Here is a 494,990-nt window from a genome sequence, read left to right as displayed (position 1 = left end):
CCTATGGAGGACAGGGACAGTGTGAGTGAGGCCCATATCCATGTAGAGGGGTTCTATGGAGGACAGGATCAGTGAGTGAGGCCCATATTCATGTAGAGAGGTCCTATGGAGGACAGGGTCAGTGAGTGAGGCCCATATCCATGTAGAGGGGTTCTATGGAGGACAGGGTCAGTGAGTGAGGCCCATATCCATGTAGAGAGGTTCTATGGAGGACAGGGTCAGTGAGTGAGGCCCATATTCATGTAGAGAGGTCCTATGGAGGACAGGGTCAGTGAGTGAGGCCCATATCCATGTAGAGGGGTTCTATGGAGGACAGGGTCAGGGAGTGAGGCCCATATCCATGTAGAGAGGTCCTATGGAGGACAGGGTCAGTGAGTGAGGCCCATATCCATGTAGAGAGGTTCTATGGAGGACAGGGACAGTGTGAGTGAGGCCCATATCCATGTAGAGAGGTTCTATGGAGGACAGGGACAGTGTGAGCGAGGCCCATATCCATGTAGAGAGGTTCTATGGAGGACAGGGACAGTGTGAGTGAGGCCCATATCCATGTAGAGAGGTCCTATGGAGGACAGGGACAGTGTGAGTGAGGCCCATATCCATCTAGAGCTCTTCTATGGAGGACAGGGACAGTGTGAGTGAGGCCCATATCCATGTAGAGAGGTCCTATGGAGGACAGGGTCAGTGAGTGAGGCCCATATCCATGTAGAGAGGTTCTATGGAGGACAGGGACAGTGTGAGTGAGGCCCATATTCATGTAGAGGGGTCCTATGGAGGACAGGGACAGTGTGAGTGAGGCCCATATTCATGTAGAGAGGTTCTATGGAGGACAGGGACAGTGTGAGTGAGGCCCATATCCATGTAGAGAGGTCCTATGGAGGACAGGGTCAGTGAGTGAGGCCCATATTCATGTAGAGAGGTCCTATGGAGGACAGGGACAGTGTGAGTGAGGCCCATATCCATGTAGAGGGGTTCTATGGAGGACAGGATCAGTGAGTGAGGCCCATATTCATGTAGAGAGGTCCTATGGAGGACAGGGTCAGTGAGTGAGGCCCATATCCATGTAGAGGGGTTCTATGGAGGACAGGGTCAGTGAGTGAGGCCCATATCCATGTAGAGAGGTTCTATGGAGGACAGGGTCAGTGAGTGAGGCCCATATTCATGTAGAGAGGTCCTATGGAGGACAGGGTCAGTGAGTGAGGCCCATATCCATGTAGAGGGGTTCTATGGAGGACAGGGTCAGGGAGTGAGGCCCATATCCATGTAGAGAGGTCCTATGGAGGACAGGGTCAGTGAGTGAGGCCCATATCCATGTAGAGAGGTTCTATGGAGGACAGGGACAGTGTGAGTGAGGCCCATATCCATGTAGAGAGGTTCTATGGAGGACAGGGACAGTGTGAGCGAGGCCCATATCCATGTAGAGAGGTTCTATGGAGGACAGGGACAGTGTGAGTGAGGCCCATATCCATGTAGAGAGGTCCTATGGAGGACAGGGTCAGTGAGTGAGGCCCATATTCATGTAGAGAGGTCCTATGGAGGACAGGGACAGTGAGTGAGGCCCATATCCATGTAGAGGGGTTCTATGGAGGACAGGGACAGTGTGAGTGAGGCCCATATCCATGTAGAGAGGTCCTATGGAGGACAGGGTCAGTGAGTGAGGCCCATATCCATGTAGAGAGGTCCTATGGAGGACAGGGTCAGTGAGTGAGGCCCATATTCATGTAGAGAGGTCCTATGGAGGACAGGGTCAGTGAGTGAGGCCCATATCCATGTAGAGAGGTCCTATGGAGGACAGGGTCAGTGAGTGAGGCCCATATTCATGTAGAGAGGTCCTATGGAGGACAGGGTCAGTGAGTGAGGCCCATATTCATGTAGAGAGGTCCTATGGAGGACAGGGACAGTGAGTGAGGCCCATATCCATGTAGAGGGGTTCTATGGAGGACAGGGACAGTGTGAGTGAGGCCCATATCCATGTAGAGAGGTCCTATGGAGGACAGGGTCAGTGAGTGAGGCCCATATTCATGTAGAGAGGTCCTATGGAGGACAGGGTCAGTGAGTGAGGCCCATATCCATGTAGAGAGGTCCTATGGAGGACAGGGTCAGTGAGTGAGGCCCATATCCATGTAGAGAGGTCCTATGGAGGACAGGGTCAGGGAGTGAGGCCCATATCCATGTAGAGAGGTCCTATGGAGGACAGGGTCAGTGAGTGAGGCCCATATCCATGTAGAGAGGTTCTATGGAGGACAGGGACAGTGTGAGCGAGGCCCATATCCATGTAGAGAGGTTCTATGGAGGACAGGGACAGTGTGAGTGAGGCCCATATCCATGTAGAGAGGTCCTATGGAGGACAGGGTCAGTGAGTGAGGCCCATATTCATGTAGAGAGGTCCTATGGAGGACAGGGTCAGTGAGTGAGGCCCATATCCATGTAGAGAGGTCCTATGGAGGACAGGGTCAGTGAGTGAGGCCCATATTCATGTAGAGAGGTCCTATGGAGGACAGGGACAGTGAGTGAGGCCCATATCCATGTAGAGGGGTTCTATGGAGGACAGGGACAGTGTGAGTGAGGCCCATATCCATGTAGAGAGGTCCTATGGAGGACAGGGTCAGGGAGTGAGGCCCATATCCATGTAGAGAGGTCCTATGGAGGACAGGGTCAGGGAGTGAGGCCCATATCCATGTAGAGAGGTCCTATGGAGGACAGGGTCAGTGAGTGAGGCCCATATCCATGTAGAGAGGTTCTATGGAGGACAGGGTCAGTGAGTGAGGCCCATATCCATGTAGAGAGGTTCTATGGAGGACAGGGTCAGTGAGTGAGGCCCATATTCATGTAGAGAGGTCCTATGGAGGACAGGGTCAGTGAGTGAGGCCCATATCCATGTAGAGGGGTTCTATGGAGGACAGGGTCAGGGAGTGAGGCCCATATCCATGTAGAGAGGTCCTATGGAGGACAGGGTCAGTGAGTGAGGCCCATATCCATGTAGAGAGGTTCTATGGAGGACAGGGACAGTGTGAGTGAGGCCCATATCCATGTAGAGAGGTTCTATGGAGGACAGGGACAGTGTGAGCGAGGCCCATATCCATGTAGAGAGGTTCTATGGAGGACAGGGACAGTGTGAGTGAGGCCCATATCCATGTAGAGAGGTCCTATGGAGGACAGGGTCAGTGAGTGAGGCCCATATTCATGTAGAGAGGTCCTATGGAGGACAGGGACAGTGAGTGAGGCCCATATCCATGTAGAGGGGTTCTATGGAGGACAGGGACAGTGTGAGTGAGGCCCATATCCATGTAGAGAGGTCCTATGGAGGACAGGGTCAGTGAGTGAGGCCCATATCCATGTAGAGAGGTCCTATGGAGGACAGGGTCAGTGAGTGAGGCCCATATTCATGTAGAGAGGTCCTATGGAGGACAGGGTCAGTGAGTGAGGCCCATATCCATGTAGAGAGGTCCTATGGAGGACAGGGTCAGTGAGTGAGGCCCATATTCATGTAGAGAGGTCCTATGGAGGACAGGGTCAGTGAGTGAGGCCCATATTCATGTAGAGAGGTCCTATGGAGGACAGGGACAGTGAGTGAGGCCCATATCCATGTAGAGGGGTTCTATGGAGGACAGGGACAGTGTGAGTGAGGCCCATATCCATGTAGAGAGGTCCTATGGAGGACAGGGTCAGTGAGTGAGGCCCATATTCATGTAGAGAGGTCCTATGGAGGACAGGGTCAGTGAGTGAGGCCCATATCCATGTAGAGAGGTCCTATGGAGGACAGGGTCAGTGAGTGAGGCCCATATCCATGTAGAGAGGTCCTATGGAGGACAGGGTCAGGGAGTGAGGCCCATATCCATGTAGAGAGGTCCTATGGAGGACAGGGTCAGTGAGTGAGGCCCATATCCATGTAGAGAGGTTCTATGGAGGACAGGGACAGTGTGAGCGAGGCCCATATCCATGTAGAGAGGTCCTATGGAGGACAGGGTCAGTGAGTGAGGCCCATATCCATGTAGAGAGGTTCTATGGAGGACAGGGACAGTGTGAGTGAGGCCCATATCCATGTAGAGAGGTCCTATGGAGGACAGGGTCAGTGAGTGAGGCCCATATTCATGTAGAGAGGTCCTATGGAGGACAGGGTCAGTGAGTGAGGCCCATATCCATGTAGAGAGGTCCTATGGAGGACAGGGTCAGTGAGTGAGGCCCATATTCATGTAGAGAGGTCCTATGGAGGACAGGGACAGTGAGTGAGGCCCATATCCATGTAGAGAGGTCCTATGGAGGACAGGGTCAGGGAGTGAGGCCCATATCCATGTAGAGAGGTCCTATGGAGGACAGGGTCAGGGAGTGAGGCCCATATCCATGTAGAGAGGTCCTATGGAGGACAGGGTCAGTGAGTGAGGCCCATATCCATGTAGAGAGGTTCTATGGAGGACAGGGTCAGTGAGTGAGGCCCATATCCATGTAGAGAGGTTCTATGGAGGACAGGGACAGTGTGAGCGAGGCCCATATCCATGTAGAGTGGTTCTATGGAGGACAGGGTCAGTATGAGTGAGGCCCATATCCATGTAGAGAGGTTCTATGGAGGACAGGGTCAGTATGAGTGAGGCACAGGGCCCCCCAGTGGTCAGTCAGCCATCACTCAGGGTTCCATACACCAGTCACATATGACAAGGTCTGCAGTATAGTCACAGCTGGGGGCAGAGTTGGACCTCCCAGGTGCCATGACTACAAGACCACTGCCAGTCTTATGGCTGCAGGCCACACAGCCGCCCCTCCCCCACCTCTCACCTGCACGGTTCTCCCCCCCACGGGTGTCTCACATTCCGCTCCGCCGGCCCCTCTCCGCTTTACACACCCCGGACACCGCTACGGCCTCCCCGATAGCAGATTCAAACTACAGCGGCTTTCCCATCCCAGCTTCCCATTGGACGGCGCGCAGGATGACGTAGCCATGGAACCTCTTCCTGCCCTCCTCCTTCCTCATTGGCTGGCTCGCCGTGCCCGGTGACGTGCCTTGTTGACGGTTGGGGGAACCCTCGGCGTGGTTGTTAACCCTTTTCCTGCCGCTGTTGCTGGCTGGGCTGTGTGTCACGTGACGCGGCGGGGGCGGGGAGTGGAGCGTCCCCCTCACTGCTTCGGTCGTGAGGAGAATGTGCGGCATTGTGATCGCCCACTGACTCCGTGTAATGTCATTATATATAGACGGTGGGATGTGTGTGAGCTGAGCTACCTACACAGCATGACTGCAAGCAACAACGTACAGACCACCAATCACAGCTGTAATCATATATACAGGGGCTCATTCACATCAGCTGCCCAACCCAGACAAGGCGACTTCTGATGACATCAGGACGTGTTTTCTCAGAGAATAGGCGCAGGAGCTTCTTTCTGAGTTATTATTATTATACAGGATTTATATAGCTCCAACAGTTTGCGCAGCGCTTTACAGTGTAAGGGAAGACAATACAGTTCAATACAGGAGGAACTAGAGGGCCCTGCTCGTTACCCTTGTCTCCGCCCCCCCAACTACCATTTCTTGTCTCCGCCCCTTCATCCACCTCCAACCACCATTCCCCTCCGCCCCTACCTCCAACCACCGTTCCTTGTTTCCAGCCCCCCCCTACCTACCTCCAACCACCGTACCTTGGCTCCACCCCTACCTACCTATAACCACCATTTCTTGGTTCCCCCTTCTACCTACCTCCAATCACTGTTCCTTGGTTCCGACCCTACCTACCTCCGACCACCGTTCCGTGGATCCATCCCCTACATACCTCCAACCACCGTTCCTTAGGTTCCATCCCCTACCTACCTCCAACCACCGTTCCTTAGGTTCCACCCCCTACATACCTCCAGCCACCATTCCTTAGGTTCCACCCCCTACATACCTCCAACCACCGTTCCTTAGGTTCCATCCCCTACCTACCTCCAACCACCATTCCTTAGGTTCCACCCCCTACATACCTCCAACCACCGTTCCTTAGGTTCCACCCCCTACATACCTCCAACCACCGTTCCTTAGGTTCCATCCACTACCTACATCCAACCACCGTTCCTTAGGTTCCACCCCCTACATACCTCCAGCCACCGTTCCTTAGGTTCCATCCACTACCTACATCCAACCACCGTTCCTTAGGTTCCACCCCCTACATACCTCCAGCCACCATTCCTTAGGTTCCACCCCCTACATACCTCCAGCCACCATTCCTTAGGTTCCACCCCCTACATACCTCCAACCACCGTTCCTTAGGTTCCACCCCCTACATACCTCCAACCACCGTTCCTTAGGTTCCACCCCCTACATACCTCCAACCACCGTTCCTTAGGTTCCATCCACTACCTACATCCAACCACCGTTCCTTAGGTTCCACCCCCTACATACCTCCAGCCACCGTTCCTTAGGTTCCATCCACTACCTACATCCAACCACCGTTCCTTAGGTTCCACCCCCTACATACCTCCAGCCACCGTTCCTTAGGTTCCATCCACTACCTACATCCAACCACCGTTCCTTAGGTTCCACCCCCTACATACCTCCAGCCACCATTCCTTAGGTTCCACCCACTACCTACATCCAACCACCGTTCCTTAGGTTCCACCCCCTACATATCTCCAGCCACCATTCCTTAGGTTCCACCCCCTACATACCTCCAGCCACCATTCCTTAGGTTCCACCCCCTACATACCTCCAGCCACCATTCCTTAGGTTCCACCCGCTACCTACATCCAACCACCGTTCCTTAGGTTCCACCCGCTACCTACATCCAACCACCGATCCTTAGGTTCCACCCACTACCTACCTCCGACCACCGTTCCTTAGGTTCCACCCCCTACATACCTCCAGCCACCATTCTTTAGGTTCCACCCACTACCTACATCCAACCACCGTTCCTTAGGTTCCACCCCCTACATACCTCCAGCCACCATTCCTTAGGTTCCACCCACTACCTACATCCAACCACCGTTCCTTAGGTTCCACCCCCTACATACCTCCAGCCACCATTCCTTAGGTTCCACCCACTACCTACATCCAACCACCTTTCCTTAGGTTCCACCCCCTACATACCTCCAACCACCGTTCCTTAGGTTCCATCCACTACCTACATCCAACCACCGTTCCTTAGGTTCCACCCCCTACATACCTCCAGCCACCGTTCCTTAGGTTCCATCCACTACCTACATCCAACCACCGTTCCTTAGGTTCCACCCCCTACATACCTCCAGCCACCATTCCTTAGGTTCCACCCCCTACATACCTCCAGCCACCATTCCTTAGGTTCCACCCCCTACATACCTCCAACCACCGTTCCTTAGGTTCCACCCCCTACATACCTCCAACCACCGTTCCTTAGGTTCCACCCCCTACATACCTCCAACCACCGTTCCTTAGGTTCCATCCACTACCTACATCCAACCACCGTTCCTTAGGTTCCACCCCCTACATACCTCCAGCCACCGTTCCTTAGGTTCCATCCACTACCTACATCCAACCACCGTTCCTTAGGTTCCACCCCCTACATACCTCCAGCCACCGTTCCTTAGGTTCCATCCACTACCTACATCCAACCACCGTTCCTTAGGTTCCACCCCCTACATACCTCCAGCCACCATTCCTTAGGTTCCACCCACTACCTACATCCAACCACCGTTCCTTAGGTTCCACCCCCTACATATCTCCAGCCACCATTCCTTAGGTTCCACCCCCTACATACCTCCAGCCACCATTCCTTAGGTTCCACCCCCTACATACCTCCAGCCACCATTCCTTAGGTTCCACCCGCTACCTACATCCAACCACCGTTCCTTAGGTTCCACCCCCTACATACCTCCAGCCACCATTCCTTAGGTTCCACCCCCTACATACCTCCAGCCACCATTCCTTAGGTTCCACCCCCTACATACCTCCAGCCACCATTCCTTAGGTTCCACCCCCTACATACCTCCAACCACTGTTCCTTAGGTTCCACCCGCTACCTACATCCAACCACCGTTCCTTAGGTTCCACCCGCTACCTACATCCAACCACCGATCCTTAGGTTCCACCCACTACCTACCTCCGACCACCGTTCCTTAGGTTCCACCCCCTACATACCTCCAGCCACCATTCTTTAGGTTCCACCCACTACCTACATCCAACCACCGTTCCTTAGGTTCCACCCCCTACATACCTCCAGCCACCATTCCTTAGGTTCCACCCACTACCTACATCCAACCACCGTTCCTTAGGTTCCACCCCCTACATACCTCCAGCCACCATTCCTTAGGTTCCACCCACTACCTACATCCAACCACCTTTCCTTAGGTTCCACCCCCTACATACCTCCAGCCACCATTCCTTAGGTTCCACCCGCTACCTACATCCAACCACCGTTCCTTAGGTTCCACCCCCTACATACCTCCAGCCACCATTCCTTAGGTTCCACCCACTACCTACATCCAACCACCGTTCCTTAGGTTCCACCCCCTACATACCTCCAGCCACCATTCCTTAGGTTCCACCCACTACCTACATCCAACCACCTTTCCTTAGGTTCCACCCCCTACATACCTCCAGCCACCATTCCTTAGGTTCCACCCGCTACCTACATCCAACCACCATTCCTTAGGTTCCACCCACTACCTACATCCAACCACCGTTCCTTAGGTTCCACCCCCTACATACCTCCAGCCACCATTCCTTAGGTTCCACCCACTACCTACATCCAACCACTGTTCCTTAGGTTCCACCCCCTACATACCTCCAGCCACCATTCCTTAGGTTCCACCCGCTACCTACATCCAACCACCATTCCTTAGGTTCCACCCACTACCTACATCCAACCACCGTTCCTTAGGTTCCACCCCCTACATACCTCCAGCCACCATTCCTTAGGTTCCACCCACTACCTACATCCAACCACTGTTCCTTAGGTTCCACCCCCTACATACCTCCAGCCACCATTCCTTAGGTTCCACCCGCTACCTACATCCAACCACCGTTCCTTAGGTTCCATCCCCTACATACCTCCAGCCACCGTTCCTTAGGTTCCACCCCCTACATACCTCCAGCCACCATTCCTTAGGTTCCATCCCCTACATACCTCCAGCCACCATTCCTTAGGTTCCACCCGCTACCTACATCCAACCACCGTTCCTTAGGTTCCACCCCCTACATACCTCCAGCCACCATTCCTTAGGTTCCACCCGCTACCTACATCCAACCACCGTTCCTTAGGTTCCATCCCCTACATACCTCCAGCCACCGTTCCTTAGGTTCCACCCCCTACATACCTCCAGCCACCGTTCCTTAGGTTCCACCCCCTACATACCTCCAGCCACCGTTCCTTAGGTTCCACCCACTACCTACATCTCTGCATTGAAAGGGGGCGCGGTGATCTTTGAATTGAAAGGGGGCATGCTGATCTCTGTGCATTGAAAGGGGGCACGCTGGTCTCTGTGCATTGAAAGGGGGCATGCTTGTCTCTGTGCAATGAAAGGGGGCACGCTGGTCTCTGTGCATTGAAAGGGGGCACGCTATGCCTTAATTACTGAAGGTCCCTTTCACACTTTTGTGACCTCAAAGTCACGCAATTTTTTACGGCGTTTTTTGCCGCAAAGCAATGCCTATTACATTTTTCTGTTTGCGCCCCCCCCCCCCCCAAAATGTTGAGCACCAGCCGCCACTGTATAAAATACAATTTGGCAGCTACAAACACTTTTACTATTATGGCACTTGTCCCCACCCCTTGCAGCTTCACAGCCGGTTTCCTACTGTGTATGCTTGAATCATGCTGCGCTCTGTGCGGCGAACTGAGCCGGAAGTGGGAGCGTGTATCTGTCAAAACTAAACTTGCAGGCAGACAGCGGAGCTTCCACTTTTGGGTGGAGCTCCTCTTTAACCTCTTCAATACTGGCCACTTTTTCCTCCCCCTTCCAGCCCAGGTCAATTTTCAGCTTTTATTGCTATCCAGTGTTAATTTTGACATTGAATTTTGATTTAGTTTTAGTTATAGTCTTTTGACTAAAATGCAATTTTAGTTTTAGTCCTATTTTAGTCATCTGCAAATGTTTTAGTTTTAGTAATAGTCTTTTGACTAAAATGCCATTTTAGTTTTAGTCCCATTTTAGTCATCGTATTTTTGTCGACTAAAATCTCAGGTACAGTCGAATAAAACCATTTTAGTCAACTAAAACCAAATGTGTTTAGGTAAATTGTAATGCATTATTTTGGAATTTCTATAGAATTTCCAAACTCATTATATACTCCTGGAGTAAAAAAAATCATGGTATTATTTATGGTATTAAGGTTTGAACAAACTCACAGATACAGCTTTAGCCACTCTGGATGGTCTGAGGAGGCCTGGAATGCTGCATAGTGCTCCGAACTGTGGACTGAGAGGGCCTGTAAAGTTGCAGAGTGCTCTGGACGGTGGTCTGAGGAGGCCTGGAATGCTGCAGAGTGCTCTGGACGGTGGTCTGAGGAGGCCTGGAATGCTGCAGAGTGCTCTGGACGGTGGTCTGAGGAGGCCTGGAATGCTGCAGAGTGCTCTGGACGGTGGTCTGAGGAGGCCTGGAATGCTGCAGAGTGCTCTGGCTGGTGGTCTGAGAAGGCCTGTAAAGTTGCAGAGTGCTCTGGACGGTAGTCTGAGAAGGCCTGGAATGCTGCAGAGTGCTCTGGACGGTGGTCTGAGGAGGCCTGGAATGCTGCAGAGTGCTCTGGACGGTGGTATGAGGAGGCCTGGAATGCTGCAGAGTGCTCTGGACGGTGGTCTGAGAAGGCCTGTAATTCTGCAGAGTGCGCTGGACGGTAGTCTGAGAAGGCCTGTAAAGTTGCAGAGTGCTCTGGACGGTAGTCTGAGAAGGCCTGGAATGCTGCAGAGTGCTCTGGACGGTAGTCTGAGAAGGCCTGTAATTCTGCAGAGTGCGCTGGACGGTAGTCTGAGGAGGCCTGGAATGCTGCAGAGTGCTCTGGACGGTAGTCTGAGGAGGCCTGTAATGCTGCAGAGTGCTCAATGGTGGTCTCAGGTCTAGGGGATGACCTGTAATGCACAGTGCTCTGGATGCCGCCATGCCGGTGGTTACTGGTCAGAGGAGGCCTGTAATGCTGCACAGTGCTGGATGACAGGCTCAGGTCTGAGCGATGGCCTGTAAAGCACAGTGCTCTGGATGCCGCCTTACGGTGGTCACTGGTCAGAGGAGGCCTGTAATGCTGCACAGTGCTGGATGGTAGGCTCAGGTCTGAGGAATGGCCTGTATTGCACAGGGCCCTGGATGCCAGTGGTCAGAGGAGGCCTGTATTGCACACACAGTGCTCTGGACGGATGGTGGTCTCAGGGGAGGCCTCAGCATCTGTGAGGTGGATGGATTATCTTGGCAAAGGAGAAGTGCTCACTAACACAGATTGAGACAGATTTGTGAACAATATTTGAGAGAAATAGACCTTTTATGTACATAGAAAAATTCTTAGATCTTTGAGTTCAGCTCATGAAAAATGGGGGCAAAAACAAAAGTGTTGCGTTTATAATTTTGTTCAGTGTATGAATGTTTGGGAGGCCAGCGTTCCTCCCCACTGCAGGCCTTGCCTTTGTTAAGCCTTTCTCCCCCACTCAGGATCGCGTCCAACGGGTGGCACTTACTTGCGGAGTCCTTGCATATGCCGGGGATGCCATGTTTGCATAGCACCTGCAGCGATGGCTTTAGCAGAATTTATGCTGGCACTGACCTTGATGGTGTCACCCAGCTGCGGTCCGCACCCTCATAATGATGCCACTGCAGTCAATACTATCACAAGCATCCCCACACCTTTGTCTACAGCTGGTTATAGATGGATCGAAATATGGCTGGTTCAGCAGAGACCACCAGCTGAATTGTAATCCATGTGTGGCTGTTCCCAGAATGTTGGAAAACCTTTGTTGATCAGTGGCTACAGCCGCGGATCAGTTGTATTCTAACAGCAGAGGAGTCCTGTTGTCAGAATACAGTGGCACACCAGGGAGGATTCCCTCATCCCCTTTGTTTGTGCGGAAGGGGAAATCCATTCATTTTCGAGCCAGGGAATGCCTTGACTGCATCTGATTAGGCTCGCACTGACAATTTTCTTCCATGTTCAACTGGAAACCAAGCTCATCCTTGCTTCTGTCTAATACTAAACCATATTATGAGATAGGGATCTTAGATTTTGTATCGGTCACCCCAGAAAGGGCCCACTGATTTGCCACAGGTTCTTTACCTACTAGTGCAGTGGCAGCCAGGCACACAGCAACATTCATTCTTGTGGCCCAATAAACAATCTAGGGGTTGCCTTTTTTATATTTATTGCTGAACAAACTTTGTTGGGACACAGAGAGTTGTGGGATACTCCAGAAACACTGAGCACTGGCAGTAATAAGTGGGCGGTCTTCACTCTGCAGCTACTTCATATAATAGCCCAGGAAATTGACAGCCCTAGGAAACCATATGCAATGTCCCAGGCCAGGCAAGCCTAATGGCCTGTATACACGATCCAAAAATCGTACGAAAAATACCGCTTTTGAAACAATCGTACGATAATCTGATGGTTAGTACAGAGCTTTCTAGAGCCAATAACAACAGTACATCCAATATTATCTGATCGGACAAGCACTAACATTTTTCTCGTACAATACCAGATCGTACGATTTTGGTTTAATCAGTACAGTTGTCCAAATACCTTACAACACATTGCATCACTTTTTTATCACATGAAATTTTTATTCTGTCGAGCGAGAATTTTCGTAACTTTAGTAAACTCTTCAGTTTCGATCTAAAACTAGCATGCAAAGAAGAAAAAAAAACTGAAAATCATTAGTCTGATAATCTCATCATGTGTACAGGCCATTAGGGTCCATTTACACCATTGCATTTTTTCAAGCTTTCTGTAGAAGCTCGGGACATTATTTTTAACATGGGTTCCTATGGAACACTTTCACATCAATGCATTTTTGTGCTCCTGCATATTTAGAAAGGGTCAGGACCTTTTTTAAACGCAAAACTTTAATGGAGAAGCTGCAGAAAATAATTTAGTGCATTTTTACGCATTGGTGTGATTGGAGGCTTACAAAGTTTTTACCGCGATTTTGCCACAATTTGTGTTTTTTAATCTGCCCAACAACAAAATTGGCAAAAAAGAACAAAAGCATAAAAACCGCAAATTGCGGCATAAACACCGTAAATTCACAGTAAAATTGCTGTAAAAAACCCGCAAAAAGCACCACAGAAACGCTCAAAAGAAAACTGCATAGGTGTAAATGAGGCCTACAGCTGGATACACACTATACAACTTTTGTCGTTCGATTTCCTTTCGATTTACCTTCAGCTATGCAGTGCAAGGGACTGCCTGATTGCATACAGATTGAAAGTGTTTAGGTTTGACCTCATATTATATGGTTTTAGTAAATCAAAGGGAAAAAATCTAATGAAAATTGTATAGTGTGTATCCAGCTTTAGTATTAGTCCACAAGGGATATCAGAAGCAACAGTCACCCAGATCCTACACTCAAGTCTGTACTCACAAGGTCTTTGGATACTTGGATACCCTTTTCCAGTATCAGACAGGCATTTCCCTAGTGAGCTCTTCAGAACGGATCCTTGGTGAAATCCCCTTGGTTAGCTTCAGAGATTCTTAGCAAGCAGTCCCCCCAGCTTTAGCATAGCTGGGACCTCGATGAGCTCAAGTAAATTTCAGCTGGGCTGCCAGGGAAGGCAGTTGCACTCCATGCTGGGAACTTCTCCTGGACAAGAACGAGACTGTTCCAGACCCCAGACTAGATATGTGCTCTGCAGCCACCTATTGGGCACACCTCCCCAAGGATTGGCCGAGACTCCATAAATATTTAGGCTACTGATTTGATCTGCTCCACTCCTATGCATACCATAAATAGACAATGTTAGTCCAATCCTTAGGAGGAGGTGAGTACACGGTACATTGGCTGATGGTGTCTTCCTTGCACTCAGTCACAGTATAAGATAAAGATATATAGCTGGCAGCTCATCATCCGAACATAATAGTCTTTAATAATGAAGGTTGAGTACTGAGATATACAGATACTTACGTATTTCGGGCCGCAGCCTTAGTCATAGCTATTTTTCATTGTGTAAGAAAATACTCTGCGTAGACTATGGAGGGTATTTTTTTTATTATATGTAGCACTCTTAGGATCATGGATTCACTTCACACCTGATCGCAGATAAAATCGCCAAGATTCCACCTGTGATTTCAAATCGCTGCTATTACTTCTTTATGGCACCTAAATTGCGCCGCGATTGATACGCGGTAAATGGTGCTGCAATCACAACACGCGGTGTTGACGTTCAAAAAGGAACACAAGCTTTTTTTGGCCGACAGCATCTCAAGTTGTGATTTGCTGCGAGTTCAGTGCAATTTACCATGTGAAAATCGCAGAACGTGACACGATTGGGGTGCCATTAGAAGCATCGCAAAAGCGTCTCCTGCCTTTTGCAGGCAGTGGCGATTCCTCCCGCGATCAGGTGTAAATGGAGCCTTATATATCTCTGTAGACTCATGCAATTCCACCACAGTTGCACCTCTAGAGACCTTCAATATGTCAAAAATCTTAGTCCACATTGTCTCAGCAGAAAGAGCTTCAGTATCCCAAGTGTAGAATTGTGTAATCTTTAACTGTTGATCCTCGTCTCCCCACACAATGCGATCCTGGCTAGGAAAACCAGGTTCTGGGGACACTGTACTCACACCAGTGGCCATGAATCATAAAGCGTATTTAGAGTGTCACTTAACCCACATCATAAAAACCTATCAATAAATTGTGTATTACATGCTGTTCATACTCAGTCACTATGAGATTTGCTTTTTGTATTCTGCAAAAAACCTTTGAGTTTTCAGTGAGTTTCTATGCTGACCATTTCCTCCCTATCACATCTAAAGCAGCCCATGTTACTATAGAGTCACACATTTGCGCGTATACACATTGGTAAATGACAGACCACTCCCTCCCTTCTTCTCCATGCCTAGTAACCAGCTAAACACACTGAAGCGGAGAGGGGGGGGGGGGTTACATGTAGATTAATGGAGACTTTACCTCCCTCTTATTCTAAGACACAGAATGGAGGGATGTGACACAGACTGTGACTGGCAGGAATCTGCCCACACCATGTTATTTCCACTAAATAAAAAAGATTTAATTTCAAATATATATTTGTATGACAATTTAAAATAGTTTATTGATATTAATTACTTATTGTTACTCTGTATTCTAAAGGCTGTTTTTCGGGGGGGGGGGGGGGGGTTTGAACATGTGACTAGCAGCAGAGGACTAGAAGTTCCTCCTGCTTATGTTTCCCTTCAGACAGGCTGGGAAAGAGTCATGTGGCAGCTGTTAATTGATTAGGAAAAAGGTACCTAGATGTAGTTTTTTTTAAATACAATAATTACAGTGTCACTATCCATATACAGAAAGAGAAGGGACAATGTAAATATTTGAGTGTGTGTTTAGTATCACTTTAAATACATAGTTACATAGTTAGTAAGGTTGAAAAAAGACATCAGTCCATCCAGTTCAACCTATGATGTGTGTGTGTGTTTGCTTTTAACCGTACATTGTATACCCCTGTATGTTGTGGTCTTTAAGGTGTCCATCTAATAGTTTTTTGAAACTATCGATGCTCCCTGCTGATACCACTGCTTGTGGAAGAGAATTCCACATCCTTACTGCTCTTACAGTGAAGAACCCCTTAAGCACTTTAAGGTTAAACCGCCTTTCCTCTAGTTTTAGTGAGTGGCCACGTGTCTTATTGTATCTCCTTTCTCTGAATAGTTTGTTCCTTATGCTCGGGTCACCAGTACAGTATTTGTACATTGATATCATATCCCCCCTCAATCGTCTTTTCTCCAGAGAGAAAAGGTTCAGTGCTTGTAGTCTTTCCTCATAGCTGATGTCCTCCATTCCCCTAATTATTTTTGTTGCCCTTCTCTGGACTTTCTCCAATTCCAGCACATCCTTCCTGAGGACCGGTGCCCAGAACTGGACAGCATACTCCAGATGTGGCCGGACCAGAGTCTTGTAGAGTGGGAGAATAATCTCTTTATTTCTGGAGTGAATCCCCTTTTTTATACATCCCAGTAATCTGTTGGCTTTGCTTGCGGCGGCTTGGCATTGTATGCCACTGCCAAGCTTGTTGTCTACCAGTACCCCCAAGTCCTTTTCCATCCTAGACTCACCCAGAGGTTCCCCCCCTAGTGAGTACCTTGCTTTCTGGTTTCTGGCCCCCAAGTGCATTGGGGATGCTCACCTCCAAAGGCAATATAGAGCAATCGCCAGTTAATAGCTGTCAGGGTTGTAACGGTGTGTCAAAGCCAAAAGTCAGAAGCATAACATAAACGGACAACACCAGTCCAATTCCCTGGAGGAGGTGAGTACACAGGTGCACTGGCTGGTGGTGTTTTCCTTGCACCTGACCACAATACGAGATAAAAAATATATAGCTGGCAGCTCATCATCTGAATATTAAAGTCTTTATTAATGCAGATGGAGTACAGAGATATACAGAGGCTTACGTGTTTCGGCCTGCAGCCTTAATCATAGCCAGGACGTTTTTACAGCTGCTGTTAGGGGCATCTGACAATTTTTTTTTTATACTGCCTCTAAACACCCTTCCATGTTAGCCTTTGTGTCCATGCACGCATAAACTTTCAGAGGCATTTGGAGTAGTGATCGACCGATATCGATTTTTCATTGCCGATACCGATATTTTGGCCAATGCATATCTGTATCGGCCCATATTGGCCGATATTTTTGGACATTTAAAATTTTGCAAAATAAGCACGAATTTCGACACAAATCTGTTACTGAACATGTAAAACTTTATTTATTAACATTTTTAACATTAAGGGCTCGTTCTTCACACCTTAACTGCATGAGAACTGAAAGGAAAACTTCAATTGCAGGGACATTTAGTTTTACTTCATTCTGATTGTGCATTATTCCATAATAAATTGCTGCAGTAGTGCAATCATTCACTGCAATAATTTTAAATCACTACTGCAATGCAGTCGGTGCAAAACTGCTAGAAAAAAAAGCTAGGCAACAGAACGGCTACATGGTGGATTGGACTGGAGTCAGTGGACTACCTCTGCAGTATGGCACTCACTACAACTACTGCAGTCAGTGCAAACTGCTAGAAAAAAGCTAGGCAACAGCAAGACAGTGGATTGGAGTTGGACTGGAGTCAATGGACTACTGCTGCAGTAGTGCACTCACTGCAATGATTTACTGCAGTCAGTGCAAAACTGCTAGAAAAAAAGCTAGGCAACACAACAACTACACAGTGGATTGGATTGGAGTCAGTGGACTACCTCTGCAGTAGGGCACTCACTGCAACTACTGCAGTCAGTGCAAAACTATTAGAGAAAAAGCTAGACAACAGCAAGACAGTGGTTCGGAGTTGGACTGGAGTCAGTGGACTACTGCTGCAGTAGTGCACTGACTGCAATGATTTACTGCAGTCAGTGCAAAACTGCTAGAAAAAAAGCTAGGCAACAGCTATACAGTGGATTTGAGTGGACACTACTCTTTTCAATACTCCCAGTTAAGTAGAACAATATTATACTGCAGAAAGCACAACATTTCATCATGTCCAACTCCATGGTCACCTGTTAAAGGGCTTCTGTTTTGTTCATATAATGCTGCCACTTCATAAACATGCTCAGGAGTAGAGGAGTACAGAGGGGCAGAGAGAGAGAGGTATCTTCTAGCATGGAAAGCAAGTCTTTTGTAGTGTGCCTCATTTTCTTTCCACCACTGAAGAAGATGACTTCTTCTGTCAATTTCTGGTTCCTTCAAATAGAGATGAAGTTCATCATCCAGGCTCATTATTGCAGATTCACAAGAAATTGAATTATCCGCATGAGGCAACAAGAAAACACTGAAAATGTCCTGATCAATTCCACCACGATGAAGACAATTCTCTTCTGTTGATGTATTTTTGGACATTTTTCTGTTTTTGCTGCATGCTGCTCTTTCATATTATCAAAATAATGATCTCGACTTGTCGGCAGGAACCTCCTGCACCTCCTGTTGAATATCTTCTGTCAGTCATTGTTTTGCCTTTGCCAATACATCATCAGAAGAGAAAGCATTGTTCTTGTATTGAGGATTCAAAAGACTTGCAAGCACAACATTTTTAATCTGTTCATGCTTCTGAAAACATATATCAATCAAAGCTCTTTGGCTTGACAGAACATCATTTGAAAGTTGGAGGGTGTCATCATTTGAATTTGAAAGTTTGAGGGTGTTGTGTGCCATGACACTGAGGTATGACATATCAAGCAGCTTCATCATTCCTTTCCGCAGGTTTGCTCCACTGTCTCGAAGTAGCACAAGCATCACTCTGTCTTTGTTCATTCCCCAGTTTTCAAGCATGCCTAGAAACATTTCTGTACTGTACTCAGTGTGGGATCCTTGCATCACTTTTGTTTCCAACACCAATTGCCTTTTTGTCCATCTGCTGTCAATGAAGTGGCATGTAAGAATCATTAGTGACTCTGTTTGTCCTGACTAGCAGTCAGTCGTGAATGAGAGTGAGTTGCCAGCATTCTCTGGTTGCAGCATAGCCTTTACTTTGTCAACGACCTTTTGGTGAATCTTTCCCAGCATTTCTGTTTGATAATAGTTCTCACTCTTCAGTGTGTAGCTTGGCTCAAGTATGGACATCAACTGCTTAAATCCTGAGTCAGACACCATTGTAAATTGCTTGTTATCAGTGACAATCATCTCTGTGATTACTCTGTCCGGCTGTTGGGATCTTCTATATGAATCTAGACTGTGACACATGTTTTTTTCAGAAACATTATTGTTATTGTTGCCTGGGATAGTGGAGGAGGTATTTCAAAATCACATTGATATTCATTTTTTTTTTTTTTTTTGTGCTGCATGATATAATTCAATATGATTAACTCTTAGATGGGCCCAAAGATTTGACATATTTTTGTTTTTTGCAGTTACTGATCCCATGCTTATGTTGTTTGTGTATGTGTTGCACACTGCTGCTTTTCCTGGAGAAGGTTGAGACGAGAAATAGTCCCAGACCACACTTTTACTTTTACTCTCCTTATCCATCTCCGTTTCAATTTGAAAGACACAAAAAAATTTAAAAAATGGCTTGCTGAAGTTGCTGACACCCTTTTGTGGGTTGGTGGCTGACGCCTGGCAGTGTGGGTTTCTTGCTGCCACCCTGTTGTGGATTGGTGGCTGATGCCTCGCAATGTGGGTTGCTTGCTGGCACCTTCTTGTGGGTTGGTGGCTGACGCCTGGCTGTGTGGATTGCTTTCTGGCACCCTGTTGTGGGTTGGTGGCTGATTCCTGGCAGTGTGGGTGGCTTGCTTGCTGGCACCCTGTTGTGGGTTGGTGGCTGACGCATGGCAGTGTGGGTGGCTTGCTGGCACCCTGTTGTGGGTTGGTGGCTGACGCCTGGCAGTGTGGGTTGCTTGCTGGCACCCTGTTGTGGGTTGGTGGCTGACGCCGGGCAGTGTGGGTTGCATGTTTGCACCCTGTTGTGGGTCGGTGGCTGATGCCTGGCAGTGTGGGTCACTTGCTTGCTTGCTGGAACCCTGTTGTGGGTTGGTGGCTGACGTTTGGCAGTGTGGGTGGCTTGCTTGCTGGCACCCTGTTGTGGGTTGGTGGCTGACGCCTGGCAGTGTGGGTTGCTTGCTGGCACCCTGTTGTGGGTTGGTGGCTGATGCCTGGCCATGTGGGTTGCTTGCTGGCACCCTGTTGTGGATTGGTGGCTCTTCCGGGTTTGGCGGCTCCGGCGCTGTGAGTGGCCGGAGCCGCGATTACGTCACTCCCGCGAAAGTCACTTTCTGGCAAGTGCCCGGCAAGGAACTCTGAAGGTCATGCCGATATTAATTGTACCTACAGGTAAGCCTTATTATAGGCTTACCTGTAGGTAAAAGTAAAAAAAAAATGAGTATACTAACGCTTTAAAGGAGTTGTAAAGGCAGAATGTTTTTTTTTTTTTTTTTATTTTAATCTAAATGCATTCTATGCAATAAGATAAAAAAACCTTCTGTGTGAAGCAGCCTCCCCAGCGCCCCCTGTTACTTACCTGAGCCTCATCTCTGTCCACGAGTCCCTCGGCCATCCGGGACTCTCCCTCCTGCTTGCTGTGGGGGCACTAGACAGGAGAGAGGGGCTAGGAGCAGTGAAGAGGGACCCGAGAAGAGGAGGAACTGGGCTGCTCTGTGCAAAACTACTGCACAGAGGAGGTAAGTATAACATGTTTGTTATTTTTTTTTTTTTTTTTTTATAACGATACTTTACAATCACTTTAATCACTTGCCTACAGGCCACTTTCACCGCCTTCCTGCCAGGCCAATTTTCAGCTTTCAGTGCTGTCGCACTTTGAATGACAATTGCACGGTCATGCAACGCTGTACCCAAATTATTTTTTTATTAATTTTTCCCACAAATAGAGCTTTCTTTTGGTAATATTCAATCACCACTGGGTTTTTTATTTATTTGCAAAAAAAAACAAAAAAAAGACCTTAAATTATGAAAAAAAAATAAGTTTTTCTTAGTTTCTGTCATAAAATTTTGTAAATGAGTAATTTTTCTCCTTCACTGATCTACACTGATGAGCACTGATAGGCTGCACTAATAGGCGCTGATAAGGTGGCACTGATGGGCACTGATGAGATCGCACTGATGAGGAGGAACTAATATGCATCACTGATAGGCAGCACTGATGGACAATTATAGGTTATACAGATAGGCGGCACTGATGGGCAGCACTGATGGACAGGTACTGATGGGCACTGAAAGGCAGCACTGACTTCTGTCACTGATAGGCACAAATTGGCGTCACTGATGGGCACAAATTGGTGTCACTGATGGGCACAGATTCGTGACTGTTGGGGTGCACTGATAATCAGTGCCCTGATGATCAGTACAGGTCTCCCCTGTAAGGAGAATGCCGCTTTTCGGCTCTCCTCGCTTCACACTCTGTCAGTGTGAGGCGAGGAGAGCCAATTAATGACACCTCCGTGTTTACATGTGATCGGACGCAGCTAATCACATGGATAAAGAGCCGTGTCATCAGCTCTTTACCGAGATCAGGGTCACGGCCTGCCCCAGGGACACAGCATGCCCGCGATCGCTGTCATGCGCGTCCCTGGAGGCGCGCGATCGCAGGGAGACTTGGCGACGTCATATGACGTCGGCCCAGAACGAGAGTACACCTCGCCCGCTGTCATTTGTCTATGCGGCGGGCGGGAGGCGGTTAAACGGTTAACTATATAATAACATGTAATAAATGAATAATAGGCTAATTCATTTTAAAACTGTAAATAACATGAAAACTTGAAGAGCACTCATATGTGTTGTCTATGCACATCAGAAGCATTAGCTTATGCTATAACCGATAAATACCTAAACAAATACTGTTTGGATTTGGAAAAACTGCAGACAGGATCCAGAAAGCGTTTTGATCTAGACAACCTCCTCCAGGCGTGGGGCTGAATATAAATTCCTTCTCCATAAATATATCACCTAAACCAGGCATTTGGCATAGGATGGAGGAAACCTCACGAACGCATCAATAATGCATGAAGGAGGGAGATGCATCTGTAAATAGATCTATTATTTGAAATCTCCGTGTCCGACGATATTAGCTGTTTTTGACAAGTGTGATGGGGGAAATCCAATTTTTTTTCCCCTGTAGGCTGTGACATTGTTTTTAGCTGACATTAATGGTAAAGAATGAGGAGGAAGAAAATGTGCGTATGGCAGGGGGATCCCCAAATATTACAATTCACAGATGCACTGAACCTGCTGAAAGGGCTGATGTGTGTGTGTGTGTGTGTGTGTGTGTGTGGGCTGCTTCTGGCTGCGGCTTGATGACATGACTGCAGAAAAGATGGCTTTCACAGACAAATATCACCCTCACGTCCCTGGGGAGAAGCGGTGGGGGCCAAACATGTCTTTTTAATGCAAATCTCTCTTCCTAAAGGGAGTCATCAGGGATATCCTGAAAATGATTAATGGATGTGTACACAGGATCAGACTTTATTTTGCAGACCTGTTTAACCTATGCTCTGCCAGCAGTGATTGCAATCAATTAACACCACTCATCAAATTTGGAGAATGCCAAAACTGGCATGAAAGAGAAATGTCACTTTTAAACGGCAAGTATATAAACCTTAAAGCTGAACGACAGGATAAGCAAATATTTTTTTAAATTTCTAAATCTTGGTGTGCTTTGTGTATTTCTTTCAGATCTATGCAGTAATACCTTGTGTAGGAGCTTCCTGTAATAAAGACCAGTCCCTGCTGTGCTCTCTCCATGTGCAGGGTGACTGGTCTTGTCTCCGCCCCCTCCTGTAGTTTCTCTATCCACTTCCATACCGCTGAACATCCTAGGACATCCTGGACTTTCAGTGGAGATATCTGAATGATGCCTGCATCTACAGGCATCATTCAGATATCTTTTTTTTTCTCTGCCGATTCTCTGAACCGTAAAAAACAATTATAGCAGCTGCTCAGCCACTTGATTGTTTTTACAGGCGGCAGGAGGGGATGTCCCCGTCCCCCTGCTGCCCTCTGATGCTTCTACCGGCTCGCCCATGCGATCGGCGAGCCAGAGAAGTAATCCGCCGGCAGCGGAAGTTTACCATAGAGCTGATCAAGGACTAGATGGTTCCTGGTCATCTCTATGTCTCTAGGAGGCCAGGCATGACGTTATGACATCACGCCTGGCCCTGGCAGCTGTAAACACTGCAGTGTGTTCAGCTGGAAAGCCTGAGATCCTTTTTTTTTTCATCTCAGGCTTTCTAGCCTAGAGGACCTTGCCCTATTCCTATTACAAGGGATTTTACATTTCTTGTAATAGGCAGAAAAGTGATAAAAAAAAAAAAAAAAAAAAAAAAAGCTAAAAGGAAAAATGTACAAATAAGAAAAATAAAATAAAATATATAAAAAAAAAATCAAAGCGCCATGTGAACGCATATGTAGATCACATCCGCATATGTAGATCACATCCGCATATGTAAACATTAGAGCGAGAGCAATGAATCCTGCACAATACCTCCTCTGTAACTCCAGACTGGTAACCTGTAAAAAAATTACTGTTTTGTTTTTTTAATTAATTAAAAATGTTTTTTTTCCCCAAAAAATTGCTGCGCAAATACCGTGAGACATCCCTAGGGTCTCTGCTAAAAAAAAAAATATATATATATATATATATATATATATATATATAGTATCTCACAAAAGTTAGTACACCCCTCATATTTTTGTAAATATTTGATTATATTTTGATTATATTTTCATGTGACAACACTGAAGAAATGACACTTAGCTTCAATGTAAAGTAGTGAGCGTACAGCTTGTATAACAGTGTAAATCAGCTGAACCCACAAAAAGACAACACATAGCCATAATGTGTAAACTGCAGGCAACAAAAGGGAGTACACCCCTAAGTGAAAATGTCCAAATTGGGCCCAATTAGCCATTTTCCCTCCGCGGGGGCATTTGACTCGTTAGTGTTACAAAGTTTCAGGTGTGAATGGGTGAGCAGGTGTGTTAAATTTGGTGTTATCGCTCTCACTCTTTTATACTGGTCACTGGAAGTTCAACATGGCACCTCATGGCAAAGAACTCTCTGAGGATCTAAAAAAAGAATTGTTGCTCTACATAAAGATGGCCTAAGCTATAAGAAGATTGCCAAGACCCTGAAACGGAGCTGCAGCACAGTGGCCAAGATCATACAGCGGTTTAATAGGACAGGTTCCACTCAGAACAGGCCTCGCCATGGTCAACCAAAGAGGTTGAGTGCACATTCTCAGCCTCATATCCAGAGGTTGTCTTTGGGAAATAGACGTATGAGTGCTCCCAGCATTGCTTTAGAGGTTGAAGGGGTGGGGGGTCAGCCTGTCAGTGCTCAGACCATACACCGCACACTGCATCAAATTGGTCTGCATGGCTGTCGTCCCAGAAGGAAGCCTCTTCTAAAGATGATGCACAAGTAAGCCTGCAAACAGTTTGCTGAAGACAAGCAGACTAAGGATAAGAATTACTGGAACCATGTCCTGTGGTCTGATGAGAGCAAGATAAACTTATTTGGTTCAGATGGTGTCAAGCCTGTGTAGCGGCAACCAGGCGAGGAGTACAAAGACAAGTGTGTCTTGCCTACAGCATGGTGGTGGGAGTGTCATGGTCTGGGGCTGCATGAATGCTGCTGGCACTGGGGAGCTACGTTTCTTTGAGGGAACCATGAATGCCAACATGTACTGTGACATACTGAAGCAGAGCATGATCCCCTCCCTTTGGAGACTGGGCCACAGGGCAGTATTCCAACATGATAACGACCCCAAACACACCTCCAAGATGACCACTGCCTTGCTAAAGAAGCTGAGGGTAAAGGTGATGGACTAGCCAAGCATGTCTCCAGACCTAAACCCTATTGAGGATCTGTGGGGAATCCTCAAATAGAAAGGTGGAGGAGCGCAAGGTCTCTAACATCCACCAGCTTCCGTGATGTCTTCATAGAGGAGTGGAAGAGAACTCCAGTGGAAAACTGGTGCCACTGGTGGCTCTGGTGAACTCCATGCCCAAGAGGGTTGAGGCAGTGCTGGAAAATAATGGTGGCAACCAGAGGCGTAACTTGAACCTTCAGGGCCCCCGGTGCAAGAAAATATGAAGGGCCCCCCGGACCCCTGTCCGGGGCCCTTCCCTTCAAGCCTGGGGCTCTTCTCACTGATCCTGGGGCCCTTTACTCTCATCTTCCCGCAACAAAACCCTTTCACGAGTTCTGCCATCTCGGGGCTTCCCCACGGTGGTGGAATGCCAGGGTTTGGTCGAAAGTGTGACATTTTCGATCCTGGAAGTTCACCCACTGGTGTCAGTAGTTTTCATTTTTTGGTATTTTAATTTTATTATTTTTTATGATTTTATTTAATTTTTTTTACAATGTCACTGACTATGACTCTGTCCATTCAGAAAAGGAAGGAGCTGGTAAATTACATATATACCGACCCCTTCCTGGTTCTCTATTGTGACACATCCCCTGCAGCAGCCGGCAGGAGAGGGGAGGGAGCACAGTGGGGGGGGGGGGACCAGGGGAGCACACAGGGGCCCAGAGACAGCAGAACACAAGTGAACTGGATAGGAGGAGTGGCGGGGGCAGAATACAGAGGAACCAATCTCCTCCATTTTCCTCCTGCAGCTACAGGAGGAAAAGGAGGACAGTGATTTCTCTACATGCTGCCCCCCGCCACCCCTCCTATCCAGGTGTACAGGGGAGCAGCACAGGCCCCCCTGGAGCATGGGGGCCGGTTGCAATTGCAACCCCTGTAGTTACGCCCCTGGTGACAACACAAAATATTGACACTCTTGTTTAACAAAAGCATTTGGTGTTCACAAAGTGGATTTACAGTGCCTTGCGAAAGTATTCGGCCCCCTTGAACTTTGCGACCTTTTGCCACATTTCAGGCTTCAAACATAAAGATATAAAACTGTAATTTTTTGTGAAGAATCAACAACAAGTGGGACACAATCATGAAGTGGAACGAAATTTATTAGATATTTCAAACTTTTTTAACAAATAAAAAACTGAAAAATTGGGCATGCAAAATTATTCAGCCCCCTTAACCACTTAAGCCCCGGAGGATTTGGCTGCTAAAGGACCAGGGGTTTTTTTGCGATTTTTTACTGCGTGACTTTAACGGACAATTGCGCGGTCGTGCGACGCTGTACCTAAACGAATTTGACGTCCTTTTTTTCCCACAAACAGAGCTTTCTTTTGGTGGTATTTGATCACCTGTGCGATTTTTTGATCACGCGCTATAAACAAAAAAAGAGCGTAAATTTTGCAAAAACAACAATATTTTTCACATTTTTTTATATGAAATTCCCCAAAAAAAAATGTAAAAATCAAAATTTTTTAACATTTTTCGGCCAATTTGTTTTATGCTACCTATGTTTGGTAAAAAAAATCGCAAAAAGCGTATTTTGATTGGTTTGCGCAAAAGTTATCGCGTTTACTAACAAAGGGAAATATTTTTGTCATTTTTGGTGTTTTTTTTTTTAACGCGTAATGGCGGCGATCTGCGATTTTTTTTTCGGTACTGCGACATTGCGGCGGACAGATCGGACCCTTGACTGACATTTTTGACACTTTTGGGGGTACCAGTGACATTACTGCAGTAATCAGTGCTATACATATGCACTGTTACTGCAAAAATGACACTGGCAGGGAAGGGGTTAACTTTATTGGACAGGGAGGGGTTAAGTGTGTCCTAGGGGCGTGATTCTAACTGTGCAGGGACATTCCTATTGGTGTAAAAGCAAAGATCAACCGTTCTACATAGTAGAACGGACAGATCTTCACTTTTACACAGGGAGAACTGACAGGCAGCTTGTTTACACAAGCCGCTCTGTCTTTCTCCCTTCACAGGAGCGATCGTAGTGTGACTGGCGGACATCGAGTCCGCCGGTCACACGCACTGACTTGTCTGTGAACGAGCCGCGGCGGGCGCGCGCCTCGGCGGGCGCGCGCCCGCCCGCAATAGGCTCGCAAGTCAGTGACAGGCGAGTGACGTACCGATACGTCACTCTGCCTGGCCGGGGCTGACCGCCGCAGTATATAGTCGTGCGGCGGTCGGCAACCGGTTAAGTTAATACTTTGTAGCTACACCTTTTGCTGCGATTACAGCTGTAAGTCGCTTGGGGTATGTCTCTATCAGTTTTGCACATTGAGAGACTGAAATTTTTGCCCATTCCTCCTTGCAAAACAGCTCGAGCTCAGTGAGGTTGGATGGAGAGCGTTTGTGAACAGCAGTTTTCAGTTCTTTCCACAGATTCTCGATTGGATTCAGGTCTGGACTTTGACTTGGCCATTCTAACACCTGGATATGAAAGTTAATTGGTGCGCTACAATGTGATCTGATGTTTATATAAATAATATTAAAACATTTGTATATATAAACAAAACAATAAATATATTATCCACCAAGTGAATACAATTACTGAACAAATAATGGTCATACAAGTGCTGAACAAAAACTTTACAACATATAAATGTCCAAAATAAGTGCTGAACAAACTCAATCTCTTTCCAAAGAGAATAGTGATGTAGAAATTGTGATGAAAATAAACTGGTGATGAAGTGATTTCGGCAAGGTGTGACTCACCACCTTTTAAATGTGCTTCTTACCAGAATGAGAGATAAAAAGGGCATATAAATGATTGTTTCCAAGAAACTTCCGTATTATCGCACCTTAATATTGCATAGATATATGTTCTTTTATTTTTACATATTATCACTGAATGCACCTTATTAGCGCTGTACCGTTGTTTTGGATTATTGAATTGCTTTGTAGTGGTAAACATAGTTGGTATAGCAGCTTATTTTACTACCTTTAGTTGATTGCATACAGCCAATTGTTTGCGCCGATATATTCACTTTTGCACTTAATATTTTGTGTGGCTACCATTATTTTCCAGCATTGCCCTAACCCTCTTGGGCATGGAGTTCACCAGAGCTTCACAGGTTGCCACTGGAGTCCTCTTCCACTCCTCCATGACGACATCACTGAGCTGGTTGATGTTAGAGACCTTGCGCTCCTCCACCTTCCTTTTAAGGATGCCCCACAGATGCTCAATAGGGATTAGGTGTGGAGACAGGCTTGGCCAGTCCATCACCTTTACCCTCAGGTTCTTTAGCAAGGCAATGGTCGTCTTTGAGGTGTGTTTGGGGTCGTTATGTTGGAATACTGCCCTGCGACCCAGTCTCCAAAGGGAGAGAGAGAGGAAGGGAGGGAGAGAGAGTGTAGTGTATTAACACAGACAAGCTGTACAGGTTGCTTCTTTATTCACTGCACATCAGCATGCAACTAACTTCAGCCACACCCAGCTCCCAGACATATACATAATTGTAACATTTTGCAGACAGCAACTTAACCCGTTGCTTACCATACTACATTCCCTCCTCTCTTTGAATAAAACATAACATGCACAACGTATTAAAAAGATTAACAAAATGCATGGATGAACAACTAAAAATTTAACCTATAAACTCCTGACTATACACATAGTCCTTAAGGTAGGCCGGTGGATTTGTTGCTCGTTTTTCTCTTGGCCATTCCGATGTGGATGGTTGTGGATTGAAGTCTGGATCACTGGCAGTATCATCACTACTCTTTGCCTGTTCGCCATCTTCCGATACTTGACCTTCTGACTCAATAAATTTCTTCACAAATGAGGAATTACGCACTTTTGTGTGTCCATCTAAATCCTCTAAAACCACTTGAGTACCTCTTTTCTCCTTTACAACATAAGGCTCAGGTTCAAAGGACGGAGCCAGTTTGTTAAACCGATCACTTTGAAGCAACACCTTATCACCCTGTTGAAGGCCACTAGGTTGACAATGGCGGCGGTGGTTTGCATACTGTTCAGCCCGGATCTTCCTTTCCTCATCAATATGCCGAAAAGGTTTCTGACTTGTAGGAGGACCCCCAATGTCTGGCAATTTTGTCCTGAATTTGCGACCACAAAGAAGTTCCGCAGGAAGGGAGAGAGAGGAAGGGAGGGAGGGGGAGGTGAAAGGAGGGAGGGAGGGAGGGGGAGATGAAAGGAGGGAGGGAGAGAGGGAGAGAAATAGGAAGGGAGGGAGAGAGAGAGGAAGGGAGAGAGAGAGAAAAGGGAGGGAGGGAGAGAGAGAGAGAGAGGAAGACAGAGGGAGGAAGAGAGGAAGGGCGAGAGGAAGGGAGAAAGGGAGGGAAAGAGGAAGGGAGGGAGAGAGGAAGGCAGGGAGAGAGACAGGAAGGGAGGGAGAGAGGCAGGGCCGGACTGGCCTACCGGGACATCGGGATATTTCCCGGTAGGCCGGCAAACTCCCCTGCTCTGGGGCTGCTAAAGTCCTGTAAAAAAAAATAAATGTCTGCGACCGGCCCGACATGCGTACTGCGTATGCGCCGCCGCCGTTCGGCTATTCCCGGGCAATGGCGCATGCGCAGTGACGTGTTAGAGCCGGGCGGCGCCATTTTTAAATGTAAGGTGCCTCACCAAAAGGTAAGTGAGACTCCTCATGAGATGCAGTGCTGCGGGCATGGTACAGGAGATTTTTCTGTACCATGCCCGCAGCACTGCATCTCCTGCACTATGCCCGCAGCCCTGCATCGACTGTACCATGTCAACAGCCTTGCATGAACTGTACCATGCCTGCAGTCCCTGCACCATGCCCGCAGCCCCTGCATCTCCTGCACTATGCCCGCAGCCCTGCATCTCCTGTACCATGTCCACAGCCCTGCATCTCCTGTACCATTTCCACAGCCCTGCATCTCTTGTACCATGCATGCAGCCCCTGCACAATGCCGGCAAGCCTGCTTCTCTTGTACTATGCCCACAGCCCTCCATCTCCTGTACCATGTCTGCAGCCTCTGCACCATACCCGTGGCCCCTGCATCTCCTGCACCATACTTGCAGCCCCTGCATCTCCTGTACCATGCCCGCAGCCTCTGACATGTCCTTCTTTACCATGCCCGCAGCCCCTGCATTTCCTGTACCATGCCCGCAGCCTCTGACATGTCCTTCTGTACCATGCCCTCAGCCTCTGACATCTCTTGTACCATGTCTGCAGCCTCTGACATCTCCTGTACCATGCCTGCAGCCCCTGCATCTCCTGCACCATACCTGCAGCCCCTGAATCTCCTGTAAGATGCCCGCAGCCTATGACATGTCCTCCTGTACCATGCCCGCAGCCTCTGACATGTATTGTACCATGTCCACAACCTCTGACATCTCCTGTACCATGCCTGCAGCCCCTGCATCTCCTGGACCATGTCTGCAGCCCCTGCATCACCTGTACCATGCCCACAGCCCTGCATCTCTTTTACAATGCATGCAGCCCCTGCACAATGCCGGCAAGCCTGCATCTTCTGTACTTTGCCCACAGCCCTGCATCTCCTGTACCATGTCTGCAGCCCCTGCACCATACCTGCAGCCTCTGCATCTCCTGCACCATGCCCGCAGCCACTGCACCTTGCCCACAGCCCCTGCATCTCCTGCTCCATGCCCGCAGCCTCTGCATCTCCTGTGCCATGTCCGCAGGCCCTGCACAATGCCCGCAGCCCCTGTACCATGCCCGCAGCCCCTGCATCTCCTGTACCATGCCCGCAGCCTCTGACATGTCCTCCTATACCATGTCCGCAGCCCCTGCATCTCCTGTACCATGTCTGCAGCCCCTGCATCTCCTGCACCATGCCCGCAGCCCCTGCATCTCCTGCACCATGCCCGCGGCCCCTGCATCTCCTGTACCATGTTCAGTGCCCCTGCATCTCCTGTACCCAGTCCGCAGCCTCTGCATCTCCTGTACCATGCCCGCAGCCTCTGACATGTCCTCCTGTACCATGTCTGCAGTCTCTGACATCTCTTGTACCATGCCCACACAGCCTATGACATCTCCTGTACCATTTCCGCACAGCCTATGACCACCTCCTGTACGATGTACCACTTTTAACCCAAATATATATATATAAAGCCCTATGCGCTTTCATATCTGTCTTATCTGAATATAATACACCTTTCAAATGTGCTTTAAAATGCATAGTTTTCCCTTTTATGAACAAGAAACAAAATTGCGTTATGCTGTTGGGCTGGTATAATAATGCTACGGGGCTGGTATGAAATTATTTCCAGGGCTGAATTTTACTCCCAGTCCGGCCCTGGACAGAGGAAAGGAGGGGGAAAATGGCATCAGGCGGCGGCTGCAGAATTAGGAACCCTAAAAACAGGTGGAACATGTAACATCTTCCCAAAGGTGAACTTATCCTTTAAAATGTTACTAAACCCAGGGCTCTGCATTCACTATATCTGGTCTCCCACAGTACACAGAACATGAAAATGCAATTATTTTAGTAAATATAAACTGCTTAATACCTTTTCTCATCAGTCATATATAGCAGTCTTGTGACTTGTGTCAGTTCCTAGTAAAGCTTGTAAGAGGAGTTTTCATTCTCCCCTGATGCTCTGTCTGGACGTGTCTGGACAGTGCTGATTGGCCCTGTGCTGATCACATGTACTCTCCCAAGAAAAAAAAAAAAACTCTCTAGCAATACACACCAAACTGAGCATGTGCAGCCCGTCCCTTGGCTCTGTATATATCAGGTTATTTTTTGGGAGACAGTGAAAGAAGAGGAGGATCAGAGAGACAGGATCAAGTATTGAGTAATTGAGTATAACAAGCATGCTTTACTGCATATACAGACTGATTTTACTGTTGTGGGTTTAGTAAGTAGAGCGGTGGTAAAAATGTAGCTCAACCACCTGTTTTTTTTTTCTTCCAAGTGCAAATGTAAATGAGCCCTAACGTTTCAACCATTTGGGCACTGTCACTGGTCCTTCGCAAAGACTGCCTTTGGTATTGCTCCTGCATCTGCCTGGCGTTGCACACAGATATCCTATAGAATTGAATGCAGACACAGTGGCCACACGGCCACAGCTGCATGTCAAAATTTGACAGCCATGCAGGGGCGCTTGAAAAGCACACTGTCTGTCAAATATTGACATGCGGTCGTGTCTATGTAGCAGCTACGTCCACATTCATTTCTATAGGCTTCCTGCACACAGGACTAAGTTTTAAAGCGGTAGTATCCCGCTTTTTGACACTTTTACCTACAGGTAAGCCTATAATAAGGCTTACCTGTAGGTACAAATAATATCTCCTAAACCGGCACGGTTTAGGAGATATTTACAGTGCATGCAGCTGCTCGCGCGAGCGGCGCATGCGCTCTGAAGGTCCGGGGGGACCTTCAATTAAGTTGCCGGGAGCTTGCCGGAAAAATCACTCCCGCGCGCATGCACGGGAGTGACGTCATCGCGGCTCCGGCCAATCAGCGCGCTGGAGCCGTCTCTTCCGGCCAATCAGCGCGACGGAGCCGAGACGACGAGGGATCATGGCAGCGCCCGCATCGATGTCCGGGGGTCCGTGTCGGGGCTTCGTTTTAAGGTTAGTTAAACATAATGGGCTAGTATGCGATGCATACTAGCTCATTATGCCTTTGTCTTGCAGGTTTTTTTTTTTTTTTATAGGGTTTACAACCGCTTTAAGATTTCAGTACATGCAGACTAGAGCAGTGACTCACCAGGCAGTACAGCCAGGATCAGGACAGTGCTAAGACTGCACCTGTAAAAAACAATTCAGCAATTGCAGCTTTCATAATGTTATTGTCACAATTTCCCATTCATATAATATAAGGGGGAATGATTTCCCTTCTCATCACAGAACAGAAATGAGTGTGTGCACCAGCAGTATGAGGAACTCTATGTACAGCATGCTTGTTGTGAAGGGTTTGCTGAGCAGTGAGCACCATGAACAGCTCCATGTGTCTGTGACTTCCTGTTCTACAATCTGAAGCTACTTCTGTGCACCGATCAGTCTCATTGTAAGTGCTTGCTTGCTGTGTGTGCAGGATCCTCCCACCATGTGCCCCCCTGTAATATCTGCAGTGCATGTCTGTTTAGGAGACACCAAGGGGGAGATTTACTAAAACTGGAGCACTCAGAATCTGGTGCAGCTGTGCATGGCAGCCAATCAGCTTCTAACTTCAGCTTCTTCAGTTAAGCTTTGACAATAAAACCTGGAAGCTGATTGGTTTCTATCCAGAGCTGCACCAGATTCTGAGTGCTCCAGTTTTAGTAAATCTTCAAATGTCACAGAATTTCCTTTTTTTTTTTTTTTTTTCTTTTTTCTTTAAGTACATATTCTGTTCCTTTGAAATGCATGCTGATTTTTTTATTCTGCTGCAAGGGCCAGTTCACACCAAATCGCGGTAAGGGAAAGACACATTCCAAGTGTGTTTTCCTGCACTGCAGGTGAGTGCCGGGTCACACTTGTGCGATGCGGGAAGGCTGTGAATTCGCAGCCTGTTCCCGCATCGCAAACGCACATCTGGCAGTTCACACTGCCATATGCGATATGCAGGGGGTGTCAATGAAATGTTAACGTCACCCCTAGTTTGATCGCATATCGCAGTGCGATCTGACAGTTCGCACAGGATCGGATCGCACAAGTGTGAACCACTGTGCGATCCGATCCTGATGCGGCTGAAAAAATGCCTCATGTGCGACTTTTGTGCGGGTGCAGTGCGAATTTAGCCATACAAAGTGTATGGCTGAATTCGCACTGCACATCCGATCGCATGTAATGAAGGAGCAGTGCGCTCCGATATTACATGCGATCGCCGCACACGCTATAGTGTGAACCGAAACATCCCTGTACGATGCGTTTTGACAGCCCATTCTTTTGATAGGGCTGCGAAATGCACTGGACCACCTAAAATGTAGTGTTCGCACTACTCTGAAAAATGAACTGCACCAAGCTGCATGGTATTACGTTTGGGGGTGCCAACGTATGGTTAATGGCACCCCCAAACGTAATACCATGCAGCTTGGTGCAGTTCATTTTTCAGAGTAGTGCGAACACTACTTTTTAGGTGGTCCAGTGCATTTCGCAGCCCTATCAAAAGAATGGGCTGTCAAAACGCATCGTACAGGGATGTTAACGTTCTCATGCGATCCTGTTGTGAACCGACCCTAAATGTATATTAGGACCACTGTAACATATTGTATCATACATATATTCACCACTACGGATTCATTTGGATACACTTTTTGTCACATTTGAAGTGGTCTACTGATTTGATCACAATTCACTGTAAAGTGTATTATTTAAAAGATCATGGAAAAAACTTTTCAGCACTATAGTCACTTTATATGAGTGAATATTTTTTACCAGATGCTTTTTGAAACACTTGGACTCATATTTATATATTAATTTTTTATATATTTATTCACCATTTTTGATCACTTTTTGCATCCTTTTATTACCCTATTGTGATAATTGTCACTTATATTACATTTAATTGATTATTTATATAATTATTTTATTTATCTACATATTCACATAAGCCTTTATCACTTTGGTGTTTAATAATTTCTATTTATAATTAATTATCCATTTATCATTATATATATGTATATATTTTTTTCCAATAAAAAGTTTTATTTTATTCAAATTAAATGAACAACACTACAGCGATAATCAACATACCTCTAATACATAGAAAGTAACACTCTTCTTGGTACATAGAATTAGCATAGGTTTCTAGAACTGAATACAAATGTTGGGGGGTGGGATGTAAGAAAGGCAAGAAGAAATACAGTATCAATTTAGACCATCATTTATAGGATATGACATAGCTCTTCATATGACAGTTTGGATCAAAGATGTTAAAACTGTATAGCCAATTTGTTTGAGGAGAGATAGCCCCCACACATCCCTGGTGTAGGGGGCGGGGCGGGGCGGGGGGGGGGGGATATCTCCCTGTAAAGATAGAGTTTGAATTCCACTAGGGAAAAAGTATACTACCCCTAAACTATATGCAGATTTCTTGTAAAATGTGTTATGTTTGTTGTAAGATAATCCCGTCTTTAAGTTCTGTGTATTGGTTTGTGGTTCGGAAGTGCAACCAACATGCCCAAGTCTGGTAGAATTTTGTTGGTGTATCTTTGCCAATATTTATGAGTTCCTCCATTTCTGCAATCTTGTTGATTTTTATATTTTTTATTTATATATATATATATATATATATATATATATATATATATATATATCCTTTTGAAGCACTTTTATTGTGCAGCACTATTTATCTATATTAACCACTTAAGCCCCGGAAGATTTTACCCCCTTCCTGACCAGGGGGTATTTTGCGATTCGGCACTGCGTGACTTTAACGGACAATTGCGCGGTCGTGCGACGCTGTACCTAAACAAATTTGGCGTCCTTTTTTTCCCACAAACAGAGCTTTCTTTTGGCGGTATTTGATCACCTGTGCGATTTTTTTTTTTTTTGATCACGTGCTATAAACAAAAAAAGAGCGTAAATTTTTCAAAAATAGCAATATTTTTCCCTTTTTTTTTTATATGAAATTCCCCCCCAAAAAAATGTAAAAATCAAAATTTTTTAACATTTTCGGCCAATTTGTTTTCTGCTACCTATGTTTGGTAAAAAAAATCGCAAAAAGCGTATTTTGATTGGTTTGCGCAAAAGTTATCGCGTTTACTAACTAAGGGAAAGATTTTTGTCATTTTTGTTGTTTTTTTTTTTAACGCGTAATGGCGGCGATCTGCGATTTTTTTTTTTTTTTGCGGTACTGCGACATTGCGGCGGACAGATCGGACCCTTGACTGACATTTTTGACACTTTTGGGGTTACCAGTGACATTTCTACAGTAATCAGTGCTATATATATGCACTGTTACTGTAAAAATACACTGGTAGTGAAGGGGTTAACTTTATTTGAGAGGGAGGGGCTGTGTGTGTCCCTAGGGGCGTGATTCTAACTGTGATTGGCTGTGGCTTCAGCTGTATGCAGAGTGATCAACGGATCTACATAGTAGATCCATATGATCATCTCTCATACAGAGGGGAGAATGACAGGCAGCTTGTTTACACAAGCTGCCTGACTTTCTCCCTCTACCCCGCCGATCGCAGAGTGGCCGGCGGACATCGGGTCCGCCGGTCACACGCGCGGGGGGGTCCGTGACCACGCGGGAGCGGGAGCGCGCCTCCGGCGGCGCGCGCTCGCTCCCTAGACCCTCACAAGCTAGTGACGTAGCCCTACGTCACTTTGCCTGTGAGGGGCTGACCGCCGCCGTAGATAGTCGTGCGGCGGTCGGCAAGTGGTTAATATTAATAATTATTAATATTAGTATGATAATATATCATATTATCAGATGTGCTACAAAGGTAGGCTTATTTATTTTATATATTACAGGTACTTATATAGTGCTGTCAATTTACGCAGCGCTTTACACATATATTGTAAATTCACATCAGTTTCTGCCCTCAAGGAGCTTACAATCAAATGTCCATAAGCCATATTCATATGTATGTACGCACCAAAACACTTAGGAAGCATGCACATGTTTTTACATGCTTATGTGTGCTGCGTTAGGCTCGGTTCACACTAATGCGTTTTTATGCTAAAGGCAAACATTATTTTGACATGGGTTCCTATGGAACACTTTCACATCAATGCATTTTTGTGCCTCTGCGTTTTTGGAAAGGATCAGAGACTTTTTTAAAATGCAAAACGTTGCTTTTTTTGTTTCAATAGACTTCAATAGAGAAGCAGCAGAAAAGCATATAGTGCATTTTTAGCGAGTGTTTGATGCCTTTTGCATTATTTAATCTGCTCAGCAACAAATTGGCCAAAAAAAAAAGAAAAATCAAAAATGCAAAACACATCAAAAACGCATGTCTGAAAACACTGAAAGCACAGCAAAAAGCACTGCTGAAACGCTCAAAAGCAACATGCATAGGTGTGAATCGAGCCTAAAGCTGGATACACACTATCCAACTTTTGTGGTTAGATTTCCTTCAGATTTACCTTTTCTATGTAGTGCAAGGGCCTGCCTGACTGCATACAAATTGAAAGTGTTTAGGTTTGACCTCATATTATATGGTTTTGGTAACTCTAAAGGAAAAAGTCTTCAGAAAATCTTATATTGTGTATGGGGCCTAAGGCAGCCAAGTCAAAATGCAGCAGCTCAGAAATCTGGCCTGCATCTTTTTTGACAGTACACTGCAACACACACTAGTACGTTGCTACGCATTTTGCTGTGATGCAGTGCACTTCTGTTGACGAAATGCGTTAGTGTGCTATTTAGAGGTAATAGCACCACATTGCATCATGGTGGTTGGTGTGTGGTGCCCCAGGTTGTGGTAATGTGCACAGAAACACAGCACGATATTGTTAACTGAGCCTATATCAATACACCTCCTAAGCAGACGAAGTTGAAGCAATAATATTTAACCACTTGCCAACCGCCCGCTGCATATTTATTGCAGCAGGCTGGCTCGGCTGCGCGTCGGTCGCGCACGTGGTGCTGGGGGGCGAGCTTACGCCCCGACTAGGCAGCGAGGATGCCGATCCACAGGACCGCAGGCTGCGATCGCTGCCGGGCACCCGCTGCCGCTCCCCACTGAGAGAAGGACGGTCAGCTGTTTTAAACACATCTGACCGTTCTCTCTGCAATGATCACAGAGTGCCTGTGATCCTTCTATATAGGATCACAGGTCTCTATGATCATTTTGCAAGTCCCTCCCCCCACAGTTAGAAAACACTCCCCTAGGCTCACAATTAACCCTTTGATCAACCCCTAAGTTACCCCTTCTCTGCCAGTGTCATTAGTACAGTAACAGTGCATATTTTTAGCACTGATTACTGTAGTAATGTCACTGGTACCCCCAAAAAGTGTCTAAAATGTCAGTTAGGTGTCCGATCTGTCCACCGCAATGCCGCAGTGCCGCTAAAAGTCGCAGATCACCGCCATTACTAGTAAAAAAAAAATAAAAATCTTTCCCCTAGTTTGTAGACATGATAACTTTTGCGCAAACCAATCAAAATACGCTTATTGCAGTATTACAAATACAAATTGGCCTAGAAGGATGAAAAATGTAGATTTTTTATTTTATTTATTTATTTTTTTGGGGAATGTTATATAGCAGAATGTGAAAACTATTGTTTTTTTTTTTTTTCCCCAGTTGTTCCTCTTTTTTTCGTTTATAGTGCAAAAAATAAAAATTGCACAGGTGATCAAATACTACCAAAAGAAAGCTCTATTTGTGGGAAAAAAAGGACATCAGTTTTTTTTTTGGTATGGGGTCGCACGGCCGCGCAATTGTCAGTTAATGTAACGCAGTGCCGAATCGCAAAAAATGGCCTGGTCATTAAGGGGACAAATCCTTCCGGTATGGAACTGGTTAATTGCCTATAATCTGCAGAAGTCATAAACTGTGTCTATAAGGTCCCTTTCACACTTTTGCAACTTGTCCTGCGACTTGGGACTGCAAAGTTACATGACAAGTCGTTCCCCATGATTTCCAATGAGTACTGTTCATATCTGTACGACTTCGAAGTAGTCCCTGCACTACTTTGGGCAGATTTTAATGCGTTTTGAGGTCCATAGACATAGGGCATTGGTTCAAGTCCTGTCAAAATTGCAGTAAAATTGCGTGACTTTTAGGTCACATAAGTGTGAAAGGGGCCTAAACGCTTTCGATTTCCGTGGAGCCTCGGCATGAGAAATATTGGTGCAGAAGACAGATTCATGTATCTCTTGTAAACATACGTATACAATTTTGAGGAAGGCACCCCCATATAGAGACACACTGGGGCTGGAATGGCCATACAAACATTCTGTCCGCGGTGTAGCTGTGCTTTCTCCCCATCGCTGCAGCTGTCGAACTACACAGACGGGGCGGGGGCAGTTTTGTAGGTGGGTGGGCAGAGCTTGATCCATAGCCAATAGACAGCCTGCTATTCGCTAAAGAACCCACCCATTGCCTGCTGTCAATCACAATCACTACAAGTGTCACTTGTTGCTTGGCCCTGAGAGGACCTTGCCATTGGCCCTCCAATAGGAAGTGTCCACATCATGCAGGCAGTGATAAGGACACCTGAACAAGGACCCTTCCAGGAAGTAAACAAAAAGGAGGAGATTCAGGCAGGAGGTAAAGTGATTGTAAATTCTTGTTTTTTTTTTTTATATAAGAATAACAAACATTTTATACTTACCTCCTCTGTGCAGTTGGTTTTGCACAGGGCAGCCTCTTCTCGGGTCCCTCTTTGCTGCTCCTGGCCCCTCCCTCCTGTTGAGTGCCCCCACAGCAAGCAGCTTGCTATGGGGGCACCTAAACCGAGCTGCAGCTCTGTGTGTCTATTCAGACACAGCGCTGCAGTTCGGCCCCGCCCCCTCTCTCTCTCTCCTGATTGGCTAACTGACTTTGACAGCCGCTGAAGCAAATGGCGCCGCAGCCAATTAGGAGGGGGAGTCCCAGACGGCTGAGGGACTCGTGGACATTGCTTGACAGAGATGGGGCTCAGGTAAGTATTAGGGGGTGCTGGGGCGGCTGCTTTACACAGAAGGCTTTTTATCTTAACACATGGAATGCATTAAGATAAAAAAAAAACTTCTGACTTTACAATCTAACTGATTTTGATTGACAGCAATCAAACTCGTAATGGCGGCGATCTGCGATTAACTAGTAATGGTGGCAATCTGCGTTTTTTTTTTTTTTTTTGCGGGACTGCGACATTGCGGCGGACAGATCAGACCCTTGACTGACATTTTTGACACTTTTGGGGTTACCAGTGACATTACTACAGTAATCAGTGCTATACATATGCACTGTTACTGTAAAAATGACACTGTCAGGGAAGGGGTTAACTTTATTGGTGATCAGTGGGTTAACTGTATCCCTAGGGGCGTGATTCTAACTGTGGGAGGGCGTGGCTTGTGATGTAACCACAGAGACATACGATCCTACATAGCAGGATCGTATAGTCTTTGCAGTTACAACAGGGAGAATGACAGGCGGCTGTGTTTACATCAGCCGTCTGCCTTTCTCGTTCTCCAGCGGGAGATCGCGAGTGGACGGCAGACATCGGAGCCACCGGTCACTCGTGCGGGGATGTCAGGGAACGAGCGGGGGCGGGAGCGCGCCTCCGGCTGCGCGCGCTCGCCCCCTATAGACTTGTGGGCGAGTGACGTACCGGTACATCACTTTGCCCAGGAGGGGCTGACCGCCGCAGTATATAGTCGTGCGTCGGTCGGCAAGGGGTTAAAAGAAAATATTGACCAGTATGATAGTTGAAATAAAGTGATTGTAAAAGATAATTTTGTAAAACAACCCATTCAGTTTAAAATGGAAATGAAAGGCAAAACATTTATGTATAGATATAAAAAAGACATTATCAATACCTGTACCTTTTTTTTTTTTTTTCAAAGTGATAACATTCCCCCTGTTCTCAGCTCCATAGGAGCTGGGGGGAGGAGAAGCAGCATTACACTGAGCTTCCCAGTGAACGGCTGTGCAGGGGAGTGTGTCAGGACAAGTCTGATCATTGGAGGAGATCACACTGAGTTCCCAGCATAGCTAGAGAACTGACCACGATGTGCTCTCCTGTTTAGTGTGGTCAGTTTTTATTAGGAAAGGAATATAAAGGGTTGGGGTAACAAACACTTTAAGGTTACATGCACACTGTGTGTTTCCTCTGAACGCCTTTTACTGCTAGCAGGAAAAAGAAGCATAACAAACGCACCCAAAAAGCCACGTATTGCACTCGCGTTTAAATGCATTTTGGTGCGTGAAACATTTTGAGCCTTTGTAAAAACCATTGGCCAGAATATGAATTTATTTTGGTAATTCGAATGAATGAACACTCAAGCACTATACACAGGGCCGGTGCTAGACTATTTTACACCCTAGGCAAGACCAGCTACTTGCGCCCCCCCCAAAAAAATAAAATAAATAAAAAGTGCAGGGGTTAAAAACTCCTCTGTCATACCCAGTGACCCTGATCTGATGGTTCCTCCATGTTATGCTGTCGTACCCAGTGACCCCCATATTCCTCCAGGTTACACCTGGGGACCCTGGTGTCCCTCTATGTCACACCTGGGGACCCTACATTTTTTCCATGTCACATCCTGGGACCCCAATATTTCTCTATATCATCTCTATATCATGCTGTCATACCCACTGACTCCGATGTTCCTCCATGTCACACCCAGGGATCCCCGTGTTGCTCCATGTCATGCTGTCATACACAGTGGCCCCAATGTTCCTCTATGTCACAATGACTCTATGTCTATGTTTTTCCATGTCACACCCAAGGACCCCAATTCCTCATGGCACGCCTGGTGACCCCTATCCCCCATGTCACACCTGGTGACTCCGATTCCCCATGGCACATCTGGTGACCCCGATTCCCTTTCACACCAGGGATCCTCCATGTCACACCCAGGGACCCCGATACCCTGTGGTCCACTGGTAGATCAAGATCAACGGCTTGCAGACCTCGGTCTATAATGTGAGGGAGGGCAAACTCTAGCCAAAGCTCTGAAAAGTGATCCGCAATTGATCGCTGTTCAAAGTGCAGCTAAGCAGCCGTTGTCAGGCATTCTGGAAGAGATTCTGCTGCCTCCTGAATGCCTCTTTCTCTGCCCAATAGCAGTTTGTAACAGGGCTAGTGTGCTGCGACGTTTGCAGCGTGGCCCTATTGACTTTAATGGTGCTCCCAGTCAACTCGCCATGACATGGTAAATTTGCCGCGATGCTCCATATGTTGCTTAAGCTGGTTCAGAAGGGACTGCTGAATTTTAATCCACGTATGGGCAGAGTGGTTGTACAGAATTTGATCTAACTATTGACTTCTGTATAGGTGCCCTGTTGGAAAAATTCTAATCGACCAGTGCAGTTTGCTATAGCTGGCATCAGTATATTCTGACAGTGAGGAAGTCTCCCTGATGTCTGAATACAATAGCTCAGTGGGAGGATTCTCCCATCCAGCTAAAATGTGTGGATGGGGGGAATCAAGTATTTATTTATTTTTTTTCTTTCATGGGTTGAAAAAAAAAAAAAATGCCCTTAATGATGTGATGTTTCATGAAACGCGTTGGGCGGAGTCCATGCTTTTGACTTTACCACGCCCTCTGACCCCACGAGGCTGTCAGCTTAAAGCGGTAGTATCCCGCTTTTTGACACTTTTACCTACAGGTAAGCCTATAATAAGGCTTACCTGTAGGTACAAATAATATCTCCTAAACCGGCATGGTTTAGGAGATATTTACAGTGCATGCAGCCGCTCGCGCGAGCGGCGCATACGCTCTGATGGTCCGGGAGACCTTCAATTTATTTGCCGGGAGCTTGCCGGAAAATCACTCCCGCGCGCATGCGCGGGAGTGACGTAATCGCGGCTCCGGCCAATCATCGCGCTGGAGCCGTCTCTTCCGGCCAATCACCGCGCCGGAGCCGTCGAACCCGGGAAGAGACGGCGAGGGATCATGGCAGCGCCCGCAGCGATGTCCGGGGGTCCGTGTCGGGGCTTCGTTCTAAGGTAAGTTACACATAATGGGCTAGTATGCGATGCATACTAGCTCATTATGCCTTTGTCTTGCAGGTTTTTTATTTTTTTTTTATTTTAGGGTTTACAACCGCTTTAAATCCTGGGACAGATATATATTGCATATATGCTCATTTTTTACTGCCTCTACGTAAGTAGTTGGTATCTTTTATCTTTATACATTTTTTTACAGTTTCACACAATGGGAGTTTCTTTGATTCATCTTACATGCATGATTTGCCAGTGAATCATTGATTATTCCATATGTGAGTGTTCCTATTGGACACCAAAGAAAAGGCTTTGAGGTCTCCTGTTTTGCTGCAAAGGAAAGATGACTCCTGTATTAAGGATATTCCATCATACTGCGCTCATGACTCTTATAATCTAGAGTCCATTTCTTCTGGTAAGCGACCATCTCATATTATATGGTGGAGGCATGCCTGGGGGTTTCACCTTTTTGTACGATATTCACCATCAAGATGTTTTTTTCATATATGTTGAACTTTTAACCAGTTCTAGACCGGAATGATTTGCTCCCTTAATGACCAGGCCATTTTTTTGCGATTCGGCACTGTGTTAATTTAACGGACAATTGCGTGGTCTTGCGATGCTGTGCCTAAATAAAATTAATGTTCTTTTTTCCCACAAATAGAGCTTTCTTTTGGTGGTATTTGATCACCTCTGCGATTTTTATTTTTTGCGCTATAAACAAAAAAAAGAGCGACAATTCTGAAAAAGAAAAAAAAAATGATATTTTTCACATTCTGCTTTATAACATTCCCAAAAAATAAAAATCAATTTTTTTTAACATTTTAGGCCAATTTGTTTTCTGCTACATATTTTTGGTAAAAAAAATCGCAGTAAACATATTTTGATTGGTTTGCGCAAAAGTTATCGTGTCTACTAACTACGGGAAAGATTTATGTCTTATTTATTTATTTTATTTATTTATTTTTACTAGTAATGGCGGCGATCTGCGATTTTTAGCTGAACTGCAACATTGCAGCGGACAGATCGGACCCCTGACTGGCATTTTTGATACTTTTGGGGGAACCAGTGACAATACTACAGTAATCAGTGCTAAAAATATGCACTGGTTAACACTGTGGGTGATCAAGGGGTTAAATGTAAGCCTAGGGGAGTGTTTTTAACTGTGGGGGGAATGGGCTTTTGAAATGATCACAGGGACCTGTGATCCTATATAGAAGAATTGTCAGTTGTGTTTACAATAAAGGAAAAGGAATTGGCAGCACTCCAGGTTGCGTCAAAATCCAGATTTATTGACTGGACATCCAAATATGACAATCGTGACAAGGTATATTGGATGTCTAGGTCATATTTGTATGTCCAGTCAATAAATCTGGATTTTGACTCTACCTGGAGTGCTGCCAATTCCTTTTCCTTTATCAAGTTTTCACGGAGGCGAGATGGGGCATGCACCGTTGTGAGTCATCAGGCAATTACACCACCTTGAGCAGTGAGTTCTTGTCTCTTCAATTGTGTTTACAATAGCTGACCGTCCTTCTCAGTGGGGAGCGATCGTGGGTGGCCTGTGGCAATCGTAGCTGCTGGCCCCGTGCATCAGAGTCTCCGCTGCCAAGTGGGGGCAGGAGCATGCTGCCGGCAACGCACGCACGCCCCCTAGCAGCAGGCAGGCGACAGGTGTAGGGCTACGTCAAATCACGCAGGAGGGCCAGCCAGCGGTCCTTAAGTGGTTAAAGGAGTTGTACAGTCTCAAGGTTTTTTACCTTAATGCATTATATGCTTTAAAGTGGAAGTAAAGCCTAATACTTAAATTCCCCCTGCAATTATTAATGTGAACTGAGTTCAGCGTTATGTCTCAAAATCCCAGATTTTCTCCCTTTATTTTGCAGTTTTCAGTGCTGTCACGTGACTTCAATTCCTCTTTCTTCTGAGTCCAAGAGCAGCAAGTGGGTGTGGTTACTGAAAGCTAATGACATCACTTCCAGGGAGAGACACTGTTCCTGTGTAGCCAGTGGGTGTATGCAGAATGGGAGGAGCAGAAGATCATGTTCTGTGAAAGATAGGAGGGATGGGGGTGGGGCTGGGCAGGTCTAGGCATGCCTGTCTACAAAAGACTGACAACCTTTTCAGGAAGTGAAAGACCGCTTAGCAAATTCAGATAAAGAGAGATAGCATTGTTGGTGAAGAACAGGAAAAAGCTGATTGTCTAGTTTAGATAAGACTTTCTAAGCTACACAAGCAGCTAGCCAGAAAATGAATAATATCAAAGCTAAAGATATTTAACCTACTATTAATATGAAAAATTCAATTTTTGACTGGCGTTACCCTTTAAGCTGAAAAACCTTTTTGGTTACAGCTGTCACCCAGACCCCCCGTTATTCTTACCTGAACCTAAACATTCCAGCAAGGAGCACGAGCCCAGCGGCTCCATGTGCTGTCTCGGATCCTCATTGGATAGATTAATAGCAAAGGGAGCCTGCTGTCAATCAAATCCAGTGACAGGGGATCGGGGCCGAGTCCTGCTGTCTGTGTCAATGAACGCAGCAGCTGGACTTGAGTGCGTGGCTGTACGGGTGCCCCCATGGAATGCGGCTCTCCGTGGGGGCACCCAACGAGCCAGGAGCGCCGCAGGGGTACCAGAGAAAAGGTGGATCGGGCTGCTCTGTGCAAAACCCTTGCACGGAGCAGGTAAGTATAACATGTTTGTTATTTAAAAAAAAAACAAAAAACTAACCTTTAGGCCCCATTCACACAGGGGCGATCCGACTTGGGGGGGCGACCTCCGAGGTCGCGGTGCGAGCAGCGCGCCGCGACCTCGGAGCGGCCGCCACGGACTTCATAACATTGAAGTCTATGGCGGTCGCCTCCGGGTCGCCCCAAAGAAGCTCCGGACCCTTTTTCTAAGTCGGAGCGACTTGTGTCTCTCCTATTAGAACGGATCCGCAGCTTCCCTATGGAAGGCGACCTACGGCGACCTGTGAGGCGACCAGGCCGCCTCACAGGTCGCCTTAGTGTGAACGGGGACTTAGAGCCGGTTCACACTACCGTGACCAGAAAGTCACCCCGTGACTTTGAAGAGACTTGTTTAGAGAGAGACTTGGAAGAGACTTGTGCACTACTTTGAAGAGACAGGCGACTTTGTCTGTGGGGAATGCCTGGCTAATCTCTTTCTTCTTCCTGGAAAGTCTGATAAAAAGTCGCTTCAATTAAGATAAGGAGGCGACTCCCATTGAAGTATATGGGATAGTCGGATCACAGGTCGCCTCAAAGAAGTACAGGACCCTTTTCTGAAGTCGGAGCGACTTCAGTAGTGCCAATTAAGACGGCACTGATTGATTAACATTGCTTTTGTTATGTCAAGCGACTTGGGGCGACACAAGTCGCCTCACAAGTCGTGCTAGTGTAAATGGGCTCTTACAATCACTTTAATCCCTCACATTTTCCTTGGAGTGATCTACTAGTTTCATGATTACACTATATCACTTCTAATTGGACTGTAATATTTATGTGACTTTATTTCTTTGTCATTTTAGCGTGGCAATTTTCTGTTTGTATATGCAGTTTACAAAAAAAAAAAAAGGAATTATCTATGGGCTGCCTTAGTCTTTAGGCAGTGGTCGGGGGCAATAAAACCACAGGTCAGCCACCTGTTTGTACCGCCCGTGTGGAAGAGACCTCCCAGAGAAAGTGGTGTTTCCTATCTTGCTGGGCTATGTGGCAGGGCTGTACAACTCTTATAACTGGATGGACTGAAATGCAAATCCTTTGGAAGATAAAGCACTTCTCCTATATGGATTTAGCTGTTTCCTTGGAGTGCTCTTAGGAGACCCCTGCAGGTTGAAACTTGTAGTGAATTTTTTGGTGGTCGGGCAGCAGATTTGGGAAGCGCAATGAAGGGTAATCCAGGCTGCTTGTGACACCTCCTCTGCAGCAAACGCGTACATTTTCCTGATATGGTCTAACCACAGCTTTTCCTAGCATCCATCAAAACAAAAAACAAGGGCAAGATCTCCCATCCATACTGTTTTCTTCAACTCTACAGGTGCTTTTTCATTATTTGCAATAAGAGAAAAGTTAATTTTAGTAAGTTCTCAGAATTTTTAGCGATGTTTTTAGAAATGTTCACCTATTAGGGCTGTTTAAGCCGCACACGGTTAATATAAAACCTAAAGAAAAAGCAGCCAGCGGAATGAAGAACTCCCTGCAAACAACACAAAAACACAGGATAATGAAACAGAATAATTGGTTTGCTGCAGTAAGTGGGAGTGAGAGGTGAGGCAATACAAATGCTGTTTGCTAGCTCCGTTAATGAGAGGAAGTTTGGTGTTTGAGCTATAAATTGAGATCTGGGGGTGGCATATGTAGTACAGCGCACAGCAGCTAATAGTTCCCACTTTACAGAAAGGGTTGCCCCTTTCCTAGAAAAAAAAAAAAAAAAAGCGTTCCTGGTCAGGTTTGCTCAGAAATAAATAAAGAAGTGGGATTGGCGTGTTATAAGACATGGATCTCCTGTAGACCTAAATAAAAGGTACAGTGTCTTCTGTTTTGGCCCTCAAAATGACACCAGACAGTATCCTTATCTCCTCAAATAATCCATGCAAATCCAATACCTATTGCAGAACTTCACTCTTTAGAACAATATTAACTATTTGTAGCACCCTCCTAGTCTGGTGCTAGATTGCAGACATAGTTTTGGCTTTCTCTGCTTAACAGAAAAGCAGTAGGTGAAGCATTTGTTCTCTCTGCTTATCAGAGAGCTGGATCTGCTAGTTAGGCCTGCTCAGTGTGTTCAGTGTGTATTCATGTGGGCTGAGGGAGTGTCCCCACTGTATCCAATGGAGAGGTACATTGGACAGTGGAGGAAACCCAGCCAATGATGCACAAGCTTATATAACTGTCCTAGTGGGTTGGCACAGACAAGAGGTGCATCCTGGGATAGGGTATAAAAGCCAAGGGCACATAAGGCAGGGGGTCTTTAGGCGGGAAGCCAATTCCCGGAAGAAGGGTGACGGCTGTCTCTCCTTCTGTAGCTGTGGATGGTGGTCACAGGCGGTTGGCCTTGTGAGCCAGGAGTGTGGGGCTTAATCCGGAGGTCCAGGAAAACTGACTGGTGGAGTTGAAGGCAGAGTGACTCTGGAAAAACAGTGTCCGTGAGTACAGAGAAGCTTGCCGGGGGTCTGCCCAGGAAGGGGACCACTCCAGTGGATGGAGTCAGTGGACAGGTGTCAGCACACACAGTAAGAGAGAAATGGAATGCCAAATTTAGAACCCTGAAGAGATAATTGAAGCAGGAACACTTAAAGTATTAAAGTATCTTCACTTCAGTGGCAAGGTGAAGCAGCGGCCTTGCCGCATCCTAAGTCAGTTGTCCTCAACATTGTGAATAGTTATTGTAACGACACCCCGGGTATGAAAAGGGTTACAGTCGTTTAGGACATTTCATTCCCGAACACAAAGGCAGCTAACAGACACTACACTCAGCCGAACAAGAAACCCCTACGAATAACCCCCCCCAAGTATGAGACGAGGCTCTGTATTGAGGGTCAAGCAGGAATCAGACTGTTTAGAGTTGTACTTCCTGGTCATGGACCTCTCAATTTACAGGGAATAAAATCTTCATATTTCAAGAGAGACATCATTCCTGAATACCACTGTCCCATTTGGAGCCATCCAAACCATATCCCCAGTGCCCTCCAGTTTCCTGGTCACCCCGCGCCCAAAGTGACTCCCGTCACAGTTATCAGTTGGAGTATCCCACTCATCCTTTCTCCTATCCCAGCTCTACAATAAACTACAAAACAGCATCCCCTGGACTGTTCATTTTCCGAGCCAAGCATTTAAAGTGATACGTTTCCATAGACTGTTGCTACGGGTAACCCAGAGGAACCCAGAAAGTGCAATTCTCAGCAGTCCCCTAGGGGGCAGTGCTACATATTTTTAATCCTTATGCTGCTAGCATTAGTAAATAGATAGGAAAGTATACAGCTAGCTAACGTGCGCTGCTTGTTCCAAACAAACAGTATGAAGGGGAAAAGTAGAGGTTTAAGGGGTTCACGAAGAACATTACATTAGGCAGGAAAATACAGTTAACCACTTCTGGACCAGAAGGTTTTTCTCCTTAATGACCAGGCCATTTTTTGCGATTCGGCACTGGGTTACTTGAACTGACAATTGCGCGGTTGTGCGATGATGTACCCCAATAAAATCAATGTCCTTTTTTCCCCACAGATAGAGCTTTTGGTGGTATTTGATCACCTCTGCAATTTTTATTTTTTTTGAGCTTTAACCACTTAAGCCCCGGAAGATTTTACCCCCATTCCGACCAGGGGGTATTTTGCGATTCGGCACTGCGTGACTTTAACGGAGAATTGCGCGGTCGTGCGACGCTGTACCTAAACGAATTTGGCGTCCTTTTTTTCCCACAAACAGAGCTTTCTTTTGGCGGTATTTGATCACCTGTGCGATTTTTTGATCACGCGCTATAAACAAAAAAAGAGCGTCCATTTTGCAAAAATAGCAATATTTTTCCCCTTTTTTTATATGAAATTCCCCCCAAAAAAAATGTAAAAATCAAAATTTTTTAAAATTTTCGGCCAATTTGTTTTATGCTACCTATGTTTGGTAAAAAAAATCGCAAAAAGCGTATTTTGATTGGTTTGCGCAAAAGTTATTGCGTTTACTAACAAAGGGAAATATTTTTGTCATTTTTGTTGTTTTTTTTTTTAACGCGTAATGGCGGCGATCTGCGATTTTTTTTTTGCGGTACTGCGACATTGCGGCGGACAGATCGGACCCTTGACTGACATTTCTGACACTTTTGGGGTTACCAGTGACATTTCTACAGTAATCAGTGCTATACATATGCACTGTTACTGTAAAAATACACTGGTAGTGAAGGGGTTAACTTTATTTGAGAGGGAGGGGCTGTGTGTGTCCCTAGGGGCGTGATTCTAACTGTGATTGGCTGGGGCTTCAGCTGTATGCAGAGTGATCAACGGATCTACATAGTAGATCCATGTGATCAGCTCTCATACAGCGAGGAGAATGACAGGCAGCTTGTTTACACAAGCTGCCTGACTTTCTCCCTCTCCCCCGCCGATCGCAGAGTGGCCGGCGGCGATCGGGTCCGCCGGTCACACGCGCGGGGGGGTCCGTGACCACTCGGGAGCGGGAGCGCGCCTCCGGGGGCGCGCGCTCGCTCCCTAGACCCTCACAAGCTAGTGACGTAGCCCTACGTCACTTTGCCTGTGAGGGGCTGACCGCCGACGTAGATAGTCGTGCAGCGGTCGGCAAGTGGTTAAACAAAAAAACCGCTACAATTCTGGAAAAAAAAAAAAACAACAATATTTTTCACTTTTTGCTATATAACATTCCGAAATAAAAAAAAAATTTAAAATCAAATTTTTTCCATCATTTTAGCCCAATATGTATTCTGCTACATATTTTTGGTAAAAAAAATCCCAATAAGTGTATATTGATTGGTTTGCGGAAAAGTTATCGCTTCTACAAACTAGGGAAAAAGATTTATGTTGTTTTTTTATTTTTTTATTTTCTTTTACTAGTAATGGCGTTGATTAGCATTGCGGCGGACAGATCAGACCCCTAACTGACATTTTTGACCCTTTTGGGGGGACCAGTGACATTACTACATTAATTAGTGCTAAAAATATGCACTGTTACAGTATTAATGACACTGGCAGTGAAGGGGTTAACATCGGGGGTGATCAAAGGGTTAAATGTGTCCCTAGGGGGTGCTTTCCAACTGTGTGGGGGATGGACGTATGGAATAAACACAGAGACTTGTGTTGCTAAATAAGAGGAACATAGGAGCCCTGTGTTCATTGCCGAGAGAACAGCGGTCTGCCGTGTTTACAACTCTCTCCACGGGGAGAGATCGCGGGTGCCCAGTGGCAATCACAGCCACAAATCAGCTTCTCCTGTGGCAAATGGGCGCCCACCCCCACTGGTGGTCCCGCAAAGCGACGTACAGTTACGTCATTTCGCGGGACAGAGCTAACCTGCCGCAGTATAAAGTATGTACTACTGGCGGTTGGCAAGTGGTTAAAGTGTTACTAAACACACAACAGTAAAATCAGCCTGTATATGCAGTAAAGCATGCTTGTTATACTCACTGTGGAACCTAAGGGGTTGAAATCGCGAGCAGGATCAAAACGCCCAAGTGTGAATGCAGCCTCAAAGCGTTTGTTACCCCAACACGTGCATACGTATTCACCAGCACACCATGGATCTTGCAAAGCAGTCCGAAGAAACTTTTTATTGCAGAAAGGATCACATCAGGAACAGTGCAATGTTTCGGAGTCACGCAGGACCCCTTTGTCAGGCATGTAATGTCATCACATGCCTGACGAAGGGGTCCTGCATGACTCTTTAACGTTGCACTGTTCCTGATGTGATCCTCTCTGCAATAAAAAGTTTCTTTAGACTGCTTAACAAGATCTATGGTGTGCTGGTGAATATGTATGTACCTGTGATAGATCCAGTGTCCAGCTGGTGATCGCTTCAACACCCACAACAGGGGAGCCTGATCAGTAGCTAGGCCTGTTGCATGTGTCCATGTGTGAATCATCTGGTCTGAGGGAGTGTCCCCACTGTATCCAATAGGGGAGCCTGTTGGACAGTGGAGGAAACCCAGCCAGTGACACACAGGCTTTTATGACTATCCCAGTGGGTTGGCACAACAGTGGTGCATCCTGGGATATGTTTTAAAAGCCAAGGGCACATGTGACAGGGTGTATTTGGGCAGGAAGCCAGGTCCCAGGAGGAGGGTGACGGCTGTCTCTCCTCCTGTCTCTATGGATGGTGGTCACAGGCGGTTCGGTCTAGTGAGCCAGAAGTTTGGTGCTGAGCCAGGAGGTCCAGGATACTGACAAGTTAAGCTGAAGGCAAAGCAACCTTGAGAAAAACAGTGTCCGTGAGTTCCGGTAAGCTTGCCAGGGGTCTGCCTAGGAAGTGGACCACTCCAGTGGAGAGTCAGTAGCACGCACAGAAAGTAGGAAAGGGGGTGCCAAGTTAGGACCCTGAAGAGGAACCAAATCAGGATAATATTCATTATCTTCACTTTAGTGGCAAGGTGGAGCAGCGGCCTTGCCGCACACACTGCAGTCAGTTGTCCTCCAGATTTGTGCATAGTTCATAGTTGGAGTATCCCACTCATCCCTTCTCCCATCCCAATTCTAAATAAAACACAAAAAAACAAATCCCCTGGACTGTTCATTGTCTGAGCCAAGTGTCTAGAGTGATAAGTTCTACAGACTGTTCCTATGGGTAACCCAGGGGAATCCAGAAAGTGCAAGTCTCAGCAGCCCACTAGGGGGCAGTGCTACAGGGTATTTAGAGTGTATTTTTATATCTATATAAATATTGTTTTGCCTTTCATTTCTATATTAAACTGAATGGGTTTATTACAAGGCGATCGTGTACAATTACTTTAATATTCAAAGTAAACTTACCCATCCATCTATGTCTCAATGCTTTATTTGTCTGAGAAATTACTTTGAAAAACACCCCCCTAGCATTTTTGCTGTGGCCATCCTGAGTAAGGGCACTTCTTTCCTGGAATCCATCTGCCCTTAGCTCAGGCATGCAGGCAAGAGGGTGTGCTTAGCTGAGAAAGAAAATAAAAATGCCCATGAAGACTCCTGGGATGTATGACATCATTTGCCTAGGCCTGGAAACTAGGAAGTAACTGAAAATAGTATAAAACAAGTATCTATAAATACTATATTGTCAAAAGTATTGGGACACCTGCCTTTACACGCACATGAACTTTAACCACTTGCCGACTGGCGCAGGACTATTTACGTCGGCAGTCAGCCCCTCACAGGCAAAGTGACGTAGATCTACGTCGCTAGCCTGTGAGGGTCTAGGGAGCGAGCGCGCGCCCCCGGAGGTGCGCTCCCGCGTGGTCACGGACCCCCCCCGCGCGTGTGACCGGCGGACCCGATGTCCGCCGGTCACTCGGCGATCATCGCTGCAGAGGGAGAAAGTCAGGTGGCTGATGTAAACAAGCCGCCTGTCATTCTCCCCTGTGTAGAAACAGTGATCACACGGTTCTACTATGTAGGACCATTGATCACTGTTCCAACAGCTCAAGCCACAGCCAATCACAGTTAGAAGAACGCCCCTAGGGACACACACAGCCCCTCCCTCTCAAAAAAAGTTAACCCCTTCACTGCCAGTGTAATTTTACAGTAACAGTGCATATATATAGCACTGATTACTGTAGAAATGTCACTGGTAACCCCAAAAGGGTCAAAAATGTCAGTCAAGGGTCCGATCTGTCTACCGCAATTTCGCAGTACCGCAAAAAAATTGCAGATCGCCGCCATTACGCGTTAAAAAAAAAACAACAAAAATGACAAAATCTTTCCCTTTGTTAGTAAACGCGATAACTTTTGCGCAAACCAATCAAAATATGCTTTTTGCGTTTTTTTTTTTTTTTTTTACCAAACATATGTAGCATAAAATAAAATTGGCCGAAAATGTTAAAAAATTTAGATTTTTTCATTTTTTTTTTTTTTTGGGAATTTCATATAAAAAAATGGGAAAAATATTGTTATTTTTGCAAAATTGACGCTCTTTTTTAGTTTATAGCGCATGATCAAAAAATCGCAGAGGTGATCAAATACCACCAAAAGAAAGCTCTGTTTGTGGGAAAAAAAGGACGTCAAATTCGTTTAGGTACAGCGTCACCAGACCGTGCAATTGTCCGTTAAAGTCACGCAGTGCCGAATCGCAAAATAGGCCCTGGTCAGGAAGGGGGTAAAATCTTCCGGGGCTTAAGTGGTTAATGGCATCCCAGTCTTAGTCTGTAGGGTTCAATATTGAGTTGGCCCACCTTTTGCAGCTATAACAGCTTCAACTCTTCAGGGAAGGCTGTCCACAAGGCCTATTTTTCATGCAATTGTTTCTTAACTGTGTGTTCTTTGTGAGCCCCCGAACCTCTGTTTTCCCCCTCACTACTGTTTGTTTGGAACAAGCAGTGCACGTTCGCTGTGGTCATGTGCGCTGCCCTTTGTTAATATTGGCCCTTACTTTATATACTTTATCAATCAGGCCTGTGAAATGCCAGTTAGTTAATACTGTAAGGCTACGTTCACATGTGGGCGTAGCGGATCACTGTACAGAATCACCGCGATTCTGCCCGCGATCCGGAATCATTGCAAATCGCAGGACGCCTGTGTGATGCCCGTGTTTTGCAATGGCACCCCAAACGCTGTGCGATGTTGCCGCGATTTCTGCCTGCCGAATCGCGGTAACATTGCGCAAACAGAATCGCGGGATGCATGACGCACAAAAGAATCTCCTGTACCTTTTTGGGCGTCATGCGTCCCACGATTCTGTATGCACGATGTTACCGCGATTCGGCAGGTCGAAATCGCGGCAACATCGCACAGCGTTGGGGGTGCCATTGCAAATCACGGGCATCGCACAGGCGTCCCACGATTTGCAATGATTCCGGATCGCAGGCAGAATCGCGGTGATTCTGCCCGTGATCCGCTATGCCCACATGTGAATGTAGCCTTATACTCCTGTTTTCATATGAAATTTCCAAGATAGCTTTTTTTGTCAATGGGTCTCGGTGCTGTTACTTTGTCAGGCAACCCTCTAAGCTTCTGCATTCCTATTTGTCAGAGCAAATTTAATTTCTTTCTACACTTGCATCTGATACCTATATTATATCTAATAAACAGCAGCAATATAAACTAATGACTTATGAATCATGCATTCTGGTCTGCCAAAGAATGTGAATTATTCATGTCTGATCATATGTTTTATATATAATTAAAAGGTGTGACTTTGCTTTTTCTGTCGGCTCGTGAATCATAGAAGCAGCAGGAAAATCTATTGGCTGTCTTATTCAAGTGAAAGTTAATTGGAAAGCTGATAAATCCTGAAACCATATATAGTCATTTTTGATTTGTGTTGGAATCTCGCCTATCACTTTCATGAAAAAATATCTCCACCACTAGTGTAAGGGCTGAGCACTTTATACTGCCCTATGCTAATAGTGGTAATGTAGGGAAGCCTGCTATACAATAAAAATAAATAAGTGAAATATCTATCTATACCTGATTGATTTGCTGTAGACAAATAGGAGAGTGAGGGGTCTAATAACAATTATTACTACTCATATCTTGCATACAATTTAAAATAGCAGTCCAGCAAAAAAAAAAGAAAAATCTCCTCATAATCAATTGTAATGTCCATTGTAGCAATATACAGTATCTCACAAAAGTGAGTACACCCCTTGCATTTTTTTCCACACTGCATTTTAGTGAGTTAGTGGATTTTACCTATAGTCCCACATGGGTGCTGCGGATATTAGCAACACCTTTTTACTTTATTGTGTTAGATGTGTATCTCATTGCAGAAAAGACCTTGTCTCTTTCGGGATAATAGCTGGCCTACTTGTAGTCTGATCAAAAAAGCCTTCAGTTCCACTTTAATGAAAAACTATTAGAGTTTTGGAACAATTTTATTTTACAGTTTCTATTTACATTTACTAGTTCATGTTTTGTTAAAAAAAAAAAGTATACACATTTTATGTGTTTTACATATTTAATATAAGGTTCATCTTTGATAAATAATTTGCAGAGTCCTGTGGGTTTCTAAGGAGAAATCAAAGCAGAAGTTGCTTGCATTCAGGCGCTTTGTTGGTGAATACAACTCTGGAGAAGTGGTCTGTGTGTTCAGCTTGAGTTATTAAGCTCTGTAAACAACAGGAGGTAAAGAGAAATAGTCAAACATTAAGAGCCGGTTCACACTGGGGCGACTTGTCAGGCGACCTGGTCGCCTGACAAGTCGCCGTGGGTTGCCTGCCATAGATTAGCACAGGACCCGTTCTAATAGGAGCGACACAAGTTGCTCCGACTTAGAAAAAGGGTCCTGTACTACTTTGGGGCAACCTGGAGCGACCTGCATTGACTTCAATGATATGAAGTCCGTGCATGTCGCTCCGAGGTCGCGGTGCACGCTGTGCACCGCGACTTCACAGGTCGCCCCGGCAAGTCGGGTTGCCCCTATGTGAACCGGCTCTAAACGGAGTGTGTATATAATATACAGGTAAACTTCTATCTATCTATCTATCTATCTATCTATCTATCTATCTATCTATCTATCTATCTATCTATCTATCTATCTATCTATCTATCTATCTATCTATCTATCCCACATGCAGTCCAGTGGGTTTTTTTCTGCATCAAAAATGCATGGATAGTAGGTTTATATGGTTTCTAATGGCATAGTTCACACCAGTGCTTGCAGTTCCCAGTGCGTTCCAGTTCCAGAACAAAAAGTAGAACATGCTGCATTTTTCCTGCACTGGACTGTACTGGGACGTTGTAAAACGCATAAAACTGGAACACACGTGCTTATTTAAGGTTAAGGAAAAAAGAGAGGGAAAAAATGCACTGTACTGCATCAAAAACGCACTGGAATGCATTAAAAACGCATCAAAAACGTGCATGCAGAGAAGCATCTGGAACACATCTAGACTGTGTTTCTATACTGTGAACTTGCCCTAAAGGTGCTATTGACATGAAATTTTCATCACATGTCGGTAACAGCCCGTGCAATCCATACATACAAAGAAACTAAAACAAAAAAGTTCAGGAATTAAGTTATGTGTAATAAAATGGAATGTATATATATATATATGTATAGCTAGGATTAGAGTTAGTGCTGGCTCGCTGTGTTCAGTGGAGCTTAATTTTTGTTGTTGGGTAAATTTAGCTTGTCTCACTGTAACCAGTGTGGCTGCAATTGTTGCTGTGTTTGGTAAATTTAGTTGTGCTCACTGTAACATACTTCCCAACTTTTTGAGATGGGAACAAGGGACACCTATTAGCAATACTATGGAAGCATAGCCACGCCCCTTAAAGAAAAATTATCCAAAAAAGATTAGTTAAACCTACATGTTCTTTTTTACAACTACTATTTCTTTATACTGGCTTTTGAAATTTACAAATGCAGTATATTAGAATTTGGATGAAGGCTTTAGCACTGGGAAACACTTTTTGAAAGATAAATAGTGCGTTTTATATTCAACTATATAGATCAGACCGAAATGAGGGACAAATGAGGAGGAAAGAGGGACGGAGGGACTTTGTTCCAAATTAGGGACATTCCCTCAAAATCAGGGACAGTTGGGAGCTATGCTGAGTTGCTGGGTCTTTGCCTGCAGAGGGGAGGTGCCTCCAGGGCAGTGCTGCCATGTGCTTGCTGTTAATGAGGTCACAATTGGGCAACCTGAGGGCCTGGATGGTGAAGCTACAGAAAGGTAACCAAGGGGCTGTCTGCTGTCTGCTGAAGATCTAGCCTGGCATCACTGGAGAAAGGTGTCCCTTGGAAGTAAACCCCTGTACACACGTAGCGATTGTCGGCCGTAAATATTCGGCCGCCGAACGATCGGCCGATTGTCGGCTTGTTAGTATGATGCTTCCGACAACCGACAGCGACTTTTCGGCCGAACAGAATCGGGTGTGCAGGCTATAAAATTTTTGTTGGCCGTCACCAGAACGGCCGATTGTTGTACAGAATTCGGCCGACAAACAGCAGATGACCAAGACTGGGTATGCTCAGAGAAGAAAAAAGACACGGAAAGTTAACCATGACATGACATCACTTCTGCAGTCGGCTGTTGTTGGCCGACAAAATTCGTGTGCCGTCTTTAGCAGTTTTCAACCGACAGGACAGCACCGGACAAAAGACGGCCGATCGTTCGGCCGACATTCGGTACGTGTGTACGGGGCTTCTGAAGGAGGCAACCAACTGTCCCTGGACATTTTGTGAGTGCAGACTACTGCGAGAGTTCTTAGAGATTTGTGAGCTGCTGCCACCTCTCTTGTGCTAGAGAGTCAGCTGTGTGTGTTTGATTAAAGGGGACATCGGCTGTTGTCCTGAAGAGCTTAGTCTATCCAGTTCTTTGTGAAGGGACTCTACTCCTGGTGCTGTAAAGAAAGAAGCCTACTTTTAACTGCTTCTACGACAAGCCAAGTCCACAGTTTGCTATTGCAAGGACTTCTGCTTTACCGAAAGGAGTTCACTGTCCTCAACTTGTACATAGTTCTGTTTTTTGGTGCATCCCACTTAATTCCCTCAACCCTATCCAATTTCTCCAAAAACAACAAAAAAAGAACACCCCTAGACTTTTTATTGAGCCAAATAGTGACTGTGATTGTGTGCCTGACTGCGGGGTGATCTACTGGGAAAAGAACCTGGGCAATTTCCAGCAGCTCCTGCAGGGGTAGCGCTACATATTTTTGCAGCATATATTCAGATTTGTCTCTTCATCGTTCTCTGTCCATGATCTTTCTACTTCCAATCCCAGTTTTTTTTTTTTTTTTTTAATTTGTCATTTGCTGCAAATTATACCATTCAGAAGAAAGCAAGAAATGGAAGTGGATCATGCGTGAACTAAAAGCATTTAGGTAATGGTTCTGCTGTGCCAGACACAGCTTTTAGGGGGACTATATGTTGGAAAGGACAGTGTGGAGGTAAGTGTAATAAATATATTATACTTACCTCACGTTGTGCTCTCTAATGCCTCGTTTCCACTGAGTGGTACGGTATGGTTTGGTTCAGTACGGTACGGTTCAGTATGGCACACATCGCGTTTCCACTGCCAATAGTACCCTTTCATGATAGGCGTGGTGTAGCAGGAAAGCTGTGATAGAGGATTCTCTGTCAACCAATCAAAGTTCTGCAGAGTGTAGCTCCACCCTGTTGGTACGGTACTAATGTGCTTGGTACCCCAACTAAAGGGTACCAAAAAAGTGGTACGGTACGGTTCGGAAGTAGGGTACCATTCATAATGGAAACGGCATAAATAGCATACCGTACCGAACCGTACCAGAAAGCTCAGTGGAAACGAGCCATAAAAATACATTCCTGGACTTCTCTTTTAAAACAGATTGCAAGCTTTGGAACCTGGACCCAAGAAAGGAAAACCGAGTGCAAAAGACTAGTAACCAGTAGTTCTTCACTAGTAACAAGCAGCTTCCTATGGGGGCACTTGTGCGTGCTCGCACCTGAGCCCCGCTGCTGCGTACATTGACACAGACAGTGGGATTCGGCCCTGCTCCCTCATCACTGGCTTTAAATGACACCAATGGCTCCCGGTGCCCCAGCAAGTAAGGGGGAGAAGAGCTGCAGACGTGCACTGCGCTGGATCGAATGAGGGCCCAGGTAATATTTTGGGGGATGTGTGAGAGAGGATGCTGACGACTAAACATTTTTTACCTTAATACAAGGAATACTATGGATAGAGGAACAAGCTGTAATAATCTGTAATACTTCCAAGAAGGCAAGGCGCCTCTAAGTGCAGTAATATAAAAAAAAAGTTTATTAAAATAAGGGATTAAAAGCACTCACATAAGATGAAACATGAGCAACACTAAGCGTAATGGTCCGAGATCCATCCGGAATCTTCTGGGCCACTGTACTATGATATGGACATCAGGAGCTCTGCTTCCTATGTGTGCGTCCTCTCAGCTGCGTGCAGCGTGAGACTCCTGGAGACAGAGCAGGGACACCAGCGGGCGGTATTCTATGGAGCGGGTGGATGGGCGGTTACATGTTTCGGCTCCTTCATCAGACCTTGACCTGCCAAGATTCACGGAAGCGCCCATACAACACCCATCTTTTTGTAATCTGTAATACTTACCTGTTCCTCTCTCTGGCAGGCTTGGGACACTTACATTCTCTCTCTGATGCTCTGGATTGTGAGGAGGCTTTCACTGTTATCGTGTACAATGCAGGGCTATTGGTCCTGCATTGTTCTTGATTACTTCAGCATGTGACCTCAGGTTGGAGCTCCTCATAGAAGAGGCTTCAGGGAACTGATTGAACATTGTGGTGGAAGCCTGCTGGAGGTAAAGGCTAAGTATTGCAGCTTATGGCCTGACCCCAAGACCCCTAATGCTGGCAGGCCCCACCTCAAGGGTGTTATTTTTTTTTTTTTCTTGTCATTCAGCTTTAACAACAGATTGAAATCTACAAATAAAACATGGCTTATGATGTACATTTTTTTTTTTTTTTTTAAAGTTCCAAGTTCTGTAAGTAGAAATTTTTTTCATGTTTTCTGTAGATGTAACAAAACGCTGTTTCATATAAGAACTTGTATCTATGCTGTACATACCCTTTAATTCGTTTTTAAAGGTCACGCATAACTTGTTGGAATGCACACAGCTCTGTATTAAGTATTTGAAGTAGTTTTATCATTGGATCTGTGGCACTAGGAAGATAGATTCTTGAAGTGCAAATAACGAGTGATGCTACAAATGTGGGGCTGAGATTGGGCTTACATGACATGCTGCCAGTTATTTTGCATGTATGAACTAGGACAGAAAAGCACTAAAAGTGTACATTACATAAGAAGGAAATAATTGCATAACCTCTGAGGGTTAATGGTAATTATCTTTTATTGCGAGCGTCTTATGTTGCTTTAAAATAAAAATATGCATATCCCCTAGCTACATATTCTCGAATGAAAGGGAACGATGACTCACTGTCTACTGTTAAATCCTAATTGTAAATGTATAATTGAATTTCTGCTGTTAACTTTCTTTGGTAATTTAATTTATTAGCTTATTTTTGCGTGGCTTGATTTTAACCTGTTCATTAGCTAATGGCGTTTGCTGAGGTGATCCTTATTTTTGGCCATGGTAAAAAAGGTGTTAATATATTACAGCCACCAAGCAGAAATCGGTTGTCAATATTCTTCCCAAATTGTGGTGTAAAGTGGCAAGATTGCGGTTTGTCTTGTGTTGAAGGAAAAAAAAAATATGTGTAAAAATAGTAATATATAGCCTAAAATTGATGACCTCACACTGAAAATGTTAGTTGCCAGACTTCTAAGCTGAGCCTTTGGCTTCAGTACTTTTCAAGCATCAACGTTCAAAAGTCTCTTCCAGGATAAGTAGGGTCAAAGCTCTTCTGGCCCTACTTCTACTTCTCCTGAGGATCACAGGAGTGCACTCCTGTGACCCGTTTTCGGCACAAAGTCTGCTGTCGGCTGACATCACTGAGCAGGTCCCGACTCTTAAGAGATCCCAACTTTAAAGACGGTATCCACCCAGATGCCTGAGCAGCAGCTGGCTCAGCCTATCAGCAAGCAGCCGCACCCGCCCCCTCCACAGCCCGGGGCTTCGTCTCTTTTAAAGTGCTTCTAAAGTCTTGGTGTTTTTTTTTTTTTTTTTTATCTTTAGACCCCGTTCACACTGGGGGACTTGTCAGGCGACCTGGTCGCCCGCCATAGATTAGCACAGGACCCGTTCTAATAGGAGCGACGCAAGTCGCTCCGACTTAGAGAAAGGGTCCTGTACTACTTTGGGGTGACTTGGAGCAACCTGCATTGACTTCAGTGAAGTCCGTGCATGCCGCTCCGAGGTCGCGGTGCGAGCTGTGCACCGCGACTTCACAGGTCGCCCCAGCAAGTCGGGTAGCGCCTATGTGAACTGGCTCTAATGATTTTTACATTTCTTCAGTTACTTTCTGGTTTCCAGGCCTAGGCAAATGATGTCATACATTTCAGGAGGGGAGGGGAGCTTTCTTAGCTATGCACACCCTTCTGCCTGCATGCCTGAGCTAAAGGCAGGTTGATCCCAGAAAGTAAATGCTTTGTGAGGCATCTGCCCTCACTATGCTAGGAGGTGTTCAAAGTGATTTCCCATGCAAAATAAAGCAGGGATACATAGATGGTTGGGTGAGTTTGCTTTGAATTTTAAAAATGAATTAAATAGTGTTTGTTTTGCTCAGATGCAGTGTAGTTCAGTTTTAAAAGCAAGATGAAGATGGTAATGTATATCATTATAATTGTTACCCAGGAAGGTGATATACCATACACATGACCCTCTTTTAGGTTCTATTCACATCTAGAGGTTGCTATTTTTACAGGCTTTTTCAGGAATTTTTTCTAGCGTTTTTGCAGCGTTTTTGTGCGGGCGTTTTGAGTTGACAAGTGACCCAACAAAAAGCAGTAAAATGCCTGTAATCTGCCAAAAAAGAAGCTTGTGAACTTTTTTGAGCGACGGGCGTTTTGCTTAAACACTACCTGCCCACACAAGGTCATATGACGTTGTAGACTTTGAGTGGGGAATCGCCTGCTGTAAAAGAAGATATCTGAATAATGCCTGTAACTGCAGGCATTATTCAGATATCTTCTTTTACAGCAGGCGATTCCCTGCACATTTAAAACTCTCATAGCAGCTGTTCATCCGCTTGATTGTTTTTACAAGCGGCGGAAGGGGACTTCCCCTTCCACCTCCCGCGGCCCTCCGGTGCTTCTACCGGCTCGCCCTTGGCGAACCAGAGAAGGAATCCACTGGCCCGGAGGGGCCCCAGATGGTCCCCGGCAGTCTTATGACCTTTCAGAGGCCGGGTGCGATGTTATGATGTCACGCCCAGCCTCTGCAGTTACAAGGGGCTGAGATAATTTTTTTTTTTGATCTCAGACTTTCCAGACTAGAGGCAAGATATGGGGACTTATAGACCCCAGATGTCACTGTAAAAAGGACCTGTCATGTCCTATTTCTATTACAAGGTATGTTAAGATGACATAACACTCAGAAGTTAACAGGGGATGTTGAAATGATTCAGATTTGTCTTTTTGGGCATATTTAAAGCTTAGAGCAGAAAATCGCCCAAAACGCCTAGATGTGAACGAAGCCTAAACATAGGAGTCCTAGGATACAATCCTTTGTTTTCATGTGTATTATTTTTTGATACTTTTTTTCCAATGGAAAGATGTAGTCTTTGACAGGAGAAGAGCAGATGAGATGTGAATGGGATGAATGACTTTGCCATTGGCGGTATTTGTAAATTGGAAAGAGAACACATGGCTAAGTGGGACGGCTGCCAGATGATGAATGTTAGAATTTAGGAAATATAAAATATAAAAATCTTTTCAATGGAAAAGATCCCACAATTATGGTATATTCATTTTATTCTCATACTGTATAAATAGAGAAATGTTGTATGTGGGCATGAAAACTGCAGTAACACCTTAGAATCAATCAGATTGAAAAAAAATAATCGCATTCGTTGTTATGAACAATCCCACCTCCAAGCTTTTTTTAAATGATTCTTATTAGCTAATAACTTAATTAAAAATTTTAAACCAATTGCTAAAGGTTTTTGTATGAATAGGAGGAAGTTATGGTATTGTTAGCAGCAGCCTTTATGATTCCAGTTGTCTTATCTCACTATGAAGCCCATTTTGTTTCATAAATTGTGACCAGGGATAAGCAAAATTAGGAGTTTTTGATTTGCTGCAAATTTCGACAAAGACTGGAACATTTGTTTTTTTTTTTTACTATTTTGGCAAAAAGCATTGGGGCTGATAGAGACGGGGAAATAAAGGTGGCTTTTAGGATAATATGGGCTTCAAATGCCTTCTAAATCTAGCAGAAGCTACTTTCAGCTATCCCAAGCCTATTCGTCTGCTAATAAAATGCTGACCACACTGGGAGATTGGTAGTTACTGCTAGGGCACCTATAAAACAATTGCCCATTATCTCGATACTTTAACTCAATTTAAATAAAAAGTTTTAAGAGCAACTGTCATCTCTGTCCCGCAGCGGCTCCTCCTCTGACCCGCTGTTGACTCCCCGACAGGCCCATTCATTTTAATGGGTCGGGGCTGGTGATGCGGCAGTGACACAACAAGGTGAGTGCTAACAGGTGCTGCCATGATTGATCTGAAATGACAGGTGCTCTTTAAATGTAAGGACTTATTCTTGCTGGTAGTTAGAATCTTTAATATTTGCAAACAAAATGAAGGTTTCCTATTTAGAATAATAGACTGTCAGGTTAGAAAAACAGCGATATCAGAACCGATTCAGTCATACAGTTTGTAGTGTACAGGCATACCCCACTTTTAAGTACACAATGGGACCAGAGCATGTATGTAAAATGAAAATGTACTAAAATAAAGCAATACCTTTTTTCATTTCTCAATGCATGTAAATACACTAGCTCCATAGGAAATCTTGGTCAGCTTGATATAGCACTGCTCCCAATAACCATATGAACCATAATAAATAGCTAAAATGACAATGAAAGGAGAAGTTATCATTATGGGAGATTTCAATCTTCCAGATATAAACTGGAAAACCAAAATAGCAAGTTCTACCAGGAGTACAGATATTCTAAATTCCCTACTGGGGTTGTCTCTGCAACAAGTGGTTGAGGAGCCAACCCGGAGGGAGGCCATTTTGGATTTGGTATTCACAAATGGGGATTCGGTATATGATGTCATTGTAGGCGAAACCTTGGGATCTAGTGATCACCAGTCAGTGTGGTTTAATATAAGAACTGTGAAAGAGTCACACCACACAAAAACAAAAGTTTTTGATTTTAGAAAAACAGACTTTTCAAAAATGAAATTAGTCATAAATGAGTCCTTATCAGACTGGAACGAATTACATGGAGTCCAGGAGAAATGGGACTACTTAAAAGGTGCATTATTGAAGGCAACAGAAAATTGCATTAGACTTGTCAGTAAAAGCAAAAAAAGGAAGAGACCACTGTGGTACTCAGCAGAAGTGGTCCAAATCATTAAAAATAAAAAGCTAACATTTTGTAATTATAAAAAAAACCCAGAGCAATGAAGATAAGGAAATCTACAAGATTAGGCAGAAAGAGGCCAAGCAAGTTATAAGAACTTCTAAAGCGCAGGCAGAAGAAAAACTAGCTCAGTCTATGAAAAAGGGGGATAAGACATTCTTCAGATATATAAATGAAAAAAGGAAATTAAAACAAGGAATAACTAAATTAAAAACAAAGGACGGAAGGTATGTAGAAGAGAATAAAGGGCTAGCCGACTGCCTTAATGAATACTTCTGTTCAGTTTTTACAGAAGAAAAAGGAGAAGGACCTCCACTTTAAAGGATGACTAATGAATAGTTTGATGCACGTGTCTTTACAGAGGAAGACATTCTAAGATTGCTGTCTAAAGTGAAGACAAATAAGTCACAGGGTCCTGATGAGATACACCCAAAATTATTAAAAGAGCTTAGTGGTGAGCTGGCAAAACCATTAACAGATTTATTTAACCAATCTTTAGTAACAGGAGTCGTCCCGGAAGATTGGAAATTGGCAAATGTCGTGCCCATTCACAAGAAAGGTAGTAGGGAGGAATCGAGCAACTATAGACCAGTGAGTCTGACATCAATAGTAGGCAAATTAATGGAAACACTATTAAAGGATAGGATTGTGGAACATCTTAAATCCCATGGATTGCAAGATGAAAAACAACATGGGTTTACTTCAGGGAGATCATGTCAAACAAATCTTATAGATTTTTTTGACTGGGTGACTAAAATAATAGATGGTGGAGGTGCAGTAGACATTGCATATCTAGATTTTAGTAAGGCTTTTGACACTGTCCCACATAGAAGACTTATCAATAAACTGCAGTCATTGAGCATGGACTCCCATATTGTTGAGTGGATTAGGCAGTGGCTGAGTGACAGACAACAGAGGGTTGTAGTCAATGGAGAACATTCAGAACAAGGTCATGTTACCAGTGGGGTACCTCAGGGATCTGTACTGGGACCAATTTTGTTTAATATCTTCATAAGTGATATTGCAAAAGGCCTTGATGGTAAGGTTTGTCTTTTTGCTGATGACACAAAGATATGTAACAGGGTTGATGTTCCTGGAGGAAAACGCCAAATGGAAAAGGATTTAGGAAAACTAGAAGAATGGTCAGAACTCTGGCAACTGAAATTTAATGTGGATAAGTGCAAGATAATGCACCTGGGGCGTAAAAACCCAAGGGCAGAATATAGAATATTTGACACAGTCCTGACCTCAGTATCTGAGGAAAGGGATTTAGGAGTAATTATTTCAGAAGACTTAAAGGTGGGAAGACAATGTAATAGAGCAGCACGAAATGCCAGCAGAATGCTTGGATGTATAGGGAGAGGTATAAGCAGTAGAAAGAGAGAAGTGCTTATGCCGCTGTACAGAACACTGGTGAGACCTCACTTGGAGTATTGTGCGCAGTACTGGAGGCCATATCTCCAGAAGGATATAGATACTCTAGAGAGAGTTCAGAGAAGAGCTACTAAACTAGTACATGGATTGCAGGAAAAAACTTACCAGGAAAGGTTAAAGGACCTTAACATGTATAGCTTGGAAGAAAGAAGAGACAGAGGGGATATGATAGAAACTTTTAAATACATAAAGGGAATCAACTCGGTAAAGGAGGAGAGCATATTTAAAGGAAGAAAAACTACCACAAGAGGACACAGTTTTAAATTAGAGGGGCAAAGATTTAAAAGTAATATGAGTAAGTATTACTTTACTGAGAGAGTAGTGGATGCATGGAATAACCTTCCTGCAGAAGTGGTAGCTGCAAATACAGTGAAGGAGTTTAAGCATGCATGGGATAGGCATAAGGCTATCCTTCATATAAGATAGGGCCAGGGACTATTCATAGGATTCAGATATATTGGGCAGACTAGATGGGCCAAATGGTTCTTATCTGCCGACACATTTTATGTTTCTATGTGACAAGGACATCAAGCTTGGGGAGCATGTTAAGGGGATCCAGGACTATGACATGGTAGATTACCTAGGCAAGCTGGCCAGCCACAAATACGATATGTTGTAGTCCTGGGTCCCCTCTAGTTTGGTATCCCTGTCACTTATGGTTTGGGAGCAGTGCCATGTCAAGCTGACCAAGATTTCCCATAGACACCAATGTTAAAAACCGGGAGTAGTGCCATGCCAAGCTGACCAGGTTGTGTCCGTACTCGCGAGTGTATGTAAAGTGAGTGTACTTAAAACGGGGTATGCCTGCATATAGATTTGCAAACAATGGGAATAAAGAAATATTCCTGAACTTTTTTTTTTTATCTCATGGTTACTGTGACATTGTGTGAATGCATCAATGCAGTGCATGTTATCTCAGTTTACAGAGCTTGGATTAATTGAATGAGTTTACTAAAAATGTAAATATTGCAGAATATACAGCCTCATGCTACATTGCTAAGCTCCATTTAGTGCTGAATAAACAAAATTATAAATGTATTTTAAATAGAAATCTAGTTTTAGATAGATTTTTACTCCAAAAGCATTTTATTAAAATAAATTTAATTAAAAAAATTAAGAAAAATCAGATTTTTTGGATAAAAAAAAAAAAAAATCATGGATTTTTTCCACCCTGTTCACATGGGTTTTGAACTCCCATACATTTCTGTTAGAATGCAAATCCCATTTAAAGCACATCAGAAGGAGGTTTACTGCAGGTCAAATGCACCTGCCAATAAATTCTGATTGATCTCAGAAGTGTCTCAAACTGATGCTATCAACATAAGACCCATAGACAGGGAACATTAAAGTCTTTAAAATGATTAACCCTTTCCGCCACTTCTTAAATTATAATTTGCTACTAAAGGTTTTTTTACACACTGCAATCCAAGGACAGACTCCTGGAGCACGCACACTATTAAAGCTGAGCTCCAGATTTGTAGATTTGTAAGAAAAAACTTCTGCTGCACACAGAAGGTTTTTTTTTTTTTTTACCCTCATGCATAGAATTGATGAAGGTAAAAAACCTTGAGCCTTTACAACCACTTTAGCACATGCAGTGTGGGGACCTCTACTGCAAGGGTTCTTCTTTTTCCAACCCGGAGTTTAGCTTTAATCTCTTATTGTAATGCAGTTTTCCAAAGGCAAAAACTAAAATGTTACAATAAAGAGAGCTCAATGCTGGAGTCTGTCCTTGGATTGCATTCTTGGATTACAATATTTGAAGTGTGCACTGAGATCTGTACCTGTGGACTGATACAGAAAGGTAAGGGCCCATTCACATTAGAGACTGCATGTGAATAGCATAGGATCACGCCGCATGTTTCTTTTGTGATTCACATGCAGCTCTGTGCAGTGCAATTTAAGCCCATTCATTTTGAATAGGCTAAAAACGCATTGCACCACACCAAAAGTAATGCATGCACTACTTTTGGAAATGCACTGCAACTGGATCACATGGTACCATGGGATCCGCTGTGGGCAGGCGCGCTGTGTTTGAGATGTCATTAATATTGCACTTAAACCTTCTGTAAATCACAAAGGCAGTGCGATTAGAAACCGACACAGAACGTGAGTTTCCCGCACAGCATTCTATTGTGAGCGGGCCCTTAAATCGCGGTTTACGTCTCATTCTGCTTCCAATTGCCGAATGCCACACACTTTCTATTACGAGTTTATACACACTGCAAATGAGGAATTCCAGAGGTCAGAATGTCTCTATTTATTTGCAAGGAAACCTGTGGTCTGCCTAATGCTACTTTTTGTTTTTTTCTAATACCCAAGTATGTTTGGCACTTTGGTTAGTAGTGTGTTTTCATTGAAATTTGGAAAGCAGGGATTTGGATTATGTTGCCAAAAGTTCTCAATTAAGTTTTTCATTTCTTTCCTCTCCTGTGGCTGCCAACAGAAGCATGGTTTTCAAGTTAAGCCTAGCAATCTGCAGAAAATACGGCAGACTGCACAAATATTGTGTGCCATCAGTGCGGTTTCAACACACACATGGGAGCTCAGAAGCAGAGTCAGAAAAGGTCTTGCATCTACCAGTAATGGTTAATGAAGTCATCAGCTGCTTGTGCCCAAAAGAAGGACAGGTCAGTCATTTTCATTTTTTTTTTAAACTCAAAATACCTATTGTTTTTTCTTTTGCAGCTTTTGTCAAATGTGTTTTCACTAAACATCAGAGTTGTATAAAGTACTCGAAACCCATACTTGAGTAAAAGTACAAGTGCTCGATCAAAAAGTGATTTGAGTAGAAGTGGAAGTGCTCGATCAAAAAGTGACTTGAGTAGAAGTACTAAAGTATTCAACATTTTTTGTACTTAAGTATTGCAAGTAGTTTTTTTTTAAAATTTTGCTACTCAAGTACTGAAAGTAAAAGTACAAGTACTGTGTTATGTAGTTATTAAAGAAAGAAGTCAAAAGTTTGAACATCATATTGTTTTTTATTATTTCAAATGCAGCTTTTTTTTATACATACAGTAGCATTTATTTTCGTATGCGCTGATAATACACATGTTTTGAGCTTCATGAAACCTGCCATCTACTGTTCTGGCAGTGGTAATTTTTATAATTGTAACAAGCAACTATGCAGCACAAAAAAAAAAAAAATATCGGAGTAGAAGTATTGAAATCATTGAAAAAATGTAGTGAAGTAAAAGTGGAAGTAGGAGAAAAAAATTCTACTCTGGGAAAGTACAGATACCGCCTTTCGGTACTTAAGTACAGTAGTGAAGTAGTTCTACTTAGTTACTATACATCTCTGCTAAACATTGGTCCTCTTCTTCAGAATTCTCAAGGATAGATCCCATCTGCACCCCCAGTAAGCCACAACCTACTGTATATTGCTTGCATCATCCTGGCAGGCCTTAAGTGGTTCTAAAGGCTCCAAGTTTTTTACCATCCTGCACTCTATGCATGAAAGTAAAAAACTTCCTTTGTGCAGCAGCTCCCTGTAATACTTACCTGAGCCCTATCTCGATCAAGGGAAGTGAACAAGAGCCTTAGTTCTCCGGGAGCTCTCCCTCCTCATTGGCTGAGGCAGAGAGGAGAGAGAGGCTGGGCCGAGGGGCAGCTCTGTATGTGATGGGATACACAGAGCTACGACTAGGAAACGAGCCTGCTTGAGTGCCCCATTGCAAGCTGCTTGCTGTAGGGGCAGGAGGGAGGGACCAGGAGCGCCGGTGTTCTGTCAGATCAGCTAACCTGTCAGATCAGCTAACGGAAGTGACGTTCCAACAGCTGACTTACTAAAAATACTTACTGCGCATGCGTTTAATCACTAGCGCATTCGCAATGCAATGACCAACAATTTGACAAGTAGAAAGGGGAAGTGGCGGAAGGCATGTGGAACAAATTAGTGGTGGAACAGGCATGCACAGTAAGTATTTGGGTGTAGTAAGATGTAATGAGCTTCAGCTTGTATAAGAGCAGTGTGAACAGCAAGCTTTGACAAAGAATTTTCAGAGCTTTCAGCAAGTTTTGCTAAAGCTTTTAGTGTACCATTTAGCTTCAGTTTGTAAATGTTGAACTCAGATCCTAATAGGAGTGCTGATTGCCACTTTAAATAAGCCACTAGCAGGCTTCAGCACTTCTTAAGGCTTGTTAAAAGCCTGCTGAAGTCTGCTATCAGCTTGCTTAAAGTGGCAACATTTACAAACTGGAGCTGAATGGTACTTTTAAAACTTCAACCAAGCTTGCTGAAAACACAGCAAATGCTTTGTCAAAGCTTGCTGTTCCCATTGCTCTTATACAAACTGAAGCTGAAACCTAAAGCTCTACTCCAGCCCAAGGTTGTCAGGAAGAGGCCCTTGTCCCCATCAACATGGGGGCAAGGTGCTCTGGGGTGGGGGAGCCCCCCTGCCTCAGAGCAACCCCCCATGTTAAGGGAATATGGCCTGATATGTTTTTTTTTTCTTTAATTTTTTTTTATAACCGGGTGCCAGCAATTGTAACCACGAGTCATTTTAAATGTGATTTGACTCGGTTTGTTGTCTATAAAAATGTCATTTTTGTGGTAGCAAGATCGATAAATGCTACATATGCTCCACTTTTCAGGCACATTAGGGGACCCTAATTTTTTTTTTTTTTTTTTTTTTTTATTCATTTTTATTGTTGCACTTTAAGCATCACTTAAAATCACTGCTCCTGAAAAAAGAATTGTTTTTACAATTTCTTTTTTTATTAATCCATGTCCCCCAGGGCAGTACCCAGACCCCCATACCAAGGCCAATTACTTGCATATAAGCCTTCAAAATGTGAACTTTAGATTTTTCCTGTTCGGCTCCTATACATTTTAATGGGGTTCGCTGGTCGGGTTAGAAAATTTCCCTGTTCAGAAGTTGTGCTGCGAACCAAACAGGGGGGTGTTCAGCCCATCCCTACTGTTAACCCAAACCACATTCAACCAAAGCCCTGATCTATGGCCACCAGCTTTGGGAGAGTTGCCTAGGGATAATTTTTCCTTCTACACTGCTTAAGACTATGGATTCCTACTGCTGTAAGCAATCCAGCACCCCACACCTTTCTTTTACTTCCTGAGGTTCTTAATGTTATCTGTGTCCCTATTGGGTGAGATTTCTTCTCTCTTCTTGTCAGAACAGGAAGTGATGGGGAATGTCTTCAATGGGATACCGGCAAAAACACATTTTTAGGAAGGGTTGGAACTTCTGAAAATGTTGTTATTGCTGTCTTGTGTATTCCTGTAGACCACACCCACATTTCTTGTAAAAACCAAAAAATAAAATTGGGCTGGAATTATGCTTTATTATAACCGCATAAGCATACTGTGCCATTCTCCTTCACATTTTTACCAAAGAATTGTTCCCAGCAGCTTTAAATGCAGAGTTTCTTCTGCAGTATGATACTATCGGTTTTCTTCAACTGGTACATGAACTTAATAAAAAAAGATAAAAGTGAAGGTAAAGAGTTATGTTAAAAAATGTATCTTGTGAGCATAGATTAATAATAAAGAATAACACTTTAATAGTTGGCCTTTTAAGCTCCAATTGAACTTTCAACCAAGGTTCACACATATGCAGTGCAGGAAACGCAGCGATCCCTGCGTGTTTCCTGCAACGCATTTCAATTGCACTGTGTCTGTGTAACGCTGTGGGTGTCAACACCCACAAGCAAATCGCAAACGCAGTGCGGTTTGCCTGCACCAGATCGCATAGTACAAAATAACCACGCAATCCTGTTGTGAGGCGGCTCCAAAAAAGCCGCCTGCACTTCTTTAGTGCAATGCATTGCAATCGCATGTGAATTGCACAGGAATTTGGTGCAGTTCCTGTGCAATTCACATACGGGTTATGGTGTGAACTGGGGCTCAATATAAAGCAGCTAAATACATTAAATGTGCATAAAAGCAAATGGTGTGAAAATCCTTGCAGTTAGTTTTTTTTGGAAAGCAACCACAGCATGAGTATAAAAGCCTGCCTATTGTAATTATGTTGTAAAGATGGACTCTTCTTTCCAAAGGGAGCCACAGCCTGAGTAGAAAAACCTGTTCCCTGATTTCTGTGTGGAAGCAGTGGTCTCAACCAAACTATCAAATCACCAAATGGCTGATGTCATAACTGATCACATGTGCAGCATCATAGCAGTTGAAGATCAAACAGAGGCTAAGATGGCAGCTTCCCTGGCTGAAAAGGATAGGAGGGTTTAGTTCTGCTTTAGAACATTCCTGCTGCATCAAATCATCAATGAATGACTGTTGCTGAAACAATGTATTATGGGATTTAAAGTAGACCCAATCAAAAAATGACTTTAGATCAGGACCATGAGCCTGCTTGCATTATAAATACCCCCCCTTTGTGTTAGGCAAATAGAGTAAAACCCTGGATTGTGAGCATAATTCGTTCCGGAAACATGCTTGTAATCCAAAGGACTCTTAAATCAAAGCAAATTTCCCCATAAGAAATAATGGAAACGCAGATGGTTCGTTCCACAGCCATTTATTCATTAATCCTTCAGTTTATAGTCCATATAAAAAGATTATAGAAATGTGATAGGTTATGTAACTATAACACTCCTATCCACAAATGGCGCCTCCACAAGGGGATTAGAAGCAAAATCCAGCGGGAGTTTCAGAGTATAGAAGAAAAGAGAGGCGCCTCTAAGTGTAGCAATATTTTTACATTTAATGAAGGTACAACATTTAGCAACTCACATGGTTGATGCTTAAAAGAGGCACATCTAAGTATGCAGGCATTTGGGGTAAAGCTGTCCACATAGAACATCCTCTGCACTGCCAGCTTTCACCGCTGTTAGTCTGCAATCGTGACCGGAAAGACTACCCTGCAGTAGAGTGATTTGAAAGAAAGGCTTGAAGCGCTCATGGAGCGCAGTGTGTAAGGGATGGCGTCGATGGCGGTGCGGAGGATGGTCTATGTGGACAGCTTTACTCTGGATGCCTTCATACTTAGATGTGCCCGATTTAATCATCAACCATGTGAGTTGCTAAATATTGTACCATTATTAAATGTAACCATATTGCTACACTTAGAGACGCCTCTCTTCTCTTTTATATACTCAGTTATGATGTGACGCTACTTGTATATCAAGACATCACTCATTAATCAAGTCAAAATTTATAAAAAAAAAAATTTGCTTATATTGCAAAACACTCTCAGACCAAGTTTCTCCCAATCCAAAGTTTTACTGTACTTGTCAGCTGGTGAGGGCCTGAGACAGAGTCCACACCAGGTGACATTTAATTATTTCAGCAGTGAATCGGGGTGGGCTGGGGGATAACTTGGAACAGGGACAGGCCCATACACCAGGGAACCTACAATGAACTTAAAATGGAAATAATCTCCCCTATCGTTTTCAGCCAAGTAAACTGCCATCTTGGTTTCTGTTTGATCTTCAACTGCCATGATGCTGCACATGTGGTCGTTTATGACTCCAGCATTTGATGGTTTGACAGTTGGTTGAGAGCACAAACAATGTGACCGGTATACATTCCCTACACGTGCCGAAACTGGTAAAATTTATGGGTTTAGTTCTGCTTTAATGTTTCACTTTAGATACCCATAGATATAGCTGCTTTCAGTGCCATTCCTATTTCTGAGTTTGTTTTTTCTTCCTGTGTCCCCATTGCATAATTTCCTTTTTTTTTCCTGTTGGTTTGTGATAAAACTTTGGGTTTAGAACCAGCAAAAAAAAAAAAAAAAAAACAGGATTTCTAACCCTTCATTATTTTAAGCAAATATATAATTGAATTAATACTATTATTATTATTTTTAAATTTACCTGGAGTACTTGTGCAGTTAAGATCCTATTTTGCCTCTGCCTAAATACTTCTTTGTTTTGAGGGATTTACTAATTTAATGAATCATCTTTCCCATATGTCTTTACATTGGAGTTCCAGTGGCAACACTGTGACATGTTTGCGCTCATACACAATGTATATAGACAGTTCTGTTAACACATGGCTTTCACTTATGTGATGATCAGGCAAACATCTGTATTTCTCGCCCCATTTATTTTAATTACACAAATTCATATAAAGCAACAATGCATCTGTCCAGTCTATGCAATCACAACATATGGATAAATAGGAGCCAAAAATATAATTTACGTCAAAACACACTTTAGGCTTTTTTAAACATGAATGAAAGTGAAGTTCTCCCTGCTGTCAGTTCTTTCTACTCTGATATTTACTTCTATAATTACATAATCAGCAAGACGTGGTAGATGGATAGACAGGGATAGAGATAGCAGGATAGAGAAAGTTGGGTAGATAGACAGACCAATAGATACATAGTACTTAGGTGCGTACGTAGTTAAATAAAAAAGATATACAGTATATGCAACAGGGGAGCCTAGTGGATAGATACTGCTATAGGAGCTAAATTCTGCTATCACTAATAAAATATGAGGAAGCCCCTTCCGTTATAGTCATCTGATTTGAACTGACAGCTCAAGCAAACTTAAAGTAGAAGTTCTCCCAAAACCTAACTAACTCTAAACCTACTCGCAGCCACATTCTAAAACGAATCTAGCCCTCTAAAGAAGAAATCGCTATACATATGTTTTCTGCAGTTGCTTCAGTCCGCTCTGGTCCCACGCTGAGTTGTCAGCACTCAGCAGCGGCTTCAGTGTGGAGGCGTATGCAGGAGAGGCAGCAGACAACGGATACCCCATAGTAACTCTATAAGTGACATCACTTCCCAGGAATTTCCCAGCCGTTGTCAGTTTTCTCCTGTTCTGGTCTGGTCTCCTGCAGCATCCGCCGCTGGAGACCAGACCATAACAGCTTCAGAAAAGGTATGTATAGCGATTTCCTCTTTACAGGCTAGATAGATTAGTTTTGGAGTGTGGCTGTAAGTAGGTTTAGGCCCGGTTCACACTAGCTGTGGCCACGGCTCACAGTAGGGGGTTTGGTGTGTCCCTGTTCACCGTTTCAGGTCCGAATCAGGTTCAAATTTTTGCCTGAATTTGGACCTGAAACTGAGACAAAGACACACAGGAACCTTTTCCAGTGTGGACCGTGGCTGTCCCTTAGCTATGTGAACCGGCTCCATTGGGAGCCAGTCACACTCTCCTGTCATGCAAACTGGATGTGGGGAAACCCAGCCTTAAGCCTCGTACACACGCGTCGAAAATTGGCAGGGAATTTTCGGCCAATGTCCGGTCTGACGATTTTCGGCTTGTTAGTATGATGCTTCCGACAAACGACTCCGACTTTTCGGCCGAAAAAAATCTGGTGTGCAGACTATAAAGTTTTTGTTGGCCGTCAAAACACGGCCGATTTTCGTGCAGTCAGTACAGATTTCGACAGGGAAAAATCTGATGAGCAATTCTGGGCATGCTCAGAGAAGAAAAAACACAAAGAAAGCAAGCCAACACATGACATCACTTCTGAAGTAGATTTTTGTTGGGCGAGAAAATTTGTGTACAGTCTAGGCACATTCCAACCAACAAAAGACCACTCTGGACAAAAGTCAGATGATCGGTCGGCCGATAATCGCGTGTGTACGGGGCTTTAGGGTTAGTTAGGTTTTGGGTGAACTTCTACTTTAGGCTGGTTATACAATCTGACTGTACAAGAACTGTACAATCTCCTTTAGAGTTACCAAAACTGCATTATAAGAAGACAAGCCTTCATAACCATTTTAATTAATATCAAATCAAGAGGGCTCTTGCACTACATAGTTAACAGAAAATCTAAAGCTCCCATTGGTAATGCATACAGACCAAGTGGGCTTTGTCCCTGTAAGGATGGCACCCTGAAAGCTTTAAATGCTCTTATATGGGCACAAAAGCAGAGGAAAGATTCAATCCTTCTCTCGACTGATGAAGAGAAGGCTTTCGACAAGATCGCGTGGGAATACATGTTTGATGTTCTGAAAAACATTGGTTTTCAGAACCATATGATGTCTTGGATTGGAGCCATTTACTCTAATTCAAGCACAAAAGTTAGAGCAAACAAGACTTTTTCCAATAGCTTCAGTATAAAGAACGGCACTAGACAAGGGTGCCTATTGTCACCCTTGATGTTTATCCCAATGCTTGAGCCATTTCTGAGAATAATCAGAGCAAACTCTGACATTAAAGCCTTCCACATGAACAGAAACTCATACAGAGTAACTGCATACACTGATTATATGTTATTTTTTATAACACCCTCAAACTGTCTATTCCAAATTTACCCAAAGAGTTTTACACTTTTTTTTTTAAGATAAATTTTGATAAGTCGGTAGCTTTGTGAAACTTCCCCTTTACTGCAATTCCACAGGACGTAGAACAACAATATCCTTTCAACTGGGGGCCCCCACCTGTTGGGGATTAACCACTTGACCTTCAGAAGGTTTACCCCCCTTCATGACCAGGTAATTTTATGCGATACGGCACTGCATTGCTTTAACTCATAATTGCGTGGTCGTGCGGCACTTTACCCAAATAAAATGTTTGTCCTTTTTTCACACAAGTAGAGCTTTCTTTTGGGTGCAATTGATCACCTCTGTGTTGTTTTTTTTGTACTAACAAAAATGTTAAAAAATTGTGAGCTCCCTGGAGTGCTGAGCTCTGGAGGGGGCAAGAGCCACTGGCTCAGGCTCTCAGCAGGCTCACTGGGAGGCTGACCAAGTGCAGGTCGAGGGTTTTTAGCTGATCCCTACTTTATTGTCATGATCTTGCCCTAGCCTGGACTGGCTTTGTGATGTCACCCGGCAGTGGGCTTCAACCTGCTGTCTGCAGAAAACAGGTCACAGGAGTGCAGAACGAACTTCACGGCTGTGATCCACAGGAGAAGTACAGCCAAACAAGCTTTGGCTGTACTTCTCCTTTTAGGGACATACTGTGATATATTTGTATTAAGCAATAAAGGCACTTTTTGTTTCCTGCTAAACACTGAATTGATGTTTATGACATACTGTAAGTTACACAGCGCTACGTTGTATTCAGATAACAAATTATTGTGAATATGTTATTCTTTCATTTGTGCTGGGAAAAAGAATGTGTCGGAGTTGTAAAACACCAGTGCGTGGACTGTGCAGGAAGGACTGGACGGTCCGGTGTTGGCTCTGAACTAGAAGGGGATGAAGTGAATGTGGAAGATTTCAATGATAAGCTATGTCTGGGTACTTATGGGATCCCTGAATTATTTGTAGAAGAAACCAAAAAAAAAAAAAATGGCTTTTGAACTGTAGAAGTTGTTCTGGGGGAAGGAGCATGCCTCCAGTGGCTGAAATCGGTAGTCAAGTTGTGGTAATTGTAACGTTATGTTTTGGGCCTAATACAACAGCGTTTACTACCCCTGAAACAACCAGAATGGTGTTCTATTCCCAGGCACATGGGGGAGCAGGACTTCAACCCATCTGCATGCTGATGTCCCCTGTTGTGCTCTGCCGCAACAGTAACTTAAAGCGGAGTTCCACCCAAACGTAGATTTTTCTGTTTTAAGGCCTCCTCCACAGCTCCTGTTTGTGAAACTGAGATTGTGGGGATGAGGGGGGAAGCAGGTATCTGATTTTGACAGGTACCTGCTCCCATTTCCGTTCCAGACGCCTTAGGCGATCAGAAGCGGAGGTTCTCCTTCCCGGAAGCCTTCTGGGACACATGACAGATCCTAGAAGACTTCGGGACCAGTCACAGAGTGCAGCGAACAGTGCAGTGGGCCGCAAGCTGTCACAGCCGGGTGCCCATAGTAGAGATGCCTGTGCCGCCAAGGGAGAACATGTTCCAATACGGCTGGGGTGAGTACACCATTGGATCGTTGAACATGTGAGTGGCTAATTATTAAAAGTCTGCAGCTACTCTTTTTGCAGCTGCTGACTTTTAATAAACCAAAAAATTAGTGGAACTCCACTTTAAGGGCCAATGGAAAAACACAGAACAGATCGAAACAGAGAAGGGGGTCAAGCATTTGGAAGGGTGCTGGTTGCTGAAGATCTTCCAGCAAGCTTATACTTGCAAAGCAAGTATACATAGGCAGTCAATGCTTTCTTAGCTCAAAAATGAGAAGGAATGGGAACCTCCAGGTCATATATTCTTGCTTTTTATGCCCCAAGCTGTACTGTTTAATTGCAGTGGAAAAAAGCAAGGCAACCAACCCGATTAAGTCATTTAGCAAAGTTCATGAATAAAGACATACAAATCTGAGTTTAAAAAAAATACTGTTTTCTGTTGGACTCTATTGAAAGCTGTTTCTTATAAACAGCTAAAGTTGCAACCTTCCATTTCAAATCCAACAATCTTCCTAAAAGCACAAAACCTCAAAGCACTGCAAATGTTTACATGATAGTACTAAACTAAATGGAAATTTACACATTTGTATAAAGGTCAATGAACTACACCACTGGGATCTTGCTCACAATTAAGAATGTATTTAATACACCATTACACTTAGATTAGTCCCACAGGGACAGTCTCACTGCCAGGCTTACTCATAATTATTAGAGCTTCTTTAGGGTCATTTGTGAGAGAACAGCCTTAACACAGCAAAAACAAGGAATTTAAAAACAAATATCTCCTGGGCTGATACAGGTACAGCCGAATAACTCCAACCCCACTGGGAGCTAATTACTAAGCCGAGATGCATACATTTGACCTGCTTACCTACCAGGAAAGTAAAGATTCTGTACTGACAGTATTGTGATTCCAACCCCTCCACCTGACCACTCCACCAGACTGCACAGTCATGTCCTGGACCCCCCCTACAGATTATGCTGCAGATAAGTAGCACATCCTTGTCTTGGGTTAGTCCAAGCTGTGATCAGGAGCGGAACAATTTGAGGTCATTCTACATCCTTTCCCTTTCTGTAAAAGGTTGACAGTACTATGCCCTGACTGGTTCATCCCTTCTTCTTCCGGTTTAAATGCTACCATTCGGGGATTGCATAAGAACCAGGGGTGTAAGTACAGCTCAAGGGGTCTCATAGCAAAGTTTTTATGGCACCTCCGGTCAGCTCTCTCTAAGGCATTTGACATTCTATTTCTGAACAGCTTACAGCACCAGCTGTTTGTTCACATTGCAAAGTTGACAGCATGCTAAATATGTGCTTAGAAAGAAAACAATGAGAGATTAGCCTCTGTTGTGAAATTTGAGGATGAATTGCTCCACGGTGCCGGCAGCTATGGAGATCAGTGAAGGATTCTTTTTTAGCCCACCTCTCGAGGAAAAAAAAAAATATTCTGTCTTCCCCTCACCTGCTCATCTTCCTAACCTGGCTTTTTAATTATTAAAAACACATTTAAACCCCTTAATTGCTAACCTAAATCCTTAGTCACATGGCCCTCTGTGGTGCCTCTTACAGTGGTGGGGACCGATGATTTTTTGATGGTGTCGCTGTTTGGACAAGTATTGTTACTACCCACTTTGTGAAGTTACAACTCTGGTCTTTGAGACTAATGGCTGTAGACCTAGATAATAAACATTATCAGTAGTCAAGGAAGGAAGAAATGTGGGCATTTTATATACATTTATATTACTAGCTGGGGGCAGGTGAAGCGGGAGAAGAAAGTGGTTTTATTTAAATGCCCAGAGATGAGTTTTAAAGCTCATATACGGGTGTTAAAGATACAGTGCCTTGCGAAGTATTGAGCCCCCTTGAACTTTGCGACCTTTTGCCACATTTCAGGCTTCAAACATAAAGATATAAAACTGTAATTTTTTGTGAAGAATCAACAAGTGGGACACAATCATGAAGTGGAACGAAATTTATTGGATATTTCAAACTTTAACAAATAAAAACCTGAAAAATTGGGCGTGCAAAATTATTTAGCCCCCTAAGTTAATACTTTGTAGCGCCACCTTTTGCTGCGATTACAGCTGTAAGTCACTTGGGGTATGTCTTTATCAGTTTTGCACATCGAGAGACTGAAATATTTGCCCATTCTTCCTTGCAAAACAGCTCGAGCTCAGTGAGGTTGGATGGAGAGCATTTGTGAACAGCAGTTTTCAGTTCTTTCCACAGATTCTCGATTGGATTCAGGTCTGGACTTTGACTTGGCCATTCTAACACCTGGATATGTTTATTTGTGAACCATTCCATTGTAGATTTTGCTTTGTTTTGGATCATTGTCTTGTTGGAAGACAAATCTCCGTCCCAGTCTCAGGTCTTTTGCAGACTCCATCAGGTTTTCTTCCAGAATGGTCCTGTATTTGGCTCCATCCATCTTCCCATCAATTTTAACCATCTTCCCTGTCCCTGCTGGAGAAAAGCAGGCCCAAACCATGATGCTGCCACCACCATGTTTGACAGTGGGGATGGTGTGTTCAGGGTGATGAGCTGTGTTGCTTTTACGCCAAACATAACGTTTTGCATTGTTGCCAAAAAGTTTGATTTTGGTTTCATCTGACCAGAGCACCTTCTTCCACATGTTTGGTGTGTCTCCCAGGTGGCTTGTGGCAAACTTTAAACAACACTTTTTATGGATATCTTTAAGAAATGGCTTTCTTCTTGCCACTCTTCCATAAAGGCCAGATTTGTGCAGTATACGACTGATTGTTGTCCTATGGACAGAGTCTCCCACCTCAGCTGTAGATCTCTGCAGTTCATCCAGAGTGATCATGGGCCTCTTGGCTGCATCTCTGATCAGTCTTCTCCTTGTATGAGCTGAAAGTTTAGAGGGACATCCAGGTCTTCGTAGATTTTGCAGTGGTCTGATACTCCTTCCATTTCAATATTATCGCTTGCACAGTGCTCCTTGGGGTGTTTAAAGCTTGGGAAATCTTTTTGTATCCAAATCCGGCTTTAAACTTCTCCATAACAGTATCTCAGACCTGCCTGGTGTGTTCCTTGTTCTTCATGATGCTCTCTGCGCTTTAAACGGACCTCTGAGACTATCACAGTGCAGGTGCATTTATACGGAGACTTGATTACACACAGGTGGATTCTATTTATCATCATTAGTCATTTAGGTCAACATTGGATCATTCAGAGATCCTCACTGAACTTCTGGAGAGAGTTTGCTGCACTGAAAGTAAAGGGGCTGAATAATTTTGCACGCCCAATTTCTCAGTTTTTTATTTGTTAACAGTTTGAAATATCCAATAAATTTCATTCCACTTCATGATTGTGTCCCACTTGTTGATTCTTCACAAAAAATTACAGTTTTATATCTTTATGTTTGAAGCCTGAAATGTGGCAAAAGGTCGCAAAGTTCAAGGGGGCCGAATACTTTCGCAAGGCACTGTGTGTATGTATATATATATATATATATACATTTTCACACATCAAACTTTTTGAGGCCTTTAAATGGAACTTCACTCCCTCAATCAGCATTCACTATTTTTAATCCTTATGCTGCTAGAATTTGTAAATACGGTAGCTAGGAAAGCAGTTCATGTTTACTTTAAACTTTTTTAAATTTCTTTAGTTACTTTCTTATTTCCAGGCCTAGGCAAATGTCATACATCCCAGGAGTACTCGGGAGGGAAGGAGGGGGCTTTCTAAGCTAAGCACACCCTCCTGCCTGCATACCCGATCTAAGGGCAGATGGATTCCAAGAAGTAAATGCTACATGAATTATCTGCCCTTTCTCAAAATGGCCACAGCCAGAAATGCTAGAGCGGGATTTTCAAGGGTGCATTTTTCAGGATATTACTTAGACACATCTAGCTTTTCCTTATAGCATAGCAAGTCTTTGCTTTAGGAGTTCCTCTATAAAAAAGGATTTATTGTAAAGAAAACAGTTGATACTTACCTCACTTGCTGCCTGTGCGGTTGGTCTTTGCTTCCATGAAGAACTATAGGGGATATAGAATTTTCACAATTCAAAACCTTTCCCTGTATGTTGAATGCCTGATTCTCCACTGAAAGTAGAGATCCAGCGGCGTAGGGGCAGGAAGTTGTTAATTCCTATCTGTATAGGCAGCTTCTTTTAAATCTAACTTTAGCCAAGTACATCTTCCTTGCTTGTTCCATCTGCTTCCTCTTTTTGCTCCTGCACCTTAGACCGTGCCTATCAATGTGCACCATTAAAACCTTCATAAGCCACTGTCAATCACTAGGGCTGTGAGCTGAAGCTATAATTAATCTATCAAGTACTGTCACTGCCACCCTGACAGAAAGTTTAAAGATGAATTCCAGGTATGGTATATTTTGACAGATTGGGCCATCATGCCTCTATCTTCAGAGAATGCTTCGCTCTGTATGAATGAATGCAAAGCATTTTTTGGTTGGGCAAGGTGGAATTTTTATCAATTCTCTGAGTGGCCCCCATGTTGAACGGCCAGGTTCCTGTGATTAGAATGCATCAGGCCGGCCGCTCAGCACGAGACCCAGAAGCAAGCGAAGATCACTGGAGTAGGGGTGTCTTCTTCAGTGATTTCCAGCTTCCAGGGGGCATCAGCCAGGTATAAAAATTGTTACATTGGTACAAGTCCGATACGCATACCTGTGTAGGGATCTGCTTCCCTCTACTGTCTGAATTTGTAAAGCCTGTAAATATGTTAAGTATGCACTTTCTGTCCCTGGTTGTTGGCTTTAAAACCCCAAAAGAAGGAAGTGGAGAGAGAGTGAGAAAGTCTCAGCCTAATGGCCTGCCCATTCTGCTAAATTCTGGACACAAAGAGACTATTAGACTATTATAAATTAGAGAGGGACTAAAGCGTAGAATAGACAGACTCTGAGTTCCAAAGCAACACCACAGTTCCTGCAGTTTGACTGCTGATTTTGTCTTTAGGTCTCCGAAATAAAGACAGATGCCTCATAATCCGCAGAGTCTGCTGCAACTGGACTTTGCTGCACCAGTCTGGAGGCATCTATATTAATGACTATATATACCTGGCGTGGGCATACACACAGGGGAGGGGTTGTCATTGCGACCCAGCCCCATACTCCAGGGGGCCCAAGCTGAATAGGAGGGCGGTGACATGTAAAGGAACCAATCCCTCCATGTAGCTGCTGAATGCATGTTTCTCAGCCTCTCCCTACTGCAGACATGCAGTGGCTGCAGAAGAAAAAGAGGAGGACATTTGCTCCTCCACATGCTGCTCCTGCCACCTCCCTATCCCTGTCCTGCTGCCCCAGGCCCATGTGTGCTTCTCTGGCCCCTTACAGCGCTGCTGGGTTTTCCCCTCCCACTTCCTGCCAGCTGCTGCAGGGGATCTGCCAGGATGGAGAGCGTGAAATGACCCATTTGCCAGGCTCTTTATTGTCTTAAACTGGTTTTTACCCCCCCCCCCCCCAAAAAAAAAAAAAAAAGAAAAAAGGTGCTCCTGTCCCTCTGATGTGCAAACTGTAGCATAATGCTTTCGTCTTTTTCAATTACCCCTTTGTATCTCCTACAATACCTTTTTGATCCTGCCTGGTCCTGACTTCCCCCCTGAGAGCAGACCATGTTTATCATGGCTTCTGAGCTTTGAGATCATAGTTACATAGTTACATAGTCAGGTTGAAAAAAATACACAAGTCCATCTGGCTCAACCAATACAAAACAGAAAACCAGTAAATAAAACCCAACCATACATTCCCATATACACAATCCTATACCCAAAATTGATCCAGAGGAAGGTGAAAAACCCCAGCAAAGCATGATCCAATTTCCTAAAGCAGGGGAAAAAAATTCCTTCCTGATCCCTCAAGAGGTAATTCTCTCAAGAGGATATTCCCTGGATCAACCTTACCTATAAATATTAGTACCCGTTTATATTATGTACACCCAGGAAAGAATGCAGGCCTTTTTTAAAGCAATCTAGTGAGCTAGCCAGAACCACCTCTGGAGGGAGTCTATCACACAGCTCTTATGGTGAAGAAACCTTTCCGTATTTGGAGACAAAATCTGTTTTCCTCTAGAGGTAAAGAGTGCCCCCTTGTCCTCTGTGTTGACTTTAAAGTGAACTCTCAAGAGAGAATAAATTCAGTTCCTCTAATCTTTCCTCATAGCTGAACTCCTCCATGCCTCTTATCAGTTTGGTTGCCCTTCTCTGCACTTTCTCCAGTTCCCCCATATCCTTTGTAAGAACTGGTGTGCAAAACGGAATTGCATATTCCAGATGAGGTCTTACTAATGATCGTGGTCAGGATACGTGTCTCCATCATCCGCTCTCTCCTCTGTCCTCTCCCCCATCCTCTCTGCTCTCCTGTGTCCTCCTCCCCCCTCCCCCCCCGGCCTGTCAGCTCTGTGTGTGTGTGAGCTGCCCCTCCTGCCGCTATTAGTGTTCATTTAAACATTAAAAAAAATTTACTGCCAGCCCCTGTCTTGCATTCAGCTATAACACAGTGTAAGTGTATGTGGAAAACAAAGCTTCTAAATACCATTTTTGCAGATATCTTCAGGCCGGTCACGTGACTCCCGGCTGCTCTCCGCCCCTATCTAAAGGCTACAGGGGGAGGAGCCGAGTGGCCAGCAAATCCTTCAGGTGACCTCCTGGCTGACATCAGCAGGAGATCTCGGCTCCTCCTGCTGTAGCCCTGGAAGAGTAGAAGAGCGGCTGGGAGTCACGTGATCAGCCTGATGATATTTGCAAAAATGGTATTTAGAGGCTTAGTTTTCCACATACACTTACACTGTGTGTTTATAGCTGAATACAAGAGAGGGGCTGGCAGCGAAATGCAGCCCCAAGGTTACAAACACTTTAATGAATAGAGTCAGTGATCAGTACCAATTTTTAGTTTTGTTTTGTTTTTTTATTTATTCATAGCTGGGGCATAGTAAACTGTGTTTACTATGGCTCAATTTATGAATGAACAGAAAGCTTTGAGCTAATCCTGTACATTCAATATGTGCATTTGAGGCTGCAGAGAAAGTAAGGGATGAATCTGTCCTCAGTCCCTTTCTTTTTCTCAAAAGTGAGACATCAGGGGTCTGTTTAAACCTCTAATATGCCACCAAAGCCCCCCAACTGGGGTCCTAAAAATTATGTAAAAAATAATAAACGAAATAAACAATAAAATTAAATGGTAAAAAAAGAAAAAATGAAAACAAAAATAGAAAAAAACACTTACACCAGTGGCGGAGCTACCAAGGTCGAAAAGATCACACTTGCTACTGGGCTCTTGCATTCCACCACCGGGGGGGGGGGGGGGCGCCAAGACGACAGGAAGGTGGCCCACTAATAAAGGGTTCTATGATGGTAAAAAACACCCCAGGATCAGTGAGAAGGGCACCCAGTCGGTGTCAAGGGGGCCCTTCATGGTTTCTTGCACCATGGTTCAAGTTTTGCCTCTGATACCTGGGTATATGTGCACAGTTCCACCAGGACTCCTGTAGGGTCCTTTCCCAATAATACCTGTTTGTACATTGGATGTATGTCCTTGTATTATTGTCTTCTCCTATAAAGCTTGTATTATTTCTATACTGGTGTACTTATGGTTAGTGTTATGTGCTGGTTGCAGTAGTTTTTCTGCTCCTAAATCCTTTGTTTAGATTTTTTATTATTTCTCAGGAATGGAATCCCTTTTGGCATTGCCAACTTTATTGTCAAACCCACTCTTCCACGTAGTGAAGGTTCTGGTTCTCTTATTTACTTACAGGTTTAGTGCAATGTCCTGTTTGGGAAGGGCCATTTCTCATACCCCTCCCCCCTTCCCCCTTCCCTAAAGAGGGCTACAACTGAAATTCCTTTTAAAGATTAACTCCACTTAATAACAATATGATTTGTGTCGCAATTGTATACGCTATCTTGTTTTTTCTTTGCTGATATTTTTCCCCACGAAAGTGGATTTACCCTTTAACCTGTTGCCGACCACCCGCCGCCTTTTTACTGCGGCAGGGTGGCTCTCCTGCGCAAACCGACGTAGACCTATGTTTGTCGCCCGCGGGCAGCTAGGGGGCACGCAGCCAGCGACGCGCTCCCGCCCCCACTCGCCAGCGGGGAAGCCGATGCACAGGTCAGGCTGCTCCGATTGCCGCCTGACACCCGCGAGAGAGAATCAAGGTCAGCTGACCGTTCTTCTCCCTGGAATGATCACAGAGCCCCTGTGATCCTTCTATATAGGATCACAGGACTCTATGATCATTTTATAAGTCACGCCCCCCCACAGTTAGAATCACTCCCCTAGGCTCACATTTAAACTCTTGATCCCCCACAATGTTAACCCCTTCCTTGCCAGTGTCATTATTACAGTAACAGTGCATATTTTTAGCACTGATTACTGTAGTAATGTCACTGGTCCTCCCAAAAGTGTCAAAAATGTCAGGGGTTCGATCTGTCCACCGCAATGTCGCAGTCCTGCTTAAAATCGCAGATTGCCGCCATTAGTAGTAAAAAAAAAAAACTATAAAAATTACAAAAATCTTTCCCATAGTTAGTAGACTCAATAACTTTTGCGCAAAATACATTTATTGCAATTTTTTTTTACCAAAAATATGTAGCAGAAAACAAATTGGCCTAAAATGTTAAAACATTTTGATTTTTAATTTTTTTTTTTTTTAAATGTTATATAGCAGAATGTGGAAAAATATTGTTTTTTTTCCAGAATTGTCGCTCTTTTTTTGTTTATAGCGCAAAAAATAAAAATCGCACAGGTGATCAAAAACCACCAAAAGAAAGCTCTATTTGCGGGAAAAAAAGGAAGTAAATTTTATTTGGGAACAGCATCGCACGACCGCGTAATTGTCCGTTAAAATAACGCAGTGCCGAATCGCAAAATAGGGCCTGGTCATTAAGGGGGAAAATCTTCCGGTCCAAAAGTGGTTAAGGAACTTTTGGATTACCATGTGAATAAACGCAAATAAAATATAAGAATTACAGTTTTGGAATGGGTGGGGTAAGCTACTATTTTATGATTTTTTTTTTTATTTTGAGGTTGGAATACATTTTAAGTCAGGCTATGTATGTTTTACGCTCACACTGTAACCTATACACACCACACTGCTTAGCCAGCATGTGAAGACTGATTGACTCCAGCTCCAGTGCCTGGTTTTAGCTGCTGTTAAGTCTTCATGTTTCAGCTTCTTGACAGCTGAAGCTGAAAGTCTGCTCACCTTTGTGTGTGTCTGGTGCAGAATGTACGTCACACACTGGGGAGATGGGGCAGACTTTCAACTTTCACTGCTGAGTGGGCTGAAGACGCAGTAGTAAAAAAACAAAGCTGAGCTTCCAGATGTGGCTTCCCTCGGTTTATAAATTGACATCTTTTTTTTTTTTTTTTTGTGTTGTGTGTGGGTGTCTACGTGGAAGATAGAAAATTTTCTCTGCTTTTGTGTCTGGCTTTATTTGGAAACAAAAACCGTGCTAGTGCCTGTGTACCAACATAATGAATTATGGGAACTTCTTGTGTTGTACAGCAATACATCCAATTTATAATAGTGCAGATATTATGCTAATGTGGTAATAAAAGTTATTAGAGATGTCCAATTTCTGAGTACAGTTTATAGGGCAATTAAGGAAGAAGCACATGCTGTGGCAAAATTGTTTGACTGGCGTGGCTTCAAACCGGGACTTATTATTATTATTATTATAATACAAAAATTACATAACGCCAACAGTTTGCTAAACACTTTACAATTGAAAGCTCAGTACACATGGGCCAAACTTTGGGCAGTATTGTCTGGTTAAATAGAAGCCAGCAGACATGCAGCCCATGTGTACGGCAGCCAGCCAGTCCAACAGAAGCTGGCTGAACGTCTGGCTTCTGTCGAATCGGCATGACCGAAAAAGGTTTGCTGATCGGTATCCGGCCAGGGTATTCTGGCGGGGGGCTGTCCCCATGTTGGAACACAATACCTCAGTGGATAGTTAGTACAGCGGCTCCTCCCGAGCTATTATTTTTTTTTTTGTTCAGCCCGCTGGGGTGAACAAAAAAAAATGCTAGCGTGTACCAGGCGTTAAGGAGATGGTACAGTTACAATACAATGAAATATAAGAGGGTTAAGAGGACCCTGCTCATAAGCGCTTACAATTTAATTGAGTGGGTACAAAAGGTTATAACTGTGGGGGATAAATTGGTGAAAGTGATAAAAGTTCAGTTAGTTGGAGGTGTGATTTCCTGAGGATTTCCTGAAGAGATGAGTTTTGAAGAATCATATACAACAGGGGGGGCGTAAGGATAATGGGACTTTAAATGAGGTAGGTTGCTATTGCAAATATCCAAATGAAAATAAAGATGAAATAGTTTCAAAATATTAGTTTATTACTTGCTTCACGATAAAAGAATAGATCATGCAGCAATAATCAATAAATAGAATCTCCCATATTCACAGTACAGATACAGACAATTCAGGTATGGACATACAAAAGGTAGTAAAGGAAATGTCTTGCTAGGCATATACACATAATAAATAGATATATAATAGCAGATACAAATATCATACAACGGCATATATATATCAAATACATAGCAAGAATACATCCAGTGGCTCATGGGCTCTTTCATACATATTGCGTAATTCATGTCCTGATAAATCTTCATAATTCATATTTTCTGACTCTACGTGTTTCGTGGAGTTATCATCCACTCTTCGGGAGCTTAGTACAAATCTTCTGTAAATAAGAGCTAGTTTAGGCTAAAGAGATCATATATGGATAAAGGAAACACACCGATAAGTTCCCTCAAAAGTTTTCAAAAAATCTATAACTCTGATACTTCCATATTAAAAACATATTAAAAACAACAAAGAAAGTCGCAGAGAAAAATCGCATAGTCTCCCGTCGCTAAGTACACTGAGGAATCACTTGAAGGCAACCAGAGTAGGAGATAGCTGGGCAGACTGAGCTAGAGAGTCCAGAGGAGGGAGAGGCTCTGGATAAGTCCTGGAGATGAGCCTGGGAGGAGGACACAAAAGATCTTGAAAGCAGGAGGTCTTGGGAGGAGCAGAGAGGATGTTTTGGGTGATATTGGAGACAAGATTGGTGATGTAGCTTGGAGCAGAGTTGTGGATGTGTATGTTGTTGATAGTATTTTGGGACTTAAAGCTGAACCATACTCATCTCCACTCCAGCAATGTGGTGTCCACAAGCTCCCTCGCCAACCGTTGACATCGTCGGCCAGTCTTCTTTCAGTTTCAGATCTCTAGCCATCCTGATTGACTGGGATGGGAGTTTGTAACTTGTCAGTCAGTACCTGGCCATGCCTAGTCCTGTCCACTGCATTCTGAATTGACAGCACTGCCTTGGTTGAAGAAAGCCTCCCACTGTGAGTTGCAGCATCTGCGAGGGTAAGAGTGTGATTCACAAATGAAGGAGGATTTAGCTAAATCGGGAGAGATAAAGTATGTTTTATGTTTACATTGGTAGACTTGTGCATCACTTTTCAGATTTTGTACTTTTTTAGACTTAAAGGGGTTCTATAGTCACAACATACTTTTATTTTATAACCTCAGCATTGTAATAGCAATACAAACAATAGTTATATTTTACAATCTAATATAAACTCACTTGAAAATTTTCCTTTCGTTTTGTGAGGTCTGCCTGTCTGATGGCTATCTCTATCCACAATTTCCAGGATTTCCCTGCATGTTTTGCAGCTTCTCCTCTTCTATTTACTTTCAATTTCAAAGGACTGCATCCAGGACTTTCAATGGTGGACAAATAGAGGTCTTTTTAGGATTGGTCATTTTGTTTCTTCTATGGGCCCCTTATCAATGACCCATTGCATTAGTAAATTAGAAATGCCCCAATCGGCTGAGACTTCATCAAATCCAACTTTATATCTACTCCATCTGGAGATCCAAACCTGAGCCCCCAAGATTCACAGCCTATGAGGAGGCATCTCCCTAATATACGCTGCTCTGGCAGAGCGCACTGACAAACCTTCATATGCATTAAGTTGGGAGAGGGATGTGGAGATCATCTGGGAGGCTGACATGTGGTACAGAATTTTTCAAAGAGTATTTAAGGGAATCATAAATGTCTCACTAATTGAAGCAAGTGTCAAAATAATTACATGCTGGTACCGTGTGCCCTCCCGACTGGCCACAATTTTCTCGGGTACCTCTCCACTTTGTTTTCCAGGTTGTGATCATGTGGGCTCTCTTTTCCATACCTGGTGGGAATGTTCCCGAATGAGGGGCTTTTGGAACAAGATATTTTGTTTGCTGCGCAGTGTCACTGGTCTTGTAGTGCCTCAAACTCCAGAGATCGTCTTGCTAAATGGTAAGCCGGTTGGATGCTCTAAGTGCATACAAAAACTCATTCACTTTATGCTGCTAGGTGCTAAAATCACTATAGCTCATGCTTGGAAACAACCAGTGTTGGGGTAGTTACTCAAAAAATGTAACTAGTTACTTCTGTAAATTGTAACAAGATTACTTTACTAGTTACTGCATTTGAAAAGTAACTTCACTACTTATTACTTTACTTTCCTCTTTCTTAATTGACCGTGTAGAAGAAGATACATGACACTCTTTCTGCATAGAGTTTATTGTATAAACACAGGCTTTGGGAAACATGAGAACAAAACCTGAAAAAACTGAATAAAACATAAAGTGCAACAAAAAGTCATAAACTTCATCCCTCTCTATTCTTCGAAATAACGATTGTATCGCACGGCTTGGGTAACGCAGGAAAGCGCATTCCTATAGCCTAGTAAAGTAGTGTAGTTACCTCCTATAGCCTAGTAAAGTAGTGCAGTTACTAATATTAGTATTGTAACTAGTTACGTTACTTCGTTACCAAAAAAAGTAATGTAGTTACTGTAATCCGTTACTTTGTAAATCATTGCCCCCAACACTGGAAACAACCAACGGTGTCCTATGCTGCAGCAAAAAGATATCTTGGATAATGGTTCAGGAGAAGGTGGTCGGCATACTTATGGCCACCTCCAAAGCATATGAGGCGGTATGGGAACCTTGGAATATCTCTACATACATCAGCCCCTATGATTCATTTTGATGGAACTTGCTCTCGGATGCCTCCTGGTGCTTGTATTCTCCCTATCTCATTTGTATTTTTTCCTCTCCCCTCTTCTCTTTGGTTCACAACTTTCCTTTTCTCTTTACTCTCTCATGATGTGTTCACACGATTTGTTACTTTCAGATTTGGTCAGGCAGCGTGGAATTTTGCCAGGTGAATTGTAACTCTGTATAGGTCTTGCAGTGGAATAGGAGGGGATTACCTTCCCCTGGCCTATCCTAGCAGGAATGCCTTCAATAAACCTTTTTAATTACTTTAATAAAAACATTGAAAGTTAAAATTATTGAAATAAAAGTAGGACGGGCCAGGAAGATTCTATACCCATGACACAGTTTGTTCCCAGAGGGGGTGTCTGGGTGGGGCGGTCAATACCCTTACAGAAGCATAACGTTTGCGGTTACAGTTCATACCTAACTCATGTTATGTTATTGTATTTATAGGGGCATTTCCCCATTGTATGTTCTGACGTATAACAGAAGGTATTAATGTGTTCTCATTATCTTACCATTTCATTCCATGAAAACTTAATAAAAACGATTAAAACTAAAAAAAAAATACTAAGGCCTTGTTCACACCATACGTGCATAAAAACTGATTCTAAAACTATGCAGATTTTACTTAATACAAAAGTTTACATCAGTTTTCAGTCACGCTTCAGTGCGTTTTATGCACGTTGACATCAGTTTTCATACACTTTTTTCATGCATAGATAGACATCACACCCTGTCTCATCACTTTCTCTTCTTCCCTGTTCACACCGCAATGTTAATGTTACCTTAGTTTGTTTTCCGAGCTGAAAACTGCATATACGTTGCAGATTCCTGTGCAGAAAAAATTTGTATGTGATACTAATGTTGTGGTGTGAACAGGGCACATAGAGAACAATTGTTTTCTTTGTGCCCTTGCAGAATATGTGCAGAAAAACTCACGCCCCTGCACATGGTGTGAACGAGATCTAACAGTTGTATTTCTGAACGCATTCTTAATGACCATTTTTCATTTTTTCACACGTGCCTAAAACGTTTGCATATTACTTTAAGTGAATATGTGTCACAGAATGCAAGGTAGTTAATATGTGGGGATCTTTGTGTAGAGCTTACCCCCAAAGGTTCTGCTGAAGTATGGGTCCCCTGATTCCTGGATGATAACCTTTCTGGCATTGTCATACCCACTGACACACCAAGGCTAAAGAAGCAGGATTTATTTTGGATAAACACTTTTGAGGGCAATGAAAAAAACCAGCAAAAGCAATGAACAGGTGCAGGGTAAAACAGATTTGCACAATGCAACAAACTGTTGAGGAGACCAAATGTCTCTGCACCTAAGCCCTGAATCTAGGGGCCCAACGTTTGTTGCTTTGCAGCGCTCAGGTTTAAGTGGGTCTCAGGGTGTAAATGATCAAATTGTATCCCAAAGCAAAGTAACACTATCCCTTAACCACTTGCCTACAGTGCACTTTCACCCCCTTCCTGCCCAGACTGATTTTCAGCTTTCAGCGCTCTCACACTTTGAATGACAATTACTCAGTCATGCAACACTGTACCCATAAAAAATTTGTGTCCTTTTTTTCACACAAATAGAGCTTTCTTTTGATGGTATTTAATCACTACTGGGTTTTTTATTTTTTGTGCTATAAATAAAAAAAAACTGAAAATATTGTGAAAAAATGCATTTTTCTTTGTTTCTGTCATAAAATTTAGCAAATGAGTAATTTTTCTTCACAAATTTTGGCCAAAATTTATACTGCTACTTATCTTTGGTAAAAATAACCCAAATAAGTGTATATTATTTGGTCTTTGTAAAAGTTATAGAGTCCACAAGCTATGGTGCTATTCATTGAAAATTGATCACACTTGATCACACCTGATGTACTGAAGGCCTATCTCATTTCCTGAGACACTAAAAAGTCAGGAAAGTACAAATACCCCCCAAATGACCCCTTTTTGGAAAGTAGACATTCCAAGGTATTTAATATATTAATAGATTTTTTTTTTTTTTTTTACAAATTGACGTATTAACAGGTTATTTCTCTCACACAGCATATGTATACTTGCAACTACACCCCAAAACACATTCTACTACTCCTCCTGAGTATGGCGATACCACATGTGTGAGACTTTTTCACAGCCTGGCCACATACAGAGGCCTAACATCCAAGTAGCACCGTCCGGCATTCTAGGAGCACAAATTACACATATAATTTCCCGACAACCTATTGCACTTTTGAAGGCCCTGGAGCACCAGGACAATGGAAACCCCCATAAAATGATCCCATTTTGGAAAGCAAACAGCCCAACGTATAATTTTTGAGGCATAATGAGTCTTTTGAACTTGTCATTTTTTTCCACAAGTTTTTGGAAACTGTGGAAAGAAAATGAAAACACATTTTTTTTTACACAAAGCTGTCCATTTATGCAATATTTCTAACACATAGCATGTACATAGCAAAAATTGCACCCCAAAATACATTCTGCTATTCCTCCTGAGTATGGCGATACCACATGTGTAACACTTTTTCACAGCCTGGCCACATACAGACGCCTAACATCCAAGTAGCCCTTTTCACAAAGTTGTCCATTTATCCACTTTAAGACTGGGCCTATTTTTGACACTTGGTGTTTACAAGCTAAAATATTTTTTTTTTGCTAGAAAACTACTTAGAACCCCCAAACATTATATATATTTTTTTTAGCAGAGACCCTAGAGAATAAAATGGAGATCGTTGCAATATTTTTTATCACACCATATTTGCGCAGCAGTCTTCCAAATGCAATTTTTTTGAAAAAAATTCACTTTTTTGAACTAAAAAATAAGAAAACAGTAAATTTAGCCCAATTTTTTTTCCATAATGTGAAAGATAATGTTACGCTGAGTAATTAGATACCCAACATGTCCTGCTTCAAAATTGCGCATGCTAACAGAATGGCGCCAAACATTGGTACTTAAAAATCCCCATAGGCAACATTTTAAAAATTTCTGCAGGTTACCAGCTTAGAGTTACAGAGGAGGTCTAGGGCTCAAATTATTGCTCTCGCTCCAACGATCGCGGAGATACCTCACATGTATGGTTTGAACACCGTTTACATATGTGGGCGGGACTTGCGTATGCGTTTGCTTCTGCGCGCAAGCTAACGGGGACAGGGCGCTTTAGTTTTTTTTTTTTCCTATTTATTTTATTTATTATTTTTTTATTTTTACACAGTTTAAAAAAAAAATGTTTTGATCATTTTTATTCCTATTACAAGGAATGTAAACATCCCTTGTAATAGAAATAGGCATGACAGGTCCTCTTTATTGTGAGATCTGGGGTCAAAAAGACCTCACACCTCACAACTACACTAAAAAAGAAAAAAAAAAAAATTGTTGAAAAAGGAAAGAAAAAAAAAAAAAAAACGGCCCTTTAAACCGGTTGCTAGGCAACGACTTTTGACATAGCTCCGGTCCTCCAAGACCATAGAGTCGAGTGAGGGCCATCTTGCCCTCACTCGACTTCCTGTCTCTGAGGATCCGGGACCGGATAGTTTTCCCCGCTGCCGGCGGGTCCGGTAAGCTGGGAAAACGTCTGGGACGCGGCGGGAGGGGGGGTCACCTCTTCCCCTGCACCTTAAGGGTAATTCCGTGGAGAATCCGCCACTGGGACCACCCTTATCTGAAAGCCGACCACCCGCCGTTTAAAAAAACACCGGGGTTATGGCAGCTATCTGCTGCCATAACCCCAGTATTTAGCTTTTAATGGCCGACGCATATAGTCGTTAGGCGGTCGGTAAGTGGTTGCATGTATATGGCAAACCGGTAACGATGGGGGTGACAGGTGATGATGACTGACTGGGGTGACAGGTGACGATGACTGATGGGGTGACAGGTGACAATGACTGATGGGGTGACAGGTGACGATAATTGATGAGGTGACAGATGATGATGATTGATGAGGTGACAACTGACGATTGATGGGGTGACAGATGGCAATCACTGACGGGGTGACAGGTGACGATGATTGATGAGGTGACAGATGACGATGATTGATGGGGTGACAAGTGACGATCACTGATGGGGTGACAAGTGACGATGATTGATAGGGTGACAGGTGACGGTGATTGATGGGGTGACAGGTGACGGGCGATGGTGCACGGCGGTACTGATGGCAGTACTGATGGCAGTCTCTGGTGACCGGTGAACTTTAGGCAATGTTCACATGTGAGCGTAGCGATCGCGGGCAGAATCACTGCTATTCTGCCCGCGATCCAGAAATCATTGCAAATCGCGGGACGCCTGTGCGTTGCCCCTGATTTGCAATAGCACCCCAAACGCTGTGCGATGTTGCTGCGATTTCCGCCTGCCGAATCGCGGTAACATCACGCAAACAACGCATGACGCCCCCCAAAGAAACTCTTGTACCTTTTTTGGGCGTCATGCGATGTTTGCGCGATGTTACTGCGATTCGGCAGGCGGAAATGGCGGCAACATCGCACAGCGTTTGGGGTGCTATTGCAAATCACGGGCAATGCACAGGCGTCCCGCGATTTGCAATGATTTCCGGATCGTGGGCAGAATCGCTGTGGTTCTGCCTGCGATCGCTACGCTCACATGTGAACGTTATGGGTGTCAATTTCTGGGCACTGATGAGGTGACTGTTGGGTGACAGGTGCAATTGGGGGGGGCTGAGGACTGTGTGGGGACATTTATTTTTGTGATTTTACATTTGACATGTGTACAGAGCAGTAACTCACTATTTCTAGCTCTGCTCTCCTCACACTGGAAACTGTATGAGGAGAGAAGAGCTAGTAACAGTGAGTTACTGCTCTTTGTTTACATTTTGTGATCGGCTGTGAATGGATTCACAGCCGATCACTTAGTAAACAGTCACTGTCAGTGACTGTTTACTACCGCCGGTGACAGCTGTGTTCCTACGGAACACAGTGCCACCGACATGACCGCGCTGCGCGCTCCCGATCGTGCATGCACGGTCATCTTGTGGGCACCTCCATTGTGATAGGCTGTGTCATTGGAACACAGCCGATCACGTGGGAAACTGCCACGCCCATTGGCTGTTTCCCCCCTGCCGGTGACGGGGGGTGCCCTGGGGACACCCTGACACCGGCAGTGCAGGGCGGCGCGCACGCGATCGCACGCCTGCCCTGCTTAAAGTGCCGCCGTCACATGCAGTTTGTGAAAGGGATTATGAAGTTGTGGTCCGTGTTCTCTCATCACATTGTAGTTCATAATTAGGCCTCCTCTCGCTCTCTGTCATCTGGATGTGGTGGTGTTGGTGGCAACTCTGGACCTCTTCGACAGCTGTGCCCTCCATGCAGATGTGGCAGCAGCAATCTCTTCCCAACACCATAGCAAACACGCATGGCAGGGTGCATCTCTAACTCATCAACTAGTAGTCACCTCTTGATTCCCACATGAGACTGCCCCAGCCTCGCCTTCTTGTTTCTGTTTCCTCCTGCTGCTACTCTGTCATCCTGGAACTTGTAGTCCCATCCAGTACTTTGCCTAATAGAGAGCCGTCTCCTGGGAACTAAATCCCAGATAGCAAGGATAACTGGCCACAGATTGGTGGCAGTGTTGAATTGTAAGTCTTGTTTACTTGCTAGTTGTACACTTGCAGAGCACTTGTTCCAGTTTGTAGCAAAGTTGGGTGGCAAGTCTCTAGCAAGAGCAATGTTGCAGTGGTAAGTCTACAGGTAGAGCTCAGCAAGCCACAGTGACCCCTGTGGTGGGATAACTATTGCACAACATAACTGAACCAGAACTTGCAGCAGACTTACAGAATGTTTGCAAAGAAAGTTGATCTGGAGTCATGCAATGCGGACTTGCTGCAATTGTGCAACAGACTTGTGAGCCTGGCAAGTCTAGCAGTAGCTTAGCAAGTCATTTTTAAACTTGCAGCTCAACTGCTTCTTATCTGGGATCACTCGCAGTTCCAAGCAGTTCCCAGCAGTACTTTATAACCGCTCCATGGGCAGTAGCTTCCTTTCTCAGGCAACACTGTAGCCAATCACCGTGTCTACTGTATCCTAGGCACAGGGCGAGCAGTCCTCTAGCAGCTGTGGCTGCAAATGCAGCCCTGTCATATTGCCTCTTTCCTCTCCTCTCCTCTCCTCTCCTCTCCTCTCCACCCCAATCATGACAGGGAGAGGGGGAAAGTCTATAGATGCAATATGTGGCTGACTATGAGAGGTTGTGTAATTAGGTTATGTGTATTAAAAAAAAATGACAAAGGGAAAAAGTATTGAACACATGAAGAAAGGTGCAACAAGGCATGGAACGCCAGGACACCAGCTGAAAACTATCAGTAATTAAAAAGCAATCCTGCCCCTTGTCAGTGCAAATTATTATCAGCTGGTTCAGTCTCCAGTGATGGCCTATAAAAAGGTGTCTCGTTACCAAGAAACATCTCATGATGGGTAAAAGCAAAGAGCTCTCTCAGGACTTTTGCAACTGTTTTATTGCAAAACATACTGATAGTATTGGTTACAGAAGGATTTCTAAACTTCTGAATGTGAGCACTGTTGGGGCCATAATCCAGAAGTGGAAAAAAACATAATTTCACCATGAACCGGCCACAACCAGGTACTCCTCTGAAGATTTCTGACAGAAGAGTGAAAAGAATTATCAGAAGAGTTGTCCAAGCGTCAAGGACCACTTGTGGAGAGCCTCAGAAAGACTTTGGCAGGTACTATTGTTTCAAATAAAACAAAAAGTAATGCAGTCAACTGCCATGGCCTGTATGCACAATCCCCACGCAAGACTCCATTGCTGAAAAAAAAGCATGTTGAAGCTTGTTTAAAGATTGCTGCAAAACATTTAGACAAGCCTGGGAAATACTGGGAGAATATAGTGTTGTCAGTTGAGACAAAATTGAACTCTTTGGATGCCATAATACACACCATGTTTGGAGGTCAAATGGTACTGCACATCACCCCAAAAACACCATACCAACAGTGAAGTTTGGAGATGGGAACATCATGGTGTAGGGCTGTTTTTCAGGATACGGTACTGGCAAACTTCATATCATTGAAGGGAGGATGAATGGAAAAATGTACCAAGACACTCTTGATAGAAATCTGCTGCCATCTACCAGGATGATGACGATGAAACAAGGGTGAACATTTCAGCAAGACAATGGTCTCAAACACAAAGCCAAGGAAACTCTCAACTGATTTCAAAGAAAAAAATAAAGCTGCTAGAATGGCCCAGCCAATCACCTGACTTGAATCCAATAGAAAATCAATGGAAAGAACTAAAGAGCAGACTTCATAGAAGAGGTCCACAGACCCTTCAAGATTTGAAAACTTGGCAGAAGAATGGGCCAAAATCACACCTGAGCAATGCATGGGACTAGTTTCTCCATACAGGAGGTGTATTAAAGCTGTCATTACCAACAAAGGGTTTTGTACAAAGTATTAAATACATTTCATTTAGCATGTTCAATACTTTTTCCCTGTGTCAATCCATTTTATTACACATAACCTAATCTCTGAACTGTTTTGGTGCCTATGTATTTTGGATTGCATAAGTTGTTACCGACATGTGGTGAAATTGAATGTCAATAGAACCTTTAGAAATATATTTACCTAGAAAAATGGTGACGTGTTCAATACTTCTTTTACCCGCCGTATACAGCTGATTTAAAGCCTAATTTCATTTGAACCAGCTTGGGACTATTTGCTTCACTAACAGATGCTCCCGCTGAGAGCACTGTTTAAACTGTATTTAGCTTCAGCTACATACAGAATACAGCTCTGTCTTACCACAGAAAGATGGGTACTTCCTGTCCCACTCAAGGATCAAAATTGCGTTGTGTTGAGCACTTTTCAGCCATTCACAAGAAGCCTTGTATATTTCATCAATAAATGCAAGGCCTCCTCTAATTGGCAGAGGTGGAGTTCGTGACATCTGCCCACCTCTCTACCTCAGCCAATCAGAGGAAGCCTTGCATTGCAAAGCTTCCTGTAAAAGGCTGAGCAGCGCTCTGCCCGACTTAATTCTTTTCCAGAAATGGGACAGGAAGTTCCCATCCCACTGCTGGAACACAGGGCTGTATACTGTGTGTGATGCTATATACAGTTTATACAGTGTTCCCAGCTGGCACATCTATTAGTGAAGGAAATAGGTTATTTGATTAAACTAAACTATTTAAAGGATAAGTTCACCTTTTTTAACATGTTTCATTTTGCACCCATATTCAGAGTCTAACGTGTTACGAACGGACCGCCCCCTGCACCTCCCCGATCCCAGGTGTAATAGCTAGCTGGGTTCTTCTCTCTCCCCGCTGAGCTGTGTTGCTGATTGACAGGGCTCTGTGCATGGAAAACTACAAGATCCAGCAGCCTTTATGGCTGTCAGCTTGTAGTTTTCAATGAAGTACCATGGCACTGTGAAGTTTATTCATGCTTTCTGTCAGATTGTATCTGTTTACACATACTGGATGTACGGGCAAGCAGATACACTGGCAGATCTGCATGAGACCTGCATGGCGCCAGCGATCTGCTGATCACTGGTGCAATGTTTTACAGGCTCAAATAAATAAATGCACATTTTTTTACCTTCCAAAAAATGTGCATTTATTATTTTTTTTTCCTATAAAGTGAACATATCCTTTTGTCAGGAACCATGAATCAGACTGAGACAGAAAATGCAGTAAAAATCACACCTTTTCATGTAATGGTAAAAATAGTACAGATCAGGAACATAGTCAAAACATAAGCCAGGGTTTGGAAGCCAAAATGGGAAATTAGACAAGCCAGTGATCAAGGAGCAGTGTTGCCAACTGCCCGTTAATTTATGGGCAGCCCGTAAATTTCAGCCCAAAAAAGGATGACTGCGGGTCGACATGCACCTGCGCATGCACCATTCCGAAGCCTGTTGGGCTTGAATAAGCTTGTACAAGCTCGCCCATTTTTGCCTGGGTGGGCGCAAGTGTAGTGACGTACTGGCACCACTGTTGAATGAAAGACCGTATCACTCAGTTTCGGTGTTGCAGCGGCTACAGAGGAGAGGAGGACAGTACACTCATGTGAGAAGGGAGCAGAGGAGGATGACAGTGCTGTAGGAGCTGAAGGCAGGGGGCAGAGAAGGACAGTGCTGTGGGAGCTGAATACGGGGCAGAGAAAAACAGTGCTGTGGGGGCTGAAGGCAGGGGGCAGAGAAGGACAGTGCTGTGGGGGCTGAAGACAGGGGGCAGAGAAGGACAGTGCTGTGGGGGGTATATGAAGGTGGACAGAGGAGGATTCTGCTGTGGGAGAGTGATGTAAAGGGTGGCAGAGGAGGACACTGATGTGAAGGGGGCAGATTAGGGCACTACTGTTCAAAGTGGTGTCCGCATCCTCTGACCACTTCCTGTACCATGTGTGCATCCTCTGACCACCTTCTGTACCATGTCCGCAGCCTCTGACCACATCCTGTATGATGTCCGCAGCCTCTGACCACCTCCTGTATGATGTCTGCAGCCTCTGACCGCCTCCCGTATCATATTCGGAGCATCTGACCACCTCCTGTACAATGTCCGCATCCTCTAACCACCTCCTGTGCCATGTCTACAGCCTCTGACCACCTCCTGTATGATGTCCGCAGCCTCTGACCACTACCTGTACCATGTCCACAGTCTCTGACCACCTTCTGTACCATGTATGCATCCTCTGATCACCTCCTGTACCATGTCCACAGCCTCTGACCACCTCCTGTTTCACGTCCGCCGCCTCTGACCACCTCCTGTATCATGTTGGAAGCCTCTGACCACCTCCTGTATAATGTCCACAGTTTCTGACCACCTCCTGTATGATGTCCACAGCCTCTGAACATCTCCCGTATCATGTCCGTACCCTCTAACTACCTCCCATATCATATCCGCAGCCTCTAACCATCTCATGTATCATATCCGCAACCTCTGACTATCTCTTGTCTTTTATCTGGTCTGCAGTCTCTAAAGGGAGTCTGGAGAGGAGTCAAGAGTGGGGGTGCAGCCGGGATGGGGGTCACAGGAGGAGTCAGATGTGTGTGGACTGTTTAGAGGAGACTATGGGAAAAAACCAGAGCCACCAAGCTGGAGCCCTCTGACTGGGCCTGCACGGTGCACCTGAAAGGAGGTCAGTGACAGGGCCGCCAGGCCAGTCTGAGGGGGGGGTTCACTGATGTAAGGGGGGAGTAAATACAATAATGTAAGAGGGCACTGATACAAAGGTTTCCCCCTTATAGCAGGGAATTTCACCCCTTCCCTCCACATCAGAGTTTCTGACATTCCCTTCTACATCAAAGTCTACAGGATTTCACCCTGACAGTGCAAGGGGGAACTCTGTGGATCCTGATGTAAAAGGGAATTTTGATGTAAAGGGCAATGCTGCAGACCCTGATGCAAGTGGGAACACTGATGTAAAGGGGAACGTAGTGGACTCTGATATGAGGTGGTTTCTTTTTTGCAGTGTCAGTAAAAAATTTGGCCCTGTCAGTAAATTTCGTGATTTTTGCCAGTAATAAATTGGTGCCGTTTGTAAAGTGAGACGTCCTCTCTGTAAATTTCTCTTTGGGGGGTCAGGGAGCCAGAAATCAACGTAGTGTAAAGTGATATTAAACCCGCGCTAAACTAAAAGAAAGGGGTGTAGTGATCAATAAATAGGTGAGTACTTGGTCTATGATAACGCCCAAGTGGGAGGGCGAAACGCGTCAACGTATTTTCGGTACGGCACCTTGGATTCGTCACTTCCGGTTCACTTCCTGGCGGGCCGTGGAACGCACGCCGATAGCGGCGTTCCCAGAAGCTTCTGCAGATCTGTCTCGCATTCTATTACATTACGTTTGTGAGTGTTTTTTGGCTGATATAATTAAACTTTTTTAAAACGGGCTTCACTATCCCTGGTCTCTTGTTTTGGTATTTACCCTTTGGAGCCATTCAGGACCACCTTTATCAAGAATATCCACATTAGTTTGCCATTACTAAGGAGAAGATTTGGTGCATAACAACATCCACTTATACACAGGCTTTCTTGACCCTAGTCAGGGTCCTTTCGTTCTGGTGAGTAGGGTTCCTGAAAGGGGTCACAGTCACCTGGAGCACGAATGTTTTATGTCTGCACTGGAGCACCTTGCACCTTATTGATTGACCACTTATTTGGACACTGTTTTTGAATATGTTCTGATTGATTATTTTTTTGGGATATTCATTATATGCATAAATCATTTTTTTGGGGTACACGTTGTGCACTTTATTTGTCAACTTTTTATTCACAGTTCAGTTAACATGTTTTTATGCAAGCGCTGTGTTAATTTGGTCATATAGAAATCAACTTAGTCAAAAGCAGAAGGTCGGGATCCGGAAACAGAAGGGACATCTGCCGGGCAAAGTCTTTAACAGGAACACAGCAGAGAAACTCCAGATATGTTGACAAGGTGAAGGCAGGATATAAATGAACAAGGCAGCTTAAATAGCCAGAAGGGGCTGGCTGTAGGGGGGACTGACAAGCATATAATGATAACCAGGTCAGCCACTGAGGGAACAAACAGTGCTGACAATGCCCAACAGCTGAGCAGCCTGAGCACAGAGAAGAGAGCTGCTGCGAGCCCAGCCCTGACACCTTTAAAGCCACAAGGAACCTGGAGTTAGGTTTTAATTTGTACAGTTTTAACTGGAGTGTACCTTTTTAAGGATGCAGTTTTTTATGTATGCCTACAACTGGATTGTAATGTGACATTAAAAATAACTGAAATAGAATTTAAAGTAGACCTAAAGGCAAAACTTTTTTTTTTTTCATTTTTTTTTTTTCAGGATAGAGTGGAAAAGGATTAGCACGCTTGTCAGTCACAAATATTGGGTTGTCCCCAGAAAAGTAATAGAGGGGAAATCTTCCAATAGGGACACTAGTTCCTAATTTGCAGGGATTTCCTCTCACTTCCTGTTTGTCTATGGGTCAGGAAGTGATGGTGAAAAAAAATTATAAGTTATAACCTTACCTAACTATCCAAAATGAAAAAAATAAGCTTTGCCTATAATTCTATTTTAAAGTGGTTATAAACCTCAGACATAAAATATGGTGAACAACAAGCAAACACAAGGGCGCACCGGCCTAGTGCATTATCCTTTAGAAGGTTTATTAAAAAGAAAAGTTAAAATACTCAAAAACTAGTTATTGATAAAAGCATATCAAACAAGGAAGGCAGTCCTCAGCATTGAGATCCAAGGATGAGCCGTCCCCTGAAGTCGTAGTAAAGGCATACACATTTCGAGGCTTAGCCTCTTCTTCAAAATATGGTGACATGGGAGGGCACAGCCTGTGATTGACAGCCTCAGCTCTGTTCCTGTGTGCTGTGTTAGGGGGTGGGTTTCCTTTAATCACCTCTCTGAGCTCTCCTCACTGATGTAACTTCGTTATCTGCCCCCAGATTTTTAGAGCTGAGCGATCCTGTGTAAATTCTGCACTTTGAATGTATGTAGGAGAAAGACCGCCTCAGATAAACAGGTACAACTTATGTAGGAGGATTTGTTTCTTCTCTGTGTATCACTGAGGCCAGTCACTTCACTGGGTACCGTATGTGTAAGGGTTTACAACCACTTTAATTTAGGGGTTATGATGGCATGTTCCTTCTATAAAAGGCTTCATTCACAATGCCATAACGTTTTTACGCCAGTAAAATACTTTATGTATAGATGCGTATAATTGCGTATAGACGCATAAGCATACATAATGATAATGTATTTTTCCTCTTTGTTTGGACCTCATTCACACGCATGCAAACGCATATGCATGCATTTAGATGCGCAAGGGCGTGAAGCACATGTTCTTAAACACAGATTTTTGGATTTTGTGGTAAAGATCAGGAAGCAGCTCATGTTTATGCGAAACAATGCAGCTGCATTCAGATCCGTAATTAAAAAACACTTGTATATGCGTTTTTGTATGGCTGCGTGAATGAAGCCTAAGGCTCAACTGTTATATTTCAATCTTTACTGTAAATCTACTGCAAAACAAACTTCATATTTACATTTGCACAGGCTATTAGGTGAGATATCCATTTCACATCAGAGAGTGACAATTTTCTTTTCATTGGAAATTCTTTTGTAGAAAGTGGTTTAGATTACCAATCTATATGTCACAAATGTTTTGTTATGGTCACTGGTCCTGCTAAGACACCCACGGGGAGAATTAGTTTTTAGTCAGTCTTTTCAGGTTGGAAACAAACCTTTAACTGTAATCGACCCGGGTGACTCATAGAGAACATTCTCCGTCCCACAAGACCCCCTGATTATCCTTTGATCACATGCACACAGAAAAACATTTTATGTATTGAAGGATCAAGTTCTGGTACTGTGCGTTCCAAATATGAGGGGGTCCCTGGTAAACAGTTTGTAGGCAGGTGTATTGCTCCCACATTTTTATATAAGCTACAGGCTTATACATTTAGTTTTGCTGAAGTATTGTGTGCCTTAACCACTTGACCTCCGGAAGATTTAACCCCCTTCCTGACCATTTTTTTGCGATACCGCACTGCGTTATTTTGCGCCGTCATGCAGCGCCGTACCCAAATAAAACGTATGTCCTTTTTTTCCCCACAAATAGAGCTTTCTTTTGGTTGTATTTGATTACCTCTGCTTTTTTGTATTATTTTGCTCTATAAACAAAAAAAGACTGACAATTTAAAAAAAAAAAAAGTTTTTTACTTTCTGCTATAAAACATATCCAATAAAAACATTTTTAAAATCTAAATTACTTCATCAATTTAGGCCAATATACATTCTACATATTTTTTGTAAAAAAAATCCCAATAGGTGTATATTGATTGGCTTGCACAAATGTTACATCGTCTACAAACGTTGGGATATTTGTATCTATTTATTTTACTAGTAATGGCGGTGATCAAAAGATCCCTGATCTCTCATTAAAGAGGTTGTAAACTCGCATTTTTTTTTTTTTTCCATCCTGCAAGAGAAAGACATAATGAGCTAGTATGCATCGCATACTAGCTCATTATGCAATACTTACCTTAGAACGAGCCCCCGCCGTGCCGCTCACTCACCTCTATGACGGGCGACATCTGATTGGCCGGAGCCGCGGTGACGTCACTCCCGCGCACACGCGCCAGAGCCGACAGTCATGGCACGGGACTCTGAAGGAACGGCACGAGCGGCCGTTCCTTCAGAGTGCATGCACCAGTGACGTCACTGGCTGCATGTAAGGTACATATCTCCTAAGCGGTACATGTTTAGGAGATATTTACAGTACCTATAGCTAAGCCTTATCATAGGCTTACCTATAGGTACAAGTTGTAGAGGAGGGTTTACTTCCTCTTTAAAGAGAATCTGTTTTAAATATATTATATCACATATGGGACTTTTTGTCCTCTATGTGATATTAATAATAACTTTTAAAAAGCAAAAAACAAAGTTACACCTAGCACTAAACCCACCCCCCAAAAAAAAAAATTTTTTTAGCCCCTCCTGCCCTCACGTACATTCACATACAAATGTAAAGGTACCCGCCTCGCTTTTGATAAATATGTTACATATCACTGCACACAATGGAATGAGAGCAATAATTCTAGGCCCATTATTCATAGTTAACACTAAACGAATGACTTGTAGGGGGTTTTTAAGCTTTGCCTTGGAAAAAGTACCAAAGTTAATTTATCATTTTGCGGCATATGCAAATTTTAAAGCTTGACAAGTTGGGTAACTGTTTACTGTTTACTCAATGCAAACTCATATTTTATAATTTACTAAAAAATTGGGTAATATATTGCATTTGTGTGTACTAAAATTACCTTTAGTGTTTTTTTTTTACTGAAATGTGCTTTATAAAGCATTGCATAAATATCACATGACATAAAAAATTGCACCTACTACTAGTTTATTTTCTAGGGTCTCTGCTTTTATAAAATATGTAATGGTTGGGTGTTTTAACTAATCTTCAGTCCTAAAATTGTTTTTTTAAACGTGCGCAAAAAATGCAAAAATATCTCTGCCAGCGAAGGGTTAAAAGGAACAAAAAGCTCCAAGTCTGGTCACATGATCCCCTCTGTAAGCTAGTGGACTAGTGCACAAAGTAAGGTCCATAAAGACATTGATGAGCTAGTTTGGGTGGAGGAACTTGGCTGGTCTACACAGAGTCCTGATCTCAACCCAATAAAACACAGTTGGGATGAATTAGAGCAGAGACTGCGAACCAGGCCTTCTCATCTACATCAGTGCCGACCTCACAAATGCGCTTCTGAAAGAATGGTCAAACATAGAAATTGTAATTTTATTGATATCAAGCATTAAAATAGTACAACACATCCCATATACATGATACTGGATATGTGTAGATGTGACCATACAAACAATATGCAATATAATTGCCTAAAAACAATGAGCTAGATATAACTAAGAGGAATAGTCGTCTATCATCACAAAGTGGCACCTAACATGTTTCCGACTTGTTGCATGTATTGTCCTTCTTCAGAGGTGACAACAAAGTGTGACAACGAATATGCCCAATAGGTATATTACCCAACAGTTCAATCAAGGTTGACAAGTTACAGAAAAGTTGACAAATGCTGGAGCTTGTTGGTAGGGAACTCAATGCTTCACAGATCCATATCAATCAACATCCTATCCTGAAAGGCCCACTAGCTAGTGCTTGGTTCACAAGGATCCAGGGCAGGTGAAAAATACACCTAAAGCCCAATGTTCAGCTGCTCATCCACGATAAAGAAAACCATAGAGCGCATATTGCCATTACGCTATCCAGCATGCTATTTCTAGCAACTTGGGCCAGTCACATACCAGTAAGCTAGGCTTGCTTGGCTTATAGGAACTGGAACTGCTATAGGTGACGCTACACTAAGCTGTATTTCCTGATCTCTCGTACAGAAGCGACTATTACATAATATTGGTTTTGATACAGTTGGTTCATTTGTGTGATACACAAGATAAAATGTCTGCTCTATATATATATATATATATATATATATATTTTTTTTTTTTTTTTCTTTCTACATTTTCCCAAAAGCTTGTTGCAAAACAATGAGGTTTCAAAAGACTTACCACGCCTCTTAGAAAATACCTTGGGGTGTTTGCTTTCCAAAATGTGGTCATTTTCTGGATGTTACACTGTCCAGGGCCTCCAAAATGTGATTTTTAATGTATGCATATTTTATGCTCCTTGAAAGCCCAAAGATGCTCCTTGGATTTTTGGCCCCTCCATCCTTCTATGCTGTGAAAATGACCCGTACATGTGGTATCCTTGGGAGGCATATCAGAATGTGTTTAGGGGTGTAATTATAAGTGTACCTATGCTGTGTGTAAGAAACTTGTTATAACTTGTTACAATGACAACTTGACAATGACAAAATTTAAAACTTTAAAAAAACTCGCCATGCCTCTTACTAAATACTTCAGACTGTCTACTGTCCAAAAAGGGGTTATTTTGGGGGGCGTACTATCCTGGCATTTAATGGCAACAAGAAATTAGATAGGCAGGCAATATGTCAGGCTTGATCAATTTTCATATATATATATATATATATATATATATATATATATATATATATATATATATATACACAGTGGGTACGAAAAGTATTCAGACCCCCTTAAATTTTTCACTCTTTGTTATATTGCAGCCATTTGCTAAAATCATTTAGGCTCATTCTTCTTCCTCATGAATGTACACATTGTACACATAGCACCCCATACTGACAGAAAAACACTGAATTGTTGACATTGTTGCAGATTTATTAAAAAAGAAAAACTGAAATATCACATGGTCCTAAGTATTCAGACCCTTTGCTGTGACACTCATATATTTAACTCAGGTGCTTTCCATTTCTTCTGATCATCCTTGAGATGGTTCTACACCTTCATTTGAGTCCAGCTGTGTTTGATTATACTGATTGGACTTGATTAGGAAAGCCACACAACTGTCTATATAAGACCTTCCAGATCACAATGCATGTCAGAGCAAATGAGAATCATGAGGTCAAAGGAACTGCCTGAAGAGCTCAGAGACAGAATTGTGGCAAGGCACAGATCTGGCCAAGGTTACAAAAAAACATTTGGGATGACCAGAACCCTTCCTAGAGCTGGCCGTCCGGCCAAACTGAGCTATCGGGGGAGAAGAGCCTTGGTGAGAGAGGTAAAGAAGAACCCAAAGATCACTGTGGCTGAGCTCCAGAGATGCAGTCAGGAGATGGGAGAAAATTGTAGAAAGTCAACCATCACTGCAGCCCTCCACTAGTCGGGGCTTTATGGCAGATTGGCCCGACCGAAGCCTCTCCTCAGTGTAAGACACATGAAAGCCCGCATGGAGTTTGCTAAAAAACACCTGAAGGACTCCAAGATGGTGAGAAATAAGATTCTCTGGTCTGATGAGACCAAAATAGAACTTTTTGGCCTTAATTCTAAGCGGTATGTGTGGAGAAAACCAGGCACTGCTCATCACCTGTCCAATACAGTCCCAACAGTGAAGCATGGTGGTGGCAGCATCATACTGTGGGGGTGTTTTTCAGCTGCAGGGACAGGATGACTGGTTGCAATCGAGGGAAAGATGAATGCGGCCAAGTACAGGGATATCCTGGACAAAAACCTTCTCCAGAGTGCTCTGGACCTCAGACTGGGCCGAAGGTTTACCTTCCAACAAGACAATGACCCTAAGCACACAGCCAAAATAACGAAGGAGTGGCTTCACAACAACTCCGTGACTGTTCTTGAATGGCCCAGCCAGAGCCCTGACTTAAACCCAATTGAGCATCTCTGGAGAGACCTAAAAATGGCTGTCCACCAACGCTTACCATCCAACCTGACAGAACTGGAGAGGATCTGCAAGGAGGAATGGCAGAGGATCCCCAAATCCAGGTGTGAAAGACTTGTTGCATCTTTCCCAAAAAGACTCCTGGCTGTATTAGATCAAAAGGGGGCTTCTACTAAATACTGAGCAAAGGGTCTGAATACTTAGGACCATGTGATATTTCAGTTTTTCTTTTTTAATAAATCTGCAACAATATCAACAATTCTGTGTTTTTCTGTCAGTATGGGGTGCTATGTGTACATTCATGAGGAAGAAGAATGAACCTAAATGATTTTAGCAAATGGCTGCAATATAACAAAGAGTGAAAAATTTAAGGGGGTCTGAATACTTTTCGTACCCACTGTATATATATATATATATATATATACACACTGCTCAAAAAAATTAAAGGAACACTTTGTAATCAGAGTATAGCATCAAGTCAATTAAACTCCTGGGATATTGATCTGGTCAGTTATGTAGCAGAGGTGGTTGTTAATCAGTTTCAGCTGCTTTGATGTTAAAAAAAAATTAACAACAGATGCACTAGTTGGGCAACAATGAGGTGATCTCCAAAATAGGAGTGGTTTTACAGCTGGAGGCCACTGACTTTTTTTCCCTACTCATCTTTTTTGACTGTTTATCACTAGTTTTTCATTTGGCTAGGGTCAGTGTCACTACTGGTAGCATGAGGCGATACCTGGACCCTATAGAGATTGCACAGGCACTCCAACTCCTCCGGGATGGCACATCAATATGTGCAATTGCCAGACAGTTTGCTGTGTCTCCCAGCACAGTTTTAAGAGCATGGAGGAGATTCCAGGAGACAGGCAGTTACTCTAGCAGATCTGGACAGGGCCGTAGAAGGTCCTTAACCCAAAAGCAGGACCAGTATCTGCTCCTTTGTGCAAGGAGATACAGGATGAGCACTGCCAGAGCCCTACAAAATGACCTCCAGCACGCCACTGATGTAAACATTTCTAACCAAACAATCAGAAACCGACTTCATGAGGATGGCCCGAGGTCCCCAACATTCTCTTGTGGGCCTGTGCTTACTGCCAAGCAGTGTGGAGCTTGATTGCCATTTGTCATTGAACACCAGAATTGGCAGATCCACCACTTGTCCCCTGTGCTTTTCACAGATGAGAGCAGGTTCATCCTGAGCACATTTTACAGATGTGAAAGAGTCTGTAGAAACTGTGAAGAACGTTATGTTGCCTGTAACATTGTTCAGCAAGACTGGTTTGGTGGTGGGTCAGTGATGTTCTGGGGAGGCATATCTATGGAGGGATGTACCGACCTCTACAGGCTAGACAATGACCCTGTTGGCCATTAGGTATTGGGATAAAATCTTTGGACCCATTGTCAGACCCTACGCTGGTGCAGTGGATCCTAGGTTTCTCCTAGTGCATGACAATGCCCAGCCTCATGTGGTGGGAGTATGCAGCCAGTTCCTAGGGGATGAGGGAATTGATACCATTGAATGGCCCCCATGTTTGCCTGACCTGAATCTAATAGAACACCTCTGGGACATTATATTTCAGTCCATCTGACGCCACCAGGTTGCACCACGGTCTGTGAAGGAACTCAGCAATGCTCTGGTCCAGATATGGCAGGAAATACCCCAGGGCACCATCTGTGGTCTCATTAGGAGCATGCCCCGACATTGTCAGGCATGCATACAAGCACGTGGGGGCAATATAAACTACTGAGTAGCATTTTGAGTTGCTGCAATGAAATATCAGCAAAATGGACTAGCCTGCTGCATCATTTTTTTTACTTTGATTTCCGAGATGTCTTTAAATTTAGTCCTCTGTAGGTTGATAATTTTCATTTTCATCAAACAATGTGGCATCCTTTCATTCCTAACACATTACTCAGTCCATAACATGATAGATATCCACCATGATATTTTTCCCCATTGAGATCTGAGTTTTTTCAAAGTGTTCCTTTCATTTTTTTGAGTAGACTCTTTAATTTTCACACATACTAAATGTAGACCCTATTTGGGTTATTTTTTACCAAGGAAATGTAGCAGAATACATTTTGGCCTACATTTAGTGTCGGTTCACACTAGGGCGACACGACTTCGGGCGAGTTATGCTGTCGCCCGTGCACCGCGACTTTGGCGCGGCTTGCAACGACTTCACATAATGGAAGTCAATGCAAGTCGCTCCGATGTCGCCCCAAAATAGTGCAGGAACCTTTTTCTAAGTCGGAGCGACTTGAGTCGCTCCTATTAGAACGCTTCCAATTGCACAGCACGGTCCGCTACTTGTCAGGCGACCAAGTCGCCTGACAAGTCGGAACAGTGTGAACCGGCACTTATGAAGAAAGATTATTTATTTACGACATTTAATAACAGAAAGAAACAGAAGTTTTTTTTTCTTCAAAATTTTCAGTATTTTTTTATTTATATAGCAAAAAAAAAAAGTGTTGAATAAATACCACTTAAAGAAAGGTCTGTCTCCAAAAAAATGATAAAAAATGTAATTTGGATACAGTGTTGCATGACTGAGTGATTGTCATTCAAAGTGTGACAGCACTGAAAGTTGAAAAATGGCCTGAGCAGGAAGGAGGTAAAAGTGTCCGGTCTTGGGTTGGTTGATTAGTAAAAACACAGTGAAAGGTATTTGCATGTCTTACTTCATTGCAGATACAAAAAGTGTTTACTCCTTATTTTAAGAAAGTGGGCTGAGCAATGCTGGCTTAAACGACAAACATTGGCAGTGCTGGCTCCACCTACTATCCTAAAATTAAGAATAAACCCCTTATTTTTTGGATCTGTGATGGAGGTAAGGCACTCTATTAAAATAAGGATCCTATTCATTCTTTACGTCTACAAATGTATTGTGTATGCTTTTCTGGCTGCTAGTATGCCCCTCACACAATAACTTTAAGCTTGACCAACTCTATTTAAAAAGAATGTCTCTTTTGGATTGAGTGGAACAGGACACCCCCACTGGGTCCTTATTATTGTTCCAGAACTCAGCAGGGGGATCTCTCAACTCTTGAAGCAGTGACAACGTGAGTTAAACTTTTTAGCCAAGCTGCTTGTGTCACCAACTCATTAGTTCTCTGTATATTTTCATGTAGAATATGCTAGAGGGCACAGCATACAGAGGGTCAATTGCAGGATGCACACTTGTTCCACTGCAATGTAGAGAAGCAAATTGAATCTTCTTGCAAACAATGTAATTAAACTGAAAGAAATAATGTGGCCTTTAAGTTGGAGGCGTGTCACTTTTCTTTAGAGTAGTGGTCTCCAACCTCCCCGGCACCAGGGATAGGGCTCAGCGACAAAAACCCCTTCATGGCCCGAGGAGTGAGAGGTTTTTGGCGAGAGGTTGGTTTGGGAACTGACTGGAGTGGTGTTGTGTGCTGCCTGCCACCTCGAGGGGGGGGGGTTGGGTTGCGGGTTGGAGTGCTGAATAAGATTGGAGTGTATGAATACTTGGATTACCCTTGAGGGTTTCCACCATCATTCACAGTATTTAATGTCACATTTGAATTAATATAATTAGAGAGGGAAGTTGGGCTGCAATTTTTATATTATTCGTTTTTTGGGTCTCTAAGGGGAGCAATGATATAAGGGGACTCTGATCTAATGGGGGTCTCTATGGGGTGCCCCTGTATTATGGAGGGGGGACACTGACCCCTGTATTATGAGGGGGGTGACACTGACTCCTGTATTACAAAGGGGGGGGTGACACTGACCCCTGTATTATGAAGAAAGGGGGGTGACACTGACCCCTGCATTGTGAAGGAGGGGTGACACTAACCCCTGTATTCCTGCTGGAAGATGCAGGGTTGGTCTGTACTGTTGATTTGCAATGGATCCTGCCATGGATGCTCCCCTTGGCATTTAGTGCAACATGTGAAGTTAGACAAAGGATGCGTTACAGGTCCAGGGCTGTTGTCTGCCTGATGCAGAGCCCAATCTCCAAAGACCCCTGCAGGAGCACGCCCATCTAGGATAAGCCTTTTCTCTGTAGATATGCGCGTGATTCTCTGACTTAAATGCTGTTCAGCAGAATTCCCCTGCAAGAAACGCGTTACGTGGTTACCTTTTGAAAGTGAATGCCTGTTTGGTCTTTTCTTGGATAAGTACATCCAGGAGACCAAGGGAGGTAAGGGTACTCAACTCAGCCAGTGGACATTCAGCTTCAGGGATTAGGAAGAGTTTCTTTCATCCATCTTCTTGTATCAAGTCTAACACAGGAACATACATTTGTAAGGAAACCGGGCCCTCCAAGTCTGCTAATATTGGTACCAACCCTCTTATCATACAAACTGGAGTTTCTCATTCTGCTTACCCCCCTCTTCATGCTTTTAATTTTAATTGAATGTGTCTCTTTCCCCATCACAGTGGGTGAATCTACTTGCTGTTGTTCAACTGCTCTTGGATTAAGGGATCATTAACCCTCCTACTTGAACCTCTTAATTAATTAATCTAATTCATTCCGGATCTGAAGACTCTCCACTTGTTTCTTTGGATTCAAATATTTTTGTTGAAAATGCCAGGTTGGTCATTGCCTCTCTTCATCCTAAGGATTTTCTGGCCTGAACAGTCATTGGGAATGCTTCTCTCACATTCCCATCTTTGTACCTCATCAACGCTATCTGAATTTTGCAATGGGCAATTAGCATTACCAGTTTGTCCCCTTGCCATTTGGTCTGTATGCAACATCCCGTTTTTTCACCAAGGTGCTCAATTCTTGACATGGCCCTGTCAAGAATCTTTCTGCCTCTGGAAAACTTCTGTCCCATTGTTCTCATGCCAAGTACCCTCCTGGGCCCAAAGAAAGCCCTTGATTTGTGCATTCATGAGGGTCTTGAATATCATAGTTGCCTCCTCCAAGGCTGTACTGTACACCCAGTTTTACTCCAGACTGTTACAACTCAACATTTTGGCTGCATGGGACAAACAGACTCAGTCCTTGGCCTGAGCCCAAGGTTAGAGAATTGGGGAAGCCATTTTCTCTGCAGTCATGGAAGTTTCTCATGATAAATACCAACTTGTCAGACTGGGAAGCAGCCCAGAACGCCCTATTAGTGCAGGGGACTGGATCGTTGGAGGTAGCTCACCTTTGACCAATATTTTGGGACTCTGGGCAATTCAGTTGGACTCCACTTTTGCAAGGTCAGCTGTTAAGAACCCAGTCGGACAATGCCACAGGCCACGGCCTACATATATCATCGAAGAGGCAACAGAAGTTGTGCTGGACTAATGAAAGAAGACTTGATCCTCTCCTGAGCAAAACCAAACCTCTTGTGCTGACTCTGCCCACCTTCCACATCCCAGATGTGGAAAATTGAAGGGAAAACTTCAATTGAAGGGATCAGATGCTATTAGCATCTGGAAGTTGATGCCTCATAAAATCCATCATCAAAAGGCGAAGGCCTTCTTCGCTTGTAGTCGAGGAATTTTCATCCTAGAAAGTTCTTTGTGGGACGTATTCTGTTCTTCCTCCAGTCTGATCTGGACCAACATTTGGTCTTGAGTATAATTAAGGGATAAATGGATAAATCTTGGCTTGGCCACAAGGTTTTAGAGACCTTTGACCTCTCACTCTCTAGTTAAAGCGGTTGTAAACCCTTGGAAAAAAAAAATCTGCAAGACAAAGGCATAATGGGCTAATATGCATCGCATACTAGCCCATTATGTGTAACTTACCTTAGAACGAAGCCCCGACACGGACCCCCGGACATCGCTGCGGACGCTGCCATGATCCCTCGCCGCCTCTTCCGGGTTCGGCGGCTCCGGCGCGGTGATTGGCCGGAAGAGACGGCTCCGGCGCGATGATTGGCCGGAGCCGCGATGACGTCACTCCCGCGCATGCGCGCGGGAGTGATTTTCCGGCAAGCTCCCGGCAAATTAATTGAAGGTCCCCTTCAGAGCGCATGCGCTGCTCGCGAGAGCGGCTGCATGCACTGTAAATATCTCCTAAACCATGCCGGTTTAGGAGATATTATTTGTACCTACAGGTAAGCCTTATTATAGGCTTACCTGTAGGTAAAAGTGTCAAAAAGCGGGATACTACCGCTTTAAGACCTTTGTTCAGGGAACAGCTCACGTTTCTTCTCCAGTTTTTCTCTAGTGTCCCCTTGGGATCTCAATCTGGTTCTCTTGGCTCATTAGAATTCACCCTTTGAACCTATTAGGGATTTTCCCTTTTCTAACTTTACCTGTAAGGTGGCCTTTCTGTTGGCTATCACCTCTGCGAGGAGAGTCTTTGCGTTAGTGGCATTGTCCTGTAAGGAGCTTTTCCTTAGTGTTGCACAAAGAAAAAGTAATCTTGAGGCCCAAGGCCTCCTTCCTCCCAAAGGTGGTCTCTCTCTTCCAGGATCAGGATATTCTCCTTTCTTCTTTTTTCGAAACACACTAGGTAATTTTCTTTCTACTATCTGAAAGTGGTGTGCGCTTCCTGAAGGTTACCACAAAGGTCTTCTGCCTATTGCTCCATCATTGCTAGGTGGATCAGACTAGTTCTCATTAGAGCTCATAGTCTGAATGATAGTCCTCCTTTACCTGTTAAAGCACACTGTAACAGATCTGTTTGTGCTTCTTGGGAATTTTAAACATCAACTTTTTGATGCCACTTGAACTTTTGTTAACCTGTTGAAGTTCTACCAGGTGGATGTTAAACCATTGGGTGTTTCGTGTGTTACATTCTATGTCTGTCAAGCCCTTTTTGACCTGTTTTGTATAAAAGCCTGTTGACTTTGTTTGCTGTGTTTTCCACCGTTCAGGTGGATCACTTTTGGAAGTCCCAGTTGTAATGATATAATAGATTGTATCCTATACTGTACAATCAGAAGTATATGTTTTTTCACCTATCTGTAAAATCTCTACCCTAAAGTACAGGACCCTTGCAACACAACTGAGGATAACTGGGAGTGAAAGGTGTTTTAAAGGGGATTGTCCCTGTAACTTTCTTTTTTCTTGCCAGTTTCTTGCCAGTGTTCAGTCACCTGAGAATAGCAGCATATAATCCAGTCATAATGATGTTTACAGGGCTCTCTCCTCCTAGCCTCGGCGGCTCAGCTGTTCGTCCTGCACTAGTCAGTGAGTATCGTACGGCTAAGCCAACCGCCTCGGATTACTCAAGGAGACTCGATGTGGTGAGCCTGCGCACGGTCCAGCCGCCGCCGCACACCCTCCAAGAGCCGGATGCTATAGCCGCTCAGAGAAACTGACAATGCGGTTAAGCAGAGGGAGACTCCACGATTGGGACCCAGAGCATGACTTGCATGGGGTTGCTAAGGACAACGTTTCAGAGGCGTGGCCTCCTCCTTCAGATCTCAACACCTTAGCTTAGCCGTACGATACTCACTGACTAGTACAGGACGAACAGCTGAGCCGCCGAGGCTAGGAGGAGAGAGCCCTGTAAACATCATCGGGGGATATTTATTTCCATGCATGACTTCCTATCTGTTTGTGAGTACCTGTTTTTATGGCTTCTATTAACTTCAAATAAATGGTGTTACACTAGGGCGGTGTGCGCTCTGTTCCTTTATTTTTTGTATGAAGAATAGATGGTTGTTAAGGAGCAGTCTGGGAAGCTGGCTGCCGCATCCTTAAAGTGTTACTGAACCCAGACCCTGCGTTCACTATATCTGGTCTCCTTCAGTACACAGAACATGGAAATGCAATTATTTTAGTAAATATAAACTGATAAATACATTTTCTCATCAGCTGTATATAGCAATTAGAGCAATCTTGTGATTTGTATCCGTGAGTGCTGGTAGTTTGTAGGAGGAGTTTTCATTTCTTCCACGATTGTCCTATTAGGCTTCAAGATCCCTAATTCTCTGTCTGAACATGTCTGGATAGTGCTGATTGGCCCTGTGCTGAACACATGTACCCTCCCAAGAAAAAAAAAAAAAAAAAAAACATTCATCAATCAAGATGTGACATCCCACCCACTGTGTTCTTTGTTAGTTACTAGGCATGGAGAAGGAGGGAGGGGCTGGGCTGTCATTTAGCATCTGGATACATGCCCGAATGTGTGATGTTAATACCATGTGACCTGAATAGCTCACCTAAAACCAGGAAGTGTTCTCTGAGCAATAAAGACCAAACTGGGCATGTGCAGCTGAAAAACACTTACTGTGCTTATCTGGACTTGTCCAGAGTGAACTTGCAGGAGGGGGAGGATCTGTGCATACAGGATCTCACAGCCTTTTTACACAATGCAGAGGATTATTCACTTAAGTTACACAATGAGTATAACAAGCATGCTATTCTGTATCTATAGATAGATTTTTACTGTTGTTTAGTAACACTTTAACAATTGATGACTAATCCGCTATGAGCAGGCTTCCCCGCTGAGAGCTGAAATTTAAACAGAATGCTGGCAATGAAAATTCTGAAAAGAAAAAAAACACCGTGGCACCCCTCCCCTATCCATACCAGGCCCCTTCGGTCTGGTATAGAGTCTAAGGAGAACCCCACGCCATAATAAAAAAACAAAAACGGTTTGGGGTCCCCTCCAACATCCATACCAGACCTTTATCCAAGCATGAAGCCATGAGGGAGTGTCCGTTGAGGCTGGAGGTTTTTTTTTAATTTTTTTCTTTTTTCGGGTCTGGCGGCGTCATGATTGATAATGAATCTACCTCGGGGGACAATGTTTTTTTTATTTTTTAATAAAGGAATTGTCAAAAACTCATATTGTATCTTTATTTCCTTTTTACACTTCTTTTGGTGAATGGGTAGGGATAGTATGTACCGCATACCCATTCACATGGGGGAATCTGGGGGCTCCCCTGTTTTACCACTTGCCCACTGGGCACTTATACCCCCTTCCTAACCAGGCCAATTTTTAGCTTTTAGCGTGCTCATACTTTGAATGACATTTACTAAGCCATGCAACACTGTACCCATAAGAAATTTTTGTCACCACTGGGTTCTTTTTTTTCTGTGCGATAAGTAAAAAAAAGAACTAACATTTTGTAAAAAAAAATGAATTTTCTTCATTTCTGTTATAAAATTCAGCAAATTAATAATTTTCCTTCATAAATTTTGACCAAAGTTTATACTGCTACATTTCTTTGGTAAAATAACCCAAATCAGTGTATATTAGTCGGTCTTTGTAAAGGTTATAGAGTCAACCAGCTATGGTGCCAGTCATTGAAAATTGATTACATGTGATCACATCTGATGTACTGACGGCCTTATCAAATTTCTTGAGACACTAACAAGCCAGGAAAGTACAAATACCCCTCAAATTACCCCTTTTTGAAAAGTAGACATTTCAAGATATTTAGTAAGAGGCATGGTGAGTTTTTTGAAGTTGTCATATTAACAGGTTATTTCTCTCACATGACATATGCATACTTGCAACTACACCCCAAAGCACATTCTGCTACTACTCCTGAGTATGGCGATACCACATGTGAGACTTTTACGCAGCCTGTCCACATACAGAGGCCCCATATGCAAGGAGCACCATCCGGCGTTCTAGGAGCATAAATTACACATCCAATTTTCTTACTACCTATTGCACTTTTGAAGGCCCTGGAGCACCAGGACAATAGAAACGCCAACAAAACGACCCCATTTTGGAAAACAAACACCACAACGTAAATTCTGAGGCATAATGAGTCTCTTTTGAACGTGTAATTTTTTTCCTCAAGTTTTTGAAAAATGTGGAAAGACATTTTTTTTTACACATCTTTACGGCACTGACAGGCACTGATGAGGATCCACTGATAGGGTGGCACTGATGAGCATTCACTGACGGGCACTGATGTGCATTATTGGGCACTGATGAGCACTAATAAGGCAGTGTAGTGGCACTGATGAGCACTGTAGAAGCACTGATATATACTGTAGGGCACTGATAGCACTATGGGTCATTGATGGGTCACTGATGGACACTGTTGTGCACTAATGGTACTGTAGGGCACTGATTTTCACTGTAGTGGCACCACAGGGCACTGATGAGCACTGTAGTGGCACTGTAGGGCACTGATGAGCACTGTAGTGGCACCGTAAGGCACTGATGAGCATTGCAGTGGAACTGATGAGCACTGTAACAGCATTGATGGACACTATAGTGGCAGTGATGGACACTAGTGGCACTGAATGGCACTGATGAGCACTGTAGGGGCACTGATGGGCACTGTAGTGGCATTGATGAGCACTGTGGGCACTGTCGTGGAACTGTTGGCACTGTAGGGGCACTGATGTGGCTCTAATGAGCACTTGTTGGCACTGTAGGGGCACTGATGAGCACTGTAGGGTCACTGATGGCACTTTGGATAGTGCCAGCTTAAGCTGCTGCAGGGTTTCTCTCTCCTCTCTTCACACCAATACAGCATGTGAGGAGAGGAGAGAGAAACCCTGAAGCAGCGCAAGCTGAACCTGCCATGATCCCGGTTTGTTGACAAGTGATCGCTCAGTCATTGGACGGAGCGATCATGTGGTGAAGGGCTCCTGTGATTGGCCCTTTACCTCAGTCCGTGATGCGCTGGGGGCGCGCGAGAAGCACAAACACAAACAAAAAAACAGAACAATAGTGCGGTCGGCAAGTGGTTAAAAGGAGCTTCCAGATTCGGATAAGCCCTCCAGCTGCAGACCCCGACAACCATCGCCCAGGGTTGTGGGGAAGAGGCCCTTGAGGCCCTTGTCCCCATCAACAGTCGGGAGGCCCACACTGTTTTTTTTTTCAGAATTTTCTATTGCCGGTGTAACGTGAGAATTACCTACCCCGTGAGAAAAACCTACCCTCGTCACTTCCGGCCAGGAACAGCTGAGCAGCGCAGCAGTGCGCATGCTCACAGCCCCCGATACCTAATGGAACAACTCTGGAGCTGACTAGTGCGCATGCGCACTAGTATGAAAATATCACGGTGTACCATGAACAAAACCTACCCACGCGGCGGTTACATAAAACAGCTGTGCGGCAATATGAGTCATCTCCGCTCCTGTCCCTGGCACTTCCCTGATCTTGGCTAGTAAATATAAAAGCGGCTCTCGGCTCCGTGATTAATGTTTTCATACACCCGCCGCCGCTTTTATATTTACTAGCCGAGAGCAGGGAAGTGACAGGGACAGGAGCGCAGATGACTCGTATTGCAGCACAGTTGTTTTAATGTAACCGCTGCATTACATACAGTGCCGTGACCCGGAAGTGACGAGGGGTAGGTTTTTCTCACGGGTAGGTAATTCTCACGGAACACCGGATTTCTATTGTTTACATTTCAGCTGATGAGTCATCGGCTGTTAAGGATGTTTACATGCAGCTATTCTTCACACATAATTTGAATGGGTCGATATTTTTTCGACCGGTCCGAATTCAAATTGTTCTGAAAATTTGGAATTCCTTAGAAAACAAATAAACGAAATTAAATTAAACTAATTTCAATTAAATGTGTTACTATTTTTAATTCAGGACTTCGGATACATCCGAATCTCTGAATAACCAAAAACTCATCCAAATTTTATATTCAGACCGAAACTAATTGCACATGTCTAATAATCTTATAGCAATATTTTTGGTCAAATGAATAGTCTGGCAATAGGGCCTCTTTAAGTATTGAGGTGACAGGATTACCTCTTTTCCTGAGAAACCGGAATTATTTTACGACATACTGCACGCAACATTGTATGCCCTCTGTTCATCTTTTCTCTAGCAGTAGGGAGGAATGCTAAGTTTAAAGAAAATTTCAAAACTTCGAATCTTGGCAGATACAGCAGCTCCCCATGCGTCCATTCACATGCCATGCACGGTGAGACTGTTGCACAACGGTTTACATTGTGCAACAATCCTCTGGAATCATTAATCTGTGGTCGAAGCTCTCCTTAAAAACAGACCCAGCAAACTGCTGGAGAATTGCGCATATACGCACTCGACTTTAACATTCCATTTATTCCTTATGGTCATCTAAAAATAACACAAGTCTTTTGCTGAGAAGGTCGGTGAACTTGCTTTCTTTTTGATATTGCATCCTTGCCAGTTCTTGGATATTTCTCTTTCTTATAGAAAAAAAAAGTTTTGTGTGGTATGAGTCAGCTCACTGACTCATAGACAGCGTGAAGGCTATGGTGCTCTAGACTAACTAATTGGAAACAGGTCTCGAATTTAATTAAAGCGCAGTTGTCAGTTCGCTGTTTCTGACTGACAACCTACTGAAGTATTTTGTCTCGAGCAAGTTGTTTAATTGTTGTTTTCCTGTTTACTATTTAATATTTAGATCATTGTCAGTAGTGATAATGATAATCTGCAAGCATGAGGTTTATGATGGCTCTTCTGGTATTTTGTGCTTTCAGTAGATTTTAGAAACGGATGTTGAATTCAGACATATACAATTGCCCTTCAGTTTTACCCTTAACCCTTTCCAAAGGAAGCATGCTTTAGACAAGCACTAGGTATATACTGTATATATACTATTCACTAAGAATGTCATTTACTTTAAAATAAGGAAGAACTGGCCTTACTGTTCTGAGGTTTTCCAGCTTATAGTGTTTTCTTATTATTGTTTCTTACCAGAAGTGGATTATCAGTAAGGCAAAGTAGCCCAAGTTAAGGGTTCCCAGCTATAACTTTGATGGTCTTGCAGTTTAGGGTAAAATTAACATATGTCAAAGTTGTGCACTTGACTCAAAGGAGGAAGCACTTGCAGGCAGTTGTTGTCAAATCAGGCCATAACAGTATAGACAATCTAAATAAGTCAGCTTCTTTTTGCCTTATAAATATCTATAAAAAGATTGGGGCCAAAGCTGCTTGCCTGGGGGCTCCATTCTGCCTCAATAAGAAGTACTTGTTTTCACGCCCTATGGCAGCTCTAAATGACCAAAATTTTGCCCAAATATCAGGGCAAGGTTGAAATATTTGTGGACACCCAAGTATTCCATAAAAGCAGATCCATACCGATGTTAGTTTCCAGCCATCATTGTTGATTAAAGGAATCTCCTATCTTTAATTCTGTTTTAGTGCTAGCCGTTTGCAAAGATCCTTTCTTTTTCTCATGAGACTTTTAATGGCTGGAAAAGTTTATAATTGACATGGGGTGTCTCAATGCTGGGTTACAATGATGGAGTTTTTATTTTTAAAGGGTACACAACCTTTTTGTTTGTATTTTTTGTGATATGTATGTGATAAAGAACACGCGGTTTAATAAAAAAAAAAAAAAAATCCTCTCCATGGCATTCTCCAACCATAGTCATAAGGCAACACAATAATGCCACATTAGTTCAGAAAAAACAAACAAAAAGTTAGACAAATTTGCCCTGAGTATCAGATATATTATTACACAACACAAGAGTACTGTAGAGTTCATATCTGAGCAGATTTAATCTAGGGATCCCAGACGAGCTTGAATTTTTGGCAACTTTTCTCTAAGCTCATGAGTTGATAAAATACAAAGATTGAGTTTACCAGCTGCATGCATTCTGACATGGAAGGCTTATGTGAACCCTTTCATGTTAGTAGAACAACCTTTTTAGTGTAGAAATATAGCAAGCACAGTAGAGTTTTAGAATATAGAGGAGCAGAGGCCCAATATGTGTACGTTAGGTGGAGTCTTCACCTTCCCAGCCAGCCAGTGCTCAGAATAAGGGTCTGGAATGGAGTCCATGGGGGACCTCACAATTCATTTAATTGTTATGCATGTAACTCCTTAAAATCCATACCAGACTGAAAGGGTCTGGTATGCATGTTTGGGGGGGGGGGGGGGCACTACATTTTTGCTTTCATTCTTGCTGTAGATTGATACAGCAAGAGTGTCAATTACAAAGAAAACAAAGTGATACAATTTAACGTGCCTGCAAATTACATTTCATTGTCAGCTTCTCAAAAAAAAAAGAAAAAGATCCCTCCAAAGTTTCCCCAAAGCAGAGCACACAGTGGACTGCTATGTATTTTTGGGGACCTTTTGGAGGGGTCTGTGCACAGTTTTTTTTTTTTTTTTAACAAGAGTTTTCAGAAAATCATTGCTCCCAGCCAAAAAAATGTTTTTGCACTAGTACATGTCCCCAAGGACCCCCTTTCAGTGGGGTTTCAGGTTTGGCATTCAAACTTCTTTGAAGTTTTAAAATCTGAGCCCAGGGCAGTTGGGCTCATTCCTACAAAACAGTAATAAAAAGTCTCCTGATAGTCATTCTGGTGGAGTGATCTGGAACAACCATAGTTTGGTCCCTTCCACCAAGTAGGAAACCACTTTGTTTAGTCTTAGGGTGAAAACTTTAGCTAAAATTTTGAAGTCTGTATTGATGAAGTCGATTTTGTTTGGTAGGTTGGTAGGTTTGGTCGATAGGACTCACTTTTTGTAGGATCCTTGTGTGTTTTAGGATTTAGTATTAGTGCCTCTCACATGGAGAGGGAAGCTGTGTGGGCTGATCAATTGTTGAAATGTAATATATAATTCAAGGGAGAGCCATACATATGCGATAGGTTTTGAAATTGCTAATTCAACTTGGAAAGACTCTAGTTTCAGGGAGACTTTGGCTGCTTCCTGCTGAACCGGAAATATTTTGATACATGTATACCCAGCTTAAATTAAAGAGAAACAAAAGGAAAGTGAAAGCATCCAGTATTTTCTCCAAGGCAGCCCATGTGGTCTAAAATCATAGGTATACAAGTAAGGGCCATATTCTGGCCAGCCACAGTGGGCAAGTGGTATGCCAGCATTAATACTAAATTCATAAATCTTTTTAGTAGTGTATAGCAGTTTTTTCTAAGTGCATTTGAGCAAAAGCAACTCATGTTTCCTCCTTTTTGCTGCCTAAGACCTGTAGGTATCTCCAGAGGGAGAGAAAGTATACTCTTGCTCAGCCTAAAGCATATCATGTTCTGCAGAGGCATGTTTTTTACTTTAACATACCAATGATAGACATAAAGGAGCCTCTAGTGATAAGCCTTAAACACAAAGGTTTTGGTGCTCCAAAACTCAGAGATATTACAGGTACAGTCTCTGAGGGATAAAGAAACATTAAGACAGGGGCATGACTGGAGATGCCTCTGGGCAGGTAGGTAGATCCAGATACCAATGGGAGTAGAAATAGGGTTGGAAAAGCTAGGTCTTTTCTCAGAATATTGTGAAAATCCGAATGGCAGAAAAAGATTTCTTCATCTGGATGTTTCCACCTCCATATATCTATAAAAGTATACAGTTGTGCTCATAAGTTTACACACCCTGGCAGAATTTATGATTTCTTGGCCATTTCTCCGAGAATATGAATGATAACACAAAAACTTTTCTTTCACTCACATGGTTAATTTGGCTGAAGCCATTTATTATCAATCAACTGTGTTTACTCTTTTTAAATCATAATGACAGCAGAAACTACCCAAATTACCCTGATCAAAAGTTTACATACCCTGGGGATTTTGGCCTTCTAACATGCACACAAGTTGACACAAAGGGGTTTGCATGGCTTTTAAAGGTAACCATCCTCACCTGTGATCTGTTTGCTAGTAATTAGTGTTTTTGTGTATAAAAGGTCAATGAGTTTCTGGACTCCTTACAGACCCTTACATCTTTCATCCAGTGCTGCACTGACGTTTCTGGATTCTGAGTTATGGGGAAAGCAAAAGAATTGTCAAAGGATCTGCTGGGAAAAGGTAGTTGAACTGTATAAAACAGAAGAGGAGCTATAAAAAGATATCCAAGGAATTGAGAATGCCAATCACTGGAAAATGAGAGGTTCTGTTAAAACCAAACCACGGTCAGGTAGACCAACTAAAATTTCAGCCACAACTGCCAGGAAAATTGTTCGGGATGCAAAGAAAAACCCACAAATAACTTCAGGTGAAATACAGGGCTCTCTGAAAACATGTGGTGTGGCTGTTTCAAGATGCACAATAAGGAAGAAAGATGGGCTGCATGGTCGAGTCGCCAGAAGAAAGTCATTACTACGCAAATGCCACAAAGTATTCTGCTTACAGTACTCCTAACTGCACAGAGACAAGCCTCAAACCTTCTGGCACAAAGTCATTTGGAGTGATGAGACCAAAATTGAGCTTTTTGGCCACAACCATAAACGCTACATTTGGAGAGGAGTCATTAAGGCCTATGATGAAAGGTACACCATGCCTACAGTGAAACAGGGAGGTGGATCGCTGATGTTTTGGGGATGTGTGAGCTACAAAGGCACACGAAATTTGGTCAGAATTGATGGCAAGATGAATGCAGTATGCTAGCAAAAAATACTGGAGGAAAATTTGTATTAATCAGCCCAGAAGCTGCGCATGGGACGTACTTGGACATTCCAACATGACAATGATCCTAAACACAAGGCCAAGTCGACCTGTCTGGCTACAGCAGAATAAAGTGAAGGTTCAGGAGTGGCCATCTCAGTCTCCTGACCTCAATATCATTGAGCCACTCTGGGAAGAGCTCAAACGTGCAGTTCATGCAAGACAGCCCAAGAATTTACAGGAACTGGAGGCTTTTTGCCAGGAAGAATGGGCAGCTTTATTATTTGAGAAGATAAAGAGCCTCATTCACAAATACCACAAAAGACTTCAAGTTGTCATTGATGTTAAAGGGGGCAATACACGGTATTAAGAACTGGGGTATGTAAACTTTTGATCAGGGTCATTTGGGTAGTTTCTGTTGTCATTATGATTTAATAAGTGTAAACACAGTTAATTGATAATAAATAGCTTCAGCCAAACACTAACCATGAGTGAAAGAAACATTTTTGTGTTATCATTCATATTCTCTGAAAAAATAGCCAAGAAATCATAAATTCTGCCAGGGTATGTAAACTTAGGAGCACAACTGTATTTACATGTCCAATCCACAAAGCCACAAACACCATGTATCCATCCAAAACTGCTGACTAATACCAATTGCAGTGAGCCTTGATTCTCAAACTATGTGAACAAGTTCACAAATGAAATAACACATGGAAAGAGGTGATGGCCCACATGGAAGTCTAGTTCAACCCCTGTATTCCACATATACAGAGTTAAAGGGCCACTGAAATATGATGCTCCTCATAAGAGGATTAGTGTGCACATAAAGATAGTCTGGATCACTAGCAGAGCATAGAGGTATGTCCTGATGGTGTAACAAAACGTGCACAGAAAAGGTAATGGGTACTAGACATCATGTAAAGGAGGGCTGTAGAGAACAAACTGCAAGGAGCCATGCTAAAGGGGGCAGCTACATTAAAAAAAAAAAAAAATCTTACAAAGGTGTAGAGAGAGAGAAAGGATGCTCGTAGGCATAGGTGTGCACAGCCTATTGCATTAGGGTGGGCACCTCAAAGCTCCAACACATATACGTGTGGGACATATTTACCGGCGGGTGGGAAGGGGGGAGCAAGGGAGCACACAGGTGAACTGGGCAGCTGAATGTCAGTGAGAGGGAGAGGAGGAGAAGTCTACTTTCAGCTGCTGCTGGAGAACAATACAGATTGTTTCCACTAAATTCCACCCCCACCGCCTCTCCTGTCCATGTTCTGGGGTCGGCAAGGGAGGACTACGGTTTACCTGTCACCTGCCAACAATTGAGGGGTAGATCACGATTGAAGGGCTGCCAACCCCAGGATTAGGGTGTGCCGAGGCACACCTGGCACACCCCTTGCGCCTATGCTCATAGCATTTTGTATTGCAGGAGAGGAATGGCCAAGTTGATGACAGGGCAAACAGTAGTAGAGTTATAATATGATTCAGTACTTATCAGGGTCTTCAAGGAGCAGGCCCAAAATGGTCACCTAATCAGACAGAGGCCTTGTGGGGAGTGGTGAAAAAGATTGGTTTACCCTCCATGATCACTTTCAGCTTGGCTGGGTAGATTATTGCATACTGAACTCTTGTCCCAGAGACACTTTTCTGCTTCAGTGAAGGGCGCTGTCTACTTCTGGATTTCTAAGGAAAAAGGTATATAAATAGCAACTCAATTTCCTTTATTTTGTAGTTAAAGGCATGCTGTTGAAAATTAGGGAATTTAAAAACTTCCACAGCATGTCTCCCCTTCTGATCTTTATCTTCCAAAGTCCAATGTGACCAGCATACAAATCTCTTGAACTCTTTGGCTTGTCTGCTTCCCCTGGTGGTTGGAGGTGAGGTGTTGGTATTTCATTCAGTAGGACAGTCTAAGGAGAGTGCACAGAGTAACTACAGCACAGTGTCCTAAATTTGCTTGGTTTAGCACTAGGAACATGAAGACCCTGACCTTAGGTGAAGTAGAGGTGTGGACTGCTTTTACAAAAATGGCTGTGATGGTGAAGTCTCATGATTATCAAAGATAGTTTTTTTACTATGTAGATCACAGGTGTCAAACACAAGGCCCTGGGGCCGAATCTGGCCCGCCAGGCTGTTTCATGTGGCCCTCCCTCCTCTCCTGAGCTGCGCCCCCCCTCTTCTCCGCCCACTCCCTTGTCTCAGCAGTTGGCAGCAGAGAGGAGGAAAAAACTCCTCTGCAAGATCCTGCGCTTCTCTGTGAAGCTTCTGGGAGACTCGTCTCTGCCCTTGCCCCTGTCTCAGGAGTCAGCAGCTTAGAGAAGGACAGAACTCCTCCTACAGATCTTGTGCCTCTCTGTGCAGCAGAGGTTCTCTCCGCCTACCCTGGTCTCAGCATTCAGTAGACTCCGGCAGCTGACTCCTGCCCTCCTCTGGTCCTCCTCCAGACCCTACATTTTATGCTTCTCAGCTCCACACCCAGTTCCTTCCTTGGAGCAGCACAATGTAACAGGGGTGCAATGTGATTTAAGGGAGGGTGGGGGACTCTTGATATCTGATGTAGGGGGGGGGGGTGCTCTGGACATTTAGTCTTACAGATACAACCAGTCCTTTGAGGGGAACCATAATGCTGATGCGGCCCACAATGCAATTGAGTTTGACACCCCTGATGTAGATATTTCAGAACATACGTCAGCATTTACTGCAATCTATTGTTTTCTGCTATGCATAGCCCAATGCAATAGCTGGCCAAGCAAATTCTCATTCCCAGCTTTCCAACAATTTGAACTGCAATCTTTTGGGGCTGGTTTATTTTTCTGGTGGATGACTAAAAACATATATTAAAAGATCAGTTGCGTGCATGTGAATAAAAATGTTAATTCAGTGTAAGCAAACAAAGGTTACAAAATTACTCTGAAGATTGACAGTAATTGCAGAGTGAGTGCTGCGCTGTAAATTACCATTCATTTACAAATTAGGTAATAGCTCTGCAATCGAGAAGTATTTTAGATAAACAGTGTTTGTTATGACTAATGAAATTGGGGTATCATTATACAGCTTGAATAGGGATCTTCAATGTTTGACAAGCTAAAAATTTGAATTTTTAAAGATAAAATTAAACATTGCCTGATGTAGAGATAATGCTGATAAACAGTAGCTAGTGATTACCATAAAGAGGGAATTAACTGCTTTTAGTGTTATGAGACCTACAGGGCTTTAACCACTTCAGCCCCAGAAGGTTATACCCCCTAATGACCAGGCCATATTTTTGCAATACAGCACTGCGTTCATTTAACCACTTTGCCACTGCTCACTAGAGCTCTACTGCGGCAAAGTGGCTCTTGTAGGTCTGACGACGTAGACCTACGTCGGCAGACACTCCCCTTTCTCGCTCCCGCTGTATTCAGTCACAGCGGGAGTCGGGCCAGGGGAGGAGCAGCGGCGATCGCCGCTGCTCTTCCCTGATCGTCGGGGAATCGAGTCTGGCGATCCGCCTGCTTGTGTAAACAAAGCGGGCGGATCTCCTAAGTGACAGGCAGTGTCAGATTGCAGGGTTCAGCATAGCTGAACCTGCGATCTGTCCCTGTTTCACTCAGTCACCTCCCCCCACACATGTCAGTAAGCACCAGGCATACATTAACCCCTCCCTCTCCAATAAAATTAACCCCTTCCCTTCCAGTGTCATTTTTACAGTAACAGTGCATATTTATAGCACTGATTACTGCAGTCCATGATGTGATCTGTCCATCACAATGTCGCAGTCACGCAAAAAAAATCGCAGATCGCCGCCATTACTTGTTAAAAAAAAAAACACCAAAATTACAGAAATCTTTCCCTTAGTAAACACAATAACTTTTGCGCAAACCAATCAAAATACGCTTATTGCGATTTTTTTTTTACCAAATGTATGTAGCAGAAAACAAATTGGCCTAAAATGATAAAAAAATTTAGATTTTTACATTTTTTTTGGGGGGGGGGGAATTTCTTATAAAAAAATGTGAAAAATATTGTTATTTTTTCAAAATTGTCGCTCTTTTTTTGTTTATAGCGCAAAAAGTAAAAATCACAGAGGTGATCAAATTCAACAAAAGAAAGCTCTATTTGTGGGAAAAAAAGGACGTTTGGGTATGGCGTTGCATGACCGCGCAATTGTCAGTTAAAGTCGCACAGTGCCGAATCGCAAAAAGTGGCCCAGACGTAAGACCGCAAAATCCTCCGGTGGTAAAGTGGTTAACTGACACTTGCACGGACAAGCAACACTGTACCCAAATAAAATGTATGTCCTTTTTCCCCACAAATAGAGCTTTCTTTTGAGAGTATTTGATCACCTCTGCTTTTTTTATTTTTGCGCTATAAACAAAAAAAAGGCCAGCAGTTTAAAAAATAAATAAATAAATACATTTTTGCTTCATGCTATAAAACATACCCAATAAAAAAATGTAAAAAATCGAATTTATTCATCAATTCAGGCCAATATGTATTCTGCTACATATTTTTAGTAAAAAAAAAAAAATCCCAATAAGCGTATATTGATTGGTTTGCGCAAAAGTCATAGCCTCTACAAATTATGGGATAGATTCATGGAATTTATTTATTTTTTTACTAGTAATGGTGGCAATCAGCGATTTTTAGCGGAACTGCGACATTGCGGCGGACAAATCTGACACTAAGGGGTTTATTCACTAAAGCTAGAGAAGGCAAAGTTTTTCACAATTCTGCAGATAAACCAATCAGCTTCTAACCCCTTGTTTAAATAAGCTTTAGCAATAAAACCTAGGTAGTTGCGGCAACCAGAAAGCTTGAGTCAATGCCTGTAACCAGCCCAGCTTCCTATCGATCTGTTGGCCGTCACTTCCGGTGACGTCATCCGTGCATCACTTCCGGTCACCGCGGAAGATCCGGCGAACGGAGGACAACCCGACTCTGGGTCTGTGTAGCGGCCGCACCGTTCAGCCGGGGATCACCACAGTGACGTATTGGGATCGTTTTCCTCCACTTGGCACCATCTGATGCTATGAGAATTCCCTTCTTTTCACCACCAGGAAATCCCACAGCACCTCAAGGAGATTTGGGAGCTCCGGGACTGGTTTGACAGATTTTATATGCTTATTTTTACTATTTGATCTCAATAAATTGTTATGATCATCCAGAGACACTCTCCAGTTTTGTCATCCATAGAGCCAAACTATACACAGATACCAGTGAGCGCCACCCTTCTTTTTTAGCAATAAAAACTGGAAGCTGATTGGTTCCTCTGCAGAATTGTGACTTATTTTGCCCTCTCTAGCTTTAGTAAATAAACCCCTAAATGACAATTTTTTGGGGACCAGTGACACCAATTCACTGATCACTTTTTAAAAAAATGCACTGTCACTGTACTAATGACATTGGCAGGGAAGGGGTTAATGTCAGGGGCAATCAAAGGGTTAAGTGTGCTCCTAGGGAGTGCTTTCTAACTGTGTGGGGGATGGTCTCATTGGAGAAAGACCGAGGAGAAACACAAGATTTCCGTATTCCTCTCTGACAGAATGGCGGTCTGCCTTATTTACATAGGCAGACTGCAGTTCTACCTCTCCTGCAAATGATCGGCGGGTTCTGGCGGACATAATGTCCGCTGGACCCGCTGATTGACTCCTGCTGAGTCCAGTCACAGTGTGAGCAGGTCACCGGCGGCGAGAGCGTGCCCAAAAGCAGAAGCAGACGTACAGGTATGCCGATTTGCCCAGGAGGGCCGCCCTGTGCAGTATATCTGTAATAAACAGGCAAAAAATTTGGGGGAGCATACCCATGTATTTCTAAAGCTGCTGCAGCTATGAACCAAAAGACATGTATATTAAAAAAGAATAGTGCGCAAATGCAAAAGAAATAACTACCAAATCTGAAGACAATCCATAAATAAAAATGGGGGTTTGGTCCCACCATATGGCCATATCGTGCTCAAGCCCACTACTGCGTCAAAGTACCCCATTATCAGTGGGTCCTACACTATCCATGAAAAAGAGATGAATCCAGCCATTCTAACCCTTGGAGATAATACTCCTTGCTGGGAAGGATGTGCAAATGCACTACAGGGGACTCCTCCTATATCCAATTGATGGTGGACACTGATTGAGTACAGGTGTGTGTGGGGGGGTGGGGAGGGTTGCTCAACCTCGATAGTCTGGTCAGACCGAATACATAATAAACAGGCAAAAAATTTGGGGGAGCATACCCATGTATTTCTAAAGCTGCTGCAGCTATGAACCAAAAGACATGTATATTAAAAAAAGAATAGTGCGCAAATGCAAAAGAAATAACTACCAAATCTGAAGACAATCCATAAATAAAAATGGGGGTTTGGTCCCACCATATGGCCATATCGTGCTCAAGCCCACTACTGCGTCAAAGTACCCCATTATCAGTGGGTCCTACACTATCCATGAAAAAGAGATGAATCCAGCCATTCTAACCCTTGGAGATAATACTCCTTGCTGGGAAGGATGTGCAAATGCACTACAGGGGACTCCTCCTATATCCAATTGATGGTGGACACTGATTGAGTACAGGTGTGTGTGGGGGGGTGGGGAGGGTTGCTCAACCTCGATAGTCTGGTCAGACCGAATACATAATAAACAGGCAAAAAATTTGGGGGAGCATACCCATGTATTTCTAAAGCTGCTGCAGCTATGAACCAAAAGACATGTATATTAAAAAAAGAATAGTGCGCAAATGCAAAAGAAATAACTACCAAATCTGAAGACAATCCATAAATAAAAATGGGGGTTTGGTCCCACCATATGGCCATATCGTGCTCAAGCCCACTACTGCGTCAAAGTACCCCATTATCAGTGGGTCCTACACTATCCATGAAAAAGAGATGAATCCAGCCATTCTAACCCTTGGAGATAATACTCCTTGCTGGGAAGGATGTGCAAATGCACTACAGGGGACTCCTCCTATATCCAATTGATGGTGGACACTGATTGAGTACAGGTGTGTGTGGGGGGGTGGGGAGGGTTGCTCAACCTCGATAGTCTGGTCAGACCGAATACATAATAAACAGTATATCTGTGTGGTGTGATCCTTAAGTGGTTAAAGACAATCCAAACCCAAAGACAAAAATATATGGTATCTTGCAGCCTACCAGTCCTTAGATGTGTTGGCTACACTGCTTTTCATTTTTTAGGCCAAGAACATTTTCAAGTAAAGAAAATACTTGGTTTTTTTTTTGCCGGAAATGCACTGTCCTTGTCACTTTATTTGACTTGAACTGAAATCCCAAATTGTTGTTTTTCTTCCAAGCTATCTTCTGTAAACTACAAATTTCCTCCCATGTAATAGAGAGGAAGTGTTAGCACATCCATCCCAGCAAGGAGTGTTGTCTCCAAGGGTTGGAGAGGCTGGATTCACCCCTTTTCTATGGATAGTGTAGGACCCACTGATAATGGGGTACTTTGACGCAGTGGTGGGCTTGAGCACGATATGGCCATATGGTGGGACTAAACCCCCATTTTTATTTATGGATTGTCTCCATATTTAATAGTCATTTCTTTTGCATGGTTGCGCTATTCTTTTTTAATATACATGTTGCTTGGTCCATAGCTGCACCGGCTTTAGATATACATGTTCAGGGTTTGCTCCCCCAATTTTTTGCTTGTTTAATAGAGAGGAAGACATGTTTGTAGTTCAAATCAGGAGAGCATCTTGATTGACAACCTTGGCTCCTTCAATAGATACAACCGTGAGTAAAGCAATCCTAGGGTAAGAAGTGTAACATTTACAGGATTACTAGGTAAAGATAAAGGGAATAAACCCTAAAAAAAGAAAACAATTGCAGTACATACAACCAAAGTTGTTCATACACTGTACAATCTGATTGTGCAATCTCCTTTAGATCTACCATCAACTATGTAGTACAGGGGCATGCCAGATTTGATACCAATAAATGGATTGTTTAGGTTTGTCTTCTTATTACATAAAGGTTTATTTACTAAAGGCAAATCCACCGTGCACTACAAGTCCACATGGAAGTGCAGTTGCTGTAGATCAGAGGGGGGCATGCGAGGAAAATAAAAAACAGCATTTTGGCTTGCACATGATTGAATGATAGAAAGCAGCAGAGCTTCCCCCCATTTCAGATCTTTCCCTTAAAATTAGATCTACAGCGACTGCACTTCCAAGTGCGAAAAAATAGGTTGCAGCGCTAAAACATAAAAATGGTGAACATAAAGTGCATATGATAAGAAATAAATATAATGAACTCAGTCCATAAAACTGCAAAAAAGTCCATATGAATAATCAGTGCCAGTAAAAAAGGTCAGTCCTCCACCAGTGGTCTTTCACCCAAAGACAGAAATGCGCACTCACCAGACCATGTTGCTGTCTTATTAGGACAGCTAATGCGTTTTTGTATATTATAACGTTTATTTTTCTATTCTTTCCTGTTCTTCGGTTACTCTAGATTGAAATATTGAATGAAAGCAATGCTAAGGAATGCTAGCCTAGGACCCCAAGGTCTGCATATTATCCCAGATGGGTTCCTTGGAGGACCATGCCTAATTACAAATGGTGTGCTTCCTAGTTGGGTACAATTTTTTGTACAAGGGGATACTATAGCTGACCACATGGAGACATTTAGACCCCTCAACACTACAGTGGATAGCACAACAGGATGCTGCAACTTGGAGACTACTGGGGGTGCTACTATATTTTTGTTAACTTTTGGGAACAATATGAATGTACTGTCTCACCATTACGTTCATGATTGTTCTTTATTGTTTTGACAGATGGTTAGACAACCCGATGTTACTGGGCTTTAATGGATGGTTTGCGTGATGTCAGCAAAGTTTGTCCTCTACGCTCCTTAGGTGCACACAGATCTCTGTGTCTCCTAATTTTCATGAGACATCAAAGGTTGTTAGGGCAACAGTAGAGCAGTAAGTAAGGCTATAAATCTGTACACCCTGAAAATAATTAAATATGCAAGCTCCAGAATACAGGTAACTTTGGCGATAAAGACCATATGTGGATTAAACCGCGCATTGGGAGCTCTAGAATACAATGTAATTTTACTTGATGCCCAAACTTGTAGGTATTTCAGACCATATTTTTAATTATAAAATGATATTCTACTGTCAGACTGTTTTGTGCAGGCAATAAAAGGAGTCTCAAAGACAGCTGCCAAAATTGTGTAGAACTAAACTCTCCTATCCTTTACAGCCAAAGAAGCTGCCATCTTAGCCTCTGCTTGATCTGCAGTTGCTGTGGTGCTGCACATGTGGTCAGTTGTGACACCAGCAATTTGATGGCTTTACATTTTAGTTGAGAGCACAAGCAAACATGGAAGTTATCATTCATGGCATGCCTTGTTTTGGGAAACAGTTAAATTGATGGGTTTAGTTCAGATTTAAATGAAATCAGTGTTCATGGATAATCCTAGCTGCCCAAGTGAACAAAGTTACCCTCCACTAAAAACTGTGTCCAAACTATTCATTGCTTTGACTATAACATAAAGCAGTACTAAACTCACCAGATTAATTGTTTCCCAAAACAGTTACATTTAAGGTGTACCTTGAATAGCTGTCACAGTTAAGCAGCGACAAAAAGTATTTGCTTTATAGAGCTAGCAGTAATTAAAGCGGACCTTCAATCATTTTTTCATCTTTCCATCAATTAAATCCTCTGCCCTTGTTGTTTTAACTTTGGATAGAATTACTTTTTTTCTGCCAGTAAATACCTTTTACAGCCCACTTCCTATTTCTTGTCTGGTCATTAGCCTAGGCTAATGAAATCATGCATCTCTCTCTCTCTCTCTCACTCTTGTGAGAGTTTGCCACAACGGAGGAGGGGGGAGTCATAGGAGAGCCAATGAGAGATGCAGAGCTGGAGGGGGCTGGATGAGCACAGAGATAACAGGAGACTGCAGAGATCCATGAGCATTCACAAGAGAGGAGAAATGTGCAGGCAAGCAGTGGTGTGAGTCTGTATATGTGTGTCTGTTTTAGAACTGCACGATTAATCTTTAAAAAATCGCAATCTTGATTCACCCCCCTCACGATTTTAAAATGGCATGTCCTCGTTTTACAGAGCTGTTCTCTGCTCACTCACAGCTAAAAAAAAGAGCCTCCGGCAATTGTTTATCAACATTGTTAAGGCTGCTAGATAACTATAAACACAATATTTTACAATGTATAATTTTGTTCTTTTAGATCAAAGGATCGAACCTCCATCTGTAAGTGAGAGCTGTTTAACCTCCTAAAGACTAAGCCTTTTTCTGACACTTGTTGCTTACAAGGTACAAAATCAGTATTTTTTGCTAGAACCCCCAAACATTATATATATATATTTTAGCAGAGATCCTAGAGAATAAAATGGTGATTGTTGCAATCTTTTATGTCACACTTTATTTGTGCAGAAGTCTTTCAAACACTGTTTTTGGGGAAATAATACACTTTAATGAATTAAAAAAAAATTAAACAGTAACGTTAGCCCAATTTTTTGTATAATGTAAAAGATGATGTTACCCCGATAATCATGATCTTTTATTCTAAGCAAAAAAAATTGTGATTCTCATTTTATCCAGAATCGTGCAGCTCTAGTCTGTATATATGTGTATGTGTGTGTGTCTGTGTAAATCCAGGAATTGAACAGGCAGCAGCTTCAACTGCCCACAGTTAAAATGGCTGCAGCCAGACTTAGTGGAGGGAGATTTTTGCAGCATATTTGGCAAGTACAGAAACACAGTATATATAAAATAATTTGCAAAGTGGTTGGAGGGAAGCTTCAGAATGGCAAATATGTTTTCATTACAAATTATGTGAGCAGACTGCAGTTCCTCTTTAATTACATTCATTTGGGATGACAATGTTTTGCGACTAACTCAAATAACTACCTTTGCCTAAATTAATGTCAGGAACATACCAGGATGTATAACCATGCTGGATAACTCAGTCACCTTACTCCAGTCATTATAGAATTTGTCAAGACATGATGAGAGTTGTGAATGTTTGTCAAAGCACCTTGTTCTAATCACATAATACAATCACCATGGTGCCATGTGGGATCTGCTGCATGTGTCAATATAATCCTAACGACGTTCAGGGGTATACAATGTACGGTTAACAGCAAACACACACACATCATAGGTTGAACTGGATGGACTGATGTCTTTTTTCAGCCTCACACACTATGTAACTATGGAATGGGGGTGGCTCGTTGAGAGGCTAAGGCGGCTGCTGATCCAGGCACAGTCGGGATCTTTCCAGAGCCTGGACCGGCAGAGGGATGCCAGCTGACAGCAAGCTTTAGCCCACTATCGGATGTATCCCTGTGATTCATAGGAGAAGTAAGAACAAATATGTTGTATTACCAAAAGTATTGGGACACCTACCTTTACACGCACATGGACTTTAATGGCATCTCAGTCTTAGTCCTTAGGGTTCAATATTGAGTTGGCCCATCCTTTGCAACTATAAAAGCTTAAACTCTTCAGGGAAGGCTGTCCACAAGGTTTAGGAGTGTGTCTATGGGAATGTTTGACCATTCTTCCAGAAGCGCATTTTGAGGTCAGGCACTTATGTGGATGAAAAGGCCTGGCTCAGAGTCTCCACTCTAATTCATCCCAAAGGTGTTTTATCAGATTGGGGTCAGAACACTGTGCAGGCCAGTCACGTTCCTACACCCCAAACTCGCTCATCCATGTCTTTATGGACCTTGGTTTGCACTGGTCCAAATCATTTGGTGGAGGGGGGATCGTGGTGTAGGGTTGTTTTTCAGGTGTTGGGCTTGGCCCCTTAGTTCCAGTGAAGAGAACGCTTAAGGCATCAGCATATCAAGACATTTTATACAATTTCATGCTCTCAACTTTGTGGGAACAGTTTGGGGATGGCCCCTTCTTGTTCCAACATGACTGTGCACCAGTGCACAAAGCAAGGTCCATAAAGACATGGATGAGCAAGTTTAGGGTGAAGGAGTCCTGACCTCAACCCGATAAAACACCTTTAGGATAAATTAGAGCGAAGACCACATCAGTGCCTGACCTTATACATGCGCTTCTGTGGACAGCCTTTCCTGAAGAGTTGAAACTGTTATAGCTGCAAAGGGAGTGCCAACTTAATATTGAACCCTACTGACTAAGACTGGGATGCCACAATACCTTTGGTAATATAGTGTAGCTTTTGCCATACTTCTCCTTTAAAGCAGCTGCCTTAATTGTCTTTATATTAAAACAGCCCTGCAACCTGCTGTCATGGATGTCATCACATTTGCATTTGGTGTGCAATATCCAAGCTCCCACAGCAAACATTAGAGAGGCTTTGCTTCTTCACCCAAGCACATTTGCTATTAAGTGCTTAAATTTGTATTACGTAGGAAGAATTAGAGATAAAACCAGTTGTCAATAAAGTATAATAGACCTTTAAAAACTATGCTTCAAATAATTTCCTTGAAAGACTGAACTATATTTTCTTTCTTCCTGATTGTTTTTTAGGAAATATATAAAACGGAGTTCAGGGGCTATATTGTACTATTGTTTTAAATTAAGTCAAGCCATCTAATGATAATGTAATTGGATAGCAAAGATAATAGCACCTTAACAAAAGGTGCTGTCAGGAAGTAAAAGGCATGTGTGTCAAGCCTTCTGTTCTCCATAGCTAGTGGAAAGCCAGTGATTGTCATTATCATGTTAACATGATTAAATGTTTAATATTGTTTGTGATAGGTTATGTAGGTTCTAAAGAAGAGATGAAAGCATTAGCAAGTGAATTCTCTGGCTGTTTAAAAAAGAGCTGTCACATATGTATAATGGGGGAAGCACCTTCTGGTCTAAACCAATATTTTAAAATAAAGCTCTACTATTGATAAAAGGCATCTTTTTTCCAAAATGTGTATTTTAGTTTTAAAATGGAATTGTTGTATTGAAACTGCTGTCTTAATTTATGTTCCCTAGGCTACAGTGGCAGGTTTTCCCTGTAGTAATATGTGTCTCTGCCTAGGGGGTATAGAAAAAGTATAAATGCATGTGGATAAGAGTCCAAAAATATATTTTTGTCCTCATAAAATGTAAGCCAGCACACTTCAGTGGCTTAAGGTACCCCATTCATAGGACTTAAAAACTGACCAAAGCAGGATGTTGGACTCAAAAGGGTTAAATGCATTGTAAAATACTAATGCTAACTACTACTTTACTATCGTTGTATTTAAAAAACTTTTTCAATAAACGTTTTAAAACGAGAAATAACATAGTAGAGGAAAGTGAATAAATAGCTCCGGACCCCTGGGATTATTCTATTGGTATTGCTATCTTAAAGTATTGATGTTGATATAAGTAATCTGCTTCCCGGGCAGGCGGGTTCTATACCCCAGAGGATCTCTATAGTCTCCTTGGTTTGTGGTGTAATGTAGCAAAAATGAAAAATTGAAGCACCACACCACTGCTAGGTCCAGAAATGACTTTATTCTAGTAAAAGGCAGGGGGAATCCAAAGAGTATCCATTGGGTTTCAGGGGTCAAAAAGTGCCCCCTTTGGGGCTTTGTGAGAAACAAGCAGGATGCGGGGGGCCTTGTGGTCAGTGAGCGATCAACTAGTGCTCAAAAAAGAATAAAAGTAGGACGGAAGATTAACAATAAACTATAAAAAACGTAACTTTACATTTTTTATTGGATTATCCTCATTAAGTAGTGGGTAACATGTCTACCTTAAATAACAATTTGTGGGCGAACACTGCTTCGCAAAGAGTGAGCATGTTTCCTTCGAAACCCAGATTTGGAATCTTAGGCAGCAATTGACAACACTATGAAGCATTGTCAACCTGAAAAGGAGTTTGGGCCATACCCATCAGGTGCTGGCAGGGGTCAGTACAGCAGTGGGTTGCGATATGAACGTGCAGACACCTGAACAGGGTAGGGAAAAGCATTACAGAGGCTAGTCCTGAGCTGACACATCTCAACAAATATGCCCTATTGCGTGATGTTGGGAAGGTCAGTGAAGGAGTGGCATTACTAGAGCAGAGTGATTCCCCTAGCAGCCAGGGGAACAACTCCTTCAGTGAGGGGGCAAGGTTACAAGAAAGGATAGAAAGATACTGGTGATAGGGTACTCCATTATTAGAAGTACATATAGGAAAACTTGTCACAAATACCGTGATCGCCAAACAGTATGTTGTTTACCACGGGTTTGGCACATTGTGGATTGGATAGACAGATTATTGGGGGGGGGGGGGGGGGGGGGGGCTGGGGTACAAAATTAAAAGTTATGTTAAAAAATGCTAGGAGTTTGATTAATAAAATGACAGAACTGGAGCTAATGATACATAAAGAGGATTTTGAATTTGTGAGGGTATCAGAAACCTGGTTTGACAGCTCACATGACTGGCTTGCAACTGTCGAGGGGTACTCCCTGTATCAGATGGACAGTGTAGGTACAAGAGGGGGAGGAGTGTGCGTGTACATGAAGAGTGCTTTGATAGTGAATATGAGGGAGAACATTACTAATGGGGCAAGGGAATAGCTAGAATCCTGTGGCTGGAGCTTCAAGGGTAAAAACCAAACAGGAAATTAGTAGTGGGTGTATGCTACAGGCCCCCCAACATGAAGGATGAAAAGGAGACTGATCTCCTGTCACAGACAGAAATGGTGGTGAGGCAGGGCAATGTTGTTATCATGGGAGACTTCAATTATTTGGATATAGACTGGGCAGACTGAACTGCTCAGTCTAATAATGCTCCTCTTTTATTAGTAGTCTTTCAGAACGGTTTCATTTTTCAAGTGGTGGATGCCTCTATTAAAAAGAACGCCGTGCTTGGCCCACTAATAACAAACAACACAGAGCTGATTGCAGACATGGAAGTAAAGGAAACAGCAATCGCAGGATAGTTACGTTAATCGTAAATCATAAGAAAAGGAGACCCGGTAGGACAAGAACATTATATTTCAAGAAAGCCAACTTGATCAAACTGCGCTCCATACTTTCTGACAATAAATGGTAGGATATTCTAAACACAAAAAATATGGAGGAAAAGTGGGAGTGCTTTAAGAACATTCTATTTAGGGCATCTGATACGTCACCGTCCGCATTCCAACACTTCAAGAAATGCACTAAGAAATGTAAGAGTGCGATCAGGACAGTGAAAATAGACCACAAGAGACAAATAGTGGAGGACAGCAAAATGAATTACCCCCCCCCAACATTTTTTTATATATTATTAGTAAAAAGGCAAGCTGGAATTTATTGGCCCCATAAAGGATAGTCAGGGAAATTTGGTTACAAGTGACAAGGAGAAAGCAACTGTGTTAAATGCATTCTTTTCCTCGGTTTTTTTCTAAGGAAAATGAGGGGTATAGTAAACAAGACGGTATTGTTATGAGCACAGCACGGAATTGTCCCATATGGCTAATGGAAGCCAGTGTTCAAAAAAGATGGATTACACTTGAGAGTCTTTAAAGATTTTAGCTGGATTACTGCTAGACCATTATTCCTAATCTAAAAAGACAGTTTTCTGACCGGATTTGTGCCAGCTGACTGGTGCAAAGCTATCATAGTACCAGTATTCAAAAAAAGGCCTGAGATACTTATATACCTGAAAACTACAGATCAGTCAGTCTAACATCACCAATATGTAAACTATTGGAGGAAATCATGAGGGACTATATTCAAGAATTTGCTGATGAACATAGTATCATTTGTAGCAACCAGTGTGGATTTATGAAGGATTGTTCTTGCCAAACCAACCTTTTAACATTCTTTGAGAAGGTGAGCTTTAATCTGGTTTGAGGAATGCCTGTGGACATGGTGTATCTAGACTTCGCCAAAGCATTTTATACAGTTATCCATAAACACTTATTTTACAACTTGAGGTCTGTTGGCATTGATGATAGTGTATGTACCTCTATGGAAAACTGGTTACAGGAACACGTCCAAAGGGTAATGATAAAAAGTTTATCGTCTTAATGGTCTGGAGTTGTAAGTGGGGTACCCCAAGGCTCTGTCCTGGGTTTTATGTTTTATTTATTTCAGGTACTTATATAGCGCCGTCAATTTATGCAGCGCTTTTCATATATATTGTACATTCACATCAGTCCCTACCCTCAAGGAGCTTACAATCTAAGGTCCCTAACTCGCATTCATACATACACATACTAGGGCCAATTTGGACAGGAGCCAATTAACCTACCAGCATGTCCTTGGAGTGTAGGAGGAAATCCACATTGGCACAGGGAGAACATGCAAACTCCAGGCAGGTAGTTTCGTGGTTGGGATTTGAACCAGCAACCCTTTTGCTGCTAGTTGAAAGTGCTAACCACTACACCACTGTGCTGCCCAGTGTTTAACATGTAAATAAATGTTAGAGGTTGGAATAAATAGTTTGATCTACGTGTGTACTGATGATCCAAAACTAACTAGGGTAATAACCCCAAAACAGGATATAGCAACCTTAAAGGAAGACCTCGATAAAATAAAGGGGGTGGGCAACTACATGGCGAATTAGGTTAAATATTGATAAACATAAAGTAATGCACTTTGGAACTAAAAATATGAATGCAAGTTACAGTGCCTTGCGAAAGTATTTGGCCCCCTTGAACTTTGCGACCTTTTGCCACATTTCAGGCTTCAAACATAAAGATATAAAACTGTAATTTTTTGTGAAGAATCAACAACAAGTGGGATACAATCATGAAGTGGAATGAAATGTATTGGATATTTCAAACTTTTTTAACAAATAAAAAACTGAAAAGTTGGGCGTGCAAAATTATTAAGCCTCCTTAAGTTAATACTTTGTAGCAACCACGTTTTGCTGCGATTACAGCTGTAAGTCACTTTGGGTATGTCTCTATCAGTTTTGCACATCGAGAGACTAAAATTGTTGCCCATTCCTCCTTGCAAAACAGCTCGAGCTCAGTGAGGTTGGATGGAGAGCGTTTGTGAACAGCAGTTTTCAGTTCTTTCCACAGATTCTCGATTGGATTCAGGTCTGGACTTTGACTTGGCCATTCTAACACCTGGATATGTTTATTTGTGAACCATTCCATTGTAAATTTTGCTTTATGTTTTGGATCATTGTCTTGTTGGAAGACAAATCTCTGTCCCAGTCTCAGGTTTTTTGCAGACTCCATCAGTTTTTCTTCCAGAATGGTCCTGTATTTGGCTCCATCCATCTTCCCATCAATTTTAACCATCTTCCCTGTCCCTGCTGAAGAAAAGCAGGCCCAAACCATGATGCTGCCACCACCATGTTTGACAGTGGGGATGGTGTGTTCAGGGTGATGAGCTGTGTTGCTTTTACGCCAAACATAACATTTTGCATTGTTGCCAAAAAGTTAGATTTTTGGCTTCATCTGACCAGAGCACCTTCTTCCACATGTTTGGTGTGTCTCCCAGGTGGCTTGTGGCAAACTTTAAACGACACTTTTCATGGATATCTTTAAGAAATGGCTTTCTTCTTGCCACTCTTCCATAAAGGCCAGATTTGTGCAGTATACGACTGATTGTTGTCCTATGGACAGAGTCTCCCACCTCAGCTGTAGATCTCTGCAGTTCATCCAGAGTGATCATGGGCCTCTTGGCTGCATCTCTGATCAGTCTTCTCCTTGTATGAGCTGAAAGTTTAGAGGGACGGCCAGGTCTTCGTAGATTTGCACTTGCAGTGGTCTGATACTCCTCCCATTTCAATATTATCGCTTGCACAGTGCTCCTTGGGATGTTTAAAGCTTGGGAAATATTTTTGTATCCAAATCCAGCTTTAAACTTCTCCACAACAGTATCTCGGACCTGCCTGGTGTGTTCCTTGTTCTTCATGATGCTCTCTGCGCTTTAAACGGACCTCTGAGACTATCACAGTGCAGGTGCATTTATACGGAGACTTGATTACACACAGGTGGATTCTATTTATCATCATTAGTCATTTAGGTCAACATTGGATCATTCAGAGATCCTCACTGAACTTCTGGAGAGAGTTTGCTGCACTGAAAATAAAGGGGCTGAATAATTTTGTACTCCCAATTTTTCAGTTTTTTATTTGTTAACAAAGTTTGAAATATCCAATAAATTTCGTTCCACTTCATGATTGTGTCCCACTTGTTGTTGATTCTTCACAAAAAATTACAGTTTTATATCTTTATGTTTGAAGCCTGAAATGTGGCAAAAGGTTGCAAAGTTCAAGGGGGCCGAATACTTTTGCAAGGCACTGTACATGCTAGAGGGAGAACCTCTGGGAAAATCTAGGATTGAAAAGGATCCTAGTAGACCACAGGCTTAGCAATAGCATGCGATGCCAAGCTGCGTCAAGCAAAGCTAGCTGACTATTGGTATGCATTAAAAAGGGTATTTACTCAAGAGATAAAAATATAATTCTAGCACTTTACAAAACCCTGGTCTGGCTGCATCTTGAGAAGGCTGTCCAGTTCTTGCCTGAAGTGCAGAGAAAGGCAACAAAACTGATACTTAAGCCTCGTACACACGCAACGATTGTTGGCCGTGAATTTTCCGCCAACGTCCGATCGGCCGATTGTCGGCTTGCTAGTATGATGCTTCCGACAACCGACTGTGACTTTTTGGCCGAACAAAATCTGGTGTGCGTGCTATAAAATTTTTGTTGACCGTCAACAGAACGGCCGATTGTTCTTCAGTCAGTACAGATTTCGGCAGACAAAAATGTGATGAGCAAGACTGGGCATGCTCAGAGAAGAAAAAACACACGAAAAGTAGACCAGAACATGACATCACTTCTGAAGTTGGTTTTTGTTGGCCGATAAAATTCGTGTGCAGTCTAGAGCACATTTCAACCAACACAACAACACTGGACAAAAGACGGCCGATCGGTCGGCCAACAATCGTTGCGTGTGTACGAGGCTTTAGACTGAAGGACCTCAGTTAATAGGAATGACTACATACATTAAACTTATTCTCCCTGGAGAAGAGACGCTTAGGAGGAGATATGATTGTAATAATATACAATTATCTAAATGGTGATTCTAGCTTAGGGAAAAAACTATTCAGTGTTAGGTCACTTAAAAAGACATGGCCATTCAATGAAGTTGGACGAGAAGCGTTTTAATCGCCAACTGCGTGAGGGATTCTTTACTGTTAGAGCGGTGGGGATGTGGATTCCGTTACACAACTAGTGGTGTCAGCAGGCTGTGTCAATAATTAAAAAAAAAACTATTTGACATCTTATCTAGCACAAAACACAGGGATATGGGAAATGGACAGAGAGACATAATTACAAACACACTCATAAATCCACATACACACAGGTTGAACTGGTTGGACTGATGTCTTTATTCATCCTTACCAACTATGTAGCTATATGTTACATGTGAGGTTGACTTTTTACTTAAAGTGGATGTAAACTCTTTCATATACAGTCAGGTCCATAAATATTGGGACATTGACACAATTCTAATCTTTTTGGCTCTATACACCACCACAATGGATTTGGAATGAAACAAACAAGATGTGCTTTAACTGCAGACTTTCAACTTTAATTTGAGGGTATTTACATCCAAATCAGGTGAACGGTGTAGGAATTACAACAGTTTGTATATGTGCCTCCCACTTTTTAAGGGACCAAAAATAACGGGACAGATTAACAATCATAAATCAAATTTTCATTTTTTTAATACTTGGTTGCAAATCCTTTGCAGTCAATTACAGCCTGAAGTCTGGAAAGCATATACATCACCAGACGCTGGGTTTCATCCCTGGTGATGCTCTGCCAGGCCTCTACTGCAACTGTCTTCAGTTCCTGCTTCTTCTTTGGGCATTTTCCCTTCAGTTTTGTCTTCAGCAAGTGAAATGCTTGCTCAATCGGATTCAGGTCAGGTGATTGACTTTCTCCATTGCATAACATTCCACTTCTTTCCCTTAAAAAAACTCTTTGGTTGCTTTTGCAGTATGCTTCGGGTCATTGTCCATCTGCACTGTGAAGCACCGTCCAATGAGTGTGGCTGAATATGAGCAGATAATATTGCCCAAAACACTTCAGAATTCATTTTTCTGCTTTTGTCAGCAGTCACATCATCAATAAATACAATAGAACCAGTTCCATTGGCAGCCATACATGCCCACGCCATGACACTAGCACCACCATGCTTCATTGATGAGGTGGTATACTTTGGATCATGAGCAGGACCTTTCCTTCTCCATACTCTTCTCTTCCCATCACTCTGGTACAAGTTGATCTTGGTCTCATCTGTCCATAGGATGTTGTTCCAGAACTGCAAAGGCTTTTTAGATGTTGTTTGGCAAACTCTAATCTGGCCTTCCTGTTTTTGAGGCACACCAATGGTTTACATCTTGTGGTGAACCCTCTGTATTCACTCTGGTGAAGTCTTCTCTTGATTGTTGACTTTGACACACATACACCTATCTCCTGGAGAGTGTTCTTGATCTGGCCAACTGTTGTGAAGGGTGTTTTCTTCACCAGGGAAATAATTATTCGGTCATCCACCACAGTTGTTTTCCATGGTCTTCCGGGTCTTTTGGTGTTGCTGAGCTCACCGGTGCATTTTTTTCTTTTTAAGAATGTTCCAAACAGTTGATTTGGCCACAGCTAATGTTTTTGCTATCTATCTGATGGGTTTGTTATGTTTTTTCAGCCTTATGATGGATTGCTTCACTGAGAGTGACAGTTCTTTGGATCTCATATTGAGAGTTGTCAGCAACAGATTCCAAATTCAAATAGCACACTTGAAATGAGCTCTAGACCTTTTATCTGCTCCTTGTAAATGGGATAATGAGGGAATAACACACTCCTGGCCTGAACAGCTGAGTAGCCAATTGTCCCATTACTTTTGGTCCCTTAAAAAGTGGGAGGCACATATACAAACCGTTGTAATTCCTACACCTTTCACCTGATTTGGATGTAAATACCCTCAAATTAAAGCTGCAAGTCTGCAGTTAAAGCACATCATGTTTGTTTCATTTCAAATCCATTGTGGTGGTGTATAGAGCCAAAAAGATTAGAATTGTGTTGATGTCCCAATATTTATGGACCTGACTGTACCTAGTGAAGTGAACAGCCTCAGATGATACACAGTGATAAAACAAATCTTCCTATATAGGGTTTCCTTGTTTATCTGTGGTCTTCTCTTCCCTACACCCCTTTAAAAGGGCAAACAAGTGTTAAAATCTTTTTTTATCTGTCAAGAGCACAGAGGAGGGGGCAGGGAGACTGCAGTAACAGTGTGTGAGAGCTGATGGGAGGAAAGGCAACCCCCCCCCCCCCCATCCACACAGCAGAAGAACTGTGTTCTGAATAGTCAAGCTGTCTGCTGAGCTCTTCCCCCGACACAAATGTATCTCAGGTGTTGGAAAAACTTCTCAGAAGTGGTTCATGCTGATAATAGAGGAACAAAGCACCAGAGAGAGACAGTGCTTTGGAGAGAAAAAAGTAAACACAACAGATATTTGTGCTTTGCTCAGATTCTATGACTGAGGTGTACAACCACTTTATTGTGCAACTATGGCTAAAATTAAAATTATATACTCTACTGTGCAAAAAATTTAGGCAAGTGTGAAAAAATGCTGTAAAATAAGAATTATTTCGGAAATAGAAGTGTTAATAGTTTATTTTTATCAATTAACTAAATAGAAAGTCAATGAACAGAAGATAAATTCTTATCAAATCAATATTTGTTGTCACCACCTTTTGCCTTCAAAATAGCATCAATTCTTCTAGGTACACATACGCACAGTTTTTGAAGGAACTCTGCAGGTGGGTTGTTCCAAACATGTTGGAGAACTAATTATAGATCGTCTGTGCATGTATGCTGCCTCAAATGCTTCTATCTCCTCATGTAATTCCTGACAGACTTGAGGATGTTGAGACCAAGGCCCTGTGGGGCCCAAACCATCACTTCCAGGGCTCCTTGTTCTTCTTTATGCTGAAGATAGTTCTTAATGACATTGGCTGTATATTTGGAGTCATTGTCCTGCTGTAGAATACATTTGGGGTCAATCACATGCCTCCCTGATGGTATGGCATGAGAGATAAGTATCCGACTGTACTTCTCAGCATTGAGGACACCATTTAGGTGACCAAATCTCCAACTCCATTTGCAGAAATGCAGCCCCAAACTAGCAAGGAACCTCCACTGTTGCCTGCAGGCACTCATTATGGTACCACTCTCCAGCCCTTTAGCAAACAAACTACCTCCTGCTACAGACAAATATTTCAGCTTTTGAGTCATCAGTCCAGAGTACCTGCTGTCATGTTTCTGCACCCCAGTTCCTATGTTTTCATGTTTTAGTTGAGTCACTTAGCCTTGTTTCCACGTCAGAGATATGGCTTTTTGGCTGCAGTTCTTCCATGAAGACCATTTTTGGCCAGATTCTCTAGACAGTAGATGGGTGTACCTGGGTTCCACTGGTTTCAACCAGTTCTGTGCTGATGGCATTGCTGGACATCTTCCAGTGTCAAAGGGAACTAAGCATAATGTGTCTTTCATCGGCTGCATCAAGTTTCCTTGGCCAACCACTTCTATGGCCCTTAATGTTGCCCGTTTCTTTGTGCTTATGCAAAAGAACTTGAAAATCTCATCTCGAAACCCCAGTATGCTATGAAATCTTTGCTTGGGGGGGGTCGACGACGACGACGACCTTGCTGATGTCTTGTTGCTATGCTTAGTTTTGCCATGGTGTATGACATGTGACATGAAACTGCCTTCCACAACCTCACCTTTATAGCAGAATGTGACTGTTCCTCTTCCAGTTTTAAGCCTCCTACACAGGTGTTTCTATTTCAGGTAATGACTGTGTATCAACCTACATATAAAGTTGGTGATCATTGGCACCTGCTTGGTATAATTGATGAATCATACACCTGACTCAAATCCTACAAAATCCTTGACTTTGTGCAAGTGCAAGAATTAATTCTGGTTTGAAGCCAATTGATAGTCACTTTGCATTTTGCAAATTGTTAATAAATAATTAAAGTATATATTTTTGAAATCATTCTTACTTTACAGCATTTCTTTACACCTACCTAAAACATCCCTACAGTACTGTATATTATACAGTGTATCACTAGCATTTATCACAGCAGTCTTTGTTTTTTGCATTCCCCCCCCCCCCCATAACATAATTTAATACCTGGTGATCCAACCAGTAAGTCTGTTTTTCAACTTTCTTTAACAGACCAAGCTGTCCAGCAAAGGTGGCAGTTAGAGGTCTGAGACAAACCGTTTAACACAGAGAAGGTGCTTACAATGGCCAGCTTTTATCCATACGTGTAAAACGTTTATCACAATAGGAAAAAAAGCTGTTGCTGTAATATGTTTTAGCTGGGGTTCGGATTTAAATTGTAAGTAATTTATGTAAATATGTATATATATAAAAAAGTCCGCGCTTGTGGTCCGTTTGGGTAAAACATATTAAAAGTGTTTTGGCTGCAGCCTCCCTAAAATAAAGTCCGAGAACTATAAATGAATATGAAGAAGGATAGGGAAATGGTGCTGCCTATTAGGGTGAATATTAAAGTGCTCGTAAAGTACTAATGTGCTAAATAAATATATTGCACTCTGAAAAGAGGAAAAAACAAGGGTAGTGTATATATAAAGTGACTGGTGCAAGTGCAACCACTAGGTGGTGTCGTTAGTGTAGTGAAATGCAAATAGATATATAATATATATTAGGTATACAAATAAATATAAAGAATAAATATTGATATGAATCTAAGTGCCGATAATTTGAAGTGCCACGTGCACTGATATCTGTAAATAGTATTAGTGAACATAGGACTTAGATAGTGAAATAAAAGGATCCAAAAACAAAACAAAATTACACAATATATGATTCCCACTCAATTAAAGTGCTGTGCATAAGTGTTGGTGACAAATAAATATTGGTGACTAAATCAATGAATAAAAAAATGGTGATCCAAAAAGAAAATTTGTCCAGATATGACCATATAGTCTATATACACCTATAAGGGTGAAGTGCCAATTGTAGAGATATATAAATATAAGTGATTGGAAATTTATGTAAAGTCCAACTTAAACTACCCTCTTGACTGTTTGACAATGCTGCTGTTCAAGGTAGGTTGTGTTGCTCCTTCATAGATACAGTGGAAGAATGAATGTAGCCACTCTAGAACAGGAAGTGTATTACTGGCTGATCACCAGATTAAAATAAAAAAATAAAAGCTTAAAAATAATAAAACGAATACAGCAATCTAACCCAGTAATTGTATTCTACAATATATTACATTTTAGTTTTCGGGTTTAAGTACACTTTAAGACAGCATCCTGAAGTAATGATATATTTTCACAGTAAGTATTCCTAAACTTTTAGAAACCAACTGAAACCTGCCCTTAGAGTCTTTTCTGATCTTAAAGGATTTTTCAGAGTGAATTACATCCTAGTACAATCAGCTAGATAGGTCTGGGAGGGATAGTTTATTTTTTTTTTTTTTTAGTGCCTTTTAAGAATATAAAAATAGTTTTTTGACCATAGTCTGGACACGTTCACTTTGAGGGCAAATTCTGGAATTGCCACTTAATAAATTATATTGTAGGATACAGAGATAAGAGGAAGATACAAAGGCCAATACAAAATCCAATATATTATAAAGTTCTAAAAAAATAAAATGCTAAATATTTTGACTCTTTAGATATTTAAAAATGCAACATGATCTAATTATCTGAGCATACTTAAACCGGTATTAAACTATAGAAGCAAAGATTTATTATATTGCAGCTTACCAGAGGAGATCGGGCACATTCAGGGTGATGTGGCCGTAGACTTACAAATCTAGAAATTCTAGAAGATCCATGGGTCTGCTTATTCCATGCTGTGAAAGACCCAATAAAACAATACAAAGATACTGTGATACAGTGCATCCGGAAAGTATTTACTGCACTTCACCTTTTCCACATTTTGTTATGTACAGCCTTATTCCAATTTATTTAAAATAAAAAAACAAAAAATCACATGCACATAGGTATTCACAGCCTTTGCCATGACACTCAAAATTGAGCTCAGGTGCATCCTGTTTTCACTGATCATCTTTGAGATGTTTTTACAACTTGATTGGAGTCCACCTGTGGTAAATCCTGTTGATTGGACATGATTTGGAAATGCACACACCTGTCTATGTAAGGTCTCACAGTTAACAGTGCATGTCCGAGCACAAACCAAGCCATAAAGTGCAAGGATATGTCTGTACACCGCCGAGACAGGATTGTATGGAGGCACAGATTTGGGGAAGGGTACAGAAACATTTCTGCAGAATCGAAGGTCCCAATGAGCACAGTGGCCATCATCATCTATGAATTGGAGAAGAATGGAACCACGAGGACTCTTCCTAGGAAGGGCCACCTGGCCAAACTGAGCAATCGGGGAGAAGGGCCTTACTCAGGGAGGTGACCAAGAACCCGATGGTCACTCTGACAGAGCTCCAACGTTCCCCTTGGAGAGAGGAGAACCTTCCAGAAGAACAACCATCTCTGCAGCACTTCACCAATCAGGCCTGTATGGTAGAGTAGCCAAACTGAAGCCACTCCTTAGTAAAAGGCACATGACAGCCCTTGTGGAGTTTGCCAAAAGGCACCTGAAGGACTCTCAGACCATGAGAAACAAAATTCTTTGGTCTGATGAAACGAAGGTTGAGCTCTTTGGCCTGAATAGCAAGCATCCTGTCTGGAAGAAATCAGGCACCGCTTATCACCTTGCCAATACCATCCTTACAGTGAAGCATGGTGGTGGCAGTCAGGATTAAGGGAAAAAAGGGAAAGGAATGCAGCAGATAGATGTACAGATACATCCTTGATGAAAACCTGCTCCAGAGTGCTCTGAACCTCAGACTGGGGCAAAGGTTCATCTTTCAACAGGACAACGACCCTAAGCACACAGCTAAGATAACAAAGGAGTGACTATGGGACAACTCCGTGAATGTCCCCGAGTTGCCCAGCCAGAGCTCAGGCTTGGACCCAATTGAACATATTTGGAGAGATCTGAAAATCACTCTGCCCTGACGCTTCCCATCCAACCTGATGGAGTTTGAGAGGTCCTGCAAAGAAGAATGGGAAAAACTGCCCAACGATAGGTGTGCCAGGCTTGTAGCATCATACATCATACATACAAAAGACTTGTGGTTGCAATTGGTGCCAAAGGTGCTTCAACAAAGTATTGAGCAAAGGCTCTGTATGTTTATGTATATATGATTCTTTTTGTTTTTTATTTTTAATAAATTTGCTAATATTTCAAACAAACTTCTTACATGTTGTCAATTATGGGGTATTGTTTGTAGAGTTTTAAGGAAAATAATAAATTTAATGCATTTTGGAATAAGGCTGTAACATAAAATGTGGAAAAAGTGAAGCGCTGTGAATACTTTCCGGATGCATTGTACTACATCTAATAAATGCTGTAAAAAGTCTAATACCACGTCATTAGCAAGAATCAGAGAGCCCAACTATAAGAGATTGGATTAAAAAAGTGGAAAATATATATAAAATAGAAAACCTACCATATAGTGAGGAGGGAGGGGTCGATATGTTTTGTAAGTATGGAAAAGTTGGACAAAGTTTAAAAATACTAAGAAATAAGTGGAAATAGTGGGACTGGAGGAGACAGAGTAGGGGAGAGATGAAGGGAAGGATATAGCTTTGTTCTAAAAAACATCAAAAAGAGAGGTGAAGGAAGGGAGGGGGATATTAAATATCAAGATGTGTATGATAACAATTTTAATGTTTGTATTGGATATTTTGAAATTCATAAAGAGATTACAAGAAAAAAAATATATATATACATTGCCTTGCGAAAGTATTCGGCCCCCTTGAACTTTGCGAACTTTTGCCACATTTCAGGCTTCAAACATAAAGATATAAAACTGTAATTTTTTGTGAAGAATCAACAACAAGTGGGACACAATCATGAAGTGGAACAAAATTTATTGGATATTTCAAACTTTCTTAACAAATAAAAAACTGAAAAATTGGGCGTGCAAAATTATTCAGCCCCCTTAAGTTAATACTTTGAAGTGCCACCTTTTGCTGCGATTACAGCTGTAAGTCGCTTGGGGTATGTCTCTATCAGTTTTGCACATCGAGAGACTGAAATTTTTGCCCATTCCTCCTTGCAAAACAGCTCCAGCTCAGTGAGGTTGGATGGAGAGCGTTTGTGAACAGCAGTTTTTAGTTCTTTCCACAGATTCACGATTGGATTCAGGTCTGGACTTTGACTTGGTCATTCTAACACTTGGATATGTTTATTTGTAGATTTTGCTTTATGTTTTGGATCATTGTCTTGTTGGAAGACAAATCTCCGTCCCAGTCTCAGGTCTTTTGCAGACTCCATCAGGTTTTCTTCCAGAATGGTCCTGTATTTGGCTCCATCCATCTTCCCATCAATTTTTACCATCTTCCCTGTCCCTGCTGAAGAAAAGCAGGCCCAAACCATGATGCTGCCACCACCATGTTTGACAGTGGGGATGGTGTGTTCAGGGTGATGAGCTGTGTTTCTTTTACACCAAACATAACGTTTTGTATTGTTGCCAAAAAGTTTGATTTTGGTTTTATCTGACCAGAGCACCTTCTTCCACATGTTTGGTGTGTCTCCCAGGTGGCTTGTGGCAAACTTTAAACAACACTTTTTATGGATATCTTTAAGAAATGGCTTTCTTCTTGCCACTCTTCCATAAAGGCCAGATTTGTGCAGTATACGACTGATTGTGGTCCTATGGACAGAGTCTCCCACCTCAGCTGTAGATCTCTGCAGTTCCTCCAGAGTGATCATGGGCCTCTTGGCTGCATCTCTGATCAGTCTTCTCCTTGTATGAGCTGAAAGTTTAGAGGGACGGCCAGGTCTTCTTAGATTTGCAGTGGTCTGATACTCCTTCCATTTCAATATTATCGCTTGCACAGTGCTCCTTGGGATGTTTAAAGCTTGGGGAATCTTTTTGTATCCAAATCCGGCTTTAAACTTCTCCACAACAGTATCTCGGACCTGCCTGGTGTGTTCCTTGTGCTTCATGATGCTCTCTGCCCTTTAAATGGACCTCTGAGACTATCACAGTGCAGGTGCATTTATACGGAGACTTGATTACACAAAGGTGGATTCTATTTATCATCATTAGTCATTTAGGTCAACATTGGATCATTCAGAGATCCTCACAACTTCTGGAGAGAGTTTGCTGCACTGAAAGTAAAGGGGCTGAATAATTTTGCACGCCCAATTTTTCAGTTTTTTATTTGTTAAAAAAGTTTGAAATATCCAATAAATTTTGTTCCACTTCATGATTGTGTCCCACTTGTTGTTGATTCTTCACAAAAAATTCGTTTTATATCTTTATGTTTGAAGCCTGAAATGTGGCAAAAGGTCGAAAAGTTCAAGGGGGCCGAATACTTTTGCAAGGCACTGTATATATATATATATATATATATATATATATATATATATATATATATATATATATATATGCATTCATTTTTCTTTTTTAGGGTTTCTTTCTTTTATCTTCACCTGTTGTTTTTCTTTTTTTTTTTTTTTTTTTAACAAAACATGCTGTCCTGCTGATATAGCAGTTAGAGGGATTGAGACAAACAATTTAATACTGACAGGGGTGCTTAGAATTATCAACTATTATTATAAAACATTAACACCAAAAGGAGCAAAAATGTTGCTTTAACTGCCTATAAAACTGGACTTTGGCTTCAATTTGTTTAGTGCATTTAAATTTGCTAGTGCATCTACCACTTCCCTCCCCCCAGACTGACAATGCTGCTGTCCAAAGGTACCTCTGTTGTTCCTTTATCCAGAATATAGGCACTCTTATACAAGAAGGGTGTTACTGGCCAGATCACCAGGTAAAAACAGAGAGAAAAAAAACCTGAAAAAGATAACTAATGCAACCACCACATCTAATGATTGGTAAGCTACTTTACCGTATATTACATTTTTGTTTATGGGTTTAATACTGCTTTAACAAATATTTTATTAGAGTATACCACTCCACCCACACACCTTACTTGCATGGGGTGAGTGTGCTGATCGATCACTAGCCTTCCAGGAGCTGGATTTACTAATGGACTCCAGCGTATGCTTTGTTTTTCTTAATTACAGACTCTTCACCCTTAACTTTGTTTTGGCATGTGTAAATATTCCTCCACCTTTTTTAAGGGAAGTGTTGCAAATGCTGCTGTCATACCTGGTCCATAAATCCAAAGCCCCTTTATTGATTATGGGGGACTTTACTGTTACCTTGCCACCCGCCTGGATAGACACCTACTTATTTTCTCGTCTTCTGGAGAAAGGAGAATAGTCCTGGGGCGATTCTTGATGGAGGTGGGCGGATAGATACACGGAGGCGTATATTTCCTCATGACAAGCATTTCTCCTGTTTTCCAAAACACATTGGCCCTTTTCTACAGTAGTGTGGACCATTGCATAGGTACTTCCCATATGACCACTATGGCCTTCAAGATTTAATCCCTAGTGGAGCGTTGGATCACTCACCTTTAGTGCTATGGCTAATGGCTCAACCTCTAACATATCTACCTAGGCCCCCTAGAAACTCAATGCCTTTTGGCTACAGCTGTTTCCCTCTCATGAATGTAACAGATATTTTATTGCTTTTAATATATACAAATAAAGCAGTGCCATTGTTTTATTGTTCTGTGACATATCGTAGGGTAGTTACATTACATGTCTCAAGAGATGCTTCTCCTGAACATGCGGAAAGAAGGAGCTACAGCTTAACATTATTAGTGCAAGGTAATTGAAGTTGGATACATAAACAAGTTCTAATACAGTAAAATGCTATTCTTTTTACGAAAGCTCACTTGTTTTAAATGTAAAAAAAGGATATAAAATGCATTAAATTTCATATACAAAAAAAACCCCTCTTAACCATCTGCATATTTTTCATAAAAGATAGCAGTTGATAAATCCTCTTATTATCTTGATATCAAATGTGAATTGCATAACGTAAAAAATTAACATTTAATTTATTTAAAAATAAAACTGTAAAAAAGAAAAGAGACAAAATATACAACAAGATCTTTGCATACTAACAACTTTTGTGATATAGTTTACTGCCTGTTTAAGACAGAAACGAAATACCTCCTATAAATAATGATATATTTCTCAAATAAGTTTTTATGAAGCGGTTTAACATTCAGCTGAGAGATCGTTTTGCGTAATGCCTGCGACGTGTAATATTAATATGCGGAATCGTTACTTTAGTGGGTGTTAGATAGCAATACATTTTCAGTGCTCACATAATAGAGGAACAGCTGTGAGATTTATACGCTGGAAGATCACTAAACAACTTGTAAGCTGAATCCAGCCATGAACTTCAGGTGACAGGAAAAAGACCCCCTACTGTATGTTTAACCAAATGAAAGTGATCCTCTCGCCATCAATCTCATTTTCATAGGCCGTTTGTTACCATAATAAGCCTCTACAGAAAGAACGCGCCCAGCCACTGGAAATTGTTCTCTGTAATCGAGCTGCTGTAAACTAACTTTGTCTGAGCCCGTGGCATAGTAACATAAGTGGGAGTATTTAACTTGGAATACTGGATGCTAAACTTCTAAAGTTCCATAATGCAGAATAAGTAATAAGCAGATTGGGCTCATTAGTCTAATGATCTCCTCTTCATTGTGATAGGCCCTGTAATGCTTCCAGGAGAACAGCTTTTGGCACTTGGTGGTGCAATTTTACAGAAGTCAGAAAAAGGTCTAATACAAATAGTTTTATGTACAGCGAGGTAGAGAAAACAAAGCAGGGTATAAAATATTCCTATATGAAAGGACACGTTTGCATTTAATACATTGAGAACATTTTTTTTACTGCATTTAGACAAAGGAAGCCTAGAGTGGAGATAGTAGTGTTGCCTCCTAGGGGTGGCAGTAATGTTTTTCAAACATATAACAAACTTGGACAACTTCAAATTAAGGGTACAAGGAAAAAACAAAACAAAGGGAAAGGTTATCATTAGGGAAAAGGACATGTAAAAGTTATCAGTAGATCCAGAGGTATAGGCATCTAAGGTCATATTCATATGTTGACTTTTCTTGTGTAAGATGAGCTTGGCATCACCCCCTACTGCCTGTCGGCTATCTTACATTTTTTAAAGTAAGCTGTATGTAAAACCAGCTATTTTTTTTTAAACAATCTTTTTATTAATTTTTCAACCTAAAAGTACAAACATTCGGGAAGTACAATTCCCATTAACATTCAAGCAGAACAGTAGATCCAGAACAATCCAAGGAGAATATCAACAACAGTACAGAAATATTATCCATAGGTAGCTATTTTTATTTTTGAAGGCAGATTTTTTTTTTTTTTTTACCTTAGACAATCAAAGGGTGCAGCACAACCAGATATAGTTATATAGTTAGTGAGGTTGAAAAAAGACATCAGTCCATCCAGTTCAACCTATGATGTGTGTGTGTGTGTTTGCTTTTAACCGTACATTGTATACCCCTGTATGTTGTGGTCTCTAAGGTGCCCATCTAATAGTTTTTTGAAACTATCAATGCTCCCTGCTGATACGACTGCTTGTGAAAGAGAATTCCACATCCTTACCGCTCTTACAGTGAAGAACCCCTTACGCACTTTAAGGTTAAACCGCCTTTCCTCTAGTTTTAGTGAGTGGCCACGTGTCTTATTGTATCTCCTTTCTCTGAGTAGTTTGTTCCTTATGCTAGGGTCACCAGTACAGTATTTGTACATTGATATCATATCCCCCCTCAATCGTCTCTTCTCCAGAGAGAATAGGTTCAGTGCTTGTAGTCTTTCCTCATAGCTGATGTCCTCCATTCCCCTAATTATTTTTGTTGCCCTTCTCTGGACTCTTTCCAGTTCCAGCACATCCTTCCTAAGATATGAATATTATAAAGTCCAAGAAAGAGAGAAAAACTCCCAAATACAAAGTCCATAAAATGTATAAAATTCCCAGTACGTAATGAAAAAGTGGGAAACATCAACCACCTTAGGTGATAACTTCCACCACTGATAGTAACACAAGGCACTCACCTCAAAGTGTTGACCCCGGATTGAACAGGAGGGTCTAATGCAGTTTGTCCAACAAGGAGTAATCACCAGAGGCATCTGGCTCCAATGCTTCCAATGTAGGCATGTCCCCCAATGAAACATACAAAATAGTGCGCTCTGTCGCAAACAACCTCTCCTCTGCTGCTACTTTCAGCAATGTCTCCTCTCTACTTCCTCCCCTAGGAAGAGGATTGCTTCAAGCAATATCTCCTCTCTACTTCCTCCCCTAGGAAGAGGATTGCTTCAAGCAATGTCTCCTCTCTACTTCCTCCCCTAGGAAGAGGATTGCTTCAAGCAATGTCTCCTCTCTACTTCCTCCCCTAGGAGGAAGTAGAGAGGAGACATTGCTGGAAGTGGCAACAGGGGAGATGTTGCTTGAGACAGAGGGCACTATTTAGTCTGATTTAGTTTGTACATATCAACGGGGACTTGCCTATATTGAAATCATTGGAGTTGTATGTCTCTGGTGATTAACCCTTGTTGGACAAAGTGCATTTGAGCATCCTGTTTAATCAGAGGTGGCTTGTGTTACTATCGGTGGTGAAGATTATTACCGAAGGTGGTTGACATTTCCCACTTTTACATTACCTACTGGGAATTTTCTACATTTTATTGACTTTATATTTGGGAGTCTTTCTCTCTTTTTTGGACTGTATATTATTCATATCTAGCTGCGCTGCATCTTTTGATTGTCTATTACTTGCTGAGTTGATGTGAAATATTCCTCTGGTGTCCAGCTAGTGGTCTTTTTTTTATCTCTTGATTATTGATTGATCTGATTGATTTTATGCAAATTATTATTTTTTTTTTTACCTTAATGAATTTTATGCATTAGGGTAAAAAAACCTTCTGGGTGCAGCTGCCCCCCCCCCCCTTATACTTTCCTGAGCCCCATCTCAATCCAGCGATGTGCATGAGAGCAGCAGCCCCACTGGGTCTCTCTCTCCTGGCTCCTGATGCTGTCAATCTAAGCCAATGAGCCAATAAGGAGAGAGCGGGAGGCGGGGCTGAGCCATGCTGTGTTTTTGAATGGACAATGACCACTCAGAGGAGCGCAGTTATTGGGAGTGAGCCTGCTGGAGTGCCAGCAGAGGGGAGGAGCCAGTACCCAAAATGAATAGGACCAGGGCTGCTGTATGCTAAACCATTGCACAGAGCAGGTAATTATAACATGTTTGTTATTTATTTATTTTTTAATTACAACCTTTGGAATCTCTTGTTTTCGATAGAGTATGGAAGGGTTCAACTCTGTCAGTTTATTTTTGCCATCTGTCTCCTATCTTGGAAACACCAGAGAAAGTCAGAAAATATCTACAAAAACCAGCCAAATTCCCTTTGTAGACAGGGGTTACTGGGAATAAGTGTCCCCATTGTAAGATTTACCCTTGCTTTATCTGGTGACAACTCAAAATTTTTGGATTACCCATTACTTTCTGTCCTGGTGACACTGATCATTATAGCATAATGAGGGTAAATCTACCTAGCATAACCTCACATAACTAAAGACTTGACAGGATTTCTAATCCTTACAGTCCATAAATGTTTTTGACTATATATATTAAAGAGGAACTAAACTGCAACAAAGCACCAAGTAAGTAAAATGCGATTTTAATTTGTTTTTAATATTCAAATCAAACTCGCCCATTTATACATGTTTTCATGTCTTATTTTGAGAAATCACTTTGAAAGACACCCCCATGCTTTATTTAGTTGAGAATCACTTTGAGAGACACCCCCTAGAATTTCTAACTGTGACCATCTTGAATAAGGGCAGATGATTAATTTAGAATTTACTTCTTGTAATCCATCTGCACTTAGCTCAGTCATGCAGGCAGGGGGGTGTGCTTAGCTGAGAAATCCCCCTTCCCCTCCTCCACATGAAAGATAAAAAAATGCCCATGAATACTCCCAGGATGTATGATATAATTTTGGCCTAGGCCAGAAACCAGGAAGTAACTACTGTAAACAAATGTGAAAAAAGGTTAAAACATATAAATATAATATACCCTCCTATCTGTTTACTGATGCGAGCAGGGAACTGCGAGAAAGGGAACTCCTAAGGCGTCATGTTGGAACAGGAAGGGGCCATCCCTAACTATTACCAGAAATTTGGGAGCATTAGATTGTTCAAAATGTCTTGGTATGCTGATGCCTTAAGAGTTCCCTTCACTGTGACTAAGGGGCCAAAGCCATCCCTGAAAAATAACGGACAATTGCGCGGTCGTGCGATGCTGTACCTAAACGAATTTGACGTCCTTTTTTTCCCACAAACAGAGCTTTCTTTTGGTGGTATTTGATCACCTGTGCAATTTTTTGATCATGCGCTATAAACAAAAAAAGAGCGTCAATTTTGCAAAAATAACAATATTTTTCACATTTTTTTTATATGAAATTCTCCCCCAAAAAAATGTAAAAATCCACATTTTTTTAACATTTTCGGCCAATTTGTTTTATGCTACCTATGTTTGGTAAAAAAAATCGCAAAAAGCGTATTTTGATTGGTTTGCGCAAAAGTTATCGCGTTTACTAACAAAGGGAAAGATTTTTGTCATTTTTGTTGTTGTTTTTTTTTTAACGCGTAATGGCGGCGATCTGCGATTTTTTTTTGTGGTACTGCAACATTGCGGCGGACAGATCGGACCCTTGACTGACATTTTTGACACTTTTGGGGTTACCAGTGACATTTCTACAGTAATCAGTGCTATACATATGCCCTGTTACTGTAAAATTACACTGGCAGTGAAGGGGTTAACTTTTTTTGCGAGGGAGGGGTGGTGTGTGCCCCTAGGGGCGTGATTCTAACTGTGATTGGCTGTGGCTTGAGGTGTAGGAACAGTGATCAACGGTTCTACATAGTAGAACCGTATGATCACTGTTTCTACACAGGGGAGAATGACAGGCGGCTTGTTTACATCAGCCGCCTGCCTTTCTCCCTCTGCACCGACGATCGCTAGTGACCGGCGGACATCGGGTCCGCCGGTCACACGCGCGGGGGTGTTCGTGACCGCGCGCTCGCTCCCTAGACCCTCACAGGCTAGCGACGTAGTACTACGTCGCTCTGCCTGTGAGGAGCTGACCGCCGCAGTAAATAGTTGTGCGGCGGTCGGCAAGCGGTTAAGACATGGATGAGCGAGTTTGGGGGAGGAGGAACTTGACTGGCCTGCACATAGTCCTGACCTCAACCCGGTAGAACACCTTTGGAATTAATCCACATCAGTGCCTGACCTCATAAATGGGCTTCTGGAAGAATGGTCAAACATTCCCATAAACACACTCCTAAACCTTGTGGACAGCCTTCCCAGAAGTGTTGAAGCTGTTATAGCTGCAAAGGGTGCAAAACTCAATATTGAACCCTACGGACTAAGACTGGAATGCCAATAAAGTTCATGAACGTGTAAAGGCAGATGTCCCAATACTTTTGGTAACATAGTGTATATCATGATGTTCATTAAGTTAAAAGTATCCCTAAAAAAAAAAAGAAATCTGTGTCAAATGTAGAAATGTTATTCTTGCTCACAGTACTATTTTATCACTATCTTGTGATTTATATATGAATATACAGTATGTAAATAATTGTATATGTGTTAATATTTTATAAAATGTCTATTCATATTATCTTTTTGTTTTTATACTATTATCTAATCTCAAATCCAAGTCCTAGTCTTAAGCCACAAAATAAGACACACATCTTATAGCGTTGTTGATAAATATCGCCTTCTGCAATGTAATATAGCCGTCACAATGACCTGTAGAAAATAGGATTGTTTGTAGGTCTTATTATGGGTTCACAACGGCAGACATCTGGAGAGGTGATCTATTTAGTTTGAAGGACATATAGCAATCTATATGTGCAAATCTCATTTTAGCGGAACACAAATTGGGTCGCTTTCTAGACCATGTGAATTTGCTGAAAATGACTGTTATACTATTTACAAAAATGTATCCTGAAGCGCATGAAAAACACAAACACAAAACTTTGAAGTCTGAAGCATATCGGAGTAATTTACATGGTCTGAAACAGCAGGAAAATTGTTAGTATGTTATTTTTTTTGATTAGATGGGAATATGGTCAGACGTGCTAAGAGGCTTAGTACTCTGGTCCAGCGTCTTATTAGCGGCAAGACTATTTTAACGCGTTTGCTACTGGGAGCTGCCTTCAGCTTTGCAGCTCAGATCGCCAAACCATTTTTCCATCTCTACATGTGCGCTAAAGAAAGGCACAACGCCATTCTCTTAGTATGCTTTCAGAAAGCTAATAACCTATAGAATTTATTTATATATAGTATTGTTGATGTACTTGTCATACTAGTTGTGCCCTGAAAATGTATTCAACTGATTTACCTAAAATGACTATAAACGGTCGTCTTGTAAAACAACCCATTCAGTTTAAAATAGAAAAGAAATGCAAAATATGTTTGTATAGTTATATATATATATAAAATCTTATAAATACCTTTTTTTCCCTTTTTGTTTAAGTGATTATATTCCCTATGTTCTCAGATGCTAAGTGTTTCTAAACCCAGGACCCTATATTCACTATATCTGGTCTCCCACAGAACATGGAAATGCAATTGTTTTAGTAAAAATAAACTGCCAGATTCCTTTTCTCATAAGCAGTATATAGCAGTCTTGTGACTTCTTTCAGTGTCTGATTAAAGCTTATAGGAGGAGTTCATTCCACTCTGACTGTCCTATGAGGCTGCAAGACCCCTGACCCTCTGTCTGGACAGTGCTGATTGGCCCTGTGCTGATCACATGCACCCTCCCAAAAAAATAACAAACTCTCTAGCAATACACACCAAACGGGGCATGTGCAGAGTGCCCCCAAGGCTCTTTACTATCAGGAGATGGATTGGAGACAGTGCAAGAAGGGGAGGATCAAAGAAGAGGATTAACCTCTTAGGTTCCATAGTAAGTATAACAAGCATGCTTTACTGCATTTACAGTCTGATTTTACTGTTGTGGGTTTAGCAACACTTTAAAAAACAACTATGTTATACTTTCCTGCTCTGTACAATAGTTTCTCACAGAGCAGCTATGATCCTCCTCTTTTTGGGTGCCAGCACTCCTGGTACCTCCCTCCTGACAAGTGCCCCCACAAACAGCTTGCTATGGGGGCTCCTTTACTCTGTGTATCTTTTCAGACACAGAGCTGCAGCTGGCCCCCGCCCCTCTCTCTTCCCATTGACTCACTGGCTGTGATTGACAGCAGTGGGAGGCCATGGCTCCCGCTGCTGTCTCAGTCAATGAGGAGGAAAAGTCCCTGGAGAGCCGAGCACAGAACGCATGAAGGTAAAAAAAACCTTGAGCCTTTAGAACCACTTTAAGGTTAGTGACTCAAAGTATTAAAGCAAGCTGGTTATTGAAACAGTGGCTGAAGAACCTAGACTGGTACCTGTCTGTGTTTCTCAGTAGGTTTGAGGAGCTTATGGTGTAGGCATCTCAGTTTTTCTTGAGTTCTTTCTCTCTAGATGTCAGACTGGCAGCCCTAGAATATGGTGTTGTAGGACAACTCCAGGGAATGTTTCCAACATTGTGTACAATTATCCTTGCTGGTGTGTGTCTTAGTCAGACTATAACTCTGTCCCCAAGTTGAGGGCCATTGTCTAATGCCTGAACTCTCCTTGCCTTTGACAAACTGTTCCATGCTCAAATCCAGGAAATAGGAGAGCGCTCATGTTCTTCTGTGTGGACTTTGGCCCAAAGGTCTGTGGGTGTTCTGAGGCTACGGCCTAACATAATATGGTAAGAAGTTAGCAGCCTGCTCAGGAATGCACTGTATGGTTTATTTCAAAACCACTTCAGCCAAGTATCCATTTCTCATGAGCTAAGGCTCACCGCATGTCATGGCCAGGGTTTTGGCTTGGAGACCAGTAGCTTTTACTGTTGAGAGGCTCCCACCGACCAGCTGGATAAGTGTTTGAGTAGGTTACCCTGGCAGATGACATGGGCTCACCAGAGGTGCAGGGTCTAAGCACTAAGGGGTTTTCACCAGAGCTCCTGATGGTGGAGATTGGTTTTACTGCGTGTTAATACCAGGTCGCAATCCTCAGGATCATCCCACCAAGAAGTAAGTAAGCCGAGTCCAGTAGCAAATATAACAGGTAGGGATCAAGCAGAAGTGTAGTCAGTAACAAGTGGTTGCAGGTTGGGATCAAGAGGAAGCATAGTCAAGGAACAAGAAAAAGGTTGGTAATAAGTGGTAGTGGCGATAAGGACAGCTGCTTGTATGCAAGGGAGCAAAATATCCGCTACAGAAAGCACAATCATCTGGCAAACAGGAAGTGCCAAGGGATTGCTTAAAAAGGAAATTCATGGGAGGAGCAAGCAGTTTGAGATTCACAATTGACAGGGTACAAGGCAAGATTTTCCAAAGGTTCAGACAGGATGTTCTCCAGCATCTCAGGTAGCTCAGCAAGGAGAGCTACTGTCTGATGCAGCAGAGGTCATGGGTTCAGATCTCGGCCCTGATACACAAGTTGCTTCAGGGTGTGAATGTCTCACTTGCCCCATTGGTTTGTAGCTGGTCCAGGGTGAATTTGTAATGCCTAGAGAGTGGCACTATTCACTTTCAAAATAGGGTCCCTAGTCTAGATGTATCTTCTGCGCACAGCCGTAAAAAAAGGCAGAAGGTCTTTACACCATTCCAGATCATGGTGTTGACAGTGTAGTCACGGGTTGGTCCTGCCACCACAAATTTGATAAGTTTGTCATGTGTAAGAAAGTTGATGCTCAGTACTTATAGTGAGAAAGACATGTGCTAAGTCAAAGGTGGAATACATATCTCACCCCCCTTCAATGCTGAGCAGACCACACAATATCAGAAGACATGGTAATCAAACTGGGACAGGACTGCACACACAGCTTGTTTCCTGAACCAGATGAACTTTAGGTGGGTACCCCATTATTTTGCTTCCATGTAGATTCTTTCTGCCACAGAGAGGGTCTTGGCCTTTGACAGTACAAATCGCTAAGTCACTGACGAACCATGGGGGAACATTATTATGTGGTACAGCATACCATCCCTTTAAGATGAAAAGGGAACCGTATTCCCATTCAGAAACCCTGTTTTGAATGTAGAAAAGAGTAATTCAGGAGATGGCAGTATGCCTGTCAGCCCCACCTGCACCACTCTCTAAAAAGTGATTCACCCTGGATCCCTCTTCATACAGTAACGCAGGTGTAAACAAGCCCTAGTAGTTTCTCCCCATAAAAAAGTAATTCCTGTTGCTAGTTTTTGTTCATAAAGCATGTAGCCTTGTTATTGTTCCAGTGTCTGTATCAGACAATATCTTTTGTAATGGAAAATACAATACTTGTCTTACAGCAAATTAATTAAACAAAGACGGATTTAAGGCAGTGGATATTGTTTTAATAACACTGAACATTTTTTCAAAAGGGCAACTTTTAACAAAAACCTGCTATGAGACATTGCAAAATCACCAGCAGTTACAAAAGTGACTGATGGCTACATAGCTCATGTTTTTCCCTGTAATAAATGGTTAAAATTGCTAGTTTTTTATGTTAAACCATGGCTCATAGCTAAGTTTCAGTTAGGAGAAGGAGAAGTCTAAAGGGCACGTGAAGCAGATTTCTGTTAACATTTTGGCCTTTTCCACTAGCTTTCCATTTGGGGCTTTCCAGGTGTTTCTCTGTCTCGAATATGAAAATGTAGGGGACGTTTCATTTTACCTTGTTTTTTACCAAATTGCATTTGTAAATTAGTGGATTGGCGAACTGTTATTTCCCCAGCTCCTTTTATAAATCCTGATGGAGAAAACGACATAAAATGGCAGTTTCGCCTTCTAATTTCTGTGTACCAAACTGATTCAAATGGCTCAGGACCTTGTGATAGCCAATCACAGTGATCACATGCTACTGTTTTTTATTTTTTTTTAATCCAAACTCTTTTATTAATGTTAAAGGTCAGAACAAAAAAAGTAATGTATCATATATCACATATTGTATAGGATGTAAAATCTTGCATTGATAAACAAGTCAAAAAGACGGAAAGTCCAAACCAATCTGTTATGTAGTATTACATGTACACAAAACAGTGCAAATTGGGTCCACTGTGTAGGTGAGTAAAATCAGTGATATACAGTGTCCTATATCTCAGGGATTACTGAACATACACTCACAAACAAACCTGCAACAAAACCGTTTTCATTAGTTGGGTTCAACATAAAGCAAATTACCAATGGGATAACTAATAGTAGTACTTACATCTCCAGTAGCCTATCCATCACTAATTGAGGGGGCTGAACCTGGTGCGTGTATCCATCTTTGCTAGACTAATTGAAACTTACGTAAAGCTTTTTGATATTGATATGCAAGTTTCTCCTGCAATAGTAAGGAGTTAACATATTCTTTCACTGTCAGAATAGTAGGAGCCATCCAGTATTTAGCAATCCATTTACGAACAAGGTATAAAAGATGAGATATCATTATATATGTACCTGATGTACCTGGTTGATACAATTCAGGGTTTAAAGGGCCCAATAGACATACTAAGGGTTCAGTAGGTATGGTAACTTTGGCAACTAATGAAATAGTTTGTACCACCTGGGCCCAGTAATGCTTGTTTTGAACACTGAGGCAGGTCCTACCCCAGTCATATAGTTTTCCTGGTGTTCTATAGGCCTGATGTAAAATAAAAATTTGTGAAAGTTTGTGGGAAGCGGACAGGGATCCCAGGGCCATATCCCACTGTTCACTATTTATTTCCCCAATATCTTCAGACCATAAAGCCTTATACTTGAGTGCAGCAGAGTCCTGTATAGAGGAAAGCAGCCACTGATATATACAGGAAATCAACCCCCTTTTCTCCACTGCAGACGCAACTTCTGTATTTAATATCGATCCCTACTTAAGCATTGCTCGACTGCGATGTGTCTGAATTGCATGTCGGAGTTGTAAATATTGATAACATTTCTTTTGAGCTAGTGCATACTCAGATCGTAGCTGATCATAAAACTTAAACGGATTGTAACGCCAGAAGGTTTTTTATCTTAATGCAATCTATGCATTAAGATAAAAAACAGCCTCCCTCAGCCCCCCTATTACTTACCTGAGCCCTCTTTATCCAGCAAAATTGCAGGAGTTTCTCAGCTGCCCGGGACTCCCCTCCTCATTGGCTGAGACAGCAGTGTGGTGTGATTGGCTCTCGCTGCTGTCAATCAAAGTCAGTCAGCCAATCTGGATGGGGGGGAGGCAGGTCACGGTTCCGTCTGAATTTACACAGGGAGCTGTGACTCGGCTCCAGTGCCCCCATTGCAAGCTGCTTGCTGTGGGGGCACTCAACAGGAGGGGGGGGGACTAGGAGAGCCGAAGAGGGATCTGAGAAGAGGAGGATCAAGGCTACTCTGTGCAAAACCAACTGCACAGATCAGATACGTATAACAGGTTTGTTATTTAAAAAAAAAAAAAAAACGAGACTTTACAGTCACTTTTAGTATGTTAACCAAGAATACCTGATCTACATATAATATGCCCCTGCTCTTCCAGTTATAGAATCCCTGTAGTTTAGCTACTTCAGGTATCCTGGGTTATACCATAGGGGGGTAAAGCTGAGAGAGTCAGTCATTTTAATTGAAAAAAAATGTAGGGTACTCCAGATCCTATGCAGGAAAACTGTAGTACAGTAGAGGATGGGGGTTAAAGAGCAGGCAAATTCATTTCTAAGTGTGAGATCGCAGGCAGAGTGGGGTCAGGTTTAGTGATTAGGCAAGCTATAATCCACATGTCCTCAACCAGTCAGCTGCTGAAACTTGGGCAGACAAGAAATACATTTTAGAATGTGGCACAACTAAGCCCCCTTTATCTTTAGCATTCTGAAATGTGACAAGTTTAGTTCTGGGTTGCTGTTTTTTCCAAATAAGGTCTCTGAACTGAGAATCAATATGTAAGAACATCTTTTGGGGAATCCACTCCGGGGAATTATGAAAAATGTAGAGGAGCTTGGGTGCCCAGATCATTTTAATTAAATGAACTCTGCTGACTACAGATAAAGGAAGCGTACACCAACTGCGACACTTCAGATGCTGTTTATCTAGCACAGGGGCCAAATTCAATTTTAGGCATTATGTCGGATCAGGGGGATATCACCACTCCCTAATGATACCTAAATGAGTCTGCTATTGGAATTGGTAATGCAGCAGTTGGTAAAAGGGTGATCAGGGGATTTAGGGGCATTAGAATAGATTTAGTCCAATTAATACTTAATCCTGAGAAGTCCCCAAATCGGGTAATAGGCTGCATCAAATCTTGCAGAGAAACCTTAGTGTCTCCTAGGTATAAAAATGTGTCATCATTATATAGGGATATCTTCTCCTCCAACCCAGCTGTACAGAATCCAACGATTGATGTTGAGTTACGAATCAGGATAGCTAGAGGCACAATCACCAGAGCCAAGAGGAGGGGGATATAGAGCACCTCTGCTGTGTACTAATATCCTATTTAAGAAGAAGGAAGAGGACGAATCATTATTGACCTGAATCCTAGCACGAGGGGCTGAGTAGAGTACTCGGACCAAGTTTAAAAATGTAGGTCCCAGGCCAAAGCATGTTAGGATTTCCCAGAGGTAGGAGCATTTCATGCTGTCAAAGTATTTTGTCACGTCTAAAGAGAGAATGACCCTACCTCCTGGATTATCTACCGGTATCTGTAGATTTTCGGAAAAGACGCTGGATATTATTGGCCATGGATCCAGATGGAATAAACTCAGACTGATCAGGATGAATTCGTTTACCAAAAACTTTAGATAACCTAGTAGCTAAAACCTGGGCTAGAAGTTTTACATACATGTTTAATAGGATATAGGGTGATAGGAATCCGGGAAAAGTTTGTCTTTGCCTGGCTTAGGAATCACATAATAATAATAATAGCTTCCTGCATAGAGTCCGGTAATACTCCAACATCTCCAGCCCCATGTATAAACATGCTACTGATTACATTGTTGTCTTGCAGCAGAGGAAATGAGGTTCTGTAGTAAGTTATGAATTTGGAAATGAATGAATGGATTAATGAATGGATCTACAGCAGTTGCTGCTGATCAATTTATTAATTTTGAATTTCACTGTGAGATTTCTTTGTTACCTCTTTCACCACCCTCTTGTCCTGACCATATGGCCATTAGCCTGTCTTTCTAAGTGACTGTATATTACCTCTTCACCTGCACATTAACCCATACATCTTCATCCTCCCACCGTATGTCCCATGTACATGAACCCTTTTACCACCTCCCCCCTCTGTGTGGGACCACTACAATAATGTTTCTGGTGCACCATTAATTACCAAGCTCCATGTTTTAGCCCCCTAAACACCAGCACGTTTCATTTCCAAAGTGTGGAAAAAATTAGATCAGCTTTATATTTTCTGAAAAGGGGTCGTTTTTGGGGTTTTCTTAATGTCCTGTTATTTTTATTTTAACAAATAAATTGTTAAAATGGATTGCGCAGTGTTAGTATACCTGTTACAGAAGATATTAGGCCAAAAATATTGTTCCAAAAGCTTGTAAGACTTACAGGGCCATAGGGTGTGATAGAGGTTGCCTACTTGGCCACAGTTGCGCCAACATAGGGGTGAATGAGAAGGGTAGAATTTTGCTAGCTGATATGGTGTAAGGTACCACCTCGATATTATTTCTTGCAAGAGCTTCCGGTGATTGGTACAGCTAGAGATGCTATAAGTATATTTGTACACTTGGAGCCACTGTTCTGGTGTGTAAGTATTCTGTAAGTCTTCTTCCCATCATAGCATAGGGCCAGACTTACAGAAAGTAGTTTTGCATTGAAATGTATTATAGAAAAGAGAGTGCCCTTGAGGCCAGGTAAGGGAGATACATAAAAGGTATGTTTGGAATTATGTGTTTACCCAGAAATTTGGTTATGTGTATATATGAATAGAATTCAGAGGAGGGAATGTCATACTGGTTCACTAGCTCAGAGAAAGGTTTAGATGAGCCATCAACTAAAATGTCACCCAGCCTTTGGATGTTGCAGTTACTCCACTTCTTGATAGATAAGTATGGTGTAAAGATTTCCAATACTTTGAATGGCATGCCAAGTTGGTGCATTTTAGAGTTGAGCTCAGCGTGGGCCAGCAAGGCCCTGCAAGCCAAAACAGAGGCCTGAACTGTGATTGGTAGGTTGTTCAGTTTGAGTGGTTTCAAGCAGTCAGTCATGAGAAGTGTTGGAATATGTTGCATTTTTGCTAAGGCAGCTTCTAATTGTACCCAGCGTGGAGGAGGTAAACCAGTGTTTAATGTGTGACAGTTGTGTTGCTAGATAATACATTTTCAATTCAATCATACCGAGTCCTCCAACTTTTTAATGTTTGATCATGTGGGACCTCAAGTGATATTATGTAGTGAGAAGGAAGAGCAATGGATAGGATACAAAAATGTACAAAATCTGCAGAAGTACCATGATCTTGAACCCAGCTAGCCTGCCTATCCATGACAATTCCTTGAATGAAGATTGTGACAATTCCTTTTGTATGTTCATTAATAAGGGTTTGAGATTAGCTTTGGCTAGTGAGGCAACAGATGGGGTCGGATATGGTATTTCTTTAGACATCCATACCTATGGAAGTTGGGCTTCTAGATGAGCTTTGGTGTGTTCTTGTACCCCTAAATCCAGTATCAGTGATTTTGTGAAGTTTACTTTGTAGTAGGAAATACTACTAAAAGTTGGTGAACAAAGGGGAGTGATATTAATGGGTTCGTTAGAGACAGGATCACATCATCTGCAAAGAGGCATATCGTGTGAGATGTGCCTTGAAGCCTGAGATGTGTGGATGTGAGCAGATTGTTTCTGCCAAAGGTTCTATCATGAGGTTAAATATAAATGGCGATAGGGGACAACCTTGACGGGTACCGTAATGATGGAGAAGGATTTAGAAAACAGACAAGAAGTAAAGACTTGGGCTGACAACCCGTACAGTGTTAAAATTGCTGATAGAATGGAGCCTTGAAAACCAAATTTCTCCAGAACCAGCGACATATATTTCCAATGTACCCTGTCGAACGCCTTCTCTGCATCAATAGAGAGAAGCAGAGAAGGCGTGTTAGACATTTCAGCCGAGTGTATCAATCCCAAGACTCTTCTAATAGCATCTAATGCTTGTCTATTACTCATGAAACCCATTTGGTCAGGTTGGATTAGGGATGGTAGGACCTTGGATATGCGTATAGCGAGCATTTTGGCATACACTTTTATGTCAGCATTGAGTAAGGAGTTCAACTGAAATTTAGCTGGGGAGTCAGGTGATTTGCATGGTTTAGGCTGTGTGAGTGACTATGTGTGCCTAGCCTAGCATTTCAGTTGGGAGTGATGCAGAGGAAACATTCTTAGGAGGTAGGGAGTTAGACTGTGTTTGAAGGCTCTTGCTGTTGCTGCCAACATTTCTGTCTCCTGGTATCCATCCTCCTTCTTCTCCTTCCCTTTGATAAATTGCTGTTGACCACCTGAAATCCTGAAAGAACGGAAGCTCTATTTTTTGGGGGGACAACTCTTTTTGTTTCGAAAACTTGCCCTGTTTTCACTGCTATGTGTCTCCATATGTAGATTTGTTTTTGTTGTCTTGAAAATGTGGACCAGTAATTATTTTGCTGTAAGACAAAATAACAATAAATGCCGTAACAATAAAGCATGACAGGTACTCTATTTGGAGCAGTATTAAGACCCCACATCTCTCCTCTACAATAGAAAGCATTACATAAACAAAAAAAAAAAAAATTGATCTAGTGCAACGGCATTGTTTACATCGGACCTGAACCGGAAGTGACGTAATGTCGTCGCTCTTGTCCTCCTAGGCCATAGAGATGAGCGGAGGCCATACTTCATCTGCTCATAGAGAGATAAGACCCCACATCTCTCCTCTACAATGGAAAGCATTTGTTAAACAAAAAAAAAAAACATTGATCTAGTGCAGTGGCATTGTTTACATTGGACCGGAAGCGGAAGTGATGTCTTGACGTTGCTCCGGTCCTCCTAGGCCATAGAGATAAGTGGAGGCCATCTTTCATTTGCTCATTTCTGTGGCCAGTCACCTCCAGTGTGGGATCAGTTCTCGGGCTTCCCAATCTGCCAGGTATGCCCAAGAACCAATGGAAAGGGGGAAAATTCAATACCAGGGTTGTGGCATCTAGCTGCAGTCATAACCCTGGTATTGAATGTCAAAGTAATGGCATATTTTCCCAGTTAGACAGTCGGCAAGTGTTTAAAGCTGGCTTTCATGAAAATAATATCTAGTGCTACTGATATAAAGGACATTATTGTGGGGTGCCAACTCCCTACCCCAGTCTCCCACAATCTTCTGCCTGTAAATCATACTGTCTCATGTTTTCCCAAAAGAAAACCACAAGCTGCTGTGATGAAGCACATTGCACAGATGTATTCCACTGTTGTCACTATGGCGCCTGTTATCACAATAGCCTGGTAGCTGTAATGAGGCTGCAGGACATCAGCAGCATTAATATGTAACAAAGGATGAAAAAAGGTAACCCCCTCCCAATTTTCTAAGATTCCCAGCATTTTGCTATAAACATGACACTCAATAAGGGTTACTACTACTTTAACAGGCCTGACAGTACCTAAAAGCTCTACACAAATGTCTCCCTGTGCAGTTTGTCAGCAGAACTCCCTATGTTTTCTATATATTAGATAAAGCACATTTTCAATATTAAATTACACAGAAAATCTCGCGAGCTACCATGTGGGTCCACCAGTGATATAAATTTGTAAACTATAATTACGGGAACCAGCTGCTGACACTGATCACACTCCCATAATATGTGCATAATATATCCAATTCAATATAAGTGCCGTGCTACATTCCCTTTACTGTCTATAGTGTTCCTTCCAATAATGTGCCAATATATACCACAAGTGATTTAACGAAACAGCCCACAATATAATCAACATGCAATACAAATGTGATATGTTCCACAGTTCATGTATTCTCGTTTGTTGTGATTATTCCAACGTGACGTGATCCATAGCTTCAATCCAATATAATGTTCCAAACAACGATGTGCTCCAAAATAGAGTGATGTGCCACTTCACTCATGCTCCCCCCTCCTGAGGGAATACTCACCTCAAAAAAATATAACCCCACAATTTAGAATAGGTTAAAAGAGATTTTAAAACCATATAATTAGTATTTTAACATTTTTATTTAAAATTTTATAAATTGTTTCAATTGCATATGTTTTAATAATAAATTGGAGCGCTCGAAAAATGCACACCTGTAGCAATTACTGTCCTTACATAGTACTGTTTTAAATGAAATTACAGTCATTAGATGGGCTGGTATGATTTTTAGTATTACTGACCATTGACGTCCCAAATGAATGATAAATTGTTTTTGCCAACGGGCATAAGGAGAGGGACCACAATAATATGGAGCTGACGCGGACTAAAAGAAAATGGCAGGCAGTCGATTATATAGATAGGTAGGTAAGCCTTCCGTCCAATAGAAATCCCCTTAGGAAGACACGTGACCCTGTGTCGACACGCATAGGGGAGGGGCAAGGGCATGAAGGCTGTCGGACTCGTACGATCATACGGTTGTGCGGCTTTGGAAGGTTTTTATACCAAAATGTTCAGTGTAGCCTGCTGCGCTGGAAGCACCATGAGCATGTTAGTAGTCATTTGTCTGGATATGGTATAATAAAATTGACATTTAAGTGATATAAGCACTATTTGGAGTTCTAATTTCATTTGTATATCTGTCAGGGCCCAGATTTGAACCCAGGTCCTCTGTTTCTTCTGGCAGTGCTTCTTCTTGCTGAGCTATCCATCAGCTGATATCTATGCATTCTAGATCCATGTGGTGACCTAGACCTTGTCCAGTTTCCTGTCTAGTTCCTTGCCCAGCCTCCTGTGAACTCTGAACCTTTGGCCTCTCCTTTGAACTTCCTATTTAAGCCTGATCTGGAAACTTCCTGATGCCAGATTATTGTGCTTTTGCCAAGATCTGGCTTAGTGTGCTTCATCCTCCCGAATCTTCTACTTGTGTACCGACCTCCAGCTACGTTCCAGGACTACGCCTCTGCCTGCTGCCATTTTGCTCTTCACTGCTTGTGTACCGATCTTTGGCTAAGACTATGACTACTCTCCTGCTTGTTCCCTCACTTCGGCTGATCTCTTGTGTACCAGACCCTGCTTGTTGACCACGGTTGTGCTGCTTCCTGCGACTGGACTCTGAGCCTGACCCAGTAATCGTGACAATATCACCACAATATCTTCCACTGACTGGGAGATCAGTGCATGGATGAGTAGAGCTGTCAGAAGATCTACATCTAACGGATTGAATCCAGGGGAGGTTCACAGGCGCATTCTGACCCAGCCTAACTGTGGGGTCACATTTTTTGAGGTGGGGGGAGTACGAGTGAGGTTGTACATTACTCTATTTTGGAGCACATCGTTGTTTGAAACACTGTACTCGATTGAAGTTATGGATCATGTCACATTGGAATAATCACAACACATGGGAATACATGAACTGTGGAACATTTCACATTTCTATTGCATGTTGATTATATTTTGGACTGTTTCGTTATATATCACTTGTATATATTGGCACATTATTGGAAGGAACACTATAGACAGTAAAGGGAATGTAACATGGCACTTATATTGAGCTGGAGTATCAAAAAACCTACTTATTAGCCTTTTGAGGCCATTTGACCTAAGTTCAAAGGTCAGGGAGTGTCTTTTGCTTACAAAGAATTTAGTTTGGTAAATTCCTGCATAAATTTGCTGGAACCCTGAATTTCAAAACCCACTGGATGTGCTACGATCCCATGGTAGCATTGAACCCAAACCTCATTCTGGTGTGGTGTGTTGTGTTGGTAATATTTTGAAAGGTACCCCATCTAATATAAACAAGACTGTATACATCATTGTATACAGAACATTATACTGAATTGCACCTGCACTGTACTACACTAGGATGTACAGAAGTAAATGACATGTGCGGAAAATCGTGTTGGTTATCACACATGTGAATAGGCCCCTGATTTAGACTTTAGAAGGATGCTGCAGCATTTAGGATCTTCCCAAAGTCAGAGAAACAAGAGAATGAAATGGATCTGTAATGTCTCCAGACCAGATAAAGATCAATTGAAAAGAGCAATATGGATTAATTTATTTTATTTTTTTAAGGGCTGCAGCTGTGCTTTGGGGAGGGGGGGGTGTACTTAGTCTTTAACACACATTGATATCATTATTTATATTAAAGTGGTTGTAAACCTCAGACCTAAAAAGTGAATAAAGCATATCTTTCTATAGTGTATACTAGAGCTGCACGATTCTGTATAAAACGAGAATCACAATTTTTTTGCTTAGAATAAAGATCACGATTCTGAACTTTTTTATTTCAAAGATTTACAACCCCCTGAACATTAGGTTATCAAACAAGATGGCAATAAAATGAGACATAATACTATTTGCTTCAATCAAATTTACAGAAATGTAATGAAAAATAATGTAATGTGTAAAGAAATATAAAATTACCATTAGGTTTTATTAGGGATTTTTACACTGTCAGCAATGGTACAAAGCATTAAAACGTTTTTTGCAAAAATAAATTATTTTTATTTTTTTAAATGTTGCGCTTTTTTTATAATGTGAAAAGTTTAAAATAATGTTAAAGGTGAAAAATGTTAATGAACAAAGCAAACAAAAAAAAAAAGGTTTTAATTATTAAGAGTTTATAAAATAAAATAGAAGTAAATGAAAAAAAATTAATCAGCAGGAAAATAATAATTATATGAAGAAGGGGAATAAGGAGTTAATAAGGCTGATTAGAGTAAATTAAGGGCTTATAAAAGGTTAAAGACAGAAACGATTTAATATAATGTGAAAAAATAGTGTAAATAATACCAATGAAGTTGCACACAGGATAAGTAAACAATGTGACAAAAAAGATTAAATGAATAAATAAACCCTATTCGAGTGAATCGTCTAATAGCAACTTGACTTTAACATTTGTAACAAGGGGAGGGGGAGGGGGGGGGGACCGCACTCATAAAATACATATACATAAAAGTCCAGCATATATTGTGAATTCTGTGTTCAAATAATTGTGCTCAATAAATAAATATGTGCTCAAAATTATGTATAGTGGAATCCTTTGCTTCAGACCACCAGCCACTCGTGTTTGTGGGTTAGTGTGCTCCTTCACTGACACCGCATGCACATCCCACTTACCAAATATCATTGCCCCCATTACAGGCAGTCAAAAAAGGCTTCAGATCAAGGGTGAACTCCACTAACCTGAAGAGTGATGTTCTCATTCAAATGTCCACATAGCAGAACCACCAATACACAGAAGGAATCCAGGCAGGTAGAAAGAAGAAGAAGACTAGGAAGCCTTTATGGTGTAGTATATTATAAATCCATTTAATGAAAACAAATAGTAACTTACAGTTTGAGTTTGCAATACACAGCCAAGTGGATGCAGCTACTAGCAGGGAACACCGTTCCATGTTTCACCTGTGTTCCAGATACCGGAAGTGAAGTTTGGTTTAATATAAACCAAAAAGAAAAACATTTTTTACTTGACAAGGTTGCTTTAAACTGACTTCGTTTGCAGACTAAATTTCATGTCTTTGATCTGTAAATGATTACACATAAGGACAGATGGGCAGATTTATTTCTCTCCGTCTCTTTCAGAGGTTGAGCAATGTTGTTGATAAACAATTCTGGCTGCTTATTTTTTTTTTTTGACAGCTGTGTGCTGGTGGCCCCACTCCTTAACAACTGGATATTTGTTTTTTTTTATTTACTTTTCAGCTGTCAGTGGTGGAATCCCGCTGACATATGAAATAACCGAGCCTGAAAGTATTGGTTTTAGGTATCGGAGCATTTGCACGAGTATCAATACCTGTGCAAATGCTTAGTATCAGCACTTTTTACATGACTCGTAGAAATGCTGGATTAAGATTGTGTGGGGGTCGAAACGAGATTGCGATCTTTTCACGATTAATCGTGCAGCTCTAGTGTGTACTAGCCTAAATCAAAAGCAAAGATTGTGGCTTCTCTCTGATATCTGCATGAGTCACAGGTGGAACTCATAAGTCGACACATCATCCTTCCATAAGATGCCCCCCCATCCCCAGCACACAGCAGGCCACTTATAAATTCAGCTCTTTTTTTTTATTTCTATGAGCCTGTTGGTGGGAGGGGTGTCCTTTTCCTCCAATCACATTTCACGATGCTCTGTGCTCTAGTTCTGCAGTATTTGTGATGTCAGATCCCTGCCCCCTCCTTCTTGATGTTTAGAAAGAAAAATCCTTTGATCTGTGTGTTGTAGAATGAACTACAGGGGAAATGTCTGCAGATAAACAAGTTATGGAAGAGGAGTTTTTTAATCTCTGTGTATCATCACTTGGTTTATGTAAGGGTTTACAAATCCTTTGAGCTGATCTAGAATATACTGTAAATATACTGTGTGTGTATGTATATATATATATATATATATATATATATATATATATATATATATATATATACACACACACACACACACACACATCTATATATACAAGGGGCTTTTAAGTCAAACTGGGACTTACTGCGGCTGTCTCATCACCATACTGTGCTTGAAGTCTTCTGTAGATATCCGTGGGTTTTACGCCTTGATTCGCAAGAAACCTCATCAATACATGATGTTTCATGCACGCACTAATACTGTTGTCTGCCATCTGGATTACTGGTCTCTGGACTGGCCTGTGACATGTGCGCCACCTATCAGTAATCGGGCACACGTCACTTACCATTGCGTGTAGTAGCGCCACGCTAGCATCCCTTTTTTTACCTGTAAAATTAAAAGCCAAGGTTTGACTTGAACGTCCCTCATTTATGTATGTGCACACATATATATATATATATATATATATATATATATATATATATATATATATATATATATATATATATATACAGTGCATTGCCAAAGTATTCGGCCCCCTTTAACTTTTCGACTTTTTGCCACATTTCAGGCTTCAAACATAAAGATATGAAACTGTAATTTTTTGTGAAGAATCAACAAGTGGGACACAATCATGAAGTGGAACGAAATTTATTGGATATTTCAAACTTTAACAAATAAAAAACTGAAAAATTGGGCTTTCAAAATTATTCAGCCCCTTTACTTTCAGTGCAGCAAACTCTCTCCAGAAGTTCAGTGAGGATCTCTGAATGATCCAATGTTGACCTAAATGACTAATGATGATAAATAGAATCCACCTGTGTGTAATCAAGTCTCTATATAAATGCACCTGCACTGTGATAGTCTCAGAGGTCCGTTTGAAGCGCAGAGAGCATCATGAAGAACAAGGAACACACCAGGCAGGTCCGAGATACTGTTGTGGAGAAGTTTAAAGCCGGATTTGGATACAAAAAGACTTCCCAAGCTTTAAACATCCCAAGGAGCACTGTGCAAGTGATAATATTGAAATGGAAGGAGTATCAGACCACTGCAAATCTACGAAGACCTGGCCGTCCCTCTAAACTTTCAGCTCATACAAGGAGAAGACTGATCAGAGATGCAGCCAAGAGGCCCATGATCACTCTGGAGGAACTGCAGAGATCTACAGCTGAGGTGGGAGACTGTCCATAGGACAACAATCCGTCGTATACTGTACATATCTGGCCTTTATGGAAGAGTGGCAAGAAGAAAGCCATTTCTTAAAGATATCCATAAAAAGTGTCGTTTAAAGTTTGCCACAAGCCACCTGGGAGACACATCAAACATGTGGAAGAAGGTGCTCTGGTCAGATGAAACCAAAATCGAACTTTTTGGCAACAACGCAAAACGTTATGTTTGGCGTAAAAGCAACACAGCTCATCACCCTGAACACACCATCCCCACTGTCAAAGATGGTGGTGGCAGCATCATGGTTTGGGCCTGCTTTTCATCAGCAGGGACAGGGAAGATGGTAAAATTGATGGGAAGATGGATGGAGCCAAAACAGGACCATTCTGGACGAAAATCTGATGGAGTCTGCAAAAGACCTGAGACTGGGACTGAGATTTGTCTTCCAACAAGACAATGATCCAAAACATAAAGCAAAATCTACAATGGAATGGTTCACAAATAAACATATCCAGGTGTTAGAATGGCCAAGTCAAAGTCCAGACCCGAATCCAATCGAGAATCTGTGGAAAGAACTGAAAACTGCTGTTCACAAACGCTCTCCATCCAACCTCACTGAGCTTGAGCTGTTTTGCAAGGAGGAATGGGCAAAAATTTAAGTTTCTCGATGTGCAAAACTGATAGAGACATACCCCAAGCGACTTACAGCTGTAATCGCAGCAAAAGGTGGTGCTAAAAAGTATTAACTTAAGGGGGCTGAATAATATCGCACGCCCAATTTTTCAGTTTTTTATTTGTTAAAAAAGTTTGAAATATCCAATAAATTTCGTTCCACTTCATGATTGTGTCCCACTTGTTGTTGATTCTTCAAAAAAAATTACAGTTTTATATCTTCATGTTTGAAGCCTGAAATGTGGCAAAAGGTCGAAAAGTTCAAGGGGGCTGAATACTTTTGCAATGCACTGTATATATATATTTATATATATGTGTATATATATATATGTGTGTGTGTGTGTGTGTACTGTATATGTTACATCTCGCCTTTAACCACTTGCCGACTGCCTAACGCCGATCTACGTCGGCAGTCAGCCCCTCACAGGCAAAGTGACGTAGGGCTACGTCACTAGCTTGTGAGGGTCTAGGGAGCGAGCGCGCGCCCCCGGAGGCGCGCTCCCGGGCGGTCACTCTGCGATCGGCGGGGGAGAGGGAGAAAGTCAGGCGGCTTGTGTAAACAAGCTGCCTGTCATTCTCCCCTGTGTATGAAGGATGATCATACGGTTCTACTAGGTAGAACCGTTGATCACTCTTCATACATCTGAAGCCACAGCCAATCACAGTAGAAAGCACGCCCCTAGGGACACACATAGCCCCTCCCTTTCAAAAAAAGTTAACCCCTTCACTGCCAGTGTATTTTTACAGTAACAGTGCATATGTATAGCACTGATTACTGTAGAAATGTCACTGGTAACCCCAAAAGTGTCAAAAATGTCAGTCAAGGGTCCGATCTGTCCGACGCAATGTTGCAGTACCGCAAAAAAAATCGCAGATCGCCGCCATTACGCGTTAAAAAAAACAACAAAAATGACAAAAATCTTTCCCTTTGTTAGTAAACGCGATAACTTTTGCGCAAACCAATCAAAATACGCTTTTTGCAATTTTTTTTTTTACCAAACATAGGTAGCATAAAACAAATTGGCCGAAAATGTTAAAAAATTTTGATTTTTACATTTTTTTGGGGGGGAATTTCATATAAAAAAATGTGAAAAATATTGCTATTTTTGCAAAATTTACGCTCTTTTTTTGTTTATAGCGCGTGATCAAAAAATTGCACAGGTGATCAAATACCACCAAAAGAAAGCTCTGTTTGCGGGAAAAAAAGGACGCCAAATTAGTTTAGATACAGCATCGCACGACCGCGCAGTTGTCCGTTAAAGTCACGCAGTGCCGAATCGCAAAATACCCCCTGGTCAGGAAGGGGGTAAAATCTTCCGGGGCTTAAGTGGTTAATATTAGGGTATTGCTTTACTTTTGTATTTCATTGTGCAGCGTGCAAAATTGAGTAATTGCAAACAGACTGTGGAAACCTAAAATCATATTGTTTTCAGGCAAGATTGTTTCAGTAACACCATCTATATCTCTATCTCTGTATCTAGGAATAATTTATAGGGTACGTCGGCGAAATGTATCACTGTGAGAAATGGCTAGATGTCAGACTGTCTTGTAGAAGTGTTTGGAAACGGTTATGTGTTATACCTGATTGATTTGCTGTAGACAAATAGGAGAGTGAGGGGTCTGATAACAGTTATTACTACTCATATCTTGCATACAATTTAAAATAGCAGTCCAGCAAAAAAAAAACAGAAAAAAAGAAAAGAAAAATCTCCTTATAAGCAATTGTAATGTCCATTGTGTAGCTATATACAGTGTCTCACAAAAGTGAGTACACCCCTCACATTTTTTTTCCACACTGCATTTTAGTGAGTTAGTGGATTTTACCTATAGTCCCACATGGGTGCTGCGGATATTAGCAACACCTTTTTACTTTTTTGTGTTAGATGTGTATTTCATTGCAGAAATAGACATTGCGTGTCTCTTTCAGGATAATAGCTGGCCTGCTCGTAGTCTGTTCAAAAAAGCCTTCAGTTCCACTTTAATGACAGGCTATTAGAGTTTTGGAACAGTTTTATTTTACTGTTTCTATTTACATTTACTAGTTCATGTTTTGTGTTTTATACATTTAAAATAAGGTGCATCTTTGATAAACAAACAATTTTCAGAGTCCTGTGGGATTCTAAGGAGAAATCAAAGCATAAGCGACGTGCATTCAGGCGCTTTGTTGGTGAATTAAACTCTGGAGAAGCGGTCTGTGTGTTCAGCTTGAGTTATTAAGCTCTGTAAACAACAGGAGGTAAAGAGAAATAGTCAAACCTAAAAAGGAGAGTGTATATAATATACAGGTAAACTGTGTGTATGTGTGTATATATATATATATATGTGTGTATATATATATATTTTTTTTTTTTTGTAGCAGGGCGGTACCCTGCCAGTGTCCAGGTCTAGTGAACAGCCAGCACACTAATTGGAAATCTGTGTGCTGGGCTTTCAGTAATGTCATGAATAGGGTTCTATGGTCCACCCTGGCAGACAGGAGGTCTAGCCCAGGAGTCAGAAGGGCTCCACCTAGGAGAGAGATGGGAGCCAGTACAGTATGAGGCTGCTAGCTGTATGCACCGAGTTGGTGAGCGTCCAGTCTGTGGGAGACAGACCAAGACCTAAAGGGTAAGGCCAGAAAAAGAATGCTGCGTCTATAAGCCAGAAGGGCTGAATGTAGTTTATTTTGAAGTAAGATGCTGAATACACCTGTGAGGAAAACTCATGTGTGTTTAATAAACTTTCTTTTAAATAAAAATCGGCAAGACAAGGCCTTAAACTAAGAAAAGTGAGTGGCTGTGTTCTTAGAGCTCCTTTTACACTCAAAAGTCTTGCAATTTAGTAAGCTGGAGAATAAGTAGCAGGTACAAGGTCCCTGGGATGAGCACACTTTCAGACACCGATACCAGTCCAGTGATACAGTGACAAACAGTACTGTGTTTATTGGTGCTATTTACAGGGCTAATTACAAGTGCTGTACAGTGCTCCAAATAGGGTTCTAAAACTTCCAAAAATCCAAGCACTGTCACGGCACTAACTACACAAAATCAAAGTTCTAACTATCTGGCTGTCCAAGCTCATCACTTGTCAGCCTCCACCAACCTTTCAGCTCTCACAGACAGGTCTTGTCTGTTCCCCAGGCTCTAGGGCACTGGCTATGTGTCTCAGGTGAGTCTAAATTGCCAAAAGGGAGAGGTGCAAAATCTATCTATCTATCTATCTATCTATCTATCTATCTATCTATCTATCTATCTATCTATCTATCTATCTATCTATCTATCTATCTATCTATCTATCTATCTATCTATCTATCTATCTATCTATCTATCTATCTATCTATCTATCTATCTATCTATCTATCTATCTATCTATCTATCTATCTATCTATCTATCTATCTATCTATCTATCTATCTATCTATCTATCTATCTATCTATCTATCTCTAATGGAGGAGCTGCTGGGGGGTTCTCTGTTTTATATGAAAGGTGAAAAAATTGCTCTGTCTATTAACTATTATCTATAAAATCAAAACATGTAACAATAATAGTATCAAAAAAACATTATATCAGAAAGTGTCCTCAAAACAAAATAATATATATAAACATGTGGCCATGTATAGATATTAATCAAAATAAGTGTCCATATAGTTTTCGGCATGAAATTACATAAAATGAAAAATATTTATGTTTCCGTGCTCCACCAGTGATCAAGATAAATGTGACTCTTACCAGATCCTCATGATCTCAAAGTTATAAGAGATCATGCAAAGTCCGACATAAGAAGGTATCCTGTGTGCAACCTAGCACTCTTTAGGAGATGCCTCGTGAGCCCAATGATTGGCGTCCTAGCCTCCACACACTCAAACCATGATATATGCATAGAAAAAAGAAAGGCTCATTGTGCAATATGTAAACTCAAGGATTTATTAAAAATAAGACCATTGCATTTATAGTTAAAATGTTAGTCATGCGATAGAGAGAGTAAGATCCGACCGTGGGATGCACTGCTAGGCTCGGAACGTAGTGATGTCACAGCTTTCCCCGTAAAAGGCTTTGTCTAGGTAAGTTCAATTTGTATGCACTCAGGCAAGCCCTTGCACTACATTGTTGAAGGTTAATCTAAAGGAAATCCAATAAGAAAATTGTATCATGTATGGCCAGCTTTAAGGTGCTCGGTCACTGCTGACACGCCTGGTTGAAGGTTGAAGGATGCCTACACCTGAGAAACTTAGCTTTAGTATGCTATCAATCTATCGCAGTACACAGAAAATATGCCACAAATAACTGGTGGTAGATTAAATGGATGTATTAAAGCAATGCAGTTAAACAATACATAATTCATTAAATAGGCAAATTAACAGATTAAAATTATGTACTAAGTGAAGCATTTAAAGATTCCATGTTGACCTTTTATATCTAGGCTCCAATAGTTCTGTCATGGTTAAGCACCTTTTTGCATTTTGGGTTGCATGCAGACATTTTACAGATGTAAGTGTATGTTTGATGAGTTGTAATGTTATTACACTGTGAGTTTTCTCTTTTTGGGTTGTTTAAGCTTAATCGGATGGAGAGAGGCAGCATTTGAAATACATCTTCATTGTTGGGGTCCCATAAAGTATTAGTGAAGTCCAAGTTGAGAAGACAATGTTTATAAAGCGCTATTTGACATCCGTATTATTTAGGGGTCAATTTTACACAAAGGGATCACCATATAGAAGAGTTCTCATTATTAACCTATTGAAAAGAGTGTTTCTCTTTTACTTTTTCCATTTTTTTAATTGAATATATGTACTTTTTCTAGAAACTCAGGTGAAATACAAATTTTGGTCGCATTATATTTTGATACATGCTACAGGAGCCTTTTGTGTATCGCCACCTTTATGGTTGTATGTTTTTTCGATGAAGCAAGTGCACACACACTTCTTAAAGGGGCAGCCACACATATATTGTTTTTTTAATTTTTTAAAGAGTTGGTGTAAGCACCATTTTTTCTGATCACATTTTATTGCAGCCAGGTCAGTGAATTGCTTTTAGTTGGTTGTAGTATGTAGGTTAGTCGTCTTCTTACATAAATATTTACCTCTGCTTTTCAAACTAGCTTGTATGAGATATCACATTAACAATCTGATTTCAGCTGCTAGCTGGGCAGAGATCATTTTGAAAGAGGGTTGGATGTAAAATGATGATAGCTATAAACATTGTTTAAAACATGCAACACATAATTATATGACTGTTTTGGGCTACAACACATTGTTTTTATTTTGGTAGCTGGCGTTGGTTTTACCTGAGATGTTAGACCTTTTCAAATTAGACTTCTCCAGCTTTCCCTAAAGTTACAAATAATTGTCTAACGAGCCACATGCATTTTCGGGAAACTTTTCCTAACTGCAGTAAAACATTTTTATATTATGTCTTTGTACAACGATTCATCTGATCTTCAATTATGGCAAACCAAGCCTCTCTTTAGTCCGCAGACAGAATTAATATTAAAAATCTGACCCTTTTCTTTTTATGAAGGGAAGAAAACATTTTATTCTGAACACATCATGCATAAATCTTGTTTATGCAAATAAAAGACATTGTACAATCATTTCTTCTTTATAACTTCCAAATGTGTGTCACTATGGAAATTGCATATCCTCGAAATCATAGAATGATGCAAGACATGTTTTTGATGTTTTAGACCTCGGAAAAATGGTTATACTGCAAATATATCCTCCAGGAGTCATGAAAAGCCTTCTCTTGTTTACATTATTTCTTGACAACTCTTTCAAGGTCTTCATAGTGTTACAGTCTTCTAGTCTTGCCTGTAACTGGATGTTCTCTGAACAGACATTTTTCAAAAAGGACATTCTTTAAAAAGGACTGTTTCTTTAAAGGGGACCTGTAGTGCATTCTTTTCAAGACCATGTTTTGAGTTATAATTTTTAGCCAAAAGTAATTTTTGACTTTCACATCTTCAATTGTGTGTTGTACCATTGTTTGTTGATTGTAAATGCTACCTCTGCATTATATGCCAAAACTCAGTTAGTATAACCTGCCTAAAGTGAAACACCATCCAGTTCATCTAGTCAATTTTGTTTGATGGCGTGGAGAAGGAAGAACATACAGTATGTCAGATTTTATTTTCTTTGTTCCCCTTGGGGAGGTTTGTCTTACCTTCTTGTTCCGAAATTAATGGTCAAAAGTCTCTAAAGTGAGGAAAAATCTTTACAATGGAGACAGAGACAGCAATAAAAACTTTTTTTTGTCTCGAGTAAAAAAAAATAACACACAGATACCCTGTTTATTGAATAGCAGAATAGAACAACAGTATCCAAAGGGTGTATCTCACATGTAGAGATACAGACTAAGCCACAATTTAATATCTTTCTTTCCCCTAAATGGGTGTTTATTGAATAGCAGAATAGAACAGCAGTATCCAAAGGGTGTATCTCACACGTACAGATACAGACTAGGCCACAATTTAATATCTTTCCCCTAAATGGGTGTTTATTGAATAGCAGAATAGAACAACAGTATCCAAAGGGTGTATCTCACATGTACAGATACAGACTAAGCCGCAATTTAATATCTTTCTTTCCCCTAAATGGGTGTTTATTGAATAGCAGAATAAAACAAGAGTATCCAAAGGGTGTATCTCCCACGTACAGATACAGACTAAGCCGCAATTTAATATCTTTCTTTCCCCTAAATGGGTGTTTATTGAATAGCAGAATAGAACAACAGTATCCAAAGGGTGCATCTCACACGTACAGCTACAGACTAGGCCGTAATTTCATATTTTTTCCCTAAATGGGTGTTTATTGAATAGCGGCATAGAACAACAGTAGCCAAAGGGTGTATCTCACACGTACAGCTACAAACTAGGCCACAATTTAATTTTTTTCCCCTAAATGGGTGTTTATTGAATAGCGGAATAGAACAACAGTATCCAAAGGGTGTATCTCACACGTACAGCTACAGACTAGGCCGCAATTTAATATTTGTTCCCTAAATGGGTGTTTATTGAATAGCGGCATAGAACAACAATATACAAAGGGTGTATCTCACAGCAACATATGTAGACTAGGGCGCAATTTAATTTTTTTTCCCTAAATGGGTGTTTATTGAATAGCGGAATAGAACAACAGTATCCAAAGGGTGTATCTCACACGTACAGCTACAGACTAGGCCGCAATTTAATATTTGTTCCCTAAATGGGTGTTTATTGAATAGCGGCATAGAACAACAAAAATGCAAAGGGTGTATCTCACAGTAACATATGCAGACTAGGGCGCAATTTAATTTTTTTTCCTAAATGGGTGTTTATTGACTAGCGGAATAGAACAACAGTATCCAAAGGGTGTATCTCACAGTAACGTATGAATGAAAATTTTTTATTTTTCCCTTTAATTGGTGATTTTTGAAGAGCAGATTAGAACACAGCAGTGTCTAAACGCTGTATGTCACAGTAAAGTATGAATAAAAAACTAAAAAATAATTATTTTTCCCTTAAATTGGTGATTTTTGAATAGCAGATTAGAACAGCAGTGTCTAAACGCTGTATGTCACAGTAAAATATGAAGGAAAAAACATTGTTTTTTTAAAAATCCAGATTAAGCAAACACATATGCACTGAGCTTGCATTAAATGTCCGCTGCACGCCGCCCACCTAACAGACTGATAAAAGTTTTTCTCTGTCGCTCATTGACAGACGTAGTCCTCCTTGATTAATATCAACTCGGGTTATACTACCCTCTACAGGAGTAGGACTAGACAGGAAAGAAAGCGTTCTGGCCACACCTTAGGGGCAGTCCCAGAGGGTATATCCTCTCACTTCCTGCTACAGGATATCAGCTTTTTTCTGTCTAGTTAGGAGTAAGGACCTAAGTTCTTTGCTGGGATCTTTGGTCCTGGCAAGATTTTTTAGAAATACTTTTTTAGGCAGCTTTCCTTCTCCAGTGTTCCTGTGAGATCTTCAAGCAAGTACGCTGAAACTGGGCGACGGGCTGGATGTTGAGATCCAGTGGTCACCCCAGTTCAGCCTACGAGCGCGTGCAGGCCATAGCTCCGCGCTGGGTCGGCCGCGACATAGTCCCACTGGACGGGGACTGACCCTGCGAGTTAAACGTCTCGCCTGGACGCCAATGACCCGTTGCAAACTGAGTCACGGCGTTCGTATTGGTCGACAGCCCCCCCACCCCGATGGAGAGGGGTTCTGTCAGGAGTTGGCGCCCGCCTGGTTCAGGTATGGTGAGTAGAATGTTCCCCCTCTCCCCCTGTCAGGTTTGTTGGTGGACGCGGGCCCCTCTTTGAGATGGTCAGACACTCAGTTTCTGGGTCCCCCCTCTATCCTATAACAGGTCACAGATCCCCCAATTTGAGTGTGATTTTGTGAATAAGAAACCAGTCACTATCTAAAGTCACTATATCTAAAGTCACTATATGACTGTAAGGGTGACTGAAGTCAGTGGCAGACTACTAAAAGGTATTACTATTGAGGTATAGAGGTATCCTACCTGTCATAGTGTGTATACAGGCCGATGCCTATGCCTGAGTTACTGCATCCGCAGGTCACCATCCCTCCAGAAAGCCGGTCACTTCCACAGGCTGAACAGCCTCCCGCAGGCCGAACAGGCCGAGTGCACACTCCCGCAGGCCGCACAGGCTGAGCGCACACTCCTGCAGGCCGCACAGGCTGAGCGCACACTCCCGCAGGCCGCACAGGCCAAGCGCACACTCCCGCAGGCCGCACAGGCCAAGCGCACACTCCCGCAGGCCGCACAGGCCGAGGACACCTCCCGCAGGCCGCACAGGCCGAGGACACCTCCCGCAGGCCGCACAGGCCGAGCGCGCACTCCCGCAGGCGGCACAGGCCGAGTGCACACCTCCCGCAGGCCGCTGCTACTTTTCTCAAGCCGCCGCTATCCTCCACAGGCCGCCGCCATTTTCCTGCAGATCGCACGAGGCCGCCATACTGGCGTAGCCTCGTGTCTCCAGCATGGGGGCGGCCATGTTTGAGTTGACCAAACACCTCGAGGAGTAATTGGGAGGCGCCGGAAGGCGTGTAAAGGGGCGGAGCCGCCTCCTGGGCCCGGGAAAGCAAGCCAAAGACTTCCTGTCTGTAACAGACAGTGCTAGAAGCAGGTTGATAAGAAACTTCTGTGCATCAGGTGAGCCTTGGGGTCTCTCTCTCTCTCTCTTTCTGAGGGGTCCAAGCAGGTACACTGAGGGGCGCTATTGCGCTGGGGGACTAAGTAAAAAAAAAAAATGTTTTTTCTTGCAATTAATTTTTTGTGTTTGCTGGCAAGTGTCTTGTTAATCATGAACCCTGCCACACATGTATCCCCACCTGGTCTCCTCGAGGTGGCTGCAGGACCCTCCAGTACCCCACTTGTGATGATGCATTATTAGCAGTTTTGGAGTCTTTGGTATCCCGGGTGGAGGTAGCCTGTCAGGGCGGGGGTCAAGAAGAGCGACCCCTGCCTACCCCTATTTCATCTGATACTTCAGATACGGATTCTGAGCTGGTCATTGCAGCCCCCTTTCTGGGGTTGTTGTCTCAGGTACGGTCTCCTCAGACAGCGAGGAGGACGCTTCTGCCTCCGCCATAGCTCTAGCGGACGCAGCAGACGCGCTGAGCGCCCCGTAGGGGCAGTATCCGCTACTGTATGTCTTCCCCCCTCTCAAGTTACTGCTGAGATTTCTCCGCAGGATAGAGGTGGAGGGAACTCCAGTTATCCTGGTAATTCCGGGCTGGCCTCGCCAAGCCGGGTACGCCGACTTGGGCAGACTAGTCGCGGACGCTCCTTGGAGACTTCCTCTCAGAGAGGATCTGCGGTCTCAAGGACCGATCTTCCATCGTGCTTTACAGTCGCTGGCTTTAATGGCCTGGCCATTGAGACCCAGGTACTGAAGGACAGAGGATTGTCCGCTTCAGTTATTCCTACTCTAATTAAAGCAAGGAAAGCGACTTCCAGCAAAGTCTATTATCGCACATGGAAGGCTTATATTGCGTGGTGTGAATCGTTGGAGTTTTCCCCCACGTACCTATTCGGTGACCCGAATCTTGGCTTTTTCTGCAAAAGGGGGTTGAGCAGAAACTATCCTTGAGCACTATCAAGGGTCAGGTTTCAGCGTTAGCAATCTTCTTCCAGAAGCCTCTGGCTACTCATTCCTTGGTGCGGAATTTCATCCAGGGGTGCAGCACTTGGCTCCGCCAGTGCGTGCGCCCTTACCACCCTGGGATCTTAATTTGGTGTTGTCGGTTCTTCAGAAACCTCCCTTTCAAAATATCAGGGAGATTCCCTTGCTTACATTATCCCAGAAGGTGGCCTTCTTGGTGGCTATCACTTCTGCACGCAGGGTGTCAGAACTGGCTGCATTATCATGCCATTCCCCATATCTAGTGGCTCATAGGGATAAGGTAGTTCTTCATCCGAAGCCATCCTTTCTTCCTAAGGTGGTTTCAGATTTTCATCTGAATGAAGATATTGTGCTACCTTCCTTGTGTCCTAAGCCCAATCATCCTCGGGAATGTGCGTTGCATTCCTTGGATGTAGTGCGGGCAATCAGGGTATACCTGAAGACTACGGAATCGTTCCGTAAAACGGATTCACTTTTTGTGATCACGGATGGCCCCAGAAAGGGGTTGCCTGCATCTGCCACGACTATCTCCAAATGGATTAGACAGACGGTGGTACAGGCTTATTCTATTAAGGGTCGGAATCCTCCGTTCCCTGTTAAGGCGCACTCCACTCGAGCCCTCAGTACTTCCTGGGCCTACCGCCATCAGGCGTCAGTGGTCCAGGTGTGCAAGGCGGCTACCTGGTCGTCGGTTCATACCTTTACAAAATTTTATAAAGTTGATGTGATGGCATCGGCGGATGTCTCATTTGGCCGCAAGGTTTTGCAGGCCGCAATTTGAGGAGACCGGTGGTCTACCTCGAGGGTTTTTTTCCGTTGGATTTTTAGTTGAGTCTCATCCTTTGATTGATGAGCCTTTAAAACTTCTAGTTGGCACCGGTTGGGCCTTCTAGATTGGATTTTGATTTCCATTATCCCACCCCTCATTTGTGGCACTGCTTTGGGACATCCCGAGTTGAATTTTAATCAAGGAGGACTACGTCTGTCAATGAGCGACAGAGAAAAATGGATTTTTGTAAGATCTTACCGTAAAATCCTTTTCTCTTAAGCTCATTGACAGACGTAGTACCCGCCCCTCTGTTTTTAAGTTGGGTTGGGTTAAATTCTCTGACACTGCTTTGTGACATAACTGATATCCTGTAGCAGGAAGTGAGAGGATATACCCTCTGGGACTGCCCCTAAGGTGTGGCCAGAACGTTTTCTTTCCTGTCTAGTCCTACTCCTGTAGAGGGCAGTATAACCCGAGTTGATATTAATCAAGGAGGACTACGTCTGTCAATGAGCTTAAGAGAAAAGGATTTTACGGTAAGATCTTACAAAAATCCATTTTTTTTCTCCCTCCTCCTCACTGGGCTAAGGTCAGGGCAAAAAGATTGTGCACTGCACCCCCACACAATAAAATTGATGTAGATTTCTGTCTGATTAAAGAACATTCTTCTGTCCTGTGTCCTATTCTTTCCCTGAAAGCAATCTCCAGCCTGCCCCTACCATAAATTTCCTATCTCTCCTTCAAATAGGCAGCAGCAGGAACCTGTCCCTACAATAGTTAGAGCAGAGTGACGTGCGGCGCTACGTGACTCCAGCTTATATAGAGGCTGGGTCACATGCTGCACTGGCCAATCACAGCCATGCCATTAGTAGGCATGGATGTGATGGCTTCTAAGGGCACACTAGTTAAACGCTTGTTGATTGGCTGCCCTGCCGCTATTGAAACTGCGCCAAAACAACCGAACAACGGACTGTATCCCGAATATACAGTAAAATGTTCGGGTCCGTTTTCGGGTACCAAAAACCCAAAAGTCTGGTCCGATCCCGAACAATACAGTTCGTGTTCGCTCAACCCTAATTATGATGAATATAGGGAAAATGTAATTAACCCCTTAACGACCGCCCACCGCAGATATAATGCGGCAGGCAGCCGCTGCTGGGCAAAGTGACATATCGGTGCGTCACTCGCTCACGAGCCTCTAGGGGGCAAGCACGCGCCGCCGGAGGTGCGCTCCCGCCACCGCTCGTTCCCTGACATCCCCGCGCGAGTGACCGGTGGCTTGGATGTCCACCTACCACTCGCACTCCCCACTGGAGAGGGAGAAAGGCAGACGGCTGATGTAAACACAGCCGTCTGTCATACTCCCTGATGTAACTGCAGAGACTGTACGATCCTGCTATGTAGGATCATATGTCTCTGTGGTTACATCACAAGCCAAGCCCCCCAACAGTTAGAATCACGCCCCTAGGGATACATTTAACCCACAGATCACCAATAAAGTTAACCCCTTCCCTGCCAGTGTCATTTTTACAGTAACAGTCAAGGGTCCGATCTTTCCGCCGCAATTTCGAAGTCCCGCAAAAAAAAAAATCGCACATCACCGCCATTACTAGTTAAAAATAAAAAACAATAAAAATGACATAAATCATTCCCGTAGTTAGTAAACGCAATATCTTTTGCGCAAACTAATCAAAATACGCTTATTGCGATTTTTTTTTTTTACCAAAAATATGTAGCAGAAAACAAATTGGCCTAAAATGTTAAAAAATTTAGATTTTTACATTTTTTTGGGGGGAATTTCATATAAAAAAATGTGAAAAATATTGTTATTTTTTAAAAATTGTCGCTCTTTTTTTGTTTATAGCACAAAAAGTTAAAATCGCACAGGTGATCAAATACCACCAAAAGAAAGCTCTGTTTGTGGGAAAAAAAGGACGTCAATTTAATTTGGGTACAGTGCCGCACGACTGCGCAATTGTCCGTTACAGTCACGCTGTGCCGAATCGTAAAATAGGCCCTGATCTTTGAGCAGCCAAATCCTCCGGGGCTTAAGTGGTTAAATAACGAGGAGGAGCTTGGCAAATTATAAATTAATAATAAAAAGGTGGTGCCTGAATTATAAATAGAATGAATACACAGTGTCTCCAGCCGATTAAAGCAAAAGAGGAATAACTTAATAAACACAATGAATTTTGTTCAGACACTCAATAGTATACTGCAACAATTTCCTGAGTTGCTTATAGTGATTTCTTATCAATATATAAATATCTCCCAAATAAATGATTTAATAAATATATTTTATTAAAATACAAGTATATATATATATTTACATACAAAGCTAAAATTACTGGTGATTTATATTTCACACATGCAATCAAAGAATATCAACAAAATTTAAATGAAATTAGCTTTTAAATTTAAAAGACAAAACACAAAAACAGATACAACCAACAAGAAAAATGTGATAAACCAGGATTCAAAATCTCAAAATAAGATACCCAAACAATTTTATGTCAGTTTCTCACTTTCCATGGCCGAGGTTAGTAAAGATACTTAGTCTATATCTCACTACTGCTTCAAAAGAGAAAATGTTCAATGTTAGGGGATGAGATGGTGGTTCGCCTCACCAGCAAGAGATCAGCGATATTGGCAGTGGTCAATGGGCAGCAGCCTTCTCAGTCTCCTCCAGGTAGTGTCCTAAAGAGTGTGTCTCTGTGTTGTTTTTTTTTTTTTTAAGTAAGTGGGATCTCTTATATATGATCTAGATCCATTGTCTCTTTTGACAAATCCCAGACTATTGTTTACTTTCTTCTAATTGATTGGTTCCAAAATTGGGCAGTAACTGGTCATTTCTCTTCTGCTCATTGGTTGTCAGTTCAGTTACATAATTGGGATTCAGATTGTTCTATGATTGAATCTGGCATTGCTATGAACCATATTTTTAATATGAAAAAAGACAGAGGTTGTGGGACTTTGAGTGAGGTCCGTCATTAACAAATATTAAAAGGTACTAAGATATGTCACAAAAATGAATAAATAATTTATTGCATATTGTATGGAGAGTACAGTAAAAATATCCGTATGTCAAGAACTGAACATGAAGTATATAAATTCATAAACATATATTTACATAAAAATCAATCAATGAATACATAAATCTGTCAATACATTATATAAATAAACAACATGTAAATCAGTCTTCAAATAGTATATCTTCATATCTTATAGGCTCTACGCGTTTCGTGGCTCTATGTCCACTCATCAGGAGCAAATTTGAAATTCTGAGTCTGTAAATGTAAATTAACAATATAGTGTAAAATGTATGTAGAAAAAATAACAAAAATAACCATTGCTCCACTGTAAATAAAAACAGCTACTTACTATGGTAGCCCAAAAGTAAAAATTTCCGAAAGGGAGGGAGGTCACCAACACACAGCAATTGTCTAACCCGGGGCTGAGGCGGGTAGATTGGCCGAGGCCAGAACATGAGGAGCAAGAGATGGAGGGGAAGCTGAAATAAACCCAAATGTGGAGTGTAGGTAGAAACATCACAGAAATCGGCAGTGGTAGAGAAAAATTTATGCTTGACCAGAAGTTATAATAATAATCTGAAAAAGATTATTGAGGAAATAAAATAATAATTAAGCGGTTTATCCATTTTTTGTCATATGTGATATAAGGACAAAATATATTCAAATAGGAAAAAATGATCAAGAATGGAGGATATGTGCCATAGTAAGTGTGGTCATGTGTGACCGAATAGATAAAAAAAAAGCTGCCGATATTCCCAAGAGTATATATAGATAACCAGAGTGTTTGGGAGTGGAAAGTGGGGTGAAACCAAGGTACCAGAGCGTTCATATGATGCAAAGAAAGAAGGAGAAAATGTGAGAAGAGAAAATTAGTAGTGTATCAAGTGACTGATAAGTAAAAAATGTGTTGACCAACTTAAAATAACCCAGCAGAGAATACAACCAGGTAGAAAAAGGTGAAAGATATGTGAGCAGGCATCTTACCAATAATTTGGTGAAGTAATGGAAACACTTGTGCAAGTGAATGGCAGAGACAGAGTGTAGCGTCCTAACTCCTCTCGGCTCGAACACCCCTCCGACCAAGGCAGAATCTGGCATTGCTATGAACCATATTTTTAATATGAGTCATATTGATAGTGATCTGGTGATTGCTCGCCGTCATAACTCTTTGGTGCACTGTCCCAATATCGTGTACTTTGCTGGTCATAGGAAAATAAGACCTTTAGTGACTATTGCGTGAATGTAATTTATTCATGGAGGAAACTCTTTCCTCCCTTTTTCCAATAACATTTGTGCAAAAAGTTCTATTATAATATAAAAATGGAAAAAATAGTAGCGCAAGAGTCAATATGAATTGTCTCAGAAAAAACCACATGAAAACATATAAACTAAGTATTCAAACTGGTCATACTCAACTAGCACTCTAAGTATTAAATTAATATTCTCAGTGTCAAAAAAGTCCTTAGAATGAATATAAAATTGTCCATTAAAAACATCCGAAGATTCGTGACGTTTATGCAGGATCACCTCTTAACCACCACCAAGTGCCAAACCGAGGGGTCAGAAGAAGTGGCAACTCACCAAATGTCGTTGCTCAAATGTTCTCACATGTGAGCAAAACACGCAGGGTATATATTGCTGGATTAGCAGGAAAACATAGTGATCCACACCACTGAAAGCTTGCTATCCACTCCTTCTCATAAACTCTTCATAAGCCAGGTACCATGCAGAAAAGAATGGCTCCAATAGTGAAATACCGTCAAATCATAAACTTTATTGAAATAAACATATGTATTGCACTCACATTTGGCAGTGTAAAAGCAGGCACTTCATGAATGAACACCAAGACAGGAATCACCACTCGTACCGCACGCCGAGCTAGCTCCACGCTAGCCCAGTTACTTCTGGGATGATCCTCCGCCGTGTCACGTGATGCCGGATACTCAGATGACGCATCGCGGAATCTAAATACCCCCGCTGGAACGCAACTCCAACCAATCGACAGCATGGCAAGCCGACCGGAAGAGAGCCAGCACTCACTACAGCGGAAGTAAAGACTCGTATTCCTTCAAAGCTGCATCTAATTAGATGTAATTGATGTCGTGACCCCCTCTGATGCTCTAATAGGCACCGGAAGTGCCGCTAAATGGACAAAACGGTCACAAAAAAAGGAAAATAAACATATACTAAAAATGACTGTGTCATCTAGACCAGTGTTTCTCAACTCTGGTCCTCAGGGCACACTAACAGGCCAGATTCTAAGTATTACCTTGGGGAGATGCAGACTAGAATACTGCAATCACTGAGCAGCAAATTATAGCACCTGGGATGCATTTCAGTTATCTTGCAAACCTGGCCTGTTAGTGTGCCCTGAGGATCAGAGTTGAGAAACACTGATCTAGACTAAAAATCATCCAGGCAGATTGCAATGTGCCGATCAGTAATATGCATAATATTACCTGTAGTATAACTCTATAATCCATAAAAACCACAATATACTTAATAATCATGTGAATATATAAAAATGTATAATACATTGAATTTATTAATGGGTTTTTTGGGTGCGCACTTGAGCCCTTGATCTAAAATGTGAAGTTCACTCTTAGTTAAACTCACACTGCTGATGTTAAAGATTCCCTCATTCACCAATCTCTCCTTCTTTTTTTGGTACTGTACCCTTTTTCCGGCCCGTACTCCATTTTTCGAATGACTACAGGAAGGTAGAGGAGATTTTCAGTCACCACTGGCCTATTCTTCGAATGGACAGAACATTAGGCCCAGTTCTGCCAGAAAAACCACCTTTTATTTACAGACGGGCTCCGAATTTTGGGGACCAGATTGTAAAAAAGGTATTAGATCCCCCCAATGTCTCTTTCTTCCCGGACATGAAGGGCTCCTTTACCTGTGGGAGGTGTAGAGCTTGCTCATTTGCACCGACCAATTTTAGGAGAAGAGAGTCCTTTACAGTTCCGGCGATTAATAAAACTTCTAAAATTAAGAGCTTAATCACATGTGACACCACACATGTGGTTTATGCACTTATGTGCCCTTGTAATTTGATATACATAGGCCGTACCAAGCGAACCCTGAAAATTAGGGTAGGGGAACATATCACTAACATAATGAAAGGAATGCGTGAACACACTGTGTCAGCATATTTCCGTCAGTTCCACCAGAGGGACCCGAGAAGTCTCCATTTTTGGGGGATTGAGCGGGTCACCCCGTCGTGGCGGGGAGCTAATTGGGTGAGGGAACTCTCTAAGTGTGAGACTAAGTGGATTTTCCTCGCCCAATCCCTCGCCCCGACAGGGTTGAACATAGAACTGGACCTGAATTGCTTCATTAGTGATTCATGATCTAATGCTTTGTGTTCTCCCCATTTTTTGGAGTTGATACTATGACAATATGTCTGGTTGTGAAATACTAGGTTTATAATGGCTACTCAGACACTATGCTTTGAACCATTTTAGAAGGATAATACACAGTTTTTTTCTGTGCACTCTGAATTTATTATATTAATTTTATGAGATTTTATGTCCTTTTTTATATATTGATTGTGATTTTGAATGTTTTAATGTTTTAAGCATTTTTATCATGTCTAGATATTTTTATATATTCACATGATTATTAAGTATATTGTGGTTTTTATGGATTATAGAGTTATACTACAGGTAATATTATGCATATTACTGATCGGCACATTGCAATCTGCCTGGATGATTTTTAGTCTAGATGACACAGTCATTTTTAGTATATGTTTATTTTCCTTTTTTTGTGACCGTTTTGCCCATTTAGCGGCACTTCCGGTGCCTATTAGAGCATCAGAGGGGTCACGACATCAATTACATCTAATTAGATGCAGCTTTGAAGGATACGAGTCTTTACTTCCGCTGTAGTGAGTGCTGGCTCTCTTCCGGTCGGCTTGCCATGCTGCCGATTGGTTGGAGTTGCGTTCCAGCGGGGGTATTTAGATTCCGTGATGCGTCGTCTGAGTCACGCCCCCAGTTGAAGTCGGAAATGACGAAACGCATCAGGGTGTGACCAGACGACGTATCCGGCATCACGTGACACGGCGGAGGAACATCCCGGAAGTAACTGGGCTAGCATGGAGCTAGCTCAGCGTGCGGTACAAGCGGTGATTCCTGTCTTGGTGTTCATTCATGAAGTGCCTGCTTTTACACTGCCAAATGTGAGTGCAATACATATGTTTATTTCAATAAAGTTTATGATTTGACGGTATTTCACTATTGGAGCCATTCTTTTCTGCATGGTACCTGGCTTATGAGGAGTTTATGAGAAGGAGTGGATAGCAAGCTTTCAGTGGTGTGGATCACTATATGTTTTCCTGCTAATCCAGCAATATATACCCTGCGTGTTTTGCTCACATGTGAGAACATTTGAGCAACGACATTTGGTGAGTTGCCACTTCTTCTGACCCCTCGGTTTGGCACTTGGTGGTGGTTAAGAGGTGATCCTGCATAAACGTCCCGAATCTTCGGATGTTTTTAATGGACAATTTTATATTCATTCTAAGGACTTTTTTGACACTGAGAATATTCATTTAATACTTAGAGTACTAGTTGAGTATGACCAGTTTGAATACTTAGTTTATATGTTTTCATGTGTTTTTTTCTGAGACAATTCATATTGACTCTTGCGCTACTATTTTTTCCATTTTTATCTGTAAACAAATTTTTTTGTTATTTGGCTAAGTAGCAGCAGTCTGTATTATTATTCATCGTAGCAGTTAACAACTGACTCCTCCTTAAGCGCAGAGATATCTTGAGAGACAGTGGTTGTCCAGGTATTCTATATTGTTTCTATTATAACATGTTTAGAGCAATATATCATGTTCTTTGTAGTTTGGTGTTTCGTGGAATGATACTTGTGATTCGATATGAGTTATTTCTTTTACAGATAATGGTAATCTCCCCTTGAAGACTTATGTCAGTTTATCCTACTTGTTATTATAGTACTTGTTATATAGTGAATTTCTTCTGGTATACATTGTCCTCTGCACATTGCAAGCACTGTCATTTAATATATATATATATAATATATTGTCCTTTTGGGTTAAGTTTTACAAACATGAAAACAATCCCAGTTAGAGCAGATGTTCTGTTCCCTCTATAATCCAGGTCAACATACAATCTGTCTTCACACTAACCGTATATGATATCTGGAAGTGAGTCAGGTCATCTCTGGATAAGGCCGTGTGAATCCATTTTCTAGGACTATGTTCTGTACACGAGAGTTTGCATAAAAATTTTCCCACCTCCTGCCTGTGGGGCCAGTTCAATCAAAGTTTTCTTTTCTCTGGGGAAAAATCCCATCTTGTCCTAAATCTCACTGATTGTATATTTTATGATGTATCAATTTTTATGTATCCATGCCATGACAGGTCATAACCCCTGTCCCATTTTTTTTTTTTTTTTGCCATTTGTGTCCCATTGCAGAGACGCCTGAAAGGGGACATGATAGCAATTTATAAATACCTCAATGTTGATCTCAGCATAGAAATAAGCTATTCAGTCGAAAGGATTGCATGAGGACTCGAGGTCATACAATGCGATTAGAGGAGAACGTTTTAACCTCAGGCAACATGGGGGGTTCTTTACTGTTAGGGCTACAAGATTGTGAAATTCTCTACCACAAGAGGTGGTTTCTGCGGGAAGTATGGTGGCTTTCAAAAGACTCTTAGACGTACATATCAAGGATCAGAACATTCAGGGGTATGAGAGATGACTACGGCCACACACACCTACACACCTACACAGGTTGAACTGAATGGACTATTGTCTTTATTCAGCCTCACCTACTATGTAACTATGTAACTTCCTGTCTCATAGCCAAACAGGAAGTGAGAGGTAAAGGAATGCTATACCTGATATATAACAAGTTAATAATACATATTCATATTCCCTTATATAATACTTTATTCTAACTAAAAGATTATCCCAGAACTGCAACACGTTAACTGTATCTATCTACCCAGGGGATCTATCCCTTTCTGTATTATCTGTCTATGTAATCTCTACTAACCTTTACCAGCATATCTTTCCATTCCACATCCAGATGCTTCAGAGCCCTGGAAGTGACAGACTCACACACAAGAGCATAATGGTGAATGGTACTTTATTTTAATTCCAGTCTTTGGGGGTCTTAAATACAGTATACACAACAGGATATGACCAGGAAATATTTCTATTCTATACATGTAATATTCTACATACAATGAACAACATAACCATGCATAACAGGAAAAAGTCCTTTACGATAATAGTCAACAAGAGACAATTAAAAATAGGCCTTTATGTAAATGAAACAGATGTATATGCAACAGGAAAACAAACTCAGGAAACAAACTCTCAGAATAGCAAAGTCATGCAAAATATTAATAATTTCAGAATTCAGATAACAATAGGAGGAAGCCTTCTACATTCCTTTACAGAAACTGTCTATGCAAACTAAAAAATACAGTTCAATAAAATCTCAAACTAAAACATAACTCTAACAAGGGTAAATCCCTACAATGAGGGAATTCCTTGGGGACCCCAGGGTCACCAGAACTAGTGTCCCCATTGGAAGATCCCCCCTCTATTACTTTTCTAGGGACAACCCAAAATTTGGGATTTTCTTTTACTTTCACTTTCAATGGTAATGGTAAACAGGACAAGTATAGAGGGTGAATCTGCTTAAAGCGGAATTCCGGGCACAAAATCGACCTAATCGATTTTGTGCCCATCCGCTGGATCTTCTTCACCTGAAAAGGAATTGGATAGTTAGGTATATATTTTTTTTTTTACTCGCCTTGTAATTGTAGATAGAAAATACTCACCTCTTCTTCACTTCCTCCCTCTGTGCCGCGGCTCCGCTGTCACTTCCTCCTTTGCGATGATTCCTGGGAGCTGAACGTCATCGCTCCCAGGAATCAATGCGACGGCACCGGCCCCGCTCGTCACTTCTGGGGCGACGCCGCATTCCCTGCTAAACAGCTTCTGGGCATGCCCTGAAGCTGTGGAGGAATGTGGCGCCGACTGGAAGTGACGAGAGGGGCCGGTGCAGGCACATTCTGGGAGAAGAAGACACGGAAGAGGACGCGGAAGAGGATCGCGCCGGCTTCAGCTGCCCACAAGAGAGATGGCAACGCTGGAGAAGAAATTTTATAAGTGAGTATTTCTTCTTGCAGGTAAGTGCAAACCGGGACAGATCAGAGGCTAGCCATTGTGGAATGTACTAGCCCTGACTGTCCCGGGGGTATGTCTATTGAAAAAACGTTTTCGTGCCCGGAACTCCGCTTTAATGTAGGCGCGGACAGTAATATAAAACTGCTAGGTGTTCTAATCCATCCCCACTCCATCCAAAACTAGAAATTGGGTTTTACCTTTAGTAGCTTACAGAGAGCTGAAAACTTACATGTATTATTTTAATGTATTTGTTATTCTGGAGAAGGTGGCAAGAATGATGTGTGAGTCTGCAAAGTTATTCAAAAACAGTAGCAGAGATAGAAGAAGAAACTAGCTTGTGATTTAACCCACTAAACAACATTTTTTTTTTTTTTTTTGTGGATTATTTCTTTAAAACATCACCCTGACTTTCTGATCTTTCCCCCATGACAGCAGGTGAGGGATCCACTCCTCACACCTGCTGTCACATTTCAAAATTAGCACAACTGTGTGGGGCTCCCCACCACACAGTTGCGTCATTCATTTACAGGAATCTGTGCATGAAGAAACAAAATAGTTGCAGTTGGCTTGTAGCTCTCAATGAACTGCAAGGGTGCTAATGAGTGCCTTCATAGTTCACTCACACTTCCTTCAGCATTGTACCTGAAAACCTGTACATGATCCCATGATCTATTTGATTGCGGGCGCAATGCTTTACCGACTCCTCTGAAAAAAATAATAAATGCACATTGTTTTTCTGGCAAAAATATATGCATTTTTTTTTTTCCAAAAAGGTGAACTTACCTTTTGAGTATTAGAAACAATCCATTTTATTAAGCACTCCTGGTTCTTAACATATTTTGAGCTCAGCAAGCACGTGCTGGATAAAACTTCCCCTTACTGTAGTCACTACCATTATTTTATTTCTCCTGTAAATCGATGTAGTGAGTCTGATTTACGCCTTCCCTCCTCTCAAGCTTCTGCCCAGACTCCTATGCAGGATCGAGGCAGGAGGGATTCCGGTCATCTTAGTGGCTCCAATCTGACCTTGCCGGGCTTGGTACACAGATCTGGTGCGGCTGGTCACTGATGTTCCTTGGCAGCTTCCTCTCAGGGAGGATCTGCTGTCCCAAGGACCGATCTTTCATCATGCTTTACAGTTGCTGGCTTTGACGGCTTGGCTGTTGAACACCAGGTGCTGAAGAATAGGGGTCTATCTGAGTCATTGATTCCTACACTGTTGAAAGCTAGGAAATCTACCTTTAGGAAGATCTACCATTGTACGTGGAAGACGTACATTGTGTGGTGTGAGTCTCTTGGGGTTCTTCCTCGCTACTTCTTGGTGGCTCGGATCTTTACCTTCCTTCAACAGGGGGTCGAAATTGGCCTTGAGTACCATCAAGGGCCTGGTGTCGGCTTTGGCAGTCTTCTTCAAACGATCTTTGGCCACACACTCTCTGGTGCGTTCTTTAGGGTGTCCGACATTTGGTTTCTCCAGTACGGGCTCCGTTGCCTCCTTGGGATCTTAATTTGGTGCTTTCAGCTCTACAGATCCCTCCCTTTGAAAATATTCAGGAGATTCCCCTGCTTACGCTGTCCAAGAAGGTGGCCTTTTTAGTGGCTATCCCCTCTGTGTGCAGGGTGTCGGAACTGGTGGCTTTATCCTGTCGCTCACTTTACCTGGTGGTTCACAGGGATAAGGTGGTTCTTTGCCCCTGTCCTTTGTTCCTTCCAAAGGTTGTCTCTGATTTTCATTTGAATGAAGACATTGTGTTGCCTTCCCAAGCCTAAACATTCAAAGAACATTGCCTTGCATGCCTTGGATTTGGTCCAGGCTATAAGGGGGTACCTGGCAGTTACGAAGTCTTTCAGGAAGTCAGACTCTCTCTTTGTGTTCACGGATGGATCTTGAAAAGCATTATCTGCTTCATCTGCTACCATTTCCAGATGGATCAGTCAGGCAGTGGTTCAGGCCTATTGCATCAGGAGTCAGGTTCCTCCTTTCCCTGTCAAGGTGCATTTTACTAGGGCGCTTAGTGCCTCCTGGGCTTTCTGGGATCGGGCGTCAGTGACGCAGGTTTGCAAGGCAGCCACTTGGTTGTCACTTGGTCGTTGGTCGTCGGTCGTCGGTGCACACTTTCACAAAGTGGATGTGTTGACATCTGTGGATGCTTCTTTTGGCAGGCTGATTTTTAAGAGGACCTGATCCTCTTTGAGGGTGTGTTGTTTTTTTCAGGTGGGCTCCAGTTGTTTGGTTGAGCTCCTGTTGCCTTGTTGGCTAATGTTTAGCCTTGGGAATTTTTTTGTTGTTCCCACCCTTCATGTTTAACACTGCTTTGGGACATCCCAATGGTGATGACTATCAGGAGCTGTGTCCTTCAATAAACGAAAGAGAAAATGGGATTTTTGACTTACCGTAAAATCCATTTCTCTGATGCTCATTGACAGACATAGCCCTAACCCCTCTATGGAGTTATAATTCTCCTGACACTGTTTGTAACAAAACGGAGTGGCTATAGCAGGGAAAGGGAGTATACCCCCTGGGACTGCGCATGGGTGTAGCAAGATTTATTTTCTGCCTAGTGTCCTACTCCTGTAGGGGGCAATATAACCCAATAGTTATGAGTATCAGGAGCTGTGAATATCTGAGAAATTGATTTTATAGTAAGCCAAAAATCCAATTTTTTCCCATTTTTATAAGTGATCACATTCCCTCTGTTCTCAGCTGCATGCGAGCTCGGAGGAGGAGAAGCAACAGAGCATTGACCCTTCCAGCAATTGGCTGTGCAGCGGGGGCGTGTCAGGACAAGTCTGATCATTGGAGGAGAGCACACTGCATTCCCAGCATAGCTAGAGAACTGACCACGGTGTTCTGCTGTTTAGTGTGGTCAATTTTTAATAGGAAAGCAGAGGTACAGGCAGGAACACCAGGGATTTCACACAAAGGAAGCAATACAAAGAGAACAGAATACTTTCTCATACAAGTGCATGATACAGCAGGCACATATCAGGAATATGACGTTTTTTGGGGTAACAAATTCTTTAACTGTCGAAGAGCTTGTAAACTTGTCTCTATACATTTTTCCCAATTTGGCTAAAAACAATTTGATCATGCATAACCATTTTATGTCTGTGGTTGCATTACCATTAAAGTCAATCAAATACCTTTATGCTAGGTTTGGTAGATTAGGTTAGAGCTCCCCATCATGGCATGACTGGTCTGTTTTCCCATTGGACATATTTCACCTCATTTTCTGTCCATTGTGACAGAAGTCTCTAGGACAGCAACTGAAGAGCCAACTCTTCTTTGGGGTTACATAAATGTCTGTTTGGAAAGGGTTTTCACCTACTTTCTTTCTCTGGTGATACCAGGAACAGAGTTGAGAGGAAATACTTTGACCACTTTATCCAAAACTCAAAAACATTTGGTTGGTCTTCCACTTCTACCCACATTCATTTTGCTCTAAATTACTGAAAAGAGTTCCTCCATAAATTAAAAAAAAAAAAAAATAGATGTTTGAGAGCCAACATTTTTTTTAAATTCATCACACTAATTTTACTCCCAAATAAATATATATATATATATATATATATATATATATATTTTTTTTTTTACTACTGAGCAGTCTCTTAAAGTATTTATAATATAGATAATATATTTTAAAAAATATATAAGTCCATGTAAGTTCCTATAATCAGAATCATGACTCTTATTTGATTTTCTTGCCATCCTGTTGACCCTCTTGGTCTCATGCTAATGTGAACTTGACTGCTTGCCAGGGTGAAATTGGTGGCCTGAGATCAAAGCCCTGTTTAATCCTTTGATTAAATCCTGTAGCACATCCATTCGCGGGGGGCAGCTCATTGTCAGGTCAAAGAACAAGGAAAGAAACTAAACACACGCTGGCATATTTGCTTTAATAAATATATAATTCTCGCTGAAGATAAAAAGGAGGCTTTCCACAAAACTAATCAGCAGTTCTTAGATCAGACTGACGTAGAGTGTTACTGATTTTTACCTGAGCGCACAGCATGATGCCCTTAACTCATTGGTTGCTGGAATGCACATGATTCAAGGGCTCTGTACGGATGATAAGTCTCTGCATGGGGCAATAAGATCTATAAAACAGAGACATGCAATTTTTCTCTTTTTCTGAGTTGTTCATTATGACAGTATACTGCAGTGAGCTAAACAGAAAAAAAGCATATTGTTTTAAAATTAGAAGCTACTGAAATTATTAAATATGAACAAATTAAGGGTAAACTCCATCCCATCTCAGAGTATGGTACATTGTACCATTATGCTCTTAAGTACCCTGTGCTAGTACTGGAACGGCAATTTTGCAGCAAGTTATTTTGCAGCCCAAGGGTCCCTGTAGTCAACATTTGTCTACACAGTCTTTACACACACCATTCTCTACCACTGCAACATGAAGTTCTACACACAGAGATGTGTTTCTTAGTGGTACTGTAGGTTGCAAAGAATAATTGGAAAGAAACTGTAGTTCCTCTCAGGAGAACTCTTGAAGCCCTGCCTTATCTGGTTGCTAGTAGTCAGAAAAAAATTATATAAAGGTATAGTACTGTTAACTGACTTGAGACAATGTTACCAAACAGTAATCGGCTTAAAAGTGAAACTCCTGTGAACTTTAAAGTTGAATTGCTCCTTAGTACCTGCAGCTACAGAGAACAGTAAGAGCTTGGTTAAAGCTTATTTAAATTATACAAATATTTGAATGTTTTAGCCTGGCCACAGGTTTGCTTTTAAGAACAATTTTAAGAATTATTAGTAGATTTAGTAGAGGAAAGAAAGACAAAATCAATTAATAATGCATACCTTTTAAAATAATAAAGCCTTCAAAAGATAGCAGCCATGCAAGATGCTTGATTTATAATTGAATGGCCATAGCCTGGGCTCACTTTAAAGTTGCATGATATTCTGGGAACAGATAAACCAGATTTTCCCAAACAGTTCCTTATGATTCAGGGAAAATACATGTTCCTCCATTATCCTAATTTCTTAGATATTAGGTAAACACATACTTAAATGGATGAAGGGGCAGTCAGTTTCCACTGTAAAGGAATACATGTCCTTACAGCTTTGATCACATGCAAATGTGAAGTTCATTCCTTTTTTTTTTTTAGGGACTGGGGTCATGTGGAAGAGAAGAACCACAATGTTGTTAATATTTAGCTCAGATTTAAATTTAAAAAATATTGTTTTCCTTCATCCCAGAAAGGCTTTAATGCTAGACACCCCCACAATATGTAGTATGGTATGCTTGTTACATCTCCAATAATGGGGGGCAGCATTGAGAGAACATCTTACAAATGGTGGTGTCATGGTCTGGAGTCAGGCTCAAAGGCCAGTAGGTATAGCAGTGGAGCAGCACCCACTAACAGACGAGACATTTATACAAACAGGTCACCTTTGCAGATGACATGGGTTCACCTGAGGTGCGGGGTCTAAGTACTAACATGTATTCACCAGAGCTCCTGATGGTGGAGATGGGTTTTTCTGTGTGTGTTAGTTACCAGGTCGCGGTCCTCAGAATCGCCCCACCAGGAGGTGAGCAAGCCAGGGTCCATTAGCAGATAAGCAGGTAGGGATCAAGCAGAAGCGTAGACAGTAAACAAGCCAAAGGTCGGTAATGAATGGTTGCATGTTGGGATTAAGCAGAAGCATAATTGAGGAACAAGCCAAAGGTTGGTAACGAATGGTAGCAAGGATATGGAAGACAGCAAGAGAGACAAGAACAAGATAATGGCTGGAGAGAGCACAATAATCTGGCAAACCGGAAGTGCAGAGACATGGCTTAAATCAAGAAGTTCATGGGAGGAGCAAATATTGTTGTTCACGGTTCATGCAAAAACAAAGTACAAGGCAAGATTGCCTAAAAGATCCAAAGGGAGCTGTCCAGCATCTCCTGATTGCTCAGCAAGAAGAGTCATTGCCAGACACAGCAGAGGTCCCAAGTTCACGTCCAAACCCTTACAGGTGGACAGTACTCTTTTTCATCTGGAGAGAAATTTAAATCCTGTCCACTATAGAGGAGAGGAGTTTGTGTTGAATATATTGAATATATTTTCATTCTTATCTTGTTATGAAATGGTTGAGCCATCACTAGTTGGTATGTGAGAGTATTAGGAATGCTCTGTTTGAACACCAAGGGACATCTTGGATTACCTGTAATTGGGGTCATGATGGAGGTTATTGAGCATATTACCGGGGATATCTTTAAAGGTATTACCTATCATTAGCATGAAGTGTACCAGCAATAGGAATGCTGCACACAGAGGTGCAAAAAAATATTCTTCCATTAAAAAGATAGTCAGCATGAACAATATCATATTGCATCCCAATGTACAGTAATCCTGTTGCTGGTACTATTGACTGCTTTGGTGGAGACAAACTGGGATGTGAATATGGAGTGTGGAGCCAGATTTTTCAGCATGTGAAAAATGTGAGTATCGGTGGATATGGTTTGAGATGTATGGGGGTGTTATCCTCTAGCCGGGGTAGGATAAAGTGTGGGATGTTTGTGATAGATTAGATCCATCTCTTTTTATGTTGATTCCCACACAAATCCATAACTCTGGACATGTTGATTGCTTTTATGATCTAACAAGGGGTCTGGGAAACCTATGCCTCCCAGGAATTTGAACTTCGAAAAGAGTTTACAGTTCAGTCTGCAAGATTTGTGAGCCTACAGAAACTGACAGTCTTCATGTAAATTTTTCTGAGAAGGATGTTGGTATTTTAACAGGTAGGGTATTTATTTGGTATTTATTTTTAAAATGCTGTTATGAATGGCCCAGAAAAAAATGTAGATCTTGTTTAGTTAGTGTAAGGGTCACCACACATGTTACAATCTGACTATACAGTTTATGTACAATTAATTGTACCAACACAATGTAATATAAGACCTACATAAACTATACAACTGATTTGTATCTAACCAGGCATGCCCTAGCACTAAATATTTTTTGGTAGACCTAAAAGACTGTACAATCAAACTGTATTGTATGTAGTGAGCTTAACACAAGGGGGGAAATTTATTGGAAAAACTGTGTCTATACTTTATGTTAGATGGATATTAAGATAGTTAATGCTACATTTAAATAGGACAATTGCCGAAACGTTGTGCAGTCTGTCATAATGTGTAAATTTTTAGTGCCTCAGATTTTTGGTGTTTATTATTAAAGTTGCACAAGTTACTACAAGATTTAAATTGTGCAAATAAATGAAGGATTTCGGGCTTTGTGACAAAAAGCAGATCATTTGCAAAGCCTTTTATGTTTTGTTGGCCACTAATGTTAAAATTGGCTTGTATGTGTCATTGCATTATTCAAGGATAAGGAATCTGATATTGAGTCATTTACCTTGACTGTTGTTGAGGGTGAAAAATAAATAGCATCTATTCATTTTGCATATTTTCTCTTCTACTTACATTGCATATAATGTAGGGTTGACTTTAGAAATGTCCGATCTATTCAAACAAAAGCCTTTTTGGCGTCAGTCGAAAAGGAACGTGGTTGGAGTTTTACTGGATTGGGCTATATGAAAAATGTATGGGGCCCTTTTATTATCTATAGCTTCAATATTTGGGACAAAGGCCACTTGGTCCGGCAGAACAGTTTGTTGATCATGGGAAGCAAGCAGTTGCTTTTGGAAAACCATTTAAGATGGATGTTTATTAATGAAAAGGGGTAGAAACTAGAAAACTGGGTTAGGTCTTTGCCCTTCAAGGGATAATGGAAATAGGGGCTGTTAGGAAGTTAGAAGGGAATTATTGGCCACCCAGTCATAAGTTACATACATCAAGAAATAGTTTTGTAGTATAAAGAGGATAAAGCCATCTGGCCCATGGGTTTTATTGGGCTTTGCAGTTTTCAATGCATTATGTAACTCATCCTCAGAGATTAGTGAATTAACAGATTTTCTTTCTTCTGATGTTAGACAGGACGTGCCAGAGCTAGCAAAATAATATTCTATGCATGAGTGGCTTTTTTTCTTCTGATCTGGTATAGTGGAGGGATTGTAGAATGGTTTTATACTAGTCCTGGAAACAGTGCACAATTTCTTTAGGTTTATTGACCATGTTGTCATGGCCTTTGCCAATTTGTGAGATAAATTACTGAAGTTCTGTTTCCCAAAAGACCGTAGCTAAAGTCCTACCAGGTTTATTTGTATTCTTAGAAGGACCCTTTAGTCCTAGTTTGTTGGGCTTTCAGTTTAAACAGAAGTTTTTTTTTTTTTTATATAATTTAATGGGGAGAATAGGCATTTTAATTCAGTTTTGGTTTATTGACTTAGTGTTTTTTGTGAGAGTTTAATTCTGCACTTTGGGGGTATCATCACCAAGGAGAATGTTCATAAGGACTGGCACATGATTAGACATTGAGATGCCATCTATTTGTGTGAAGGTCAGTTTTTTTCACCAAGAAATAATCGATCCAGAAAAACAACTGATTGGTAAAGGAAAAAAGGTGTAATCCCTATCTTGGGAGCAGTAAGCCAGACATCAATTACACCAGTATAATGTTGGATAGATGTAACTCACTGTGGGACACATCTAGGAGTGGGTCTAGAGCCTTGTTTAGGACACCTCCCAGGATAACCCTACCTTCCACACATTCCAAAGCTCATTCAGTCCTCCTCATACTATGAACAGGTTAGAGTCTTATGTAAACAATCCACTGTCATAGGTAAAATAACTATCATGGTGGACTGTTTACATAAGACTCCGAGATTTATCCTGTTCATAGTATCAGCAGGAGTGCAGCAGACTGAATGAGGTTTATGGAAGACTGTACTGGGTACACACTGCTCCAAGGCAGCCTGCAGAGATCCTCTAGCTGCTGCATAAACCTTGGTGCCGGTCTGGTCTGCAGCCAAATCAGCATATGAAGAAGATTGACAAAGCAATGACACAGGAGTTAAAAAACGCGTCTGCTTAACCATTGTGTACCATGTGGTCATACTGCTACTTTTATGGACCTAAAATCAAGTATTTGCTTTTAGCCCTGGATAGTGCCGCCACTCTTTTCTTCTTCATATGAATGAGGTTTATCCTGTTCATAGTATCATCGGGAGTGCAGCGGCCTGAATTAACTTCAGTGTTAGGCTACAGATTTATCTGGGGAGTCTTGTCATCTGTCTGCAGCAGCTATCCTTAAAGGGACACATATTGTAACACTCTGAACTTTGCAAAGCATGGTTTTTATTCTTTTGATTTACTTCCACAAATTTTGCTAGGCTGTCAAAACTGCCTTTGATTAATTCAAGTGACTAATGTTTAGGGCATACACATTCATTGGCATGACCAATTGACCATTTTTGGAATCTTTAAGGATCAGAAACCACCTCTTTATTCGAGAATTGAAATTTCCAATGATGGGTAGGTCCTTTGTGTGTGAGCCTACCCATACATGTGTAAAAATGCAGCCAACTGACCTGTCAAGTCAGCCAGGTACCATACTGTTGAGAAATTGGAACAAGTGGTGGGAAATCTTACCAGTAGGCCAGAATAACACAGATTACCTAAGTACATAGGTCTCATTCTGGGATCAGATGACTAAACATAATGTCTCCATTTAGAGGAGAGGTTGCTCACAGAAGGTCTAAATGACAAAAAAGTGTGGGATATCCCACGCTACCTTATAAGTAATAATATATGGCTTTATCTGGTGATGGGTGGCTGCATACAACCTAATTGTGTTCCCACGATGCAAATCAAATAATGAGAATACACAAATATAAGTGGGTCATATATAAATATTGATATCATAAAATCAAACACTGGTTCCTAGGTAAACTCTAATAGAGTGATCATAAATGTGAAACACAAATATATATTGTGAAAAATACTGCAACTAAATGGCATAATCGCAAAATCACAATATCGCAATATAATCACATAAAGTAAAAAAAATCCTTAAAAATGCAACATGTATTTGCAATTCATAAGCAAATCCATAATATTACCAAGCACAAGTGCAAACAAAGTCTGAAACCTTCCTCCTTAATGTCCTTTATAAATAGTATTGATGAATACACAAATATAAGTTGATCATATATCGATATCATAAATTCAAACCCTGGTTCCTAGGTATACTCTAATACAGTGATTAACAGTGCAAATAAATGTGAAACACAATGTGTAATATGAAAAAAAAAAATTAAATTACAATATCGCAGTATATTCGCATAAACTGAAAAAGTCCTTAACAGTGCAACATGTATATACAAAATTCATAAGTGAGTCCATAATAATAATCCATAATCAGAAAAGGGCTGGTGCTTCGGTCATCCCCACCACCTCTCAACTAATGAGCTTACCGCTATGTTTGACCTCTCTTACTAGGTCAAATTTCACCTTGCCCTATATTCTGGGGTATGCACGGTGGGCTCCTCTTGTGTCCTCTTCCTCCTCGTTGGTTCCACTGTATATCCAGATACCCTTTCTTTAGTGGGGTGTGTGGCCCTTTAAAACTGTGTTTTTTCCTCCATATAAAGATTTGTGCAAATAAAGGGGTCTTCATGGTGTAGGCCTATATTGCTTATTTGTTATAATTAAAGGCACCCTTTTTTTAAACAGCCATGATTAGGAATGGCACCTTTTGTCCACTAAGCAAGAATATGCAATGTGCATGATAAAGTTTACTGGCATAACAGAGAATGAACAGTACAAGAAGAGACATAACCGTGTGTGCATTATTGTATTGCAGATTTGTTTGAACGTAATTGTTTAATGTAATCGCAAATGGACACATTTATATTGAATCCCCTTTTTTACTACACATGTAATAACATTAAAATTAAAAAAATAAAAAAAACTGGGCTATGGCATTCTGAAGTTGAAATCACAGCTTAAAGAAATTTCATGGGCAAGAAAAATTGTATCATGCAGTTGGGCTGCACAAATGCTGTAATGGCCATCAAGCCCTGAACCTGCTTAGGATGTCAGGATCAGAAGACCAATTTTATCACTGGATTTTGGGGGGGAATAATGTTCCCTTGAGCTTTTGGGTGAGTATAAAAATCTCTCCTGTCCCTGTGCAAAAATAAAATTTTAAGGTTATTTTTATTTTTTTTCATAGTTGTAGTTTAAAGACATGCACTGTAATGACACCAGGTATGTGTCTCCCCCCCCCCTCCCCCCAAAAAAAAATCTAGTAAGAGAGGGGATCAGAAAACAAGTTAGAACATTATTTCTAAAACAAAAACTCAATATCAACATGATATGAAACATCACAAATATGTAATTTATTTTACTTGCTAACAATGATATTGTAAAGTGCAATATTTGTGAATAATCTGTAGTTTTTAAAATAAACTATCTAAAACTATACAATCTTTTAAAACATTAAGTATTGATGCCAACAGCTCTTTCATCTTTTCAAGATTTTTTTGCAGCACACCACTATGTCTCCAACCATTTTTTGGGCAGTAAAGCTATTTATATATTTTCCTCCTTATGTGCTGTAAAATAAATATAATATATATACAAACCCAATTCCAAAAAAATTGGGACACATTGTGAGTAAACAAGGAATGGACTAATTTACAAATCTCATAAACGTTTATTTTATTCACAATAATAGATAACACATGAAATGTTGAAAGTGAGACTTTCTGAAATGTCATGCCAAATATTGGCTCATTTTGCATTTCATGAGAGCTACACATTCCAAAAAAGTTGGAACAGGTAGCAATAAGAGGCCGGAAAAGTTAAATGTACATATAAGGAACAGCTGGGGGACCAATTTGCAACCTATTAGGTCAATTGGCAACATGATTGGGTATAAAAAGAGCCTCTAAGAAGTCAAGATGGGCAGAGGATCATCATTTCCCCCAATGCTGCAGCGAAAAATAGTGGAGCAATATCAGAAAGGAGTTTCTCAGAGAAAAATTACAAAGAGTTTGAAGTTATCATCATCTGCAGTGCATAATATTACCCAAAGATTCAGAGAATCTGGACCAATCTCTGTGCGTAAGGGTCAAGGCCAGAAAACCATACTGGATGCCCGTGATCTTCGGGCCCTTAGATGGCACTGTATCACATACAGGAATGCTACTGTAATGGAAATCACAACATGGGCTCAGGAATACTTCCAGAAAACATTGTCGGTGAACACAATCCACCATGCCAGTGCCAGCTAAAACTCTATAGGCCAAAAAAGAAGTCATATCTAAACATGATCCAGAAGCGCAGGCATTTTCTCTGGGCCAAGGCTCATTTAAAATGGACTGTAGCAAAGTGGAAAACTGTTCTGTGGTCAGACGAATCAAAATTTGAAGTTCTGTTTGGAAAACTGGGACGCCATGTCATCCAGACTAAAGAGGACAAGGACAACCCAAGTTTTTATCAGCTCTCTGTTCAGAAGCCTGCATTTCTGATCGTATGGGGTTGTATGAGTGCGTGTGGCATGGGCAGCTTACACATCTGGAAAGGCACCATCAATGCTGAAAGGTTTATCCAAGTTCTAGAACAACATATGCTCCCATCCAGACGTCATCTCTTTCAGGGAAGACCTTGCATTTTCCAACATGACAATGCCAGACCACATACTGCATCAATTACAACATCATGGCTGCGTAGAAGAAGGATCCGGGTACTGAAATGGCCAGCCTTCAGTCCAGATCTTTCACCCAAAGAAAACATGTGGTGCATCATAAAGAGGAAGATGCGACAAAGAAGACCTAAGACAGTTGAGCAACTAGAAACCTGTATTAGATAAGAATGGGACAACATTCTTATTCCTAAACTTGAGCAACTTGTCTCCTCAGTCCCCAGACGTTTGCAGACTGTTATAAAAAGAAGAGGGGTGCCACACAGTGGTAAACATGGCCTTGTCCCAACTTTTTTGAGATGTGTTGATGCCATGAAATTTAAAATCAACTTATTTTTCCCTTAAAATTTATAAATTTTCTCAGTTTAAACATTTGATATGTCATCTATGTTGTATTCTGAATAAAATATTGAAATTTGAAACCTCAGCATCATTGCATTCGGTTTTTATTTTTTTATTCACAATTTGTACAGTGTCCCAACTTTTTTGGAATCGGGTTTGTAGTTGAACCTGCAGAAGATGTTCTTCAGCCAACAGACCAAGTAACAGTGCTTTCCACTGGAAAAATTGCCATTCATGCAATTTACCTTACTATCTGCAAGTTCCTCTGATGTCCTATCTTCTGTGTCTGGCGAATTGTGATCTGTGGCTAAACAGGATACTGATGGTCTAGCGTCGTCTTGGTCAGTGAGAAAGCGAAGACTTTCAGAATACCATAGACGGGGTACATATATTTTATCTGCCCCAGCTCCTGATCTTTTAGAGTCATAGATTTTGTTTAATTCTTTTTTTAACATGGTTTTTAGATTTGCTATTTTCCCTTTGACATAAGCGAAATCCGCTTTAGAATAAACAGCAGTGCACATTTCAGCCAATTTCATATATGCTTAATTTTTTTTTTAAGTTTGTCTGAATATTCCTTTTAGCAGACTCTCCATAGACAGGGCAGGTCTCTATACATTTGTATGAACTGTGGTAAAAAATCAGGTGAAGTAAACTTATCCACCATAGTGCCTGTAAAACAACAAAAAATAAAAATGGCTTTAACACTCACAGCATGCATACATACTAGCTTTAGCACCAGCTCTTTAAATCAGTACAGATCTCTACTTACCAAAACTTGTCAGAAGAAAATCAATGGAAGAATCGTGAAAAAGTTTGTTTGACAAAACAATCTGTCCACCGGAACAGGAAATGCATCACCTCGTGTATTGAGGAAGAAACTGATGTGCTTCGCCCTTCTTCTCGATCAGGCGTCATTTTGCCCATACCATGGGGAGTGAGAGTCCAGACACAGATGTGAAGCCCAGGAAGCGGCACCGTAGCATCAAGAAAGCAACACTTGTGCGTGGAAGAAATGATTGCCAGAATAGTGGAAAGTAAAGACTATAATGGCAAATATGCACACTATCCAAAGCCAAACATTAGAAAGGACCAAATCATAGATAAAGTTTTCCGTGCCATCTACGTTAAACACAGTGTGCAAAGATTCAAGGCCAGCTTCGTAAACGGTGGTCTGATTTGAAGCTCAAGGAGGTTGATCAGCTCCGCAAAATCCATAAAATTATCAAGAAATGTACATTAATTATTACAGAAATTATCAGCGGAAATGCTTATTTTTTTTTCTTTTGTTATACTGATGTTTACAACCCCCAAAAATTATTTGTGCTCAGTTTTTTGGTTAAAATATGTTTTCGTTAAAAAACATATAACTTCTTGCTATACAGTGACAAATCTGTACTAAATTCTTTAACACATAATGACTAAATTGTACTACCTACTGTTAAAAAAAATAATTTCTCACATCACTATGCTGTTTTTTGTAAATCATTTCAAACAATAGAGATAATTTTATTACATTTAAATATTCAGTTGACAAGACCTTTACTATAGCTGCACAGGTTTCTGGGATGATGCGACCTAGCGAATGGGCCAAAATGCCTGTGGTAAACTTTAGATCTTCATATGTCCTTCCAGTTGCCAGAAAACGAAGTGTTGCTATTAACCGTTTCTCTGCTGTTATACTTTATCTGAGGACAGTATCCTGTCTTCTTATCGGAGGTGCTACATGGCTCAATAGTAGCTGAAAGGCTTCATCTGACGTTCTTAGATAATTCCGAAAGTCATCTGGATTATTCTCCTTTAGGTCTCTCAACAATGTCATGTGAGAATAGTCCTCAGCCATTGCTTGGTCCATTGTCTTCTAGTTTTCTCATCCTGTGCATTGCTATGGCAATGGTCCTCTCATCCACATGATCCATACCGAATGCAATGCTACAGGGATGCTAATAAAGTGAACGAAGAGGGACAGAAAGATTTGTTCACAACGAATGTACGGTACACCAAGTGGGCATACATGGAAGGGACGTCGAGAGGTCAATTTTATTTTGTCATTTCCCTTCTAATGTGACCAAATCAAATGTTAAACCGGTTATTTATGTCCATTGAATGTTTATCTTTTGAAATTTGATCGCTACATGATGGTAGTATCCTTAGCCCTTCTGAAAATTCTTTCATTTTTCTAAATCGCTATTGCCCAGTTTCTTCTATAGTGTAAACACAAACCTGGGCTAATAATTGGTCTTGAGAATGTAGATGAAAACATTCTTTATTCCTCCTGACTGTTAATGATAGAGATAACCCCAGCTGTAACCCCTGCTATCTGGATGCAGTTGAGAATTGACCAGGGCCGGTGAAGAATCCGTAGTGTGTGGTGAGAGAGATCTGGCGGGATACAAATTTTAGTTAGTCAATTGTCATTCTTAACCACGCTTTTGATCATTATCACGTTTTTTGTGCAAAAGAAATGTACTCTACAGTGTGCATTACATGTTTTGTTCAGTGGGTCTTGAGTATGCAACTCTGTGTACCCTTTTCAATTCTAAGTTTGTATTAGGTTCCCTTTCTAAAAGAAAATGGAGGATTGCAGTAACTGAAGAGTGTAGATCAGGACTGGAGGTGGCCTCAGGGATTCAACGCAGCCTGATATTGTTCCTTCTACTGGGGTTTTCGACATCCTCTACCTTCTCTTTCGGGGGGATTTACCTTTTCTTCTATATTAGGTGAGTGGCCTCCAGGGCTTGTTGCCTGCTATCTAAGGTAGGTTTGTCTGCTTCTAGAAAGGATACCATGAAACCTAGGTCAGTGATTGTATGTCACACCTCTGCTTATTTTTCAAATCCGTGCCCCTTCAATGCGGTTTGCCAGTTGTTCTGTGTTACTCTTAGTATGGAGTGAATGTAGGATGTCATGGAGGTCCTTACCAGGTAATGCTGTTGTTGCTTTGGAAGAGCTTGAGGTAGATGAGTCACCTGGAGAAAGTGGCTGTAACAAACTTACTGTGTTGTTGGGTGAGCTGTTGGGTGTTCATTTAGCTGCAGGATGAGTAGGATCCAGAAGTAGTCTGGTGGCATGTATTCTATCTTTAGTTTGTGTATGATGGGAAGAAGGGTGGCGTCGAGGTATGGTATTATTTAAGGTCCACAAAAAGGTTTTGGACCTCTCCGAGGCAAAGTAATAGTGCAAGGCTCCCCACTAATCTCTTGAGTTTGCAGATGTCTTTTTGTATTTTTGGATGTGTGGAAAAAGGCTATTTTTCTGATCTTGTTTAGATAAAAAGTAACATGATACACAGAGCTCTCACAATGTGTGTCTATAGCCAGCCATGTTCACCCTCTTCAGATTTTCCATTCTGTCAGTGTCCTGGGGGCAGTTTTTCCCTCACTTCTATTCTGGTAAAACCAGCAGGACGGGATGTGAGGGTAGATATTTAGAATAAAGCCCCAGATAGCAGTAAAGACCTGCCAGGGTGGTTAATTTTCTCTGCTTTTTCCAAAACTAGTAAAAAGGTTTGAACTGTAACAGTCCATTGCAAAATGTTTTGCATAGTAAGATCTCTGACTATTGAAGGGTAAAGCGGAGCTTAGTGCCAGGAATGTGCTTCACTTAATGCAAGGGGACAGAATTTGCGTCCCAGTGTTCAGCCTTGTCCCTGAAAACCAAAGGCAACAAAGGGAAACAGGAACTGCTTTAAACAATTCCTCTGGTACTTACAGTGTTCTCTTCAGCTTTGCTGTTAGTTTTTACAGTAGTTAGGACCTGACAGGGTCACTTTAAAAGAAATAAGCTTTTTTTATTGAGTTATACTTTTTTTTTTTTTAACAAGAAATCAATAAAAAACATATTTCACAAATATTATTTCATTTTGAAACTAGTAAATTATTGTGATATTTCACTGTAATAATGCACCAAAGACCAACGTTTATTGCCTTTAAACCTCCATCAACTATTTCATCAGCTCTTTCCTTCAAAATAAGTTTCTAGCGAAAATAATTTACTTTTGTGTTTATATTAGTGATTCATAATCAGGTTTTTACAGCAAACATTTATGCACTCACTCACAGTTTTCTTTTTTTGGGCAGGTGGTAAAACCACATGAAACCCTTTTTTACTCTTAATACTGAAAATCTGTTTTGTGGGTTTCTGTGAACAGCAGCAAACCTTTAAATACTAAAAAAAAGTTTATTAAGCAGTCTGACTGCTAAAAGGAAACGGTCTCCAGAACCTGCTAGTGCTTTCAATAGGGGAAGAGGTGGAGTCTTGGCCTTAAAGCCATCACTAGGGACTTGGAGTACCATCCTCTCTCATTGCTGGAAAGTACATTCAATGCTTTCTAGCAACTTCTTTTCCACAACAGGCTTATTATTCCCTTTTTCTTTGTTTCTATCTAGCTTTTATCACCTGTCCCATACTCATGATGACCGGATGTGTATCTGATTGTATTTTAGAACAGTGTGCTTTCATCAATTTTAACCATCTGCCATCTGATACCATGGGGGGTTGGATTAAAGTGGAACTATACTCGTCTCTACTCCAGTGATGCAATGTCCACAAGCCCACTTGCTGGCCGCTGACATCCTTGGCCGGTCGTCTTCTGGGTTCCGATTCTTGGCCATTTTGATTGAAGGGGCCAGGAAGACATTACTCCCGTGCATACACAGGAGTTTATTCATCTCGGCAGATAAATAAAGTTGCTTATTAAAGAGGTTGTAAACTCGTTTGAGTTTTTTTTTTTTTTTTTACACCCTGCAAAAGAAAGACATAATGAGCTAGTATGCATCGCATATTAGCTCATTATGCAATACTTACCTCAGAACGAGCCCCCGCCGTGCCGCTCACTCACCTCTATGACGGGCGACATGTCTAGTCGCCCGTCTTCCGGGAGCGCGGCATCCGGCCATCTGATTGGCCGGAGCCGCGGTGACGTCACTCCCGCGCACGCGCGCGGGAGCCGACAGTCACGGCACGGGGCTCTGAAGGAATGGCACGATCGGCCGTTCCTTCAGAGCGCATGCGCCAGTGACGTCACTGGCGACATGTAAGGTAAATATCTCCTAAACGGTACATGTTTAGGAGATATTTACAGTACCTATAGGTAAGCCTTATCATAGGCTTGCCTATAGGTACAAGTTGTAGAGGAGGGTTTACTTCCTCTTTAAGGTGACCAAGTTACCTCTGTGGCTATAAATGCTGGGGTATGTTTTGGATTTTTATCTGCACCCCAGGGAGCCACTTGAATGAATGGTGAAACATCTTCAACATTTCAAAAACAAGTCTAGTTGATTGCGAATAACTACCACTAGCTATTCTTAGCCTTCAAGTGTGGCTTTATTACAACTAAAAGTGTTTTTCATGTACGTTGCTCTTCTGTTCTTCAGTGCAGGTCCATTCATAAATCCTTCCATCTATCTATTCATTTATCCCTCAGAGTTAGCAATACAATTGCATATTCCTGAAATCACTTCAAATCAGCCAGTTTATAATTTTGCATTGAACCTTTTTATATGTGTGCTCCTTTTTTCCCTAATAAATAGGTTTTTTTATTTGCCTATAACAGCCTTGGTTCTTTTAAGGTGTAGCATTTTTTTTACTGAATTTGTATATAGATTGTCAGCACCTGGGCCAAAAACAGAAATAAGCCTTGGTAATGTAATACTCTTTTTTTTTTTTTTCTACATAAGTGAAGCTTTTGGGACAATCAGTTTGGATATTCTGAGTTCTTTGAATTAAAAAACAATGTCTTTTATATAAGCAAGCATCTAGTTTTTCACCATAGGAGCATTTTTATTGCACCGAATTTAGAATTAACTGCCAGCTCCTGGGACCTAGGAGGGCAAATGGCATTTTTTAAAAATAGGCCATCAGTTTTTTTGTTGTTTTTTTTTTTTTTTTTTTGTCAAAAATGTGCAACAATAATTTTGTACAATAAGCTTTGAAATTCTTTGCCAGCCTCAGAAAAATCATAGCCCATACCATCCCACTTTAAGAAATCTATTCCTTTTATATGAAAAAATTCTGCTTAAATGTCCCCAAATCCCACCTGAAGTCACAGTCATGTTACAAACTGGGTCCTGAGGCATTTTTCTTTAGGCCTGTGGGAGGCTGCTGCTTTAGGTGCACACATAACTACCAGGTGTGGACACTTCCCTTTGACTGTAAAACAGGTCAATTAGCAGGGTTCTCACTAGGTCCTAAAGACTAAGGCTCCATTCACACTTGTACCACTCCAAAGTCCTGAGACTTTGAAATGCAACTTTGATGTAACTTTGATTCAACCTTAGATGGGCGCAACTTGGATGCTACTTGGGTTTTGACCAATGATAATGGACAACTGCTGCACACCTGTCGCATGTATAACATTCCGGTGTGAATTTCATGCCACTTTTTGGGTTTACATTGCAGTCTGTGGCACTCAAATCACATGAAAGTTAGACCAAAGTAGTGCAGGAACCTTTTAACCACTTTACCGCTGCTCACTGAGCTGCTACTGCGGCAAAGTGGCTCGATAACGTCTGACGACGTAGACCTACGTCGCCAGACATTCCCCTCTTTCGACGGCGCGCGCATGCCGCCAGAGGCTCGCTCCCGCTGTATTCAGTCACAGCGGGAGTCGGGCCAGGGGAGGAGCGGCGGTGATCACCGCCGCTCTTCCCCGATCATCGGGGAATCGAGTGTGGAGATCTGCTCGCTTGTGTAAACAAAGCGGGCGGATCTCCTAAGTGACAGGCAGGGTCAGATTGCAGGGTTCAGCATAGCTGAACCTGCGATCTGTGCCTGTGTCACTCAGTCACCTCCCCCCACACACGTTAGTAAGCACCAGGCATACATTAACTCCTTGATCACCAATAAAAATTAACCCCTTCCCTGCCAGTGTCATTTTTACAGTAACAGTGCATATGTATAGCACTGATTACTGCAGTAATGTCACTGGTACCCACAAAAGTGTAAAAAATGTCAGTCAAGGGTCCGATCTGTCCGCCGCAATGTCGCAGCCCCGCAAAAAAAATCGCAAATCGCCGCCATTACTCGTTAAAAAAAAAACCCACCAAAAATGACAGAAATCTTTCCCTTAGTTAGTAAACGCAATAACTTTTGCGCAAACCAATCAAAATACGCTTATTGCAATTTTTTTTACCAAAAATATGTAGCAGAAAACGAATTGGCCTAAAATGATAACAATTTTTGATTTTTACATTTTTGGGGGGGGGGGGGGGGAATTTCATATAAAAAAAATGTGAAAAATATTATTTTTTCAAAATTGTCACTCTTTTTTTGTTTATAGCGCATAAAGTAAAAATCGCACAGGTGAGCAATTACCAACAAAAGAAAGCTCTGTTTGTGGGAAAAAAAGGACATAAATTTCGTTTGGGTACGGCGTTGCATGACCGTGCAATTGTCAGTTAAACTCGCACAGTGCCGAATCGCAAAAAGTTGCCCAGACGTAAGACAGCAAAATCCTCCAGTGGTAAAGTGGTTAAACCACCTCCCACCCACGTAATGTATTATGACGGCGACAGGGTGGTACTCTCGCTCTCGGATGACATCATATGATGTCGCCCCAGTCTGCAGGCATGCATGCACAGTAATCAGCAGGGTGCTGTGTCCATGGGACACAGCCCATCCCCAGTCTCGTTAAAGAGCTGATAACGAGGCTCTTTACCCATGTGATCAGCTATGTCCATTCATGTACAGAAGGAAATGGCAGTTATTGGCTTTCCTCTCCTCACACTGACAGCGTGTGAGGAGAGGAGAGCCAATTAGAGTCATTTCCTCACAGGGGAGACCTACACAGATAATCAGGGCACTGACCATCAGTGCTCTGATTATCAGTGCAGCCCCAACAGTGCCCATCATTGATGCTCAGGCAGTGCTGCCTTTCAGTGCCTTTTTATCAGTGCTACCTATCCATGCCACCTATCAGTGCCGCATATTAGTTCCACTTCACCAGTGCTCATCAGTGCAGCCTATCAGTGCAGCCTATCAGTGCTGCCTCATCAGCGTACATCAATAAAGGAGAAAAACTAAATATATATACAAAATCTTTTTTTTTCTGAATTTTCGGTCTTATTTTGTTTTTTTAAGCAAAAAATAAAAAACCCAGTGGTAATTAAATACCACCAAAAGAAAGCTCTATCTCTTTCAAAAAAATTATACAAGTTTCTTACAGGTACATCGTTGCATGACCATGCAATTGTTATTCAAAGTGTGACAACGCTGAAAGGTGAAAATCGGCCTGTGTAGGAAGGGGGTAAGGGTGCCCTGCATTGAAGCAGTTAAAGTCGCTGTGACATAAAGTAACAAATATTTCAACATTGAAAATCATGGGATGCTACTTGTTATGCGACTTGAGTGTCCAAAGTTGCATGACAAGTCGCATAAGTGTGAATGTAGCCAAAACCCAGACTGCAGTGACTGTCCACTTCCAGAAGAGATGCTACAGATGGTAATATGTTGATAGACTCATCATTAGAAAGGTTTTATTTTTAAATTGTGACTAGTGGGAGGGATATGGGGGGGTTGATTTTAAGGAAAACCGTTATCTACGTGAAATGTGTCTCTGTTCTTTCAACGTAATTCAGAGTGTGGTTGGTAACTGTTCACAATCAAACTACCTAGAACCTTACAGGTTCCTTTAAACATCACGTATATTTCTGAAATGAATACTATGTTTCTATTTTTTACCTGCTATAAATTCTCAGTTAAGCAGCTGAACTCAGAGAGTAACCAGTATTTTTTTTCCCCCATAAACAGATTTTACAATTCCTCTGGGTAAATCTGTCACAGAATCATAACTTAACTAAAGGAGTGTGACTCATATGATATAGAACCAGTGTGACTTTCCATTTTGTTAGTTGCAGGGACATGGAGAAATAATTCGATCTAGCTCTATTTGATTAAAAAGAATTGAACTTGATGGCAAGGCAAAATTTTCACAAGTAGTGTTTTAGATTGTTAAAATTGGCGTGGGAGTCATTCTGTTTTTCTTTTTCTTATAAGATCGTGAAAAAAAAATCTCTCTGCGAGAGCTATATATCCTTTAAGTGATGTGTTAGATTATTAGTTACATAGTTACATAGTAGGTGAGGTTGAATAAAGACAATAGTCCATCCAGTTCAACCTGTGTAGGTGTGTGTGGCTGTACTCATCTCACATACCCCTGAATGTTCTGATCCTTGAGATGTAAGTCTAAGAGTCTTTTGAAAGCCACCATACTACCCGCAGAAACCACCTCTTGTGGTAGAGAATTCCACAATCTTGTAGCCCTAACAGTAAAGAACCCCCCACGTTGCCTGTGGTTAAAACGCTTCTCCTCTAATCGCATTGTATGCCCTCGAGTCCTCATGCAATCCAATATTAAGATTCTTTTATACAGAACAAATAAGGCCGACCCTGACTTTGATTTCTCTGGCCTTTATACTGAATGTATTCATTAAAGTGGAGTTCCTGCCAAACACCATATTTAAAAATGTTCCCTCACCCTCCTGCTACCTATGCTGCCTAACCTATGCAAATAAATATGTGTATACTTACCCATTTTTATTGCACTCCACTCTGGTCATATGATCCCACAGTTCTGCCTCCCCTGTGTCTGTGAGTGGTGGCTGCAGAGGACAGGAGGGAGCGCTGACAATGGCCGTGATGTTACTGATAGGCTTCCATGTCTTAGTTGTTGTCGAGTGCTCCCTCGTCTCCTCTGCAGCTGCTGATGATCATGTGACCGCTCTGCACCAGAGCAGACTAAAAATAGGTAAGTACTTACAAGTTTACACAGGTTAGGTAGCATATGTAGCATTTGGTGAGGGTGGGGGCATTGCATTTTTAAATGGGATAAGTTGATATAATAGAGAAGATTAAAATATTAGACACCTCTCACTCAAGAACAACACAGACCTATAATCAGATAAATTATTTCATATTAAATGCATGCATGCTAAGTAACCTATAACTGTACCACTTACAGGTAATTATTGCCTCCCACAAAAATCACTATATGCACCCCTGACAATTTTTCTTCTTAAAAAGGTACTGTATGTCTGTGCCAGTGCCGTTCTTGGCTGCATGCACTGTATGCCCCATGATGATGCCTTTTAACAAGTGTTTCTTTTAAAAAAGGGACGCCTGTGCAGTTCTTGACTGCAGTCACTGCAATGTTGCAGTTTCACGACTGTGGGAGAGGAGGAAATTCTCTACCTGCCTGCAGCAGACTGATGGCAGCATCTCAACCTAGTAGAAGTTGTTTGAGGATGGCTGCTTAATGTTCAAAAAGAACAGCTTTTAGAAGTACACAATATTACCAAAAGTATTGGGACACCTGCCTTTACACGCACATGAACTTTAATGGCATCCCAGTCTTAGTCCACAGGGTTAAATATTGAGTTTGCCTACCCTTTGCAGCTATAACAGCTTCAACTCTTCTGGGAAGACTGTCCACAAGGACATATGGGAATGTTTGACCATTCCTCCAGATGCATTTGTGAGGTCAGGCACTAATGTGGACGACAAGGCCTGGCTCACAGTCTCTGCTCTAATCCATTACAAAGGTGTTCTATCGGGTTGAGGTCAGGACTCTATGCAGGCCAGTCAAGTTCCTCCACCTAAACTCACTTATCCATGTCTTTATGGACCTTGCTTTGTGCACTGGTCCAAATAATTTGGTGGAGGGGGGATTATGGTGTGGGGTTGTTTTTCAGGGGTTGGGCTTGTCCCCTTAGTTGCAGTGAAAGGAACACTTAAGGCGTCCGCATACCAAGACATTTTGGACAATTTCATGCTCCCAACTTTGTGGGAACAGTTGGGGAATGGCCTTTTCCTGTTCCAACATGACTGCGCACCAGTGCACAAACAAGATCCATATAGACATGGATGAGCGAGTTTGGGATGGAGGAACTTGACTTGCCTGCACAGAGTCCTGACCTCAACCCGATAGAACACCTTTGGGATGAGTTCAAGTGGAACCAGGCCTTCTTTTCCAGCATCAGTGCCTGATTTTACAAATGCACTTCTGGAAGAATGGTCAAACCATCCCAAAGATACACTCCTAAACCTTGTGGACAGCCCTCCCCGAAGAGTTGAAGCTGTTATAGCTGCAAAGGGTGGGCCAACTCCATGTAAAACCCTACAGACTAAGACTGGGATGTGCGTGTAAAGGCAGGCATCCCAATACTTTTTGTATTATAATGTGCATATATATATATATATATATATATATATATATATATATATATATATACAGTATATATATACAGTGGTGATCGAAAGTTTGGGCACCCCAGGTAAAAATTTGTATTAATGTGCATAAAGAAGCCAAGGAAAGATGGAAAAATCTCCAAAAGGCATCAAATTACAGATTAGACATTCTTATAATATGTCAACAAAAGTTAGATTTTATTTCCATCATTTACACTTTCAAAATTACAGAAAACAAAAAAATGGCGTCTGCAAAAGTTTGGGCACCCTGCAGAATTTATAGCATGCACTGCCCCCTTTGCAAGGCTGATACCTGCCAGTGTCATGGATTGTTCTCAATCATTGTCTGGGAAGACCAGGTGATTTCAATCTCAAAGGTTTTAAATGCCCAGACTCATCTGACCTTGCCCCAACAATCAGCACCATGGGATCTTCTAAGCAGTTGTCTAGAAAACTGAAACTGAAAATAGTTGACGCTCACAAAGCTGGAGAAGGCAATAAGAAGATAGCAAAGCATTTTCAGATGTCAATATCCTCTGTTCGGAATGTAATTAAGAAATGGCAGTCATCAGGAACAGTGAAAGTTAAAGCAAGATCTGGAAGACCAAGAAAAATATCAGACAGAACAGCTCGCAGGATTGTGAGAAAAACAATTCAAAACCCACGTTTGACTGCACAATCCCTCCAGAAAGATCTGGCAGACACTGGAGTTGTGGTACTTTATTCCACTATAAAGAGATACTTGTACAAATATGGTCTTTATGGAAGAGTCATCAGAAGAAAGCCTCTTCTACGTCCTCACCACAAAAATCAGCGTTTGAACTTTGCAAATGAACATATAGACAAGCCTGATGCATTTTGGAAACAAGTTTTGTGGACTGATGAGGTTAAAATTGAACTTTTTGGCTCGGAATGAGCAAAGGTACGTTTGGAGAAGAAGGGGCACAGAATTTAATGAAAAGAACCTCTGTCCAACTGTTAAGCATGGGGTGGATCAATCATGCTTTGGGGTTGTATTGCAGCCAGTGGCACATCTCACGAGTAGAAGGAAAAATGGTTAAAATAAAATCTCAGCAAATTTTGGATGGTAACTTTATGCCATCTGTGAAAAAGCTGAAGTTAAAGAGAGGATGGCTTCTACAAATGGATAATGATCCTAAACACACCCCGAAATCCACGGGGATTACATCAAGAGGCATAAACTGAAGGTTTTGCCATGGCCTTCACAATCTCCTGACCTCAACATAATTGAAAATCTATGGATAGTCCTTAAAAGAGCAGTGCGTGACAGACAGCCCAGAAATCTCAAAGAACTGGAAGACTTTTGTAAGGAAGAATGGGCAAAGATACCTCAAACAAGAATTGAAAGACTCTTGGCTGGCTACAAAAAGCGTTTACAAGCTGTGATACTTGCCAAAGGGGGCAGTACAAGATATTAACTCTGCATGGTGCCCAAACTTTTGTAGACACCATTTTTTTGTTTTCTGTTATTTTACATTAATACAAATTAATGCAAATTTTTACCTGGGGTGCCAAAATTTTCGATCACCACTATATATATATATATATATATATATATATATATATATATATATATATATATATATATATATATATACACACACACACACACACACATATACACACACAGTGCCTTGAAAAAGTGTTCATACCCCTTGGAATTTTCCACATTTTGTCATGGTATAACCAAAAACCTAAATTTATTTTTTTGGGACTTTATGCGATAGACCCACACAAAGTGGCACATAATTGGGAAATGGAAGGAAAATTATAAAATGGTAATCAAAATTTTTTACGAATAAATATCTGAAAAGTTTGGCGTGCATTTTATTCAACCCCCCAGAGTCAATACTTTGTAAAACCACCTTTCACTTCAATTACAGCTGCAAGTCTTTTTGGGTATGTCTTTATCGGCACATCTAGAGAGTGACATTTTTGTTCTTCTTTGAAAAATAGCTGTCAGATTGGATGGAAAGTGTGTGCGAACAGCAATTTTCAAGTCTTGCAAAATATTCCCGATGGGATTAGGTCTGTCATTTGACTGGGCCATTCTAACATGTGAATGTGCTTTGCTCTGAACCATTCCATTTTAGCTCTGGCTGTATGTTTAGGGTCGTTGTCCTGCTAGAAGGTAAACCTCCTGTAATGTTCCGGTACCTATGGTACCCTTGTTCCTATATTTCTCCTCTCTTTGCGTCCCATCTTGTATATACAAAGGACGCATACACCTTTAAGACCGGATGACATCACTGCCGAGCGCCGCTATGAGCGGCTATTTCAATCGCCGGTTTGCTCTCACTCATCGCTCGTTCAAACCCACATGTTCATCGCACCTACGCCTGAGAAGTCAAAGCTGCTGACATACCTTCCTTGCTGAACTAAGCCGGAAACCTCGCTGGTGATCCGTATCCCGCTACGGGATCACCCCTCTCCTCTGGACATTGTATTTCCTAACCTATCTAGGTGATAAGTACCCCACAGGGGATTCTTACTAACCAATCTCCTACTGTCATCTACTGCAATTACCAAGACTATCTGTATCTATCTATTCACTATCATCTGCATAAGACTGTTAGCTCTTGGGACTACCTTGAACTATCCTTGCACTAGGTTACTCTGTCTAAAGTATACTCCATCTGTGTCCTCTTACCATCTGCACTATACTTGACATCAGAACCTATCTACTTACCATCACCTGCAACTCTCCTATACTACTTCTAGTGCTCACCATACAATAGCCTGTCTCTCATCTATATATCCTCATATATACTCTATCCCTCCATTAAACATCTATTAATATATATATAGTATATAACAGGCTGTACACGGTGATGAAGTCCTGAGAGTTGGATATGTTGTTCAACACATTCTCTACAAGGCTACTGAGTGTAATAATTCTGCAGCTGTAAATCCATCCGCAAACAAAAACGCATGAACGTTACAGATTGAACGAGCCTTAAAAAAAATATGGATTCAGCAGAATTATCCACTCATGTACTACAATTAAAACAACAAGTAGATGCATTGATCCATGCACTTACAGAGGTAAAAAATGACAATCAAACCTTGAGACAGCAGCTTGGCCGTCTCACACAGCCTCCTGCTGCTCAGCCCCGTGAGCCTAAGATAAACCCTCCTATAGTGTTTTCTGGTGATCGGAGCAAATTCCGTGAATTTAAAAACGCATGTCAATTGTTTTTTTTGTTAAAACCTCTAACCTACACCACTGACCAAATTAAGGTTTGTACCATCATCTCCTATTTAACGGGTGAACCCCGGGCCTGGGCAGATGCTCTCTTTGAAAAGGATGATCCACTCCTTAATTCTTATCCCTTATTTCTAGCACAACTTGCTACTTTATATGAAGACCCCAACAAGCAGAGTACCGCTGACACCCAGTTACGGGCCCTAAAACAAGGAAGGAGACCTGTTGAAGATTTCGTGGCGAATTTTAAAAGATGGTCCCCTGATTCAGGGTGGAACGACACATCTTTGCGAACGCAGTTTAGACTCGGCCTATCTGAGGCCGTTAAAGATGAGCTCGCCCGAGCGGATTTACCTGGCACTCTAGAGGGACTGATCCAGACCAGTATCAATATTGACAGACGACTACGAGAAAGAAAGGCTGAGAAGATGGGCTCACCATTTTCCAGTCCTTCTCGGATGTTGCCTGCTGACCCTACTCCTTTGGAAGTAGGAATGATACGTCCACCTCTGACCCTTTCTGAGCGTGCCAGGAGGAAAACCGAACATCTTTGCATGTACTGCGCATCCCCGAATCATCTGGTAAACGACTGTCCTCTTGTCCGCAGAAAAGAGGGTGAGGGTTCAAATGTCTTGCTAGGGGGACTCACAACTTCCTTTCCTAATCCTTATCTTTTTGTTCAATTAACATTGCAGTGGGACCAAACTAGGATCACCACCAAGGCTATGATTGACACAGGATCTTGTGGAAACTACATTGACATTTGTTTTGTCTCCCTTAATAAAATACCTATTGTTTCAAAACCCAAACCTGTCTCCGTTAGTTTTATTAACGGTACACCTTTATCCTCTGGTCCTATCACCAGTCAGACACAGGCACTTCTTGTAACTGCTGACGAGTCTCATGTGGAGACCACCACCTTTGATGTATTAACTTCGCCACATTTTCCAATCATTTTGGGACTTCCCTGGTTACACATACATCAACCAATCATCGATTGGAAAACAAGAACATTAGCCTTCTCTTCTCACTATTGCGAGACGACGTGTAACCTCCCCACACATGATAGGATCCTGTCTGTACTGCCAGATGACATTATTCCTAAGTGTTATCAAGATTTATCGGAGGTTTTCCTCGAGAAAAACGCTCAAATGCTACCTCCCCATAGGGACTATGATTGTTGTATCGATCTGCTCTCTAATAGCAAGTTGCCTTACGGACGTGTATATCCTCTCTCACAGGATGAACTCTCTCACCTTAAAGAGTATCTGGATGAAAACTTGGCAAAAGGATTCATCCGACCTTCTACTTCCTCCACTGCTGCTGGGCTTTTCTTTGTCCGCAATAAGGACTCTAGCCTTAGGCCTATCATTGATTTCAGACAATTAAATGCCATCACAATAAAGGATCGTTATCCTTTACCTCTTATTCCTGAACTTATCGAACAGGTGCGTGGGGCTTCTTTCTTTTCAAAATTGGACCTAAAAGGGGCATACAATTTAATTCGAATCCGTAAAGGGGATGAATGGAAGACGGCATTCAGAACCAGATACGGACTGTTTGAGTACCTTGTAATGCCATTTGGGCTAAGTAATGCCCCCGCAGCCTTCCAACGTTTTATAAACGAGATATTCCGAGACTTGCTTGATGTTTGTGTGGTAGTATATTTGGACGATATACTTATCTATTCTCATTCCTTACCTGAGCACATAAAACATGTGAGACTTGTGTTGTCAAGACTACTTGCACATAACTTATATGTTAAATCAAAGAAATGTCTCTTTCATAAAGAGGAGGTACTATTCCTAGGATATATTATATCTAAAAGTGGAATCAAAATGGACATGAGCAAAATATCCTGCATTCTGGATTGGCCAGTGCCAACCACTCGCAAAGCATTACAAAGGTTCCTAGGATTCTCTAATTACTATAGGAAATTCATTAAAAACTTCTCTGCGATTGTGAAACCTCTCACACAACTTACAAGCACGAAGAGACCATTTAATTGGTCAAAGGAAGCAAATGGAGCATTCTCTCTGCTGAAATCAAGCTTTACTACTGCCCCCATACTATGCCATCCAGACCCATCCCTTCAATACATCTTGGAGGTAGATGCGTCTAATATGGCAGTAGGAGCAGTTCTCTCACAACGACCAACAAACACCTCACCTCTTCACCCAGTTGCTTTCTTTTCAAAGTCATTAAGTAGCCCCGAGGTGAACTACCCAGTAGGTGAGAAGGAGTTATTAGCCATAAAACTGGCATTAGAGAATTGGAGACATCTACTTGAGGGCACTCAATTGCCAATTCTGATATATACTGATCACAAAAACCTCCAATACCTTCAGACTAATAGAACTCTTTCCCACCGGCAGGTACGGTGGTCGTTATTCTTTCTGAGATTTAATTTTTTAGTAACTTACACGCCCGCAGACAAAAATAAAAAAGCGGATGCACTCTCACGACTAGCCGAGAAAGATTGCACTGAGGTTCCCTCAGTTCCTATAATACCACTTGAACGTATTATCGGAGTCGTTCGCTCACTGAAGGAGGAGATTTTGCACAGCATAGGGTTGGATTCACCTCCACCACAACTAACTACTGACGCAGAAGGCTTCCTCTACTACAACGATAAATTATACATACCCCCTACTATGCGAACCAAGATCTTAGAATTGTCGCATGATGTACCTATGGCAGGACATATGGGTATGACTAAAACTCTCAATCTACTCACTAGGCAATTTTGGTGGCCAGACATGAAGACAACCGTAAAAAAGTTAGTTTCATCTTGTGATATCTGTGCAAGGTCTAAAATTGACAACACGAAACCATCAGGATTACTTTGTAGTTTACCGATACCCCAGGTTCCGTGGGAAGTGGTATCCTTGGATTTCATAGTGGAACTACCACCTTCCAAAGGATTCAACACCATCTTGGTATCACTGGACCATCTGACTAAGATGGCACATTTCACCCCTATCCGAAAACTACCTTCATCCAAACAAACAGCAGAATTACTTGTGAAACATGTCTTTAAGTTACATGGTATTCCAAAAACACTGCTGTCTGACCGTGGTTCACAATTCATCTCAAAATTTTGGCTAGCTCTGTCAGATACTGCGAATAGAGCGTAACCTTACTTCTGCCTACCACCCTCAGACCAACGGACAGACAGAGAGAGTTAACCAGTGCATTGAACAGTACCTGCGTTGCTATACTTCGTATCTACAGGACGATTGGGCAGATCTCCTCCCACTGGCAGAATTCGCCTATAACAACGCTACTCATAGCACTACTAAGCAAAGTCCGTTTTACCTGAATTATGGGTTTCATCCCACACTCCTTCCTCCACGTATCTTACCATCAAGTAATCCAGTAGCATCTGATTATCTTGCCCAGATAAAGGATTCTCTGGGATTACTCAACAATACAATATCTCATGCTCATAGCCAACAAAAAAAATACTACGACCTCCGTAGGAAACCCTCTCCCCAATATGCCATTGGGGATCTTGTTTGGCTTTCTACAAAAAATCTGAGACTAAAGATCCCTAGTAAAAAACTTGGACCTCTATTTCTGGGACCTTTTCCAATAGAGAAGCTTATTGGAAAAGCTGCAGTACAACTCACATTGCCAGTAGACCTCAAGATACATCCTGTCTTCCATGTGTCTCTACTGAAGCCCCATGTTCCTAACCAAGGAATAAGGCCTACTATCTCACCTCCACCTCCTGTACAAGTGGAGGGTGGAGAAGAATTTGAGATAAAAGAAATTTTGGATTCCCGTTTCAATAGAAGAAGACTCCAGTATCTTGTACGATGGAAGAATTATGGGCCCCAAGATGACACCTGGCTGGATACCTCCGATATCCATGCCCCTAGACTGATTCGCAATTTCCACTCGAAATATCCGGAAAAACCAGTTCTAGAGGCCTTCCGGAGCCGGCCTTAAGGGGGGGAGGGGTACTGTAATGTTCCGGTACCTATGGTACCCTTGTTCCTATATTTCTCCTCTCTTTGCGTCCCATCTTGTATATACAAAGGACGCATACACTTTTAAGACCGGATGACATCACTGCCGAGCGCCGCTATGAGCGGCTATTTCAATCGCCGGTTTGCTCTCACTCATTGCTCGTTCAAACCCACATGTTCATCGCACCTACGCCTGAGAAGTCGAAGCTGCTGACATACCTTCCTTGCTGAACTAAGCCAGAAACCTTGCTGGTGATCCGTATCCCGCTACGGGATCACCCCTCTCCTCTGGACATTGTATTTCCTAACCTATCTAGGTGATAAGTACCCCGCAGGGGATTCTTACTAACCAATCTCCTTCTGTCATCTACTGCAATTACCAAGACTATCTGTATCTATCTATTCACTATCATCTGCATAAGACTGTTAGCTCTTGGGACTACCTTGAACTATCCTTGCACTAGGTTACTCTGTCTAAAGTATACTCCATCTGTGTCCTCTTACCATCTGCACTATACTTGACATCAGAACCTATCTGCTTACCATCACCTGAAACTCTCCTATACTACTTCTAGTGCTCACCATACAATAGCCTGTCTCTCATCTATATATCCTCATATATACTCTATCCCTCCATTAAACATCTATTAATATATATATAGTATATAACAGGCTGTACACGGTGATGAAGTCCTGAGAGTTGGATATGTTGTTCAACACATTCTCTACAAGGCTACTGAGTGTAATAATTCTGCAGCTGTAAATCCATCCGCAAACAAAAACGCATGAACGTTACACCTCCGCCTCAGTCCAAATTATTTTGCAGACTGTAACAGATTTTCTTCTAAGATTGCTTCCCATCAACCCTGATCAGCTTCCCTGTCCCTGCTGAAGAAAAGCACACCCACAACATGCTGCCATCACCATGTTTCACGGTGGGGATGGCGTGTTCAGGGTGATGTGTAGTGTTAGTTTTCTGCCACACATAGTGTTCTGCTTTAAGGCCACTAAGTTAAATTTTGGTCTCATCTAAACAGAGAACATTCTTCCACATGTTTGCTGTGTCCCCCACATGTCGTCACGCAAACTGCAAATGGGGATTTCTTATGGTTTTCTTGACACTCTTCCATAAAGGCCAGATTTGTGGAGTGGATGTCTAATAGTTGTCCTGTGGACAGATTCTCCCACCCGAGCTGTGGATCTTTGCAGCTCCTCCAGATTTACCATGGGCCTCTTGGCTGCTTCTCTGATTAATGCTCTCCTTGCCCAGCCTGTCATTCTAGATGGACAGCCATGTCTTTGTAGGTTTGCAGTTGTGCCATATTCTTTCTATTTTCAGATGATGGATTGAACAGCGCTCCGTGAGGTGTTCAAAACTTGGGATTTTTTTTTAACCTAACCCTGCTTTAAACGTCTCCACAACTTTATCCCTGGCCTGTCTGGTGTGTTTCTTGGCCTTCATAATGCTTTTTGTTCACTAAGGTTCTCAAAAAATACCTCTGAGGGCTTCACAGAACAGTTGTATTGATACAGTACTGAGAATAAATGACACACAGGTGTAATTAGGTGACTTCTGAAGGAAACTGGTTCCACTAAATTTTAGTTAGGGGTATCAGAGTTAAGAGGGCTGAATACATGCCCAGGAGAGTTAAGGCAATGCTGTAAAATAATGGTGGCCACACAAAATATTGACACTTTGGGCCCAATTTGGCCTTTTCACTTAGAGGTGTACTCCCTTTTGTTGCCAGAGCTTTAGACATTAATGGCTGTGTGTTAAGTTATTTTGAGGGGACAGCAAATTCACACTGTTATACAAGCTGTACACTCACTACTTTACATTGTAGCAAAGTGTCATTTCTTCAGTGTTGTCACATGAAAAGATATATTTACAAAAATGTGAGGGGTGTACTCTCTTTTGTGAGATACTGTGTGTGTGTGTGTGTGTGTGTGTGTGTGTGTGTGTGTGTATGTATATGTATATATATATATATATATATATAGCCAAAACTTTTTTCTTTTCAAATGATAATATTGGAGAAATTTCCTTTCACTTCCTCTCCAGGAGACACAAGTGGAACTTTAAGGAAACTTAAAGGAAATCCACCATGGTGAAAGCAGTTCCCCTTTTATACAACTGTCCTCAAAACTGATATTGCCATTGGAATACTTTGCATTGTTATAGGGACAACTCTAAAATTTTGGATATTCCCTTTCATTGACAATGACTACCAGTACAAATGGTGATAACGAATTTCCCCAGTGGGGAAAGAGATAAACATAGAAACATGACAGAGGTGCTAACAATTCCCAACCAATCAAACCACACATTTTGTACCTATTGATACACTTCAAAGATATGATTGTATTACTATGTATGGTTTGATGAAAAGTAGATTTTGCTCTATGGAATTGTGCGTGGAATCCTTAAGGCAGGCAAGCACAACAGTAAGTTTGGAGTCATGGTCCATGAATTAATTATCCGTATAAATGATAGACTAATCACATGTATAAACATGCATATCACTTTTTGCAAATTAACGCTGTTGATACAAGCTGTTTGACTTCTCAAATATTTAATTGTCTAATCACAAGCATGTATTATATTTATGTGTATTTCTTTCTCTCCTCTGTGTAGACTATATTGGATATGACTTTTGGTGCAGGAGGTCACACTACATCAATTCTGAAACAGGCTTCTAATATTAAAGTATTAGCACTAGACAGAGATCCTACTGCGTACTCCATAGCACAGCGTTTGTCCTACTGTGATGGGTAAGTGCAGCATTTGATTAACCATTGTTTCCTTTGAAAACACCAAATCTGTGGGATTCATTTTTATCATTTGCTTTACAAGCTGCCAGGTGTCAGGAGGACCAGATAAGGAAGCTTATCTTTGTTGTACTGGGGTAATTCCCACAGCTGTTCTGAAGAATATCTCTTTATTGCGAAGTCTGTCTACTGACATCCAGTTCACAGTGACATCTTCATTCATGCAGAGACCCTGCACTGCAGATTTAAACTAACAATTCATAGACAAAACAATGTCTTGGTGTTGGGTAGATGACTGGGATGAACCTGTATCTACTTCTATCACTGGTTAAGAGATTTTAAAAATGTGTGTATTTTTCACTAATTTGTTATACATTGAAGTGTTCGTCTGCTGAAAAGTCTAGCTTGGTGGACTCAATCTTTCCATGGCTTCCTTTAATGCACACTATATTTTCAAAAGTATTGGGACACCTGCCTTTACACGGACATGAACTTTTATGGCATCCCAGTCTTAGTCCGTAGGGTTTATTTTTGAGTTGGCCCACCCTTTGCATCTATAACAGCGTTAGCTCTTCTGGAGAGGCTGTCCACAAGGTTTAGGAGTGTGTCTATGGGAATTTTTTTACCATTCTTCCAAAAGCGCATTTGTGAGGTCAGGCACTGATTTTGGAGGGGAAGGCCTGGCTCACAGCCTCTGCACTAATTCATCACAAAGGTGTTCTATTGGGTTGAGCTCAGGACTCTATGCAGGCCAGTCAAGTTCCTCCACACCAAACTCGCTCACCCATGTCTTTATGGATCTTGCTTTGTGCACTGGTGGGCAGTCATGTTGGAACAGGAAGGGTCACCCCCCCAAACTGTTCCCACAAAGTTGGGAGCATGACATTGTCCAAAATGTCTTGGTTTGCTGACACCTTAAGAGTTCCATTCACTGGAACTAAAGGGCCAAGCCCAACCCCTGAAAAACAAAAGTGTATGTTGAATCCTCCAGCAGCGAGATCTTCCTGACACATTCCCTGATACTATTCATATGTTCACCTTGAAGCCTTAATTGTTCAAACCTTTGCATGTTTTCCAATATATTGTAAAAAACATGTAATCATATTCAAACTCCTATATTTTTTTTTTTTGTTTTTACTTTTTTGGATAGAGTCTGGAAGGATTAAAACCATACCAGTTATTTTTCACTGTCTATATACTATTGGGGAAGTTTTCTTTTACTTCCTGTCCAAGAGACACAGCAGTTAAGTAACAAAACTTTCTGAAAGTGAGAGGCATTCTCCTCTTTGACAGTTGTCCCTGGAACAGGTGCTGCTGTTCTGAAGATTTCCTCTTACCTCTTCTTCTAGGGAGCACTTTAAAATTTTGGATTTCTTTTCAGTTTTTAGTCTCGGTGACAATGATCACCAGTAAAAATAGAGTGATGTAACCCTTCCCCACTTTTTTGAACAATAAGAAAAGGTTTTGTCTAGAGATACATTTTAAGAACTACTAACTACTACAGTTGGTATATTGACCCAGAAATAAAAACACTGATTTCTCACCGATAAAGGTCTTGAGAGAAATTCTCATGCTGTTGAACTAATCTTAACAGACATTCAGATATCAATATGGGTGGACTGACTGTTTAAAGCTGAACTCCAAGCAAAGCACTGAATAGTTAAAATACACATATGTATATATCTTTTATATGCAAAAAGTTTTGTAATTGTGCTCAGACAGTTATGTGATCCAGGCATGCCTGACAGCATAATATATATGTGTGTGTATATATATATATATATATATATATATATATATATATATATATATATATAAATATATATATATATATAAATATATATATATACACATACACACAGACATACACAGTATCTCACAAAAGTGAGTACACCCCTCACATTTTTGTAAATATTTTATTATTTTTTTTATTATCTTTACATGTGACAACACTGAAGAAATGACACTTGGCTACAATGTATAGTAGTGAGTGTACAGCTTGTATAGCAGTATACATTTTCTGCCCCCTCAAAATACCTCAACCCACAGCCATTATTGTCTAAACCACTGGCAAAAAAAGTGAGTACACCCCTACGTCAAAATGTCCAAATTTGGCCCAATTAGCCATTTTCCCGCCCCCCCGGAGTCATGTGACTCGTTAGTGTTACAAGGTCTCAGGTGTGAATGGGGAGCAGGTGTGTTAAATTTGGTGTTATCACTCTCTCATACTGGTCACTAGACGTTCAACATGGCACCTCATGGCAAAGAACTCTCTAAAGGATCTGAAAAAAAAAAGATTTTTTGCTGTACATAAAGATGGCTTAGGCTATACAAAAATTGCCAAGACCCTGAAACTGAGCTGCTGCACATTGACCAAGACCATACAGCGGTTTAACAGGACAGGTTCCATTCAGAACAGGCCTCACCATGGTTGACCAAAGAAGTTGAGTGCACATGCTCAGCGTTATATCCAGAGGTTGTCTTTGTGAAATAGACGTATGAGTGCTGCCAGTATTGCTTCAGAGGTTGAAGGGGAGGGGGGTCAGCCTGTCAGTGCTCAGACCATACACCGCACACTGCATCAAATTGCTCTGCATGGCTGTCCTCCCAGAAGGAAGCCTCTTCTAAAGATGATGCACAAGAAAGCCCGCAAACAGTTTGCTGAAGACAAGCGGACTAAGGACATGGACTACTAGAACCACGTCCTGTGGTCTGATGAGACTAGATAAACGTATTTGGTTCAGATGGTGTCAAGCATGTTTGGTGGCAACCAGGTGAGGAGTACAAAGACAAGTGTGTCTTGCCCACAATCAAGCATGGTGGTGGGAGTATTATGGTCTGGGGCCGCATGACTGCTGCCAGCACTGGGGAGATACAGTTTATTAAGGGAACCATGAATGCCAACATGTACTGTGACATACTGACGCAGAGCATGATCCCCTCCCTTCGGAGACTGGCCCACAGTATTCCAACATGATAACGACCCCAAACACACCTCCAAAAGACCACTGCCTTTTTTAAAGAAGTTGAGGGTAAAAGTGATGGACTAGCCAAGCATGTCTCCACACCTAAACCCTATTGAGCATCTGTGGGGCATCCTCAAACAGAAGGTGGAGGAGCGCAAGGTTTCTAACATCCACCAGCTCCGTGATGTCATCATGGAGGAGTGGAAGAGGACTCCAGTGGCAACCTGTGAAGCTCTGGTGAGCTCCATGCCCAAGGTTTGCTAAGATAGTGCTGGAAAATAATGGTTGCCACACAAAATATTGACACTTTGGGCCCAATTTGGACATTTTAACTTAGGGGTGTACTCACTTTTGTTGCCAGCAGTATAGACATTAATGGCTGTTTGTTGAGTTATTTTGAAGGGGCAGCAAATTTTCCCTGTTATACAAGTTGTACACTCACTTCTCTACATTGTAGCAAAGTGTAACTTCTCCAGTGTTGTCAAATGAAAAGATATAATAAGATATTTACAAAAATGTGAGGGATGCACTCACTTTTGTGAGATAGTGTGTGTGTGGGTGTATATATATATATGTATATATATATGTATATATATATATATTGTGAGGGATTAGCTCGGTGGCGGGTGTGGATGACCCCTTGGGGGGTGCGTTTTCCCAGAGAGGTAGCCGACAAGTGCTTGCAAACAAACAGTGTGGTTTATTAAATGGTGTTTTCTTCACCAGGCTGTAATGCAGCAAAACATCCAAAATAAAATAAAACAGAAAATAAATCCTTGCCTCTGTGGGCGGCTACCTTCTCACAACTGGAACCTGCCTAAGTGTCTGTCTCCAACCTACCGTCGGGCAGACTTCCTTGTCCTACAGCGGACCTATAGCTTCACAGGGCAACACAGTCCTTTTGTTTCTTTCACACAGAAACACTTCGTCTTCTCACCTTTGAGACGTATTCACCCTTGGTTACCGTCCCGGGCACACATCACTCCGGGGGGTCTTCTCCCAGGCCCACACATCCTGTCGGGAGGCACACGCTGACTGTCCTCCTGCTCCCAGCCCACATGGCTTCAGGATGCAGCTTCTGGAGGCAGCAAACAATAGGAATTTCTCTGAACAAATTATAGAGCCTTAACTCTCTCATTCTGAACAGGTGAAGGCCTTTCAACTTCCTGCTGGCTAGCTCTGTAGCCAACACCCTAAATTAATTAATGGACTTTCTAAATCAGGTAGAAATGTATCTTCTTCCTGTGACTACATTCCCAGATTTAGCTGACTTCCTGTCACATACCCCCCCCTCTTGTTTCAACCCTAGGGTTGGGACACATATTTCCAGGCACGCATGTGTCAGGCACTGCTGACTCACTGATAAGCCTCCTATTATCCTCAAGCTTCCGGATGAAACTGTTTTGTCATCTTCATTGACGGATTTCTCATAAATGCCACACAGTTTGTCTCTCATCTCATATACACATTCTTCAACTGCATTTTTGGCATCATTTTGCTCCTTCTCGTTTCTGTCATCTTCATTGACAGCTTTCTCATAAATGTCAGACAGCTTGTCCCTCATAACCGTCTGTCCAATCCACCATGGAGGACCGTGATCCATAGGCAACTCAATTGGGCTAGTCTTAATGTCTTCAACATTCTTAAGACGCCTCTCTCTGCAATCCATAAATGTTTTCCACAAAACTTTGAGAACCTTTGCTTCACTAAGCTTTGTTCCAAGTAGGGACTCTTGACATCCCTCTGTGACTTGAGTTGCCTCTCCATACATCTGTACACAATCATTGACTTTTTGTTGTAAAAGGGAATGATCTTCCTTCTTGAGCTTTGCTTGCTCTAAGATGCTGTGCAGAGGATTTTCCAATTGAGACAACAGGCTGTCACACATTTCTTCAAAGTGACCCCTGTTCCTTTTCCCAGAGATATCAATATCATTCACCAAACATTTCATATTCATAGGCAGATCTGAAGCATTTGCACTCATCAACTTCTTAAACTTTTCGCCCTCCTGAGCGAGTCGCAGTAAAGGCCTACTATTTGATTTGATATTCAGTTTATATTTCTTGCCAAACTCTTCACAGAAGAAGCCAACCAGAACATCATCAACTTTCCTTCCACCAACATAGGGGTCAAAGGCAACAACACAGTTGAACCCAGCGATCTGGGTGGTATCCATTATAGACCTCCTCTCTGCATCAGTGAAGAAGCATGGAACTGCAACACATTCTTTTACAGGTTTCTTCAATGCACTTTCTGCTGAACTATTTGACCGCTCAAAGTCACCTGGTTCCTTTTCTCTATCTGAATTCCACATGGAATGCATCTCAAGATCACGATCAAACTTCTGCCACCCGTCTTTCACCAGTTCCATTTTGGAAACACTCCCTGAAAGGCACTTATTCATTTGCTTCACGTTTTCACCAACAGCCTTAGTTTTCTCCACTAGGTGGCGTTTGCTTTTTTCTCCCAGATTTATATCACTTGCTTTAGTTTTCTCCGCTTTAGTTTTCTCCACTAGGTTTTCAGCCTGAACTGAGAAATCATCACATTTCTTACACAGCTCCTTTGTTTGCTGAAGTTCTAATGATACATTTTCCAATGCTTGAAGTTTTTGAAGGAACGGTTTATTCCAAAGGGGTGATTCAAGCCACATGTCATCACATTTCTGAGGCTCACTCAGGACAGACCCCAAAACACTGATCCTTTTAAAAACTGCATCAGGCACACTATCCCCTCTTTGGGACAGATCCTCTGTTGCCTGGAATTCCTCTTCCAGTTCCTGCAACGGAATCTTCATCTCTTCTACTTGCTGTTCTAAGGCTCGCTTAGACTTTTCTAGCTCCTGAACGCTTTTCACAACATCATCCTTGGAGCTGACCAATTCTTCCATTTCTGTACGCAGCTGTTTAACACTTTCTAGTTCAGCCTTACACTCTAGAGCTTCCTCCAAAGAGCGAGCCAAGAACAGGGCTTTGCTCTCGTTATCACGCACCTCCGTTTCTGCACGTGCGCGTTCTTCTGCATATTTTGCAGACACAGTCTTCTCTTCACCAAGCATCTGATCAAACTTCTTTTTCACATCTTCAACACACTGTAATGAACCAACGCTTTCTTCCATGCGTTTTTTCATATCCGCTATCTGAGCTTGCAATGTTGCGACTTGTTCTGATAGGTTTTTCTTTGCTTCCGCCTCCTCTTTTAATTGTTCCAGGAAGCCATTTTTCTCATCTTCCATTTGTTTGAGCTTTGTGCTAAAACTCAGCCTTTGACACCTCTCTTCCTGTAAGAGTTCCTGCGTGTCTTGCAGCTGCGATTCCAAGATAGAAAAATCTTCCGCAATTTCTCTAGATTTTCTGTCTGCTTGAGAAAGCTGATTTGTAACATTGTCCAACTCAACCTGCAGTCGGTTTGCCTTCTCTGACAGCTTAGCACACAATCGGTCACCTTCTGACACCTTGACTTGCGATTCCAGAAGCTGTGCCTCTACTTTTTCCCTCTTATGTTCACAATCTCCTTTTCCCTGCATAAGAGCCTTCACCTCATTGGCTAGCATCTGGGAATAAGAATGTAATTCTGCCACACAGGCTTCTTTCTCCTTTAACTGCTGCTGGAAACGTTGGGCTTCACCTTTCCAACTTTCACAGTCTGCACGTAATTCATCTACCACATTGCTCAAAGTGGTGAGCTCATACACAGTACTCAGTAATTTAGCCTCTCTTTCACTTTTCTCGTTGTCGCTGAGAGACAATGTCGTTTTCAGAGCGACATTCTGTTCCTGCGACTCCTGCAGGTCTATTTTTGTAACTTCCAAACACTGAAGACTTTTTTCCAGCTGATTACGCAACTCCAACATTTCACACATACTTTGCTTCTGCAAAGTCTGAATTTCAATTTCCTTTTCCATGAGGATGGTATCTTTCTCCTTTATAGTGTCTTGACATTTTTGCAACTCGACCAAAAGAAGAGCAGTGGATTCTTCCCACTGTAACACATGAGACTTGAGTAGTTCATTCATTTCCTGCAAGTTTCTATGCTCCATTTTAAGCAATTCCAAGGCTTGTTCCTTTTCTTCCATTTTCCGTTGCAAGGCATCCAACTCAGCCCTGCACACATACTCGGTTTCCTCCAAACCGATGGCCTCCATTGGCTGCTGGCGTCTCTGTTTCCAGCCTGCCATGCTCTCTTGATGAGCCTTTTGTTGAGCTGCAAAGCTCTGCTGAAAATCCGCATTTGCCTGCTGTTGAGCTGCATTTGATATAATCAGATGTTTCAACATCTCCTCCATTTTGAGTTTACTTTTCATCTGAGCACACTGCGTCTCCATAGCGGTTTCATCAGTGTTGCTAGGGACAACAACCTTCCTCTTTAGTAGACTCTCTTTAGGCATGGATGGGGCTGGTTCAGACGGCAACATCCCCTCCATCCATAGAATCCGGTCTCTCATTTCATCTATCTTTGCATTCTTCAGGCGTTTTGAACGCCCCATCTTCAATAACTCCACAAACAAATTTTTCACAGTCCAGCAAAAAATTTTCAGACCACTGTCTCTTTAACACATGTAGTTTTTCTCTCTCTCTTGCAAGATCTCTTTTCCTGCACACACAGTTTGTGCAGTCACTTGCACCAGACACAACAAAGTTCAAATAATTTTGAGACCGCTGTCTCTTTAAAACACTTTTTTTTTTTTTTTTTTTTTTTTTTCTGTCAGGATCTTCTCTCCTGCACACATAGATTGTGCAATCTCATGCACCAGACAAAGTTCATCAAACATATGCACTCCATTGCAGGGATCTCTGCTTATGCCCACTGCATACCTCCACCATATGTGAGGGATTAGCTCGGTGGCGGGTGTGGATGACCCCTTGGGGGGTGCGTTTTCCCAGAGAGGTAGCCGACAAGTGCTTGCAAACAAACAGTGTGGTTTATTAAATGGTGTTTTCTTCACCAGGCTGTAATGCAGCAAAACATCCAAAATAAAATAAAACAGAAAATAAATCCTTGCCTCTGTGGGCGGCTACCTTCTCACAACTGGAACCTGCCTAAGTGTCTGTCTCCAACCTACCGTCGGGCAGACTTCCTTGTCCTACAGCGGACCTATAGCTTCACAGGGCAACACAGTCCTTTTGTTTCTTTCACACAGAAACACTTCGTCTTCTCACCTTTGAGACGTATTCACCCTTGGTTACCGTCCCGGGCACACATCACTCCGGGGGGTCTTCTCCCAGGCCCACACATCCTGTCGGGAGGCACACGCTGACTGTCCTCCTGCTCCCAGCCCACATGGCTTCAGGATGCAGCTTCTGGAGGCAGCAAACAATAGGAATTTCTCTGAACAAATTATAGAGCCTTAACTCTCTCATTCTGAACAGGTGAAGGCCTTTCAACTTCCTGCTGGCTAGCTCTGTAGCCAACACCCTAAATTAATTAATGGACTTTCTAAATCAGGTAGAAATGTATCTTCTTCCTGTGACTACATTCCCAGATTTAGCTGACTTCCTGTCACAATATATATATGTGTATATATATATGTGTATATATATATATATATATATATATATATACATATATATATATATATATATATATATATACATATACACACACATACATATACACACACACAACTCAAACAGTGAAACTCATGTATTTTATATTACACACAGAGTGCTATATTTCAAGCATTTCTTTCTTTTCATTTTGGTGATTATGGCCTACAGCTAGTAAAAACCCAAAAGTCAGTATTTTGGTAAAATTAGAATATTACATAAGACCAATCAAAAAAGGATTTTTAATACAGAAATGTTGGCTTACTGAAAAGTATGTTCAGCATAGAGTATAGTACTCTTTTAGCATGAATTACTGTCCCAATGAAGCGTGGCATGGAGGTGATCAGCCTGTGACACTGCGAAGGTGTTATGGAAACCCAGGTTGCTTTGATAGCTGCCTTCAGCTCATCTGCATTGTTGGGTCTGGTGTCTCTCATCTTCCTCTTGACAATACCACACAGATTCTTTATGGGGTTTAGGTCAGGCGAGTTTGCTGGCCAATCAAGCACAGTGATACCATGGTCGATAAACTGGGTGTTGGTCCTTTTGACAGTGTGGGCAGGTGCCAAGCTTTCCTGTTGGGAAATAAAATCAGCATCAGCATCAGAATCGCCATAAAGCTGGTCAGCAGAGGGAAGCATGAATTTCCTGGTAGAGGGCTGCACTGACTTTGGTAAAACTTAGTGTACCAACACCAGCAGATGACATGGCTCTCCAAACCATCACGGACTGTGAGAAATGTTGAATTTAATTTGGGAGTCTGGAGGAAGAGTGGAGAGGCACAGAATCCAAGTTGAATGAGGTCCAGTGGGAAGTTCCACATCTGATGTTCGGCCTGCCCCTGGGAAAATATCAGATGATGAAACGCGTAAAGATTGGCTGTTAATGAAATTAACTTAATTAAATAAAGGGACTTAAATGTTAGCTTCATTTTTTTTTTTTTTTTTTTATTCCCAATCCATTTGGAGCTGCTGCTGAGCAGCCATCCCCTATCTCAGATGCCGGTGTTCCGTGAGAATTACCTACCCGTGAGAAAAACCTACCCTCGTCACTTCCGGTTGCACGGCAGTGTGTGTAACACGGCGGTTACATTAAAACAGCTGTGCTGCAATACGAGTCATCTCCGCTCCTGTCACTGTCACTTCCCTGATCTCGTATAGTAAATATAAAAGCGGCGGCGGCTGTATGAAAAGATAAATCACGGAGCCGAGAGCCGCGTTTATATTTACTAGCCCAGATCAGGGAATTGACAGGGACAGGAGCGGAGATGACTGATATTGCAGAACAGCTGTTTTAATGTAACCGCCGCATGGGTAGGTTTTTTTCACGGACACCGTTATCATTTCATCCTAGTGTGCATGCGCACTACTCTGATCCTCACCTGTTCCATTAGGTATCCGGGGCTGTGGGCATGCGCACTGCTGCGCTGCTCAGCTGTTCCTGGCCGGAAGTGACGAGGGTAGGTTTTTCTCACGGGTAGGTAATTCTCACGTTACACCGGGTTAATTTGTGCTTTTATGACCATTCTAATTTATGGTCCACACTATCTGATAAGAGATATATGCTAAGTGTTGGTGCTTGGTGGTGGATTTCATCAATCAACGTTACTTATACACCTTTTTGCACTTTATGGACACTGTTGTTTATTATTGAAAAGGACTTTTTCATTGAAAGGACATTTTTATGTTCACATAATACTGGATTTTTGCACCTATTTCATTATATCACCTTCATATCATTGTTTTTTTTTACTACATATTTTTTTAATGATATATTTTGCTCATATTTTATTCACTGCATGTTTGTTTTCTTGCCACAATATTTACTATATGATTATTCATGTTTGCACTTTTCGGATTTAGCACCGCTTCTTACTTATATTGATCATTTACAGCTGGTATCATAGTTGGGTGGCTGCTCACCTTTTCCTTCTTTTTACTTGACCTATCGCAGATTTTGTCCTGGTTTATATTGACATGATCGCATCACGCAGTTGCTGCAGATTTGTCTGCTGCAAATCCATAATGTGAATCTCCCGTTCCACCACATCCCAAAGATGCTCTATTGGATTGAGATCTGGTGACTGTGGAGGCCATTGGAGTACAGTGACCTCATTGTCATGTTAAAGAAATCAGTGGCGAGATGATTTGAGCTTTGTGACATGGTGGAGTTTCCGCTGGAAGGAGCCATCAGAAGATGGGTACACTGTAGTCATAAAGGGATGAACATGGTCAGCAACAATACTCAGGTAGGCTGTGGCATTTAAATGATGCTCAATTGGTACTAAGTGGCCCCAAAGTGTGCCAAGAAAATATCCCCCACACCATTACACCACCACCACCACCAGCCTGAACAGTTGATACAAGGCAGGGGGGATCCATGCTTTCATGTTGTTTACGCCAAATTCTGACCCTACCATCTGAATGTTGGACCTGAAATCGAGACTCATCAGATCAGGCAACGTTTTTTCAATCTTTTATTGTCCAATTTTGGTGAGCCTGTGCAAATTGTAGCCTCAGTTTCCTGGTCTTAGCTGACAGGAGTGGCACCCGGTGTGGTCTTCTGATGCTGTAGCCTATCTGCTTCAAGTTTTGATGTGTTGTGCATTCAGAGATGGTATTCTGCATACCTTGGCTGTAACGAGTGGTTATTTGAGTTACTATTGCCTTTCCATCATCTGGAATCAGTCTGCCCATTCTCCTCTGACCTTTGATATCAACAAGGCATTTACCTTCACACAACTGCCGCTCACTGGATATTTTCACTTTTTCCCACCATTCCCTGTAAACCCAGAAGATGGTTGTGAGTGAAAATCCCACTATATCAGCAGTTTTTGAAATACTCAGACCAGCCTGTCTTGCACCATCAACCACGCCATGTTTAAAGTCACTTAAATCCCCTTTTTTCCCCATTCTGATGCTTGGATTGAACTTCCAACTTGAAAGTCCTCTTCATCAAGTCTAGATGTCTAAATGTGCTAAATTGCTGTCATGTGATTAGCCGATTAGCAATTTGTGTTACCAAGCAATTGAACAGGTTTACCTAATAAAGTGGCTGGTGAGTGTATAATATTGTGCAAAGGTTGTAGGTAGATATGCAGAAATGCTGTAATGCAAGAATGCTTTCAAAAAAATATATTTTAATTGTTTATTTTTTTCAATTTACAAAATTCAAAGTGAGCGATCAGAAGAAACCTCTAAATCAAATCAATATTTGGTGTGACTACTCTTTGGCTACAAACCAGCATCAATTTTTACACATGCACACTTTGTACGCTTCCACAAAGTCAGAGATTTTGTAGGATTACAGTCAGGTGTATGATCAACCATTTATATCTATCAGGTGCTATTGATCATCAATTTCATATGTAGATTGAAACACAGTAACTGAAAAAGAAACAGCTGTATAGGAGGCCTAAAACTGGGTGAGGAACAGCCAGATTCTGCTTCTAAGATGGAAGACAGTTTTATGTCACAGGTCATACATCATGGGAAGACTGAGCACAGCAACAAGACACAAGGTAGTTATACTGCATCAGCCAGGTCTCTCCAAGGCAAAGATTTCATAGTAGACTAGGGATTCAAGATGTGCTGTTTGAACTCCTTTGAAAAAGCACAGGGAAACTAGCAATGTTAACCGCTTGCCGACTGCCCGCTGCATATAAACTGCGGCAGGCTGGCTCGGCTGCGCGAATCGCCGTACCTGTACGTCGGTTCGCGGTAGCGCTCCTGGGGCTCCTGAGCGCTCATGCCGATCCACGGCACAGGCGGCACTGATTGCCGCATTGCACCCGCTATCGCTCCCCGCTGAGAGAGAAGGACAGTGTGCTGTTGTACAGCAGACCATTGTTGTTTCTGAAATGATCACAGAGCGCCTGTGATCCTCCTATATAGGATCACAGGTCTCTGTGTTCATTTCACAAGTCCCTCCCCCCACAGTTAGAAAACACTCCCCTCACACTTAACCCTTTGATCACCCCTGGGTTAACCCCTTCCCTGCCAGTGTCATTATTACAGTAACAGTGCATATTTTTAGCACTGATTACTGTAGTAATGTCACTGGTCCCCCCAAAAATGTCAGTAAGGGGTCTGATCTGTCCACCGCAATGTCGCAGTCCTGCTAAAAATTGCAGATCGCTGCCATTACTTGTAAAAAAAATAAAAAAATAAAAATTACATAAATCTTTCCCCTAGTTTGCAGGCATGATAACTTTTGCGCAAACCAATCAAAATTGGGATTTTTTTTTGTACCAAAAATATGTAGCAGAATATGAAAAAGGATGAAAAAGAATTAGATTTTTAATTTTTTTGGGAATGCTATATAGCAGCAAGTGAAGAATAAATTAAATGGAAAAATGAAAAGTATAATAATAAAATATATAAATATGGTGTAGCATAGAATAACATACACATATCACAGATATTCTTTGTGAGATGCTGCATTAACCCAAAAGTGAACCATAAATCTACACGTGCACCATAAATATATGTATTTTTTAAATATGTAAATATATAGGTGTGTGTGTGTGTATATATATATATATGTATATATATATATATATATATATATATATATATATATATATATTAGTATGTGTGTGCGCAGTATATCTCCTGTTGGGAGTTGCAATACACTCTCTAACTCTCAAGACAACGTCTGTGTTGGCTGCAATAACAGACGATTCTTCTAATTGTAGATACGGGGAGATGGGGTTGCATGCATTTGATTTCAACTTAGAGAAGCAGAAGTTTTCTCAAGTAACAGTGGTATGTATAAGTATAAGAAGGTGTCTGCTATTAAGAATTTGTGGAACAGTTATGTGGTTTTTTTTTTTTCTTCAAATGACAGGTTCAGTTAAAACCATTTACAGAAGCACAAATAATCCAATGTGACTAAAACATGTTGTTTTTGCTACATTCTTGTTTTTAACTAAACTTGGAATTTGTGAGTAAAGTGTGGAGCTTTGGATCTGCTGCCGCAGCCATATGGTGATTACTTTCTCTGAGACTTGGATGTCTTTATTTCTGTACAAGAAAAAGAAAAATCAGAAATGCATAACAATGATGGCCTTAAAGCGGTATTTCAAGTATGTTTTATACCAGGCCCAGGGACAACTCCCCACCTCCACATCCTAATGTGAATTGGATTGGAAAAAGAAGGGGAAACAAAATGTACCCCTACCAAAAGAGCAGGACTTTAAGGGAGGAGGTGTTGTCACTGAGATGAGCACACACACATTTACAGTATATCATTAAAAATTATTTTATTATATAAACATGATTAAAAAATATCTAATTTAGATATATAAAACAAATGTACAAAACCACAGCATAGCGGCTGCTACTTATAACAGGTGTTTATACAAGTACATTAAGGTCCAACGCATTTCACAGAAAACTTTCTCTGCTTCTTCGGGGAACTTTAATGCCGTGTTCCAGCTGAGGAAAAAAAAAATAAAAGTCAGCAGCTACAAATACTGTAGCTCCTGACTTTTTAAATATATGGACACTTACCTGTCCAGGGAGCCTGCGATGTCAGTACCCCAGCTGATTTTCGGATCAGCTGCCGGGTGCTGTCGCCACCATTCGTTCTAAGGGAAACTGGCAGTGAAGCCTTTCGGCTTCACAGCCAGATCCCTACTGCCCATGCGCAAAGCAGGGGAAGGAGGAGGGGGGCCAAACTTCCAAAGGGACGGTGCTGTGGCGCTGTTTACTGGGAGTGGGGAAGGGTACCTGTCAAAAAACAGGTACCCATTCCCCCCTCCCCCGTGAAAGGTGCCAAATGGGGCACCGGAGGGGGGGGGGGGGGAAGCAGATGAGCGGTAGTTCCACTTTTTAAGTAGTTGGAAAGATTCACTTCCCCAAACAGGTCATTTTGATCTAATAGCCATCTTTAACCATTTCCTTGAGGTGATTGTAGCCGCATTAGTGCACTTGTGAAACCCTGCAATAAAAAACGCTGCAAGCTGTGCAACCAAATCAATCCATCTAAAGGTGTCGCAAACACACAAAAGGGACCTTCAATATCTCAGGATCATACACCTGCACGTCCAGTAATGTCGTGCACCTCATCCAATGCAAAAGATGTAGCAAAGGATCTTTACATTGGCAAAACAGGACAAAAGTTGCAAACAAGGATGAATTTGCACAGACACACCATCAAGGAACATTAAGAAGAGGAGTTCTGCACACCTCTGGGATACAGCTTTTCAATGAGGTGGATACAGCTTTTCAATGAGGAACAATCTCTAATGAAACATGGGAGTTTATGAGAATTCTTGGGAATTTAGTTCTTACAATGTATACACTACCTAAAGTACATAAAAATGACCCTCTTTGAAGACCAATAATTTCAGGCCGTGGCTCGAGTCGACTAATAGATGCTGTCCTAATTTGTAATTAGTCTTCCCTCATATTTGAAGGATACCATTGATTTTTTTAAAAGTTATTGATGATATGATGATCCTCTCGGGAGCCCTCTTAGTCAGCATCGATGTGGAGGCTCTTTACAGTAGCATCCCACATCGCAGAGGCATCGAGGGGATCTAAAAGATTCTTTATCAAGCTAGCACCATGTCACAGGAGTATATGGATTTCATCCTATGCGCTCGGGAGTACATTTTGATACATAATGTCTTTTTGTTTTTAGGCTTCCGCTACCTCCAGGTACAGGGCATAGCGATGGGCAACTGTTATGCCTCATCATAAGCAAACTTGAACCTGGGGGATTGGGAGCGACAAGTTTTTGCAGATGCGGAATTGGGCCTTTTCACAGGAAACATCTTGGGTTGGTATTGCTATATTGATAATGTTTTCCTAGTGTCGGAGGGGTCAAGTAGTTAATTGTCCAATTCATAGAAAGACTGAATTATAACTCTTTCAACCTCTCCTTCACTATAGCAGCACACCTTAGCACAATAACTTTTTTCTAGGTGTTGAAGTACATGTAGGTACAGATGGACGATTAACTAGCGATCTGTTCCGCAAAGAGATGGCAGGAAATAACATACTCCATGTGGACAGTGCTCACCCTGACTCACTAATTAGGTCAATTCCATATGGCCACTTTTTGCGTCTATGCCGGAATTGCTCTAATAACATATCAGACATTGCTGTGCAAGAGAGAAAAGATGTGAAAAAAGATCAGACAACTAGAATTGTTGTCTAACACATTATATCCAAGCACTGGCACTTGCTTACTCCTGACCCTGTCATAGATTGTCTAGTTCCTCCCAAACCTGCTATTACTTTTTGTCGTACAACTTCCAGAAAAGATAGATTAGTACATTGAAGTTAAAATAAAGTGGAGCCTGGTAAAAGTAAAGGCACTTTCCACTGTTGTGGGTGTGATTATTGTAAAATTGTTATCCCCTAAAAACACTTTAAATTGCCTAATTGTGAGCTTTACAAGCCTCATCATTTTGCTAACTGTCGAACTCAAGGCGTCATTTGCCTTCTGTCAAGAGCGTATACCGTTCCCGTTACACGACAGCTGCTGGTCTCATTCTAGCATTTTGGCTGTGATACATTCTCCCTGCCTGTCTGTCCACCTGCAAAATGACTGATGTAGCCAATCTCCGGGCAAAGACCAAACCTGATTTAAGCCAGCCAAACCTGCAGTCTCATGCTTGTGATAGCTTTTGTAACACATGCTCCAAGCTTCCTGTTTGTTTAACCTGCCTGCTAGTTTGGATCCTTTTCTTGACGACCTCAGATCGTATATTAAATTTGCTCAGAACTCAGCCTGCCCTAAACCCAGACTGCCGCTGACCACTCAACATGTCTGCCAACTGCAAGTACCTGTTTGCTGTGCTCTGTTCAAGTGCCTGTTTGCTGTTCTCAGTTCATACCTGACCCAGCATGGTAGTCAGGCACTATAGCATTGTGTATAAGACTTGTGGGCAACCAAGCACCAGCAGGCCTGCTTGCCTTATGGGAAAGGGGGCTGCTATAGGCCAGGAACACAGAAGCCAGCTATAGTGTCTGACCAGCTGCATTAGGTGTAAGCATTACACCTTCTTGTTTGTGACTGTGGTAATTGTTAAGTTATGTTGGCAAAACTAAGCGTCAATGGTTGAAGACCATTAGTGATCATGCTTATGCAATAGATGAGGGCAAACTGTTTCTCCCGGGAGGCATTTTGCCCAGGTCCATCACTACCTTTCTCCAAAATTTTTTACAGTTGTCCTTGATTGTGTCCACTGGGATTTACTGGGGGGGGGGGGCAACTGGGACAAGGCATTATTACAGAAGAAACTTGCTATGTAACTCCAGACAGACCCAATGATGTTGAGATCAGGGCTCTGTGGGGGGCAAACTATCACTTTGAGGACTCCTTCATCTTTTATACACTGAAGATAGTTCTTAATGACGTTGGCTGAGTGTTTGGGGTTGTTGTTCTGCTGCAGAATAATTTTGGGGCCAATCACACGCCTCCCTGATGGTATGGCGTGATGGATAAGTATCTGCTTGTATTTCTCAGCATTGACACCATTAATCCTGACCAAATCTCCAACTCCATTTGCAGGAATGCCACCTCAAATTTGTAAGGAACCTCCGCTATGCTTCACTGTTGCCTGTAGCATCATTATTGTACTGCTTTCCAGCTTTTTAGCAAACAAACTGCCTCCTGCTACAGTTAAATACTGTATTTCAGTCCGGACCACCTGATGCCATTTTTCTGCACCCCATGTTTTCATGCATAATTAATTTGCTTAACCTTGTTTCCATATTGGAGGTATGACAACAATTCTTCAATGAAGACCACTTCTGACCAGACTTCTCTGGACAGTAGATGGGTGTGCCTGTGTGCTACTGGTTTCCACCAGTCCTGTGCTGATGGCACTACTGGACATCTTCCGATGTCGAAGGGAAGTAAGTATGATGTTGTCTTTCATCTGTTGCATTAAGTTTCCTTGGCTGACCATTGCATATATGGTCCTTAACCACTTCTGGGCCGGAAAGGATTTGTCCCCTTAATGACCAGGCCATTCTTTGTGATTCGGCACTGCGTTACTTTAACGGACAATTGCGCTGTTGTTTTTTTGTTTTTTTCCACAAATAGAGCTTTCTTTTGGTGGTATTTGATCACCTGTGCGTTTTTTATTTTTTGCACTTTAAACAAAAAAGGGCAACAATTCTGAAAAAAAAAAAAAAAAACGATTTTTTCACCATTTGCACGATATATATTTTTTTTTTTTGCACATAGAAATCAATCCCCCCCCCCCCCCCCCGGTTTGCTGGGAAACAAACACTTCACAATAATGACATGGAGGTTGGTGGAAAGAACCCCCTAAATGCAATGGGGCACACAGAAGATCGACACTCTAAGAGGTGTTGGTTTCCCAGCAGATTTTAGGGGAAGATTCCTTGGCAATGGAGCGGCATTTAATAGTGCAAGCATGAAAAGATAGTATTTCTGCAGCTAACAGGTTTCATCCCCATTTTGACATTGACATCAGGTTGCTTTAAAGAGTACCTGAACTGGGGGTGGGGGGGGGGGGGCTATGCCCAGAAAATGCCAATCAGAATCAGAAGGCAATCAAAAGACTTAAAATAACTCTACTAGCAGCTTGCAAACAGTGTGAATTTACAAACACTGAAAAACATGTGGAAAAATATAGGTTGTAGCACTTAAAATAGTGAAATATATATATGTGCATATATATAAGTGCAAAAAATTATTAAACTCAGTCCGTAAATAACTTGAAAATAAGTCCACTAAAAGTATTATTCAGTGCCAAAAGTAATCAATCCTCCACCAGTGATTCTTCACCCAAAAGCAGCAATGCACACTCACCAGACCATTTTGCTGTCTTGTTAGGACAGCTAATTTGTTTAAAGTATAACAGGTCTTGAGCATCAGGCCTTGAGCCAAGCCAGATAGGGAAGGAGGATATACACCGGAGGTAATTTCTTCAAATACTCCAACTCAGCAGGAAATTAAATCAATGGGCATAAAGGAGAGAAAAATCTTGCCATAGTGTAGTATTTATTGGAATTAAATATCTGACAAGCAGCTTAAAGTCAAGAGAAACATTCAATGGTCCAACCATCTAAAATCACTTACTTTTTTCACAATCAAAAGACTAGTTGCCAGCATTCCCTATAAGGGGTGGTTCACACATGACTAAATTTCTAATGCTGTAGCGTTAGTATGGGCATTGACTGGCGTGAGTGAGCTTTAGTATAGGCATTAGACTGGTGTTTTACAAGCATTAATGAAGAGTTAAAAACACTCCCCAAATGCCCTTTGCGCAGCTTTGAAGAGTTTGATGAGCATTAAGGCATGTTAAAACCATTCCACAAACGCCTATTTTTAAATGGGATATCAGAAAAAACGAATTCATCTTAATTCTCTGCAAACGCCTGCTAGATCGTTTGCAAAGCGTTACCATAGACTTGAATTGGAGTCATTGAAAGGCTTCACATGCCTCCTGACTCGACATGAGGCTTCAAGTTTGAAGCAACACGGCACTAATGCTTCATGTTTTGATAATAGGAACAACACTGTGTGCTGTCTATTGTATCATTTGCATAGGCTTTTGAGGGGCGTTTTTAACACCCCTCAAACGCCTGCTTTTAATGCCAGTGTAAACTTAGCCTAAACCCCCTAAAGCTTATTTTCTTCCATTTACTTACTTAGTATTACTTGTCATAGTGTGACTCTGTTTAGAGGCAGCTGTGGAGAGGCAGGGTGATGGCCTGTGAGAGGTAGGGGAAGCACAGATCTACAGAATGAATGAAGCAGAAGCAGGGAGATCCTTGCACTGCAACTCCTCAGATACAGCTTTTTTTTTTTTTTTTTATTATTTTATTTATTTATTCAAAGAAAGACTGAGATATCAAATCCAATAACACAAACAATGCAAATATTCTCATTTAACCGCCAACTATTAACGTATATACAAGACCTTTTTACTTCAAAAAAAAAAAAGGTTGGCCTAAGATAAGAACACCTGTACTGATAAAGATACTAACCCAGTCTTCCCTTTTCTTTATAAAAAGAAAAAGGAAAAAAGAAAAAGACGAAAGAAGAAAAAGAAAAAAAAAAAATAAATAAAAGAGGGCAGAAGGGGAGGAGAAATTGAAGGCATATACTTTTCTCTTATCTTGTCCAAATTGTAATCCTAAATTTTAAACTTGACCATTCCTTATCTCTACTGAAAAAAGCATATTTTGTCCCTTTTAAGACGAAATGAAAAGATTCCACGATCCCCATGTCTTATCATACCTATCTTTTTTTTGCTCACGTGAAAGTCACAAATCCTCCATTTTATTGGTATCTTCCACTTTACTTATACAATCACCAATGGTAGGGGGGACCTGCGATTTCCATCGCAAAGGAATGCATGATTTGGCCGCGTTTACTATATAAAACAAAATTGATGTGTTATATACCTTCAATCTGAAACGTGTAATAAAAAAAAATGTGGGATCCATAGGGATCTCATAATCCGTAAAACTTTGGGCCAATTGACGAACATCCGCCCAAAACCCACTTAGTTTCGGGCAGGTCCAAAATACATGTAGAATTGTTCCCGGCTCCTCTTGACATCCCAAAAAAATGTTTGAGATACAGTATGTGCATAAGCCTTATGGAGAAGGGAAGGGACCTGATATCATCTTGTAAGAATCTTATAATTAGACTCTTGAATTGATGTGCAGACAGGAGCCTTCAATGCAAGGTTATATATAGCTTGTTCCTGTTTCTGTGTGAATGTACAATTCAGAGCTCTCTCCCATTTTTCCAAACACGGTAGTCGCCCACTTCCCGGAGATAGTAACAACAAACTATATATTTTAGATAATGGTCGAGCTAAAACATCTCTACCTGCACAATATTCCTCAAATGGAGTAAGGTCCCTTTTGAAGGCTTCTGGTGGGGGTAGCGTATGTAAAAAGTGTAGCAATTGTAACGCATTCCAGAAGGGTATCTTCTAGATACAGCTTTCTATCCAACATAAAGCATGGTAGTGATATCACTACATCTTGCTCCAGGTCTTGTGACACTAGCAGTCAGAGGCAGAAATGCCTCTCACACTACAAATATACAGTTTATAAGATAAAGAACAGGAGTTCCGAGGAACACTCACATGCCAAGATGTACAAAGCAGGTGTCATTTTTTTCCTTCCTGTAGTTGGAGCTTTAATGATAGCACCATTACCTTCTATAATTAGATACCAAGACATCTCTTCTCAACTTCTGACCACTGTTTATTGTGTATTACCAGCTCCAATGTATACTAATGTTTCCCAATGTCAGTGTCTTCCTACAAATAATAGACCGTGAACACTTTCAGGAATATTGAGGGTGCACTCACACTGGCAGTTTTCACAAAGCCCTGGAAAGGTTAAACCCATTGGTTTAGTTTGTGTGGTGTGAGTGCCCCGAACTGTTCCCAGGAACAGTTGAGTGTACCACTTGGTACAGGTGGTCCTAGGCAAGGTTCACTTGTGGTCTGGTACAGTTCACGTCAGTGTGAATACAAACTGTGCCTGAGCACACGTCTCTCCATTGATCACTGAGCACAAAAACGGGGATCAGTGGGGCCTGTTTGGCAGACACATGCTTATATCCCAGTGTAGGTTCAGACCAGTGGGGGAGTAGGGAGGAGGGACAGTCAAACTCGGACACGGTTCCGATCAACCATGCCCAGTGTGAGTGCACCCTAAGTTTATACAGTGTTGACATTTGTCTCTGAACGGAAAAGCATGTGCTCTCTTAAAACACTACTTCAACGTTGATGTACTGTTTTGTTTTCTGCAAAGGCAGATGCACGCCCCAACTCTATCTTGTCTATGCCCATGACAATATCTTTATAATGACAGATCACACCAAGCAGGCTGAAGCTGTTCCAGTGATTAATCATGTGCAGAAGCGTGGTGCAGCCAAGTCACAGTTTGTGGTTGAACGTGATGTTGTCCATCAAGATGGGAAACCCTATTGATTTCACAACATTGCTCACAGGGTCAAACCAATGTTGTTTTGCTCTACGTGTTTTTGTTTGATCAAATAGTGCAGACATATCAGTGAGATCAAATAATATGCCATTATCGCAAATTAACAACTTCAGATCTACTCTTTCAGGACTGCCAAGTTTTTCTTGGAAATGGTCAATTATAATCTGTTCTAAATGGGTTTTTGGCAGTAATGATAGTTTTAAATAAAAAAAAAGGGCGTTCTTAATGTTGTTTTTTCGACTGTGGTTCTTATTTTTATTATCTTGTATGGTTTGCTGAGATTTGAGCTGTTATCTTAGTGCAGATATAGAAAACTGCTTCTGTAAAATAAAATCAGACCACTGGTCCCCATCTAATACAATTCTGTGTTAAAACTAAACTCCAGAGAAACAGCTAAATACATGGATGAAATAAAAATGCATGAGATGCTTTACCTGCCAAAATAATTTGTAATTCTGCCCAAACAGTCCTGAGATTTACACAGCCCTATTACACAGCACAGACCTGTTTGGCAGAGCAGGAGACCTGATTATATCCTTGCTGCATACAAGTAACATTTGCAAGTCTTGTCCCTCTCCAAGCCTGAGACTGGACAGTAAAAAGAGAAGCAGCAGGCTGATGAGGTCATACATGTCCTCCTGCTCTCTCCTCCCATTGGCATGCTCTTCAGCAATAATGACTGGCTCCTTGTGCTGCTTCTCTGTCTTTCAGTCTGAAATGGAAAAATACATTCAATGTTGTAGTTCTAAATACAGAACTGCACTAATGTTTGTATTTTATATGTGCCTGGAGTTTAACTCCTGTCATTTGGTCTGTGCTCAATGGCCCGTTAGATAGATTTCCCTTTACTTCCTGTCTTGAAGATGCAATAGGAAATGAGAGTGAGTTTCTCCAAAGTGAGGAGGAATCCCTTAATAGACATTTGTCACTGAAACTCATGCCCTCATTGGAAGATTTCTCTTCACCACCTATTTAGCTTACAACTGGAGGATTTTGGACTTTTATCACTTTCTGTTCCCGTGATAATGGTTACCAAGACAAATATAGGATGTAAATCACCTCAATGGAGCACAGACCGCAATATAAATCTGACCTTCCTATATGCAAAACTAAAAATGAATGTTTTGGCTAAATATATAAAACCAAAAAAATAAAAATACCTCTTGGTGCACTTAATAGGCCTGAGAGCTAGAAAAAAAGAAAAAGAAAAAAGATACATATCCTATAAGATACCGAAAAAACCACCAGGGCGCACAAGGAGCTCAAATCAGCCCACACAGGTACAAAATTGTAAAATTTTAGAAAACTTAACAAGTGTATTGAATAAATCAGTGAGCACAAAAGGAAATGTATCTCCTTCAAAGATAAAAATGGAACAATATATAAACCATATAAGGCTCATATCCCAGAGGTGGTGCTGATTGGCAAACACCAAATAGCTATTGTAAACGAATGGCCGTGGTTCCGCCTTCTGTGGAGGCTTGAGGGACCAGAATCTAGGAAAACAAGGGAAAGAGGGGCATAGTCTCACAGTGTAGTAACCTTCATTCACTGTAGCCAAAATAAAAATAATAATATACACTCGCAAGTAGAGGGGGAAGATCAGAAATTAACAATGTGGAGACCGCCCAGAGTGAAAAGCTACAGATCATCAGGCTGAGGCTACGTAAGGGAAGTGTTCATTGCACTGCATGGGAGACCGCTCAAGCTGTAGCTAGGATAAGCGCCTCTGCACCATATACACAGCTGAATCTGCTCCTGTTTGTACTCAATCTGCAAGGATTTATGGAAAACGGGTTTCGAGAAAAAGAGAGGATCCTCCTTTCATCAGTCTGCAAGGTCAGATCGGGCTGTGTGTGAAATTAGCTACTGTACATTGTTTTTTTAAAGGAAATCTATGGTGGTTGATCTCATTCGGAAAATGCTAGTTGCCTAGCTGTCTAGTACATCAGTACTTTTTAAATCACAGAAGCAGGGCAAGTATGCAGCAAGGGAACTCAGAAGGCCTTACTGAAATAGTAGTTCCAGATCAGTAAATCAGAAGTTTTTGACTTTAGACCAGCACAGGTAAAAAGTAATTTCAGGTGGAAGAGGGCGTGAATGGCATGCTACATATTTCTCCAGTGATGGTTTACCTTCCACCCTTCCTTACTGGTCTAACATGCTTATTAGTGATGGTAAAATGATAGTTACATCTCTCTGGTTCAAACATGAGAGCAATTCTGTAGAGACAGTCTAGAAGTCTCTAAGGCCCCGTTCACACCTGAGCGATTTTCTGCTTGAAGCTTGTAGCTCTAAAACGCTCAACAAGTCGAATCTCATTAATTTTAATGGCCCCTATTTACATATGAGCATTCTGTCACCTGAAGGAAAATGCCTGTCACTCAAAAAAGTATATGAGCTTTTTTCTTGGCAGATTACAAGGGTTTTTGGCCCCCAAATACTGAAATAGAAATGCCTGACTTGAGATTTTTACGAGCGTTTTGTTGCTCATTTTCTGCTCAAACAGCAGCTCTCCACTCCTAATTTTCTCCCCCTCTCCTCCCCTTAGTGCCTTTAAGTGCCTAAACAAAAAAGCCAGAGGCTGCCAAATGCTGGTAATACACTTCTAAAATGCTTTAAAAATGATTATAAAAATATGCAAAAAACTCTTTAAAAAAATGCCTGAAAAATGCCAGTAAATTGCTATGCTCAGGTGTATGTGGAGCCTTAGTGATCTTGATGCTGATAACTTTTCCCCAGCTTCAAGTTCACCCATGTGACATGGTTCTAACATCTCCCACAAACCCATTCATGCACGCCTCTCCTTCTATTCTTTGCTCTGTCTTAGCTGGTGCAAAGTACCCAGTACTTCCTGGTATGGGGGAGCAATTGCCTTCGTCTGTTAAGTGTCCAGGCCTATTAGCCTGCTGCAGGACTGAGGAACTGACATCAATGCTCCTTCTGGGCCTGGCACGTCTGACACTGAACTGTATGGTGGTGGCTGGTATGGAGGAAGGAGCAGTTGGGGATCATTAAAGGAAACAAACAAAATAGCTTCGCTCAACTGCACAAACCTTTTTGGGCTGGAATACCTATGCCTGGCTCAAGTGCCTTCACACTTCATTCAGCAATCAAACCATATAGTTGAGTCAGCTACCTGGTGCCACCAGTGAATATAAGTCTTTATAGGCTACATGATGAATTTGAGCGAACAACAAGTTAACGCGTTTCAGCTATGTGTTTGACTCCATTGCCAAAATGCATTAGCTTGTTATTTGGTCAAGTGACACTATAGTATCCTCCTTCACTGCTCACCGACCACTACAGAAAAGGTTATGTTGGCAGGCGGTGGGTGCAGCACAGAATATTTAGACACTCCCAGTGCTTTGGGAGCGAGGGGGCTGTGCTAGGGAATTGATTCTCCTGGTGTATTCAAATGTTCTAGCAAGTTCAAGGAACATTATTTAATAATTAATGTATGCAAGATAATTTATGCATATGAAAACACTAGTAAGCATTAGAAATGCGTGACTTTCCTGTGCTTTTGACTTGCAGTTTTTAAATTGGGGGCAGGGTCCCTTTAAAAATCCTAATGCAAGTATTCTATGTGGCCGCTTCAGCTTTGAGTAGCACTGAGTTCTTTAACAAAACTTTTTAAATATGACACAGGTGAGTCTGGTGGCCTCTACTGTTGAATAAAACAAAAGAGGTCAGGCCGAAAAAATTCAGTATGTCCGTCGATCACATTTTCCTCATCAGTCTTCCACGAAGTGCCACCCACGTAGGACCGGGGCACAGCATCCATCAGCTTCCTCGCTCCACACATTTCTTTGTGTCTGTAAAGAAAGCTTTTTCTTGAAAGTGTTACTTTCTTGAGCTATTTCTGTTTTGCTGTCCTAAGCAATGAGCTTCTTTCTGCATACATAAAATAGTGAGGGGGTCATGGAAAAATGTGTATTGCCAAAGGCAGTTCAGAACTAGACATTGTTATCTCTGAAACCTATACATTTTTCAACCACGTTTAGGAGTTGCCTACATTACCTCAAACCAAATGTCATTCTAATTAAGGCAAATCAGTCATAAAAACAGGGCCATACTCCTGTGATGTTTCATTAGAAACGTAGCTCTGGATGATGTAGGATGTTGAATTCTAGAATACTTTGGTGAGATAGGTTTACAAAATGCAATCCTTTGGAGATGTCAGAAAAAAATGCAGCTTTAAATTTAGTTTATAGGTTCACTGAAAAATACAAAAAGCTTTTTTTCCCCAAACTGTAATCTTTCTTTCTATTCAATCCCATTGTATAGCTCCGACAATTAAAGTGTTAAACCCAGGAGTTTGCATTCACTATATCTGGTCCCTCATAGTACACAGAACATGGAAATGAAATTATTTTAGTAAATATAAACTGCTAAATACATTCTCATCAGCAGTAAATAGCAGTCTTGTGACTTCTATCAGTGTCTGGTTAAAGCTTGTAGGAGTTTGCATTCTCCCCTGATTGTCCTATGAGGCTGCAGGGCCCCTTGACCCTCTGTCTGGACAGTGCTGATTGGCCCTGTGCTGATCACATGCACCCTCCCAAGAACAAGGAAAAAAAAACTGTCTAGCAATACACACCAAACTGAAAACCAAATTGAGTTGGCTCAGAAGAGGCAGGACCTCAAAACAGGTCAGCCATTTTCTGTGGACGTTTTCATCCATAATGAGATACTGTGGACACTACATCCATTTTATTAAATTATGCCTGTATCAAGCACTAATTTGTGAGTACCTTTTTCATTAAATTAAGATCTTTTTTGTTTTTTAAGGATAATGCACTAGGCCAGTGCGCCCTCTGTCTGTCTCTTGTTTCCAGTAATTCAGACTTCCCCAGTCTTGTGAGGGCAGCAAGACGGCATCAATCCAAATTAGCCTGGATCTCCATCTTAGAGCATAGCCTTTTGGGGCCTACCTTCAAGCGCAGGAAAATTGTGTGATGTTTTTTTCGACACACCTAACCGAGCATATGCAGTGTCCCCAAGGCTCTGTTCTATCAGCAGATGGATTGGGGACAGTGGAAGAAGAGGAGGATGAGAGAAGGCAGGATAAAACAGCCTTTTTACACATTGCACAGGGTCAACCCCTTAGGTTCCATAGTGAGTATAACAAGTGTACTTTACTGCAAATAAAGACTTATTTTACTATTGTGAATTTAGTAACACTTTAACTTAGCACTTTTTAAATTGTTTCTTCACATAAGTCCCTGCCCTCAAGCAGCTTACAATCGAAGGTCTCTATCTTACATGCATATACTGCGGCCAATAAAAATATTAACCTACTAGGTATGTTTGGAGTTTTGGAGGAAAACCATGCATAAAAACAAAGGGAAAATATGCATACCCCATGCAGGTATTGTCCTGGTTGAGATTTGAACCAAGGACCCCAAGAGAGCCACCCTCTAAGCCCGCTTAGATCAGAACACTAAATTAAGAGAAACTTGGAGGCCGTTTTGAAGCGATCCTTCTTAACCGAGCTGTGCAGAATCTTGTATACAGTGCCTTGCAAAAGTATTCGGCCCCCTTGAACTTTTCAACTTTTCAACTTTTTGCGTTTTTCAAACATAAAGATATAAAACTGTAATTTTTTGTGAAGAATCAACAACAAGTGGGACACAATCATGAAGTGGAACGAAATTTATTAGATATTTCAAACTTTTTTAACAAATAAAAAACTGAAAAATTGGATGTGCAAAGTTATTCAGCCCCCTTAAGTTATTACTTTGTAGCGCCACCTTTTGCTGCAAATACAGCTGTAAGTCGCTTAAAGTATGTCTGTATCAGTTTTGCACATCGAGAGACTGAATTTTTTGCCCATTCCTCCTTGCAAAACAGCTCGAGCTCAGTGAGGTTGGATGGAGAGCGTTTGTGAACAGCAGTTTTCAGTTCTTTCCGCAGATTCTCGATTGGATTCAGGTCTTGACTTTGACTTGGCCATTCTAACACCTGGATATGTTTATTTGTGAACCATTCCATTGTAGATTTTGCTTTATGTTTTGGATCATTGTCTTGTTGGAAGTAAAATATCCATCCCAGTCTCAGGTCTTTTGCAGACTCCATCAGGTTTTCTTCCAGAATGGTCCTGTATTTGGCTCCATCCATCTTCCCATCAATTTTAACCATCTTCCCTGTCCCTGCCAAAGAAAAGCAGGCCCAAACCATGATGCTGCCACCACCATGTTTGACAGTGGGGATGGTGTGTTCAGGGTGATGAGCTGTGTTGTTTTTATGCCAAACATAACGTTTTGCATTGTTGCCAAAAAGTTCAATTTTGGTTTCATCTGACCAGAGCACCTTCTTCCACATGTTTGGTGTGTCTCCCAGGTGGCTTGTGGCAAACTATAAACAACACTTTTTATGGATATCTTTAAGAAATGGCTTTCTTCTTGCCACTCTTCCATAAAGGCCAGATTTGTGCAGTATACGACTGATTGTTGTCCTATGGACAGAGTCTCCCACCTCAGCTGTATGTCTCTGCAGTTCATCCAGAGTGATCATGGGCCTCTTGGCTGCATCTCTGATCAGTCTTCTCCTTGTATGAGCTGAAAGTTTAGAAGCACGGCCAGGTCTTCCTGGATTTGCAGTGGTCTGATACTCCTTCCATTTTAATATTATCGCTTGCACAGTGCTCCTTGGGATGTTTAAAGCTTGGGAAATCTTTTTGTATCCAAATCCGGCTTTAAACTTCTCCACAACAGTATCTCGGACCTGCCTGGTGTGTTCCTTGTTCTTCATGATGCCCTCTGCGCTTTAAACAGACCTCTGAGACTGTCACAGTGCAGGTGCATTTATATGGAGACTTGATTACACACAGGTGGATTCTATTTATCATCATTAGTCATTTAGTTCAACATTGGATCATTCAGAGATCCTCACTGAACTTCTGGAGAGAGTTTGCTGCACTGAAAGTAAAAGGGCTGAATAATTTTGCACGCCCAATTTTTCAGTTTTTTATTTGTTAACAAAGTTTGAAATATCCAATAAATTTCGTTCCACTTCATGATTGTGTCCCACATGTTGTTGTTTCTTCACAAAAAATTAAATTACAGTTTTATATCTTTATGTTTGAAGCCTGAAATGTGGCAAAAGTTTGAAAAGTTCAAGGGGGCCGAATACTTTCACAAGGCACTGTATATATGCGATTCTGCACTTCTGGGTTTTAGGCTCGAGTGTGCACTGCCAGCGTCTCGCTCCTACTGTGATTTTACACAGCAGGAGCTGATCAGCGGGTCCCACAGAACCGATATCCTCCAGGACCCGCTGCTCAGACGTGATAGGGAGGAAATGCTCAGCATACAAACTCACTCAAAACTGAGCATGTGCAGAGTTGCCACCACAGCTGCCAAATTCCTAGCTGAATTGGGGACATGAACAAAAGGGGGAGATAGAGAGCAGCAGGATCAACCAGGTTTTTTGCAGAAGACAGAAAACAAATCTCATAGTGAATTAGCGAGTATGAACAGCATGTAAACCATTTATTAATAGTCTTTTATGATGTGGGTTTAGTGACATTTAATATTTGATTCACACTGTTGTAGAAAGACAGTACATTCATTTTATAAGAGCAGTCAATTTTTTTTATTTTTATTTTTTTAACACAGGGCAGCACAGCATGCATACTTACCATTGTGGGATATGGTGCAATTAGGTAACCCACTATGCACCATGGCAGGTTTACGGTGGTGCATAGGGGATGTGCATTGGGGTACCATTCAAAATTTATGGCACTGCACCGTCACCACAAATTGAATCTGACCACAAGAAAACTTGCCATTAGGGAAACATAGAGACTGCCATTCCTGACCTCTCCTGAAAATATTAGTTCTCTGGCTGTCATACTGACTCAAATGATTTATTTAAATACTTTAAAGCCAAACAATTTATTTGGGCAAGGTCCATAAGGACATAGATGAGCAAGTTTGGGGTAGAGGAACTTGACTGGCCTGCACAGGGTCCTGAGCTCAACCTGATAGAACACTTTTGGGATGAATTAGAGCAGAGACTGTGAGCCAGTCCTTCTCATCCACATCAGTGCCTGACCTCACAAATGTAGTTCTGGAAGAATGGTCAAACATTCCCATAGACACACTCCTAAAACTTGTGGACAGCCTTCCCAGAAGAGTTGAAACTGTTCTAGCTGCAAAGGGTGGGCCAACTCAATATTGAACCCTACGGACTTAGACTGGGATGCCATTAACCGGTTGCCGACCGCCGCAAGTACATATACTGCGGCGGTCAGCCCCGGCCAGGCAAAGTGACGTACCGGTACGTCACTAGCCTGTCACTTGCTTGTGAGCCAATAGCGGGCGAGCGCGCACCCGCAGAGGCAGATGCTCGTTCCTGGGAAAGTCCATGCGTGTGACCGGCGGACCCGATGTCCGCCGGTCACTCGCGATCGTTCGCTGTGAAGGGAGAAAGGCAGGCGGCTGATGTAAACAAGCCGCCTGTCATTCTCCCCTGTGTAGGAATGGTGATCATACGGTTCTACTATGTAGGACCGTATGATCTAGGACCAACTAGGACCGTTGATCACTGTTCCTACACCAGTAGCCATGTCCAATCACCGTAAGAAGCACGCCCCTAGGGACACACTTAACCCCTCCTTCCCCAATAAACTTAACCCCTTCCCTGCCAGTGTCATTTTGCAGTAACAGTGCATATGTACAGCACTGATTACTGCAGTAATGTCACTGGTAACCCCAAAAGTGTCAAAAATGTCAGTCAAGGGTCCGATCTGTCCGCCGCAATGTCGCAGTACCACAAAAAAAATCGCAGATTGCCGCTATTACGCGTTAAAAAAAACCCACCAAAAATGACAGAAATCTTTCCCTTAGTTAGTAAACGCAATAACTTTTGCACAAACCAATCAAAATACGCTTTTTGCGATTTTTTTTTTTATACCAAACATATGTAGCAGAAAACAAATTGGCCAAAAATGTTAAATAATTTTGATTTTTACATTTTTTTGGGGGGGAAAAAAAATGTGAAAAATATTGTTATTTTTGCAAAATTGACGCTCTTTTTTTGTTTATAGCGCAAAAAGTAAAAATTGCACAGGTGATCAAATACCACCAAAAGAAAGCTCTGTTTGTGGTAAAAAAAGGACGTCAAATTCGTTTAGGTACAGCGTCGCACGACTGCGCAATTGTCCGTTAAAGTCACGCGGGGCCGAATCACAAAAGAGGCCCTGGTCAGGAAGGGGGTAAAATCTTCCAGGGGCTTAAGTGGTTAAAGCTCATGTGCGTAAAAAGGCAGGCGTCCCAATACTTTTGACAATATAGTGTATATAATAATGACTAAATTAGGGTATCCAATCAAGTATGCCTGGAGAGAGCCCACCCCTCCTTAAAGGTACAGGGACATACTTGACACCCAGCAAAAGCACAATGGCAGGGAAGGTATCCAGTGTGTCCCCTCACAAGGTTATTTCAGTTTGTTGCAGGCTGGCTGGTAAGTGAGCTGGGAATTTTGTTTGTTTTATTTAGACAAGAGATTTAATGAATCCTGCGGCAGCCGGAGATAGGGCACACTTCATTAGTGGTAATTTGTTTTTGCTGTTCCGATTTAAAGCTTTGCAGCCAAGAAACGAGTATTTCTATTGTAAGATTTACAATGACAGCTTTGTGGTAGTTTTCCTTTAAAAATCTCACAAGCAGTTTTGCTACTTTTTTTTTATTTGCGCTAACATCATACAGGCAAAAGGGACCTTCAATATTACAGAATCATACAGCAGTTCCTCTGGTAATGTTGTGTACCTCATCCAATGCAAAAAATGTAACCAAGGATTTTATGTTGTAAAAGAGAAAAGTATCATGGCCAGAACTCAATTGTTTTTGTTACAAGTACACTTCACTGTTGTTTTCTTCGCTGTCCATGGTGCTGAATAGTGATAACAGATTTACTGGCTTTCACATCTCTAGGTGCATAGGGATGGTGTGGGCCTTTTTATGTAGGATTGTCTTGGTCAGTCATTTTTTTTTTCCATATCAACCAGCTATAGTCCTTAGTTTAATCTCCAGAATGGCAAAGAAAGAAAATAATTGGTAACTATAAGGTAGCAGAGGCTAAGGCCCTTTTCACACTGCCGGAGCTCTCTATGGAGCGGCAGATGTCTGCTGGCATCTGCCGGATCCGATCCATTTGGGTCCGCTAAAAACAGATGGATGGGGATCTGTTCCCCATCTGTCCAGTGGATCAGATCGGATGACAGTCAGGTGGAAACGCCCCATAGAGAGGATCGGTTGTATCTGTGTCTGCTCTGCATTGCGGAGTGGACACAGACCTGTCATTCACCTGCTCAGCGGGCAGATTCCTTGCTAAACAGGTGGATCTGCTTGGCAGAGTCTGCCCCGTCCGCAAGGGGCCCAAGACCTTTTTTTGCTAAGGAATTTGATAAAAGAAACCCAGTGTTCTGCCTCTCTGTGACTGTGGAAGCTCTATCAATTGTTCTGCACTGCATATGTGTCTAATACAACATGCACACTGCTTCATATCAGGGAGGTGTTTCTTTTGTGTCAGTCTTCAGGCTGATTTCACAGTTACCTCTGTTATCCTACGATGCCGACTTCTTCATCTTCTACACCAACAAGGACCAGTGTACAGCAATGCAACAAACATTAGCAAAAAGATGCTGTCCCAGGTGCTGCTGACCTGTTTTGATAGACTGGATCAGTGTTTATGAGATTTGACCCATACAGGACTCTCATCTCCAGTGCCTAATGTATCCATCTATTTAAAAGTGAAATTTTAGTTAGAGATTGAACCTTGTTGGGGACAGTAAGTTCCTCTGGCTCACTTATGTGGTCCTCACCCATCTTTTTCTGTCCAACAGTTTTTTGTTGACTTTGCAATATCTTATAGAAATGAGCCAAATTTTATAGAGGCATGTCTAAACTTTTAGAACAAGTTTGTACATTTAGCTTGGCATTATGACAGATACAGGTGACAGGGGTCCTCAACCCTATCAAACAAAGGACCAGTTCACTGTCTGTCAGACTGTTGAAGAGACAAACTGTCCAGTAGGAGAAAAAAAAGTATTAGCTTAATTCTCTTGCGTCAATGGAAGTTAAAAAAAAAAAAAAAAAATTCCCAGGTGTCAGCGGTAGAAAAAAATCCCTGGGGACTGTGGGAGTAATAAATTCCCTGTTATCAGTTGAAGCAATTGTGTGCTGTTGTGGTTGTCAGCGAGAGGAAATGTGCCTCGTAGTTTGTATCATTTGGAGGAATAGTACCCCATTGGTGGTGTTACTGGGATTTACTGTAGATTCTCTGCTCCATCCTTTAGCATTGGCATTCAAAACTTGCTTACTTTTGTATACACTCTATGTCCCATGTTGCTCGTCTACTGGCTGGATGATGTCACAAATCTGTTGGAAAACTCTGTTCAACAGTGCCTAAAGTAAATTCCTGGGTGCCGAAATTCTCTTACACTCGTCAAACAGTGACTTTAAAGGGTGTGCAACAAGAAGGCCCTGGATGGGGGTGGTCTTCTCATTGCAGTGGCCAGTCTAGGACAAGCAATAGTCTGTAGTTTGGGGTCCAGCAGTTTATTGCCAGTGGACCCAGCTTGGAAGGCTTGGCTCACCCACACTGTATAGTCCTGGGACCAACCTTGTTCAATTTATTCATAAACAGCATTGAAGACGGGATCAGTAGTTCTATATCAGTTTTTGCAGATGACACAAAATTGGGCAGGGCAATAACAGCACAGCATGAAACAGATATCCTACAGAATGACCTGGACAAAATAACAGAGTGGGCAACGACATGGCAAATGAGGTTTAATGTGGTGAAGTGTAAGGTTTTGCACTTGGGGACTAAAAACATAAAAGCACAATACACTTTAGGGGGGGAACCCTTGGGGGAATCAAAAATGGAGAAAGATCTGGGAGTCTTGGTAGAGGATAGACTAGGCAATAGCATGCAATGTCAAGCGGCAGCTGCCAAAGCCAGCAGAATATTAGCATGCATAAAGAAAGGGATGTATTCCAGAGATAAGACTATAATCCTTCCACTTTAAAAAACTCTGGTCCGACCTCATCTGGAGTATTCTGTCCAGTTCTGGTCGCCAGTCCTCAGGAGGGATGTGTTAGAGCTGGAGAGAGTCCAGAGAAGGGCAACTAAACTAATTAGGGGATTGGAGGACCTTAATTATGAAGAGCTTCTGCAATCGCCTGATTTATTCTCCCTGGAGAAGAGATGCCTGAGAGGGGACATGATAGCAATTTATAAATCTCTCAATGGTGATCTCAGCATAGGAAAAAAAGCTATTCAGTCAAAGGGATTGCATGAGGACTCGAGGGCATACAATGCGATTAGAGGAGTAGCGTTTTAACCTCAGGCAACGTGGGGGGTTCTTTATTGTTAGGGCTACAAGATTGTGGAATTCTCTACCACAAGAGGTGGTTTCTGCGGGTAGTATGGTGGCTTTCAACAAAACTATTAGACGTACATCTCAAGGATCAGAACATTCAGGGGTATGAGAGATGATTACGGCCACACACACCAATAAAGGTTGAACTGGATGGACTATTGTCTTTATTCAACCTCACCTACTATGTAACTATGTAACTATGTATACAGAGCTGATCTGAGCTGTTCTGTACATTGCCATCACTGTGATTGGTTATAGAGAGGCCAATCACAGAGATCTAAACAGTGTGTGTTTACTGTATATCTGGAAGCCTTCCCCTTCCTCCTACAAAGGAAAAATGGGAAGAAAAAGGAACTATGAATGACTGACTAACTTAGAATAACTCAATCTTTAATTCATGCTCACTGTAGAGATCCAACCATCAGCACATTCAACTAGTAGTTGAAGCTTTTCACCTGCCCTCCCCTTTTCATTAAATTTCCACACTGTCTCACTACATGACCTGTATATTAACCATTTTAACTCCCTTATCTTGTACATCTGCACATTAACTCCTTTGTTGTATTCTCCTACTGAATGTGACCTGTACATTAACCACTTCATCCCCTCCCCATATATAACCTCTATACCTCTATGTATTGTCTATATAACCTCTATGTATTGTATCTCGGGCACCAATACCAAGGGACATGTTTCAACCTCCTCAATATTACCCGGTTTCTTCGTTTACAAATAGTCGCAAAAAGGTTTCAGCATAGGGTGCTGTACTGTCCTGGTATCTTTATTTAAACAGAAAATAAAGGAAGAAAATATACACACACACACACACAATATTACCAAAAGTATTGGGACACTGGCTTTCCCAATACCCGCACATGAACTTTAATGGCATCCCAGTCTTAGTCCGTAGGGTTCAATAATGTGTTAACCCACCCTATGCAGCTATAACAGCTTCCACTCTTCTGAGAAGGCTCTCCACAAGTTTTAGGAATGTTTGACCATTCTTCCAGAAGCACATTTGTGAGGTCAGCGACTGATGTGGACAAGAAGGCCTGAATCGCAGTCTCCGGTATAATTCATCCCAAAGGTGTTCTGTCTGGTTGAGGTCAGGACTCTCAAGTTCCTCCACCCCAAACTCCCTCATCCATGTGTTTATGAATCTTGCTTTGTGCACTGGTTCAAATCATTTGGTAAAGAGGAGATTATGGTGTGGGGTGGCTTTTCAGGGGTTGGGCTTAGCCCCTTAGTTCCAGTGAAGAAAACTCTTAGGCTTCATTCACATGTCAGCGTTGTACCTTTTTTTTTTTTTGCGCGATGTTACCGCGATTCGGCAGGCGCAAATCGCGGCAACATCGCACAGCATTTGGGGTGCTATTGCAAATCACGGGCAACTCACAGGCGTCCCGCGATTTGCAATGATTTCTGGATCGTGGGCAGAATCGTGGTGATTCTGCCCGCGATCGGAACGCTGACATGTGAATGAAGCCTTAAGGCATCAGCATACCAAGACATTCTGGACAATTTCTTACTTTGTGGGAATAGTTTGGGGATGGCCCTTTTCTGTTCCAACATGACTGCGCACCATTGCACAAAGCAAGGTCCATAAAGACACGGATGAGTGCATTTGGGGTGGAGGAACTTGACTGGCCTGCACAGAGTCCTGACCTCAACCCGATAGAACACCTTTGGAATGAATTAGAGCGCAGACTGTGAGCCAAGCCTTCTCTCCAACATTAGTTCCTGACCTTACAAATGCGCTTCCAGAAGAATGGTCAAACATTCCCATAGATACACTCCTATACCTTGAAGGTGAAGCTGTTATAGCTGCAAAGGGTGGGCCAACTCATTATTGAACCCTGTGGACTAAGACTGGGATGCTAATGAAGTTCATGTGCGTGAAAAAGGCAGGTGTCCCAATATTTTTGGTAATAGTGTGTGTGTGTATATATATATATATATATATATATATATATATATATATATATATATATATATATATATATTGGTCTTTTATTCCTTTAAATAGTAAAAAAAATATATAACCTAGTGGTTACCAAAGGAAATCTCTGTTAAAAAAAAAAAAAAGAATTCTATACAAGTCATTGGAGTACAGCATTGCATTACAGAGTAATTGTCAGTCAAAGTACCACAGCACTGGAAACTGAAAAATAGCCTGGCAACGAAGAGTGGTTAATTAAAATTATAATTATATTTAATAAATGCATGCATGTCTGATCACATTTACTTTGTTTGCTGTCCTCCCACGCCTATCTCTTCATTTATATGTAAAGCAAGCTTGTGATATTTTTTACCATTGCTTCTTAAACTAGCCATGTGAAATAATGCAGGATTTGCTCTACACGGATTATCTAACAAGGGGTTGGCTAAGGCAGAGCTGGAAACTAGCCCGAGGGCATCAAGGGGATTCCTGTCGCAGTGCAAATGTCAGGACTGCAGCCTTGTCCATGTGCAGGGGGGGCCAGATAATTGTCTGCAGCCTCGTAAGGATGTTTTTTAGTATGCATTTTTAATATCGTCACTATTACTTTAACAAGGGAAAAAAATGGGTCAGGTCTTGTTATCTATGCAGTGCGTGGGTAGGAATCCTTTGACGAGCTTTCTGGGGAAGCCTCTGACTTGGGAATTGCAGCTGAGATTGCAGGAGAACACAGAGAGATCTATGTCAGTGGCAATGTATATTACAAATAAACCCTTTCACGCCCACTGAAAAGGGAGGCTAGAAAGGTATATGAGATCCACCATTTAACCAATATCATTACAAACTTTTAAGGCTAAAAAACCTACGCATTGCCTACACACTGGAGACAACGTGTTCTATTTAATATACTGCATAGTATCAGAAATCATGGCCCAGAAACAGGAATTAATGAATCCTGCCGAGTTCCATATTTTGCACTTCTGCAGCAGATTTTCAGTCTGGTTTAACACCATCACTGCCTGAAAGAATAAAACAACCGGGTGTAGCACATATAAAAAGAAGAAAAAATCTGTAAATGTTATTAAGGTAGTGGTTACCCATCACTTAGGCTGGCCATACTGTTCAATTTTCTTGTACAATTTTCTGTTAGATTTACCAAAAACCATATACTATGAGGCCAAAACTAAACAACAGTTTTAATTGTATCCTATAAGGCAGGCCTTTGTACTACTCAGTTGAAGGTAAATCTAAAGAAAATGGTATGAAAATTGTATAATGTATGGCCAGCCTTAATGACCAATTATTTTTTTAACAAAATATTTTTCACCTTTTTTTTATTCTGCACAGAACTGGTCATCTCCTATATCCACTATGCAAAATAGCCAGAAAGGTTGACAAACGTTCAACTGTTGGTAATAGTAATGCTAATAGTGGAATGTCTACTATCCTTCACTACTTGGGCTACATTATGCTATTATCCAATGACCAGGAAATTTTAATACGCCATCACATTTTATTTAACAACATGCAAGCTTTTGGCTGGTCCTAGGGCAGTAACCACATTACAGAAAAAGTTGGTTCAGCCCCCCTCAAAGACAAGCTCCCCAAAAATCCTTTCAAAAGTAAGAATATTGCTGGCATAGCCCTACCCTTCAGCCATATGCAGTAATGCCTCAGCATACTAGGAACACTGTCAACAATCATCCTGATCGTATAGTGGATGCATTGACATATGTATACTCTCAAGACTTCGTTCCTGAGCCAGTTGAATGGAGCAACTCTTCTCCAACCAATAAAAATCACCCAAGCGGTGAAAGAGCCTCTATGATGATAAAATCTGTCCAACCATCTACCAATCACGACTCAAAGGGGAAAACAATTATGTCCAATGCCACTCAAAGAGTCAGGGAAGCCCATTTATTTTTGATCAAGCAGCCCAGTGCTGCTGGTCATTTAACCACTTAAGCCCCGGAGGATTTGGCTGCTAAAGGACCAGGGGTTTTTTTGCGATTTTTTACTGCGTGACTTTAACGGACAATTGCGCGGTCGTGCGACGCTGTACCTAAACGAATTTGACGTCCTTTTTTTCCCACAAACAGAGCTTTCTTTTGGTGGTATTTGATCACCTGTGCGATTTTTTGATCACGCGCTATAAACAAAAAAAGAGCGTAAATTTTGCAAAAATAACAATATTTTTCACATTTTTTTATATGAAATTCCCCAAAAAAAAAAGTAAAAATCAAAATTTTTTAACATTTTTCGGCCAATTTGTTTTATGCTACCTATGTTTGGTAAAAAAAATCGCAAAAAGCGTATTTTGATTGGTTTGCGCAAAAGTTATCGCGTTTACTAACAAAGAGAAAGATTTTTGTCATTTTTGGTGTTTTTTTTTTTAACGCGTAATGGCGGCGATCTGCGATTTTTTTTTCGGTACTGCGACATTGCGGCGGACAGATCGGACCCTTGACTGACATTTTTGACACTTTTGGGGTTACCAGTGACATTACTGCAGTAATCAGTGCTATACATATGCACTGTTACTGCAAAAATGACACTGGCAGGGAAGGGGTTAACTTTATTGGACAGGGAGGGGTTAAGTGTGTCCTAGGGGCGTGCTTTCTACTGTGTAGGGACATTCCTATTGGTGTAAAAGCAAAGATCAACCGTTCTACATAGTAGAACGGTCAGATCTTTACTTTTACACAGGGAGAACTGACAGGCAGCTTGTTTACACAAGCTGCTCTGTCTTTCTCCCTTCACAGGAGCGATCGCAGTGTGACTGGCGGACATCGAGTCCGCCGGTCACACGCACTGACTTGCCTGTGAACGAGCCGCGGCGGGCGCGCGCCTCGGCGGGCGCGCGCCCGCCCGCGATAGGCTCGCAAGTCAGTGACAGGCGAGTGACGTACCGATACGTCACTCTGCCTGGCCGGGGCTGACCGCCGCAGTATATAGTCGTGCGGCGGTCGGCAACCGGTTAAGGAAAAAAAACAACAGATCTGGTGCCAAAGATGTTTATAGCCCAAACAAAGGAGGATTCACGATCGCTGCTGCCTTGCTGTAGGTCAAACCAAACAGTAGAATGATAATGGGATAGTTAGAAGGTGATATTGTCAAATATATTGAAGTTCATTGCAGCATACAAAAGGCTACTAGAATTCACGTCTCGAAGGAAAAGAGAACTACTATGCCTAAACCACAAAGCTGTAGTAGCATTTATTCAGACACAAGGTGAAACCCAGTACCGTAGGCTTATGCGAGAACCAATCATAGCAGTGGCCCAACATCATCCACTTAAGTTGAAAGCCATGTACCTCCCTGTGACTTCGAATCCCTTGCCAGATTCATTAAGGACAAGCTCAAGGATTACATGTCCCCTTCACTGATAGCTGGATTAAAAAAAAAAATCACTTATCATAATGCAGTGATCATGTGATTTTTCCAGTGCCAAATCTTTCTCCTCTTCTGTTTACAATTAGCAGGTAATTTTGCCTGCGTCATATGGACACTTTATATTGGAGTAAACAAAGCTTCCAGTGGCAGGGACCTCTCAAATTACAGAAAACGTACATGAGTGGTAAGGGGGCCAATGCCCAAAGACATAACGAGTGGCATACAGGGGCCGATCCCAAGAGAAGGAAATCATCATTCTCTAAAGAGGAAACTAGGACTGTCAGCAAGGCACTGAGAGATGGCCTACAAAGAAGTACGGTAAGTAATGAAAAAATGCACTATTGAAATTGTTTTTTGCCTGGACTTAGGTTTAAGCTGCTCATCTATACCCAGTAATTGGAAGGCGCTCAATTAAAGAGTCTACAAGCAACTGAGAAGCAGGTGAAGGATACTACCGATCAATCCTGCAGCAACCCTGCGAAGCATGAAGTTCTCCTGTCTTCTTTCCAAGTCACCATTTCCAATGGCAGAAGAAGTAGACTTTCTTCATCTGTGGACCTTCCAAGTGGGGTACAATTTTCCCACTTACCCCCCTTGATTGTCAGATTTATATACAAGTTATATCAAAGTGAAGTCAATCGGTCACAATAATAATCCCTCTTTGGCTGAGGAAGCCATAATTCACAATTCAGCCTGGAACCACTGGTTCCTCTTGCAGACCTAATGTTTCAGGACCACTGCCTGCACTCATCTCCCAACAGGTTAAACCTAACTGATAGAGATTGAAAGGCAAAGAATCATTTGAGATGTTCCCCGAAAGTAATTTCTACCCTGCTGGAAGCTGGAAAACGGTCTATAAATAAAACTTACAATACCATTTGGCCAAAATTTAGGCCTCGACAAAGGTTTCAGTTCCAGCACAATAAATGTCCAAATGTTTGCAATCTCAGCCCTTACTAACATCAAGTAGGCAATTTAGGATTAAGTGATAAAGTTCCTCAAGGCTTGTATCAAGATCAAACCACTGAAAAATCTTTCCTTCCCGAAATGGGATCTTTCAATTGTATTGTAAGCTTTGTCACAACTTTCCTTTTACCAGCTTGAGAAGACTTCACTATGGTATCTGACCCTAAACGCAGTGGAGGAGATTTACTAAAACTGGTTCACACAGAATCTGGTACAGCTGTGCATAATAACAAATCGGCTTCTAACTTCAGCTTATCCAATTAAGCTTGCACAATAAAACCTAGAAGCTAATTGGCTACTATACACAGCTGCACCAGGTTCTGTGGGCATTCATTTTATTAATTCTCCCCCAGTGTTTCTAGAAGTTACTAGTAGTGATAACATCAGCCATGAGAGTTTCAAAACTACAGGCTTTTGGCTACTAAGAGCATGGTCTGCTTGTGTATTCCAGAAAGCATTGTCTTAAAGCTCTTATTCTAATTTATATTTCCATTGTAACCAAGATGACATTCTACCCTCATTTACAGCTACTACAAAAATCCACATTCATTGGAGGTTGACCTAGCGTTAAAAGCATATCTTGTGGCCCCAACTGCCAACAAGTTACCCTTTTTGGACCGTGTTACTTGTCAGGTAGGGGATGACTTGTACATTGAGAAACAAAATGAGGTTGAAGGATTGTAAGAGGTGCATGAAGGTCAGCCAACCCCCAGTCTGATGTACTCACCCTCCAGTCTGTCACCAACCAAATAAAACCTGTCTCTTGGTACAAAGAACAGGGGTTTAGTTGACACACATTTGCAAACGCATGTGAAAGCTGCAGAGCCACTTCACGGCACCCTGTTATATCTGCAGTCCTACACTCTTAATTTAGTGTCCTCACACTGGAGGCACATGGCCGCTAATGGGTGGATGGGGGACAGGTGAAAGGGAGACAGCCCAACCTCCCCCAACCCATTCTCATCCACGACTGGCTGTTGTCTCAAAAACTCAAATAATTAGGTTATAATATAACCATGGTGCAAACTGGAAAAGACCAGCTGAAAAGCATTACACCTCCATCCCCTTGGTGGATGCAGTATATAGATAGGAAGGGATTTTATGTATGGGGCATGGCCTGTAAAGCACACTGCCTTTGAAATCCCTAATTTCCTTTGGGACTTTATATGAGACAAGCAGGTCATGCTATTGGTCTCCGTCCCTGTATACGGAAAACACTAGGGTCAAATCAAAACTGCATCCACCAAAAACGCACAAAAATCGCACGGTGGGACTTTAGATGAGGCACCAAGCTGTGAGCAAGGCGTCTCCATCCCTCCATTACTTGTACATTGAGGACTACAGAAAATCTACCCACACAGACCAATATCTGCAAGGTCGGGCTGAGATGGTAACGAAGTCAAAACATATTCATCCCAAGAGTGCTTTGAAGTTTGCGGATACCTAGACTGGGCATATGTCAAACATCCACAAGGTGAAGCAAAAACATAAGACCATTAAACAGAAGGGAGAACCAAAACACATAGAACAATATAGTCATCTTGTATGTAAATAGAGTGTTGAAAGAATCACTACAATGCTAAATACACTGAGACAAAATCTTATACATCAAAAAGACCCAAGACTCAAAAACAATCAAAATTACTTGGTATATGCAGTGTAGTATAGTGTGGAATGCAAAGAACCATACATTGGGGAAACAATGCAAGCTCTCAACAAGTGAAAGATTGAAAATAAGAGAACAAGTTCTACAGATCAAGACTCTGCACCTTAAGAAACAGGGACGTGTTTATGAGAACAGTGAGGTGTATATTTTTGTCATGGAGGACAACTGATTTACAAGAGGCATGAAAGAGGCCATCCTACATAAAACAGGAATATTCATCATCGAGCAGGGATGGGGCCTTTAAAACCATTTTTCTTCCACATAATGCCATGTTTAACATCTTTGCTCTGACAAGTTACACCTTCAACCATGTGAATTGAAGTATTAACACAAATGCAGACTTTTTGGTACCAAGGCTTGATTACGTCATTAAAACAGGGTGGTTTTACAACTTTCACCATCCAGTTTTTGAACAATCAACATCTGCCTTGATACAATCCATTGGTGATTGGATGAAGGTGCCTGTACTACCTGTGTAAATATACAGTTAATGATTTATGTTCCTGACACTTATCAGAACTAAAGAATTTGCTTTTCAACTTTACAAAAACATGTCCATTTGAATGTGGTTAGCTCATACTGGGTACAACTGTCTTTAGGAATTCAGAAAGACTTTTAGTTATTCCATATGGAGGCAAAAGTGGCATCTTCCAGCAACCTGCACATGGTCGATAATAGTCTCTTAAAGGTTACCTATAGTCACAACATTTGTTTTTAGTTGTTGAAAAGTGGGGAAACCTTGTCAGTTAATTTTTTTGCCATCTGTGTACCATTGGAGATTTTTCCTTCACTTCCTGTTCCAGAGGCATAACAGGAAGCTAAATGAAACCTCTCATAGTAAGGGAAATGCCTTCTTATGCCTCGTACACACGCAACGATTATTGGCCGGGAATTTTCGGCCAACGTCCGATCGGCCGATTTTCGGCTTGTTAGTATGATGCTTTCGACAACCGACTCCGACTTTCTGGCTGAAAAAAATCTGGTGTGCAGGCTATAAAATTTTTGTTGGCCGTCAACACAACGGCCGATTTTCCGTCAGTCAGTACAGATTTTGACAGACAAAAAATCTGATGAGCAAGACTGGGCATGCTCAGAGAAGAAAAAACACACGGAAAGTAAACCAGCACATGACATCACTTCTGAAGTAGATTTTTGTTGGCCGAGAAAATTCGTGTGCAGTCTAGGCACATTCCAACCAACAAAACACCACTAGGACAAAAGTCGGACGATCGGTTGGCCGATAATCGTTGCGTGTGTACGAGGCATTAGACAGCTGTCCCTGGAACCTGTGTCCCTAGTAGAAGACTTCCACTTACCTCTTGTTCTGGAGACAATTCCAAGATTTTGGATTTCCTCTCACTTTCTTTCTTTGTGACAATGGGCACCAGTACAAGGGCAACAGTTTTCAGAAGAGTAAAACCTTGACAGAGGGTCTAACTATTCCTCACGCCATTCAAAAGAAAAAAAAAAAGTTTTGCATAGAGGTACACTTTAAAGTATAATCCCAACCACATCTTTTTTTTTTTTAAGTTTTGGATGGGGTAGAGAAGTATACGAACCAATGTCAGGTTTTTTTTTTTTTTTTTTTTTACACTAGGCCTTATTTGGGATAATTCTTCTTGCCTTCTGTCTTTTTGTTTTGTTTTTGTCTTGTTGACAATGTTGCCACCCTTAAATAAGAGAAAATCTCCAATTGGGGGACAAATAGAAATAAAAAGCTAATAGGGGTTATAACCTTCCCTAGCTTTTCTAAAAACACAGTTTTTTAATTTTGCTTACTGTGTTCCTCTTGGATTTTTATCCAACAAAGAAAAAGACAAAGAATTTAATAACATAAATGTGAACAGCTAGTAGTGCGCCACCCTTTACTGCTGACATTATTAGCACGTAGAGTTTATATAGTGACATAGTGAATATCATTCTCAACAGACATACACTTTAGTAAGGATAAACAGATCCATATACAGTGAAGTGTTAACCTTCTCCTGCCAAGCTTGTTCAGTTGCTCATTAAAGTTGGCTAGTTCAGGCTGCACCATTTGTGCAACCAGTGGGGTCACTGTGTGACCTCTACTATTCACCCCCTGTGCAGCTACAGCATCTGCTTCAGCATCCACTGATAATTGGCTTCTGCAGCCTTTTTGTCTACAGAATAAAGTTATTTTAGGGATCATCTATACAGCAACATTTTCTAATATAGTTATGGAAGGAACGTAGAGGGAAAACGATTATTGAAACCTGAAGTTTTGTCTTTTATACTGTTTACTTCTGATGGGCTTTGATTATGTGAGGGGTATGGCGTTGAAGAACTCTTAAAGCCCAGTTGAAGTTTAAAAACAAACAGGGAGAGACATTCAATAGTTACCAAAATGCTTAAATTCAACTATCATAGTGAAATTGTAGTGTAAATCTTTATTTTCTCTCCAGCACCAGCCCATAAAAAGGCACATGCAATAGGTAGCAGAGTGTAAGAACAACAGTCTCTAGAGGTTAAGGTCTGGACCACCCCCACCAATACCACTGAGCCACCAACCAGCAATGCTTATCAAAGAGAACCAGTGTTGTTGGATTTTGGGCTGTCCCTGGGGAGCAAACATAAGACTACAAACTGTAAAGCATTTGAATTTGCTTAATTTTGCTTAATATTTACATAACAGTTTGCATACTATTTTAAATGCTGATGAACCCACAACAGTAAAATCAGTCCCTATATGCGGTAAAGCATGCTTGTTATACTTACTGTGGAACCTAATTTAATCCTCCACATTGTGTAAAAATGCTGTTTTTTGTTTTTTTTTATTGGGAATGTTCTATAGCAGAATGTGAAAAATATATATCTTTTTTTTTTTTCAGAATTGTCGCTCTTTTTTTTGTTTAGTATTAAATATCTTTTATTTCTTTTCTACAATACATATAATACAAATAATAAAAACATACATATATATATATATAAAAAAAAGAAAAAGACAAGTAAGAGCTCTTTCACACGGTCCGCCTCCGTAGGCGGATCCGTGCTGCTCAGCGGGGATCGATTCGCGATCCCTGCTGAGCCGGCGGATGACAGCTCCATCTCCACTTGCAGTGCGGAGAGGGAGGTGTCACAGCCCCCACTGCTCTCTATGGGGGATCGGATGAGAGCGGACCGCCTGTCCGCTCTCATCCGATCCCATCCGATCTGATCCCCAGGACGGATGGAAAATAGGGTTTCCATCTGTCCTGATTTCACGGACAGGATCGGATGCGGATGGCAGCGGGTGTCAGCGGACATGTCACCACTGACATCCGCTGCTCCATAGGGGTTAATGGGGCATCCGATCAGATCCGCCTAAAAAACTGACAGGCGGATCTGATCGGACCACCTGTGTGAAAGAGCCCTTAATCACATTTTACATAAAAATATGGCATTTCTGAGAATAGTGAACTTTGTTTTTTCCACATGAGAAGAAGATAAAAAAAAAGAAAAAAAATGCTGTTTTAACCTGTCTTCTCTGATCCTCCCCTTCTTTTACTTTCTCCAATCCATCTCTTGATAGCACAGAGCCCTAGTGGGCACTCTGCACATGTTCAGTTTTTGTGTGTATTGCTATAGAGTTTTTTTTTGGAGGGTGCATGTGATCAGCACAGGGCCAATCAGCACTGTCCAGACAGAGGATCAGGGGGCATGCTGCATTAATAGGACAGTCAAAGGAGAATGAAAACTCCTCCTACAAGCTTTAACCAGTGCTCGCCAGACACTGATACAAGTTAAGTCTGCTATATACTGCTGATGAGAAATAGGTACGCTATAATGTCTAAGGTATTGGGATGCCTGCCTTTACACACACATGAACTTTAATGGCATCCCAGTCTTAGTCCGTAGGGTTCAATATTGAGTTGGCCCACCCTTTGTAGCTATACTAGCTTCAACTCTTCTGGAAAGGCTATCCACAAGGTTTAAGAGCGTGTCTATGGGAATATTTTATCAGTCTTCCAGAAGGGCATTTGTGAGTTTAGGCATTGACGTTGGAGGAGAAGGCCTGGCTTGCAGTCTCCACTCTAATTCATCCCAAAAGTGTTCTATTGGGTTGAGGCCAGGACTTTGTCCAGTCCAGTCAAATTCTTCTACCCCAAACTCACTTATCCATGTCTTTATGGACCTTGCTTTGTGCACTGGTGCGCAGTCATGTTGGAACAGGAAAGGGCCATCCCCAAACTGTTCCCACAAAGTTGGCAGCATGAAATTGTCCAAAATTTCTTGGTATGCTGGCGCCTTAAGAGTTCCTTTCACTGGAACTAAGGGGCCAAGCCTAATCCCTCAAAAAACAACACCACACCAAATCCCCCCACCAAATGATTTGGAACAGTGTACAAAGCAAGGTCCATAAAGACATGGATGAGCAAGTTTGGGGTTGAGGAACTTGACTGGCCTGAACAGTCCTGACCTCAACCCGATAGAACACCTTTGGAATGAATTAGAGCGGACACTGCGAGCCAGGCCTTCTCGTCCAACTTCAGTGCCTGACCTCACAAATGTGCTTCTGTAAGAATAGTCAAACATTTCCATAGACATTCTCCTAAATCTTGTAGACCGATTCCCAGAAGAGTTAAAGCTGTTTTTGCTGCAAAGGGTGGGCCAACTCAATATTGAACCCTACGAACTAAGACTGGGATGCCATTCAATTTCATGTGTGTGTAAAGACAGGTGTCCCAATACTTTTGACAATATAATGTATTTAGCAGTTTATATTTACTAAAATGATTGCATTGTCATGTTCTGTGTACTGTGGGAGACCAGATATAGTGAATGCAGGGTTCTGGGTTAAGTAACACTTTACTATTTCTATCTACGTTTTTAAACTTTATTTGGGCTTTAAAAAAAGTAATTTAACTACATGAAACAAACCTGACTGCAAAGAAAGTTATGTAAAAACTTTTAGAAATAACAGGAAGATAACTTATGACTAAGCTATGGATATTTAAGTATTAATATATTCTCTAACAAGTAGAAAATTATATTTAAAATAGGCTTCCACTAATATCTTTACCCCCGGCACTGTGGAGCAATTCATTCTCAAGTTAAGAACAGAAGCAATGACGTCCTCAAAGTTAGTTATCTAAATAGCTCAGCATACCCTGCCCCCCTCTGCCAGCAGTCACTTAGTAACCTTCCAGACATCTAATCAGCTGAGTGAGCTTGAGGTGCTGCTACGATTACTTGGATAATTTGAGTGCTGTACGAGGAGCAGTCTGAATCTCCAAAGTGCTGCCAGCTTAGGCAACTTAACAAAGGCTATAGCACACACTAGATGAAAAAAGTTGGATTTTTCCTACAGCTTGCCTGTAAAAATCCTTTTCTTGGAGTACATCACGCTACACAGAGCAGCCATAACAATTACTATGTGGGTTATGCACCACCTATAGGTGAATGGACACTGGCAGATCAATCAAACAGGAAGTTATCCCCTATATAACCCCTCCTACACAGGAAGTACCGGAGTTTTGCAGCAAAGCAATAAATATCCCAAAAAAGAAGGGAGGGTCCTCTGTGTCCCATGATGTACTCCAAGAAAGGATTTTACAGGCAAGCTGTAGGAAAAAAATTAATTTTTTGTATCGTATATTACAGGACACAGAGCAGCCATAATAGTTACTATATAGGATGTACTAAAGCAATGCCCTTGAGGGGAGGGAGACACAATCACAGAAACAGCCACCTGATAAGGATGTATTCTGCCACATGTAACATACTGTGGCCAAAGCAGAATCCTCCGTAGCTTTTATATCCATCTGGTAAAATCCTGTGAATGTATGAACCAAAGACCATGTAGTGGCCTTAAACACCTGAGCCACTGACACCTGATAGTGGATGGTCCAAGATGCCCTCACACACCTGGTAGCAAGCGCTCTCACCAAAAAGGGATGGGGACCTTGCCTTTTCAAGCCATAGGCTAAAATAATTAACTGGCGGATCCAATGAAAAAAATTGTTAACATGGATGCCTCCTGCCCTTCCTGGGCTCTGCTGGCAGCACAAACCAGAATTCCGGACCTGCGCCGACAAGTCAAGTAAATCCTGACCGCCTGAACTACCTTCAGAGTATGCAGCGATCTTACTCCTGCCAACTGCGGATTAGAAAAGAAAGGCAAGATACTGTCCTGATTCAAGGGAAAACTAGAAACCACTCTAAGCAAAAAAAATGGAAGAGGACACAATATCACCTTATCATGATGTAAGACAAAGAACAGCTCCTTGTATGAGAGAGCTGTCAGCATTGACACTCCACTTGCTGAAGTGATAGCAACCAAAGAAGGCACCTTCGGAGTCAAAGGAATACAATTTCTCAAATTGGTTAAAAAGGTGGCAAGGACACAAAGGGGGCCTGACAGACGGGACTGTCTGTGTTACACCCTGTATGAAGTATGAATCAAGAAGTAAGGAACAACGGCCTCTAGAAAAAAAAAATGGATAGTGACGAACCTGACCATTAATTGTATTTAAGGCCAATCTCACTTCCCTTCCCGATTGGAGAAAGGAAAATAAACTCCCACTCATAGCTGCAGGTGCCACTTCCTGGCTTCACCCCAGGCAGAAAATATTTCCAAGTCCTGTAATTGTAGCTCCCTGAAGCTGGCTTCCAGGCACTCAACAGAGCGGAGATAATGGAACTCAAGACCATTAGGTCCAGCTGTACTGGAAGTATCCAAGGCTATGTCAGAGTACCAAGCCCTCCTGGGCTAATTCAGCTAACACTATTATCAGTGTTACCACCTCCCGGATTTTTCCAAAATATGCGGTAGTAGTCGATAAAGAGGGAAGGCGTCAATTAGGGAGAACTGGTCCCTAAGGTGTTACCAGTGCATCTACCTCTATTGCCAGTGAGATTCTCATGCTGGACACAACCTGTCCAGCTTGTTGTAGAACTTGCAATCCAATAGACCCACCTGTAGAATTCCCCAACGTTGGTAGATTGCCAAAAAATGTCCCAGGAAACTGGGACCGTGTGGTCCTGGTATTAGTTGCTGATGGCTGGAAAACCCCCGTCATTTTTATATACCTGAATATGTAATGGCGACAGAGACAGCACCTGTTGTTCTTTCCTAGACAGAATGTGGTTCCCTTCCAGAGTTGCACGACTCCTGGTGGTTGATTATATGCCACTGTAGAGGCATTGGCGGATTTAATCTACAACTGGTTCGTCCAATAATCCAGGACAAGGCCAGAAGTTTCAAGATATCGATAGGCAGTATTCTCTTATGTTGAAACCAGGAAGTCTATGGAAGTCCACAGAACTGTAGCCACCTTCAAACCTACTACTACAGGGACTTAGCTCAGTGGTTTTCTTCCAAACCCCTGAAGAATTTCACCCTCTCCAGGTTCCCAACCATCAACCACCACTTTTAACTCTGCAACACGCCAGGAACAGAGCCCTCTGGCAAGCTAATTCTTGGCTCTTCATGTTTCAGACAGAGGGAATGATTCTATACAAAAAAAAAACTTGGAGTAGGACTGTCTGTAGGGAAGGAGCTTTAACCTAGATACAATTTTCTCCTGCAGAAATGTATCAAAAGAAAACCTGAAACCGACTGTTTCCTGAGCAAATATTATTAGGGTATACAGAGACTGACACCCCTGCAACTTCAGCAAGTCCAGTATCTGGGGCTTGGAGCTTTGTGAACCCTCGGAAGCTGTGGCTAGCTCGAAGGCCTGAGTCACAAATTTAAAAAAACACGACTTTCTACTGCAATTGCAGAAACCTTTGATGAGCCTGGTAAAAAGCAGCACATGAAGATGTGTTATTGATAACTATTGACCCTAAAATCTACCTCTTGCAGAGAGGTCATTACTGAACAGACCACGCCTATCTTAAACAGAAGGATGCCCAGCGGCTTGAGATCATAAGATTGAGCTCATGTCCCCCATTTGGTTTTGGAACCACTACCATTCAAGTGTTTTACAATAATGAGCCCATAGCTTCTGCTCTAAGAGCCAATGCAAGGCAAAAGACTGATGACTCTGAAGGTCTCAAGAGGTGTACTTAACCTAGCGGGTTTCTGAGAGACCCACCTCAGAGACTGCCCTAAGATCCTCTAGCTTGAGATACTTTCAAAACACAGCAGCTTCAGATGCCTCCCTCACTCAGGAGGAGAAAGCTTACAGCACCTTGTTTTCCCGGGCAGTCCCATCCAAGTACTAACCAGGCTTGATCTTGCTTAGGCTCCAATCAACGGTGATCAGGCATGTTCGGGGTGATGCGGCTTCAGTCCATCTGGCAAAAAAATGAATGAGTCTGGAAATACTGCAATGCCAAACACCACTGTGGCTCCGATGTACCTAAATCCCCTGGTCCATCAGGAGATGTGGGCACTGCCAGATCACTGAACATGAGAGTGTGGCACCTGCCTCCCCCAGTTGCCTTTCCCTTCTGGCGCCATTTTAACTGGTATAATTTAGAAGCTATTAATCCCCCTTTTATAGAGAGAAGTCCTTGCATTGTTTACACAAAATGTAACACATTCTGTGAAGGGGAGAGGCAGATAAATGACAGGATTCTCTCCCTCATTCAAAGAACATGTTATATTTTGTGAAGGGGGAGAGGCAGATGAATGACAGGATTGTTTCTTTAATTCAAAGAACACGTTACATTCTGTGAAGGGGGAGAGGCAGATGAATGACCGGATTCTCTCCCTCATTCAAAGAACACGTTACATTTTGTGAAGGGGGAGAGGCAGATGAATGACAGGATTATCTCCCTCATTCAAAGGACGTGTTACAGTCTGTGAAGGTAAGAGAGGCAGATGAATGACAGGATACTCTCCCTCATTCAAAGAATGTGTTACATTCAGTAAAGGGGGAGAGGCTGATGAATGACCGGATTCTCTCCCTCATTCAAAGAATGTGTTACATTCTGTGAAGGGGGGAGAGGCAGATGAATGACCGGATTCTCTCCCTCATTCAAAGAACATGTTACATTCTGTGAAAACACTGCTAGGAATTATATTAATGGTGGATTGGGGAGAAAGAGGCCCCCATCAGGACAATTTCAATGTAATGCAATTTAGAAGCTAATAATCCCTCTTTCATAGAGAAGAGGCCTTGCATTGTTTTCACAGAATGTAACACATTCTGTGAAGGGGGAGAGGCAGATAAATGACAGGATTCTCTCCCTCATTCAAAGACCGTGTTACATTCTGTGAAGAGGGGAGAGGCAGATGAATGACATGATTCTCTTCCTCATTCAAAGAATGTGTTCTGTGTAGGGGGGGAGAGGCAGATGTATGACAGGATTCTCTCCCTAATTCAAAGAACACATTACATTTTGTGAAAGGGAAAGGCAGATGAATGACAGGATTCTCTCCCTCATTCAAAGGACGTGTTACAGTCTGTGAAGGGTGGAGAGGCAGATGAATGACAGGATTCTCTCCTTCATTCAAAGAAAGTGTTACATTTGGTGAAGGGGGGAGAGGCAGATAAATGACAAGATACTCTCCCTCATTCAAAGAACGTGTTACATTCAGTGAAGGGGGGAGAGGCAGATTAATGACAGGATTCTCGCCCTCATTCAAAGAATCTGTTACATTCAGTGAAGGGGGAGAGGCAGATGAATGACAGGATTCTCTCCCTCATTCAAAGAACGTGTTTCATTCAGTGAAGGGGGGAGAGTCAGATGAATGACAGGATACTCTCCCTCATTCAAAGACAATGTGATATTCAGTGAAGGGGGAGAGGATGATGAATGGCAGGATACTCTCTCTCATTCAAAGAACGTGTTACATTCAGTGAAGGGGAGAGAGGAAGATGAATGACAGGATTCTCTCCACCTCATTCAAAGAACGTGTTACATTCAGTGAAAACACTGCAAGGAATTTTATCAATGGAGGATTGGGGAGAAAGGGACAGGCCCCCTTCAAGACAATTTCAATGTAATGCAATTTAGAAGCCAATAATCCCTGTGGTGCCAGAAGTTCTGCACTGTGAAGAGGACTGGGCATCAGAGGTGAATAGGTATCTACAGGAATCATAAGCTTGCTGAACATTGGATATACTTTATTACAGATAAATTAAGTGACTGCAACTTTAAGGCTGGTGGTGATGGTTAGGAGAATGTATTCTTGACACTTTAAAGAGCAACTTTTGGTATTTCCTTGCAACCAGAATTTAGAGAGCACCTCATAAGGTCAAAGGGAGTGTATTTCCTAAGGCATGCGCTGCTTCTCCATATAGTATAGTGAGTGTGTGTTGTCACCCTAGGACAAGAAATGGTAGAATCACTAAGTAAAAGTAAAGAAAAACTTAAAAAAAAAAGGAAACTGCTGCAGCCATCATTTCTAAAGACTGGTACATTGCAGTATATTGAATTATTTCTCTTGGGTTCAAATAGACTTTAAATTACAAATGAGCTGTTTCACACTCACCTGTACATGCACACTGTTTACGTCGTTTGCATCAAGAATGATCTATTGAGCGTTCTGATATAAAAATTAGATGAGATGTTTCCCACTGATAATATATGCCGTAGGCATCCTCCCTCATAGACAACTGACCACATTAGTATGCTGGATATCTGCGCAGTGCTCTTGGATTTTCTGAGTCACCCTAGTTTTCTAATTAATCAACTCAAAGCACACAGGAACTCATTCATCAAGCCTAACAAATTGCAGTGAAACCAGATAACTTGTTTGTAGATCTGGATGGGCATATACAGTATAACAAGGTTGTCTGAATGCATAGCTTTTTCCTGCTGATGTGTCACTGTGTAGGAGGGGACCACCTCTAGCAAATGGATTCCTTGTTCTGAAATTAGCTTTATTTTACAGTTTAGTTTAGGGCAATGTGGTTGTTTAGTGGTTAGAACAGTGGTCTTGTAATGCTGTTTAGGGTTCATTTTCTAACAGGGTCATGATCTGCATGAAATCTATCTGTTCTCTCCTATGATTCCATGTGGTTTTTCTTACTTAACCACTTCTGGACCGGAAGGTTTTCCCCCTTAACCACTTTAAGACCGGAAGGATTTGCCCCCTACCTGTCCAGGCCCTATTTTGCGATTTGGCACTGCGTTACTTTAACGAACAATTGCACGGTCGTGCAACGCTGTACACAAATAAAATTTACGTCCTTTTTTTCTCACAAACAGGTCTTTCTTTTGGTGGTATTTGATCACCTGTGTAATTTTTATTTTTTTGCGCTATAAGCAAAAAAATAGCGACAATTTTTGAAGAGCGATATTTTTGGTAAAAAAATCGCAATAAGCGTATTTTGATTGGTTTGCGCAAAAGTTATCACGTCTACTAACTACGGCAAAGATTTATGTCATTTTTATTGTTTTTTTTTGTTTTAAGAGTAATGGCGGCAATCTGAGATTTTTTGCGGGACTGCAACATTGCGGCGGACAGATCGGACCCCTAACTGACATTTTTGACACTTTTGGGGGTACCAGTGACATTACTACAGTAATCAATGCTAAAAATATGCACTGTTACTGTAATAATGACACTGGCAGGGAAGGGGTTAACCCTGTGGGTGATCAAGGAGTTAAATGTGAGCCTAGGGGAGTGATTCTAACTGTGGGGGGCGTGGCTTCTGAAATGGCCATAGAGACATGTGATCCTGTATAGCAGGATCACATAATCTTTATGATCATCCCAGGGAGAAGAATGATCAGCTGTGTTTACAACAGCCGACCGTCCTTCTCTCTCAGCAGGGAATGATCGCGGGTGTCAGGCGGCAATTGGAGCCGCCTGACACAGGCATCAGCTTCCCCGCCGCCAGCGCGCGCTCGCCCCCCCAGACTCCGGAGAGCGAGCATGTACGGCAATTCGCCCAAGAGCGGCTGCCTGCCGCAGTATATCTGCAGCGGGGGTCGTAAAGTGGTTAGTGACTGGGCCATTTTTTTGTGATTCGGCACTGCATTAACTTAACTGACAATTGTGCCATCGTGCAACGCTGTACCCTAATAAAGCTGATGTCCTTTTTTTCCCCCACAAATAGAGCTTTCTTTTGGTGGTATTTGATCACCTTTGCGATTTTTATTTTTTGCGCTATAAGCAAGAAAAGAGCAACAATTCTAAAAAAAAAAAACAATATTTTTCACTTTCTGCTATATAACATTCCCAATAAAAAAAATAAAAAAAATTTTTTTTCATCATTTTAGGCCAATATGTATTCTGCTACATATTTTTGGTAAAAATCTGAGTCTATTGATTCGTTTGCACAAAAGTTATCGGGTCTACAAACTAAGGGAAAGATTTATGTAATTTGTATTTATTTTTATTTTTTTTTTTTACTAGTAATGGCGGCAATCAGTGATTTTTAGCGGGGCTGCATCATTGCGGCGAACAGATCAGACGCCTAACTGACATTTTTGACACTTTTGGGGGCATCAGTAACATTACTACAGTAATCAATGTTAAAAATATGCACTGTTACTGTACTAATGACACTGGCAGGGAAGAGGTTAGCACCAGGGGCGATCAAAGGGATAAAAGTGTCCCTAAGGGATTTTTTTTTTATTTTGCTATTTGTGTCCAGTTGGGGGGATTTACCTTCACTTCCTGTCCCAAAGCAAAAACAGGAAGTCAAAATAAATCCCTGCAAATCAAGAGAATCGTTTGGGGCCCCCAGGTCACCAGAACTAGTGTTCCCTTTGGAAGATTTCACCTCTATTACTTTTCTGGGGACAGCCCAAAATTTGGGATTTCTCTTTCAATCATTGACGGACACAGCTCCTGATATCCATAACCATTGGGTTATACTGCCCCCTACCGGAGAAGGACACTAGGCAGAACATAATTCTGGCAACACCCATGGGCAGTCCCAGGGGGTATACTCCTTCTCTCTGCTATAGCCAATCAGTTTTTTTCTGCCTAGTCAGGAGTAAGGCAATTTTTTCTTTTTAGATAGAATTTTTTTTTCTCCTGGATTTTCCTGTGAGATCTACAACTAACTGTCAGACTGGACGACGGGCTGGATAATATAAATCCAGTGGTCACCCCAGTCAGGCCAGTGAGCACGCGTAGACCTCAGCTCTGCACTAGGTTGGCCGCAATGTGGCCCTGATGGACAGGGGCTGGCCTGTAAGTTAAATGCTTCGCGAGGTCACATACGACCGTCTCTCGGACCGAGTTGCAGCGTTCCTTCTGGCCGACAACCCCCCCATTTCGATGGAGAGGGGTTCTGTCTGGAGTGATGCCTGCCTAGTTCCTGGTATGGTGAGTAGCTGTCCTACCTCTCTCCCTTGAGGGTTTTGGGGTGAACATGGGCTCCTCCTTGGGACGGTCATACCCCCAGGTTCCCCTCCTTCCAGCAGGCACCCCCCCCTTGCCAAGTCCCTCAGCCTGTCCCCCCTCCATGCTGGTGCTGTTTGGGTGGTCTGACCACTTTCCTGGGATGGGGGCAGGGCACAAACTGGCGATGGGGGCCGGGGAGGGGTGGTGCGCCGTCGGCGACCGGACAATTGACTGTGCAGGGTTAAGTTGTACCTAGTGGGGGCTCCTACCAGGGCCCCCATCCTGCCTGGATCTGTCCTTGAGGCCTGGTCTCCCTCCTGGGTCCCTGTAAGCCTCATGGTGCGTGAGGCCGCCATTTTGTTGTAGCCTGTGTGTTTCTATACACGGCAGCTATGTTTGTGTAGTCTGGCGGCCATTTTGTTGTAGTTTGCATTGGAAATAGCAGCATGACAGTGGACCCTGTGGGCGGCGATTTTGGCAATGGGAGCCTCTCCTATTCCCTTGGTGCTGACTCCTGGATCATTTTACTCCCTGATCACATGTAGTGCAGATTACCTGGTGGCTGCAGGTGCCTGTTTCTGTGGGTGGTGAGTCTGGTGGGGTCCTCTCCCACTCTGCTGAGGATCGCTTGGTGCTTTGTGCCTGGCAACCTGGTGGTGCTGTCATTGCAGTAGGGGTTGTCCCTTAGCAGTGTTTTACCCTTTTTGTGGGGTTCCCCTGGTGACTCATGGAGTCTTTGGAGCACGTTTCCCCATCTGATCCCCTCTCTGAGGCTGCAGGGCACTCTGGGTCCCAACAATCCATTCACGCTTTGACGGTAGTCCTGGAGTCCCTTGTGTTCCGGGTGGAGGTGGTTTGCAGGAGATGAGCTAGCAAAAAGCACCCCCAGCCTTCCCCTGTCTCATCTGTCTCATCAGATCCTGAATCTGATTCGGCCGCCACAGACATGGGTCACCCTGCTGGGTCTGCAACCAGAGCCCCCAGCCTTTAAGGATCTGGCTGACCAGAAGGCAGAGGCTGTGGCCCATACTATGTACCCTCTGGCTGGTTTGGCAGTGAGGGCAGTATCCTCATTGCCCTAGTGTCGCAAAATCTGACCGGGTGGGCTAAGCTCCTGTACCGTGACCTGAAGGGGGAACAGCTACCCCCTGCCTTTGCTGAGCAGGTCAGACTTCAAAAAAGGTCTTGACTGATCTTCCTTTTCAAGGAGATCGCCTGTTTGGAGCTACCCTGGATGACATCATTAAAGGTCTCACGGGGGGGGGGGGGGGGGTGTGGGAGAGTACATTTTTTCTGCAGGCTACTAAGGGCAAGAAACCTCATCGTAGACGTGGGCCTTCCTTCTCAGCTCATAAGAAGTTTTTCTGTCCCTCAGGGTCGACTGACAAGGGCTCGAAGCCTTTCAGGGCCTCTTCTGGAGGATCCAAACAAACCTGGTCTGGCAAATTAAGATCGGGCTTCTCCAGACCCGTGGACAAGGCTCCTTCTGGATGAAGGTGCACCCTCACCCATGGACTTCGCGGGTGCAAGAATAGTGGGTCCACAAAGTCATTCCGTCCGGCTACAAGATCAAGTTTCGCTCTTGTCCCCCAGCAAGGTTTTTTTCTTCCAACTTGCGCCAGTCCCCAGACCTCTTACAGGGCCTGTTTGGGGTGGTACCTTCAAGGGGTGATTGTCACGGTTCCGACCTCGGAACGTTTTTAGGGTTTTTACTCAAACCTGTTCACAAGGCAAAGTGCGTCCAATCCTGGACCTCAAGGCTCTAAACTGTTTTGTGCAGGTACAGAAGTTCAGAATGGAGTCCATTCAAACGGTAGTGGCATCCCTGCATCAGGGATATTTCCTTGCCTCTATCGATATCAAGGATGCCTACCTTCACCTCCAAAATGTTCCAGTCACCAGCGTTTTCTTCACTTTGCTGTGTGAGAGGGTCATTATCAGTTTGTGGCGTTACCCTTTGGTCTCGCATCTGCTCCTCGGGTCTTCAAAAAAGTGTTAGCCCCAGTGCTAGCTTTGGCCTACTTGGACGTAGAGTCTTCCTCTGCTCTGGTGGAGAACCTGGAGATCACAATGCAAACTCTGCGGGAATTTTCAGAAGTCTGGTCTGGTTCCGCCAACAAAGCTGTACTATCTGGCCTGACTCCAGACTTGGCCTTAGGCGGAGTGCTCCTTCCTCTGGACAAACTCCAGAAATTGCAGGCTGCAATTCACCTCCTGCTGTCCAACAATTGGTCTTTCCCCTGGACTTGCATGCGGGTGCTGGGCCTGATGGTATCTACCTTCAAGACGGTTCTGTTTGCACAGTTCCATACGAGGTCGATGAAAAGGGAAATTCAGGCATTCTCGGCAAGCATTCTGCTCAGGGGATCTGGATGCTGGAAGAGTCCAGACTCCCGATCAATGTCTTGTAACTTTGAGTGATCAGACTGTGTCTGGAACATTGGATGGATCATCTTCAGGGTTGTCCAGTTCGCATTCAATCAGACAATGCCACAGCCGTGGCTTATGTCAATCATCAAGGGGGCACAAAAAGTGTCCTGGCGGCTCTGGAGGTAGCCGGCATTCTAGGGTGGGCAGAAAGGTTCGTTTCAGTCCTCTCCGCCGTACACATTCCCAGGATGGAAAATTAGCAGGCGGATTACCTCAGTCGGCAGGCGTTGGACTACGGGGAGTGGTCCCTTTATCCAGGGGTGTTTCATAAGCTGTGTCACTGATAGGGCACCCCAGAAGTAGATTTGTTGGTGTCTTGGCTCAAAAGAAAGGTGCAAAGGTTTGTGGCTCAGTCAAGGGATCCTCTGGCAGACGCCACAGATGCTTCTGCTCAGACTTCTACGCAGGATCGAAGCAGAAGGGATTTCAGTCATCTTAGTGGCTTTGGACTGGCCTCGCTGGGCTTGGTACGCTTTTTTACAATTGTACGTTTAAGATGTACATTGCATGGTGTAAGTCTCTTGGGGTTCTTCCTTTTTTCTTCTCGGTGGCTCGGATCTTGACCTTCCTCCAATGGGGGGTTAAACAGAAATTGGCCTTGAGTACCATCAAAGGCCAGGTGTCGGTTTTGGCGGTCTTTTTCCAACGACCTTTGGCCACACACTCCCTGGTGCGTACCTTTCTTCAGGGTGTCCGACATTTGGTTTCTCCAGTGAAGGCTCTGTTGCCTTCCTGGGATCTTAATTTGGTACCTTCAGCTCTACAGAAGCCTCCCTTTGAAAATATTTTAGAGATTCCCCTGCTTACGCTGTCCCAGAAGGTGGCCTTTTTAGTGGCTATCACCTCTGTGTGCAGGGTGTTGGAACTGGCGGCGTTATTCTGTCGTTCACCTTTCCTGCTGATTCAAAGGGATAAGGTGGTTCTTCGCCCCGTTCCGTCATTCCTTCCAAAGGTTGTCTCTGATTTTCATTTGAATGAATATATTGTGTTGCCTTCCCTGTGTCCCAGGCCTAAACATCCGAAGGAAATTGCTTTGCATGCCTTGGATGTGGTCCGGGTAATTATGGTGTACCTTGCAGCTACGGAGTCTTTCAGGAAGTCAGACTCTCTCTTTGTGATCACGGATGGACCTCGAAAAGGGTTGTTCGCTTTCTTTGGGACCATTTCCAGATGGATCAGACAGACGGCGGTTCAGGCCTTTTCCATCAGGGGTCAGGTTCCTCCTTTCCCTGTCAAGGCGCACTTTACCAGGGTGCTTAATAGGTGCCACCTGGGCTTTTCATCATCAGACGTCAGTGATGGAGATTTGATAGTGAAAAGTGCAGCGCTAAAACAATAAGACAATAAAAACATCAATGGATAAATGAAAAGTCTATGAATGGCACGCAGTAGTCTTGTAAAAAAGGGGAGAAAACAGTCCAATAAGAAATCCCAATGAAAGTGCTCAGTGCTGATCAGTAAACAGGACACAAGTGCTTGTTCAGTGCAATCCTTCACCAGAGGTACTAGCCTCTCACCTGTAGGCTGTGAAAAGACAGCCTTAAAAGTACACTCCCAGCAATGTGAAAATCCTGACCAGGACAGCAATCACAGAGGGCATCTCTCCTTTTTGTAAAGGTGTTCACAACGATCCCCATGTAATAGAAAGGGGGCAGACCATAGTGCAATATGTTTCAAACACCACAATTTATTAATAAAACAAATGGACAGTCTCTTACTTCAAGGTAATGCAAAAACGAGCAGTACAGCAATCCAGCTGATCTCCAGACAGAGCGGAACGCTCTGCTAACAGGGGCTACGAGTGACGTCACGATCTCCTCCCCCTTGCGCACGCGTATCGTCCGTGGGCGGGACTTCCTCAGCGTACGCTAGGAAGTCCCGCCCACGGACGATACGCGTGCGCAAGGGGGAGGAGATCGTGACGTCACTCGTAGCCCCTGTTAGCAGAGCGTTCCGCTCTGTCTGGAGATCAGCTGGATTGCTGTACTGCTCGTTTTTGCATTACCTTGAAGTAAGAGACTGTCCATTTGTTTTATTAATAAATTGTGGTGTTTGAAACATATTGCACTATGGTCTGCCCCCTTTCTATTACATGGGGATCGTTGTGAACACCTTTACAAAAAGCAGAGATGCCCTCTGTGATTGCTGTCCTGGTCAGGATTTTCACATTGCTGGGAGTGTACTTTTAAGGCTGTCTTTTCACAGCCTACAGGTGAGAGGCTAGTACCTCTGGTGAAGGATTGCACTGAACAAGCACTTGTGTCCTGTTTACTGATCAGCACTGAGCACTTTCATTGGGATTTCTTATTGGACTGTTTTCTCCTCTTTTTTACAAGACTACTGCGTGCCATTCATAGACTTTTCATTTATCCATTGATGTTTTTATTGTCTTATTGTTTTAGCGCTGCACTTTTCACTATCAGTTTTACATTGGGTTTTACATATTTTTTACCTTGGTGTCAGCTGCTTTTATTTATTTCCATCCATTTATTTATTCATGCTTGCGCCGATATTCCTGTTTTTTCATTGACTAGTGATGGAGATTTGACAGGCGGCCACCTGGTCGTCAGTGCACACTTTCACTAAGTTTTATAAAGTGGATATGTTGGCATCTGCGTATGCTTTTTTTGGCCATAATGTTTTGCAGGCTGCTGCTTAAGAGGACCTGATCCTGTTTAAGGGTGTGTTGTTTTTTTTAGGTGGGCTCCAGTTGTTTGGTTGAGCTCCTGTTGCCTGGATGGCTAATGTTTAGCCTTGGGAATTTTTTTGTTGTTCCCACCCCTCATGTTTAACACTGCTTTGGGGCATCCCAATGGTTATGGATATCGGGAGCTGTGTCCGTCAATGAACAAAGAAGAAAATTGGATTTTTGACTTACCATAAAAAGTTTTGCCTTTAGTTATACTCTAACATTTTTGAAAGTAATACTAAAACCCTATTTATTTTTACAATTTCAAATGCGGATGATAAGAATTACATTTCGCATCTTCTGATCCTTTTTTTGTCTTTCCTCTTTGGTCCACTGATCATTGGCCCAGATTTCCATCTTGAGGGAGGCATGGTAACTTGCAGGGTCTTGCCCTCTGTTTAATCTTCAGCTGCCATGATGCTACACTTGTGATCAGTGATGACATCAGCCATTGGATGGTTTGACAGTTTGGTTAAGACAGTTACATTCCCGACACGTGCCAGAAATGTAACTGTTTTTTTAAACTGTTCAGTCTAGGGGTTTACTTACAATTTAAATGATTAGTACTTGGGCTTACTAGTGTGTAGCTGCCCCCCAGAGTGGAGTGTACCTTGACCAAGTTGTATTGGTTTAATTGCTGTAGGGAAACGTATAGTCAGAAACCATGGCATGCTATCTGACAGGTACATCTGGATTAGAATACTAACTTAACAAAAGTTTTTGATAGGTAAGACCATTCAAATATATGTAATTGAGTTGTACAATTAGCTTTTGCCTACACTATTTGAACATTAAAAAACAAAATGGAAAACCTGATACAGTGTTAATACTGATTTTGCAGTGGTCATGGTGTATTATTATTGCTGTCCACCAGTCATGGTCACATGTGCAAATATGGGCTATTGTGCTTTATACACCAAGGCTCTGTTTTGCGTCCAGTCCGGCCCTACTGTACTCATTCATACCATACAGTGAGTCATGTTACTGTGGCTCTAAAACTATTTGTCTTGCGAGCAATATGCTTCTTTGGCTTAACCTTATGTATGAACAAGAAATGGCTGTGCTGTTTAGGAAGACTTTGACCTGCCAACCGCTAAATACAATATGATTCATATACAGTCAGGCAGAACCCATCTGCCTTGTTAATCACTAAAATTGCTGCAGCCTTTTCCATGCTATTTTTAGATAGGAGAACACGATAATAGATTTTTGGCATATTTCATGAAAACCGTGCTTTCGTTTGAAATTCTGAGTCCAGGCCAAAGAGAAGACGTCGCAACATGCAAAATATATCCTGAGCCACATCCAAAACAAGGGCCATGTGTCAGTGTGATTCATTTCTGTTTGGTTCACATATGCAGCATAGAGGTCTCCTATACATGCTGAGAAGTTTCCAATTGACTGATTAAACTGGCAAGACTTAACGTAAACTTTTCCTAGGAGAAATATAGGGATTGCCATTACAAACCACCTTCTAAAAATGCTAATTGTCTTCCAGTCTGCTATGCTGATCCAATTGCCTCAATGTATGTTTAATAATTGACCTTGAGCAAGTATAAAGATAATAAAAGTCAGCGAAAGGTCAAAAGTTCTTATTGACCTAACCTGGAGCAGCGACTTTAAAGAGGAGCTCTGCCCCCCCCCCCCAACACCAAAAAATTAAAAGTCAGCAGCTACAAATACTGTAGCTGCAGACTTTTAATATAAGGACACTTACCTGTCCATGGATCCACGATGTAGGCAACCTAGCCGATTTTACAATCGGCTCTCGGGTGCTGCCGCTGCCATTTATTGTGAGGGAAAACGGCAGTGAAGCCTTGCAGTTTCCCAAGCAAGTTCCCTACTGCCCATGCGCGAAGCGTGCTGCGATTTGTGAATGGCCTGGCGATGGGGGAAGGAGGAGGGGGGCTGAACTTACGAGGGACCTAAATACGGCGAGACTTTTCTATGCTATTTTTGGGGGTAGCTCTGCTTTAAGTAATGAAGCAAAAGGTGTGCCATGACAGCCTTGCAGCTAACATTTGCAGAATGGGAAGTCAGCAATGGCAGCCTCTATTTCTCAATGGCAAGATTTCATTTAAAGAGGATCTAAGTTTAATAGTATACATTACATTGCCCCACAGGTTGTCCCATGTCTCAAATTTGCAGTAGCTTTTACAACAAAATAACACATTGTAAGAATATTCTGAAAGTGTACAATTAGCGCAGTTAAAAACTGTAAACCTAAAAAATGCTACTAAACATCAATAGAGTTTTTCACCCCACCACATAACCTTATCATATAAAAAAAAAAAATTATGTAGCGCAAACTCCTAATTGAAAAAAAACTATACGTTTCAAATTCCATGACAAATAATACTTGATCAATATATCAAAAATAAGTTCATTCTTCTCAAGCCTCCTTGGAACTACTTAATCCTCCCTGTGCAATATATGTGCTGACCTTCACTGGACCTCAATGTTAATCAAGGTCAGGGGTCTCAAACTGGCGGCCCAGTCCCATCATGCCTTTGCTTATGGGAGTCATGCTTGTAACTGTCAGCCTTGCAATGCCTCATGGGAATTGTAGTTTTGCAACAGCTGGAGGGCCACCATTTTGAGACCCCTGATCAAGATCCTACAAGCATGTACTCTAATAACAGAATTGATGACTTAATCACTTCATCTTGGTCTTTTCAACCTCCTCTTGCCATAACTCCACTCTCACAGGTACTGTTTAAGTACATGCAATAAAAATATAGTGCTTTTCATACCAATAAAAAGAAAAAAGCTTCCTAGATTCCACTAGCATTGTAATAATACATATTATGCAACTAAATAATCCTCTGTGAACCCTCCAAAGTGCAAATGTGTCCACTGTGCAAACTAGCTGCTCACCTCCTTAAATGGACCTCAATGTATTGAGGTCAAAAAGGTATATATAACTCCTGAAGCGGTTCCCTTCACTCCTCTTTCATCATCTCCTTCCTCCTCAGCACAGCACTCATATACCCGGCTACATGCAAAGACCGAAATGGGACCAATAGTGTACTCCCCTTTAAAACTATACTTTTATAAACATATGGTCATCCACTCGCATTAAAAAAAGCACCCCTAGTACCATATTTTGGGCTATACAAATCACATCCAAAAAACAATAAGAACAAATATTCAGAGAACGAACTCCAGGAACATGTGCATCTTATAGTTCGGCTCTACCCCTATAAGCGTTACGCCCACCAGGATTCCTCAGTAGATTGACCTGTATGATAATATTGTCAGAATAAATTCAAAGACCAGGAACCTGGCACATCTTGCATACAAGTGGTCTATGACTTTTGAATGCTTCTTCCTTTCATTGGCTGGACAGATTAAGGAGAAAGAAGCTGACTACTTGGTTACTTCCATTAGTTTCCCTGAATTGCTCTGTAATAAAACCTCAGGTGGCTGGTTGTATCTTCAAATTTCTGAAAGTGCAGGAAGCCAGGGTGCTGTAATATGTCAACTCCAGGAAGGAAAGTCTTTCAGGACTCTGCATTTTTGTGCATGACAAAAAGAAAAATTTAATTTAAAGTGAAACTATAGTATGTTGTCAATCATTAAGTTATAATTGTAAAATCTACCTAAAATAAATTGTTGATATGGCTTGCACATTTGTACCTGCCTACAGTTCCACATTTTTATTACATATACTAACTTGTTTACACCTCTCCTAGTAATCCTCTATATATCAGGCAATATAGTTCCATGCAACACAAAGCAACAGGTCCAGATATATCTAAAACCAAAACTTTAGAAAATTTTGGATAGAACAGGTAATGGTAAAATTCCCTGTTTTGCAAATTGGGAGATTTTCCTTCAGCTCCTGACCCAACAAGTAAGGCAAAAACTGTTTTCACTGCAACAAGTGTCCTTTTTGGAAGATTTCTGCTCTATTCCAATGGCAGGTCCAAATTTTGACTTTTCCCTCACATTCAAACCTGGTGACAATGGTTAGAACAAACAGATAAAATAAATCTCCCAAGCATGGACACAGAAAAGGAAAAAAAAAAACTTGTGTATCCATATGGGAGGTAAGGTTTCTAACTTTAGTATCCCTAATGCTTAATCAGTTAAAAATTAAAAACCTTATAGGTTAATTAAGGAATATCCTACTTTTAAATAAAATATTAGTTTATTACAACAACAGAAAAGAAAAATACCTTTTATTTCCTAACCACCCAATTCTTTTTGTAGTAGCCCACATGACCACATACCCTAAAAACCTTTAAAAGAAAAAAGTCACGCATTTATGGAGTCCTTTGTTTTACTCGTAATAGTCCACATAAATTAGCCTACTGTAAATTGTGACCAGTTCACAGCTCAGTGTCCTCAGCAGTGATACATCTCAGTATCCCCAGCAATAGGAATGTATATATCCCAGTATTTTTTTTAGCAATGACCAGTACAGATCAATGGCCAGTGCCAATCTGCTCATGTCTCCAGCAGTGGAAGCTGTGTTGTATAGACAGCCAACAACGGCTGGGAAATGCCAGGGTATTGACATCACCCAAAGATTTACTAAGGAACTGCCTCTTCTGCATACGCCTACACAGAAAAGTCGCAGCTGACAGCTCAGCATGGGACCAGACCGGTTAAGCTGCAGAAAATGTACATATAGCAATTTTTGCTTTACAGGGTTAGATAGATTAGTCTTAAAATGTGGCTGCTAGTAGAGTAAGAGTTAGTTAGTTTCAGACTGAACTTCTACTTTAATGTTGCATCCATTGACAGTTTACACAAGACTGCTACTTACCTGTCCACAATCTATGGAGATCTTCTCTGTGGATCCACTGAGAGCTACACAGTCAATCTTTGCAAAGGATCCTGGCTGGGCTGCACATGCAAAATAGATTTCTCATTCGTTCCTTTAGGAAGGCTGTTGACCATTGGGGCCAACGCTAAGCAGCCTTCCCATATCAATCAACAGAAAATAATTTTTGCATGAGCTTTCCATCCTGGATACTTTTACATTTGTTTTTTTAATGTAATTTTTACATGTTATTTAGCTATAAAAGCCCACCTTGTGTAGACATCCAAAAAGCCTGAAACTCTTGCTGAGTGCTGCCATCTCTGATAAGATATCAGCAGCCCAAGCTGCTAAGTGTCACTCAAATGACACTTTGTAGTGCTCCCTAATGCTGTTTCCCCAGCACTTACATAAAAGTTTATTTTGGCGGGTGTAGAGAGGGGCGAAGGAGCTGGAAAAGCACATAGACATATAGAGAAAACACTCCCAGAAATGGAGAGAACTATGAAATGCAAAATGGAAAAGGTCTGTGCTTTATTTCTGCAATTTTTTAGGTCGGCATAAATCCCTTCAAACCTTAACAAAACATTTTTTTTTATTTGGTCTTTAAGATGGTTCAACCCGTTTAAAGGAATAAATCTCTTTTGCAATGCCTGCATTTTTTTATTTTTTTTCAGTAACAAAGGTTTGACATTGCAATAAACTAGCTAAAGAATTAGTCCACCTTTGGTAACATGCAGTAGCCCTGCACTCCCCGTATTCCCCACTGTGACAGCTCCGCCCACACAGCCACGCCATTCATTTACAGAGTTCTGTGAATGAATGAACTACAGAGATTCCAATGCACTATTCCCAATGCACACGTTCCTGTAGAGATGGCTATGTATGTAAGTGCAGAGAAAGAGCCAGCCATGGGTGCAGGACCTCGGATCGCCACCGACTACCCTGAACAAGCACGCTGTAAGTCGTGTGAAACATGTCTACCATCCATTTTGCTGTATCTTGCATCCTTGTTCAATAAAGCCTTTCATCGTGAGCCATCACTTGGTGTGCGGCCATTTCTCTTGTATTGTGTATGTAAGTGGTTGCTGAATCGACCACTGGCTGGAACCGTGAATAGTCAGAGAGAGAGAGAGATGTCACCAGCACACCAAGATCTCCAAAATGGGCCCAAAGCTTTATTCAGCGATCACATCATTAAAGCAAATTGCAACATTTTGGAACCCTGCGTTCCTCCGAAATGTTGCAATTTGCTGTAATGATGTGATCACCGAATAAAGTTTGGACCCATTTGGGAGATCTTGGTGTGCTGGTGACATCTCTCTCTGATTAAACTACAAGTCCTGTCTACCACTGCAGCAGACGGCTTACAGTTCTCAATGAACTGTGAGGGAGCTGGTGAGCCCACTTGTAGTTCATTGACACTTCCTGCAATTCAGTAACTGTCTGCCTGTATAGAAGGTAGGGGCAGCCAGCTGTACTGAGTGTCTGCACGAGCCTGGCATTGCACCCCAATCTTCTGCCTCATTGTAAAAAGAGATAACAATTGCATATTTTTTAACCTGCAAAATCATGTGCAATTATTATTTTTTTCAAAAGATGAACTTAGCCTTTAACCTCCTTGGCGGTAATCCCGAGCGTGACTCAGGGTTGATTTTTCATATCAGGATCGGTAACTCGGGGTGGATTGCAGAGAGCTCAGCGGTGTTCTCTTACCTTATCCTGGCGATCCAGCGATGATCTCTCATTGCTGTGACCGCCAGCCGAGAGTCCCGCCGCTCCTCCGTCTCTCCGTCGGTGTGATCACTTCCTAGTTCTGTTCCCTGCAGCAGCAATGCTGCATGGGAGCGGAACTAGGGAGGGAAATTCAAAAAAAAAAAAACGTTGCACAAAACACAAAACATATATATATATATATATATACATATATATGCACATATATATATATATATATGCACATATATATATATACCGGTGTGTGTGTGTATATATATATATATATATATATATATATATAAAATTATATTATTGATTTAATTATAATTCATGCGTTATATATATATATATATGTGGTGTGTATATATATATATATATACACACACACACATATATCTATATATAATATATAATGCATGAATTATAATCTAATCAATAATATAATTTTATTATATATATTATATATTAAATAATAAAATAATATTATTGATTCGATTATAATTCACGTGTTTGTGTTTCAAATTTATCACATCTGGGATGTCTACTAGAGTCTTGTTTTGGTCAGGTTTAAGTCAGTAATTACTAAGAATTGTAGGCCTATAATACATAACGCCAAATTTCCATGAAAACAATTGTACCGCTTTTGGTATGTAATTCCTGACATAATCATACCGCCAGGGAGGTTAAGTACATTTAGCACTGGGAAAGCCACTGAGGTTAAACAATTCAACCACCAAGACTTCCCCTTCCACAGACTCAAGCTTCTTTTATTACTAATGTAAATCTCTATATATTAACACTTTTCTGGAGCTGTGTTCATTTGTGTGTATTATTTTTGCATGTTGATCAAATACGTTCATTCATTTTGTCTTGACTCCAGCCATCAGTCAGATGGTAATTTCAAGCTGCTTTGACGCACATCTCAAAAGAAAGGTCAGCCTGTGGAATATTTTAAGTCTCAATGGCAATTTAAGCAGAGCTGTGTGAAAGGAAATACTTTGTGATGCGTTTTCAAAACTAAACAAACATCCCCTGATTATTGGTTTTCTGATGTTGTTTAGCTCAGTAATTAAGTTTCACAGATACATCAGGTTGCTCGGGATATCGTGATGGCGATTGATTGGGCTCTGCCTAGCCTTTGCGTCACTTTTTTTTATTATTTGCAAATTAGGTGCTGTTTACCACTGGGCACAATATTGACTGACAAAGTTCATTCAAGGCATTTGATGTTCATGAATTATTATTTGGAATTTATTTATTACGGTGAGCTTAAAGTAACCCTGTCACACTAGAAATATAGCCATTGTTACATATCTGGCTGTCATCTTGATACTTTTAGATTATTACTACTTGGAGTTACTTGCTTAGAAAATGTGTTCAGCCATTTAAAGAGACAATGGGGTTAATTTACTAAAACTGGAGAGTGCAAAACCGGTGCAGCTGTGCATGGTAGCCAATCAGCTTCTATGTTCAGCTTGTTCGATTAGGCTTTGTAAAAAAGAATAAAACCTGGAAGCTGATTCGTTTCTTAGCAGAGCTGCACCAGATTTTGCACTCTCTAGTTTTAGTAAATCAACCCCACTGTTTATATTGCTCATTCAGGGCAAAGTGACAATAGGGATTGCATAGGGGAATTAGAAAGGGATGCGAGCCCATTCAGTAGATTAAAGCATCTAAAGTATAAATAATATAGAGATGCTACAACATCACCATGCTGTCCTTAATAGAACGGGGTACCTCCACAACTGGGGCAATCAAATTAAACAGAAGAAACCCAAAGCAAACCCATTCAGGGACTATGGGGAAAAGATAGTTGTAGAAGAGGACCACCCATGGTGTAAGTTGAAAAAACAGATCCTTTATTGAAATTTATATAGTAGAAAAAATAGAAGCAGATAATTCCCAATACAACATAAATAAAAACCACACAATCTCTGATACTCACCTTGCCAAACTTTCCTGCTACCTCAGCCAGTAATAGAAATTATGTGACCTACTCCCGTGTGCAGCCAATCACTGGGCCTGAGCACTGTCACATGATGGAGGGAGTGATGTCACCACTCCACTTACCATCCAGAAACCAGCTGACACTGAGGATTGTGGTGTTGGCTGCCACCAAGGAAGTAGCGATGGGGAAACACTGGCAAGGTATCATTTGTCGGAAGGGCCCTAAATTGGCAAAGTGACAGTGTCACATTGTCTGAACTTCCATTATTGTTTTTTATTAGTGGCTTGCTAGGTTATAGGTGTGACAGTTAGGAAACAAGCCAATTTTAAGAGAAATCAGCAGGTGCAGCATCCCTTAACATTCTTGCCAATTGAAAGGGCTGGAATAAAGCTTCCTGCCCCACAGGTGGAGCTGTAATTTTCATAATGATACTTGCGGGCCAGTGCCTAGGGCTGCCTGGTTAGGGGGGCAGCACACAACCTCAACATGTACACGTTAGTATGTTATTATATAATATTTTGTTTCCCTCTTCTGGTTACTTCTAGACATTTGTGGCAGAATATAGCTGTAGGAAAAAGAGAACATTTCTCAACTGTCTCTTTTTCAGAGGGGATTGTCTCTTCTTTTTTAACACAATCCTTCTGCCCATCCTCGTCCTCAATTGAGACCTTTTTGGTCTGATCTATAGACCTCTATAAAAAAATGTACTATTTTAAGCCCAACTCTAGTTTAAGCAGTAACCCCACTGAAGCCATCAAGCCCTCACTTGGAGCCATAACTTTTTCCACAAGCCTTCGGTCTGGTCACGGCTCCCCTTCCTCCTCTTCTTTCTCCTCGCCAGTAGATGAGTTGTGAATGTAATTAATTATAACTACATACATCTACTCTACCTTCTTTGTGGTCTGGTGACACAACCCGGACCCACAGAAAATGGGTTGAATGAAACCCAGCATCATCTAGAGATGAAAGTTACTAACCTATGGGTACAGTGCTGGAGATAGGATGAGTATTGCATGTAAAACTGCTTTTGCTTTCATTTATGACGGACACAGCTCCTGATATTCATAACCATTGGGTAATACAGCCCCTACAGAGGTAGGACACCAGGCAGAAAAAAAACACCTATGGGCAGTCCCAGGGGGTATACTGCCTCTCTCTGCCACTCAGTTTTTTTCTGCCTTGTCAGGAGTAAGGACCTATTACCTTGCTGGGATCTTTGGTCCTGGCAAAATTTTTTAGATAGAAATTTTTTTTCCTCCTGGATTTTTTCCTGTGAGATCTACAATCTTTTGTCTTTTGGCTCAAGTGCTGGTCTGTGGATCCGACTTCAAAAAAGGTCTTGACTGATTTTCCTTTTCAAGGAGATCGCCTGTTTGGAGCTACCCTGTATGACATCATTAAAGGTCTCACGGGGGGAAGAGTACTTTCCTTCCACGGACTACTAAGGGTAAGGAACCTCGTCATTGATGTGGGCCTTCCTTCTCAGCTCAACTCAACTCAAGTTATCGTCCCTCAGGGTCGACATACAAGGGCTCCAAGCCTTTCAGGTCCTCTTCTGGAGAATGCAAACAAACCTGGTCTGGCAAGCCAAGATCGGTCTTCTCCAGACCCATGGACAGGCACCTTCTGTATGAAGATGCGCCCTCACCCGCCCATCGGGGTGGGGGGGACGTCTTCACTAGTTTCCGGACCCGTGGACTTCCCAGGTGCAAGACAAGTGGATCCACAAAGTTATTCGATCCAGGCTACAAGATCAAGTTTTGCTCTTGTCCTCCAGCAAGATTTTGTACTTCCAACTAGGGCCTGTCCCCAGACCAATTACAAGACCTGTTTAGGGTGGTACAAGACCTGTTTCTTCAAGGGGTGATTGTCCCGGTTCTGACCTCAGAAAAACAATTAACTTTGTATATTTCTCAGATACTCCAGTGGTGGGGCTGCAGTGTAGTAGTTTGTTTATGTCTTTGAACATTCACATAGTTACATATTCCTAACAAGCAGTAAATTAGCTTCAAAAGCCCTCACATTCTATGTAGCTTCAGGCACTGTGAGACAATTTATTCTCGAATTTACAGTGGCTCAGCACAGTCTTCTCTTTACTCCCAGAGCTCTTAGAGATTTAAAGGCTGAAAAACTGTTGAGTCTTTGCTAGGAGATAGGAGCAGAGAGAGCTGAAATACTGTGAAAATTACTTGGATAACTCACTTCAGTGATTCTGTTGTTTATTTTGAGGTTGAATTGCTCCACAGTGCTTGCAGCTACAGAAGTTACGAAGGGCTTTTTTGCAAGCTCACTTACTGCTTTTAAAAATACTTGAATGTAAATAATTGAATGTTCATAGCCTGGACACAGGTTCACATCACAAGTGGCCCCCAGACTCAGTAAACCCTATCCTTTAACCCTTTTGCTTTTGCACACATGTTAAAGTGTTACTAAACCCACAAGTAAAAGTATATGCAGTAAAGAATGCTTGTTATACTCTCTGTGGAGCCTAAGGGGTTAATCCTCTGCAAAGGCTGTTTGATCTTGTATGTGCAGATCCTCCTCTTCTTCCACTGGCTTCAGAAAATGTCTGGATTAGACAGAGCCTTTGTATTGCTAGAGAGTTTTTAGTTAGGAGAGTGCATGTGATTAGCACAGGGCCAATCAGCACTGTCCAGACAGAGGTTCAGGGGTCCTGGATCATAATAGGACAGCTCAGTGCAGTATGACAACTCCTCCTACAAGCTTTAACCAGACACTGATAGAAATCATAAGACTGCTATATACTGCTGATGAGAATAGGTATTTAACAGTTTATATTTACTAAAATAATTGCATCTCCATGTTCTGTGTACTGTTGGAGACCAGATATAGTGAATGCAGGCTCCTGGGTTTAGTAACACTTTAAAATACACACATTGTAGTTTCAGAGGTATTGGAAATGTGCTTATTTTTCCGTAACACAGAAATGACAGCACCTAACAAAAAAGAGTGTAGTGTCAATAAAAATTGGCTAAATTTTTCTATATTTGCTTTATTTCTAACATTTTTGGAGACCAACTTATAATTGGACTGTTTATGGAGATGGCTTTCAAGAACAGCAGTATGAGTTGGACACCAACTAGGTGTTGCTGTGTAACTGCATCTGCCTGTTTATGAGACATTGGAGTTGATTTACTAAAGTAAAATAGACTGTTCACTTTGCAAGGGAATTTTCTCCTAGCCTAATAAATGATGCAAAGCTCTGATGACTTCCATTATCCAATCATATGCAGGCAAAAAATTCTGTTTTTTTTTTTGTTTTTTTTTTATCCTTGTAAGTGATTGGGTATGCTTTGCATAGTGAATCTTCACATTTACTAAGCTAATGAAAAGTTCCCTTGCAAAGTGAACAGTGGAGTTTGTAGACTTATTTGATTTGTTTAACAAAGCAGATCACAACGCAACGCAGGTTACTGTATATGCAATTTATAGTAATCACAGTACCCAACCAGAAGTCCACTCTTGACTTCCCTAGCTGCTGGAAACTGAAACCTGTTGGGTTGCTCTCTGTGATGCTTTGCTTGCCATCGTTATTTTCTATTGAAGCTGGGTTCACACTTATGCGAATTGGATGCTGGTTTCCCTGCATCCAATTTGCATGACAGGAGAGTGTGCCCGACTCTGAATGGAGCCGGTTCACACACCTCCGGGGCGGCTGTAGTCCACATTGAAGACGGGTCCTGTGCATCTTTGACTCCAAATCAGGTGCAAATTCAGGCAGAAATGTGGACCTGATTCGCACCTGAATCAGTGCACAGGGACGCACCGGACCCCATGCTTTAAGCTGCGACCGCAGCAAGTGTTAAGCCAGGCTTACTGATTTTCTAGGGGGATAAAAAAAGGACAAGAATAGCGCCTCTAAGTGCAGTAGTTTAATAATGGGTAAAAAGCACAAATATACACTCACATTGGGTAAAGGATAATCAGCTTGTCAGTGCAGTGCATAGTTGATTCGTGTGGCGGTATATCAGGAAATTCAACGCTGGAGCCGGGATCGTGGTTAAGCGGTGAAAAGAGTGCCTGTGCTCCTTGTCTTCCGGGTCAGCTCACCGTAACCAGCCTGGACCTCAGCGTGTGGATTCACCAACGGGCAAAGGGGAACACAACACGTTACCGAGCATGCTCGACAGCCCCACTGGGCATGCGCGCTCCTTTTTAAAAGTGTCTTTAGTTTCTATTCTCTAGTTACTGATTTTCTAGGTCTCCCATATATAAAGTTGTTGAGAAATATTAGTGAACTCCTTTAAATGCAGAGCTATCCATTTGAATTCCAACCATAGGCGTACCTGGGCACACCCTAATTACTCTGTGTGGAGCAAATTTCTCCTGTTCAAACCCTCGATACTTCATCAAAGCCCGCTAACGAGGATCTTAAAAAATGTGTAGAAAAAAAATTTAAAAAATAAAATTATAGAAAAAATAAATACTACTGGCACCATCCATTGCCCTACTGACATGAAGCTCTGACCTTTTAACACCATCCACTGCTCTACTGACACCGTCAGTATAGATACCCATGCACACACACATGTGTTTTTAAGCTTTGAGGTGCACACCTTAATGCAATAGGCTGTTCACACCTATGATTTCAACTGTTGTCTTTCTTCAGCTGGTTTGAAAGTGGTTGTAATGGACAACACAAAAGTGTTTTTCTCAGCTACAAAAAGCCCATTGTTCTGCCCCTAGTGTTGCTTTTTTTCTTTATTTTTGGCGAGCCATTTGCACTAACTGGCACAATAATTCTGACGTAGGTTTATTATCACCATGAACATTAAGCTGCATTTTCTGCAAAACACCATGCATGTTGTCCACAAGGCACATAGACAGTTTAAAGAAATACCCTAAAAAAAGTTGTGGAGAGGAACAGTTTTTAATTTTTTTAAATTTTTCCCCAGTAGTTGACATTTTTGCCATAACAAATACATGACAAAGAGTTTCGATACTTTTTATTACTTCACAAAGAAAAAAAACAGCAATAACGTGAAAGTAGTGAAAGGATTACACAAGGGAACCACATATTTAATAAGAGTTGTGCAGATGGCAGGATCCGCCCACATTCTGTCATTTGCATAGATTCCAACAGTCATGGCTGAGGACTGCATGTTTTCAAGCCTGTTTACCACAACTTTCCTGTCTGTAACTTTTAAACAAAACCACATCCTTTAAAAGAAATCGCTCAGCCTCACATACGTTGTCCTGTCATCTGAGTGTGCACTTTGTGAGGTCACAGCCAGACTTCAGGTGACCTCTGACTACAAGCCCTCTTTTATAGAGTGATTCTAAATGTAAACTACTAGCGCATTATGTTAGACTTACTTTTAGAACGGTTCCCTCCAGCTGCGCCTTGTTCGCGGGCACTCCTGGCTCCTCCCCCTTCTAAGAACCCCCATAGTAAGCTGCTTTATGGACTTTAACGTGGTTGTAAACCCTTGCATATACCCTGTGAAGTGACTGGCCTCAAGTGATACAAAGAAAGAAAGATAACAAAAACAAATCATCCTACATAAGTTATACCTGTCTATCACATACCTGGTGGAGACCAAGCTGTAGAGAGGGCTTCTCTTGCACCTCCTGTCCAACACCCCTGGTAGAGATGACAGGCGGTGTAGGACACAGAGTGGCACGAGGGCCGGTATAGCAGGTGGTGTCTTGACAGAAGACTGATGGCTGTGGATCACCGGATGAACACCTGGAACTGGAACTCGGTGATGCTGGATGAGAAGGCAGGAGCGAAGCCGGAACACAAGGAGTCGTCAACAGCCGGACAGCACGGGTACAGGAACGGAAGACAGGAGCGGAGTCAGGATACAAGCCAAAGTCGGTACACAGTCTGGCAGTGAGGTACAAAAGCATAAGGCAAAAGCAAGGTCAGACACAAGCCAAGGTCACAGGTAGGCAGGCAGGAATCCAAAGGAGAGTCAAGGGCAAGCCGGGTCGGTATAACAGGTAATCCAGAAGCAGGTCAGGGCACAGGTAAACAGGAACAAGCTGAAAGACCACCCAGCAATATGCTCCTGTCACCACTCAGTATAAATAGGCAGTTTAGCGCCAATTACGTGCGCACGTTGCGTACACGCGTTTGCGCATTCGCGCATGCGCATTCGCACATTCCTTCCTGTGTGCCTGGGCATGCGCACAAACGTCTGTTTGGGGCCAGCTGAGCGTCTCTTACACTGTCTGCAGATCTCGTGACAACATGTTTTGCACAATAGCATTCTCTCAAGTTAAAGGTAACAAATAGTAACAGCCATTTTTATAGGGGGAAGATTAAAAAAAAAGTGAGCAATAGGCAGGACTGACTTCTTAAAGGCACTTTGCCATTTTAACCACAATTGCCAGTGTGTGTACATTAGACAACATCAACATTTACAAAACTTTCACAAATACCCTATAATACTGTACTTATAAAAACATAATAAAAACCATTATAATGAATCATAAAAGCAACTGCTAGGAACACTGACACATGTGGAGAGGAGGATATCATAAATCCTGTGTAATTTACGAGGGTCTGATTTTCAGGTTCAACAGAGAAACGTAGCGGCTGGTAGCATAGGTCAGTCACACGTTGAGTTTTCGAGAGACTGACCTATGCTACCAGCCACTCCGTTTCTCTGTTGAACCCGAAAACCTTTAGGCTTGATCACTACATGCTGGGAGAGGTGACCTGCTCCCCTATCCCCAAAGCATCAGGTTTTGCTTCAGCAAAGCAGCAGAATGGCTGGGGAAGTCAGCTATAGTGAGTTTAAGTGTGTAGGGGTGTGCTTTTAAAAAGCCACCTCATTTGACCAGAATGGCCAAAGTGACAGAGTCTCTTTTAAGTGCCCATACATTATGCATTGTGCACATATAACTGACAATATTGTGTGTACACATGCTTTTTTAGCACATGTAAATGACAATGTGCATTTTCAGCATGCATGTGCCATGTATTTGTATATTTTGTGAAAGGCTGCAGAATTTCAAGGTGTACAGTTGGGAATTTTGGCAGGCAGATCTCACGGTTTGAGTATCAGAGACATATAAGAAGCCAGCAGGCTGACCGTTTTGAAACATTTGCTCCTCATTATACCGCCTATGTTTTAAAATCTGTATCTTCTGCTCTGATTATTAATTTATTTTTTTAAGAGTTTTTATTTATTGCTTTTAACAAGAAAAACATTACGCCATGCAGGGCGAGGTACAAAACAAACCAACCAGTAGAAATAACAACTCCCCCCCCGAAACCCTTCCCCCCTCCCCCCCGATCAGGTGTACCACCCACCCAGGAACAGCTAAACTTCAGGATATGTACCTCCCTTAAGAGAAAAAAAATAAGAAAATTGCGCATTCACGTCACATTCACGTCACATATGTTCATGACCAGGCAATGAAAAACATCAACTCAAGATAACGGCAATTGGTAGGTCTTTGCGGGAAAAGCTCAGACTAAACAGGAATAAACATAACCACCAATCACGTTTAACTTCCTTAAAACTAAGAGGGGTATATGCTAATGCCAGGAGCCTAGCTAATAAAATGGATGAGTTGGAAATGTTAGTACATGAGGATGACATAGACCTTGTGGGAATAACGGAGACTTGGTTCGACCCCTCACATGACTGGCTGGCCAATATCCAAGGGTATTCGGTGTACCGGAAGGACAGGGTAGGAAAAAGAGGGGGAGGGGTATGTCTCTATGTCAAGAACAATATAAAGGTGATAGTGAGGAGTGACATTACGGAAGGGATGAGTATGGAGTTAGAATCTGTGTGGGTAGAACTCCATAGGGAAGGAGAAAAGGGAAAAGTAATTGTGGGGGTTTTCTATAGACCACCTAACCAAGGGGAGGAGGTAGAGCTGGAATTGTTAGCACTAATGGGTAAAGTGACAAAACTGGGATCAGTCATCATATTGGGGGACTTCAATTATCCCGACATTGACTGGGAAGAGGGGACTACACACTCACAGAAGGCCCGTCTATTCACGGAAACCTTACGGGATAATTACATGTCTCAGTTGGTGGATTCTCCGACTAGAGAAAAAACAATCCTGGATCTATTGATCACTAATGACCCAACCTAATCTCAGAGGTAGGAGTCCAGGAAAACCTGGGCTCTAGCGATCACAGCATGATCGCATTTAGTATAAATAACAATATAACAAGGCAAGTGGGGAACATAAGAACCCTAAACTTCAGAAGGGCAGACTTTCCAAAATTGTACTCATTGATGGAAAGGGTAAACTGGGACCAAACCCTGGGATTCATGACCACAGAGGAAAAATGGGAATGCTTTAGGACCACATTAAGCAAATGCATCCTGCAGTGCATTCCTATGGGAAATAAATTTAGAAGAGACAAAGCCAAACCTGGCTGGCTAAACTGTAGCGTTAAAAAACTTATTAGGGGAAAAAAATTGGCCTTCAAGAAATATAAAGCAGAGGGCACAGTATCTGCTTTCATACAATACAAGGAGGCAAATAAGAAAAGTAAGCACGAAATCAAGATGGCTAAAATCAACTTTGAGAGACAAATAGCGGAGGATAGTAAAAAAAACCCAAAGAAATTCTTTAAATGTATCAACAGCAAAAAAAAACTAGGGCAGAGTATATTGCACACATAATTAACGATGGGAGGATGGTTACAGAGGACACTGAAAAAGCAACCGTGCTGAATGCTTTTTTCTTTACACAGGAAAAGGAGGGGTACACTGACCATGACTATATGGTTAGTAGTAATACACAGGACTTGCCACTATGGCTTACAGAGGGTGTAATCAGGGAAAGGCTGGATAAACTTAACACAAACAAATCACCAGGCCCGGATGGCGTACATCCGAGAGTACTCAAGGAACTCAGTAAGGTTATATCTAGACCACTGTTCCTGATCTTTGCTGACAGTTTTAGGACAGGAGATGTACCAGGGGATTGGAGGAAGGCTAACGTGATTCTGATATTCAAAAAGGGTCAGAGGCATATCCCGGGAAATTATAGGCCTGTCAGTTTGACATCAATAGTATGTAAATTTCTGGAGGGGATGATAAGGGACTATATCATACAGTTTGCTAAAGACAACAACATCATCAGCAGTAATCAGCACGGGTTTACAAATGGGCGTTCTTGTCAAACCAATCTCTTAACATTCTTCGAGGAGGTGAGCTGTGAGCTAGATAGGGGGAGACCAGTAGATGTGGTATACCTGGATTTCGCAAAGGCATTTGATACAGTTCCCCACAAGCGCTTAATTTGTAAAATAAGGTCGGCAGGTATCGACAGCAGGGTTTGCTCTTGGATACAGAACTGGCTAAAAGGGCGTGTCCAAAGGGTGGTAATAAACAGCGCATACTCAGACTGGTCTGAGGTAGTAAGCGGGGTCCCCCAAGGCTCAGTCCTGGGACCGACCTTGTTCAATTTATTCATAAACAGCATTGAGGTCGCGGTCAGTAGTTCGATATCAGTTTTTGCAGATGACACAAAATTGGCCAGGGCAATAACTTCACAGCATGAAGCAGATATCCTACAGAATGACCTGGACAAAATAACGGAGTGGGCAACGACATGGCAAATGAGGTTTAATGTTGAGAAGTGTAAGGTTTTGCACTTGGGGACTAAAAACATAAAATCACAATACACGTTAGGAGGGGAACCCTTGGGGGAATCAAAAATGGAGAAAGATCTGGGAGTCTTGGTTGATGATAGACTAGGCAATAGCATGCAATGTCAAGCAGCAGCTGCCAAAGCCAGCAGAATATTAGCATGCATAAGGAAAGGGATGTATTCCAGAGATAAGACTATAATCCTTCCACTTTATAAAACTCTGGTCCGACTGCATCTGGAGTATTCTGTCCAGTTCTGGTCGCCAGTCCTCAGGAGGGATGTGTTGGAGCTGGAGAGAGTCCAGAGAAGGGCAACTAAACTGATTAGGGGATTGGAGGACCTTAATTATGAAGAGCGTCTGCAATCGCTTGATTTATTCTCCCTGGAGAAGAGACGCCTGAGGGGGGACATGATAGCAATTTACAAATATCTCAATGGTGATCTCAGCATAGAAAAAAAGCTGTTCAATCGAAGGGATTGCATGAGGACTCGAGGGCATACAATGCGATTAGAGGAGAAGTGTTTTAACCTCAGGCAACGTGGGGGGTTCTTTACTGTTAGGGCTACAAGATTGTGGAATTCTCTACCACAAGAGGTGGTTTCTGCGGGAAGTATGGTGGCTTCCAAAAGACTCTTAGACGTACATGTCAAGGATCAGAACATTCAGGGCTATGTGAGATGATTACAGCCACACACACCTACACAGGTTGAACTGGATGGACTATTGTTTTTATTCAACCTCATCTACTATGTAACTATGTAAGATAGCATCTGTTCTCATGCTATAGAGGAGGGATGTTTAATCCAAACCTTCCAGACCTTGTCAAACTTCCCTGCACAGCCCCTACTTAAGTACGTGGCTTTGTATAACGGGATCGCCTTATTCACCAATCCCCTCCAATACAGAAGGAGTGGAGCCATTGGCTTTTTCCAATACAGAATGATCGCTTTGCGAGCATAAAACAATAACAAACTGATGAGCGTGCGCTGAGCCCTAGCGGGTACCAAATCTTCCACAGGGCCCAGCAAGCAGTTGGAGATTGTGATGGGTACATGCACACTCGTGACTTCCGTAGTGCAACGCACCACGGACGCCCAGAACTCCCGTATCTCAGTGCAATGCCAGAAGATGTGACCAAAGTCCGCCAGGGAGTGCGTACATCGCCAGCACTCTGCCAACGATCCCGGGAACATCCTGGAGAGTCTGGGGGCATCTAATAGATTCTGTGTAAAAAGTTAAATTGAATTCATTTGTCCCTAACTGATATCAAGCGCGAGAAAGGAAGGCTCCTCATATCATCTCAATCTTCACCCTCTAGATCCGGTACCTCCTCCACCCACCTTGCCCTGCACTGGACCACCGAGGGGGGAGCAACCTGAAATAATGCCTTATAAGTTCTGACAGTGTTTTTTTCATAGAGTCCCTGTGCATAGCATCCTCCAAGGCCAAGGTCGTAAACCTTCACCCTAGCAGAGCCAAACTGTGAGATAAAAGCATTCCTCAGTTGGATGTATCGAAAAAAATGTGTATTTGGTAAATCAAATCTACTCTTTAAGTCATTAAACAAACACAGTTTACCGCTGTTTGTAATATCTTCTGCTCTGATTATTGCCTATATATTTATGTCATTAAAACCATGTTTCACATGAACCAGCGTGCAGCTCAAGTCTCCCTAATTCCCCAATCTCGAATTCCCAATACTAACTATTACGCTAAGCCACACCCCCATTACATATTACACATCTCAGCACTAGTATGCGTGTATGGAAAGCTAATATTAAATAATAAACAGTCCTCGGATACAGAACATGGTTCATTAAGTGGATTTTTAAGTCTATTCTAGTCTAGACTATTCTAGTCTTTTCTATGCTAATTCTGCCACAAGGGGGCGACACCTAAAACAAGATTCTCTTGTTAACACATGGCAGGATTGCATGCTTCCAGTTGCCGCAAAATTACAGTTATATTGCTGAAACACTGAGATGAGCATATTGCATTCTCACAGCAATATTGTATCTTTGTTCCAACCAGTGAAAAGCACTTACAAAGAGCAGACAACCCTATACATCTATTTATAGTAGCCCAGCTATGTAACTGAGCGTAGTATGCTTGTCCCAGTCCACCAATTTGTTTATGTGTTTATTTTTGCTGGTAGGAAAAAAATATCTTGAATTTTTTTTTACCCTTTCCCTCTCTCTTCTTCTTTCCTCGTCTCTCACACACACATATACACACTCTCTGTCTCTCTCCCTAGTACCGAGCTATTAGGGCAGCCAGTGACAGAAGCTCCTATTTTAGTATCATCTATCACCTTGGTTAACGTTTTGCTGGGCATAAATCATATAATGTGAGGTTGCATAGCGACAATTTAGCTCGCTGTACATTCTATTTTTGTAACTTTATTTAAAACTGAAATATAACTTGCTGTACCTGAAACCCCAAGTGAGCCAGTTATTGGAGTGTAAGAAACCTCTGACGTCAGACAAGTTATTTATTTCACTGGAGACCATTAGCAATGCATTACCCTTTGGCACTTTTGTTTTCAGAAGCTTAGTTAAAATTTTATGAATGGTTTTTGCCAATTATTATTTATTTTTAGCACTTGAAGAAGAAGTAGTTTGTGTATGGATATTTATATATATTTTTCGTATATATATATATATATATATATATATATATATAGTATATGTTGCTTTTAAAGCTGAATTCCAGTCACATATTTTAAAATCTCTATGAAATCTGGTTAAGTAATTATTCAAACATGTTTAAATGGATAAATTATTACTGCTGGAATAAGAATAAGTACCCAAGTCTGCCATTATATAGGCTTCTTCTAATACCCTGCATTTCATCACTGGAGATAGCCAGTAGGAGGGGTAGCACTGTAAGTCAATCAAGGTTTACTGCATATAAGAGTGGTGTCAGTCAAACAGTGGAAGCTTGATGAAAGGAGGAGAGAGCAGAGGTAGTTCCTGCTTCATCATTCAGCAAAGGTTGTCTGCAAGCAAGCGGTTTTGCTTACCTGAAGTGCTGAAGAGGAGGGAAGTGATGTCCCCAACTTATTTAAGCCATTTTATTCCTTAATGAGTGACTGTTGGAACAGAACTTCAAGTCTTTTGGTAGTTACAATGATTACAGCTTATGTTTAGGTTTTTTGTTTTTAAATCAGTACAAGTGATGGTACTTATATTGAATGAAAAGTGTATCTTGTGCTGTTGGCTGCTGTGTTTGGTGACATCTCCATTCCTCTGCCCCACAATACTCCTCCGCTCCTGGACCTTTCAAACAGGCACTTTTCAAATGTGCCGGCTATGCCCACCATTTTCGTCCCCTGCTCTATTCAAATAAGCTGTGCTATCACGTCCCGTAATGCAAAGTACTCTATGAATGTAGGGGCCAGACCTTACATTTATCTGCCAGTCCTCCATTCATAGAGTGCTTTTCATTGTGGGATGCTATAGTATAGCTTTTATGATTGGAGGAGGGGCAGAAAGGGCTGGCATAGTTGGCATTTTTGATGCTTGTTTGTGACAGGTCCAACGACTTGTCGTAACCTCCACAGCACTGGAAGATCATAGCTTCTGGGGTACTGGGGGGCAGTAGAATTAATATTTTGCCAAACAGAGTAGCCAACAGCACAAGGGTTTCTTCTCATTCAATGCAAGTATTGTCCCTTGTACATTTAAGCTTTAAATTGTATGCATCACAGATTGTGTTTGTTTGAGACACACCTACCAGAGCTATACTGGGAGATGTGCCTAGACCCATCCTGGCACACATGTTACATTACCGAGATTGGGAGATTATTCTCTTAATAGCGAGGGTAAAGTCCCACCTAGAGTATAATGGAGCCAGAGTGTCCTTTTACCTGGACTTCTCTGCGGAAGTGCAATGCCGGCGGGCCAAATTTTCTGGCATTAGGAAATGGCTTCAATGCCTTCAATATGCTATGCTATACCCTGCTTGCTTGAGGGTCACGACGTGGGGTCGAGCATACTTCTTTGAGACAGCGGGTGAAGCAGCACAGTGGCTAGATGTCAATGAGGGCTCCTGTGGATTTACCATATCACTCCTTTCCAGCTTTGTCTTTGTCCTTTTATTCATCACTCACCAGCTACTACCCACTAGCCTACTACTACCCACCTCACGGAGAAGGAGGAGGGAAGGCCGGTCCAGGTGACTGCAGCCAAACCCAGGTCGGAACCGGGAAAGTGCTGACTGTCTGATTGCAAATGTTAATTGCTGGTGTTAACAAGAACTCTGGAAAATCATTTCCCCTGTCCATAGTCGGACCCATATTTTGTCCTTTCTAAGGTTTTATTCTTGTGGAAGAGTGATAAATTTTTTGTCTTTTTGTCTGTATCTTCTCTTCCAGAGTCCCAGAGCGGTTCTCAAGAAACCTCTAGTACTGTACCCCCCTTATCTACAGGTGCTGGTACCTCAAAAAAGTGTGGTAATTGCGGGGACAGACTATCTAGTGCCCTCACTAAGCCTTTCTGCTATAAATGCATCAATTAATTAATTGGAAAAGATGCTTCTGGATTGATGAAAGATTTTTTAAAATCTGTCCAGGAAGAAATACTGGCTACAATTCAGTCATTTCGTTCCTCGATGGTTCCCCCCAAGTCATAGAATCCAGTGAGCCTACCCTTAAGGAGGGGGTTTCTTCCCAGGAAAGCTCAGCTTCCAGGGCAGGTCCTTCAGGGTTGTTATCATTTTCCCAGAACCTCCCCCCCAGCACAGCCCAGGGAGGAAGAAAGGTTGACAATTGAGACAAACCGCTCAGACTCCCAAACCAGTTCAGAAGGTGAGGAAGAGAGGGATTTGGAAAGTGAAGCCGAGGACTGAGGAGTAAGCAGGAATTTATTCGGGTTGGAAAATATGCAGGGACTCCTTCAGGCCATTTATGCCTCAGAAGAGATACCTGAACCCCCGTAGGAAACTTCAGCAGAGGACAGAATGTATAAGGGTCTAGGTAAGAAGCCTTCAAAGGTTGTACCTGTGCATCAGTCCTTGAAAGGATTAATCCTTCAAGAGCGGCAGTTTCCAGAAAGAAAGCTAGTCAAACCAAAGTCATGGAAAAGAAGATTTCCCTTTAAGGAGGATGCCCCACTGTCACAAGTCACAAAAAGGTCTGACCTCTCCTTTGTGGATACAGGCAATATTAAAGATGCCATGAGCCGGAAAGGCAGAGTCCTTACTAAAAAAGGCTTGGGATGCCAATGCATCAGCAATGGCCCCAGCCCTAGCTGCTTCTTGTGTAGCAAGAAACACTAACTGTTGGGTGGAAGGCTGACTAAACACCTGTCTCAGGTTAAGACCCAGGACCTACAGGACTCCCTGTCAGTTATAGGTAAAATGGTTGCCTATCTGGCTGACGCTGCAGTGGAATCAGTTATAGCCTCAGCTAAAGCGGGGGCTCTTCTAAATTCAGCCAGAAGGGCCATCTGGCTTAAGGAATGGGAAGGTGACTTCACTTCAAAAACCAAGCTCTGTGGTTTGCCTTTTGAGGGGTCGTTACTCTTCGAGTCAGGCCTAGACAAAGTTCTGACCAGATCCTCAGAAAAGGGGAAAACGTTTCCTGCCAATGCCCAGGAGGGATAGAGGCAAAAAATGTTTTCGAGGCCCCCGCAGGACAATGGCAGCAAAAAAAACAGGAAAGAACCTGCTAAAAGATGGGTCTTTGGAAAAGGGAGGCAAAGAAATAGTTTGCTTTTTCCCTCATCTGGCGCAAGAGATATAAGTGACGCCAGAATCAAAGTGGGGGGCAGACTAAGCAAATTTCTGTCCCAATGGGAAGAAATTGCACTGACCCCTTATATTCACTTTCATAAAAGGTTATCATCTGCAATTTACATCAATACCCCCCTTAACGATAAACCTTACCCATCCTCCTATGGAAATTCTAGAATGGAAAAACTAGGGAAGCCCTGTTACAAGGAATTCAAAAACTGGCAGAGCAGTTAGTGATAGTCCCTGTACCTGAAGATCAGCTCTTCCAAGGTTTGTACTCCCATGTGTTTGTGGTCTCCAAACCCTCCGGAAACATTGCCTCATAAAAAACTTAAAGAACTTGAACAAGTTCTTACTGTACAAAAAGTTTTCAATGGAAATCATATATTCAGTACGAAAAAACCTACTGAAAGAGGTTTTCATGACTACCCTGGATCTCAGAGATGCATACCTGCATGTTCCTATTCATCAGGAACATCAGCCCTTTCTGAGATTTGCGGTAGTTACCAAACGGGGAACAAAACACTGGCAGTTTAGGGCACTTCCCTTTGAGCTAGCAACCAGCCCGAGAACCTTTACAAAAACTCTAGCAGATGCAGTGGCCCATCTCCATCTCCAAGGTATAGCCTTAATCCCCTATCTGGACGACCTGCTGATTTTTGGCATGTCAGCAGATCAGGTGAACTCAGACACCTGGCAGGTGATTAGAATCCTACAAAAACTAGGCTGGTTAATCAGCCTAGAAAAATCTTCCCTGGAGCCAACCCAGGTGCAAACCTATCTGGGGTTTCGTATAGACTCAAGTGTACAAAAGCTCTTTCTTCCGGTGGAAATAGTGGAGAAAATAGTCTCTTCAGTAGGAGCTCTCAAGAGCGCATCCTCTTGTTCCAGGAGAGAAATCCTAAGAGTCCTGAGACTCATGTCAGCCAGCATCCCAGCAGTTGTTTGGGCTCAGCTGCACTCAAAAGACCTTCAGTTCTTCCACCTGTCCTCCTGGGACAGGAAGATGGAGTCACTAGACGAGAATGTCAACCTCACACCTCAAGTCCAGGCATCACTAGAGTGGTGGTTGGACCCAAGCAATTTGGGGAAGGGCAGACCATGGGGTCAGTGGAACCCTGTAAAAATCACCACAGACGTGAGCAAACAAATAGCCCAGGCCTCATCCAACTTCAGGGAGCTGAAAGCAGTGGGAGAAGCTCTGAAAGCATTCGAGAGCTCCATCTTAGGCAGGGAAGTTCAGATCCTGTCCGACAACACCACAACTGTGGTCAATATAAATCGTCAAGGGGGTACCAGGTCGAATTCCCTCTTAGCAATGACCAAGGAAATTCTAGGGTGGGCCGAAGGGAAGGTAATCTCCCTGATGGCCATTCATATAAGGGGTAAGAACAACTGGCAAGCAGACTTCCTCAGTCGTCACCCCATAAGAGAAGGAGAGTGGTTGCTAAATCCCAAAATCTTCCAATTGTTGGTCCAGAGGTTCGGGTACCTGGAGATAGATTTATTTGCCACCCTGCAAAACAGGAAGGTAAAAGGATTATTTTCCCTTACACAGGAGAAAGGGATGCTGGGCTTGGACGCCCTAGCTCAAGCATGGCAGTTAAAGCTGGCTTATGCCTTCCATCCTCTGGCTCTGATTCCCAGAATTTTACAGAAACGAAGTCGGTCTCCAGGCCTGCGACTTATCCTAATTGCCCCTTGGTGGCCAAAGAGAGCATGGTTTGCAACTCTAAAAGCCATGTCAGTAGCTCCCATGTGGGAACTCCCAAATCTCCCAGAACTGCTGTCTCAGGGGTCGGTTGTGTGTCCAAAACCGGAATTCTTCCATTTGACAGCTTGGTTAGTGAGCGCCAGATCTTAAAAATGAAGGGTTGCTCAGATAGAGTGGTAGATACATTCTTACTGAGCAGAAAACCAGTCACTAGAAATACAGAGCCTTGCGAAAGTATTCGGCCCCCTTGAACTTTTCAACCTTTTGCCACATTTCAGGCTTCAAACATAAAGATATAAAACTGTAATTTTTTGTGAAGAATCAACAACAAGTGGGACACAATCATGAAGTGGAACGAAATTTATTGGATATTTCAAACTTTGTTAACAAATAAAAAACGGAAAAATTGGGCGTGCAAAATTATTTAGCCCCTTTACTTTCCGTGCAGCAAACTCTCTCCAGAAGTTCAGTAAGGATCTCTGAATGATCCAATGTTGACCTAAATGACTAATGATGATAAATAGAATCCACCTGTGTGTAATCAAGTCTCCGTATAAATGCATCAGAGCATCATGAAGAACAAGGAACACACCAGGCAGGTCCAAGATACTGTTGTGGAGAAATTTAAAGCTGGATTTGGATACAAAAAGATTTCCCAAGCTTTAAACATCCCAAGGAGCACTGTGCAAGCTATAATATTGAAATGGAAGGAGTATCAGACCACCGCAAATCTACGAAGACCTGGCCGTCCCTCTAAACTTTCAGCTCATACAAGGAGAAGACTGATCAGAGATGCAGCCAAGAGGCCCATGATCACTCTGGATGAACTCCAGAGATCTACAGCTGAGGTGGGAGACTCTGTCCATAGGACAACAATCAGTCGTATACTGCACAAATCTGGCCTTTATGGAAGAATGGCAAGAAGAAAGCCATTTCTTAAAGATATCCATAAAAAGTGTTGTTTAAAGTTTGCCACAAGCCACCTGGGAGACACACCAAACATGTGGAAGAAGGTGCTCTGGTCAGATGAAACCAAAACCGAACTTTTTGGTACAATGCAAAACGTTATGTTTGGCGTAAAAGCAACACAGCTCATCACCCTGAATACACCATCCCCACTGTCAAACATGGTGGTGGCAGCATCATGGTTTGGGCCTGCTTTTCTTCAGCAGGGACAGGGAAGATGGTTAAAATTGATGGGAAGATGGATGGAGCCAAATACAGGACCATTCTGGAAGAAAACCTGATGGAGTCTGCAAAAGACCTGAGACTGGGACGGAGTTTTGTCTTCCAACAAGACAATGATGCAAAACATAAAGCAAAATCTACAATGGAATGGTTCACAAATAAACATATCCAGGTGTTAGAATGGCCAAATCAAAGTCCAGACCTGAATCCAATCGATAATCTGTGGAAAGAACTGAAAACTGCTGTTCACAAATGCTCTCCATCCAACCTCACTGAGCTCAAGCTGTTTTGCAAGGAGGAATGGGCAAAAATTTCAGTCTCTCGATGTGCAAAACTGATAGAGACATACCCCAAGCGACTTACAGCTGTAATCGCAGCAAAAGGTGGCGCTACAAAGTATTAACTTAAGGGGGCTGAATAATTTTGCACGCCCAATTTTTCCGTTTTTTATTTGTTAAAAAATTTTGAAATATCCAATAAATTTCGTTCCACTTCATGATTGTGTCCCACTTGTTGTTGATTCTTCACAAAAAATTACAGTTTTATATCCTTATGTTTAAAGCCTGAAATGTGACAAAAGGTCAAAAAGTTCAAGGGGGCCGAATACTTTCGCAAGGCACTGAATATACCTTAAAATTTGGAAAGTTTTTTGGTACCTGGCATAGGCAAAGGAACTTCGCCTCCACCTCTATTCCTATGGGTTTGAAATTTTTACAAGATGGAATAGATAAGGGTGTGGCAACGAACACCCTTAGGGTACAAATAGCGGCTCTTTCAGTATTTTTGCATACAAGTCTAGCAAAAGAGCCGTTGGTCAAAAGATTTTTGTTGGGTAGACAAAGGGCTACCCCTGTTGTTAGAAACAAGTTCCCTCCTTGGGCCCTGACAAGGGTTCTAGAGGCGTTATCTAGTAACCCGTTCAAACCTATAAAGGAGGTTCCCCTTAAGTTTTTGTCAGTTAAATTAGCCTTCTTGCTAGCCATCACGACAGCCAGAAGGGTAGGAGATCTACAGGGTCTATCTATAAAATAACCTTTTATGTTCATTTTTCCAGACAGGATTGTGCTTAGACCAGATCCCTTGTATCTGCCTAAGGTAGCATCTTCATTTCACAGAGCACAGGAAATAATTTTACCATCCTTTTGTGATAACCCCAAAAATAAAAAGGAAAGGAAAGGTCTTGATGTGAGAAGATGTCTTCCCACCTATTTAGAGAGGACCAAAGATTTTAGAAGGTCAAATCATCTTCTGGTCCTCTATTCTGGGCCCAGAAAGGGACTGCAGGCCTCAAAACCTTCAGTCTCTAGGTGAATTAGACAAGCAATTACCATGTCTTATGAGGTCTCAGGTGTTCCTGCACCAGCAAAACTGAAAGCACACTCAAAAAGAGCCCTGGCAACATCCTGGACCGAGAAGGCTGGAGCATCCTGGGAACAGATCCGCAATGCAGCCACCTGGTCCAGTCATGACACATTCCTGAAACATTACCGTGTAGAAGTTTTGTCTCAAAAAGACCTAGCGTTTGGCTGAAAGGTCTTACAGGCAGTGGTCCCATCCTAAGGTAGGCCTATGGGTAATCTATTATCTTCTCATGCGTTGCCCGTCCTGGGAGGTGAGGTGAAAAAACCTACCGTTAGTAGACCGGTAATGGTGTTTCTACGAACCCTCCAGGACGGCCAGCCTACTTCCCGCCCTGTTAAAAGGGTGTGGTAAGAAATGTATAACATAGGTGGTAAGTACCTATAGAATTGTAAGAACACTTCCCTTGAGAATTGGTTGTGGAAGATACTTTTTTCCAACTGAGGGACCAGGGGAAGGGTGGGGCCTTTTAACAAATTGTATCTGGATTGTGTTTCCGGTAGGGAGGAGCCTATCATCTCTCATGCATTGGCCGTCCTGGACGGTTCGTAGAAACACCATTACTGGTCTACTAACTGTAGGTTTTTAGTATGGTGAGGTGTGTGAAAAGCTTCTGCTATATGCAGACGATATGTTGCTCTTGTTGGGGGACACTGCTTCTTCACTGCAGACTGTGATGGATGTTATGGGAGAGTTAGGCTCGTACTCGAGCCTGACCATTAAAAGGTCTAAAAAAATGAAACAAAAAACTGCGCTTGGGTCTATTAAATAAAAAACAGCTGCTGCACATATTCTGGATAAAACATAAAAACAGTATAAAATTGAAAAGCAGCGCTATATAAAAAGTCCAGGTATAGGTAGGGTCCAGCTGATTGGTCTCCTTGAAGTGCCACCACCACCAGAGAGAGAAGGCCTTCTTTTATTAGTTGGACAGTAAGCGGCAGTGGGATTGGGGTTGCTCTCTCTCTCTGGTGGTGGTGGCACTTCAAGGAGACCAATCAGCTGGACCCTACCTATACCTGGACTTTTTATATAGCGCTGCTTTTCAATTTTATACCATTAATAGGTCTAAGTTGGACCTGTTCGCTTTAGATGGCCCTGCAGATCCTATCCTGCCCCCAACTTGTCCTGTGCCTGTTGTTTCCAATTTTAAGTACCTTGGTATAGTGATTACACAGAAGGTTGCAGAGTTTTTGAGGTTGAATGTTAACCTTTTACTTAACCGTTTCTGAGATAAAATAAAGTTATGGCAGGAATTCTGGCTCTCCTTGTTCGGGTGGGACAGTTTAGTTAAAATGATACTTATGCCTCAATTACTATATTTTCTACATATTTCTCCTGTGGTAATACCCCTTAAAAGGCAAATGATAAATGGTTTTCAAAATTTTTTACGCTCCTTGATCGTGTCACAAAGCAGTTGTATATGTTACTTAAAGTACATTATACTCCTTTCAAATTTCATAAAATGGGCTTATTGGTGGACCCTCCTAGGTGTCGAAGGGACCATAGGGACCTGATTCATATACTATGGTGTTGTCCCAAGCTACATAGATACTGGGACACCATCCAACCTTTGTACAATCAAGCACGCTTATCAATTAAATTTATCTTTAGACACTTTGTGTTGTAAACTTGGTATATTTGATCCCGTGGTTCCAGACGCCCTTGTTAGGCCCTCTTTCAGGTACGTAAGGTGCTTTTGATGTGCTGGAAAAGTTCTCTACTCCTGTCCCCGCAGGACTGACTCACTAATATAAACGCCACTCTTTGCTAATATCATATACCAACATAGGGGTTGCTCTACCACATTTTGTAGAATATGGGATGGATGTACATGGTTTTACACCGGATGCTAGGTTGAAGCTTCCTTCTTCTTCTTCATGCCTATCCCCTGGTCATTATGGTATCCCTAGTATGCATTTTCCCCTGGGTTCTTTGTTTAATTGTATGGACGTTATTATTACTTAATTCCCACATTGATTTATGATAAATGGACCAAGGTTTTACTTATACTATGCACTGTAACACTGTTGTCTGTTTTGTACGTTTGTACACTTAAGGGACATATACTTGGATGTAGATTGCCTCTTTTTTTGTGACACGGATACTCTGAATTTGTTTTGTGTTCTGCTCAATAAAATTTATTGCTGATTTAAAAAAATAATAATAGTATTAAGATAAAGAAAACATAAAAAATAAATATGCATGTCTTCCCTTTATACATTTTTGAATGTAAACTTTATGAATAAAATATATCCTACAAATTATATATTTAGCATATTTTTTAAATTTTTACCCCATTTTTTCCACTGACTATAAAGCAGTTTACTAGACCATTAATTAGATGAGATCATCATGAGTCCATACAGCAGAAAGGAAGTGTTTTGGAAACTATAAGGCTGTTTTTCTGACATTAGACAATAGAGCAATGAACTTATTGTATCCACAGGACTTTGAAGCATGAAATATACATTTTCCCCTTATGAATGATATTTGTGTTCTAATGGTCCTATAGCCCCTTAAGTGAAGATGAACAGTTACAAAGGGTGATTTGTCACTACTTTTGCCAACAGAGATTTAATTGTAATCTCATCACACCACAGAGGGTATATGCTTCAAATGAAGAATGCAAACTACATTAATTCACATGTCTGTTCTATGCATCATCCCAGGGTTAGGCAAACTTACTCCCTCTAGAGGTTAAGGAAGATCCACAAGCCTGATAAATGTCATCAGCATCAGCTTGTGTGCACTGGCTATTTCTTTACGTACTGTGATCTCTGACAGATTCTTGTCAAGCCAAAACCTTTTATCTTAATCATACAGTACAGAACAGGCTAGATATTCATAGACCCTGGGTTATAGCTGTTACCTTCAGGTGATTGATTGGATACTGGCAAAGGCTTTATTGGACACGCCCTACTATGTGTACTCCTATAATCCCACCACACTCTGTGACTCCTCAGTTTTTGCTTGTGTCCTTAGGTTCATGGACCTCTTCTCCCCTATAGAGATGTTTTCTATTCTGAAATATTTTTTTTCCTTATTTCAGATTCTTTATTCAGCTGCCTTCTATAACAATAGAATAGAATATAGCACTACAAGCAGTGCATCCCAACTGGTGTGACCTCAGTAATACCATGCTGTGGGGCAGTCTGTATTGTTGCTTTGAGTACTGGATCCTGCATAGGCACTCAAGATTTAAAGATGGCAAAAGGAATCTATACACTGCTGAATAATACAAATATTATGTGAACTACACTATCACGTACCTGGGAGGAGTCTGAGTTGACGAGGTCGGCCTTTCTTATATCTCCGGCCCAGACCCCACTGAAGGTGAGACAGAGGGTGTCAAAGGCCAGGAGGGACACGAGTGCCTGTGGTTGTTGATGGATCAGGATAGGCTGCTTGTCTGGATCCCGGAAACTGGAACATGCAATGATGTATGGAACAGGTGCAGCAGATAGCCAGGCAAGCACTCGGGTAGCTCTGAGAGACAAGGTTTGAGACAGAGTCAGAGTAGTAGGAAAGCCAGGGTCATCAACAGGCGGTGCAGCAGGGTACCAAATCGTAAGCAGAGCCAAAGTCAGGGACGGAGCCGGGTCAGGTTTAGCAGAGAAGCAGAAGCAGAATCCAAGTCCAAGTTCAGAACAAGCCAGGTCAGCAACAGGGAAGCATACAGGTATCATCAGGTCACAGGAAACAGCTGAAGATCAGTCAGCACAGGAAACAGGATTGAACTTCCTTTAAATAGCCCATCTGGCGCCACGCCCATTAGTCATTCTTCTGGGAATAGCCTGTGCACGGCCACGCCCCAGACGTCTCACAGGGATTCCCTGACATACACACACATGAACTCTTTACATCACGGGCATCAAACTTAATTTAATCGAGGGCCGCATCACCATTATGGTTTCCCCCAAAGGGCCAGTTGTATCTGTAAGACTTTATAAATGTACCCAGGGCTTTTTGTTTGAGAGAATAGGAGCAGGAACTCAACCACACCCTCCCCTGATAAGCAGTGGGTGTGGCCAAGTTGCATTAACACTGGGAGGATCCAAAAGGGGCAAAAATTCCAGGAGTGCATTATGTGCAGAGTGCAGGGGTGCACTATGTACCAAGTGCAGGGTTCAAGGGTATGCTAAGTACAGAGTGCAGTTTTGGGGTGCCCTATGCGCAGAGTTCAGGTGTGCGCTTTTTACAGAGTGAAGGGTGGAGGCGTGTGCTACATACAGAGTGCAGGGTTTAGGGGTGTGCTATGCATAATGTGCAGGTTTCTGCTCTCTTGGCTGTCCACATCTAACTTGCACCCCCCATCCCCTACCTATGCACACATCTCAAAAAGTTTCCTCGCATCTCACCTACCTGGCCTTTAGTACCTCCTGGCAGTATAGGCGGCTCCACCCCCTCTCTCTCACTTGCAGGAGGATCATTAGTTGGAATCTGTGCAACCAGGCACAGATGGGGATCACAGAGCAGCTTACCACGTGATTCCCCATCCCACACTGCACCTGCCATCAGAATCTTCCTTGTCCCCACCATGAGTGCAGGGCAGGCAGATATCTGTGAGAGTTTCAACCACATTCCAGCTGGAAAAAAAAAGCCCTGGGTGTAAGGACCACATGAAATGGCCTGGAGGGCCAGATTCGGCCCACAGGCCTTATGTTTGACACATGTGCTTTACATTATTGTCTCTGTGGCTCAGTTAGAAGGTGGCCGAATAGCATAGTCTCTTTGAGACTCTATAACAACAAAAATTCTAGCTGAAAATCAGTACTTCAGTAAAGATTATTTCGAACACAAAACAGCTACATGGGCTTTTTTTCAGAGACATCATCAGCCGCACTAAAGTCTGGAGTAAATCTGGTAACACAGGCCAACAGCAAGAGAGATCCAAGCAGGAAGTGTCACCCCACTGGAACTGAAGTATTCTGGTAGCAACTTGTGGGGGGGGGCGCTTTCCACAGTACTGGGTGCTTTGGAGAAAGTACAAAATGATACTAAACAGTTCATAAGTGTTTCTTGTATGTTGTCTGATGAAAATTCCTCCTGTGTAACTACTAGAATGGGAAACTCACCATAAATAGATGCTGTCTCAATTAAGAGAACAGTAAATAAGCTTTGTGTAATCTCTATATGGTATAGATAAACCTGTCCAATAATCAGCTGTTTTCACTCCTCCTCAGGGCACCATGATGTCACAAAATTAGTGTGCTGCCATAAGAGTGCACACTTTTCAAGATGGATGGATGGCTGTAAGCCAAAAAACAAACTCCTCCAATGGGATCCTCTCCTTCCCAATTCTTTAGAGGACACTTGTGTGCTCATCCGGTCAAGCAACACCACCGAAAACAATATGGATGATGGATTATAGTGTAGCAATTCTATATAATTGAATGAAAACAGCTGATTATTGGACCGAGTAGTCTTTACTATAAAGGAATTACACTGGTCCAAATCATTTGGTGGAGGGGGGGTTATGGTGTGGGGCAGTTTTTCAGGGGTTTGGCCTGGCCCCTTAGTTCCAGTGAAGGGAACTCTTAAGGCGTCTGCATACCAAGACATTTTGGACATTTTTATGCTTCCAGCTTTGTTGGAACTGTTTGGGATGGCCCCTTCCTGTTCCAACATGACTGCGCACCAGTGCACAAAGCAAGATCCATAAAGACATGGATGAGTGAGTTTGGGGTGGAGGAACTTGACTGGCCTGCAGAGAGTCCTCACCTCAGCCTGATAGAACACCTTAGTGATGAATTTGAGCAGAGACTGCAAGCCAGGCCTTCAATCCCAACATCAGTGCATGACTTCACAAATGTGCTTCTGGAAGAATGGTCAAACATTTACATAGACACACTCCTAAGTCTTGTGGACAGCCTTCCTAGAAGAGTTGAAGCTGTTATAGCAGCGAACGGTGGGCCAACTCTATATTGTACCCTACAGACTAAGACTGGGATGCCATTAAAGTTCATGTGCTAGTAAAGGCAGGCGTCCCAATACTTTTGACAATATAGTGTATTTCCTTTTTATTGCAAGTTGCTTTTCATGTATGGTTAGTGTCTTTTTAGGTGTAGCGCTGACTTTAATATTATTTGGGTATTTTGGAGACATTGCGTGTTATTAGACCCTGGCCTAGCTGCCTGCATGCTGGTTCTGACAGTGGAGAGACATTAACCTGCATGCAGATCACTTGCCCAGCTACTGCTGCTTCATCAGATGTGGCTTCTCTGGGCTTCTGAGGGAGGGAAATTACATAGTTACATAGTTTGTGAGGTTGAAAAAAGACATCAGTCCATCCAGTTCAACCTGAGATGTGTGTGTGTGTTTGCTGTTAACCGTACATTGTATACCCCTGTATGTTGTGGTCTTCAAGGTGCTCATCTAATAGTTTTTTGAAACTATCGATGCTCCCTGCTGATACGACTGCTTGTGGAACAGAATTCCACATCCTTACTGCTCTGACAGTAAAGAACCCCTTACGTATTTTAAGGTTAAACCGTTTTTCCTCTAGTTTTAGTGAGTGGCCAAGTGTCTTATTGCATTTCCTTTCCCTGAAATGTTTGTTCCATATGCTAGGGTCATCACCTGTACAGTATTTGTTCATTGATATCATATCCCCCCTCAAGCATCTCTTCTCTAGAGAGAATAAGTTCAATGCTTGTAGTCTTTCCTCATAGCTGATGTCCTCCATTCCCCTAATTATTTTTGTTGCCCTTCTCTGGACTCTCTCCAGTTCCAGCACATCCTTTCTGAGGACCGGTGCCCAGAACTGGATGGCATACTCCAGATGTGGCCGGACCAGAGTCTTGTAGAGTGGGAGAATAATTTCTTTATTTCTGGAGTGAATCCCCTTTTTTGTACATGCCAGTATTTTGTTGGCTTTCCTTGCAGCGGCTTGGCATTGCATGCCACTGTCAAGCCTGTTGTCCACTAGTACCCCCAGGTCCTTTTCAGTCTTAGATTCACCCAGAGGTCCCTCCCCCCCTAGTGAGTAGCTTGCTTTCGTGATTCTGATGCCCAAGTGCATTACCTTACATTTTTCAACATTAAACCTCATCTGCCATGTAGTTGCCCACCCCATTATTTTGTTCAGGTCTGCTTGTAAGGTTTCCACATCCTGAACAGAAGATATTGGCATGCTTAGTTTGGTATCATCCGCAAATACCAAGATTGTGCTAGATATCCCCTCCTCTAGGTCGTTTATGAAGAAATTAAACAGGATTGGTCCCAGGACAGAACCTTGGGGGACCCCAATTTCCACACCCGCCCAATCCAAGTACTCCCCATTTATCACCACCCTCTGGACTCTCCCCTGGAGCCAGTTCTCTATCCAGGTACTCACCCTATGGCCCATGCCTACGTACCTTAGTTTGTACAGTAAGCGTTCGTGGGGAACTACTGTATGTCAAATGCTTTTGCAAAGTCCACATACACCTCATCCACTACTTTCTTTATCTAGATGGCCCGCCCTGGCTCGTTCACTGAAGAGTCCGCGCGTGTGACCGGCGGACCCGATGTCCGCCGGTCACACTACGATCGCCGGTAGAGCGGGAGAAAGGCGGGCGGCTTATGTAAACAAGCCGCCTGTCATTCTCCCCTGTGTAAAAATGGAGATCAGATGGTTCTACTATGAAGAACCGTTGATCTCTGTTTTTACAATAGTAGACCTGTCCCACTACAGTTAGAAACACGCCCCTAGGACACACTTAACCCCTCCCTCTCCAATACAGTTAACCCCTTCCCTGCCAGTGTCATTTTTACAGTAACAGTGCATATGTATAGCACTGATTACTTCAGTAATGTCACTGGTAACCCCAAAAGTGTCAAAAATGTCAGTCAAGGGTCCGATCTTCTGTCCGCCGCAATGTCGCAGTACCGCAAAAAAATCGCCGCCATTACTCGTTAAAAAAAAAAAACACCAAAAATGACAAAAATCTTTCCCTTTGTTAGTAAACGCGCTAACTTTTGCACAAACCAATCAAAATACGCTTTTTGCGATTTTTTTTACCAAACATATGTAGCATAAAACAAATTGGCCGAAAATGTTAAAAAATTTTGATTTTTACTTTTTTTTTGGGGAATTTCATATAAAAAATGTGAAAAATATTATTTTTGCAAAATTTACGCTCTTTTTTTGTTTATAGCGCATGATCAAAAAATCGCACAGGTGATCAAATACCACCAAAAGAAAGCTCTGTTTGTGGGAAAAAAAGGACATCAAATTCGTTTAGGTACAGCGTCGCACGACCGCGCAATTGTCCGTTAAAGTCACGCAGTAAAAAATCGCAAAAAACCTCCTGGTCAGGAAGGGGGTAAAATCTTCCGCGGCTTAAGTGGTTAAATATTGGCTTTTTTCCAATCAGCTGGCACCATACCCATCTGTACACTATCCTTAAAGATAAAGAATAATGGTCTAGCTATCATCTGGCTGAGCTCTTTAAGAACCCTCGGGTGCAAGCCATCCGGTACTGGTGATTTATTTATGTTAAGTTTCTCTAGTTTAGTTCTAAGTCTATCCTCTGTTAGCCATGGGGGTATTTCCTGAGGTGTATTATTTAGTTTAGCATTACAAGCTGGGTTAGTGTAGCCCCCCAATTCTTTTGTGAAGACTGAAGAGAAGAAATTATTTAACACTTTCGCCTTCTCTCTGTCCTCTGTGGCCAGATTTCCTTTGTTGTCTTTTATGGGGCCAATGTGTTCTGGCCTCCCTTTCTTACTATTTATATACTTAAATAATTTCTTGGGTTTTTTTTTACTCTCTTCTGCTATATGTATCTCGTGTTCTATTTTAGCCACCTTGATTTTGCCTTTACATTTCCTATTACACTCTTTGTAATGCTTGAATGCTGCCAATGACCCCTCAGCCTTGTATTTATTGAAGGCCTTTTCTTTAGTATTAATATGCATTTTTATGTTGGAGTTTAGCCACCCAGGGTTTAGTTTTGCTCTTTTCAATTTTTTCCCCTTTGGAATGCACTGGCCAATCCCTTTGTTTAGTTTGCTCTTGAAGCACTTCCATTTTTCCTCCGTGTTTTTTGTTCCTAGGGTTCTATCCCATTTGATATTTTCTAGCAAAGAGCGCAGTCTTGGCAAATTGGCTCTTTTGAAATTCAGTGTCCTTATATTACCCTTGTGTTTCCTATTACTTTGATTAATACTGAAACGAAATGACCTATGGTCACTGTTTCTTAAGTTGCCCTGTATTTCTATATCCGTGAGCAGGTCTGTATTGTTGGTAATCAGTAGGTCAAGTACCGCATTGTTCCTTATCGGTGCGTTCCCCATCTGACCCATAAAATTGTCCTGCAAAACATTTAGGAACTGCCGAGCCTTGGATGAATGCGCAGTTCCTTCTGCCCAGTCTATATCTGGATAATTAAAGTCCCCCATTATAATGACATTTCCCATCCTTGCTGCCAATCCAGACCCCGGATTGGTCGCCATCCAATCATGAGAGCTGTCAAACCAAGTCTCTGTAATCCCCACAAAATCTAAGTCCTCTTCATACATCAGCAGCTCCAGCTCTCCCATCTTGTTGGCTAGGCTTCTAGCATTGGTATACAAACCTTGTAATTTTGACCGGATGTATACCATATCCTCGTTTGATGTTGTTTTTAGGCTGCTCTTGTGATTTTTCCCCATACCCCCCTTGGATTTAGGAACTCTGAACACCATACCGCTAATGTCCCCATTTGTGCCCAGTGAACCTTGCTCCCCACTGGCTAATTCTACGTCTGTACCCTCCCCCCCATCACCTAGTTTAAAAGCCCCTCTAACTTGTTGGCCATCCTCTCACCAAGTACGGTTGCACCCTCCCCATTTAGGTGCAATACGTCCCTACTAAAGAGCAGGTAGCCGACTGAGAAGTCGGCCCAGTTCTCCAGGAACCCAAAACCCTCCTTACTACACCAGCTCCTCAGCCACTTGTTAACTTCCCTACTCTCCCGCTGCCTCTCTGGTGTGGCTCGAGGTACAGGTAGTATTTCTAAAAATGCTACCTTGGAGGTCCTACTCCTCAACTTAGCTCCTAAGTCCCTGAAATCGTTTGGGACTCTCCATCTCCCTCTGCCTATGTTATTGGTACCCACGTGTACCATGACAGCTGGGTCTTCCCCAGCCCCACCCAGTAATCTGTCCATCCGATCCGTGATGTGCCGAATCCGATCGCCCGGTAAACAACAGACAGTTCAGCACTTACGGTCTTTGTGACAGATTGCCCTGTCTGTCCTTCTAATACTTGAGTCCCCTACCACCAGAGTCTTTCCTTTCCCTTTCTCCTGCTCTCACTGGAGGAGTTCTTCCCCTGGCAGCTAGGGGCATCGCTCTGCTCCAGCAATGCTGGTCCCTGACTGGTTTCCCCAACACCACGCAACAGGCATATTTATTGGGGTGCTCCAGCCCAGGATTGGCCCCCTTGCCTTGTTCCTTTCTACCCCTCCTAACTGTCACCCATCTACTCTGCTCTGATGCCTGCACCCGTGTATTTCCACCCTGCTCTGTGTAGGCCCCTGCCTGCACCTGTTGGGTATGCTCCCAGCTCTCCTTCAGTATGGAGATTCTTCTCAGTGTTGCCAGTTGCTTCCCTAGATTCAGGACCTGAACTTCCAGGGAAGCAACGTGCTTACATTTTATGCAGCTGTATTCGCCCTCGATTGCATGATCGAGGAACGTATACATGCCACAAGGTATACAATGAATCACATCTCCACACCCGCCAGGCACCGTACCCACTAATCTAATCTGATGGGGATTCAGTAATTTAAGTCTGTCCTGTGTAGCTGTTTTCTAGCTTCCTAATTCTACTTTCTTACCCTCTGGTACTCCGTGGCACTCACAGACACTCAGGTACTCACAGACACTCACAGACATTCAGGTACTCACAGGTACTCCCAGACACTTAGGTACTCCCAGACACTCACAGACACTCAGGTACTCACAGACACTCAGGTACTCACAGACACTCAGGTACTCACAGACACTCAGGTGCTCACAGGTACTCACAGACACTCAGGTACTCACAGGTACTCACAGACACTCAGGTACTCACAGACACTCAGGTACTCACAGGTACTCACACTCAGGTTCTCACTGGTACTCACAGACACTCAGGTTCTCACTGGTACTCACAGACACTCAGGTACTCACAGGTACTCACAGACACTCAGGTACTCACAGACACTCGGGTACTAATAGGTACTCAAAAACACTCAGGTACTTACAGATACTCAGGTACTCACAGATACTCAGGCACTACTCTACACCCTCATTCAGTCTTCAATCTCAGTCACCAGTCTTACTTACCAAGTGTGTGTCCCTTTAAGCCCGACTCTTGCAGTTCCTGACAGTGATTCCTCCCTCCTACCTCAGACAGTCAGTCTTCTTCTCTGCTTCCGCCTCCCTCCTCTGTCACTTCCTGATCAGCCTCCCCTCAGCTCCTCTTCTAGCCAGTGCTGGTATTGTCCGTCTCCTCCGCTCCCCTGCTCTCTCTCTGTCTGGGGGGGTTACTCGCACTGCTCGCCACCCACTCTTGCAGGGGGGGGGGGTTGCCGCACCGCTCGCCGCCCGCACGCTACCCGCTCTTTCTTCTGGGGGAGGTTCTCGCACTGCTCGCCACCGTTCTTCTGGGGAGGGGTTACTCGCACATTCTCACTCACTGTCTGCTTTCAGTTACACACGCGCTCCTCACACATGCATGCCCTGTCAGCCTCTGATTCCACGCTCTGGTCCGCAGAACAGCACCACCTGCCAACCAGCAGCACTGTGGCAAAGAGTTAAGAGACAAGTTAAGGAACTTATCTTCCATGGGCTGCTCCAGGAAACCTGGAAGTTGTGGGAAATGGAACTAAAGTGGACTGCATCTGAGCATATTTAGTAAATTGGCACTCTAGGTAAGGAGAAGCAGAAGCACATTAAACTTCCCAGTGAGTGGCTGTGAAGGAATTGGGGGTGTGTGTCAGCAAAAGTCTAATCATTGGAGGATCCCATCTAATCCCACCACAGCCAGAAAACTGACAACTCTGTACTGTCATGTCTAGTGTGGTCCGTTTTAGTAGCAAAATGTGCAGGCATACTATGAGTTATGTCCAATGAGGTGCATGTCTTATCTTACATTTGAAAGTTTTATAGAGCTCCGGGAGGATAGCTATTTCTATTCTTCTGGAGCTCCAACACGGGACCTTCTGGTCTCTGCACTTTTAGCTGCAGAGTTGTATGCAGCTTTTGTGTCCACCCTTTTCTGCCCAATCACAGAACCCTTTGTATTAATTCACAAAATACAAAGTACAAAGGCTTCAATGAATGGGCAGCAGAGAGGACGAACGGGCAGAGCTGCTATGCGTAAGAAGGCAGTGTCTCTCCTCTCCAAGCCCAGGGTGTTGTAAAAACTATCCTTCCAGAGCTCAAAAAAACTGTCAGATGCAAACAAAAGAGATAATTCCTGGAGGTGGCATGTACTTTGTTGGACTTAACCTGTAGTATGCCAGCACATTTTGCAAGATGGCTGAATTCTTGAAATTCAGCTTTAAAGTGCATTATTTAAGAGACCGTAGCTGCAAAAATTCTTCAATGGTTGGGCTCAATGGTTGGGCAGTATGTAGGCAGCTTAGTTAGGCTACAAGTTAAGGGGGAGATACAAAGCAGTTATGACAGTTTTACCATGCTTGAGCGCTACAATAGGCTGAAAACATTGAGTTGCAAGAAACTTGGTAGCTAGGGTTTAGCTAGAAGCAAACACTAAAAATTTGGCAGCTGAGTTTCATCTACTGAAACATTGTGTGGTGCCTTTACAGTGCCAGATCATTGAAATAGGCCAGAAGAGGTGGGGCGGAATAAAAGTTTAATCTGTATCATCGGCAGTAAGGGTTTGTAGCCATTGGTAATCCAAGACTGGTTCATTTTAATGAAAGTGAGCCAGCCCATACTGTCGGAGACATCCAGTAGTCACTTCCCAGACTATCTGTATAAGCCCTGGACCTGATGTAGTCAGCAATCGTGTGGTTTGGGCACAGCCTGTGAGTGCTGCCTGTAGCCAGGCCTAGATGTTGTAAAAAAAGCTCTGTAAAGCAGCTCAGAGCTAGCTGCTGCCAACGCTGATCCTCCTTTCCCCATGCTGCATATTACACCCTAAACATGGTAACATGTAACATGGTCTTAAATGTGGAATTAGCCTTTAATATTACTATATATTTATTCTTCATGCAGGGCTAAATTTAAGGCCAACAGCCCAGCAATGGTTCTCCCTTGGCCCTTCCATTGCTTAGGACATTACAATTGAATAAGTGCTGAAGGTGAAATTAGAGATTAAAATAATATTTTTTTAAATTTTCTAGCAGCAGAGGTTCTGTATATTTAGTGCTGCTTGTCTTTCATTGGAAACTTTGCCTTTCTCCTTCCCAGTCAGTCCTATTTTGGCAATCCAGCAGTGAAAGAGGTAAGAGCGTGATAGATAGGGTGGGAAAAAACCTACAGTACCCTCCTTCATTAACCACCTCAATACAGGGCACTTAAACCCCCTTCCTTCCCAGACCAATTTTCAGCTTTTAGCGCCGTTGCAATTTGAATGACAATTGCGCGGTCATGCAACGCTGTACCTAAACCAAATTTGTGTCATTTTTTTCCCACAAATAGAGCTTTCTTTTGGTGGTATTTGATCACCGTCAGGTTTTTTCTTTTTTGGTGCACAAATAAAAAAAGACTGAAAAGTTTGAAAAAAAAAAAGTTTTTTTGTTTAGGTTATAAAATTTTGTAAATAGATATGTTTTTTCCTGCACTGATGAGCACTGATGATGCCGCACTGACAGGCACTGATGAGGAGACACTGATGGGGTGGCACTGATGGGGTGGCACTGATATGCAGCACTGATGGGCACTGATAGGTAGCACTGATATTCAGCACTGATGGGCACTGATATGTGGCACTGATAGATAGCACTGATATTCAGCATTGGTGGGCACTGATAGGCAGCGCTGATGGGCACTGATAGGCAGCACTGATGGGCACTGATTAGCGACACTGATGGGCACTGATAGGTGGCACTGTTGGGCGGAAATGATCGGCACTGATCGGCACTGATGGGTGGCACTGATTGGCACTGATGGGGGCACTGATGGGCACTGATGGGCAATAATGGGCACTGGTGGGCGGCAATGATAGATGGCAATAACGGCACTGGTGGGCAGCACTGATAGATGGCATTGGTGGGCAACACTGATAGGGAGGGCACTGGCAGGCTCTCTGGGCCCTGCTTGCCATCCCTGGTGGCCATAGTGGGCATCCCTGGTGGTCATGGGTGGGCATCCCTGGTGGCTTAGTGGCACCCCTCCCCCCCAGGGCTGCACTGGTAATCAATGTTCTGATTACCAGCACAGACCCTCCCTGTGATCAGTGAGTAATCAGAAATACTCACTGATCCCCCCAGCTGCAGCACCGATCGCTTCCTCTTCTCCTCACTGACAGGATCTGTCAGGAGGAGAAGAGATCGAAGCTGTTACAACGGCTCTATTTACATTACATGACGGCTGTGATTGGACACAGCCGTCATGTGATCAGGAGGGCCAATCACAGGGCCCTCCTGCCAAATGATGTTGCTCTGTGTCCGAGGGACACAGGCACATCGAGATCACGCCGCTGCGCGTGCCCGCGGCGGCGCGATCTCTCTCCTTCTGAAGGACGTTCCGGAACGTCCATTCAGAAGGACGAGACTCCCGCCCGGCCGTATATTTACTATGGCCGGGTGGGAGGTGGTCAATACTCTAAGCATGTGCAGATTTTGCTTACTGGTTAATTCAGGACTGCCCTCATCACATCTGAGAGGTATTATTTATTTTATTCTAGTTGATCCACAGGGGAGAAAAAAAAATGTTTTGATGATAATGCCATTTATTTTAATTACTGAGTGGCAGAAAATATTAACTGGATTTTCATAAAAAGAATATAAAATGATTTGCTGAGAAAGAAAATGTGAGTACTGTATACAGGACAAATCAATATTCAGTAAAACACATGTTGTTACATGTTATATTTTTAATGATTAACATTCATTTGGTCACAAATATGCATTCGTAAAATATAATGTTGTACTAATGAATGTTGTATTCAGTGAAAGTAATCAGTAAGATATTATATAGTTAATCTGTGTGTTATTATATAAATAAATTCCATATATTTCATTTTAGAAATGAACTGCTAATATCACTTGTAAGTGCACTTTCAACAAAAACAATTGAGAAAACTGTCTGTGATGTGTTTTTTTTGTGTGCAGTAACATCCAACCATTCAGGACAAACACCCCCCTCTTTAAGGCCCAAGGAGTACTACTTGGACCTTGAAGAAGAGGGTGCACCCTGAAAGTTTGTCCTGAAAATGTTGATGTTACTGCAGATAAAAAGTATTAAAGTACTCAATTGTTTTTAATATAATGTAAAAAGTAACCTATTTTAAAAGATACCATATACAAATATTTTGTAATTTAAATCCAACCATTTTATTTTGTTTTGTATAGAGGAGGGAAGGATCAAAGCATGTCAGATTTTTATTGCTGTCCGTCCATATTAAGGAAATTTCCCCTCACTTCCTGGACAGGACAGGGATTCCAGTGATGGCACAGGTCACAGAGTAGGAAGGTTTAAAACATTTTTGAACAAAAAAAATGTATTACAGTCTTTGTCTTGCTGTCATGGTGACAACCACCTCCCTCCATTTTTGTTGAGGTGATATGGACAGGAAAACCTCCTGTCTATAGAGAGAGAGATCATTTGCGGCTGTCGGCTTGCAGTTCTCAATGAACTGCCACAGTGCTATGGGATGTACAGGCACACAGATTCACTGACTGGTCTGCAGGAGACCTTTCATTTACACAATGTATTGTATTGTGACATCTGAAACCTTCTAGCTTCAGCTGTCACTGTTCCTCTCTCTATAAGGCACTTTGAGAGCTAGAGCCAGCAGTTATGCTTGGAAACAAACTTCATGTGATCTCCATGATTGGCTGTTTTTGTGATCACTTGATCAGAAACCACACTAATTGGTGCCTGCTTGATAGTGAGAGAGGAGCTCTGACCACCTGTGCATTGTAAATTAAAGCATATACATTTATCTACAGATTGTGAATGGCAAGGGTAGGTGTTAAAGCCTTACTTTAGGAGATAGATTTAGTGTTAGGTTTGGGGGGGGGGGGGTGGGGGCATGGATTAGGTTATGTAATGTTGGACAGGAGGACCTAATGCCCTGTTTAGTTGGTTAAATTTGGTGTTTAAGGCTGGTCATACATGATTCTTTTTTTTTTTGTTCAATCAGCAGGTTAAACAAATAAAACAAAAAACTATTTCCCTATCCACACAGTCAAGTGGATAGGGGAATCCTTCCCGCCGTGGTATTGTATTCTGACGGCGCGGAGCTCTCCCTGCCATCATAATACAGTGATCAGTGTTGCCGGCAGCACTGATCACTTGGGGAAAAAACCCTATAGGCTGGTTGAGCACAAGTCGATTGATATATTGACTTGTGTACAGCCAGCCTGCCCATAGATGGATCGAAATTAATCTGGTCCTTGGTGAAGTGGATGAATTTTGATCCATGTATGGCTGGCTTACTTCTTCAGATAGGGAAGGGTTGGGTTTTTTAAATTCTGCTTATGAAGAGCTACAGAGAACAGAAAACTGGATGCATAAAATGTATATATGCTAAAATGTATTATCATTTAAAAGTTAATTTTGTTATAATATGACAATGGACTTGCTTAACCTTGTTGCTTTGTGTCGTGCAATATTTTTGTGCTGTACTAATGCCTGGAGCCCAGTGCCTTCCACCCTGAGTTATACCTTCTATACCATTGAGATTAAGAATAAACTTGCTAGTTACTAAAAAATAATTCAATAGTCACATTTTTAGTGTCAACACTTGTTCTAAAGCATTATGATGACTCTGTCATGAGAGACAGACGGGATACTATTGCTAGTCTCATTTTAAAAAAAATGCTATATGACTGGTTGTGTCTTTTTAGAATACTGTAAATGAGTGCCAGAATTCTTAACTTCTTTACCTGTTTCCGGTAAGCGGCTCAGAAAGCACTAATCCTTTAGCTTTGCAGCCAAGCAACTAGCATTATCAAAAAGAGTGTTTAGCAATGGCAACTTCCGTCACCTCTCTTTTAAGACCTTGAAGATTCTTAATACAGTTTTAAGTTCAACCCTCAGTTATATTTTTTGTACTTATTCTATGTGTTTACTTGATATTTTTTTATTAATCTATACCTAGGTATGAAATAAAACCCCTTTTAGGAAGATTTAGTGAATGTGAAAACCTACTCATTTCTGAGGGAGTCCAACCTGGGACGTTAGATGGAGTTCTTATTGATGCTGGATGCTCCTCTATGCAGTTTGACACAGCGGAACGAGGATTTTCTCTCAGTAAAGATGGTCCCTTAGATATGAGAATGGACAGTGACAGGTAAATAAAAGTATCAGCATGGAAGCTAAGAATTTGCAGTAAAAAAAAAAAAAAAAAAGCTTATTTTGGGAATGTAAGTATACCTATTTTTCAGTTTTTCTATAGGGTGGGGAAAGAATGAACCCTATGCTATGTTTTTATTGCTGTCTGAGTCCCCATTAGGGGCCTAAACTCTGTTTTGTAGTCACCAGGACAGAATGTATGCATCCGCAATTTTAAGTCTGTCAACAAAACAGGATTAGAGAGGAAATCTTCAAGTGAGGACACCACTATAGTCAGAATTTTCTAAAAATGGGTTTTCCCTCACATTGTAGAGATTTAATCTCATTTTCTGTTGTGTCTTCTGACAGTAAGGTAAATAAATTCTCCCTAAGGAGCATCAAAAGAAAAAGAAAATGAACAGTTTTACCATTCCATTTAGGGGTACACTTCAATGCATGAAAATGCAGCATTAGCACATGCATAAATGTAAATGTGGCCTTAAAGTTTGCCCAACCCCTGCTACTGCCACTTTGATTGGAGAGCTTGGTCCGCATAAAATTGTGGAAAAAAAGGTACATGCAATAAAAGAACCACCTAATATACCGAATATATTACAGGTAAAAACTATTTGCAAAAGTGGTCCTAAAAATACTAGGTGGGTTATAAAAGTTGACAAATTGCAGGTAAAAGTATAGCAGAATCAAATATTCTACAAGTTTGCTTGAAGTGTTTTTCCTTTGCAAAAATTTTTTTTTTGTAATGTGCTTTTGAACTTGCTAAAAAATTTGACTAGTCAGTTCCCTAGCACAGTCTCCTCCCTCCTTTCATATCATAGCCCTTTCCTCTACTAAGAATGTCCGATTACTATCTGTGCTGGCCAATGTCAGCAGCCCCCCTTCACCTCCCTACATAACATTTTATATTGCTGCTGGTGGGGGAAGGGGAAGGGAATACTCTAGAGTGTCATTTGAGTGACAGCTCTAAATTTGCTGGGGCTGCTGACATCACATTCCAGCTTTTCGATGTCATGCAAATCCTGTAATGTGTTAATTGTACATGCATATCCTTTTACGGAAAGATCTTTTTTAAAATGATCTGGTAATAGGGTCTCTTTAAGTTTTTAATTGGGCAGCCTGAGTCACCGGGTTAAAACCCCATGACTACGGGACATTAGTAGGTTTGCTTAACATTTTAACAAAATATTTTAACTTTTTTTGAGCCAAATATTCTTTAATGGAATGGTTTAGGTAACTCTGGTCTTTATTTCCTATATATTAGGAAAAGTAGTTAAATTATATCTAACATACATGTAAAACCTTTCTTCAACTCTATGTACATTAAATAATGTTCACACATTCCACGCAACTTTTTGATGTTCTAATTCTGCTGGTTAATTGACTAACAGCCTGTCATTTTCAAATGCCATGGCTGACGTTAAATACCTTAATAGTTTTCACACCAAGTACATCAAAACTTTTCATTAAAGATTGTTCTTTTCTATTTAATAAATACATTTCAGTCATACACATGGGAAACTTCCTGTACAGGTCTCATTGTTGGAAAATTGTGAAGCCAATTTATAAAGTACATATCATGAGCAGATATAATGCAGGAGACAATTGGAAAATAGCAAAATGAGTATACTGCTGCAGTCAAAGTCCAATTATAAAGTTTTGTTGAAGAAAGAAATACCTCCTACTTTTTCTTCATATGCCGAGAACAGAGAGTGTGTAATAAATGTTATCTTAAATTCCTCCTCCAGAGTGTAGGCTGCAAACATAACAAAAATAGTCAATCGACCAAGCTTTATTCCTGCAAGTACATCAGACAAATTCTCTTAACACTTAAGAGTGAGAATATAGACTCACATTTAACCCTTGTTCTCAAAGTAGAGGATCATCAATTCTGAACCTACACCTGTATTTTTAACTGCTCCCAAGGATTACTATTGTATATAGTATTATTAATAGACATGGCAAGGGAAAGGTATGAAGTGCATTTAAAGCAGACCTATTTGGGCTTATTCATACGTATATCTTTTCCTGCTTGATTACCACTTTGGTAAGGTAAGAGCCTTAAAACTCTTGCCTTCTTAAAAAAATAGTGGATAAAGCTATTGTTGTCTGTGTTCTGTTAGGGAGATCCCCTTCACTTCCTCCTAGACAAGTTCAAAGAAATGAGAAGAAATCTCTCCACAGTTATGGGTATTCCCCTCCTTGACAGTTGATATCCTCTTAGACAGCTGGTACGAGTACAGATGTCTCTTTTAGAATGATGGAAGCATTGTTGAATATTAGGGCTAACCCAGACATCTCTGGAGTCACAGTGGGATTAGCATAACATAGGCTTGCCACATTTGCTGACAATTTTTTTTTTTTTTTTACCAAACCGCATATGACTCTACCTAACTTCCAGAAAGACTTTGCAAGATTTCAGAACCTTGCCAATTTGAAAATTAAAATGGGAAAATCAGTGATTGTCCCCATTAATGGGGCGAAATCAGAAAGGTAAGGTGTCCATCCCTTTTAAATGGCGGACCCCACAACTGCTTATCTGGGAAAAAGGTTGACTACTAGGATACAGGATTTATTCAAGGTCAATTTTTTATCACTTTTAAAAAGCTTTAGAGAAGATCTGAAACAATGTCAATAGTTTCATTTTACATGGTTGGGTAGGATAAATATTTTGAAGATGGCAATGCTCCCCAGATTCTTATTCTTTATTCAAATGCTCTCTATTAAAGTACACAGGTCATTTAACCAGTCATACAACCTATTTCATAGGACTAAAGAGAAAGCAGGCCTAGGTCTTCCAGATGTTTATCTGTATTACAAGGCCAAAGCACTGATGGGGATTGTAAATTGGAACCTGCATGTTCAAGATAAAGTGTGGGTTCCTCTAGAAAAGATAATGGCCGGTCAAAACCTCACCCATGCCCTTTGGGTCCCCAAGGAGCTTAGAGGTCTGGCTAATTAAATTTCACACCTGACACAAGCAATGTTGAAGATCTAGGAATAATTAAATAAAGAAGGTAGTTTTCCTCTTAGACAGTGGGTACCAGAACTGGTGTCTCCTTTCGAACATTTACCTTTTGTTCTGGTGATAGCTATAAAATTAAAGGAGAACTTAACTGTGTCTAAGCACAACAAATTGAAAATGCTATTTGATTAATTTTTAATATTAAAGCAATCTCATCCATCTATCCATGTCTCCATTCTTTATTTTGTTGAGAAATCAGCATTAGAAATAAAGATAGTTAATGTTGATTGAGAAATAAAGTTATGCATTAAAGATTTCCCATCCCTCCCCCTCTGTATCAATAACAACAGACAAAAGGACAAATAGAGAGTTAAATTTCAGATAGCAATAAAAGCCTGCTGGAGGTGCTTCTCTACTACATCTGTAAATTTACAAAGAGTCTAACCCTTCCCCAAACTATAAACATACACTTTAAGCAATCTGAATTTTCATGAAAAAAAAAAATAGTCAGAACAGCTCACCCTCTATTTTCGACAACATTTTGTACTGTTGCCTTTGATGACAAAGCTCACACCTCTTGTTACTCATAGCCAAAATCTTTTTTATTTAGTCACTCATATTTTTTTTGTCCTCTGACTTATTTTTTAATTTTAAATTGTAAGTAAATCCAATCACTGAAATTTCATAGCAGCTTTCACGCGTTAAAATGTAATTTCAAAAGCTATTTGCAATATTTAAAATCTGTAGCTTCCATGTATTATTTTAAATACCTGGTGTTCTTGCTATTAAGGTCCTTGTTCAGAATTTTTCTGTCATAGAGAGACAATAGTGTGTCTTTTCAAGTGGCCATTTCAACACAATTTACACATCCATGGTGCACTGTTGTCACCATCAGAAAACCTGCCCTGAGAAATGCCACGCAGCAGTCTCTGAAATGCTCAACAGTCATGTACAGTGCCTTGAAATGCTATTCCACATTTTTCCACCTTTTGTCATGTTAGAACCAAAAAAGTAAATGTATTTTATTGGGATTTTATGTGATAGACCAACGCAAAGTGTCACATAATTGTGAGGTGGAAGAAAAATGATAAGTGGTTTTCAAATTTGTTTACAAATAAATAAAGTGTGGCATGCATTTGTATTCAGCCCCTTTTACTCTGATACACCTAACAAACATCTAGTGGAACTGGGGGGCGGGGGGGGTCAGGTGTCTGCTGACCTGGCTGGCCGCATGAGTCCTTAGCTCCTCAGCACACACAGGGGAAGAGGGGAAACGGCCTATATCCACCTCCCAGCGCAGACCCAATGAACCACTAGAATCCTGATCACCCCCACACATACCCAAAATGTCGCTCCAACGCCAAGAAGATCCACAACTGGAGAAATTGTCAGGTTTCTTCACTCCGGTCCACAAGAGTCCTCAACTATATGGCGGCGGGAGACATTTGCTCCCGCCCAGCGATGGACCTCTAGTAAAAGCAACCTTTCTTTATCCCCAAACAGCTGGGCGTGTTTCACCTGGGCTCCTGGAGCTGGGAGATGTGGGTGGAGATCCATCTTCATTCTCTGTTGGATCTGCCATGCGATAAATCTCCTGGCTCCGGGTATATCAACGAATATTACCACATATTCTCCACCATTCTAAGCCCTTATCTAGCCACACTGTTTAACGCTGCAATGCACAAGTCAAACTTTCCCCCGGAGATGTTAAGAGCACACTTTGTCACACTTCCTAAGCCAGGAAAGAATCCTGACTTTGCAGCCAACTTCCGACTATATCTCTGCTCAACACAGACATTAAGCTATACGCCAAACTCTTGGCATATAGACTGAAAGTAGTACTACCACACTTGATAAAACATGACCAGATGGGCTTTGTCCAGAGTAGGCAAACCTGTGATGCCACCAGATGAGTACTCAGTGTTGTTCACTATGCAGAACACTCCCGAATGCCTTCTCTGCTACTTTCCATAGATGCAGAGAAGGCGTTTGATCGAGTTCATTAGGGGTTAATGTCTTGTGTACTAAATAAATATGGATTTCAGGGATCTACTCTATCTGCTATTCTGGGTTTATACTCATCTCCCACAGCACAGGTGTACACAGCAAGCTTACTCTCTAAACCCTTCTCTATAATGAATGACATGGGGAAGGGGTGCCCACTTTCCCTGACAATTTTCAACCTGATGATAGAACCGCTGTCCGAAAGGATTCGTCCTCATCCACTAGTAACCAGGTTCCTATTCAGAGACAAACCCCACATCATCAACTTGTTCGCAGATGACGTTATCCTAATGCTGACCAACTCCAAAACATCACTTCCATATGTACATGAGCTACTCACAGAATTTAGCAATCTTTCATATTATAAGGCTAACCACTCCAAGTTTTTAATTGTAGGCCTAAACATCCCCAAACCTACTACCTCCGAATTAAAAATAGACTTTCCGTAAACATGGGCCGAAACAGGAATATCCTATCTAGGAATCATAATCACCCCCACCTGTGCTTCCTTAGCGGAGGCCAATTATAAACCATTAATAACTAAACTAGAAGCAGAACTGAAGAGGAAAGCACAAACAGAACCAACGTAGGTAGGGAGATTAGCTGCTTACAAAATACAGATATTACCACAAATCATATCTATTCAGATCCATCCATATACCACTAACACAGCCATACATGAAAACCCTAACATTATTATTCAAAAGCTTTATTTCGCTGCTCTCACCACTCCTTGATTAAGCACAGAACTGTGGGCAGTATGGGAATGGTGGACCTACAAGATTATTACACAGCAGTTCATCTAGACCACTTAAAACACTGGTTCAACCCATCTGCTGAACCTCTGTGGTTAGAAGTCCAAAAAGGGATTAGCAAGACCTCCAATCTCTGTTCCCTACTCTTTGCTGACCTATGGAAACCACTAGACTTATCACAATTCCCACCAACCATTAAGGCCTCCCTCCAAGCCTGGAGAACTATTACAAACTCCTCTCAACAACATACATATCATCCTGACATTAAATCAACACACTAGAGCATCTTATCCCAGACATCTCTCTAAACAGCTGGAACAAGCACAGTCAAATTTTGCTAGCTGAATACGGGCTCCCACGCAAGATGTTTTTTACTCTATTCAGAGTCTATAATTTTTGCGGGCATTCCCATCACCTAATGTCTGTTTACACCCCAAAATATGGCAATGCTACACAAACCCCCAAAAATCTATGAAAGGAACTTCGCTTATATATAACCTTTTACAAGATAAATGGAAATTTATCAAAACTATGACCATGCTCCAATTGGAGTTAGACCTTCAGACCTCCTTCTCTGACTCCCAGTGGACTCAGGCTATCAATTTTTCTCACTCTCACACACATAGAGTGCATCATTGGGAATTATCAGTAAAAATCTCACTTACTGTAGATGATATCTTACCCCTTACAGACTAGCTAAAATGTATACCACAACCTCTTCATTATGTTGGTGCGGCTTTGGCGCATCTGGCACCCTATTGCATATTATATGGTCACGCAATAGCATTCACAGCTTCTGATGGAAAACATTCCAAATAATCTCAGAAATAACTGGCGTTCTACTCCTATTGACCCAGCTATAGCCCTATTCAATCTGGGCATCGAGAAATTTCCAGTCCCATATCGTGGCATTGTAGCAAACATCTCGTCAGAAGTTGTCAATATTACTCGAACCCACTTTCTCTATGAAAAGTCTTTAGCCCTACAACAAAAATCCTTCTGAGCCTTTGACCTTGTGTGGAAACTGTGGAGTTCCTAAGACCCATTACCTCCTATTAACAGGGATCATAAATATAAATCGAACTTAAGTCATACAGTTAGTCAATTATCTTTCCCGCCTCCTGTTGATTTAGTTTCTCAGTGCCTTATACCTTTGTATGATACCAGTATTATCTCAGTATAAATACAGCTGTTCTTTAAAGCCCTCAGAGGTTTGTTAGAGGACCTTAGTAAACAAACAGCATCAAATGCAGCCAAGGAACACACTAGACAGGTCAGGGATAAAGTTGTGGAGAAGTTTAAAGCAGGGTTAGGTTATAAAAAATATCCCACGTTTTGAACATCTCATGGAGCACTGTTAAATCCATCACTGCAAACCTACCAAGACATGGCTGTCCACCTAAACTGATAGACCAGGCAAGGAGAGCATTATTCAGAGAAGCAACCAAGAGGCCCATGGTAACTCTGGAGGAGCTGCAGAGATCCACCGCTCAGGTGGGAGAATCTGTCCACAGGGCACTAATAATGTTTTTATTACATGTTTGCATTGTTTTAAGTCCTGATTATAATTAGCCTACCTATGTTACGCCTCTTGGTACCATAAAGTACAATTGTAATATTAAAGTGAAACCTACGTCATCATGTGTATAAAAACCTTCAATTGCATTAAATAAAGCAGAACAGTGATTTGGAAAGATGCTGAGTGTATCTTTTGTGTCTGTTCTCTACTGCAGGAGTTATTAATAATTTGGAACTGCTAATCAATATGAGACTAGGAGTTGCCTATCCTGTAAAATTTCCAGAAGTCTATCACATAAAATCCCAATAAAATACATTTACGTTTTTTGTTGTAACTTGACAAAATGGGGAAAATGTCAAGGGGTATGAATACTTTTTCAAGGCACTATAAATTCTAGTAAAGATGCATTTTTCAGCCATGTTCATAAATACCTGACACAGTTGTTTTGAGCTTGCAATTTAAATGTTTCTGACCATATTTCAAGCTCATTGAGCTGCTTTTGGCTCACACCACACCAAAAACCAGAGATCAAGGCAGATTACCCTGAACCATGGTCAAAAAACAAGCCAAAGTTTAGGGAAGGCACATCACCATTATAACATGTAGACAATCCGAGTTGAGTCACCAAAAAACGTAAGAGTGCCAAATAAAGCCAAATTGTACTTAAGAAGTAGAACTTAAGAATAAGGACACTATTGAATAAGACAGAAAATAACTTTTCCAAGAACAGAACTGAACATGTGATCTGGCTATTTACATGTGAGCTGGCTATTGTTTGTTACAATAATAAAAAAAATCCTAAAGCAACAAAGAAGTTTTGGCATGGCCCCTAATGGCATAGACCCCTCCACATTTGCTCGTTGTTATGTTTTAAAGGTGTACCTGTTACTGTGAAGACACAATAAGGGACTTATGTAGAAGCCACTGGGATCGTCCAACCAGTATATATTTATTGCTTCTCGCCATTTATACATGCTAATTTTTTTGTCCATGATGACAACTCCGTGAGCTGCAATAAAGGTGCAGTTTTTAAACCCTGGCTCTATAAATATATGTATAAATGACCATGCATTCCATATATTCATGAGAACCCCTTGACATATGTAGATATAATTTTTATTTATGTAAACAAGGCATCACATTTATGATTGTTTGTGATGATGCAGGATCTGAAAAGTTCTAATAGACCAACACATGAACTTTAAAATAAAGTTAGCCGAGGTGATTTAAAAGGTAGATGCTATTTTCAATCTCACACGGCTGCTGTGAGTATTTTAAAATCTCTGAGGCACGCCTATGCAGAGTGTGTATTTGTGTGTGTTTTTTTTCCTGTTTCTTGTGTCTCTGCGCTATGAAGCTTCACCTCTTGTCAATGAAAACCGACGTCAGAGAACTAATTGGCTCTCCTTGTGCGTAGGTATCCTGACATGCCCAACGCCGCTGATGTTGTGAATGCTTTAGATCAACAGGCACTTGCGTCTATCCTGAAAACATACGGGGAGGAGAAACACGCCAAGAAAATAGCTTCAGCCATCGTACAAGCACGTAGCATATACCCCATCACCAGAACTCAGCAGCTCGCAAGCATTGTTGCAGGTACCCTCATTAATTCTGCGCTGTGTCTGAAAAAGAAGAGAAAAAGTATATTAATCCCCAAGGTCCCAGAGGGATCTATTTGTCCTGGAAATCATTCAGGATTTAAGCCTGTCTGTTCCTTTTTGATGTTAAGCTTTGTTAATTTTTAATTTAATTTTTTTTTCTTTTGTTGGTTGCCGTCCATTTTTTTCTTTTGTTTTTGCAGCAGCGTATTTTACTGATTAGTTTAATTATTGATTGCTCATGAAATGATTTGACGTAGATGCACACCGAGACAGTGTAGGCAGTCACAGGAACAGATGGGGAATCTTGATCGTTATGGCTGCTGAGAACTCACATTTTCACTGGTGGCTCAGCCTTGTCATTGTTTTTTTTTTTTTGATTCGTGATTTATCATTTAAGTAAAAGGACAAGCCTTGGCCCTGAAATGAAATATGACTGCTACATACAGTTGTTGCAGGGACCGAACGTGACTCGACCGTGGGTGCAATCCCCATAGCTTGACGTACTTATGCAGCTAACAATAAGCAGAACATAAATGAAAACCTTTCTTCATTTTCATCTATCTACCTATCTATCTATCTATCTAGCTATCTATCTATCTATCTATCTATCTATCTATCTATCTATCTATCTATCTATCTATCTATCTATCTATCTATCTATCTATCTATCTATCTATCTATCTATCTATCTATCTATCTATCTATCTATCTATCTATCTATCTATCTATCTATCTATCTATCTATCTATCTATCTATCTATCTATCTATCTATCTATCTATCTATCTATCTATCTATTCCATATAATCTATCTATCTAATCTATTATTTTTTTTGCAGCCACTTTTATTTTTTCTCATATTTGAACCACATTCAGCTGTATATTGAAATAATTAACACAATTAATAGCTTTGGAGCATTTGACTTTCAGTAAATGTACAGCAAAGGCTCTAATCATACAACCTGCTTATATTAAAGCTAAATGAATCAAAAATGAATAAAAAGGAAACAAAAATAAGTAATAATGTCAGCCGCTAATATTTTGAACCAGCCAACCTTTTCTTGGCTAGAAAATAAAAAAAACATTAACAGGTCTAGTTGAAGGGAGTTATTGATTGTTGCTCAATGTTGCGGTAAACCCAGCCCCCTTTTGAGCACAAAAAAAGGCCACCAAAGACTAATCCCCAAAAATGACAAAGTAACAAATATTTTAGGCTCATTATGTCTTGGGGAAGGTATGGGTACATTTGCTTTGTCTTCAAAGAATATCCATGGTCAAAATTTAAATAATATTCAATTCATTGTTGAATTTCAATTATTTCTAGCCTATTATAATAATTTGAAAGATCTTGAAGATTGTAAAGCTATCTTTGTGACGAATCCCACACATTTACTTTCTTTAATTGTGTAACATGTATTCACTATGCCCTGTGAGTAGACACTACTGTGTCACACATTTTACAGACCCTGCCACCTGAATATTGAAGAGGATTTTCAGGGTCAATCAGTTCAGTAATCACAGCTTGCAGGCAGCAAGGTACAATGGGATACATAGTCCTTAGGAATTAAAAGCAAAATAAGTTGTAAAGTCAGGATGTTTTTTTTTTTATCATAATGCGTTCTATGCATTAAGATAAAAAGCCTTTTGTGTGTAGCAGCCCCCCCAACACCCCCTAATACTTACCTGTGACCCCTCTCTGTCCAGCAATGTCCAAGTGTCCCTCGGTCGTCCTGGGACTCTCCCTCCTGATTGGCTGATATACAGCCGCAGCGCCATTGGCTCCTACTGCTGTCAATTAAAATCAGTGAGCCAATCAGGAGAGAGAGGGTGCAGGGCCAAATGACAGCTCCATGTCTGAATGGACACACAGCGCTGCAGCTTGGCTTGCGTGCCCCCATAGCAAGCGGGTTGCTGTGGGGGCACTCCATAGCATGGAGGGGCCAGTAGCAAGAACGAGGGACTTGAGAAGAGAAGGATCCGGGCTGCTCTGTGCAAAACCAACTGCACAGAGGAGGTAAGTATAACACGTTTGTTATGTTTTTTTTTTTTTTTAAAAAACAAGACTTTGCAATCACTTAAACTAGAGGAGAAGCTGCAAAGCATGCAGGAAATCCAGGAAGTCCCTGCAGGAATACGGGCAGCACTCTCAACATAAAAGAAGATTTTCAGTTAAAGTAGATGTAAACCCTCATATATACCCAGTGAAGTGAACAGCCTCAGATGATGCACAGAGATGAGACAAATCTCCCTACCTAAGTTTTACTTGTAAATCTGCTGTCTTCAGCTTTCTATGTTCTTTATAAAGTGCACATCGCGTTAATATTATTTTTTCTGTTTTAGCAGTGGAAGGGGAGTCTGGGCATACACTGTATGAGCTGATTGGAGGAAAGACACACACACCCCCTCCACATAGGTAGAGGAACAAAGAAACTTGCAGAGCTGTACTGTGAATAGACCAGTTCTCTGCTTATCTGTCCCTTCCCCGCCACAAATTTCCAGCTGCTTTCATCTTTTGTGTCAGAGAGCTTGTCAGAAGTTATCATGCTGATAATAGAGGAAACCGAAAGATATGGGACTTAAGACTTTGGAGAGAGATAAGTAAACACTACAGATATACAATATGTGCCCAGGTCAGATTTCATGAATGGGGTTTACATCCACTTTAAGCTTGAATACATAATAAAAGGAACACCGGGATAAAAGGTAATAAAATTGTCTTCTGGTCTGGAGATCTTCTAGGCCTTAAATATGAAAAAAAAAAAAAAAACATAACTTTTCTTTAATTACTTGAAAATTACTGCATTTGTTATACCACTAGGGCTTCTCTGTACTCTTTTTTTTTTTTTTTTTTGACTGAAAAATATACACCAAGTCTTGAAAAAGAAGCAAATGATGCCACATCCAAAGAATATCATAACCAAAAACAGCTGGAATTAATCATTCCTAGTAAAAAAAGAGGAGGACTTTAAAGGCTTCGTACTAAGCCAAAGTAACACAATTAGGTTCCATAAATGTATACAATACATATTACATACAAAAATACCTCCACAATGCAAAAAGACATCATATTATAACCATAAAGGGTTCTACATAAATTCCAAAACGTATGCTTTTATATTCCTGTTGACTTCTCTGACGCATTTCCTGGTGTAGTTGTTGCTTCCTCAGGTACAGCGCAGGAGCTTCTTCAACATTAAAAATATCCATAATACAAAAATATAACATGATCTCAAAAATAATCAATCATAATATTAGGAATGATTCAATCGGTTTTTTATTTTTTGGTTATGGTACTTTTTTCTTTTTGTCTACTCTATATTTTCTATCCATAAAGAAAACATATTCCTTAACTACTTGTGCTTATCAGTGCTTATTATTGCCACCTATCAGTGCCACCTATTAGTGCAGCTTCATCAGTGCTGCTTCATCAGTGTCACCTCATCATTGACCATCAGTGCTGCCTATCAGTGCCGCCTCATCATTGCCCATCAGTGCTGCCTATCAGTGCCGCCTCATCAGCGCACATCATTGAAGAAGAAAAATTACCTATTTGCAAAAAATTTCAACAGAAACTAAAAAAAGTTGTTTGTTTTTTTCAAAACGTTCCTTCTTTTTTTCCTTTGTTTAACTAAAAAGAAAAAAAGAAAAAAAAAAACCCAGTGGGGGTTAAATACTATCAAAAGAAAGCTCTGTCTGTCTCAAAAAATGATAAAAATGTCATATGATTGCAGTGTTGCATGACCGCGCAATTGTCATTCAAAGTGTGACAGCACTGAAAGCTGACAATTGGCCTCGCCAGGAATGGGGGTATAAGTGCCCAGTAAGCAAGTGGGTAAAAAAGGAGAGCAGCGTAGACAACCTGATGTTTGTGATTTTGGTGTCTCAGGTCAGGTTTGGGACTTTATGGGCAGGAGTAAGTAGATTTTGAGTAGTTGATAAAAAAGACAATTTATTTAAGGGAAAAATAAATCGATATATGTACAAACATTTAAGGTGAATGGGTGAAGGCCCATTAAGTGAGGGTGATAGAAAAGAGTTGAAGGTGAGTTTACAGGTGAGTATTGGTGACATTGATTTTAGGACATTCCTGCTCTGCTGTTCTTTGTATCAACGACAGGAACTAATTCAGAGGGGGTGCCCAATCAATCAAGCGTTTTTTTTGTGTAGACAACCTGAGGCTTGGAAGTTTTGGTTCTTCTGACCAATGTAAAAATAAAATACTCAGAGATCTCACCATAAACTTTCAAAGTATCTTTGATATACTGTACTGTACAAAATAAAATAACCTGACCCTCCTTATAGCAACAAAGAAACATTTTTAGTTTAGTAGGGAAGGGTTAGGGCCCTTTCACACACGGAGTCCGTCAGACGGACTCCGTTTTTTTTAAGGGGGGGGATCTGCGGAGTATGACAGCTGTGTCTCCGCGCTGTGTGCCCCATAGAGATGCAAGGGGGGACCGTTCAGATCCGCCAAAAAAACTGACAGGCGGATCTGAACGGTCCGGTCCGCCTGTGTGAAAGGGCCCTTAGACTTTGACAATACTTTTATTGCTGATTAAATGATGCCCGCATTCTCAATTTCTACTAGGGGGAGGGTTTTTCCTTTTTTGCACTCTTGACGGGTCTAGTATGGGTGCAGCAGGGACAGGCCATAAAGGAGAATGTAATTGACATTATTTGATAAATTAATTGATAAAGGAGAATGTCCCCACAGGAATTACAAAAAGAAATACAAACCTTATAGAAATAATAACCTCACCCTATCCAAAACTAAATGCCCTTACATACACTTTAAACAGACTCTTTGGGGAAAAAAAATAAAAAATTCAGCTAGCTCCACCTAACTAGGGAAGACATAAGGTAAAAAAGAAAGGAGGCGCAAACTCCAGTTCTCAGGACCCACTAATAGGCCAGATTTTTAAGTATTTTTTTGGGGAGATGCAAACTAGAGTACTGCAATCACTGAGCAGCAAATGATATCACCTGGGATGTATTTCAGTTATCTTGCAAACCTGGCCTGTTAGTGGGTCCTGAGGACCGGAGTTGAGAACCACTGGCCTAGTGCATTACCCTTTGACATCTTTTGAAAATGTATTATAGTGCCAAAAACATACTCACAAACATGAATAGTAAAATTGCATAAAACATATCCACTTCAGTGTGGAAAAGGACACGTCCCTGTGCTAGGACTGCTGACGTGTTTCGGGAGAGACAGGCTCCCTGCCTCAGAGCACTAGGCATTTGTGCCTCTTTTCTTTTTTGCTTTTAGTATTTGGAGTTTCCCCATCTGAGGGAAGCGGCACACCTACAATTCCCGATAGAGTGAGCGCTTTGGTTGCATAGTTGTTAGGAGATAAGGCAAGTTCAGATTCTACTCCAAACCCACCTGAGCTATTCCGCCAGGAAGCTGTCGCTGCAGACCAGCAATCATAAGTGGCCAAGGCAGTGCCTGCCCCACAGCTTTATGTATACACAATCTTTGTATTTGTGCGGTTGCAGGGCAGGGAATGCTTAGGCCATTTATAATTGGTGGTGTGCAGTGACAGCTTCCAGGGTGGATATGTTTGGACTAGGTTGAAGCTTTTCTGACCCTTCCTTTCTCATGCATATCCCTATTGTTCAGAAAGGTTGCCCATCCTAGTGAGCCAATGTAAGGACCAATAAAAAATCATAGATAGATCAAAAAGATTGTCTGGAAAATGTGGAGATCATGTCTTACCTCCTGTCATGATGACAAAGGTGTCAACAGGATATAAGTGTGTCTTCAACACACAATAGTAAATGTGAGGAAAAGCTAAAAACTCACTTTTTAATGCTGGCTTTGTCTCCATTGGGGAATTTTATTTACTTCCCATTCCATGGCCACAGGCAGCAATAAGAAGTTGACAGAGGACCTTCCCCATGTCCAGAAAAACAAAACACATCTGGCTAGAGTCACTGAGACTTTTTTTTTTTTTAAATTACAGACATTTTATACTTACCTGCTCTGTGTAATGGTTTTGCACAGAGTGGCCCAGATCCTCCTCTTCTCGGGTTCCACTTCGGCTCTCCTGGTCCCTCCCTCCTGTTGAGTTCCCCCACAGCAAGCAGCTTCCTATGAGGGCACCCAAGCTGAGTCACAGCTCCTTGTGTCCATTCAGACACGGAGCCACGACCCGGTTCTGCCCCCTCTCTCTCCCGATTGGCTGACTGGCTTTAATTGACAGCAACAGAAGCCAATCGCACCACGCTGCTGTCTCAGCCAATGAGGAGGGGAGTCCCGGGGAGCTGAGAAATTCCTGCAACATAGAGATGGGCTCAGGTAAGTATTGGGGGGGGGTTGAGGGGGGCTTCTACACACAGAAGGTTTTTTTATCTTAACCACCTCCCACCCGGGCCATTGTAAATATACGGCCGGGTGGGAGTCTCCTCCTTCTGATCGGACGTTCCGGAACGTCCTTCAGAAGGGGAGAGATCGCGCCGCCGCGGGCACGCGCAGCGGTGCGATCTCGATGTACCTGTGTCCCTAGGACACAGAGCGACAAGACTCGGCAGGAGGGCCCTGTGATTGGCCCTCCTGATCACATGACGGCTGTGTCCAATCACAACCGTCATGTAATGTCAATACAGCCGTTGTAACGGCTTCGATCTCTTCTCCTCCTGACAGATCCTGTCAGTGAGGAGAAGAGAAGAGGATCGATTCTGCAGCTGGGGTGATCAGTGAGTATTTCTAATTACTCACTGATCACAGGGGGGGTCTGTGCTGGTAATCAGATGATTGATTACCAGTGCAGCCCTGGGGGGAGGGGGTGCCACTAGAGCCACCAGGGATGCCCACCCATGACCACCAGGGATGCCCACCATGGCCACCAGGGATGGCAAACAGGGCTCAGAGAGCCTGACAGTGGTGCCCCCCTATCAGTGCTGCCCACCAATGCCATCTATCAGTGCTGCCCACCAGTGCCCATTATTGCCATCTATCAGTGCCGCCCACCAGTGCCCATTATTGCCCACCAGTGCTGCCTATCAGTGCCGCCCATCAGTGCCGATCAGTGCCGCCCATCAGTGCCACCTATCAGTGCCCATCAGTGCCGCCTATCAGTGCCCATCAGCGCTGCCTATCAGTGCCCACCAATGCTGCATATCAGTGCTATCTATCAGTGCCCATCAGTGCTGCATATCAGTGCTACCTATCAGTGCCCATCAGTGCTGCATATCAGTGCCACCCCATCAGTGTCTCCTCATCAGTGCCTGTCAGTGCGGCGTCATCAGTGCTCATCAGTGCAGGAAAAAACGTATCCATTTACAAAATTTTATAACCTAAACAAAAAAACTTTTTTTTTTTTTCAAAATTTTCGGTCTTTTTTTATTTGTGCACCAAAAAAAAAAAAACCTTGCGGTGATCAAATACCACCAAAAGAAAGCTCTATTTGTGGGGAAGACACGACACAAATTTGGTTTAGGTACAGTGTTGCATGACCGCGCAATTGTCATTCAAAATGCAACAGCGCTAAAAGCTGAAAATTGGTCTGGGAAGGAAGGGGGTTTAAGTGCCCAGTATTGAGGTGGTTAATGCACAGTATGCATTAAGATAAAAAAAACCTTCTGCCTTTACAATCCCTTTAGGATACTTTCCTAAAAGCAAATAGACTATGCACCTTGAAAGTGCAGTTGTACCATGCAAGGGCATTTGCTGTAGAGCTTAGTAAATGAGGTGAAGCTTCACTTTGTAAATAACACCAAATCACATGCAAAATAAAAAAAAAACAGCATTTATGCTTGCACATGGTTGGATGATGGAAGTCAGCAAAGCTTTCCCTCATTTACTAAGCTCTGGAGAAAATGCCCTTGCACAGCCTACTTGCCTTTAGTAAATCAGACCTTCTGTCTTATTGCCCATTCATGTCAAAATGATTGTGCTCCCCAACTATGGGTTTTATTTACTAAAGCTGGAGAGTGCAAAATCAGGCTCACTTGTGCATAGAAACCAATCGGGTTCTAACCTCAGCTTATTCAATTAAGCTATGGTAATAAAATCTGGAAGCTGATTGGTTTCTATGCAGAAGTGAGCCTAATTGTGTGCTCTCCAGCTTTAGTAAATCTTGCACTATGTTTCTCTATCTAAGCAGTCGCAAATAACTGATGCTTCTACAGTATCTCACAAAAGTGAGTACACCTCTCACATTTTTGTAAATATTTTATTATAATTTTTCATGTGACAACACTGAAGAAATTACATTTTGCTACAATGTAAAGTAGTGAGTGTTCAGCTTGCTGTCCCTTCAAAATAACTCATCACACAGCCGTTAATGTCTAAACCGCTGGCAACAAAAGTGAGTACACCCCTAAGTGAGAATGTCCAAATTGGGCCCAAAGTGTCAATATTTTGTGTGTCCACCATTGTTATCCAGCACTGCCTTAACCCTCTTGGGTATTGAGTTCATCAGAGCTTCACAGGTTGCCGCTGGAGTCTTTTTCCACTCCTCCATGACAACATCACGAAGCTGGTGAATGTTAGAGACCTTGCGCTCCTCCACCTTCTTTTTGAGGATGCCCCACAGATGCTCAATAGGGCTTAGGTCTGGAAACATGCTTGGCCAGTCCATCACCTTTACCCTCAGCTTCTTTAGCAAGGCAGTGGTTGTCTTGGAGGTGTGTTTGGGGTCGTTATCATGTTGGAATACTGCCCTGCGACCAGTTTCCAAAGAGAGGGGATCATGCTCTACTTCAGTATGTCACAGTACATGTTGGCATTCATCGTTCCCTCAATGAACTGTAGCTCTCCAGTGCTAGCAGCACTCATGCAGCCCCAGGCTAAGACACTCCCACCACCATGCTTGACTGTAGGCAAGACACACTTGTCTTTGTACTGCTCACCTTGCTGCCGCCACACACGCTTGATACCATCTGAACCAAATGGTTTATCTTGGTCTTATCAGACCACAGGACATGGTTCCAGAAATCCATGTCCTTCATCTGCTTGTCTCAGAAAACTGTTTGTGGGCTTTCTTGTGCATCATCTTTAGGAGAGGCTTCCTTCTGGGACGACAGCCATGCAGACCAATTTGATGCAGTGTGCGGCGTATGGTCTGAGCACTGACAGGCTGACCCCCCACCCCTTCACCCTCTGCAGCAGTGCTGGCAGCACTCATATGTCTATTTCCCAAAGATGACCTCTGGATATGACGCTGAGCACGTGCACTCAACTTCTTTGGTCGACCAAGGCCGAAGAACCGAGGCCTGTTCTGAGTGGAACCTGTCCTGTTAAAACGCTTTATGGTCTTGGCCTCCGTGCTGCAGCTCAGTTTCAGGGTCTTAGCAATCTTCTTATATCCTAGGCTATCTTTATATAGAGCAACAATTCTTTTTTTCAGATCCTCAGAGAGTTCTTTGCCATGAGGTGCCATGTTGAACTTGCAGTGACCAGTATGAGAGAGTGAGAGCGATAACACCAAATTTTACACGCCTGCTCCTCATTTACACCTGAGACCTTGTAACACTAATAAGTCACATGACACCGGGGAGGGAAAATGGCTAACTGGGCCCAATTTGGACATGTTCACTTAGGGGTGTACTCACTTTTGTTGCCAATGGTTTAGACATTAATGGCTGTGTGTTGAGTTATTTTGAGGGGACAGAAAATTTACACTGTTATGCAAGCTGTACACTCATTACTTTACATTGTAGCAAAGTGTCATTTCTTCAGTGTTGTCACATGAAATAATATACATATACAGTCAGGTCCATAAATATTGGGACATCAACACAATTCTAATCTTTTTGGCTCTATACACCACCACAATGGATTTGAAATGAAACAAACAAGATGTGCTTTAACTGCAGAATTTATGCTTTAATTTGAGGGTATTTACATCTGAATTAGGTGAAAGGTGTAGGAATTACAACAGTTTGTATATGTGCCTCCCACTTTTTAAGGGACCAAAAGTAATGGGAAAATTGGCTGCTTAGCTGTTCCATGGCCAGGTGTGTGTTATTCCCTCATTATCCCATTTACAAGGAGCAGATAAAAGGTCCAGAGTGAATTTCAAGTGTGCTATTTGGATTTGGAATCTGTTGCTGTGAACTCTAAATATGAGATCCAAAGAGATGTCACTATCAGTGAAGCAAGCCATCATTAGGCTGAAAAAAAAAAAAAAAAAAACATCAGAGAGATAGCAAAGACATTAGGTGTGGCCAAATCAACTGTTTGGAACATCCTTAAAAAGAAAGGACGCACCGGTGAGCTCAGCAAGCAACACCAAAAGACCCGGAAGACCATGGAAAACAACTGTGGTGGATGACCGAAGAATTCTTTCCCTGGTGAAGAAAACACTCTTCACATCAGTTGGCCATACCAAGAGCACTCTCCAGGAGTAAGGTGTATGTGTGTCAAAGTCAACAATCAAGAGAAGACTTCACCCGAGTGAATACAGGGGGTTCACCACAAGATGTAAACAATTGGTGAGCCTCAAAAACAGGAAGGCCAGATTAGAGTTTGCCAAACAATATCTAAAAAAGCTTTGACAGTTCTGGAACAACATCCTATGGACAGATGAGACCAAGATCAACTTGTACCAAAGTGATGGGAAGAGAAGAGTATGCAGAAGGAAAGGAACTGCTCATGATCCAAAGCATACCACCTCATCAATGAAGCATGGTGGTGGTAGTGTCATGGCGTGGGCATGTATGTCTGCCAATGGAACTGGTTCTCTTGTATTTATTGATGATGTGACTGCTGATAAAAGGAGCAGGATGAATTCTGAAGTGTTTCGGGCAATATTATCTGCTCATATTCAGCCAAATGCTTAAGAACTCATTGGACGGCGCATCACAGTGCAGATGGACAATGACCCAAAGCATACTGCGAAAGCAACCAAAGATTTTTTTAAGGGAAAGAAGTGGAATGTTATACAATGGCCAAGTCAATCACCTGATCTGAATCCGATTGAGCATGCATTTCACTTGCTGAAGACAAAACTGAAGGGAAAATGCCCCAAAAACAAGCAGGAACTGAAGACAGTTGCAGTAGAGGCCTGGCAGAGCATCACCAGGGATGAAACCCAGCATCTGGTGATTTCAATGCATTCCAGACTTCAGGCTGTAATTGGCTGCAAAGGATTTGCAACCAAGTATTAAAAAGTGAAAGTTTGATTTATGATTGTTAATCTGTCCCATTACTTTTGGTCCCTTAAAAAGTGGGAGGCACATATACAAACTGTTGTAATTCCTACACCGTTCACCTGATTTGGATGTAAATACCCTCAAATTAAAGCTGAAAGTCTGCAGTTAAAGCACATCTTGTTTGTTTCATTTCAAATCCATTGTGGTGGTGTATAGAGCCAAAAAGATTAGAATTGTGTCGATGTCCCAATATTTATGGACCTGACTGTATATATATATATTATAATGAATATAATAAAATATTTACAAAAATGTGAAGGGTGTACTCACTTTTGTGAGATACTGTAGGTATGGGAAATCTTGAGACCTCCTGTTCCCTGACAAAGAGGATGTCATCATTAAGCCTTTGTAAGCTCCAACATTTAGGTTACACAGAGACTGACTCCTCGAGGAATGAGTCAGCAGGAGAGGGCAGGAAAGCTGAGTATAAGTGGGTCAGGTGGGCCAGTAAGAGACTATGTCAGTTTGTCCTTAACAAGCCGAGTGACAGTGTCAATTTTCTGGTTGTTCTGCTCCATCTCTTTCTGTTTTGAATGCTGCTGATGGATATTTGATATTGATGATTCTGAGTGTATCTGCTGGCACAGCAGTCTGTTTATTTTTTGTCCTCTAGTTTGCTCCCCTGTTTCCCCTCCTTTTTGGTGCTTGTTAGCACAGTCCCTAGCTAGACACTTTCTGCTCCCTTACACTGTATAGAATAGTTTTGTTTTCTATCGCAAAGGAAGGGTGTAGGAAAGCCATTGAAAGTGTAATTGTCTGGTGCGCTAAACAAATGAACAAATAATATGTGTGTGATCACAAATTATTTCACGTGACACTAACATCAATAAAAAATTATAAAAAAAGGATTGACTGTGTGAATGTACAACAAATGTTATTCCATTGTGAGATACCCCTAAATGGGGTGTGAGTACAATAAACAAAGTCCACAATGTGAAGTCCGTACTAAAAGTAAATTATTATTGTGTGACAACTTCAGTGATGAGTAAATCCAAATAGGTCGTCCACCCAGTGTTGTGTGAAACATATAGGATTCCCACCACCTTCAGGATTCACTTCTCACCAGCTAATAGGGATTTTCAGGCAAAAATAATTACACTTCAGAGTGGTAAATCCTCAAACTGTGAGGATATTACTTACCTTAGAACGAAGCCCCGACACGGACCCCCGGACATCGCTGCGTGCGCTGCCATGATCCCTCAGTGTCTCTTCCGGGTTCAGCGGCTCCGGTGCTGTGTCTTGCCGGAGCTCCCGGCAAGGGAAGCTGAAGCCGTGCCGGTTTAGGAGATATTAATTGTACCTACAGGTAAGCCGCCTTCTTATAGGCTTACCTGTAGGTAAAAGTCAAAAAAAGCGTGATACTACCGCTTTAAAGTCCTTCTGTGTTTGAATTCTAGTTTATATGGGATGTGGTGCCTCTTGGCCCTCCATTGCCCAATACACTAATTTATGGCAGAAGAGCCATACAGAGTCTCGTCTGTCATAAAAAGCCTACCTGTGTGCATTTTTTTTAATTTACTTTATTTTCAGCTTAAGGCCGGCCATACACGGAATCTTTCCTGCAACCACAGTTTGCAGGAAATACATTTCCTTGATTAGTTCATTACCATAGACAGCGTTGATAGAGAAATCCCTCTTGCCAGGCCATTGTCTTCCCTGGGCGGGGAAGCTGTCCCCGCCAGGAGAAGACAGTGATTTATGCTAGCGGCTATAGCAGCTCCTAGCGATAATTACAGGTAAAACCTGGCATGCTGCTTGTACCCAAGTTGATCGATTGATCGACTTGGTACATTTAGCCTGCCCATACATGGTTCAAATCTCGAAGATTCGAACCGTGTATGGCCTGCCTAAGGCTGCATTCACAAGGGTTCTAAAAGGAGGCAGTTGCCTCTGACACTGCTGAACAATGAGGCAGATGTAATATACTAATGTTTAAATTCTTCTGCCCTGGGCTATATTGCCTTTCCTACAAAATAGGCCTGCACGGAGGAGGACTAAAAATAATTCATGCAACCTGAAATGCAATCTGTTGGACACACTTGTTGTCAGCTTTAATGAATAATGTGAAAATAGATTTTATCAAAAGTTTTCATAATCTTAAAACATTTCTTAAGTAAACACATTTTCAGACTAAATCAGCTTTTGTACAGCACACATCAGTGCATTCAATTACCTGCTGTACAGTCAATGGTCTGGTGTGGATCACAGCTTTGATTGGTTATCGATGATTCATCGCCTTAATTGGCATGCCGTGTGACTGTGCGATTCACTCTTGTCATTATAAGCCCCTTGGCTCATCTCAGGGAACATGCTGTGTTTTTAAATGTGTCTACTTGGGCGTTGCTAGTCGAATCCGATTGGTTAATCCCTTAACCCTTTCACAGCGCTTTCAGCTGTACTGGCAGCCAAGTAGAAGCATACAAAACAAATGTGATTATCTGCATGGTTTACTTGTTCGATAATTAGTGTCTCTCCCTGTTGTCCTCCCATCCATGATCTTTGTGATACAGTTTGAACCAGTTTTCAAATTAGCGTAATGGGAAAACAATTTGCAGCGTCAAAGTTGATCAGTTTGAAAAAGTGCTAATTAATTGCACTGTGGTCACCGATGTCTTAGCTACCATTGATTAATAAGAAAAGGGATCAATTCCTATCTCATTAGTCTGTAAAATGGGCTGTTAATATGCACCTCTCATTTCTTTGAGGGATGCTTCAAATTCATCACATGATGGGGTAACCATTAATAGGTTAAGGTGTTAAGAGGCATGTCATTAAAAGGAAATCTATTGTCTTTTTATTGTTTTTTTAGATATACATTTAGAAATGGTCAGCTTAATTTACAAAAACATATCCCTATGCTGTTATTTCCCAGGAAGTATCTTCAAGAAGAGCCACTTATTGGTTGGTTTACTATGTTTTTTTTCTTTTTCATTGGGGGGGGGGGGGGATTAAAAAGCAGAGTTGTTTTCAGATTTTAAGTCTTCTGTGAAATATATGCCCATATATATAGTTCTGAATAGGGTGTAGAAGGATTAGAATATCTGTTGGGTTTTTGCTGCCATATTATATAGTATAGCTATAGTGGTATAATAGAGAGCCTTAAAAAAAAAGTTGTTTTACAACAGTTTCCCCTGACAGGAGATGATGGAAATTCTCCAATAGCAACTAATAAATAAAAATGTATCCTTTTAGTAGGGTAGATAAAGGCTAAAACCGTTATGAACCTTTTATTGCTGTCTGTTTCTCTGCGTCCCAGTTGCAGATTTTTAATGAATGTATTGTCATCATGACCATAAATTAGGAGAAATCTCTCTTACAGAGCCATAGATAAAAGTATAAAAAAAAAAAAAAACAAAACAGAGGTTTTACCTCTTTATACAAAACTTAAAAAAGCTGAAACTATATCAGGTGAATTAACCTGAATACCAATATATTTTTATTGATACCTTATTTTAGTATTTTCAAGCACATAGTAGCTACATAGCTCTAAATACTTTTGTTTTTCTGTAGAGACAGTATCAAGTTCTGGCCAGTGTTCCCTATACTCCATATGACTCTGGGTAGTGTCTTCCATTATATATGTTTGATTTACAGTGAATGTGACATATCCGAAGTTCTGGTAACTATTGTTTTTTTTTTTTTTTTTCAAATATAATTTTATTAAATCATTTCTTGTTTTATATAACATACAAAGACAAAAAAGTAAAACAAATTCCCAAAACATAGACACAATGGCAACAGTACATCATCATTAATAATTCTCAACTATATCTCAGGATGATATTTCACGCCTTCATATATTAGCCCAACTGACACCTAATCCTGATGCTATTGCCCAGTCTATTATACCTCCCCCCCAACAAAAAAAAAAAAAAAAAGAAAGGGAAAACAAAGGAACACAATTACCAGACAAACACTTCCTCCTCCCTATCCCCTCCCCCCGAAGACGAGCGACGCAATCCCCCCCCCTCCTCCAGTCCTCTGTCGGCCCCTCTCACCCAGCAAGAAGTTGTTTACCTTCCTCTGACGACATAAACAAGATCCATTTATCCCAGATACTATTATATTTTTCCTGCTTATGTTGTGAGGACCAGATCAAGTCTTCCATTCTACTAATATTTTCTACCTTCCGTACCCAGTCTGAGATTGACGGCGCTCGTGTTTTTTTCCACAATGAAGGGATACATGCCTTTGCAGCGTCTAATAGGAAGGGTATTATTAATCTCTCATATTTTCCAATTGGAATTTCCGAGAGATGAAATAAGAAAAAGGCCGGATCCTCCTCAATCTTATAGTCTGTAAAAGTTTGGGTCAAGGCCTTTACCCCTGACCAAAAAGGCCTTATTACTTCACATGACCAGAAGATATGTAAAATTGTGCCCTTCTCCTTCTTACATCTCCAACATTTATCTGTCTCTTGTGGGTACCATTTATGTACTTTATCCGGTGTGTTGTACCACCTGGTAAGTATCTTGAAATTTGTTTCTTGAGATTTAACACATCTTGCAGGTTTAAAAGTGAATCTGAAGATCCTTTCTATCTGTTCCTGAGAGAACTCTTGGTTTAGCTCACTTCTCCATTTCTCTACCCATGGCCAACTCATCCCTTCTTTTGATATAATTAATAATTTATATGAGGTTGATAAGGTACGTGAAATATTCTCTCGTTTTTCACATAATCTCTCAAACTCCGTCAGTGGTCTATCAAATCGATCTGGATTCGGTATTGATAATAGAAAATGGTGTAACTGATTAGCCTGCCAGAAAGGTAGGCCAAATGGTCCCCCCTCCTCTTTTAATTTTGCAATCGAAGGCCACTTTTTCTCTATCAAAAAAGCCGATGCTTGTTCCTGCCCTTTTTCTTTCAATTTTGTATACTCTTTCCCCTCCAAGCCCGGGATAAATTTGGGATTTCCCATTATTGGAAATAAGGGTGAATCCAAGGTTGTTAATTTTTGTTGGATACCCTGATAGTGACTTATACGCAACGTATTACCTATTATTGGATGAGATTTCAAATTTCCAGGTAGGTTTGGGTAACACCAGAGTGCCCTCTTTAGATTCACCGTAGTTTGCGCCTGTTCAATTTGCGTCCAAAGTTTTGTCTTGGATTGGTGCCACCAATCCAATACTCTACTTAGATGTATACCATGATAATACGTACGTACGTCTGGTAATGCTAGGCCCCCGTATTGTTTTGGCATTGTCAAGATACTACGGGCTAAACGAGGCTTTTTACCTGCCCATATATATTTAATAAATAATGCGTGTACACACTTAAAAAAGTTATTCGGTATTTTTACCGGTAATGCTCGCATAAGGTATAGATATTTAGGAAGGATATTCATTTTTAATAGGTTACATCTCCCAAACCAGGATTGCAGACCTCCTTGCCACTGTCCTAACATCTTCCTCGTCTCTGCTAATAGTGGCGGGAAATTCAATTCAAAGACCTTCGATAGATTTGAGGGCACATACGTCCCCAGATATCTCACTGCCGAATTCTTCCATTTAAATTTAAAACTAACTTTTAATATAAATAGCTTCAACTTTGGAATACCCACCCCCATTGCCTCCGATTTCCCATAATTTATTTTAAAATTGGAAAATATTCCATACTGCTTAATTTCCTTCAATAAATTCGGCAGCGAGATCTCCGGGTTTGTTATCGTAAACAGTAGGTCATCAGCGTATGCCGCAATTTTATATTGTATTTGTCTCAGCTTTATCCCCCCTATGTCTGGGTTTGCTCTAATTCTACATAGTAGAGGTTCTAGCGATAAGGCAAATAAGAGGGGGGACAATGGACAGCTGGTAACTATTGTTTATTCATATTTTGTATACTTGTATCCATCCTTTTGCTCCTTTTCACATGGTTTCCACTTACCTCCTGTTTTTACAAAACTCAATAGCTGATGCATCTCCTCCCTCTCTCTGCCTCTGTAGTCACAGTCGACACTTGGATATCTTTTCTACCTGATATCTATCTTACCTGATTTAAGATTTTTTCCAAAAGTATGCAGCAACAGCCCTGAAGAAGAGGGTGTCTCTGTTCCCCTGAAACGCATTGGCTTGATTTCATTTGTTGCTACCCTAAATAAAGTGTCTTTTCAAACCCACATTTACTACATACCAGGCTCTCTATCCACTCTCCTAGATTGCATGCGGAATCGAGCATAAGGCTGTATCCTAAGGCAGCAGCCCAAGCCACGATAGGGCCCATCCCCACCTCCTTTCAAGCTGGGCACTAAACTTTGGAAGGGAATCCTCCGTACCTGCCCATATCTTTCCCTGCTTACACACAGTGACTGATCAAGTCAGTCCAGCGCAGTCTCCATGCTCAAACAGCTACTCCCTCTATCTCTCTCTCTCTCTCTCTCTCTCTCTCTCTCTCTCTTAAAGCAGACGTAAACCCATTGATTTAATTAAAAAACAGTTACATCCCCTGCATACCATCTGTCACATTGGTTGTGCTCTCAACCAAACTGTCAAACCATCCAATGTCTGGTGTCATAAATGATCACATGTACAGCATCATGGCATTTGAAGATCAAACAGAGGCCAAGATAGCAGCTTCCTTGGCTGGTAATGATAGGAGGGTTTACTCTTATTAGTGTGAGATTTAAGTTAGACAGAAAAAACGTGAAAGCAGGGATTCTTTTGCCAGGCAAGTGTCTAATTCCTGAAGCTAAAATATTATATACAGTATAAAGTCGAGACAGATCTAAAACATTCTTAAAACTTTAAAGCAGACCTTTACTCCCCTAAGTGACTTTGGATCCCTGCTTTCCACTCTCTTGTCTCTTGTCTTGTCTTGGTGCACAATCATTGAGAAGGACCAAGATGGTGACTCAGGACCTGGGCTGTACTACCTGCAGAGTGGATCACAGCAGAACAATGCTGAATCCACTGGGCAGGTGAGTATGTGACTTAAAGACAACCCATTATAACAGGTAAGGGGTGAGTTAAAAAGAAAACGTGTAGGGGAGGAGTCAAGTGCCTCTTTAAAATATGTAAGTAAAATGTAAACCAAACCATTATAGTTTCCTATAAAAGCTTTAGGAGGACATGTCCATAGTAAATATATTGCGATGTTCTGTTATCTCTTAGTTCTGCCATGGTAAACATTGGTTTAATTTCCTTTTTTCATTATCTTCAGTGTCAGAGTTATTAACATTCTCTTTATTAAGATTGTTGCTTTTTTTTTTTTTAAGTGATTCGAGTGTGGGACTAACACATAACAATTGCAGTATGATTTATTGGCCTTAGCTACTCTATGAATCCAAAGGGCTGTAGACAATTTCTTTTTTTTTTTTTTTATTTCTGGTTCAATAGTTTTTATTAAAGCGTTTTAAGTATACCTAGGATTCAATGAAATGTATACAAAAGAAAAAATTACAATGACAGTACATCCTTAGAAGCATCCTTAGAAGCATCCAAGATGTATTAGCTTTTGTAACACAAAAGTTTTACTGCCATAGAGTAATATTTAATAAAGAAGGAAAAAAAGTAGACCAAGGAGAGGTCCTCTGAGATCAAGAGAATTAGGGAAAGTAAAGAGCGAGGAGGTCAGGGGTATTTTGACTTTTATTTAGTCCTCGATGCCATGTTATAGACCTCAAATGTTTTTACTTTTTTTTACTTTTTTTGTTTTACTAAAATTAAGAACTTCGCTTAGGCAATATTAACATCATTAATAAATGTGTTAAAGAATGTTAGAAGCAGATGTTTTGCACTACAATAAAAAAAGGGAAGTATGTCACAACCCAGATTATTATTAAGCATTTTGTTGACAGATATCATAATAAAGTGTGTGAAATAATCAGCTGTTCCATATTACACATATTAAACACTTGGATTATACATTGTTATGGAAGACAAGACACAGCATTACATTAATTTACTGTTCCTTGTGGAATCACATTTTTTCCCACAATGCAAAGAATGCTGTATCTGAGCAACAACAGTCAAGTAGTTGTATTGGTAAAGAACAAGTCTTGCAGGTTCAACATTTTCTTATAAAGTTCAATCACCACTGATACATAAGAAGGCAAAACAAAGCCTTAAAGTGTTACTAAACCCACAATAGTAAAATCAGTCTGTATATACAGTAAAGCATGTGGAACCTAAGGGGTTAATCCTCTGCATTTTGTATAAAGGCTGGGTGATCCTGTCTCTCTGATTCTCCTCTTCTTCTATTGAGTCCAATCCATCTCCTGATAGAACAGAACATTCACCTGCTCAGTTTGGTGTGTAATTCTGGAGTGTTTTTTTTTTCCCTGGGAGAGTGTATGTGATCAGCACAGGGCCATTCAGCACTGTTCAGACAGAGGGTCAGGGAAGAATGAAAACTTCTCCTACTAGCTTTAACCAGACAGTGATACAAGTCACAAGGCTGCTCTAACTGCTGACGAGAAAAGGTATTTAGCAGTTTATATTTACTAAAATAATTGCATTTCCATGTTCTGTGTACTGTGGGAGACCAGATATAGTGAATGCAGAGCCTTGGGTTTAGTAACACTTTAGGATGGCCATACATGGATCAAAACTGGTCCAATTCAGCAGGGACCAGCAGAATTTTTATCTATGTATGGGGACAGTGGTTGTACAGAGATTTTGATCTATTCGTTGACTTCTGTACAACCAACCTGTTGAATAAATGCCGCTCGATCAGCGTCACCTACTAAAACAATGTATTCTGGTGGCGGGGAAGTCTCCTAGGAGGCATCTGTGAGGCCCTGGCTACATCACCAGTGCTTCAATTGAGGTTTCCTGGCCTGCTTTATCCTAACATCCATCACTGAACCCTGTTCTAAACATTTTTGCTTCAAATACTATTTCCAACTCCAGACACAACTTTTTTTCTTAGCTTTTGTATAAAATAGTGACTGGTTAGAACCTTGGTTGGGTTTTAAATGCCATGTTTCCAATAAGGAGATTTTCCTATCAGATTTTAAATGTTTGAAAGTGCAATTGAAGTGCCACATTGTAATAGTAACTACTTCAGAGAGAGAAGAGTGTAAAACAAGCTCATGACTGCAGTAACAGCCATGAGCATGTGTTTGTTTTGACTCCCAGCTGTCATGTAAAAGTGATCCAGGCAGCTGTATAGTGCAGATGGTGTGGCACTCTTTCACATCGTATGCTTTCAGGATGGTGAGCAGGAGGAGATCTACAAACATGTGTTCCCTGATCACCTCTGCTGTTTATAAAGCCGGAAGCACTCCGCTCTGAGCCTTTCTGGTTTTAGAGCTGTCATTCCCTGCCTGCTACAGCCAGAAAGCGGCTAATCAAGCATGATCTGTTCTTGATTAGCTGCAGTGGAGGGTAGGGTAGACATCTGGAGGGTTCTAATAGGCCCCCGATGATTCCATAAAGAGGACCTGTCACCTGCCCAATGCTGTCACATAAAGGGGTTACTGCTAAGAATTTCAAAATTACCTTGTTTTTTTTTCTGAAAATGGTTTATAATTGCAAATCATTGCATTCTGCTTTTATGTTGATTTTCCACAGTTTCCCAATTTTTGGGAATTGGGGTTTTGTTTCTAATTTTAAATTTTCTAATCTGGACTTAGTCTCAGGATGGTTATGTCATCGCAAGACTCCTTGTGGTTGGCACAACTCCCCCTGCTGTATATGCCGAAAATGTGCACATCACATTTGCTGAACTTGCTTGCTACAGAGACACAGCAAAGGAAACGGTCAGTGCCTGGGTTATCACAGCTGCTAAATTGCAGACACACAAAACCCCATTTCTTCTTTATATTAGCAATGGTGGATAACAGGCGCAAGGGAGTTGGGACAAATAACTGAATATTTAGACTATTGGAACTCTCCCAATGGTCTTCAGGAAGCTCAAAACAGCACTCCCTTGTCCCTGAAGAATGACCTATTATTACACCACTCCTGTCACTTACTTTAGTTGAAGCCGAGCTGATGGGAGGGCTTCCTATGCAGCTCTGGTGTGAGCACCCCTGAATGTGGTGACAGAGGTACAAGACTCAAAAGAAGCATGGGTGCCGATAGCTTGGTAGCGGGTGGCTGTCAGGGACAGAGACATGGTCGCAGTGAGCCAGGGTCATACACGGAAAGGCAGAAGGATGCGTAATCAAATAGCAGGCTGAGGTCATTACCAGCAGACCAGAGCAAGGTCCAGTAGTAAGCCAAGGTCGGTACCAGGGAAGTAGGCAGAACATAGAGGTGAGCCGAGTTCAGTATCCTAGAGTCCACAGGGAGAGGTAAGGAGCAAGCCAGGTCAGCAACGGGTAAAAACTTGGAAAGCTGAAGTGCATCCATCTAGCACACATCAAGGTCTCCTTGATAAAAGCAACTTAGCGACATTCCCAGGATTGGCCATGCGCCAATGCATGTGGACGTGTGTGCAAGTGCATGCTGGCATACACAGATGTGCCGACATGTTGATTACTGGCTTGAGCTTGTCTGCATGCTGGTACATGTGCACAAGCATTAGCTGCACAGGAATGAGCATCAGCTGTATTTTAGTTTCAATATGATAGGTACATTTCCAAACAGAAAATGTATAGCCTATTAGGCGAACATTTGCATATGTAATACAAAACTGTAAACTTTTTATAAAACAAAAAGGAGGGAGAAAAGAGAGGGGGTAGGGGAGAATTAGGTAGGGAAGGAGGAGAGGGCTGGAGGTTTGGGTACTGGTACGACTAGGTTGTATCAAAGCAATAATAAGTAACAAGTAATAGATGATAAAGGCAATCCGTAAATGTTACAAGTAATAAACAGTAAAGTGACAGTATATGACATCAATGAAATGTGGTAATTACAGTTGAGGGAAGAAACATGGGCTTAAAATCATGGTGTCAGACAGGCGAAGTCAAGTTCATGAATGAAAGGCAGAATGTGATGTCAGATGTTCAGTGAGCTATCAGGGTATTGGAGCCGGGGAGACCAATGATGATAGAATTTGTTTAGGAGGAGGTGAGCTCTGGCAAACATGTATTCAGAATTAGCGTGGTCATTTAGGAGCCATATAGCTGTGCTGAGACTAGGAGGTGAGGGTTTTTTCCAGGCACGGGCAATGGCACGTCTTGCTGCTATGAAGATATGGGTGAACAGGGCTTGAAAGTCTCGAGGCCAGGACTCCAGGCCTATGCCGAATAGGGTTAGATTTGGATCTAGGGGGATTTTTATGGCAGAGACAATGGAGGCTAGCTCAAATATTTTAGTCCAAAAGTCGTGAATTCCTGAGCAGTACCACCAAATATGAGCCGCCATACCACAGAGTCTCCAACACATAGGGGATTGATCCGGGAAAATAGAAGCCAGTTTGTCTGGGGTATAATAGCAATGGTGCAGAAACTTTTGCAGGGCTTCCAAGTGGGTGATGCAGGGGTAGAGATGTTGCTGCTTGCCATTTTCGGAGCGAGGAGGAAAACTGTAGCGAAATTTCCCAATTGGACATTGATTTGGTTTTCTCTGTAGAGGAAGGCTTGGATAAAAGGATGTACAAAAAGGTGAAATTCCTTTCCGTGATATGCTGGAGGATTCAAAAATGTCTAAGATGTTATCCATAGTGGTTGAATCATGAAACTGTATCCATTGCAGGGCATGACGAATCTGTAATGTGGAGCGTGATATAGAGTGAGTGTTGAAGAGACCTTGAAAGGAACAGAAATGGGTTTGTGAGTATAGATGAGCTATTGAGCAGATACCTGCAGCTTCCCAAGAATGTAAAGAGATGTCATGGATGATTGGTTTAAAAAAAAGCCAAGGAGTTTCCAGTCACAACTTACCAACCAAATTAACCTGTCTAACAGCATGCATTAAAAACAGAGGTTTAGTTGCACACATTTGCAAATACATGCGTAAGCTGCAGGCCACGGCAAGGCACCCTGATATCTGCAGACCCTAACTCTACCTTTAAAGTGTCTCCACAGTGAGAGCACATGTATTCTAATGTATGGATGGAGGACAGGTGACTGAAGGGAGCCCACCCCTCCTTAAAGGCGCAGGGTCACACTGAACACCCAGCACATTGCACAATGGCAGCAAAGGTGTCAGTGCGTTGCCTGCCCTGTATAACAATAACAATACAAAAAATGGTCACTTCCCCCACCTATAACCTGTCTTGACAGCAAGGAGCACTGGAAGGGTAAACACATGTCAAAAAAAGCTAGGGGGTTTCCAGTCACAACTTACCAACCAGCCTGCGACCAACCAAATTAACCTGTCTAACAGTATGCGTTAAAAACAGGGGTTTAGTTGCACACATTTGCAAATACATGCGTAAGCTGAAGGCAACGGCAAGGCACCCTGATATCTGCAGACCCTAACTCTACCTTTAACCACTTGCCGACCAGTCACATTGACTGTACTGCGGCAAAGTGGCTCATTCCCATCCAGCGACGTAGACCTACGTCGCTGGACTCCTCCCCTTGTGGGCGGCGCATGCTCCCACTGTATTCAGTCACAGTGGGAGTCGGGCCAGGGGAGGAGTGGCGGTGATCACCGCCGCTCTTCCCCGATCGTGGGGAAATCGAGTCTGGAGATCCGCCCGCTTGTGTAAACAAAGCGGGCGGACCTCCTAAGTGACAGACAGGGTCAGATTGCAGGGTTCAGCATAGCTGAACCTGCGATCTGTCCCTGTGTCACTCAGTCACCTCCCCCCACACACGTTAGTAAGCACCAGGCATACATTAACCTCTCCAATAAAATGAACCCCTTCCCTGCCAGTGTAATTTTTACTGTAACGGTGCATATGTATAGCACTAATTACTGTAGTAATGTCACTGGTACCCCCAAAAGTGTCAAAAATGTCAGTCAATTGTCCGATCTGTCCGCCGCAATGTCGCAGTCCCGCAAAAAAAATCGCAGATCGCCGCCATTACTCGTTAAAAAAAAAAAAACACCAAAAATGACAGAAATCTTTCCCTTAGTTAGTAAACGCAATAACTTTTGCTCAAACCAATCAAAATACGCTTATTGTGATTTTTTTTTACCAAACATAGGTAGCAGAAAACAAATTGGGCAAACACTTTAAAACATTTTGATTTTTACATTTTTGGGGGGGAATTTCATATAAAAAAATTTGAAAAATATTATTTTTTCAAAATTTACGCTCTTTTTTTTTATAGCGCAAAAAGTAAAAATCGCACAGGTGATCAAATACCACCAAAAGACAGCTCTGTTTGTGGGAAAAAAAGGACGTAAATTTCGTTTCGGTACGGTGTCGCACGGCCGTGCAATTGTCAGTTAAAGTTGCACAGTGCTGAATCGCAAAAAGTGGCCTGGACGTAAGACAGCAAAATCCTCCGGTGGTAAAGTGGTTAAAGAGTCTCCACAGTGAGAGCACATGTATTCTAATGGATAGATGCAATGTGTGCAACTAAACCCCTGTCTTTAACGCATACTGTTAGACAGGTTAATTCGGATGGTTGCAGGCTGGTTGGTAAGTTGTGACTGGAAACCCCCTGGCTTTTTTGACATTCGTTTGCCCTTTCAATGCTCCTTGCCGTCAAGACCAGTTATAGGTGGGGGAAATTACCATTTTTTGCATGGATGATGGGTTCCAGAGTTCTTAATGGTAGTTTCTGTAGGGTCACTAAGGAGAGTCAGTGAGAAGGTTCTATAAGAGAAGTCCATACGCTATAGGGCGGCAGTGATCGTGTCCGGATAGTGTCTCAGCTGTATTTTTTCCTGACAGCTCCCCTCTTCTGATTCTAGCTCCCTCTCAGGTGCACACTATATATTCTTTCTGACAAAAGGAGATTTTTCTGCCACTATGTCTGAATTCTTTGGCAAAAATTTCAGTACTCCTTGAACTTTTGGTTTCCAGAGGCTAAAAACACTACACTTCCCAATTCCTTCCAACTTTGTTCATGATCCTCCAGAGATGGAGCCTCCAAACCTCATTGAGGATGAAATGGGGGAAAGCAATGTTGGCACACATATGATACGGGAAGCTGCTGAGGATTTTCAACCCCCTACATTTTATGAACCACAACCTATTCTTTTTCATCAAAATGCTCTTCACTCTCGACTCACTGATTGACATGATGCAAACTAGCAGTATCTGATTCTTCACAGCCAAAAACAAGCCATTGGTCCAATCTCAAAAGGATATTCTCCTCTGAAGTTTTTTGGTGAAGTGTATCCTATGAAAAGTGGATTTCAGTAAAAAAAAGGGCTGTTTCGGTAGTAGACTCTGCCAGTCCTCAATAAACTCCTTAGAGTTTATTTTGAAGGTGTTCTCTCCTTTACAGTATAATTAACCCAATTGTGTCTAAGGGTAAAACAAATGTTAATGCCTAAGCACAATTTTACAACTTTTACATGTGTTCATAAAACTGTACATATCGTCACAACTACTTTGTGCATCCAGGTGGATTATACTTTTTTAGGACAAACTTGGCTTTCCCTTGGTGGTAAATAGTAATGGATATATCCTGCTGTTTTTTAAGAAAAACTGGCCCAATATATTAAAAAAAAATACCATAACTTACCACCAAAGAAAAAAACAAACTAAATTCTCCTGCTCCGGATGATTGCAGCTATACCACATATGTGTAGGTTAGTTGTTGTATGTACTTGTGGTACAGCTCAAAAACAATAGTGCACATTTTTTTTTTTTTTTGTACCTAAAACCCACTGACACTAATTTATAAAATGCTTTTTTTTTAAAACAAATCCTGCCCAAGATATACTGGCCATGATCTTGACCCTGACCTTGACCTTTGACTCTTTTTAACCCCAACCACTAACCCTGGCACTGACCTAGATTAAACCTTGATGGAGGTATTTTTACTTTATTTTTTTTTATTGGTATTATTTTTCATTTTTTTTATTTTTTATTACACACATTTTTTTTTCTGTCTGCAAGGAGAGAGATAGATACAATGGTGTCCTTTTATGAAACGGAGATGAGCAGTGATCCTGCTGATCACAGCTCATTTCCGATCATTCTCAGTTTATGAAACAGAAATGATCGGGGGAGAACATGTTCTCCGCTGATCATCTCTTCACACGGGAATCTGTCATTGACTGACACAGAAACAGCCAGACTATGAAGATCTGGGTCAGAATTCACACTCCCGGGTTCACCAGCTTGGAGCTTGTGAAGCGGGGAGTGAAGACAGAATCGGGGGAGAACTGAGGGGGAAAAAGGAAGATTATGGACTTCCTTCTTCCTCGTTCAGACCCCCCAACACAGTAATCATGTCCCCCTGCCATATTTATGTATATATATACATGTATATATATATACACACATACACGTAGATATCTATTTAATGTGTATATATATATACAATGTATGTGTGTGTGTATTCAGTGTATATATATATATATATATATATATATATATATATATGTAAGGGGACTATTATTTATTAACCTGGTGTACTCAGCAGTGATAATTTATCTCTGCTTGTTAAAGCGCGCCAGGGATTTTCATACTACGGTAATCTCGCTTTGTCTCACGAGATTACAGACGCCCCATTGACTTCTACACAGATCTCCGAGAAAACCGTTCTCCTCTGATCACCCTGGGCGAACTGAAGTTCTCCCATTCATAAAAGGGGTGCCAGATGTGATCATTTTCCCTGGAGAACTGTAGAGAAGCCAACGGAGAAAAAAATTCACCCGTTCATAAAAGGACACCTATGTATCTTTCCTCTCCATTCATAGAGAGAGAAACACAGAGGCGGGCTTCACAGTGACTGATCAATGTGGTAGCCAATTAGAGGCTATCAGTAATCCGGTGACCTAAAACTGTGCGTTCCGGGTCCTGAACATTAGTGTGAGAATCAGGGCTTTCCTTTTTATCAAATCTTATTTTATTTTTATTATCAAACTTTAAAGATCCACAAACCAAATCATCATTGTTACATATGGAAGATAAGACCATTATCCAGCAGAAGCTCCATAAAAGAGGTATAGCGCTAAATAATAATTTCTAAGCAGGGCATCATCAAGAAAACAACCATTAAATAACAAGGGACCTGAAGCATCCAATACCAGCAAAACCAGTCTTGTGGTCCCATTTTACACTAATATAAGTAGAAAAAGAAAAAAAAAGGAGAGAGAGAGTAAAAAGTATTGCTCTCCATCCAACTCCAGAACTCTTGACCTTAGATATTCATCTAAGATTTAAAGACAGCTCAAAACTCTTGTGAGTTTCGAAATGTGGTCCAAGCAGCCAAGGTTTAATGTGTTTGTTCATTCTATTGTGCTCCTCCAATAATAAGTGTTCCAAATCCTTAAATGAGTCAATTTCTAGCACCCATTCATCCAAAGTGGGCATTTTGGAAGATTACCAATGCCTGCGGATAACCACTCTAGTGGCTGTCAAAAAGAAATAAAGGATCTCACATTTTGAAGCTTTGATTAAACCTGACTATATTGATAGTAAAGTAATTTGGGGAGTGTTAGGGATAAAAATCTGTGTAAAGTTGAAAGTAAAGTTGTCAAACTAAAGCCCAAAACCTCTTAATTGGGGGGGCACTAAGCCCAAATATGGAGCATGGTGCCCTCCTAAATCTCCAACTTGGAAACAGAGGGATAATATTAATGTATAGTGTCTGGGCACGTATACCGTCGTCAAAATTTTACAAATGTTTCTCTTGTGCAGCGTTAGCTATAGCAAGCATATACGACAGAGTGCTTTCATTCAAACTTTCTGTAAAATTTTAATTTTTAACTCCTTCTCCCGTAATGGTGTATAGGCCAGCAGATTTGGATGAGAAAGAGAAGACATGATAGAACAGATTTGAGAAATTGCACCCCTTGCCAGTTGATCATTAAGTATCAAATCTTCAAATGGCGTAGAACGGGATTTAAGTTTTTGTTTATCAACTATGGAGTGAAGAAAGGATATCAATTGTTGCTGCAGAAACCAGTAGTTCATTCCACATATATTTAAGAAAGACTCAGTAAGAATGGCAAAAGAGTTGGGTCGATTTAGTCCAATAACCTAGAACATGGGTGCCTAACCTGTGGCTCTCCAGCTGTTGCGGAACTACAGGTCCCATCATGCCTCTGCCTTTGGTAGTCATGCTTGTAACTGTCAGCCTTGCAATGCCTCATGGGAATTGTAGTTATGCAACAGCTGGAGGGCCACAGGTTGAGCACCCATGATCTAGGATATGCCAATGTACCCCTATAGGAATAGATGGATTATCAAATAAAGGTGTTCAAGGAGCAAAATAAGCCAACATATTAAGATGTTCAACCAGAAGATCCGATAAGCCCAGGGTTTGTTTAGTAAGGGCTTGGAGATTGCCATTGTCTTTCATTTTGGGGGGGGGGGGGGGGGGGTTGAGATCCCAGGAAGAGCCTGTAGATCTAATGGGGACCTAAATTGCTTAAGTTGAGCCCATAGTTTCCTCTCAGGATGATGAAACAATTCTACAATCCTGGTTCGTATGGATGCTTGATAATACATTGCCACATCTGGGACGCTTGCAACCCCCTGTTCTTAGGTAAGGGCATTTTTATCCCCATGTAAATGCTGTAATAGGCCTTCTGCAGTTTTCGAAAGAAAAAGACATGAACATGCACTGGAAAAGTTAGGAAAAGATATAAATATCTTGGCATCATGTCCATTTTCAGAGTATTCTCCCAAACCATGAAAGGACCTTCCTGTCATAGTTTTTGAGATCTGAAATAGTTTTACGTGCTAGGGGTTCATACAGTGCATCCGGAAAGTATTCAAAGTGCTTCACTTTTTGCATATTTTGTTATGCTACAGCGTTATTCCAAAATGGATTAAATTATTTTTTTCAAAATTCTACAAACAATACCCATATTGACAATGTGAAAGAAGTTTGTTTGAAATCTTAGCAAATTTACTAAAAATAAAAAATGAAAAGATTCCATGTCCATAAGTATTCACAGCCTTTGCTCAATACTTTTGTTGAAGCACCTTTGACACCAATTACAGCCTCAAGTCTTTTTTAGTATGATACTACAAGCTTAGCACACCTTTTTATGGGCAGTTTCTCCCATTCTTCTATGTAGGACCTCTCAAGCTCCATCAGGTTGGCTGTCGAGTGTGGTCCACAGCCATTTTCAGATCTCTCCAGAGAAGTTCAATCAGGTTAAATTCTGGGCTCTGGCTGGGCCACTTAAGGACATTCCCAGAGTTGTCCCATAGCCATTACTTTGTTTTCTAGGCTGTGTGCTTAGAGCCATTGTCCTGTTGGAAGATAAACCTTCGCCCCAGTCTGAGGTACAGAGAGCTCTGGAGCAGGTTTTCTTCAAAGATGTCTCAGTGCATTGCTGCATTCATCTTTCCCTCGATCCTGACTAGTCTCCCAGTTCCTGCCGCTGAAAAATATCTCCACCTCATGATGCTGCCACCACCATGCTTCACTGTAGGGATGGTATTGGCCAGGTGGTGGGCGGTGCCTGGTTTCCTCCAGACATGTCGCTTGCCATTCAGGCCAAAGAGTTCAATCTATGTTTCATCAGACCAGAGAATTTCATTTCTCATGGTCTGAGAGTCTGTCAGGTGCCTTTTGGCAAACTCCAGGCAGGCTACCATGTGCCTTTTACTAAGGATTGGTTTCTGTCTGGCAACTTTACCATACAGGCCTGATTGGTGGAGTGCTGCAGAGATGGTTGGTCATCTGTAAGGTTGTCCTCTCTCCACAGAGAAATGCTGGAGCTCTGTCAGAGTGACCACTGGGTTCTTCGTCACCTCCCTGACTAAGACCCTTTTCCCCCAATCACTCAGTTTGGCCGGGCGGCCCACTCTAGGAAGAGTTCTGGTGGTTCCAAACTTCTTCCATTTATGGATGATAGAAGCTACTGTGCTCATTGGGACCTTTAATGCTGCAGAAATGTTTCTGTACCCTTCCCCAGATCTGTGCCTATATACAATCCTATCTCAGAGGTCTACGGCAATTACTTGGACTTCATGGCTTGGTTTGTGCTCTGATATGCACTGTTAACTGTGTGTGCCTTTCCAAATCATGTCCAATCAATTGAATTTACTACAGGTGGACTCCAATCAAGTTGTAGAAACACCTCAAGGATGATCAGTGGAACACGATGCATCTGAGGTCAATTTTGAGTGTCATGGCAAAGGGTCTGAATACTTATGTACATGTGATTTTTTTTAATTTTTAATAAATTTGCAAAGATTTCCAACAAACTTCTTTCATATTGTCATTATGAGGCATTGTTTGTAGAATTTTGAGGAAAATAATTAATTTAATTACATTTGGAATAAGGCTGTATTATAACAAAATGTAGACGTATAGCGCTGTGAATACTTTCCAGATGCACTGTAGTTAAGAGAATAAAGCTTAAACAGGTCTTGTGGGATACATATATCCCTAAGTATTTTAAAATGGTAAAACTGATCTCCTAAACTGCCCACTCTGCAGAAGCTGGGAGTGACACATTAAGAATTTCCAATTTAGACAAATTACCTTAAAAGTTACTTACAGATGAACACTTTCGAAGTTGCTGTAGAATACACAGCATGGCTATATATAGCTTTTTTCTATATTTTTTCTGTATTCTATAGTATTTTTTTGTGTGAAGGGAGATTTCCCCTCACTTCCCGTCCTATAGCCCAAATGGAAAATGAGAGGAAATCTCTCCAAAGTTAGGCATATCAGTGGCTTTCGTAAGAGTCCCCATAACTATATTCCCCATTGAAAGATTTCCTTCTGAATCCTGTTTAGGGGACAACCAATAATTTTAGATTTTCTTCCACTTTCACTTTTGGTGATTATTGTCACCAGGACAAATGTAGAGGGTGAATCTCTCTGACAGGGCAAAGACAGCAAAAAAAAAAAAAAAAAAACCTGTCAGAAGTTTTAATCCTTCTATCCAAAACTCCATTCATTGTCTTTTTGAAGCCTCCTAAAATCTTTATTCACACCTGCTGATCAAGCTCTGTTGACTGTCTGTTTGACAGACTATTGCTAACTTGACAAAACAGACCAATAAAGAACTTTATTTGAGGCCCTTGTTCTCTTAGAACAATTGCAGCTGATGCCCTCAACCTTATTGTTTTATGTGGATGCTCTACAGAATGTCATTTGCCAAGCCTCTGGAATATCCCTTATCTCTGTGCATATGCACAGGATTTTGTGGTTATTAGCTTAGTCTGCTGAAACTGCTTGTAAGAGGCACCCCATGCTGGTCTTAAAATCTCTAAACATTTCTTTGTGTACCTGTAACGCTCCTGCGTTTTTGTAGTAGGCTGGATATGCAGCTGCAAAATCTCCACTCAGTAGTCATGTAGAGATGTGTTGAATAACCAGATCCAACTCTCCAGACTCATCACTGTGGGCCTGTCAGCTTCAACATACAGAAATATACACACTCAATAAGATGTTCCTTTAGTGGTGGAATGTATATGACAGTATGAAGGTGTTGTGCTGAAGGGACAGGTGTGAACAGGGATAGAGATGGTAAGTACTTGATAGGTTTGTTCAGGAGAGTACTAGATGGTATCAGGTAGAGTGCAGATAGGTTAGTAATCGAGTATGGTGACAGGTGGTAAGGACAGCAGATGACAATTACAGGATAGACTAACCCAGTGCAAGGATAGATGGTAGTAGACTTAAGAACTAGCAATCTATGTAACAGTGCAGATGATAGATGGTAGTAGGCTCAAGAGATAGCAATCTATGCAACAGTGCAGATAGTAGATGGTAGTAGGCTCAAGAGATAGCAATCTATGCAACAGTGCAGATGATAGATAGTGTAAGTAGGTTATGGAGGATTCCCCTGTGGGGTACTTATCACTAGTAAATGTTAGTAGTAGAGGGGTCCAGTAGAGAGGGGAAGATCCGGTAGCGAGATACAGGGATCAGTAGCAAGGTTCCGGTCTGCTCCAGGTAGAAGCAACCAGCTGGAGGGTCCGACAGCAAGACAGGCTTGAAAGCATGTGGATACACAAGGCAGGTTGAACGAACGATGTGAGTGAGAACGCCGGCGGTTGAAATAGCCGCTCTGCGGCGCTCAGCGATGACATCATCTGTCTTAAAGGTGTATGCGTACCACCTAGTAAGAAAGGTGGGACGCATATTTGGAAGGAAATAGATTATTAAGGGTACCAGAGGTACCAGAATCTTACAGTACCAAAACCCTGGATGTAATCTGCAAGTTCTGTCTTTCTTTCTCTCAGACAAATACATTTTCTGACATTAGTAGACATAAATATGCCTCTCTACACATTCCTACACAATTTGTAGGACTACAATTCAGGCTGTCCTCGGCACCCATCACAGAAGTGCTTGCTCTGCTTCTTGCTATTCTGCAGACTTAGGACTTTCATTTCACAAGACGACCTTTCTTGGATGTCCTTCATGTGAAGGACTCCTCCACCACAACATTGTCCGCCCACAAACAAAAGACTATTCAGTTTCTTCAAACCTTCAACTTTCCAAAGTCTGCTCTCCAGCATTGTCACCACCTAAAGTACCTGGTTCTAATCTTGGAGACAGCCTAAGCAAAAATCTTTCTTCCTCCAGGAAAGATTGCCACCTTAAGGTCCCACATGTAGATCCTCCAAATCAAAAATCACCCCTCAGTTCACTTTTGCATGAGGGTCCTTTGCCTAATGGTAGCCTCCTTTGAGGCAGTCCCCTTTGCGCAGTTTCACTATAGGACATTTCCACTTAACATCCTTAAGTCATAAACAAAAACAGATCCACTCTCTGGACCATCCTATGTATCTTCAAATCAGTCATATCTCTTCCTGGCATGGTAGATCTCCAACTGCCCTAGAATAGGAAAAATTATTTTTTTCCCATGCTTTCGAATGTAGTGACAATGGACACCAGCTTTACCGGTTGGGAAGGAGTTTACATGGGTAAACTGGGTCCTCAGCCATACTCTCCATAAACATTCTGGAACTGAGATTTATTAAATTATCTCTACATTAATTTATCTGGTCCTCCCTTCTGCCACAATAGTGGCCTACAAAAACCATCAGGAGGCACAAGAACTTAAGCTGCCCTAAAAGAAACAAATTTGATCCTCTCCTGGGTGGAAATTCACATGCCAGCTCTCTCTGTCATCCACGTCCCTGGCATGGACAATTAGCAGGCAAGTTTCCTAAACTGACAGTGCCCACAGCCAGGGGAATGATCTTTGGATCCCAGACTCTCTGTCAAAGGCGGGGAAATCCAGATGTTGCCATCCTGGCCTCCAGATTTGACAATAGATTTGTAACCAGAACCAGGGGTCCTTTGGCCTTTTCAGTATAAGCTCTTATAATCCCTTAGATTCTGTTCAAGCTAATAAATGCCTTCCCCCCAATGAAGATTCTCCCTGGACTGCTGGGTATCATATCAGATACAGTGCATTGCAAAAGTATTCGGCCCCCTTGAACTTTTCAAACCTTTTGCCACATTTCAGGCTTCAAACACAAAGATATAAAACTGTAATTTTTTGTGAAGAATCAACAACAAGTGGGACACAATCATGAAGTGGAACGAAATTTATTGGATATTTCAAACTTTTTTAAGAAATAAAAAACTGAAAAATTGGGCGTGCAAAATTATTCAGCCCCCTTAAGTTAATACTTTGTAGCGCCACCTTTTGCTGCGATTACAGCTGTAAGTCACTTGGGGTATGTCTCTATCAGTTTTGCACATCGAGAGACTGAAATTTTTGCCCATTCCTCCTTGCAAAACAGCTCGAGATCAGTGAGGTTGGATGGAGAGCGTTTGTGAACAGCAGTTTTCAGTTCTTTCCAAAGATTCTCGATTGGATTCAGGTCTGGACTTTGACTTGACCTGGATATGTTTATTTGTGAACCATTCCATTGTAGATTTTGCTTTATGTTTTGGATCATTGTCTTGTTGAAAGACAAATCTCCATCCCAGTTTCAGGTCTTTTGCAGACTCCATCAAGTTTTCTTCCAGAATGGTCCTGTATTTGGCTCCATCCATCTTCCCATCAATTTTAACCATCTTCCCTGTCCCTGCTGAAGAAAAGCAGGCCCAAACCATGATGCTGCCACTACCATGTTTGACAGTGGGGATGGTGTGTTCAGGGTGATGAGCTGTGTTGCTTTTACGCCAAACATAACGTTTTTGCATTGTTGCCAAAAAGTTCAATTTTGGTTTCATCTGACCAGAGCACCTTCTTCCACATGTTTGGTGTGTCTCCCAGGTGGCTTGTGGCAAACTTTAAACGACACTTTTTATCGATATCTTTAAGAAATGGCTTTCTTCTTGCCACTCTTCCATAAAGGCCAGATTTGTGCAGTATACGACTGATTTTTGTCCTATGGACAGAGTCTCCCACCTCAGCTGTAGATCTCTGCAGTTCATCCAGAGTGATCATGGGCCTCTTAGCTGCATCTCTGATCAGTCTTCTCCTTGTATGAGCTGAAAGTTTAGAGGGACGGCCAGGTCTTCGTAGATTTGCAGTGGTCTGATACTCCTTCCATTTCAATATTATCGCTTGCACAGTGCTCCTTGGGATGTTTAAAGCTTGGGAAATCTTTCTGTATCCAAATCCGGCTTTAAACTTCTCCACAACAGTATCTCAGACCTGCCTGGTGTGTTCCTTGTTCTTCATGATGCTCTCTGTGCTTTAAACAGACCTCTGAGACTATCACAGTGCAGGTGCATTTATACGGAGACTTGATTACACACAGGTGGATTCTATTTATCATCATTAATCATTTAGGTCAACATTGGATCATTCAGAGATCCTCACTGAACTTCTGGAGAGAGTTTGCTGCACTGAAAGTAAAGGGGCTGAATAATTTTGCACGCCCAATTTTTCAGTTTTTTATTTGTTAACAAAGTTTGAAATATCCAATAAATTTCATTCCACTTTATGATTGTGTCCCACTTGTTGTTGATTCTTCATAAAAAAATACAGTTTTATATCTTTATGTTTGAAGCCTGAAATGTGGCAAAATGTCGCAAAGTTCAAGGGGGCCGAATACTTTCGCAAGGCACTGTAAAAGGGTTCTGGTGATCCACATTGCACCAAACTGTCCGAAGAACATGTCCTTCTCCAAACAGACCAGATTTACTGTCACGAAGACCCCTATACCACACTGTTTCTCAATCGCTGGCTTTAATGGCATGGCTGTTGAAACCCAGATCATGAAGCATAGGGGTATTTTTGACTCAGTTATTGCCACCTTACTTAGAGCAAGAAAATCTGCATCCTGAAGAATCTACCATCGTACATGGAAGAGTTACTTTGCCTGTTTCCAGGACAGACATTTGAGTCCCAGGGAATCTGCTGTCACTGGTATTTTGTCCTGTTTTCAGTATAGTGTTAACCAGTGTTTGGCCCAGAGTACTCTTAAGGAACAGGTCTCTACCGTATTCATTATTTTCCAGAAACCTCCTGCTGTATAGCCTTTAATCAATACTTTTTTTCAGGGAGTTGCTTATATAATTCCCCCCTAATCTGACCATCTATAGCACCTTGGGAACTGAACCTGGTGCAGTCTTTACTCCAGAAACCTCACTTTGAGCCAGTTAGAGACATATCTTCAGGAGACCTCACCTGTAAGGTTGCCATCCTGATGGCCATTACATCTGTTAGGTGTTCCTTTCAGGCTAAAGTGGTCCCACCTTTCTACCTCAATGAGAACATTGTTCTTCCTTCCCTATGTTTGGCTTCAAAACACTAAAGGAAATTTCTCTTCACTGCTTAGATATTGCCATGGCTATCAGAGGCTACCTGGCAGCCGCAGCTTCTATTCGTCAAACTGACTTGTTCTTTGTTTTGCCTTCAGGTTCACATAGAGGTCATCATGCCTCCTTCTCCACCATTGCCCGGTGGATGAGACAGCTAATTTCCCAAGCCTACACCCTGGAGGAAAGAGTTCCTTCTTTCCCTTTTAGACCTAACTCCAGCAGGTGACTTGGTGTCCCTTTTGGCTTTCCAGCATCAAGCATATGTATCCCAGATACAGAAGGCTATCTCCTGTTCCTCAGCTGGATGTTTAACCCTCAACTGTTGAAAACTTTATTCACAGCGTGCTTCAAGCTATCACTTGAGTGTTCTTTCAGTTTTTAGCCCTTATTTTTGTGGGTCTGTTGGCAGTTTTGTTTTCCTGTGTACGTATCATGGTCTATGACTTCTACAGGACACAGGGCACTCCTCTCTTTTTTTCCGTGGTTACTCCTTTTGCTTGAAAAAAAAAAACTGGAGTCTCATGGAATGGGTGCGATTATATGAGCATGGACTAGGGGCTGCCCTAACAAAGTTTTGGCTAGTGCCCAATCAATTGAAGGTGGAGTATATGAAACCCATGGATTATTTTTACAAGCCATATGTCCTGTATTGTACTCAAAGATAAGGAATTTTCAGGTAAAACAAAATTCCCTTTAAAAATATATATATATTTTGTGTTTTTATCACCCCTATCTATACATCTGTGTCTGTCTGTCTATCTATCTATCCTGTTTATTCTTGCTGGATAGATAAATAATAAAGTCCAACACTGGGCAAAATATAAACCCCTCCCACTCCCTCTAATACACCCTGGAAGGACCCTTCTGCATGTAAACAGAAGCTGTAGGAACTCATGGGACTGGAGTGTCACTTGACCATGGCTTAAGGTACATAAAAAGGGCTTATACATATATATATATATATAGTTAAGCCAGCAACCATTTAGAGCGGTGCGTGAGGGGGGTAATATTATTCTGCAGGATGGACTTAAATGATGGCAGGATTGAAATGCTGACTTAAATTATTTAGTCTTTGATCTTTTTGCTTCTTTAACATATGGCTTACTGCGTATTTTCTTTCTTTTGTAGGCTTTAAATGTCAGCGACTCCAGTTATTCCTCAGACACCCAATCATTGTATAGGGCTCTTAAAGAGCAATTCAAGTTTCTTTTGGTCAGTTCCTTATTGTTGAGGAACCTGTAAACATCCCTTATTTTAACTTTGTTCAGCAGCCCATCTCAAACCCTCTTTTTTTCCCAGATGGGAACTGCATGTGGTAATAGTAAATAAGCTCAATGAACAAGATTGTAGTAATGTCAAAAAACTGCACTAGGGCTTTATTTTTGGAAATATTTTATCCTGCCTGGAGATGCCTCACCACTGACAAGGATGGCTTGAGCTCTTTTATTTCTTGGTGGTCTTTGAAGCAGCACATTCCAGTAAGTAAAAGGGGTCAGCTGATCTCCCAGTCAAAATAGTCCTGTGCCAATGTCATATTTTTTAGTTGATCAATAAAAAGCTCTGTAATGCAGGAGCAAACCACTACAGGGGAGAATTAATCAGAACCGGATCAGACGGAAGCTGGAGCAGCTGTGCATGACAAGCAATAAGCTTCTATCTTCTTGTTCATTTAAATTGTAACCAAACAAAAAAAATGTGATATATTGTAGCTTATCAATCATTATTTGTAGTGTCTGCATTAGCCATGGGCCAGCCGTTCCGACCCTCTCCACAGCCTTGTGCTCCAGTGAGCGCTGGAGGGTCAGAGCAAAGAGCTGGTGACTGACAGTCAAAAAAAAAAGAAGCAGACAAGCGCAGTAAAAAAATAAACCCAGATCTTTTTGCGCTTACATTAAGCAACTCACAGGATAACTGTGCAAATACAGCTCGTCTGTCCTCCACTACCTGGGCATCCAAGCAGCATGACTCCTGCTGGGATGGAAGGGGTGAACAGTTTTTCCGGTACAGGACGGGAGGCGAACGTGACATCACCGGTGATGCGGTTTGGGCGTGGCTTCATGCTTGCGGAGCATGCGTGCTCCTTTCTCGGGCCTATATGCTATAGGCTACTATAGGCCTGCGGGAGGAGCATGCATGCTCCGCAAACATGTAGCCACGCCCAAGCCGCATTACCAGGGATGTCATGTCCGCCTCCCATCCTGTACCCAGAAGACTCTGGATTCTTGCCAGGGACACCTTTCCAGGAGTGCACATATGGCGTTCCCCCCCTTCCTGCTCGGATGCCTGGATAGCAGAGATTAGATAAGCTGTATTTGCACAGTTATCCTGTGAGTTGTTTCATCTAAACACAATAAATCCTGTGTTTTTATTTTACTACTGCGCTTAGATGGCACTTGTCTGTTTCTTATTTTAATGTTTGCACAGCATGGAGTTCTGCTTCTACTCTTTAGAACAAGCTGCCTGAAGTGTGGATAGCCCATAGACTTTTGACTTTTTTTAAGTGCTTTATAAACTCTAACTGCCTGCTTGGAATTCACATATCCCCTCAGGTACTGATATCTCTGCACTTCAAAACATCATTATATTACGGTGATTAACAGTCACCTGCTCTCTGCTCACTGAAGACAGAGAACCAAGTGATCAGTGGTCTTTGATCACTCGGTTCTTGGTCTTAGAGGCTGCAGGGGACAGATGCAGAATTGGATTGAAGGTGCATCCACCTAGGTGAGTATATAGGTTTGTTTTTTTCAAATCCCACACCTCTGTTGTAGAAACTAAATAATGGTTGCCATAGTTAGGCTTTAAGGAGGGACAGTCATTGAGTTTACCCAGCTGAAAAGTATTTAATTAAATCTGCCAATGTCAGGTCCTTGACTTCATTCTAGTTCCAACAAAGTAACCATGCTCACATTGATGTGTAACACTGCTTTACTAACCTAGAACAAGCATACAGCCTGGAAGTTGGACAATGCTAGCCTCCATCACACTCCTCTTGATAAGCTCAATGATGGCGAGTTCCCAACATAGAAGTAATGTCTCAAAGGGCATCCTTGGAAATCCCTTACCCCCTTAGAATACGAGTTTCTTATTTGGTTTAGCATTAACAATACCCCAGTGAGTTGATTGCAAGTCACAGAAAATAAATTGTGCCACTTTGCCACTGTATTATTGCTTCAACAAAGGGAACACTTATGTGCAGCTGGAATGAAGTGATTATGTTAGCTTGCTACATTTGTTCCCTGTCCTTATCAGCTGTCATGTAAAACCTTCTCTCCAGTGTATTGCTGTGACTGAGAAGCTTGATAAGAGCATTATCTACATTTTGACACATTAACCTACACAAAGGCATCTTGTACTTTCTGCAATCTGAGCACTGCAAAAGAAAAAAAAAATCCTTCTTTCAACTCTTCTTTCTTGCGTACCACTGCAGGATCAAGAAAACAAAAAAAAAAAAATCAGTTTTCTCCAGCCTTGAGATTTTTTTTCTTTATTGAACGTTGAGGAGTCTTGACTGCGTTATTGGATGATGCTGTTGAATAATAAGGCTGGCCCATAGCAACAATTAAATGTATGCAAGAGCGGAGCTGCTTACATATCACTGAACAATAAACCATGATGGATATTGCGTTGTGCTGTGCTTGCTGTGACAATATTTGCCCAGTCTCTGGAATCATTTGTGTTCTGTCTTTTTATTGTTAGTTGATTGCCAAATTATATGTTCCATTCTAACTGCCACGATCCGGCATGATTTAACAGATGCTTTGAATAAAACTAGAGAATTCGGGGGAGACGTCTGAGCAAGGTTCATTAAGTCGCTGCCAGCGCAGAAAGGTTCAGTCAACACTGGCGGTTGTTCAATATGAGATATTTTAGTAAACATTTACAAGTAGCAGGGAGAAAAGTTTAAAAGGAAATAAAATGGATGGTGCAAATTCTCTGTGGTCTATTTTCGTCGCGTAAATGAACGTCAGAGTCTGTCCCATGGAGTCTCAATCAAGTGAATGAAACCAGTTACGTTTCAAGTCTATATGATTCAAGGATCCCGCTGTATTTCTGCATCAATGAAACACAGCAGGTGTGACATACATTGCTGACAGAAAAGTATCTCTTCCTCTCCACACTTCTTTTTTTGTTTCATTTAGATATTTCTGTGTTTTTCCCCCCCATATACTTTTTAAAATTGCATCCATAGAAGCCAACGTTGGAATATGTTATAATGCCTCTATTACTTCTGGGGTATATTAAAGTATGCAATCATGTAAGGTATGGATAGCAGAACTTTTTTTTTTTTTAATGTTGTACCTTTATACTTTGCTCACGAAAAGCAAGCCTAAAGCTAAGCTTATAGAAGTCTGAGAAACACACAGAAACATATTTATGTGAACTGTCCTATTTACTAAAAGACTTAGAGGGTAATTGAATGTTTTTAAACATTACCTTTCCTTTTCAATCTGTAGCTCTTCATTTTTCTGCAAAATGCAATACAATATGTCTACCTGAAGGTATTAATAATGTATACAGAACACCCCCCAGAAACAAAATACAGCTTGTGTAAATTGGCTCACTGATTTTCCCAGAATCTACAGATTTTAGGCATCCCCCGCAACAAAAATGTCATTCTTGGTGGGATACTCCCAATAGTAAATCACATCCAAAGGAATGCAGACCCTGCAATTTTCCTCATTAGAGCCCTGCAAGTGCAGCAGATGAATAATAATTATGAAACCACTCCCAGTAGATTCACTTTCCACATGGACAGAGGCAAACACAGAGGGATTTTTTCAGTATAACAAAAGGTGGTAATCTGCAACAAAGTTTGTTAAAATTGTTGTAATGTACATAGATCACCTAGAGGGGAATGTTTTTTATCAAAAAAAAAAAAAAAAGTGAAATTACTCTTTAAAATTCTTTTCACCTAGGCTGATAACCTCACTTTTCTCCTCTACAGTTATGCAAAACAGCTTGTTAACCAACCTGCCTTCAGCCTTTTGATTGGACAGTGCAGACATTTGATTGGACAGTGACATCTGCTGCAGATTCCACTGATGGGCTTCACCACTTCACCATGCTTATAATGCCACAACTAGGGATGGGCCAAACAACCCCCTGTTTGGTTCACACCAGAACTTTCAGTTCTGAAACGAATAACAAACCCCACTGAAATCTATGGGACTGGAACTGGAAAAATCAAAAGTGCCAATTTTGAAGGCTTATATGCAAGTCATTGGGCATACAATGGTTATGAGGTTGCGAGTACTGCCTTGGGGGACATGTATCAATGAAAAAAAAGTTTGTAAAAAATGTCATTTTTAAATGAGCAGTGATTTACTGATGCTTAAAGTAAAAGCATCAAAATGAGAAATAACCATAAAAATGAAAAATTTCTTTCAATATAGTGCCTGGGGGTCCCCTTAGTCTACCTGTAAAGTGGCACATCTGTACTGTGTATACAAGCTGCTTCAGAAATAATTGCATCTATAAAGCCAAAAAAATGAAATTTTCCCTGCAAGCTTTCTTTATTTTGTAAACAATGACTTGGGGAGCCAGTCTCTTTGATCAAGTCACACTGTAGTGCACTGGGAACAAGATTAGAGATTTTTGGATAAATTCTGCTGTCTCTTCCGCAGACTTTTGATAGAAGTAACAGGTGCAGAAAAATTGGTCTTCATGTGTCGAAGGTGCCTTCACACCGTACCTCTATAGAGATACTCTTGATGAAAGAAGGAATTGCCTTGCTGTCAAAAATTTACATGATATGCACCTATCAAACAGGTGCGGAAAAATTGGTCTTTGGGTGTCTGTGGCACCTTCACTCCTTAATCCTATAGAGGTATTTTTGATGAAATCAAGAATTGGCCTTGCTCTCAAAAATTTCAACGATGTGCACCTGTCAAAAAGGTGCAGAAAAAATAGCCTTTGGGTGTCTGTGGCGCCTTCACACCATAACCCTATAGAGGTACTCTTGATAAAAGCAAGATTTGGCCTTGCTGTCAAAATTTGAAATGATATGCAGCTGTCAAACAGGTGCGGACAAATTGGCCTTTGGGTGTTAACTGTGCCCATGAAACCTACACCAAAAAAATTCTTCCAGATGAAATCAACACCCAGAACACTAGGCAGGCTAGAAGTCTTGCAGAGATTCCACTGCCCAAAACCACTTAATCAGTGACCTTGGCATCAGGGGCTTCATAGCTGCTGGTAATCCAGGACTGATTCATTTTAATAAATGTCAGACGGTCCACGGAGTCTGTGAACAGACAGGTTCTATTATCAGTAACAAAACCTCCAGCAGCACTGAATGCCCCTTTGGAAAGCATGCTGAATGCAGGGCAGCCCAGCAGCTCAGTTGCATACTGGGCAAGTTCTGGTCAGTCATCTATTCTCATGACATCACTTAGGCGGCCCCCTTCTCCGCCGCTCCTCTCTTGACCAACAGAAGCCTCAAAAACTACACTTTCTAAGACACTGTAACCTACCAGAGTCGAGAAAAGCATTAGATAAACTCCTCTTTAAAGTGTCCTCAAGAGACTTTATCTTCTTCGCCCTCTGTGGGGGCGGGATGAGTTCTGAGACTTTCCCCTCTAACAGTAGTCGGGAAGGGTTGCCAACCAATAGTGATCCTTCTCCTTGATGCCACATATTCTTGGGTCCTTTTGCAGGCTTTGAAGCACAAGGGAGCCCATGCACCGCAAGTTTTCGGAGGCATGAGAAGCAGACTCCTCGGGGTCACTGAGGATTACAGTATCCGGAACTGCCTTCTCCCAGCCACATACTACTCCCAAGGGTTCTAGGGATGAAAAACCATCTGTTGAGGCTTTGATGTATATCTTCCTCTGCTTTAATGCCTCCAAAACTGCCAGCATTCTCCTCCTCCTCCCTCTCCTCTTGTGCGTTCTGTGGCGTAGGAAGAATGGTGTCTGCAAAAAGCAGGCCTTTCGAGGAAAGGAAGTCCTTCTCCTCCTGCTGTTCTGCCCTGAGTGCCTGTCCACAATGCCACGCAGTCTGCTCCAGCAGGAACACAACAGGGATTGTGTCACTGATGCATGCATTCTCACGGCTCACCATCCTTGTGGCCTCCTCGAATGGTGAAAGTACAGTGCATGCATCCTCTATCAGCAGCCATTTGCCAAGCCGGCTTGAGGATGTCATTGTGCCATATTCACACAGGTACTCATTGACAGCCCTCTGCTGCATGTGCAGCCACTGCCAAAGTCGAGTTCCACCAGGTGGGCATGTCACAAATCAGGCAGTTTATGGGCAGGTGCAATTACCGCTGAATTTCAGCCAACTGGGCACTGGCTGTGTATGACTGCCTGAACTGACTCTTCTGGTCTGCTTTAGCAGATCTTCCAACCCAGGGTACCTATTTAGGAAAAGCTGCACCATCAAATTGTGTCAACTTTCCCTGTCAGGGCAGACAGGAGGCTTGTGCCATTACCAAACACCACCATTCCTGGCTCCAGCTGGCGTGGCATGAACCACCTCTGTGCCTTCCACTGCAGAGCTGCAAGAATCTTTACGCTGGTATGGTTCCTGTCCCCTAGACACACCAGCTGAAAAACTGCATAGCACCTTTTAGCCTGACTTATTGAATAGCCCCTTGAATGCTTTGGGGGGTATTTTTGGTTTGTAGGACAATTCAGCAGAGGAGGGCCTTGAGGAGGAAGAGGAGGGGGGTAGAGCTGACAAATCTTACATCATCACCACTAGCTGTATAGAGACATGACAGCACAACAAGCTGCAGCACTGAGCCCTGATCTGCATCCTTTCGAACTGCAAGCAGAGTTACCCAGTGTGCTCTGAACAGAATATAGTGTCCCTGACCATGCTTGCATGACCACGTGTCAGCAGTAGCCTGGACTTTGCGGCTGACTGCCTTGCCCAACAATGGCACAACACTGCCTTCCACATAATGGTACAGAGCTGGAATGGCCCTACATGAAAATAAATAATGACTGGGAACCTGCCATTGTGGTACAGCACATTCTGCAAATTCACGGAAGAGGCAGAATCCACCAGAACTGCAAGCAGAGTTACCTAGTGTGCTCTGAACAGAATATAGTGTCCCTGACCATGCTTGCATGACCACGTGTCAGCAGTAGCCTGGACTTTGCGGCTGACTGCCTTGCCCAACAATGCCACAACACTGCCTTCCACATAATGGTACAGAGCTGGAATGGCCCTACATGAAAATAAATAATGACTGGGAACCTGCCATTGTGGTACAGCACATTCTGCAAATTCACGGAAGAGGCAGAATCCACCAGACAGAAAGGCAGACATTGAAAAGCCAGCATCTTTGACACGCTTGCATTTAGACGCTGGGCATGTAGCTGGCAGTGACTGTATTTTTTTTCCCGCTGCAGCAGCAGCTGGTGTGCTACTGGCAGATGTGCTGCAAGGACCTGGGACAACCTGCGCTGTAACATCATCTCTGTCAGTGGAGGCTGCTGAGAGGTTATGAGGTATAGTGGGGGTAGACTGAGCTGAGTAGGGAGGAGTAACTGAATTGCGTTCCTTTTGTGTGGCTTTCAGGTGCTCTTTCCAATGGACTGAGTGGTGGGAGGTTAAATGCCTTGTCAAGCATGTGGTACCCAAATGGCGGTGTTTTTCCCACGCTTGATGTGCTTGAGACAAAGTTTGAAAATGACAACAGTGCGATCGGCTGCACATGTGCTAAAAAAGGCCCAGACAGCTGATCTGTGGTAAGGGTGTCGGTAGATAACAGCTCCACAATTTGATGGAATAGGGTGGCTTTTTTCTACTCTTCCATGACGGCTGCCTTTTTGGGGTTATGTCTCACCCTCTGCTCTATCCGGCATTTAAGTAGTGCCAGTTACCTCATCATCATTTCCTCCATCCTAACAACTGGAGACAACTTGGCAATACGCTTTGGCTGGGGGAACATGACTGCCAATTAGTGTACCAGTATTCTTCCCTCACTGTAGGCTCATGTTCCTACCTTCATCAACTTCAGAACCAACATCTGAATCAAGTAATGGCTGTGCATCGGCAAGGAGCAAGTGGCTGATGCTGTGTTAAAATAACTCCTGACTCTTCCATGCCTGATGCTGGGGCTACGGCAGGAACAGATGTGGACAAGGAGGCAGATTTAGACACTCTGACAGCTGCAGTGGACTGCGCACTAGTCTCCGCATGGGTGATGGAGGATGAGCATGGTTTAGGAAGCCAGTCCACCACCTCTTCTGCATGTTGTGGCTGGATAGCACAGGCAACATCACTAAACAGAGGAAATGATGCCCTGCCTGAGGACTGACCACGTCCACCTTTGCCTGTGGACACATAGGCTGCTGGTCCTCTCACAGTGTCATGGGAATGTCTGCCTCTCCTTGTTGGTCTCCTAGACATGATGGGAAGGTGCTTATGAAAAAAATGTGAAAAGAATGTGGAAATATGTACGTGGGTGCACTTTAATCAATGGAAAGTGGTGTTTGGTGCACTTTAATCTGAGTACTCACTTCACAGACACACTCCACCGACACACTACAATATACTGTAGTAAAACTGCACTAACGCACAGAAATATACTGCGTTATATGCGCACTAACGCACAGAAATATACTGCATTAAATGTGAACTAACGCAAAGACATGTACTGCGTTAAACATGCAGTAACGCACTGAAATATACTGCATTAAACATGCAGTAACGCACTGAAATATACTGTGTTAAATGACTTGTAGCACACTGAAATATACTGTATTAAATGTGCACTAACGCATCAAAATATACTGCGTTAAACGTGCACTAACTCACAGAAATATACAGTAAAACCTTGGATTGAGAGTAACTGGGTTTGAGAGCATTTTGCAAGACAAACAACATTATAAAAGAAAAGAGAGGTGCCTCTAAGTGTAGCAATATGGTTACATTTAATGAAGGTACAACATTTAGCAACTCACATGGTTGTTGATTAAAATAGACACATCTAAGCATGTAGGCATCCAGGATAAAGCTTTCCACGTAGACCATCCCCTGCATCCCCATCAACGTCATCCCTTCCACACTGCACTCCACAAGCGCTTCAAGCGTCAACTGCAGGGTGGTTTTCCCGGTCACGATTGCAGACTGAGAGAATTGATGCAGAGGATGGCCTATGTGGACAGCTTTAACCCGGATGCCTGCATACTTAGATGCGCCTGTTTTATTCATCAACCATGTGAGTTTCTAAATGTTGTATCTTCAGTAAATATAACTATATTGCTAAACTTAGAGGTGCCTCTCTTCTCTTTTATATTCTAGCTCCTGCTGAATTTTGCTTCTAATCCCCTTGTGGAGGCTGGCATTTATAAATGGACATTTTCTGGTTACACAACCTATCACATTGCTATAGTCTTTGTATATGGAACTTGAAGGATATTTTTTATATAAACTGAAAGACTTATGAATAAATGGTTGTGGAACGAATCATCTGAGTTTCCATTATTTCCTATGGGGAAATTCACTTTGCTATAAGAGTGCTTTAAATTACAAGCATGTTTCCAGAACAAATTATGCTTGCAATCCAAGATTTCACTGTACTGCGCTAAACTTGCACTAACGCAAAGAAATATACTGCGTTAAGCGGCATGTAACACACTGAAATATACTGTGTTAAACGTGCAATAGAACCCAGAAATATACTGCGTTAAACGTGCACTAACGCACAGAAATATACTGGGTTAAATGTGCAGAAACGCACTGAATATACTGTGTTAAACCACCCATAACGCACAGAAATATACTGTGTTAAACCACCCGTAACACACTGAAATATACTGCGTTAAATGGCACGTAATGCACAGAAATATAGTGCATTAAATGTGCAGTAACGAACAGAACTATAATGCAGTAAACCTGCTCTGACAAAACAAACTGACATTAAAGTAAAAATGAATGGCCAGACACTCACACTGACTGAACCATCACTAGATTCACACTAAAATGACACTAAAGTAAAATTGAATGGTCGCACATCACTTACACTGACTGAACTATCACTAGATTCATGCTAAAGTAAAAATTAATGGTCGCACTACACTAACACTGGCTGAACTATCACTAGATTCACACTAAACTGATATTCTACACTGACAATAGAATCCGAATAGCACACTATGGCACTATAATGGCGCTTTTCCACTGCATGGAACCGTACCGGTTCGGCACGCTTTTGTGCTTTTCCACTGCTGGTACCGCATGGTATAGGGTCGGAACGGTTCGGTACGGTACGGTATAGGTTTGCTTTTCCACTGCATGGAACTGAACGGTACGGCTCTGAAGAAACAGTACCTACTCGATTGTGGTTCCAACAGGTACCAAACTGGTACCATATCCCACATTCCTTTGCATGCAGTCACTACTAGCCACTGATTGGTCAGAGAATCCCACCCACCCCGTTGTGATCCCACCCACTTAACTTAGTACTACTTTAGTGGAAAAGCAAACCTATACCGTACCGTACCGAACCGTTCCGACACTATACCATGCGGTACCAGCAGTGGAAAAGCAAACCGGGCCAAGCAGGGCCGAGTAGAGCCGAGTCGGTACTTGCAGTGGAAAAGTGCCATAAGTCTCTAGTAGCACTGAACAGAGCCCTGTTCTATCTCTCTCTACGTCAATATCACACTACAAATGGTCGCTATTGAAAGAATACTTTTATAGTGTGGGGTGGGACTAAGAGCAATGAATCATGATTGGATAGAGTCATCATTACTTTTTCCAATTAATGGCTCTGACAGTGCTCTATGCCCTGATTGGGCAAACCTTTCATTGCTTCAGCCAATTAGGGCTTCCAATGCACTGTGCGGTGGCGCAGTGCATTGTAGTCATAGTCATTCGGCAGGCCGAACAAACGGTCGAAAGCCCCGATAATTCGGGTGTTCGTTGAATGTGGGAACAGCCAGTGTTCGGCCCAAACTCATGCTTAGGCAGAACCGTTCGCCCATCCCTAGTCACAACTCTTTACTTTGGTGGGTTGTTTTTAAAGAAAGACCCACACTGCCTGCTTGCTTTTGGCTGCCTCAGTTTAAATGATATTTTGATATAGAAGAGGAAGGGAAGGGTTTCCCTCCTTTACCTTATTGGTTATTGTGTGTGTTCTAAAAAGAGCTCTGTAGCAAATTATCAAATTACAAACTATTTGTAGTACATAAATCATCAAAATGTTGCTTTTGAGCATTTCTGTAGTGCTTTTTGCTGTGTTTTCCAAGTTTTTATTATACCGAAATTTTACTGTGATTTACCACAATTTTACTACAATTTGGGTTTTTTTATGCCTTTTTTGGGGGGGGGAAATTTGTTGTTGGGCTGATTTAAAAACGTAAATTGCGGTAAAAGCGCAGTAAAAATGCACTACATGCTTTTATACTGCTTCTCCATTGAAGTCTTTTGAACCAAAAAAGCAGAGGCACAAAAATGCATTGAATTTTCTGCAAATGCAATGCAATATGGCTACCTGGAGGTGTTCTGTACACAGAGTGTGTACTGACCACACCCCTAGAAACATAATTTCCTGCTTGTGTGATTGGCTTTCCAATTTTCCCAGAAATCTGCCTAAGATACCAGTCAGATTTCAGGCATCTCCTGATGCCATTTTTGGTGAGATACTCCCAATAGGAACATGGCTAAAGGGATGCAGGCCCACCAATTTTCCTCATTAGAGCCCTGCAGCTGCCACAGCTGGTTGGTAATTATGAAACCACTCCCATTAGACCCACTCAGCACAGAGTAACAAACAGTTATTCCTTCAGAATAACAAAAGGTAGGAATCTGCAACAAAGTTTATTAAACTCTGTGTAATGTAAATAGATCACCCAGAGGAGAATGTTTTTTTCTCAACAAAAGTGAAGTTACGCTTTAAGGCCTCCTGCATATACAGGCGTTTGGTGTTTTTTCTGTCCATCTACATTTGGGTGTTTACATGCATACACTGTGTGCAAAATTATTAGCGACGTGTTATTTTTAAGGATTCATTTCATTTCTGAACAGTTACGGTGCTCTCGGTCAATCCAAAATGTTAATAAACCTCAAACCTGAATATTTAAGAAAGTAAAAGTGACGTTTTATCTTTCTTAGGAGAATATCTATGGGTGCACAATTATTGGGCAACTGTTAGTGTGCAGAATTATTATGTTACTAAATGAAAAATGAAAATCTTCCCATCTCATTTGTTTATTTTCATCTGTTAGGCCCCTTTCACATGGGGTGGATCCGTTTTCACAGACTCTGCTTGCTCAGCGGGGATCACTCTGTTGATCCCTGCTGAGCAGGCGGATGGCAGGTCCGTCTCCACTCACTGTGCAGAGATGGACCTGTCAGAGTCCCGCTCTCCTCTATGGGGCGATTGGATGAAAACAGACAGCCTGTCCCTTTTCATCCAACCCGATTCGACCCGCTAGACGGATGGGGAACCTATTGCCATCCGTCTGTTTTTAGCGGATCTTTTCAGATTGAATGCCAGGCGGGTGTCAGCGGACACATGTCCACTGACATCCGCCTCCCCATTGAATAGAATGGGTGGCCTGATCAGTTCCGCCTGTCCGTTTTTTCGGGTCTGATCATGTAAAAGGGGCCTTAAAGTGAGAATAATAGACAAACAACTAAAAACTTAAAAATTAACATTTCTGACATTTCAAAGAAAATAAAAAGTTAGTGACCAATATAGCCACCCTTCTTTTAAATAAGTCTTCCATTCATGGAGTCCGTCAGTTTCTTCATCTGTTGATGATCAATTTTTGTGCAGCAGCAAAATGTGTACTGTTTTCCTTCACCATAAATCTCCCATTTAAGAAGAGCCCACAAGTTCTCAATAGGTTTTAGGTCAGATGAGGAAGGGGGCCATGTCATTATTCTTTCATCTTTAAGGCCTTTACTGGCTAGCCACGCAGTGGAGTACTCTGATCTATGCAATGAAGCATTTTCCTGCATAAATATCTTGGTCTTTTGAAAGATGCAGATTTTTTCCTGTACCACTGCTTGAAGAAAGTGTCTTCTAAAAACTGGCAGTAGGTTTGGAAATTGTAAACAAAGTATAAACGAAAAAAAACAATGCGCTACCACGTGAGAGGCAATCACTCAAAATAATAAGAACTGTGTATAACAAACTGGATAAAGCAGCCAATCCTTATAGTGTCACCACATATAAACAGAATGAAAGAATATGGAGCGGCGCTGTATCAATAATAGTATAATAATACAATGGTGAAACAATATTAAAATTACATAATATGAATCTCAAGCTACAACGCATAAGATCATGCATCTACAAATGATAATTAGATGAAAAAAGTGCATGTGCAAACAACCAAGTATTAACACGTTACCCAATAAAGAGATAGTCACTTACAGTTAAGTAGGAGACAATAGATGTAGCCTAAGGAACCAAAATGAGGGGTCCCAGGAAGATAGCGGCTAAAAAATTAGAACTTTCGGCCTTGGCCGTAGACCAGAAGTGATGTCACCTGACTCCTTCTGACATGTTGCGTCAAAATCATGTGACTTTCTCAAGGGCTATCTTCCTGGGACCCCTCATTTTGGTTCCTTAAACTATTGTTTACAATAAAGCCTGATTTTACTTACTTCACTATGGAGATCCTCATTTTATTTTATATAAGCTGCGTTGTACTATTATGGAGTGATTCTCTTCAGACAACTTTTGAGCCCCCATAAATAATGCAATACCATTCCTCTTAAGGTGAGCGGCCATTGCACTCAATGTTGTATTTCGGTTGTGGGGAAAAGGACACACTTTATCACTGTTTGGATCTCATTATTTTAAACAGACTTTTCGTCTTTTCACACATCACTATTGCAATGTTATCTTGGACACAGTTTTTATTGTTTTTGGAGCATCTCGCAGGATATATATACCTTTTGGAACTTTTATATATAGTTATCTATTTATTGGGTAATGTGTTAACACTTCTTGTTGATTTGGTTGTTTGTACATGCACTTTTTTTATCTTATTATCATTTGTAGATGCATGATCTTATGCTTTTGTTACTTTTTGAAGTTGAATTTGAGTCCATCTTCAACCCAAAAAGGTCCAACTAGCTCCTCTTTAATAATATCAGACCATACCAGTACCCCACCTCCACCTTGCTGGCGTCTGAGTCGAAGTGGAGCTCTGTGCTTGTTACTGATCCATCCATCTGGTCTCTTAAGAGTCACTCATCTCATCAGTCCATAAAACCTTTGAAAAACCTGTTTTCAGATATTTCTTTGCCCAGTTTTGACGTTTCAAATTATGTCTTGTTCAGTGGTGGTTGGCTTTCAGCCTTCTTTACTTTGTCCATGTCTCTGAGCATGGAACACCTTGTACTTCTGGGCACTCCAGGTAGGTTGTAGTTCTGGAATATGACAGCCCTGGAGGGTAATGGGTTCCTGGTAGCTTCACGTTTAAATCTTTTCAAATCTTTGGCAGTTCATTTGCGTCTTTTTTTTCTCAACACAATTCTTCTGACCCTATTGACTATTTGTTACAAAATGTTTGATGGTTCTGTGATCACCCCCCAATATCTTAGCAATTTCAAGAGTGCTGCATCCCTCTCAAATACTTTTCACAATTTTTTACTTTTCACAGTCAGTTAACCACTTAAGCCCCGGAGGATGTGGCTGCTCTAAGACCAGGGCCTATTTTGCGATTCGGCACTGCGTGAATGTCACGGACAATTGCGCGGTCGTGCAACGCTGTACCCAAATGAAATTGATGTCCTTTTTTTCCCACAAACAGAGCTTTCTTTTGGTGGTATTTGATCACCTGTGCGATTTTTACTTTTTGCGCTATAAACAAAAAAAGCGACAATTTTGAGAAAATAACAATATTTTTCATATTTTTTTATATAAAATTCCCCAAAAAATTTTTTTTTAACATTTTAGGCCAATTTGTTTTCTGCTACACATTTTTGGTAAAAAAAAATCACAATGAGCGTATTTTGATTGGTTTGCGCAAAAGTTATTGCGTTTACTAACTACGGGAAAGATTTATGTCATTTTTATTGTTTTTTTTTAAACTAGTAATGGCGGCGATCTGCGATTTTTTTTTTTTTTTGCGGGACTACGACATTGTGGTGGACAGATCGGACCCTTGACTGACATTTTTGTCACTTTTGGGGTCACCAGTGACATTATTACAGTAATCAGTGCTATACATATGCACTGTTACTGTAAAAATGACTCTGGCAGGGAAGGGTTTAACTTTATTGGTGATCATTGGGTTAAATGTATCCCTAGGGGCGTGATTCTAACTGTGGGGGGTGGCTTGTGATGTAACCACAGAGACATACGATCCTACATAGCAGGATCATACAGTCTCTGCAGTTACATCAGGGAGAATGACAGATGGATGTGTTTACATCAGCCGTCTGCCTTTTCCCCTCTCCAGCGGGAGATCGCGAGTGGCCGGCGGACATCGAAGCCGCCGGTCACTCGCACGGGGATGTCAGGGAAGGAGCGGGGGAGGGAGCGCGCCTCCGGCGGCGCGTTTGCCCGCTAGAGGCTCTTGGGCGAGTGACTTACCCCTACGTCACTTTTCCCAGCAGCGGCCGCAGTATATCTGCGGTGAGCGGTCGTTATGTGGTTAAATCTCTAATTTTGGCCCATTTCGCCTGAGGAACAGAAGCGGTCTAATATTTCTGCACACCTTGATATAGGGTGTTGATTTCCTTAAGCCACACCCTCCCTCATTACACAAATACACATCACCTGATATGCTTAAATCAAATGATCACTCAAGTTTATACAGCTTGGAGTTGGAGAATATGCATAAAAATTATGATTTGGCCAATATACTTGTATTTATTGGTCGCTTACTAGGCTAGCTGGATTTCTGCCCTGCTTTTCTGGGTTGTGGGTGGGACCTTGGCAACCTACTGTCCAGGCAGTAAAAAGAGATGCCATCAAGTGACCGGTCCAACAGCAGGGAAGAAGCTTGCAGTAACAAGGAATAAGGGAAGTATATCACTTTATAATTTCATTTCATTTAGTTTGCTATAGTACTGTCAATAAACAATTACCTCTTTTTAAATACCACTTTTTACACCTTTTTTTGCATCTTGGTGCTGTTAATCTGCTGTTTCATGTATTCAAAAACTGATGGTGCAGTGTGGTTAACTACTAGACCAAACAGAGGTGTATATAAAAACATAAGTCCATTGCATCTAAAATAGACAAATCCAACATGCAAGGATGGTAGAAAGTCCAGATCAGAATAGAAATCCCAAGATGTGGTGAGCAGAGATGAAAGGACACCCATGTATATGAATAAGGTGGCTGCTTACCACAAATAATGGGCCTCTAAATTAATGGACAGGCCACTCAGGCATGAAGTAATAACCCTTATGGGATGGACTTTCTCCTCCACTTCAGTAGACCGGGATCAACTCCATGTATTCCTATACCTCCCAAGATATTCGCTCAGTCACAAGTAAAGAGATGACTCCAATGTGTATGGCAATATGCAGGGAATATACATCAAAATAGTGCAGCGCTACAAACGTATGGTTAATATGTCACAGGAACAAATCAAACATCGGTGCAGTGCAATTAAGAACCAGACCAAAAGGTAAGTGAAAAACACGAGTCCATAAATTCTTAAATCATGAATCAAAAATGCAGAGGTGCCAGAAAGTCCAGAGCAAGGTAGAAATCCCAAGATGCGGTGAGCAGAAGGGAAACAAACACCCATGTAAATGGATAAAAAGTGGCTGCTTACCACAAAGACTGGGCCCCCAATTTAATGGACAGGCCAATCAGGCATTGGATAATTACTCCTTTAGAAATGGACTCTCTCCTCTGCTTTAACAGGACAGGATCATCTCTATGTACTCCTAATATCTCCCAGTGTGTAACACTCGATCACCAATGCATGGATAACTCCAATATAAGTGGCGGTCATAAAATATATTATGTGATTTTATCTTCTGTCAACTTTTATCTTTCGTCATTTTTTAGCGCAGGATTTTCCCCTGATTTTTAATATGCAGGGAATAAAGGAAATCATAGCGTAATCCCGTAGTGGTGAACTCATCAAGTTTATTAAGATTCTACTTACATTCTAGTAGACATAGGCATGCAGGCAATATAAAATAGCGGCGTCCCGCAGTAGTAAAGAAAGAGCCGGCGTCCTGGGGGCGTGACAAGCGCGATGTCCGGAACCTCCCGACCGGTTTAATCAGAGTGACGTCGTCAGGGGCGTGGTTACCGGACATCGCGGTCACGCCTAACATATACCCCGTGCGCTCGTCACTTCCGGGAATCATCCAATCAAGATAAATGAAGGGCGGAAGTGACGCATATGCAGCTTGGCCATTGAGGGCGGAAGTGACATATTGTAAGTGCGATCTAAATACACTAAAGGGCCAGGTCTGAAGGCGGCCCCTAAAGACTTAACCATCTTAAATATTGGCATTGATATGATAAAATGTCAACTGAGCCACATTAACAAATGTATAAAAGACGGCCCAGAAAGAAAATTGAGCAATACAGAGAAATTAGCCACCAATACCAGAAGGCTCCATCTTGTGGCCAAAAAGTATATTGCCAACAGAGGGATATCTAATTGGGGCAAAAATCAAAGGCCAAAAAGCATGTTGCAACACTTTTCCCTTTTACAAATAACAATAAAAACTAAAACTCGTAAAAATTATATTTAAAACAGCAGATATGCCATCAGATGAAAATATGTTTAAGCAGACATCAATTAAATAAAAACCAGAAACAAAATAAATAAAGTTCCTAGAACTGCATGAATTACAATGAATGGGACTAAAAGGCACAACCATGAGCTCCCCACATCAGTACTATTAACTGTTGTTGATGAAAGAGTTAATGTCCCATTCAACATTGAGACCAAAGGGAACATAAGATTTTAAAATGTAAATCCATCGTGTTTCAGCACGGGATAGTTCCCTTTTGGCATTCGCCCCTCGCCAGTTTGGAGCAAATTGATCAAATGCCACAAACAGCGTGTTACGAGGGTCCTTATGTCGACATGAGTCAAAATGTTTCGACACACTGTGGCCAGGAAAGCCTTTGCGGATGTTGGCCACATGTTCTCCCATACGTATTTGCATGGTCCGCAGAGTTCGTCCAATATATTGCTTTCCACATTTACATTGAAGTAAATAAACCACATTCTGTGTGGAACAAGTTATGAAGGAGTTAATCGAGTATTCTCTTCCGGGAACATGGGACCTGATTTTCTCTATCCTCCTACCCTTAAAAGCATTTCGAGCACAGATGTTGCATCTCTTGCAGGGATAGAAACCTTTTAGTTCTGGAAAGAACTGAGGCTTCTGCAGTTTCTCAATGACATTTTGGGCCACCTGATGTCGTAATGATGGAGCACCTCGAAAGATGACATTAGGCCGGTCCGGAAGAGCTGGACCCAGTACTCTATCATTTTTAATAACGGACCAGTGTTTTTGCATAATTTTTTAACCTCATAATGTTGTGTACTAAACGAGGTGACAAAGCAGTTTTTAAACGGTTGATTATTGTCCTTGGTTCTTGTGCGTGGGGCCAGTAAATTAGACCTATCCATATCGGCCACCTCCCTGATGGTCTTATCCAGGGAGTCGGCATGATAACCCCTATCTAGAAACTTACTCTTTAGCTGTGAAGCTTGTGAAAGGAAGCTATCAAGGTGGGTACAATTACGCCGTAGCCTCATGAATTGTCCCTTAGGGACAGCCTGTAGCCACGATTTATGGTGACAGCTGTCCACTGAAATGAAGCTATTTCGGTCGGTCTGTTTGAAAAAGGTGGAGGTGACCAACCTATCCTCTTCCACAGACAAACTCAAATCCAAGAAACTGATATTGGTAGTGCTGCTGGTACAATCCAGCTTTATACCTCTATCATTTTCATTTAGGGTGGACATGAATAGGTCAAGGGAACATTGATCACCATCCCATAGGAGGAGGATGTCGTCTATATACCTACGCCACAGCACCAGCTGGGGCGGTCGGTCCCTGTAGACGACATCCTCCTCCCACCTGGCCATGAATAAGTTGGCCAGGCTGGGGGCAAATTTTTCCCCCATGGCAACACCATGACATTGCAAAAAATAAGTATTGTTAAACCAAAAAAAATTATGAGTCATGGCAAAATTCAAAATCTCCAAAATTAACTCAATCTGTTCTTTATCAAGACCGCTGAGGGTGTTTAAATAGGGTTGTACCGCCTCATACCACAATTGATGCGGGATGATCGTATACAAAGACATGACATCGGCCGTAGCCACAATCATACCTTCCTTCCATGTGACATCCTTGATGATATTAAGGACATGTGTTGTGTCCTTAAGATAGGAAGGCATTTGTGATACCAATGGTTGGAGAAATGCATCCACGTATCTTCCGATACGGGAGCATAGGGAGTCAATCCCACTAATGATGGGACGACCGGGAGGTTTAATGGGATTCTTGTGTACTTTGGGGAGAAAGTACATGACTGGCAAGCGGGGAGCCAGGGGGACAAGAAACAATTTTTCCTTCTCCTTTAGAATGCCTTTATCGAAGGCTTGATTTACTAAAGCTTGCAGCTCTTTTTTATATTTTGCTGTAGGATTCCTATTAAAAATCTGATAGGTATCCCTATCACTTAGAATATTGTTCATCTCAAGGACATAGTCATCCTTATCCAGAACGACAATTCCACTGCCTTTGTCGGCCGGACGGATGACTATGTCCTTGTGTTTGCACAGTGTCTGTAGCCCGATTTGTAAGTAATTGTTAGTTGGCGGCTTCCTTATCTTAATCCTTTCCAAGTCTCCTAATACCAGTTCTTTGAAGACCTGAACAGAAGAGGAGACTTTTCCAGGTTATTATCATCATTGTAATTCATGCAGTTCTAGGAACTTTATTTATTTTGTTTCTGGTTTTTATATGCATTCCTAGTCATCAATTGATGTCTGCTTAAACGTATTTTCATCTGATGGCTTATCTGCTGTTTTAAATATAATTTTTACGAGTTTTAGTTTTTATTGTTATTTGTAAAAGGGAAAAGTGTTGCAACATGATTTTTGCCCCAATTAGATATCCCTCTGTTGGCAATATACTTTTTGGCCACAAGATGGAGCCTTCTGGTATTGGTGGCTAATTTCTCTGTATTGCTCAATTTTCTTTCTGGGCCGTCTTTTATACATTTGTTAATGTGGCTCAGTTGACATTTTAACATATCGATGCCAATATTTAAGATGGTTAAGTCTTTAGGGGCCGCCTTCAGACCTGGCCCTTTAATGTATTTAGATCGCACTTACAATATGTCACTTCCGCCCTCAACGGCCAAGCTGCATATGCGTCACTTCCGCCCTTAATTTATCTAGATTGGATGATTCCCCAGAAGTGACGAGCGCACGGGGTATATGTTAGGCATGACCGCGATGTCCGGTAACCACGCCCCTGACGACGTCACTCTGACTAAACCGGTCGGGAGGTTCCGGACATCGCGCTTGTCACGCCCCCAGAACGCCAGCTCGTTTTTTACTACTGCGGGACGCCGCTATTTTATATTGCCTGCATGCCTATGTCTACTAGAATGTAAGTAGAATCTTAATAAACTTGATGAGTTCACCACTACGGAATTACGCTATGATTTCCTTTATTCCCTGCATATTGCCATACACATTGGAGTCATCTCTTTACTTGTGACTGAGCGAGAGATCTTGGGAGGTATAGGAATACATGGAGTTGATCCCGGTCTACTGAAGTGGAGGAGAAAGTCCATCCCATAAGGGTTATTACTTCATGCCTGAGTGGCCTGTCCATTAATTTGGAGGCCCATTATTTGTGGTAAGCAGCCACCTTATCCATATACACGGGTGTCCTTTCATCTATGCTCACCGCATTTTGGGATTTCTATTCTGATCTGGACTTTCTATCATCCTTGCATGTTGGATTTGTCTATTTTAGATGCAATGGACTTATGTTTTTATATACACCTCTGTTTGGTCTAGTAGTTAACCACACTGCACCATCAGTTTTTGAATATATGATTTATTCCTAGCGCTGCACTATTTGATGTACATTTGAGTGGGATTTCTATAAGTCCAGTGTTCTAGCTGCTATCCTTTCGTGTCATTTCACATGATTGTTTTGCCATTTGATTTTCTATTTTTCATTGAGCGCAGGATTCTCCCCTTGATTTTAATCTGCTGTTTCAGCCACTTCCTGTCTCCTGAAAGTTTCCATACAGTGCCAACATGGACTATCCCTGCACAATATATATTGGCATGGCGACTTGTAGTCTCCATTAGGTGCACATGTGGCAGAGTGACAAGGCAGGAGCACAGTTGGTAGAGAATTCCCACTCCATAACAGGACCACTAGTTATTGTTTTAATGAAATTTGTATATTTAAAAAGATTGAAAATAGCTAATTTCAACATCAGTTACTGACCTAGAACAAGCATAGAAGTCTGATTTCATACATTTATGTCCATACATGTGCTCTATCAATGTATTCAAGCCAGAGGAGCCAGAGAAATAGCATTTTCAGCAATGACAGCCTAAGTATTTCTCATGACAGGTCTCCTTTAAGTATTAGGAGATCATCAATCGAATGCATCTTACCTGAATGGAGTATTTTCATTTAACCCCAATAGGGAGTAAAACTCAAGGCATATTCAGAACCACCTGGATGAATTGTAGTTCCCAACTGACATAGGTAAAGTTTTGTAATCTACAAAGAAAATCTTGACTCTATGACTATACAACAGAAATCTAGTCTGGCCTGCTTAGCTTAAGATAAACCAGCAAAAATAATGATGCATTTATTCTACTTTAATGATCATGGTAGTCTTATCTACAATCCCTCAACTGAGTAATACCAATATCCTTACATTTCTCTTATAATAATTGTGTATCTCTTCCACATAATTGAGGATAGTAGCTTAATTGTGCCTGTAGGCTTCGTTGTGATGGGTTTATCAAATTAAAAATACCGTTGAGGATGGGTTATTAAAGGAATAGTTAGCAGTTAAATTTAAAGCCAGACCCACATCTCTGATATTAAAACTTCAAGATTATGCTCATAAGATTTTTTTCTTCCTTGTCCTTTATGACAACCTAAATATGTAAAGCCGGCTATAGCTAAGTTCATGGACTTTAATTAACAGTTAGAACATTGTAATATCACTTGAATTTTAGATTGGTGAGAATCCAACACTGTATTAAGCAGCCAAGACAAAAGGACATGAATTGCGTCACTGAGACTTATTAAATGCGATGCAAATTCAGTAGTCGGATTCCTGCAAACAGGTGCGAGAGATGAATTAATTTTTAAACTCTACCACTCTCTCTCACTCGGGGGATTTTAATGCATCACATTGACAACCCTAGCACGTTGACAATTTCATCCACTAGCATAAAAATTTTCCAGTGCACTTCAGCCAGAGATGGGGGATCTATTATCCTATTTTAACCCATTCCCTGCCTGTGACTCAGATGGTTTATGGTATTTAAAACTGCGGGTGGGAGAGAGGTAAAGAAATCAGTAAACAGGGGGGGGGGTGGTTATTAGAGTTTGCAGTAACCCTGTGCAGTAACCCATGGCTGTCTAAAAATAACAGAGTGCAGAGGGCAGGTAAAGCTATTGTGGGGTGCTCAATGATAAATGCAGTAGGACTCAGCCCATGAATCCAGTGCACCTGTATATGAACATACCTTAGTGACATATGGCTAATTAAAGGAACCAATCAGCAACTTAGGGCAACTAATCAATTTCTGCTTTTATTAGCTTACAGGAGCAGTAACAATGAGAATTGATTGGCTCTGATTGATAACTATGGGCAAATGTTTGCCAAACATGTTTAGCTTTGGTCAATGCATTATGGTAATGGATCATTGCTCATTGGTCACTTTGGGTTACTGCAGCTTGCATATTGAACTTTGCTTTGTTAAATGGCCATTAGTTAACAAGGTGAAGAGTGATCTACAAACTGTCGTTAACAAAGTAAAAACTACAAACTGCAGCAAGCCATAGAAACCAACATGCTATTACCTATTAAATATTCTCTTGAAAGTTTTTAGTGTAGGAAGCTATGCTGCAAAGAACATTGCTGATGTGCAACACAGGGATAAAACGAGAAGCAAAATCTCCCCAATGGAGTCATAAATGTCATCAAAACCCTGAAATTTCAAACTTTGCCCAGTCTGCACACACAACGGTGTCCCATTAAGCATGAGTTATGAAATGATTTGTATAGACGAGCCTTTTGTTGTCTGCAGCCTTAAAGTTTTCCTAAACCCAGACTGTGCATTCACTATATTTGGTCTCCCATAGTACACAGAATGTGGAAATGCAATTATTTATGTAAATTTAAACAGATAAATACATTTTCTCATCAGCAGTATATAGCAGCCTTGTGACTTGTGTCAGTTTCTAGTAAAGCTTGTAGGAGGAGATTTATTCTCCCCTGATCCTCTGCCTGGACATGTCTGGACAGTGCTGATTGGCCCTGTGCTGATCACATGCACTCTCCTAAGAAAAGAAAAAAAACTCTCTAGCAATACACACCAAACTGAGCATGTGCAGCCCGTCCCCTGGCTCTGTAAATATCAGGTTATTTTTTGGAGACAGTGAAAGAAGAGGAGGATCAGAGAGACAGGATTAAACAGCCTTTATACACAATTCAAAGTATTTAATCCCTTAGGTTCCACAGTGAGTATAACATGCATGATTTACTGCATATACAGATTTTACTGTTGTGGATTTAGTAACACTTTAAATCTAAACTTCTCCAGCCTGGCAAATGTTATAAAGCAGAGTTGCTTAATGACCATTATACTTATTTATTACAAAAATACACCTACATTAGGGGGAGGGAACTGGCTTCTTGCTCATCCAATGGCTTTAGTGCTTGTATCACTGACCTCGAACAAGCATGTAAATGGGAAATTCTGACTTTAACTGCGGTATGTTTGTTCCTAAACAGTCACTCAGAGTATTTAAACCTGATTAAAATTTCACTCCTTTTGTCACCTTATAGTCCTGTACACCTGCATTTTATGATTTGTGACTTAGAAATGCCTTTAAATACCTTTTTTCAGTTTGTTACTTACTGTACTTTTACTGCAGTGCTGTATGTTAGCAGAGCTGAGTAGCAGACACACCCTTCATCAAAGTGTCCTCACCCACATATGCATTGCACCGGGTCTACTGCTACCTATTACAATGTTTGGTCATATTTACACACCCTGCACAGCTGTTTTTAAAAAGAAAATGGGGGAAAGACTAGGAAAGGGGAAGTTGTTAGCGCAGTGTCTATATGGCTTTTTTGTGATCTCAATTGTTCTTTATGTCGTAATTCCACTTTTGTTGAAAAAAAAAACATTCCTGTCTGGGTGATGTCTGTACATTGCAAGGATTTTAACAAACTTTAGATTCCTACTTTTTGTTATTATGAAGAAATCCTTGTTTGTTCCTCTGTGCCTCTGTGCTGAGTGGGTCAAATTGGAGTGGTTTCATAATTATATATCAGCTGCAAGGCTCTAATGAGAGAAGCTGCTGGACCTGCATCCCTTTAGACGTGTTCCTATTGGGAGTATCTTACCAAAAATGACATTTTTGTTGCAGAGGGTGCCAAAAATTTTGACTTGTATCTTAGGCAGACTTCTGGGAAAATTGGTGAGCCAATCACACAAGCAGGAAATGATGTTTCTGGGGTGTGATCAGTACACATTCTGTGAACAGAACAGCTCCAGGTAGCCATATTGCATTGCATTTTCAGAAAATTACAACAGCTGCAGATTGAAAAGGAAAGGTCATTTTTAATACCATTCAATTACAATATGATTTGTGTTGCAATTGTATACGCTATATTGTTTTTTCTTTATTAGCTATTTTTTTCCCCTATGAAAGTGGAGTTACCCTTTAAGCCAGGTAAAGTTTGATAACTAGCATTTTCAGGTGGCCAGTATTGGTAGCCTACTTGGTTTTCTAAATACAGTGTACTTTATTTGAGCAGCACAGGGCAGCGATTAGGAAAGCGGCAGTTTTTATTAAGCTAAATATGTCATTATATTTTAACACACTCCCTACCCTATGGTTAGCAATCTGTAATTTATCTGGCTGCTGGCAAGGAAAAGGTTACATATGCAGTGCTATAGGTATCACCATGTTTTAGAGCTGAAAATGTTAATTTCTTTCACTGGGATTTCAAGTCATTCATCTCGCCAGCAGCACAGTTTTTTTTTTTTTTTTTTTTTTACTTTTTATGAATGAAATCCATCTTGCTGGCTTTGCATACAAATACTCCTTTGTTATCATTGTGTTCTATTAGCCAGCAAGATTCTGTTTAACTTGTAATTTAATTTTGTCTGGTGCGTTACCATCAGCCTACTTGCAGCTTGGATTTGATCAGCCTCAGAAGAACTTAAAGGAGAATGACCATTAGTATTAAAAAAAAAAAATCCCCAGCACATCTATGTACATAATCTCAAGTTACAAATATAAAAATTGCATTGTGTTTGTAAGCCACAGCAGTTATTGTTATCCAATGCTGAGCCATTGTTTCTTACTGCAGCAGATGTAGATGAGAATAGTTTTCTAGAGAATCAAACTGCATTGTGTGTAATAGCTAAATGTGGTTGTAATATCATGTTGCAGACAGCATTGATTCCTTGTTACAGGCCCAAGCCTTAATCAAATATAACTTTTTTTCAACACAATGTATAAAAAAACTATTTACCTTTTGACTTATTTTATTTGTCTTGCTATTACAAGTGTGTAGCACCCTACAGGTAGGTGCTAAGTAAAATATACAGTGGGCCTTGTGATTTGTTAGGTAGTGTGTCAGGACTTCCAGATGTGCCTGCTGAGGGGAGAAGTTTCCCCACTGGCTCCTGTGAGAGGTTTCTCATAGGGCAGTGTGGGAAGCCCAAACAAGGGACACATCCCAGCTTGTAACTACCCCAGAAGGCAGATTAGGCTGCAAAGGATTCTGGGAGTGGGTATAAGTTGGGGGGAAGTGCCTGACAGGTTGTCTTTGGTGGGAGCAGAGTCCCAGGAAGGAGAGTTAAAGTTTTTGCTTTAACTATGATCGGTATAAGCTGTCCCGAAATGATGAGGAAATAGCTGTCACTCCATTATCGCAATTAGGCGGGCATTGCAGAGAGGCACAATATGTCCTCTGACCGGCTTCTAGTTGTGAGTACCAATATGGCGGCAGGGGAGGCCGTATGGTCGCTAGGAGATGGTACAGCTATTTAATAGCCCGGAGTCCGATACGTCGACGCCGCTCCAGCAGACGTCCTCTGACGAAACGCGTAGAGTGGAGTCATACGTCATTACGTCACTTCTGTTTTTTTGGAGCTAGGGCTGTGGAACACGGAAGCTTCCCGGCTTCTTCTTACTACTGATCGTGGACAGCTTCAACTGTGAGTTACTACCTCTGCTATTCCCGATTGCTATTTGTACTATACCAAGGGGTTCCCTTTCTCTCTTTTATCTCTGAGGAACTAAGAGGGGATGACATCGAAGGAACCCCTGGATATTATCTTTGTCCCACAGAATCTATTATAAAGCAGGTTGTATGAGAGGTGCGACACCTAGTGGTCACACTGGTGAATGCAACCGGAATTCTTTATACCTGTTTGTTTCACCTGTCCATTCACTCATAATTTTACTTTGTGTTGATTTCCTAGTAGATTTTGTGGTTACTTCTTACCAAGAAGAGCTTATTGATCTATGAATAATCCACTATCATTATCACTGGTGCAACTACACTGTAAACTTTTTAGTTTTTCTTTTGAAATAAAATTCACTGTTTATTTATTTACCTTTTTTCATTGATTTATTTGCACTAGCACTTTTTCACCTCATTATTGCACATTATTCTGGGGTTTTAAAAAAATTGGTTACCTCACTGACCACCAATCACTAGTGCACTTTATATTTATATTTAATTTTTACGATATAAAAGATAATCGTGCCACCATTTATTTATTTATATACTTGGCACTTTATCACTTGGAAGGTACCGCCGTTTCAACCTTTTGCACTTATCTCACTATGTGGAAGAATGTTGACCGTGTACTTGGTAGTGGGACATTTATTCTTTATGGCTGGTGCACACATACTGTGGGGATTGTAGTCGGCTATGTTGAGGAGGGCAGTGGAGCTAGTCCCGGAGCCAGTATGGAAGATTTTAATTGCACATGTGTAGCAAGGAAGAGGAGTTTTGACTGTGCAGTTGGTGGCAGGATGCTGCTCTTGCCGAGCAAGAGAGGGCGGCTGGCTTTGGGCAAGAGAAGCACAGTGGAGGCCCTAGTGCAATTGAGGTGGGCAGGTGTATGTCTAGCAAGTGACATATTCCGCTTTGCAACTATTTCCCAAATGTTTGCAGCGCAGAAGCATGGCGGGGGAAGAGTTACAGTACCGCGCTGGAAAGCGCACCACGAGCAGGACTGCCCAAGGGGAGGAGTGATCGCCCAACATGGCGAAAGGGTGGAGACGGCAGGAACATCTGGCCAATCAGGAGAGGCAGAGGGGACCCTATTAATATCCCCTCCGTCGGGCATGGCCGTGCGGGAGACACGTGTGGAGGAAGGAGACATGTCGTTCACTAGAGGAGCGAAGGGAGTTCCCGCTATTGCTGCCACCATGGGCGAAAACCCTGCGAAGCAGAGCCGAGAGCAGATCTACCAGCCCGATTACCCGCTAGTTTGGGATACCGGTATCCGGATGGTACCGGACGGCGGACTCGCGCTCTGCACCGGAGGAGGTTGGGAGTTTCTTGGAGTGGTATGTCCCCAATGTCCACTGTTACTCTGAGGGTGTGGGTTCAATGTGGGCAATGTGGTGATTTGCTACTCAGGGCAGAGAAGAGCGAGGGCCATCCCAAGAAGCTTACAGTCATGCGGGATACAGGCCTCACTCAGGAGGTGAAGGGGAACGAGCCCAAGTTCCTCCGTGGTGCCAGGAGAGGGATATTCAGGCTGATGATGCAGATGGAGACCCTACCAGCAGTCGGCGGGCTCACACTTTACGGTGAGGGAGTTCGGTCGCAGAGCTCCATAGGGAGGGGATCCGTGTCCACCCAAACAGTAGGGACTGGGCCAGAAGTACCGCCGGTCAGGGCCCTAATGGTATCCGCCTCTATTAGTATCCCCCAGCCTGTGCAGACAGAAACTCCCCAAGGGACTTTTTCCAGCACCAGTAGCGAAGGTGAAAAGTGCCCTATCCGGGAGAATACCCATCTTTCTATGCAAAATATGGGTCTGTGGAGCAAAATATAGATGATTGGGGATCCATGGAGGAGACAGAGTGGGAATGGGGATCAGAGACTGGCAGTAGCTCCCCAGGTCCCAATGTTGAGCTTATTTGGGACTATCTCTTTGTTCCTAAGCCATACCGGGACTCCCCTGAGGAGGGGTTGAAAAATTTGCTTAAATCAAGGCTCAGTGGTTTTATGGGTGCTCCATCTATATTGATAGGGTGGAGGTCCACCGCCCGGATGGCTCGAGACATGCTTGGTCCATCAGGGTAAAGAAAGAGAATGGAGAATATATCCAAGTGCCTCATCCAGAGTACTACATTTAAAAAGTGAGACTTTTTCAGTAACTCCCCAAAAGTGGGAGGAATTCAGGAGTAACAAGACCAAGAAAATTTGTGTGGCCGGCTGGCTACAACAACTGACTAAGGAGATCTTTTGTTGAAAATATACTGCTGATTTTGGATTGCATCTGTTGAAGTGCTAAAGACCCCTTGGGCCATCGGGCCAGGGTCTTTGGCAAAAAAAAGGGTGTTGCATTGTTAGACCTTCTTAGGCCTTCGGGCCAGGGTCTGTTGTGGATTACAAATGGCTGTGTGGGACTTCTTCCACAGTCTTTACAGATGAAGTTGTTACAAAAGTTTGTGAGCATCAATAACTTTGGTGTAGGGTGTCTTGCTGGACCCCTGTGATATTTCCCTGACTCAGCAGGACTGTGGGTCATGATAGACTGTAACCTGCCCTGTTTCCTTACTGAAGTGCTCAAAGAGACAGCAGAGGGCGCTGTGTTTCACTTCATACAAAAGGACTCTGTCTAGACAGTCAGTGTTAGGGGACAAGCTCCTTCAAGTTAAGAGAGAACCCCGGCGTGTCAAGACACTGGATGGCAGAGGCAGTCAGGAAGGGAGTGGAAAGGTCGCCCTTGAAGTTTGAAGGAGGGTCTTTCCACTCAACTGTTCAATGAGTTAGAAATTTGATGTGATTTCTATGTGATTAGGTTGAATAACCTTTGCTTTCCTTTCTCTATACAGGTGGGACCACCGTAGAGTTAGACAGTCAGGATATTTGTTTTGTATTTTTCCTTGTTGTTCTCCACGAGGTGAGTTTATTTGGTGGGGGGTGCATCAGTTTTCATGCACCTTAAAATGTGTATATACATGTACAGCAGATTGTAAAGATATATTTTTTCACACTAAATTATTCGGTAAATCTGTTTTTCCCTTTTCCCCTTTCCAGGTTTGTGGGATACTCCTGAATTTTTGGCAGAGTTTTTGATAGGAGATGGCTGCCTCAGAGTCAGAGGGACCTGACTCATTTGGTGTGGGGTGGGTGTAGCACCCTACAGGTAGGTGGTAGGTAAAATATATAGTGGGTCTTGTCTGCCTAACAGCAGGGCTGTGATTTGTTAGGTAGGGTGTCAGGACTTCCAGATGTGCCTGCTGAGGGGAGAAGTATCCCCACTGGCTCCTGTGAGAGGTTTCTCATAGGGCAGTGTGGGAAGCCCAATCAGGGGACACATCCCAGCTTGTAGTTACCCCAGAAGGCAGATTAGGCTGCAAAGGATTCTGGGAGTGGGTATAAGTTGGAGGGAAGTGCGTGACAGGTTGTCTTTGGCGGGAGCAGAGTCCCAGGAAGGAGACTTCCACAGCACAGCAGTGTCAGGAGTTCTTCAGCTCTCAGTCTTGGATCTACAGGACTATAAGTCGGGGATTCAACACTTCTTTGGTTACACAGAGAGTTCTCAGAGTCAGTGAGCGTTGGCTGGCGCCAGCTCGCGTCAAGGAAGCGCCAACGGGCATTTTCAGTAACAAAGTCCCACGTGTAATTAGTTTTAGCCGCAAGGAGTATCCCACTCATTCCCTTCTCCCATCCCTTTCAATTAAATAAAAACCACAAACAAAGATGCCAGAGTTGTCGCTGCTTCAGTTATCACACCCAGGGCAGCAGCTCACATGGGCTGGAGAGAGTACCGGTTCAAATGGCAGACCCACATCAGGCCACAGGCCTGGAAACCTTGCTACAAGTACGATACCAAATATTTAGGAATCATTGGGGTAATATTTCCTTTAAAGTTGAATTCCAGTAATTCAGCTCCTATGAGTTAAGGAGCACACTATGAGTTAAGTCTAAAAAGGTGCATGACCTCAACTGGACTCTCTATTAATATTATCTTAATATCTGAAAGGTTTTTTTAGTAGAAGATGGCTATAGGTGTACAGTATTTCTGGGAGCCCGACACTGATCCTTCTAATCTCTGCATCTTCAACAGTTAAGTCGATGCATCTGCTATGCCCACCTCACTGCCAAGTCACAAAAGTCCTTGTATTAGGAACACGTTCACAAAATGCAAAGGCTTCTGTGAATGGGCAGCAAAGGGGAGGGGCAGGCATAGCTGCTCTGTGTGTGCGTCTCTCCTCTCAGATCCTAGAGTGTCTCAACGGAAGAATAATAAACCTGTCAAATTTAATTATTAGGGAGAAATCCTAGAGATGTTATGCACCTTGTGGGACCAAAACTCATAGTGTGCCTTCACTTTTTTCAAAGTGGCTGAGTTACTGGAATTCGGTTTTAAAAGCACATGTTTTAATTGAACCATGCAATGAAAGTAAAACTATACTTAAAATCTAAAGTTCAACTGTCTAATAGATTAATTACCACAATTTTATTTGTTCAGTTGGTAAAAACAAATGTATTATTATTATGCAATATTTATATAACAGTTTCAGCATCGCTTTATAATATTAAGGGAGACAGTACAGTTAAAATACAAAAAAAGAGGGTTAGGAGAACAAATCTACATTTATAGTTCATTTAGCAATACAGGAGCCTATCAGAAGTTCTACATAATCAGAGGCATATCTTGCCCATTACTGCTCTGATCATAAGGCTACTGATGACATCATCAGGGGGAAAATCTAAGAAAGAATAGAGCCACCATGGTGGCATTCATGTATAATGTAATGATGCAGAGTGCTGCACTGATGTCATGTTGTCAGTACCACTGTCTGCATCATCAAAGACTGCCCTCCACTGGAGAAAATTGAAGAGGATTCATTAGGTCACATGAAAATACAGTGTGCGGCCTACATGGGGGAGAGAGGAAACTGGATGGCAGAGGTAGAGGGCTTGAAGCTTGAAGTTAAGCTTGAATAAAGCAGTAATACTCTTGCATTTTGTGAAGGTGCTCATGAGGTTGTCTCTGCAAGTAGTCCCACACTGACTTGATGTTTAAATCAGTGCTCTGTGAGGGCTGAACCATCTGTTGAAAGATTTCCCGTCCCTTTATTTGTTGCAGATAGTCATTTATAATTTTGGCTGTGTGTTTGAGGTCATTGTCCTGCTCCACTTCTCAAGTGAGGAACCATCAATTTTGATCAAAAGCTTAGTTTGCAAGCCTTACCCTTTTTAATGTGGTTATTTCTTGCCCAGTTTGTTCCATCTCTGCAGTTGTTTCTTTTGATTAATTTGGTTCAACCTACACATTGACTCATATACTAAATGGGTAAATGGGTAGAGCGATGTTTCAAAGTGAATTTTCACTTATCTTAATGAATAAAGTGAAACAAATTGAAAATAAAATTTGCAAAGAATACCAAATGCTGTGCAAGAGGAATGAAAAAAAAAACGGCTTTTTGATTGTATATGATTGAAATATTGAAGTGACCTCACCTTAGGATTTTGTTTTTTGAGGGTATTATTTTGGGGTTATATCATTTTTTTATTGCATGTTGATAGGGCCCTTTTTAAGGTAATTTTTTTTTATGCAAAGCTTCCTTAAAGTGAAAGTCTTGTTTTTTTTTTGTTTTTTTTTGTTTGTTTGTTTAAAAAATAACAAACATGTCATACTTACCTGCTCTGTACAGTTGTTTTTGAACAGAGCAGCCCCGATCCTGCTCTTCTGGCACCCCCCGCTGCCGCTCCTGGCCCCTCCCTTCTCCCGAGTTCCCCCACAGCAATCAGCTTGCTATGGAGGCACCCAAGCCAAACTGCTGCTCTGTGTGTCTTTTCAGACATGGAGCCACAGCTTGGCCCCACCCCCTCTCTTCTCTCATAGGCTCCCTGCCTTTGATTGGTAGCAGAACCCAATGCTGTCTCAGCCAATTAGGCAGAGTCCCCAGACAGCCAAGGCTCTTGTGCAACATCACTGGATCACGATGGGTAAGTATTAGGGGGGCTCGGGGGGGGGGGGGGGGCTTCTGCACACAGAAGGTTTTTTATCTTACTGCTTAGAATGCATTAAGATAAAAAAAACTTTCTGCCTTTAGAACCACTTTAAAAAAAAAAAAAAGGGGCTTTTGTTTCAAGGTGGCATTTAGGGGTTTTAATTTCTTTCTTTTCTTTATTATTATTATTATTATATTATATTTTTTACTATTAACATTTGTATTTATTATATTCATTATTTTATTTTATTGTGATAGGGTCTTTAAAAATGCTGTGCTCAAAGCACTTGTGACTGACCTTTTTTCTTTCTTGGAGCTGCCTGTTGTTTGCACTGTTTGGCACATAGACAACAAAAAAGCATCCTTTTAAAAAACCACACTACACTCCCCTATCCCCACAGTTAAAAAGAAAGTTAGGAATGCACAAGTTAGACCTATTATCCCTGATCAAAACTATTGTGCTGCTGGCCATTTTTACATTGCTGTATTTTCTACAGCATCTTATTAAAGCCCCAGCATGTTCTCTTTGTCCATAGTAAATATGCCTTGCTATTTAAAATGTTCCTGCTGCTGGCCAATACATTTTGGCCAGTTCTCCAGCATTAAAGCAGTATTGGCGGCCGGTCTGGTATGAATTTTAAAAGGGAACCTCACACCAAAATATAAAAAAATGGCATGGGGTTCCCCTCAAAATCCTTATGAGACCCTTATCTGAGCATGCAGCCTGGCAGGCAATAAAAAGAGGGGACGAGCGAACACCCCCGAACCATGCCAGGCCACATGCACTCAACATGAGGGGGATGCTTGGGGGTAGGGTGTCTCCTCCCCAAAGCACCTTGTCCCCATGTTGATGAGGACAGGGGACTCTTCCCCACAACCCTGCCTCAGTGGTTGTGGGGGAGTGGGGGATGACTTATCGGAATCCCCCCCCCCCCCAATGTGAATGAGTATGGGTTACCTACTCATACATCAAAAAAAGTGTCAAAAAGTAAATAAAAATGTACACATTTTTGTAAAAGTTCTTTATTTAAAAAAAAAAAAAAAAGGAAAAACAATGTTCCCCTGTGTAAATCCATTGTCAATCACAATAAACCCTGGCCACTGGCCCGAAAAAAAAAAAGGTCTGCACCCAGCAAAGGTTCCCACCATCTTACAGCTCCGCTGCCTCCCACCGCCAAATAAACTAAGAGGTGGGGCCACCCAGTGACATTACCGGATGATACACCCCTTGTTACATCATTGACTGGAGCATCGACCTCGTAACGTCATCAACTGCTCCTAAACAATGGAAAAACGCTGGCAAAAACTTTTTTGCCAAAAATATATTGAGCATCTAGTGTGCAAGAAGTCTAAATCAGTTTTTTTTTTTCAACAAAGACAAGCTGTACTGCAGATGTAGCTGTTACAGGGTTGAGGCAAACCATTTACCAATGACAGAGGTGCTTACAATAATCGGCTTTAATTTATTTATAAAACCTTTATCTCAAAAGGGAAAAAAAAACTTTTGCTGTAACTGCTTAAAAAGTGGATTTTGGTTTCAATTTGTTTAGTGTACCCAAAACTGCTTGTATATCTAACACTACCCTCCCCCCCAGGCTGACAGTGCTGCTTTCTAAAGGTGTCTCTGTCTCTGATGCTCCTCCATCCAGAATGGGGGCACTCTAATACATGAGGAGTGTTAGTGGCCAGATCAACAGGTGAAAACACAGGGGAAAAAGCCTAAAATGAGAATACTTATTTAGCCACCACATTTATTGATAGGTATGCTGCAGTGTATTACATTTTTAGTTTTGGGTTTAATACCGCTTTAACCACTTCAGCCACGGAAAGTTTTACCCCCTTAATAACCATTTTTTGCAATTCGGCACTGTGTTACTTTAACTAACAATTGCGTGGTCTTGCGACACTGTACCCAAATACAATTGTTGTCCTTTTTATTAATAATTTAGTGTTTTTTTCCTAAGAATTATAGGCCTACAATATAAAACAACAGATTTCCATGAAAAACAAGTATCGCTTTGACATTCAAAAATACTGACATCTTCAGACCACCAGGGAGGTTAATCCTTATTGAGAGTCTGGAAAAAAATTGTTCAGCAGCAGGACAGTTTTGTAACACTAATAACAGGAACAGCCTCAGTGAACTGCTCGGCAATTTCTATCTGCCCATCAAAGCAGGCCTATTACCGTTTAACGAAAAAGCATGTATCACTGCTAAAACTTTCAGAAAAAAGTTGGGGAATGGTTAAGACCCTGCATCTTCATTAGCAAAACAGAAAGGGAGGGGAAATCTAAAATTTTCAAGTGTCCCCGAAACAAACAGTAAGGTAAAATCTTCTAATGAGCTCACCTGTTCCAAGGACAGCTGTCTAATGGAGGAATGCCCTCACTTTGGGAGTTTTTTTTCTTGTTTTCTGTTGCACCTTTGGGACAGGAAGTAAACGATAATTTCCCCAATGCTTCACAGACAAAAAAACTGACATGAGTTTTAACCCTTCTTTATCCAAAAACAAGACAGTTTTTGGCTTTACATACACTTTAGAGTAGTGGTCTCCAGTGCTGCCCGGGGGCTGGATGTGGCACTTTGCTTGCCTTTATCAGTCCCTTGGGACACTATTCCTCCCACTGACACAAGGCTCTATTCCTTCTACACAAACAATGGGGCATAACTCCTGTGATTGACACCAATAGTAGGGTACTATTCCTACCACTGACACCTACTACAGGGCCTATTCTTCCCACTGACACCAATGATGGGGGACTATTCCTTCTCCTGATCCTAACAATGGGGCACTATTCCTTCCCCTGATGCTAATAATGGGGGCACCACTCCTCCCAAAGACACCAATGATGGAGCACTATTACTTCCCCTGATAGCAACAATGGGGCAGAAGTCTTCCCACTGACATCTATGATGGGGCATTGTTTACTCCCATGGACGTCAGGATATTTTCTACTCCTGATGGCCACAGTCTGGCCCCCTCAAAGTCTGAAGGACACCTAAATGGCCCCTTGTCTAGAAAGTTTGGAGACCCCTGCTCTAGAGGACAAGTTCACCTTTCGTAACATGTTACACCAATATTCAGAGCGTAACATGTTACTGTAGCACTGCCCCCCCGTACCCCCGATCCCCCGTTGTTGCAGCTAGCAGGTATCTTCTCCCCCACTTGTTGTCACAATTTTAAAAAACGTGGCCAATCGGTGCTCTGCACGACCGGCTGCGTCATCCATTCACAGAGTTCTGTGAATGTGAAAACTACAAGTACCGACAACCTTTACGGCTGTTAGCTTGTAGTTCTCGATAAACCACCAGAGTGCTGTTGAGTGCTCTGGTAGTTCATTGATTCTTCCAGTGAGTATGAAACTGCCTGCCTTTATGATGTATGGGCAGACAGCTTACACTGACAGTCTGTAGGAGTCCTGCATGGCACCCGTGATTTATTGAGCAGGAGTAATGCTTTCCAGGCTTCTACAAAAAAAAAAATAGTAAATGCACGTTTTTCTCTAGCGCTCATCGACAGACGTAGTCCTCGGTGATACACCACCTTCGGGTTATGTTACCTCCGCAGGAGCAGGACTAGACAGGAAATTAAAAAGCTCTGGCCACACCCTAGGGGCAGTCCCAGAGGGTATATCCTCTCTCTCTCTGCCTCAGCAAATCAGTTATTTTCTGTCTAGTTAGGAGTAAGGACCTAGACACCTTGCTGGGATCTTAGGTCCTGGCAAGAATTTTTTCTTAAAGGATTTTTTTAGACAGCTTTTTTCTCCAGTGTTCCTGTGAGATCTTCAAGCAAGAAAGCTGAACTGGGCGACGGGCTGGATGTTGAGATCCGGTGGTCACCCCAGTTCAGCCTACGAGCGCGTGCAGGCCATAGCTCCGCGCTGGGTCGGCCGCGGCAAAGTCCCATTAAAGGACTGTCCACGCGAGTTAAAGGTCTCGCCGAAACGCCAAAGACCATGAGTCACGGCGTCCGTATCGGTCGACAGCCCTCCCGCCCCGGTGGAGAGGGGTACTGTCAGGAGTTGGTGCCCGCCTGGTTCCGGTATGGTGAGTAGTATGTTCCCCCTTTTTCCCTGACGGGTTTTGTGGTGAACGCGGGCCCCTCTCTGTATGGTAAGAAAGAGTCCTTTCTATCCTATAACATGTCACAAATCCTCCTACTTTGAGTGTGATTTTATGTGTGCAAAAGCCAGGAGGCTTGGCTTGGGAGCTAACAATCTATTGTATACATGTTTTAAAGATGTAATCTGTGGCATTCTGGGAATCTTATGGGTTAAGTATAAGCTACCTACCAGTCAGAAGCCACGGACATGTAGACTGCCTTCCAAATCAGATCTCCAGCTATTAGCAGGCCTCCCCAACGGCCACGCGGTCCGCCAGGGCCGGTACCGCCAACCACGCCATATCCCCATGCAGAGAGAGTGTTGTGTGCCCTGCAGCACACCGCTATTCAGTTTAGGCCGCCGCCATTTTTTTTTTGCTGGATCGCACGAGCCGCCATTTTGGCGTAGCCTCGTGTCTCCAGCATGGGGGCGGCCATGTTTGAGGTGATCCTACACCTCGTGGAGCTTGGGGGAGGCGCCGGAAGGCGTGCAGAGGGGCGGAGCCGCCTCCTTTCTTCCTGGGCAGCCAGCCAAAAGACTTCCTGTTTGTCAAGACAGCGCTGTAAGCTGTTGCAGTTTAACTCTGAGCATCAAGTGGTGAGCCTGGGGGTCTATCTCTCTCTCTCTCTCGATCGATAGGGATCCCTAAGCAGGTAACACTAAGGGGTTTTTTTTTGTGGCGCTGGGGGTCAGAAAAAAAAAAAAAAAAAAAAGTTTTTTTCTTTACTTTTGAATTATATTATCCAGGAAGTAACTGGAGTTATTATGGACCCTGCCACACATATTCCCCCACCTGTTTCCCTCGAGGGGGCCTCGGGACCCGCCGGTGCACAGAGTATAGAGTCATTTACAGCAATTTTGGAGTCTATGGTGGCTCGGGTGGAGGCGGCCTGTCAGGGACGGGGGTCAAGGAAGCGACCCCCGCCTACCCCTATACCATCTGACACCTCTGACTCAGATTCAGAGATGGTCACGGCAGTTGCAGGTTCCTCTGCAAGGGCTGTTATCCCAGGTAAAGCCCCCTCAGACAGTGAGGAGGACGCTTCTTCTCTTGCTATAATTCAGGAAGAAGCATTGGTGGACGCACTAGTTGTGGCAGTGCAAGAAACCTTAAAACTTGAGGCTTTACCGGCAGAGGCAACTGAAACAGAGAGGCCTTTTGGGACTAATAAGCCCATCAAGACGGCGAAGGCTTTTCCTGTACCTAAATGTTTTGGTAATCAGATTAAAGGAGAATGGGAGCATTCTAAGCGTACCTTTACTATTTCCAAGCGTATTGCTAGACGCTATCCGTTTGAGGAATCCATCATTAAGAAATGGACGGTACCACCTATCGTGGATCCGCCTATTTCCAGGCTGAATAAAGCCACGGTTATTCCAGTGGAGGACACTTCGTCCTTTAAGGATCCGGTGGATCGAAAGATAGAAGCAGAGTCCCGCTCTATCTTTTCTCTGATAGGGTCAGCATTTAGACCAGTAATCGTTATTGGTCTAGTTTCCCAGACACTTACGGAATGGGCGAAAATGGTACGCCAAGATCTTAGGGGAAAAGATATTCCCCAGGAGACATCTGATTTGATGGAACAGATCATACAAGGGCTACGGTTTATCTGTGACGCAGCCTTGGACACTACTCCCCTATTAGGGCATGCATCTAAGTTAGCAGTGATCCTCAGACGTGTGCTGTGGTTAAAATGCTGGTCAGCTGACCTAGGTTCCAAAAAGACCTTGACCAATCTCCCTTTTCAGGGGAATCGTCTATTTGGAGCCAACCTAGATGAAATCATTAAGGATGCCACTGGGGGCAAGAGCACTTTTTTGCCACAGGCTGCAAAAGCTAAGGGACCTCGCAACAAGCGAGGACCTTTCTTTACCGCCCATAAAGGGCGCCCGGCTGGTACTAGCGGGAAAGGCAAGACTCCTCCAGGAGGGTTCAAGAAGGGCTGGTCGGACAAGCAGAGGACCAACCCAGCCAAACCCGAAGTAAAGGAGTACACAGCCTGAAGGTGCGCCCCCACCCGGTTTCAGGGTGGGGGGGACGTTTTCACCGGTATTCAGGACATTAGATCGAGCATCAACCACTACTACCGGTGCGATTCTTCCCTTCCAACATTTAAGCACCACAGGAAGCGGTAGTTACCGTTCCCTGAAAAGATCTTTTCTTTTACCTTTTCCTAAGATTAGTCCCGATACCTCACAGGAATCGGATCTGGTTGACCAGATAGGCCAAGTAGCCTCTAGTCGGGTGACTTCGGTCCCTGAGGTTCAACCAGAAAAGATCACCTTTCCTGATAACTATCAGGTATCTGATAAATGTGTGGGAACAGAAAACGACCAGACTTTCTCGGATGGTCGGGGCCAGATAGCTCTAGGGACGCCTGGTTCAGATCCAATCAGCGCCAGTGGTCCTAGAAATTCTAGGCTGGCCTGCTCAAGCCGGCCTGGCCGACTTGGACATGTTAGTCGCAGACGTTCCGTGGGAACTTCGTCTCAGGGAGTGTCTGTGGTCTCAAGGACCAATTTACCTTCGTGCTTTACAGTCGCTGGTTTTAATGGCCTGGCCATTGAGACCCAAGTACTGAAGGACAGAGGTTTGTCTACTTCAGTCATTCCTACCCTTATTAAAGCAAGGAAAGCAACTTCCAGCAAAGTCTATTATCACACATGGAAGACTTATATTGCGTGGTGCGAATCTTTAGGATTTCCTCCACGTACCTATTCGGTGTCTCGAATATTGGCCTTTTTGCAACAAGGGGTTGAGCAGAAGCTAGCCTTGAGCACCATCAAGGGTCAAGTTTCAGCATTAGCAATCTTCTTTCAGAAGCCTTTAGCTACCAAATCCTTGGTGCGGAATTTCATCCAGGGGGTGCGGCACCTGGCTCCTCCAGTCCGCGCGCCCTTACCGCCCTGGGATCTTAATTTGGTTTCGTCGGTTCTACAGAAACCTCCCTTTGAAAACATCAGGGAGATTCCCTTGCTTACTCTATCCCAGAAGGTGGCCTTCTTGGTGGCTATTACTTCTGCTCGCAGGGTGTCAGAACTGGCTGCATTATCATGCCAGTCACCATACCTAGTGATTCATAGGGATAAGGTAGTACTTCATCCTAAGCCATCTTTTCTTCCCAAGGTGGTTTCAGATTTTCATCTGAATGAAGATATTGTACTACCTTCCTTGTGTCCTCAGCCCAAGCATCATCGGGAACATGCGTTGCATTCCTTAGATGTGGTTCGGGCAATCAGGGTATACCTGAAAGCTACGGAATCTTTCCGTAAGACGGATTCACTTTTTGTGATCACGGATGGCCCCAGAAAGGGTTTGCCTGCATCTGCCGCGACCATTGCCAAATGGATTAGACAAACGGTGGTACAGGCTTATTCTATTAAGGGTCAGAGTCCTCCGTTCCCTGTTAGGGCGCACTCCACTCGAGCGCTCAGTACTTCCTGGGCCTTTCGCCATCAGGCGTCAGTGGTCCAGGTATGTAAGGCGGCCACCTGGTCGTCGGTACATACCTTTACAAAATTCTATAAAATTGATGTGATGGCATCGGCGGATGCCTCATTTGGCCGCAAGGTTTTGCAGGCCGCAATTTGAGGAGACCGGTGGTCTACCTCGAGGGTTTTTTTCTGTTTGAAAAAAAAAAAAAAAAAAAATTGTTTTTCTCTTTTTTTTGTTGAGTCTCATCATTAAGGATGAGCATTGTAAACTTCTAGTTGGCACCGGTTGGGCCTTCTAGATTGGGATTTGATTTCCATTTTCCCACCCCTCAGTTGTGATACTGCTCTGGGACGTCCCGAAGGTGGTGTATCACCGAGGACTACGTCTGTCGATGAGCGCTAGAGAAAAATGGATTTTTGTAAAATCTTACCGTAAAATCCTTTTCTCTTAGCTCATCGACAGACGTAGTCCCCGCCCCTCTGTTTTGGAGTTGGGTTGGGTTAAATTCTCTAAGCACTGCTTTTTCACATAACTGATTTGCTGAGGCAGAGAGAGAGATGATATACCCTCTGGGACTGCCCCTAGGGTGTGGCCAGAGCTTTTTAATTTCCTGTCTAGTCCTGCTCCTGCGGAGGTAACATAACCCGAAGGTGGTGTATCACCGAGGACTACGTCTGTCGATGAGCTAAGAGAAAAGGATTTTACGGTAAGATTTTACAAAAATCCATTTTTTTTACCTGCAAAAAAATGTGCATTCAATTTTTCTTTTTTAAGTGAACTTATTCTTTAAGACTTGTTTGTGTATGTATATATATTTACATATATATATATATATATATACATATACATATATATATACAGTATCTAACAAAAGTGAGTACACCCCTCACATTTATGTAAATAATTTATTATATATTTTTATGTGACAACACTGAAGAAATTACACTTTGCTACAATGTAAAGTATTGAGTGTACAGCTTGTATAACAGTGTACATTTGCTGTCCCCTCAAAATAACTCAATACACAGCCATTAATGTCTAAACCACTGGCAACAAAAGTGAGTACACCCCTAAGTTAAAATGTCCAAATTGGGCCCAATTAGCCATTTCCCTCCCCGGTGTCATGTGGCTCATTAGTGTTACAAGGTCTCAGGTGTGAATGGGGAGCAGGTGTGTTAAATTTGGGGTTATCGCTCTCATACTGGTCACTGGAAGTTCAACATGGCACCTCATGGTAAAGAACTCTCTGAGGATCTGAAAAAAAGAATTGTTGCTCTACATAAAGAAGGCCTAGGCTTTAGGAGGTTGCTAAGACCCTGAAACTGAGTAGCAGCACGGTGGCCAAGACCATAAAGCGGTTTAACAGGACAGGTTCCACTCAGAACAGGCCTCACCATGGTCGACCAAAGAAGTTGAGTGCACGTGCTCAACATCATATCCAGAGGTTGTCTTTGGGAAATAGATGTATGAGTGCCTCCAGCATTGCTTCAGAGGTTGAAGGGGTGGGGGGGTCAGCCTGTCAGTGCTCAGACCATACGCCGCACACTGCATCAAATTAGTCTGTATGGCTGTCGTCCCAGAAGGAAGCCTCTTCTAAAGATGATGCACAAGAAAGTCTGCAATTTGCTGAAGACAAGTAGTCTAAATACATGGATTACTGGAACCATGTCCTGTGGTCTGATGAGACCAAGATAAACTTATTTGGTTCAATTGGTGTCAAGCGTGTGTGGCGGCAACCAGGTGAGGAGTACAAAGACAAGATTGTCTTGACTACAGTCAAGCATGGTGGTGGAAGTGTCATGGTCTGGGGCTGCATGAGTGCTGCTGGCACTGGGGAGCTACAGTTCATTGAGGAATCTTTTTTTTTTTTCAGATCCTCAGAGAGTTCTTTACCATGAGGTGCCATTTTGAACTTCCAGTGACCAGTATGAGAGAGTGAGAGCGAGAACACCAAATTTAAAACACCTGCTCCCCACCTCACACCTGAGACCTTGTAACACTAACGAGTCACATGACATCGGGGAGGGAAAATAATTGGGCCCAATTTGAACATTATCACTTAGGGGTGTACTCACTTTTGTTGCCAGCAGTTTATACATTAATGGCTGTGTTAAGTTATTTTGAGGGGACAGAAAATTTACACTGTTATACAAGCTGTACACTCACTACTTTACATTGTAGCAAAGTGTCATTTATTCAGTGTTGTCACATGAAAAGATATAATAAAAGATTTACAAAAATGTGAGGGGTGTACTAACTTTTGTGAGATACTGTGTGTATGTATATATATATATATACAATATGGCAATTATCTTTTTTTTTTCAATTACATATTTCTGTAATTTTTTATACTTTCAAAAAGAGTCGCCATGACCCATGACACACCATTATAGCCAGGATCTTACTTTTATATTGATTTTGGTTTGTGTAAGAGGGGGGATTATGGAAAATACAGTAAAAGCAGAGTTTTTCCTTAATATGATATATGGGACTCCATTCCAGTCTGAATGGTCTAAAGTTCGGATCATTAAGCATTGAGGGAATGGGTGCTGTAACATTGTATGTCATTCTCTAAGATCCATCATTTTTATGGTGTTACGTCAATAATATATCTTTGACAGTCCCATGGGGTATCTGGAAGAATGAAAGGCGTCACCTAGGGGAATAATTCAATCTTGCATGGCAAAGGTTATCGTAAGTACTTTTGCATCTTCCAATAACACCCTTCACACACAGCTGGGTGCGTGAATAAGGCTGGTGCTAAAGAGCCCAGAGAAAATACACAATTTCACACACTACAACTACGCACAATTCTTTATATTTTTACTGCATATGTTTTCTGGGAAATCTGTCTCTTTCACAGCAACACTGTATTTTTAGACTTGACAGCCACAGACGTATACCACGCTCTTCAACAGAACAGATTTATTGCTTTCGTCAAGTTTTGTTTTGAATTAAATTACATAATTTGCATAGAGAACTTAAAACATGTGCTATCGCACTCAGGGTTATTTAACAAGGCAGTAAAAAGAGCATCAATGTGCAGGAACCTGTAGCAACCCAATGACATTGCTGTGGTTTAGAAATAAAGATTGCCAAAACCACAGACCCACAAGATCTAGGATGCATTTCACATTAGTGTGGTGCTGCTCACTAATTCATCATTTATCTGATAAGCATAGTACCAGATGCAGTAATGTAAAGGTTGCATCCCCAATTCCCCTATATTAGTGCTGTGCATCACATCATGTTCCATGTTTCATGACAAAGAGCCACAAGGGACCCAGAGAGGGTCTTAAATGGGGTGCGAATGTGCAGTTAGACTGAAACTTAATTTTTATTTTTTTCACCACAACTTTTATTTTACAATCCTTAGACTTGCTGTTGCAATATGTTCACCCCCACCATTTGCTGGACAACACTAAGCACTGCGTCATGATCATGCAGCAGCTGTACAATAGCCTTTTTTTAATAGTCCGAAGGGACTGTGAGGCGTTTAGTGATACTGAACATCTGCAGTTTACACTGGGGGGAGGACTGATATCTCTGAGAGCTCACCCTCCTTCTGTATGTAAACATGGCAGGCTGAAATGAGGACATAGCTACCAACTGTCCTCCCATTTGAAGGAGCCGGGTTTACAAGATTCGGGCAGATAATTGGACCACCCAACCACTTTGATGGTCAGTGGAGGAGACCCAGGATTATAGATTCAAGGCCTGACACCCCTGTAGGGGTATATAGCTCTGGTGAGTGCGGTCCAAGGGGTGCGGGGAGCACTGAATGGTCACCATATACCTGAGCACCTTCAATATTTATCATCAGAGCACCTGCACTCAAGTCACCTTTTGCCCTGTATTTCAGGAAAAGTTTTTTAGCATTGTGGGACTATCTGTCTTTTTTAGGTGTTACGGACTTATTTATTCTTGTATTATTGCTGCCACAATATTTATATACCTACTGTGCACCTTATTTATGCCATACTTGATGCTTTGTATTTTACGATTATAAGGCTATAGATTTAAGTGGATCCCACTGTTTTTTATATTTTTTTATATTTCATACACTTTATTTATTTTTAAATTTTCTTATCAAACTGTATCTACACCAATTCACACCCATTTTGTATCAACCTTTTTCTCATAGCACAAATATTTATCAGCCACAGAGTGGAATATCCTACAGTATTGCACATATTTATTAGAGATACACATATGATGCACTTGACACTTTAATTATTATTCATAGTGGTGATTTATATCGTATATACCTTTAGCACCTATTTTGGACTTACTGAAAAGTATGTCCATAAACAGTATAGTATGCACTCAATACTTGGTCGGGGCTCCTTTCACATGAATTACTGTATCAGTACCACGTGGCATGGAGGCGATCAGCCTGTGGAACTGCTGAGGTGGTTTGGAAACCCAGGTTGATTTGATAGGGGTCTTCAGCTCCTTTGCATTGTTTGTTCTGGTGTTTCTCATCTTCTTCTTCACAATACCCCACAAATTCTCTATGGGGTTTAGGTCAGGCTAGGTTTCTGACCAATCAAGCACAGTGATGATGATCATTAAACCAGGTATTGGTACTTTTGACAGGGTGGGCAGGTGCCAAGTCCTGCTGAAAAATAAAATCAGCATCTCCATAAAGCTGGTCAGCAGAGGGAAGCATGAAGTGTTCTAGAATTTCCTGGTAGAGGGCTGTGCTTCAGACCTCAGACTTGATAAAACACAGTGGACCAACACCAGCAGATGACATGGCTCCCCAAATCATCAATGACTGTGGAAACTTCACACTGGACCTCATGCAACTTAGATTCTGTGCCTCTTCACCCTTCCTTCTGACTCTGGGACCTTGATTTCCAAATGAAATGCAAAATATACTTTCATCCAAAAAGAGGATTTTAGACCACTGAGCAACAGTTCAGTCTTTTCTCTCCTTGGCCCAGGCAAGACGCTTCTGACGTGTTGACGTCTCTGGTTCAGGAGTGGCTTGACACAAGGAATGTGACAGTTGTAGCCCATATCCTGTATACGTCTGTGTGTGGTGGCTCTTGAAGCACTGACACCAGCCGTAGTCCGAACCTTGTGAATCTACCCAAAATTCTTGAATGGTCTTTGCTTCACAATCCTCTCAAGGTTATGGTTATCCCTGTTGTTTGTGCAATTTTTTTTTTAACCACACTTTTATCTTCCACTCAACTTTTTAATGACTTACACTCTTTGTGGAGGGTTTCAATGACTGTCAATTTATCAGTCTTCCCCATGATTGTGTAACCTACTGAACCAGACTAAGAGACCATTTAAGGGCTCAGGAAACCTTTACACATGTTTTGACTTAATTAGCTTATTAGAGTTTGACACCATGGGGTTTATTTACTGAAGATAGAGCGTGCAAAATTAGTCACACTTCTGCAGAGAAACCAATCAGCTTCTAAAGTCAGCTTGTTCAATTAATGCCCCATACACACGTGCAGATTATCTGCAGACTTTTGTCTGCAGACTTACCTTTTCTATGTAGTGCAAGGGCCTGCCAGATTGCATACAAATTGAAAGTGTTTAGGTTTGACCTCATATTATATGGTTTTGGTAAGTCTGCAGACAAAAGTCTTCAGATAATCTGCACGTGTGTATGGGGCATAAGATTTGAAATTAAAACCTGGAAGCTGATTGGTTTCCCTGCAGAAATGTGACTGATTTTGCGCTCTCTAGCTTTAGTAAATAAACGCTCATGAGTCTACAATATTGAACATTTTCACAATATTCTAATTTTCTGAGATACTGAATTTTGGGTTTTCACTAGCTGTAAGCCGTAATCATCAAAATTAAAAGAAATAAATGCTTGAAATCTATCAATCTGTGTGTAATGAATCTATAAATGAGTTTCACTTTTTGAATTGAATTACTGAAGTAAATACACTTTTTGTTGATATTCTAATTTTTTTGAGATGCACCTGTATATTGTGGCAGGTCAAGCCCGTGCCACTATTTAATTTTTCGTATGTCGAGCAATCCGCCGTTTATCTGATTGTTAGTATATTGCTTTTGACAGCTGAATCCAACTTTTTGGACGACAAAAACAAGGTGCAGTCTTTAAAGTTTTTAACGTACGTGCACACAACGTCCGATTTTCATTTAAATAGTAGTTTTTATCCGAAAACAATCGTAAGAGCAAGACTACACATGCTCAGAAATGGAAGCATACATTAGAGAACAATGTAACACATGAAATCACTTCTGAAGTTGTATTCTGTCCTACAAGAATTGTCATAAGTTAGGTAACCTCTTCACTTTCAATATGAGACTAGCATGCAACAAAAAATGGATGATTAGTCGTCCGATAATCTTACCGTGTGTACGAGGCTTAAGAGGTCAGTGGCCCCACCCTCCCTACGGGGTCAACCTGTGAAGGAAGTTGTGGGGAGCACATTGCTCCATGATTTCCAGGTCAGGGCAGACAAAGGCCTGAGCTTGTAAGGATGTAGCAGCTGGGAGCTGCAGGAGAAACAGAGCTGACAAAGATACAGCATTTTGTGCACGAGCAATGGGATTGTGTATTTGAGGGTCTGGAGGACCAAGGCAGGAGGCCTAAGGCTAAAAATTCTCTCTTTATCACATTGACAGTGAGTACCCCTGGCGTGGGAAGATATACGTGTGAACTGTTGTGTTATTTTTTGCTTTGTTTTAAATAAAATTGGTAAGAAAAAGCCCTGAAACAAACTTTGTTGTGGTGTAAACTCACAGTTTGATGCTATCAATGGGCTGCAGATTCCCAGGTTGTCACAAGATATTTGACATGGTATTCAAACTATATTCTATGAAGACCTTAATGAAATATTTCTGAGACCATATATATAAAGTAATAAATTATTGCAAGTTCTTTAAGCTGAAGGTCTCAAATTCTAAAATACAATTCAAGTAACACCATACTTCTCAATGCAGTTTTCAAACAAGAGAAATATGCATTTCTGCCACTAGGGGGCACTGCAGAGGAAAGGCTCCAGCTTAGTTTGCTTGTGGGCTCTATCTCATATCTCCTACAGTTGAGTGATAGTTGGGATACAGTAGATGATAGTTTTTGTCCTCTCAGGCATTATTTGACAGGTACGAGGATACATTTTTCTGACAACTTAGTTTATCTTTATAACCCTTAAAAAATTATTGGTATTGTTCTCCACCATCACAGCATAATGCTTACCTATAGTCTGGTCAGTAAATTGGCTTTTCTTTTCCTCCTCTCAGTAAAATGGTGAGACCAACATCTAGAATTTGGAAACATTTCCACAGTGCAACTTTTGCTGAGAGCAAAGCTGCTATTTGCAAATATTTTAAGGAGAAATATTATTTTCCAAATGCTACAAGGATGACAAAACACATCCTGCCATGCTAGAGGACCCCTAAAGTCATGAAAAAATACTTTATGGAATGAAATGATAAGGACCATAATGAAAGTGCAAGTAGCTTTTCCCTCCGGAGTTCTTCTTTGCTGCTTCTGAATCCTCACAAAGTGTTTCTTCACCAACAGCATCTCCAAGTCAGGAAACATTACAAACCACGGCCTCCCAAATATACACCACTCCTTCATTTATAGATATGACACCTGAAAATCAGGTTAAAATTGATCAAGCTCTTTGAAGGGCCAATATATGCTTCCGGATCAGCATTGTCAATAACTGACAACACATATTGGCAGGAAACCTTTAAATTATTTTGAGGGAAGGGGGGGTGGGGGTTACCAGTTCCCATGTATAGTTAAAATGTTCTTAACCTATACAGTCCTTGTTTTTACATTTGTGATAAACCAAAACATTTGAAAAAGCAGGTTTAGTTCATTTAAAAATTTGTCCTTTTTTTTTTTTAAGCATAATATTTTTATATACACTGCATTTCACATTCTCGGTGTAACAAAATGACTTTCAATTTGTAAAACTACTGTAAACTGATTTTTTTTTTTAATTTTTCCATTAACCACTTGCCCACTGCTCACTGTGCTGCTATTGCGGCAAAGTGGCTCGTTAAGGTCTGGCGACGTAGACCTACGTCACCAGACTATCCCCTCTCTCGGCAGCGCGTGCGCCCCGCCGGAGGCTCGCTCCCACTGTATTCAGACACAGCGGGAGTCGGGCCAGGGGAGGAGAGGTGGTGATCACCGCCGCTCTTCTCCGATCGTCGGGGATCGAGTGAGGAAATCCGCCCGCTTGTGTAAACAAAAGTGTCAAAAATGTCAGTTTAGGGTCCAATCTGTCTGCTGCAATGTCGCAGTCCCACAAAAAAATCGCAGATCGCCGCCATTACTAGTAAAAAAAAATAAACAATAAAAATGACAAATCTTTCCTGTAGATAGTAAACGCAATAACTTTTATGCAAACCAATCAAAATACGCTTATTGTGATTTTTTTACCAAAAATATGTAGCAGAAAACAAATTGGCCTAAAATGTTAAAAAATTTTGATTTATAAAAATTTTTTTGGGGAATGTTATATATCAGAATGTAAAAAATATTGTTTTTTTTTTTTCAAAATTGTCGCTCTTTTTTTCAAAAATTAAAAATCGCACAGATGATCAAATACCACCAAAAGAAAGCTCTATTTATGGGGAAAAAAGAACATACATTTAATTTGGGTACAGCATCGCACGACCGCGCAATTGTCCGTTAAGGTAACGCAGTGCCGAATCGCAAAATATAGTCTGGTCAAGAATGGTGTAAAATCTTCTGGCCTTAAAGCGGTTAAAAATACGCTCATTGAGAATTTTTTTGACAAAGACATGCAGCTAAATACATTTTGGCCTAAATATATGACAAAAATTAAATATATTGGATATTTTTTAACTGTCAAAGTAGAAAATGTAAATTTTTTCGCAAAATTTTTGCTCTTTTTTTATTACTATGGCAAAAAATTAAAAGCGCAGAGGTGATCAAATACCACCAAAAGAAAGCTCTGTTTGTGGGAAAAAAAAAGGACGTACATTTCGTTTGGGTACAGGGTTGCATGACCACGCAATTGTCAGTTAAAGTCGCGCAGTGCCAAGTTGCAAAAAGTGGCCTGGACGTTAAGCAGGAAAATCCCCCGGTGGTAAAGTGGTTAATTTCCATTTTTCCAGAAAAAAAAAAAACAGGAAAAAAAAACTTTTTTTTACCATGGCTTAAAAAGTTTCATAATTGTTACATCTCTATCCCTGACTCTTTTGCTGCTTTTTGAATTGGTAATCTTTAGGGTTCTACCTGTACAAGTCAGCTTGAAGGTCAGACTCTGCGACTATCTGCACCGTAAAATCCACATATTCTGCGATTCTAGAGGAGACCTGACACATTGGAGTTGGATCTTGATTAGAGGCCCCCTGCAAATGACACAGAGGCTTCACAGCATCCTTAACACTGTGACTTTACCTATCTGCAAACATAACCGAGGATATTTTGGTACTTCAGACATAATTTCAAAAGAAAAGGATATGCTGCACCCATTGACTTAAATACCTGCCATTAGGTTCTTTTATGTATATGTAGACAGATTCAGAGCTTTTAGTGCATCCTAGTCCATTAAAGTAACAAACATGGCTATAGGGGTGGAGCTACAGACAAATTGTTCTTTTTTTGCATATGACTATGTTAAATAAATGTATTCAATATTTACATTACTGTGCTGCTGAGCAAAAAAATATAAAAATAGTATGGCAGAGGGAAGGCAGCACTTGTAATAATGTACAAGTAGGCACAGCGTACTTGTACCCTATGGCATACTTACTTCTGGGATAGCCTCTTCTAGTAATGAGAGCTCCTCAAAACCCATTGCTGCCCCAGTCACTCCTTTCCCCAGCCCCCGCTGCTACCTTCTACTTTTTCTAGTGCAAATTCTCTCTTAGGCCATTGGGTGGTCATTGATTATGTGTGCTGGAGTTTAATTGTTCAGGCACTTAGCTCCATCTTAGGATCTTACAGATACCAATAATGTGCCTGGAATGTACACTGAATTGCAAAAACTTTCTTGACATTCTTGAGTTGAAGAAAGAGTTTTTTTGGCAGAATAAATCTACAGTCCTCACTGCTATAAGGCCCAACCTCTAGCATTTTTTCCCCATAAAGTTCAACTTTATCATTGTATACTTGGATGACCATTTTGTGCTATTATTATCTCTCTGAAGAGTTTGGGGCTTAGATATACATATTTGAAGGAGTCCACATAATCTTAGAACTGATATATGGATATATTTTTTGATATATAAAAGAGTTTTGGAAATCTCAATAATTAAACAATAGAATTTCTATATTGGAAAATATATAAACTATGGCTCAATGTCAAGATCATAACACAGAAAAAAATAATAACATGACCTTTAGCTACAATAAGTAACACCTGGGGCAAATTAGGGAACAAAACGAGTGATCTTGCTGAGTTCATTTCTTGATTTTTTGTATACTATTCTCTGTATTTTTGACATGTTACTGTATAATATAATGAATTAACACTATTTTATGGGTTTTTTTTCTGGAAATATGTGCTGCTGTTATGGGCAAAGAACTAAAACTGGTGTTTAATGCATTGTAAATATAATATTGATTTTTCACCGAATCATTCTTTCCTAATAAGTCTGTATATGATATTTCTGTATTTGAACTGGAGAGTTATGGGCCATACACACTATAAGATTTTCTGAAGACTTTTTCCTTTAGACTTACCAAAACCATATAATATGAGGTCAAACCTAAACACTGTCAATTTGTATGCAATCAGGCAGGCCCTTGCACTACATAGAAAAGGTAAATCTGAAGGAAATCTAACCACAAAAGTTGGATAGTGTGTATCCAGCTTTAGAGATGATATGCTAAATACTTTGTTGTGGCATATATGACATTAATAAGAATTAAATGTTTGTTATGATGGCAATTGCATTAATACTTTATGAAATAATTGTGTTCATTCTTTACTTTGAAAATATAAAAGAAAAGCCTTTTAGTGAATTCTGTCTGTTCTGTATAGGTGCCCTTTAGGGAAAAGACTATTTTTCTGTGGCAGGCTTTGCTCCTCATAGAGTCTAATAGGTTTTGTCATTGCACATTTGACAATACTGGGAGACGTTGTGTGTTCTTGTGGTAAAAGAAGCTGAATGATGAGGAGTCATTGTGATGAGGGCTTGATATTTTATTTAGGTGAGCTCTTGTCATTTGCAATGAGCAGTAGCCATTTTGTTCAGCTCATAAAGTACCTTGTCATTTATAATGCTATTTTTTAGCATCTAAAATATGTATAAACAAAATATTGCATTACAATAATCTATTTCCTGTTGTGCTTGCCTGGAATGTTTAAAGCCCACCTCTGAGCAAATATTTCCTCCCACCCATTTATAACAAACATGTAAAAAATACATAAAAAATACTTCTAAAGGAGTTTTTTTTTTTTTTTTACTCACCATAGTATGGCGTTCATGTCCCTTGCTGGTGCAAGAGGGAAGTCCGATGATCCAATGCTGCTGTCTGTGCAACCTATCTCTTTGTTGTGGTCATCACATTTTGCAGTTTTCTTGCGCATGTGAGGGCTCAATCGGTGGACAGCTAGTAGGAAATGTTTATGTCACCCAGGCTTAACTAAAATGTAAATTTTTTACAAATGTAGCCACTTACATTCAAGTTTGCAGGGAACAGCTCGGAGTTGCGCCGAACGCCAACTGGCTGCGGCGCAACTCCGAGCTGTTCCCTGCAAACTTGAATGTAAGTGGCTACATTTTTATTAAACCTTGAAACATACATACTACACCATGAGCTTCCTCTGTTTTCTTATGGCTTAATGGAATTATCGTATATGGCTTGAGTGGAATACTTCGCGGAATCCATAACAGTCCTCCTTATACAGTGGATAAAGTCCCGGGCATTTAAAGAGAGCGGGGAGACGAGAGTCTGGCCAAACACCGGGAATTTCTTGAAGTTACCACTTACCTATGCTAGATGCCAAGGGGTCATCTGGTAAGTGAGTAGGACACCTGGTGAAGGATTTCTTTTCCCTCATTTCACATAAAGGATGCATCTTTGCTGAGCACCAAGCACTTCAATCACTTTATTTGTTTGCTGCACATTTGCACCTGCGCTTTATGAATGGACTATAAGTTGTTTTATATCTATTTATAGTTGCACAGTCACTTTATGGTTAACCATTTGGGGGAACCCAACTAGTATTATCATTTAATTGTGATTTGTTGTTTTGATATGCACAGATAATATTGAGCGCTGTCCTCCCCTTCTTGTTTTACATAAAAACAGAATGCAATGATTTGCAAGTCTCAAACCCATATTTTGTTCACAATAGAAAACATATCAAATGTTTAAACTGAGAAAATGTACCATTTTAAGAAAAAAATAAGGTATTTTTGTATGTTGTATGTGCATATATATTTGTGTAGATAGATAGATAGATAGATAGACAGACAGACAGACAGACAGGCAGATAGGCAAAAACTTTATGCAGGTGTGAAGAATCACTGTTAAAAATTGGAGGCTGTTTTTTCTGTTTGTTGCCTATGACCTATGTGTGACCTGTGTGGAGCCATCTTGCAGAGGGAATTCCATTGTTCTTAAGGGAACCTGAACACCAGAGTTTGGTCCATCAGATTGATCTGTGTTTATGCTTTGTTGACCCTTAAGGGTCTTGAATGGAGGTGAGCTTGCGCCTCACCTGGTGAAAGGAGCACGAGTGGAAAATTGTCGTTGCTCTGTGGTGTCATCCCTATGAAGCACCTTATCAAGTAGAGATGTTTTTGATTGCACAGGCTATAAGAAGCTTTATTTTTTATTGCATTAGCCTTTTTTGCATTATATGTTTGTTTATGGATTTAATTTGCACTGACACTTCATATATGTGAAACACTTACCTATATAATCATTTCTTTGTCAATTTCTAGTTATTTTTTTTTACGTTGATTTAGAGTGCAATCACACATTTTAATAGTGATGCATTGCGGATGGGGGAACACGTTTGGTGATTGCAGCAGCTGCACCCTGTAATTTTCTAATTTCTATCAATAGGTGGCAGCACACTACTACCACATTTATATACTTTGTAAATTACGAAGGCTTTCAGAAATTGGTAACTGGAAAGTGGTAATCGTTTTTTTTATCAGTTAACAAAATGGAAAGTAAATGAACATAAGAGAAATTCAAATCAAATCAATATTTGGTGTGACCACCCTTTGCCTTAAAAACAGCATCAGTTCTTCTAGATATACTTGCACACAGTTTTTGAAGGAACGCCGAAGGTAGGTTGTTTCAAATATCTCGGAGAACTAACCACAAATATTTTGTGGATGTATGCTGCCTCAAATCCTGTCTCTTCATGTAATCCCAGACAGACTCGATGATATTCAGTTTAGGGCTCTGTGGGGGCCAAACCTTTACTTCCAGGAGACCTTGTTTTTCTTTACGCTGAAGATAGTTTATAATGACATTGGCTGCATGTTTAGGGTCGTTGTCCTGCTGCAGAATAAATTTGGGGCCAATCACTCTATTTCTTAGCAGTGAGGACACCATTGATACAGACCAAATCTCCAACTCCATTTCAGAAATGCAGCCCCAGACTTGCAAGGAACCTCGACAATGCTTCACTGTTGTCTGCAGACATTCATTATTGTACCTCTCTCCAGCCCCTTTGGTGAACAAACTGCCTCCTGCTACAGCCAAATACTTCAAATTTTCAGTCCAGAGCACCTGCGGCCATTTTTCTGCACCTCTGTTCCTATGCTTTTGTGCATAGTTGAATGGCTTAGCTGTTTCCACATCGGAGGTATGGCTTTTTGGCCGCAATTCTTCCATGAAGACCAATTCTGGCAGGCTTCTCTCAACAGTAGATAAGTGTACCTGGTCTCACTGGTTTCCACCAGTTTTGAGCTGATGACACTGTTGGACATCTTCCGATGTTGAAGGGAAGTGAGCATAATGTATCTTTCATCTTCTGCATTACGTTTCCCTGACCACTATCTCTATGCTCCTCAATGTTGCCCGTTTCTCTGTGCTTCTTCAAAAAGCTTGGGCAGCACATCTTGAAACCCCAGTCTGCTTTGAAATCTTTGTCTGGAAGAGACCTTGCTGATGAAATACAACTACCGTATTTTCCGGTGTATAAGACGACTGGGCGTATAAGACGACCCCCCTATTACATGATCTACAGGTAATACTTATACTTAGGTTACCTTGAAGATATTATACTTAGCGTATAAGACGACCTCCCATTTTTGGGGGATTTTTTTGAGGTTCAAAAGTAGTCTTATACGCCAGAAAATACAGTATATTTTGTCTTGTTGCTGTGCTCAGTCTTGCCATGGTATATGACCTGTGCATTAAACTGTCTTCCACAATCTCACCTTAGTAGCAGAGTTTGGCTGTTCTTCACCCACTTTAAGCCTCCTACACAGCTGTTTCCGTTTCAACCTACATAAGAAATTGATGATATTTAGAACCTGCTCGGCATAATTGGTTAATCATAAACCTTACTCTAATCCTACAAAATTCCTGACTTTTTGCAAGTGTAAAAAGTGATGGTAGTTTGAAGCCAAAGGGTAGTCACACCACATATTGATTTGTTAGGCCTCATGCACACTGGACATTATCAAAACACCTGTAGAAAGCTGTAGCTGTAGAAGGAGTTTGCCAGCGTTTTTGCAGTAGCGTTTTTCAGCAGTACTTAGTTTTTTTCAGCTGTAGCATTTTTAGCTTTTTTTTTTTTTTTTTTTTTTTTAGCAAAACTATACTCCCACAAAAGCTTATGGCTCAAAAACGTTGATAAATGCCGAAAAGCCATATTTTTCCACATTGTTTGACTTTTTTTTAGCTTTTATCAGAGTTAGAGCCTTTTTACAGCTGAAAAACTCCTCTCAAAACCCACTAGTTCTGGGGTTTTTTTCCAGCCAGAAAAGGGCCCTGCCAAAAACTGCTTATAACAGCCTATGTTTGGATGAAAACATAGGATAACATGTTGGGGAGTTTACTGGCTGCAGAAAAAAAATCAGACACCAAAAACAGCTGCTGGAATAATGTCCAGTGTACACGAGGCCTTATAGATTTTCCTTCTGTCAACTCACTAAATTGATAAGAATAAACAATTTGAAAGAATGTATTTCTGAAAGCATTTTTACTTTACATAATTTCTTCACAACTGCCTAAAACTTTTGCACAGTATTTTGTGTGTGTATATATATATATATATATATATATACACACACTGTATATGTATACTGTATATGTATATATATAGGTTTTAACCTGTTTTTATGATCATTAAATAACAACCTTCCAGTGAAGCCTTTAAATATTTCCTTTTACCTGCTTCATATTTAAACTCTAAATTATTCATTTGTGCTGTGTCGTTATTTATAAATAGTACATATTTTTGGGGTATTGCTTTGGTACAATAGTGCAGCAATACTTAAAAGGGCAGTACAATCCCCAAAAGTCCAGTGCAACAAAAAATAAATAAAAATAAAACAAAACAATTAATAAAAAAACAATATAATATACAGTATCATTATAAATACCATAAAAATGTAATCAATTCATATTATATATCAACACTAGTTCTTTATTAATATGACAACTTCGATCTTCTTATCAGTGTGCTTCTACTTTAAATGTCAGTGAAAATAATATCATGTAGGTCTGTACATCATATGTGCTCAAAGAAACAATTTAAACATGCACCACCTTTCTCTACTGCCTCTTACCTCCAGGATATTACCTACATTCAGGTAAGGTCACCATGGCCATTTTACATGTGATTCTTATTGATGTTTATCTTTAGCTACTTCTGGACCGGAAGATTTTCCCCCTAAATTACCAGGCCTTTTTTTGCGATCCGGCACTGCGTTACTTTAACTGACAATTGCGTGGTCGTGTGGGGCTGTACCCAAATACAATTGATGTCCTTTTTTTGCCACAAATAGAGCTTTCTTTTGGTGGTATGTATTTGATCACCTCTGTGATTTTTATTTTTTGTGCTTTAAACGAAAAAATAGCGACAATTCAAAAAAGAAACGAAAAAAACATAATATTTTTCACTTTCTGCTATATTACATTCCATTAAAAAAAAAAAATCCATTTTTTTTATCATTGTAGGCCAATTTGCATTCTGCTACATATTTTAGGTAAAAAAAAAAAAAAAATCCCAATAAGCATGTTTTGATTGGTTTGTATGTTGATTAGTAGGCAAGGAGGATAGTAGAAGGTACATTTTAAAGGTTCTTTTTTTGCTCCGTTAAGTCTTCAGCTGACATCCTCCCAAGTGAGTCTTTGAATCCTTACATTATCAATTTATGCATGCAATAATTTCCTTCTGCAGTAATATAATGTGGTGGCAATATATGAATAAACAAGTACATTCAATGTGTGCAGTGTCTTCAAAAATGATGTATAAATTATTTAGAAAATAAATTTAAAGCATGTTTTAAACAGAATAGACAAAAAAAATCACACTCTTGCCTTCAAACTGCATTCCTTTTTTCCTAAATGCCATCAACTGATCATGTGTAAAAGTTAAAGGATGTTGCAAATCAACAATTGAAATGGGTTGTAATATTTTTTTCATTATGATCACTGGTCGCCTGTCATTCATTCTTTAAATTAAGACAGATCCTTATAAATGAAAGGAACAGATCCATCTAACTTGTTATGTTAGGTTCAATACCTTGCACATTTATTGATTTTTAATATATTTTAAAAAATTACCAAAAAATCTGGTAAACATTTAATATTACTAATTCTTTGTTCCTCCAGCAGAAGGCCCATTCTAAACAAGCAACAGCTTTTCAAATAGATTTAAAACTGCTCCATGAAATAGGCTTGAATTGAAGGGGAGAACAGATTACAAACGAGGCAGAATGAATCACTTCAGGGACATATGCACCCCTTCCTTCACATTTACATGAAATAAATTTAACTGGCGTGGTCATTAACTGAACAAGCTAACCACTTTACCACCGGAGGATTTTGCTGTCTTACGTCCAGGCCACTTTTTACGATTCGGCACTGTGCGACTTTAACTGACAATTGCGCGGTCGTGCGACGCCGTACCCAAATGAAATGTAAGTCCTTTTTTCCCCACAAACAGAGCTTTCTTTTGGTGGTATTTGATCACCTGTGCGATTTTTACTTTTTGCGCTATAAACAAAAAAAGCATTTATTTTGAAAAAACAACAATATTTTTAACATTTTTTTATATGAAATTCCCCCCCAAAAAAATGTAAAAATCAAACTTTTTTTTAAATTTTTGGCCAATTTGTTTTCTGCTACACATGTTTGGTAAAAAAAAAATCACAATAAGCGTATTTTGATTGGTTTGGGCAAAAGTTATTGCGTTTACCAACTAAGGGAAAGATTTCTGTAATTTATGGTGTTTTTTTTTTAACGAGTAATGGCGGCGATCTGCGATTTGTTTTGCGGGACTGCGACATTGCGGCGGACAGATTGGACCCTTGACTTACATTTTTTACACTTTTGGGGTTACCAGTGACGTTACTGCAGTAATCAGTGCTATATATATGCACTGTTACTGTAAAAATGACACTGGCAGGGAAGGAGTTAATTTTATTGGAGAGGGAGGGGTTAATGTATGCCTAGTGCTTACTGACGTGTGTGGGGGGAGGTGACTGAGTGAGTCAGGGACAGATAGCATGTTCAGCTATGCTGAACACTGCAATCTGTCACTCTCTGTCACTTAGGAGATCCGCCCGCTCTGTTTAAACAGGCGGGCGGATCTCCAAACTAGATTCCCCGACGATCAGGGAAGAGCAGCGGCGATCGCCGCCGCTCCTCCCCTGGCCGACTCCCGCTGTGACTGAAAACAGCGGGAGTGCGCCTCCGGGGGGAGGAGTCCAGCGACGTAGGTCTACGTCGCTGGACGGGATCGTGCCACTTTGCCGCAGTAGCAGCAATGTGAGCGGTCCTAAAGTGGTTAAACTGAGGGGGGGGGATTTACTAAAACTGGAGCGTGCAAAATCTGGTACAACTCTGCATAGAAACCAATCAGCTTCCAGATGTTATTGTCAAAGCTTAATTGAACAAGTTGAAGGTAGTAGCTGATTGGCTACCATGCACAGCTGCAACTGATTCTGAATGTGCCAGTTTTAGTAAATCTTTCCCCCTGATTGTCATAGATACACACTGCATTAAATGTTAATTTGTAAATATAGAAGTTAAACAAATATATGATATTATACTATTTATAAACTCAAACTTTACACAAATCAATATGTGAAACACAATTGACGAAGAGGAGTTCCTTCACATCTTTGTATTGTAAAAAATTAAACCCAGTGAAACATCCACGTTACCCTAAAAATTTACACTACGTGATACACTATGAGAAGCCATTTCTTGTCTATTTGAGCATATTGGCAGTTGAGATAGTAGAGACCGATGGTCTCTGAAGGAGGCATTCCATTGGTGTTCTAATAAAGTGATTGTAAACGATCATATGTAAAACAACCTATTCAGTTTAAAATAGAAATTAAATGCAAAACATTTTTGTATGTATGTATATATATATATATATATATGTATATATATATATATATATATACATATATATATACATACATACAAAATCAGCAGGAGTTGATAGGTGCAGCAATAAGGGGAGGACAGCAGTGAGGGTGATATATATTTAAGATTTAGGGTAGAGAAGAAGGGCAAAGGAAAGTGAGTTTAAGGAGAAAGGACACTGTGAGAAGGAGAAGTAGAGAGCACATGTTACAGAGTGGAAGAAATAAAGGGGTTGTAAAGTCAGAAGGGTTTTTATCTTAATGCATTCTATGCATTAAGATAAAAAAACCTTCTGTGTGTAGCAGCTCTCCTAATTCTTACCTGATTCCCATTTAGATCCAGTGATGTATACGACTGTCTCAGCCATCAGAGACTCCCTTCCTCATTGGCTAAGACACAGCAGTGGCACCATTGGTTTCTGCTGCTGTCGGTCAAAGTCAGTTAGCCAATGAGGAGAGATAGGGGCGGGCCCCAACCGCACCTCTGTGTCTGAATGGATACACGGAGCTGTGATTCGGCTTGGGTGCCCCCATAGCAAGCTTCTTGCTGTGGAGGCACTCAAAGGGAGGAAGGGGCCAGGAGAGCTGAAGAGGGACCCGAGAAGAGGAAACTCCAGGCTGCTCTGTGCAAAACCAACTGCACAGAGGAGGTGGGTATAACATGTTTATTTATTTTTATTGAAAAAAAAAAACTAGACTTTTCAATCACTATATGAGGACTGTGTAATAGGTGAAAAAGCTGAATTGGGAAGCAAGGTCACCTGCAGTTCAGTGTTTAGAATTAAGAAAAACTCAGTTTTAGCTTTTTTGATGGGACCTTTTGACTGATCCAAGTGCATTGCACCCTTAGCCATCTTTTGGTCAAAGTCAGTAAAAGCGCTTGTTCAAGAACAGCACACATGTGCCATACCAGTTCTGTCTTCAGTAGCTGATCATATATTTGTCAGCCTTAATTTATGTAGGTGTCCTACATGGTATCTAAGTAATATAATAGAAACAGGTTTAAAACAACTTATCTTGGCTGATAATCTGCAGATACTGTATATAGGCATAAATATTCCACGTGTCCGATATTACATAAGTCCTATCCAGGAAGACCATTCACGTTAACTAATGGCTGGCATCTACCAAATAGGCTTACAAATAGGGATGGCTTACAGTATATACTGTAAATGCAGTTTTTCCCTGATTGTAAACAGTTAGGCAAACATTCTCCTATGTCTGCAGGCACATAGGCTGATTGGTATTAGCAATAAAATGTTAAATATGGACAGCATTACTTTTTGCCCAAACATTTGGTTGAGTGTCAGTGCTACTACTAGCATTGAATAATTACAAAGAAGCATTTTTGGATAAATACAGTCTGTTACCTTTCCCCTAAATCAAATGTCCAGTTCGCTCTGCTCGTGCTGAAAAACATATTGTCTTTGAGAGTAGGGTTCTGTCAAATAGAGCATGCACAGTACAGTTAGCCATCTCTTAAAGGGTTCTTTCGCTGCATAGCTATTTTATAATATGAGTAGATAAAATCTCAAATATATCTGAATGTGAAACTGTAATTTTAAAAAGGCAAGACAAGACATTGTCTCTTTAGTCCTTGCAGTGCAATGAGGTCATCTGAAAAAGTGCAACACTTGATTTTCTTGATTGTATTTTTGATGTGCATGACTATCATAATTACTGTACTATAATATAGTTCAATACTTTTTTACTATTTTTTAGGAGTGAGTTTGTATAGTCGCAAAGATCTACTTCAGCGCCCGGCACATGCAGCAACAAAGACATTTCAAGCCCTTCGTATCTTTGTTAACAATGAACTTAATGAACTTTACGCAGGGCTCCAGACAGCTCAGAAGTTTCTGAAAACTGGTGGGAGGCTTGTTGTTATTTCCTTTCATTCCTTAGAAGACCGAATAGTCAAGAGATTCTTGCATGGAATACAAATGGATGAAAAACCTAATATGAGTGCTAGACGATGGATTAGACAAGGGCAGAGGGAAGACACAGAGATAGATGAAGATGAAGAGTTAACAAGTCCAGGGCCTAACTCTACATGGAATGTTTTACAACGTAAAGTTATTGTACCAAAGTATCAAAATGTTATTGAAAATCCACGGGGAAGGTCCGCCAAACTGAGAGCTGCCATTAGGCTATAATAGCTTGAATATTTGTTAACTAGAAAAAAGTAATTTATCAATTAGAGTTGATACAAAATGCCGCAATGTACAATATGTATGTATTAAATATGATTGTTTGTATTAAAATTGCTACTATTTGATAAACAAAAAAAAAATTGTGTGTTTAATAGTTGTTTTTCAGACTGTGTAACTATAATTTGACTGCATTTTGTGGACCTTATGCTGTTACCAGGCCATGTTTTACCAGAGCTTACACACATACGTTACAGTACATAGCCAATAAAATGTGGACATTCCTGTGCACCTAGTGGCACAGTGAAATGCCCTTTTCTGTACAAAGCTAGGTCCATGAGTTTGGTGCAAAGAAACTTGAATGGTCTGCATAGAGACCTGACCTCAACCCTACTGAACACAAATGGAGTGAACGTGAACACCGAATGTGGGCCAGATCTTCTCATTCAATGTCAGTGCTTGGTGCCTCAAATGCTCTTTTGGCTGAAAGGGCACAAACTCGTACAGACACACTTCAAAATCTTGTGACTAGTTTCTCATAAGAGACTGTTATAGCTGTTAAGGCTGGGGAGAATAACTCCATATTAACACGCTTTAAACAAAACATTAGCGATAGGGGACTTTACCTATATCCAAAGACACTTTCAGGAAGACTGCTTAAAATGTAGGACCTTTTATTTTTGTTCACATTAGGACATTATTAAAACCATATTTAACAAGGTTAGATGCCAATACAAAGGTTCTCTTTTTATTTATCTATTCACACAATGTCCTCCTTACGTATTAAAACCAGCTGCTTAACTCATACGTATTATATTTATTCAATGATTTCTAATTTTCTGTTTATCTTCCCAATACTTGCAGAGGGATGATACCAATTCTCAGAATGTTTCCTATAATAAACCTGCTTCTTCAGCAGATAGATAGGAGGAACTAAATCTATAATATTGTATCCACAATGTTAGCAATATGCATGAAACACAAATTGACATATTAAAACTAACCATTATAGCATAATGATCACACTTACAATTTATTTTATCACTGAGCCAGCAAGGCATTCCATCCAAGATTGTCTCATACAGTATATCACAAAAATGAGTACACCCCTCACCTTTTTGTAAATATTTTATTATATCTTTTCATGTGACAACACCGAAGAAATGATACTATAGTACAATGTAAAGTAGTGAATGTGCAGGTTGTATAACAGTGTAAATTTGCTGTCCTTAAAATAACTCAACACACAGCCATTAATGTCTAAACCCCTGGCAACAAAAGTGAGTACACCCCTAAGTGGAAATGTCCAAATTGGGCCCAAAGTGTTAATATTTTGTGTGGCCACCATTATTTTTCAGCACTGCCTTAACCCCCCTGGGCAAGGAGTTCACCAGAGCTTCACAGGTTGCCACTAGAGTCCTCTTCCACTCCTCAATGATGATATCACGGAGCTGATGGATTTTAGAGATCTTGCGCTCCTCTACCTTCCGTTTGAGGATGCCCAACAGATGCTAAATAGGGTTTGGATGTGGAGACATGCTTGGCCAGTCCATCACCTTTACCCTCAGCTTCTTCAGTAAGGCAGTGATTGTCTTGGAGGTGTGTTTGGGGTCATAGTCAACCAGGAATCCCCAGTACAAATCACATACAAGCCTGAAAATAATTAAAAATGTTTTTCTTTTAATTACTTTCAGGCTTGTATGTGATTTGTACTGGGGAATCCATGCTGACTACTTCCCGATATAGAATACTTCATCACTTCCGGGTTTTGGAACGCATCAGACGTAGATTTCGATAGTTCCGGTTGTCAATGTCCAGTTAACGCCAGTCCTGGCCATTGACACAAGTTCTGGTTTCTTAGAATAAGGAGGCATGCTTGTGTCAATAGGCAGGCCCCTGACGATGGCCTATTGGTTGAAATGCGTCAGCCGGTTCCTATGAGATACAAGCACGCTAGAGCCGTGGCATTGGATATCCTGTTATGCTTATTTTACCCATGTTATTGTAAGTACAATTTTAATAAACGTCATTTTGCCAAACATACTTCACAATGAGCTTTTTATATCTGTCACGTGGGTTTGCTCCTTGTGTTCGGAGAGTCTAGCCCAGTGAAGGATTATTATCAGATACCTATCCTGGATCCATTCCATTGATCCAGTGTGAACCATACTAGCCGGCTAGAGTGTTGAATCATCCATCTGATGTTGGCTTTTGGGAAGGCCCTTGATATACTTCTCATTTCACCTGTCTTCTTGTAAGGAGATAATATATCTACATGGTGGGCTGGTGTGCTTCTGTTTCACACTGAAGTTGGTGTGGGGGTTTCATCTCTTCCCTTCCACTGAAATTTGGACTATATACACCTGTTTTTTTTTTAACGCTGCAAGTGGCTTTTTATGTTATTTATATTTTGTCATCCACAAAATTTATTCTGGCTGCTAATATATTACTCATCTTCATTTTTATGTTATTAGCTTGTTGAGCGTGGATATTTTTCACATTTTTTATTTATATATCTCATTACTAGTACCTGTCCAAATTAAAAAAATTTAATCTATGTACCTATGCTAAAATGTGGCACAGGTACATAGAGAAAGAATCATCAGAAATAAGCTTTCATCTCCACCCCTACCTTCAGGCTACAGGTTAGCATGCCCATGTTCTGTAATGAGATGTCTAACAAGCACACATAGGTGTGATGGTCAGGTGTTCACTATTGGCCATATAGGGTATATGAGATTGCGAAGAGAATATATAATTGACACGTATCTTATTACCATGCTTGTCTGAAGCAGGCTAAGCTTTTGAATCTGGCTATAAAGGTTACTTTTTTAATTATAATTTAAAGTTAGGCAACTAATAGACAGTGTGGATGAGCATAAATGGACAGTACAACTACCCTCAGACAGTGGAATGAGCCAGTGGTACCATGTTTGGCCTATGGTTCGTGTTCATGTAAAAGTGAAGGTGAGCAGATAAGTAGCAAAGTCAGATGCTGATAGCATTATTTATTTCAGAAGGTAAACCACAATCAGGACAAGTCTCCTAGCCTGCTCTATTAATGTTCCCTCCCGACAGAAACAGCCACCCAATTTGATCTTGGGCAACTGCTGTGTAAGGTCTATAAGCATGTTAAGCTTGCAGAAAGATAACATTACAATGTTTATGCAGAAATACAATCTTAACAAAACTTAAGTGTCAAAATATTTGAATATGGAGGGTTGCCAATTTAACTTCAGACACATTTATGCTATATGGTAAATTTGCATATTTGTGTTTAGAAACAAAATGTATTCCCAGTTACAATGGAAGGCTTGAAGGATGACACATAACCAACATATTGTTAAAACACAGAAAGAAAAAATAATCTGTTTAAAATCCTCTAGCAAGTCTCCAGAACAGTAAACAACTTTTAGCAAAACAACATATCTCTCTTACTCTCAAATATTCTATATTTGCACATAATCTTTCTTAATATTATATTTAATGTTTCAGCTGCCACTGTGGCTGCAAGCAATTATGAAACATATACCTGCATTATCTATATTGTAAGCAGTTGAATTTATTGTGGGCAACTAGTTATCACCTATACTTGCTTCCATTAAATTAACATTAAACCTTGATCATGTTTTATATTTTAGAGGAGGTTCACAGTTACTTTACATCAGGGGTGCCCAAACTTTTTTCAAAGAGGGCCAGATTTGATGAAGTGAACATGCGTGAAGGCTGACCATTTTGCCTGACATTCTTTGGACCAATAAAATTAAATGCAAATTAACTATTTTATGCAAAGTTTATTGCAAACGGCATACTTTTCATTTCATCACATGGATGACAAATCTAAACAGGTGTTAAATCTCTCTGCTTTTCATATCTGAAGGGCAGATGAAAAAAAAATCCAGGAAGCTGAAATATGTCAGGAATATTTTAAAGTACATTACATATTATTGGTAATAAAGGTTGTCTGTCAATTTTTAAGTTAAAAAAATATGATCAGGAACATAACACCAAGTATAAATGTTGTGTCCAAATATATTTATAACTGATTTAGACAAACTGACATTAACTGAGATTTTACAATGTATTTATTTCAATTCGGAGCATGCGTGCTCCCTTATCAGTCACACAAGGGTTAACCACATAACAGTGTTAAATGAACCCACCGATGATGATTAATCATGGCAGCAATAATAGTCATGAATGATGACAATGTATTTTTCCAAATTACCTGTGGGGCCATATTAAAGCGGACTTTGGATATGCCTGCTTTACATGCTTAGTTTTCTTCTTTTGAAATCGTAATTCTCCTACTTGTTTGCCTGGTCCCCAAGCTACTGATCCACCTTCCTGTTTGTGGGCTTTTCCTTTCCCTAGCAAGCTCCAAAAAAAAAAAACATCAATTTGTTCACTCTCTCAGCCAGGACTAGAATACTATAATTCCATACATACATACACACGGAACCTGGCAAAGCCACTTTCCTGCAACTCCCATGATGCCTCCTCCTCCTAGCCCATTGATTGACAGCAGCAGTAGCCTGAATGACAGGAATATAGAGCTGGTGGCAGTAACGTTCTTAAAAAGTAAGAGCTGGGCACACCAACTGAGCATATAATATGCTGGGGAGTGGTTCCCCAGTATGATAAGACTTCAATAATCCTATAAAGTTTGAACATAACTGTTACTTTAAAATGAGAAGGTGCTTTTGATACATTTTCAGGATTTAAAATGAAATGGTATACATCTACTCTCTTTGGCGCAGAAAATAATAACCCTATTCAGTTATCACTAAACTGTCATTTACAGATCCCCACTAATTTTAAATATTTTTACATTAATAAAAAAATATATTCTCGTGACCATTATATTGACAATAATGTGACCCTGATGATGATGTCCAAAAAAAAAATTACACACTTGCTTGCTCTTCTTCTAAATCTGATGGGAAGAATAAATCTTTTTAAAATAAAATGATACACTGGCTTGCTCTTCTACTAAATCTGATGGGAAGAATACATCTTTTTAAAATGATATAACTGCTAACATGTTTATTTTCTGTAATACCCCCTGTCTAAATCCACTAGAAAGTCTTTAAAACTATCAGCTCCCTCCTGATTTCTTTCTTTTTTTTTTTTTTTTACTGTACTTTGTAGCTTCTTAGCAAATGATTGGCTTGTTCTCCACAACTGATACTCTTTGGCAACAAAATTGGTGTATATACACTGGTTGGTACACCCTTCTAGGGACATAGCAAGTACAGCTTTGAAAGCCACAATTATTTCCTCATACGAAACACTAGCTTACCTTGTGTATAGGCAACTTCTCTATAATACTAATGGTGTCTTTCTAAAATCCACCTCCTTAAAAATACTTAAAAACTTTATCTGGCTTCTAGGGTCTGCTGATTTTCAGAACTCACTATACCCACAACTATTGAAATTTCCTAAATCAGAGGATATGCAGGGAAAGGCATGTGTTGGTGTTATTCATATACATCATCTCTATGATCATCTCTTCATAACATTTTCCCAGTTTTGATCCAGCTCTTCTCTATTCCTCACATTTATTTTTATAAATATCTGCAACTGAAACATTGAGCTTCGGCTTAGTAGTGGTCATTTTCTGTGTCTCTTAAATGAATACTGTTAGAAGAGCCTAATCCTTGCTATGTAGTCAAGAAAATTGTTTTTCTCATACTATGCTAAACTACTAGAGTCTAAAGAAACAAAATTAGAGAAGCTTATAAGGAAATGGACCATGACAATACCCAACTACACATATACTGAATGGAAGGAAGTACTTTTCATTTATCCACAAACTGTGATCTATTCCAAGGATATACAACAATTTCATGCTGCTTGAAATATACAAAGGTACCCTCATCCTAATTTGAAACACGAAATAAATTGGAAAATGGAGGCACAGAGGACTTTCATGGTACCGTAAGGACATTGAACACAACTAAGTTAAAAGTTATACATCATTTTTATTAAATACATCAATAAGAAAAAGGATATGTACAAAATATCATTACAGTTCTAAAAAGAAAACATGACTAACGGTCTTATTAGAGTCATGAATAAAACACAAAATACAGCTCTGTGCCTCCATTTTCCCATTTTTTTCCTCTTCCAAGGATAAATAAATTCAACTTTGGTGCTTCAATCTAACTCATCACACATCTTAATAATATGTTATGGAGTTGTCCCAAAACTTATTGATAGATCAAATATCTGTAACCCAACATTTTGTTTACTTGTTTACTTTAACAGATTTTTTATGGATAACTTTAAATGAATATTACTTTGCATCCCCTTTTTTCTTGCTAGGATATTAGTGCAAAAGCAATGCAATTGTTCCACTACACCCTCTTTGGGGGAATGGATTGCATTAGTGAATAAAACCCTTACTTCTCTCAAACTTACTTATGAATCAAGCAGTTGCCCACAAAAAGTTGACAAAATATGGGATCTATCGGTTAATTCTCCCTAGACTGCTACATATGTTCAGACCCAATGTTCAGACCCAGTAACAATGAAAATATCTGAAAAGTTAAAACCATTAGTTAATGTAAATACAGGTATACACTAAAGTTATAGTTGAAAGGTCAGGTGTCTTCAAACATACTCAAATCTAATTTACGTCAGCTAATATATGGTTTATTTGTTATCAATACCCTGTTTATGGTTTACATTTGTACAATAAAAAACACCTTTATTCCCAAGACCACATCTTAGATGGTCTTGTGTACTACTATGTACCATTGTTTCTATTTTATTTTAAGGTGCTTGGATGAACATCCTTATTAATATATAGTCTATTCATGTGAATTTTTATATTCAAAATGTGAATGATCAGAAACTGTGATCAAGTGAACAAATAAACAGGTGACTCCAGCACCAAATAGAAGAAATAGATCAAACACTCTTCCGGGTGTACTACACCCTTACCTTACTGCTGTAAGGTAACAGCATGTAATGGATCTCTGGCAATCCTGAAGTTAATCCAGGGCCAGGGGGAGGGCTGTGGCATCCTAAGATCTGGATTTAAAGACACATGTTTAGCTGTGTAGCCAGTTTCCATCAAGCCTCTCTGTGAACAAGTTGTGGTTTGTTCCACATTATCCTGCTAGGTGTCCTGTGTCCAATGGGCCTTTATGACCAATATTCACAGAAAGTCAAAGGCAATCGGTTACTTCTCCTCTACTTCTATGCACTTTTTTCTCCTCATGCTCAGATCCACTTAATCATACAAAAGATCCATTTATACAAGAAATCCTTAAAGGGGAGGCTGAAGAGAATGCAATGCTGCATCCCGGGCACAGGAGTTAGCTGAGTCAAGCAGCGCACAAGAAGGAGAAGAAGAGAGGATCCTGCTGCAGCAGAGCTTTAGGAATCCATAGAAAAAAACAGCCTCTCCTCCCCATCCCTCCACTGCCAAGCTTTCTCTTCAGCCTCTCCTTTTAAGGATTTCTTGTCCTTCTGAGACTTAAGCAAATGCAGTGATGTCAGTACGCCGCTCCTCCTGACGTTTTATCACAATCTGACGTCCTGACTTCAGCCTTATCCTCCTGGACGTCATATGACGCCCAGTCAGGATAACTGATCCCCCACCTGCTTTGGGGTTAAGAAGAAATGTGATTTATTCAATATGTTTTTATACCAGGAAATAAAAAATAGGATTTTGTTTTCCAACATTTTCTGTCTTTTTTTATTTCTATAATTAAAAAATCCAGTGGTGATCAAATACCACCAAAAGAAAGCACAATTCTTGTAAAACAAATTAATATAAATATAAATTTCATTTGCGTATGGTGTTGCATGACCGATAAATTGCCAGTTAAATTAACACAGTGCTGAATAGCAAAAAATGCCCTGGTCATGAAGGGGGTAAAACCTTCTGCGGAGGGCAAGTGGTTAATGGATAGCCTTAGAAGACTACCGAATGCCTTCACTTGTTGCCTGGAATTTTTCAAATGAAACTTTTTTGTAGGGTCAATTATATATATATATATTTTAAGTTTGCACAGTAATGACTGTATTCATTTTCTTTTTATGGCTTTTTACCTTGATTTTCACCTGGTGATCCAGCCGGTAACGCACTTCCTGTCTTAAGGTGTCTGCATTCTGGATGTAGTAGTAAAGTAGACACCTTTGGACAACAGCATTGTAAGGCTGGCCATAGACAGTTTGATTTTGGAATCGAACATGCATGGGCAGGCTGAATGTACCCAAGTTGATTGATCGATCGATCAACTTGGGTGCAATCAGCCTGCTGAATTTTACATTTGATTATCACTAACGGCTGTTATAACCACTAGCAAAAATCACTGTGTTCTCACTGTGGGGGAAGCAACACAATGGCTTGGCGAGAGAGATTCCCTTATCAACACTGTCCCGTGGTTGCAGGAAAGAAATTTACTCTGTCTATGGCTGGCCTTAATCTGGGGAGAGGGTAGTGTTAGAATAGTAAATTTAGATGGACTTGACTAACAAACTAAAGCTGAACTCCTGCTAACACTTTTTAACCAGTTACAGTTACAGTTGTTTCTTTTAAGGGATGTCCTATACTTCATTGTTAATCAGTAATCCTATCCCTACAGTGGTATACATGCAACAGACTTGAACGCAACCACCTACATCACGCTATTTTGTCATATGTTTTTTATACATGTGTGTTGCTATTTTCATATATATGTATACATTTTAAATTTTGTTCAATAAATTATACCTTTTATCCTACCTCTCTTTACTCTCTACATTAATTGATCAGCTTTGTCCACCCAAATTCCCAAGGGACACCCTTCTCTTGTTTTTTTCTACGTATATTTGGGGAAGCAAAGGTTATGCTCTTGTTGGACTTATCCTACAGAGTGCCACATCCCTGGTATGAACTTGGAGTAGAAAATTCCCCTGGTTGTGGGATTTTTAAGGCACTTAGAGAAAATTGGATATAAACATCAAAAATTAATGAAAATATAATTTATTGAAATTACAAACATGGTTAAAATGCGGCAAGCTGTGTACAATACATGACAACGGTAAGCAGATGACAACCACAGGACCCCAGGGTGTATACCCAACGCATTTCCAAGTCAAATTGTAACTCCTTCTTCAGGGGTGACCTTGGGTAGTGGTCTGTGGGTGATCCATTATACAGGTAAGTAATTTGTATATTGAGAACACTGCATATACAGTACATGTACATCAAACAATCATACATAGAAATATCACAAGTATGAGAGAAATTCAGAAAATAAACTTACAAATTCTGCTATGTTGGTTAGGATTGTGGGCCTAAAAACAGGTGATCAGAGTGCTCAGAGGTCTGACCAAATTTGGGGAAGGGGCACTGACTGATCTAGCCGCATATATCTATCTACTCTCTATTTTTACTTTTGGTAAAAATGCATTACATAAATGAGTAAAAGCTTTTGACCATTGTAAGCATCCCTATCAGTGGTAAATGGTTTGTCTCTATCCTCTAACTGCTTGTTTGGAAAACTTTGATTGTTAAAGTAAGGTGAAATGTAATGGACTTACTGGCTGGAACACCAGGTAAAAATACAGGAAAATACATAACAAATTAAAACTAATGCAGCCAGCCCATATAAGAGTTGGTGAGTTGTAAAAATTTTTTTTTTTTTGTAATACCTACTTTAAAATGTTTCCAGAGCTTTCTGGACTTTCTCATGGGTAAGCCCAGCACCAATCTTCACTTGAATGCTGCTGCGGCAAATTGAAAATCCAAATGTGTATAATCTGTTGTTGCAGAGAGTGAAAGAAAAAGAAGGAGGGGAGTTATGTTCTTTTTCTGAGCCATTCAACTATCTAAAGTTCTGTTCACACCACAGAAATGTAACAAAGCACGCATACTGGTCGGTGCATTCCCGCATATCACATTTAGGGCAGACCAGCAATTTCAATGGGCTGCACTATGCGCAAGAAATGCACAAAAAAGGTGCCTGCACCATTTTAGAAATTACACTTGACTAAATGCATGGTACTGTGGCTCATGATAGTTACAGTCATGGGCATTGCTCTATTCACACTACAAATCCCATAGTTTATAGTCCATCTTGGGAGCAAGCAAGAGAGGCTGGCTACATCCTTACTTACAGTGGGACCATGGAGAATGAACATAGCCACCCCCTAACAAGGAGATAGATCACAGCAGCACAAAAAAAATTGAATTTGAAGACCAACAGTAGGCTCAAAGCAATAGAAGAAACTTTTTGACCAAAGATTACATACTTAAAGAACATATATTTCTTTAAAACCAGAATTTAGTGTCACTTTAATGTGCGATATTATATATCTACCTGACCAAAAAGAAATAATAAGAAAAATTGTATTTTTTAGTCCTAAACCAAATAAAAAAAAGTATAACATAGGCAAGCACACTATAGATCCCCTTTCATTCCTGTTTACATCATTTAACCTTCAACCTGTAATTAATATTGTCAGTCTCGTACAAAGTAAAGAACATGTTCTTAAGTTGTAACTGAGAACATAAAATCACTTCCAATTTTCTAATATTTAAACTGTTAAAATGTAACTGAGCTACTTTTAGTAGTTTTTCTTCCTGCGGTTGCTTTTGATTTGCGATACGACGGCTTGACATTTCTTATTAAATTCTAAATACTTTGTAGTTTTATGGGAGGCCACGTAATGATCGTGATTCTAGCTTCACAGAGCCGTTCCAATGGGCATGTTACACCATCTGACTGTACCACTTGTTGTGTGTGTGCGGTTTAGGCGGTGGTGAGTGTTGACAGCTTGCTGCAGACAGATTGGAGAGTCTGATAGTTGCTTGTTGAAATGTATGCTAGCATCTCAACAGCCATATCCAAGCAAATATAATTTAATAAATCTCTTCAGCTGTCATGATCAAGTTGCATTCCATTTATTAAAAAAATGCTGAAAGCAAGCTGTATTTTGAGGACATTAAAGGCATACTCTGCTAAGCAGCACTAATGTAACTGCAAAGAAGTGCAAAAAATAAATAAATAAAATACACTCATTGTTTATATGATCCATTGCTTTCAACAGTGGGAAATGGGAAACTACCCTGTCTCTCAGTGATATGAAAACTCATCTCCAGGCACACAAATACACAGTCAAAATATATACAGTATTTCAAAAAGTGAATACATCCCTCATATTTTTTTAAATATTTTGTTATATCTTTTCATGTGACAACACTGAAGAAATTACATCTTGCTACAATGTAAAGTAGTGAATATACAGCTTGTATAACAGTATAAATTTGCTGTCTCCTCCACACACAGCCATTAATGTCTAAACCGCTGGCAACAAAAGTGAGTATACTCCTAAGTGAAATGTCCAAATTGGGCCCAATTAGCCATTTTCCCTTCCCGGTGTCATTTGACGCGTTAGTGCTACAAGGTTTGCTTTTATTACTCTCACTCTCTCATACTGGTCACTGGAAGTTTAACATGGCACCTCATGACAAAGAACTCTCTGAGGATCAGAAAACAGAATTGTTGCTCTACATAAAGATGGTCTAGGCTATAAGAAGATTGCCAAGACCCTAAAACTGATCTGCAGCACGGTGGCCAAGACCATACAGCGGTTTAACAGGACAGGTTCCAATCAGAACAGGCCTCGCCATGGTCGACCTAAGAAGTTGAGTGCACATGCTCAGCATCATATCCAGAGGTTAGGAAATCGATATTTGAGTGCTGCCAGAATGGCTGCAGCGGTTCAAGGGGTGGGGGGTCACTGAAGCAGATATACTGAAGCAGAACATGATTCCCTCCCTTCGTGGAATGGGCCGCAGGGCAGCATTCCAACATGATAGTGACCCTAAACACACCTCCTTGCGAAAGAAGCTGAGGGTAAAGGTGATGGACTGGCCAAGCATTTCTCCAGACCTAAACCCTATTGAGCATCTGTGGGGCATCCTCAAGTGGAAGGTGGAGGAGCGCAAGGTCTCTAACATCCACAAGGCTCTGTGATGTCATCATGGAGGAGTGGAAGAGGACTCCAGTGGCAATCTGTGAAGCTCTGGTGAACTCCATGCCCAAGAGGGTTAGGGCAGAGCTGGAAAATAATGGTGGCTACACAAAATATTGACACTTTGGGCCCAATTTGAACATTTTCACTTAGGGGTGTACTGCCATTTGTTTCCAGTGGTTTAGACATTAATGGCTGTGTGTTGAGTTATTTTGAGGGGACAGCAAATTTACACTGTTATACAAGCTGTACTTTCACTACTTTACATTGTAGCAAAGTGTCATTTCTTCAGTATTGTCACATGTCCGCTGACACCCGCTGCTATCCAATCCGATCCTGTCCGCCAAATCCAGAAGGATGGTGGTCCTATTTTCCATCCATCTGATGGATGGGATCGGACAGGCAGTCCGTTTTTATCCAATCTCCCCACCATAGAGGAGAGCGGGACTCTGACAGGTCTGTCTCTGCACAGTGAGCAGTGAACGGATCCCCCTGGTGTGAAAGGGCTTTATACACCTTACTAAATTATCCATAACTTCTTCCTCTCTCCACCAATCCCTTCACTGGCTTCCACTAGCCCAACATATAAAATTTAAAATACTACAACATACAAAGCCATCCACAATACTGCCCCAATCACCAATCTCCTCTGCAGATATTGCCTAAATTGTCCTCTCTGCTCCTCCCAAGACATCTTGCTCTCTAGGTCCCTTGTTACCTCCTCCCAAGCTCGCCTTCAGAACCTCTCCCATCCTCTAGAGCTCCTTACCCCAGTTTGCCTGGTCAGCTCTTACCTTGTTTTAGGCGATCCGTGAAAACTAATTTATTTAGGGAAGCCTACCCCTCCTCCACCTAAGAAACCAATATGTCTCAATCACTGCAGTACAGGATCTACACCTGCTTATTCTTGTCCTGTCCTTTTTATCTAGCTGTAAACCATGTGTTAAGGATGTCTTTGGTTAGGTACCAAAGACAGCTGGTGGGTATGCAGAATGTGGTGAGAGTGTATGGATTTGACACCAGGAGTAGAGAAGGCTGTGCAGGTAAATTGACAGGAGAGAGCAAGAGTACAGATGAAGGCACAGAGGAGAAAAGAAAGAACATTAGTACTGCTGACGGTAAGGGCCATGGGGCCATACAAACAAAACAAACGTTGACAGGGTGGTGGTGAAGGAAAAGGGATTCAACAAGTGTTAGGATTATGGGTTGCCAGCATTACTGATAGGGAAAAGTCATGAGAGTATTGGATAATTTTACAAGGCATTGGTAGATAAGGAGGAGAAGAAAGTTGGAAAGGAGAGCAAAGCATCGTGAAAGTATTGGTAAGTGGGAAGGCCATGGAAACTAGAGAGATAAAGGGAAACACTTTGGTGGCAGGGATAAAGTGGAGGGAGATGACAGGTGGGTATGTTAGTGATGCAACAGCTCAAAGTTTTTATTGTGCCGCATGACAGAAGTTGAGACGTTCTGGTAGCATTAGGTTTATGTGCAATTAATTCAGTGTGATTGAGGGCTTTAAACCTCCCCTCCAAGACCTTGCAGAAGGAAAACATAGTAGCAGACAGATATCTATGTTTGCCCATACAGGTCATTTTTGTTTATAAAAAACAAATAATCACAAAATGCTGCTTTATAATTATAAATGTCACAAAAAATAATCAAAAAACATTAAACTGGTTGTAAAGGCTAAAGGATGTTCACCTTCATGCTGTCTTTGCTTGAAGATAAAATACTTTCTGTGTGCTGCTCCCCCACAGCACCTCTATTATATTCACCTGACCCCCCTCTCAATCCTGAGATGTGCCTTTGCTGTCCTGGGTCTCTCTCTCCTCATTGGCTGAGACACAGCAGCAGGAGCCATTGGCCCCAATTTCTGTTAAGCGGGGCTCAGGAGTGAGTGTGCACCAGTACCACCAAAGCAAGCAGCTTGTTATTGGGGGAACTGGTCAAGGGGGAGAAGCCAGGAGCACCTGCAGGGGACCAGGGAAGAAGAAAATCAGAACTGCTCTGTTCAAAACCATTGTATGACATGTTTTTTTTTTTTTTTTTTGTTACTTTAGGTGAACCTTTAGAATCATAAAGTGGAGTTCCACTAGTTTTTGTGTTTATTAAAAGTCAGCAGCTACAAAAAGTGTAGCTGCTGACTTTTAATAAACACACACTCACCTGTCCCACGATCCAGCGATGCAGCCGCCCAATGCCTCGCTATTCTCCATCTCCTCTCAGCGGCGCTGGCATCTCTACTCTGGGCATCTGGCAGTGACAGCTTGCGGCTTCACAGCCGGGTGTTCACTGCGCATGCGTTGCGAATGGCCGGGCAATCATCTGGGACCTATGACGTGTCCCAGAAGATTGCAGGGAGGGAGGGGGAGAGGAGAACTTCCGCCCGAGCGGGAGCGGGTACCTGTCAAATCTAAGTCAGGGGGTCAGAAATATTTAAAGCGGAAGTTCCACTTTTGGGTGGAAATCCTCTTTAAAGTAGATCTAAACCCAATACCTGAAACCTTATTTTAGCTTTAATGTGTTACTGTCATTTCACACATTTTTAATCTTTTTCAAGTATATAGATATCATTAAAATACCTAGCAATCCTGCCTACAGGCATTTCCTGTAATAAGGTGACAAAAATCTTTCAATTGTACTCTTACACCCTATCACACATGATTGAAACTACAAGTACTTCCCCCCTAGACAACCCTAGCTCTCTCCAAATGAGACATTTCCCAATGTATACCCCTGTTACCTCCTCCCCCTGTCACCCTCTTAGCTTGTTTGCAGATCTCTGCAATCTTCACACGTTAACCTCATATTTTCTCTCTTGTTTCTAGCTACTTAGTTCAGCACCCAAAGATTTCACTCCTCATAAATGGGAGTGAGATTCTCAGATCCAGATATCTCTCAAACAGCAAACTATTATTATTATTTATTATTATTATACAGGATTTATATAGCGCCAACAGTTTGTGCAGCGCTTTACAATGTGAGGTAAGACAATACAGTTACAATACAGTTCAAAACAGGAGGAAGTAGAGGGCCCTGCTCATTAGAGCTTACAATCTAGAAGGGAGGGTCAAGTGAAACAAAAGGCAATAACCGTGGGGGATGGGTTGATGGAGAAAATGGAGGTACATTTGTTAGGTGTTAGAAGGATAGGCTTCTCTGAAAAGGAGGGTTTTCAGAGATCGCATAAAAGCTAATAGAGTAGGAGATAATCGTACAGATAAGGGTATGGAGTTCCATAGGATTGGAGAGGCTCTGGAAAAGTCCTGGAGGCGAGCATGGGAGGAGGTGACGAGGTAAACTAGTCTAGATTTACGCACTCCTCTGGCAGCACCAATAAATTCCAGGAACAGAACTACAAGATCTTGTCCCATTTGTAGAGAGTGCCAGGAATCCTGCACACATTCTATACAAAAGCCTTATCAGAATGGACAGCGAAAGTCTGAACCAGGTCATTTTTTTTTTATATCTTCTGGTCTTGCCAAAAAAACTCAGACCTTTTTGGTTTGCAATCAAAAACATAACCCCTGAGGTGACATCAGTGTACTCAGGAGACAGCTGTGCCGCAACCATACCACATACCTTATACTTTGGACTTATTGTTTCATTAAAAAATAAAAACCTCCCTTACCGTACCCCTTAACATGGCCAACTGTGTAATGCATATATGCGAAGGCAAGAAATGGATAAGCTTTACCGGCCTACATATGTGTTCACAGCAGACCCAGAACACTGACCAAGCTGTCACTGCAGTCAAGGCTTCAATCACAGCAGTCACAAAAGCAGCTACGGTATTTATAGCTTCTGACTTTTTTCTTTTCAGACAGAGCTCCACTTTAGGATGCCGGCACCTGGAACCGACACCAATTGAAGAATCAGCTCAGGTGAGGTCATCGTTGGATCCCTCAACAGGTAAGTGTCCTTATATTAAATGACAGTAGCTACAGTATTTGTAGCTGCTGACTTTAATTTTTTTGGGGGGAGATTCGAGCTTCTCTTTAAGTCCAGGGGATTTATGGGAAATGCAGACAGAGGTTCTAGGGTAAGTATATCACCCTACAGGGTGGTTTATGTTGATGGGTCTGATATTTATGCTCATGGATCTCATAGTGAAGTCTAATAACCTTGGATTTTACAGTAAGGTGTAGATTATCATAGATGTAACAGAGTTGTCAGATGGGTTGTGTACTGCCTGCCCTCTGCTGTCTAGATTTGCCCTACATGTATGTGAACTTAAGATAAAATGATGTTTCGTAAACCTAAAGGACAAGCTTATAATTATCTTATGTGTTACACCTTTGCCATTTGGGTCATGTACTACTTTCATCCTAATGCCCTCTGTTGTCTAGACCTACCCTGGCTCTGTCTGAACAGCAGAGAAAACCCTGTTTATAAGCTTGAAAGACAAGCTTGTCACTCCCCACGTTTAATTCCTTGCAACACTGAATTAATTGACAAATGGTCCATGAGACAGAACAGTATGTCAGCAGTTAAAATGTGCCACGCTTGTAATTCCAGATGCCTTTTTTTTTTTTTTTTTGCTCCAGGGGGGTCATTTCTCTACTGCTTAGTGCAGAGTTAGGTTTTACATTGATGTACATTAGTCACAAGGCGAAATTGAAAAGTAAAAGCCTTACAAATTAATTTTCATGATAATGATAGTATAGCAAGTATTGAAGTTAACAACTGGAACAGATAGGATAATGTACAGCTATTCTAGAGCATAACTGCAAAAAAAAAAAAACATCCCTAACCAAATCGCCTTCAGGGTTTTACTCCTCTTGTGTTGATGAGACAGCAATTACCTACGCTGCTGGAAAACTTTATGAGCTGTGGAATATTACAGGGCTCGAAAACCTTTGAGATGGAAACCAATGGTGTTCAGAGACTCGTTTATTTCCTAGTCTCTCTGATTTGTGTGGAAGGTGTGTTTCGGAGCATGGATCATTGTTATACAGTGTTTACATAAAGGACAGGTTTTACCCTTTATGTAGTTCTGTTTAGATAGGTTTATTAAACTGCAAGTTTTTATATCACATTTTTTTTTGTACATGAAAAAAAAAAAAAACTGTAGGTTGACAGTTTTTTTTTAATCCTAACCTAAAGCTGATTTCCAGCTAGGAACCTATACTCACCACTTCTAGAAAATCCTTAGTAGATTGAAAAAAAAATGCTGGATGGACCAAATACTTGTAGTTAAATTTCAAAGTTATTGCCCAGATAGACTCAAATTAGAAAGCCAGTGGCAAAAATAATACGGATCAGATTATCGGCATATACAAACAGAAAAGTTGCTGTGCTAAAATGACAAAGAAATTAAGTCCCATAAATATTACAGTCCAAATAGAAGTGATATAGTCCAATTATGACACTAGTATATCACTCTAAGGAAAATGTGGGGGATTAACTTTTCAACATATATGAAAAAAAACACCTTGATAGTGAATATCGTATAAAAAGGTGAAACAACCAGATGTGCCTCTACCAGATAATATGAGATGGCCACTGACCAGAGGAAATGGGCTCTAGATTATAAGAGTCATGAGAGCAGTATGATGGAATATCATTAAGATAGGAGTCATCAATCCTCTTTCCTTTGCAGCAAAATGGGAGCCTTCTATGGCATTGGTTCTCAACTTCTGTCCTCAGGACCCACTAACAGGCCAGATTTTAGGTATTACCTTGGGGAGATGCAGACTAGAATACTGCATCTCCCCAAGGTAGCAGCAAAAGGCTTTTCTTTGATGTCCAATTGGATCTCTCACATAACAAATAATAAGAACAAATAAACTTCCATATTGTGAAACCTTATAAAATTTAATAAAGATAAAATATACCAACTACTTACATAGAGGCAGTTAAACCCAAGCATATATACAATGTATATTTGTCCCGGGATTAAAGCTGACAGACTTGTGGGGTCGGCAGGCGTGGTAACGTTGCGAGCATGGACTCTGCTCAATGCATTTTGTGAAACATCTCATCATCGGGGGCAGTGCTTTGTACAGTTTCACACTATGGGAGTTTCTTTAATTCATCTTACATGCATGATTTGCCATTGAACCATCAATTATTCCCTTTGTGAGTGTTCCTATTGGACACCAAAGAAAAGCCATAGAGATCTCCCATTTCACTGCAAAGGAAAGAGGGTTGATGACTCCTGTCTTAAGGATATTGAATCACACTGCTCTCATTACTCGTGTAATCTAGAGTCCATTTTCTTTGGTAAGCGGCCATCTCATATTATATGGTAGAGGCGCACCTGGGTGTTTCACCTTTTCATACGATATTCACTATCAAGTTGTTTTTTCCATAAATGTTGAACACTTAATCTCTCATATTTTCCTTGGAGTGATCTACTAGTTTCATGATTGGACTATATCACTTCTATTTGGACTTTAATATTTCTGGGACTTTATTTCTTTGTCATTTTAGTGCGGCAATTTTTTTTGTTTGTATATGGTCCAAATACTTACCTTATCAGTGGTCACGTGACACAACCATTCCCGAGCCTTCTTTTTTTTTTGGACCGCAGAGTGGGTGGACCTACAACGCTGCCTGGTGATGTACAGTAGATACTTCCAATTGTCTGTCCATGAGAGGGGTCTCCACAGATCCTGAAGATGTCTGCGATGAGATGCAGCACACAGGTCTTCCCAGAAGCACCATAGAGGGTCATGTTACAGCAGACGTATGTGAATAAAAAGTTAGAGGGAGCACGGTGGATTGGATTCCCAGACTGGGGCTTCAAATGGCTTTTTATAAGCTGACTAGAATAGCATAGGAAAAGTTAATATTTACACTACACTTATATCCTCCCAGATAGCTTCTACGGTCTTTTACCCCAACTACATAATTTAACAACATTAGGCGGCTCTTTTTTCTATTGTAAGAAACAACAATTTTTTTATTTTTGTCTGTGACTCCATTGCTGACGTATTACCTTACTGTCCCCTTGGTTCCCATAGAGGAAATGGGGGTTGAGGTTGTCCCCAGGACAGAGTCACAAAGAATAAAAACATCAGAGGTTCAACCTGTTCCTTGCCCTGCTAAAAATGTGAATTTGTTGTGTCCCTGTTGGAAAGATATTTCATTATTTTCCGTGCTAACAAGTTAGAGTAAATTTGCCCAACCCACGCACAGACATAAAAGCTGGTAGAAGTTGTAACCCCACACTACAGAAATTGAAATCGCAGTCGAGTTGGGCTTTTTTTATTTTTGTTAAACATATATAATTGCAACAAAAGACATTTTGTAACTTAACATTATGAAACATTAACTTTCCATTTCTAATCTGCAGCCAGTGTTACTTTCCAAGAGACTACATACACAGTCTTTTTTTCCCACGTCAAAGCGGCTTTTCTTTCAATACAAAATAAAGGGAATGCAGGTCAGATACACCAGTCAAAAAACTCAGGTGGAAATGTCTCAAACTGTTATAAAATACTAAAAAAGCTAAATACACCTTGAAGCACACTTTATTTACCTATTTACATGAGCCCTAAAACTGTCAAAAATGCAGTCAGTGTACAGAATTCCCCTTCAAATTAAATTTTCTTGAAAAGTCTGATTGCTTGCTGAGAAGCCGCTCAGCTGTCATTCCAAGGAGCGGGAGGGGACGTCCCCCCCTCCCGCTGCCTTCCCCTTCTCCTGTCCCACTGGGAGACCCGGGCATCCTACCTTCACCTCCGCCGTCTGACCGGGTCTCCATCTGCACCGCCGCCGTCCGACCGAGTCTCCATTTCTTTGAAATTGGCACCGCCGAGTACCCGGAAGTGATGTCATAAGTGATGTCATGACATCACTTCCGGGTACTGGCGGGGCCGAATGCTTTAAGTGCAGAGGAGGGGTTTGGGGACTTTTAGACCCCCAGATCCCTCCACCACAGTACCTGTTTAATGTCTGAAAATATCGGCAGATATCGGCCGATACCGATATCCGATGACCAAAATATCGGTATCGGCAGTAAAAAAACGATATCTGTCGATCACTAATATATATATATATATATATATATATATATATATATATATATACAGTATCTCACAAAAGTGAGTACACACCTCACATTTTTGTAAATATTTTATTATATCTTTTCATGTGACAACACTGAAGAAATGACACTTTGCTACAATATAAAGTAGTGAGTGTACAGCTTGTATAACAGTGTATATTTGCTATCCCCTCAAAATAACTCAATGCACAGCCATTAATGTCTAAACTGCTGGCAACAAAAGTGAGCACACCCCTAAGTGAAAATGTCCAAATTGGACCAAATTAGCCATTTTCCCTCCCTGGTGTCATGTGACTCGTTAGTGTTATAAGATCTCAGGTGTAAATGGGGAGCATGTGTGTTAAATTAGTCTGCATGGCTGTCGTCCCAGAGGAAAACCTCTTCTAAAGATGATGCACAAGAAAGCCTGCAAACAGTTTGCTGAAGACAAGCGGACTAAAGACATGGATTACTGGAACCATGTCCTGTGGTCTTATGAGACCAAGATAAACTTATTTGATTCAGATGGTGTCAAGCGTGTGTGGCGGCAACCAGGTGAGGAGTACAAAGACAAGTTTGTCTTGCCTACAGTCAAGCATGGTAGTGGGAGTATCATGGTCTGGGGGTGCATGAGTGCTGCCGACACTGGAGAGCTACAGTTCATTGAGGGAATCATAAATGGCAGCATGTACTGTGACATACTGAAGCAGAGCATGATCTCCTTCCTTCAGAAACTGGGCTGCAGGGCAGTGTTCCAACATGATAACGACCCCAAACACACCTCCAAGATGATCACTGCCTTGCTAAAGAAGCTGAGGGTAAAGGTAATGGACTGGCCAAGCATGTCTTCAGATCTAAACCCTATTGGGCATCTGTGGGGCATCCTCAAATGGAAGGTGGAGGAGTGAAAGGTCTTGAACATCCACCAGCTCTGTGATGTCATCATGGAGGAGTGGAAGAGGACTCCAGTGGCAACCTGTAAAGCTCTGGTGAACTCCATGCCCAAGTAGGTTAAGGCAATGCTGGAAAATAATGGTAGCCACACAAAATATTGACACTTTGGGCCCAATTTGGACATTTTCACTTATGAGGTGTACTCACTTTTGTTGCCAGAGGTTAAGACATTAATGGCTGCTGTTGAGTTATTTTGAGGGGACAGCAAATTTACACTGTTATACAAGCTGTACACTCACCAATTTACATTGTAGCAAAGTGTCATTTCTTAAGTGTTGTCACATGAAAAGATAAAATAAAATATTTACAAAGATTTGAGGGGCGTACTCACTTTTGTGAGATACTATATATATATATATATATATATAGTCTGATTATCCTGTTGCCAGATGCTGGGTATTTTCACACACTGCAAGATGCACACACACTCTTTCACTGGTTGTCTCCAATGACCAGTCTAGGGGATTTGTTTTGTTTTTGGTGTTTTCATTGGAGAACTTGGATAGGAAAAAGGATTAGTGGGATACTCCAAATTCAACTTTGTACAAATGAGGACAACTCTCACTTGGTCTCAGTTAGTGTAACTGAATAGCAGATCTTCTTCTGAATAATACAGCACTTGCTGTAGAAGAATAATTCCTTTGCTTGTGTTAGTAGCAGACTCAGTGAACTCTGTATCTTCAGGACACTATCAAGTATCCCCTTTAGCTTACACCCAGCAAGCTGACTTTCTAGCACTAAGAGGGGGATTTTAGAAGCAACACTCTCTAGGATGCAAGAAAGGAGAGAGCGGCGCCAGCTTAGTATAGTACAAGTTTATTTAACACTGTTAAAATTGGTGACTCACTGTCCGAGGTTGGGTGAGACCGGTACACAAAGACTGTTAGGGTCATCCATCTTCCTCTTCCAGGATAGTGGTCATAGGAGAAGGTGGTGAGGTTCCAGAGGTATAGCCGAGCCGCTGTGGGGCTGCTAGTTGTCACTGGCCGCGGCGGAGCATGCACAACAGGGCTCCGGCTGCCGACTTCTGATCCCTGATGACATCACTTCCTGGCAGGAGAAAAATAGGGGTTGCACGCGTTCAGAGCATCCGTGCTCCTTCGTCAGGCGATGGGAGTGTCTCAGGTGGGGCAGGGAATTTATACCCTGTTGCCGGACTAATTGCAAAGACATCTGTCTGTGGGGGGGCGGAGCCAAAAGACTCTAAGAAAGTCATCTCAGTAAAAACACAATTGGGGATACATGTCTCTAGGAAATCCATAAAAGTACATAAACATACATAAAAATACATGATGGTATTACATAAAAGAGGACTTATAAGAATAAATCCCATAAAAACAATACTGACATGGCCATGGGGAAAATAGATCGGTAATGTGTGTATACATCTACATGAAAAAACGGTATTGGAGGGAAAAAATAAAAATAGAAATAAATGTAAAGATAAAAAAAATTAAAAAAAAAAATATATATATATATATATAAAGATAAAAAAAAAAATAAAATTAAATAAACATAAAAATAAAAATATATAAATAAAAATAAAAATAAACATGAAAATAAAAGTAAAAATAAAATAAAAATAAATATAAAACTAAAAATAAAAATAAATATAAAAATAAAAATGAAAATGAGAATAGAATACACACATACATATATACATATATATATACACACGTACACACATAAAAAAAAATATATATATATATATATATACATATATATATATATATAAAAAAATATTGATGGAAAAAAAAAAAAAAATAATATATATGTCACTGATAGGGAATGATGTGTGAATGTATGAGGTGTCACAAGTATATGTGCAATATTTTAGAGTGTGACATGGATCTCTAGGATCCCTGTGGAAAGTCTGTACTCACAACAAGGCCCTCATCACAGGTCACCTTCCTCTGTGACTAGACAAGATCCATGGACATCCTCCCTCAGTAAGCTCACAAAAGAGTCCCTGGGTTTCAGCATCTCTGTTCCTGGCCCTCAGTTTGACCACCTGGGGCCGCATGGCAGCTTGCGATGTGGAGAGGCAGCAGCCCCCTCTCCACCTGGACCCCGCTGTACAGCCGAAGACCAGGAACCCTACGTGTACCTCAGATATAAGTACAGTCACCCAGCCTGCACCGCAGCACCTCCCATGCCTATTGGCCAGGGCTGTACAGATATCCCTGCTCTCATCTGCATGGTTCCCCCCCCCCCCCCACTGTCCAATACACTATTGAATCAGTAAGAAACATCAAGCCAGGATGAACAGCATGAGAGCATCTACCCAACAATCATAGCTCTCTGTCAAGCAGGCAGCTCCTAGATTTACCTGGCTGTCTCCCTGTTAAGCAGAGAAACTAAAAACTATATACACCTACACTAGCACCTATCAAGGAGGGTGCTACACATATATTTATATATACACAAAATGAATTGACCCACAAATATCATATAAATACCATAACTGTATCCTACTTAGTCCCCCCCCCCCCACCATCATAGTCTTATCTGGAAGTCCAGGACCCTTACCTAGCTGCATGGCCTGGAAGAGTTCACAGTACATCCCCCCACCAAGGAAAGGGAGCTGAGAGTCCCCCGCAATAGCCTGGAGAGGGCCAAGGTTCCTCACATATTTACTGCCATATCAGTGTTGTGTGTGTGATGTCATACATGGGGTGGGCATGGTTTCCTGATGTGCGCTTTGGCAGAGAATTAGAGAATGCCAATGATACAGCCTGTATCGATGGCCACCCCATCCAACTCTGCTGGCTTAAATGGGTGCGAACCTAAACAGTGCAGAGCTTGACACATACTATTTACCCACTGGCCATTTAGCAGTCACATCCTTATTCCACCACCTCTGGCCTGCCCCTGTTGTCCTGGCAATGGACTAGGTGGTACTGTGCCTTTTGGCCTGCTAGTTGACAAGTAGTGGGGCATTAAAAGTGAAACCTTTTTTTTTTTTTTTTTTAAAGGGGCTTTAACAAACTAAATGTTATTCATTTAGAGCTTACATATTCTTACAATTTTATATAAAAGAAAATAGACATTTTTTAATGGGAGGACTACCTGTAACAGCTAACAGTCTTTCCACCTCTGGTTTATAAGGAAAGGCTAATACCATTTTAAAAATACATACAGTATATTAAAGCTTTTCTCCCTATCAAAAGCACCAGTCAGCCTAACATGTCTAATAAGATGGAACATAAAGCTGCAGGTAGCTTCATAGGACATGTAAATACACTGGTGAATATTTTAGAATTAAATTCCTGCTTTACCTCTCTGAATGCAAAAGTGAGGGAACTACTAGGTAGTAATCTTGTACAAGGTGCACTACATATCAGGAACTTACTCGTTATTATCCACAGCCTTGGATCTTCCCCAAGTGACATATTTAAAGTAGTTGGATTTTTCTTCTTCTAAGCTTTGGAATAGTGAAAAATGAAAGATAGTTATATTGCTGATTTTTCAAATATGTTATTTATTTATTTTTTTCCGTGGAAAGGCTTGAGGGCTTTTAAAGAATAACAGCTCAAATAAGTTTTTAATGGAAGTGCTACAGTTAAAAATGACTACCCTACACACAAGGTTCATAAAATAATCTTGCCTGGTCCTATTTTTGCATTCTATTACCCAGAAGTCTGAGTGTGCTGCAAATTGACTTTGAAATATCAACTTTTCAATCCTCCTTGCATATTAGCTTTACTAAACTTAGAAAAAAAAATGAGCTGAAAGCTGTAATTCATGATCTGAAATATCTCATCTGGGCAGGATACCTACTGCTTATTAAAAGACACAACAGGATTACATGTGACATTGAAGCAACAGGCAGCTGTCAATTTCCAGGAAGGAAAAAAATAACTTTCTGAAAGATAGTATTTCATTTGCAGCTATTCCTTTTAAAGGAGCACTATAGGTTTCTTCATGGTTATTCGAAATTTAACTTACAGAGAAATATCAAGGGTTTTAAGTCACATGTATTTACATTTTTTAAAGTTTTTTAAACTAAAATTCAGGATACCTACACTTGAAGTTTCCCTCCCCAACACACACACACACTGCAAGCGTTAAATGCTCATTGAATCGAGGAGGTAGAGCTTTAAGGTGACATACATTATTCCTCACTTCAGCAGCTTTTGGACACTCTCCTCTTCTGGATTGGCCCTGGATTGTTCTTAACCGGTTGCCGACCGCCGCAAGTACATATACTGCGGCGGTCAGCCCCGGTCAGGCAAAGTGACGTACCGGTACGTCACTAGCCTGTCACTGGCTTGTGAGCCAAAAGCGGGCGAGCGCGCGCCCGCTGAGGCGCGCGCACGCCCCGGCTCGTTCCCTAAGAAGTCAGTGCGTGTGCTCGGCGGACCCGATGTCCGCCGGTCACTCGCGATCGTTCGCCGGGAAGGGAGAAAGGCAGACGGCTAATGTAAACAAGCCGCCTGTCATTCTCCCCTGTGTAAAAATGGAGATCAGATGGTTCTACTATGTAGGACCGTTGATCTCTGTTTTTACACTAGTAGCCATGTCCCATCACAGTTAGAAACACGCCCCTAGGACACACTTAACCCCTCCTTCTCCAATACAGTAAACCCCTTCCCTGCCAGTGTCATTTTTACAGTAACAGTGCGTATGTATAGCACTGATTACTGCAGTAATGTCACTGGTAACCCCAAAAATGTCAGTCAAGGGTCCTATCTGTCCGCCGCAATGTCGCAGCACCGCAAAAAAATCGCAGATCGCCGCCATTACTCGTTAAAAAAAAAAAACACCAAAAGACAAAAATCTTTTTCTTTGTTAGTAAACGCGATAACTTTTGGGCAAACCAATCAAAATACGCTTTTTGCGATTTTTTGTTTTACCAAACATATGTAGCATAAAACAAATTGGCCAAAAATGTTAAAAAATTTTGATTTTTAAATTTTTTTTTTTGGGAATTTCATATAAAAAAATGTGAAAAATATTGTTATTTTTGCTAAATTTACGCTCTTTTTTTGTTTATAGCGCATGATCAAAAAATCGCACAGGTGATCAAATACCACCAAAAGAAAGCTCTGTTTGTGGGAAAAAAAGGACGTCAAATTCGTTTAGGTACAGCGTCGCACGACCGCGCAATTGTCCGTTAAATTCACACAGTAAAAAATCGCAAAAAACCCCCTGGTCAGGAAGGGGGTAAAATCTTCCGGGGCTTAAGTGGTTAATAATGTCAGAGTCTGACCACTGTCACCAGGGCACTCAGATGAGGGATGAGGTAGATTGCTGAATTGAGGAATATGTTAAGTATTACACCTTATTCCTTCACCCCTAGACTTAATGATTATTTAACCCAGATATATATGAGAGACACACTTTTCAGGCATTGCTGTATTCATTAATACAGCATTAAAAGCATAATGTAAATGTAAAAATGTAAGCAGTGTACCTGAACTAGCAGCTGAATTAGACCTGATATCAGGCACTTGTATAGCAGAGCCTAGACTAGGAAAGGGAGAAGCAGCACAAGGAGCCAATTGGTTATGCTGCCAGCTTCCGATCACATGCTAACAAGGAATATAATGACAGGAAGAGAGGGCAGAGTAACAGAGAGATGAGTTCTCCGGGAGGAGCCACCTAGAGTTCTTGTCCTCCTCTCTCATGCTCCTTTCTCTTCCTTTTACTTTTCCTTTCTTTCCTCTATTCTCTATCTTTCTCCTTTTTTTTCCTCCTTTATCTTCTCCCTCCATATTTGAGTTTGTTGAAACTGAATATATACCAGTTTTTCATTACAATGCTACATGTCACGTTGGACTATGTTATTTTTGCACAAACAGACTGTATTGTATTTCTGTTTATATGCTGCTTATCCTAGCACTGCCTCATTCTTTGTTCTCAACAAGTTGTAATACCACTTGATAAAAATTGTTATTTGAAAAGAAAGATGAGTTCATTAGTGTGCTGCTTCTCTTTTCCATGTCCAGTCACAGACTGGAAACATTAAGAGCTATTTAATTGCAGCTCTCTTGAAAGACAAGGCTGCACTTTGTGGTAGTGTTTTTTAAATCTAAGGACTGGGTTGAGAGGAGCACAAATCCTTTGGCAGGTAAAATAACTGCCATATTTATATTTTAGCTGTGAACTTAGTTGTTTGCCTAGAGTTCAGCCTTTGGATATGATAAGGCATTCCCGAGCAGTACAGGTCATCAAAAGGCATGGTGTACAGCAGTGGTTTGAGGCTTGCTGGGATGGAGCTAGATTAGTTAGAGTGATGACTCACTTGTGTGTGCAAATGTCAGCTTGAGCTACTGATTTTTGTCAACAGCAGACTTTACTACAGCTGATCCCTATATATAGCGGGTGCCGTCTTTGCCTCTGCATCCACTGAAGAAGTCCCGTCCACAGGACATAACGCATACGGAGGTGGACGGGAAGTATCTGACGTCACCCGCGGCCGTCCTGCTTTGTTATCTGCTTACACGCTACAAGCTTTTATTGCCTGGCACTGGGCTACAGTGAGATATATTTGCTTTGTTTAATATTACATCCATTTGGGAGCCATTGGCGTGTTACACCTGTCAGCATCATTCATTTGTTCCTGCTTCGGATACGTCTGGCAGGATTGGGGATCTTTGCTAGTGAATCTCTTCTGCCTTAAAGGCGACAAGCGGGTTTAGACCCATCTGTTTATTCAGGGGTCGCCCCTTGAGGTGAGAGGCTTGTACTGTTGGTGGAGGAACTTGATCAGCCAAAAACGATACTTGTTTGGAGCACATAAGTCACTGCATGGGACTTTTTTATTATTTATTAATATGGTTTAGTGTTGTTTTAGTTTATAAGCGCTGTGTTGAATTTATTCTCAATAATTGTATGAAGACTTCCTTCTGTGTTCTTGCCATGTGCTCTTCATCTGATCTCCGTGTACCGACTTTGGCTTGTTCACCTGACCATCCCTATGTGATTGTTGCCCAACCTTCAGCCTGTCCTTCTGATCATCCCTGTCCGCTTGTTGCCCCAACCTTTGGCTTGTTCTCCTGACTATCCCTTGTGGCCCTGTACTGCTGCTTCCTCTCCATCCACCAGCGCCAGCTGTGAGAGTGAGCTGGGAGACCCTGGGGGACCTGCAGCCAAGTCCATCCTCACCATCAGAGGCTCTGGTGAAAACCTCCTTGCTCTAAGACTGCGCCCTGGGGAATCTTAAGATAGGGGAGGAACCTGTCTAAGTGATGTCAGTATATATTTGGGCCTGCTGTAAGTAAGACCAGCTCTGAAGAAGGGAGCTTGACTCCTGAAACACATTAGCGGTCCTATTTACAGCGACATGTTCCATTCCACATGTGGTGGATTCTTGAAATGTGATTTTATTCTTCATGTCTGTGAGTATGTTTTTGGCATTTTATTAAAACATTTTTAAGGTGTTCACGGGTAATGCACTAGGTGTTTGCGCCTCCTTTCTTTCTTTCATGTGCCTATGTTTGGAGTTCCCTACCTGAGGAGAGCGGACGGCCTGTCATCCCCATCGGAGTGAGCGCTTAGCTGAATTGGTTGTCTGGGGAATCTTATGCTTTAGCTCCCTGTCCAGGACTGTGGCTGCGACCATGTGCAGTCCTAAGCAGTCAGCCGTTGGGTTCACAACCTCTATGGTGCACTCCCTGTCACTTACTCCTGCAGGTGACACTGACACCTATTTTCCATGTCCAGTTTGTAATTATTAGGCCTCATGCACACAGGACATTTGAAAAATTGAGCTGCAAAGCCAGTTCTGACGCCAGGAAAAAACAGCTTTAAAAACGTGCTTTTAGAAGCGTTTTATATAAGCGTTGATGCACTTTTTAACCACGTTTAGCAGTGTTAGCGTTTAGCAGACTTTCTCTGCCCTCTTCTATTTTCTAACCTCAAATCCAACTACTTCAGCTTAAAAACATCTGACGTGACCTAACGCTGTATGCGGCATTAAGCAGCCTTTAGCAGCATCAGGCATTTTTACAGCTTAACACTGCTGCTCCAGAACGCGCTGGCCCTAGATTTTTTTTACAGCTTAAAAATGCCCACTTACAGCTCCTAAAAGTCTGTGTGTGCATGAGGCCATAGAATAACATGGATGGACCTTTTTAAGCTGCAAAGAAAAGAAAAAACGCCTGACGCTCCTTAAAGCAGCTGTAAAAACGCCTTTTGTGCATGAGGCCTAAATGAGGGCAGAATTTTTTAACAGATGATCAAAAATAATAGCTGGAATTGTCGTGGGAAAAGAAAAATTTTTTCATTTCTGCCAAGAAAGACATACTTATTTTACCTAAAATAATAACGTGATTGGTAGCACTGACTACCAATGTGCTCTATTGATTCATGGGAAATGTGAATTGTAATTATGGGTCCACTTCAAAATGTTCAATATAATCTATTCGATCTAACATCAATGTATAAAAAAACAATATCAATTAAATCTGGAGCTGGAAATATAAGGACTTATTTGTAGCTATATTTAAGAAATGCTCTCTAAAAGTTATACTTGACCTTTTTACCCCTCTACCCAACACGCCCCCCCCCCCCCTCCCAAGAAACAAAACCTATTGACATTTCCTTAGTCCTTATATATGTTTAAATAAACGTAATCAGAAATATGGTATTTATACTCCAGAGAACACTTCTGCCTGTTAAATTATCCATAGCAGTATGGAGCAGGTGTTCTAAACATGTGGTACATTTACCCTCAGGGGTAAACCTGTCAGGTTCAAGGGTTCCCCCTGTTAGACAAATTAAACTCTTTAAACTAGTTTAAATGTTTTGCAAATATTAAAGTACAACTCCAGAAAAAAAGGAAGAGAATAGAATGAATAGCATGTCAAAAGAATAACATAAAAAACAGCTTTTGTTGCAATATCCACTTTCAATCCAATACTAGCCCCACAGTACTTTTTTTTTCTATTTTACAATGAGATATTCTCAGTTTCATTGACTACCAACATTCAACCTCGATTGTCATGGTCCCTGCTTATCATAAGAGGTCAAATAATTGTGGTGAGTGCAATTGTGTAGGGGGAGCACAAGTGGATTCCCTGGTTTAGTCACACAGAGCTAATAAGAAGTTTAAGTTCCCCACGCACCATTATATCTATATCTATATATCTATATCTATATATATAAGAACTGCATATACCAGGCATCAGTAAATGGCAGACTGCGTCACTCTCCCATTTGGGTCGCCGTGGTCCTGCCATTTAGGAGCCTTTTGTTCCTCCTGCCGTCGCTCTGTAATCCTCACAGAGCCAACAGCAGGAGGGACGACAGTTCTGGATGGAGGGCAGAGCTGCCTGAGGTTAAGAAGCAGGGGATTGGCTGCTAGGATGAAGGGCAGTCCTAGCAGCCAATCACTATCTTGCAATATCCACCTCCATCCAGACAACACAGCATGTCTCCCTCTGATCTGTCTGTGTAAGGTAGGACAGTAAGGGGGGTGAAGTTAAACAGGGTCTAGGACTGAATGTGGGGTGGGGGTGGCGAGAATTGCAGTAATGAGGCTGAGAACATCAAAGTTGGGGGAACTGAGGACTGGAATGTGGGGGGAGCTGAGGACTGGAATATGGGAGAGCTGAGGAATGAAATGTGGGGGGAGCTGAGGACTGGAATGTGGGAGAGCTGAGGACTGGAATGTGGGGGGAGCTGTGGATTGGAATGTGGGGGGGGGGCTGAGGACTGGAATTTTGGGGAGCTGAGGACTGGAATGTGGAGGGAGCTGAGGACTGGAATATGGGAGAGCTGAGGAATGAAATGTGGGGGGAGCTGAGGACTGGAATGTGGGAGAGCTGAGGACTGGAATGTGGGGGGAGCTGTGGAGTGGAATGTGGGGGGGGCTGAGCCCTGAAATTTTGGGGAGCTGAGGACTGGAATGTGGGGGGGGGGGGTTGAGGGCGGTAATGTGTGGGGGGGCTGAGGACTGGAATGTGGGGGGGGGGAGCTGAGGACTGGAATGTGGGGGAAGCTGAGGACTGGAATGTGGGGGTGGGAGGGCTGAGGACTGGAATGTGGGGGGGGGGGGCTGAGAACTGCAATGTGGGGGAGCTGGGGACTGAAATGTGGGGGAATGATGTAAATAGAGGCAGAGGACATTATTGTTAATGAGGATTGATGTCAAGGAAGTGTGAGAACACTACTGTGAAAGGGGTGGAGGTTGGTGATGTAAAGGGGGAGCTGAGGACACTCATCAAGAGGGGATCTTGATGTGAAAGGGGAGGGGACTGTTATGTGCAGTGGGGACTGAGGACGCGGATGTGAGAATGGGTTAGGATCTGTGCATGTGCATTAGGAGCACACGTCATGGACTGCACTACCCACAAGAAACACAGAAAGAAGACCTTTTTTTTAAAAATTGCACCGAACCAAGTTGCATTAAAAATGCATGGAAATAAAAATGCGCGACAGTACCGACATGATATTCGAACCTCTGGTAGAAGAAAATTTTACTGACCGGACCTCTGAGAATTGTCCTTGGCATATACTGTATATCCTGGCGTAGAAGGGGAAATACAGGTGCATCTCAAAAAATTTGAATATCAAATTAAAGTTAATTAATTTCAGTAATTCAATTTAAAAAGTGAAACTCATATATTTTATATAGATGTGTTACACACAGAGTGATATATTTCAAGCATTTCTTTATTTTGATTTTGGCTTACAGCTAGTGAAAACCCCACATTTAGTATCTTTTAGTACCAATAAAAAAAAAAAAAAAAAAGGATTTTTAATACAGAAATGTTGGCTTACTGAAAAGTATGTCCATGTACAGCATGGCATGGAGGTGATCAGCCTGTGGCCTCCATTCCACACGGCATTGATGCAGTAATTCATGCAAAAGGAACCCTGACCAAATATTGGTATAGATACCATACAGCACATGGACATACATTTCTGTATTAAAAATCCTTTTTTTTTTTAATTGGTTTCATGTCAAATTCTAATATGCGGAGCAGATTTCACAAGGGTCCTGTGCGTCTATGGCTCCATTTCAGGTCTGAATTCAGGCAAAATTTGGGCCTGATTCATCCCTGAAACAGAAAACAGGGGCGCACCGGACTCCCTGCTGTGACCCGAATCCGAATTCAGTGTTAACCCAGCCTGAGAGAAGATGTATATACATGGTTCACAGCACTTTCTTCATTATTCACATAGTTTACTATATTGTGTAAGTTTAAATATTTGATTCACAGCATTGATGGTTTGCATACAGTGATTACATTTCAGAAAGGGAGGTGTATTGTAGAACACCTTTCTTTTTTCACATTCTTTTTTTTTTTTGTTCTGGCAGCGCTACACCATATATATTTTCAGTTCATTACACTTAACCACCTAATAGGGTTTGCGTATGGTGTTAGCAGCCACCCATCCATTCATTTTTTTATTTATCTCATCCAGTGCACGGAATCCTTTGTTATAATATGGAGAAAACGATTTCGTCTCAGGTTGTGAATTCAAATGGTGGGTAAGGCACCTTTCTTTCAGAATACAGCAAATCAGTGGGAGTGGTTCCCCTGTCCACCGAGTGGGCAGATGGGGGAATTGGGTGAATTTTTATTTTTTTTTTAAACCTGTTGGATTTAACCCCCCAAAAAAGATTAATGTATGGTCAGCCTATGGGGTTCTTTACTGTCAGAGCAATATGGATGTGGAACTCCCACAAATAAAAAAGACAACCCCTTAACTTTGTTACACGCCATTAGGGATATCCTGGGGTATGTGTGTTGTGTGGATTTTTGCACATATTGTTCATGTTCATATAGAGTATCTCAAAAGTGAGTACACCCCTCACATTTTTGGAAATATTTTATTATATCTTTCATGTGACAACACTGAAAAAAATTGACACTTTGCTACAATGTAAAGTAGTGAGTGTACATCTTATATAACAGTGTACATTTTCTGTCCCCTCAAAATAACTCAACACACAGCCATTAATGTCTAATCTGCTGGCAACAAAAGTGAGTACACCCCTAAGTGAAAATGTCCAAATCTTGCCCAAAGTGTCAATATTTTGTGTGGCCACCATTAATTTCCAGTACTGCCTTAACCCTCTTGAGCATGGAGTTCACCAGATCTTCACAGGTTGTCCTCTTCCACTCCTCCATGACAACATCACGGAGATGCTGGATGTTAGAGACCTTGCGCTCCACCACCTTCCATTTGAGGATGCTCCACAGATTCTCAATAATGTTTAGGTCTGGAGAAATGCTTGGCCAGTCCATTACCTTTACCCTCATCTTCTTTAGCAAGGCAGTGGTCATCTTGGAGGTGTATTTTGGGTCGTTATCATGTTGGAATACTGCCCTGCGGTCCAGTCTCCGAAGTGAGGGGATCATGCTCTGCTTCAGTATGTCACAGTACATGTTGGCATTCATGGTTCCCTCAATGAACTGTAGCTCCCCAGTGCCAACAACACTCATGCAGCCCCAGACCATGACACTCCCACCAAAATGCTTGGCTGTAGTCAAGATACACTTCTCTTTGTACTCCTCACCTGGTTGCGGCCACACATGCTTGACACCATTTGAACCAAATAAGTTTATTTTGGCCTCATCAGACCACAGGGCATGGTTCCAGTAATCCATGTCCTTAAGCTGCTTGTCTTCAGCAAACTGTTTACGGCTTTCTTGTGCATCATCTTTAGAAGAGGCTCCCTTCTGGGAGGACAGCCATGCAGACCAATTTGATGCAGTGTGGGGCGTATGGTCTGAGCACTGACAGGCTGACCCCCACCCCTTCAACCTCTGCAGCAATGCTGGCAGCACTCATACATCTATTTCCCAAAGACAACCTCTGGATATGACGCTGAGCACGTGCACTCAACTCCTTTGGTCGACCATGACGAAGCCTGTTCTGAGTGGAATCTGTCTTGTTAAACCGCTGTATGGTCTTGGCCACCATGCTGCAGCTCAGTTTCAGGGTCTTGGCAATCTTCTTATAGCCTAGGCCATCTTTATGTAAAGCAACAATTCTTTTACTAAAACTGGAGCACTCAGAATCTGGTGCAGCTCTGCTTGATAGCCAATCAGCTTCTTACTTCAGCTTGTTCGGTAAAGCTTTGACAATATAACCTGGAAGCGGATTGGTTTCTATGCAGACTTTCAGCAGATTTTGCACACTTCAGTTTTAGTAAATAACCCCCAAAGTGTCATTTGTTGTCACATAAAAAGATATAATAACATATTTACAAAAATGTGAGGGGTGTACTCACTTTTGTGAGATACTGTATTTCTATATATGTTCTTCTTTTCTCCGCTATTCTTCCCTTTTAGAGGATTATTTGTTACAGACTGCTTGGTAATCAATACTATATGTGTCCCCACATCCACCCTTTCACCCCTATGCATGCTGGTTTTCATCATGCCTTGTGACACAGCGAGTTACAGTTTATGGGATCTTTATTGTCACTGTTGATATTTGATGATAAATATGTATTATGTGTTCATTATTAGTTTGTTTATTTATATTGAATGTTCTGATGAGGTCCTGAGGAAGTGACACTTCACGAAACATGTAGAGCTAGTACCCATTCTCCATTCTTTCATTTACCCTATCTGTAGTGCCAACCACTGGGGGATCTTTACCTGAGACCCACCTTGGGATGGACACGTGCGGTTGGGTTTTATGTCGGTCAGTGTTTGGGGTTTTTTTTTTAATTCTATATGTGTTTTTTTATATGTGTGACCTTATGTGCTTTTTACTCTTTGTATAATTAATAAAATTTGTGATTTTATACTATTGGTGCCTAAAAAACCATGTAATTCTAGCTTCTATTTAACGTCCCTTCCACAGTTGGTGTTGGCAGGGAGTGTTGATAATTTCAAAAAAAATTTGGATGGGCATCTAGGCAAACAGGGATTTGGGAAGTGGTGGTGACATAAACACAAAAACACATACACAGGTTGAATTAGATGCACTAGTCTTTAGTCAACCTTACCAACTATGGAACTATATTTCCTTAAAGTAGAAGTCATGAGTTCAAATGCCAATACTCCTCTCCTTTCCACCTTTGTCATCTAAAGGCTCCATGGTCCATGACCAGTCATCTTCAAGGATTGATGAAGTGCATTGTCTTCCCACCCTCTTCTTGTGAGTGGAAGGTGTTATTGGATCACCCCTTGGTACAGGGGTGCCAAGTAGTGCATAAAATGGTCTTAATGTCATCATGTCAGAGACGTTCTCTTCATCATTGAGAACTGCCCAGCACAGACGAAAAGGTGAAGAGGAGCCTGTGCCTCAAATAACCTGTCTAGAGACATCTGAAAAAATGTAAATAAAAAAATTAATCAGGAGGACACCTCCAGAGGAGGGGGTAAGGAATGGGAGCCGGGTAGAGAGGTGTTATTTAACTTTTTATTTTTCTCATTTTAATAAAAATGATTCTTGTAGATCTGCAATAGTTCTGCTGTTGTGTTATTTGTTGGCTCTTCGTATTTTCCTGACATTCTTATCTCCTCCCATTCATTAACAATGCTGTTGTATTTGGTGTCCTATGTAAGTCTTGGAATGTTACTTTCACCTTTGTACTCCATATCGTTTGTACAGAATGCTAAAAAATTCTGATCACCAGTCTCCGTGACACTTCATGAATTCAAAAGATTGTGTTATGGGCATTTTTATCATTAACTGCTTTCTACTTGTTTAGTCATATGAGTCAACAAAAGAATATACAATTAAAACAAAACAATTCAAGAAAAATGAAAAATACAGGAATTTCTCCTAAAAATAACTATCATTATGGACTAAAACATATCTATGTTTGCATATTTTTATGGACAAATAAATATTAAATATTGCATAAAAATTTTTTAGATTTTATATTTCAAGCTAGCAGTTAAAGTTCTAAGCTTCCGCTCATATATGCTTACAAACCTCTCTTATCTGCTTTACTAAGAAAAAAAAAAGAGTTTAATAGCTCAAGCTGAATTTTACACTCTTTGGAAAATGTATAATTCCCAGTAAATCCTGTGTTATGGGGACTTATTAAATATTTATTAGTAAAAAAAAAAAAAGGTTTTTATATAGTGTGGCAGCGCGGTACCCTTCCAGATCTTAATGAAGATTATAACCCAGGATTCTCAGCCAGGAAGGTTGAGCGGCTCCAGGGGGTTTGCCTACTCCAGAGAACCCCCCTGCCCCAAAGCACCCCCCCCCACATTTTTAGGGCATGTGGCCTGGTATGGTTAAGGATGGGGGGAGCTAGCTCCTCCCTTCCCTTTCCTGGCCTGCCGGGCTGCATGCTCGGATAAGGGTCTGGTACTCATTTTGGGGGGGGGGGGGCCACGCCATTTTTTTCTTTAATTATGGCTTGGGGTTCCTCCTAAAATACATACCAGACCCAAAGGGGCTGGTAGGGTTTGGGGGTGGTAGGAGCCCCTGGTATTGTTTGGGGGTGGGGGTAATTTTCTATTTCCGGCATTGTTTTGTTTACATTTCAGCTGTCAGTGGGGAAGCCATCAGTTGTTAAGGACGTGGGGGCCAGCTTCCTGGCTCGCTGCCTAACAACCAGTCATTCCTCACACAGAATTCAAAATGGTCGATCATTTAACGAAAAATGAAACAAACTCCAAAAATTCTGAAACAAATCTACAAAACGAAATTAGTATCATAACGAATCTCTCTGAAACAAAAAGAAACACATTTTCCCATTGGGCACATGTCTACTAAAGAGTAGGAGGGTCCTTCTTTGGGGATCCATGTCCCTTCCTGGCACAGCAGTGTTATCACCCTTTGGACCGGCTAGTCTTAAGCTGGCCATAGACGGTTCGAATCTCGGCCAGTTCAGCAGGAACTGGCCAAGATTCCAACTATGTATAGGAAGGCTGAATGTACCCAAGTTGATCGATTGGGTACTGCTTTTACATGTGATTATTGCAAGCAGCTGTTATAGCCGCTACCAATAATCACTGTCTCCTTCCAGAGGGGACAGCTTCCCGTGGTTGTAGAAAAGAAATTTGCTTTGTCTATGACCGGCCTTAGATGCTAGTTTTTCAAGGACTTTAACTAAGAGACAAACAAATTCACGTATTTTTGGTTTTGGATAATTGAGTGTAATGCTTACCCTATTCCTTGCTCCAGTAGGGTTTTTCCAGCAGTGCAAATGGTCTACCACAGCCTCTTCTCTAAGGTGCTCCTGGCCACATTTGCACTCCTGCCTCCTCTACATTCAATGCAGGGTTAATAGTTATGCATTGTACCTGATGACTCTGAAGGACTGCCCACAGAATTGTGTGCTTGGAGCCTGCCAGAGTGGGTGTAAGGTATGTAAGGCAGCCATTTTTCGCTACCCTTAGATGTAATGAGCAATGAACCCTTGCAGCATATGTCTACGTTTGGTGGGGGAGGGGGTTGTGCAACGTTTTTTTTTCTTTCTTTCCAAGTAGAGTATAGTATTAGATCATATAAATAAATGCTGACCATTGTGGTAACCACTAGCAGTGTTATATATTTTCTCCCAGCCCCTTCAACATAACTAGCATAACTTAATGCTAGTGACAGACTGTATCATATGTAGTGGTTTGACATTGTGTTAATGATTCCACTTTAAAGGGTTAGTTTGCCTTTTCAGAAAAAATGAAATGGTGAACTGACACCCCTTACCCCCCCACCCATCCAGTCCCTGCCAGATGCAGTGGTCCTCAGGGTTTAAAAACCACGCTGTTCTTCCTCTTCTTTGCCTAAGGTCGGAGAGACCAGGTGAGCATGGTTAATGGAGGAGCAAAGGCAAAGTCCAGGAGAAAGCCGGGTCCCACACAGGTAAGCAGGTTCAATGGATCAAGTCATAGAAATACAAGGACAATCTAAAGACCATTCAGCAACTGCTCATGGTTACAGGCCAGTTTAAATAGGCAACGGGCGCCAAGTGCGCATGCTAATTTAAATGTGCGCGTGAACGTGTGCGCACATGAATGTGAGCACGATAAACTGGAATAATACATCTATTGCCTCTTTGCCTAGACATATTAGCGTGTGAGCAATGCACATGCGCACGAATATGAGCATAAGCCCGCACTGGTCATCTGGTGCTCAGAATCTGGTTTATCTTACAGCATGGTCAAATGCCAGTGCTGACCAATCAGAATCGCTCTAATCTTTCTCAGCATCCCTAGTGAAAGAAGAGGAAGAACAGCAGGGTTTTAAATCCCAGGGCTGCTTCATCTGGCTGCATGGATGTTGAAATTGTATCACCCATGGAAGTAAGTGCAGCAAGGACTGGGAAGTTGGAGAGGGTGTAGGTTGGGTGTTATTTTAACTTTTCATTTCTTTTCAAATGGTTGAACTTACTAACTATTAGGAAGCTTAAAGAGGATTGAATGTGTACATACTGTATGAAGATGCAGAGTATCATTTCATTTAAGCAACTCTTTCTTGGCCATCGTTTATCACCCCCATTGTAGTCTCCCATTTAGTTAATTGATATAATATTGCACAGTTGAACTTAACATGAATTCATTCATTACTTTCCATGGCTTATCATCAAATATAAAACACAGCCAGCTATTGTGGTTTAATGTAAACTCATGCAATGCAAATTTAGACCACTGTGTAACCTTTTTGCCTGATACAATAAAAGGCATCGACTAACGGAATGGTACAATAAAACTGTTGAAGATCACAGTACAGTTCTCAGACATCCTAATTATAATGGGCTCAGTCACTAAAGGAATTGTGTAATTTCAATTAGCTGGAAATAAATGAACTGTCAATGTTTTATGTGCCATGAAATTACCCAGCTATTTTATCTCACTTAAGATGCTATTAGGGCTACTGTTTAACAAGTACCATTCAAGTGTGACATGCTTGGCAAACTCACCTTTGCTCAACACTAGGGTTTTCAGCTGTTCAGGTGACAGGACATCCATTACTATTACACAGTATCTCACAAAAGTAAGTACACCCCCCACATTTGTGTAAATATTTTATTATATCTTTTCATGTGATAACACTGAAGATATTACACTTTTTTACAATGTAAAGTAGTGAGTGTACAGCTTGTATAACAGTGTAAATTTGCTGTCCCCTCAAAATAACTCAACACACAGCCATGAATGTCTAAACCACTGGCAACAAAAGTGAGTACACTTCTACGTGAAAATGTCCAAATTTGGCCCAATTAGCCATTTTCCCTTCCCGGTGTCATGTGACTCATTAGGGTTACAGGATCTTAGGTGTGAATGGGGAGCAGGTGTGTTAAATTTGGTGTTATCGTTCTCAGTCTCTCATACTGGTCACTGGAAGTTCAACATGGCACCTCATGGCCAAGAACTCTCTGGGGATCTGAAAAAAAGAATTGTTGCTCTACATAAAGATGACCTAGACTATAAGAAGATTGCCAATAACCTGAAACTGAGCTGCAGCACGGTGGGAAAGACCATACAGCGGTTTACCAGGACAGGTTCCATTTAGAACAGGCCTTGCCATGGTCAACCAAAGCAGTTGAGTGCACATGCTCAGCGTCATATCCAGAGGTTGTCTTTGGGAAATAGACGTATGAGTGCTGCCAGAATTACTGCAGAGGTTGAAGTGGTGGGGGGTCAGCCTATCAGTGCTCAGATCATATGCCGCACACTGCATCAAATTGGTCTGCATGGCTGTGGTCCCAGAAGGAAGCCTCTTTTAAAGATGATGCACAAGAAAGCTTGCCAACAGTTTGCTGAAGACAAGCAGAAGGACATGGACTACTGGAACCATGTCCTGTGGTCTGATGAGACGTTTAGATGATGTCAAGCGTGTGACAGCAAACTGGTGAGGAGTACAAAGACAAGTGTGTCTTGCCTACAGTCAGGAATGGTGGTGAGAGTGTCATGGTCTGGGGCTGCATGAATGCTGCTGGCACTGGGGAGCTAGAGTTCATTGCAGGAACCATAAATGCCAACATGTACTGTGACATACTAAAGCAGAGCATGATACCCTCCTTTCAGATACTGGGCCGCAGAGCAGTATTCCAGCATGATAACGACCCCAAACACACCTCCAAGAGGACCACTGCCTTGCTAAAGAAGCTTAGGGTAAAGGTGGTGGACTGGCCAAGCATGTCTCCAGACCTAAACCCTATTGAGCATCTGTGGGGCATGCTCAAATGGAAGGTGGAAGAGCGCAAGGTCTCTAACATCCACCAGCTACATGATGTCGTCATGGAGGAGTGGATGAGGACTCCAGTGGCAACCTGTGATGCTCTGGTGAACTCCATGCTCAATAGGGTTAAGGCAGTGCTGGAAAATAATGGTGGCCACACAAAATATTGACACTTTGGGCCCAATTTGGATATTTTTACTTAGGGATGTACTCACTTTTGTTTCCAGCGGTTAAGACATTAATGACTGTGTGTTGAGTTATTTTGAGGGGACAGCACAATTACACTGTTATACAAGCTGTACACTCACTACTTTACATTGTAGCAAAGTGTAATTTCTTCAGTGTAGTCACATGAAAAGATATAATAAAATATTTTCAAAAATGTGAGGGGTGCAGGGCCGCTGATAGGGGGGGGGGGACCACCAGTCCTCCTGTAGGGGGCCTGGGCACAGAGTGGAGCCCAACAGCATGGGGAATTGTTGCAGTCGGGCAGAGGGGCAGAAGGAAGCCTATGCGGCTCTCGGTAGCAGCTGAAAGCCAGGTTCTCCCCCTCCTGCCAGCTTTCAGCTGCTGCAGGGAGAGACACAGACAAAGGGCATCATTCCTGTAATTGCTTTTATGACACTGATCCCCCTCCCTGTTCTGCCTGCTTCTGATCCCCCCTCCCACAGCACTGCAGGCTTCCCTGTCCTGTAAAAAAAAAAATTGTAAAAAAATAATAATATTTAAACATTGTAATAAATAATTATAAAATAATTGTAAATTGAAGTAATTTGAATCATTTTTAACAAAAATCATATATATTTTTTTTAAATTTAAAAAACAATTAAGGCCTAATTCACACAGGTTCTCTGTTATGTTTGTGTCCACTAATAATGATTTTAGTGTATTTTTTGGAAAAATATTGTCATGATATATTCGGGGGGCCCTGCCAGGTAGGCTGTATGGGGCCCTGTGATTTCTGACAGCAGCCCTGGAGGGGTGTACCCACTTTTGTGAGCTACTGTATCTGTTTCTCCTTCTCTAGGAATAAATGTGCAGCATTAGGCTGAAGATTTCCATTTTTCGAAGGCTAGTTTAACACTGACATGGCTAAGAAAAGGTTAAAACCCAACTCAAGCAAGTAGAAAGATCATTCCCCAACATCCACCACTTGCCAACCGCCTACCTGTAAATGTATGTCATGATTTACAGTTAAATAATGAGGTTATGGCTGCAGCTACATACCATAACCCCAGTATCTTTTTTTCCTTCAGGAACTCAGCTTTCTAAAAAAAAGTGATCCCAGCAGCAGATTCGCCACGGGATAACTTCCATGGGCACCTCTCCCGCCACTTCCTGGCTGTTTCTGAGCTCACTGGATCCAGCGGTAAGCCTGGAACTGATCTGGTGAGGCCGATGGCTACGCAGAAAGTGAGGGCAATATAGCCCCTGCTCAGATCTATGCCCTTGGAGGACCGGAGTGAGGTCTGATGTCATTTCCTGTTCTCAGGCAGACAGAAATAATTTTTTTTTTAAATGCAGAGTATCATTTTTTTTTGCTTTTAATGGTTAATGAGAGATCATAGACCTCTCATTAAAGAGGACCTGTCATGCTTATTTCTATTGCAAGGGATGATTACATTTCTTGTAATAAGAATAAAAGTGATAAAAAAAAAATTAAAGGGACAGTTTAAAAAGAAAAGTAAAATACATAGGAAAAAAAAACAATTTAAAGAGCCCCATCCATCCAAGCTCACGCACAGAAGTGAACGTATATGTAAACGGTGTTCAAACCACACATGTGAGGTATTGCCACGATCGATAGAGCGAGAGAAATAATTCTTGTGCTAGACATCCTCTATAACTCTAAACAAGTTAAAGTTAAAAAATGTTTAAAGCATCGCCCACAGAGATTTTTAAGTTGCGTAGTTTGTCGCCGTTCCACAAGTGTGCGCAATTTTAAAGCATGACATGTTAGGTATCTACAGGGAGTGCAGAATTATTAGGCAAATTAGTATTTTGACCACATCATTCTCTTTATGCATGTTGTCTTACTCCAAGCTGTATAGGCTCGAAAGCCTACTACCAATTAAGCATATTAGGTGATGTGCATCTCTGTAATGAGAAGGGGTGTGGTCTAATGACATCAACACCCTATATCAGGTGTGCATATTTATTAAGCAACTTCCTTTCCTTGGGCAAAATGGGTCAAAAGAAGGACTTGACAGGCTCAGAAAAGTCAAAAATAGTGAGATATCTTGCAGAGGGATGCAGCACTCTTAAAATGGCAAAGCTTCTGAAGCGTGATCATCGAACAATCAAGCATTTCATTCAAAATAGTCAACAGGGTCACAAGAAGCGTGTGGAAAAACCAAGGCGCAAAATAACAGCCCATGAACTGAGAAAAGTCAAGCGTGCAGCTGCCAAGATGCCACTTGCCACCAGTTTGGCCATATTTCAGAGCTGCAACATCACTGGAGTGCCCAAAAGCACAAGGTGTGCAATACTCAGAGACATGGCCAAGGTAAGAAAGGCTGAAAGACGACCACCACTGAACAAGACACACAAGCTGAAACGTCAAGACTGGGCCAAGAAATATCTCAAGACTGATTTTTCAAAGGTTTTATGGACTGATGAAATGAGAGTGAGTCTTGATGGGCCAGATGGATGGGCCCGTGGCTGGATTGGTAAAGGGCAGAGAGCTCCAGTCCGACTCAGACGCCAGCAAGGTGGAGGTGGAGTACTGGTTTGGGCTGGTATCATCAAAGATGAGCTTGTGGGGCCTTTTCGGGTTGAGGATGGAGTCAAGCTCAACTCCCAGTCCTACTGCCAGTTTCTGGAAGACACCTTCTTCAAGCAGTGGTACAGGAAGAAGTCTGCATCCTTCAAGAAAAACATGATTTTCATGCAGGACAATGCTCCATCACACGCGTCCAAGTACTCCACAGCGTGGCTGGCAAGAAAGGGTATAAAAGAAGAAAAGCTAATGACATGGCCTCCTTGTTCACCTGATCTGAACCCCATTGAGAACCTGTGGTCCATCATCAAATGTGAGATTTACAAGGAGGGAAAACAGTACACCTCTCTGAACAGTGTCTGGGAGGCTGTGGTTGCTGCTGCACGCAATGTTGATGGTGAGCAGATCAAAACACTGACAGAATCCATGGATGGCAGGCTTTTGAGTGTCCTTGCAAAGAAAGGTGGCTATATTGGTCACTGATTTGTTTTTGTTTTGTTTTTGAATGTCAGAAATGTATATTTGTGAATGCTGAGATGTTATATTGGTTTCACTGGTAAAAAAATAATTGAAATGGGTATACTGTATATTTGATTTTTGTTAAGTTGCCTAATAATTATGCACAGTAATAGTCACCTGCACACACAGATATCCCCCTAAAATAGCTAAAACTAAAAACAAACTAAAAACTACTTCCAAAAATAGTCAGCTTTGATATTAATGAGTTTTTTGGGTTCATTGAGAACATGGTTGTTGTTCAATAATAAAATTAATCCTCAAAAATACTCATTTGCCTAATAATTCTGCACTCCCTGTAGTTACTCGGCATAAATTCATCTTTCACATTATATAAAAAAATTGAGCTAACTTCACTATTTTTTTTTTAAAATTCATTAAAGTGTATTTTTTAAAAATAAAATGTGGTTTGAAAGACCGCTGCACAAATACAGTGTGTCATAAAATACTTCAGTGACTGCCATTTTATTCTCTATGGTCTCTGATAAAAAAATATATATAATGTCTGGGGGTTCTAAGTAATTTTCTAGCAAAAAAATACAGATTTTTACTTGTAAACAACAAATGTCAGAAAAGGGCCTGGTCTTAAAGTGGTTAAGGGCACAGGCATGCTCCAAGAAATAGGGTGGGGGGAAGAGATGCCAAGCCTAGAGTTTTATGCTAATAATGCTAGTACCTAGGCTGTCATGCTGATGACAAGACTTAAACAGTTACTAAACCCACAACAGTAAAATCAGTCTGTATATGCAGTAAAGCTTGCTTGTTATACTCACTGTGGAACCTAAGGGTTTAATCCTCTGCATTGTGTAAAAAGGCTGTTTGATCCTGTCTTTTCTGATTCTCCCCTTCCACTGTCCCAAATCTATCTCCTGATAGTACAGAGCCTTGGGGGCACTATGCACATGCTCAGTTTGGTGTGTATTGCTAGAGACTTTTTGTGTTGTCTTAGGAGAGTGCATGTGATCAGCACAGGGCCAATCAGACCAGACAGAGAGTCAGGGGTCCTGCAGTCTCATAGGACAGTCAGAGTAGAATGAAAACCCATTTTACAAGCTTTAAACAGAGATTGATAGAAGTCACAAGGCTGCTATATACTGCTGATGAGAAAAGGTATTTAGCAGTTTATATTTACTAAAACTATTGCATTTCCATGTTCTGTGTACTGTGGGAGACCAGATATAGTGAATGTAGGCTCCTGGGTTTAATAACACTTTAAGATGAACCTATAGCCTGCCAGTAAAGACAAAATATAGGCTGCAGAACAGTTTTATAACTTAGTTTCCCTGCAATGTCTCACAAATATCTGGTTTTCAGTGGGCAGGGAAATCTAACTTATGCAGCAACTGTAACGGGGTGACACCACTGCTGCATTATTCCTAGGTTCAGAGCAATGTTGTCACTCTTGCCTAGGTTGTGTCTGCTTGGTCTACAGCAATAGGAGTTTTCTAAAATGAGAACACAGCAGAAGCTCATAACGTGCAGATCCCCTGTCCCTGATTGCAACTTTGCATTATTCTAAAAAAGCAGGTGGGAGGAGGAGAAGGGGGTAATGTGAATGATCTATTGCTCTGAATGTCCAGTTGAGCTTTTGAGCTCTGTAAACAAGGGCATATTTGGTTATATACAAGGCCTATATTTGAAAAGCCTAGTAAACTTTTAAGGAAGCAGAGAGCTCCTTTTGCTGGTTACATTTCAATATTTTCATATTTACTGAACAAAAAAATGTAAACTGAAAGATCAGTTTGTAAATGGATAGAAAATTGGCTAAAAGAATTCATAGAGTAGTGGTTAATGATTCTTACTCTGAATGGTCTAAGGTTATCAGTGGTGTACCCCAAGGTTCAGTGTTGGGACCCTTACTTTTTAATATCTTTATAAATGATATGGGGTCTGGGATTAAAAGTATCATTTCAGTCTTTGCAGGTGACACCAAGCTTTGCAGTGGAATAACTTCTTTACAGGATGTCTCCAACTTACAAGCTGACCTCAATGCACTGTTTCATTGGGCAACTATGTGGCAAATGAGGTTTAATGTTGATCAATGTAAAGTTATGCACTTGGGGGCTAAGAATATGCATGCATCATACATACTAGGTGGAGTAGAACTGGGGGAATCCATAGCGGAGAAGGATCTGGGTGTTCTGGTAGATCCTAGGCTTAAGAATAGCATGCGATGCCAAGCTGCGGTTTCCAAAGCAAGCAAAGTCCTTTCTTGTATTAACAGAGGCATGGCCTCCAGAGAGAGAGATATCATTTTGCCCCTGTACAAATCATTAGTAAGACCCCATCTGGAATATGCAGTTCAGTTTTGGGCACCAGTTCTTAAAAAGGATATCAAGGAACTGGAGAAAGTGCAGCGAAGGGCAACCAAACTGATAAGAGGCATGGAGGACCTCAGTTATGTGAAAAGATTAGAGGAACTGAATTTATTATTTCTTGAGAAGAGGAGATTAAGGGGGATATGATCATGTATAAATACATAAGGGTCCATATAGTGAACTTGGTGTCAAGTTGTTCGCTTTAAGGTCAACACAGAGGACAAGGGGGCACTCTTTACATCTAGAGGAAAACAGATTTCGTCTCCAAATACGGAAAGGTTTCTTTACAGTAAGAGCTGTGAAAATGTGGAATAGACTCCCTCCAGAGGTGGTTCTGGCTAGCTCAGTAGATCGTTTTTAAAAAGGCCTGGATTCTTTCCTGGGTGTACTTAATATTAATGGGTACTAATATTTATAGGTAAAGTTGATCCAGGGAATATCAAATTGCCTCTCGGGGGATCAGGAAGGAATTTTTTCCCCTGCTGTAGCAAATTGGATCATGCTTTGCTGGAGTATTTCACCTTCCTCTGGATCAACTGCGGGTATAGGATTGTGTATATGGGATTGTATGGTTGGGTTTTCATTACTGTTTTTTTTTTGTTTTTTTTATTGGTTGAGCCTGATGGACTTGTGTCTTTTTTCAACCTGACTAACTATGTAACTATGTATAATTTTTGTATCCCTATTGTAATAGTGAAAATTTATACAAACCGCTATACATTTAAAGCGTAACTTCACTTTTGTTGAGAAAAACACATTCCCCTCTGTGTGATCTCTGTACATTGCAAGGATTTTTAACAAACTTTGTTGCAAATTCCTGCCTTTTGTTATTTTGAAGAAATCCCTGTTTGTTCCTCTGTGCTAAGTGGGTCTGATGGGAAAGGTTTCATAATTATCTATCAGCTGTGGCAGCTTCAGGGCTCTAATGAGTTAATCTGTTGGGCCTGCATCCCTTTAGACGTGTTCCTATTGGGGGTACCTCACCAAAAATGACATTTTTGTTGCAGGGAATGCCAGAAATCTGACTTGTATCTTAGGCAGACTTCTAGGAAAATTGGTGAGCCAATCACACAAGCAGGAAATGACATTTCTGGGGTGTGGTCAGTATACATGCTGTATACAGAACAGCCCCAGGTAGCCATATTGCATTGCAATAGGTAATAGGGCTTGTCCTTCCAAGAGGGAAGCTTTGAAACTCAAAGCAGCACTCAACCCTCCCCCCATCTCCAGTAATAATCTACCCATGCCAAGTTTTTGCTGAAGCAAAATAAAACAAAATGTCCTCAAACTCACCACACCTGAATGCCATATTGGGACTTTCTTCCTAACCGGCTTCTATACCAGCAGGCAAAGACAGCCCCTTGCTCTAGTTCAAGGCATGGGCATGTCCCACATTAATGTTCTTCCACTCACCTACTGTTCTTTATAGTTTTTTTTAACATAATTTATATATATATATATATATATATATATATATATATATATATTTTTTTTTTAATAAACATTTTATTTTCCTTGCAAGGCTGTACCTTCTTTAGTCAAGCAAACACAAGCAAGGACAGCAATATAAGGCCCAATATGTGTTTGGTGTGTCAATGTGTGCCCTGCTGCATGTGTTATGTCAGAGAAGACTTTCAGCATAATGGGGAGATTTGTGACGGAGAAGCTGAGTTGTATTAAAACAAATCAGAGCTGGATCATAGAGGGCTACCAAATACCCACTGAAGATGTTACTGATAAAATCAATACCTTTATTTTATATATTTGTAACTAAAAAAAACCCAAATAATTTTGGGTATTTGGGGATAAAGCAGAAGGCTGCAGCATACCTGGGTATAAAAAATAGAAAAAAGCAGGGTGTCAGCTAAAGTGTTGACAGTTGAATTAATTGCTATTAATCAATTGTTGGTCTTTAAAAGGGCTTTTTTGAGAACGAGGCCACGTGCGGTTCAACTTGACGCGTTTCGTCATCAAGGCGTTACGTCTTCGGAAGTTTACGACTGTTAAGTCATATTTTTGCACAGTATATGCACAATATATGTATTTATTATAAGTGGTTCATATATAGCACATGGGAAATATATAGGTGGCAGAAAATACCCCCTATATTTTAGCACATGCTGTAGGTAACCATTACCATACTACCTAGTACCACATGTACATTTTTCAGGGCTATTGACATTAGCAAATCACTAAAACTACAGGTAGATCCATTGGTGTCAATACCAATATATTCTGATACCCACGCACCACTTTCTTATTTTCCCATACCACTCTGCTACAAGGTATGCGCTGTTGATGTAATATTTTATATTACAAAAAAATTCCCATCACTAGTAAAGCCCATTTTAATTGCTAGTCTTCATGAAAATAACAACTATATTACTGACATAACAGTTCTTGTATGGCACTTCGTGGGGTGACCGCACTTTTCTTCCAATCCCCTGTCTGTAAATGAATAGCCCCTCCCCCAAGGTCACATTTCTTGCAAATACAATTTAAAAATAAAGTTGTTAAAGCTAAAAGAAAAGAAGATTTAGAAAAAAAAAACTTACCTCAGCCCGGCTTCCAACATTTATTAGAGGAATGCACTCCAGTCCATTGCAATGGCACATACTTATTGGATTAAAAGTGCCCAACTAATCCAGGAGGCCACAGTAACACATGCTGATGTCATCCACACCTCCCAGAAGCATTGGAAGCTGGGGCTGAGGCATCAAAACCTTTATTTTTACATTTTCGTGGGTGATTTGAATTTGGTGGTGTGAGCTTTCAATAGAATGGGCCAGTGAAATTATTTTAGCCAGCAACAATCAGTCAGTCTTGACAACGTCAATCTTGTGACGAAACAGTATGTTGAGCGGGACCAGACGCTACAACCACGCTCCCAACCCGGCTCAAGCAAACGAACGCTGTGGCATTTGCTTCCCTATTGCTATCTGGAGAGACTGTTTTTATGCCTACATGTAAGTGCACTACCTTTTAAATAAATGCATCTTTTTTAAACAATATTACGCTATGTGCTATTGTTACTCCCTCATGTATATGGACCCCATGTGCCCTATATGCCCTCCTGTGAGTTGACCTGAGCAGCTGAGTCAGGTGATCTTTATACGGTGGTCTACAACTGTTTGCAAGTGCAGATTTTGGCTTTTCCATTCATTTGGATAGCCAACAGCCTCTGGTAGCTCAAAAAAGAAGTTCTGGCGCTACTCCAAAATTTGTAATATCCTGAAATGTCCTTATACAGAGAATGCACAGTTACGTGTAAAGAAAAATGTCTATAGCAACACTGTTCGCCCAATCCTAAACATAGGATGGCATGTAGGTAGATAGAAAAAATAAAGGATGGGGCTCAGATATGCATAATACTGATGAATAACCCCAATGGAAACTCAAATGGACAGTCTAATAAAGATTTATTGAGTTGGTCCACAATGGTTAAAACAATGTAGTAAAATAAGTCGTCCTATCGATCCATGAAGCATCTGTGCCTCCTGGCTGCTTGTTACAGGGATCCCTGGTGTTGGTCCTGGGAATTTTTTGGGACTTGGTACTTATTTAGAATTATGGTTTCACTGATTTAAGTTTTACTTTGACACATTATTGTAAGCGCTACACGTTTTTTTAGACATTTGTTTTGGACTTTTTTCTATAGGTCTGTGAAAGCTGCTTACACACTAAATTTTTTTTATATCACATTTGTAGCGCAGAAATTTCCTGTGTTTTTTTTTTTAATCAGTAATATTGTCCTGTGCAAAAACATATGCGGTTTGTTGTCACTGTAGTGGGGGTGGACAGGGTCAGGGTGTATAAAGACTGCAAGACCCTAACAAACAAAGGATAAAAACTTTTTTTTTTTAAATCGTTCCCCCCACATCATCCAATATAGATAGAGCATTTTGCTACCTACTTGACATTCAATAAGAGTTTACATCAAATTTAACAGATGTGCAAGTGCCTACAAGCCCCACACTAATTTCTCCCTATGTACTATATCAGCAGCAGTCCCCATGCTTTCCCTATCATAGCTAAAGCACATTGTCAGTATGGCTGCTGGGAACCCACCCTTTTATAGCCAGAGTTCTGGCTTATCCTAAAGCCTTCTTACTGGTACTTCTAGAAGTTCAAAGCCCAGGCAGTAAATTATGGTTACTATAGTGAATTACTGCATTCATTTTCCTGATCCATGAACCGTGGCAAACCTAAACTTTATTCCTAAGAATGTGTAATGGGAGTAAAAATGAACAGAGATCACTAATTGAGTGCAAAAGGGATGTTAGTCAACAGTGCCTCTCCACTCTCCACGCTAATAATGAAATAGCCACTTTAACTAAAACAAAACAGAATTTACTCAAAGAGAGATGACTCAGTGGTTGGCGGTACAGAGAACGGAAGTACAAAAGTTTGTGTAAATATTAATATTAGGAATATCTGAGAAGTGTTTTTGAAGGCAGTTTTGTCTTCAATGGCCAGTAAATTGAAAACAGATTCTTTCTATATTTTAAGTCTGAATTTATTTAAAACAAATCTTTGGAACTCTGAACTAAATTGGACCTAGCCTCATATACTGCATTCTCTATCTTTTCATGTTAAGTGCGTGCATGCTTAATGTGTACGTGTAACACTTATTTTTTTACCCCTATCAGAGATCACAGGACCCCCCCCCCCCCCCCCCAACAATGCCTTAATCTGCATTCTTTCCAGCAGGATGGAGCCCCATCTATGTACAGGCATTAGTCAGAGTCATCACCTATGTTCTGAGATGTTGCCCCAGAGATGATACAGTCATATAAATCCTGGTATCTGTGCATTTCTTGGCTTTGCTTTTTTCCTTTATTTTCACACACAGCATGAATTATATAGTGCAGTGGTCTCTAAACTGCAGCCCGGGGCCTGAAAGTGGCCCTTTGCTTGCCTTTATCTGGCCCCCAGGGCAGTGTTCCTCTCACTAATATAAGACCCTATTCCTCCCACTGATACCAACAATGGGGCAGCATTCCTCCCACTACCAATGATGGGGCACTATTACTCCTACTGACACCAATGATGGGGCACGATTCCTCCCACTGACACCAATAAAGGGGCACTATTCTTCCTACTGACACCGACGATGGGGCACTATTCCACCCACTAACATCAATGATGGGGTACGATTCCTCCCACTAGCTTCGATGGGGCACTATTTTCCCCCACTGACACCAAAAATGGGGTACCATTCCTCCCACAACCAATGACAGGGCACTATTGCTCACACTGACACTAATGATGGGTCACTATTCCTCACACTAACACCAATGAAGGGGCACTATTATTTACACTGACACCAATAATGGGGCACTATTCTTCTTACTGACACCAACGATGGGGCACTATTTCTCCCATTGACAACAGCTATGGGGTACTATTCCTCCCATTACCAATAATGGGTCACTATTCCTCCTACTGACACCAATGATGGGACACTATTCCTTCCATTGACATCAATGATGGGGCACTATTCTTCCCACTAACACCAATGATGGCCCACTTTTCTTCCTACTGACACCAGTGATGGGGCACTATTCCTCCAACTGACATCAACGATGGGGTATGATTCCTCCCACCATCGATGGGGCACTATTCCTCCCACTGACACCAACAATGGGG

The 494,990-nt window shown here is 41.8% G+C and overlaps 1 protein-coding gene across 1 annotated transcript; it reads left to right on the top strand.

Annotated features, from left to right (window-relative positions):
• Positions 1 to 32,296: 32,296 nt before the first annotated feature.
• On the top strand, positions 32,297 to 443,823 carry METTL15 (methyltransferase 15, mitochondrial 12S rRNA N4-cytidine). Its single transcript, XM_082270210.1, has 6 exons — positions 32,297 to 32,386; positions 67,364 to 67,547; positions 231,864 to 232,000; positions 337,425 to 337,616; positions 346,273 to 346,451; positions 443,382 to 443,823. The coding sequence occupies exons 2-6, from the start codon at positions 67,368 to 67,370 to the stop codon at positions 443,813 to 443,815; spliced, it is 1,122 nt and encodes a 373-aa protein (XP_082126336.1). The 5' UTR covers positions 32,297 to 32,386; positions 67,364 to 67,367; the 3' UTR covers positions 443,816 to 443,823.
• Positions 443,824 to 494,990: the final 51,167 nt, after the last annotated feature.

This window comes from Pelophylax lessonae, assembly GCF_965119305.1.
Source record: "Pelophylax lessonae genome assembly, chromosome: 10".
NCBI classification, from domain to species: domain Eukaryota; kingdom Metazoa; phylum Chordata; class Amphibia; order Anura; family Ranidae; genus Pelophylax; species Pelophylax lessonae.
The sequence above is the reverse complement of the archived record's forward strand: the minus strand, read 5'-3'. Positions and strand labels throughout refer to the sequence as shown.

Bases quoted from the DNA above. Each gene is read 5' to 3' on its own strand.
- METTL15 (XM_082270210.1), top strand. From the start codon at position 67,368: ATGGTTTTCAAGTTAAGCCTAGCAATCTGCAGAAAATACGGCAGACTG. The intron at 232,001-337,424 runs GTAAGTGCAGCA...ATCTATACCTAG, and splicing joins CGTTTGTCCTACTGTGATGG to GTATGAAATAAAACCCCTTT. The intron at 337,617-346,272 runs GTAAATAAAAGT...CCTTGTGCGTAG, and splicing joins ATGAGAATGGACAGTGACAG to GTATCCTGACATGCCCAACG.